General features: G+C 39.7%; 4 protein-coding genes across 34 annotated transcripts; 1 reads left to right on the top strand and 3 right to left on the bottom strand.

Moving 5' to 3' along the window:
- Positions 1–4,069: 4,069 nt before the first annotated feature.
- Positions 4,070–38,351, bottom strand: Wdsub1 (WD repeat, sterile alpha motif and U-box domain containing 1). 3 transcript variants are annotated; one of them, XM_038338001.2, is made up of 11 exons: positions 38,169–38,351; positions 32,804–33,222; positions 31,651–31,835; positions 30,845–30,937; positions 27,049–27,142; positions 19,929–19,962; positions 18,331–18,371; positions 18,147–18,253; positions 17,088–17,267; positions 14,525–14,665; positions 4,070–4,467 (listed from the first exon to the last, which is right to left on the bottom strand). In XM_038338001.2, exons 2-11 carry the CDS (start codon positions 33,199–33,201, stop codon positions 4,310–4,312), a joined length of 1,431 nt encoding a protein of 476 aa, XP_038193929.1. In that variant the 5' UTR covers positions 33,202–33,222; positions 38,169–38,351; the 3' UTR covers positions 4,070–4,309. The 3 variants fall into 3 exon arrangements, with proteins under 3 accessions (XP_038193929.1, XP_038193932.1, XP_038193930.1); XM_038338004.2 differs by having other exon boundaries at positions 17,088–17,264; XM_038338002.2 differs by having other exon boundaries at positions 38,180–38,351.
- A 9,968-nt stretch (positions 38,352–48,319) lies between these two features.
- Baz2b (bromodomain adjacent to zinc finger domain 2B) lies at positions 48,320–333,770 on the bottom strand. Of its 15 annotated transcripts, XM_038336362.1 has the most exons (41): positions 333,653–333,767; positions 314,304–314,385; positions 285,091–285,197; positions 251,757–252,105; positions 202,301–202,343; positions 148,878–149,021; positions 145,375–145,425; positions 129,216–129,404; positions 123,971–124,135; positions 122,814–123,010; positions 115,229–115,429; positions 114,677–115,072; positions 110,932–111,529; positions 108,767–109,054; positions 107,701–107,761; positions 106,873–106,981; positions 97,024–97,234; positions 92,012–92,104; positions 91,844–91,905; positions 87,908–87,973; positions 86,260–86,325; positions 84,710–84,754; positions 84,444–84,476; positions 83,152–83,217; positions 80,107–80,247; positions 77,575–77,829; positions 76,499–76,713; positions 75,344–75,418; positions 73,802–74,045; positions 69,920–69,982; positions 68,691–68,835; positions 63,695–64,341; positions 62,936–63,209; positions 62,598–62,753; positions 61,681–61,841; positions 57,419–57,729; positions 56,900–57,035; positions 52,810–52,956; positions 50,625–50,890; positions 50,398–50,541; positions 48,320–49,703 (listed from the first exon to the last, which is right to left on the bottom strand). In XM_038336362.1, the coding sequence occupies exons 6-41, from the start codon at positions 149,017–149,019 to the stop codon at positions 49,550–49,552; spliced, it is 6,573 nt and encodes a 2,190-aa protein (XP_038192290.1). In that variant the 5' UTR covers positions 149,020–149,021; positions 202,301–202,343; positions 251,757–252,105; positions 285,091–285,197; positions 314,304–314,385; positions 333,653–333,767; the 3' UTR covers positions 48,320–49,549. The 15 variants fall into 15 exon arrangements, with proteins under 15 accessions (XP_038192290.1, XP_038192289.1, XP_038192298.1 ...); XM_038336361.1 differs by lacking the exon at positions 314,304–314,385 and having other exon boundaries at positions 333,653–333,770; XM_038336370.1 differs by lacking the exon at positions 314,304–314,385 and having other exon boundaries at positions 57,524–57,729; positions 333,653–333,770.
- A 61-nt stretch (positions 333,771–333,831) lies between these two features.
- Marchf7 (membrane associated ring-CH-type finger 7) lies at positions 333,832–373,657 on the top strand. Of its 15 annotated transcripts, XM_038336384.2 has the most exons (11): positions 333,836–334,014; positions 355,894–356,058; positions 356,665–356,860; positions 358,994–359,161; positions 360,867–361,965; positions 363,748–363,917; positions 366,120–366,229; positions 368,428–368,541; positions 369,917–369,965; positions 371,990–372,014; positions 372,389–373,657. In XM_038336384.2, the coding sequence occupies exons 2-11, from the start codon at positions 355,906–355,908 to the stop codon at positions 372,399–372,401; spliced, it is 2,097 nt and encodes a 698-aa protein (XP_038192312.1). In that variant the 5' UTR covers positions 333,836–334,014; positions 355,894–355,905; the 3' UTR covers positions 372,402–373,657. The 15 variants fall into 15 exon arrangements, 11 of the variants coding, with proteins under 11 accessions (XP_038192307.1, XP_038192306.1, XP_038192305.1 ...); XR_005286178.2 differs by having other exon boundaries at positions 333,835–334,014; positions 369,917–372,014; XM_038336378.2 differs by adding an exon at positions 355,519–355,592 and having other exon boundaries at positions 333,835–334,014; positions 369,917–373,657.
- Positions 373,658–375,135: 1,478 nt separating this feature from the next.
- On the bottom strand, positions 375,136–405,625 carry Cd302 (CD302 molecule). The gene is made up of 6 exons (XM_038336389.2): positions 405,369–405,625; positions 396,029–396,139; positions 384,066–384,182; positions 382,751–382,921; positions 380,730–380,756; positions 375,136–375,614 (listed from the first exon to the last, which is right to left on the bottom strand). The coding sequence occupies exons 1-6, from the start codon at positions 405,427–405,429 to the stop codon at positions 375,418–375,420; spliced, it is 684 nt and encodes a 227-aa protein (XP_038192317.1). The 5' UTR covers positions 405,430–405,625; the 3' UTR covers positions 375,136–375,417.
- Between the last annotated feature and the right edge of the window lie 1,929 nt (positions 405,626–407,554).

Below are 407,554 nucleotides of genomic sequence, written 5' to 3'. Positions count from 1 at the left end.
TCCATGAGCACCTATGGGCCCAGGTTAGTTGATTCTGTGGGTTTTCTTGTGGTGTCCTTGACCCTTCTGGCTCCCACAATCCTTCCTCTCTTCAGCAGGATTCCCCAAACTGTTTAAGGTTTGCCTGTGGGTTTCCATCTGTTTCCAGCAGTTGCTGGATGAGGTTTCTCTGATGACAACTGGGCTAGGCACCAGCTAAGACTGCAAATGGAGGACACAGAGCCTGAACTGGACATCTCCTATAACCAGGCAAGACCTCAGTGCAGGGATTGGGGCAGCAACCCAGCTATAAAACCTTTGATCTACAATTTGTCCTGCCTGCAGGAGGTATTGCGGTAAAGGTGGCCCAGAAATCATGAGAGTGGCCAGCCAGTAACTGGTTGGTCCAGCTTTCAATCTATGCCATGAGGAAGAGCTCACCCCTGACACTGCCTGGATGGCCCAGAAACCCAGGGTAGAGCCACACATGGGGTAGGAGTGGGGGTGGGAGTCGACGTAATGATTCCTAATGATACTGTGCTATACTCGAGTCCTTTTTAGAAAGCATTTTCTGGAGAATTTTATACATGCATACAATGAAATATGACCATACCCCCAATTTCCCTTCTCCAGCTCCCCTATATACTTATCAGCATGTACTGTCCCAATGCTGCGGTTTTGTTTTTACGAACCCATTAAATCCAGTTAGTGCTGTGTATTGTATGCATGGGGTCGGGCTCATTGGAGCAAGGGAACATACCTGTGGGGACACCTTCCAAAAAAGACTGACTTTCCCCTGGCAGCCGTCTTCTGCCAGGAAAAGAGTAACTTGGGAACCTAAGCTTAATAACTAGGTTACTGTCTTGTTTTTGTTGCTAGAGCCTCTCAGTGCCTCCAGGCCTCAACACTGTGTCAAGGTTAAAAGAATGGCCCAGGAGGGCAGAAGCAGTCCTGAGTACTGAACACATAGCTCTTGTCCTGGCTATCCTGGACAATAGGAATCAGTCCTATTGAGGACTGCCACAAAAGAGTCGCTGTTCGGATTTAGTCGTGGTAAAGACAGGGCACGCTCATTGTCCAGACAAGAAGTGACATCTCACACAGCTCCAGTCAAAGGGCACTGAACCCGTAAACCAACCCCTGGGCCCACAGCGTCCATCAGGGGGCTGGGAGTCTTGGCCCTTCTTGTAAGATGGTCTTGGTTGGAGTTGGTTTTTGCTTACCTTGTGTTGAAGATGGAGTTGTCTGGCATCATCTGTTTATATAGAAAATGTTGAATTTGGAAAAATCAGCAGTTTTCAGGTATTTTGCTTTATAAGAAGCCTTAATCCATCTATTTTATTTTATGTGCATGGGTATTTTCTCTGCTTATGTATATGTGTGTGTGCGCGGCCATGTGCGTGCCTGGTGCCATGGGTCCCCTGGAAGTGGAGTTACAGACAGTGGTGAGCCACCACATGGGTGCTGAGAATTGAACCCGGGTCCTCTAAAGGAACAAACACCCAGTGCTCCTAACCACTGAGCCACTTCTCCAGCCCCAACACATCTAAAAATAACGTTTCAACCGCCCTTTCTGTCGGTGACCTTCACTGATTGTTAACTTTGCCGTGAAAAGCTGCCAGCGTCCAGCAAGTCCAGCACTTTATAAAAACAGAGATTTGGCCTAACGGTGGCTCTTTTCTGAATTACAGGACACCTAGAGATAACAGTGTAATTTCGTAGATTTTGGGTTAGAGCACCACTCGTAGAAATCGCTGTCACTTGTTTTGCCCACAGTGAGACTGTAAATCACGTAGGATAAATATATTCCCTCTGCAATCCTAGATGAAGGGGTCTGCCTATGAAACAAAAGAAATACAGTCCGGCATCTGTCCTAAAACTCCCAAAGCAGTGGTTACAGAGAAAGGACAGCTAGATTGGGCAGCTTTCTGTAAGGGAACTTATTCACTGCCTATGAAACAGGAGAGTAAAGGGTATGTTTGAGACAGGTTTCTCTGTATAGCCCAGTGGACCAAGCTGTAGATCCACCTGCCTCTGTGTCCCCCAAGTGCTGGGATTGAAGGTGTGAGTCACCACTGCCAGGCATTTTTTTTTTTAAGATTTATGAGCAGTATTTTATTTATGCACAGCAGACTGGGACAGTCTTGTGATTAAACGTTCACAGTGCTTTTTGTTTACAAAATACTTATTTATATGAGCATTTTTTTTTTCTGAATTAGTTCTGTTTGCCATGTGTATTTCTGGAGCTTGTGGAGGCCAGAAGAGGGCAGTGGACCTAGAGTGACAGAGGGTTGTGAGCTACTATGGGGGAAGGACAGGACAGCCCAGCCCCTGGGCTGGAGAGCTGAGGAGAGAGGGCAGGGTCTGCCAGCCCTGCCATGTAACAGGTAGGCACTGAGGGATGCTGGAAGAACCTGGAGACAAGGGCCACTTTGATAAGGTAAGTAGGCACCTCAGCCTTTGGTCCCGAGTTTGAAACTTAACAGTCTCCAGTTCCTGGGGTTCCCATTTCTTCTTCTGACTTCCTAAAGTACCAGGCACTCATGTGGTGCAAAATACACACGTGCAGGCAAAATACTAAACATGTGAAATCTGTTTTTGTTTTAAAAAAGGTTGTCCCTATGTAATCCTGTCTAGCCTGGAACACACTATGAAGACCCGCTGGCCTCCAGCTCATAGATTTACCTTCATCTGCTGGGCCAAAGGCCTGTGCCACTGCACCTAGATGAAATAAAACCTCAAGAAAATGATCGTAAAAAGCCAGAAATTCTAATCTAAAGTGAGCCATGGGGAGTGGAGGGGAGCAGGGAACCACACAATGGGAATTTGATTAGGTCAGCCAGAGATGTCATTAACTAAGAGATTGGGGCGGGGTTTGATGGCAGTTTTCTGTCATCTCAGCATTCGGGAGACAGAAGCAGGATGATTACAGAGTTCAGCCAACCCGGGCCACATGGCCATTGCAGGGCAATCTAGGCAACAGAGCAGAAACCTGTCTCAGAAAACAAAACCAAAAATTGCCAACAAAAAATAAAAATTGAGATGAAGGCAAAGCTGCATTAGAGAATGCAGTCAGTTTCTATGATGGTGAACATTGTGTTTAAAAGTTTAAGAGAATTGTAAAAACAAAAATGCCTCTAACCTGTAAGACCCACTTGCCCAAGACAGGTAACTTCCGGAATGCTGCGGGCTATTTTTATAATTGCCTGGTCTTACATAAACCCTGCCCTTTCCCTTCTGTGACCAAGCTTGCTTGCTCCAGAGTGCATATAAGCAGGAAGTATGTGCCTTGTGACTTTTGTCCTTATACACCCCTGACTAACATAATTTGGCGCTGCATTTTCAAAGAGCTCTCTGGTGCAGTCCTGCTGCCAGTATTTTTATGGTCTGGGCTTGTTCAGAGATTCGCCATTCTGACCAAGAATAAATGTTAGTAAATAAGAGGCTTTGTCTAACACTGACCCGGTATGTGCCCCGATTCCCAGAGTAAGGCTTTAATTCTTAATTCTATTGTTCTTGGATACTTTGTGAAAGTTTGGGGGCCTGAGTGAACAGGATAAAGGCTAAAGACAGCTCTGCTCCCTGCCCTGGCAGTTTTTGGTTGCAGTGAGCCTTCCACTGATGGCTCCGCTCCAGGGAACTACTTCAGCAGGCATCTGAGAGGCCAGTACAGACCGCCACCCTGGACTTCAGTTCCTGTGTGACAGATGCAGATCTGGTGCTGGTGGTGTAGCAGGTACCGGGCTGACTGACTGGACACAAGTTCTCCCATATTGGGAATGCCTAAGAATTCCAAGTTTTGAAGGGAAGGTGGTTTGTCACTTGATATATTTCAGCGAAGTTAATGACTATCTGACCTAGTTTACATCCGAGGTTGAATAATGGAGAAAAAGCCTCATACTATACAAATTTAGAACCGAACAAAACTGCTATTCAACATGCCTGGAGTGATTTATTTTACGATTTGTAATTATATTGTGGAATTCTATCATAAAGGTCACTGAAAACTATTGAATGGCTGTTATCCAGGATGGAGACATCCACGGAATCTAGGCTGCTCCAGGGTGGAGAACACATTTCGACACTGCAATTCAAAGTCAAAGTTTTATTTCTACACACTTTCCTGTTAGTGCAAAAAATATTTTCACTTTGATAGAAACAGCAATGACATTAGATGTGTAATTTTGTCTTTTAAGGATAATAATAGACAGTTTTTTTTTTTAAAGTAACTGAATTTAACATGTCTTTAACTTCTATTTTGCTTGCAATGCCCGGTTAGCATTGAATGACATCACTGAGAAAATGTATCCGATACCATATATGATGCAGTTCATTTCTGATGTGTCTCCAGCCATCGGTTGATGGCCATTTTCAGAGTCCTGTTTGGTGTCAGTACCAGCGAAGGAAGAACCAAGTTTGTCATGGGGCTTGTGCGTTTCTTTTTGTGGATCCAATTTTCCATTGCTTCTCTCTCATAGGAATAGCCATCTGAAAAAAAGTTAATTATTTGAAAAAAAGATCAGTAATCATCTTACTTTGCCTGTACCATGTCTAAAGTACCTCTTCCACAACAGATGGTTCGTCCCGCTGAAGGTGTACTAAGGTTGGGTTGTGCTCTGTCGGAACACGACAGCTGACGTCAGAGCTGTGTTGAAAATCAGAAACTATGCTCACTGTGTAGACCAGGCTGGCCTCAAACTCAGAGATCCACCTGCCTCTGCCTCCTGAGTGCTGGGATTAAAGGTTTGCACCACCACTGCTAGGCAGCAATTTCTTTTGACCTACTGGTTACATTTTTTCTGTTTGCTTTTCTCTGTATAACAGTCCTGGCTGTCCTGGAACTCCTTTTGTAGACCAGGCTGGCCTGGAACTTACTAAAACCCACCTGCCTCTGCCTTCCAAATGCTAGGATTAAAGGTGAGCACCACCACCGCCCAACCACCGCCCAACCATTCTTTTCTTTAAAAGGAATAAAGACATTATAAGATAGTGTCCATTTGGTTCCTATTTATGATATAAATAAGCCATAAACTAGCTAATAATCTCCTCTCTCCTATACCCATATTTAATAAGTTTTTAACTGGAGGAGAGAACATGAAAATCTTACCTGAGAGAGAGCCTGCCTCAGACTGAGAGGTTGAGGAAACGTCATCTTCATATGTAGTCACAGATGTCAGCGTGGACACACATATTCACACACACCACAGGTTTCAAGCTGTCCTACCAGAGTTCATCCCAAAGCAGAACCCCAAGGTTCACCACGAGAACGTTCACACAGACCACACTACCTCCCAGAAACCTCAAGTCCCTGAAGAAAGGCCACTAAAAATACTGCGGCTGCTGGTTTTTCAGTTAAATTTACACAAGAAGTGAAATACAATGTGCAGTTGAGCTCAAACATGTCACCGGGGAGAACTTCTTGTTTATTTCACTACATGTTCAAGATTCATCTTTCATGTGTGTACAGGTTTGAGGGACATACCCAGCAGGCCTGATACCATGGAGCTACATCCCCAGCCTTGACCTAAGACTCTGTAACCTTTCCACAGAACGAAGACTTGGGGGGATGGTTCTGTGGTATTGTACTTGAAGACCCAAGTTTGGATCCCAAGAACCATACTAAGCCAGTTGTGGTCAGGCATGACCACGCTCCTATGGTGAGATAGGTGGAGACAGGAGAAGCCACAGAAGCTTGGTGGACACAGCTTAGGAAGAAGAAAGGTAGGGACCAAAGGTCAGAGCCTGTCCTCTGACCTTTCATGTATTCACATGTACAACATGCGCCCACACCAAAGCGCTTGGCTATTTAAATGGGCACGCTCCCATCTAGTTTCTACTTCAGTTACTGATTTGTAGAAGTGCATATGGAGGCTGGAGGACAGCTTGCAGGAGCTGACCTTGTCTTTCACCAAGTGGGTCCTAGAGGTCAAACTCAGGTCATCGGGCTTGGCCAGCCCTATTCCCAATTTTCTATTTTGTATGTTCCCATTCCTAGAATGAAGGCACTTCTAAGAGGGATGGCTGACATGCATGCAGGCTTAACACTGAAAAGTTAAAACTGACAGATTCCAACCTATGTTTTTCTAATGATTCCATGAAGAACCATGGAAAATATTTAATACTCAATATGCAGCTGATAGCACTTCATTATGAAGGATCTATGACATATATTCACCCTGTACAACAGGCTGACTTCCATAGTATGCAGGAATAGATAACAGTACTGGGATGTAACCCCAGGCAGCCTGGCTCCAGGTCTATAATGCTAAGTGAACTTCGGGGAATGACTGAAGTTTTGAGCACAGTCTCAGTGGGCAGAGAACAGCGTCAGCAGAGCAGTCTCTGAAGGTCGCCTGGAAAGGTTTAAGAGGAAAGGTGGAAGGGACCAAGACAGCTGACGGTTTCCCAAAGAAACGCCACTCAAGAGGAGAGAACAATTGCATGCCAAAGACATGCCTTAAAGCAACACACAGGAATTAATTCAGCGTACTTGAACTTAATTGGAGTATGATTCCCCAATGTGGACGTTCTGGACAACAAGCAAAGTGGCCAGACCTGGGATAGCAGATTCTTAGTATCATGAATTCCATGCATGTACTTTCCTTTTAAGAAAAATCAGTGTCAGTAAATTATGAATGAAGAAGGCACGAAAGGGAAGGGACCCAGCAGAGGGTACCTGACTGGTGCCAAGTTACCAGTTTTACCCCTCCCCCGTCATGCTTCACAGTCCATGTCGCAATGTCAGCCTTCCCTTTATAACAAAAGGGTTCCGAGACTTAGTGGACGGCAAAAACGAACAAGCTATATTAGAACGCAACAAAAAGGCAAATGATTGACAAACTTATATTTAAGTAAATAAAATAGTGATGCTGATCAGGATCAAAATACTGGTAAAAAAAACCAGTATTTTAATCCCCAAACTGAGAATGGAAGGAACTTCCTTCAGCCAACACTGGCTGAGGGGTGAAAGTCTGGATGTTCTTCCTCTCGCGGAAGCTCATGGTAAAAATGTCTGTTCTCCTTGTCTCTGTAACTGTATTGTCAGCTTGTGTGACCAGAAAGAAAGCTGCAGGTGAGAGAGGAGGAAAAGGCAGCTGTCTCCTGGCACTGATGCAGTCCAAGTTACATGCAAAGCAAACCTACTCCTGCGCCTGTTAGGAAGCTGTTACCAGTGGATGTAGCACAGTCCCTGGACACAAAGCCAACATACCAAGCCCAGTCCCACATACAATGCAATAAAAAGTGTAAACCCGCAGTATTAGAAAATATCAAGTAATTTTAACAAAAGAAAAACTGCAAAATCTATACAGCAAAACAGCACTACTAGGAGAGAAAAAGGCCCATGAAGCTGGCTAGCAATCTCTCCAGTTCCTCTCTGCATTAAACACCATCCTAGTGAAAACACCAACAAGCCGTGTATGTAGAAACCGAGTCTGCAGACTCATTGACCAGACTCGAGACTCACTAGAAAGCAACAGCGGCTGAGGAAGCGACCTCCACAGGAGCAAGTACAAGGGAGCTACCGCTGAGGGAACAGGCCCGAGCCAGAGACCTCTGCCAGAACAGGCCTTAGCAATCTCTGCCAGAACAGGCCCAAGCAAGCAACCTTCGTGGGAGCAGGCACAAACAACCCCTGGGAGAGGTAAGCAACCTCCAGCAACACCACAAAGAGCAACAAAACACCAATAAAAACAACAGTAAGTCTTGAATAACCAAATATAAATGAAGCAGAAGAAAATGACCTGAAAATTAACTTTGAGAATGTTTGAAGCAGAAGAAAATGACCTGAAAATTAACTTTAGAATGTTTGAAGCCCTTAAAAGAGGAAAATGAAAAATTCCCTCAAAGAAATGGAGGAAAATACAAACAAAAAAAAAAAGTGGAAGAAAACAAATCCCTTAAAACAAAAAAAAAAGCAATCAAACATATGAAAGAAACTATTAAGGACTTGAAAGCTGAAATAGAGACAAAAAAACAGGGAATTATAGAAATGGAAATTATGAAAAACGATCAGGAAGTACAAATGCAAACAACAGAATATAAGAAGAGATGAGAGAATCTCAAGCGCAGAAGATACAACAGAGGAAATAGACTCACTGGTTAAAAAAAAAAATTAACACTAGCCGGGCGGTGGTGGCGCATGCCTTTAATCCCAGCACTTTAATCCCAGAGGCAGGTGGATCTCTGTGAGTTCGAGGCCAGCCTGGTCTACAAGAGCTAGTTCCAGGATAGGCTCTAAAAAAAAGCTGCAGAGAAACCCTGTCTCGAAAAACCGAAAAAAAAAATTAACACTAGCAAAAGCTAAGCACAAAATATTCAGAAAATATGGGACACCATGAAAAGGCCAAACCTAAGAATAATAGGTATAGAAGGAGGAGGAGAAGTCCAACTCAAAAGCACAGAAAATATATTTAACAAAATCATAGAAGAAAGCTTTCCTAATCTAAGGAAAGATATGCTTATGAAACTACAAGAAGCTTGCAGAACACCAAATAGATTGGGTCAAAGAAAAAAAGTCTCCTTGCCACATAATAATCAAAACAAAATTCTTTATTTTGTATGTTTATTAAGAGCTGCAAAGGAAAAAGGCCAACCTATCAGAATTACACCTGACGTCTCAGTGGAAACAAAAGTCAGATGGTCATGGTCAAGTGTTATGGAGACATTAAGAGATCACAGATACCAGCCCAGACTACTAAACCCAGTAAAACTTTTAATCACCATAGAAGGACAAAACCAGGTTCAACCAGTACATAGCCACAAACCCAGCCCTACACAAAGTACTAGAAGGAAAACTCCAACCCAAGGAAGTTGGCTACATCAACAAAAACACAGACAATAGATGATCTCACAGCAGCAAATCCCAAAGAAGGGAAACACACACACAATATCACCACCACCAACAAAAACTAAAATAACAGGAGCTGGAAATCACTGGCCATTAATATCCCTTAATATATGGACTCAACTCACCTATAAAAGACACAGGCTAACTTACTGGATATAAAAACAGAATCTATCCTGCTGCTGCATACAAGAAACACACCTCAAAGACAGATAGTCTTGGAGTAAAGGGTTGGGAAAAAATTTTCTAATCAAATGAACCTAAGACACAAGCTGGTGTAACTATCCTAATATCTAACAAAATAGGCTTCAAACTAAAATCAAAAGAAACAAAGGAGGACATTTCATATTAGTCACAGGAAAAATACACCAAGAGGAAATCTCAATACTGAACATGTATGCCCAAAATACAAGGGCACCCTCATATGTAAAAGAAACACTTCTAAAGCTTAAATCACACATTAAACCCCACACACTAATAGTGGGAGACTTCAACACTTCACTCTCATTACTGGACAGGTCTATCAGACAAATAAGGGAACTAGCAGATGTTATGACTCAAATGGACATAACAGACATCTATAGAATATTCCATCTAAACATAAAAGAATATACCTTCTCAGCACCACATGGAACCTTCTCAAAAATTGACCACATGCTAACTAGGTAATAAAGCAAACCTCAACAGATACAAAAAAAAATTGGAATAACCACATGTATCTTATCGGATCACCAAGGCTTAAAATTAGAATTCAACAGCAACAATAGCTTCAGAAAGACCACAAACACATGGAAATTAAACAATGCTCACCTGTATCAATGGGTCAAGGAAGAAATTAAAGATTTCCTAAAATTGAATGAAAATGACCACACAACATACCCAAATTTATGGGACACATGAAAGCAGTGTTCATAGCACTAAATACTCACGTAAAAAAAGCTAGAAAAATCCCACACTAGTGAGTTAACATACATTTGAAAACTTTAGAACAAAAAGAAGCAAACTCACCCAAGAGAACTAGACAGCAGGAAATAATCAAATTGAGAGCTGAAATCAACAAAATAGAAACAATACAAAGAGTGAGACAAAGAGTTGGCTCTTCAAAAAAATCAAAAAATAGACAAACCTTTACCCAAACTAACCAAAAGGCCGAGAGAGATAATATCCAAATAAACAAAATCAGAGATATAACAACAGACACAGAGGAAATCCAGAGAATCAATAGGTCACCTGTACTCCACAAAATTGGAAAACTTAAAGGAAAAAGACAACTTTCTGGATAAATATCACTTACCAAAATTAAATCAAGACCAGATAAACAAATTAAATATACCTATAACTGCTAAAGAAATAGAAACAGTCATCAAAAGTCTCCCAACCAGCCGGGCGGTGGTGGCGCACGCCTTTAATCCCAGCACTCGGGAGGCAGAGACAGGCGGATCTCTGAGTTCCAGGCCAGCCTGGTCTTCAAGAGCTAGTTCCAGGACAGGCTCTAGAAACTACAGGGAAACCCTGTCTCGAAAAACCAAAAAAAAAAAAAAAAAAAAAAGTCTCCCAACCAAAAAAATCCCAGGGCCAGATGGTTTCAGCACAGAATTCTACAAGATTTTCAAAGAAGAACTAATACCAATACTCCTTAAATTGTTCACACAATAGAAACAGAAGGAACACTGCCAAATTCTTTTATGTGATACTACAATTATGTGATACCCAAACCACATAAAGTCATTACTAAGAGAAAATTACAGACCAATCTCATTCATGAACATTGATGCAAAAATACTCAATAAAATCTTGGCAAACCAAATCCAAGAACACATCAGAAAAATCATCCCCCATGATCAAGTCGGCATCATCCCAGAGATGTAGGGATGGTTCAACATACAAAAATCTATCACACACACAAAAAAAATCTGTCAACATAATCCACCATATAAACAAATTGAAAAATGCATGATCATCTCATTAGATGCTGAAAAAGCCTTTGACAAAATACAACATCTCTTCATGATAAAGGTCTTGGAAAGAACAGGGACACAAGGAACAAACCTAAACATAATAAAGGCAATATACAGCAAGCCAACAGCCATCATCAAACTAAATGGAGAGAAACTAAAAGAGATCCCACTGGAATCAGGAACAAGACAAGGTTGTCCACTCTCTCTGTATTTACTCAATATAGCTCTTGAAGTTCTGGCTAGAGCAACAAGACAGCAAAAGGAGATCAAGGGAATACAAATTGGAAAAGAAGTCAAACTCTCACTATTTGCTGATGATATGATAGTTTCCATAAGCAACCCCAAAAATCTACCAAGGAACTTCTACAACTGATAAACACTTTCAGTAATGTAGCAGGATACAAGATTAACTAAAAAAAAAAAAAAATTAGTAGCCCTCTATTACACAGATGATAAATGGGCTGAGAAAGAAATCAGAGAAACATCACCCTTTACAAAAGCCACAAATAGCATAAAATATCTGGGCGCAACTCTAACCAAACAAGCAGAAGACCTGAATGACAAGAACTTTAAATCTTTGAAGAAAGAAATTGAAGACGACACCAGAAAATGGAAAGATCTCCCATACTCTTGGGTAGGTAGAATTAACATAGTAAAAATGGCAATCAATCTTACCAAAAGCAATGTACAGATTCAATGCAATGCCCAGGAAAATTCTTCACAGACCTCAAAAGAACAACACTCAATTTCATATGGAAAAGCAAAAAACCCAGGATAGCCAAAAACAATCCTGTAAAATAAAGGAACTTCTGGAGGCATCACAATCCCTGACTCCACACTCTACTACAGAGCTACAGTACTGAAAACAGCTTGGTATTGGCATAAAAACAGACAGGAGGACCAATGGAACTGAATCAAAAACCCAGATATTAATCCACACACCTTCGAACACCTGATTTTTGACAAAGAAGCAAAAAATATCAAATGGAAAAAAAGAAAGCATATTTAACAAATGGTGCTGGCATAACTGGATATCAACATGTAGAAGAATGAAAATAGACCCATATCTACCGCCATGTACAAAACTCAAGTCCAAATGGATTAAAGACCTCAACATCAGGCCAACCACACTGAACCTCACAGAACAGAAAGTGGGAAGTACGCTTGAACACATTGGCACAGGAGATCACTTCCCCAGCAGCACAGACACTGAGAGAAACAATAAAAATGAGACCTCCTGAAACTGAAAAACTCTGTAAAGCAAAGCAACACAGTCAACAAGACAAAACAGCAGCCTACACAATGGGAAAAGATCTTCACTAACCCACATCACACAGATGTCTGAGCTCCAAAATATACAAAGAACTCAAGAAATTGGTCATCAAAAGAATAATCCAATTTAAAAAATGGGGTACAGACCTAAACAGAGAATTCTCAACAGAGGAACCTAAAATGGTTGAAAGACACTTAAGAAATGCTCAACATCCTTAGCCATCAGAGAAATGAAAATCAAAACAACTCTGAGATTCCATCTTATACTTGTAAGAACGGCCGAGATCAAAAACCACTGATGACAACTTATGCTGGAGAGGATGTAGGGTAAAGGTAACACTCCTCCATTGCTGGTGGAATTGCAAGCTGATACAGCCCCTTTGAATATCAATAAGGCAATTTCTCAGAAAATTAGGAAACAACGTACCTCAAGACCCAGCAATACTACTTTTGGGTATATATCCAAAGGATGCTTAATCATGCGCTCATGTGCATGTGCTCAACTATGTTCATAGCAGCATTGTTTGTCATAGCCAGAGCCTAGAAACAACCTAAATGTCCCTTGGGTGGAGAATGGATAAGGAAAATGTGGTATATTTACACAATGGAGTACAATACAGCAGAAAAAATAACATCTTGAAATTTGCAGGCAAATGGATGGATCTAGAAAACATCATATTGAGTGAGGTAACCCAGAGCCAGAAAGACAAATATATGTACTCACTCATAAGGGGCTTTTAGACATAAAGCAAAGAAAAACCAGCCTACAGTTCACAATCCCAGAGAACCTATACAATAATGTGTACCCTAAGAGAAACATACATGGATCTAATCTATAGGAAGTAGAAAAAGATTAGATCTCCTGAGTAAGTTGGGAGTATGGGTACCATGGGAGAGGGCTGAAGGGGAGGGGAGCAGAGAAAAATATATAGCTCAATAAAAATTTTTTAAAAAGCAGCATTGGTCCAGGACTAACTGACACAAGATCGGACATAAAGATACAACGAGCCTGGGAGTGGGTCTCCCCGATGGATGGTCATTCGCCTCAGCAAGGAAGGACCAAGAACAAGGAAGACAATTTCATCTCTTACCACATGCAAAAATTAACTCAAAATAAACCATAGACCTAAAAACTATAATGTGTCTGGAGTAAAGCAGAGGAAGTCCTGCAACCTTGGACAGGCAGCCCTCTTAGGATTAAAAAATGATGAATCAACGTGAAAACGGTTCTGTGGATTCCATCAAAATTAAACATGTTTCTCAAAGATGCCATAGAGAAAATGCATATAATGTATTGCCTTACAAAAGACACACTTAGAAAACAAACTGATAATTCAATACAAAATGAGGAAAGGTCAAGAGGCTATATATATTATGAAAGAGATAGTAGGCAAGAAGCATATCGAAAGACGCTTCATTGTGGGGAGGGTTAAAAGTCCAATGAGATGCCACTTTATACCTGTTATGCAGGATTAGAACAGCTAGCGATACCCACATGTTTGCAGAAATGGGCAGAAACTGGAGTCTCAGTTATAAGCTCACAATAAGGCATCCACCTTGAGAAACATTTCAGGAGTTTTAACATGCATTTAGTAAAACAATCCAGAAATTCCACTCCTAAATCTTTTATCTCGAGACATGAGTCCTGTACACACGAAGATCTGTGCATTAAGTGTCATGACAGCTTCAGACTAGCCCACTGCCAGTTCATAGACAACCGTATTGTGGTATATCTAGTGCAATGCCATACCACAGCAATGGAAAGGAATGAATTATCAGTGTGTGCAACAAGAAAAATCAAAAACATTCTGCTGAGCATGTCTGTATACTGATGCAGAGATTAATATCAAATGTTCTAACTTAATTCATAATCTTCAAATTCTTGTTTCTGAATCATTAAAGTGCATAATAGACACAACAAAAGTCATCTTAAATCTTGAGGGCTGGGGAGATGGCTCATCAGATAAGAGAGCTTCCTGTGCAGCCATGAACATGAGGACTCACACCTACACCACCAGTACCCACATAAAAGTCTGATATGGCTTTGCATGCCTTGACGCCAGCCTAGCCTAATCTGCAAGGTTCAAGCTTCCAGTGGGAGAGTGTGTCTTAAGGGAGTGAGGCAGACAGTGACAGAGAAAGACACCCAGTGGCCCTCTCTGCGTGTGCATGCACACCTGTGCACACACGTACACATGCACATACACACACAGTCTTTTTATCTGGTATTCACATCAATTTAGGTGAAATTTCAAAACTTAATCCTTTGGTCTCAATTCCAAATGTACTGTGTCCAGTTTATTACAAAATATACAATGTACAGTTGTTTACTTTGTATCTAATGACTTTTTTAAAAGGAAAAAACCTACTTATGAGAAAAATGGAATTCTGAGCTCAGCCCAAGTGTCAATGAGCTTGTACAGAGAGCCCCACCATCGTGAACCCTGAGCCTGGCAGTCGTCACACATACCTGACGCGATGACGGGGTCCTTCATAAGCTCTCTAGTTATTGGGCAGATAAACTCATCGGGGATTCCTGAAGAAAGGGAGTCCATCTTGGTCCTGAGCTCTTCAATGCTCCTCATCACTTTGCTGCGCAGCCCCAGGGATTCTAAAAAGACATTCGTTACACTTAGGCAGCAAGTGGAAGTCTGTAGAATGAAGTGTCACTGGGAAGTGAAATAAACTTTCAAAACATAAGGGTGTAAAGACAGGTAAAGCATAAAGCTAGAAAAGAAATTTGAATTATTTTTCAGCGATGTGTTAATATCAGCTTTCTGTTACTGGACACAATACTCGAGCTGACTGAAAAGACCGAAAAGTGGAAGGGTTGACTCCGGGTCAGTTTTCGTCCACGGATGAGTTGGCTCCCCTGCATTTTGGCCTGTCGAGAGGCAGGAGAGTGTCGTGGGAACACTCAGTGATGAAGCCGCTTGCTTCCTGGTGTCTAAGAAGCAAGAGGAAGGGAGGGGGGTCCCAGCATCGTCTTCAGGGGATGTGACAATGACCTAACGTGATCCCACTAAGTCTCAGCTCTGTCGCTGCCATATCCCTGCAGAATCACAGGCTGGACCTCGAACTTAACATGTGGATGCTGAGGCACACCCCTCCAAACCCTAGCAACCTGGAAAATTATTTTTAAAAAAAGGAAAATAAAAAGCCTCATGGCCTTTTATTAGTTTGCAGAAAAGAAAGACCAAACTATGAAACCTCTGTAGATAAAAACAAAAAAAACATTTTCATTCCTATTTATAAATGTACGATTAATTATTTCAATACATGAGTTCTGACCTACAGTAGTTTCTTTGCACATGCCGTTCTAAACTCTACCAGTTCATCACTTCCAGGTTCTAAGATCTTCAGCACAGCACAGCGTCCCCGAGGGCCTGGCTGTGCGCCGAGGGCCTGGCTATGCGCCGGATCATCCGGCGCACACACAGCTCTCTCTAGCGACTGCACTCAGGGCTTTTTTCTAATACTGTCCAAAATTGGTTTTCTTGCTCTTTATCATGCACACTATAATTAAAGATAGGTCAACAGTGTTCACAAATCTACAGCTTCACAAATGCCCTAAAACATCTCAACATCAGGACGGATACTCTTTACGAGACTATATGACATAAGGAGTTACTTCTTAGGGAAGCCCTGACTCTGATCTCTGGAGAGCTGGGAGACATCCAGAGGTGAGGAGCTGGGGAGCACACCCACAGTGGCTTACTTTTTTCACACCCTTCTCAAGTACCTGAGCTTTCCAGACAGGATCTTACTATGAGGTTTTTCATTAGCAACCTAGAAAATGGTTTAAACACGTTGGTGAAAACACTAGATTGAGAAACTCAAAAATGTCTAAAAGCCCTTATCCTACGTTTACAAAGGGCCTTTTGCTGAGGGCTTGACATTGCTCAATCTCTTATCTATTGTGTCAAACACGGTGGGCATTGCTTTGGCCTACGACATCCCAACATTCTTTACCGTGCGCGACTATGTCTGTGCGCTGAATTCGGATTTTACGCTGGCATCAGAAACCCTGGAATCAAACCACAACGACAAGCGCACAGACATTTCTGCATGCAAAAAGCAAACGTCAGCATGTATGGCACCAGTGTGCCTTTTCTATTTTCATTTTCTCTTTTCCCGATTCTAATTCTGTCTCAGCCCAACTTAGTGTTTTATGGAAAGAGTGCCTGCCTGTAATCTTTGCCTTTGAGAGGCGGAGGCAGGAGGATCACAGGGCATGGCCACACAGTAGGTCCTGACATAAGACTAAAATATCAGATATTTCAGACTGATGTGGAGAACCAGATGCTCCAGTGGACAGGTTTTCTAATTCTGCTCCTAAATTATTGAATCTGCCAATTTTCCAAACTGTGAAGAAGAATATTCATGTTGAAACCTTTTGCCATTGATTCCCAGCCTTAGGCCAAGAGCAAGCACAAAACAGTTACAAATAACACAGTGGTGATAGAGGGGCTTTGGACAAACAGGATCAGAACCCCTATAAAAGAGCCCCTATCCATTCCACTAAGGGAAGTACTGTCAGTAAGCCAGAAGCTACTCCTGACTAGACACCAAACCACCAGTACCTTGATCTTGGACTTGGCAGAAGGAAGAAATCAATTTCTAATTTATTAGCTACCTAGTTTTCAGGATGTTGCCCTAGCAACCCAAATGCATTAAACCAACAACCTAAGTCATCAAGGAAATGCAAATAAAAGCTTAAAGGAGAAACCACAACTACTGGATGGTGCTAATAACAAAAGCAAACAAGTGTTGGACTTTCTCACTTGCTGGGTGGGTGTGGGGAAGCCTCCCCCATGCTGGGGGGCTATGGGGAAGCCTCCCCCATGCTGACAGGATTGTATAATAGCAGGGCTGTTTTGGAAAGCAGCCTGACAACTCTCCAGTGTCGTGCAGAGGATTTCCCTATGACCCACCAATTCTACTTTGAATAGACACACAAGAAAGCTGAAGATGCTCACGTAAAAGCTAGTATATGATCAGAGTATTATTCATTACCCCCGCCCGGCCCTTACCAATTTTCAAATCACCAGCCAGACTTTCTTTTGTGAGATGAAGCAGTTCTTTTCCATCGATGTTGTTCATCTGGAAAATACCAACGAGGTCCTCCAAGCCCTGAGCGCGAAGCCATGTTGAGACGTCCTCCTCTGACCAGTCTTCAACCAACTGCTTCAGCTGATCGTTCATGCCTCCTGCTTTAAAGCGCACAGGCAAGTGAACGGCATAACAAACGTTTCTTCTCTACACATTCCCGCTCTGAGTCTGCCTGACTGTCTAACCTCCTCTTAAGAAGCATAGTGGATAGCACCAACAGGAGTGACCTAATGCTGCAGGAAATGCTATCCTTTAGCAGTTTTTTGGGTTTTTTTTGTGGTGCTGAGGATCAAACCTTGGCCCTGTGCATGCCGGCCACACGCTCCACCACCGACCCACACCTCTAGTCCAGTTTTTCCTCGCTCTGTAATACCCCCACCGTGAAGGGATTCTCCGCTCGCTGTCACCTAGACACCAACACTGCCATGTGGTTATTGCTGACAATGTAAAAGGAAAACTAAGTTGCAAACCTGTGCTGCTTGCTGAGGCCAAAAGGAAAGCCAACAAGGTAAAGCTGCGATTCCTATTCTGTCCTCAGGCTATGTGAACCTGAAAAACCAGGACACAAACGATGGAAAAACTCCTGGGCTTTGACATTCAAGAGTGTGCATACACGCCTTTGCCAAAACGTAACTGCAGACGACTCACACTGGATTCTCTAGAAGCAGTTTTAAGGTGTATTAAATTTGAGTCTGTATGGTGTATTGAGAAAGGCAATATGAATAGCACACCAAAGGATTAACTGAAGTTTAGGCTTGAGGGTAGCTCTGAGGTAGAGCACTTGCCTAGCATACACAAGGCCTTGGGTTCAATTCCTGGAACTACAAAAAAGACGTACCCAAATTTCTGATCGGTATTGAGATGGTTAAGGATGTTCAGGGCTTGGGCTGGGGCTGTAGCTTCCAGAGAATACGTACCCAGCAGGTCTGAGGCCCGCGTTTGCGGGCACCACAGCACAAGGATGGGGCCATCTTACTAACCTTGGTAAGGTGTTTCCAGGTCAAACTGCCAAATGTTCACGGTCTTGTCCATTGAACCAGTAGCAAGTAAAAGGGTGTTGGGTGCAAAGGCACAGGTTGTGACATACCTAGTTAATAAACACAGCCATTACATACTGTCTGGCTAGTATTTTAATAGTATTAGAGCAGTGAAATTAACCCAGACCTGGTATGCTGAGTCAATGTGTGAAGCACACTCTGAGTAGTCTGGAAAATAAGAGAATAACGACATTAGTCAGGGAAGAGACGAGGCAGGGATGAAGCGTCACTTACACGGTCTATGTGTCGAATGCATTACTGGTCACCAACTTGCTGAGGCCTAGTGACAACAGGAGGAGGGCTGACATCATAACTAAATATTAGAGCTTGTTCTGCTTCCTCGGTCATCAGCATGGCGGCCTACTGACTGCCTTCTTAGGAGGTTTTTATGCAGTGACCCCTGACATTTGCCAGTTTGACCAAGACTGATACTAGAAGCCCAGTTGCATAACAAAGGAAGTAGGGTGCATTCTTGCAGTGGTATCAGTGAACGGGAGGCGCTGCTACTGGGCACACTTAGGGGGTCAATGCACAGATACTATCCCAGTTAGAGTTAGGGTTCCTACCGATGTGATAAAACACCACGTCCAAGAGCAACCTGGGGCAGGAACGGTTTATCCCACGTACACCTCCAGATCACAGTCTATCACTGAGGGATGCCAGCCGACGGAGACCGAGGCAGAAAAGGCCATGGAGGATCCTGCTGCTGGCCAGCTCTCCATGGCTTGCTCTGCCTGCTTCCTTCCATCCAACATCATGGCTTCAGGAATGGTCTTTTAACATCCATCATTAAGAAAAAATGCCTGACAGAACTGCCTACAGGCCATATAACAGAGGTATTTTCTCAACTGAGGTTGCTCTTCCCAGATTAACTAGTGGGGACAACTGTTCCCTGCTATCTACTAGCAGGGACTAGCACGTGGTTTAGAGACAACAATCAGTGTGACACCCATTTGTGAATATAAACATCCCATAACAAGCTGGTAGGAAAGACCGTGGTTCTTTCTCACCCGGCTGGAGTGACCACTGACTTTAACTCCTGCGTAGGTAATTAATCACTTGTTGGACACCACACTCTTATGACTTATGCCTCTGCTGGATGGTCATCATGGCTGATGCCTGAACCCAGTCATGCAGCGCCACACAACACTGACTTTCTCTTAAAGGTCATTCCCATCAACTATATCTTTGTGAAATATAAATGTTCATTTTTATTTATACTCATGCCATTCAGCATTTCCTCATATAAATCTGCCCCAAACTCATATTTTTCCAAGGCTCTGGTAACTTACTCTTATGTTGGTCCCTGAAAATCCACCCTGTGCTCTAAGAACTATGGGTAAGCTACATTCAACCACAGCCTGCTGCCTTGGAAGCTGGGCAGGATGAATTTCTGAACACTGATGCTCTCTAATTCTGTGTTTCCTGTGATTAGATTTAAAATCATAAAGATAGTATGGAAGTATTTAAGGTTTTTCCAAGTATCTTACTATTTCAGTGTTGTGTGAATCAATATTATATTCTTGGGCACAATAAATAGATATATTAAAAATAAACATATTTTAGCTGGGTGGTGGTACACACCTTTAATCCCAGCACTCAGGAGCCTGGTCTGCACTGGGTGGGGGTAACAAAACAAAAAAGTATTTTTATATAACTAAATTCGAGGTTCAATTATCTAATAAGCAATTTACATAGTTCACACATAAGATCTGATATACTTACAATATCATATATGATGACAGACTTATCCACTGACCTTAAAAAAAAAGCAAACAATAGGTGAAAAGTTCTCTAACAAGCAAAGTATACTCTTCTGGAAGACTGACAGGGGAACTAGAATGGAGTGGACATCTGCGTGGGTGGGCTCTTCTTGTAGGAAAAGAGTTGTAATACAGAGAAAGCTAGGACACTGTAGCAAAGCACATGGTTTACACAATAGATTAAAAACATGCTAGTTTCTTATTTTCCACCCTTGGAAATCTTTCTGCAACACAGTATACACTGTGAGGTCAGCAAGACCCGTGCTAACACTGTGTGACACTACTGTCTGTGTTCATCATCATGAGAATGTATTGGGCTATAGGCAAAGGAGTCCCACCTATTAGCTTAAAGTCCCTTGTTCAGTAGGCAACCCAAAACTAACCTCAGAATCTGTCATAGATTCAAAATAAGAATCATGCATATGCTAGACATACTATATAAGTGCTCTCGTTTAGTCCTGAATTCTGTAAATTACTAAAATTCTCATGGAAAATTCCATTTCTTTTAACATCCTGGAAAAAGAAGACTAAGAAGTGACATTGGCAACATGGTGGGTGGAACTTCCAGTTCCATAGCATATCAGTGTGGACAACAACTATCCAAGAAGAAACAAGACAGACAAAGGGGCTTTAAATCTCAGGATGCCCTGATGCATGGATGAACATCAGTACTACATTAAACCTTAAAGATGTAATGAAAGATGTGAAAAATCCATCAGTCGAAATACATACACACGCATGCACGCACGCACGTAAACACATACATGTGCACACACATGTCCATTTAAGCTTCTGTAGAAAGGACAGCTAGTACCATATCCATCTGAAAACAATCCTCCCACCTGGCCATCATGACACTATGTCTCAAATAGATACATTCTTTAAATGTCAGGCTGACAACAATAAATTCCAGTCTCAGGAGCCACCATCAGACACAGTGTCACGAGAGAAGTAGAATCAGTGACTTGTTTGAGCACTGGATTGGGACAACTGTCAGGAAGGTATACTGAGATAAAGGGAAGACAGGAACTGGGTTTGGGGAAATGCAGACTTAAGTCACCTTCTGCTAGTCATTATAGAGTAAGAGGGGATTGGCTGATTCATTCGAGAGCCTGGCATCTAAATACAAAATAAAATGCAAACCAGTGCCTTAGTAAGGAGAAAAGGAGCACTGCTTCTCTTTTAATTTCTGAAAATGCACTTTATTATTTGTGTGTTTGTCTGTATATATGAATCCGTAAGTGAGCAGGTGCCTGTGGAGACAAGGAGAGGCGGTCAGACCTCCTGGGACTGCAGTTAAGGTGGCTGGGAGCCTCCTGAGGTGGTGCAGGGTGGAACTCGGGTCCTCTGGAAGATGGGCAGGAGCTCTTCACTGCTAAGCCCCACATGCTCTTCTTCCTAAAGACGCCAGGCCTCCAGTACTGTACTGCAGTGTGGTGAAGCACACTAACATGATACGTTTTAATCCAGAGGAATTTTCTAGGAAATAAGGTTTCTGACTTTATCTCCCCATCTGCATCTCTAATTCTACTGTTTTCCCCTAAATGCTTATATTTTACCAAGTTATAACTTCAACTCACTCACTTGCCTATCTATCCAAATGAACTAAAAATAGCCAGAAAACAGTCGAATGTTACCTAGAGCACCAGCGTACACCTAAAACATTCAAAGTTCTAACCTGACGCTAATACGCCCGCCACCTAAGACAAAGGCTGACAGGAAATTAGAATTCCGTGAAAAGGACTGAAAACAGCAAACAGCACTTCCCTCACGATCTGGAAGGAGGGGAGCTACCAGGGCCCCGGTGTTATTGATAATCACCAGGAACTCAACTATGAGAGTCGCAACTCAGAATCCCCAGTGTCCTGTTCTTCCGCAAGACAGCCAGACATACTTGTTCAATTTTGCAGTCACTGTGTTCATTAGCCTATTCCTAGACAAGAGAAGGAAACTCAGTTCTAAGCTTTCCTGGGTCAAAAGAGAATTCGCTTTGTTTGTTTTATGAGTGAGTCTTAGTCTATGACCCCAGGCTGGCTTTGAACTCACAATCCTCCTATTGCAGCTTTCTCAGGGATAGAATTACATCACGGTCCCATGGAACCCAACTTTATTATTTTGATGATGAGCAATATTCACCTTTTGATAGGAACGAGACACACCTAAATAGTCCCAAACACGACGATTTAGCTGACTGCTCAGCAAGAACTGGAAGATCTGAGGAAAAGAATCAGCAGATGTGGGCCAGATGTTTTCAGCAGCGGTTAGAAGCACAAATATCTTGGCTTTAGTCTAAGTGATGAGCCTTGCATGTGTGGCAGAGATGTTTCAGACGACATCTGATGACAGAGCTAGGAACATAGATAAATAGCTCCGTGGTGGAGAGTGTGTTTAGTATGTGTGAGCCCTAAGTTCAATTCCCAGCATCGCCAAAAGAAAAAAAAAATCCAGCGGTGATATGTGTTTATGCACACACATAGAAGACATATATTAAAATTGTATCATTTAAAAGGAGATTTGGTCACAGTGGCAAAAGCAAACTAGAAAGAGCGCTAATCTTTTCTATGCATTACAAACCTTCCAGAGGACTTTTACCTACAGAATCACTATGTGTAGAATCTATTCTTACAACATATGGTACTGTTTCCATTCCACTGGAATGTGTTTCTCTAATACACTGTCTGTAGCCCGATCTGTGCCTTTTTGCTGCTTACAACACAAGCAAATATTCTTACTTCTCAGAAATACACATACACATAAACATACACACTATATTTTCAAAAGGGTATTTTTACTGCTGAAAGCTTTCAGCTATTACATTTCTTTAGTTCATAAACTCCTAAGCCTGAAATGTGTCATTCTTTTTTTTTTAAATATTTATTTATTATGTATACAATATTCTGTCTGTGTGTATGCCTGCAGGCCAGAAGAGGGCACCAGACCTCATTACAGATGGTTGTGAGCCACCATGTGGTTGCTGGGAATTGAACTCAGGACCTTTGGAAGAGCAGGCAATGCTCTTAACCTCTGAGCCATCTCTCCAGCCCGAAATGTGTCATTCTTATGTGATTAGCGTGGACTGACCTCAGCCCTATCCTGTGTGCTGGTAAGAGAGCAATCTGCCACTTCAGCAATGCCTATCACTTCCCTAGGTCCGCAGAGGCTCAAGACTCTAGCATAGCCTAAGCTCCCTCAAAATTAGAACTTTTTTATCTTTATTGTATTCATCTTATTTATCTCAGAAGGATCTCATACTGTACACTAGGTGGGCCATAAACTACAGGCAGCCCTGCTGCTGCCGTCTCTCAAGTGCTGGGTCTGTAGGTAGGAGTGATGGTGCCCAGCTAAGGTGCTGCTGTCTCCCTCGGTTTCCCCACGGGAGCCATGCTGAGAGGGATGGAGCTTGGGCTCCTGCTTCCTACTCCTGAAGGTGTATCAAGAACCCAGCTTTTAAAACCTCTCTGCCAGCTTAAGGCACTTAGGCCCCAGCTAATTATCTGTGTATTTCCTATCCTTCGTCCCATCCTCTCCATAACCCGTCTCTGCTGCGGGGGAGGCAGAGACAGAGTCCTCTCCCCAGCTTTTGGCCCACACTGTAAATACATCCATTTTTCCATTTAATGTATTTCAACTTAGAGGAAGAAGGGTTTACTGGTTTAGGCTGCTGTTGCCTGCAGAACACAATGTGGCAGGAGGTGGAGTCTGCTCTTTGTTCCTCAGTGGACAGAGCTGAGAGAATGGGCTATAGGAAGAGGCCAGGGCGGGGTATGACCCTGGGGAGAGCATGACCCCCAAGAACTCAAACCTGTGACCTACTTCGAACTAGGCCCTGCCACTCCCTTTTACCACCTCCCAGAAATACTATCATAGTATAAATCCACCACATATAATCCACTGCTAGGCCAGAGCCCTGTGTTCTGCCTCTGAAGACTAGGCACCATCCCCACACACGAGGATGTATGTGTTACTAACCCTGTGGGGGCTTGGCTCTGCTTTCCCGCCTACTACTGCTCTAGGTTGTTTGTTCTTTTCCTTTAGAGACACCAAATTCCTTAAAACTTTTATATCTTATATGCACATGTCCGTGTCCGTGTGTGTGCACCACATGTGTGCACCCAAATATCTGGATTAGCCACACACTCTTGGGACAGGAAAGAAAACAATAAAGGCAGTAATCGGGTTCCACAATTATGGGAACTGACTTCTGTAAAGTTACGGCATGGGCAATATGAAGCATAGAGCACAGAGAATCATATGCCATTTCATTTCAAAACAAATATTATAATCAAAGGCAAATGGATGAATTTTCTCAGAAGACTTTTCTGGCCGTAGTGGATACTTTAGTTCAAGAATGTTTAGGCAAAAAAGCAAGGCTTCTCCCACTCCAAAGAAACAATATGAATAAGTATTGGTGTATAGCTCAGTGGTAGAGACTTGTCAAGTGCAGACAGAGTTCTGAGTTTGATCACCAGCATTGCCAAGAAAAGACAAAGTTGTTGTCAAGTGGGGGCCAGAGAGATGGCACACTGTTCTTGCAGAGGACCTGAGTTCAGCACCACAACCCACACAAGATAGCTCACAATGAGCAGGGGTTTCTGATGCCTCTGGCATCTCAGGTGCCTGCACTCATATGCAGAGCCCCAAACAGCCGCACACGCAGAGCCTCATACAGCCGCACGCGCAGAGCCTCATACAGTCACGCTCATACACAGAAACACAATATCTTGTAGTTAATGTCAAAGAAGTATGGAGCTGGTCTTACTGGAGTATCAGGAACTTTTAAAAATCTAAACAACAAAGAAATCGTATTTCTTTGTTTGTTTGAAAAGAGGCTAGGTTGTTAAACTGTAATAAAAATTTTATGAAAAAATTATAAAGTAATTGAATCAATCATGTGTGTTAAAATTAAGCTTCGTGAGGTAAAGTTTTGAAAATAAAAGTTCCAAATGAGAACAAGAAATCACATAATTTGTCAAAAGGGCCTTAAAAAAACAGCCAACTAGAAACTACAGAACCACAGATTAAGTAAAATTAAAAGTCTGAAGACTAAATGTAGCACAGTACTGGCTGGAGAGACGGCTCAACAGTTAAGAGCACTGGCTGTTCTTCCACAGGATTGAGTTTGATTCCTAGTGTCCACAAGGCAGGTCACAACCACCCACAACTCCAGCTCCGGGGCATCTGATGTATGCCCTGGTATACGTACATCCTCACTGCACTTAGATATATTCAAGCAAACATTCATAAAATAAATAAAAGTACATAAACATTAAAGTAAATATAAACAAAACCAGACAAAATTAAAATAAGTTTTAAGCAGCACAGTAACTGAAGAGAGCACTAGTAAAGGGGAAATCAGGAATGAAGTATAAAAAGACAGAGGACCTGGGTTTGATTCCCAGCACCTACAGGATGACTCCCAACCAGTTGTATCTCCAGTCCCAGAGGATCTGAAGCCCTCTTCTGGCTTCCTTGGGCACTAGGCATACACCTAATGCATAGATACTCATATACATAAAATATACAAAAAAATTTAGAAGACAGAAGAAACAATAAAAACATAAAAGGCTGAAAGATCTAATGTTTCCAGCCAGAAGGTACAACTCACACGTGACCGGCACCGTGCAGGAAGACAGACAGGAACAAGGGCAATAGCAGAAGAGATAAGAACTTTCAAAAATTGATGGAACATTCTTCCACAGTTTTAAGAAGCTAAAAGGAGTCGGGCAGTGGTGGTGCACACCTTTAATCCCAGTACTCAGGAGGCAGAGGCATCTCTGTAAGTTCAAAGGCAGCCTGGTCTACAAAGTAAGTTCCAGGACAGCCAGGACTGTTACACAGAGAGGGGAGAGAGAGAGAGAGAGAGAGAGAGAGAGAGAGAGAGAGAGAGAGAGAGAGAGAGAGAGAGAGAGAGAGAGAGAGAGAGAGAGAGAGAGAGAGAGAGAGAGAGGGAGGGAGAGAGAGGAGAAGGAGAAAGGGAGAGGAAGGGGAGGGGGAGGAAGAAAAAGGAAGGAGGAGGAGGAAGAAGGAGGAGGTTGCCAAGCTTGAGGATATAGTGGGATATTTGAGCACACTGTGTGAAAGACACCTTCTAATTGGTTTAGTAAAGAGCTGAGTAGCAAATTGCTAGGCAGGAGCGAACAGTCAGATGTCCAGTATGGAGGAAAGATAACGAGCCACGAGGAAAAACACAAATTAATGTAAACAGGCTGACTATTAAGAGCTAGTTGGGAATAAGCTAAGGCTAAGCTTTCATACTTAATAAGTCTCCATGTCATTATTTTGGAGCTGGTGATTCAAAGAAAGTCTGACAACATGAGCAGCTAAATCCCTGGTACCCCTGTCGTAAAAGAAGAGAAGCTACTCTTGCAGTTTCCTCTGGTTCTCACACAGAGCACACGCCTCCCTGCCCTCCCCCTAATTTGTTTTCTAAAACTTCCTAGCAACCTAAATTAAGCCCACGTGTAGATATACTTAAGTGAATGTACAGGAAACCACCCGAATGTACAGGAAACTACATATTAAAAGTTTTATGAACATCTAGAAGAAGAAAAAATATAAATCACATCCAAAATGGTGAGATTGAAAAGTAACTTTCTCTACGGCAATATACCATATAAACCACCAGGCCTATCTGCTGCAACAAAGCCAAGTTTAAGTTGGAAATGAGTGGAGTTCACCTGAGATCATCCTGAGATGCAGGGGAAATATATCCGATGCTGAAATAGATCCCGACGAAGTCCTGACCTCACTGTTTTGGGGGAAAATACAAACTAACCAATACAAGGTAGCACCCTACCACTCAATAGCTAAAACTTAGAAGATAGGAAAGGAGAGAAAAACCACTGGGCTGGCAGAATGGCTCAGCTGGTAAAGATGACTGCCACCAAGCCTGCTGACCTGATTTCAAGCCCTGGAACCCACACGGTGGAAGGGGAGAACCAACTCCTACAAGTTGTGCTCGGACCTCCGCACACGTACCGTGGAGCGCGCATGCCCACATGAGAAACAGCTGATTGTCACCCAAGCAACGACGACAGGGAGCTACCTGAGGTGCATCGGTGGTTTAGTCAGAGATCACTTACCCTGACACAAGCATCTGTCCGTCGTGGGAGAAAGCACAAGCCAGAATAGGGGCACAGTGCCCACGTAGCGTGCTTTTATATTTTAATTCAAAGCCTGTAATTAACAAGGAGAGAAAATTAGTAAGTTGATAATGTTTACAATGTATTTTAAGTCAAAGCTATTTCATTCCTATTCTTTAATAATGTGGGTAACAAAAAGACTAAGTCATAAAAATCTTCATGCAGCTTGGGTATCCATACAGATATCAGATAATTGTAATGAAGGTTTGAGATGATTTCAAAACTCAATAGTTGGGGATGTAGCCCTGCGTCTACTCTCTAGTACACACACACACACACACACACACACACACACACATTCAACAGTAGATTTTTTTTCTTATAATCCATTAAACCCAATTAGTGCTGCCAATGACAGACTTCTTAAGAACGATGTGCTCTGCAAAGATTAGGCTAGAGCAATTATATAATCACTAAAAATTTTAAAGATGTGAAGTATGCATAATTTTAGCACCTGGGAAGATCAAAACAAGCGCTTGCACTTTGTAAAATCTGACATTACCAACACATTTTGTCTTTCTGTACATAAATTAATGGTATTTATACATTCTACAACTCTACAGTATCCACAGCTCTCTTAGAAAGTCCAACCGTAGCCGGATATAGTGGTGCACGCCTTTAATCCCAGCACTCAGGAGGCAGAGGTAGGTGGATCTCTGTGAGTTTGAGGCCAACCTGGTCTACAGAGTGGGTTCCTGGACAGCCAGGCAGGGCTGTCACACAGAGAAACCCTGTCTCGAAAGCAAAGGGGAAAAAAAGTACAACCATAAAATCTTTAGAATTACTGAAAATAAACACAACTCTCTTAATGGTAAATAGAATTCAGGGTGTTCTGATGTCAGCTTGTAAAAGTAAGCACAAGAAGTTATGGAGTGGTGAGATCTTAAGATTTCTGCTGAACTCGGGAAGCAGAGGCAGGCGGATCTCTGTGAGTTCGAGACCAGCCTGGTCTACAAGAGCTAATTCCAGGACAGGCTCCAAAGCTACAGAGAAACCCTGTCTCGAAAAACCAAAAAAACAAAAACCAAAAAACAACAAAAAAAGATTTCTGCTGAAGTGTCAGACATCAAATATTTAAGCAGCCACGGATTCTATACAAGAGCAGCAAAGGCTTCACACTCAAGGCGGGACAGACACACACGTTTACCTGGGAGAGCAGAGAGCATTCAGACAGCGACAAATCCCAAAACACAAGGTGAACTTTTCAAGCTTTCATCCCCACAGTCAAACAGAGCGGAAGCCAGCTACTCAGGGCAGGTGACTGCAGAACCCACGCGTGAGCGTGGATCCTCAGGGAGCCCAGGCCCCAGCCTGCCTGGGCCCCACAATACCATCAAGCCGAGGAAGGTGCCGACGGTGACAGCGACAGATGCTGTCTAAAGAGGCTTTCCCCGCACTCAAGAGGTCATCCATGTTTCTCAGAGCCATGTGATGATAGTTTACAAGGTATTGCAGGTTTCCCTTTTGAACAGTTTCAAGCTAATTGTATTGAGGATGCCCACACACGTGACACTGTATTTGTTCTTACCAGGACAGACTTGAGAAGGCAGAAGTCCCGCCTCTCCACCGTGTTATAAATGAAAAGGGTTTTCCATGTAAACTGACAAGAGCAGAGTCTCGTTTCCTCGCAATCTCTCCCCTACATTCTAGTACAATCCATGACAAAATCGTGGTTTGTGTTCTAGCTAATGCTTATTAGGTAACAAGTGACACCCATTTTGAGGCACATGGATCAAAAAATTGTAAGACCACAGAGCTTCAGAATCCTTAAATGACAATGAATGATTCATCAAGATATGAATGCATTCAGAGTGCCTGAGAAGGAGGCATCTGCAAGACACTGAACCCAACTGTGGAAGGTCAGAAAACAGGTCAACGGACAGGCAGCTCAGAGATGACAGCCCAGAGTTCAGTGCAGGGGGTTAAAGATGAAGAGGAAATATTCAGTCCCTGGAAAAGCTTTCAGATAGGACCATCAATAGCCAGGGAACAAGGTCAGAAACAACAATTACCTCAGAGTCTGAACAGGAAGCACTCGCTGTTAACCTCAATCCCTCCCAGCCCCGCCCAACAGTATGCTGCACAAGGCAGGCGATCGGCCCCAGGAGAAACCTATATAAGGAAAATGGTGGTCGAAGACAAACTCCATCTGCCCTCCACTCCCTCCCCCAAAGGCAAACACACCACTTCGTCCTACAGACTTGTGGGCTGAGCTCCTGACAGCCTCCCTGGCTGTCAGATCTCTAGATGGAAACAGTAGTGTCATTGGACGTCTGGAGAGGGGAACAGTGTGGATGAGAAAGATCCAGGCAAGCAAAGGCAAAGCCCAGAGGTTATGAGAACACAAGGGTATTCGGGAAATCCTTCCTTCTCTCGTTCATTAAAACAAGAGCAGCAAACCAGCTATAACAGGGAAACAGAAGGCCATTGAGTTGACTCGGGGTACAGGAGCTTGCCACAGAAGCCGGATGAGCGGAGTTCGGTGCCTAGACCCACGTGGAGGCGGCAGAAAGCCAACTTAAAACCACAGTGGCCTCCACACACACACCATGTATGCCCCAACCTTATACATACATACATACACACACACACACACACACACACACACACACACACACACACACACACACACAAGAGACATATACTGGTTTTTGAGACAGGGTTTCTCTGTAGCTTTGGAGCCTGCTTTGGAACTCCTATAGAGGCTGGCCTCAAACTCACAGAGATCCGCCTCTACCCCCGAGTGCTGGGATTAAAGACACATGCCGCAACCATCACCCAGCTATATTTAATTCTTAATTATACATACATGAACATCTGTGAGCACAGGTGCCCACAGGGGAACCTGTCAGCATCCTACACAGGTGTTAGAAACTGAACTCAGAGCAGTAAGCACACCTAACCACTGAGCAATCTCTCCGGCCCCAATATATAACCTTAGAAAATGTTTATGAAATTGACATAAAGATGAACTTTCAGAAATTGACGAGATCAATTCAAAAGACTAAACGTAAAGGATTTCCTCAAAGAGTGAAAAAAAATAAGATACAGATTCAACAGCCTGAAAGGTGAACGTGTGTGTGGCTGGGAGGGAGAATCAACTCAAGGGGTCCCACATCCAACTGACCGAGGTTCAGAAAGAGCACAGAAGAGGAAGAATCATATATAGGCACTGTAAAGGAACACGGGGGCCCAAGTGGACCACCACGTATATCCTGACCGAAAGGCCACCCAGGACAATGAGACCGAACAGGAGGAAGAGTCACACATCAATAAACAGCAGCCACAATAAATGAATGCAAAGGTCATATGAACAGCATTTCCCAAGAGTAGGGAAATTCCTGAAAGAGTCAACGCTAAGTCAAGTGCAGGGTGCATTCTTACGGTGTGCAGGGAAGGAGGGGAAAAGAAGCAAGGTGTAGTCAGCGACAGCCGTGGACAGCAGGCGTTTACATCCAGTCAAAATTTCTCTTTGCTTCTGAGGCTGGGTCTGGGACAGCTCAGGCTGGCCTTGTCCATATTACATAGCTGAGCCTGTTACCAAAGTACTACTTACCTTCCTGCCTCCATCTCCTAAATTCTCAGATTAAAGTGTGTGCCACAACAGCCAACTCAATAAGTTTCTTAGAGCAGATTTTTAGCATCATTTAAAATACCCAGAGTATCTTAAGTTAAAAAAAAAAAAAGATGAAAGACTTACATACGTCCCAAACAGTTTTAGACGGTGGGAACATACCTAAGGCACGGGTGAAGGAAACAAACCAGAGTTTGATTTCACAATCCTGACCACATGATGCCAATCGGTAAAACTGAAAGCCTTGTTCTCCTCCTAAAAACAGCAAATTAGAGAAACAAACACAAAGAATTGGTAAAACATTTAAGCCAGAAAGTTCTGATTCTGCTACGCCAGGTAAACAATGACTGTTTGAGACAATGAAGCTACTACTAAAATGGCTACAGAATTTCTTCTAAATAGGTATTACTTAGGATTATAACTTTATTCTGAATTTGCTGTTTTTTTAAAAAAAAAAAAGTCCTTTTAGCCAGGCATGGTGGTGCACACCTTTAATCCCAGCACTCAGGAGGCAGAGGCCGAAGCAGGAGGCTCTCTGTGAGTTCGAGGACAGCCTGGTCTACAGAGCTAGTTCTAGTACAGCCAAAGATACACAAAGAAACCTTGTCTCAAAAACCAAAAAAAAAAAAAAAAAAAAGAAGAAAAAAAATTTCCAACTTTTATCCCAATTCAATTTTTTAAAAAAAGACAGTAAAGGCAACAGTTAAAGTCTGTGAAATAAAATCCATATTCAAAGAATCTGAATCTATTGTAACAAGCAGAATTGTCTTATACAGACAAAAAAAAAAAGGCTTTTTCCCCCCATATAATAGCTCTTCATGGTTCATTCTGATTTAAAGAGAGAAAAAGGATGATTCTGTAATAGAATGGGCAGACACTCCATTCTAACGACAGAATGAAGCCGCAAAGGACCAAGTCAGAGGAGTTACACACAGGGATCTAGTGCTGAAGAGGGTGGGCTAACCAACCAGAAAGGGGCTGTGGGGCGAAGTCACAGCAGGTAATTCCGAGGTCATGAGCTTTCTCACTGTGCAGACACCTCATGCGGTCATCCCACACTGTTAAGTCCCCACCCGAGGAGCCGGTGACAAGGAGGCTTCCGTCAGGAGAGAACGCGCAGGCCACCAGGGAGCCATCCTTGACACTGCCACACCTGAAACAAAGCCAAGCAGGAGAAGGTGAGGTTCTTTATGTTACAGTCCCCTTTGGAAGGACTGCTGCCTGTGACAGAACTGACTGCATGACTGATGCCTACAAAATAAAGCATCAGATGCCATACTCCAAAATTCTTGACGGAGTACAGGGGGCACGGAAACATATCAGCTGAAACCAGCTCATGAGGATCTGAGTCGCTACAATCCAATCCTCATGTCTCTAGCAGGTCAACAGGAGCACGTTAAGACCCCAAAACATAAAAAAGCAAAAAAAAAAAAAAAAAAAAACCAACCAAGAGTAACAATGGCCATATTTAAAATATACAGGATGCCTTTTACTAGAAAGACACGCTATTATAATAAAAAGCACGTTCAATTTCTTTCTGTATTAAAATCCTTCAGATAATAATAAGGCCGTGTGCCTCATCTTCAAACCAACTAACTCTTCATGGAAAAAACAAAACACATGTGGTGAACAGGAATTCTCCTGGGAAGAGAGGGCAAAGGCGCTGTCCAGGCAACATGGTTCCTCAGGTAGGAAAACAAACCGGCAAGGATTCTGCAATTAGTGCAGAAGTAGTCACGTGCAGGAAGGAAGCTGTGCCGCAGAGGTGGAAATCACGAACCTGGCTAGCTAACCGCAGGCACCCACTTCTAGAAATCAGAGAGCCTGCATTCATCTGAGCTGCCTGGTTAAACCTAGGTAACCCTCCACCACCACTTAAAAGCATCACCTTCTTCAGCTGAGACCACGAAGGCGCGATCTTCTTTGGCCACCTGGCCTTCCTGCTCCGCAGACACCAAGCAGGAAGAGCGTTAGATGACTTTTATTAACATAAAGGCCATGATTTCTAGTACATTTAATAGTTTCAACTAAAATGGTCAACTCTGTGTCCATTTTACCACAATAAAAAGTAAAATTTAATTTTAACAGGGGTCAAGCCAGGCAGGGTTGAAACAGCCATACCTATATAATTTGTATGACTGTGCATTCCACAAAACAACAGATCCATCAGCGGCCCCCGATGCCAGGTATGCGGAGTCCGGGGAGAAGCAGCAAACGCGCACAGGGCTGCCACCGGGCTGCTCCATCACTGCCAGGGGCTGTCCGCTGTGCGCACCCCACAGCACCGTGGTACCGTCTGTTGAACATGATGCCAAAATGTGTCCCGAGGGCGAGAAACAGCAGCAGTGGACAGCATAGGTGTGAAACTTCAGCGGGGAGTGTGGCAGCTCTGCAAAGTCACTTAGGGAGTACAGGCGGATGGTCTTGTCCAAGGAGCAGGTAGCCAAGAGAGAAGGCGAGAAGGCACAGCAACTGACGTCATCACCATGATCTGCCAGTGTGTGAATCAGCTTCACCATGGTCCTCACGCATCAAACAGCCTGCGTGTTTTTAAACAGGGCAAAGTTACGTGCCATCCCAGGAACTGGAAATCCAAGTCTGTGAGAAGGAATCTACCCACTGATAGCGTCTCCATTCCCCATTTTTAGGGACAATATTACCTGGGATAATTTGGAGATGACGAAACAGAAAGCACAGGAGTATCTCCTCTGCCAATCACAGCCATCCCAACAGACTCGCTTCACCTTCCCAGCCTAAATCCCCACCTCACTTCAAACCCTATTGATGGGGGTAAAACCCCCAAGGCCTCATTCAAAATGTGGTTGTACTGAAAGCTGTCTTGTCATGGTTTGCATGAAAACACAAAAGATCTGAGGCGAGGAAACCAAAATTCCAAGAAAACAGAGCTGGCCAGACTATATGCTATCCGAAAACATAATGTAAAGACTGAAAATCTAAATACCTCTTTATAGCTCATAAAAACTTATGGTCTGATTCCTTTTTTTTATTTCAGCAATATTTATTTACAAATCTTTGGTGTTCCTGTTGTTTATTCCAAGGTAATTTTTAGATTCACTTATAACTAGCATTCGGTCATGACTTCATCATGATATTTTTTTTCCAGTTTGTCTAGCTGAATCTCCCCACTCTCCTCACCGATCTCTGACCCCCTTCCCTCTGGAAATAACCCCCTTCTGCCTTCATGTCATGTGTAATATGTGTGTGTGTGTGATGTATGGTGCATATGTGTGTGTCTATACTATATAGTTGTGTGGTATGTGTATAAATATATATGTATGTATGTGTGTGTGTAGTACAAGAATGTTTTGCCTGCATGCATATTTGTGCACTACATGCACACAGTGCCTGCAAAGACCCAAAGAGGGCCCTAGATTTGGAGTTATTGACAGGTGTGAGCTGTTCTGTGGGTGTAAGAATCAAACCCAGGTTCTTTGGAAGAGCAATCAGTGTTCTTAAGCACTGAACCATCTCTCTCTCCAGCTTCAGGTCACACATATTCTATTGCTTTCTTCCCATCTCCTGAGCTTTTCCCTTCTCTTGGTCTCCTTCCTAATTTCATGACCCCCATATCCCCACCTCCTAGCACAGATATAAGAATTTAGATCCAGAACCCGCGTTTCAGCTCTTCAGTTTTGTGTGTTTAACTTGGAATATCGGTGGATGCCAGAAAGCCGGAAAGGGGACACTGGGAATAGGGAGACATCAAGGGAGGAGAGAGTTTCACGGGCTACTCAACATATAGAAGAGACGAAGGAATACTGGGCCAGAAAGGTTTAAGCTAGGACAGTGGGGTAGATGAGGGAAGGGGAGGGTCAGCCAAAGGGTGTCTCAAAGCTATATGGAAGCCCAACTGAAAAATATCAAAGTTTCAAAGGCAGGTAACTTGCAAGACTAGCTAATGCTGCCCTAGAGGCAATAAATTATTGAGGAAAAATCTCAGTGCCAGGTGTGGGGCACCTCCTATCTTGGTTACTTTTCCATTGTTGTGGAAAAGACACCATGGCTAAGAAAACTTCTAAAAGACTTTCCTGCAGTTCTAGAGGGTAGAATCCATGCCCATCACGGCGGGGGGGGGGGGGGGGGGGGTATGGCAGTAAGCAAGTAGGCATAGCACTGGAGCAGTAGCTGAGAGCTAATATCCGATCCACAGGCAGAAAGAGAGCTAGCTGGGAACGGCATGGGCTTTCGAAACCTCCTCAAATCCCATCCCCAGTGACACCTCTTCTCCCACACGGCCACACTCCCTAATCCTTCCCAAGCAGTCTTATCAATTGGGGACCAAACATTCACATATATGAACCAGTCAGGGCCATTCTCATTCAAACCACACTTCCATAGGAATTGTTGGTCAGAGGAGCCCCAGAGGCCCCCAAAGCATTTATTGGTTGTCCACCAGAATTCAATGACAAGAGTCTACTGCTGAAGATTCCATGCCTCTTGGTTCCAAGATACAAAGACATCAAGCTGGACCTGACCCAGAAACGTCCTCCCAGCTGGCTAGCTTTTAGTGTCAGGTGGTGCCATGAAGGTTGCTGGGGAGAAGAGACAAGGCTTACCTAACTGAAACTCTATGAACTCTAACCACAACCTGCCAGGCAAGAGGTACCCACCAGTGTAATATTGGCACAACTGTTATAGAGATAACCAATCTCTCTATGACTGGATTTATGGACAGCTCCATGGACGAAATCCATGCCCAGTACTGAAAAACCTGTCCAAAATCCATGCCTGGAGAGGTCATAGGTCTTTGGAGGGAAACTGTGGTGTGGGACAATTGTCTGTAGTCTGTCAATTATATTTTAAATAAACGCTGATTGGCTAGTAGTCAGGCAGGAAGTATAGGCAGGACAACCAGACAGGAAGAAGAGGCCGGTCAATGAGAACAGGAGAATTCTGGGAAGAAAATGCAGTCATGATCCAGCCACAAAAGAAGATGTGACTGCCTTGCTGAATAAGGTACTTGCTGAATAAGCCACTACTTATACAAATAAGAATAAATAACAAATTATCCTGAAGTTTCATAGTTCTATATTACAAAAGCATGACTCTTACAAAGAAGCAAAATGCCATATTGAAACGAAAACCATTTTCCTCCAATTTACATCAATCTCTTGCCAGTTCTGTAGCTTTTCTCTCACTCTTCATTTATATCACAATCACAGCTCCCCTTCCTCCCTATCCTACCTTTCCCCCTTCTGCTTCCTCTCTACCCTCCTCCACTGTCACCATTCAGAAAGGGGCAGGCCTCCCATGGGCCTCCAGAGAGCATGGCACATCAAGTTGAGGCAGAACCAAGTTCCTCCCCTTGCAGAGACAGCAGACCTGAGTTTGTGGGAGCTCAGGGATTCTGAACCAACATTCCAACATTAAGAGGCTGCCTAGGACCATCCTAGGCCTTCTGCATGTGTGTGACAGTTGGGTAACTTAGTCTGTTTATGAGGCTTTTAGCAGTGGCTAACATAGATAAGAATAATGGGCTAATATAAGTTATGAGTTAATAAGAAGCCTGAGCTAATGGACCAATCAGTTTATCATTAATGTAGACCTCTGTGTGATTTCTTTGGGACTTAACAACTGAGGGAACCAGGCAGGACAGAAACCCTGACAACAAAACTAACCACTGTTGTTTTAGCTTAATTGAAAAAAATGTCAAGCTGCCCTTCTAAATATCTATGTTCATAATTATAGACAAATGGTACTCTCAGCCCTAGAGAAACCTCTCTTTGCCGTGAGTAGTGGTGAATGCAGTCTCACAGCTACTCAAGACGCTGAGGATAAGGCGAGCTGAGGAATCAGCCCTAAACAAGATGCTGATACCATCCCTTCTGCGGCTTAAGGAACAACTGTTGGACAGGGAACAAAGAGAATTCAAAAGGCAGCAGGCAGAGGGAGGTGTTCTGAAATTCCACCCTCTAGATACTACACAGTCCCTGCAGTCCCGGCAGCATAAGACAGGTCCTGTCAAACCAAGGGTCAGGGAGCTGCTCTTGGGCCAGCTCCTTACTTCTGAACTATTGGCCAATGGTAGATTCTGGAAAGGGGGACACTGTTCAGTTGTGCATCCACCACTGAGCCACTAGGCTCAAATGAATCCTTCTCAATCTATGGCCACATAGAAGGTCCTGGTTAAACTCTCAGGGAACATAAAACAAAAAGACATGAGGGTGGGAGTCTTGTAGGGAAGGGGGGGTTGCCAGTGGGTCGAGGGGGTGGGAGTCAAGAAACAGTCAGGGACAAGAGCAGTCAGAATGCATTGTGTACACCTATTGGCAAAGAACAATCTAATTTAAATTTGTTAACTAATTAACATTTAACGGTTCACGATCCACAAGAGAGAAACCCAACATTTGTCTCAGTTTGGTTTATTTCACTTAACGCTTATTTCTAGTTCTATCCACTTTTCCTACAAATGTCATGTACGTTATGACAAAGTACAATTCTACTGTATACATGTACCAACTTTTAAAATCCATCGATCTAGTGACAAACATCTAGGATGGCTCCATTTCTTGTATAATGCAGCAGTACGCACAACTGTGCATGCGTCTCTGTGGTGGGGGCTTAGACCTTTGGGTATAGAAGTTGCACGGTGAGGTAGTATGTTAGGTCTTTTGAGAATCTTTCATACTCATTTCTACAGCGGCAGCACCGTGTGCAGTCCCAGTGCGGGTGACCAAGATTCCCTCTTACCCCACAAAGAAGTAGGCACCTCGTCCACACAGCTCTTTTCTAACCAAAGCACCCACGACAGTGCCAAGTACATAATATGCTCAAATAAAACATCGTTTAATATTTATTTTCCAAAAACAAGTGAGTCTGCCTTTAAATATTTTATATGAGATCTAGCGTGCAATGATTTAGAAAATAAAGCTTCCAAAACAAATATCTAGCATAGGAATAACGGAACAATTCAAAAATAATAACACTGGGCCTGGTGACGCTAGCCTGTACCAACAGCAGTAGGGAGGCAGAGGGTTCAAGATCACCCTAAACAAGGAGGGGAGGCCAGCCTAACCAGTCTCAAAAAAAAAACCCAACAAACCAATAATAATAGTGGCTCTGACTATTCCTAAGGGATACAGATGTAACCTCGATTTGTAAAACGCACAATCACCTTTCTTCACCTAATGTACGGTCATCTCTACAACTAAAATCCTGAATGTTCTCAACTTCATCTTCTCACCAAAGTTGAACTCCCCCCCACAGCCCCCCCCCCCCCGCCCTAAACACCCACGCGCGAACTCGGCCGCAGGTGCTCGGAAAACAAGCTCAGGTGGCGCTTTCTGGAGCCGTTCCAAATCCCCAGAGTGCAAGTGCAGCGGGAGGCTTTCCGAACCGACCCGGGCTCTCGGCGAACCTGCGGGCCAGCAGGGTGTGCGTGGCCCCAGCCCGCCCGCGACCCGGTCCGGGTCCCGCCCCCGCCCCCGCCCCCGCCACGGCCCAGAGCGCCGCTGCCCCCACTCACTTCCCTCGCACCCCGACTGAGCGTCCCGCCACGGGGCGGCTCCTCCCCGCACGCCTCGCCACGGCCGGGGTCACGCTAGCTCGGCGGGCGCACCGCGGGGCTCCGGGTCACCGAGGCTGCACCGCAGGAGCCTGGAGGCTTGGCCTCCCGGCTGGGCAGCGCAATAGTCAGAGCCGGGTTCGCTGGGTCACGTGTCGGTGACTTAAATGGGCGTGGCTTCGGCTCCGGTAGAGTCGCCCAAGGCCCCGCCCCAACTCGCGCATGCGTGCCCCCGTGCCCGGCCAGCCCCGTGGCTATGACTCCCTAGGAGATATAACGCTGGGAACTCACCTGGAAGGGTTTTTTTTTTCCTGCTTAATGGTCCACCTGGAACTATAACATAATTTATTGAACATTTCCCTACAGCTGAATGGTACTTCAACATTTTTGATCACGGAAAAAAAAAAGATAGATTAAGCTTCTTCGTACGTATATCTTTATCTACATTTACAAACTTCAAATAGACCTAAACAGAAATGGAACTTCTTGGTATATGAGCCTAAGATTCTTCAAAAGTACACTTCATGCCAAGTACCCAATTGCTCTCCAGAGAGGCATGGTTTTCCTCTCGGTAATATGTGTGGCGGTGTCTATCTCTCCACATTCTTGCCAGACTTGAGTGTTATCTTTTCATATCTCTGTAGTGAGTGAATGAAGCCTTGAGTGGATGTGTGTTTGTTTGATATGGGCACAGCCATATTAAGGAGCCCAATACCTTAGATCCACCATGGGAGTGGGAAAACCATTCCTCCTCTCTCAAGTTCCAATGACAATGTGCAGAAAGTGTCCACTGGAGCTGTGTCCTCCTGGATATTTATGGCCTGAAGACTGCTCCCCTATAGACTGCTCCTGCTACAATTAGCTAAGCCAGTGTCCTTGCTCAGCTGTGTACTACAAACCCTGTCCCCATTCAGCTGAATACAATAAACCCGTCTCTCTGTTTAACGGTATACAATAAACATGCTGAGCTTCCAACTTCCAGAGTTCTGCAGTCTTTTCCATGAGAGAGGCCCAGACTATGTGATCCCAGCTTCTGCAAATGTGTCTGTCATTTCTTCAATTCTTTCAAGGGTCCAGTCAGGTCAACACCTGGAGGCGTGTGCAAGGATGCAGCATCTCTCCATTAACTTGATTGGCTGTAATCATCTATAAAAAAATCTACATGATGGTTAATCTTGTTAACACACCCAGATCTATTATAACCATAGGAACAAACCTCAGGGCATGGGGGTGAAGAATTTCCTAGATTAGGTTAATAGAGGTGGAAAGGTCCCACCCTAACTGGGTGGCAACATCCCCTGGAATGTCTTGGAATGAAAAACAAGGAGAAAGGGCAGTGTTCATCTCTGTTTTGTGACCCGGATACAATCTGGCCGGTCACCCCAAGTTGTGATACCCATGTTCCCCCACACAATGCTCTTTATCTCCTGGAAGTGTGAGTCTTCCTTACGTTGCTCTTGGCATGTGTTTTATTACAGCAACGAGACAAACAGCTAAAGGACGCTGCCTAGAGACACCAGATGTTTGTAGCACATTCACCCCCAAGGCCATCAGGACAAGTAGACTGGAAGAGGCAAACTACTAGCTGGCCTCTTGACTAAAATCTTGAAATTTAGAAAATTTTCTAAATTATCTTGCCAAATAGGAATGGCTTATAAAGAGAAAAATTATAGTTAGGTTCTCTGTACCTCCCTGTAAACTGAAGTTTCTGTCCTGCCGGGTCCTACAGTCGTGAAGTCCAAAGAAAATCACAGTGGCTTATATTAATTATAAACTGTTTGGTCTGTTAGCTCAGGCTTATTACTAACTAGCTCTTACAACTTAAATCAATCCATAATTCTTGTCTATGTTCAGCCATGTGGCTTGGTACTTTTTCTCAGTGAGGCCATTCTTATCTTGCTTCCTCTGCATCTGGCTGATGACTGTCTTTCCTCTTCCCAAAATTCTTAGCATGGTTGCCCTACCTATACTTCCTGCCTGGCTACTGGCCAATAAGTGTTTAATTAAACTGAGTGACAAATCTTTACAGTGTACAAGAGTATTATCCTACAGCATTTCCTTTTTTTCTTTTCAAAATAAGATCGCTGAATCTAATCTTCTTTGTTTAGCTTTTTTCCTGATCATTATCCATAACAGCTTGCAACTAGCACTCTAAACTAACCCCAGCCCTCTGCAAGCGCTCTTAACCACCAAACCATCTCTGCAGCCCCAAATTCTTGGCCCTTTTAAGAGGAGACAGCCTTAAACTATAGTCATATTTTATTTATGTTTTAATAAATAAAGCTTGCCTAAAGACCATAAGGTAAAACTAAGCCACTAGAGGCTAGACAGTAGTGTCACCTTTAATCCCAGGATTTGGGAGACAGAGAAAGATGGATCTCTGTAAGTTCAAGGCCACCCTGGGCTACACAAGATCAATGCAGAAACAGATCCAGGTAGTAGTGGCTCATACTTTTTCTTTTTTCTCATTTTTTATTGATATTTATTGAGCTCTACATTTTGTACAATAGGTGTAAGTTTCACATTGTGAGGAATGTTCAAACTGCTTTCCAAAATGGTTAGTTCACAAGGCCACCAGAAGTTCATGAGAATCCCTGACAGTTGTTCTTGTGTGGCTTGGTTGTGGCCATCCACAGTTCTGAAGACAGACCTCAGAAAGTGCAATATGTCTGCCTTCTCCATTCTTCACCCATCAAAATAGCCCGTCTCAAAATGATCATGTGTGACTCTCCAACTTCCATGAGTATGCTCTCCCTCCCTCTCCCCCCCTCAAGATTTGGCTCTTCTTTGTCTCTAATATTTCACTGTGAATTTTAAGAACAGTTGTTTATCAACTTCTTCAAAAATGCTGACATCTTGATATATAGACAAACTTCAGGACCTATTGTCATTATAACACCAAGTCTTTTTTATTTTTTATTTTTCAAGACAGGGATTATTTGTGTATCTCCGGCTGTCCTGGAACTCACTCTGTAGTCCAGGCTGACCTCAAATTCACAGAGATCTGCCTGCCTCTGCCTCCCTGAATGCTGGGATTAAACGTGTGTGCCACCACCACCCAGTTCAACATCAGGTCTTTCAACCAGTGAAAATGATATTTTCATCAACTAAGATTTTCTTTCCACACTGCTGTATAGTTTTAACAGCTCATGATATGCTCTTCTGTTCCTGTCCTTCTTCCTCCCTCCTTCCTGTCCCTCCTCTCTCCTTCTTCCTCCTTTGTCCTGTCTCTCCTGCGGATTAACCTTATGGATTCCCATGAATGCTAGGCAAGGGCTCTGGGCTCATCCTCCTCTCCGTTTGATTTGAGAGAGGGTCTCACTAAATTGCCAAGACTGACATTAAATTTGGAATCCTCCTGCCTCAGTCTCCCAAGTAGCAGAGATTAAAGGCACGTGCTACCAGCCCTGGCTGTTGGTACATTTATTTTAAAAATATTTTATTCTTTTTGCTATTATCAACAGAACTGTTTTATTTTTACATGGATTTTCTTATTGTTGGACCAGAGGGGACAGTGGAGGGTGGAGAAGGCTCAGTGAGTAAACTGCCTGCTGTTCAAGCTGAAGGCCTGAGTTTGGATCCCAGAACCCACATAAAGCTGGATATATAATTCCTACACTCCTGTGGCAAGATGAGAAATGGAGACAGAATCCCAAAGCTTGAGAGTCAGGTAGCCTGCCGCACACAGCAGCAAACAGCAAGGGTCCCTGGGTCAAGCAAGGAGATGGGAGGACCAATACCTAATGATATCCTCTGGCTTAAATGTGTGCCACAGCTCAGACACATCAATGCACACATACACAATTTTTATGTTGGCCCCTCTTTCTTTATGTGTACGAGATTCTTTTGTTTAGTATTTTCTGTATTATAAGATCTTCAACTGAAATAGAGGTTTTTTTTTTTAAATTTCTTTCTTACTAGACTCCATGCTTTTCCTGTGCTTTCCTTTGTTATCCCTCCTACCCCTCTCTGTACAATATTGACTGGGCGGCTTCCTTTCTTGTGAAGTTCTGGGATTAGCAGATCCTCCCACAGTTAAATTTGATAATAATGTGGGCATTTTATTAGCTACAGTCAGACAAACTTACAAAGGCCCAAAAGTTCCTTGGGTCAAAAGCTGCTTTCTTCCACCTTTTCTTGGTATTTCTGTATATTTAATCATGACATTTCTGAGTTTTTGCTTTCACGATAGATTTCTGCTATGTTACCTATTAGCTTTTCTAAAAGAATTGTAAATTGTAAATTTACATTCAATTGTAAATTCTACTTCTTTTTAGGAGCCATTCAATGAGTTGTGTTTTTTTTTTTCTGAGACAGGCTCTTGTTATATATCCTTGTCTTACCTCAAACTCAAGGTTATCCTCCTGCCTCAGCCTCTAGAGTGCTGAGATCCTAGGTATGAGCTAACTGGTGGGATCAGAGGAACAGGATGCGAGGCCCTACCAGTACTATTTTGTTTCCTTCTCATCCAGGGGTTTGCTAGCCAGTCTGTTGGGATCCCCTAGGCTTAGTGGTTCTTAACCTTTAATGCAGTTCATGTGGTGACCCCAACCACAAAATTATTGGTTGCTAATTCATAAGTATAATTTTGCTACTGTTGTGAATTGTAATGCAAATATCTAAGTTTTCTGATGGTCTTAGTCTTTTGACCAACAAAGGGGTCACAGTTCAAGCTATCTATACAAACAACAGCTAAGCTTTTTAGTCAGGTATGGAGGCTCACACCTACAACCCCAGCACTAGGGAGACTGAACTGGGACTGTCAGAAGTTATCGTTAGCAGGGCACCTTAGGAAACAGAGTGAGACCTGTCTCCAAAAAAATAAAACCAGACTTTTGCAAGCAATTGTTCCTAAAAGCCCAACATTTGCCTCAACAAAGTCAAATCTAAATGGTATATAGAACCCCAGTTTTGACACTGCTGTCAGGATGCACTCAAAGGCGGAGCACCACCTCCTTAATGGGAAGGCCGTATAGGTACTTTCATTGGCATCTTCAATATATCAAATGCTGTATTAATGATGGGTCTAAAATATGTATCGCAATCTCTTGAGGACCAGTAAGAAGTCGCAGTCCCTTTGGCTGTGGAGAATGTGTAACCTCACTGAACTGCCCATAGACACTTTGAAAAGTCAATTAAAGACACAAATGCTAGCAAGAAGGTCTACATGTATGCCCAGAGCATGTCATACATAACGCATGACTCATGGTGAGCTCCGGATGATCCATAATTGTACTCAGATGGCCAAAAAGGATTTTAAGAGGCAGAATTAGACAATGTAATCAAGAAAGCTGAGGTATTTCAGTTTCTCAGTAACAGCTCTATGGAACCAAACAATAGCTTGAAGGGCAGAATGGGCTGTTAAATATGCATTGCAGTAGGGGCCCAGTTTCAGAAAGGTTTCATTGTGGTTAGCTAAGTCATGGCGAAGGGTTGGTTCACCCGCCCTTGTCGGTCTCACCACAACCCCCTTCAGCTGACTTGGGTGCACGGGCCATTTTTCAGGTGATCCATTCTCTTCCCGGGCATCGTGACATGGGAAACCAGGCCACGGTGCCCTACTCACTGGAGAAGAGTCCCTCCCGTTTTGATCTAGCTGACAGCCTCTTTTATGGTTTTGTTAATGAGGTAGCAACTGTGCGTCTCACTGACTCTTGAGCCTTGATAGAATCATTTCCAGGCACAGAAGAGAACAGGTGGATCTGCAAGCCTACTCACTTTTGCTCTGCAGCCACCTGTCCTCGGTGGCTTCGCGGCTCAGTAATGGTTGTATTCCCTGGGAGCTAGGTGACTGTACAAGTGAACACACATACAGTCCTTAGCTCAATGCTGTATCCATGCTAACACTTTCTCCACGTAACTTCAACAGATGTGCTTAACTGTGAGCAAAGATGCAAAGGCACTATGCTCTCAGTTTTCAGTATATGATCATTTGGCCTTGAACTTGAATCTTCTGCTTATCTTTAGGCCTTCAGTAAGGAGAACAGAAGCTCAAAGGACAGCAGCTCTCCATTCTGTAACCGGCTCCCCCAGGTTTAAATACTACGGGGCAGAATTCTCTCCCAGAAGCAGTGCTTTAACCAGATGTGGCTGACACCAGCATCCTTCTGGATGCTACTTTCATTACTGTAACTTTACTCTTAACACCTCTATCACTTCCTCCGTTCTTCCCATGAGCCTGTGCAAGGATCCTTGTACACGTTCTTAGCAATGTCAGCCTCAGCACCTAACCGGAGAACTCACCTTGTCACCAGAACATGTGCTACCAGAATGCACGCTGAGCACGGCTGGACGAATACACATCAGAGGCAATTTTCATAGTTCCAAGACCAGCTGCGGTTAGATTTATTTGCTATATTGGACAGAGGCTGTGAGAACAAGCCAATATTGGAGCTGCTCAGATGATTATAAAACCAGCCTCATTTCAAAATTCAAAATCTGTGATAGTTTATTTGTGAAAATTATCCAAATATTAAGGATTTGTTCCAAGGCAAGACTGCCATTCTCTTCCATGGCTGGGAGGAGAGCACAGTGGGTGTGCATCACCCACAGAGACGCGTGGCAAGGCTGTGGGGGACACACACACACAACTCTCCCATAGGAAGCAGTTCCAGAGGAATTTTTACCACAGTATTAGTTATTGCAACATAATGACTTAAAGGTGAATGACAAACATTAGGAGCTTCTCGGCCGTCCCTTACATCATGCTCTAGGCCCAACCTGGATGGGACATCCTGCGCTCTGGCGCAGCATAATGTGTAGCTCTCATGCCTCATCAAAGAGGCTTCTGTTGGCAGCAGCAGGAGACCATTACAGAGATTCGCTACTAGTCAAAACACAGAGAACTGGCTGTGGGGCGCCCAGCCCAAATTGATAAAAGTAAACCATAACCGGGCCCCAAGCCCCAAGGAACATCATGTAAGAAGGGCCAGGAAGATTTATAAGACCCAGAGGACTAAGAAGTCTGCTGTGAGAATGTGCCTTCCAGCTGTAACAGGAAAGCTACACCCACGTAATCTCAACAACACAGCAACACAGCCTCCTCCACACAAAACCTAGACAATGCAACAGTTGATACCCCAGCAGAGATGCAGGGAACGTCACAGAACTACAATTAACATCTGCTGAGAGAGGAAGAACCATTCTTCCCCACGGATGAGTCTCCTGATCAGTCAGCCATAAAAAACATATATTACAAGCAACACTAAATGTATTCGGCAGACCGTATTTATGCTTATCCATTTATATGTCTATGCAACGACGGTGGGAAGAGTCTGTCAGTTTGAAAGTGGGGGTTAGACATGGAGGGGAAGAAGGGAGGAGAAATGATATGATCTTTAAAAACAAAGAATAAAATAGGTAAGGGTATAAGGAATCATGTAAGTATTTATTAATATGGAATTCCATGCACTGAGAGGGAGTCCAATGTTTAACATTTAATCTTCACAGAACTTGGAGACATCCTAAAAGAACGGATTCGTAGTCTGGATATAGATTAACTTCATCTGCCATCCTGATGGTGCTTCAAATATTTGACCAAAAATATTCTGAGTGTTTTTTTTTGAAGAGTTTTTGATGTGATTAACATCTAGGTCACTATATAGAATAAACAGATTCAAAATGTGGGTGAATTTCACCAAACCAACTGATGCTTGAACAGAACAAAGAGATGGCCTCATCTCTAGTGAGACAGAATCTCCTGTCTCAAAGTCATCCAACAGGCACATTAGCTCCTGTTTCTGTGACAAACTGCCAGCCTTAGGACGTAATAACTGAGAACAATGAACCTGGTTTTATTGAGATTGAGCAGTGTTGAGTGTCCTGAATCACATATAAAAGAAGCACACACATAAAGATACCCCTGGTGGTAGTCCTTCTGGGATACCACCCATTGCCCACTTCAGTGGTCACCTCTGCCTACTTACAATGAAGACACCAGTCCAAGGTAGCCAATATTTGTCAACCTCTCCCTTTTCCAGGGAGAGGAATACTCGTCATATTTCTCTGCTTGTTCATTTGAGTCTTGGAATGGAGCCGAAGCTGGCCTCCAAGCCACTGACTTAGCCACTGACTATTAGGATTACAGGTGTGCCTCCATGTTTGGAGTTTCTCTTTTTAAAAGAAAATGGTTGCTTTTAGAAAGCTGCTTTGTGCATTACAGATTTAAGTATTTTCTCATTTATGAAAGCCCTGGACAATGGAGGTGACGTCATCCCATACAGATGAAATGCAGACCTGCAGAAAAGCCCCCCCAGATAGCCCCCCCAGAGACTCCCCATACAGCCCCCCCGAGACTCCCCATACAGGCCCCCCAGTTAGCCCCCCCCTGAGACTCCCCAATCAGCCCCCCAAGAGATTCCCCAGACATCCCCCCTGGAGACTCCCCAGACACCCCTCCAGACAGCCTCCCCAGTCAGCCCCCTTGAGACTCCCCAGACAGCCCCCCGACTCCCCAGACAGCCCCCCTGAGACTCCCCAGACGCCCCCCAAGACTCCCCAGACAGCCTCCCCGAAGACTCCCCAGTCAGCCCCCCCCCCGAGACTCCCCAGACAGCCCCCCGACAGCTCCCCCAGAGACTCCCCAGACGCCCCCCCAGGCTCCCCAGACAGCCCCTCCCGACTCCCCAGACACCCCAGACAGCACCCCCAGCCCAGCACCTCACTTTCGTTCCACATGGTTATTTTTGACCAAGCTTCCCGAGAGTAGTGTCGCAATAAATAGAAACAGACGTGTTTATACGACAGCTGATGTTCATAGAGAGCTCTACAAACAATTTAGAGGTTCTAGAAAGTACTTAGGGCTCAAAGTCTTTTTAATCAAGCATTATTTTCTTGGGAGATTTTAATTTTTCCTTCAATATGAAAAGCTGTGGGCATGAACACAGCTCAGCAGTAAAACACCTCCAGTGCCAGCACTTAGGAGGCAGAGGCAGGCCTCAGTGGGGTCAAGGCCAGCCTTGTCTACAAAACAAGTTCCAGGATAGTTAGGACTGTCCCGCACAGAGAAACCCTGTCTTGAAAAACAAAACAAACAAACAAACAACCACTGCCTACGATGAACAAGACATTGGGTTTAATTTCCATCATGGCCTCATCCCCGTACCCCTTGTCTGCAAGCAGGGATACAGCCTGCCTTTTTTCTCTCCTCTCATTCCCTTCTGCCCCCACAGTTTGTGTACCAGGCTAGTTTTACTCTTTCTTTCTGTCATCTCTTTTCCTTTCTCCCTCCCTTTCCCGCTCAGTGCCTCTGTTCTGTCTCACTAAACAGATCAGGCTGGCCTCAGACTCACTTCTACCTCCTGAGTGCTGACATTAAAGGTATTGTACCACAACACCCAGCCTTTTATGACTTATTCTCTGTGTGTGGCGGGGGGGCTGGGGAGTACGCATGTGTGTCTGTGGGTGTGCCTGCTCATTCCACCCGGTAGGAGGAAAGTGTCTTAGGTTGATGTGAAGTTTTCCCTAATCAAAGTCTTCTATCTTACCCTGGAGTCTCTTGACAAACCTGCCACTTGCTGGCGGTGCAGCAGGCCCCTGGGATCCCTCTGAAACCCCCGTGAGTTAGGGTTAAGCACTGGCCTGGCTTTCATGTGGGGGCTGGGGATCTGAACACAGCTTCTCAGGCTTGAGCAACTTTACCATGAGTCTCCTCCCCAATCCTGCCTATCTTGTTCACCAGTGGCTTTCCAGTGTCCAGCTTTGGCCCACCAAAACTTACAACTATGAATCTCATGGCTTAATTTACACCCTTTATGACCAATAACCATGCTTCTATAAACAGATACCTCTCATATCACAGCAAGGTATCCTAGTGCTTTCATAATGAAAATGTGAAACAAAATGAGGTCAAGAGAAACTTACACTCCATGAAGTTAAGAGCTGATCTTAACCCAGGCTTTGCACTCGGCACACTGCGCTCCGAGTCACCACACACACCGCTAGGACTCTGCAGAACTAAAGTTTAAAGTCACCGGCTTCTGAACGAACGCACATTAAGGTACATTAAGAAAAACAACAACAAAAAAGAGTTTACCTGTTTTGTAAACTCTTTTATTTCATCCGTGCCACACACAGCAGTAAAAAACAACGCCCCCTTAAAAAAAAAAGAATGCTACCTTTTCCACAACATTTTATTTTAAATAAAACTTCAAGTACTTTTACATAGGTACAAAAAAACTCTGATCTATTTGCCTCCAACAGGCCACAACACACAGTAGATAAACACAGTGGTTACAAATGTCTTTTAAATTTATTTCTGAGGCAAGGCAGATGGGAAGGAAGTGTCTCTATGAAAAAATACTGTGTGTATAGGAAATTGTCACGATTTTATTCCACATGGATACAAATGATTATACTTTAATTTAGGCCCTGGTGGCTTAAAATTATATAACAAAATAGAAAAATGGAAAACTACTATCCCCTACACCCTGTTTCAAAGGCAGGCACTACCAAGATTCGGGAGACGCCACAGTGTTGGTAGAGGATAATCACTGTACAGCTGTAGAGCTGTAATTACCTTCAGATAAAATGCTACAGTCCTTCTAAGGCATAAACAATAATGTCTCCAAACAATATATACACATAATACATATTACAACAAGACTCAATATAAACAATAATGAACAATATATACACAGCAATTTCCACTGGCTTGAAATACACTTTACCTACACAAGTGATGCGCAACATATATATATATATGTATATATAAATGTACTTGGAACTCTACAGTAAAGTTTATTTTTGGTGCTTTCAGAGCACATCAGTGTAAACAGTTTAACTTGGCTTTGTTTTATATTTTAAAACATTCCTTGTTGTATTTTCAAGATTTAAAGCAATTTTCTAGTTCTTCCTTTTCACAGAAAACGAAGATTCTGGATGTGGTTTAATCATAAATAATTCATAAAATTAAATACATTCACTAAAAAATAAACTACAAAGTAAAAAAATGAAAAATATATATTTATTGAGAGGGAAAGGAGAACCATTCCCCACATTAGAGCTCTGGTGTTGGCTATTCAGTGCGATTTGATAGTTTAATTGTATTGCACTACACCACCCTTTTCTTTGAACATTCTTTGGGTGTGCTTCCCTGTTCTACCTAAGTTAGCTGATAAATCACATAAACCAGTGACCAATGGTCTTGGCTGGAGGAGTGAAGCCTCTAAAAATGGTGTCATTCTTCTCACCTTTTTAAATATATATATTTATATATATATATACTTATTTCAAGGAAAAAAGTTAGTATGCATGTGCCTTGCACATCTGTGTAAATGCAGTTCACATTGCTGGTCTTGTTTGTCCTTGTTGAAAAGGAAAAGGAGAAAAAGAATATTACAACTTCAGCTCACTTTGAAGGTATCTGTCCACTTTTTTTCAAAGTACTTTCTCATCCTGTGGCCAGCTCGGCCTATGTCGGAGTCATCTTCATTAAATGTCTCACAGTTGTCAAACACAAGCCTGACATCTAGAGCAAAGGTCTCAAAGCTGGCATACCTGAAAGGAAACACACCGTTACAGGCCGCTGTTAAAGAGGAAGTAGAAGGAAAGCCAGAGAGCAGGATGACCGCACTGAACATGCCTAAGTCTGTGCATAAAACATTCACTGTGCTCTGCAAGGCTGGGTCTCCAGGACAGGCATGGTACCACACCCCGCAATCCTAGGACCCGGCTGGCGGAGACAGGAGGATTGCAAGTTTAAGGCCAGCCTCAGCTACAGAGTAAGACCTTATGCTGAAGCGAAGACAGAAAGGTGCTTTTCACCTGCCATTTCCCACATCCCATTTACTATCTGACTTCTTACTGTTCTGCCAGAGACCTTTCCAACTCCACCGCATCACAAACTCTCCAGCCACCCTGTGACCCCCCACTGACAAGAGCTGCACTGGTAAAGAGGAAACATTTCCTACGCACCATAAAAATGAGCTTTCGGCCGGGCGGTGGTGGCGCACGCCTTTAATCCCAGCACTCGGGAGGCAGAGGCAGGCGGATCTCTGAGTTCGAGGCCAGCCTGGTCTACAAGAGCTAGCTCCAGGACAGGCTCTAGAAACTACAGGGAAACCCTGTCTCGAAAAACCAAAAAAAAAAAAAAAAAGAGCTTTCGTAGCTTCTCTTGATACCATGATAATCACCGTGTTAATCCTTCATTCTCAATACTCGCTACTGGGCTGAACAGAAATGATGTACTTACTGTCCATTGTTTAGCTTTTCTCTGATTGTAGAAAAATCCATAGGCCTCTTGATGACTTTCTTGTACCCAGGTACAAGCTTCAAGTTTACCGGAAGTAGAAAAGGCCAGGCATCCTCATGAGTTTCCATTTCATTCAGGATCACACTACAGAAAATAATGTTTGAAATCGGTACCTGCAGTTGGCATTCCACAAACTAAATTTAAAAACTGAAGGGAAGAAAAGATACCTGCAAAGAGCCAGGTCCTTGGCGTCGTCTCTTTTGGGTTTCTTAACAGAAGTAGCACTTTCTACTTTTGATAAGCTGATGGAAGGGTTCTCCTCCATTTTCCTTTTTTTGAGATCTTTGCTTCCTCTTCTCAAGGAGCTGCTTGTGGAAGCAGAGTCTTCATCTTCAGTGTCCCCAGCAACAGTCCCTTTCTTGCTTTTCCTGGACTCATTTGTCTTCTTTCCTTTGACATGAAGTTTTTTTATTTTTATAGTCTGACCACTTGCCTTTAATTAAAAAATAAGCAGATGGGGTATAAGAAAACAACCGTTTATCGACTTTCTATTATGTTAAACCATAAATGTTTGCTAAGACCCACAAGATGCACCAACTATGTTTTAGAAGGTTGGTAATTCTATTCTTTTACAAAGATCTGGGAATTTCTTCTCCTATGAGTGACACCCAATAAAGCATGGGGAAAAAAATCTATTTTAAAAATTCTTAAACGTGAAGCTAGCTGCAGATCCAGCAGTGTAGAGCGGATCGCCAGTGTTCCTACCCTCTAGTCTGCCAACCAAGTGAGGTACACAGGGCTCTTTCTCAGAGCAGAGCACAGCTAGGAACAAGCACGTCTGTAAATGAAACCACAGAGGTTATTAATAGGAAAGCTGAAGAGGGAGTAGAGAGCTAGAACAAATAGAAAAAAGTTCCAGAAGCAGCAGGTGGAAAATCAGGGGTTTTTTTGTTTTGTTTTGTTTTTTGGGTTTTCGAGACAGGGTTTCCCTGTAGTTTCTAGAGCCTGTCCTGGAACTAGCTCTTGTAGACCAGGCTGGTCTTGAACTCACAGAGATCCGCCTGACTCTGCCTCCCGAGTGCTGGGATTAAAGGCGTGCCTGACCTAGTCTCTCATAATTTGTTTCACAGGTTTCTACTTTAAATGTGACTGGAAAATGACAGAAAAAATACAGGTGTTCATTATCACTTGACTTAAACATTCTCTTCTGTTGTGGAATATTATTTTAAGATGTGTTCCATTTGTTTATGCTGTGGAACATTTGTTTTTTTTTAATATTTATTTGTTTATTATGTATACAATATTCTGTCTGTGTGTATACCTGCAGGCCAGAATGTGGAACATTTGTTTAATGATGCAAAGATGTGTTGCATTCCTTTATGTTGCATTTGTTTAACTCTGTGAAGCTGTGTTACTTTGTCTAAAACACCTGATAGGTCTAATAAAGAGCTGAAGGGCTAATAGCCAGGCAGGAGAGAGGATAAGTGGGACTGTCAGGCAGGGAGAATAAAGAGAAAGACTGAGAAAAGAAGGAGAGGAGGACTCCAGGGGCCAACCACCTAGCCATGCAGCCCGACACAGAATAAGAAGAAAAGAAAGGATATACAGAAAGAGAAAGGTAAAAGTCAAGATGGAAAAGACAGATGAGATTATTTAAAGTTAAGAAAAGCTGGCAAGAAACAAGACAAGCTAAGGCTGGGCATTCATAGGAAACAAGAAGCCCTTGTAGCCAGGCAGTAGTGGCACTTTAATCCCAGCACTTGGAAGGCAGATGCAGGCAGAACTCTGTAAATTGGAGGCCAGCATGGTCTACAAGAGCTAGTTTTAGGACAGGATCCAAAGTAACACAGTGAAATTCTGTTTCGATAAACCAAAAAGATAAGCCTCTGTGTGTATTTACTGGGGAACTGGGTGGCAGGCCCACAAAAGAACAAAAAAGTAAGAGTAAGAAAACAACCAACTTGGATACTTCCAAGTCAAATTCCCAAGAGAACCAAATACAGTTCTTATAAAAACTGATCCATGCATGATTAGATAATCATTCACAGTATCTGGAAGGTAGAAACAATGCAAATGTTTATCAACTGATGACTGAATAAGTAAAATGTAGTAAGTCTATAGAGTATTATTTGACTATAAAAATACTGAACTATGCTAGAACATGAACTTTCCAAGTATTTTGGGTAAGAAAAAGTAGGCAGACACAGACATCCCGCATATCTGTAAAAGGCTGATGAAAACATTATAAAGATGCTCTGGAATTATGTAGTGGTGATGCTGAGCAACTTTGTGAATGCACTAAAAATTAATGGACTGTTAAAAGATGAATTTTATAAACTGTGGTGATTTAAATCTTTAAGCAAAACAAATCACAAAACTCTGGTAATTTAAAGCTTAGTCTACCATTCTTACCTTAGCGATGCAGGCTGGACAAAACCAGTCCCCATCTGGAATGGTCGTAATCTTGGGCCTATGGCAGTAGGTATGGCAGCCTTTGTCACAGCCGTCACAGAGCAGAAGCAGCTCCTCATTGTCCCCCTTCCGACAGATTTGGCAGTACTACAAACACATAAAACCACCTAACATCAGTCCTCTGCTATGATAAACAAACCATAATTCCTATTTGTACTGATAATGAACATTCCGCTTGCTAACAAATATATAGTAGCCACACACATCTATGTATCTCTCATTACACAGATATGGACCACATGACGGGCGAGCAATTCTTTTTGGGTAAATGCACATTTCAGATACACTGCATAGAACAGAGCTAGAGGTTGAATGCCTTCACACACTTCAGAAGCATGTACACGTCAACGTATGAAGTCATCAACATGACATCAGAGCACACAAAGCAATGAATAGCTTTAATACATGGGACTTGTAATGTTTCAGCTTTTGCTTATCTTATTGTCCTTATGATATTCTGAGAAAGAAATAAGAGAATAGTCTTTAATATCAAGATTTAGAAACTCATCTTTGTGTAATTATTAATTATATATTAACAAGAAAATATTCCTAAATTGTATATTATTCATACATGATTTATGACTGACTTAAAAATGTGTCTAACAGGAAACACTGAAAACGAAACCAAGTCAAATTTCGGCCACAAATATAGAAAATTCAGCTTAAAAATTATCTCCAAGGAAGAAAACGATAAAGAATTTACAGTCATGATTTATTTTCTACAACTAAAAATATTTCTTCTTTACTGAAAAATGTATAGCACCATTAATGACTTCAAGCATGAAGGGAGAAAATATCCCCTGTGTAGACATAGTTTGTATAACAGAATTCGGAAAGAGAGAGAGGGAAAGGCGCAGAGCCAGGGCGGCTGTAAGAGCAGAGTTCACCCACATCGTCTGATTTCAGGGCACAGTGCTACCACGGTAGAAAGCACCCTGCAGTCAGTACTTCAAAAGTGACTACACTTAAATGGGAATTCATTTCTATTAAAGTTAGGTATTCGCAATCTTAAAGAAAAAATGGTTCAACAATTCAAAATTGCTTCATTTAACTTCAATACATTATATGCTAACCTAGGAAACTTTAATCTAACATAACTTAATATATATATTTGTATGTATATATACACAAAGGTAGTTTAAAAATGTAATCAGAGCCGGGCGGTGGTGGCGCATGCCATTAATCCCAGCACTCGGGAGGCAGAGGCAGGCGGATCTCTGTGAGTTCGAGACCAGCCTGGTCTACAAGAGCTAGCTCCAGGACAGGCTCTAAAAGCTGCAGAGAAACCCTGTCTCGAAAAACCAAAAAAAAAAAAAAAGTAATCAGAATAGGAGATACATACTATTCAAAGGAACAGATATGAAAACTGTCTATTAAATATATCAGATATATGCAATACTAAAATTGTCAAGTATGTAAACGTGAATGCAATACTAAAATTGTCAAGTATGTAAACGTGAAAGCAGTAGAGTTTACCCCCCAAATAAGTTTCTATTAGATGGACTTTCTGAATCCCACACCACTGAGTAACTTAATGGTATTTCACCAAATCCATACTCCACCTTTATGAACTCTATTGTAAAACACTTATTCAGAAACAATAAGAACAAGGTATATCCAGTTTATAAATAAGTGTTTTCTTATCTTTTCAGAAAAGAGGTGACAAATATCAACTGTCTAGCACTACTGAAAAGCTCCCAGTAATAGCCCATAATTATTATGTGAGAACATGTACACTGATATTTGCTTTTAACTCCTTTGCTACAAAAGCAAAAAAAAAAAAAATACTTATGCAGAGAATTACCTGGAAGCAAAGTGACAGTTTCCTCTGTTCTGGTAAGTTTGCTATCTGGCTAAGAATATATTTTCTTTTTCTTTCTTTTTTTAGTTTTTTGAGACAGAGTTTCACTGTGTGACAGCCCTAGCTGTCCTGGAAGACACTCTGTAGACCAGGCTGGCCTTGAACTCACAGAGCTCTGCCTGCCTCTGCCTCCCGAGTGCTGGGATTAAAGGTGTGTACCACAACCATGCAGCTAAGACAATAGTTTTTAAAAGTACTGAGCACTTTAACATTTTGTTTGGATGTATTAGGAGGATTATTATGGGCACAGATATCTATCTAATCAAAGGCTATGAAATACTTCTTAATCTATCAATAGCAAACCATGTGATCACCACCATCATTATTTGTGGTCCTGAGAGAGGAACCCAGAGGAACTGTGCATGCCAGGCAAGCACTCCACAGCTGAACTAGATGCTACAAATAATATGCTGGTGAATATTGTTAAAGAGACTGTTGTCATGGGGTTAAATGATGATACAAACATGTCAGTAACATGGGAAAGGCTAATTTCAAACCCAAAGAAACTGAGGATGCAAAAGGGGTCAGGTGTGGTGGGGCCTGGCTCGTCTCAGTTCCTGGGAAACACAGGCAGGAGTACAGGAGAGCCTAGGCTGCACAGAGAACCTGCGAACTCACAGAGACCCGTCACTGCCTCTGGAGTGCTGGGATTAAAGGCGTGTGCTACCACTTTTCAGCCAGGTTGGAGGTTTCTTTAAGCTTATAACAAAATTGGCCATTATTATGACTTCAGAGGACGATAAGAAAAAATAACTATAAAGTTCACTTTAATGTAAAACTCCAGTGTTTTTATTCACTGTAATCTAGTCTTCAACAAATATATTTGCCTAAGGAGATTATTAAACTTACTTAAATTGTTTTTATTAATTTTAGGAAAATATATTTTTATTGTTAAATAGTTTTATGTTTAAGAAAATGTTCTCAAAGAACCTGCACAGCATTTTCAGGCTTATAGTAAATTAATGCAACTGCACAGACCTAAGTCTGAACAAACGGTAAAAGCTGCAGATTCCGATTCCAGACATCTTTAGGAAGAAATGAAAAGGGGAAGACAAAGTTTACTCGTGTACACTGCACACAAGGCTATGAGCAGTGGGAGCACCAAGAGGAAACTGAGGAAAGGAACACTGAATTACCAGGAGCTCTTCTTTTCTTGGGGGAATGATTATTACAAGGAATGTAATTTTCAACTTTAGCTACTCATGAAAACAAGTCTCAAATACTAGAATTTTGAAGCTGGTCTTTAATTCAAAAACAAATATTAAAGCAATTCATAAAGGTCTCTATATAACAGGTACTTCCATACACGGTACATTAATAGGTAATAGGGCACTATGTACATGATTTAAAACAACTGTCTCTTTGAATGTATGTGAACTATAGCTGTTATTTTGGAATTTGATGCCAGAATGCATGCTTGCTATCCAATAACTACCTGGGTTTCCAAAGATGAAAAGTCAGTTTTAATTATCAGGAGAAAAACAAAAGGTTCTAGTCTTTATGCCAACCTCATCTGATACAAACACGCAAGTCAAAGTTCTCTGTTTTGTATTTAGTATTCTTTTTCATTTATTTATTTATTTATTTATTTATTTATTTATTTATTTATTTATTATGTATACAATATTCTGTTTGTGTGTATGCCTGCAGGCCAGAAGAGGGCACCAGACCCCATTACAGATGGTTGTGAGCCACCATGTGGTTGCTGGGAATTGAACTCAGGACCTTTGGAAGAGCAGGCAATGCTCTTAACCTCTGAGCCATCTCTCCAGCCCCTGTATTTAGTATTCTTATTAGCGATAGAAAAGTAAAACAATCAAGGATAATGGAGAGGATAATGCTAGTATATAGAGTGCGCACAGGGTGAGCAGCCTTTAAAATGTTTCCATTAACAACCTTAGGCTGCTATAGGAGGCAAACTGTCAGGATTCAAAGGAAACAAAGCCAAAATCTGAGCAAGAGAAGACAATATATTTGGCAGGTTGCAACAAAAAGTTCAAGATAAGATAAAAGAATAAATTGTATAGTATTTAAGAATTAGACATACTCCCAAGTACAGTATATATTATTGTAACAATATGGTAATATATAGTTAAGAAAGATCTGGAGGTTGGGAAAAAACAGAACAGAGAAAATCAGTCATAGTATTTCTTAAATAAAAACACTTACAACTTTCATAATTGATTTTTCCCATGCTATTGATCTCTGTAACTGCTGGATGCACAGGGCTACCTGTGCAGCACTGCGAGCTTCTGCTAACGCCCTTCTCCAGACCCTGAGCCCTGGAGCAATATCCTCTTCAATTCTGCATTGAGATACAGAGAAATTGAGTAGGTCATGGCAACATTTATGGTCACTGAATGTGAAACAATCATCACACTGAAAGCCAAGCAATGACAAAAACATGTACAGCCAATAAGTATAAAGTTTAAGCAACTAAATTTGATGTAGTGCACAGACTGTGGCTACGTGCCTTGAAGCTTAGTCACAACCAGATAAATGTAAGATCACTTTGCAGGATTATCAATGCACATAACAAAAAAAAAGTTTTTACAAAGCACCATGCAAATAGCATGATCCACAAGGATCACAGACAAACAAGAAGATACATAGATAACAGGCAATAGAAAATAGGCTCCAATTAGCAAAGAAGCACAATAATTTGTCAAGTTAATCTCAATAACCTACCCGTCACCATCACCACTAACGGATGGTGCAGGAGCAGGGACAGTAACTGTGCCCACATTATCCAGTTTGATCTGAATGGTGGTACTTAAGGGGCTCTTCAGATACCTTCTCTCAATGTTCCGCTCCAAATCAGCCAGCCTGGTTACAGCTATATCTAGGGGGTTGTCACTCTTCCGGGCCAGTGCATGTGCACTGTTTTCTTCGTCACCAGTAAGGTCTCCATCATGCTCCTTGTACAACTTAGTAAATGACTTATGTTCAAAATATACCAAGTCCTCCCTTTCTGACGCAGGCTCTGGACACATCCAACCCTATACATCAAGAGAATAATGTCATTACGGTTTCTTCTGAAACTGTTAGACCGGTGAGTTACCTTTACGTAAAATTCTGCAGCGACCACCAGCAGATCTCAAGGATTTTTACTAAAAGGTTTTACCTTGCATTTCCTAATTCTAGGTTAAAACAAGAGCAAAAAAGGAAAAACAGTTGGTAAGAAGTGTGTGAAAAATAACATTGATTATATAAGCAGTAAAATTCAGCAAACAATTGCAAAGGTTTAGACTGCCATGTTCATTAATGCAATACATGTATCAAAGGAAATGTCTTGGCCTTGAACTTTTCTCTTGACTCTGCCCTCGTGCCTTCCACTGTTCCCACACGAGTGTCCTCATACCCACTACTTTCCGTTTGTCTGTAAAGCTGGCATAGCTATTCCCCTTGCCCATATTATGCTTCCCTGTCTTCAGCTACAATGTAACCCCTCCACCTGGCAGGGCTCACCCCATGAAGCACGCCCTGAAGGGAGTCCTTTCCTGAACTCCTTCAGGGCGTAAGTTCTCCTGCTGTAGGCTTTCCTAGGATCCCTAGGAAAATGTTCCCTAGCCTTGCCACGCTGTACTTCTACAACAGCACGACGATTTGATCAACATCCTGTTCCCTCTCAGTATCACAAGGGTGGGGCCATGCTGGCCATTACTCATTTCTTTCCAGTAGAGTGAAGGCAAAATAACGGGCACTCGATATATACATATTGATTGAATAAATGAACAATTTCATGACAATGTTTGTTCACACAGTCCTTTGTTCCCAAACCAAAGATTGCCCAGCCTTTAGCATGCTCCCAACCACCGACATTCGAGTGCCTCGACTTTCCGTCATCCTCACCTTCCATTCGCGCATCAACGCTGCATTCAGACTCCATGACTTGCTCCTCTCTAACATGGTAAATTTTCGGTCCCTGGTCCTCTGTTCATTCTCCTATTTCTTAGTTACTATTTGCTTGGTTCCTGTCTGTCAAAATCCCACTCATTTTCTTACAACAGAACATGTCTCCACTCCACATAGTTTGGACTGAGCTCTCCCAGATACCCAGCAGAAACCAGTCCACTCTAAAATTCACACACTACACTGCATTTCGTTATGGTTAGTTACTAGATTCTGCACCTGAGTGCCACATCTTACCTTTCTGTTATAAGGCAAGCTTTTTGGGAATTAGAAGCACATTTTGTCCAATTTTGTAGTGTCTATTGTCTCATTTTTAAAAAGCTACTGAGTAAAAGTATATCAAATAAAAAAAACTCAGAAGGAATTCTCTGCAAATTAAATTAAGAAATTGCTATTCTCTGTATCGAGAACAAATCTCCTCCTTTATCTCAATGGAATATTTATATCTGGAAAGTAAGCCCAGGGAACCTGACACAGGAGGTGGATCGTGAGTCTGGGGGCTTCTGGCAAGCATGAGGACCTGGGGAAGGCACAAATACTTAGGGGTCACATACAGGCCCAGGGATAGATAACTTATATCAAAGAAAACTTCCCACATTCTAAAAGGGAATCAAAATAGCTGAAAAACAGAAACCTTGTAAATATGATACTTCAACTTCTGCAAAGTAAACTAGAATTAGGAAATCAAAAGCCAGATGGCTGTGCTCTGTCCAAAAGGCTCTTCCTTTGATTTGCTCTGTTAATACAATATGAATGAAAAGAAGCTGGTTGCTATAAATCTGTAATATTTAAAACTTAATGTTTTGGGTAACACTATGATAAAGGTAGCTCTGTACGCTGAAAAGCAAACTCAAATAAAGCTAATAGTAATGTAACAAAGATAAATGTAAATCTTAGCTTTGACATTTCAGTTATGGCTCATAGTGAGTAAAGTCATGGGATGGTGTGAGTGTTAAAGAGGCCCCCAGTTCAGATAGGCAATGGACACTTAAGGTCAGATTAAGGACAGTAAAATCAATCGGAAACCTGTGGTCATCTTCATATCATATACAATTACAGATTCAGTATTTGAAAGAGCCTGTAGACCCCCCATGCTTTTCAGAAAACAACAGGAACTTAGAAGCCATTTCATAGGGCTCATGGCTGAAGGGGTTAGTCAGCTCACAAAAGATTAAAAATGCAAGCCAGATGGTGGTGGTGTACACCTTTAATAACAGCACTCAGGAGGCAGAGGCAGGTAGATGTCTGTGAGTTTGAGGTCAGCCTGGTCTACAGAGTGAGTTCCAGGACAGGCTCCAAAGCTACAAAGAGAAACCCTACCTCAAAAAACAAAATGCAAATGAATATATCTAATAGATCAACAGCACAATTTTAATGTGCTTTCATTATGACAAGCTTCTCAGGGTAAAAGTATTTTCTTTTTAAGAAAAAATATGATTAAGTCTTCTATAGATAGTAAGACATAATTATTTTAGTACTTTTTCATCACTTAAAGACAATTCAAGTTATTATTCAGTTCTCAGAATAATACAACAGCACAATTCACAAGCAGCTTAATAACCAGATGCCAAGACACTCTACTCAAAAGCCAATTCCACTTATTTCAGTTGCTGAGAGCATTAGCAAGGGCACGGAAGGCAGCAATGTGGTGGGATCAAGGCATCCAAGTGTGACGGTTTCAGGCCACACTCTAATCTATAAACACTTGACATGCTTTCCCAACTAGAGGTCAGTTAGCACTGGCAAATTAGATGGAATACGTTGAAGGAAAATTAAAACCGCGTAAACCAACACCAACAAGTAGTTAACAAGTGACCATGAGAGAGGGCAACATCAGAGCATGGAAAGCAGAAGCAGCGTGTGAGAAAGCACGCCAACTACTCAGTAAAACCTTCCACATTTCCTAGGGGCTACAGCCTGACCACTGGTCTTCATGGTAAAGATAGTGTGTCACCAAGACAATGTAAATTACACTCATTATTCTCCATTTAAGGAGGCAGTGAAATGCATAAATCAAGAAATCCAACAAACATCTTTAAAAAAATCATAGCACTAAATGGAATAATTTTCATTTCTCCAGAAAATTAACTCGTGTGGAGGAGTTCCTTTGTTGATGATGCCAGATAAATGAGGCGTGTGGACAGTTCACAGGCTAGGGGAGAAGACACACAGTTTCATAGCACAATAGTTTTAAGAAATAATAAATTTTGTTTTCTAATGTTAGCAATTATGTTTGTGACAAAAAGGGATATTATACTAGCTCTAGAAAATGATGGGTTTTTTGAGACCTTCAAAACTAATTATGAAGCAAAATTTAAATTATTGAGCAGGATACAATTATGTAATACATTTTCCTCTGAATAAAACATAAATATCAAGTGAATCGAGATGAGAGATCCCTGTTTGCTAAAGCTCTGCAGGTTTCTCTGCTTAGTCAGCACACGGATATCTATCTACTTATCGGCACAACCATACTACTGCCCTCTTCCCAAGCCTAAGCATCTTGTGTAAGCATCTTCTGTCTCTCCAGCAGAAATCAGCTCTGACCGTTGCCCGTGACATCACACCCATCGGATAAAGACACGTGCTTCACATACGGTGTGTCTGCTTTTTGATAGAACATGGGTCCTAATGTCTGTATTGTCCTTCCAGTTTAGACTATACATAGAAAAAGTCTGACACACAACAGTTAAAGATAAAGGAGTCCTTGATCTTCCATGAACACTGTAGTAAGACTCTGCTGACATTTATGAGAAAACTTACTTATCATGGTAAAAACAAAATGATTTCCATGAATACAAAGTGTAAAAAAACACATGTGCTACACAGTCCAACAGGCTTGGCTTGCACACACTTTGCCACTCAAATGATAACTGAACCCGTTCCTTACCTGTACGACAGGAGAGGTTAACTCAGGACTGTTGAGAATTAAATGAAATCATGTGAAAACATTCAGTACAATAGCCACGTTATACAAGTTATATAATAACCATCACCTTCCGTCCCTAAAGACAGATTGCACGCCAGGCTGGCTTTACCTTCACTTGCAAGCTTGCTGACGCCACCCTCCTCTCCAGGTCCTCTACTTGCTGGAGGATGTTCAGGTCCAGTTCCATTGCTTGCTCCTCTACGGACCAGTTTTCCACAATATCTCGAGTTACCTGATTTTCTTCATTTTCATTTAATTCAATAATAGCAACTACATTTGAGAAGAAAGTAGTTTTGAAGTCTACTTGATTTCTCACTGCCCTCCCATGGTGGTTTCCTCCCCTAAATGAGTAAAATGCTTCACACACTACATCCATACACTTAACATAGACAAAGGTACAAGCACATGTGGACAGTTTGTTGCTGAACAAGAAACTGAGGCACACAAAAACAATATGTGTATAGGTACTAAAAATGATAGAAAGTTAACACAATTTGAGAAAAGGAATTGGCTACTGTTAAGCAAAATCTAAAATAATAAAGTCTATGGAAAGATGGCTCAGTGGCTAAAAGCATTATTCATCCAGAGGACGCAAGTTTGATTGCCAGCACACATAACATGGCTTACAACACCTACAACTGAAGCTGCGGGGGTCCAATACCTCTGGTCTATGCATGCACGTACATAATTAAAAATAATAACAATAATCTGAAGATAAATAAAAGTAATAAAGAATTAACATACAGTAAAAGGTTTTGGGGTAAAATAATGAACTTTTGGAGCTGGGGAAATGGGTCAGTGGTTAAGAGCACTGGTTGGTCTTTCAGGGGACCCAGGATTCATTTCCCAGCACCAATTCGACAGCTTACTGCTGTACTAACTCCAGTTCTGGGGCTCTGACACCCTCATACAGACAAATGTCCCCAGAAAACAAAACAAAACAAAAAAGTAAATAAAAATCTTGAATTAAAAAAAACATGAATTTTCATAATAAAATAAAAGAGCAGAAATCTCTTGGGCACTTACCATCCTTGTTCTTGATACAGGCTTGAGTAATATAATCCAAGTGCTTCTGTATTTGCTTCTGTAGTGCCTTTTCCCTGATTCCTCTGAGATGCAGCACTTTGAGCAATGTTTTCAGGTCCTCTGGGTCAATAATTCTCCACCAACCAAACTGCATTTCTAAGTCAAGACAAATTATGCCCATAGTTTACATTATTCTGACTAGGAAATAATGGCAGAGCAAACCTCAAGATTTGTTAGCCACAAGGAAATTCATCAGAGATACATTTACAAAGAGAAATAAACTATCAGCATGAGAATCAAGACACAGCAAGGGGCTGCAAGCCACCGCTCACACCTACCTTCTGGGATAGGCTTTGGACTAGGGAAATCTACTGGCTTTGCTACTTCAACAGCTGCTGGCTGAGCTGTGGTGGCCTTTTCCGGTGGAGGGACTGGAGACTCACTTTTACTTGAAGCAACACTGGAGGTCAAGAATGAACTACCATTTCCTTCTGGCAGTCCCAAGCCCGACCCCAGACCAGGCAAAGGTGATGTAAATGGGACATTGGAAGTGAGTACCCCAGCAGGCCACCCACAAAACTGAAGGCCCATCATAGACATGCCGCTTTTCACCTGTAAAACAAAACATCTTAAACTTAGATTGTGGTTCCTGAGTTCAATCCCTGGCACTCTAACGATGGAAGGAAAGAGCCGGCTCCTGCAAGCTGTCCTCTGATCTCCATATACTTAATGTAATAACAACATTCACAAAACAGAAACTCATTAATCTAAGGAGTTGGGAGAATGTTTGGAAACTTATTTTTTTCAAATTCTATCTTTCAAAAACAATATCCACTTATCAGAGAAAAACTACACACATTAGCAACAATTATTAACTTTCAGGTTATTTGTCCCCAAGAGTATTTAATTACATGTTAGTTATACTGCAATCCAGCAAACTGAAGAGTAAGCCAACTTAATAAGGTTAGATAGCAGGAGAGCTAATGAAGCCGGTGACAGACATTCTGACTGCTTTGGTTTTTCAGACTGTCTCAGGATTCTTGAAGATCACCAAAGGTCAAAGTACAGCCACAACATGTTTTGTCAGCAGCACTAACCTGAAGAGGCGGTACAGTAAACGGGTTCAGTCCAGCAGGGTTCTGAGAAGACGGCCCAAGAAGTGGAGCTGGAGCAGGCGATGGCGACTTTGACGGTGGCTGAGACTGAGGAGTCGCTAAAGCCGCTGGCATGTCAGCACGGGTCAAGGAAGTGTCGTCACAAGGCGTTCTCGGCAGAAGGCTAAACCACTGTCGGTTCTTCTCAGTCAGTGTTTTTAGCAGCTGGTCGTTGGGGAGAGGGCCGTACAACTTCGCACAGCTACCCGAGGCAGTGCTAAACAGACCCGTGTCTGTCTTTTCCAAGCCGCTCTGCGCTGCTGCCGAGGGAAGGCTCCCCAGGGAATGCTTCCCCCCGTTCTGATGGGACAATGTACATCCGTTCGTACTAGCGGTCACTTTTGGGGGGGTCATAATATCTGACTCAGGAGGCATTTTAGCTACTTCCAAAAGCTTGCTTAACTTGGAGAAAGAGCCAGGTTTCTGAAGAAAGAGGTTTGTGTTATCCTTTTCTTTAAGGTCGTCCTTTTGCTCACAGTGATCGGGAATGGAACAGTTTAAAGATTCTGCAGGAGTCTCAAATACTTCTTTCATCTGGAGACTTTCTGCCTTTTTAAGCTTTTCTTTTTCTTTTGCAATTTCTTCTAGGCCTATATAAGCAAAAGATGCCATTAAATTATCACTACACATCAAACCATTACTATAGCTAAGTTTTATTATTCACCAAATTATATAAAAATACATCAAACTTTCACATCTTATAGTCCTCATTTTCTTATGGATTTTTTTCAGTCATTAGCATAAAAAATTAAATATACGGCTGTGGAGACTTGATTCAATGGGTAAGAATGCTGGCTGGGCAAGTACGAGGACCCAAATTTGAATCCCCAGAATGCACACAGCAGGCATATATGGTCATGCGTGCCTGGAGCTCAAGTGTTGGAGGGGAATCTGCAGGCCAGTCAGGCCAGCAGAAATATCGACTTTCTTCTGCAGCCAGGGGCCCTGTCTCAAGGCAATAAAAAGTGGGAAGGAAAGACATCCTATGCTCTCCTCTGTTCTCTCCAGGCATGGCACAGACACACATACAACACAACACACAAGCGTGCCCCCCATACACACACACACACACACGCACACTCTTCAACAACATTTATGAATGTACAGTTATTAAAAACAAAACCTACACAGTAAGAACCAGAAGATCTGTATAACACTTCAAGGAGTTCTCCTTGTACCTCTCAGCCTATGTAATCTGAAAAGGGAATCTAGTCCAGCCTACCTGTTTCAATAATTTGCGACTATGTATGAAACATCAATAAATATATAAATAACTACATCATATAGATACATTTAGTATCTATGTGATACTGAATGGATGATATCATGACTACTCTGCTCACAGACAGCAGTAGAGTAAAATTATTTACTATTAACAATAAATGATATGAATTTTAATTTTATATTTTTTTTACATAACAATAAATGGTATTTTCATTTGTGCATTTAAAAATCTATTTCCTTGGGCAAATTCCTTAAAATAATCAACTTAACATATATGGTTTTTTGTTTGTTTTTTTTTTTTTTTGGTTTTTCGAGACAGCGTTTCTCTGCAGCTTTAGAGCCTGTCCTGGAGCTAGCTCTTGTAGACCAGGCTGGTCACGAACTCACAGAGATCCGCCTGCCTCTGCCTCCCGAGTGCTGGGATTAAAGGCGTGCGCCACCACCGCCCGGCAACATATATGTTTTTTAAAAGTTCTTGAAGTATACTGTCAAACTGTCCTCTAGAAAGTTTGGGTCAAACTCAAGACCAGACATACTCACCCCAGAAGCACATAAGGATGACTGTTTTTTTCTAGATCCTCAACAAAATTAGATGCTATCAATATTTTTTTTGTCTTTGCCAATGCCTAGGAGGCAAAACACTAAATTGGATCACATCTGATTGTTAGTGCACTAAATATCCTTTTGTGGGTCACCATTTCTCCTATTAATGCCGAAGGATTCAAAGATGAATTTTATTAAAATGATAAGTCTACTATTTTATTCTGTCTGAAAACCAGATGACTTTCAGGCTAACATAATCAATCAGCCATGAAGGGTACAGAGTAAGTCCATCCTGCCTATTCCTCCTCTTTACTGCTGCTAAAGACTAATCATGCTTAATCAGATCTATATAGGTGTAACTTCCTCCAAGGAGTTACACACACACACACACACACACACACACACACACACACACACACACACACACACACATCCTACCTAGCTTCTGGCATTCACCATTTTCATTTCCCACTTAAATAGTTTCCTTGGAGCTCTATCTGTTCACACCCTTTGTTCCTGTTTTATGGTGTGTATATAACTTATGGTTTGGAGTACTGCATAAACAGAATCCTGTACACTCTTCTGCAAAATGGGATAAAATCCCAAATCCTTACTAAGGCCTCGGCACTCCACAACACCTGAAAAAAACCCTATAACTTCTGCACCGTTGGCCCTGGAAAATATTGTTGTTCTCATCTCCTCTCTCTCTGCTTCTCTTCTTCAGGGTCTCTGTGCTTGCTGTTCTCATGCAGGACAGTGTTCTGCTCAACAGTTCTTGGCCCTCAAGTCTCAGGTTAAATACCCTTTTCTCAAGAGTGCTCCCTGACCACCCTGAGTGCACTAGGTGTCTTGACTCCTCTTGGAATGTCATTTTATATCGCTTCCTTTACAGAGTTGGCCACCGAACATGGCAATCTATTTTTAATCTTCTCCTTTCTGTGGTAATGGAATTCCAGTCAGTAAGCTCTCCTTAACAAGGGGGCTGCTGTAAAATAAAGGATGTGGCTAGAGCTGAAGAGGGATAGCCAGGGACACAGCCCTAGTGTGGCATGCACAAGGCCCACCAGTATAGTGGTGGAAGGGATGCATTCCAATTTCCCGGAAGCTCTACTGTGAGAGCTTCCCATGGCAAAACACTGCACTGAACCTCATTTTGACCACATACACAATACGCTGAGTAGTATATCATGTCTAGCCAGACCTCTATTAACGTTTGAAAGCTCTCATTCCCTTCTCTTGAATTAGCTTCTAATTAGAATTGCTACTATACACCATACTAATTCTCCTGAGCAGCACTAGGGACTAATCCGCCCGAGTGTGCTGCTTCTCGAGATCGTGGGGTCTAGCAGTCACAGGAGTCCCCCTCAAGGCACCCTGGGGCTGGAGAGAAAACGAGTCTGGAAAAACACGAGTTTGTCCAGGGACACTGATCACAATTCTATTTTTGTTTTCTCTCTTCCTCTCTCTTTCTGTTTTTAAGATGCTGAGAGTTCACATAAAGATTTTAAGAATGGTGTTTCTAAGCAGGGTGGTGGTGGTACACACCTTTAATCCCAGAACTTGGGAGGCAGAGGCAGGCAGATCTCAGCGAGTTCAAGACCAGCCTGGTCTATAAACTGAGTTCTAGGACAGTCAGAGCTGTTACACAGAGAAACACTGTCTTGGGGGGGAAGGGGAGAAAAGAAAAGGAGAAAAAAAGAATGGTTGTTTACTAAAACAAATGCTTTGTTACCTCTCTACCTTCTCTATGATTAACCAAGTCTCTCTCCACACTGCAGTAGTCAATTTTCCTGCAGGAAAACCAATCTCCCTCCTTCCTAAAAAGGTCTTGCTATGATATAGCCTAAGGTGGTCTCAAACCCTTTGCCTCTCATGAGACAAAATTACAGAAATGAGTCTAGGGCCTGGCTATAGATTGTTCTTCATAGAAATTTGTACCTCCTATAGAATCTACACATTAAGAAGACACGTGTTGAAAGAAGTTGTGTATATACCACCAAGGGTTGAGAACCACACCCTGGGACTCAAAAGTGCTGACACAACCCTCCCATCCAATCAGATTCTGACATTTAGTAACACTCAGCAATGGAGTTCTGAAAAGCTGAGCTCAACAAACCTTACTTAACACAGAAGATTGGCTCTATCATCCACTTTACAGAGCACAGGTTGGCTCTATCATCCAGTTCACTGAGTACAGAAGGTTACCGCTATCATCCGGTTCACTGAGCACAGAAAGTTAGCTCTATCATCTGGTTCACTGAGAGCAGAAGGTTAGCTCTATCATCCAGTTCACTGAGCACAGAAGGTTACAGCTATCATCCGGTTCACTGAGCACAGAAGGTTACCACTATCATCCGGTTCACTGAGCACAGAAAGTTAGCTCTATCATCCGGTTCACTGAGCACAGAAGGTTAGCTCTATCATCCAGTTCACTAAGCACAGAAAGTTAGCTCTATCATCCGGTTCACTAAGCACAGAAAGTTAACTCTATTGTACACTTTGGAATGGGATATTTAAAGATGAAATATTAAAAATCAGTGGTGACAAGAAAAGAAGTTAAAAGGGTTTAGGTGCTCATAAATTTCAACATGAACAAGATTCTAAACTGAAATGCAGATTTAGGATCTCAGAGCCAATCTTCTGTGGTTCTGACAGGACAGTGCTTACTGTGAAGGGGACAGCATAGGCCAGGTCTCAGAGTCTGACAGTGGGAGAAGAGACACCTGCAGCAGAGTCACAGGGTGACAGTGAGGACCACTGCACACAGTGAGCAGAGTCACAGGGTGACAGTGAGAACCACTGCATGCGGTGCAGCAGAGTCACAGGGTGACAGTGAGGACCACTGCACACAGTGAGCAGAGTCACAGGGTGACAGTGAGGACCACTGCATGCGGTGCAGCAGCGTCCCACGAGACTGGCAGCAGAAGAAAAGGCAAGGACACGAACCCTCAGCGTAAGAGGCTTCAGTGGAATGAGAATTGAGCATTCACTATGCCCAGTGACAAAGCACACAAGGCAGGACAGTAGCAACAAGCTTTTTAAAAATACAATATCCTAGAGGGCAGTGGTGGCGCACGCCTTTACCCAGCACTCAGGAGACAGAGGCAGGCGGTCTCTGTTTGAGGCGGGGGCAGCGGAGACAATACCCCATTTAGGAGACTGCAGTTCTTACCTTCACCACTCTCCATGCCTTCTACAAAAATCCCTCCGCACTGAGGAAGAATCCAGTATCTGCGTCGGTAACGGTCCTGACCAAACATCATTGAGCGCAACGAGTGGGAAGCATCAAAGAGCTTTCGCCTGTACTGGCTCTGTTGCTGTTAAAAGTCATCCATATAATTACATCACAGACACTGCGTGCCATACAAGTCAGCAAAGGTACTCTCATGCTTACTGCATTGTCACACTATCCAGTACGTAAAAACATGACGGTACATGTCATCAAATACGTCACTAAGCCAGAACGAATCGGATGATTTCAGTACTTTGCCAATACTTCTCCATACAATTAACCATGCCTACATCTGTTTAGCTTTTTACACATATTCTATGTCTTTTCAACACATGCTTAAATTTTGACATAAAGCTAGGGAATGAACATTGAGACAATAATATACAGGCATCTCATAGTACTTAACAACTCATTTTTGGGGTTGGGGATTTAGCTCAATAGAAGAATGCTTGCCTAGCAAGCGCAAGGCCCTGGGTTCAGGCCTCAGCTCTGGAAAAAAAACCAAAAAACCAACCAAACAAACAAACAAAAAACCCAACCAACTAATTTTTCTGCCATGAACGTGAAGGAGAGTAGGGAGGGGTCTAAGGGAGAACTTGGAGGGAGAAAAGGAAGGGAAGAAAATGTAATTATAGTATAATCTAAAAACAAAAAAAAACCCTTAATTTTTCTTAAAAATGACTCATCTTAAATTTTATTATGATACTGAAAGCAGAACATAAATTTTAATGATAAATACTGAAGTATAAACAGTTCATAAGTCAAATTTAAGTATAATAAATAAATGTACAAGTGTAAACTGAAATAGAAATATTAAAATTACTATGAAACTCAGAAATTTTTTGAGTAATTAGTTCCAAAAGAATATATTTTACTGATACATTAATTTGAAGGTACAATTGAGGAGTCTAGAACTCTTTCTTCACAGATTTGGCTAAATATAATGCTTTCAGAGGCTTCTAACCCCAGCATTCAGCCAGTCAAGTTTAACTGTGAGGGTGTTTCTGGAATCCTTCTGTTTAATTACTTATGGAAAGCTTGCTGTTACTTAGCACTCAGAAAAAGGAATCCTGGATATTAGAACAGTGTACGCAGACGAGAACACACAACCGAATCCCGAATTTTAGAACACTGTAGGCAGATGTGAACACACATCCGAGCGTGCTTACTTTGCTCAGCTTTTCAATCTGTTTTTCCAGCTCCTCAACACTTGCTGTCTGGTCACCCTCATCCTAAACAATAAAGCACAGAATTATTATCTGCTTCAGAGTTTCATTCTTTCATCATCAAATCCTGCGTGGATGCATCACACACACATTCATAGCTCCATATGAAGTACAGAAGTGGTAAAGGAGGAATCTTAACAATGAGCTGAGCGCTCGGAGCACTTGTTAAGGGTACTGCTTAAAGAGAGGGGCTTGTGCATGACACATGAGCATTCAATCATTTACATCCTTAGCCCTTCAATTAATTTTTGAAATTTCCTCTGGGCATTTTTTCTGACATTCCCGTCCAAAAAGAAGCATTTTTTGCACAAGTCACCACCACTTGTTCATACACATCAGGAAAGAGATGTAAACAGGCGAGAGAGGAAAGGTGCTCACAATTTCATAATCACCTATTATCTATGCACTTCTTATCCAAAGTCAGGGGACAAGACTTATTTTGGCTTTTACATAGACTGTTTGTGCTAAAAGTAACATGAATTCTAACTGGGATAAAAAGATAACAAGCCTCCAAATCCTCAAATCCTGACTCGCAGCTAGGTACTTAAATATTGATGTAAAGTGATCTTTTCATAAGCAGGACCAATGTTTTGAAAATTTACTAAAGCAAGAATTACATTCCAGCACCAACCAAATCAAGCAAACGCAGCCTCTCCACTTGTCTAGTGGTGTGGGATTGGACTAAGGCCTGGCGAAAACAAGGCAAGTATCCTACAACTGGGGTCCAAATAACCTACAAACTGTAATTTTTAATACTTCTTTCAGGATGAGAAAGGAATGATAGTCTAATAAGTTTTAATTAAAGGAGTTTTGGTTAATTATAATTTTAGTTGGGTGGTGGCTGTGCACGTCTTTAATATTTTGGGATTCAGAAGCAGGTGGATCTTTGTGAGTTTGAGGCCAGCCTGGTCTACAAAGCAAGTTCCAGGACAGCCAGGACTACACCGAGAAAACCATGTCATGAAAAACCCCAAAACAAAAAACAAAACCCCATAATTTTAGGAAACATAAAAGAACTTACAAGTTCAGAAGTATGTGACAACAGAAAGAACAAACATAATTATCAAAACTGAACACAGAAATTATCCTCACCATGGTTCTCCACTGCTTCTTAATCAAAAATGCCTTTGTGCTAATCATTTAATGTCCAACACAACCTCATGTACATCACCTAAGGAGGACACAGCCCAGCAGAGTCTCAACACAAGTCCAACAATTAGGAAGGTTATGTGTAAAAGGAGTAAGCATGGGAACAGAAGGGAATTGACTGAGACAAAGGGTGTGACTTAGTTGAAGGCAGCATCTTCTAACTGAAGGGGTCACATGAGCCTTAATGAAAAACCTCCCAGTAATTAATCCTTCAAGAACTATAACTATTGTACTGACACACAAACTAGAGTTTAAGCAAGAAGCCAAGGTTGCTCTTGGATATCATCAGCACTTTATTAACTAGCCAATATTTAATACATGTCTGCCAGGCCTTTATTATTATAAAGACTCCTTCCAATCATTTCAAAAGGAAAAAAGCTCTTCTTTTCTTAAAAAAGATTATTTACTATGTATGCAAGTATATAACAACAATTAATAGAGAAAAGAGGTCATAAATATGGAAATCTCTGGAGAAAAAAAGATGATATAAGATAAAAAATAGAAAAAAATAAAAAATGATGCAGAAAAAAACCAAACAAACTATTTAAGACAAGATTTAAACTGCGGCCTTGGCTGCCCTGGAACTCTCCTGGCAGCCTAAGCAGGCTTTGATCTCACAGATATGCTCTGTATCTTGGCATCAAAGGTGCAGGTGCCAGCCACTCCCACAGCAAATTTTTTTTAAATGGGGCCATGGTATGTAGCCGGGACTAGCTTGGGACTCCTTGTTCTCCTTTTCTTAGTCTCCTAAGTGCAGTATTATAGTCATGTGTCACTCTATCTAGCTAAAGGAAACATAAATTGTTTTTTTAAGACCCTAAATATTTATTATTTTAAAAGTTTTATACCATTTCCTCATGTTAATAGTAGGATATATAATGGTAATAAACCCTATAATCTAACTATGATTACTCACACTATAGCTATGTTAAATGACATGTTCTATGTATAAATAATAAAATCTATGGCTCCCAATTTATGTAATTAAAAAGGAAGTCAGAGACTGGGTAGGGTGGTACACAGCTATAATCTTTAATCTTTTGAAGATTTACGTGTTTTCTAATCTTTCAAACTTTGTACACACACAAAGCTGAGACCAGAAGGGTCATGAACCAAGGGAAGTCAGGGTTTGCATGGCCTACATGAGCAGACTGTCCTCCCTTTCCCCACCAGAAGCAAGGTGAAGGAAACAATTTCTACCCATCAACCCACTTTAGTGACATCACTCAGCAGAACACACTGAAATCCCAAAGCAGGGCTAGAAATCTGTGCCAACATTTAAGCCAATTTATAATATTAAATATCTAAAAAAGCCACCAAGCCTGGAAAGGCTTAGCTCTTGTTATGGAAACGGCTCCACTTTCCAAATGAAACAGATTACTGATGAATGGGCATGTGATTCTCAAATTATATACTTCTTACATATCTGTGACAAAATGAATGTTTAAGTGCATTATATCAGGGCACAGGGCCAGGCACGTGCAGTCCCACGCTAGTCAGAGGTCTCAGCAAGAGGCTCTGGCCTCTTGGGCTCGAGTTTGAAGCCAGTAGTGGTAACGTGAAAGTCTGGAGGAGGTCCGGCACTATGGAACAGTTTCTTTCTGCAACAAATCTCAATGTCATCTTTGCAGGGCTCTGACACCAAAAGTTCAACAGTGGGGACCACGTCAGATAAAAATCCCTGCACTGCAAAGGAAAGGACAGGTAGAAAAACAACTCACTACATTTCATAAAAAATAATGCCCAAACATGTAAGAAATGCAGCATCGAAGCAGCTGCCAGACACTGTTCTCTGCATTCTCCACGCGAACATCCACCCTGAGATGTATTTCTCAGTTAATGGCTGCAGAAAGTACTTGTGAGAGTTTGTTCCTCCAAATGCCTAATGTCCTTCACGGCATGTGATCTACGTTGCAAATATCTTCCCATTATGCCAATTAACATTCTATCTTTAAAAAACAAGGAACAAAACTTCTTCACTGGCAGTGGTGAGGGCGCCAGGGTTGCGTCCATCTTCGGTTAAGGCAACGAACGCTAGAGTTGGAGGAATACAGCATCTGCACTAAACCTGACAAAACCTTCGAGGCATGAGCGGTGAGCAAGTGTAACGTAATGTGTCAGTGGTACCAGAGAGAATATCTGAGGATCAGAATCGACAGCACTCTGGAGACAATTGCTAAGATGTTAATGGTCATGTTTCAACTAACAACAGGGATACATACATTCAGAGCAATACAATATTAGTGATTTCATTACTTGAACATCACAGCGAACACTGAGACAAAACAAGATGGCAACAATGTCAGCAGGTGACACGAGCTTAGGGGACCATTGTCACATACCTGTTGAGTAAAGCATCTGCACACAAAGCAAATCTAACTTCCAAGTTTCTTTCCATGCTCAACCATGGAACCATAATAATTAAATGCTTCCTTAACTATGACAAAACATGTTAAGAGACAAATACAACACTATCTTCAGGCTGGGAGCACAGCACAGGCAAGCCTGGCAGGGGAAGAGGAAGAGAAGGGAGGAGGAGGAGGAAATAATTTTCAGATGAAGAAACTGGGACAAGTAAATGCCACAAGCTGAATTCAATGGCTTTAAATGTCATGTTGGTTTTTGGCAGGTTGCATAGCTCTTGCTAAATCTTACACATGAACCTGACTGGATTACCTCATCTTCACAAATATCAGTCTTTTTTCCTTTTTTGTCATCTTTATCTTCTTCATCTTCATCATCCTCGTCTGCTTGATCATCACTGTCATCATCATCATCGTCATCATAATCACTGTCTCCTCCCTTCCTTCTCCGCTTGCGTCCTGGAGTGGGGGTGCCCAAGGGATGCTGCTCTTCTCCGAGATCAATGCCTCCTGTGGTGTCTCTTTTGCCTGTTTTCTTAGCATGAATTATCCTGAGCCTTTAAACATTAAAAGAAAGATACAAAATCAAAATCTACTGTTGTCACCACCAAAGTTGTAATTTTCATGAGCACAATGCCAAACTTTCTTTTTCCCCTCTTTCTGTCAGTGCTGAGGATTCAATACAGTGTTTCCCGGACAATCATCTACCACTCAGCTATTTTCTCACCCAGTACTTGGCACATGAAGCTAAGTCTTATTTTGTAGCTCAGGCCGCCTTAGAAATTTGTTATCCTCCTGCCTTTGCCTCCTATGTGCTGGGATTATAGGTGTGAACCATCACATCCAGATCATAATGTGAGCCTTAAGCAAGAATATCTTAAGCTCATATAATAAACAATATATATCAATGGCAGTAAAAATTCAACTAGGGAAATTTAAGACATATGTTTCCATATTAGACAAAAACTGCCCATGAAAGCTGAGATAAATGATTCTGACAATGGTCGACTGGTACTTCCAGATTTCTGTACTATGTGCCTGAGTACATTAAAATTCAAATTACTGCAAAGAAACTAATCTTTTAACATTTTTAATTTATTTTATGTGTTAGCATGTAAGTATGCACACCATGTGAGTGCCTGGTGCCCACAGAGGTCAGAAGAGGGCATCAAATCTCTTGAAACTGGGATCTATAAATGGTTGTGCACCATCATGTAAGTGCTGGGAATTGAACCCAGGTCCTCTGCAAGTGCAATAAGCACTCCCAAGCACTGAGCCATTTCTCCAGGCCAGAAAATGTTCTTCTAGTCTATTTATTTATTTTAACTTGGGGGAAGGGTCTCACTATGTAACTCTGTGGTCTTAAACCCTAGATCTTCCTGCCTCAGCATGCCGAACGCTGAGATTACATGTTTGGGTCATATACCCTTTTTACACAGCAGATAAATTTATTTCCTGGAAGGAAGATAATTAAATTTTAATATTGTATAATTTTTATTATATTTTGTAGAAGCAAACATTAATTAAAAAAGAGTCATTAAGAGAAAGGATAATCCCAGATATCAACTAAAACAAACGCAATCCAGTAGCAACAACAACAGAAAACATGGTTGCTTGACTTTGCTGAAAGAAAAAAGAAAAATGTCTCTTTTAAGTTTGAAACATGTGTTCAATGAATCTAATTCCATTTTCCTTGTCTGCTGTTAGATTCCATCACTAATTTCAGACTCCAGATGAAATAGTATCTTTCCCGTACAAAAAGTAAAGTTTAAACTCCATCCTTCCAGCCCACATGCCTTACTGGAGACTTGAACTAAAGGAAGACAGCACATTAGATTAATAAAATAGGACTTACTTGCGGAGTTTACCTTCCACTACCCATTTATCTCTCCTCAAGTTTGACATATACTCAATGTTCTTGTCAATCTCACTGCCAAAACAAAGATGTATTAAAAGATATAATCCATTTACACAATGTGTCTATTTAGCATGCAACATCATACATTTTCATAGGTAAAATGAATGATGCAAACAATCACATTGCACATCTACATGGGTTTATACAACATCACTGACTTTAAAAACAATCATTTCTTCATTAGATACAATGTTACTATTAGGAAAGTTACTTTGGTTTCTACTTAAATCAACAGGGCTGTAATACACTCTCACAATTCCTTATAAAAGTAGCATTCTGATGGGTTTGGCATATATTTAGGAAATGACCATTTCCACATTCAACTGGGAAGTTAGGACATAGATATACATTTACATAAGTATATATACATACTTATGTACAGATAACATCTCTGTGTATGTTTACATGTCAACACAGAAAATTTGGATGTTGTGGTATTTGCTGGTGGTAATAGAATGGTGGTGCCTTTATTATTCCAAAACAGAAATATCAATGTTCTCTGTACAATGAATTTATATGTATATATATATATATTTTTAAAGAGCCACTCAGCATTACTATTTGTCATCCTGACATGCTGGAACACTCGTTAACACTTCCGTGCACAGGAAGTGACAGAGTGCCGGGTGGACTTGAGATCCTACAAAAAGTATAACTACTCCACGGCAAGCTAGAAACCTAAGGGTAGACTAGCATACAAAGAAGTAAGCCGCGGGATCACTTTATGAATTTCTAAAGAAAACCGGGTCCTCAAAGACGTCAAGGAAAAAAGTTGTGGATTCCTAGAATGGTTCTGGATTCTAGCACTATTATCAAACAATAAAGATATCCAATACATGAAGAATTAGCAAAATGATTAAACAACACATGTAACAAAGAATATAGATTACATATATGCAGAAAGATCGTTATGTTCACATAGAACACAGAACACATAGAAATGAACTGAAATAGTATTGCTGGCTATCTTCTAATGGTGATTTACGATTTTGATTTTCTTCTTGGTGCTAGTCAGTAACTTCCAAATTTTTCTAGAAGCAATTTGAGTTCCCCGTGACTAGACACATTCGAAATAGGAAACGCCTGGCTTACCTCACCACACTCTTGCTGCATGCCAGTTCGTTAATGAGGAAGGCGAGGACGGAGGCTTTCTGTGCTGGAGTGTGAGCCTGGAAAGCTTTAGTCTTCAGGCTCTCAGTCAGCTCCGTCTGTCCACAGTGGGCTTCCATGAAAATCTGCAAAACCTCCGACACATTGTCTCGATTCACACCCACATTCAGCAAGTGCTCTCCAAGAGCGGTTTTGGCCTAGAAAGTTTGGCATTTTTATCAATGTTTATCATCTTCATTCATTCAAAAATAAGAATAAAATACTGGCTTATATGCTCTAGATATTACTGATAAGGACTTTGTCACAGAATTGGAATGGAGATAAAACAGCATGGTAGACAGATATTCGCATGTCTATTGTGTTCTGTCCCCTTATTAAACCCTTCCTGGACTGAGGGAAGGAGAAGACTCTGAATATTGATAGGAGACGGATTTAAGTAGTCATCAAGTATTCTCTGTAAAGACATTTTGGAACGAATGGCAAAGTACTGATGATCAAAATCACTGTGATTATTTTCTACCTTTATTGTGTAAGTCAGTGAGTAGGTACATGGAGAAAACACCATTGCACCTGGAAGCTTAGCTTTCTACAGTATTGTCTAGAGAAATACCTTGAATGTGTATCTGATAAGACAGACAGATGTGCACAAATGGAGTACCTACTGACCAACAGAGTCAACACTGTGACCTATGTGGCATTCAATAGCCTGCTTACAACAATTGACAAAGGAGAACTTCAGAATCAGCATGCAAGTTCTAAATCCTTTAGCAATTATGAATTCTGCTTTTGACAGACACCACTGGCATATTTCTGTAAATGCCTACAACTAGAGCAATAAAGAGTAACCAGGAGACTGGTTCGCATTCTTCCATCTACCAAGATTCTTCTACATTTGCCCCAACTGTAACCTAGTATAAATCTACATTTAACTCCAAAAGATAAACATGAACAATGAAGTAAAGAACATCTATATAATCTTCTGCTATCATGGAAAAGTTAGCCAGCAATACAAGGAGAGTACAGACTTAAAGCAATGGGTTAGATTTGGGTGTTTTTACCTTGTATCCTGTAATTAGACCTGGATCACACACAGCAGCTGAGAGGAGTCTCACAAGCAAGTCTTGGACTTCACCCATGCTGTCCCCTACATTTAGCAATCCCTCTTGAAGAACACTGAGGTTTGGAACATCAATATTCACATCAAAGCCCAAAACTTTACCAAAGTTTCGTAAGAACTGCACCACCATGAGACAGTCTGAAAATGTGGTTCCAGAGAGGACAAGTCCTGGAATGCGAGGCCACTCTGGCAAGGGCTGCAAACAAAACATGAAAATACAAGGTTATGTACGGATATGTTGACACTGATTCCCCCCTCTATTGCTGATTAAACATTTCTCTCTCTCTCTATCATCTATCTATGTGTTTGTGTTGTATGCATGCAGGCGGGTATCTTCACTCATCTAGCAAAGATACTAGCCATCCCACCCATACCTATTAAGTACTTTATTTTTACAAACAGAGTCTCCCAATAAACACCTCGGGGCTCATTAATTTGGCTGGACAGGTTGGCCAGGGAATTTCTCCCCACTCTGTTCTGGGTTTACGACACCTGGCCCTGCCTGTGCCCAGTGTCTATGTGGCTGCTGGGCATGCACACGCAGGTGCTGGTGCTTGTGTGGCAGGCCCTTCACTGAGTCATCTCTCCAGTTCTCCAAATCATGGCTTTTCTATCATCTGAAGAAACTTAAGCTGCTGTATTTCTTTATCCTGTATTGGAGGATAGCGTTCCTGTGAGCATTACCGCAGCTCCCAAGGCAGTAATAAGTAAATGATTTTGAAATCAAGCAATCACCTGCAAATCTGGGTTGAGCTCAATATGAATTCAAATTTGACAGCAGAAAGAAGAACTGAAAATTTCTTATGTTGATAAAATAAGGTTATATAACAGCATGAACCACACCAAACCAATAACACGACCAAAACCAAGCAACAAACCAAGCAAATCAAAATAATAAGCATTTCAAAAGTACCGGACCACTATGTAATTATTCACTGAGCTCTTTACTGTTTAATGGTGGCTCAGAACTGCTATGAGTTTGTACCACGGACATTCTGGTTGGAAAGAGTGGGCCCATCAGCAGCTAACGGCTGCAGTAAATTATTGGGCCCACATAACCTGAACTCATGAGTCTGGTTACAATCCAACTCTAGGGCTGTAGGTCCCTGTGTTTAGTAAAGCATCAATATGAGCTTTAGTATTAAAATTAGAGAGAAATCTCTTTGCCACTTCTGTACGCACACATAGCAGCACTCTAATAATTAAGCTACATTAAGTTTATTATAGACATTAAAAATTCACTCAATAGGTAATCTAAATTAGGCATATTTTGCCCGTGTATGTAATTTAAATTTATATGAAAAAAGCAACTTATAAATATTATCTGAATCGGCCCTTTGCCCTGCACTTACTCAGGTAACTCACTGAAGAATTTCTTTTAATATTGTTTAAAAACACTGAATTATGAGTGATAGCCAATGCTCTACTTGAAAGCCAGTTAATTTTGCCTTCCTTTTTCCCATTCTGCTTAGGAAAAAATGAACGTCCAAACAAAAAACTGACAAGTTATGCACTGATTTTTATCTTAAAGCAGTTATGCTAAGTAAAACAAATAGAATGTTAATTTAATGCAAGCCCTACTAGGTATGAAATAACTGTGTTAATCACACTACTGGAGGGGATCATACAAACCAGGGTAATAATACCTAACAGGTGGGCATGGCAGAAGCATACATACGGCTTGTTATAGACCAGGCACGGTGACAGACTACAGGGTGGCCAGAGAAATTGTAAGCATTATTGATATTTTCTATAAGCACCATTTTCTTAGCTATTCAAACTTAAGCTTATTTCTCCACCAAAATTATAGCACACCATCTTGTTTCCAAGGTTACTCTGATATTTCCAAATAGCTGCTGTCATGTATACTAGCAACACTGCATTTGCCTGTGAGACTGGAAGAGAAATCCTGAGCTTCCGGTTCCATGGCAGGGCACACCTTGGATGTCAAGATGATAAGGAGCACGGCCTCTAACAGCAAACAAACTGTGTGATCAAGGGCTAGGTTCCTCTTTGTCTCAGGTTTTTCATCAACAAATTGAGACAAATAAATACCAGTGCCATGGGACTGTACTGAAGACTAGACCAAAACATGTCCTTCAAGGAATTTGTATGGGCGCTGAGCATGCAGTGGACACATTCAATAAAGTAGCTGACCAACGGGAGGAACTCAGATAAATCTAAGTGTCTAGGAGAGGAAAAGAGATGTCAAGCCTTTCTGTGCCTCAATTACTGGACAGAACAAGAGAGCCATGGAAACACATCTGCTTCTCTGCCTTGTCCTTGTGGTTTCTGGGGTCCATCTATAAGGACCGAAAGGTCTGTAGTGATGCAATGACCAGCAAAAGGACAGCTGACAATCCGGGCAGAGCTGACCACGCTTGGGAACTTGTGGTACTTCTGGAAAAGAAAACCGGTAAGGAAACTGGAGAAATGGAATTTGCAAGTGAAATGGCTCAGGCATCATAACCACCTTTTGGTCTGCTAAGCACATGTCTTCATTAGGCTTCTTTAGTTCCTTTGCCATCTCTAGTTCCAGTCTCCGCTGCTCTAGTTTGCGCTCCTTATTCAACCTTTTCTCATCGCGTTTCTCTTGTTTCAATCGCTCTTTCTCCTGAAAGAGAAAATCATGCACAAGAAATCTTAATCCTGACAACTATTTAAAAACACTCTAATGGATGTTCCCAAAGTGATCAAATTATTATTATTTCAATGAACAAAATCATCTCTAAGAAGCCTAGGAATAAGCTGAGAATTGCATAGAAACAAGGACTTTGTTTTTAAGTATTTTGACATTTGAATATTTTTACTATTTTATTCATTTTTTAATTTTACGTTCATATTTGTCTGTGTAAGGATGTCAGATCCTGTGGAATTGGGAGTTACAAAGAGTTGTGAGCTGTCGTGTGTGTGTGTGTGTGTGTGTGCGCGCTGGGAATTGAAACTGGACTCCCAAGCTGTGCACCTGTTCCTTAAAATAACTGCATCCTCAGAGGGTGAGGTGCCTGGTAGGCAGCTCACGAAAGCATTCACGATTTTTCTGAGTCCCAGCCACTACCATCCAGTTTTCCTTTCTAAATACTGTTATTATTTTTTACTCTTACCGTGTAATTCTAACGCATGCAGTGCAACATAACACCGGAAAAAACATCTGAGTCGGTAATCAAGCATATTCTTTAGGCAATTCCCTTATGCTCCCTTCTATGGACAAGGATAATTTGATGTCTCTAGTTTCTTTTTATCATTCTAGTTATGAGACTTCCATCACAAATTTCACTAAACTCTTGAGAAGCCACTTAAAATTTCACTTCAAGGTTGCAAATAAATGTAAACTCAGAGATTATCTTAAACAGAACTGGGGTGAAAATTTAGAATTGATTTATTCTAAGTAAGTTTATTTAGAAGATGCTAAAAAATGTTAACACAATTTCAGATGCTCTATAGTACAATACTAAAAAGGTAAATAAATTAATCATTTATTTACGTAAAGAAAAAACATAGAAAGGAGATTTCTAAACCAGAAATCCAATAGTAAATTGAGATTCCCTTTTAAAGTACGATCAGTGTACTGTACACAATGAACCATAAACACTGTCTGTGCCACTTCCTTAGACAGAAGGCCTTGCAACGTTATGTGAACACCATGGTTAAAGATGGATATCAAACAACAGAAAAAGTACAGAAACTCAAGAAAACTGAGTAACTCATTAATGAAAAAATGGTCAAAGCAGAAATTATGAAGGAAATTCAAAACCTTTTGAATTTAATGAAAATTAAAACACAACATATCCAAGCTATGGGATACAATGGTGTATCTCTAAGAGGGAAAAATGGAAAAATTTCATTTTAGTAGGTAACTTAATGAAATACTTAAAGAAAACAAACAAAAAAACCCCAAAAATAATAGCCAAAAAGAGTAAATAGCAAGAAATTGTCATACTTAGGAAAGAAGTCAATGAAACAGAAAAAACAATAATAAAAACAATACAAAGAATTGATCAAAGAATAGTTCTTTGAGCAAATCAACAAAGTTGACAAACCATTATCTAAATTAGTTCAAAGATAGGTGCAAGTTGATAAAATTTGAGATGAAAAGGGAGAAATTATAAGACACTGAAAAAATTCTGAAAATCATAAGAACATACTTTAAAAATCTGTATTTCACACAACTAGAAAGCCTAAAATAAATAGATGAATTTCTTGATATATTCAACCTATCAAAATTAAATCAAGATGAAATAAATAATGTAAATTTACCCAAGCGCCTCAGTAAAATAGAAACCGTAGTTAAAATTTTCCCAACAAATAAGAGCCCAGGACAAGAATTCTACCACAGCTTCAAAAAACTGAAGTCATTATGCCTCAAATTATTCCACGAAATAGAAACTGAAGGAACATATACTATACTTTTTATGAAGCTACTCATAATTGATACCAAAACCACATAAGGATGCTACAAAAAAGAGAAAATTACAGAAAAATATCCCTTATGAATATTTAAAAATTCTCAAGAAAATATTTGGAAACTGAATTCAGGAACATATCAAAAAGATTATTTACCATTATCAAATTGGCTTTATCCCAAAGATTCAGGGATAGTTCTATACCTACTACATAAACAAACTGAAAGACAAAATCCCACAGATCATCTCATTAGACTCAGAAAATGCCCTATAGCAGAAGAAAACACTAACTTAATCCATTAAGCACAGAGATGTTGAGCTGGTGCACAACCAGAAGCCTCACCCCTAGTAACCAGCATTCGTCAGCACAGTACAACTACCAAAGGAGTAAAATAATCAGTATCGCACAGCTACAAATACTGAGACAGCTACTTTCCTGCAGGATACACTGGTAATAGTGACATAAATATTATGGGAGTAACCAATCATTTTTTTTAAAAAAAAAATGGATTTAAGGCCCATTTCTTTGGCAGCTTCCTTTTGTCTTAATGGCATTTTGTTTATTTCAGCTATTTTTTGAGAGCAAGCGAATGAGCAGGTGACATTGTGAGTAAGCATTAAGTTGGGTGGGTAACAACAAACTGAGAAGAGTTTGGGAAAGGAAAAAAAAATGATCGAAATATATTCCATGAAAAGAATGTTTTTAAAAAAGAAAGAAATAGCAGAAAAGAATTACAAATTTGGTTAAGACTGGAGAGATGGTTCATCAGATGAGAGTAGTGGCTGCTCTCCCAGAGGACCTGGCTCAATCCTTAGAACACACACAGCATGTCTAATTTCATACACAGACCATGCTTAAGAAAAGTTCTGATGGCAAAAGTTGTGGATGGTGTGATCAGGATCTAAATGAAGGAGCCTGGACCCTTTACACATGCTACAAGGTTAGTTCTGTGGCATCCTGGTTACAGTAACAAGGAGCCACAGTTAGCTCCTCAAAGTCATCAACACAATAAAATCATGGCAAACCTGTACTCTGAAAAACTACAATAGCTACTGCTTCAGAAAAAGCAATCTTTACATCGTAAGCTAACAGTCCCCTAGGAACGCACACTTACTTCTGCTTTCTTACGCGCTTCCATAGCTTTCATGAGCATCATATGCTGCCGCCTTCGCTCCCGTTCCTGCAAGGCCAGATAAAATTAGGAGAGCAACTCAACCACAGTTAACTGTTGGGTCTTCAAATGGAAAAACAACAACAACAACAACAAAAACAACAACAACAACAAAAACTCAATATAGCATGTTTAGCATTTATAGACAAGTCATGGTAAATACTAAATATAAGACAAGAATGGCCATTCTGTGCATGTTTTAGTTCAGGTTTAGAAAGCAAATACAAGAGCAATCAACAGCAAAAAGGTGAAGCAATGAGCATGGAGACAGTGTAAACAGAGCATACAAGGTTTACTTATGGTCAGCTGTGATGCTCCTTCAAAAGCTGCCAGAACAAAAAGCATAATGGTTGGCTGGAACAGGTCAGTTACCTTACATCTGCTATTAGAAAAACCACAAAATACTAGAGCCAATTTTACAAGGTTACATTGTTCTTAAAATTTAAGATCAGGCAAAAATTAATCCATAATCACTTTCACATTGTGGTTTTAGAATTGATTAAGTTAATTTCAAGTACAAAATTATTTTAAAATCCAATAGTACACCAATAAATTAGGAAAAAAATTTTAAAGTGTTTATACCAATTAAAAGTTAAACTCTTCATGGTTCATACACATATACCAATGAAATGTGATATTCCTATTTACTGATGTCTGATGCTTGATGCACCATTTAAAGGCATAAAGCTATACCATGGGCAAATAATAGCAATCTAAAATGCCCACAATAGAGGTAAGGTAAGCACTACCTTAATTTGGTAACTAATTTTAATCTAAGAATTGCATATCATCGTTATTTAATCAATATTTTGGCTTTGATATATTTGGTCCCCTCAAAGGGGTATTTCCAAATTTTGACTATAAAACCAGAATACATTTCATATTCTCTCATCAAGCAAATTCAAAATTCCCATTGTTCGTAATGGCAGTTTTGCATCTACAAGGATGGGAGAACATGGGTCATAACTGTATCTAAATGTATAATGAGTCAATTTTCCTGTGACATCAGTAATGTACATTTTTAGAGAGGAGTTTTATGCAGTTCAATGAAAACTCTTTGAGACGTATCACACTTCTTATAGACAGACAAGCAGATGTATGCAATGCACTGTGCTGTAAAGCCATGCAGCAGTATGTAATATGACAGCAGCCAGTGCTACACTTTATGCATTGCTATGACAACCATATCACAACCAAATCACAATGCGGTGTTAGATGTACAAAAATAAACATACCCATACCATATCTAGTCTATGCCTCTCCAACTCCTGGTAGAAAGAGTTGGCACAACATTATGAAACAGAAATCACAGAGTCATAAAACCAATTTTAACCCCCCAAAGACACCAATACCAAAGCAAGGCATTAAACTGTAAGACAAAGGGAAAACCGCAGCAAGAATTAATGAGAAGTTTTAAAGAAAGTATTTGAAGTTTCCCACCCCCCAAATAGTTAAGCAAATGACAAAGTACTTTCCACAGCTGCGCTTTGTGCATACAGACCTGGTGCTTCAGGAGGACAGCCTGCTGTCTTCTCAGTTCTTTTTCCTTAAAAATAAGAAACTTTTGATATACGGTTTTTAGGACAGATTTAGAGCACATTAAATCATAAAAATTTCATTTCAGATAAATTTCCAGCCTTCTAAGAGCTTTGACTACAGAAAATGTTCACTATTCCATCTTTCTTACATTGATACGGCTCTAACTAATGGCTAGCTAACACAAATTGCATGGCACAATCAGTAGCAAGGATATTTGCCTAGTAATCATTTCACTTAAAATTTAATAAATAACTAAAAAGCATACTTCAATGGCAAATTCACTAAACTGACTGAATAGATTGTCAAACATAGATTGAAAAACTGTATATGTATATATATATATATATTTTAACAATTACTCAATAATTTATGATTCAACTCTTTAAACTAGCTTATTAAAGCCCTTCTCACTCTAAACATAAGGTCCCAAATATACTCTGTGTATGCCTGGGTGTATGTGTGTCCACTCCAAGGGACACAATGCAAAACAATTATGTAAGTCTGTTACCTACTGATTATTGTTGAACAATGTAAAATCTCAGTGAAATGAATATTGAGGCTAAATAAATATAAAGGAGAATAGAAGAATTAAGACTACTCTTTATTCTAGAGAACAAAGTACGGGAGTATATGCTGAAAAGACTGCAAACCAGACTGAGGTAGAGCTTAGAAGCAGAGCTTTGCTTAGCGGCATAAATTTGAGTTCATCCCAAGCACAACTCTATGGTGCCCCAAACAGAAATGAGCAAATAGCAAAGCGTTGCTGCGGCTCTGTAGGGTGGAGCTGTGCTGGCAACTGAAGCAAGCAGGTTCATTCAGCTGTGCCATTCACAATTCAGAGGAAGGGAAGAGCTAGGCAGGGAGGGAAGAGAATGAATAGAGCCTCTCTCTATGCTTCATGCCAGGGAATTATAATCAAAACTGCTCCACAATTTTGGGACAGAATATAAGGGACTGATCTTATTACTATGCAATGACAGCTAACAGTGCTTCTCTGCGTTTATTTACTTGTTTGTTTATAGACAGGGTCTTGCTTGGTCACTGGACTTGCCATCCACATCTCCTAAGTCCGCTTCCTGATGCAGGCATAACAGGTACGCATCACCACACCTAGATTATGCATTTTGTTTCTAATAACTAAAACACTTACTGGACACTAACAAAGAGAGAGTATGAGGGGGCAGTCAGGTTTGCGGCATGGGTTGAAGCATAAACATAAAGGACACATAAACTAGTTTGGGTGATCATTCTTATCAAGCAAACTTAAATCCAGATGCCATGCAATAATCTGTATTTCTAACTTGATGTCTTCCATTGATAAATATCAAAACAGCACATACCTACATTAAGAAATAAAAAACATACAACAATATACATACAAATAAAAGCACACATTTACACACATATTTTTCAATAGTAGCTTTAAGAAAAACTATTTTTTCATGATTGGTATTACACAAATGAAGTTTTTATTTTTGAAAATAAAAACTCTTGATTCTCGGCTAAACTAACCTTTGTTCGTTTCTCGGCCTCCAATAATTTGGCATTTGCCGCTTCTTCCTTCTTTTTCTTTTTAGCCTGTGCATGCGAAACAGGTCTCAAGTCATGCAACAGCACCGCTAAGACTCGCAGCTACATGCCTCACAAGGTACACAGCGATCATGTAACACATATGCAGACAGTTACAAACATCCCCGCTTCAGTGTTTCCAAAGGAAGATCAGTGCTAAAACACATCTGTAAGCACCCTTAACAATCACGAGACAACATCTTTTTTTCTATAAACAAATAAACATCTGAAATAACATTATTTTATCTTAAGAAAAACAACTATCATGTTTTGCATTTTTGAAAATTTTAAAAGAAAATTTACTCACTGAAAAAAATTCAGAAAGAATTAATATTGATGGATAAAAAGAACCCCAAGCACATCTACTTTTGGAACTTCCTTTTCTCCTTGATATTTTAGATAAGGAAATCCATTATGTGGCTGTAAATATTAAATGAACTTTAGAAAATCGGATTTTCACTACCTCTGTGTTCAGCGTTTGTTGTTGAAGAGGACAGAGCCTGCACACTCTGCCAGCCTCACACTACACCAGCTGAAGTCACTCACTGTCTGCGAGTTTCTATCTGCTAGTTATTGTTCGTTTGTTTCCAAAAAGAAGTGTTCTGAATTCGGGAGTTTTAGGTTACTTTTAGAGTGAAGGAATGTCTAGGAGAAAGCACTAGAACACAAAAATGCCCAAGCCTCTGCAGACTTCAGGGCATACAGTGTTCTACAAAGCAGCCGTTCATCAACAGCTGAGGGGATAAAGAACTGCAGTTATCAAAAGTTTATTTTCCCTGGATGGTGGTGGCGCATGACTTTAATCCCATCAATTTAGGAGGCAGAGGCAGGTGGATCTCTATGAGTTTGAGGTCTACAGAGCTGGTTCTAGCACAGTCAGGGCTACACAGAGAAACCCTCTCTCAAACAACCAAATACCAAAACAAAAAAGTTTATTCTCACTATATTTTTAGAAAACAATTTCAAGACATATACCATTTTTGATACAGGACATGAAACATATTTGCCTTTGTCTTGATGAGGCAACTGTTTCTAGCATAGGTTATTGTCTCACAATGTGACAGTGACATTCAGATAAAAAGTTTCAAACTCTTCCAAGACTTGCTTGAGTCCTGGATGTGCTAAGCCCGCCTTTTCAGTATTTCTTCCTGCTGATTTCTAGCTACTAAGTTTGATGCTAACACATCCTGCACACCTAATTCTAGTCCTCTTGCAGAGGGGAGGCTAGGAACCCTGCTAGTGATAGTATTTTCTATCATGGAAGTTTCTAAATGGAAAAAAAAATGTCTAACTAGATGCCCTAGGGGCTTTCTTGAGGATAAACCCCACGAAGTCCATGACAAGTATACTGGCTTCTTAAGTCTTCCCTCTTTTGTTGGTTGCTGTTTGTTTTATTTCACTTTCTGGCATTTAGTGCTAGGATGGATGAGCTCGCTAACAAGGGTCAAAGAAGGCCTCCATCTACACATTTCTGAATAGACTTTCCAGTGGATGCATTCATCTGAATGAAGGCAGTAACAACTGAGCATCGGAAGCGACCCTGCACTTTGTGAGAGTTGTTATCTTAGTTATGTTAAATTAAGAATTCTACCTCAAGAATCTGCTGAGCTCGGAGTTCTTTTTCCATTCTGATTTGCTGGATTCTCTTAATTTTTTCCTGTGGGAAATATTATGAAAATTTGAGAAAATAAGTATTTAGGTAAAAAGGTTTAATTGGAGTCAAATAGTTTAAGACATGAATACTAAATTATCAAACGTTATCCATGTTGGATCCGAAATTCAGCTACCTGTTGTAAGGAGATTCATAGAAGTTTAGACATTTTCTCATAATGGTAAGCTATAAATGTTAAACAAACATACAAAGAAATTGCAAAGCTGATTAATGTTATATATCCAGACAGTATTTTCAACTAACTGCAAGAATAAAACAAAACAGAAATATATAAAGGGATGAATAGATTTCTACCACTTACTGAATGAACTAGAACAAAGAGCATTATTTCTATAAAATTATTAAATGCATGCCTTTGTCAACTTGTCATAAATTTGAAGAATGCTTTAAAATCACAGCTATATAGTCATTACATAACTTTAAGGTCTTTATTAAAAATAATCTCTGATCCTAAAATTTATTTCACATGTTGACAACATGATGTAAACAATGCTTTCAACCACAAGAATAAACCCACAAGATTTTAGAATGAATTAATTTGATTTTATGATCCAGGAAATTACTTAAATCAGATAACTGCCATGTATAATATTTTAATTTGGTTATATTTTATAATTTAGCAATCATAAACGCTTTGATAAGAATTTACATTTTGATTTTTAAAATTACCTTTATATGCTACAATCACAGTCAGAACTTTCATTTTAAATGTTTTTTCGGAAAGTTTCCAACTGGCCTGGATAGGAATGAATACCTAACAACAGCAACGACAAACCCTGACATTTCTGACTTAGATTTGTTCTAAATTCCTACAGCAAACACATTTCATCTATATCAAACACTGCTGTGCTTCTCTTTCAGTTTCCAGATATGTCTGACTATGCTTTCCTGTGAATTTTCCATCATTCTGTGTTATTATTGAATCTCTACAGGTGTATAACACAATCATGGTATTTGAGAAATCAGCGATCTAATTCAGAAGACTTATCACATTTTATGACTTTGCTGCTGGTGTTTCTTTCCTGACACTGAATATTAGCTGCAGCTTACCAAAAATAAAAGACCCAAGTATATATTTTTATGTTATTTCTAGGAAACAGACTGAAGAAACAAGTTTTGAATTATTTACTTATATTAGAAGTTCCGTGACAGGCTCCAAAGTTACAGAGAAGCCCTGTCTCAAAAAAAAAAAAAAAAAAAAAAAAAAAAAAGAAGACTTTTAAAGGGGTATGACCTTAACTCAGCAAAAGCATTACATCTTTCTCTCATGTGAGGATATAGGGATTCTTAGACCAAAAGTCATCTGGGGTTAAATATATTCAGTTTAAGCTTTACCTTAACAGCCAAATATCTATCTATCTATCTATCTATCTATCTATCTATCTATCTATCTATCTATCTATCTATCACAGATATCTATCACTAGCATGAAGACTAATATCATTTATAAGATTTATAAATTTCCTATCATATTATGTACCCATTTATTAAGAGGATACCGAGTTCTAACACAGCAAATATTTGCTATAATGCTAACTCTTAGAACAGACTAATATCATTTATAAGATTTATAAATTTCCTATCATATTATGTACCCATTTATTAAGAGGATACCAAGTTCTAACACAGCAAATATTTGCTATAATGCTAACTCTTAGAACTCAAGAGTTCCACTTGACTCAGATGACAGTGTCTGTGCTCACCCTACTTCATCATGATGCTTCCAGAATCTTGCAAAATTGCTTTAAGGGATTCTTGTTGTATACGGGGACACATAGCTCCCACAGTGGTCAAGGTCTTATGAAGCATCCGGGAAGTCCTGACAGGGATGGGGTGGGGTTGGGAGCGTGCAGGTGTGGGCTTCTGAAAATGGCCCCGTCAGTGCAGTGATGACCTCACAGTAGTTGTGGCTACCTCTATTGTGCCCACACAAGACAGCACAGGTCAGCAAGCAGCTGTGAATCAGGGAAGGGACCCTTGCTACTGGACTGCTGGCTGCTGTGGATTCTGGGAAAGATGCAGTCATTGTTGTCCACTATGTAACCACTAAGGAATCCACCAGGTTCTAATAGATAGTTCCGAACCCACAGTCACACAGATGATCCTAGTTAAACTCAAGGAACTCAAAACAAAATCAAAAACACAATAAAAACAAGATATGAATGAGGGAAAATGACTTACAGGGAAGACGGGGTAATAGGGGCAGGAGGAAAATTAGAAAGAGTGGGGTAATTTTAGTTACGATGCATGTATGAAATTGACAAAGAAAAATTTCAATACATATTACACATTAAAAAAAAAACATCATGAGCTTAGAAGGTGGTGGCATGTACCTTTAATCCCGGCACTCGGGAAGCAGAGACAGGCGGGTCTCTGAGTTCAATGCCAGCCTGCTCTACAGAGCTAGCGCCAGGACAGGATACAAAGTTACAGAGAAACCTTGTCTCGAAAACACCAAAACTAACTAACTAAATAAATAAACTGCCACATTTTCTTACTAAACTTGAATGTTCAAGCAATACCCTCTATCAACTGATACATGAATTTTAACACTGAAAACAGTCTCAGGGTACCAACTTGAATTCAATGTCTACAAAAATATTAAGATACTTACAAATATTACACATAAAATGCCATACATAAAATTTTTCTTCTTAAAAACTTTAAGAAAAAGGACATGATTTACAAGTGAAGGAGTTCTTTTAGGTTTTCCTCTAGGGCCTGTGATCTTTCCATTAACGAATTCAAGGCTAGGTTTATAGTACTAGACTTGAGCTGCCCCTTGGCGAATGGGCACAAGTCCAATCAAACAGATATTAGTTCCACTACTGTACCCCTGGGCACCCCTTGTCATTCTGCCCATTCCTCACTTTGATATGCTATGTAACTGGCTTCAAAAGATTCATGTTTAATAAACCCATAAGTGCAGCTCACATCCTCATAAGTAAGTTTCTGTTTGTCTCAGATGGGGACTGTCAGAGACCCACTACTGGTTTAACTGCAGAAAAAACAAACTGTAGAGTTCTGATTCTCATCAGTCAGACACTGACTCCACTCAAGTCTCGGAGACATCACGTAAGAGCCGTCACGGAAATGGTAGGAGCCAGAGAGCTGGGGGACTGCTGCAAAAACAGTGTTTTGGAAATGGCAGGAATGTTGCAAACATGAATTCAAAATGTTTGCTTGCCAGACCATACGAGTTATTCATCCCACCATGGGTAGGGGAAGAGCTCACAAAGCCTTAACTTCAGGGATAGGGCCTCCACACATGTGGCCCAGACCCCAGAGGTCAGCCCTTCATCCATGTACATATGAACAACACTAGCTAGACTCAGGAGAGTAGAGATCACCCAGACATACTTACACACTCACACATTCAGTTGGTAGTGTTTATCTTAGAAATACGAGAACCTGAGTTCCAATATCAGAACCCACATTTAAAAAAAAAAAAAGAAAAGAAAATCCACATCTGGAAAGATGACTCCACAGTGAAGAATACTGGAGAGGACTTCGGTTTGTTCCCAGCACATACATGGTAGCTCTTAGCCATCTGTAACAACAGCTCTGGAGGATCCAACGCTTTCTTCTGGCCTCCATGAGTACCAGGCATAAATGTAGTTCAAATACACACATGGAGGCAAACACTCATTCATATAAAACAACAAGAACATGTATCTCTTGAAATATTAAAAGAAAAAATTAAAAGAAGTAAAAATTTTTAGGATGGCAACTTTCTAAACAGACAGGTATTCCCACATAACAGTGGCGATGCAGGCATCCAGGTGGAAACTGTGTCTGCATAGACGCACATTCACGGGAAGGTGGACCAGAGTCCACCGCAGCACATGAACATACCTGCTGCTTCAGAATCTTCATCTGTTCTTTCTGCTTCCGCTTCTCTTCAGCAGCCATTATTGCTGTTAAGAGAAACCAAAGCACGTCTGTCATCACAGAAACACAGGATTGGAAGGCAGACTAGGAATTCCCAGATCCCACCTTTCAGTGCATGTTACAGTCTCCTACCCTGTTGTTTTTTGGCTTCTTTGGCAACCCGTGCCTGTTCTTGCTTTTGAAGTTTTCTCAGAAGCTTAATTTGTGCTGCTTGTCTGGCTATTTCTGAAAAACACGAATTTCACAGGGTGTAATTAACATTATATACCTGATAAGCTCGAAGGATAACTGTGGAACTGGTGTGGTATCACCACGAACGACGCACACTTCAGAAAACTGCCTAGGGTAGATACAGAGCAGGCAGGAAAGCAGTTTGGTAGAGAATAACATGTTCATCCCCCCTAGAAATGGCCAGATTAGGAGACTGTGGTAGCTCTGGCACTGGAGCAGTTGAGACAAAGCGATCATGAATTTTAAAGCCCCCAAAAGTTAGAAAAGAACTGCCAAATTATTCAATCAATTCTGAAGAAAAGAATAACTGTATAAATGTGATCTCCATCACAGAGCTCATATAGGCATCTTTTCATATTGCAAGGAAAGCTTCTTTTGAGTTAAGTAGCTGCTGAGATGTAAAATATCAGCTAGCTTCAATCTTCACACACACACACACACAATCACACACATGTAAACACACAAATTTTCACATACTTGTAAAGGCAGAGACCTCTAGCCAAACTTGTATTTCACTTAGCTGTGTAAGTGATTAACTCTTTGAATCTAGTGATACTTTCACTTACATGGCAGAAGAACTAAAACTCTTAAAATAAAAAGGAAAAACAACTGGCCAGACAGACATCTTAACAAGCACACGGCTGTGTAAGGCTGCCGACTGAGTCTCATTTCCAGAACCCCTGCTGGGGAGAAAACAAACTAATCTTGAAAGTTGTTCTCTGACCTCCACATGTGCAACATGGCACATACGTATGTCATTCATACGCACATCATTATGCACATACACGAATATTATTAAAAACATTTCAATGAACAAAGGTCTTGTAACTTTAAATGACAGATAGAAGGATCCGGGGCAAAAACACTTTGGAGTCCCTCTCATCAGGAGATGGAATAAACTCTGCCCCTAGATTCTGAATTCAGCCAGTCAAAAGGATGGTCAAAAGGATGTTAGCTGAAACGAGAGAGGGCGTTCAAGGGAAGACATGTTCTCTATTGCCCCATACTCATGCCTTGCCCACCAACCAAGGACATGTTTTAGATCGGCTGCTGGATATTGAATACAAGGAGACAACTGAGCCCACACATGTGAACAATCCCAGCCAAGACCGATGAAGCTGCTCTCACTGATTCCATCTGGAAAAATGATTAGCTCATAGTGCCCTGAGTCACTGATATTTAGTGGTTGCTTGTTAGTGTAGACATGGGCAATGGATAAAGAAACCATACAATGTCATTATTCTCCTCAATGGCAAGTGTAATCTGCATGCTATTAACTCTGAAAGGGATGGAGCATATTACCTGAAACATATTTTAGAAAGTACTACTTTACAACACAGAACAACAGTTCTACATTTTGTAGCTGAAAAAGATGTTATATAAACTATATTAACTGACAATGATTGTGCATTTCCACCTTTTATTGAATGTGGCTAAAGCAAAAAATTTACATGATTTTATTTAATATTTATAGCTATTTTATAACAAATAATATTACACACAGCATATAAATAAAATGTCTAAGGCTCACAGAAGTACAGCGCAGCGAAAGCAGAAGCTCGCAGCTGCCTGATCGGCCCGTTTCCATCTCGCTTCCAGAGTTCTAGTAAGTTACCATGTAGTCTATGGAATGATGATCACTAATTTTCTACGATAGCAATTTTGTCTTAAGTAGAAAAGCCAATGTGATTTTGAAAACAGTTTCCTAAAAAGTTACTTAAGCTAAATTCTTTCTCTAATACAAGTATGGATTTCATAAATCCTAAAAATGTCATAATGAAAACAAATAATTTGCCCAAAAAGCAGATGCTAAGATTTCTTTTAAAAAATGTCTGCCTTAATTTCAAAGATAAGTATTTAGTCTCAAATAAACTCATAGCACATAGAATTAGTGTGACCTTTTAGACACATGTCCTTTCTTTGCAGCGTGACTACATCTGAAGGTGCCAGGCAGCTGTCAGCACGCCTTCTTAAGAGTCACTGGAGAAAGCACTGTTACCGCATCTCCAACTCTGTGACACCCAGCGTCAGCTGCTATTTTCTGCTGTACACAACTTGAGGTATTAGTGTGGGTCAATTAACACACAGGTTTTATTTACACACATGTGGAGCCACTGTTATATCCGAACAGTGTCAGATTTTAAACTATTCGCTGTTGCTTAATCTCTACAAAAGAAGCACACAACAAATTCATATACTTGTAAATGTAAAACTATTATTTACATATATATTATTGTGTGCAAGTGTACGTGAGTGCATGGGCCATGGCAGGTATGTAGAGGTCAGAGGACAAGTTGATGGAACCATTTTACACCTCCCACCTTGATGTAGGGGTCCCAGGGAAAAAAACTCAGATCACAAGGCCTGGGCAGGGAGTAACTTTACCCACTGAGTTATCTTGCTAGCCCAAATATAGTAACCATTTATTGTTAAATATTGAATGCTGTGGTAAGGGAGATGCTCAGAGCATGAGGACTGTTACCACCAAGCTGGCGACCTGAATTTGATCCCAAGAAGCCACATGGTGAAAGGAAAGAACCATTACCTGCAATTTGCCCTGTGACCTCCACAAGGTGTGGTGACACAAATGTATGCTATTCTTAATAAATTAATAAATGTAAATAGAAAACACTAAGTGTTTGCTTCATGTAGAGAATACACACACACTCGCACGCACACACGCACGCAAACAATAAGCACAAAAAAGGAATGTAGCCTATTACAACAAAGACAAATATGTCATGGACTAAAATCAATTTGAAATCTAGATGAATAAAATTCTGGGTAAAAGGACAATTAATTTCTTTGTTCCAACAGACCTAACATTTCAAATTTATTTAGTTATTCATTCATTCATCTTAAATATCAAATATTCATTTATTTGTTTGTTTATAATGTATACAGTGTTTTGCTTGCATCTAAGTATGCACACCAGAAGAGGGCACCAGATCTCATTATAGATGGTTGTGAGCCACCATGTGGTTGCTGGGAATTGAACTCAGGACTTCTGGAAGAGCATCCAGTTCTTTTAAACACTGAGCCCCTAACTTTTCAAATTTAAATGTTCTATTTAGATAGTACATAACGGTAAATGTATTAATAAAAACAAACAGAAAAAGAAGATATTTTGGCTACCAGTTCCCTTCGAGCACTCATTTTTAAATACAATGCGGCTACCTTTACACAAGTCTCACAAGAGTCATGGCTTTATAAATAATAATTTTTAAAACTCAGGGCCAGCAACTGTGTTTATCCCCAGGTCCCACATGGCGGAAGGAAAGGAGTCAAGCAAGCGCTCTTCTGACCTCCACACATGTGCTGTCATATACACACATGTGCTGTCATATACACACATGTGCTGTCATATACACACATGTGCTGTCATATACACACATGTGCTGTCATATACACACATGTGCACACACACACACATCGGAGAAACAATATTTCAAATGCAACTTTAAAAACATTAAACTAAAGCCAGGCGTGATGGTACATACCTTTAATCCCAGCATTCAGGAGGCAGGGGAAGGGGCAGGAGCAGGCAGAACTCCGTGAGATTGAGGCCAGCCTGGTCTACAGAGTTAATTCTAGGACAGCCAGGGCTCACAAAAAAAAATCCTATCTTGAAAAACCAACAAAAAACAAATACCGCCCCAAAACATAAAAACATTAAACTAAGTTTTAAAATTTATCTGCTCTTAATGAACAACTGGTGTTATCTAATGAAATAAACTTATAAATGTTTAACATATATTTATTATTATTGTTTGTGATGGTAAAGCTTCATTAAAAGAGAGTGACGTTCTAATGAGAATGGTAAATAAACACATAGCATCCCTGACTGCTGAGCCACTGGAAGGCTGGCTCCTAGTTGCAGAAAGATGACCAAGATCAAGCTGACAACATTTAAACGGAATAAGGTATACACGGGAACCTGTTTTAGAAATTAACAAACATGTGTAGGTGAAGCTTGAATTTGGAAATGTGTAGAAATTTCTAGAGAGAGTAATAGAAACTTGTTATGACTCCACTGACGAGGGAGAATAAGAGCTTTCTTTTCAAGGATTTTGTCCCATGAGTTTTTTTCCTATGATTTCAATTTATTTACAATTTATTTTCAATGTATTTACAATACATTTTGGATGTTTTCTCTAGGTTTTATATTTAGAGATAAAACATTCCTGAAATGACATAAAATTCTGATAGCCTTTTAACTATAATTTAATGAATAAAAATGTAAGCCATCATTATCTGTACATATATGCTCACAAGTTCAAGACATTTACACAGATGATGTGCTCCAGACAGGCTAAAGATAAAGAGGCTTCACTTCTGTCCAAAGTAGCTCAGACTCCACAGCAGAACAACTGTTTGTCATAGCATTCCTGTGTAATAAGGAATAGCTCCAAGGTACTTTATGTGTAATTCCGAATAATAAGAACATTTCGAATGAATATGAGTACTGGGAACTTAATAAATCTGCTTTCTGGTGCCCTTGTCACGCCTTCTAAAACACACCGGCCATTTCAGCATCCTGGAATTGCATATCCAGACTTCAGGAGACTGCAAACTAGAGTGCTTGGGTTAGTTGCCATAAGTGGAGTTCTCTGGCTGAAAATTTACCTACAGGTGCACAGATTTGGAGTTATTCTCAGGTACACTTAAAAAAATTGGGAGCTGTAACAAGGAGAATCCCAGGTTGGGACAACTTTAGGGCACGTGCCAAGGGCTAGCTGCTCCGGTTGTGTGCAAGCCTCTTTAACTGTAGCACGGCACAACTACTGAGGAATGGTTACAGAGTCAAAGAATTCCTTATTTAAGAGCAGTGTCAACCACTTCCAAGCCAAAAGTATAAGAAGGGTGACTGTTGGGTTTTCATGCGATTCCTAGTGACAGGGCTTCTTTCTCACCTTGAGCCTGCAGTTTCCTTAGTAATTTCGCGTCCGTGCTATCTAGGAACTCCGCACTGCCAACGTTGGGAGGGCGACCCTTCCGGCGTTTCATCCTCGACTCCTCTCTTGCTCTTGGTCTATCGGAATTGGGTGGTCTTCCTCTTCGACCTTCCATTGCCCTGATACGAGGAATGACATCCTCTTCTTTCAAAAGACACCACTGCATTCCCTGTTTGTCAGAAATACATTAAAAATAAGGGGTCAACATAACAGAAAATTCTAGTTAAAGCCAGAGTTCTTTTAATTTATAAAGCAGGTATAAAACTTAACTTTTAAAAATTAAATTTAGTTAATTTTTCTATGGTAAATTTTTAATATTCTTAGTTATTTCTTCCTTAAGTACACAGACAGTTCTGTATCTGTATCTATATGCATTATTTGTAATAGCCAGAACCTGGAAACAACCTAGATGCCCTTCAATGGAAGAATGGATAAAGAAAGTGTGGAATATATACGCATTAGAGTACTACTCAGTGGTAAAAAACAATGACATCTTGAACTTTGCATGCAAATGCATTGAAATAGAAAACACTATTCTGAGTGAGGTAACCCAGACCAAAAAGGTGAATTTGGTATGTACTCACTCCTTAGTGGTTCTAGACATAAATAAAGTTTTATTAGTTTTTCCCATTTTTGTTATCATTTTAGACACCAAATAAGCACATATCACACATGCTGATTTAAAAAAAAAGTGACATTTGTGACGGAGTGACAAGAGCACAGAGGGGTGTGTAAGCAAGTCAGCATAATGCTTCCTGCCACTGTTGAGGGCTTAGTACGAGTACCTTCTCATATTCAATGTGATTTTTATATAGTACTTCTATATTCACATAGGAAAATTTTCTGCTGGCAGCAGAGTATCTTGGTACTAGAAACCTACCAGACAGTAGTGACCTTATAATCTACATTTGTGCCCATGGCATTTAGAAAACTAGTACTTGTAGGGACTGCATATATTGGATTAGACGTAATGTCATCTAACTCTTTGATTTCAGAAAACAAGAATGGAATGCTTAGGAAATGTCAGGTTTATACTACAGCTTTAATCCCTTGAGTAGTCAAATTATTTGCAGGTAGGGACATATGGTCTAGCTCTAACTAGATATAATTAATAATACTTGACGAACTCTTGTGAGTCAGAAATTATATGATAAAAAGTAAATTTGAAAACCTGGCTCCGGATCCCCAGCATTAAGAGAAATTTTTTTTTTTTTTTTTTTGAGATTAGATTTATCTAGGTTAGCCCCGGCTGTTCTGAAACTTGCAATGTAGACCAGACTGGCCTTGAACTCAGAGGTCTGCCTTCCCCTGCCTCCATGTGTGGCTGTTTATTTTTTATTAAGGTTTAACACAAAAAAAATGTTTCCGAGAAATAATGTTCCATGACTAAGATTTAAAGAACACATATAAAAAGAAGCATTATGAAGATGATCAAAGATTATGTTTATTATTTTACACTTCTTTTTGAAGGGTTACTAATTTTCATTCTTTTACATTTTATTTAAGAAGACTGAACAAATTTGGCAACATAAAAATGGAAATATGAGATAAGTGAAGCTATACTGTAACATTGCAATATATTACTTTTTTAGAAGTTAGAGTCTATATGTGTTATTTGGAACAGGTGATCTAGAATTGCTTCTCTATTCTAATTGTATCTGAAAGATACAGAATTTTTAAACTTTTAAATTTTTATTACTTATAAATGTGTCTGTGTGTGATAATCAGAAACAACTTCATGGAACCTGTTCCCTTCAACCACCATGACCTGGGTTCCTCAGTTCCTGACTCCACTAAGTCATCTCTCCAGTCCAGAAGAAAGCCATCAAAAAATATTTTTAGGAGCTGGAGAGATGACTCAGCAGTTAAGAGCACTGATTCAGTTCCCAGCACCCACACAGCAGCACACAACTGTTTGCAACTCCAGTTCCAGGGGACCTGGCACCCTCACACATAAAACAACAACAAAAACAAAAGTTTTAAAAAAGATTTTTTTAATGTGTATGTAACGGGTGTTTTGTCTGAATGTATTCGTGTGCACCATATATGGTATTTGCAGAGTCCAGAAAGAGCACTGGATCCCTGGGACTCAACAGGTGGTTATGGCCACCACGGGTATCTGCAAGAGCAGTCGCTGCTCCTTCTGTGGAGCCATCCCCAGCTCCAAAGCAACAGTGTTTGTAATGATGAACCTAAGGCTCAGGCTACTCCGGTGTGGGTGACTGGGGCCACATCACCAAGAGTGATGAACTGAAAGCTTTAGCAGTCAGGACAGGAAACTGTCTCAGTGAATCATACACACATTATGAGACCCTAGAAATGGGAAGGGGACTAGAACCAGAGAGAACGGCTAATGCTTATGTCTTACAGGAGAAAGAACTAAAGCTGAAGACTACCTGGATATGAAAGGGAAGCCTGAAGCCAACCAGAAAACTGAGCAGGAACCACCACACTTACATAGTCATGGCCATGCTCTCACATCTCCCCCGAGCTTTGATAGTGTGCTAACAGTAAATGTGTATAGGCGGCTGAGCAACCTAAGCGGATCACTTTTCTCAGTGTGAGTGTCACGAGGGTGCTGGGAGCTACAATTCCATTCCTCTAATGGCTGATTTTCCACTTGAAAGTCCAGCACTTTGAAATGAATAAGAGATACTTCTTTTCTTCTCTTTTCTTTTTTTAATTTAAGACATGGTCTTACTATGTAGATTTTTGCTTTGGCCTAGAACGTGGGATGGGATCTTTCTCTAATATCCCTGTCTCTTGGAAGTAAAATAACTGGTTGACGTTGAAGTAGATTAATGCATTTGTTGTAACAATTTTAGATCTCTTAGTCTTAGATTATTCACCAAACAGATTTTCACAAAATATTTTCTGTAAAATTAAGTCTAAAAATAAAGTTGCAATTAAAAAAACAACAATAACCAAACTAAAGCCAACGTCGTTCTGATAGTGTGATTTGCGTCTCACTATCTAAGAGCTCACATGAATCGTTTCGGAATGTTATACCCAAAAGACAATGAATCATTAAAAAAAAAATTTACTTATTTTTATTTCATTTTCATAAATGTTTTGCCTGTCCCTATGTGAGTGAACATGCCTGGTGCTCAGAGGCTGAAGAAGGAGCTGGATCCCTTGGAACTTGGGATCCTCTGGACCGTGACTCATCTGTGGCTGGGAGCTCTGCAGAGCAGCAAGCACTCTGCACTGCTGAGCCGTATCTCTAACTCAGAAGAGCAGGGATATGAAAGACCTGGTGATTGCAGGCCCATTCCAGGTGAGAAAATTAAATAAGCCTTAGAGCTCCCAAGTGACATAGGATGCTGACTTACAAGGATTAGAAGTCTTAAAAAAATCATAGGGCATGAGCAAAGCATACGTATCAAACACTTTTACAAATATTTGAACATCCTACAACTTAATAAAAATGTTAAAATTAACATGAAGACAAGTGGGATTCTGTTGGTTTTCCTAGGCCTGGGTCTACTTCACACTGCCTTCCACCTCCAGAGCAGCACAGAGCTTACTATACTTCACACGAGGACACTGGGCAGTCAGTCTCTCTGGTTACACAGCTCATTAGTGCCACACGCTATTTTCACTACTATTTCAAATATAAAAGACAAAGAATAACTTTCTCTGGGAACAGGAGTGTCACTCATGAAACACAGTGGAGAAAGGTATGGTTTGATAATTATCTCCACAATGTTGATTATACTGTCCAACTGATCAAAGAGGTGATCTCTAAGATCACATCTTTAGAGAACTAAGCAACTTCTGTGCTTAGTTCAGAAAACAAAGGATTTGACGAAAAGCAGGGACTCGCAGACCTTCAGTAGCTCCACACTTGGGCTTACATTGTAGGTTGTCTGGTACACGCTCACTTAGCCACTAAAACCCTACCTGGTAAATGAAAGACATGAACTTCCAGGCTCCTCCCCTGTCCGTGCTGACCGTTCATGTTCCCAGAGTCCATATGTGCCAGAGCTAGGTTGCACAGGTATGGCAGTTAACAGCAGAGCTGGCGTAGAACTCTGGTTGTTGACTCCCAACCTTTGGTTCTTTACCTAGTTTAAAATAATCACCAGCACTACAACTGTGCAGAGACCATATGCTGCCAAATTATTATGATTGCTCCATTTATTCTTCATCAGAAAAGTCCTTCCATTTTAGCTGGACAGCAACAGATCGACAGGAAATTCGCCAAGTAACACAGTTCTCTGTAACTCCTACAGTAATGTACTAGCTGGGTTCTACATTCATATTAGTTTTTCTTCAAATTTAGACTTTCAATTTCATTTCTAAAGTAACAGGCATGTTCACAAATTTCCTTTGTGAGCAACAAAAAGTCTTTGGGAATAATCTGGGAACATTATTTGTCATAAATATTTACAAAGTGACTTTAAAAAGGTTATTTTATGAAAGAAGCATTTTACTTTTCTTATGGCACAATGCCACTAAACAGAATACTTCAGAAAAAAAAACACTCGGAAAATTTCTGAATGATATGTAAGTCCTCATTTGTCTATCTTTCCTCCCTTTCTCCTCTTTAGGGATCTCCTTGAACTTACTTGGTGAAGAATACAAAATGATTTTTAAAAGTTAATTAAATAGTTTCCCCATTAGAAGTCACGTAAGGCTTACAGACACTTCAAAACAACCTCGGTCATCAACGACTACTCACTGGGACGCCTTCCTGTGTTCCTATGGCCAATGAGGATAAAAGAAACAGTTCTCTCAAACTTACCAAAATCAAGACAGCACAGACATATTTTTTATTACATTGGTAACCAAAACAGTGAAATAAAATAAAAATGATGACAAACATCAGGATCAACAAGATTTTTATGATGCAATGGAACAGAATTCTGAAAAGACAAATCTATTCACAACCTTTCCACAGGGCTGCAAAGAGGCCATAGGGGCAGAGATGAGGCTGGAGACAGGCGGCTGACAGAGCACGGCCTACAGAGAACTGCCAGCTGAGGGAGTTTATGGAAATTATGAGAGCATCTGAAATCAAGCTAGCAGCAATGATGACCATTTGCTGATCCTACAAAGCTCTCACCATGTCTGTGAATTCAAACAAACAAATCTCTTTGAATACAGGTTTGGTTGGCCTCCTTCCTTCTAGAGCCTCTGTTCTTGAATTAAGGGTGTCTGCTTTAGTTGTTAAAGATAATCATTACACTGTTTTTCTTCACCTAAACGTTGACACCCATGAAATGGTTCTCACTTTTCATCTTGTAATATACACAAACACTAATTTCAACCAATGTTTGCTATCACCAAATACATAGGTAATTACTATCATAAGCTCCTAAATACTGAATAAAAATGGTTAATTTTTAGAAAATGTTTTTATCACTTCAAACATTACTTTCTGGCAGAAATTACCTCCTAAATTTTATCTATCTGATAATATTTTTGGAATATTTTTATTATTTTTCTGTTTTAAGTAAAATTAGAATGAAGAATTGATGTTACTCTAGCATATCATAAAAGGAAGAATAAAGATGTGATGTAGAAACTATATTCCCAAGTAAAAAGATCAATTTGAGTTTTAAACTCAAATATATGTATTATATACAGAGCACCTAAAATCTTTATGTTCAATTTCCTGCATTTGAAAAATAAAAATTTTCTTAGTTTCATTGCATTACAAAGTAGAGAGGTATTATTTTAAAAACAAAACAAAACAAAACAAAACAAACTGTCTTCCACATTATGCACTTGTAGGGCAAAAGGGTCAGCCAAAGAAACCAACCAATCCCTGAGCATGAAATCTTAACACTCTGACCCTGAACCCAAAGCCAGTGAATAAACACTTTAGCCCTGAACCAAGAACCTAAGAAACATACACTTTGGCCAGGGAACCAGAGCCAGTGAAAGAAATATGCGCTGGCCCCAAAACTAGAGCCAAGGGTTAAAAAGGGGCAATAAAAGAAACACAATTTGGCCCTGATACCAGAGCCAACTCTGCTCCTAATAAACGAAACTAACCAATCTTGGAGCAGAAAATCTTCTGCTTGGGAAAACTCCATCCCTAAGAAGCCCTACATGAGTTTCCCTGCCAATTCAGGTACAAGCTGTCCTTTTCCACACAGGCAGAGGTAGTACCTCTCCTGGACTCTTCCTTCCAAAATAAATCTCTTTCTTAAAGGAGTTTTGGGTAAAGCTCATCTTTGGCTATTCCCTTAGAAGGGCTGAGCATAAAACTAACTTTTCACCCCAGAAGGAGGCGACTTCTGCATTTCTGCAAGGGCGTCCTCTTCAGCAAAGTGAAGGAGAAAAAGAGACACCTTGGGCATCTCTGCTAGGATGTTCACTTAGGGGAACAAAACAGAGCTCAGCAGTAAAGGCTCTACTAAGAGAGGAGCAGGATCACTACATCCTGGGAGGAGACCATCCCCACTGCACCCGGCTTCAGGTATAGCCTGACTTCTCAGTAAGTCAGGACCCAGCTGCCAGAGTTCCCAACAAGTCCAGACACCTCCCCTCCAGAGCTGTAACACTTACGGTACTTGATTCAACTAAATTTTAGAACATAGAAAAAACACAAAAGAGAATAATGAAACAATCTACTCTACCATGACCAATTAAAGCCATTATCAAGTTTGATATACTAAATGTTTTTTCTCCTTTTTGGATTTTTGTTGTTGTTATATTTTAAAACACAGATCCAAGATGCAGATCTGGATGGTCTCAACTTGGCAATCTTCCCTCCTTTTCCATCCACTGGTGGTATTGCAGACATGCAACACCATACCAACTAGGCTCCTTTTGGTGTATGAAATTTTGTTTTTAATATATGCTTTGACATCAAACTTTTCTAAAATTTATATAAAGTTAGAAATGTTTTATACACACAGAAAACTTTATTTTGTGACAATAATGTATTTGTGCCAAACGGTATTTTATAACTTTCAGAAATTTAGCTAATCAAATGTCCTTTCTGTTTTGTGCTTGCCTGGCTGCTGTTGAATTGGCAAAGCTGGGGAAACGTGGGAAAGTGTGGTTTGTCCTGGCTGAATGTTCCTCCAGTGCAAAGCCTTCATCATGGTGATCGCACCTCAGACCTTCCCCATGATATGTCATAGTGGATGGAATTAACAACAATCCCAAAAGGTGACCACCATAGACAAGAAGAAAATCACCAAAAGGTCAAAGATCAAGTCCTTTGTGAAAGTTGACAACCATATAGCATCAAGCCAACAAGGACCTGCAGACAGGCAGACTAGGTCAAGCCTCAGCAAGGGCACAGACAGCTTCTGACTTAGATTGTTGTTCCATGTCGGCTACTCTAATAAAAGGACACCCTGTTAATTTTCACAGAAAATTCTTACATAATTATATAAATTTTTTGTTAATACTATGCACAAACATATAAATGTTTTATATGAAAATATATGACTTTGTACCTATAAGAATTCTGAAAGCATGAATATTTCTAATACTTTAAGTAAAACATTTTCTTTGGTACTTTTAATCATATCTCTCTAAAAGTATCTTGGAATGAAGTGAACTTACTAATTTTTCTGAGCTAAAAAGTGGTGTCAGCGGGCTGGAGAGATGGCTCAGCGGTTAAGAGCATTGCCTGCTCTTCCAAAGATCTGGAGTTCAATTCCCAGCAACCACATGGTGGCTCACAACCATCTGTAATGAGGTCTGGTGCCCTCTTCTGGCCTGCAGCCATACATGCAGACAGAATATTGTATACATAATAAATAAATATTTTTTTAAAAAGTGGTGTCAGCGTTCATGTTATCGTGACTGTGCACTCTGAAATGTTAGCTGCTCAACATGTTGCAGCTCTAAGAATTCATCTAAGTTCCTAGCTGGAATTGATTATAACAAGACACTACGCATTTGCAAGAACACTGACTGTGTTTAATAAAAAGTGAATGAATGTCAAAGAACACTCTGCTCCATGTAATGAGGCTTTATAGATTAAGTCTAATTATTATTGATACAATACAAAAATACTTCATGTATTGAATAGCAATTAACTTTCCTCTCAGAACAAAAGTCTATTGAATTAAAAAGCATGAAGATGATTTTGTTATAAAGACCTAAAACATGAACCAAAGATTAAAAATAAGAATTTCTAATAATTTTTGCCTTCCAAAATGTTTGTGACTAAAAATTTGAACTAGTGTGTAAGGAGTTTATCTAAAACACCGAGGCTAACTACAATCCAAAAAAAAAAAAAAAAAGTCTGTTAACAAACTGCGTTGAAATAAAAAAATTTAACTTTAAAAAAATAATTGAAGGTTCTTAAAAAAATAGGTCATGCGGGCTCTTATAAAATAATAATTGAAAACCCTATATTTCTATGTAGAAATTTAAAAACCTCAGATTTTTGGTATTGTAAAACTAACAGTGAAAAAGACATATCAAAATTTGTGCGATTTCACAAAGAAATTTTTAATTCGGGGGGGGGGGATAACACAAAAACCAAAACATTTCTGTGTGTCATAATTGGTCCAAGGAGGAAGAAGCTCAATCATATGAACCTATTTGAAACATTTTCTTTGCATGTTATCTCATTTTAACTTGGCCATAATCTTATAAGGCAACAATATTTTAACTCTTGTCTTTATATGACAGATGAAGAAACTGAAGGAAAATGAACATTATTCTATTATTTGGAATAACAAAACTGTGCATGGGGACCAAGAATCTTCATTTCATCACTCCCTAAACTAGAAATGCTTTCAACAGTCAAGATGCCAGGAATCTAATAAACATTCACAGATAAATATATGGGTCAAAGAATGATCTCCAAGGAAATATCAGAGAAAGGAGACCTTCTTGGGAAGTTGTTTTTGGAAGGGAGTGTAAGGTAATATATATCTAATTCACAAGTAAAATGACAGCTGTGGTGATATTAATTAAAAGCCCAATTCCTGCAAAGCACTAGAATTTCCACTCACCTAATACTAAGGATCTCTACTTCCCAAATTAAAAATACATGTAAACAGACACAATGTGCTGTGATCAGATGACAAAACCCTGTCCCCAAGCCACATGATTTTCACATGATGTTCCAAACTCTTTGTAGGGTCTCATGAACTGCCTGTTCAAAATGGTTTTTCTAAAACTGTTTTACCTATTTGTAAATGTGTTCATATTTCACATGAACAATGTAGGTATTTTCATACATATATAAAGTACAAAACTGTTGATACAATTAATAAGCCAGTAAGAGCTGATTGATCTACATATGAAAAGCATCTATCTCTTACATCAAAGTCCTCTGCTGCTGGAACAGTGCGCGAGGGTCTTAGGAGTGATCCTCTCAGAACTGTGTGTGTAAGTGCAGGAGTGAGCTAACAAAGGGGACCATCTAGAATCAGTGAGATCTACTTCATTTAGGTTACAGTACTCCTTTCTGGTTCAAAGACTACTTTAAAAGGTAGATCCTATGGTCCACTCAGAGGCTTCATAGACGCCACCCAGTCAGTTTTAAACTGAAGCTGAAATTGCCCTTTGTGATAGTAACTAGTCCACTTTTGCTGAGACAGTAAAATAAAAAAAATAAATAAATAAAAATCATGTTTTTCCACTTTAGGTTTTAATAATTACAATCCATCTTTAATGTGCAGTTAGCTTTCAAGACATAAATGTCTTTCATATTTCATGAAGAAGCTATACTTAGGTGAGCAATGTAGGCTAAGCACGTAAGACCCATACAAGAGAATGTTTTGTACCAAGGAACCTCATCTGAGAAAGAAGTGCATTTTCCCTCTGCATTAGAATGCAGTATCAGAACCAAATGTATGGGACACGGAGAAAAGTATTTACCTTGATCACTTCAGGGAACTGCCTAAGCTTCTTTCCGCATGGTGCATAATATGCCACTTCTCCTTGAAGGCGCCCACCAAAGTTTCTTACTCTTGTGTCTCTCTGCCAGCTACATATAACAGAAGTGAGCATTACAGGACACTTGATTTTATTAAGAAAACTTTTAAAAAGTTGGAAAAAGTACACATGCTCTTCAGAAAAGATTAAAAAATAAAAAATAAACATGTAATCATATAATCCAAATATACTTATTACTAAAATGATTTAGACTTTTAGCTAACTGATTCATCTAGAAAATTAAAGACTTGGGAACATTAAAATATCAGAAATCACAGTTGGAATTACATTGAGGGTTTACACGTTTGAGTAACTCCTCAATGCACATGGTTATTTCTTGCAATAGCAGAAAGCTCCACATGTGAAAAGCACACAAATGCCTCTCTATGTCTGGGGCCCTGAAACCCAGTCTGAACTGGTACCTATAACTGGAATCAGTTAAACCAATCTCTCCTTGAGTACTCTGGCCTTAACCCATGACATCTTCCACTGTCCTTTACTTATATCTTGGCAAAGCCTTCTGACAGTATTGTTCCGGCTCCTTGACATATGACTGGCTGTTGGTTCATTCCAGTAACATGAGCCCATCAGACACTGACACCTTCCTTCCCTTCATGTGAGCTTAGGTGCACTTTCAGTTTTCTGCTGAATCAACATTTTGCCCCTTGTTACGTCTTTTCTGTTCTAACCAATAATTTTGTAGAGAGGAGAGCATAGGAACTCAAGCCTGTATGAGACATGCATGAACACGGAGGGCCTTGTGCGGCATACCCGTATTCCAGAGGCACACGCAGCTCGCGCTCATCCGTCCCTCTTCTTCTCTTGGATGGACCTTAAAGAAAAGCCAACCAGGACATGAAATATAAAAATGGACACACGGGAGTTTCCTGATAGTTCAGAAATTTTTCTTTGAAAATTACATAACAGATTATTGGTATATTTATGAAAACTGTATTATTTCTAATTTTTTTTAAACAAAGCATATTACATAAGACAAAAGTGTTTCACTCTTGTGGCCTAAGACAGACAGGCAGACAGACAGGCTTTCTCTTGAACAGAACAGTGCATAGCTTTGCTCCTGTCATGAGTAGAAGCAACAATCAGGAAGGAAACAGATTCAAAAACCAATTCATTCTCTGCTTGGAAGGTCTAGGTTTTTTTTTAGATAGATGCTACAAATTCTAACAGTTGGCTCAAATACTGAAAGAGAATTTAATTTCTGTGTGCATATGGATATCCATAGCCCAAAACAGTACCAGGCCTTTAACTAATCATAACTGCACAAAAGAGGACTGTGCTTTATGTATATTTTCAAGACAACTGAACATAAATATAAAATTAGTCGGACACCATGCTTATTTGTTGAAATAAAAATTTAGAAAGTGCCAATGAAAGTAAATTAATTAAAACAATAGCCAAATATTGTACTATATAACCCGTATTTTCTTAGTTATTGAATGAGAACAGTAGCTTTGGATTGTTAAATGGAGGATCTTTTAAAATGAAAACGCCTAGACATTTATTAAAAATATGTAAAAATATAGTATGATATGGACTAAGACTGCTACTCATTCAAAAAAACAAAAAGAAAAAAGAACAGAAACAAAACCAAAAAGGATTCAAAATCAAGAGGGATCATCAGTTAAAAACCACAGGGGAAAAAATTAAAGTATCAGGCACTAGATTAAGTCTTTTTAAAATACATGTTTCTTACTTAGGCAATCTAAAACCTAGATGCAATACTTGATTACGAGATATTCTCCTGAAAACTGTGTAACTAGCAATCCTTGCTGCAGTCTGACTTGACTTTACATCGATAAAAATAAACTGTAGGTACCAGAGTGTGGACTTGAAGTGAGTGTGGAAGAAGAAGTGCCAAGAAAAGCAGGAGACGGGGACTCAGAGCACAGGGCGGCAGGAGCGGAGCCTGGGGCGCCTCCTGTGTGGAGGCTGTGAGGTGAGGAGTGAGCTGTGAGATTGATGGGAGGGCTTTTGGCAGAGGAGCTTGTCTGGTTCAGGTTCGTGGCAGTTTTCTCTCCTTCAGTGTCACTATCTGATTCCTCCTGGTCTTTCTCATCGTCGTCTTCTGAGCCTTCTGTATCTGATTCTGAATTACTATCTGATTCTGGGAAGTAAAGAAGCACTTGGATATTATAACTAAGTCACAACCAATCACTTGCAGCTTGCACCTAAAGGGAGTAGTTCAGAAACCGGTATTGCAACTGAGAATTCGAGGAAGCAATTCCCAAGACTAAGAGCAAATGTTAAAATTAGCATCTTATAAGCTATTTGAATCAAGTGTATGAAGACAATGGTTCTGCAAACTTCTCTTAAAAGGATCAGTTTTACTTGCTAGCTGAATCACGAAATAGTTCCCACTTGACACTATTCACACTGCAGTTCAGCTTAATGTTTTCAAAATTAATTTCAATTTAATAGAGAATAAAATAAGGGGATATTGTTGAGCAAACAAACTGACAGGTGCCAGTGTCTGCAGATTCCCCTGTGTTAAACTCACTACCCGGGAACAAGCATCGGTCTGGAATTTGCGATCTGGCCCAAAAGAACACAATTTTTAGGGAGGGGTTTTTGGTTTGATGTTCTGCTTTATAGCTGTAGTTCAAGTATATAAAGACACCACTGCGCTTCTCACGATTCAAAACTATGCTCACAGAAAGAACTGTGGTGGAGAAAAGACTGGCTGGAGTGATGTCCAATGTTAATACATGTTAGTACTACTCCTCTAGACATGTAACATCCGAGAATGGATTAAACTCCAGATAAACACAGAACGCTACATAAAGATGCGCATGCAGGACAGCATCCAGATGGCCATCCTAGCAGTGGGTGTTCTACCTGCACTGGAGTTCCATAAAACCTAGTTTTTGAAAGCTTAGACTACAGACAGTCAGCACTTTCAGGATTAATATTATTAGGACATTAAATTGTACAATGACTATTTTCCTATTCACATGGGTTACTGAAAAATTTCTGGCTGAGCAGTAACAAATCCACATAGAAACATATATACAAATATATTTATGTAATCTCTATTTAAATGTTCGATTGTCTTGCATTTTATGTGTTTAAAAGAACTCTCTGAAAAGGAAGAAACAAAGAAAGAAAGTATTACAGAGTAAATGAAGATTTATTTAATCAAGGCTTAACTTAATGACCCCATATTACCTAGTAAATTCTGGTATCAAAAATGACTTAATGTTTTGATTCTTTTTGAATGACCATGGTAATATCCAATAATGTTTTAATACTTTGCAGGAGAGAATAAAATACATTAAAGAATATTTGGACAGCAAAACTTGGCCTTGATATGGATAAAAGACAATGTTTTAGTTGAGGAGAAGGGAAGGGGCATAATGAGGGAAGAGAAAGGGACAGGGTGACTATATTCAAAACATACTGAATGAAATTCACAAAGAACGAATGGTCCTCCCTCCCCGAGACAGGGTTCCTCTATATAGCAGTGGCTGTCATTGAACTTGCTCTATAGACCAGGTTGGCCTCAAATGCAAAGAGCATCTGTCCTACACCACTATGTTTGGCTCAAAATTATTATTACTGTTGTTGTTGTTATTATTATTATTATTATTTTGGTTTTTAAAAGAGTTTCTCTGTGTTGAACTCAAGAGACCTGTCTGCTTCTACATCCCATGGTATTAAAGGCATATGCCACCACCACCTGGCCAAAACTGATTTTTAAAGAGAAAACAACTGTGGACAAGTGGTTCTGAATGAAATGCAAAATTTAGCAACTGAATAAAACTGTTTGATTCGTGCATCGTCATACCCACTTTAGATTAGTCATCTCAATCCAGGTGAATGGCAAGCCAAGATTTAACTTAGAATTCCAGTATCAATCACTTCATATTTTATCACTAATAAGAAACAGGGAACGACAATGATGTCAGGGATTAGAATTAACATTTTTTCAAATGTTTTGGCATATACTTTAGAATAAACTTTAATTTTAAAACAGAAAATAACCTGATTGACTGTCATCAGACTCATCATCATCATCATCCTCTTCATCTTCTTCCTCATCATCTTCCTCCTCATCCTCATTTGAATCTTCAGAGTCTTTACTACTGGGAATGTCGGAATCCACGCCTCTAAACTGTTCCACCAAAGACTTTGCAGGATGAGGGTGATGCTGTGTTTTCAATGGTGTGACATTATTGCTCACCACTTTCTCCTTCCCGTGACTGTGCACGATGGGAGAGGCAGAGGGCAGGACAGGAGTCTGATTGCCAGGTCTTCTCCCACCTGTGCTCAGGTTGACAGGTGAGGAAAATGGGCTGCTACTGGCGACGTTTTCGTTCATCTTACTCTGCATTTTAGTTTTGGTAGTAAGTGCTAAAGGAGCTTCCTGAATGACACTTTGAATAACCCCATTTGGTTGGTGATTACCTAAAAGTGCATTTGTCAGAAATGGATTAGGGTGGTTGTTTTCTACTGGTTGTTTTGGATGTGCTGGTGAACTAGAGGTTGCTTTTGTATTTGACAAAGCTGCAATAACCTTCTTCAGGCTCTTCGACGACTCCTGTTTCTTTACTTGTGATGGGAATGTCTGCTTATATTGTTCCTAATGAAACACAAGTTAAAAAAAAAGACAAAAAAAACCCCAATGAGATAGACTAGAAAACAAAGACTGCTTCTGTTTGTCAGTATCAGAATACAAGTTCATTGGGAAACTCAAAGAATGACATACAAGGGGCTGAGGAAGGAGTGTCAGCAGTGACAACTGGCTGCTGAATCCTGGCTAGACATGATATGGTTAAACTTTTATTTATTTAAACATTCAAAAGGCCCTGTCCTTTCTCTTTACTGTGGCTCCCATTTTCATAATAATCCAATCCTGAAGTCCTAAAAATACCCGCAAACTAGTCTATTACCATGTGTTCAGGTTCTTCATTAAAAATTGCTCAAACTTGGGCCATGCTGTTATTTCCTCCTTCCCAACTGTCAACAAATGTTCTATAAGAACGCAAACTTCATGTTACATGAGTTTTCTTTTCTTAGATTCTGGGACCATTGTCAACCTTATGTATCCAGTAATATGCAAATCACTTCACAATTCGTCCAGAACCTACCTTTCTAGCGGAAGCAGACTCCTAAGGACAGTACCGTGTCACACTTTCTCTCCTCCCTCAGTTGGCTAAAATCACTTGTCTACAAGAACTGTTTCTGACAGGTAAAGCACTGCCCACGCCTCTCTAACTCAGCAGGTTTCCACGTGTGTTTCACTCCTAGAACTCCCTCCTCCACCCTGGAGTCATCCACCCGGCTGATAGCCAACAACATTCTAGCTGGTTTTTGTTTTGTTTTGTTTTGTTTTTTTTAAAAAAAAAAAGAGTACCTACCATTCGAGTAACTAGGCTGGCAATGAACTCCTGATCTTTCTGCCTCTAATTCCATTAAATTCCAGCATGCACAACAAACATGTGATTCTCTAATTTTGTTTTGATTATACAGGTTTGTATGTATAATGCTTTAAAAAAGCTAAGTTCAATTTCCGAAAAATTTCTGTAGCAGGAACTGTCATGTATGGTCTTCCTAACATATTACCTACCCTGTACTTGAACTCACCTGAGACTAATACTAGATTACCAATTGACTTCTTGAGGAAGAAAGTCTTCTGGTTGATTACTTCTTGCCTTTTTTTTTTTTTTTTTTTTGGTTTTTCAAGACAGGGTTCTCTGCGCTTTTTTAGAGCCGTTCCTGGACCTAGCTCTTGTAGACCAGGCTGGCCTCGAACTCACAGAGATCCGCCTGCCTCTGCCTCCTGAGTGCTGGGATTAAAGGCGTGCGCCACCACCGCCCGGCTACTTCTTGCCTTTTGAGATAGAATCTCATTCAATGGTCCAGATAAACCTGGACTCATTGCTACCCAAAGGCCCTCCAGTTCACTATGGTTCTCTTGTTTCGGTCTCAGCTGGCATTACAGGCACAAGTCATCATATCCAGATAGAAAGGATTTTCAAAGAAAAATTTTAAGATATAGGGAGACCAATGGGGAGCTGGGTGCTAGGCTAAGCAGCTGTGTACTTACAGAAGGCCATGGGTTCAATACCCAGCATGAGAGGAAAACAAACTTTCAGTAATGTATGTTTTCTTCTAATAATGGAGTAAATGGTTCCATTAAAGTAAAGTTTTTACTGCACATTAGTATTAAGTATCAGCAACTACTCCTGGCTTTAACTCTAAGAATTTCATACCATACATTTATACCCATACTTGCATTTTAATACATTTTTATTTCACGGCAAGACAAGTAATCCTAAGTCTACACAAACTATCCATTTTGATGTTAGAGAAGTGTCTAAATATAGTGTTTACGAGTGGAAAATCTATTGCGCCAGAGGGTGGGGATCTCAGTGTATTTTCACTTTTCTCATTTCTGCAAATGCAAGAAATATCCTCCAGATTTGATTTGACTGACACAGATCTATCAAATCCTACTCCTGGAATATATATATATTATAATATATATATATATAGTGGTGTGTGGGTGTGTTGTGGGGTGTGGTGTGTGTGGTGTATACATATATACATATATATATACAATATATATCACACCTACTAACTTAAATTATAAGTTCACGGTGGTAAACACTGAAGGAATCAATCATAACTAAATCAGAAATTCATAAGCTAAGGACAAGCCAGTGGATTAATAGCAGGTAATGTAGAGCAAAGAGATTGTCTTAAAAGACAAATTCAATATGCTAGAGTGCTCAACAGAAAATTATTTAAAGGAAATTACTCAGTAAATAGTCTATAATATTAAATAAGGCATATAGATAATATCATTTAGAACTGAGTCACAGGCCTGGAGACATAGTTAAGAGATGGCTCAGTGGTCCTCTTCCAGAAGACCCAGGTTTGGTTTCCAGCATCCACATGCAGCTACAATCATTTGTTAACTCCAGTTCCAAATGACGGATGCCACTGTAAGCACCAGGAATACACACACACACACACACCAACACACACACACATACACACTCCACACACACCACCCATCAATATACATTAAAGAAATGTCTGTTCACATAAAATACTGACAATTTCCTATCATTTCAATAAACTTACTTACACTTATAGAATGATCTCTAAACAGTAAGAATATTAAAACTTTTCATTAGAATGCACACATATTCTAAAGACATAGAAAATTAAAAATGAAAAGCCAACAAAACAATGGTTGTTTTGGGCTTTAAAGCAGACAGAAATATAGGCATATGCTGCTACTGTGCTCAAAATGGATTTTTTTTCATAAAAGACTTCTACACTTAAATTCTAAGAGTAAAGGTAAATTACATCAAAGTTAATTTCGTCAACAGAGAATATAAAATATTAAAATAAAGCATTATTTTTAAAAAGTAATTATAAAACTTATTCAGCTATAATATACTCTTACTGCCAAAGCAGTAGAGGAGGGGTAGAAGGGGATGGGATACACAATAGTTTTGTCAGAAACATATGAAACTGGGGAGTCTATGACTATCAATCAGAAAACACATTTTTGGGGGATGCTGGGAACTATACCAGATCTTACTTTGACTCTGGGCTACACAGAACAAAATCTTTTTTTCCTCTCCTGGAGTTGAGAATCAAACCCAGTGCTATGCTCCATATTTGAGAAGGCGGTATAATTAAGCTATTTCTTAGCCCCATTTGTAATAAAACCTTAGCAGTAAGATTCCTGTGTACATAATATTTAACTTACCCGTTTGGATCGCAACTCACTGGTCAAAGAACTAGATTCTTCAGAGGTATTTTTAGTCCCTGCTTTAAGTACATCAGGAGAAGGAACTATGAGTTTCCTGTAAGTTTCCTTTTTGGTTTGATTTACCAAAGACAAAGGTTTCACATTGGCCACCAATCCCGTAGACTGTATTACACTGGTGTGTTTGTTCACAGATTCCTCCTTTGCCTGAGAGCTTTGGAAAATAAATGGAAGCTGCTGTGACAAAACCTGAGGCTGCTTCTGCTGGGGTTGGAATGATGAGTGAGTCTGGGGTTCAGACACAAGAGGTAATGGCTGGTGTATTCTTTTTTCCTGGGCTTTTTCAGTTGCTTTCTGTCCATCTGCTTTTGGGTCTGAAATACCATGTAATAGCACCTGGAAACACAATGTGAAAGGCAGTTATCTTGGCATCCATTAAAAGCAGCAAGTGGGATAACTTGGAGACAGAGAGTATTTTACAAGGCACTGTTGATCCCTTAGAGACACAGCACAGGGCTCCCTGAAACAGATCCAGGCTCATGGAACCGGTACCTGGGTGTCGCTGTGGTGTTGTGCTTCAGTCTCGGAGTCCGAGTCCTCCTCTTCACTCTCCTCGATACTCTGACCTTCTTCCTCTTCCTCTTCCAGATCATCTGAGTCACTACTACTAATGCCTTCACTTGAGGTGTCTGACGATGTGCCCGAATCACTATCACTGTTGCTAGAACTTTCCATAGCTTTCTTCCTAGGTTTCTGGAGACAGAGGCATTATTTGGTAAACTATCCTTTGAAGGAATCCAGGATTCAGTAAAGTCACACTCTTTTAATTTTCAAGTGATATCTCCAACTTCAAAACACCACTTTAGGAAAGAGAAATAATTTATCATAAGGGTTATTATTAACTAATTTATGTGGCAGGAAATCATCAATGGAAATTCTAAGATCCAATAAGGTTATCACTTAATGCATTTCCCATTAAACTGTTTAGAAAAAAAAATGATCTAAAATATTATTATGTGGTGGGGACAGCATTTGTAATACAAAAAATTCCTATATTTTTCTATTTAAAATGACTACAAATAAGTCTATTATGTTGCTTGATGTGTAAATTATATTCCTTTGCATGGAGCATAAAATATGACACTGTTCCATGTAAAACAGTTAAAATACAAATATTGCACATATGTAGGTTCATCTACATCACAATGCTTCAAATAGTGCAAAATTAAAAATTGAATCAAAAATTCAAAAATAATTACACAGATTTAGAGTGTCTTTATAGTTTTTATCATTTAAACATTTCCCTAAAATGTTCCAAACAGCCTTTGAGGTTCCTAGGAAAACTGTATGCCACAGTGAACTGTTGCTCAGGAAACTCTAGATTGAGTAATGGTGGAGAGAGGAGGGAACATATTTTAAATACAAAAAGCAGTTATATCCAGTATTGAATGACACATGGAAGGCACAGTAGACAGCAAGAGATTTATGGAGCTATGTCAAAAAATGTAATCCTGGCCAGACGTGGGGGAGCACGACTTTAATCACAGCATATGGGAGACAGAGGCAGGCGGATCTCTGAGTTTGAGGGTAGCCCGGTCTATAAAGCTAGTTTCAGGAAAGCCAAAGATATAAAGAGAAACCCTGTCTGGAAAAAATAAGAAACAAGCCCCCCTCCCCCCCAAAAAAGGGAGACAGAAAAGAAAAAAAATGTAATCCTTTATAAGAATATTTTACATAAACCCAAGGCGGGAGGTAGAGGCAGGCGTATCTCTATCAGTTTCAGACTGCCCTGGTCTACATAGTGAAGAATCCTGGCCAGCTAGGGGTACAGAGCGATACCTTGCTTTTAACAAAATTATAAATTAATCACTCAATCACACAGGAGAAAAAAATCAATTTCTAGAATATTTAATACTTTTGGAAAAAAATACTGAATAATATTAAAAGCTGACAGAAAGGGACAATAGTTCATATTTTACAAGCAGTCTTATGTTTAAGAAACAGCCTGTAGTGAAGAACACTTTTCAAGACATGAAGGTGGAGTGGCACACACAATTCAAAGAGGTTGTGAGAATAGAAGATCTGAAGAGGAACACGCCAACCAAAATCCCAGAGATGATGGGAAAGAGCCTCTGAAGATCAACCCATACCCGAGAAGAAACTGGCAATTGATGGCCATTGGGAGAGAGAAAACCACTTATCTTACAAATACAGGCAGTGAGGGGTTACTCATTCTCCAACAGATGGTTCTACATCCATGTACATACAGGCAACAATAAATCTACTCAGTGGGCAATGAGAGAGAGAGGGACGAAAGAACACATACAAGGTAGAGCACACATCAGCAAGAACAAGAAGTTGGGAGGAAGGGAAATGTAGGAGAAAGTGGAGGAGGAAGGAATGGAGAAGGTAGACTGTATATAAGCCCATTATAGGAATGTATGAATATGAGAATGATAAAACATGAGATAAACTATAAAACTCATTGTCAGTTTAATAGAATAGAATAGGCTGCAACAGACGGGACAGAATTGATCAAAGCCTGGTCCACAATTACATTGGAGTACCTGATTCAGAGAAGAGGCAAAGATTATTGAAGAAGGTAAACCTAGAGGTATGAAAACCTTTCAAGATCAAATTCGTGGAGATTATGCTAATATAGAAAAAAGTCTGTATATGATGACCATACACTGGGTTTATGCCTTGAAGCAGCTTTGAATAATTGGGTCAGAAAGTTATTTATACAGGGTCCAAAGGAAGTCTTTGTGGATTTCTTACAAAGATTGGCTTCAGCAGTAAATAGAAGGATACCAAATTCAGAGGCTAGACAAATAATAATTGAGTATCTGCCTTTTGAAAATGTCATTTCTCAATGCAAAAGGATAATGAGGCCCTTAAAGGTAAGGTCAGTTCCACTGGAGGAATGGATCCAACATACAATAAATATTGAATCTTATGATGATACTAAACAGGAGAGGTGATTTCCAGAGGTTTGAAGAAAATTCAACGGTGGTAACCAAGCTCACCTTAAAAGGGATTATAAATAGCGCTTTCCTAGAAACAATGTTTTTTCTAAAAATGATCCATTCAGAACAGCCCTCCCTTCAGGGTTATGCAGAAGGTGGGGCAAAGACAGGCATTAGACTAATGAGTGTCAACCAGGAATATTCCAGGTAATTCTTTGCCATTGGGAAACTCCATGAGGGGCCCCTTGCAAGCCCCTATGTCAAATCAAGTTCAGTCATTTCCTGTAATCATGGAGGAAACTCCTTCCAAGAGCAATTGAAGAAGCTAATGTCTATTTTAAGAGATCATACTGCTTTGAGTAATAAGAACAGTGACAGAAGGGAGAACAGAAATTCAGAATGTTGAAAGAAGTGAAGAAAAGTTGCCTGAAAAATTACAAAGAGGAGCCTCTACTAATTGTTTAGGTTATAAAATAGGTTTACAAAAAATTAAATCCCAAAAGGGGCAAATTAGGAAAGACTGACTACAGACTCTTGAGGATTTGCAAAGATTGCTGGGAGACATTTCACATATACTGTGCAATATTGAGATAAAACATGAAGACCTGATTAATTTAAACTAAACATGAGATGGTGACAAGAACTTAAATAGTCCCAGGGAATTATCAGCTGAAGTGGAAAGAGAATTGGCTTTGATTGAAGAAAAATTAGAGAACGCATATGTAGATCATGTGGATAGGAATCTTAACTGCATTCTGGTCATATTACCCTCCAAATATTCCCCTACAGGAATTTTAATGCAGAAGGAAGATATTATCTTAGAATGGATCTTTTTACCATATTAAAAACTTACAAGAAAAAGTTCTCTGAGATAATTCAAAAAGAAAAAATGAGACTTTGTCAATTAGCAGGAATAGAATCAGCAGAAATTATAGTACCTTTTAATAATGATGAAATTGACAAATTTGGAAAGAAAGTGAACCATGGCAAAGGGTCTTACATTCCTCTCTAGTTAAGCATTTCTAAGTACACAGCTCAGTACTATTACACAATTCAGAGCGACACATAATTATCAGAATACATCTTCAGATCATTTTTATCTTGAGACACAGAAATACTAAACACATTAAACACCAACTCCTGGGGCTGACCTGAGCCCGACAACACACATTGAGGAAAGCGGGAAATGACTCCCCAAGTCTGACATCCACATGTGTGCTGTGAAATGGGAACTAGCAAACATGTGCATGCACATGAATCTATCTTAGAAGAATTGTACTACTTCTCTAGCTAGAATGAAGAAGTAAACCAGAGTTCATATATTTGAGAGTCCACATTCAAATCTTTGGGGTACATACTGACAAATGGAATGACTGGATCATATTATAATTCTCTATTAATACTTTAAACTTTAGGGTTCAATGCATACTTTGTCCAGGGAAACTCTCATTTTATTTTCCTTAAAATTTTCTTCAAGCCATAAATAAATAATAAGCAAATAAATAATCTATTTTTAAAGATGGCATTGGCTACATATAATATGTATATAAAATTGCAAAAGCAGAATACTTTCAACCTTCAGTAGTTTTATTTTCCAAACAGGCTACGTGTCTATATACTCTAGTCTGAACTAGAGTATATATTATCTGGGCGATATGTGAGGAAATGTACTTATCAGTGACTCTGATAAGGAGGCCTGAGACCACTACTCCACCTCTGAGCAAGGACATATAAATTCTCTGGAAAAATTTATTTCAAACTATACAGGAAAGCACTAATGAGGCAATTTTTACAAAGCTTTTAGCCTTGAAAAATAAAGAGTAAAAATACAGGATTTATGTTCATTTTATTTAAGCAATCTGTAACTATAACACATGTTGGCATATGTATGACTCAAAATGTTTAAGATGATATGAAATTATAAATTTTACATTATGATTAAATTCTAATTTAAGATTAAAATTTTGCTTAAGAGCCAGTGTCTGTAGACTATTACTTTTATTGAGCTGTTGGCGTGCACAAATGTGGTACTGTATCTGTCCGTAGAGGTCATGGAAGAGGAATGTCTATAGGTAAGTGCTCCTGGGGAGAGGATGTAGTGAGGAGTGCTAATTCTGCTTGAGAATATCAGTGGAGATTCCTCACTAAAAACACGTGAGGGCTGTTTGACGTTCACGCCTTTATGTGCACTGCTTTGAACCTGTACAACACTTTTAGTTGTACATTTCACTAGATATTTATCACTATTCCCATGAGGTAGGATGACAAAGTTTGAAAGAACAGACACATGGCTTTTAGAAATACAATACAGACACATATTCAATGACACAATGCATGAGGGTAGCTTCATAAAGAACAGGTGGTGTGTCACACACAGATCAGCTAGCAGAAGCTTACTCTGATGGGACTCCCTTGGAAACACATCCTAAGGGAGACCAGGGAGCAGCTGGAGAACAGAAGGGGGAAAGCAGACCCAACACTGATCGCTGGGAGGAAAGAACTGAGGATCTTTCGTCACTCATGCTCAGTGGTGTTTGAAGCAGAAAGAAAATGTGCGGGGCTTGTACTGGACTGTTGAGACATTCAATAAGCGTCTTAGAGTCACCAGGTAACCTCCCCCCACCTGTCTCTTCTATGGGTATACTATATTTTGGGTATCTATTTTCTGCTGCGAAAAACAGAGATCAAGAAAAAAAAAGATAAAATGATCTGAAGGTGTCTTGGATAAAGGAAACCTGGACTTAATGATGGTCACATTTTATGAAGTTGGGATGTCAGGGTTTCTATTGTATCACATGAAAAAGAGAAGCCAAAAGCTTGAAAAGATTAAAATCTGTAGTGAATTTGCCATATAGTGCATACCCCTACATCTAGAACCAGTTCTTAAAAGATCTAGTCAGAAGGCAGAGCCTATATTAGCAATCTGAACAAGAAAGGGTAACAGAGAATCATCAAGTAGCTAGGATTGCTGATATGCACCAGCAACTTCAACCTGAAGGCAATGAGGCAGGAGGAGCTTATGTTTCAGGCCAGCCTGGCCTAAAAGGTGGACCTTGTCTCAAAACGAAAGCACACTTTAAGAACTATTAGCTAGTAGAAGATACCTGCTGAAAATAATGAACAGCCCTCTCTAAATAATAAAGAAATCACAGATATAGCCATTCTTTCTGGAGGATTAAGGAAGAGGGCTTCTTTCTCATGTCTCCATTCACCTAAGGCTAAGCTAGAGATTTTATGGAAGAGAAGTGACTCTTGCCTACTGTATGGCAGAGAACTGTGGAATAAGGTACCATACAGTCCAAGGCCCTAGCACACGGGGAACACTGCCAGTTGGGGTACCAGGAAAATTATCTAGCAAGGTACCCATTAATTTTTCAGCAAAACTTGCTAAGATATATGATCACACTGTGAACCCCGAGTTTGCACTTGTACAACCATGGTCAGGAGGTAGAGCCAGCAACTAGTTGATAGAAAGTTCATGGGGAATCAGAAGGAGTCCAGAAAACAGAGAGATGGACAGGAAGCAGGAGAGAGGGACTTTGAGTATGGTGGTCCTTTTTGGTTTGGACCCAAAGAGAGAGACTCTCTTTCTGAGACTCTGGCAATGAGAAAAGGTGAGTTAGTTGCTTTTAAACTTCTATGAGCTAGAAGGTTTCCATCTTCCAGCCTCTGACTGCCGTGTCTTTATTGATAAATAGGATGATAAAGATTTAGTGAAAAATTACATTTGGTAGTGGGGCAAGAGGTAGACAAGGCAAAATGTGAAGGTCCTGGAGGACACTGCCTGAGATGTGGGCAGGGACTGCAGAGCAGCAGTTACTGGCTGTCGAGCTGAAGAAAAACAATAAAACCGCTGTGATGCCAATGCAGCTGACTAGAGAACGCGCAGCATTGGAGTCCTGTATTACCACTGCTTATATCTGGACTAGTAGCAGCCAAGCAGACATCAGCTGACAGGGAAGTATCACACTGACTGCATAGACTAAAACAAACACTAAATTTGGTCCCATAGTCAAGAGCAGGGGGGACTTGAACCCGAGGAAACACTAAATTTGGCTCCGTAATCAAGAGCAGAGGACTTGAACCTGAGGAACTGAACCTAATTCCCATTACCTACAAGGCAACTCACAACTGTCTGTAACTCCAGCCCTGGAGGATCCTACTCCCTCTTCTGGCCTCCATGGGCACAGCATACATGTGGTGCATAAACATAAATGGAGGGAAAAACACCTACATACACAGAATTCAATGACAGAAACAGATAAAGAGAAAGAAATACTAAATTCCTATTCTTATAGAACACTGTCTGCAGTCTCTTGGGTTTTATAGCTCTATTTTTGACAGGGTCTCTCTTCTAACAGCCTGAAAATTTTCTATGGAGATCAGGCTGCCCTGGAACTCAGTCCACCTTGGCTAGGATTCAAGGTGTGGGCCACCACGCCTAGCCTAGGATCCTATCTTATGAAAGCCTATCTCACGCCAAAAGACAAAAAAACAAAGAATGTATTTAGTCTTCAGAGACAATAAATTGATAACTTACACATAGAGATGGAACTGGCTCGATGTGGTCAACTGTTTGATTGCATAATGGGTGCACAGGAGTAACTGGACTATTGTGATTATCTAAATTCCCCATAATAATAAATTTCTCACTTTTGCTCCCATAAAATAGACTCTGGAGTTAACACTTTTGGTTTCAAATTCTGACTCAGCCACTTACTAGGCAATTATTTTGATGTTATTTTCCAATTTGTACTAACAACCACCAAACACAGGGCAAAGGGAAATTTGAAATCGAAATGTAAAGCAATTAGAAAGAGCTAGCATCTCAAATGTTTCCATCAGGTTGTCGTGGAGCTGTGAGCCTAGTTCAGTGGTACAGTGTAGGCTTAGTTTGTGGAATTCCCTGGGTTCAATTCCCACCACTGAAGAACTAAAAGAAACAAAAGCTCAACTCATAATTATCACTACCAAGTATATTATTTGTACAGGTACTGTGAGTTTTAACTGTCCAAGATATCTAATCTAATATCAGCATTATGCTATAAAAATAAAGATCTGCAAAAAAGGAGTTGGAAATAAGAAATTAATCCACACATTTTGGTAACGTGACATTTAAAATATTTCCTTTATGTATTGATTCATGATGGACTTATTCTTAAACAGCTTACCTTATCTTTGATTTTGTCAGCTCTGGCATCCAAAGGCTGACTTTTGCTTTGTTCCTGATGACATTTAAGGTTTCCTCCACCTGAGCTTGTGCTTTGATTCTGTCCCATGGAACTTGAAGCAGAAGTGCATAGTACAGACGTACTGACACCAAGGACAGAGGATGATGCACTGTTGCCATTAACTGACCCATTTATACCTTGGAAAGAAACATATTTATATAATAAAACATTATTTGGCCAGAACAAGGAATAAAGAGCTTGTGCATGTGTAATGTAGATGAAGACCACAAACACAGCACATAAAAAAGAAAGGTACTAAAAGACACATGACTCTCCATAAAAGATTCATAATACATACTATAGAGATAACGTAAAACAACAGATGTGATGGGTCAGAGAGGAGTGATTACTTAAAGAGCATAGTATTATTGAAGAGTAAAAATTTTAGAGTATCATAGTGGGTGACTATCATACAACATTATAAGCATATTAAATTCAAATGAATTATTTACTAGCATTAAACTATGTGACTATCAAACAATTATCTTTAGAAAATAAGTTACATATAAGTATTGTTCTTTCAGAAACACTCAAATTAAAAGAGCAATGGGCAGGGCTAGAGAGATGTCTCCACGTTTAAAAACACAGGCAGCACTTCCAGAGGAGCTGGGTTAAATCCCAAGCACGCACAGAGCAGCTCACAACTGTAACTCCAGTTCCTGAATACTAAACACTCTCATACAGACACACATGCAGGTAAAACACCAATGCACATTTAAGAAAGAGAAGCAGTGGGCTACTTAAAACATTGTAACTTCTAAATACTATCATAATAACACTTAGAAACTATATCTGAGTTAAGAAGAAGCAGCATTCTATGAGTGCAGTGTAAGGAGATAAAAACATACAGAGGGAAGGAGTAGAGTTGGGTTTAGATCCTGGCTAAATCACATCAGTGTGTAAGCAATACTTCCTAGCACAACTATTTAACCTTGGCTGAAACTTGGGAGATGAGTCCTCTGAAAACCTAATTCTAAGGCACGATGATATATAGGCGCCTCTAGCACAAGGCTGTAAAATGTTTTTAGAAGCAAACTCCACAGCAAAGAGGCATGAGGCAGAGGTTTCTGGTCCCTCACTCGTGCTGAAATGAGTACCTTTCTCAGGACCATTTCGATTACTCTTTCCAGAAGTCCTCGAATGGAATGAAGAGTCGTGATTCTGGGCTGGAGGAGCAAACAGTGGTGGAATTCCCAGTAGCGGTGGAAAGAAGGGCGCTCCTGCGCGCGTGTGGGTGTCTGCGGCTCGCCACCATTCTGCACCTCAAAACAAAAGGAAACTGAATTAACTTTCAAAACCATGCATGACCATTTTCTACATTTTATTGAGAAACAACGTTCCTGGGATAGAATTACTCAAGGCACATAGTTTTGATCATTTTTTCACTGTAAATAGGTAATTTGAACTTATATAATCCTCTCTTATTCAAGAATTATTATTCAAGAATCTTCCATTAGCAGTTTTCTAGATTCAAGCTAAAAAAAAAAGAATACATTGTTCATAATTTAAAAACTGCTAAAATTTACAATTTAAAAAGAACAATTTGGCTTGATAATCTATACTATTTACATACTAAGCCAAAAAGAAAAAGAATGAAGTCAATATTAATCTATTTCAAGACTTTAAATTTGAAGCTCATGCCTGCAGCCTCACCGATTATAGGCAATATAAATCTGGCTTGGACAAATCTGGTGGGTCAGATAAGAATCTCAAATGCATTCATGGATTAAGTAATTCTGTAGCCACCCCCCCCACAAAGGAAACTTATTAGCGTTTTTGGTTTTATAATAAGAAATAATCAGTTCTCAAACAAAATTTGCAAAACAATTTTTCATTAAAAAATGTTATACATAAGCAAAGTAGTGGTGGTGCATATCTTTAACCCAGCACTCAGGAGGCAGAGGCAGGCGGATCTCTGAGTTTGAGGCCAGCCTGGTCTACAAAGTGAGTTCCAGGACAGCCAAGGCTACACAAAGAAACATTTTCTCAAAAACAAACAAACAAAGGCTTATAAAACTTCTACCTTTAAAATTGATAAGGAAATGAGTTTTCCTTTATACTGCTCATAAATTATAGATGACAGTCATTTTTAAAATTCATATCAAACAACTAAATTTGAGAAAATCATGGAATGCGATTCAGATATTCAAACAGTAGTTCTTCATTAAACCTCTTGGGAAAACCAATTTTTATGAAATATGTTTTATTCAAGGAAGAGTAAAGATTTAAAAAAAGCTCTGGAAATTATCCTAAGAACTGTCTTCGATGGCCCCCGTCATATCCTAGAAACAATCTCCAACTGGATAAGCCACTAAACTTCACAGTCTCCTAAACAATGGCATTATTTCTTTGATTGAAATGAACGTGTGTGTGTGTGTGTGTGTGTGTGTGTGTGTGTGTGTGAGTGACATGAACAGCATAGTAAAACACTGCACAGGCCATTGCTGAAACTGGAAAATGGAGTAGCTAGCAAATAGTACCCTGAATCCTGGTACGCTGAACCAGATAAGTTCCAGTTAATCAATCAGGTACTCAACCACTGTCTAAACCACATTTAGATGGATAAAAGGACGGGTATAGTTTGGGGAGAGGGCGATCTTATTGGCAGGGCCCATACCTACTGGCAGGTTTGTAACTTAGTTTCCACTTAGCTGACAAAGACAGAAAGCAATTTCACAGCAATAATGGTTTCCTTTAACTTCAGACCAAAGTCTAAAAGTTGGCTATAAAAAGACTCGTAAATAACTAAGAAGTCAATAAAGTAGTCAAAGCAGAAGGTTTTTAAATGTGATAGATATAATCAAACAACATTAAAACATACCTCAAAATGTTAATAGCAATCAAGGATACAGTAGGTATTAGAGAAAAATAATAGGAAAAATGTATGCATCCCAGAGACAAACATACAAGATTAGATACAATAAAGAAAATGGCCATCTTTTCATATTATTTAACAAGAAATTACTTTCTAATGGAAAGTTTATGTAGCTTTCAAATTGAGGAAACTATACAAATGTAGTCACTAGCTAACTCAGTTATCAAATGGAAGATAGAAAACAAAAATAACATAAGTAGAAGGCACAGGATGACGTCTAAGCGACACTGCAGTGGCCACAACGGTCACTCCCAGGTGTGGTGCTAGTATTTTGAGTATACACTGAATCGCGACGTGATCCTGCAGTATAATTCTTTGTAGGTTTCTTGTTATTTGTTTTTTGGCACCAGGATTTACTGTTTAGCTCTTCCTGCCTTTCAAGATCTATAATTATAGTCACATGTGCGCCTGGCTGTGATGTGGTAAAATTTAAAATCACTCATATATAAAAATCATCCCAAAACTTCATAGAATTATAGCATTAAAATGTAAACACAAAGAATTTTAAATATTTTTAAATGAATTTCAAAAACACTACTTTAGTATAAAATGAAATTTTGATTAATATCCATTACATAAATTTACACTTGCTGTTTGAAATAAAAAATGGTACATGTAAATAAACCCTAAAAAATTATACTTTACTTAACATTGCTAACTTCTCCTTGTGATTTTTTTTGTGTCGATGGGAAACATGTTTCCTAATGTGGCCATCTACTCACCCTTCTGAACTATAGAGCACTTATATATTTAACTTATTGCACCAAAGTGTAATTTAAACAAAAGCGGTTTCTCTAGCGTCAGCCGTAATCTCTACCCACTTGGCAAAGAAATACACACACATGCACATTTTATCGTTAGAGCTTCTGCCCTACACATATCTGTCTCTAGAAAGCCACCGACTACCCCGGTGTGTCCCGGCATAAGCAGTCTCGTGCAGAGAACAACGCCGGTGAAACGGGGGAGTGTCTTCTGAAGGGTCAGGAATCACACTACTTGTTTAGGTTCTTTAATATTTTTTACTTATTTTTTGTGTGTGTTTGCATATTTATTCGCATGTATGTGTATGAATGACAGTAGAGGTCAGAGGGGAACTAGAGGGAATAGGTTCCCTCCTTGTGTCATGTGGATCCCATATATTAAACTCAGGTCTTAAGGTTTGGCAGCAAGCACCTTTTACTGTCTCAATGGTCTTGGGCTGGTTTTATATACTAAAGATAGCATCATTATTAAAGTACAAATACGTTTTTGTTTGATTGTTTGTTTTTCCTGCTTTTTTTTTGGGGGGGGGGGGGGTCGAGACAGGGTTTCTCTATAGCTTTGGAATCTGTCCTGAAATTAGCTATTGACCAGGCTGGCCTTGAACTCACTGAGATCCCCCTGCCTCTGCCTCCCAAGTGCTGGGATTAAAGGAGTGTGCCACGACCGCCCAGCAAAACAAATGAGTTATTTTTTAATATTCATTGGCCATCTAAAATAAATTACCACAAAATGAAAGATATAAATCAGTAACTACTTACATTGCCATTAACTATTTAGATTTTGAATCGGAAAATTTTTATTTCAGGAGACAGCTATTGATGTCTGGTACTAAACAACCATGTTAAAAGCAGAACGAAGCAGGCAGGATACTGTTAGAAAGGCAGAGGTAGGTAGATCTCAGCATGCTTGAGGGCAGCCTGATCTACACAGAGAAGTTTCAGGCAAGCTAGGGCTACGTGGTGATGCATGCCTAAAACATACTTTAAAAAAAAAGTTTTAGAAATATACACATGTCTAAAGTCCCTGTTAACATAGTAAAGCAAACATCCAAACTTGATCAGCACTGTGTGTTCACAGAGTTCCCACCATCCCCTCTCCAAGACAATCAAATTAAGGAATAATGTGAGTCAACAAATAGTACTTGAAAGACACCTGAAAACTTTTCTGTTCTCTGTGTTTCGAAAGATACTTGACTGTTTTTTAAAGAACCAGTAGATACTTTGTCTGCCATAAAGTGGAAGAAAAAAATGGCAATAGCTCTTCTGGACTAATTCCACATGTCGTTTGGACAGCAAACTAGTCATGCTTGTCTACTGGAATCTTCAAACAGCCCTAGAAAGCAGGGAATGTTACGGTTTTCAGTTTACAGGTTTGAAAATCTAGGGATGAGGAGGACAGGGATTTGTCCAAGGGGAGATTTATATTCAGATAGATTTCCAGCTAGTACTAAGCTCTGCTGTTTTAAACAGTGTCCCAGTAAACCAAGCTTCCTTACTAAAACTAAACCATGCTATGTAGTGATTAATGTGAAGTTTGGACTTTCAATAACATTTACGTGAATTCAGCTACTGTGTGGCCACAGTCAACAGAATTCCATGTCACACTGGCCCTTACCAGGCACATAAGACAACTGCCTAACTGCTGGGGAAGCATGTATTCCAAACATGCTTTGGAAAGTTTTCAGAAAGGAAAAAGTATAGATATTTAAGATTCTGCCTCAACTTCCCAACAAAGTAGAGAAAAATAAAAAGGTAAAATAGTTGTCAGAAAAGCGAGACTCTACCTTCAGGTTCTAGGATAATTTTTCCCAGTGCTGGGTGTCTTACCCAGGGTCTCATATATGGAAGACAAGTGCTCTGTCACAGCGCACATTTCAAGCCAGGTCAAATACTTGATTTAAATATTGTCGGTAAAGCACTTGCCAAAAGAGCATGAAGAACAGAGTAATCCTATGTAGCAAGTGTAAAAAGCCAAGCACACATCTGGAAACAGAAACCTGGAGCTGGCTGGTCTTCCAGCTCACATCTGGAAACAGAACCTGGAGCTGGCTGGTCTGCCAGCTCACATCTGGAAAGAGAACCTGGAGCTGGCTGATCTGCCAGCTCACATCTGGAAACGGAACCTGGAGCTGGCTGGTCTGCCAGCTCACATCTGGAAACAGAACCTGGAGCTGGCTGGTCTGCCAGCCCAGCAAACCCGAGAGCTCCAAGTGCAGTGATACAACCCGGCCTCAAAAATGAAGGAGCAGAGTGACTGAGGACACCTGACTTCAGCCTCTGGAATTCCACAAATATATTCCCACGTGTACACTCAGCATATACACAGAGACACATTAACATGTACACACACACACACACACACAAACACACACACACAGCCCTTCCCCCCCCCAAAAAAAAACCAAAGCTGAAAAGCATTTGAACTGTACACTCACATTTTTATGCATACAATACTTTGGTAAAATACACCAGAAACACTTGCCTTAAATATTCTGTGTTTGTTATGTAGGCAAACACCTAAACACCGAATTAACTGTGGCATCACAACACACATAGTGAATGTATTTTGCTATACAGAATAAAACTGAACCAACTCTTGCCCATGAATCTAACACACCATGCTTTGCTGTTCAATTTAATAACAAATGCCTGCCTGAGCATTTGCAGGCCTTGCTCCTTTCCTTTGACACGATAGCAGATGTTTACCTGGAAAAGATGTTAGTTGGGGATGTGCGGCTAAGGCTGTGGGTGTACCAAGTGTCCCCAAACCACCAAATTCTGAATGCCCTGAGCTGGCTGAATGTAGACCAAAGACTGGGTGGCTGACCATTGGGAAGGCACTCGACACTGTGGACAGGTTAAACGGCTGATCCCCAGCTGGTCTGAAAAAATGTCCTGGGAGGGAAAAAAACACACTTAAAGTTGTTTAGATAAAACAGATGAGATTTACCTGATTTCAGAACTCATGATGCTTACAACATAATTTATCTATTAAATTTTATTTTCTAATTTCATTAATAACACAAAAGCATTGTGAAATTAAACTACCTTTAGTAGTTTGAATTTCAGATTAAGTCTCACATCTGAAGTAAGGAAATGAAAATGACCTTTTGTCAAAACATGTGCACTAGGTTAACATCACATTCTTTCATTCTTGAGAAAAATAAAAACATCCTATGATTCTACCCCTGGAAACCAGTGAAGCAAATCCCAACTCTATTCAACATTCAAATGATCATGCTCAATGCAAAGAGATGTGGTTTTCATGTGCACAGTCAAAGCTCCGTTCCCTGTCTAACATTTTGTTGAGAAAAGCATCCTGATTCCCAAAAGGCAGCTTATGCCACTGAAGTCAAATACTGCCAAAGACAGCACAATTAATACATTTACTATGGCATTTCTAGATGGATTCTCAAATACATCTGTAGTCAGCTGTAGAACAAGAAGAAAAATCTTTCCGTACTTACAACAAATAATTAGGACATTTTGGCTGCCTACTATGAAAACAGAATATTATTCTTGTCTGAAATATTAAGAAAATAGCTCAGTATTCTAGTCTGTTTAAAGAATTTAGTTTTAATGGCAGGGCAGGCTTTTAATGCCAGTACTCAGGAGGCAGAGGTAGGAAGATCTCCACGAATAGAGGCCAGCATGGTCTGTGAGGGAGTTCCAGGTCAGCCAGGAAGACACAATGAGACCTACTTTGTCTATGAATGGAGTGGTACTCAACTGTAACCCAGCACTCAGAAGGTTCTAGGCCAGTCTGGGCTGCATAAGAAGGTCAAGTGTAGCCTGGGCTAATTAGTGAAACTGACTTAAAAACAAATGAACAAAGACTGGGGATGTAGATACAATTTAAAAGTAAGCAAGGGCCTGCCCTAGGTTAGAATGTCCTGGTACTTCTGAGGGGAAAAGGGGCGCGACTCTGTGAATACACCTGTATTTAAGCAGAGTAGGAGTCATGTGGTATCTCTGTTCTAGGTCAACTATGACTATGTATGACAGTTTCATTAGTTTTACACAGTAGGTCTGAAGTAAATAAAAAAGTAAGTTGTAAATGAGAATACCTTTGCTTTTCACTTAGCTGTCTATCAAATGTTAACTGTTTGTCTGGTCCTAAAGAAAACAAGACCTACAGCCCTCCATAGACTGATAAAAATCTTACGTTTTTAAATTAAATAATGCCAATATTTTAATTAAAATTCAAATATTAAAATGAGTTGTATCAAGTATATCTTCCTTGTGTTTACATTCTCATCAATCAATCTGGTTTTGTTCTTTGAAGCCAGAACAGAAAATTAATGAATTTTTAAAAATTTGAATGTACTTTTGAGTTATTATAGATTCTAGATATCCTTGAAGCTGAGCTAAAACAGGGACAAATACAGTTATCACCATTGCTGGTTCTCATCAAATAAACCAACTTCTCAATTCAGCTGTATTTGACAACATACAATAGCTATATTTCCTTACCTGCATTTTGCTAACAAATGAGGTAAACTAATAGTCATTTTTTATTTACATATGAATAAATACACACCATGTGTGCATTTGTCCGTGTATGTGTGTATGTGAGCAGGTGGATGCTGGAGGACACCTTGGTGGTAATCCCAGGTACTGTCCACCTTTTCCTTTGAGACAGTGTCTCTCACTGGTCTACCACTCACTGAACAGACAGACTGGCTGGCCCACAAGCCTCAAGGACCCACTTGTCTCCATTTCCCAGGACTGGGATTATACATATAAACAAGCATACTAAGTTGTTGGTTTGGGATTTTTCCTTTTCTACTTGAGTTCAGAAGCTAAAATTTGAGTCCTTTGCTGACAGCACTTTACTCACAGAGCTATCTCCAAACTCCATTTCATTAATACTTTTAAAAAGAAGTACTATTCAATTGTACTTGCCAACTATATGTATGTAGTCATGGCTTAATGGAAAAAAAAAATATGAGCCGGGCAGTGGTGGTGGATACCTTTAATCCCATCACTTGGGAGGCAGAGGCAGGTGAATCTCTGTAAGTTCGAGGCCAGCCTGATCTACAGAGCTAGTTCCAGGACAGGCTCCAAAGCTACAGAGAAACCCTCGGGTGTGTGTGTGTGGGGGGGGGGGGAACGGGACGGACTACACAACATATTACAAAAATTGGAAAGTGCTGAAATTAGTGATGGTTGAAACAATTCAATGAGAACTAATGAGTTAGCTGTAAAAAACATTCAGAAATACGTAATTAAACATGAAGAACCAAAAGAGTTAAATCTGGAGTCTCTCTGTGGGCAGAAAACATAAAATACCTGAGTGCTTATTATTCCTGTAGCAACAATTAAAAATCAGCAAGATATCTGATCACAATAAAGATTTTTGTACCATAAAACAGTGATATCTAAGAACCTGAAGGTGTGATATTTTACTGTTTTATTTTTCTTCCTACAGATACACGCCTTCTTAAGGATCTTACACAGCTCTTTCCCTTCCCTGCCGCCACTCTACCGCGGCTGTAACATCTCAGTGCATGTGGTTTTTATGCCAGGGCCTGGGTTCTATGACAACAGAAACTGAATCTCCCTGTACTAGGACCCTACATTCCCGGAAATCTGAACACAACAGCAACTTGCTGTGTATGTGTCCCACTCTTTCTTCCACTTCAGAACCTCCAAGTAAACATACTCTGCTCTGTGACTTCTGCTTTATCCAATCATATCTATTCCTAACTATAATAAAAAAATACTGCTCACTCCAAGAAATACCTCTGAATCTCCCCAAATATGCTTTTGAATACTCATATTATTCAACATCTGTTTATCATACTGTGACTAGGATACAAAATTATGAAAGAAAAGTCTGTCTTAAATACCCACTGTAGGAAACATCAAAGTGATTTTCAACCTTTTGCCTTTTAAAAGGCTAAAATAACCAAGAGTCATTCTTTAAAAAACTAAAAGTATAACATCTTTTCAATCCCTCATCCTGTAAATGTTTACCACCTTTTTCTCTGCTCTAATTGCAAAAGAAATCGCTAAACTTCAATTAATCATTATAGAAGCTAATTCAATAATATCTGTATTATAGTTTTAGTCTTTTTACACAGCAAAAATACTGTTAGGGTACACCTTTGCTCCCATGGCCAACAGTATCCCTTCATGGTAAACTATCTACTGTCTTAAAATGTGAAGTTACTGTCACAGGGAAATATTATTCTCATTTGTGTGTTGCTGTAGAGTGTGTGTGTGTGTTGTATGCACACATGTGTACGGCTGGGTACACATGCACATGTATACTCAACATTGAGTGTTTTTGTATATCACTTTCCAACATAATTTTTGAGGCAAGTTCTCTCATTGAGCCGAGAACTCTACGATTTGCCCTGGCCTGGTGGTCAATGAACTCTTGCACTCCCTGCACGAGGACTGTGTTACCATGTCTATTTTTGTTAAATGGGGGACAGCGAGAACAACTAAGGTTCTCACACTCCTCAACCACCTCCCCAGGCCTCCATGGAAATTTTAAATTGATCATAGAATAGGGATGGCATGATGGATGCTATTATCATCAATAAGCAATTAAAACAGTAAATCACACTTAAAATAAAGCTTGTTCTGTATTATCCAGAGAGCAAGCATGAAACAAAACATAAGTCAAATAGGATCTATTAGTTTCCTAAATATAAAACAAGATTATTTGAATATTACAAAGTTCTACTTTTGGAACAGCAAATTCTTACATTAATATACCTAATGTCAACATATGCTCCCAAATAAAACTATCTTGATTAAAAATAAGTTTTCTCAAAGAAAAGTATCTGTCAACTTAGATAACTGGAAGATGTTCAGCTTTACTGAATGCAAACTTTACTTCAGCTTCTGCTTTCCCCTGATGAGGGGAAACCATGGACAACCGAGATAATCAACACGTGTCTGCAATGGCAACGTTAAGATTCTCAGACGACAGGCTCGAAACGTTTCCAAGTCTACCAGGAGGCAAAAGCCACTGTGTCAGTCATAAGGAATGGGAATTATGAGCATCTCTGTCAATCTCAATGAAAACTATCCCCCGTGAATGAAGCAAATAACAATTCACATAAAGAACTGAATCCCTGAAACTGAAACAGGAACAAACCAAACCAAAGATACCATATAAGCTGATTTTCTGTGTGCCAGAAATGTTCCAAACTTCAGTGCTACACAAATTAGCTGCGCCAAATCTTCACTGCTTTAAAACTGCCAACATGATTTTATACCACTGCAAATCTAGTCTCTGGTTTGTAATCTGTACAGTATGGCTATCATAAAAAGGTGGGGGAGGACAGTCCATTTGAATACAGATATTAAATAACAATGGAGTATTTCAGTTAAAAAAAACTAAATTTGTTATAAACTGAGTAATTATCAGTTAACATGTGAAATTCCTAACATATCAGTGTTTAATATTTTGAAATTCAAATGAGCAATGTATAAAACTGAACTTTAATTGGCAAAAAGAGTGCTATAGTTAAATGTTTCTCCTCAAATAATCTTCATTTCATTCCTGTATCCTCTTATTTAGAGCCATTTAAGCTTTATGTTTAATATTTAGAAAAATATATGGAATGCAAACAAATTTAGTCATTTATTTGTTTTTCAGGATTTACAGGGTTTCTCTGGATAGCCCTGGCTGTCCTGGAAATCATTCTGTAGACCAGGTTTGCCTCTACCTGCCTCTGCCTCCCTGGTACGCACAGGCTAGCCTCAAGCTCACTATATGGCTTAGATTGGCATTGGACTTGATGACTTTCTGTTTCTGTGTCTCAATGCTGCAATTGCAGGCATGCACAAGTAACGTATCTTATTTTTATATTTCAAGTAGTTGAGATTATTTTATATTCACAAGCATTGCAAAAATAAGAGCAAGTTCTTATACATGCTTCTCTAGTACAGTTCCACTAATGCTAACATCGTACAAGTCCATAGACTTCAAAGCCAAGAAATTACCCTTAATTAGGGAAAAAATTATTAGCCTAAATCAAATTTCTCACTAACACCATTCTTTGTCCCAAGATTCCAAATCCCATATTACATTGAATTTTGTGCTTTAACTTTCTTCAGTCTGCTACAATTTCTGTTTTTTATTTGATGATGGATCAACAACGAGATCTGAGTGTGTCTAATGTTTTGTAATGATCAGAAGAAGTTTTACATCACCGAGAATGATACTCAATGGACCCTCCTCAGAACGAGACAGTCAAGGCCCAGGATATTTCTATGTAGCACAGGTGATGTTAATTTTGAAGACTTGATTAAACTGGTGCCTGCCAGGATTCTCCACTGTGAAGTTAACTATTTCTCTTCAAGCAGTTTTTTAAAAATATTTATTTATTTATTATGTATACAATATTCTGTCTGTGTGCATGTCTGAAGGCCAGAAGAGGGCACCAGACCTCTTTACAGATGGTTGTGAGCCACCATGTGGTTGCCGGGAATTGAATTCAGGACCTTTGGAAGAGCAGGCAATGCTCTTAACCACTAAGCCATCTCTCCAGCCCCTTCAAACAGTGTTTTATGAGAAGTCATTAAAGCAGAGGTTGAGTGGAAACAAAAGCTGTTAATTTGTACCACTCCTATTTTAAAAAGTTAATTTCTTCTCTGTAATAAACATGTTTTAGCTAAATCTACCGAAAGAACTGAGAACTCACATTTAAAATGCTAAAAAGCACACAACATTTAAAATATTTAAAAACATTCAAATATTGATGTATGGTATTATAAAAAATAAAAATAATTTTAAAGTATTGTTTTTTGAATAAGCAAGAAAATCTGATTTCCTACAATGGACAAAAACAATCAAAATCAACTTGGAAGAATACTTAGTGTATTACTTTGCTGGGGCCATTAAACAGTTGACCACAATTCCGGGGCTTGGAACAGAAAGAACTGCTAGGGGTGCAAGGTCAAGGTGATGCGCTCTGGCTAGCCCTAGTACACTGGGAAAGGATGTGCCATGCTTCTGTTCTAGGCTCTGGTGGCCGCCTTTGTCCTGGCTGTGGACGTGTCTTGTGTAAGGACACAGATGCAGTAGAGCTGGGCCTGTTTGCTGACCTCATTTAACTGGACGGAAGACCATTTCTGAGGAAGCTCACATTCTGAAGCACCTTGAGTTGGGCTCTAACACATCTTTTTTTCTTTGTAACAGGAAGATACAATCTAACCTGTATCACTTGGCTAGTTATCAAAATTACTTAATTGACTTACTACTAAAGTCTCAAACTAAAACTACAAAGTTCTACTAGTAAAAATTAAAATGATATTTCAAAAATACTTAGGTCCTTGAGTTCAACTTCCCATTAAATACACCTCAGTTAAGAAGAGCTAAACAGGGGCAGAGATGGATGGCTCGGTGAGTAAACGTGCTTGCTGGGCAAGCCTGATGAGCTACGTTGGATACTAGAATCCATGAGAAAGACAGATGCAAGAGGAGCACATCTGGAACTCTGCAGCCTGGAGTGTCCTGCGGTGCAACAGAAAAAGTAGAAGGGGAGAACTGATCCCTAAGCTGCCCTCGGACTTCCACAAGAACGTGTATGCATGAACACTACTAAGAAATGAGTAAAATTCAAAGAGAAAGAGAGAAAAAGATAGTTGGACAATGGAAAGCCTTCATCAAAGATTTGCAGAAACCTATAAGCTTTTAACAAAGAAACAGAGAAAAATACTAATATAAAATTCTCAGCATGATGTAAATCCTGAAGTTGGCTTCTATTAAATACCTAGAAGACCTCTCGCATCCCCTAGTGATCCTCTATTGGCTGTGAACCTAAAACCTGGATGCTTTTCAAATACACCTCAGAGTTGGGTTTTAAGCCTTGCCTCTTCAGCACATTCAATAGATTCTTTAATTAGTTGAAAAAGAGCACTTTATTCACATGTATTAAATTTGCCAAACTAGACAAATACGTTGCTTTCCACTTGGATACAGTCACAGACTTCGACATTGGAAACAAAGGAGTGGGCTCTTTAGGATGCAGCTGTTTATTGGAGGACAGGCCATACCTGCCGCACTGAAGCACTGTTTGATACACTGATGCACTGGACCAGAGCCCTGACACATTCTGAAACAGACAACACCTGATGGTGTCATTTCAGTTCTGTCTTCCCTTTACTGTCAAGTGAAATATATGCATAATCAATAAGCTCTGACTTATGTCAGCTGCTTAGCTGGCCCCTGGGATTAAGTCTTGCAAAAACACAGTCCTGCCTAATTGACTAAGGGTCAAGTGAAACAGGATACAGGCATTCTAAATAAATATATTAATGGACATACATGTACTTTTAGGTAAAGCTGCTATTATAAATACTTCTAATACACTTAAATATATATTCTCAATATAAATAATGTTAAATATTAATAGATTTAAAGACTTTAAAATTCAAATAATGTTGGCAGGGTGCTGAATTTTGATGCTCTTTGACCCTAAATCGGCACTGATCCCTTTTCTGCTTCCTTGGAACAGGTCTGGCGACAGATTGCACCAGACATGCAGGTTATTTACTGGAATTTGATCCAGCTTCATGAAGCCATTCAGTTTGACAGTACTGTTCATGAACATAACAGGCAGGACTCCCTGGTGCTATTCATGCTCTTTGATATGATCCAGTTGTATTTCAAGTGTCAAAGAATTTGAAGCAGATAATCTGACTCTGACTTTTTCCATCTCCTCTCTAGTTCTTTAAAATATCTGAGATGAGAGGTCCTCTTTCTTCTACACCTGGGATACTCCATCAAAATATCTCTTTAGATTTTCTATTTATTTGAAGAATATGGCCTAGCAGAAACAGAAGAACCCAAACTGATGCAGACCTTCAAAGGCAGGCACAGCTTGTAGGAGTGAAAATGCTGCAGTCAACAGCTCCTGATGTAAACAGAAGCCCAAGAGACTCGGCTGAGTCTTTGCTAGCAGCCCACCATGACCTGAATGCCATACCGCAGGAAGAATTTCACACGGATGTTTTATAAGGTAGGAGGGGATGGTGGCTAGCTTCTTGTGTGACATTCTGCTCTTGCAGCTAGTGATCTTCTTAGCCCCTTGGACCACTGATGATAAAAGACCCACTGTCCCCACGCATGCCACTCCTGTCGGAGCCTCTGAAAGCACTTTACACCATGCAGGAGTTAGGAGTATTCCTGGATCTTCCCCTTTCGCCTTGGTAAAATTTCCTTCCCTCTTCCATAGAGCAAGAACACTGAACATTTACTTCTGATTGAGAACAAATGAGAAAGGAAATTCTAGAGTACATTGAGCCTTTATAAAACACACATACAACTTTTCTTGCCAGTGACCAGAAAGTTAGAAATTAATGTTTTTTTAAAGAGTTGTATGTGGTTGGTTAACTGATTTTCCCACAGTCCCTAACACTGTCATTCTTGATGCTCAGTCTCCAGCTGAAATTTTTCATAGTCAACTGAAACTTTCTTAGATCTTCTGCACTGCACATCAATCTTGGTTAATCACTCCAAGTTTACCCTGCCTATGGGATTAACTATGACACTGACAGTTCTGTAATCCTTCATGATTCCAGTTACCAATGTAACAAGTTCTATATTTCTGGATGAGAGCCTAGCCTTTAACAGCTGAGCCATATCTTCAGACCTAGCAATATAACAAGACCGATCCTCGCAGAAGCCTGGGGATAGGTGTGAAGAAGACCTAACAGGCACCTGGCATTACTGATGCTTGAAGACATCAGACAGGACATCCAATGCATCACTATGTTAGAGAGATGGTGAAAGAACCAGAAAAATTCTTAATAATCTAACTTTCAAGTCCTAGTTCAGCCCTCTTTCTCTTTTCCATAATGGTTTCTTATGTATTCTGTGCCAAAAATTAAAGGACACATACTGTAGAAGAAAACAGATATAGTCCTTGCCCTTTAGACCCAGGGAAAGGACGGATAAAACAACATCAAATGTATAATTATATATTGTGAAGGGTTCTATGGAGGAAATTAATAGGTACAGGGTCGATAATGGTAGAGCAATTACCTAGACACTATGATCAGTGGGAGTCGTCTATAATTAAGGTCAGAATTAGTCAAGATTCTTCAGAGACGTGGAACCAGTAGGAACCAATGATTTATTATGACGAAGCAGCAAATAAAATTATGTTGGCCCACAAGGAAAGCTGGAGCTACAGAACTGATGGAGTTTAAGTCTGAGTCATGGGAGAAGGCTGACATCTCAGATGAAGCAGCCAAGCAGAGAAAACAATTTTTCTCTTCTATCTTTCCATTTTCTCCAGGCCTTGAGGAATTGAAGGCTGCTCATCAATACTAGGGAAGGCACTTTTCTCTACTCAATCCACAGCTTCAAATGCCAGTCTCATTAAAGCATACCTTGCAGACACATTCAGGAATAAATTTTAATTCAGGTATCCTGCATCTGCAGCCAAGTGGTCACAGAACAGCATCAGCTATTCAGACAGTGGTCTCTGGATAACCGAGACAAAGCGTGAGAAATGAACAGCCACAGGAAGATTCCTCAGACAAGATGGGGCAAACTTCCGACACTGGTCCAGAAAAGAGAGCTTTCTATGTGAAGAAGTGAATGTCAGGAGGCTGAAACACAATGGCTCAGAATGAGAAGGACACCAGACAGATGTGATGAGCAGGGAAGGTCAGATGAGGGACAATGGACAACCTTGTGTATTACTCAGGATGAAATACACAAAACATCTTATTCAGGCTATGTGAAAAGGTTAATTTGATGACTCTCATACCTCAAAAGCTCTTGGGAAAGATTCGCTCCAGATGAAGAAGCTCTATTTACAGAATGACTAACATGCAGCTTCCTTCCATCCTTTGGCCTCACTCTTTCTGAGGGGTCCTTCCTTCCAATGTCTTAGTGCCCAGAAAAATACCCATTGATATCTCTCTAGCGTCGATTAGTCTGGTTTGTTTCGTGTGCTCATTACATAAGTGAAAGCATTTTTACCTGATAAATATGATGCCTATATTGCCTATATCACACAGAGTTTCTGGAATCTAGAATCCTCAGATAAAAAAATTGAAAGAGTACTTTAGAGGTAATAACTTCTAATACTGGAAGAGGTTGAGGCAGCCACAGTAATCCTACATAAGGCGGTAATTGTTTCTAACGAGATTCTAACTCAATTTATAAAAGATTAGGCGGGGTCTGGTAGTGCACACTTCTAATTCCAGCACTTGGAAGATAGAGGCAGGAAGATCCCAAGTTCAAGGTCAACGTCTACTGCACAGCAGGTTTCATGGCCAGCCTGAACTATGCGCGAACCTAACTTCAAAGAAACAACATAGAGCTGAGGATGTAGCTCGGTCAGCAAAGTGCTCCCATGAACCTGATTCCTAGCACCTATGGAAAAAGCTAGCTATATATAGTGCAGGCTTGCAGATCAGCCAGCAGAGGCAACTTAGCCCCAGGTCCCAATGAGATACCCTGCCTCAAAAGACAAAGTAGACAGCCCCTGAGGAATGTCACTTGAAGGGACCTCCAGCTTTCCCTTGTAAGCTTCATGCCTGCACACTTGTGTACGTGCACGCACACACACACACACACACACACACACACACACACATACACATACACACACAATCTAAAGATATTACAAAGTTTCCAAAGTAGGGAAAAGCCAAAGGAAGAGTCTGTGAAAGATGGTAACAAAAGGGGGTAAGAAGCATACATTGGTGGTTCCTATCCAATTACGCTGCATCATCTACCAGCTAGGGGAGAGAAAACAGCTGAACAACCACAGCAAGACTAGCTACATGAGGTACAGACGTCAGAATTCAGAATTCAGAGCTACGTAAAATACTAGTGAGTGACTACCAGAAGAACAAAAACACAAGCAAATTGAGAATTTAAAGTACCCAAATGCCTAGCTGTCTGCAAGTACTCTACATGAATGGCACAGAAGCTGGCAAAGACCATGTGGAAATCTACTCCTGAAATGCAAAGCCGTGGCCAGCAGATCTGCTGAGGTGGAGAATGCTCTGCTGTACATTCTGTGGAGCCTGGCTCAGGATGTGGAGTCTAACACGTCATTCTACAGAGTCCAAAGCAGGCAGAGCAGCTGAGTGAGGGGTAAACACAGAGGCAAGGAAACCGCAATACAGCAGACTTGTTTCTGCTAAAAACACTTTGCTGACCCAAGTATTTTCAAATGTACAGAGACCAACAGGGAACTTCTCTAAAAATATCATCAGAACACAGTAACCAGAGAAAATGACAGCATAAACAAATTTTTCGATCACAATAAAACCAAAGTAGGAAACAATTTTTTAAATGTGCATGCTAAATTGCTCACTTCTATAAGATCTGTTAGTCAAAGAGGGATAATCAAAGGAAAATAAGTATTTTTAATGGAATAAGACAATCAATAATCAAAAATGACAAGTTGCAGCTATGGTCATACTATAAAAGGAAATGCACAGTAATATATACATATATAAAGGACAAAGGTTTCAAATAAATGATCAATTCTTTACTTTAAAAGACAGAGAATAGTCAGCTGGTGGTGATACATGCCATTAATCCAAGAACTTGGAAGGCAGAAACAGGTGCATCTCTGAGTTGGAGGCTAGCCTGGTCTATAGAGGTCCAGGACAGCAGAAGAGAGAAACCATGTCACAGAATAGGTAGGTAGGTAGATAGGTAGGTAGATATGGAATGTAATGAAAACAGGAAAAAGAAAAAGAAATCATACTAATAAAGAAGACAAATAATAAAGATTAAGGTGTAAATCACTGAAACAGAACGACAAAAGCTAAGAACATTCAGACTCACACTCGATCTCTTCAAAAGATCAATGAAATCAGTATATGTTTACAAAATGAGAAAAGACCCACCAGTATGAATATTAACAATGAGAAGAAAGTACTTACATTTGGACTCATAAATTCAACAAACAGATAAATCCCCTTCAAGACCAAATCTCACTTAAAACAAAGATAACCTGAAGTGTTGACATATTTGTTACTAGTATTAAACCCCCAGGACTACTGAGCATAGGAAAGACACCAAACAATGAGCTCATCTAACCCCAGCTGTACCTGTTCTTCAAAGATAAAGCTGTGGCTTAATATCTTACAATAATAAAAGTTTACACACAAGGAGACACAGATAGACACACACACACCCCCCAAACAATCTCAATGCTTAGATGACCTCACAGCTTAATTTTGTCAAATATTTAGAAAAGTAAAAACAATTATATACTCTTCCAGAACACAGTAGGACTGGGAACTGTCCCAAATAATTTCCAACAGAGAATGACAGGAAAAAAAAATGGAGCAATAATCCTGGTGAGTACTCATGTAGGTTGCCTAATAGAAATTCAACAAATCACATCAACAATGTTTTAAAAGACCAATACAGCATGATTAATTGGAATTAGATCCCTGGCTGTTAAAATGGTTTACTGTATAAAAAAATTGGTCAATTACTTCACCTTATTAGCAAGTTAAAAATCAAGGCTGTGTCAGCATCTCACTAGATGCAATCATATGACAAAATTGATACTAAATTAAATAAAAAATACTCAAAAGTTAATGATGTCTGTTATTATCAGTTCTATTCGATATTTTACCAAACAGTAAAAGTTCATGAAGCAAAGAAAAAAAACAAAAATTACACAGGTTGGAAATAAAGACAGCCTCCACCATGAGTGAGTGAAATATCTGGATAAATACATTATGGGAGAAAGTATACGAATGACAAATGAGTGCATGCAAATTTCCATCGGTCTTCAGAGAAATCATACTAAAAACAACACCAAGTAGCTCTGAAATCACACAGACAAGGAACATTATATGGACTGGGCCGTCTGTATTTACATATATTTACGAATATGTATGTAGCAATTAAAAAATAGGGACCATGAATTTGAGAGGGAGCAAGGTATAGGGTGATGCACTAGAAGGGTTGATAGGAAGAAAGGGAAAGGGAAAAATGTACTTATATTTAATTCAAAAAATTAAACTCCAAACCAATCTAGACAGATGCTATAATATATCAACTGTTTTGGTTTAAAATGTTCTTTAATGACACACTAAGCATAGGTACTACTTAATGTTTCTTTTAGAGAATTAAATAAATGGTACAGACACTTTAGAAAAACACTTGCCAAATTTAAAACTAAGCATATACTTAGAATACTCTCTAGCAATCCCAATCCTACGTATTTACCCAAGAGAAATAAAAACACGTGTAAACACAAGGGCTTGTAACTTGAACACTCATAATCACCTCAAGCCAAAACACTGCGATGTCTATCATCAGGTGAATGATTACACAAATTCTGGCAGTTATAAAACAAAATATAATTAGTAAGATAAAAGAATGAGCTACTATATAAACAATAATACAACTATTTAAAAAGAATTATGAAAGACACAAGACACAAAAGCACACATGACTTAATTTACATAAAAGTCCAGAAACAGTCAAAAGTGGGGCAGTGGCTGCCAGGGTGGAAGTAAAGATGGAACCCTGAAGGGGTGGCTATTCCCTGGGGCTGCATGTGTGCACATAGGCTTTCTTCTTATGCATGCTCACACTCTCACCATGGACTGCAGAGTTAAACTAAATTTGTCTGTTGTCATATTCCAGTGTTAATAGGCTGCATGGCCTCAGAATTCTGAAGTTTATTTTTTTTTTTAACTATGTTGGGTAAACTTTCATATAGAGCAAAAGTTTCCTTTCCCAAATGCCCAGATCAACTCAAAAGTGCCTAAAGTCCCTGTAGGGTTTTTTAAAAATTCTATGAAGTTTTGAGCAATGTGTTTTGGTTATATTAACTTCCCCTCCATCAGGTTTTCCCAGATTCGCCCACAATTCCCTACCCATCATAGTTAAAACAGACAACTGTAAGCAAATGTGGAAATTATTGCTGTACATAAATTATAACTAAGGAAAAACCCAAAAGCGAGAAGTTTTCATTATTACTGTCACTGCTTCATGAGAGGAACAAATTAAAGGTGACTAAGCAAGGAAGTGGAGAGAGCACTCGGTGAGCTACCGTGACACCGGAGGAAGGTTCTGGTGCCACCTACTGAAGTGACAGCAGGCTGGAAAGAAGGTACCAGCTACAACTTAAATTGAAAGCAGGATCGCTGAGATCATTATGTGAGAGTGGAAAAAAATATGACTGAAGCCCCTGGACTCTGCAGCAGTGCCGAATATTTGAATGAATGAGGGTGAGTGTAAGAGGAACTGATTTTAGCAGAAAATGAGAACTTTTGGTTTGTGTTTGTTCATTTGTTACGGTTGAGGTATCTATAAAACATGTGTGTGTGTGTGTGTGTGTGTGTGTGTGTGTGTGTGTGTGTGTATATATATATATATATATATATATATATATATATATATAATGTGTCTAATTAGGATCTGAGAAAGTTCACAGTTTTCATTCAGGTCCATTTAAACAGCCAAGAGATAAAAACCTCAGGATCAAGAGCTAGGCAAGTTCACCTTTATGAGTAAAGCAATCAGCAAATCCAAGTCAAATAAAACAAACCAAGCAAGGAAATAAATAAAGATCTAAGAAGCTGGAGCTAGAGAGAGAACAGGAAAGCTAAGAGCTGTAATTGGTCAGCTGTCAGCTGCGAAGTGACAGGCTGAAGAAGGGAGGCCCTGCTGTGAGCTAGAATATGCACAGAAGGCAAAGAAACAGAAGCACAGGGCGTGATCTTGGAGAAAGCGTGATTGTAAAGACTCCAGCAGAAAACAGCGCAGGCATCAGAAGAGTTTTTGGGTAAAGGAAGGCTTTAGGAATGTCCTCCTTTTTTAGGACAGGTGCCGTAGGAGCACCTTCTCACATTCCCAAACACGATCTGGTACATAAAATAATGATACTATATAGAAAGAATGAAGTACTTGAAAAGATCTTAATAATCTTTATAAAGGGAACAATCAATATTTGCATTTCCTGTAAGAGTTAAAAGCTGTATTTCTGTGAGCATTTATTGCACTTAATTATTTGATTGCACAAAAAGTATAAAAGAGAAATTAGTCAGCACATATATAGAGAGTTAACTTCTCTCTGCCTTCTACTCATTTTGCCTTCCCTCCTTCTTACCTTTTCTGATTTCAACACTGGGATTGAACTCAAAAATTTCTAGGTATGCCTCTAGCCATTAAACGCATTATTAGCCCTTTTTAATTTTGACAGTTGCCAAGTTGTCTGAGCTGTCTTCCTTCTGTCTCAAGCCCTAGATCATTTATTTATTTGGGTTTTTTTTGTTTGTTTGTTTATTTCTTTAGGAAAGGGCTGGAGGGGGTTGAAGTCTACTAGATTGCAGGTAAAGTAGTAAAATCATGAAGTCAGCAGTTGGGAGAGTGGCTTGAATTAAACCAGAGGTAGCTTCCTTAAGAGCTCAGTCAGGCGGCAATATTCTGAAGTCAGTCATGGGGACCAGTAGCCAGTTATTCTACAGTTTCTCAAGTACACAATTAGTTCACTTAAATTTCATTCGATACGGTTTGTCCCCTAGGTTTGTCCCCTAAAGTGTTGGACATTCATACTTCAGCATGTTAAAAGGTGAAGCTTTAAAGATAGACTTGGTCCCAGGGTACCATCAGAAGTGATTCATGTAGTTCTCAGAACAGCTTAGTTCTTATGGACACCAGATGGTTATAAAGCAATGCCACCCTGCGCTTGGTCACTTCTCCAAACAACTATTTCTCTTTCTGCTTCCCTACCATATCTGTTGTGAGCCAGGGATCATTCACCAGATATTAGCCATAATGTTTAAATTTTTTACCATCAGAATAAATGCCACGTAAGTGTCTTTTCATATTAAGAACTTAATAAGTACCGAGCCAGGATTCTGCAACACTAAAAGAAAACAATTGTGAGACACTTACCAGACACTGAGTCAGGTGGTGCCTTCATCTTGGACTTCCCAGCTTCCAGAACTGTGAATAATAAATTTTTAATACTTATAAATTATCAGCTATGTGGTAATTTGTAATATAGTAGCCAGATTAGAATAAGCTGAGAGGTTAGTAAAATATAAATGCTTAACTTCAGATGTAAAGTAGGATCTCTTCAGTAAGAAACAAAAGCAACCAGAAATAAAACCTCTGAAAATGGATCCAAAGTTAGGAGTTTCATTATCAAAATATACAACAAACAAATATATACACACATAAAATTGTGAAAAATTGATTCCATACATATAATTGTAAAAGATCTCATAAATAAGACCATTCATAAATACTTAGGGAAAAATAGTGACACAGAAACAAGAACTAAAGCCCTAAAGAGGGATTAAAAAAAAGAAAAGAAACCCAGAAAACTAAAAAATCTTACAAAAAGCTACAAAGACACCTCAATGAAGCACTACTACATCACTGACCAAAAACCCCTCACAGTCTGACAGTGCTAGGTCTTGTCTAGATCGGGATTATAAAAAGTATCTGGTAGAAAAAGGGATACAATGGGTGCCAGTGTTCACTTACATATATCAGTATCTATATTTAATGATGCCCTTAATGACAGTATTTAGAATTGATAAAAACTGGAAATATTTAAAACTTCTACCAGTAGTAACACAGATATATAAGTATGCATACAACTTGTGTATAACAAGTAGAAAGATAACCCAGTCCTGTATGCTTACAAACACATTCCCCTCTACATTTCTCATTACATCATGCTTCAGTAAGCACACCAAGTCATTCCAAGTCTTCTCTTTCAATATATGCCTCCTTCTACAAATGCAGTCTTTGTATCCCAGAGAATCTATTATCAAATATCTCCAGAGCCTTGTTTCTTACCACATTTCCAATAAACCTTTTCTGGGCCTTCATCATTTCTTCATATGAATAAATGTAAGCAGCTAATGATAAATATGAATATAAATTTAAGGCCTCTCATTATATTTTTCTAAAAGCTAAACACACTGGTAGAAATGATACCTGAGAGCACTGTCACTAAACCAAACCATTCTTATTAGGTAGAGTATAAGAAAAGACAATGGTACTTCGTTTATCATAATATTAAAAGCAGCTGTTACTCCTGCCTTACAAATGAGGCAACTGAACCTTAAGAAAAGGTAATTCATAGAGCTAATAGGTAGACAAGACAAGGTTTGATCTCTTGGTATCCTTGATTTTAATCATTATATTATTCTGCATAAATTCTTTTGAATGTCAAATTTGGTTCTAAATGTTCTGTCATGGCCTACTCCCCAGCTTGGGCTTCTTCTTTTCTCTCTCCTCTACAACACCGCAGCGCATATAATTCAACCAAGCCAGCTTTCCTTCCTTCTTAACAGAAGCCCCATTTTATTCAAGACTGTACTATGGTCTGTTAAACCCATACTTCCTGTCCTTCCTTGAAGTTGAGACTATCACTCACTCACACAGTTCTGAGGAAAGAGATTCAGTGGAAATCTCTAGGTGGGGCTTCTGGGAAAAGCATTCATTCTATTATTGGCATGTAACCCTGGTTTACCTCATTCCCCTTGCCTCATCTGAAGAGGTATTCTAGATGGAACACCCCTCACAAAGCTGTGAGGTGTGCATGTGAGAATCAAAGTCTCACAATTCAGGAGACAGATTTAAAACCCAGAGCCTCAGGATCTGATGGCACCCCAGTGCCCATCTGTGAGGAGCGTGTCTCCCATGCTTTCCTGGTGTAGTTAATCATTGCTGAACCTAACATACAGCCTAACAGCACTGAGACATTAATCATGGTGCAATTTCCTCAGTGTATGCTGACCAGGCACACATTTGCAGAGAAGAGCGATAATGATATAGATGTGATTTAAAGATAATAATGCCTACTGTAGCCATAACCAGAGCATTCTTGGTTTACCAGTTTTACAGATTCTGCCTGTGATTTAGCATTTGTTTGAAGAAAGTCTACTTCCAAAATGGACACCACCATGGGGGGAAAGAAAGCAGCGAACTATGGTACAAATGAACTACGATTTAAATTTCTTAAAGCTCTATGTATGTATTAGGCCAAATAGCCAAAATCTCAAACAAATGCACTCTGTGAGGTTGGTTTATTTAATTAGGTTAAATGTCATTCTCTGAGCTTTTAGTTGGAGGCAAGATGTAGGGAGGCACCTGATATTGACTAAGGTATGCATCAATTGCTGTTCTATGGAAAGGCTCCAAGGAGATGGACAAGCACTCGTTGGGGCAAAGAAAAGGTAGTTTGGCTTTGTTTTCCTGACGAACAAATATCCTTACATGCACTGGGATGAGTGGGCCAACCACTCCTGCTGGCTTGGCGCTTATTCGTTACAGGTTTTGTTCTGTGTCCATGGCCTGTTATATGTGATTATCACTCTTTTCACAAAACCAATAAAACCCACACATGTTGAGAGTCCTATCTGTTCTTACTGCAATGATACTTTTTTTAACCTTAAATATGGCAATAAAACTAAAGGTATATTCTGGAGATCAATGTTCATGGGTCCTAAACATCCTGAATGGTTTTGCTGTTGCAGCCAAGAAAATAAGGCATGGCACTCTCTTTAAATGAGCAAACTTTCGGTGTGATGATTCAAATAAATGGCCTGGGCTCTGATTGTTCTTCATGGACGGGCTCTGTGGGAGCCTTCTCAGCTTGGCGATCACCTTCCTGGACCTGGGGGGAGTTGGGAGGACCTTGGTCTAGCATAGAGTGGGGAAACCCTGATGGCTCCTTGGCCTTGAGAGGGAGGGGAGGGGACGTATGGGTGGAGGGGAGGGAGGGAAGGGGGAGAAGGAGGGAGAGGAAAGGGGAGAAGGAGGGGAGAGAAAGGGGAGAAGGAGGGAGGGAGGGGGGGGGGAGGAGGAGGGGAAGGAGATGGAAATTTTTAAATATAAAAAAAAAATAAACCATGAGGAAAAAAAAAAAAAAAAAAAAAAAAGCAAAATAGCAAAACCACATAATCTTAAAGAATGGACCTATTTTTTTTTAATGGTAAAGTGTGTTATTCCTGCACTGTCTTACAAACCCACTGCATCGTCAATCCACAATGTTGAGGGGACTTAGGACAGAGAGAACCCGTGCCAAGGACATCTGTATTTCTTCCTCTTCCATGCGCCTGTAACTCTACATTTTACTAATGAATTAGTTATGTGGGTATTAAGAAATAACAAAGGGGAGCGGGGAAAAAATGTATAGCTAATTAAAAACAATGAAAAAAGAAATAAAACTAAACTCTCAGAGAAGAGTTACAAGTATGGAAAACCAGGAGAAATTAGTGCTTTCCCAGAGTAAAATCCGAACAAAACTAAAAGGCTACACATTTAACCCAGAGATTATCCAAGGTGAAGAGAACAACATGCTATTCAGAGCGCAGTGTTACAAACACAGAACCATGGAAAGAACAGTGCTCTAAAATCAAGTATAAAAGGATATTCACCACATGGGTTGACTGCAGAGCTAAGTGAAGCAGTTCCCGAGGAAAGGCCGCTTTTGGAAACCACTGAAGCCACAGCAGGAGCCGATGCCGTTGGTGTAGCGGAGGAGGCTGGCGAGGGTGGCAGTCGTTCTCCAGACTCCATGTCTACAACAGAAGGAAAGGCTCTATCAGGCAGGATCGCTCAAGGAATTATACATGTTTGTGCATTTTGCTCGCTTTTTAAAAGGCATAAGGTGAAATGTGGACAAAATAACCTTACGGCTTAGAGTATCCCTGCCCAAACTCATGTTAAAGCTTCCTTTCTCATGGGACTGGGCAGGAGTGAGCGGACTCTCACTCCCATAAAACACATCTGTGTTTTGTGAGTGGGCAGCAGTGTAGGGAGTGACCCCTTACATGGATAGCGGCTGGGAGTTTCCATCTCTCAGACTTCAGAACTCTCTCCTTCATAAACCATTCAGTACTAGATATTGTTATAGCAATAAAAAGTAAAATAAGATGAACATTTATGAAGCAAGTTTAATTTTATTTTATTTTTAATCAAGGCTGTGCCTAAACTCATATTCTCCCACCTAAGTCTCACAGCTGGGACTACAGGTGTGTGTTCCTGCAACTCAGCTTGAAACAAACTAAACATTAGTACACCACACAGTTTCTTATCTGTCTTTGTCCCTTCTCCCTTAGTTCCAGACATGTTGCTAGGCCCAGCATTTAAGTGGTTCTAACAACTCTGCAACTGAGCTTCCTCCATGGCCCCGCATTCCCTTTTTTGCTATTTTCAAATGCACACTGTGCTAAATTACAGGTTCTGTAATTTAAATCTTTTAAAAGTTTACTCTTGAGACCTCAAGAGACCTAAACATGAGAAAATAATCCAAGAGCAAGCAAAGCACTGGTTTTCATACTGCTCAATAAATAATCTATTCGGGGGATATTCTTTTCTAGCCAAAAGATTAAGTAGTCCTTTGAAATGAAATATTTGTAGGGAAGGTTATTCTAGAAATACAAAATAGATATATGGGAATATTAACAGAGGATTTGAACAAGACTTAATGTCTGTAGATCAACTATACCATGGGTATAATCTATGGCTTTAAATATCAACTAAGCTTAGAGATTTCTAAAAAGGACACAAAGATTTGAAAGATATAGACCAACAATGCCTGATTAAGTAACCCAACACAAGATACTCAAAGGACAAACAGGAGACAGGAAGCTTTGCTCAGCGCAGAAAGACAGTTAACATTCTAACAGAAACAGTGAGGGCTGCTGTGGGAAACGGGGCAACCATGGTAGGGAACCAAAGAAGCAACATGCCAAGTAGAAGTCCTTCTGTGCCATATAAAATGTGCAAGTGGTCTAAGAATTGCACTGAGAAAGAGTCAGTCCATATGTAACAGAGGGAAAAACAAATGTTCTAAAGAATAAATGATTACAAATAAAGAACAGCATACTTAAAATTCTGGCTTTGTCCTGGTCACTCTAATAACAGGTTTGGCTAAGAAGTTCTCAAAGACACACTAAAATGTTCTTACAGAAATGATTAACAAAGAAAGGATACTCGTTAGCATGTTACAAATGCAAACGGGTAACAATATATGTTCGTAAATAAGTTTGACCTCACAGCTTTTTTAAAAGAATAAGGCGGATCTGTGTTAACCAATTAAGTGAAAAGGGCAAGGTCTAGTCAGTCTAGTCTCATCTGTGCTCAGGATAAGGGGGTGGATATTCTACTGTGTACATATTGACAATGTCTCTAGAAAAAATATGAGAAATTGTTAAATGTAGGAAAAAGTAGCGGGTACTTGGAGTCTTGATTGAAAGAATTAGCTTTTACTGTCCATCTTTTCATACCATTTTAATGTTTAGCTAGGTTCGTGTATTGATGACAGTTAAATCAATAAAAGGAGAATGGTTTGTTATTGCTGGAAATTACCCTTTAAAATAACCCATTGTTGATCCAGTCTAGCGGTCTCCATTTATTTCTGTAATGTGTCACTGTGAGACTTTAATAGGAAATCACATTAAGCAGTGAAATGAAAATTAAGCAAAGTCTGGTCAAACGAAGCAACAGTTCTGCCAGGATGAGTACAGAATTCAACCAGGAGACCAAAATAAAACAAAAAACAAACAAAAAACAAACAAACAAAAAAAACCAAACAAACAAAAATCAACAAAGCTGTTGGTACAAGTTGCCACAAATCTCAACTGGGACTATGGCAGTTTGAAGATACAAATCAGATGAAAATTTTTGTACAATGGTGTCTTCAATTTTCAAACTGATCCACATATGAGCTATGACTCTAGTGCTCTCTCTAGAGGGTTGATGTGAATATGTCCCTTCTTCTGCCCTATCAGATCCAATTCATCTCAATTTTACTTGTACTGTGAATTTGAAATTGATCCAGTTTTCTCCATCACTATAGCTATCGTTCTTATCTATGCCATGAAGAACAAAGATCCAGCAAAAAGAGTATATAGGCAGAGTCTGGGTTTTTTTGTTTCGTGTCGTTTGGTTTGGTTTGGTCAATAAGCAGATATCCTTTTACTAGTGGTGACGACTTCTGCATAGCCACAAAATAGTTGTGACAAACTATGAGATCCATCAAGCTCAGAGTATCATCTGACCCTGATGAGAATGTTAGTCAATCCCTCCTCTTTTCTGGCTTCTGGGAAAACTCCTAATTCTATTTACAAATGTACCGACATCTTCCTTACTAAGAACTTGTTCTTCATAAAGCAATCATTGATAAAAATATATACATAAATAATCCCTATAACACTATATAAACATATATAACATATATGTTTATATAAACATATATAAACCCTATAACACTACAGTTACATGTAAGACAAAAATATAAAATCACTGACAAGACCCACAAAGCTTCTCCATTTGCATCATAACATGACAGACAGACAGACAGACAGACAGACAGACAGACAGACAGACAGACAGACAGACAGACAGACGGGGCTGTTTGATTAATTCAGCATTCTTGGCCAAGCAAGTCTGGGTAAAGCATGTAATGGAGCTACAGACACACTTGTCATGGTAAAGGTATGGTTGCTTTCTTGAACAATCTTACTAATAAGCTTTAAAAACAACTAAATGAAAATTCTGTTTTATTTTGCAGTTTGGAGCATAGAACCCAGGGTCTCGTGCATAGCAGGCCAGCACTCTACCCCAGACCCTATTTCTTTAAAAATTTTAGTCCTTTAGTTTGCAGGCTAAAATGAGAAAGTTGTGGGTTTATTTTTTTACCCTTTGAAATTTTCATTTATACATATTTTTAATAAACTGAAAAGAATTAAAATGAACTAACCATTACTTTAGGTGAAAGTTTGGGAATAAAATGAATAATTATGTGAGTTTAAAACACAATTCAACAACAAAGCAAGTTGGTATAAATAGGACTAAAAATATGACAAATAGAAGACAGGAAATCATCAAAAAGATGTAGGAATCAGGGGCTGGAGAGATGGATGGCTAAATGGTTAAGAGCACTAGTTGTTCTTCCAGAGGGCCTGAGTTCAATTCCCAGCAACCACAAGGTGGCTCACAACCATCTAAAGTGGTATACGATGCCCTCTTAAGGCACAAAGCCAATAGAGCACGCAAACAAAAAATAAATAAATAAATGTTAAAGAAAGAATTATCGCATAGGTGCATATATGTACATACATCTGCACTAAATCATGGAGCAGCGGGAGGTGAACACAAATATAACATCGCTGAGGAAAGGACTCCTACTGCATTGAAACACAACCCTGTTAGCACTGCCAGTACCAGCACTGTTTAAATCTTACCAATAACACCATCACAACATTATTTGTTCAATGTTTTGTACCAGCACTATGCAAAGTAATTTCATTTCATTATTTTAATTAAGGCAAATGAACTCCAAGTGTAATTATTATCTTCATAACTGTTAATTTTCACAAATAAGAAAACATAGGCATAAAAAGGTTAATAACTTGCCATACACAAAATAGGTTAAGTGTCAAAGACTGGGAGGCACACACTTACAAGGCTGGTCTGACACAGCAAAACTATGTCAACAACTAGAGGGGAAGGGCACAAGCTCCGCAGCACAGTGTGAGAACCACCCACCAGCACCCTCTTTCATAGAGAACCATTTTGATTTCATTTGTGCTAGAACACAGTTAGAATGCCACATTCATTCTGGACACTGATTTTATATATATATATATATATATATATATTATGGAAGCTGTTGATCAGTCACTATGAATATTCATATGTGGCAGAAAGACGGGCTGAATGAGAAGATGAGTGAGGTGTGGGAGGGGCCAGTCATAGAGCTTAGCTTAGCTTCTGCAAAACTCTAGGTTCATTTCCAAGCACCTAAATAAATAAGGAAAATCTAAAAGTATGTAAGTCTCTGATACAGCCTTTGTTTTTCTTTGTTTTTTTTTTTTGTTTTGTTTTGCTAAACTACTTATAATGGTCCATTTAAAACCAAAAGCTTAACCACGAAAAAGAAGCTGCTGGGCGTTGGGGTGGGCACCTTTGATGACCTGGTCTACATGATGAATTTTAGGACAGTCAGGACTACACACACACACACACACACACACACACACACACACACACACACACACAAAAAAAACCCTATCTAAAAAACAAAAACAAAACAAAACAAAAAAACTGGAGGAGAAGCAGCGCAGCTAACAAATTATGAAAATATTAGAAAAATTTTTGTAAGCAATAAAGCTAAAAAACTTAAATGCTTAAAACTGCTAGCAATCTTATTTTCTAGTGATGTAACGTGCAATGGAAAAGGAACGTAACTAACATTTAGAATGAATTAGTTTTAAAAAGTAAATACATTAGCTGGGCGGTGGTGGCGCACGCCTTTGATCCCAGCACTTGGAAGGCAGAGTAAGTGGATCTCTGTGAGCTCAGGGTCAGCCTGGTCTTCAAAGCGAGTTCTAAGACAGCAAGGACCACAAAGAGAAATCCTGTCTCAAAATACTAAATAAATAAGTAAATAAAAATAATTTAATCAATAACCACTAGTCTATGTCACATTATGCAACCAAAAGTTTCAGGATGATAATAGCATAACTAATACAATAAATACAGCCTTTTGGAGTCTCAGAATATATTCTACTGGGACATAAAATCAAACTATAATATCCAGAAATTATTTAAAATAATCCTCACTGTGGACTACATGTAAAAATAGGCCCCCTCATTACAATTTACTGCAGTATTTAAGGACAGAATTCAACTAGACAGCAGGAATTTTGTTAACACAAATCAGTGTGCAAAGAACAACATACAACGCTGGCAGTGCGGCTCAGTATTGCGTAGCACACAAAGATTCCTGGATTTGATCCCCTCACTATGTCAACAGGTGTGAGACTGACACAATCCCAGCACTTTTAAGGTAGAGGCAAGAGGATCAGAATTTTAAAATGACTTTCAGTATACAGTAAGTGCAAAGCCAGTCTGTGTAGCACAACACTCCACCTTCTTAGGCAACAAAACAACACAATACAACAACAATGCAAAAACAAACCAAGCAGTACATACAGCCATATGTGGTGGCTCACACACGTAATCTCAACACTTAGGAGGCTAAGGCTGAAAAATTGCCATAAATCTGTGGCCTGCCTAGACTACAGAGGGAGACTATGTCTCAAATAACAAAATACATCAAATTAAAACAAAAATAACTCATAAACACCCTATTATCCAATAGGATTATTATCAATCACATGCATAAATTTAAGATTAAAACTGAGTAACTTTGAGACGCATCCGTAATATGTCGAGAGTTTACTAACAATCACATCCTCACTGGAAAGACTGAGAGCACACTGGGCTTAATAACTGATATCCTACTTAGTGAGGAAGTCTGCTATATATTAGAGACTAGTAAGGCTGTCAAAAAGTTAATGGGAGTTTGGGGTGGGTACTACCTTATTCAAGTTTTCCTGAGAACTATTGATGCAGGAAACGATTTGAATCAGCAGTCATCAGCAGTTACCCCTATGACAAACCTGCAACAATCACCATGCTCTGTGTTTCCTGTGCTGAGAGCATTTGGCCATTATCAAGAGGTAGGAAAGTCACTCAGAAAGTACTATCAATGAATCTCATTACATATTCCATCATTTCTCAAATGCTTTCATCAAGACTTCCCTAGTAAAAACCACAAAAAAAAAAACTGTGCTTTCTGCAACAATGTTATATCACTGGTGGAAGAGTCCACATACAAATACAGGCTGGAAATTCTCACAAGGTGGCAACAGAGGAAAGATCCAGAAGCAGCTGGCTCACATTTCAGAACTGTCTGCTCAGTGGTGCTGACGACAACCCAAAGCCTTTCCATATCAGGTCTTACATCGGAATTCTAGGAAAATATCTTTTTAGGAATAATTTTTTATTTTTTGAGATTATAATATAATTACATAATTTCTCCCTTCCATTTCCTCCTCCATACTTCCCATATACTCTAGTTCTCTTTCAAATCCATGGCTTTTTCTTTAATTGCTATTACATATACATGTGTATGTATTGCTAAATACATAAATACAATGTGCTCAGCTCACATACTGTTATGTATATATATGAACATCTTTCCTAGTGGTCAAGGTAAACATGTACGAAATACTGGCTACTAGGCTGAGCACTGGTTACCAACCCTAGAATTTAAGACCGAGAAAGCCATTGACTGAACAATCACAGGCATAATAATGGGTTAAAAATTTTGATGGGCTGTAAGCCGAAATAAACTGATTCTTCTCCAAGTTGCTTTTGTTCACATGTCTTTCCCCACAATGCATGAGTTTTAATCATATGCATACCCAATTATGCATAAGAGATAAACAGAGGATGTTCCCTAAATGCTTACTTGAAGACACAAGTTGATCTTAATTCACATTCATCCCAAGCAATTCAGGTGGGCTTGGATTTCTTCCATACTCAGATAGATTGGGAATATATTTGAGAAAGTGTCTTAATATGATGGTTGTTAGGGGAGGAGACCCTTACCCCATTGTCCAGAGAAGAATATGTATTCATATACATGAAAGCAAGGAGCTGGGCAGCTAAGGAGATTATCAGAAGTATGGACTGAGTAACTGAAACCAAGTATTGTCAAGTCACTAAATTATTGTCTCTGCTTCCCTGCGTCAGAACCTACCCAGCTTTCAGCACTCTATGAATTTATCTATTCTACATAATTTACATAAAAAGAATTACAGTGATCATTTGAGACATAAAACCATATTTCGAAGTTATTTCATATTATAGCATGTATAATACGTTATTCCTTTCTATTGGTGAATAATATTTCTTTCTGTACCCTACAACATTCACCTACCACTTAATAATCATTTGGATTACTTTTAGATTTTACAAACAGTGAATATTAACATAGGCATACAGTGCTTATGTAGATAAAGAAACAGACTGAACAGAATTGCCGGGTCACATGGTCTCTCTTATGCTTAGTCTTCTAAGGAGCCTAAGAATAAAACATCCTTTCAAGGTGAGAAGTAGAACCTTCCGTGAGCACTTAAAGTACCAGTTATTTTGTAGTCATAGTAGGTGTACTGTCCGGCTAAGTTACCAGATCACATTAACTTTAATAATTTCTTAATAATTTTATTAAATTTAACAATTTAATACAGTTATTTCTAAAGGATACCTTCAGAACCTTCTCAAGTGTTACACGGCCCACTTTTAGAATTGTTTACTGCTGGTTAGTACTTGTCTTATTTTACTGAAATACTCAAAACATTTTATCATAGTTAATACCCATTATATCCCTGTGTTTTTCTGTCAAAGGATAGCCCATATTTTCAATGCAGGTCTTATTAAAATGGATTTGAGGTATGCATATGAAGTGTGCCATTTTGTTTGTGATACGCAGGATCGAACTCAAGGCATTAGGCGTGCTAGGTAAATACCACATCCCTTCTAGGACCTCAGATTAAAATTCATCTCTGAGCACTGTAACATAAGGTCTTAAACCTTTCAAATACAATCTAATGGAATTCTAATACGTGGGGATATCAGTCGGGGGCAAATGTACAAAACGCAGAAAAGAATAAAAAGAGAAGATATTTCAAAGGGTAAGTTAAAATATATTAAAATTGATAGTCTGTGTGAAAATAATCAATGTCCAAAAGGAAACAATCAAACTCCTCTCTTGAACCCCGTAAAAGGAAGCTCCAAACAATAGGAGTTGAGAACCCTCACTCACGCGACCCACTGTTAATCTTGACACTGTATCCCTTCCTAATATGCACTACCTCTTTCCTTTGAATAAAGTTCTCTTGCCAGTTTCTGCCCATCTGTGTGAGCCCTTATTTTCAGTTCCGTGGAAAAAAAGGTCAAGAACCTACAAACACCCAATCCCTATCCAGATCACAGTAGCAGTTCCTTAGAGCTGTGTGTAGGTGGGGAGAAAATGAGGAACTGGGCAACTCTGGGTGATGATAAAATATTTTAAGTGATTGAATTGACAGATGCACTAATCTGTGAATACACTAAAAAATGAATGATATTTGAAATGGTAACGCATATGATACATAAATAAAATTTCCATAAAGCTGTTTAAACAAACATTTTGGATCGCTCTCTGAGAGCATATCATTTGACTTTATTGATTATGGACTCTATTCAAGACTGAATGTAGAGTGCCTATAACTTTTCATGTGTGACACACGGAAGTCACTGTCAGGTACTCATCTCTTTAATTAATCTTCCATCATCATGTTGTAAGCATTCAAATAACAAAACAAAAGCCACCTTGCTAAAGCTACATGAGCCTCATTTGGGGACTAATTTGAAGTCTGGCACCTGCTAGACCTGTTTCACAGCCTCATTCCAACAGTCACGTGACTGGCCGCGCTGCTCTCATGGGAGCTGCGAGCTTCAGATTCTAAGGATGCTCCAGGATGTCTTTTTGTCTGTAGCATCACTCAGTATTTACTGTAAACACTTCAATCACTTTGAGAGTTTCCTCTAACCCCCGCATCCCCTTTTTTAAAGTCTTCCATACAGCCAATAGTGATCCTTACTTTTTTTAAAGCAGTAACCTTTGACAGAACACTGATTCTGCCACCCTCTTATTCACACTCTTCCAATGTCTCCGTACTCTGCAGCACACATAAAAATTCCAAGTCGTTGTAAAAAATAGAAAGCTCTCTCACTCTCACCCTGATGCTAGAAGACAGAACTTCTTCCTATTCCCCCCAATCCACACTAGACACTCACAGGTTTGCAAAGTCCTTCCATTCCTTGCTGAATGGACTGTCCTCACGTTCCAGGCCTTCAAGAACTAGAGAAGCATTCTGACTCACAAGGAAATCTGGTTCCTCTTCTTACTCTTGTATATTTCTAATGAAGTCACATGGTGTTCAGGTATGTGGCTTTTTACCAGGCTGAGACCTTGAGAAGTAGAAACTATTGTCTTCCTTAGAGCCTTGAGCTTATAAAATTTCAGTTAAAGGTGTGAATGAAAATATATGACAGACTAAAATTGCAATTTGCAAAGTATACATATATTCTCATTTTACCTAACAAATCTAGAGATAGGTAAATCAGGTATTATTTTTCCAGTTTTCAGATGAGCAGTTATTGCTGGTAACAGTAAGCACTTATTCTGAAGCAGGTCCGTGGTCTACACTCCTGAAACTGGACATAGAGCACCCATCATTTGCAGATTTGTTCAATCAAAAGAGAAGGATGAGTGCTACCTAGGGGAGAAACTGGGAAGTGATTATCAATTATGTTGTTGATCTCACTATGTAGCCCCAGCTGGCTTCAAGTTTCTTGTGATCGTCTTGTTCAGGTTCTTGAGTGCTGGGATTACAGGTATAAGCCAGTAGGCCTAGTAGTGACTATAAATTTCTGAAATCTGGGGTGATAATATTGGTGACAACGTACACAGCGTGTACACAGCTCCTCTGACAAGCCTCCTCCGAGTTGTTTTGCTGTTTGATATGAAAGAGAAGTCACTGTGCCTGTAGTGCTGGATTTGGCCATTCTGTTAGCAACATCTGCACAGAAAATAAGTACTTATGCTTTTAAAAAATAAAAACATTATATATGTGTGGGTGTATATATACATATATGAATGTTATAGAATATGGCAAAGCCATGTAAATACTAAGCCTTGATGGCTTAGTAGGTTCTTTGATATAAAAAAGGGACAAGAAAGATGGCTTTGATTGGTAAAGCAATTGCCTTGCAGGTATAAGGACTGAGATTGGAGTGGTTGTTTAGAATCTCAGTGCTAGGCAAATGGAAACAGGAGGATGTATAGGGCTCACTGCCCAGCCAGTGTAACCTAATTGGTCAGCTCCAGATCAATGAGAGGCTGTCTTGAAAAAGATGGATGGTGATGATGCCCAAGATTGTCCTCTAACATGTGTGTGTGTGTGTGTGTGTGTGTGTGTGTGTGTGTGTTTGTGTTTGAGAGAGAAAGCGCATGTATGTGCACACACACACACTTATATATTCACATACATACATACATGTGTGACTCTTGTGCTATTGCCATCTTTAAATTTTTTATTTTTAAAAAGAGGAAAAATAGACAGATGGACAGACAGGTTTGATTTTTTTTTTAAAAGACTTACTTGATTTTGATTTACGTGTCTGTGTATATACCATTTGTGTGCAGGTGCCCATAAAGGCCAGAAGAGGGTGGAGATAGTTACAGGAAGCTGTGAATTGATTAGCTTGGGTGTTGGGAACCAAATCTGGGTACCCTGAAAAGCAACAACAGTTCTTAACCAATGAGTTATCTCTCTAGTCCCCAAATCCTTATTTTCTTGCATGATCAACAATCTCTCGGTAAAAATATATAAACATTTTTACTTAAATATTTTAATGTATTCTGTAGGTTATTAAAAGTACTTAGTCTAATACAATTCTTTACTCAATAAAGAGTACTTTTGCTCTATCTATCTATCTATCTATCTATCTATCTATCTATCTATCTATCTATCTATCTATCTATCTATAAAAGAACTACACTGGTTACAAGAATTACCTATAGAAACATCAACACAGCTGGGCAGTGGTGGTTCATACCTTTAACCGCAGCACTCAGAAGGTAGAGACAGGCCAATCTCTGTGGGTTCAAGACCAGCCTGTTCTACAGAGTTAGTTCCAGAACAGGCTCCAAAGCTATAGAGAAACACTGTCTCAAAAAACAAACAAAACAATGCATAATCTTACATAAAGAGTTCCTAGGGGGATGAGTAATCCAGACTCAGTAGTCACTGTCTGTAAAATATTCACCCAGATTAGGATGGTGTACAACCAGAATGCTTCATTTCTTATAGCATCACTGTAAGCATTAGCCCTTTGTCCCCATACACATTCTCACACATTAGCAGATGCAGCTGCTTTTCTTTTTCTTTTTCCAAAGATATCTAATATGTGCTGAAAACAACAATTCCGCCTGGTATTTTTCATAATTTGTATTTTAATTTTTACTTATTTATGCTTACATATCTGTGCATGCTAAGTGGGTGTTCAGGGAGACCAAAGGGGAATGTCAGATGGCCCTGGAGTTGGTTGTGAACCCTGATCTGGGTGCTGAGGACAGAACACTAGTCCTTTGCAAGAATAGCAAGCACTTTCTGCAGGGCCATGGCTCCACACCCTCCATGCTTTCTATATACTACTGAGTTCATAAGGTGAGAGTTTTTTCAACTGAAGCATGACAATTCTCAAAAGGCTAAACATAATATTACCACAAGACTAAAAGTGAATACATGAAAAGATACTATCCATTGACAGATAAATGAATGATGTACAGGTATAGATCGTGCTTCTCTTATTTACATAATTGAATCATATAAAGCAATGAGGTTCTGAATATTCTACGAGAGGGATCTTTGAAAACTTTGTGCTAACTAAAATAAACATGCCCAATAAATCCATAAATACTGTGGGAATATGAGAGATTTATAGGACAAAAGACAGATTACAGATAGTAGGACTGAGATGTTACTGCTTGATGATTTTAGAATTTGGGGGAGGTGAGAACATTTTGGAAATAATAGGAATACCTGCACAATCCTGAATATGACCAATGCTACTGAATCACATAAATTAGATGGTCAAGGAGCCAGGTGTAGTGGCACAGCCTTTAACTGAAGCACTTGGGAAGCAGAGAAACACAGATCTCTGTTCTATGGTAGCCTGGTCTACACAGCGAATTCCAGGCCAGTCAGGGCACTATAGTGAGACTCTGTCTCCAAAAAACGGGGGAAATGTTCCAAGTTGGTAGTAGGAGACATACGCCTCAGTGGTAGAGCACTTGCCTAGAACACCAACAAGCAAGAACAACAACAACAAACAAACAACCCCCCCAAAAAACAGTCCAAATGGCAAGTTTTATGATAGATATTGTTTTTCTAAAATGACATAAAATCAAATTATTGTACTGTATACTGTGGGGTGATCTGCTAGACAGTTAATTCCATCTCAGGGAATTTATTTCTTAAACTAGTGTTGGAAGCTTTTTTTAGTGCTCAGAGAGTTCACTCTAGTTCGTTTAATGAAAGCGCCTCCTCTGGCATTCTATTTACCAGATTTCCCTTACTGTCAAAGTGTTTTATTTATATAGCTTGCTCCTTTAGCAATTAATCTTGGACCCTTTTTGAGATGCCTGATGTTTTTAAATTACTGTAACACATTATTATTTGATTTTGCACTGCTTATAACACCATGCAACTTGCTTAAGTTATCAAATCAATACTCATACTTAGTATTTGTTTGGATTTTCTTTGCCAAAATATGTTCGTAGTAGCTCAGGCTGTCAAAACTGGATCTAATAACACACTACATGCAAAGCAACACAAAATTCAGTCCTACACTTCCACAAACACATTAAGTGAAGATTTCAATAACAAATGGTAAGGGAAAGCATTCCAGAAAAATTCATAAGATTTCGATTGCCCTTTTTTTTTAAAAAAACATAAATAAATAATAGAGTATCCTACTGTATCTCAAATAAATTACAGCCTCGACTGGCCTCAGGTCCTAACGCAATTCTCCCCTGCACCCCAAGACAAGGTTTCTCTGTGTTGCTTTGGAACCTGTCCTGAAACTGGCTCTTGTACACCAGGCTGGCCTCAGAGACACACAAATCCGTCTGCCTCTGCCTCCCATGTGCTAGAGTTACAGGCGTGCGCCACTGTCGCATGGCAAATGAACTGCTCTATTCCTTTGAAAAATCTGCTTACGATGTTCAAGTTAAAGGCATGTATTATAAAATAGTCTCCAAAGCGAGCCAGTCTCAACAGCAGCTCCAGTACCAGTCTGTACTGAAAGGTAAAGGTTCCGTCCCCATCTCCAGTCTCCATCGAGAACACCCACGAGCATCCTGACTCGTTTTCAGTCAGTCAACAAGCACTTGCCACACCACCAGAGGCCAAAAGGGGGGAGGCAAACAAAGCTGAGGTGTAAGCTGACAAAACACAAGTTCAAACATTCTTTATTGTTTACAAAGTCCTTACACCCTTAATCTCTGAGATCTTATCATTTTCAGAGGACTGAACTATGATTTCTAAGGTCACAATGTATCAGGAAAAGAAATGAAGAAGACGATGACGGCAGCTGAAGTGTGTCAAACATCTACTCTGTTGAGCACTAGAAAGGGACTGTGGGCAGGAGAGGAGGGACCTCTGGGACAGGGAAACCATGGGAATTCCTAAAGACCGACAGGCGGCTTGACCCCATGACCATGACGGAGAACCCAAAAGCTTGTCCTGAAGAGAATCCTGCATTACAATACACGATGGAAACTAAAGTCCAAAAACTTTCTTGGTTCTCAAAGAAAAAGTTTTGAGTTTTGTTTTAATTACCCTCAAGAGTATACATTTTAAAACAGAGAGTATGATGAAGGTTCTAACTAATCTCCTCACTTTCTCCCCGTGTAAAATGAGAACTATCTACTTACAGCACTATGCTGACGACCAACAGCTAAGGCACTCAGATAGAGCTCATGATAGGTCACTGAAATACTACAAAAACCTAAATATCCAGTATATTTAGTTCTGTGACATAAACAGCTTTATTACATTTAAAATAATAATAATTGAGGCTGGAAAGATGGATCCGAAGTTGGGAGTACTGGCTGTACTGGGTTCAATTCTCACCAACCAAGCCCATAACTGTCTGTGACTCCGGTTCCAGGGAATCTGACTCCCTCACACAGACATACATGCAAGCAAAACACCAATGCACATAAAATAATTTAATCATCATCATCATCATAATAATAATACTTTGGAGATGACTGGAGGCCACTCTAGCTTGGTAAAGAAGACAATGCCAAAGTGTACTATTATTTTACAGGGAGTTTTAGCAGACAACATCTGTTATGCTGAGATAAGTCAAATTCATTCTTCAGTATCAATTGAGATTGTTATCATCTAGGTGAGGCCTTCCTACATCTCTCTTTGCACTTCCAGGTACTTCAAATGTACCCCATGGAAAAGTCCTGGTTCCTTACCGCTATCCAGTCAGGCTCACCTGGAAAGCCTCTCTATCTCACAGCTGGTGGACCCCATCATCCTTCTAGACATCTTTTCTCTCTCTCATCTGTGAACATCACCAAGAAATCTTTTCAGCCTTTTTACCTTTCAAAACATCCCGAGTTTAAACTCTACCAAGCCACTCCCTTCTGTTAGATGAAAGAACTCTGTAACAATGTTCCATGACTACAGTCTATTCTCAACACAGTCAATAGAATGGTCCTTGTAAGACACAAACTAGATCTAGGCAAAAGCCTGGGTTCCATCAAGTCCTACCTGGGGTCTGAAAAGTCTCATGTCAACAGCCTCTCCTTCCTTCCTACTCTCCCCTCTTCCTCACTCTTACCTCCAATAACATAGCCTCGATTTACTTCCTACGGTCATAACAGGCATGCTCCTGCCAAAGGCTTTCTGCCTGGAAAGGTATGCGCATAAGATTACCTTGTCAATGGTCAATCACCACCTTGGTTGAGTCCTTCTAGACCCCAGAACAGCCATAAAAATTATCCTGCTCCCTTTTCTTTAGATTTCTTTCTTTCTTAGTAACATTTACAGTCTAACATGCTATATATTTTAAAAATTATTCATTATAGTTTATCTCCACCTGAACTATATGTTTCATAAAAATAAACTTTTGGAAGGTTAATTTACTGTTATTTCCCAGGTATCTGGAATGGTCCAAAAGACACGGAAATTCAACGTGTAACTGAAGTAGGCTGGAATAGCTCAGTGGTGGAGTACCTGCCAAACGTTTTCTAAGGTCCTATCATCAGAACGTCAAGACAGTAATAACAACAACAACACTAATGTTCAATGAAAACAACACACTGACTATGACTGTATCCAGCACACAGCACCGTGTGTGTTTACCTGTACTTAGCGCTTACCACACTGCGCTATCACAGCCTAAGTGTTTCCTGCTTCTACTAAAACTGTCAACTGTAGAGACAGGGCCTTTGTTTGGCTTCCTACTATAAGTAATTTTACTTCTTACAGTGTCTGACACCTTGGAGGTCCTTTATAAAATTTGATAAATCCATCTAAATCGACAGTGTGAACACCTTTATAATGAACAAAATATAGAAGTGCCTGCCTTTTTAAATCCTCTGTATGACTCTGGAGTTCTGGATTTTGGATTCTGTTGGTGTTTCTCACAAGACTCTGACACTGGCAAAAGGACCTTACATTATTTAAATTCTCTACAATTATTTCTTCAGCAATGAAAATGGAAGCAAAGATACCGGGCCTAATATGATTAATATGACTATAAAATGATAAATTAGCTCGGCAGTTTCTATGTAACAAGAAATGGTATTTATTACTTATCATTACAAAATGAAAGAGGCATTGCTGTAAATTTTATTTTGATAACAATATTAAACATCATATTTAGAACCTTCCGAGATACAAGAAAAACATTAAAAATTATGGAGTCAATTTGAACTTGATAAGTATTTTGAAAAGAAGGTACTTAAGTTCTTTCAACACAAGCTAAATTATTTATATTCCCCCAGAATACTTTTAAATGTTTGCCTAGTTTTAGATTCTAGTCTTCTTTCAGAAGCTACAATTTTTAAAAAATTTAAAATGTTATTTCTTACATAAAGAAAATGTCCATGACTAAAGCTTAAATATCAAGATGATAATATTTAAATAAACTATACTTTCTTAGCATATAATATACACAATCTTCTCTATTCTAAGAACAAGCTCATCCTTAGAAATGTCAGAAGCATGCTTGGAACTTGACTGAATTAACTATCGGTTTCTACTTTGTATTTTAGCCATGTATCCAACAATATTCATAATTCTTGCATAAGGACGCTTTAAGAACAGTTCTGTTTAAATGTGATGATCATTTATTTCACTGTGAAGCCATGAATCTCCTGCTCTTCTATACACTAGTAATACTAACCCTCCTGATCACAGTTAGTTCTCTATTCTATAAAACACATCTAAAACATGCTGCCTTTATATTTTGTACTGTAATAAATAAACGAACACATTTTACTTAATCACCTGGGTAGGAGACGAGAAAATGAGGTAAGCAGTTTAAACGACTGTCCCAAGGCCACAGACGGGGTGGCTGCCAGCTCAAGGATTAAAGCTAAGCGGTTCTTTATTCCTTCTTATGCTTTGAGTACTTAACATTCATTTTATATCACAGGGTCCTCGTGATTAATGTAAGAAAACAATTTAGCAAGAATTAAGACATTTATCAATACATTATGTTAATATGTAAATAGAAATTTCTTATATAAATAAGAAGAGTCTAAAAACAATATGATTTACTACATGTTATTTCAGGATTTTGCTGAGAGCACTTTTGCAAGTGGCAGCTTACTATAACTTACCATGCTAATGGTTTTCTTAAGCTTGTTTCTGTAACAAAAATACACAGTTGGTATATGACATGGTTGTTTTTAAGATACAAAACAGAAATACTTTCAATTTTAAAAAAAATCCTACAAACTTAAAACAGTAGTTTCTACTCAAAACACAAGTTCAAATCCAGGAAATAGTTCTAAAAGCCTCAGCAATGAAGACAGCGACACACAAGACAGAACACAGGGAAGGCTCTCCTTAGCGGGAGAGAGACGTTCAGCACAATACTGGCAGCTTACTGTGGAGAGGGTTTAATCAGGAAGTAGCCATTATCCTTTCGATTCGGAGCAGAGGCAGAGGCAGAGGCAGCACTCCACAACAAGCCACGATATTTTCAGTCGAAAGGCTTGAAAGAATACTTACTATTGTATCCTAGCTCTGCTGACCCCAAAGGTCACAATATGTCTTTTATCAAGCGTTATAATGAAACCACAATTCGTTAGCATTTGCAACGCTCTGTTTGTTGAAACACCTAAAATCTACCTAACACAGCCTCTCTCACACAAAACATGGCTGTCTTATTCAGAGATTAGCAATTATTGTAATGAGATACTGTCGGAGAGGGTCAAATAGTACTTCCTGCAGTTTACACATCTTGATTTCCTGGTAAACAAAACTGAGAGGCAGGTGGAGCACTTAGCTCCCGGGGAACCGGAAAGCTCACGTGACAAAACTAAGTCAGGTAAGGGGATGGCTCAGGTAACTATTCTTTTCTTAATTCTGGTGAGGTCAAACCTTACAACGGTTTCCAAATCCTTTGGAAGGATTTGTTTCTGCCATGCATGAACTCAACTTACAGTAAAAAATGCTCACAGCCTTAAGCAGGTTTCACACACTGGTTTGAAATATTGGCTTGGCAAACAAATTGTAAAAATAAGGCAATGCTAACACGATTTTTTTAAATAAAAAAAAATAATTGTTCAAAAACGTGCTAAACAATCACCTTTTAATTTCAACTGCTTTAAAAAGTTGGTACATGAAATTTCTGAGTTAGAGTAAAAGATTAACATTCAATTTTTATCAAAACATGAGTCTATTTGTATTCGGGCAATCAGATTACTATATAAATATACAGCAATCTTGAAAAATATGGTAAGAATCTAAAGTTTACATAGAGTAAAATGATTCCCTACATTTTAAGCTCCTTTTTCAAAAATACAATAAAATTTATAATAGCACTTAAAAAAAAACAAGAATCCAATTGCTAATCTGAAAACTGCATTTCTTTGTTCACAGTTTTTCCAACCCAATTTGCCTTTTCCCCATCCCCTAAAATTGGATGGAAGTTGATTTAAATTATCACTACAAAATCTAAAATCCTTAGCTACTACTTTCAAAGTGTCTAGGTGATTTTTAAAATCTGTAAAACTTGTACTCATCTTAAAAATCTTCTATTTATGGGATGGAGGAATGACTCAGTCATTAAAGGCTAGGCTCACAACCAAAATTATAAAAAATCTTCTATTTACTAAAAATATAATATTGCTAATATTATATTTCTACTCATGAATACAACATTTAATAATTTAATACAAAGAGTAATTAAAGACCATTTTACAATATAAGCATATCAAATATTTAATTAATTTGATTAATTTAAGCTTATATTAACTCATTTTGCAAAATAAAATCTAATGTACTACTGAAAGGGTAAAAACAACAAAAATCAATACAAAAAATCCAAATCCACCCGAACAGAAGACTGTGAACCAGATGGACAGAATCTCAGAAATCTGCTCATAAATACCAACTGTGTTGCTTCAAAAGAGTATTGAATCCCATTAACATACTTGTTAACACCATTAATGCTTTTACCACAATGAAACTGTCAATTTTCAAAACACTGTAACTAAGCAGTTAAGAGTTCCAGATAAATTTTGTAGTCAGATTCAGTAAGACATATATCTTATTTTCACCAGCATGCAAACATGGTCCTTAGTCCATCAGAGAAACTATAAATGCAATTCCAACCATACATGCAGTTTCTAGCTATGTATTCATATGCCGAGAGAAAACAGTTAAGTTGTAAAATTACTATTTCAAAGGTCCATGACTGTGTCAGGTCCCGTGACAGCTTACTTTTGGAAACAGTAAAGAAAACTGTGAAGAGGAAGAGAAAGTAAGTGTGAAACTTTAGTCATTCAAAGTGGCTCCTGCAGCCACAGTCAGTGAGCTTTCTCACGAAGAGTTTACACTTCTGGGCTCAAGGGATGGGCCAGAGAGCGAGTGTGCTTGCTGACAACACAGAGGACCTGAATTTGACCCCGAGACCAACATGGTGGAAGGAGAGAACTAATTCCCACTAGCTGTTCTGGGACTCTCCACGACAACACACACACACACACACACACACACACACACACAGAGAGAGAGAGAGAGAGAGAGAGAGAGAGACAGAGACAGAGACAGAGACAGAGAGAGAGACAGAGAGAGACAGAGAGAGAGATAGAGATGAGCGCATTCTGAAGAGACCTTATAGTTGAGACAAAGGGACAGTGGCTGTACACGGCAGCATGTGACTTAGGTGACAAAAGGCTCTTTTCCCTTCCTCAGGTGCATTTCATCTCCTCACTTGAACACTTGCATAGGGCACATTTAACATAGCTAACTGGAATTATGGGGGCTACAAAAGACAAAAGCCTCCAAAAGAGCCCCCCTCCCTCGCAAATCTAACCATACTAAAAGAGATCTAACAGCTGGCTGAAAGGGCCAATGGGATGGCTCAGTGAATAAAAGAGGGTGCCACCCAGAATGAACCGTCTCAGTTTGATCCCTGAAACTCATGAAAGAAGACCAGATTCCTCAAGTTTGCCCTCTCACCTTCACACGTGCACAGTGGCAGGTCAGTGCCCCCACAGCACACATCCACATCACACTCACACAGACTCACAATCACACATAGGAGCAAATAATACCGTTCTGTAACAAACACTACTTATGTCCCATCTTATGACAGAAGAACGTGACATGGCTCACAACCAGTAGGAAAGAGTGTCTTTCAATGTAATTATAGATAAATCAGAAAACCAACGGCCAGAGGTGGAAGCACAGCTGCAGTCCTAACACTCAGAAAGCTACAGGAAGATACAGGCACTGTCTCAAAGTACAATGCAAGGTAAAACTGAATATAGAAATGTGGTCGCTAGGTTCATACACGTCATGATACCTCTGGTTAGCCAGCAAGAGAAGCAGACAGTTTCCAAAATCCTTGCTCTCATCCAATTCACAAACCCAAAGAATTACTTAGTTTCCACAATGAAGACAAATTTGATATTTCAATAAAACTTTTCTCAGCATATTTACAGAACTTACTTAGAACAATGGATTTCCTATGTCATTGTCCTTTATAATTTCCTCAGCAAAAGCCATAGCCATAACATAATAAAAGACAACTGACTTAATAAGTCATGTGGCCAAAAAAATCTAATTTATCTCATTTGAATTCTTATATATTTTTGTTAAATTCAGTTGTTGGATTTTTTTTTTTTTTTGATTTTTGAAACAGGGTTTCTCAGTAGCTATGGAGCCTGTCCTGGAACTCACTCTATAGACCAGGTTGGTCTTAAACTCACAGAGATCGGCCTGCCTCTGCCTCCCGAGTGCTGGGATTAAAGGCGTGCTCCACCACTGCCCAACTAAATTCAGTTTCATGTTCCAAATTTAGTCTCTTCTACAGGCTGAATTCATTAGTATTCAGGGAAAGGTGTGGATTCAGAAAGGTGGGAAGAAGACTTTAGGATGTAAATGCAGGTACTTCACAGAGAACTCCAGCCCCTCTTTCATCTAAGGCCTTTCATGGACTTGTTCCACTCGTCTGGCTGTGAGCGAAGCTATGATAAATTTTATTCCTATTCAGTCTGGCATTCCCAATTCTGGGAGACAAATCCATCTCCACATGGAGCCTGAACAAATTAGCGTTTGTGTTTGCACATGCAGAGCTTACATTTTTAGGTTACTAATCTGGGGAAAGACAACAAAACGAAGAATACAGAAACACCCAATTACATCATCAAAAAAAAAAAAGGAAATCCCTGAAATATTACTCCCTGTCAACTGCTACGTAGCTGGATTGAATACAATTAAAATTCATCACAGCTACACTCTGATTTTCATGTGAAATAAATATGTAATATCAAATCAAACAGCCACAGTGGAGTGGGTTTCTGTGTCTTGTAAAGATGTCCTGTGACTTCCCAGAGTATTCTTTGCTTCCCATAGCTTCTCTCTCTCATTCTTCATCAGTTCAGGTTTCATCAAGGCCAGGGAGAACCTCTTAGAGTCTTGTTATTTGAGCCCACAAACCTTCCCTTCACTAAGTCTAATAATAAGTTCTAATAGCTTAGAACATTGCTCACAATGAATAGAACTCAACAGAGCCTACACCCTCAGTACAAATTAACTCAAAATGCTGCATTAATAACCTGTTGTACATATTGTAACATCCTGTTTCATCAATGTAGCCAAGATGTTGTTAGGATTGCATTAAGTGAACCAAAAGGTCAGTTATTACCACACATATATTTTGCATATGACAAAACTAATTCGTACTTACACAAACCCAGATTCTCGTGTGGGGACAATTTTTGAGAACATTACCCCAAACCAAGGGACGTAGTAAAGTACTGTCAAACTGCAAAATGCCTAAAAGCCAGCTGTGTCCACTCCAGTTTGATCCATGCCTGTATTCACTGGCTGAAGGCACTCGGCCTGTCTGCATTGCTGTCTACTGTTCACCTCAAATGTAAAACAGATTTCAGATCTATTTTATGAAAACTCAAGCTGTGATGCTCTCTATATTCAATTTTTGGTATTGCAAAAGGTAGCAGCTTTCAGATCTTATCATATTTCGTTGCAATAAAAAAAAATTAATTCCCAATATTCAAAAAGGTTAGAAAACATATGCTTACATACCTAATAAAAATCAATTAAGTTTGTTATTCAATTAAAAATTATAATAACAAACCACAATCCCAGAGAACTTAGACAACAATGGCGGGCACTAAGAGAGACTTACATAGATATAATCTACATGGGAAGTAGAAAGTAGAAAAAGACAAGTTTAAAAAGACAAGTTTAATCTCCTGATTAAACTGGGAGCATGGGGACCTTGGGGGAGGATTGAAGGGGGAAGAGGAGAGGCAGGGAGGGGAGCAGACAAAAATGTAGAGCTCAATAAATATAAAAAAATTATTTAATTAACATGTTTGCATTACTAGCCATCTTATAATTGCTTATACCAGAGAATAGAAAACATTCATAATACAAATCTAAAGTGTTTTAAAAACAAATTTACCAACAAAAGAATGTAATTCAATTTTCCTTCTTTTCCTTAACAAAATGGTAAAAGTAAACCAAAGAAAGATGTCCTTTCCAGTACCTAAGATACACATTCAGGGCTTGTGAGTACAAGATCCATTTTGCTGCAGAGGAACAGACGTTGCATAACAATGAGATCTGCTAATGAAAGCAACGATCAGCCTGAAACACACGTGTATTAAACAGGGGCCGCGGGGTCAGCTTCTGTCTGCATCATTTCTTCTTTTTTGGCCTTTTCCCCCGACCGCTTCAGTATGTTTGCCCTTTAGATTGAAGAATTTACTGGGAAAGGAAAAACCGAGACTCTAATATTATACTGCATTGCTTTCTATTCCCCACATTTATTTTTAATGCACTGCTTCATCAGCACTATTAATGTACCTTTAAAAAGAAAATCAATGGCTGCAACCAGAAAAAACAAAAAAGGGTTACTTCTAAAGACAAGTTAGATCTGGTGGGAAAATTTGATCAACGTTTGATATAAATTCCATATGCACACTTTCAGTACAATGTGAATGATGAGTAAGAATTAAGAAATATTAATTAAATTTTTACTTTTAATAAGTCCTCTAGAACTTTCTACTACTGATAATTATTACATGTAATAATATAGGGCTGTATATTAACTGTCAGCATGAAAATTAGTTTAATGTTTCTAAATAAAAACCACATTTCTCCCAAACAGTTTTACTTTGGGGTTTACATATGTTGATTACTAATTGCATTTGTCAAAAATGAAATAACTCTGAAACTTTACTCAAAGATCTATGATTTATTTGGCATTACTAAACTTGAAGTGTGAACACCCAGTCCATTTTCACCCTCTGAAGTACCATTTAGTTAAGCACAGACCATCCATCCCATTGGCTGTCCACTCAGAGGCACTGGTCTCCACTCACCTCCAGTGCAGACAAGGCTGGCTGTGGGCACCAACTCTCGCCTTTCAGAGGTGGAAAGGGCAGTGCCTATAGCCACAAATGGCCAAAGTTAAACTAGAAGTTGTTTCCTATTGCCATGTTAGTAACACACTTCTGTCTAAATTAGAAAAATGTCCTAAAAATAACAAAGAGCAATTATGAATTCTAGGTTCTACCAGAAAAATAAATGAAATACTGCTTGTGAAGCTCAACACTCTGGGAGCTGCCTGTGATTGGTACACAGCTGTTGAGGCCACTATAAACTCTGGGGTTTGAGGGGGTCAGCAGGGAAGCACACTGATCGAGCCCACCTCAAGTCCTTGGTTAACCTGCACTGCTCAAGCATCATGATGATAACCCTGAAGGACGGTGTTTAACAGATGTTAGAATCTCAGAGCAGTAACTAACCCACAATCAATACTTACTGAAATGCACAAATCTCCATTAATGCGCAAAATATCAATGAAACTGTACAGAAATAAACAAAACCGAAGTCTATATCAATGTGAAAACATTACTTTTATTTGGGGCAAAGGGAGCAACTAACTCTACAGGGGGCCACTCAGGAGTTTATTGGGCTCTTAGCTAATCAAACACAAGGGACAGGGAAAAGTCCATGAAAGGACTTTTACAAAATGCAAACTCTCAAACCCAGCCAAACTTACCAACCAGAATCTTCTGTGCATTAAAGATTAAGACTATGATTTGGCAATGGGGAACAAACTTTTAATCCCAGCATTTGGGAGGCAGACACAGGTGGATTTCTGAGTTAAAGACCAATCGGTGTATAGAGGAAGTTCCAAGACAGCCAGGTATGCTACACAGAAAAACCCTGTCTTGGAAAATCAAAAAGAAGGGAGGGAGGAAGGGAGGCATGGAGGGAGGTAGGGAGGGAGGGAGGTAGAGTGAAAAGGCTGGAAATGTGAAATAAATAAAAGATTATAACATTTTTTTTTAAGGCAGGGTTTCTCTGTAGCTTTGGATCCTGTCCTGGAACTAGCTCTTGTAGACCAGGCTGGACTTGAACTCATAGAGATCAACCTGTCTCTGCCTCTTGAGTGCCGGGATTAAAGGTGTGCGCCACCACCGCCCAGGGCCCCAACCCTCTTTTAATGCTTTTATTATGTTCTGTCTGTATGCCAGGGGAGGGCACCAGACCACATTACAGATGGTGGTGAGCTGGGAATTGAACTCATGACCTCTGGAAGAAAAGCCAGTAAGTGTTCTTAACCTCTAAGCCATCTCTCCAGACCCTATAACATGTTTCTATTATGAAATAGCACACAGCAGTTAAAAAGAATGAGATTGATAATTTTTCTAAGCCAACTCGTCTCGAGAGACATCACAGATGGAATAACCCTTATGCTTCTGTTTATCACCTAGTTAGGACAGGAAATGTCTACAACTGACAATGAAGAAAAATACTCATGAGGGAAACAGTGCATATGAGCTATGTATAGCAGTGGAGAAAATGTCTGGAGGAGGTTAAGAGGCTACACAAATCGTAAAGTATGGATACGATGAAGTCCCATGCATCAGTCACTGTTTCCCTAGTGACTACACGAGCTAGTTACAAACGCATTTGCACGCTGCCATGCAACCAAGCTATCAGAAGGGCCTCTCTGCACTCGCAAGGTCCACTCAAGCCCTTCTTTTCTACAGCTCTAAGCCCTAAGAGCCAGAGTATCTTTCTCTGGCTTATATATTGCTATCATATATGCCCTTTGGAGACAGGACAGAAATGGACTCATACAATCGCCTTTTATCATTGGCTCATTTCCTTTATTCAAATATACTGGACGTGGAAAAAAGTTGTTGGATGTATCAGCAGTTAATGGCTGTCTATTGCTTAGTAGTGTTCCATGTAGGAATGCACAATATTATCTTTATTCATGTGTTGTTAGGTTTTTGGTTGTTTCTAGTTTGGGTGCATTATAAAGTTACTATGGACATATTCAAGTTCCTATGCATACATAAGCTTTTTTATTTTGTAAGATAAATAAGTGGTCAGAAATGTGACTTCTAGATATATAATAGTGTATATGTGTCTTTGTGTGTGAGAGAGACAAAGACAGGAAGAGAGAGAGAGAGAGAGAGAGAGAGAGAGAGAGAGAGAGAGAGACTGCCAAATCTGTTTTTCAGAATAACTGTACCATTTTACTATTCCATTAGTAACGTACTTGGAAACCAACTTCTCAACATTCTTGTCAGGATGTGTTATTATCACTACACTAAAACATTTTTTTATTTGTGTGTGTGGTATACATGTGCATTGTATGTGTATCCTGGAAGCTGTGTGTGTGGAGGCCGAGGAGGATGTATGGTGTCCTCTACAAGTTCCAGCAAGCCCCAGGTATCCCCTTGCTTTCCACACTTCCCAGTATTGGGGTTGCAGCCTATGCATGAGCACACATGGCTTTAAACATGATCTGAACGATCTGCACAAGTCCTCACACTTACACAGCAAATGCTCCTACTCACTGAGCCATTTTCCCAGCCCCTAAATTTTATTTTAACTGTTCTTGTTGGTGAGGAAGGGAAAGTCATTTAGGGGATTTCCTGGTGTCCGGGGAAATTAATCACTTCTTCATAGGCTCAGAAAGTATCTACACAGTAAGAGCTGCTGTCTTTTGTCCATGTTTAATTGTTCAGTTAACATTCTCAAGATTGTGTACTTTTCATGCTCTAGAAATTCTCAGATAGCTTTCAAGTATTTCCTCAGTTTCCTTTTATCATCTTTTTAAAAACTATATAGCTATTTTTAACACACCAAGTCCTATCTGCAAACTAGAAGCACCATGAATTGGGGGCAGGAAGGCTTGAAGTGGCCAAAAACAAAACAGACCCTTCTTCCCTCAGGAGAGATCAACTGTGGGTGGGGACTTGGGAGCCCCACCCCACGCCATGGTGGACCTTTTATTATCCTGACAGGATCTTTTGAAAAGTAAATTTTCTTTTTAAGTTTGATGACATTTTGTCTGTGTGTGCCACATAGAGAATTCATTCCCAAGTTTGGGCTCATAATTTTCCAGTTTTCTTTTTAAAACTTTACAGCTATGTATTTTTATCTATAATCCATCAGTTTCATGAGTAGAGAAAGAGAACTTGAGAGGTCTTTCCATACTTAGCTAATCTCAGCTCTTATCGTATCTGCTTATGTGATTAGCTTTTAACAAATTATAAAGTACAGTGCATGGAGAGGGGAGGGCAGATTGAATTTTCATTTCATCACACTTAGTGTTCTGATGTAATTTATGCATGAGTACCTGGTTTACCCAGGAAGATCTTAAAAGTTCTTATAGACGACATCCACTCTAAAACTTTTAAAAATAAAAAATTAGCCTGGCGAGATGATGTGTATGTTTAATTACAAGCACTCAAAGGCAGAAGCAGCTGGATCTTTGTGAGTTTGAAGCCGGTCTAGTCTACAGAGAGTTCCAAGAAAGCCAGAGCTACACAGTGAGAACCTGCCTCAAAAACAAAGCCAAACAAAACCATAACAAAACCCAAGAGGGGGGGAGTTAGGCTCCCTGCAGAAGCGTGTGTCACACTGCCCTGAAGAAGGGGAGACTGCACACACAGCACCTTCTTTAATACAGTTAAATGGTTTTAAATGTAGGGAGCAATAAGTAGTACAAGAAGCTGAGGTATGACTTCAGATACAAGAGGCAGTTCATGTATGATTTCATGAGACTTGTGAGTGACATGAACTATATTGTGCAAGTCAGTGCAGAATCTGGGTAGGTGAATGACCTAGTTAGATCAATGATATCAATTAAATCATCACTAAGACAAGGATGAACAAACACGACACAGCAAGAGCACCAGTTACTCAGCTTACCGCTACAGGCCAAATGAGACATCATGCAAACCTACATGAACACATACATGGGCATCTAGCTGGTTGCGGGTGCTCGCACCTGGAACCCTGCACTTGAGAGACTGAGACAGGAGGATTCCCATAAACTTGAGGCCAGTCTGGGATACACACACATGAGAAGATTTAGCAGAGGTTTTAAATATCATAAACAGGTAAGAAAGAATGTATTTGAGATATATTGAGAAAAGAAAACAGAGGAAAAGAGGAATGTCTCGATGAAAAAACAGGCAGGAGGGATTGCCACCGGAACTAGAGACTGTGCAACAGCCAGCTTGGAGAACACTTCAGTGACATGCAGTCAGCCGCTAGTGCTGCCTAGCATGTATTAACCACAGCATTAAGGGCGCAGTTTCCTAAGACAGTGTTTGAAGGGTCAAATATGTTATAGTTTCATAAACACATTACTACTATAAAAGATGCCCAGAAAGAGCTGCTAAATAACACAAAGCATGTTTAGCATTTTTTAAATTTTCCCCCTCCCTCCCCAGCACTCTTCTCTCCCTCCATCCCTTCTTTCTTTTGAGACAGGATCTTAGCCTTGAATTCACAATCTTCCTGTTTAAGCTTACCAAGCTGCCATTACCAGAATGTGCCTGGCCTAATGTTAATCTTACACCTCATCTCCCATTTACTTATCCATGGAACCTTCTTTCTAAGTAATGCTCCATACAACCAGCGTCTGACAAAACTACTTAGGAAAATGCTGGTTGGATCTTGCCTGTGATCACAGCGTTCAAGAGGCAGGAGGACTGTCATGAAGTTGAAGGCAGTCTAGGCTGCATAATGAGCTCCAGGCCAGTCTACAAAACAATGTGAAACCCTGTCTCAAAAGCAAAACAACAAAAATACCCAAATACTACAAAACCTCTCCACTAGCACTGTCCTCAGTGTTCATCCACCGGGACGGTGCCCAGCAGTGGCCTTCAGTGGAGCTCAGGTGGCCTCTCGTGAGCTCTCTACAACAGGCGTCTACTCACACCCTGCACTTATGGCCCTTAATTTGCTTCATTTTTCTTCACAGTACCGACTGTCACACAGCAAATCAGACATTATTTTGTCCTTTACCCATAGAATAAGTCGCACGAGCCTGTCCTGGAACTAGTTCTTGTAGACCAGACTGGCCTCGAACTCACAGAGATCTGCCCACCTCTGCCTCCCGAGTGCTGGGATTAAAGGTGTGCTCCACCAAAAGTCACTTCAACAAAGGAGAAAGACGCCGTGTAAAGGCCAGAGCGGAAAGACGTCAGTTGTCAGCTGGAACCTTGCCAGTAGGCAACGAGCCTCATGATAAGAGTGAACTAGAGCATATGCATAAGCTAATAGGCCAAGCAATGTTGTAATTTTAAAAAAAAAAGTCATTTCAGGATTTTGGAAACTTTTAGTTCAAACTTCTTATTTTCTCTCATTTAAAATAAGTAATTAAAATAATCAATTAAAATCACACTGCTGAGTGATTTGAAAGCTCCCGGAGTCCAGTGGTAGTGGTGCACACCTTTAATCCTAGCACTCGGGAGGCAGAGGCAGGCGGATCTCTGTGAGTACAGCCTGGTCTACAAGAGCTAGTTCCAGGACAGACTCCAAAGCTACAGAGAAACCCTGTCTCAATAATAATAATAATAATAATAATAATAATAATAATAATAATAATAATAATATAATTTTAAGACTCATACCCTTAGCTTTATACACGGACAGCATGTTAGTGCATCTCCTTTACCCGCACTTTTGCAGACACTGGGTGACAAGTAAGTTTCTGAAGTTCTTGATGCGAAAGCGCACACCTTATAAGCTGGGGGGGAGCTTTCTCTAATTCTGGAACAGCCCTTCTCAACCTGTGGGTTATGGCCCCTTTGATCAACCCTGTCACATGGGTCACCGAAGACCATCAGAAAACACAAATGTTTGCATTACAATTCATAACAGTAGCAAAATTACAGATAGGAAGTAGCAACTAAAATTTTATGGTTGGAGGTCACCACAACATGAGGATTGTATTAAAGAGTCACAGCATTAGGAAGGTTGAGAACCACTGCTCTAGAGATTGCCAAGTGCTATTAATAGATTCTAGGTGTGTGGTGTTTTCATTTTTCATTCGGCCATTACTCTCCAATAAGGTTAGTTGTTCAACTGAACATACTCTACATGATAGTGAACTCTCATAGGCACCGGCATTCCACTAGGAGTCAAAAATAAGTTCTCACACTATAGCAAATTTTTGAAATATTTCAGAATACAACCTACAAAACTCTTTAAGTATTTTAACATTAAATGTAGTATTTCTAAAATTTCTAAAATTCACAACATAAAACAAATGCTGCTCAATTCATAATCAGGTTATATCCCAATAAACCAATGGAAGGTAAAATGTCTTGGGTGGAAATGCACTTTGAAGTCTCACTGATGAAATCAGCTCAGCAACACCATGTAATACAAATTACTGCTTTTCAGCCTCGTGACTTCACAGCTGACAGGCCGTGGCACACTTCTGGCTCTTCCCGTGGACTGCGAGTAGAGCAAAAAGATCAAACTTCAAAGTGCAGCAACTGCTGAATGCACAGAGCTCCCATAGCAGCAGAAAGTCCAGAGCTGTAGGATGAACCACGCGAGGCTTGAGACTTGTCTGCGTGGCTCGGTTAAGGCACACACTATTAGGAGATAACAAAACTGATGCCACACCACTTCACAGTCCGTGTACAAACAAGTGCAAAATTGTTATTCACTCTAGTGATCAGACTAGAATGAAAACTGCAATACTTTCTAACAAAAATACCAGAAACTGGATAATAAATGAAAGGCTACAGTTATTTTCTTTATGCAGCTACTATAACTAAGTGTGCTCCTTCTATAGTAATTTTTAATTTTCCTTAAAGTAGTATCTCCAAAATTAAAAATAACTTCATTAATCTGTGAGTTATGAATCAATGGAGAAGAGAAAGAAAAACGAGACCATGACTGCTCGGAGGTTTGGTGGAGAAGAAGGTTTATTGCAGACATGAGGAAGAGCACAGCAGAGGCAGAGACATCTGAGAGACCAGTCCACAGTAGACATGACCATAGGGGGACATGTGAGGAGAGGGAAACAGGGAGAGCCAGGAGGCCAGGAAACTGAGAGGCCAGGAGGGTAGAGGGCAGACCAAACTGGCTGGACTGTGTAGGGAAGGGCAGCTAAGAGAACGACGGTCCAGCCACTGGACTGAAGAAGTTTAGGGGAGGGTCTGAGGGATGCTAGGAGAACCTGGCCTAGGCACCATTTGTCCTAGGTTTGAGACCTAATGTTGAACTGGCAAAATACATCAGCCTAAGTCACTTGGTCTCTTCAACTGTAAACTGAATGTATCAGGCTAAGATTTTCTAATACCTTCAAACTGTAATATTCTTTTATCCTAAAACAAAGATTTTGAAACTATACTAGGTGCTTTTAATCTTGCAAATCGACTGAGAAACACTGGCTTTCTGATGACAAGAAATGCAAATTTTCTTAAAAGCCTACTTCCTTAAAGAGTAGACAATAAAACATGTTTATGTTTCTTCATAATCAAACACCTCAATTTGGACTCAGATGTAATGACTACTATTTATCTACTTTTGGGGAATAAAAGCCGAGGACAATTTATTAGCGCTACAAGAGCCTGGGAATCCGAGAAGGTCACAGCCTGTGTGCTGAGGTGCTAGCAAACCATCTCCGCACCAGAAAGCTGCCATTTTTCTTCCTTGACAAAGACTCCATCTGCCACTGAGCCATTTACAGCCTCCAAGTCAGAATATCAATGATTTCCAACCATTCTGCAGGACTGCTTTCACCTTGGTGTCACCTCTGCAACACAGCTCAGCAGATGATGAATCCTCAGCCACAGGCATGGAGCCCAGGCTTTACTCACCAAGAGGTGCTGAAGTCGCTCTCTAACACCACATTTTTACTCATTCTGCATTGCAAAGGCATTATAGAGGCATGTATGCCCTATGGTTCTAGCTGCTTTACTTACATACTTTAAAACGGACATATTCAGAAAATGTTACAACCCAAGACTTCACAAATGCAGTTCTCAGTAATGCCTGATGAACCGAAACAGGATGCTATCATATTATCTGCTGGTGAGATCGCTCAGTGGGTAAAGAGTCTTGCCACCAAGCATCTGAGCTTGATCCTCTGGACTCACATGGTGCAAGAAGACCAATTCACACAAGTTGTTCTCTGACCTCCACACATAATATGACGTGCACATGCTCACACATAAACATACAAAATATTAAATAATCTAAAGAATTATATCATATCTAATAAATATAAAATCATAATAAAATCTGCTACATGGGGGCAGTGCTATAGATAAAGTACCTTCCTTGCTCTCACACACACACACACACACACACTTTCCTGCAATAAATCCTTATCCACTAAAAAAATTTTTTAAAAATAGCTCATCTCCTTAGAAATTTACATTACAAGAATTATGTAATGTCTACTTTTGTACTTAAATTAGTCTTGTTAACACTGCAAACGAGCCAAATCCAAAACAGAATGAATTTTTCTCAATTACATTTTGTTGTTTCTCACTATTCCGTGTTCAATAAAGCTTTAGGAATAAATGGTTACTATCAATGCTATTAAAAATACCTCTGGGGCAGGGCATGTAGCCTGTTTGGTAAAGTGCTTGTCCAACATATAAAAACGGTCTAGGTTTGACCCAAAACACCACATAAAAGGTGAGGCAATATAAGCCAATAATTCCACTGGAGATAAAAACAGGAAGATCAGGAGTTCAAGGCTACCCACAGTTAGTTCAAAGCCAGCTTGGAAGATATGAGACTCTGACTTTAAAAAAAAAATACACACACATACACATATACAAGCTAACACTAAGTTGACTACACATAAAGGTGGGAAAAGATTTTTCCACAAAATGGGAACAGTGTAAATAAATGTGAGAAAAAGAAATCATGACTTCAGATATGTTAATGTGGCAATGTTATCCACAGTCTGAGGAGAGGAGACAAGGTCCTGAAAACAGAAAGTGCTAAGTGAACAGCAGAGCTGTCTAGGCCTGAGCTGGAGATGGCAGTGGTGGAAATTAAGTGACATTGGGGCTAGGTCAATTGGCCTTTTAGGGTCTGACTGCCTGGAGTCCGAAGAGAGTAATCTAGAGATGCCAGGATTTCCTATCTAATGTGGTAATTGGTGACTTTAATCACAAAATCAGACAGGAATTTTATTAAAACAATGTAAGAAAGAGAAAACACCAAAAAGGAAAAACGTCACATAATACTCAGAAAAGATTAATAAATACAGAATTAAGGCACTAATGTGACAACCTGTGCCACAGTACTGTCACAGAGTGGCACTCTTAGGTTTCTTTCCAAAGTGAGGACAGGGAGTAGACTTACAATGCAGCTTCATGTCTAATGCAGGACCACCCTTCCCTAAAGATGAGAAGTTACGGAGGTTGTCTTTCTTTTAAAGATCTTAATCCTTGCACTACAGCAAAATAAAACAAAGGAAAACTAAGAGTGACTTTTCTCCAACAGGTACACATATTACACAACTGCCCAAATACTAAAGGCCAAGTCAGAACTTTGAAAATGAGTCCTGCACTGTTATTCTCAGCCATGAAGAAACATTCTCTAAGTACCCCTTGGTAGGAAAAAGGGAAAGCCAGGAGAGATACTGTCTTCTTGTTTAAACATAACACAACTGGAGAGATGATTTTTTTTAAAAAAAAAAAAAAAAAAAGGAGACGGAAGCATGTAAAATAATAAAAATTGCTTTTTTTAAATGTATTGCAATGCCAAGGAAACCATTACTTAATATCACTTCCAAGGAGATGTTGCATTTGAGCTGCAATGAGGAAGGTAGTCATATAAAAACTCGTCTATGAAATAAATCAGTATAGAGAGCTTCATTTAACAAAGGGGCAACAGTTAAATGAAAATTGTACTGATATTTTGTATTGTTAACGTGCACAATGATTTGGGGGGCTGAAGAGTTGGCTCAGTGGTTAAAAGCACTTTTTCTTGCAGAGAACTTGGGTTCATTTTCCAGCACCTATATAGTGACTCACGACCATCTCTAACTCCAGTGTCAGGGGATCCAACACTCTCCTCTGATCTCAGCAGGTACCAGACATGCACACGGTACAGTGATATATATAAAAAGCATAACACACATACATACAAACTAAAAACCTTAAAGAAAAAACTTCAGTTGTTCCCATGATACAATACTTATCCTGGACAAAAGTATAAAGCAAGTGAAATAAATAATTTTTATTACAAGTAAAATTTTTTATTTAAGTAATATTCTGAAATGATTTTTTACTCCAAACATGTTTTTAAAATTAGTGATATTAATTTTTAGAGAAATTTAATTAATTTTAAGAAACAAAAGGGAGGTTAATTTCAAGTAGCTTGCTTTATTTCTTCCATTTAAAAAGTATGATAATAAATAGTTAAAATCATATTCCAGAGCTTTTTTAATTCCTCAATATTTATTTGCCATTAACACTATACTTAACCAAAGAAATAATTAAATTGGCAAGTGTTACACTCTTTCAAGCATGATAAATTCTTATTCTTTGGGGGAAAAACATGTTCCTCTACTTAAGGTCTTTGACCTTCTGAATTTTTTCTGACTGAAATACTTTTTTATTTCATTGGGAAAATAGGATGACTAATATTAAGGTTTGAGTCTAAAGTTCCCCCACAAGTGTCTCAGGTGGATGTTTGCTCAGAGTCAGCTGGCAGTATGGGGGAGGAGCAACTATGGAGTCTTAGCAAGGTATGCACCAGGTGGACAGAGTCTGCAGGCTACAAGTGCCTGGATTCTGCTCTAGCTCTCAGCTCTGCACTGGCATCTATTAAGAAGTCTACCCTAAGCTCCTGCTGTCACAAACTCCACCACGCCTTTTGTCTCTTTTGTTGTTTCTGTTGGGTGCTTTGACCAATGCAAAAGTACTCCAAAATAGCTAACAAGCTTCACTGTACCAAGTAAGTGATATTCCACTTGTAAATGATCACAGCGCAGCAGCTGAGACAAAATGGCTAAGACTACAGAGGGTTAGCTATCAAATGCAAGTATGACTCCAGACAACTCCAGCGCTCTCTACACACTGACTTTCATACAAGCCCCACATCACGAAATGGTCTAGGGCCAGGTAGTGAGAGCAAGCTTTTAATCCCAGCTCTCAGGAGGCAGAGACAGATCTCTGTGTGAGAGGCCAGTCTGGTCCAGAGAGCAAGTTCCAGGACAGCTGGAGCGAGTTCTAGGACAGCCGCGGCTGCTACACAGACAAACCCTGCCTTGAGAAACAGAAGAAAGAAGGAGGAGAACAGCAAGGAGGAGGAGGAGAGGGAGGAGATGAAGAACAAGGAGGAGGAGGAGAAGTCGTCTAGAGCTCCTGTAACTGTTTAGAATTCTTTGGCCAGAGTTCAATGTATGTATGGCAAGGATGGAAGTGACTCGTTGTTTATGGTAATTTATTATTAAATCCTAAATCTAAAATTATTAATATCTTATCTCTAATATCTTTAAAAAACAGAAAATAACTGAGTAACAGTATTATAAAATTATGTTGGATAAACATTTGTTGAACACAGAAGCAATGCCTACAAAAATACATTTTAAAAGTCAGTCAACTGAGTAACTTTTGCAGACAAGATTGAGGGCTTCAATCCCAATATCAGGAACAGGCATGGGGGAAAGACAGATTTGTCCTAAAGGAGCTCACAACCCATGATACACATCTTTTCCTTTTTAAGATTTATTTTTTACTTTTAACTATGTGATGGGGTGCTGAAAGGAGGGGTATGCATTTGTGTGAATATGCTCGCAGGGCCAGAGTCATCAGACCCTTGGGGCTGGACTTACAGAGACACCTACCATAGCTATTGAGAACCCTAAACTCGGGTCTTCTGCCAGAGCATATTATGTGCTTTTCTCCACCAAGTCATCTCTCAGATATTCATAAAATATTCTGAAATCTTTATATTTTTGAATGAGATAAGGGTGTTGAATAATAAATGACAGAATATCTACCATAAATACACATCATGTGTAGTAGTAAATGGCAATCAGATTCCAATGTCTAATCTCTTGCTTGAACACTGATGTGGGTGACATGATGACTTGATATTTCTAAAATTTCAAAATGTTAATTAAATCCAAGCATGAATGAATGAATCTCAGTGCTGAGTCTAAGCATACCGCCTTCTCTGTCTTCTTTGTGTGGGACCCTATTCAGTCCTATTGGTTGTAAGAGAGCACCAAGCTGTCTCCTTGGCCCTCTGCTTCCCTTTTAATAACCATAATCACTGTTTTCAAAGAACACATTGGCTACATTAACTTAAAAGCCTCCTCTCCATGAGCAATTCTTTTACAGTATTGTTTACATTGTTTGCAATGCTTTGTGCTTCACAGGGACCAATCCCGCAGTCCCACCATCCAATTCTAATAGCTACCTTCTTCCTCCCTCATGTAAACCTCACATATGGAGAACGAAAGGTGAAAGAAAATCAGATAGCGGAAAGGCTATGAAGTCAGCATCCCGTGAAGTTACTCTCGGAGTACATTGACAATATGCTAAATAAAGATACACTTACTAGAAGGATAGAGGCAGGGAGGGGAGCAGAGAAAAATGTAGAGCTCAATAAAAATCTATTTAAAAATGACAAAAAAAGGATACACTTACTGTATGTAAGCTATAGAATATCACAGTTCCACAGTGAGTACACTTTAGGGTATAGGTGCTGACCTATAAACCCATGGCTGATGAGCTGGGCGTGCTGTCATTGCCCAGCATTATAAGAATATCACCTGGCGAGGCAGAGATCACAGTTTAAAATGTAAAGTACTGTTTCCACTGAATGCATGCTACTTTTGCAGTATCCTGAAAAACTGTGAGGGAAAGAACCATGCACAGTCAGGACTGTCTATAACAGTGACATATGTTTTTCTACTGTTAGCTTACAAAAACAATTCAATTTCTGCATATATATTAAACCATAATATATATGCATGTAAATTTACAAAACTTAGAAATCATAAGACAGTTTACAACATGAGGATCCTCGGTTTAAATGGTGTTAACTCTTGTTATTGTTTCAAAAAGCACACATGTGTGTGCATATATGTGGAGACCCAAGACACATATTGGTAATTATCCTTGGTCATTCTTGCATCTTACTAGTTGAGGCAGGGTCGCCCATCAACAGAAACCAAAGCTCCCTGATTTGGCTGGCTTTGTTAGCCAGCTTGCTCTCAGATCCCAGGGTGGAACTATAAGCACACAACGCACCCACCTGACATTCACATGGCATTCTGGGGATTTGAACTCTAGTTCTCACGCCTGGCACATACCCTCCGAGCCATCAGCTCATGCCCTCATCCATCTTTTAATGCTCAGAAAGCAAACACTTTTCTCGTGGCTTACACTAAACCTGTAACCTTCATTTTATGTGTCTCTTTTTCCACTAGGCTATAAACTTTCAAAGAATAGAATAGTGTATTTTCTACTTTTATAAGTTTAGCAAACTAAGCCAGATGGTGGTGGCGCATACCTTTAATCCCAGCACTCAGGAGGCAGAGGCAGGTGGATCTCTGTGAGTTCGAGGCCAGCCTGGTCTACAAGAGCTAGTTCCAGGACAGGCTCCAAAGCTAGAGAAACCCTGTCTCGAAAAACAAAAAAAAATAGCAAAATACAAACAAGTTTAGCAAGCTAAAAGGATACAGTATTTATTAAATCAAGACAATCAAACATTCTTATATAAGTAAAAGCTAGGGACAAAATCATAAAATGCTGACAAAATATAAATTGATACAAAACCTGAAGATTTATAATAATGACTTAATGTCACTAGTGAAACAAACATAGTGGCTTCCTTTAAAATATCAAATATAAAGAATGTTAACTATAAAACAAGCTCATTAAACCTTCAAGTGGCTTTACCTCACATTGGAAGGATGTGGCACTAGGGAATGAACCTAAGTAAGACTTCAAACTGCTAGGCAAATCATACACACACACACACACACACACACACACACACTCGCACGCACGCACGCACGCACGCACGCACACACGCACACAGTCCTGTGACTACCTCTGACGGCCTGGTCTGCCTGTATTCTCTCTACTTACTGTATCCCTGCTCTGTTTCTGCTGCAGCCCCGCTCCCTCAGGTCTTCACTTTACCAAGGAGGCCACTCCTCACTTTTGGGTGTATACTACCCTAAGTTCAACTCCACCCCCATAAGGACCACCTTCTCCTTCCCTAATCATTGAAGTACTTATCAATATTTGAGAATATCTCTTTTTCTCGTCTCCCATACTCCAAAGTGAACCTAATGATGAAAGAACTTTGTCCTTGACCACTGCATCCCCAGTACATGGAGAAGGAAAACACAGATCAACAATGAATATATGCAGGAATGAGTGAGGGAATGTGAGCACACAGAGAATATTGACTGAACTAATGAAGGATCATAATTCTTACCTAGGGACTATTTGAGAGCAAGCAATTTTCCATTTGGCATCTAGCTTATATCTTTTCTATTAGTGTCTATAGTATAACTGAGCTCCACAAAAATCACAGGTAAATAAACGAGAATCATAGACTATAAACTGGTTTATTTACGTTGACTCAAAATTACGTTAGGATCCACACTATGTCTTTATCTGTTTCGTCTGATCAGCATAACAGGTCGATAACTGAGTGACTTGAGTGCATCTGGTCAGGTTCTAGAAGCTACAACTACTAGAAGCTTCCTTCTGTCCTGCTTTTTGTTGGAACATAACATGAAAGAATGTTATGTGAGACAAAGTTAAGTGTGTATGGGGAAGGAAAAGATCAAAATTCCCCCACCTGTTATTAAATTATCATGGTAAAGGCCTTAATTCAAGAAGGTGGTGCCTATATCCTAATCTCCTCTTAAAGTCTGTACATTTTAACAGTGTCAAAATGGCAATTAATCTATAAGATAACTTTTGGAGAAGACAGTTAAACTATAACACCTTAGCTTATCTATAATTTTTCTTCTATAATACTGTTTGTCAATTAAACACCTATTTACTGAGTGCTATGCATTTTTCTAATACATATACCAAAGCCTTATTAAAAACAAATTAGTTTTACATTGAGTACGTTAGAGTAGAAACATCATTGTCTCTGATTAAAAACTATGAATATAAGTCTTAGCTATAATAATCCTTCTGAAGTGTGTCAAATTGGAATTGTTACTTTATACTAATAACAAAATAACACATGGAAACTGCCTGACACATAATTCATCATCATAATTTACCCTCACAGCACAAGAATTGAAAGGTAGAAGAAACCATAGGGGAAAATCAAATATGTCTTTGTTATAATAGATGTTGTTGAGGACAAGGAGTTTCTATGTTTACTTAGAAGCAACAGATCCAAACAGGCTTTAAACAATAAATGTAAGGGCAACTGTCCTGGCAAAAAACAAGATGTTATACCACAAACAGAGTAAGATATTTGGTGATTACTGTTGGGATAATAAGGCACTGGACAATCTCATGCTTTCAGAAACTTCAAATTTTTAATTTGTTTAGAGGCTGTTATTCTTTTGGCCCTTTAAGGGGCAAGCCACGCCCACTCTGGGCGACCCCAGACCTCTCACCGCCCCCCCTCCCTCCCTCTCTCTCTCTCTCTCTCTCCCTCTCCCTCCCCCCTCCTCCCTCTCTCTCTCTCTCTCTCTCTCTCTCTCTCTCTCTCTCCTCTAAGTAATAAATGTCCAGTTCTACGCCTGCCTACTGTGTCTATGTGCCTTTTACCTGCCGCATGTCCACACCCGCCTGCTTGGGTGGCTCTCCCAAATCTCCCCACTCGCCACATGGCCGGACCACCTCGCCAGCCCAGGATGAGCCACTGCTCGTGAACCGCCCAGGGATCTTGGGCGACCGGCTCCTCTGTGAGCTCACCGCCTGCTCACATGGCCCCCAGGGATCTTGCAGGGACCCACAGTCGTCTCTGCCTTGGGACTGGCTTTTCCCAGAGTCCGCTGCCTGCCTACGGCCGTTTGGGACTTCATAGCATTTTTTAAAAAAGAACAGGCTTTGTTGTTGTTGTTGTTGTTGTTTAGAAACAGGGTCTCAATAGCTGCCCAGAGCAGCCACAAGCCATGCTCCTCTTACCTCAGCCTCCTGAATATCTGGGATCACGGTATATGCTACCACTTAAACAATTTCTTACACATTTCCTAGATTGTATTAGGAATAAGGGGACACAGGAACTAACCCTCACATTCAGCAACTGTGACACTTGTTCTGTCATCTAAACATCATATAATTGAGCACTTACTTATCGTCTCTGTGCTGGCTAGTTTCATGTCAACTGACACAAGCTGGAGTCATACGAGAAGAGGGACCTTCAACTGAGAAAATGCCTCCGTAAGATCCAGCTGTAGGCAAGCCTGTAGGGCACTTTCTTAATTAGTGATAGATGTAGAAGGGTCCAGCCCATTAAGGAGAGGACATCATATGTTGGTATATTGGTGGTCCTGGGTTCTATAAGAAAGCAGGCTTGCCAGCTGGTGGTGCAGACCCCAGAGTTTGAAACTGGCCTAATCTTTAGAGTTCCAGGACAGCAAAGTATACAAAGAGAAACCCTGTCTTGAAAAACCAAAAAGGAAGGAAAAAAAAGAGGAAGGGAGGAAGGGAGAAGGAGACTGAACAAGTAAAGTAGAGCAAGCCAGTAAGCAGCACTCCTCCACCGCCTCCCAGCTCCTGTTCTGTTTGAGTTCCTATTCTGCTTTCCTTCAGTGATAAACAGTGATCTGGAAGTATAAAGCAAATCAACCCTTTCCTCCCCAAGTCGTTTCTGGTCATAGTGTTTTCTCACAGCAATAGAAACCCTAACCAAGGTTATTGGGGCTATTGGGGCTACAGAGAGTCCATAAGGGCTCAATCTCTAGCACCAAGTCTACGTGTGTGAGATTCTGAAAAATAAAACATGCTTCAAACAAAAAAGCAAGGTCTTAACTTTCCTCCAGTATCACTTCACCTCTGGTTAATTGATACAATCCTTGCTCTCTGGATTACAGCTACATAGGATTCTATTCTTCAAACTCCTCTCTTTCCTGTCTATTTATTTATCTTCAAGCTAAATTGGTCAGAGATTTTTTTTTCTTAAGATGTCTTCACAGGGCGGTGGTGGTGCACGCCTTTAATGCCAGCACTCAGGAGGCAGAGGCAGGCGGATCCCAAAATTCCAGGCCAGCCTGGTCTCATTAGCATTGCTTTTAGGATTGGTCTACTAGTAGCAGATTACATTTCTAAATCATGCTTGGAGACCTAAAGGAAATCAAAGACCACAAAGAGAAGTCAAGAGGGAAAAAAATGCATAAGATAACATCAGTAAAGAAACAGCAAACAGAAAATTTAGAGCTAAGATAGTACTAAGTGTGAGAGGAACTAGGTGCAAACTCTCTGTGCAAGACTGAAAGAGACGTGCGAGAGCAACAACAAGGGCCTGCGGATGAGAAGACAGCCGTCTAGGGTGATGTATCAATTATGAGTATGCAAAAATGAGACAAGAGGAAGGAGCAGAACCACATTTGAAATCTTCCCTAATTTGAGGAAAGATATAAATCTACAGATCCAATAAAATCAACAAACTCCATCTGTAAAGTGGATCCCCACGAACACATGCTGGGATTTGCTGGGTGGAAGAGGCAATGATAGAGAGGGAATCCTGGTTCTAATAAACTACAGGCAAATGCAGAAACACCTGTATCTCCTGCCAACAAATGCTCTCAAACGCAAAGAAGCAATTTATGAAGGAGGAATCCGCAACGAGATTAACAGCTAATTTCTCACCCCAAAACACAGGGACTAGATGACGATGAAGAACATATTTAAAGAGTGTTAGGGAGCTAGGCCCAACAGCACACGCCTTTAATCCCAGCACTTGGGAGGCAGAGGTAGGTGATTCTCTGTTCGTTTAATGCCAGTTTAGTCTAAATAGTGAATTCCAAGCCAGCCAGAGTTAATGGTCTCAGAAAACAAACAGAACAGTGCTAGGAAACAAATTAATACTGCCAAATCAGCTCAGAGTCCATCATGAAGGGAAGTCAAGGCAAGAAGAACTTAAGGCAGAAACATGGAGGCAGGAACTGGAACAGAGGCCATGCAGGAAGTGCCTACTGGCTTGCTTTCCATGGCTTACTCAGACAGCTTTCTAATGCAGCTCAGGACCACCTACCCAGGGTGAGGAAGAGTTCTGGTAGACCCAAGCATTGCAAAATGGCACCAGCCGTTTGCCTTACCCTTCACCCGCCACCCTCCACCCTCCCCCAACTCCCTCCTATATATAGTTAAAACATTAGATTACATTCCTGCTGGGTGGCCTTTTAATCCCAGCATTCTGGGAGACAGAGGCAGGTGGATCTCTGTAAATTCGAGACCACCCTAGTCTACAAGAGCTAGTGGCAGAACAGGCTCAAAAACTACAGAGAAACTCTGTCTAGGCAAAACAAAAAACAAAGCAAAACTTTAAATTACATTCCTAAAGCTAGTCACCAAAGTCTATTCCCTTATTTGGCTACTTCATCCTCCTGAGGTTGATTATCAAGGGCCACAAAGTATTGAAAAGTCCAGCAATCAAAAGTTCCCTTTTGGCTACACTAATTAACAAAAAACAACTCATCCTAACCTGGGGGTTTCCCTTTACAGACTGTCATTTGCCTATGGGCCTCGCCTCCTCTCTATCCTGAGGCAGTCCTTTTGTCCCTCCTCTTCACCCTTATGCCCACTCCTGCCCCATCTCCTGTCTGTTATTTGAACCTCTGGGGCAATTAAATATCTCCTTTGTGCTGAGAACTTGGTCTTGGGGTGTGTCCTATCAGGTGGGGTTCCTACAGTGCAGAGCTCTCCCACATCAACCATTCATCAGGAAAACACCCCCACAGACCTCTCTACAGACCAATTGGAGGGAGGGTTTTCCTTAACTAAGTTTTCTTCTTCCTGATACTTTAACTTGTGTCAAGATGACAAAAAACCAACCAGGACAGCTATCCACAAAAACAGCCTTCCATGAGAAGTTCCCCAAGATCTTTAAAACATCCGAAGAGAGGTTAATGCCTAGGGTCAGCCTAAAAGTGCAGGCCAGCTCTCTCATTGCAGGTTAATCTACCTAGTTAGAGCCAACGCTATTTATCAGTCTGGCAGCCCTAGAGCCAGTCCTAAGAATCACCCCAAGTCACTTTCGCCTGTGAAAAGGTCTGGATGACAACTATCTATCTCTTGGCAAGATTTAGTGTACAAGGCCGTTGCTAAGACCGAATGTTCCCAGTAATTCCTTCTAAAATATTACTACTGGGGTGAGGAAAATAACTCTGGGTAAAGTGTGTGTGCAAACCTAAGGGTCTGAGTTCAGGTCGCAGCACCTACATAAAAACCAGCCACAGCAACTCGCATCTGTAACCCCAATACTGGAGGGTGGGGCAGAATCAGGTGGACCCGGTGTGGACTTGCCCTTCTCACTGACCAGCAGTCTGCCCAGATGTGATCACTAGGTTCAGTGGAAGACCTTTCTCAAGAAATACAGTGGAGAATGATAGAAAGACACCTGATGCCAACCTCTGGACCAGCATGCACATTTTCACGCACATGCATATACCATACAAGAATATTATTGCTCACTTATACTAGTCACCCACTGAAACACAAAATAAGGCCAGCATCACTTTCATGCCTACCAATACTATGATAGAGCAGTGATTTTAACTGTCAGGCATCGCTATGGAAGAAATATATTTAGCAGAGCTAAACCTACCATAGATAATGACTTCTATAATTAGTTTTTAAAATTATTTTATTTTATGGCTGGGCGGTGGTGGCACATGCCTTTAATCCTGGTACTTGGGAGGCAGATCTCTGTGAATTCGAGGCCAGCCTGGTCTACAAGAGCTAGTTCCAGGACAGGCTCCAAAGCTACAGAGGAACCCTGTCTCGAAAAAAAAAACAAAAAAAATTAAATTATTCTATTTGATGTGTATGGTGTCTTGCCTTCTTGCTTGCATATGTATCTATGGACCATGTGCCTTCCTAGTGCCTGAAGTGGCCAGGAAAAAGTATTCTATCACCTGGATCTTGAGTTACAGATGGTTGTGGGCAGTCATGTGGGTGATGGAATGAACCAAGGTCCTCTGGAAGAGCAGCCATGCTCTTAACTGCTGAACCATCCCTCCAGTCCTAGACAATGAATTGTAGGGAAAGCAAATTGAAAACCAATAAAGGAGCAGGGCATGGCAACACATGATTATAATCCCAGCATGCTGAGAAACAAAGAACACAAGTTTGGGGCCATCCTGGGCTATGTCTCAAAGAAAGGAAAATATCTTGAAAGAGTCCCCACTTTATATATCACTAAGAACATCTATGATTCATGTGAAGAATTAAAATATCAGCAAATCCAAGAGTTTGGAAGAAGTTTATTACAGCCGTCCAGGGTGACTTTAGAGATTTCAATGAAGACAGCAAGCACAGGTGTCTGGGGGAACTGGCAAAGGGGTTTTAAGCAGAACATGGAAACGTGACTCAAATGCTACAACACAGTCATAAAATGTGATGAGCCGTTTCTTATGCATGAGTAAACAATGGAAAGTGAGACTGAAGCCCTCCCGGTAGAGACACTACTGACAGTGCTAAAATGTCAAGGAAGATGCGGAATAAATGACATAAACTTAATGATAAAGCAGTCCAGGGTTTAGACAACTATAAGTTTCAAAGTTCTGCTATGTGTAAAATGCTATCAAACAGCGTCTGTTTCAAATTCATTATCTTAGTTGAAGAAGCTGCCACCGACTGCTACCATAGCCAGTTAGCACCCATTAGATTTTTGTCAGCATGAGACCTTCTAATACTAGAAAGATAAGATGCCCCAAAGGCTTAGGTGATGGCATTTTTTAGGGCATGAAGTACTAGCTGGGTGGTGGTGACACACACCTCTAATCCCCACACTCGGGGGAAGCATAGGCAGGTGGATCTGAGTTCTGGGTCAGCCTGGTCTACAGAAACAAGTTCCAGGAGAGCTAGGGCTACAAAAAAACATTGTCCAAAAAAACAAAACAAAACAAAACCTTACATCACTGCCTGGAACAATTCTACCATTTCAAAAGCCCCAAGTCTCTTAACTGTGAACTGCTCTAAAATAAAAACAAGTTACAAATGTTCAGCACTTACGAGTACAAAGTAAACATGCCTATCTCAAAATTGAAGAACCAGGGTATAACATGTAACGATAACATCAAAGCAAAACCAAAATCCAGCAGCTCACACGCCAAATCCTGCAGTTTGATGCTGGCATCTGGGGGTAATAACCTCGAATTCCAGGCTCCAAATAGCTCTGATAGCCCCACTACTCTGCGGCAGCAACAGCAGCTTCGCTCCTAGGCTGGCTTCACAACTCATCTTGGTGGGCACCCCACGATCCTGGCATCGCCAATGACCTGATGTGTATTAGGAATAATAAAAACCCAGAGACAGAAATTGGGGTTCAACCTAAAAACCAGAAAAGCAAGGCAGCTGAGCCACTAGAGAAGTCTTACCTCTACCGAGGCTGGGAGACCCACAGACTAACAGCCTAAGGCTCTCTCTGCTCTCATTTTAAAGGCGTGTGACTCCCTAGGACTGGGATTAAAAGTGAAAACCACCACCATCTGGATTTGTTTCTGTGTTGATCTTGTGTAGCCCAGGGTGGCCTTGAATTCACAAAGATCCTTCTGCCTCTGTCTCCCAAATCCTGGGATTAAAGGTGTGTGCCACCATTACCTGACCTCTAGTGGCTTTACCTTTGCCTCTGGTCTTCAGGCAAGATTTATTTATTAAAATACAAATAATATACCGCTATTCTGGTGTTTCCATGGCAACTGAGGCTTTACATTCACAGGTTCACACAGTATGCACAGGGACTCTCTAAGAACTCTGACCCTGTCACACAGTGCCTAGTCTCAGCTCAGCTGTTTTCCATTACCCCACATCTTTCATTTGCTGTGCCTTCAAAACCACTAACACCTGGACAATGCTGCCAGGTTTTTTCAGCTCAAGGTGTAGGTTGCCCACCTTAGACTACTGGTCAACCAGCTTCTGTCTGCTGGTCATGGGCACTTTTCTAGGCAACTGCTTTCAAAGAGTGGACAACCCCCTTAGTTTAGGCTTTCTTCCTCTAGACGACTCTGGATCTCCATAAAATGAAGCCTTGGATAGGTGCGGCTTTGCTATCGTGACAGCCCCACTGTCCGGGCACATGATAGTGTTATGATTGTTATCTTTAACAATCACAGCTGATTGCTCATCACCAGCCTGAATGCTCTCCAGTCCTGAAATTTCCTCTACCAAACTGCTCATCATCTCACAATTTAACATCACTTCAGGTTGGCAGGACCTTAGCTAAATAAAGCCAGATTATTGGCCAAAATATCACCAAAAAATGGTCCGTACCCCAGTTCCTGATGGACTAGTTGCTCCTTTCTGAAGCCTCACATCCCAGGCTCAAGCTGTCTCCATTCCCCTCAGTATTCCTATCTCCTACGCTAACACAAGAATGGCCCATTAAACCAGGCATTGGCCACAGAAAGGAAGGTGGATCTCCATGTCTGAGGTCAGCCTTGTCTACATAGCAAGTTCCAGGACAGCCAGGGCAACACAGAGAGACCATGTCTTAAACAGAGATGGTCTGTTACCCTCTGATTCCAGCAACCATTGGCTTTTCTAGCACAATGTTCTTTCACATTCCTCCCATAAAACAGGTCCAATGTCCTAACCACCACACAGTCATGCTTATCAGCAGTAGCCATCCCTTTCTATACCAATTTCTGCTCTAGTTTTCTTGTAGCTTATGGTAAAAGACACAAACAAAGCAATTTAAGGAAGAGAAGGTTCTATTGCACACACAGTTCCAGGGTACGGTCCTTACATCCACAATCAGAAGTTAATGGATGTATCTAAGTTCTCAGTTCACTTTTTCTACTTATGCATCCACAATTAAGATGGGTTGTCCAAAATCAATTAGCATAATAAGACAATCTCTCAGGCATTTGCAGAAGTCCAGCTCCTAGATAAGCCGAGATACTATCATGTTGACAACACTAATCATGACACTTTCTAATTACATTGGAATTTTCATACCTGTACTGTGGTATGTTTAAATGAGTGAGACCATTTCTTGCTACAAACCACATTTTGACTTAGCTTACTATGCTATCAACAAGTCTTCAATAGCACAAGTAAAGTTTATTTTGGGAGTAGAATTTGATTAGACTAATATTATAGTCACAGCCCTAAATACATTTGGCAGATATTCATTCTAGAATGGACATCTTACACAATCTAAATATGTATTTACATTAATATCGAAAAACCACCACCATCTGGATTTGTTTCTGTGTTGATCTTGTGTAGCCCAGGGTGGCCTTGAATTCACAAAGATCCTTCTGCCTCTGTCTCCCAAATCCTGGGATTAAAGGTGTGTGCCACCATTACCTGACCTCTAGTGGCTTTACCTTTGCCTCTGGTCTTCAGGCAAGATTTATTTATTAAAATACAAATAATATACCGCTATTCTGGTGTTTCCATGGCAACTGAGGCTTTACATTCACAGGTTCACACAGTATGCACAGGGACTCTCTAAGAACTCTGACCCTGTCACACAGTGCCTAGTCTCAGCTCAGCTGTTTTCCATTACCCCACATCTTTCATTTGCTGTGCCTTCAAAACCACTAACACCTGGACAATGCTGCCAGGTTTTTTCAGCTCAAGGTGTAGGTTGCCCACCTTAGACTACTGGTCAACCAGCTTCTGTCTGCTGGTCATGGGCACTTTTCTAGGCAACTGCTTTCAAAGAGTGGACAACCCCCTTAGTTTAGGCTTTCTTCCTCTAGACGACTCTGGATCTCCATAAAATGAAGCCTTGGATAGGTGCGGCTTTGCTATCGTGACAGCCCCACTGTCCGGGCACATGATAGTGTTATGATTGTTATCTTTAACAATCACAGCTGATTGCTCATCACCAGCCTGAATGCTCTCCAGTCCTGAAATTTCCTCTACCAAACTGCTCATCATCTCACAATTTAACATCACTTCAGGTTGGCAGGACCTTAGCTAAATAAAGCCAGATTATTGGCCAAAATATCACCAAAAAATGGTCCGTACCCCAGTTCCTGATGGACTAGTTGCTCCTTTCTGAAGCCTCACATCCCAGGCTCAAGCTGTCTCCATTCCCCTCAGTATTCCTATCTCCTACGCTAACACAAGAATGGCCCATTAAACCAGGCATTGGCCACAGAAAGGAAGGTGGATCTCCATGTCTGAGGTCAGCCTTGTCTACATAGCAAGTTCCAGGACAGCCAGGGCAACACAGAGAGACCATGTCTTAAACAGAGATGGTCTGTTACCCTCTGATTCCAGCAACCATTGGCTTTTCTAGCACAATGTTCTTTCACATTCCTCCCATAAAACAGGTCCAATGTCCTAACCACCACACAGTCATGCTTATCAGCAGTAGCCATCCCTTTCTATACCAATTTCTGCTCTAGTTTTCTTGTAGCTTATGGTAAAAGACACAAACAAAGCAATTTAAGGAAGAGAAGGTTCTATTGCACACACAGTTCCAGGGTACGGTCCTTACATCCACAATCAGAAGTTAATGGATGTATCTAAGTTCTCAGTTCACTTTTTCTACTTATGCATCCACAATTAAGATGGGTTGTCCAAAATCAATTAGCATAATAAGACAATCTCTCAGGCATTTGCAGAAGTCCAGCTCCTAGATAAGCCGAGATACTATCATGTTGACAACACTAATCATGACACTTTCTAATTACATTGGAATTTTCATACCTGTACTGTGGTATGTTTAAATGAGTGAGACCATTTCTTGCTACAAACCACATTTTGACTTAGCTTACTATGCTATCAACAAGTCTTCAATAGCACAAGTAAAGTTTATTTTGGGAGTAGAATTTGATTAGACTAATATTATAGTCACAGCCCTAAATACATTTGGCAGATATTCATTCTAGAATGGACATCTTACACAATCTAAATATGTATTTACATTAATATCGAAAAATTTTAGACTCTCACATATACATGTCTGTCTGTGTATATGTATGTTGTATGTATATATTACATATATACAACTATGTGTAAACACACACATATACTAGTGAGAAAAACACACAATTTATTTTTAATGGAATTATTCTATTATGCATTATATAGATGTTATGCAGAAACTTTTAAACAAGAGGTAATCATAAAACAGTCATACAAATTACAGCAGAACAAGACAAAACTAGATATTCGATGTCTTAGGCAAAATAATGAGTATTAGAGTCAAAAAAAGTTAGGTGCGCTGTCTTCTGTGCTAAGTGCTTGGTGAACATTCTTCTTCTAATATTCAACACTCCTGAGATCTAAATCCTACTCCTAGAGAATAAAACCTGGATCTTCTAAGTAATTAGCACAGACTGTAACCACTACATAAACCATAGAAGGAAAATATAACCATTTTCTGATCCCAAGTTCACATTCCTAAATACAGTTCACACTACCATCCCTCAAATTCTATCCATATTTACAATATCCAGTCCAAACTGTCTGAAGTTCATTCTGGCCTTTTAAGAGGTTAGCATTTCCAGCCGTATCACAAATAAAAGGACATTATATCAGTAGCTGTAACTGAATGCCTCTTTGCTAAAAATTAAAGATTTTGGGAGATTGAGATGTATGTGATTGTGATAAACATACATGTATCAGAAAGTAAAATCTGGAGTTTGGGGAGATAAAACTAGCTGGAAAAGAGCTAGCCAATCAGGCATGACGAACTGGGTTCAATCCCCTTAATCCATGTAAAAGGTGTGTGGCAACCACAACAGTAGCCCAGTGCTGAGGACGAGGGACTCAGACTGCCCAGTCTAACCTAACCCAAGAAGAGCCTCAGCAGGTCCCGGGGACAAACCCTGCCTCCAAACAGAATGTGAATGGCTCCTGGAGGATGGCAGCAAGGTTGGCTTAAGGCACATGCACCTGAACACATATGTGTGCAAACACACACAGAAGGTAGAAATCCATGGAAACATACATGATAGGGCTACAATGAATATCATAAATACGATATTCAGGAAGTTTTTAGAGTTGATTTCATGCCTCTTAGCAATCTATAAAGGAGCAAGCTACAGTTAACACAAGTAACAGGCAAGAATGATAAGACATTCTATTTAAGATGGGCATGGTGGCACAGGCCTTTAATCCTAGCACTCGGGAGGCAAAGGCAGGCGGATCTCTGTGAGTTCGAGGCCAGTCTGGTCTACAAGAGCTAGCTCCAGGACAGGCTCTAGAAACTACAGGGAAACCCTGTCTCAAAAAACCAAAAGACATTCTATTTAAATATTAGTCCAATCCTTTCAAACAGACACAATGCATCACTTCACAGTTGATTGTACCAAGGCATAAAGTTGCAAAATAGCACACGGTGACCTCTAAAACCCACCCTCCTGATTCACCCTGCACCTTAATGTTCAATTACATATGCTAAATTCCTTATTTTCATTTTAATGTGAGAAACTTAAAATATTAGGTAAATTAGCACTTTCAGTATGTTTATGACTACCAAGAAACACTTGCTGAGTGCAATAGGAAGGTTTATGTACTTGTCAATCCAAAATACAAGAGTCAATGATCGGTAACAAAGAACTAATAAAAATTAAGTGTTAGCAAACTATTAGAGAGAATCACTTTCAATTACGATGATTAGAGAATACCTCAGAGAGATGACTAAATATAGACAGGGCATTAGAAGGGAGAGCTGTTTTCATCAAAATAATATATGTAAATTTGAAAAAACAGAACGATATCCTATGTAAAAATAATGATATAAAATGGCATAAAATTTTAATGTAACATGTAGTTTAGACTGGGTACAATGTAAGGATGCTATTCTTGAGTATTTAATGCATACAGGAATCAAGTAGGACATCAGATTAGAATACGGGTCTGAACTAGTGAAAAACAGGAAGTCACCAAGTATGTTCTGACTTAACAGAGGCTCATATACAAATTTTGATGGAACTGACAAAGCTCAATCCCTCAGAAGCTCATTGAAATAAATTTTGCTATCTGTGTGGATTGTGCTATAGAGAAAAAGAATAGTAATTGTAATTGCCGTTTTTTCTAAAAATTGCTAAAATGTTAAGGAAAACTATACACACACACACACACATACAACACACACATTATAGAATGTAGTAATGCCGTCTGTCTCTTTAGATTTGAGATAGCTAAAGTCTACAAATTTATCACTATGTCATCTTGTGATGGCAGCTGATGGATCTCTGAATAGGCCCTTGGTTTCCCTCTGTCTTGGAAAAAAATCAGTCTTTTCCTAAGAGTGCTGAATCTCAGGCCAGGCTTGGCAGTTGTGGTAGTTAGAATATAATTTGCCCTCAGAATCTCATAGGGAGTAATACTATTTAGGAAGTGTGGCTTTTCTGGAGAGGGTACAGCCTCCTTAAATGAAGCGTGGGGGTAGGATTTGAGGTTTCCTATGCTCAGGATGCTGTCCAGTGTCTCAGTTGACTTCCTGTTGCCTACAAGATGTAGGACTCTCAGCTACTACTCCAGCACCATGTCTGCCTGCACACCCATCATGCTCCCTGCCCTGATGATAAAGGACTGAACCTCTAAACTGTACACCACCAATTTAATGAAATTTTCTTTATAAGAGTTGCCATGAGCATGGTGTCCCTTCACAGCAATAGAAACTAAGACAGAAGTGAACTAGCCTTTCACTGGCACTCCCCGTGAATCAGTGGTGAAATCATTCTCCTCTCATGACTACACGGAGTGAAGAAAGGCTTACAACCATAATCACAAAGTACAGTTTCTAACTGCAGTTATGTAATTGCAAAGGAACAATTCTTGTCTTTACTTCATAGCTAACAACACTGAACAAGGCCTCTTCCTGAAATGCTTGGATTAAGAACTGCAATAGCTACTTAATAATTTAACTTGGACCTTGGGAGCTCAGTCCAGTGCTCCAATGTGGGTCTCTGTCTCTAACTCCATCCATCGCCAGATGAAGGTTCTATGGTGACATGCAAGATATTCATCAGTATGGCTATAGGATCTGGCCATTTCCGGCTCCCTCTCCTCAGCTGCCCAAGAAACTAGCTGGGGGCATCTCCCTGGACAACTGGAAACCCCTCTAGAGTCAAGTCTCTTGCCAACCCTAAAATGGCTCCCTTAATTAAGATATATACTTCCCTGCTCCCATATCCACCCTTCCTATATCCCAACCATCCCATTCCCCCAAGCTCTTCCCATCCTCCCCTTCACACTTTTCTCTCTCCATCTCCCCTTCCCCCCATCCCACCCCACCCCCAAGCTCCCAATTTTGCCTGGCAATCTTGTCTACTTCCAATATCCAGGAGGGTAACTATATGTTTTTCTTTGGGTTCACCTTCTTATTTAGCGTCTCTAGGATCATGAATTATAGGCTCGATATCCTTTATTTATGGCTAGAAACCCAAATGAGGAGCAGAAGGAGAGAGAACATGAGCAAGGAAGGTCAGGACTGCGAGGGGTGCACCCACCCATAGAGATGGTGGGGCTGATTACGGAGCTCATCAAGGCCAGCTGGACTGGGACTGAAAAAGCAAGGGATAAAACCGGACTCCCTGAACATGGCGGACAATGAGGAATGCTGAGAAGCCAAGGACAATGGCACTAGATTTTGATACTACTACATATACTGGCTTTGGGGGTCCTAGCCTGTTTGGATGCTCACCTTCCTAGACCTGGATGGAAGAGGGAGGACCTTGGACTTCCCACAGGGCAGGAAACCCTTACTGCTCTTCAGACAGGAGAGGGAGGAGGACGGGGGGGGGGGGGGAGTAAATGGGAGGCGGGGAGGAGGCGGAAATTTATAATACAAAAAATACAAAAAAAATAATTTAACTTGGTTATAAAGAAGGGCATGCTACACAGAATGCTTTAGCATGTTGTAGTGAAAGAGCCTATTACATCAATGAAGTTCTGATTATAAAAGAAGACATAACTCAAGGATATGGGACTTGCCTTATATGTGTGGACAGGATGCCATCCCTACCACAACAAAGAATGAAAACCAAAGAGAAAAAAAAAGGAGAGAGGGGAAGGGAGTGAAAGGGAAGAAGGATGTTCAAGAGAAAGCAAAACTGTTTCCATAAGCCACAGTGAAACAAAATAATCATAAAACCTTTAGAGATACAATAAAAATTCTCTAGTCAGTACAAAACAGCAAATTTAAAACAATTTCAAAAAAATCTGAACATGACTACAAAGATCATCTGGGCTTTGCCTTCCATATAACTGTAAAACCTCCTAACTACTGTGCCTATGCTTAGTTAACAGATAAAGCATGCTTAAAGTAGGCTCAATAAAAAATTTACTCAAAGTTCATTCCTTCGTTACTTATGAAGATAGATACTTTTTTAATGCTGGGAAATCTCATTACTACAATGTAGCCTTTCCTACGAAAGAAAGAAAGAAAGAAAGAAAGAAAGAAAGAAAGAAAGAAAGAAAGAAAGAAAGAAAGAAAGAAAGAAAGAAAGGGAAAGGAAAGAAGGAAGGAAAGAAAAGGAAAGGAATAGAAAAGAAAAGAAAAGAAAAGAAAAGAAAAGAAAAGAAAAGAAAAGAAAAGAAAAGAAAAGAAAAGAAAAGAATCCTGTACCGGGCCTGGGACATGTCTTAGAATTCATGCTTCCTATGTATAAGCCAGGGTTCAATCTCAGCACAGCCATCAATCCAAAAATCAACACTGTGGATCTAGGAGTTGTTAAGGGCGTACTTGTAGGTAACACATTTCCTTAACATACAACAGAAATGAACATTGTAAACAAAGCTAAACAGAAGAAGCATTTTCTTCAAACATGGCCATTTGGGAGGCTGTTAAATTTTAAGGAAAAAGCCTGAGAATTCTCTCAAGTTGCTATGCTTTCATAGCCAGTCCGTAATAATCCATAACTATCTCAAGTAATTTTATTTTTCCAGTTTTTACCTAATATGGAATAACCTCAAATCTTTGTCACATTTTGGTAAAAACAAAATGGAAAAAGATGACAGCATGATTCACAGTGAAATATGTATATAATAATTTTAGCTATAAATTAAATTTTCAATTTAAAGCCCTTTAAGGCATTTTACAAGTATTAAGTAACTAGAAATATGAAATATGAGTCACTGAATATCTAAACATTCAACTGGCTGGTGGGAAAAATTATAATAGTTTTATGCTATAAAAATAGTTTTTTATCTCCTAATTCAATTCCTATTCTCAGAGAAAACAACTAGTCCTTTAAAGCTGAACGGTCATTTTGGTCTTACTGTGATCAATGTGGTCAATCTTGTGACATCACTGTTGAGAAACCTGCAACAGGAAGAAAACAGAATTAGCAACCAGCTGAATCTCACTTGAGTAAGTAACTTCAGAACAGTTTCTTTATGACTTTGTCTCTCTTCTCCCCACATAACCTGAAGTGTAGGAAGCACAAAACTGTCTAGGCAGAAATACACACAAAATGTATATGGCAGGATAGGCGTGTTCATAGTCAGCAACACTTTATACTTAAAAATAAATTATAGGACATTTGGGTTACAGGTCTTGTTTATTTCCAGATATTTTAAGAAGAAAAGAATCACTGTGTCTTAACTATATCACAATGGGGGACTGATTGTAAATACTTCTTTATGATTAGCAGCCTTACCTACAGTCAAAATGTCATTTACTGAAAACAGGAGAAATTGCTACATACCTAATTCTTATAGATTAAGGGTATCTTTGGGACAGATCCAGTGTAAGCCATGAACCCAAGGGAACCTGTACACTAAGTCACTTCCTAAGCTATTAAGGATTTATACTTATCCAAGAAATCTGACCTAGAAACTTCTTCATTAACAAGGCTTTATTTAAGACATCTCTTAAATGCTTTAGTATTAAAAAACAACACACTGTCAGTGTTCTAAGGTTAACAGCTTTCATGTGTTGTCCTAACAAATCCTCATAATAATCCCTTCAAAGAAGCAAAAGATGTGTCGTCTTCATTACATACTCATGGAGGAGCTTGCAGCAGACTGTGTGAACTGGCTCAACAGAAGAAGGGGGTGGCCTTTGTCCTTACACTTGCACACAATTCATCCTGTTCCTTTTCCTCATTGTCTAACACAAAACCTATTATTGCTATCCTACTAATTCAAGGTACTGCTCAATGGCTCAGGAGTAAAGATGCTGTTGCCAAGCCCGGGACCTCAGTTCAATACCCAGTTGGCAGGAGAAGACTCATGCATTTAGTACTCTGACCTCAACCCCCACACCATGACACAACAAAGCACACTGTGCTTTCCATCCCTATATATACACACAGATACATAAAACCAATAAACAAAGGTTTAAAAGATATTGCTATCTATATCATATATATATGATGCCTCCTATTACTGCCTCACTGAGAACTGAACAGTTACTTTCTCTTTGTTTGGTAGATTTTGTGTTGTGAGTTGTGAGGGTTCTAACCCAGTGCCTCGTTCATGATCACGAAAGTGCTCTACCACTGAGCTACACCCTCAGTCTTCCCAACCATTGCTAGGAAATTCTCACAATACTTCTTGGGCTTATGAGGTGTTCGGCCAGCTCGAGCTTCACTATGTCTCTCTACTGTCTACAAGAGCTAGTTCCAGGACAGCCAGGGCTGTTACATAGAGATACACTGTCTTGAAAAACCAAACTTGGTGTGTATATGCATGATGTGTGGATGAATGTGTTTGTGTGTCCGTGCGTGTGATTCTACAATGATACTAACCCTAATCCTAACCCTTCACTGGCCTTAGTCTCCTCTGTAGATTAGAGAAATCCTTCCTGATGAATTAGAATGTGACCCTCCCTCTTAGGGCTTGGTTCCCACACTTCAGGCTACTTTCTTTCGGGACTTGGTTTTCTTTCTTTTAAATATTTTTTTAAAGATTTATTTATTTATTATATATACAGTCTTCTGCCTGCATGAATGCCTGCAGTCCACAAGAGGGCAGTAGATCTCATTATAGATGGTTGTGAGCCACCATGTAGTTGCTAGGAATTGAACTCTGGACCTCTGGAAGAGCAGTCAGTGCTATTAAATTCTGAGCCATCTCTCCAGCCATTATTTAAGGTTTCTTAAAATAAAACAATCCAAGATTTGAAAATAAGTCATTTAAAATTACAGCTCAAATCAAAAGGCAGACGTGTTCATGCAGGTGAATGGAGAAAAGGACAGAATGTGAAATGGAATTTGGGGGATTCAAATGCGGCTCATGAGAAAACAAAGCACCAGCATCATAAGGCATAAAAACAGAGAAGACTGCAAAGACGAGGGAAGAAAGAGCCATCTCTGATGAGAGGGTACTGCGCAGCCTTAAAACGATGTGGGCAGGAGTCAGGAAGACTGCAAACACCTCCCTCTAAACCACTCTACCAAAGCAGATCAGGAGAGGCTGATAGATGGAGCCCATCACTGGACTCTGGGTACCCAAAGGGCTGCCTTCAGGGACACCATGCCTTTCAAATAGAACAAGGACTGCAACTTGGAAGGAACTTCAGGTGTAAGCATGTGTTTCCATGCTGAACTAGGTGATGAACAGAAGTAGCAGATAGTCACCATTTCTGTCAGTCCTTCCAGGGAGTTAGGTAGGCATGGAAAACCTTCCTCTGTACTCATGGAAACAATATGCTCTCCTTTAATCAGTACAATACATGGTAAGAGTCAGTTCAAGAATAACTACACTTTCTACAAAACTCTGTAATTTTGAAAAGGTAATACAATCAAATTACACATATAAAAAGTAATGCTTTATTTTTCAACTAATATATTGGTTATGTGCCACTGGTGTACAAGTCCTACTATAGGATACACAGAAATCCTTCAACTATTCTTAGCCTCAGGAAATGTATACCAATGTTTCCACCTACAGATGTGAGACAACAATTTTTAGTCATAACATAATGAGCATGTTTTTCAAGAAATTAGTAGGTACTACCTTAATTTTTACTCATGCTCTGTCCCAAATCAGGACTCTTAAGTTTTTTTACATCATCATAATCATTATTATTTATTTGTGTGTGCGTGTATTTCGAGACAGGGTTTCTCTGTGTAACATCCCTAACTGTCCTGGAACTAGCTCTTGTAGACCAGGCTGGTCTTGAACTCACAGAGATCTGCCTACCTTTGCTAGTATTGAAGGTGTGTGCCACCACCACCCGGCCATCATTATTATTATTACTATTATTATTAAAGTGAGTGAGTGTGTGTGTGTGTATTTTCATATGCACCACAGCATATATGTGGAAGTCAGTTCTCTCCTTGTACTATTTGGGATGTGGGGACTAAATTTAGGTTATTAGCTTTAGCAGTAACATGCTTACCCACTGCCCAGGCCTTTTTATATAATCAATTTTAGTATGCTATCTTAACCTGCATTTGACAGTGTTCTGTAACTTTCCATAAGTACAAAGTTAGGATATTTATGTCTACTGAAAGGATTGAAAGAAATATTCCTACCTATTTTATTCACCAACCAGTTCAACATGGAAATAAATACTAATCACACCTAGAGTCATTAAAAACAATAGTTACTGTTTATTTTTTTTCCTGTGTTGTACACTATTTAAGAGGTAGTTCTATAATAAAGAAAACCAGGGTTGGAGATGGCTGTGGAGGTGGAGAGGTGGCTCAGTGGTTAAGAACACTTCCAGAGGACCTGGGTTCCACTCTCAGCACCCACAGGGCAACTCACAGCTGTCTGTAGTTCTAGTTCTAGGGGACCTGACACCCTCACACAGACATACACGCAGGCAAAACACCAATGCACATAAGACAAAAATAGACAAAATAAATTAAGAAAACCATGGCTGAGATACCTCTGGGGTATCTTCGTACATGTTTGCCTGACATGTTATATGGTCTAGGTCTAAATACCAGAACTGATCCAAATAATCACTTATTTCTAAATAACAGTAATAATGTATTGCTGATCTACTGATGCCATACCAATACCAAATTAAAATGATGCTCTTAAATATTTGCAGTTTTAGTTCTTCTAGGGAGTGAAAGCAAGTCTCAGTATATGTTCAATAAACACAAGGCACTGAGATCAAGCTCCAGAAGAACTGAGAGAAGAAGCACCTCAGTTCTATGGGGCTTTCTGAAGAATATTTACTTCAGTAAAATAGTCCCAAATCTGGAGAAAAGGAATTATCTTTTTAATTTTCATTTATTCTTATTTTATGTGTATGTGTGTTATGCCCAAATCCATGGGGTCCCCACAAAAACCAACAAAGGAGACCGAGTTCCGTATGTAAAAGCAAAGAGCCTTTATTTTAATCAAGTTTGTAAACTCGGTCTCTCCAAACGTCCAACATATTGGAATAATCAGAGAGCCCTGAGCTCAATTAGAATTGGGTTTTTATAGCAGTAAAGGTGGGAGTGAGGGGTTTCTGAAGTTCAGGACCTCTGATTGGTTAACATCTGTCTAGGGGTGTCCTGTTGAGGTGCGCTGGCAGGTGATCCTATCTACAGTGATTGAAATGCCAGACATTTCCTTTGAATGGTCTGCTCTTGGGTCGGGGTCAGACAATCTCTGCCAGGCATTGTCTCAGGGTAAACTCCAGACTCCATTTAAATTCATCAACGGCCAGAGTCACAGGAAATAATGGTTGGAAGTAAAGAACTTCCTTTGGGTGACCTGCCCAGACTTAGATTATCATGGCTGGCCGGCCGCCACATGTGTATATACCTGCATGTATGGATGTATGTGTACCATGAGCATGCCTGATACCCACTGAGGACAGAAAGGGACTCTGGGGCAGTCCTGAACCACCACGTTGGGTGCTGGGAACTGAATCCAGGTCCTCTGCAAGAGCAGCAAGTACGCTTAAAACCTGAGCCAACTCCCCAGGTCCCCTCCAAAATACAATCTTATCTTCAAACAATTACCAAGTTTAACTTTAGGGGAAAAAAATAAAACATTTATTTTTTCAAGGAACCCATAATGTTTATAATGTTTATCCATGGTGTTTATAAAGAGAAATATTCTCTGTTTGAGAGAACTGGGGCTTTTTGTTGCTATTGGTTTTAATTTCAAGGACGGTAACTCACTATGTTGCCAAGTTAGTGAGGCCTGGCCTCAAGTGATCTCCCTGAGTATTTGGAATTACAGAAGTATGCCACCACACCCAGGTAAAGTGTGTTTCAGAATTCTTCAGATTGCAACACTGTTACATTTCAATCTGCTTTACTGTATTCAGCTAGGCAAACTTGCTACAATTCCTTTGCCTCTGTAGGCAATGCTAAGGACTAAAATCTCAACAGAATAAAGAACCCTGACAGACAGCTCTTTGAACTGGAGAGAGAGGGGGAGGGGGAGGGAAATGGGAGGAGGTGAAAATTTTTAATAAAAAGAAAAAAAAAAGCAATAAGGTGATCTTATTAACACTTGGAATAGTTTTGGCCATTGGGAACGTCACTTGCTAAAAACTTCCTGTTTCCTGTGGTATATAAGAAAAAAAGCAAGCAGCTTTAACAGCAAGACAAAGTTGGAGCTTTGTTGTTGGTTTTGTGATTTTGGGTTGTTAGAAACAGATTACCCTATACAACACAGGCTAGCCTTGAACGCATCTTCTTACCTCACCCTTCCAAGAGCCTGGATCACAGCACACATTTAAGGCAGTTTTAACTAAGATATTAGCGTGTACGTAAGAAGTCTGCCATCTCAGTTTAAAACAAGCATAAAATAGAAACGACTACTACAGTGTCAGTGGAAGTCAGCGGTACACTTTCTCGTGAGATAGATAGTTAAGTATACATTCAATTCAATTCCAGCACCAAACAAATAAAATAAAAAGCAAATAAAATATTTTGTAAAGCATTAATAGAAGTCATGTGAACAGTGTAACAGTAAGTTTTGCTGTGTTAAATAGGACCAATTTTTAAAAAAATAAATGTAATGCAGCCAGCAAATAGTAGATTGCTTTCTGACTGGTGCAGACACCTTGCTGGAACCAGGCAGAGAAGACTTTTGTTAAGGAGGAACTGCAGGTGGTGGTGGAGCCGGCCTTTAATTCCCCCCTCATGGGAGGCAGAGGCAGAAGAATCTCAGTGAGTTCCTAGGCCAGCCTGTAGAGAGGGAGTTCCAGGACAGCCAGAACAGCCAGGAATGTTACACAGAGAAACCCCAACTCAAAAAACCAAGAGGAAAGAAGAAGGAAGAACACCTAATTTCAGCCACAATAAATCGTTTACCTAAACAAAGAATTCCTGAGGCAAGCTGCACAGAATCAGAGGTTCTGGTGGCTCTGCGGCAGAGACAGGACTCCAGACAGAAGTGAACGAAGACAAGAACGCATATACTTGCTTGGATGAACTGGTCCAGGGTTAGAAGTCTGACTGGAAAGCTTCTAGTTTCAGATGTCTACTTTTTAGTACTGAGCATCTGCTGGTGGGGGTGGAGGCTTATTTAAAGTGCTGGAGCTGCCTTCCTAATTTACAAAACAAACAGGCCATTAACACATCCAAAATAGAAAAAGAAGGGAAATAGCCAGATTGCATGAGAATGGTCCAGTTCCAAGCCTGCCCGTAGTACAAGAATGTACTAGGTGATTCCAGACTAAAGTCCGAACTGCAGGTCAAGGAAGGGCAAAAATTAAAATGTGTTTTCTTAAATTTCAAAGGGGCTATAAAAGCAACAGTTCCAAATATTCCTGATGTTGCAAAATGAGCACCTGCTACGCGACAATGAAATCGATAAAAGAATATAGTCTTAAAGCTGGGAATAACTGAATCTGTGGATTAAAGCATCCACTCACTGTAGCAATGGAAGAAACTGAGTTTTACAGGCATGTCAATACAAAGCAACCATTTTTTTAAATGTGTATGTGTATTTTGCCTGCCTGTGCACCAAAAGAGGGTGTCAGAACCCCAGGAACTGGAGTTATGGGTGGTTGTGAGCCATCATGTGTATGCTAAAAACAGAACCCAGGTCTTCTATAAGAGCAGCCAGTGCTCTTAACTACTGAGCCATCTCTCCAGCCCTAAACCATCATTTCTATTCTGACAGTTGGCAATTCCTTACCAACAAAGGCTAGAACATCAATATCATAGCTCTATTTGTTGGGTATTCTATGGCTTTGGTGACCTCAGTGGGCTTTAGTAACAGTAAAGGCATCTGTTCCAGGTAAATCATTAGAAGTCTGCTACTTGAAGCCAGTTGGCCTTGGAGGCAGGTGGATCTCTGTGAGTTCGAGGCCAGTCTGCTTCTCTACAAGAACGGGTTCCAAGACAGGCTCCAAAGCTACAGAGAAACCCTGTCTCAAAAGACAAAAACAAAACAAAACAAAAGAAGCCTGCTACTTGAGCCTGGTGGTGGGGGTGGCACCTAACTTTAATCCCAGCACCCAAGAGGCAGAGAGGTGGGGGAATCTAGGTAGTTCAAGGTCAGCCTGGTCTACACAGTGAGTTCCTGGACAGCCAGGAATACCCAGAGAAAACACTACCTTGAGGGGGTGCGGGGATGTCACTATTTGGAGCTGCTCAAAACCTGTCTTCCCATGAAAAGTCTAGGCATAAATCAAATGATCATTTTATTTAATCTCCTCCCAGATTGTCAGGTCACAACCTGAAAGACAGTTATGTTTAAGAATACTTATTCATAAGAAAACTTCCTTCAGTAGTAAACAAAACCAGAGGGAGAAAAACAAAGAACAAATACAATCTCTTTAAAATTGTAAAAGAATCCATTATCAAGATTCTAACTCTCACTGATAAAATGAAAATACAATTGCTATTCATCTCCATTCTTTAAAAATCTCAAAATTCTTAAAATTTCTAGTCTTTTCTTATTCATGACAAGTCTGTTAATCATACTTGAGTTTGTGCCAATTAGGGGGGCAGGGCAGAACACCCAGGAGAGCCTCAGAATAGGGCCAATCACTAGAAAAGCCAAAAAAAACAGGAGTCCAATCTTTTAGCTCACCCACTAATCCCAGGGAATGGGATGTGCGTACTAGAGATTAGCTGCTACAAGGATTACTAAACATGATTTGATACACTTCTAAGTACGTCACCAGGAAGGTAGCTCAGCCCTACTCCATGGAAAAACAGACATTTTAGAAATATACAAGACACTGTCCTATGTTCCTCTTCATTTGGCTGTCTACCTGCATCCCTTAAAATAATCTTTATAAAAACTGGAAAACATAAACTGGCAGGATGGCTTAGTGGTTAAGAGTGCTGACTGCTCTTACAGAGTTCTGTTCCCAGCATCCACATAAGGTGGCTCACAGCCACCTGTAATTCCAGTTCCAGGAAGCCCAGTACTCTCTTCTGACCTCTGCAGGCATCCTCCCTCCCCAAACATACACATATACACATGCACACACAGATGCATGTACATACACAAAAATATTTTTCTAAAAAAAACTGGTAAATGTAAGTAAAACATTTCTGAGTTCTGTGAACCCTTCCATCAAATTACTGAACCCCAGGAGAACCCAAATTCACAGCCTACTGATGAGAAAATGACATCTGAAGAGGGTGCACTCTTGTGGGGTCTGAGGCCAGCTCTAAACTGCGGCCAACACAGCTGACAGCTTGCCTAGTGTGGGAACACATCTGGTTCCACAAGTACACAGCAACAGAGGTGCTGCTTTACCTTGGCCGCTTCCTCAAACTAAGCAACTTGTTTCAAATAGAACTACAGGTCTTTATATTGGCTCTTTCTTCAAATTGCTAAATGATATCAAATAATCTATCTCACTATCCTTTCTGGAAATACACACATACTGTGCTCTCTCAAAATGTATCAGAATCTTCAAATATCTGTCTTTACCTACCACTGTATGTGACTAAAACTGCTCTAGCCAATACTTTTGGCTAGAACCCAAATGACAGCTTTGTTCTGTTGTTTGTAAAACCATACAAAGCAAAACTACCCCGGTGAACCGGGGAACCTTTTTAAAAAGTACTGCGTGTCCTCCCACAGTTTACCACTCTGTTCTTTCAAAACAGCTAGCACTCCGGCTCACTTGTTCACAGTTCCACCTCTGAGCCACAGGCTGACACCCGTTAGAGGAAGGAGGGGAACACCGCCAAGCAGTGCTGAAACACTAGAGGTCACATCCAAATGTGAGCCAACCACTGGATGAGGCAATGGCTGTTTCACTTGAGGATGAGTACATGCTGTTTCAGACACACCTTTATAGAAAACGGCTCTTCAGGGAATTTCAATTGTAGCAACACAGGAACTTTACAATCCGAAAACGACTTTAAATTAAATCACATTATCTGAATATGAAAAATCATTATATATATTATATAATATATATATATATAATAAATTAAGCCTGTCGTAGTCCCATCAACAGTCCCATCAGGTCTACAGGTTATTTCCAATCCAAAGAACCCCAGCTGGAGAGCTAGCTCGGGAACAGAGTGCTTGCCTCCCATGAACAAGGCCCTCGGAACTCAAACACCTTAAACAATAACAGTAACAATACACCCTAATCTGAACAAGCCAGAAACAAGTCAAGCATATGTTCACAGTTAATACAGAGCTTTTACATGCCATAGCTAAGAAAATAAAATGATGCTATTCCACTCAAACAAAAAATTCACTTCAGAGGGTGGCTAGGAAGACTGGTGTGGCAATTATGCAACAGAACAATGTATAGGTCAAAGGAATATATACTTAGGCCAGGCAGTGGTGGTGCACGCCTCTAATTCCAGCACTTGGGAGACAGAGGCAGGCAGATCTTTGAGAGTTAGAGAGCAGCCTGGTCTACAGAGTGAGTTCCAGAAAAGGCTCCAAAGCTACAGAGAAGCCCTGTCTCGAAAAAAAGAAAACAAAAAAATATACATATAAGTATGTGTGTATACACACACACACACACACACACACACATGTATATGTATCACACACTTAAAACTAAGCTGAACTAGACTGCAGGAAATTTAGACATTTTTCTATTAAAATAATTTTGTTATGACTAATTAGGGATATTAAAGAATTATTACATTGGCAGGCTTGGGTTTCTTTCTTCCCTACTTAGAACTTTTAGAATGATGCTATGCTATATAAGAAATCAGATTTAATGCTTTCTGGTTAACAAGAACTATGTAACTCTGGTCCTTACTATTTGACCACATGTTCACAGTGTACTTAGGTGATCTTTCAGTACTATACCATAATTATTAGCTTCACAGGAAAATTGTGAAACTTTAGTTAACTAGAATTATAAAATATCTTTAGGTACACAGAAGAAAGAGAAAGATGTTAAGACATACATGAAATTAATTGCTATGTGTTTGATGAAACATGCTACTAAAAAACAACCAACAACAGCCAGGCAGTGGTGGTATACGCCTTTAATCCCAGCACTTGGGAGGCAGAGGCAGGCAGATCTCTGTGGGTTCGAGGCCAGCCTGGTCTACATGAGCTAGTTCTAGGACAGGTTCCAAAGCTACTGAGAAACCCTGTCTCGAAAAACAACAACAACAATAACAACAACAAAAATATAAGTGAACCCTAATGGCGCTCATGATGAGTGGAATACGCCAGTCACAGAAGACAAATGCACTAAGAAAGTCAGCTGGGAACAGGAAAAATGTCCAGGGGAGGAACAGGGGTGAGTGATGGTTGTGCAGCTACAGGAATATGCTTAAAGCCACTAATGGCTTTAAATGGCTAAAATAATAAATTTAATGTATGCTACAACAAAATTTTAATGTGAGAAAATCAGGATACAAATCACAAACCAATCTTAAAACCATTATGCTGCCTAGTGTTTTGTCAACGTTACACAAACTAGAATCAAAGAGGGAACATCAGTTGGGGAACTGGCAAGACAAGTCTGTGCGGCATTTTCTTGATTAACGACGAATGTGGGTGGACCAAGCCCATTGTGGGCAGTGCCACTTAGGGGCAGGAGGTCGTCAGATGTATAAGAAAGCAAATTGAGTGAGCCAAGAAAAGCAAGCCAGTAAGCCCCAGTGGTTCTGCTTCAGTTCCTGCCTCGAGTTCCTGCCCTGACTTCTCTCAGTGATGAACTGTTACCTATAACTGAACAGGAAATAAACTCTTCCCCTCAAGTTACTTGGTCATGAAGTGCATCATAACAACGAAACGCAAACTAGGGCAGACATCAGTACCAGGACTGTGGTACTGCTGTAACAAACCTGACCATATTGTGGAAGTATTTGAAACTCTGAGCTAAAAAAGCCATGGAATGCTCCACTAATGAGCTAGTCTGTGAGAGCTCAGAAGATTAAAGTGTTGAAAGAAATATAGATGAGGGAGGCTTGTTAAGTTTTAAAGGGAACAGGACTCTATCAGGGATCTATTTAATACATTTGATTTAAGAATCTATAGTTTGCTGGGCGGTGGTGGTGTGCGCCTTTAATCTTAGCACTCGGGAGGCAGAAGCAGGTAGACCTCAGTCAGTTCGAGAGGCAGAAGCAGGTAGACCTCAGTCAGTTCGAGGCCAGTCTGGTCTACAGAGAGTTCCAGGACAGTTAGGGCTACACAGAAAAACCCCATCTCGCAAAACAAAAAACAAAAACAAACAAAAACCTGTATTTATGGTTAACTGGTGCTGAAGAATCAGCTGTGGTTAGCAGGTGCCCAACAGCATGGAAGTGAAACCTTTGCTTTCCTGGGACCACAGAAGATGCTTAGCAGGAGCTGAAATGCCAGCTGTGATCACTAAGAGGCAGGATTTTAGAGGCAAAGTCTTCTGGGAACTATTTCCTCAATATCAGCACTCAGAAACAGGGAGGGGAATGGAGGGACAGGGGAGGGCATGGCTGAATCTCAAGCTAGCAGCCAAGCTTGGTAATGTGTATGAGTCTTCCATGTTTTACTGGATTTGAAGGCATCATGGAGAGTAGCTGGGGCTTGGCACAATGAGGCAGGGCTGGAGACCCAGAACAGGGCCAAAGAGGCCATCGGTGAAAGTACAGCCTCAGCTGTAGCGGAGACTTCAGCATACTGGAAGATGCCAGGACTGTGGGATGACCACCTAGGGCAACACCCAGACATGGAGTGCAGCCTGAGCCTACCAGATAAGTGGCAAGGGCTACAGATGTCAGACATGGAGAGATAGGATAATATCTTGAGGTCAAAGAAGTACAAAAACGTTATGTTTAATAGTGATGTATTTGTGCATAAGATAACCAAAGAATCAACTATTGGGTAATTTTTTGTCAACTTGACACAAACTAGTTATCAAAGAAGAAAAAGCATCAGCTGAGAAACGGACTCAAGTCTGTTGGGAACATTTTCTTGGTTAATGATAGATGTGGGAGGGACTAGCCTCCCTTGCCACCTCTGGGCATCTGGTTCTGGATAACAAAAGAAAGCACACAGAGTCAGCCAAGGAAAGCAAGGCAGGAGGCAGTGCTCCTCCATGATTCTGCTTCGGTTCCTGCCTCCAACCTGCTGCTGCCCCTGTGTCCTTCAGTAATGAACTGGAATTGTAACACAAAAACAAATCCTTCCCTCTTCACGTACCTTTTCGCCTTGGTGTTTATCACAGCAACTGAAAGGAAACTAAGACAACCTTCTAATTTATTCATTTGCTTCCTGAAACAATCAAATCGTTCCTTTTTTGATGTAGTTCATATTTCTTCGGTATTTCATTTTGTTTGGAAACAAAGATCTGCAATGTAAAGGTTGAAACACAACCTTCCAGGTGCTGAGATTACAAGCATACACCACCACGGCTGATTTTATCAAGTGCTTTCTACGGCACACTGTGCTAGATTGGAACTGTAGCAGGGTACAGGACACGGCTCTGCCTTAACGGAATTCATAGTTAGGTTACTGAAGAGCAAGGTCAGAGAGGAATGGCAATGAAGGCAAACCTTGACACTGGAATGAAACCAGAAGGAATACTCCAGAGGAGGGAACTAACAAAGTGTCAAGGGTTTAAAGTGGAAAGTCTTGGTGTTTAAAAAACAAACAAAACAAAACAATCAGAAGGTCCAGGGCTGGTATACTGTAAGTTGTAACCGTGGGTAGGAGAAGTAAGCAGATATCACAGAAGGCCTGGACAGCAACAATAAATAGCTTGGAAGGAATCCCGCAGATACTGAAGGTCACATAGTACACTGGAACTAAGAGTGGTGAGGTCTGGGCTCCTTTTTTCTTTCAGAATCACTAACCACAATTAGGATATAACTATACAATATATATAACATATATATGTGTGTGTGTGTGTATTATATAATATATATGTGTGTGTGTGTATTATATAATATATGTGTGTGTATATATATACACACACACATATACATGTTAGGAATAACCTTGGAGTTGGGGCTGGGAGAGGAAAATTAAAACACAGATTAAGGAGCTCAAGGAAATGGTTCTCACAGAACCATCACTGGTGCTGACAAATGGTTGGGCTCATAATCAAGAACATGATGCTCAGGATCGGTGGTCAGTACTGGAGGAAGGGGCAAGAACTGAGTGAACTACACTGCCCAGCAATGAGACGCGGAATCCTAGAGTACGGTCACAGCACTGGGAGGACGTTCCTGGAACAGCAGAAAGAAATCAAGAGTTTGGTTTTCACTAGTTGCAGGAATCTCTCTCTCTCTCTCTCTCTCTCTCTCTCTCTCTCTCTCTCTCTCTCTCTCTCTCTCTCTCTCTCTCTCTCTCTCTCTCTCTCATTGCTGCTGGGAAAACACTTGAGGGCTGAATTTAGCCAGGTAAATTTAATGATACCCATGACCATAATGTTTTTCCTAGAATCATAAGGACCAAGGCAGAAGGGATGTAAACAAAGCAGAAAAGATAGGGATTTCCCCATGAAGGGCGCACAGGTGGGACTGTAACCTTCAGGAGGAAATGATCTCAAGCACCTGCATTTAGTAGACCAGGACATCACATCTGTCTACTGATCAGCTCATCTAGAGAGAAAGTGATGATGCAAGAGCTACAGAAGCATGATTAATTATTAATAAACACCTAATAAATGCACAAAGTTGTCCCAGCTACTGGAAAATAAATGAACAAAAGCTGTGACTAGCTAAAGGTTATTTGAGAACTATTGAGAATCTGGGGAGAATATACCACATATAGATAACTAAATTAAAATTTCTTTAGAAACATTATTTTATAATAGAGGCTGTCATGTTGGAAATATTGTGTAATGATGTATCTCATGATATGACTACAATGCCTTCCTTAACGACATTCATGCAGCTGTGGAGAATAAAAATAATGCCATGCACAGCTTTTATTTGATTACATAGTGGGATTTAAATAGGATCAACATTAGACAAAGAGTGATGGCAGCAATTAAGAATGAAAAGCGTCTCCACGATCCCTCCCTTTGTCCTCCTCTTATTGACCCATTTCTACTTTTCGATTCTCCTCCTCCCCTTATACTCTCAAGCAGCAGGCACTCAAGCAGCAAGCCGTTCTTTCATCATTCACGCAAGTCTCCATCATCTTCCAAGCTCCCTTTCCTCCACCCATGATTCCACCATGTGCTCTTGCCTCTAAAAAACAGCTACGTTATTAAAACTATCAGCTAATTACATATTTGTACAGAATTAACTTAGGGACATTACTAAAATTCACATGTGAACACGTTTTCCTTATAATTATAAGATTATTTTGCTTTTGGTGTATCTTTACTTTGCCTTGGTCTATCAGATGGGAGGCAACATACAAAGGTACATAATATACACAATAAAAAGAGAACTAGGTAAGTTGAAAGAAAATAAAATGAAGCCAAAGTAATTTGGGAATCCAAGAAAATGCTACAGTAACCGATGACTTGCCTTTCCATCCATTCACTGTAATCCGTGCAAAAGAGAAAGGACTGTCAGTGCAGTTCTCATTTTAATGCTATTTACAATGTTCAGAAAAGGAAATCATCTTAAAAACACAAAAGACAACCATACATTCTGTGGACAATTTCACTTTCGTTAGCAAGTCAAGGGTATGAGCACTTTAGCAGCTAGAATGATGCCCATCACTGCAATCAAGGATAAGATCTGAAATATCCAGTAGGCTATGTGCTTCAATTTTTAAAGTAACAAAAGCTTTTTACTGATATAAAAATCCAACTTTATCAGTTCAAAGTGATTCAGTAGTTTTGTAACACATTGATGTGTTAATTCCAGAACACTCTACTCCTCTCACTACTCCCACACACAAACAAAACAAACAAAATAAAACAAAACAAAACACAACACATCATTAGGCAGTCAGTCCCCTACTCTTTGTGTAGGCCCTGGTGAATTCTCTTTTCACACGAAAGATCTGTTGATCACATGGTATTTACAGAAAGGTACATTATTTAGCACTCAACAGAAATTTACAGCTGCCAGAAAGAAAAGGTTAGGTATTAAGACAGTCTGCATCACATGAGAAACTATCCAAATTAGCACATTACAGATGGAGAGGAGCACATCATTTATTCATTCTCACTTAATGAAGGTAGACAACAGAAACTGATAAACTACAGAAAATAATTGTTTATATAAAGCTAACTATAAGCTAGCTCTCGTGTATGAGATGGAGTTTTCCATGCAAACTGATGAGTTTAAAAGTTCTTACTTTGATTTCTGAGTTTCCTAAATGATTCTAAGAGTAGAATTTAAAATTATATGATGTGATTTGCTGACAGAAGAAAACAGATAATGAAAGGTTGACACTTTTAGATGAATATCTAAACTTTACTGGTTATCATTTTAAATTCACTTGTTACAGTAAATAAGCAAGTGAGTTTCCTTGTCCCATTTAGAATGTAAGTTCACATACACGTTTCTACAATGTCCCCATATTAATTGCATCTAGTATACTGATATTGTTTGTAATCTAACAAATTAAGCTTGCCTGAAAATCAGAGCTAAGGCCAGACAGTGGTGGCATACACCTTTAATCCCAGCACTCAGGAGACAGAACCAGATGGATCTCTGTGAGCTCAAGGCCACCCTGGACAAGAAGACTGAATCTATCTAAAAGAGAAACAGAGCCCACACAAAGGAGATCCCAGCACTTGGGATCACGCACCTTTAATCCCAGCACGAGGGAGGTGAAGACAGGAGCGATATAGCTGGCGGAGCAGAGGAGTATACGGCGCGGGAGGAGACAGGAGCTCAGAGGCAGTCTGAGGATTCAGTCTGAGCATGCAGTCTGAGATTTCCTAGAGGCAGCATTCAGTCTAAGGATTTGTTGCGCTTTCAGTCTGAGCATTGGTAGAGGTAAGAACTCTCTAGTGACTGGCTGCTCTGCTTCTCTGATCTTTCAGCATTAACTCCTATATCTGACTCCAGGTTTTTAATTATTGAGATCAACTAGAATTTATGCTACAGGATTGTCTACCAATAGATGCATAAGCAGCATTTACTAAGTAACACACCAATGTCACCTTCTCCTTAACAAACTAATCTCTTGTTTGCTGAGACAGAGTATTGCTATGCAGCTCAGGGTGGTCTCAACCTCCTTCTTACCTCTGCCTCCCAAGTGCTGGGATTAAAGACATGCACCACCACCACCACCACCTGGCTTTATTTCCTTTTGGTTTATTTTTATTTATGGGTTTGTGTTTATGTGACTGATGTCTTACTGATGTGTAGGTGCCCAAGGGTATCAGAAGAAAGCATTAGATCCCTTGAGCTAGAATTATAGGCAATCATAAGCACTTAATATGAGTGCTGTAATCCAAACACTGGTCCTCATAATTGAGCAGGAAGTCCTCTTAATGCTCTCAGCCACTGAGCCATCTCTCCACCCACCCTCATTATGTCCTGACCTCTAATTTTACCATGTATTTATTACAGCATTCATGATACAGAAGCATTATGTACTCATATCCCCTCACTTCTAATCTAACATAAGGAGATGTGATAACTGGAAGGAGGGTGACTATTGTCTTCAACTGATGCTAAATGAAATGAACATTCTTCAAAAAAAAATGGCTACTTTCAGTTTCTAAACTAATTGAGAAAAAACTTATTAAAAATTAAAATGTTGCTGGCTGTGGTGGCACACACCTTTAATCTCAGCACTTACTTGGGAGATAGAGACAGGCCAATCTCTGTGAGTTCAAGGCCAGCCTAGTCTACAAATCAAGTTCCTGGACAGCCAAAACTGTTACACAGAAAAACCCTGTCTCAAAAAACAAAGCCAAATAAATAAATAAACAAATTTTAAAGATGACAGTGGTTGTTTCTGAAGAGTTCAAGGAACATCAGTACACTGTCACAGTACAGAATGTGTTCTGGTTTCCTACTGTACACCAAAACACTACAAAGAATCTACAGAAGTATAGTAAGGCTTAACTTCTTTTATAATTTTATAATTATTTGTTATATAATTTTATAATTATCCAGCTTACCAGCCAACAAATTCTCTACCACAAATTCACTAAACAGAAGCAGTACAAAAAGATGCAAATGTAGTATTTGCCGTTTTACTTTCTTTTTCCTTTAGAAGACAAAGTCCACTATGGAGTGCAGGATAGTCTCTAATCATTCTCTATGTACTCGAGCCTGTCTCAAAACTTGTGATCCTCCTGCCTCAGCACCCCTATGCTATGAATGTCAGCTATGCCACTACATCAAATATGCTTACTAATTTAAGAAACTGAAAGAGTTGGGAATTTTTGAAAGAATAAAAATAAACAGTACATTCATAAAAATGCATTTCTTGGTTTTATATTCTTAAAAGTACTTAACTTTTCCAGCTGCCTTATTGTCATAGTGTTTTTTAAATGTATATAAATAAAAAGTGACCATTATTAAGAGTCAATCCACTTAGGAGATTAACACAAACAGAAGATCTGTGGAAGAAGCCTGTGTATGGTGTCTAACATACAGGATGTTGTCAATAGCCCCTCTGTGGTGTGATATGAATGTGGAGAAATGGACTTTTATCCTTGGTGTAAATAAAACTTAGAATCAGCCAGGTATGGTGGTGCACACCTTTAATCCCAGCACTTGGGAGGCAGGGCAGGTAGATCTCTGTGAGTTTGAGACCAACCTGGTCTACAAGAGCTAGTTCCAGGAGAGGCTCCAAAGCTACAGAGAAACCCTGTCTTGAAAAACCTAAATCAATCAAACAATCAATCAGTCTTAGGAACAATCAATCCTCTTACTTAAAAATCAACTTCACTCTTCAAAACTGACAGGCTCACTCCAGTATTTTTAAAGAAATTCCACTACATAGAAAATGTTAAGAAGCGGAAAGTAGATGTGTTCAGTTTGAAAATCTACCATATATATACATTGCTGAGGAGAGAGTGACTCCCCTACCTTTACTGACCCTTTTCTGCTGTCTATAGCCCAGAATACTCTATTCCTTCCCCCTATTCCCCATCCCACCTCTTCCTCCCTCTGTGAGAAGCAGCATCTTCCAGAAAACCTTCTTAACCGCCCCCCACCTTGCACTCTTCGACGCCAGCTACACTTGGCTGCATCTCCTGCGTCCTGACTGAACAACGCAACCACTGAATCACTAATTTAATGTCAGAACTTTTTATACTAGTTTCTTTTTTTTCATTCGTGAGATAGGGTCTTATCATATAGAAATGACTTGATTCAAACACATAATCTTCCTGCCTCCAACCACTAAATGTCAGAATTATTACTAAATGTAAGGACTTATCACCAAGCCCATTTAGAATGTTCCTTTTATCAATGTGGTTCTGTTTGTTTTTGTTTTTCCCTTTACGTGGTGGGAATATAGCTCAATATGGTGCTTGTCTTCTATGCCCAAGGCTTGGGTCCCATGCCTAGCATCAAAGCAAGCAAAAACAAACCCACTAATAGTGAAGCCAGTTTGTTCCCTCTCATTAGACTCTCTGGTTCCTTAGTGGTAAGAATTATGTTGATGTGGACAGAGTTCAGAGCCTGCTATAAAACAAGGAACCCTGGCACACTCCACGCTTTTAATATGGAGGAATCTGGAAAAACGGGATGCACAGGAAGTTTACCCACAAAAGTCTTTGGCTTCTGTTTTGTATCTAACCCGTACCTCCTAAAATCTGTCATCTTTTGCAGTCTTGAGATAACTTAATCTTTTAAAGGGTGGAAATGCTAGACAGCATCACAGTGTGGTTAGACCAACAGGAGGAGATGGAAGGGGGTTGGGATGGGAGTTCATAATTTAACCAACTATGCTTATATAATGAAACATACTTTAAAACTAAAGGAAGGAAGCTGCGGAGCTTCTCCATTTGTAAAAGATCCAGTATTGAGAGGGTGGCACACCTCCGTGGAGATGGACCCTTTTGGATAGTGCCATAACTACCTCTTCATCTAGGTCTTCATTTAGATCTGTTCAAATAAATGGCAATAATAACTACAGTACTTTCAAAAATCCAATGAGTCAATCTACCAAATAATGGGATACGAGGAGGTTTTGGGAACCTGCGATGGTAAGTCATCCAGGTTGAAATGCAAATGGGACAAGAAGCCCATTTGTGGCAGACATCTGGAATGGGATACTGTCAGAAATGGTTTACATTGCTGGACACGCAGCATTATAGAACTAGATAATTAGTTTTGGGAAGAAAAACTCAACAATACTCACCAGTAACTATTTTGTATAAGGTAATAAAAGTAAACAGATACACATCAAAGGTGTTTATTCTGTTAATGTGCACAGCCTTGTTAGTATCACTTTTCTGAGCTGGGAACTGAATCCTGAGCCTTGAGCACGCATGCCAAGCTCTACTAGAGTTGGTCATGTCTCCTGCTCTACTTTATTTAGTGGTTATTCACTTAATGGGGATTTTAAATGCTAAAATAATTCTGCTTGCTTATATATTTCTTGGAAATTATCCATTTAAAGTCAGATGTTTTTATCATTAGTGTCTATCTTTTATTGTAATATTCTAATATCTACTTAGTCTGATATCTACTTAAGTCTGAAATTAACAGAGCCACTCCAGTTTCCTATTACTAATATTTGTAGAGTATTTTGCTTTCAGTCTACTTATATTTTATATTTTAATGGGGTTCTCTTTTGACAGCACAAAGTAGTATTGTATTTCAATTGATGACAATCAATTTCCTCTTAGCTGGTAAACATTGGACATTTATATTCTATTTAACTGCTGATACAGATGGATTTAATTTACCATCTTTTTTTAAGTTTATTTTTATTATGTGTGTTTATTGGTGTTTTGCCATGGGTGTCAGGTCCTCTGGAATTGGACTTACAAACAGTCCTGAGCTGGGAATTGAACCCAGGTCCTCTAGAAGAACAACCAGTGCTCTTAACCACTGAGCCATCTTTCCAGCCCCAAACTTATCACCTTTCTAGTTATTCTATGTTATATGTGCTCTTTATCCCTTCTTTTCTCTTTCATTCTTTTAAAATTATTTCTTTGAAAAGAGAGAAGGCAGGGGCTGGAGAGATAGCTCAGCGGTTAAGAGCATTGCCTGCTCTTCCAAAGGTCCTGAGTTCAATTCCCAGCAACCACATGGTGGCTCACAACCATCTGTAATGAGGTCTGGTGACCTCTTCTGGCCTTCAGGCATACACACAGAATATTGTATACATAATAAATGAAAATAAATTTAAAAAAAGGAAAAAAAGAAAAGAGAGAAGGCAAAGGCAAGACAGTGTATAACACTAGGACAACTTCAAAGCAAAATCAATTTCAGTTATAAAAGCAAACTGTTTTGGTAGGTCAAGTCCGTCCAAACATGAAAACATGGTCACTATCTTATGATTGGATAAGTTCAATTGGAAGAATTCAAGAACAATTCTATTTTTAAATTACTATAAACACTGAGCACGTTAATGAATGAAAATAAGAAAATTATATTATCCTTTCAAAAATGGAAAATTCAAGTCATGATTAAAAATTCTTATTGAATTTAGGATAACATAAAGGGGGTGAGCAGGGGACTCAACATGACAACGTATTAGCAGGCATGAACAATGAATTTAAGGCGCTTCCCTATTATGGGCAAGAAAACAACACATGTTTATTACCGTCAATTCTATTCAGCATGGCCTTTGAACTTGCTACTCAATGTAGACAAGCATGTAGGATTTCTGGCTAGAAGCCCAGCTGAAGTCTAATCATGGCCAGTATCAACCACATGACACAGCTGTCACCCCCATCTGAGCTCTGCAAAACAGACACAAAGCAGCCTTGCAAGACCAGCTCTGTATTCCTAACACACAGAAACCATGACACATAATAAAATCATTGTTTCAAGCCATTAAGGTTTTGGCTACTCAGAATCATAGTAAAACCTTTTGACTTTGACTAAATGAATAATTTTATTTTTTTAAGAAAGGGTGTTGTGAGCGAGAGACAGACAGATAGAGAGAGAAAGAGGAGAGTTTGGACCCGTACAGAAGTTCAGGGAAAACTTCAGGAATCAATTCTCCCTTTCTACCGTCAGTACTAGAAATCAAACTCAAGTGATCAGGATTTCATAGCCAGTGCTTTTAGCAACTAAGTCATATCACTGGTCCTAAAAGAATAATATCAAAACTAATGTACAACAAAAACACTTTAATCATGTGAAAGAACAAGTTATGAGAGGACAATCCCAGTGAATATTCTGTAATACATAGGAAACAAACCAATGTTTTAAAAAATAAATGGATCAACAGCACGTGAGCAACAGTTGTCAAATTTAAATTAGCAATGACATGAAAGACACTCAACCAGGTGATGAAAAGTAATAATTAGCTACCAGTTTGTAATCAGTCAAATTAAAATTGTAAATCCGGTAATATTATAGTCACATAGGACTCTTTAAGAAACTAAAACTTGATGCCGGGCAATGGTGGCACACACCTTTAAATGCCAGCACTCGGGAGGCAGAGGCAGGAGGGTTCTGTGTAGTCCTGGTTGTCCTAGAACTTGGTCTGTAGACCTGGCTTGACTAGAACTCACAGAGATCCACCTGCCTCTGCCTCCTGAGTGCTGGGATTAAAGACATGTATCACTACCACCACCGCCCAACTTTTTTACTTGTTTTGATTGTGTGTGTGTATGTGTGTGTGAGAGAGAGAGAGAGATAGACAGAGAGAGACAGACAGACAGAGAGAGAGAGAGAGAGAGAGAGAGAGAGAGAGAGAGAGAACGAACTAGGGGGTTCTAGCTTTTTTTAAGATAAAGAAGGTAAAATTTGGTGGGTAGGATCTGGAATGAGTTGGGAGAGGAAACACATGATCAACATATATTGTATGAATTTTTAAAAAATAATATCCCTTTCACCATGTGGTAATTTGAATAATGACCCCCCAATAGGATCAAATACATCTACCAGGGAGTGAAACTATTTGAAAGGATTAGAAGGATTAGGAGATATGGCCTTGTTGGTGGAAGTATGGTGTCACTGGGGGTAGGCTTTGAGGTTTCAAAAGCCCATGCTAAGCCCAGTCTCCACTCCTCACCTTTCCTCTCCCTCCCCACCACCACCTCACTGATTACAGATCAGGATGTAGCTCTAGTTTCTTCTCCAGTACCCCGCCTACCAGCCTCCAGCCATGCTTTCTGCCATGATGATAATGGACTAAGCCTCTGAAAAATAAGCAAGTCCCTAATTAAATGCTTTCCTTTGCAAGAGTTGCCTTGGTCATACTGTCTGTTCACAGACATAAAACAGTGGATATGAAGCCGGGTAGTGGTGGCGCACGCCTTTAATCCCAGCACTCGGGAGGCAGAGGCAGGCGGATCTCTGTGAGTTCGAGACCAGCCTGGTCTACAAGAGCTAGCTCCAGGACAGGCTCTAAAGCTGCAGAGAAACCCTGTCAAGAAAAAAAAAAAAAAAAAAAAAACAAAACAAAAACAAAAAAAAAAAAAATGAAAAAAAACAGTGGATATGACACACCATAATACAGCAAAATCACGAGCTATAAACTACATAAACATGAAAAACAAAGACTATGAAAAAGAGTGGAACAGTGTAGACAATAAAATGCTAAACAGATTTAACATCCCCTGATGTGAAAATCCAAAATCTGAAAGCTTCCAATTCTAAAACATTTGAGCATCAATGTGAATCCATGAACTGTGAATCCCACACCTGACTGACTTCACCTAGCAGGCTGGAGTCAAAATATAGACGTTTGGAAAATATCAAAACAACTATATACAATACAATCTTCAGGTTATGTGATTAAGTATAGCAGAGACATAAATGCATTCCATGTTTAGAATTGGGTCCTGAACCTAAGACAATTCATTGTATATAACCAGATGCATTAAAATTTTAAAATAAAAGAAACCTGAAATTTTTGTAGTCTTCAGTGTTTTGTATAGAGATACTCACTGAGCAGTGGTGGCACATGCCTTTAATTCCAGCACTTGGGAGGCAGAGGCAGAGGCAGGCAGATCTCTCTGAGTTTGAGGCCAACCTGGGCTACAAAGCGAGTTCCAGGGCAGCCAGGGCTGTTTATTGAGAAACCCTGCCTCAATAAAACAAACAAACAAAACAAAGTAAAAGAATTATCTGGCTCCAGGCGGTGGTGGTGCACGCCTTTAATCCCAGCACTCGGGAGGCAGAGGCAGGCTGATCTCTGTGAGTTCGAGGCCAGCCTGGTCTACAAGAGCTAGTTCCAGAACAGGCTCTAAAAAAAAAAAAGCTGCAGAGAAACCCTGTCTCGAAAAACCAAAAAAAGAAAAAAAAAATTATCTGGCAAAATTCCATAACTCTGACATTATAATGTCCTACCTCAAATCCATATACGTAAGATATTTTCTAATTTATGAATAATTATACTTTTATATTAGTTTGTGATTTATTAGTAAAATACATCACTGCAGATGAGAAAACTGATTTCGGAGAGATCAGAGGACCTAAAGGGCACAGATGACTCAGTGCGAACATGCCATAAAGCGACACAATTGGAATGACTTTGGTCACGTGATATCGACCAAAAATATGGTGGAATGGTTATGCAAAAGCAAAACCAGCACTCTGTGTATGCCAGGCAGTGGCGCACACCTTTAATCCCAGCACTCAGGAAGTAGAGGCAGATGAATCTCAGTGAGTCCGAGGCCAGCTTGCTCTACAGAGTGAGTTCCAAGGCAGCCAGGGCTACACAGAGAAACACTGTCTTAAAAATTCAAAAAAAGGGGGGGGGGGGGACGGAATCCCAGCGCTGCGACTATCCTGTAAGATCTAAATCAATAAAGCTACTTCCGCAATATTGCCCAGACACCTCATGGTACCACAGATGCTATGACACTGCGTTTTGTACCATTCAAGGAAAACATGTAAAACTGTACTGTGGAAGATTCTGATGTAAAAAACAAACATGCTATTTGGGAAAGCATACATGAAAATCAAACAGGAAGACAAGTAGTAAGTATTGCCTAATACCTATCAGCTCTGTCTGCTAGGGAAAGCTCTTCACTGTGAAGTTTTAGCCTGCATCTTTATGATCGTAAAGGAGCCAAGAAAGATGGGCCAGCCAGTCTCTCCCTTGCCATGGATCCAAAACTGTCACTGTTGCAGAAGCTTGGCTGGAAGAAAATAAACATAGCAGCTTCTTAACATTTATCTCTAAGTTTACTCTGATTAGTGGTTGCAGCTCATTCACATGGCTGCTCCGCAGAGGGCCCAGGTCCAGTTTTCAGCACCCACATGGTTGTTATAGCTTAAAACCATTTATAACTCCAGCTTCAAGGGATCTGTCCTTTTCTGGCCCCCGAGGGCACCTTGTGTGTGCATACACAAACACACACCAGCACATAATTTTAAAATGCAAAATAAATCTAAAAAACTAAAATCAAAAAAAAATACTTAAGAAATACAAATAGATGTCAGATTTTTCACGACTATAGAATTTTATCAACAAGGACTGCAAATAAATAGCGGGAGAGAGCTGTAAAGAATTCACAAGCATATCCTTAGGTCTCTTACTACTTTAATTTTTTTAATTTATGTGCATTGGTGTTTTCTCTACATGTATGTCCATGTGAAGATGTCAGAGCCCCTAGAACCAAAGTTACAGACAATTGGGAGCCACCATTTGGGTACAGGAAACTGAACACAGGTCCTCTGAAGAGAAGCTCTTAACCACTGAGCCATCTCTCCATGCCTCTCTAGCCGTTATTACTTTTCTATTGCTGTGATAAAACACCATGATCAAGGCATTTTGTTTTGGTTTGGTTTTTGATTTTCCAAGATCAGGTTTCCCAGTGTAGCCTTGGCTGTCCTGTAATTTGCTCTGTAGACCAGGCTGGCCTTGGACTCACAGATGTCTGCCTGCTTCTGCCTCCTTTGAGTGCTAGAATTAAGCCTCCACCTCCCAAGTGCTAGAATTAAAGGTGGGTACCACCACTGCCCAGTCCAAGGGAATTTATTAAAAGAAACATTTAATTGGGCTTACAGTTTCAAGTCCAGGGTGGCAGGTCAAAGGTGTGGTAGCAGTTAAGGGCTTACATCTCAAACCACAGGAGGCAGAGAACACATTGGGATTGTTAAGAGGCTTACTTCTGAAGCCTCAAAGTCCACCCTGGTGACATGCATCCTCCAACAAGGCCATACCTCTTACTCCTTCACCAACTGGGGACCAATAATATCTCAATCATAGGCACCTATAGGGCCATTGTTGTTCACACAACTGCATGACCTACGTAAGTGTACTCTTATATGCAGGGGAGTTAACCTTCCCACACTCACATGAAAAAAAGGAAGCTGAACAAAAATTCTGTCATTAAAAGGTATGACACAAAGCTGGGCAGTTGTGATGCACGCCTTTAATCCCAGCACTCCAGAGGCAGAGGCAGGCGGATCTCTGTGAGTTCGAGGCCAGCCTGGTCTACAGAGCACAGTAAGTTTCAGGACAGGCTCCAAAACTACAGAGAAACCCTGTCCCGAAAAACAAAAAAAAAGGTATGAGGCATGACAGGAAGCTAGGAAGCTCTCAAGGTGGTTCAGCAAGTACAAGTACTTCCTATGAAAGCCTGGTCGCCTGAGCTCAATCCCTGGATGCTGCTAATGATAGAAAGGAAAAGGCTATCCCACAAAGTTGTCCTCTGCTCTCCACATGTGCACTGTGACGCATGCTCCTATATACATGTGTGTGCATGTATATGCACACACACTATAATAAAGTAAATGAAATTTAAAATGAAAAAGACAGCACTCACAAAATAATGAAGATATAGGAAATTTTTAGTTACAAAATAAATAATACAGTACAAAGTAAAATTTGTAAATTTAACCCAGTGCTAATCAAAATTCAGGTACATTCTGCAGTTTGACAAAATGATCAAAATATGCAAAACTCTATGAACCAATCCGTTCTGAAATGAGTGTGTAAAGATGGCACACAACCTAAACAAAGTCAAAATGCAAAGTTAACAGTGAATAATGTGGTGCTAAGGAATAACAAGATGTTAGAGCGGCTGGAAGGATGGCTCAGTGGTTAAAAGCACTGGCTGTTCTTCTGAAGGGCCTGGGTTCAATTCCCAGCACCCACATGGCAGTTCACACCTGTCTATAATTCTAGTTCCAGGGGATCCAATAGCGTCACACAGACATACATGCAGGTAAAACACCAATGCACAGAAAATAAAAATACATCACTTTTTTTAAAGAAGCAGCAGCAGCAGCCACTTAGCAAGCACCATGAAGATGAATCCGCCTCTCCTGAAAAGGTGCGATTCTAGGGCTGGGAATAGCAACTCCACAGGAGTCCTTCCTGGATGCACAAGGCCTATGAGCAGCGTATGAACAGTCAACGGCTCACAAACAAGTAAACAGAAAGTAAAGAAAATGTACAGATAGGTTTCATTTTTGTCTTTAACAGTTCTAGAGACGTGAAACCCACTCTACTACTTTGCTATGTGCCAACACCCATAACAATGTCCAAGTCAGGGGGAGGAGCCATTTCCTTTATAAATGGAAACACAAAGGGAGCACATCACTATGCCGATTTCTACAAAGAAAGCACACGAGAACTGAAAATTTCTCACAATTAGCCATAAGAAATCGGCAGTGACTTTCCCAAAGAACCTGTCTACCAGCACAAGGATGTACAAGACGAGCCGCAGTGGAGTGCTCCTGCAAGGCCCCATCAACCTGCAGCCCCATCCTTCAGCCTGACTGAGCCACAAACGGGATAACAATGAGCATAATTTCAAGATCCAGTCACACTCCCATCTTAGTAACTACCCAGTTTAAGCCTACAAATCCTCCTCATCTGTCACTAACAGAGTTCCCACAGCAGTTTGAACATCTATATCATTATTATGGGACTCATTTCTATTTTTCTCAATTTAATACATTTCTAGTATTGCTCCTTTTGCTTTTTTGTTGAATCATGTACATATTTGAGAGTGTGTATATGTAAATATATATGTGTACATGCATATGTATACACGTGCATCTGGAAACCAAAGAACCACCTTAGGTATCATCCACCTCCTTTGAGGAAAAAGTCTCTCTCTGTCCTGGAGCTCAATCAGGTAAGAACTGCTGGTCATCAACTCCCTGGCAGCTTCCCGTCACATCCTCCTTACTGCTGGACTGCAGGTGCACATACCCCGTTTGGCATTTTTACATGGCTTCTAGGGATTGAACTAGACTCCTCGTGTATACAAGGCAAGTCTGCTGACAGCTATCTCTCTAGCCCATGTTGCTAGTATTTCTATAATCCATTACGAGTATTTCAGTATGTTGATTATTCTAAGAAGCTTAATTATAGCATGCATGAACTGGCAATGAAATTAAAAATTTAACCACAAACTGACATGTGGGTTAGGAAGTCTGCACCCCATCTACTCTTGACCATTAAGAATAAGCAAACTACTGAAAAGCATGTAATTTAATTTTATTAAGTTTAACTCCAGTATTGTTGTATAAAGTATCCAAACCATCAGTATAGATCTTTATAGAAATGTATAAACGGTCTTACTATATTTCTAAGGAAAAATTACAAATAGCTTTGCTTCTTTTAGCTGAACTAAACCACTGGGATTCTCAAAAGTTTCCTGCAGAAATAAGCTATATATATAGTTACTGGATTAACATTAAAACATTTGTATCTTGTACTATTCTATGAAAACTTTAAATTAAATGAGCATCTTAGTTCATATCCTAAAATTCTATATGCTTATGGCTTGATGCAACTCCTTTTAATCTTTACCTGCATTTAGAGTTCAATATGAGTTTTGGACGGCCCTGGACTCAAAGAGCACTCTTCTCTATACATCTAGCTATTAGTTACAACTGAAGACCGACTGTTAAGACCTGAAGAAGTACAGCAAGGCAAAAAAATGAAAAGGTGCAAATGGACAATCAAGTGGCTCAAGCCTTTAATCTAAACATTCAGGAGGTGTGGGTCTGACATGAGGGTCTCAAATTCAAGGCGCCCTGGCTATTCAGCAAGACCTTGCCTCAGACCTCAAATATTCTCTCTCTCTCTCTCTCTCTCTGAAACAAAGCAAAAATGAGAATTCAAAGCAAGTTCAAATAAAAACAGGAAAAACAAGTTAATTTAATGCACAGACATTGCCCAATTGCTTGTTCTAGACGGGCATGTGCACTAAAACAAGAGTACATGGATTGGACAGTTCGGAATCAAGAAGGGTAAGCAGTCTGCCTCACCAACTGACAAACACCACAGAGCCCAAATGAAATATGTAAAATTACTGTTTAAAGTTGAAAAAGATTTGTCACTAATCACTGAACTTCTATGTCTAAAGATCTAACCTATAAAATGAGAACTATGAACTCTAGATCTCTAATAAACAAGATAAAACAAAAACAGTATGAACAGACTAAAAGTTGGAAAAGACCAAAACCAACAAAAAGAGCATTTGGGTTCTATGTTTAAGCACTTTACTACCCCAGCATGCAAACCTGATGGTTAGCATCTGATCCTGGCACTCACGTGGTGGAAGGGGACAACAGGCTCCTGAAAGTTGTCGCCTGACGTCATACATGCGCCACTGCGCATGCGCCTAAATCTACACTGACACTCTCACACTGTCTCTTTGTCTCTCTCTTAACAACAAGCAAATCGATGTGATAAAGTTTTAAAAAGAATAGCACACAGAGGGTGTCAGGATGCCAGGACTACAGCTCTGATTTTTCCTCTAACTTGGTCTTAGTTCCCATCTAATAAGATTATTGCTGAGATACATTAATTAAACTGAGCATGGTGACATACACCTTTAATCCCAACACTCGTGAGACAGAGGCAGGCATCTTTAGGAGTTCAAGGCCAGCCTGGTCTCCCGAGTGATTTCAGGACAGCAAGGGCTACACAGAGAATCCCAGTCTGGGGGCATAGGGGTGCACGTCATGGTGTGATCTGTTCTTTGTAAAAATTACACAGTTCTATGGTGAAATATGATCAGATAATTGTACATACCATTTAACCTCTTTGGAGATCCAGAAGACACAAAAGAGAAAATATTTAACTCTGCATTAGCCTCTGGTTTCCCAAACTTAAGAGACAAATTTAGCAGCTCTCTATAAAGAAACGCTTTCAAAAACGTTTATGTGCTACTGTGTACTTTTTATGAGAAAACTGCTTTATACATTGACATTTTGTAACACAAGTAGAAAATATAAACTACAAATTAATACATAGCCAGATTTTTAAAATAAGTATTATAAAGTCTACAAGGACCTACAGCAATTTTGCTGTGTGTGCACACACCCATGAGGACATGTGTGGCCCAGGGGTCAATGTCGGGTATCTCCCTCCATCCTTCTCACCTCATTAGTTGAGACATGACCTTTAATGAGCCTGGAGCTCACACTCTGGCTGGACTGGAGGGCAAATGAGCCCATACGGTTCTCACACCCCACCTCCCAGCTCCGGAACTCCGGCCGGGCACAGTCACCAACACATGCCATGTATGACACAGGAGCTGAGGATCCACACTCACACCCTTGAGAAGCAAGCACATTAGTCATGACTTCCCCAGCCTAGCAAAGTAGGACAAACAATTCCGGAAGAGCAGCTGACAAGAGCATAGGTAACCAGCTCACTACATAAGTGGACATATTTGAGTATTTCCAATAAAACTATAACTTTTGTAATAAAAACAAGGAGTGAAGAAAATGTAGATGTATCTAAAACACTGACCTTTTTTTCCTCACTGAAGTCCTGGAGATGAAGTCCAAGCCTGTTCGGGCTAGGCGGCTGGAGCTCTACCACTGAGCTACAACCCAGGCTATACATATAGACTCCAATATGCATTCCTTATGAGTGCATCTGTGACAGACTGGAACAAAAACCTCCTAAGACACCATTAATCCCTATTTGTGAAAAGAAAGAGTAGCAAAACGTACACACTTATAATGATTAATAGTCAACTTCAATTCAAGAGAAATTCTCAATGTTATCTAATCTCCTTATGAACTGCCTACATCATTTGTAAATTCAACAAAATATTAAGTACAATTATACAGAATATATAGCAACAATATCAAAAATACTTATACACACTAAAGAAAAAATTCTGACAAGTTGTTTTGCTATGACTGGTCTGCATGTATAAAACAAAAAGCATATTCTTTTGTAAACTGCATATGGACAATGCAAACCAGGTGTGCTAAACACTGAAGGAACAGACCCCCACACACACAAGGAAAAAGGCAAGATCACAGTCTGTGTCATATAAGAAGCATAGCATTGCTGGGCAGAGTGGCACATGCTCGTTATGACAGCACCGAGGAGGCTGGGACTGGGAGATACTGAGCTACAGGCCAGCCTATGCTACACAGTGAGACAGTGTCTAATAGAGGAGGAAAAGGTTCCCCAGCTTAGTATCAAGTAGAATAAATACAGTAAAAGATTTTACTGGCTAGGCTTGATGGCCCATACCTTTAATCCCAACATTCAGGAGACAGAGGCTGGCAGATCTTAGAGTTAGAGAGGCCAGCCTGGTCTACATACCGAGTTCCAAGATAGCCAAGGTTATGTAAAGAAACCTTGTTTCAAAAAACGAGAAATAAAAATTTGACTCATTTATTCCATAAAAAATGTACGACACCTATTATGTGACAGTTGCTGTCTAAGCGCTATTGATAGTAAACAAAAACCTTGCCTTCTTTATGGAAACAGACAGGCAGAGTATCTGGGAAAAATTAAAGAAAAAGGCACGGAGGCAAGATGGAGAAAGCCACCCTGAAGGATAAATTTGAACAAGGGTTCAAAACCAGTGAAAGAATAGGGAATGCAAATGTCTGAGATCTGACCCAAGAAACCAAGAACCTAGTCTAGCTGGCCCTGTCACCCAGAAGAAGCATCAGGAAAGCGTGTCAAGTTGGACATGTTGGACATGGTAACTCTTGCCGTTAATCTCAGCACAAAGGAGGTTGAGGTGGGAAAACAGCAAGTTTGAGGTCACCCAGGAATCTCGATAATCAAACAGTAAGGTGACAAAGAGTGAAAGGGGCCACATCCAGCCTTCCCATCACTGAGGGAGCACACAGGGTGGGTGAGCACACAGGCACCATCTGATTTTGATTGGAAAACAATCACTTGGCCTGCTGTGTTTCAAAGGCCAGTGGGGTTCCATGAACCTTGTAGTGGTTTGTAAATGGTCCCCAAAGGAGTGGCACTGTGAGGAGGCATAGCCTTGTTGGAAGAAGTGTGTCTCTGTGGGGTAGGTTTTGAGGTCTCTTTTTCTCAGGCTTCACTCAGTGTGACCAGCAAGGTCACTGTTACTGAGTTAGAATAAACTCAGTTTTTATTTTAAATATGAGTAAGTCAGATCTAATACTCAGAACTGGAATCCCTTCTTCCCTCTGCTTCTTCCTTCCTTTCTGTTTTTCTACTTGTAGGATTTAATTTAAACTCATTTTCTAAAAACACTACATTTCTTTAAAAACAGCATATACTTATTGTTGGCTTTAAATAGGATAAGATTTAATTTTATGTGTATAAGTGTTTTCCGGAAAGTGTATTTATGACCATGCCTGGTGCTAAAGGAACTGGAGTTACAGACGGTTTTAAGCCACCATGCGGCTGCGGGAACTGAACCCAGGTCCTCTGCAAGAGCAAAAGTCTCTCCATTCCCTCCTTTCTGTTTTGTAAGACAGACAGACACACTGTAGCTCAGGCTGCTTGAAACTTACTATGCAGATAAGCAAGGAAAGTGTCAAACTCATGGCAATTCTCCTGATTCAGCATCCTAAGTGCTGGGATTCCAGGTGTAATCCACTATATCTGATGGAACTCAAAGGTTTTAATAAATCATTTTATTTATGTTAAAGATACACAGTATTGTCTTTACAATAATTATCTATTTCTATAATAGTATTAAATTTTCATATTAAACTTAAAAGCCTACATTTAACTATTAACTTATTAATTATCTATACTTTAATAGTATTTTATATCCAACACACTAAAAGGGAACTCAAAGGATTCTCAAAACTAAAAGGTTTTACACTTAAGCCTTACAGTATGTAATTTCATGTGGGCTGAGGACATGTCAGAGGTGGAGCACATGTGTGAAGTCTCTGGTTCAATCTTCATGAAAACACAAAAAATGCTCTGATTTTCTAACACAAACAGTGCGGTCACACCAAAGAGTTCCACAAAGCCCGGAATGGAACATGACAAAGGTTTATTTATTTGGGGATAAACTCATAGTAAGGCTAGCAATCTGCAGTCCTCTGCGCGTGCTGGGAACTGAACCGAATCCAGCAGTAAAGAGGGTCGCACATGTTTGGCTGTTAATGTTGAGTCAGGAATCCTTCTCTTAAAGGAATTGTGTCTCTGCTTGCCTCTAGCAAGCAGAGACCACCCAAGAAAATGCTGCTACCAAGAAGCTGTGCTTAACTCTGTTCTTTTGTGTCTAAAATTCCTTCCCAAGCTCTCCCAAGTGGATGTAGTTGGCCCACGCTGGCACCAAAAGGAGAAGGACATGAGAACCTTACCAGTAGGTCACAGCCCCATGGCGATACAAAGATTAATAGAAATGGGTTAATTTAAGATGTAAGAGTTAGTTAATAGGAAGTCTGAGCCAATAAGCCAAACACTGTTGTAATTAATATAGTTTTGTATCATTATTCAGGTCTCGGAGGCCAGAAACGAAAAACCAGTCTCCATTAACAAAACAGTTTGCTTGTTTTGTTGTATTTATTATCTGCTTGACAGAAATAATTAAATTAGCCAGTCCCATATACAACAAATTGCTACCAAAATTATTACCCACTAATCTTTGCTGGAAACAATGTATCAACTTCAGGCATATTTGTTTTACTGAAAAAAAAATTAAGTAAGGATATCAATACTGTGCTGTATCTGATATCATACTGCTGTAAGAGGTCATTTTGAACATCTATAAAACCAAGTATCACTGAAGAATTATTAAGACCATTTCAAAACCCAAATGTGGTGACTCATGCCTTAAATCCCTCCTAATACTCAGAAGGCAAAGGTAGGTAGATCTTTAATATGCGTAGAATATGCTTAGGTTTACACCTAAAAACAATTTATAAATGTAGGTTTAGCTTTTCCATGACCATCTATCTACTTGTTTGTTTGTGTGTGTATTTGGATGTGGCGTCCATGAGTGTACATGCTCACGGTAGAGACTGTGATTCCTCAAACAAGCTCTACTCAGTTCAGGCAGGTCGCTCACTAGCCTGGGGGTGCCTGACCAACAGGTCCCAGATCCTCCACTTCCATGCACCCACAGCATTAGGGTTAACAGGCACACTGTGGTCATGCCTGACATTTTAGTGGGCTCTGGGGATCTAAACTCAGGTCCTACCTCACACGTCCACAGCAAGTGCTTATCGACTGCTAAACCTTACATGTCTGCAGTTCACTACCTAGAAACGGTATTTCTGAGATACACACCAACAGCAAAAGCTTGGCTGAAGCAGTAGAATCTAGAAAAATGTTCTTGAGAGCGAGAGTCTACATGCAGACTACAGTACTGAAGAAAAGCATTTTTTCAACAGTGAAATATTGGACCTGGTGAGAGGGCTCAGAAGATCTCTGAGCCCAACGACCTGAGTTCCACTGTTGAAATGGAAAGAGAAAAATCAACCTCCAAAAAGTTGTTCTTTGGCCTTCACATGTGCACTGTAGTACACACAAACTCACATTCACACACATACATCATACACACATAAAAACAAGAAAATTAGAATAGTAAAGGCAGTGTTTAGTCTAAGATGAAATTATGGAGGCCAACTTCCATCACAATTTAGAGAAAATTTTGCTATTAATATATGATGTATGGACTGAGACCATGACTACTACAGAGTTGAATGTTAGGTTATGCTTTATATGGATAAAAAAGCTATTGATGAAAAAAGCATGGATTTCATACTACAAAACACCCACAGAGGTGTTCTTACTTATGTGGTCAGTGTCTTGCACATAATCAAAATATATAAAGTACATTTTTAAGTTAAATTAACTATTTCAAATCAACTTTCATTTAAAAAAACAAAGAAAAGGACTTTAAAGTTATGGGGAGAGGCAAAAATTAAAAATACTTCAAGGGGGCTGGAGATATGGCTCAGTGGTTAAGAGCACTGATTGCTCTTCCAGAGGACCGGGGTTCAATTCCCAGCACCCACATGGCAGCTCACAACTGTCTGAAGATCCAGTTGCAGGGGATCTGACACATTCACACCAATACACATAAAATAAAGTTAAATAAACCATAAAAAAATTTAAAAAATACTTCTAGTTGCTGGGTGTGGTGATGTACACCTTTAATCCCAGCACTTGTGAGGCAGAGGCTGGAGGATCTCTGAGTTCAAGGCCAGCCTGGTCTTCAAAGTGAGTTCCAGGGCAGCCAAGGCTACACAGAGAAACCCTGTTTCAAATAAACCAAAACAAAACAACTTCTAGTTCTACTGGCACTTGCTGCCAAGGTTGGAACACTCGTTTTGATCCTTAGAATCCCCATGGTAAAAAGAGAAAACTGACTCCAGAAAACTGGCGTCTGACCTCCACACATGTTCCCTGGCAAGTATGTGCCCCCATACCATGAACAAATATAATAAAACTTTTAAAAAATTACTCCCAGTGGGGCTGGGGATAAAGCTATAATAATAAAAGTGCTTGGCTAGAATGAATGGAGACCTAAGTTCAAGTCCCAGCAACAGAATATAAAAACACAATGCAAATGTCCAAGTTCATATTTTCTGATTCTTGTTATAAAATGTATTGTGAAACTAGATGATCTCAGAGAAAATAATGAATTTGAGAAGAAATTATTCTAACTACAATGTCTATTATTATTAACTATTCTCCATGTCAAAAGAGTGAGATAGCAGTAATAAGAACAGAAAGTCATGCCGGGAAATGGAATCCAAGCACTTAGGAGAAAGAGTCAGGCTGAGCTCTGTGACTAGCCTGGTCTACAGAGTGAGTTCCAGGACAGCCAAGACTACACAAAGAAACCCTGTCCAAAAGCCAAAATAAAATAAAATAAGCCTTCACAATCAGCAAACTATCTTACTATCTTAGAGAATCTATTCACACCACATGCATCCTATCCTGTCTTACACTTGTGGCGACACTGTGTGTGCAGTATAGCCACAAATCAATTGCTAGAATATTAGTAAACTTATAAACAAATATACCTATGTTGATGATCCATACTCCAAAGCATCTTTCTAACAAGTAAGCATAATCTAGTCCAAATATGAGACTATTTTAAAAGACTTGATTCTGAAAATATTATAAGGCAAAGATGTAGCCCAGCCCAACAACATGTGAAACATGTCCAAAGATCTAGATTCAATCCCAGTGTGCACACACACAAATCAATTCCATAAATAAAAGAATTTCTGATATTTTATAAGAAATTTTTAGTGTGCATGTGCTCTAAACCACTGCACCATCTTTCCAATTCCAAATTTCTAAAATTTCACAGTGATTCAGATTTAAAGAAAACAGCACCACAAAAGAGAAATTTAGTGTAATCATCTACTCAAAAAAATATCAGAGCCAGTTCATCAAAAACAGACAAATGGGGAGAGCACCATGACTCTTTGCAGGTAAGGACATTTGTTTCAAAGCCCGGAGGCCTAAGCTTGGCCCCTGGAGCCCACTCAGAGGAAGAACTGTCCTCTGCCCTCTATGCGCACCTTGGCACATTCACCACCACACAGACACACCCCATACACATCTGCCAAAGAAAAAACTGACAAAATTACATTTAAAAAGGTGAGTTGGGAAACCCTGTCTTGAAAAACCAAAAAAAAAAAAAAAAAAAAAAAAAAAAAAAAAAGGTGAGTTGGTGGTTTTTATTCCAGTGATAAGGCTGTTTCCGCATATACTAATCATAAACATACAAGAGCACATAAACAGAATTAGGGACAAAAAACACAAAATCATTTTATAAATACAGAAAAATGCTTCAAAAAATTCCACAGCTTTTAATGATTAAAAAATAAATTAAAAAATAAATCCCTGAAAAATATAGGAATACAATCATACATCAACATCATAAAAGTCATATACACCAAACCTAGAGCCAGCACTATACTGAGTGAAGAAAACAATAGAAGTTTTTTTGGTTTTTATTTTTTTGAGATAGGGTTTCTCTGTGTGTAGCCCTGACTGTCCAGGAACTCACTCTGTGGAGTAGGCTGGCCTCGAACTCACAGAGATCCGCCTGCCTCTGCCTCCTGAGTGCTGGGCTTATAGGCGGGTGCCACTACTGCCCAGACAGAAAGCTCTTGAATTTTAGAAATAACTTCCAGGAAAATAACAGAATACAAAGTCAACATACAAAAATCAAGACCTTTTCTATATACCAATACCAAACATGCTAAAAAAGAATTCAGGAAAACAATCCTATTTACAATAGCCTCAAAAAAACGAGAAACAAATATAACCAAACAGACAAAAGACACTGAAAGAAAATGAAGAAGTCACTACAGGATGGAAGAACCTAACAATCATGTGTTGACAGAATTAATATTGCAAAAATGCCATATTATCAAAGGCGAATTAGAGAAAAAATACAATTCCCATCAAAACACTAATGACATCTCTTATGGAAATAGGAAAAAGTCATAATAATCATATGGAAATACAAAAGGTTCCAATAGCCAAAGTAACCATGAACATAAGGAATCATGCCACAGGTCTCACAGGCCTGAGTTCATAGTGCGCTACCTGCATAGCAATAACAGCAGCGTGGTACAGGCACAAAAACAGAAACACAGGCCCAGCCAAACACAACACAGGACTAAGAAATCACTCCTACAGATACAGCCATTTTCTTCACAACAGTGTTAAAAATGGAGAGCTTTAACAAATGGTGCTGGAAGCTGGGCAGTGCTGGCCACGCCTTTAATCCCAGCTCTCAAGAGGCAGGTGGCCAGCCTGGACTACAGGGCCACACCCAGAAATCCTGTCTCAGGGCAAAGGGGAGCTAGAAAAGATTGATAATCCACAAGTAAACAACTGAAATCAGGTTCCTGCCACCCTCCCTGTGCAAAAATCAACTCAAAACACAGCAACCTTAACATAAGGCCTGGAGCTTTGAAGCTACTGGAGGAAAACAGTCGCTTTATGAATGACTCCGATAGTTCTGGAAATTCTAAGAATTAGAATATGAAGATCATCAAATTAAAAACACTTCTACACAGTAAAGAAACCAATCAATAGAATAGTCAGAGACACAAAATGTAAGAAATTACTCACTTGACAGGGAATTAGTAGCCACAATACGTAAGGAATTCAAGGGAGCCCACTGCAAGAGATAGAACCCATACCTGACACCATTAAACTAAACCCCATGGTCTCAGACTCTAGGGGAGATCCTAATATTACTATCCTGATAAATGGGCACAGCAATAAACTGTCCCTAAGTTCTTTTGACCCCACATATTGTTGAGTCTCTCAACTCTCATCAGAGAAGCTGCTTTTTGCAGTAGATGGAGATCCATACAGAGTAAAAAACGTTCAGTGGGCAGAGAATGAGACTGTGGGCTGCTCAGCTACAAACAGTCTGTATCCCACACGATCCCCATAAGGTTCAGGGGTATTCTTGGAAGAGAGGACAAAAATGATGCAGGACAAAATGAGAGTGGATTCCTAGAGAAACAGATGTATAGGACTTGACAGCACAGCGGCACACGTGAATTCACAGAGACGGGCTGCAGGAACCAGACCTACACAACAAGGTTCAAGCCAACCAAAATCCCAGCATGGGCTTATCAAGTCGTCCCCTCCTTCAGGCTGAGGGGCCACTGGCAGGTAATGCCTACTTGTTAATGGGAGGGAGAGTTGCTTTTTCTGGATGATATGATCCCTAAGAGCCTACCCATGCCTGTATGAATAATCCCACACCTATATACATACAGGCAGAACTAAATAAACTCAGTTGGCATTAATTTTAAAAGAGAGAGAGACTACGTCAAGTTTGGGCTGGGGAGTGGAAGAACACAGGAGAGGAATTGGAGCAGAGGGGATGCGGGATGAATCCAAACTCATTATAAATACATTAGAATATTGAATATTTAATAGAAAAGAAAAAAGAATTACACAGAAAAAGGATAGTATAATTAACAGACAGACAAACAGGAGTTGGGGACATAGTTCAGATGGTAAAATACTGGTCCTACAAGCATAAGGACCTAAGCTCAACTCCCGAAACTATCACGAAGAGCTGGGTATGGTAGTGTGTGCCTGTAACACAGCACTGGAGAGGTGGAAGCAGGCAGATCCCTGGGATTCACTGGCTAGCCAGCCCAGACTACTTATTGAGCCACAAGTCCCAGTGGACAATGCTTGAGAAATGGCATCTGTAGCTGTCTTCTGTTCTCCACCCCATACATGCACAAAGATGTATTATTTAGTTATAAAGAACAAAGTCTGTCACAGGAAAGTGGATAGAACTGAAACCATAGTAAGTGATGTACACTATATTCTAAATGTAAAACAAGACATGAGACACAGTTGTGAATGATGCACACCTGCAGCCCCAGCACATGGAAGTCAGAGGTGCGAGGGCACGAACCAAGAGAGCATGGCCTCCACAGTGACTTCCACGCCCTTAAATGAGCCATGGGAGCAGAAGGGGGACTGTGTGTCGGAGGGAATGGGCAAGTGGAAGAGGTCAGAGGATGAGGGTAACACATGCGGTGAGATGATCAAACTGTATCATAAACATGTATGAAGGTATCATTAAACTCATCTGTTTATACAACTTACATTAATAAAAATTTTAAGTGAAAACCTGCTAATTCTGATCCAGATCTTTCTAATGGGTACACGTCACCCTGTCAATTCCATGTGTGTCTGAATGGGAATTTCCTCAGCGGATGCACTGAGTACCTGGGATTAAGTCTGCCTACCCAGCAGCATAGCTACAGTAGCCTCTTCACGTTCATTCTTTCCCAAGCTGCTCTATATTCCAAAATTTCTGCTTCCTCACCCACAGCACTCTGTGGTCCTAGCACTCCCGTGGCCACCTGAGAGGAAGGGACAGCTGAACCCTGAAGTCTGAAGGTCAGCATATGCAGCAGCAAGCAAGATGTGTCACTCAAGAGGCCATGTCAGTCAAGACATGAAGAACACGTGTGGTCATTCTCTGCCCTCCCAAATACACAAACTCAATTATTTCACAAAGGTTTCTCAGATTAAGATGAAAACTCAAACTCAAGGTACTAGAGTCATTAAACACTTCATCTAAAAAAAAAAAAAGTAAATCTCTATACTCATAAGGCTGAGGGAGAAGACTGGTAAATTTTAGACTAGCCTGAACTACCAAAAAATAAAACCTGACATTCTAGTCATTCTATTCTACATCCCATTTCATATAATATATAGAAACATCTGCATATGCTCCCAAACACTCCCGCAGTTTCCTAGTTTGGGCAAGTGTACCTCCTGCGAGGCCTTTTGGAAGGGCCAGTAAGGAGAGCTGTTGTCCCACAACCCCAAGCTCCATCTTCCCTCCCTCTAACTGACCAAGACATGTACAAGGCTTTTTCATACCTCTGTGTCTGAGTATTTGATTACTCCTCTGTTCTCAATGCTAGCTTTTAATTTTTTATTATGTTACCCATTTTATTTTGTATGCGTGTATGTATATGTACACATGTACATAGACAGAGGTCAAAGGGACAACTTTAGATTCAGTTCTGGGGATAAAATTCAGGTCATCAGGTTTTGTGACAGGCACTTTTCTCCCTGGCCCTTGTGTTCTCTACTTGTAATGAGATTCTGTTTTTATTGAGACCCCATGCAGATGTTACTGAAAGTAAGGACTATATTTTACCACCTTTTGTCCTTATATGTAGCTATGATGGGATGCTCAGCTGGTCTGCCTAAAAGAAAAAGAAATGACCAGATGACCAGGAGGTGGTGGTGCATTCCTTTAATCCCTGCACTCAGGAGGCAGAGGCAGGCGGATCTCTGTGATTTCAAGGCCAGCCTGATCTACAGAGTGAGTTCTAGGACACCCAAGGCTACAGAGAAACCCCGTCTCAAAAAGCCAGAGAGAGAGAGAGAGAGAGAGAGAGAGAGAGAGAGAGAGAGAGAGAGGTTTCTCAAGTTAGTGCTACCCAACTCCCTTGGGATGTCAGCGTGTCACCAAGGGAAGGAAAGGGTCTTGAGTCGCCGTTCTTCACTATGCTCACTGTTGAACAGGTATAAGCAGCAGAGGAAAAAGGAAAAAAGGAAAAAACTCACAAAAGCAGAGAACAGAAGAAAAGGGAGGGAACTCTGTTAATCACAAAAAAGCCAGAAAGCCTCGAAGCAGAAAAGGCTGCAGACGTTCAATGGTTTTTAACCTGGCCTGCAAGTCAAGCCTATGGCTGAAGAGCCTGACTCATTAACCCACTTTCTTCAAAGAAAGTCAGTCAACTTTGAAAGCAATGGAGGAAGGGAAAGTCCGGGTAATATCATCTTTCTGGTGGAAAGGTTTAAAGTTGAGATGATCTCCAAATAAGTTACAGAACTATGCCCAGGTTCCCAGCAGGATAGCTTTAATGGGCTTACTTAACAGAGGCTCAGTCCCTACTGTCTTCCTTTTGTTGCATCCTTTCATTGATTTTTCTTGACTAATTCAGTCCTACCTAACCAAAGAGACTTTTAAAATTATCCCAGCCAGAAGCCACCTCTCTCCTATTCGGATTTAATGTGTGGAAGCAGTGGTGCTGCACCCTCTAGCCCCAGCACTCGGGGGAGGCAGAGGCAGGGAGATCTCTGAGTGTGAGGACAACCTGGTCTACATAGTGAGTTCTAGGACCACGAGGGCTGCACAGAGAACCCTAATCTTCAAAACCAAAAAACCAAACATCAAAAAGAAACTATTGTGTGTATGAATGCAGACAATGGGTGTCACTGCATCTATGTGAGGTCAGAAAGCAACGTGGAGGAGGTGGTTTGGTGGTCCCTTCCGACCACCTTGCTTCTGAGGCTGTTTTTGTCACTGAGCTACGTGAGCAATGCTCTGGTCTCCCTGTCCTGTCTTGCTGTAGGGTACTGGATTACATGCCTGCTGTATCGTTCTTTCTACATGGTACAAATCAGAGTTCAGTCCCCACTCAGATGGCCAGACATGCACAGCAGCACTTCCAGTCCACTGGCTTCTACTTCAAATTTACAGTACGTTTTCATCCACAGCTTTCTCCAAATGCATGTTTAGTCAAAGTGTGCAAAATAAACTTGGAGAATTAGAGCCACTGGCTCTTCCTTCTATAATTACTATAACAATAAAAGTGTATCTAAAATTTCTCTTGTGGTTGATGTTGAATTTAATCTTTTTCAAACAAATGCTAAATTTTATGTTTTACTGATTTACCTCATGCTTCTTCCTCTTCTCTCCATACAACTACCGGTGTGATAAAATCTGGAGGACAAAATACCAATCCTTCGATTTCACTGCAAACCTCAGGGTAACTATCCATCTTAATCTCTTTTGGTTGCTGTTGCTGCTTTGTTTTTCAACACAGGTTTCTCTGTGTGGCCCTGGCTGTCCTGGAACTCACTCTGTAGACCAGGCTGACTGAGAGTCAAAGGTCACCTGCCTCTGCTTCATTCCTGGGGTTAGAGGCGCTCGTGACCACTACCAGGCTCTCACGCTCTCCATTTATCTTAAGAAACAGAGAAAGCCAGGTTTACTGAGCCTTTACTTCACCTGTGGCCCTGGCTTCACTCCCCAGGGCAAAACAAAATCATTTTATTTCCTTTGTTTATTCATTGATGAAACTCTATGGAGCAGAGAAATATCTGGAAGAACAACTGTCCAAAAGGTAAGAAAGGACACAGAATAATCCACAAAATGAGTAATCTAAGTAATGGCAATTTAACTGCATTGGGATCCTATGCAACTCACAACTAAAAGTATCACTTTGTCCTTTAATAACCTTGGAAGAAAGGACACCTTGATATCACTAGATTGAACCTGGCCATATATTCTGTTATATTACCAACATATCCAGTCACTTGAGCAGCTAAGAGAGTAAAATGCACTCTTAGGACTGTTTCTCAACCTTGATGTGTGAGAGCTATCTCATCATTCCAGCATGGGGACAAACACATGCACAAGTGTACACTATGTTATGTGGAAAGATCAGATACCAGCATCATCATGAATCCCTCATGTATGCACTTATTTTAACATAGACAAAGGAATGCGCTCCTCCCTGTCATTCATAAAAGGATATATAAAACAGCATTTCACAGTTTTCTCCAATTCTTATTGGAAGCTTGGAATATTGAGGTTGTTTTCTTTTCTCTGCTTATAGATGGGACTGACAACATGCAGGAAGCTATTACAGTTGGATTAACAGGTACCAATTAAAATTTGTAAGTGACCCTCATAGCAGAAGAGACTACTTATTCGAGTCCTTCCTGGAGTACTGGAATAGCTATATAGCTTTCACATTATTCTAATCCAGGGAATACTGTCAACTGTCTAGCTAGATTTTACACAACCCATAACTAAAGTACCACTTCTTTTCTACATAAGACATTATATTACAAATTAATTAATCTATTGTTTCTCAAACTATATGTAACTGGTAAAATGAGTAATGAAATTCTCAAATAAAATCAACTCAGTTATTTATCTAGACAAAATTATAAAATCTTACTGTCCAAAAACTATAATAGTTGTAAAATTTAGGTTTTGATAGGTGGCTGGCTGGGTTTAAGTTAAGATTAAATATTTTGCCTATAAGATACAACCTTTTATACTTGTTTCATTCTAAGGTCCTTCGTTTTATTCAAAAATCCAACTTAAGTTGATTATTTAAAATTGAAGCTGTTCTGTGTTGCAAACACAGCTAAAATGAAGTGCTTCTATAGCAGCAGTGACTAGATTTTAAATGCAGGTAGATCAATAAAAAAAAAAAAAACACCAAGCACAGGCTCCATGTGAGTGGAATGGTTTATAATAGCTTGCAAATGACTATGTGCTTGCTGTAACCAGCTGTTCTTAAATTATGAATATGCAACCAAGTCATGTTAAAGCCAAATCCCAGCACTATTTCTACAGAGAAATCCCAGTAGTTTTGCTTGTTCTCCATGTTAGCTCTGTTAAGGATACAAATAGCAGTAAGCTTCCGAACAAATAGAACCAAACTATTGGCATTTCATGCACTGGGTCCATTATCACAGCAGGGAATGTCAATCATTGGTACATTCCTATAACAGCTCACGCAATATGACAAAGATCTTGCAGGGGGAAAAAATCAAAATCTCTGCAGCATACTCCAAAGTCCTCTGACAACCTAATGCTTTTTCTCACTACAGCCAATCAGATAGGCCGACCTGATCCACTAGAAGACTTGCACTAAGCTTGAAACATTTAAAAACATCAATCATAAAAACAAAGACAGGACATTGAATTATACAGTATTAACCTCCAGGGTTTGCATACAAAGACCTTAGATTTATTTATGTCCCAGTGAGTTAAGAGCTTCAGCACACCGTTCTTTACACCAAGCTGACTGCCAATTTGATGAACCTCTCTGCCCTCAGCAGGAGTGCACGGTCTTTGATTAATGAGTGCATGTTTGTAGAAAAGTGTTAAGAGGAAAAAACAGAAAGAGGAAAAAAATACGCAATTATGTGGACATATAGGTAGGTACAGGGCAGAAACTATCTTCAAACCATATGTATCTCTTTCTTATATTATACACAAAATTAGTAAGGGTTCATATCGACACATTGCCTTCATTGTTATTATCACTGCCCAGGCAATTTTTATTTGAATGAAAATCATTCAGAGGCCAAATTACATGCCACATTTTATATAAGAACTATTTTTAAAACTTTATTTCCAAAATTATATAATAAAAACAAAATATGTGCAGAAACCTATTTGACCTCATACTCTCATAAAAGCATATTAATTTTAAAAACTGGCTGCTTAACTGACAACCGAAAACTCCACAATGAATAGCATGTTATAAGTTTAAGTTATCTGGACCATTAAGTATTTTACATTCAAACTCTGAGTTGTCACAAATCAAACACTCAGGGCAGATTTAAAAATCATATAAATTCAGATGTTTCCAATATTTTATAACTGTTTTTGTAAGTGAAATAAATATATTTATTAACCATTGTTTTTTTTTCTTTATTTTGGTTTTTCAAAACAGGGTTTCTCTGTGTAGCCCTGGTTTCTGGCTGTCTCGGACTCGCTCTGCCTCCAGAGCGCTGGGATGAAAATGCGCAGCAGCACACTCAGCCATAGTTTCAAGGTAGCATGGGCAACGGACTGGTCCAGCACTGTCGTCCCTTAACAACAATATGCTCAACACTCTACTGATAGCAGGATACCTGCTAGAACTACAATATTACCTCTATCATTGAGCTTAACTTTTATGTTTCTTTAAAATGAATAGTTTGTGTTTAATAAACAACTCGACTTCCCATAAATTGCCTTGTGAGACTATCTGCCTTGACACAAATACATGCAAGTTAAGTAATTATGTTCCCTCAAAGGCAAGCCACAGAACTGCAGACATGTCTCAGCAATTCAGAGGACCTGATTTCAGTTTCCAGCACCCACGAAGTGGCTCACAAAAGCCTCCAGCTCCAGGACATTTACTTACTCCTCCAGCTTCTGGGGGCATCTGTCCTCATCTGCACAAAATCTGCCCATCTCTCACACACACACACACACACACACACACACACACACACAATTTAAAATAATACACACAAATCCTTTTTAAAATAAGTCCCACACAGTCTAAGGCAGTGGAATGATTCTCTTTTTAAGGAACTTTATGGCTACAACACAAAAAGGCTCAAATGTCACATCGCCTCAATACCAACTCTAGTTTTAGTGACTTCCTGAAAACCAAAGACTCCATCAACTTACGATTTCAGGAAATAATCCCGGAATCATTAAGGTGTATTATACAAGTTGAAAGTTTGCTCATCTAATTATATAGGAAGTCACACTGGGCGGTGGTGGCGCCCGCCTTTAATCTCAGCAGAAGCAGGCAGATCTCTGTGAGTTCGAGGCCAGCCTGGTTTACAGAGCAAGTTCCAGGACTGGCTCCAAAGCAACACAGAGAAACCCTGTCTTGAAAAACCAAAAACCAAAAACCAAAAACCAAAAAAAAAAAAAAAAAAAAAAAAAAAAAAAAACCCTAAAATTATACAGGAAGTCTTTTTCAACAGGATTTACTTCAGCAAATTATATATTCCAATGACCAGTTTTACATTTTATGTGTCTATTTTTTAAAGTAAGCTATGTTCTTTTAAGAGTTATTAAATTTGTATTCTACTTTAAGATCTAAAACTTTGAAAAAATAAATAAATGTTGAGACAAAATAATAAAATATACTGTATTCTGGCACCATACCATCCTAAAGTTTTGTTTTGCTTCCAGTTTTCTTACAGTATACTTCTGTCTACTGAGACCAGTAGTCTTACTCCTTCCCATTTCCCCTCCTACCAACAAAACAACGTAAATAATTAGAGAAAGTACAAAGCTCTGGCACCAACAGGACAGTGACATGGCTGGAACCCTAAGTTAGTGAGAACTGAAGCTACAGGCAGAAATGACACCAGCCTGGCAAGAGCTACAGGCAGAACTTCGCCTCTTGAAACAACAATGCTCTTTCTACAATAAAAACATGATTTTAGTTTAAGAAAATCATTAAATAACTACTAGGAGAATAATTTAGAACAGTCTTATGAATTTTTAAACAGCATTTGGCCTCAGAAAATGACAAGCAAAATGGTATATCTGCCAATAATTATTTCTTTTCTGATCATTTCCCACAGTAAAAGTTTAAAAAAACATTATGCCAAATGAGCCAATATTTATTAAATAAACCACAATATTTTAAGACTTTATTACTCAAAATATTTAATTTTATGTAATTAAAAAAACCTCCTAAAATACTTACTAGACAATTTGATGAATCCCTCAGGAAATGAAGTATATTAAAAAAAAAAATCACTGAACCCTGATTACATAATTGTTTACAGAGGTTAACACACCCTATGATTTTGTTTGCAATATGCCATGTTTCTGGTTTTAGTAGTTTTCTAAGGAAGACCAGCTCAAACACTAAGAAATCCTTTCTCTTGTAAAAACTTTAAACCTGAGTAAGGAAGGTCTAATGCCCTACCCTCCACTAATTCAAGGAGATAAGACAGGAACCTTGAACCTCAGTGCAACTGTGGTATCCCCACATCTTGTATAGTAACACAAAGTAGCAACAAAGACATTAACAATTGCAGTTCAAGCTGGGACTGACTCTTCTGTTTCAATTCAATGACACCACTAATGGCTTCTTAGCAGCTCCATGAAATCAACCAGCTGTCAAGTTGATGCATCAGAAGGAGCAGCTATGCACTCCCATAAGAAAAAGCAACACATCAGGATGTTTGGCAAAACATCTGCTCCTTTACACTGCAATTCTATAATAAACATGCAAACAAAGAAATGGGAGAAAGGGCAGCAGACTACGAACCCCAAGCTTCTCATTACAGCTGATATGCATTTTAAGCAAGTGGTTTATATAAACTAAAAACAAATTTCTGCGAAGTCCAATACTTTTTAAGATAGTCTATTTTTTTGAAAAAGCAAATACACTTACATTCTTCCGAAAGACCAGAATTACACAAAATATTTACATTTATAAATTAACAGTAAACTATATTATAGTAAACTGACTATAATCAAGTCAGTATCACAGTATTCTGTACAAAATTCAAATATTAAAACTAAATATATTCTTTCACTCCATACTATCTAGTAAATGAGGCCAAACAGTATTGTAGTCAATGCATTTCACAAGACTGAGCTAAAATCCCATTCTCACAGGCATAGAGTAAGTACACAGGTTAACATAGTCAATGTACTAGTTTAACCAACCCAAAACAGTACAGCTACACTATCTACATTTAAAAATATGTACCCAATCCTATTTCTCTGAAAACCATTCAATGAACATATTAAGTTCTTATATCCTGTTTTAAAGCATACAATCTGATATCCTTTAAAAAAAATTCTATCACCATAACTTAAAAAAATTTACATTTCAAGATCTGCTTTAAATATTTGTAAAATCTTACTCTTCTACTGGAACATACAAATGCAATAATGTCATCTAAATTATTGATTGTGCAGCAGTGTTTACAATAGGTGTGAGACAGCAATGTACTTAACTACCATTTTCTTAAACTGCTTATCCTCTGTTGCTTCCATTTATAATCTGCCAAATCTTCAGTCCTTTGTTGCATGTATAATTTAGAACCATCTGTCCTGTGTGCTTTTAATTATTTCAACATTTCCACCTACCTACAATTCACTAAATAGCAGACGTTCAATTCAGTCAAGATTTCTATGTAGCATTTTACATACAGGAAATTCCTAGATAAATAGCAGAAAACAGTAAAGAATATTGCTACAGAAATTTAAAGCAAGCCAATTACAATGTAAGTTTTCATACACTAGAAAATCCTCTTAATGTATTTAGAATTTTTTCTATTAGCTTTTTAAAAGTTTATTGTCGTCAATGTTTTTCTCCAACCCAGAAGACAAAGGGAATGCAAATTAAATACAGACAGTTTCTCGTCCTTGTTAGAAGAGATGTAAATATGCTGACTGAAAACGACTACTGGAGACAGAATTACACTTTCCCATTCAATTTGCTGTGCCTATTTATATACTCGGCAGTGAGTTTATCATTAAGTATGGTCATGTGATCAGTTCAACTTTCCTTGTATGGTGAAAACAATGATAGACAAACAAATTTTAATAGTACTTTTTATCATTATTCTTATGATAGTTGATAAAGTTTCAACAAAAAAATTTAAATTATCTTCTTTTAAGGTTAATTCTGCCTTTCATATATTAAACTACTTTTTTGCCAAACTTTTGACTTTAATATTTAATATTTAATATAAAATGTAAAAGTTTCAAGAATCTCATGATATTCTGAATTAGCTTTTTTAAATATAAAAAACACGAAAAGACTAGACCACAATCACAAAAGGGAAGGTACATAACCCAAGTGATGTAAATATTAACTGAGCTAAATTTGCCAGATCTATGAAACCACATAAATAAGGAAATATACTGTTACAAATATATTTGAAAATTTAAAAAATAAAAACTGCATGGACAAAACTAGGTGAATACTAAGTGATACAATAAAAGTTTCGATCATTTTTTAAAAATAATCTTCCACTTGCTACCAAACATTAAGTGTGCGTGTTTTGGTGTTTGTTCTGAATGCAAAAGAAAAAAAATAAACCCACAACTTATCAGTAGGCTCTAACTTAAATGATTTCATAAAACGTGAATATTTTGGGGGGAAAAAACAAAACATACACACACTTTGGGGAAATTTTCTTGATAAAAGTTTATATGACGTCACATGGCCCCCTGAACCGTTCCTAAACTTTGAGCCTTATCCAGACACACTTTTTGCATTTCTATGGCTTTTTTCTCTTCCTGAAAATTAAGAGAGAGACACACAGACTTGGGAATAAAAATTGCCCAAGATGGCGAAACGCTTGTTGTTTAGAGGGCAGGGGGAAAAATGGAGGATATTGTAATATACACAAAGGGATAAATTTCAACAACTCGGCCACGGACTGCAGCTGCTTCTCTCTTTACAAGGAAACAACACACAAAAGATAAATACTGAGGAGAGGGGTAGAGGTACCAGCCCCCACCCACAGGGCCGGCTCCCAGTCTCCGCACACTTCCTAGCCTTTCCAGATCCCAGTTCTGGGGTTCGCGGAACTACTTTAGGGGAGGGGAGCGGGGCGTCGCGGGGGAGGGCGCGGAGACCGAGGGCAGGGAGCCCAGCCCGCCGCGGCGGGACCTGCTGGCCAGGCCGCCGGGGACCCGGGAAGGGGAGCCCGCTCGACCCCCATGCCAGGTCCCCGCCGCCCGGGGCCGCAGCCCCACCCCCACCCGGCTCCGGAGACCAGGCGGCCTGGCGCGGGTCGGCGGCGCGGACGCGAGGCTGCGGGCCGGGGGCGGAGGCGGGCAGGCCGGGGCCTCGCCAACTGCCCCGCGGGGCGCCGCAGCGGGCCGGGCAGGAGGACGCCTCGAGGCCGCCGGCGAGGGCGGCCGGCACAATGGAGGGACAGGCCCGGCTGCCCGGTCCCGCGCCCGCACTCCCAGCAAAGTTTCCGTTCCGCCGAGCCCGCACCCCCACCCCGCCCGGGACCAGGTCCCTGCGCCCTCCGCCCAGAACTCTACTCGGGACCCCAGAGCCACCGCGGCGTCGCAGCCCGCACAACAAAGAGACACACCGGGCGGCGCGGGTAAACAGCGGCGGGCGCTTCGGGAGGGCTCCAGCCCGCAGCCGCCGCTCTCCGCCCGGATCCCACCTCTCCCGCACCCCCGCACCCCGGCTCCCAAACTCACCTTCACTTTCGAACGGAGTTGCGCGGTGGAAGGGATTTTCGCCCTTCTCGGGTGCAGGTTAAGCTTTTCGGAATCCCCACCGACTCCTTATTTCTCTTATAATTTCTGCGAGAAAGTCTAGGGAGTTGGAGTGGAGGTGAGATCCGTGATCGCGAAAGCCCGACTCCCTCCGGCCCCGTCTTCCGCCGCTCTCTCTCTGATTAGTTCCTATCCAGCAGCAGATTGAAGCAGGAGATGATTCTTCTCAAGGTTTGTTCAGCAGCTTCACTTCTAGGCGAAGGCTTCATGAACCAAGTGACGTCAACCAACAAGGCTTCTCTCTCTCTCCTCTCTCTAACAATGAAAGTTGCTGTTAACAAGGGAAAAAAGAGCGAGAGAATTGTTTATACCATTTCAGTTCCAATAATAAATGACCTATCAGCTCTAAAAGGAGCCAAGGGAGGGGGCTGCCTCTTCATTCCAAGAATACTGTATCTTTGAGTTTGTACCGCTCCTCGTCCCAGGAAAAAGTTAGAAACTTAAATGTTTTGTTTTGCTTTTTAGAGGGGGGGAAACAACTGAATATTTAATTTCTTAAAAACGTAAACGTACTATTAGGGAACATAGATTAGCCATCTCCACCAACTTTTTACGTTTGTAAACTAGAAATCGCGTTGGAGTCTACAAGCTAAATTAATGTGCCAAGAATTTGTGCATGCTAGGACTCAAAGAGCAGGGCGCAAGGCGATCTCAAGGTAAACTACTACTGCTTTTCCTTGGACGAACTAAACTGGTTGCAGTGTCATGGTTTGAGTCAAAATAATATTAAATTAAAAGTTGTTTAAACAGTAAGTCTTTTTGCAGTTACTGGTATAAATTGTAAGCCGTAATCTCAATTTTTTTCTAGTTTCGGTTAGAAAAAAAAAAAAAACGAGTTTAAGTGTAAAGACTAAACAATTGAAAAGACCGGTTGCCCTAAATTATCAACTAACCAGGCTGTGTACTATCTGATCCCCAGAATGTCAGCCAGCTGACTCAGTTTTTAGCCTTCCACTTCCCAAGTCCCTTCCACCAATCAAGTTAAACCAAAGGTAAAGTGCAGTCTGTTCCCTTCAACAGTGTACGGCAGCCTCCTAAAAGCGATTTTAAAATAGAAAAACCCATAACCATGGTACATTTTATTACCCAGAAGGAAAAGTAATTTTTAAAAAATATTTATTTAAGGTGTTTTTCCCCCTTAAGAACACAATAAAATCTTGAAGTTTATAAAATTATAAATTAGGTGATTTGGTTTTCAGGATAAAGACCAAGTAAAAATTTAGTTATTGGAGAATAATTTAACCATATATTATTTTATGCATACATATGTGGCTAGATGTATCTTAAAAGACGCTATTGTTTTATGTTTCCTCCTCAACCACTGGCTGTGATTTTAATTGTGCTGGAGGATCTTCATTAGTATTAACACATGGGGAGATTTCACAAAGCTGCTTCATTAGGAAGAAAAAAAGCTGGCAGACTAGGTCTTTCTGCACGCACTGAGAATGTCAGCCTTACCTCGGTCATTTGTAACATAATAAGCGCAAGTACAATGATTGCAGGCAGGAGCCTGGGGGAGGGGCAGAGATACTGCCTGTCTAATAGGGGCATCTGAAAAGACGCTGCTCATTACATAGTAATGTATGCTAAAAATTAGTGAAGATGATGTCTCGGGAGACTGATGCTAAATAAATTAATGTGCTGATATGTTTTTAATTATTATTTTTGTAGTAGTTTATTTCAATCTGAGGATTCACATTGAGCAGCAAAGCTGTGCTAGCACTTATTGATTTTTTTCCCTGCCACATTCCCGGAATACAGATTTTAATCATTTCACTACACCACACTCAGTAATTTCATTAAAAACTGGAATCTTCCATCCCCAGAAAAGCATTTAATTTCAGTGACATACAATTTCTCTTTTAGCAGAAAACTGTCTCTATAGGAAAAGCTGGCCTATGGTTCAAATGCATAATTTAATCCTGAGTTTTCCATGCTCTGCATTCCTTTCAAACTATAATTTTAGTAACTACCTAATAACTGTAATAAAGACAATAATTTCCTTACAATATATTATTAAGTCATATTTAATTAGCTCAGATGCCAAGCGTTATACATGTATGACTAGGTCAACAATCCCACCATCTCAAAATTTACTTATAATGTGCATAGGAAAAATAGATTAAAATATAAGTATGACTGTTAGCAAGTAGATTATGATCCTAAATCACATTCAAAAAAGTTCTTGTATTATTCTATAATGGTGGTCATTACTTAAATGGAATTTAGCAATATTTCTATACATAAAGTTCAGTATTTCTCTTTTAGTATATGTTACTGACACTTTGCCTGGTTAATATTAGCTTAGGAGAATAAGGGGCTGACTGCAGGTTGTCTTGATTTTCTGAGCTGTCTTGAGATGCAATTCGCTTTAAATTAAGATGAGTGGTGCACCATAACTTGTACAACCCAGAACGCTATTTTGCTTAGAGTAAAGTTTGGTCTATAAATGCTAAGTTGGTCCCTAAATAATGGGTTTCATGAGGATAGGCAATTCACATTGTTTGACTTTTGGGGAGGAAAAACATGGAGGAAAATGATATTAACTTATAATAAATTTTGGGAACATACTTAATAAAGAAATATATATATGCATATATATATATAATTGGTAACTACAAAAAATATCATTCCTTTGAGTGGTTATAGAACCAGAGTTCAAATTGTCTTAAGAGTATGTTCATGCAATTTAAATTGAAGTCACCAACTCGTCTCTGGTTGTGACTTATAGCAAAATGGGCATGACCGTCCTGAGGAGGTTTGAACACAAGAAGAAAGTGGTTACGGTGAAGAATTTTATTTCACTGTCATTTCAGAACATTTGGGGCGTCGGTGGCGCATGCCTTTAATCCCAGCCCTTGGGAGGCAGAGGCAGGTGGATCCCTGTGAGTTCCAGGCCAGCCTGGTCTACAAGAGCTAGCTAGTTCCAGGACAAGCACCAAAACTACCCTGTCTCAAAATACCAAAAAAGAACATCTGAAAACTTATCAAGAGTTTCTTGTCTAATCTGGAAAATACTTTTATGGCATTCTCAAAGACAAATCAATAGTTGACACCTAAATTTATAAACTAATTTCAATATTTTTATATCAATCTTTTTTATATTAAAATACAGCTTATTTTTGGTCATTGAAATGAAATCAGCTATCCCATATAACCTATGTATATATTTTTTGTTTTGTTGAGACCAGGGTGCCCTGGAACTCACAGAAATCCACCTGCCTCTGAACAATTTAGCCTCTGTTTTTAAACTGATATTATAGTAATGATGCATTAGTAATCACCCCTCCCCCCAAGCAGGATTTCTCAGCTATGGAGCCAGTCTGGAACTCACTCTCTGTAGACAAGGTTGTCCTCGAACTCACGGAGATCTGCCTGCCTCTGCCTCCCAAGTGCTGGGATTAAAGGCGTGTACCACCACTGCCCAGCTGTATTAAGATATCTTACTCCAAGTACTTGACACCTTCCTACAAAGCCATGCATTGAGTCTTTTTAAAATCATGTTGTTCCTTTCTCATGTTTACAAAATTGAGCACAGAGTTGAGAAAAATCAGAACAACTACTATAATTCAGCTCTCACAGCACTAAACTATGGGCACAGTTATGAGAGGGTTTAATGATGGAGCAATCTCTTCTAATCTTGATAATTCTGAACTTCTGGATATGATCTGCCTGCCCACTGTGAACTAACGGATGGTACTTGTTTCCAGAAAGCAACTTCTGATTTTAGGGTCAAGATAGATGCAGAGAGATCCAATTTACTACTGGGAATACTGCCAGTGGTTCCGAAAGAATTCTGTTTGAACAAAGAAAAACTCTACAGCAGTGCTTCCCAACCTGTGGGTCACGACCGCTTGGGGGCCCGAATATCGGATATTTACATTACTATTCATAAGAGTAGCAAAATTACCAGGCAGTGGTTGCACACGCCTTTTATCCCAGCAGTCTGGAGGCAGAGGCAGGTGGATCTGAGTTCATGGCCAGCCTGAACTGTTCTACAGAACAAGTTCCTGGACAGGCTCCAAAGCTAAACAGAGAAACCTTGTCTCAAAAAACAAAAATAAATAAATAAAATCTAAAAAGATTTAAAGAGTAGCAAACTTACAGTTATGAAGTAGCAATGGAATACTTTATGAGGAACTGTATTAAAGGAGTATACTGAGGTGTCCAAAGTCATATCTTATTTCTGTTTCAATCACTAATGAAGCTTTCTTTACTTTTACTCATTGATCAAACATTTGAGTGCTTGCTATATGCTATGCACTGAGCTAAAAGCTGCAAAAATATTAAGAACTCACTTTCTGCTTGATGTTGGAAACATGAAATTCCTGAGAGTCAAACCATTTTTTTATCTGTTTGTTTATTTATGGTTTTTTCAAGACAGGATTTCTCTGTAGCTTTGGAGCCTGTCCTGGAAGTCACGGTAGACAAGGCTGGCCTCAAACTCACAGAGATCCACCTGTCTCTGCCTCCTAATTGCTGGGATTAAAGGCGTGCGCCACCATTGCCTGGCTAACAGACAATTTTATAAAGACACAAATAAATGCAAAGTTTTGTGAAAATAAAAATGAGGTCACTAATTTTGGCTAGGAGGCTTTCAAAAACATTATCAAAGACTGCATTTGACACAGTTCTCTTACCTGACCAAAAGAGGCTAGAGAGGGGAAAGAGGTAGTCTTAAAAATCCACCTTTGAGCCTGGCGGTGGTGGCGCACGCCATTAATCCCAGCAGTCAGTTGGTAGAGGCAGGTGGATCTCTGTGAGTTCGAGGCTAGACTGGTCTATAAGAGCTAGTTCCAGGACAGGCTCTAAAACTATAGTCTCGAAAATTAAAAAAAATCCACGTTTGGCCAGGTGGTGGTGGCCCATGGAGGCAGAGGCAGAAGGATCTCTGTGAATTCGAGGCCAGCCTTGTCTACAAGAGCTAGTTCCAATTCCAGGACAGGCACCAAAGCTACAGAGAAATTTTGTCTTGAAAAACCAAAAAAAGGAAGAAGAGGAGGAAGAGGAGGAGGAGGAGGAGGAAAAAGAAGAAGAAGAAGAAGAAGAAGAAGAAGAAGAAGAAGAAGAAGAAGAAGAAGAAGAAGAAGAAGAAGAATCCACCTTTGATAGAAATGCAATTAAGCAGGGCACTGGTGGCACACACCTTTAATCCCACAGCACTTGGGAGGCAAAAGCACTGGATCTCTTGAGTTCGAGACCAACCTGATCTACTGAGTGAATTCTAGGACAATCAAGATTACATAAAGAAACCCTGTCTTGAAAAAACAAGATAATAATGATAAAATTAAATTAAATGCAGTTAATATAGGAGACCTGCCCTTTCCTGGATGAAGAAAGAAGAGGAGGAGTTTGGGGATGGAAGGGAAGGTGGAGAGGAGGGACTGGGAGGAAAAGAAGGGGAAGAGACTGTGGCCAAGATGTAAAATAAATGAATGAAAATAAAAAAGAAATGCAGTTAAATAGGAACATTCAGTGTGAGGGATGAAGAAATGACAGAGACGGCATGATGGGGATGAAGCCAGAAGCGGCGCCTGGGATCTAATACCAAGAGGCCTAAGGTTATGTGGTAAGGTGGGGGAATTTATCCTGAGAGCCAACAAACGTTAGTAAAGGATTAACAACGGTTGACCTTGGTTTAAAGGAATAACTGCACAGGCAGTGCAAATGATAAGCTGCCATAGGAAGAGAGTTTGGTTTAGAATATGATGCAGGCGTCATCCCAGCAGCTGGAAGGCTGAGGGAGGAGCCCCACAGCCTGAGGCCAGCATGGCTTACACAGCAAGACTCTATATTAAAATAAATACAGTGAAATAAGCAGCAATTCACAAGAGACTTTGTAGAAGGTAGTGGCATCGGAGGTGTAAACACAGATAATTTGAGGCAAATTTTCAGTTGACGTAGAGGACATCAGAATTAAGGGGAAGGATGAAAAAAGAAAGGTTGTTAGGATTACCTTGTGAACTGGGTAGATGCTAGAGTCATTAACTACAGTCCAGAATGTGCAAGAAAATCTACGTCGTAAGAGTCTGAAATCTGAATTCAACACCGTGTTCTACAGTTTTTTTCAAATAGTATTCACCAAAATCAAGTATAAAGCTTTCTTAAAATGCATATACCCAACTTTAGAACAAAGAGACTCCATGAGCTAGAGTTTATTACGTCCTCCCATCCAATTTGCCCCTCCCCTTTGCTTCTTCCTTTCCCTCCTGGAACCTTGCTTTCCTCCTCTGCTTCCTCTCCAAGTGTGGTAAATACCACCATAAACAGAAACCAATGGCAACTCATGGAAAATAAAAAAGAGTGGGGCAAAATATCAGGTATTGAATTATAAAATATTTATAATTTAACTGTTGATAATTACCAAGAATGAGAAACTGTCTCAAGTGACAAAAATATTAGCAGAGATAAAAGGTCTCAAAGCAGTGAGGAACAGCTTCACTTTTAACTGTTTTAATAACTGAGTCTCCATATAGAGAAAGATGAGCTTCGATATTTCCAAGATTTTCAAAGAAACCAGAAGTTGACATATAAAATGTACATCATGTAGTGTAGAATTACAGGGGCACTCCTTAGAGATGGGGAAAAGCTTCCTAGCCATGTCAAAATCATGTACAGTCAAGTGAAAGACTGCTGAGTGTCATCACATCAAATAGATCGTCACAAGCAAAGTACAAACATCAGTGATCGAGTGTGAAAGGCATTTTTCCATATACAAACAACTAATAACCTGACACAGAAAGAGTATTTTACGCAAAAAATGCAAATATTTCTTCAGTAAAAGCACTCACATCCTTCCTATAAGGAGGAGTGCAAATTAAATCACTCAGATCTATTTCTCATCCATTAGTTTGGCAAAAATCTAAGTTTCATAGCACAGCCTTGTAGTACAGCTCTTGTGAGAAATGGGGTGGCCCACACCCTATTTTCACATTTTAGCTTACTGGAGTACAAAACAGAAAAAAAAAAACCCAACATGGGAGAAGCTGACAGCTTCTAACAGTTACATATGTAATCTCACATTCAAAAATCTGACTCAAAATGATGAAAATAGGTATATAGTAAATATTCAGTGAAGCATTCTCATTGTAGAAACAGCTTAGAAATGAACCAGTGTCTGCTGTAGGATAATGGATGAATGACTCATGGCACACCCACACAACAAAATACTATGCACAGCTTAAGGAATGACAATGACCGTGAAAGGGAGTACTTAACATTACTTTGTGATTTTAGAAAAATACAGCACTAAAAAAAGGCAAGGTAGAGGAAAACCTCGCATGTTATTTAACATCTGTATTTCACCTAGGTTTCTGTCAAGTGAAATGATACATTAAGACAACAGAAGACGTCTAGCTACGAGAGAATGACGGGAGCAGGGTTTGTGAATTTCTCATAAAAAAAATCTGTTCAGTAGACATGATGGGAGAACTATGTAAAATGACTATCAGAAAACAGATTTGAGTAACTAAAACATCGACATGAAATATGAACTTGTATTTAGTGGCACAGAGAAGAATGAACTGTGTCCTTCTTAAGCATTTTGAGGACTGGGGGTGTGGCTTGACATGGAACATATGCTTAACATGTGTGAGAGCCTCCAGTTCGCACAGCCAGCAAACAAACAAACCTGAATCATTCTCTAACGAGACAGTTCTCCTCCAGTACCCTAAGAAAACAAATTTCAAGGTAACAACAGAAACAACTTGGTATCACTAACAATATCCTTGTGCTATGTCGGCGGTTTACTGGAATATTCTTCAAGCATAGTCTAAGAGGGAGTAAACAAATTAATTGGTGTTTGGGGAATATTAACTTTTGGTGTGGTACAAAGGAGAAACATGAAAAACTGTTATGCTTTAAAGTGAACTCAGTCTCTAGTTTATATTTAAAACTGCCTATTTCTTAGCGTGTGCCCACTGTAAATACCTAGAAGCAGGGAGTAGTGTGATTTGAACCAGCCCACACCCATGGTACTCAGGTTACACTCTCTAAACACCATCTGCCTGTGAGAATTCCCAGAAGCAAGAGCTAATTCCAAGTCTGGGGCAGAAATACTTAGAATGAATTTGGAATATCCTGCCATACTAAGTATGGAAACCATTAACAATTGTTGACGCCTTGTCAAAAGGACTTGGGAGCCAATTTGAGAGGACTAATATGAACATCTCCCAATGGCCACAGGAGACAATGTATGTCGTTAAAAGTAACTAAGAAAAGAAAAAGGAACTGTAAGAGAACAAATCATACCAAGTATTTTTAAAAACTCATTTTTAGCTAGGGACCAGTGTCTATTACTTTTGTTGCAATGACCAAATTCCTGACAAGAGGCAGCTTCAGGGCTAAGTGCACTCTGGGAGTTCCAGGGAATAGAGCCTATCAGGGCAAGGAATGCACAAGGAAGTCAACAGAACAGGAAGCAAAGGAAAGGACAGGAAGTGGAGCCAGTACATAAAGATCAGGGCCTGCCACCAAGAGATCTACTTCTTCCAAGCCTGTGCTACCTCCTAAGGGCACTCCTGCTAGCTGGAGAACAAAGTTCAAACACTGAACCTATGGGGGACATTTTCTATCCCACGTATAGCAGGAACCATTGATTGTTCCTTAGGGTTTTGTTGCTGCCGTTCTTTCATTGATCTGTTTGCTTGTGTTACATGTATGGGTATTTTGCCTGTATGTCTGTGCAACACAAGTGTGCCTAGTGCCAGAGGAAGACAGGAGAGGGTGTCAAATCCCCTGAGGCTGCCGTTACCGACAGTTGTGAGCTGTTATGTAGGTGTTGGGAGTTGAACCCAGGTATTTTGGAAGAGCAGCCCATTGACCTTCTTGGGAAGTGCTGGGGATGGAATCCTCAGCATTCACAGCGTCAGATGCATTATAAGGAACTTCTCTTCCACTCAAGAGTGCATCCCCTGAGGGGTGGGCGGTGGTGGCACACGCCTTTAATCCCAGTACTCAGAGGTAGAGGACTTGGAGGTGACCCTGGTTTTCAAAGTGAGATCTAGAACAGCTAAGGTTGTTAAAATGAGAAGCCCTGTCTTGGGAGAAAAAAGAAAAAAAGAGCCCAGCCCCAACTCATTACTTTAAAATTGGGTAAATAAAAAAAAATAATTTCCTATTAGATGTTGACAGAAAGCCAAATTTGAAATTCTGCAAATATTCATTCATTTGTGTGTTCATTTTTACATATATATGTCAGATTACAAAACAGATTTTATTTTCAAAGAAGTTTAAAAATATCACAGAAAAATTAAAAATATCACTGGCCTAAAGTAACAATAGTTCCAAAGTAGTGTGCCACCCAATGTATGAGTTTCAAGGTGGACAACACAAAACAAAGGTATTATAATTCCATCCTCTTTATCTGGTAGACATGAAAACCTTACTGGTTCATTACAATAAACTTTGAAAATACAAATAACACTAAAATTATGAATCAATTTTATAGTACATGCACAGATACTTTGTTTTCTAAGCAATCCTCTACAGAAACCAAGGCAAGAAATTGAAATGCTAAAATTTTCAGGATCTTTGTAAATTTATTACTAAAAAAAAAGAATTAGTATTTGGGGGGTTATAGAGTTTATTTAGTGGGTTATGGAGGGGAAAGGGAAGGAACGAGGGCTGACAGAGAATGAAAGAAAGAGAGGGAGAGAATTAGTATCTTCAAACGTAATATATTAAAAACAAACTCCAGCCTGGCGGTGGTGGTGTATACAGAGAAACGCTGTCTTTTTTGTTTGTTTGTTTGTTTTGTTTTGTTTTTCGAGTCAGGGTTTCTCTGTAGCTTTGGAGCCTGTCCTGGAACTAGCTCTTGTAGACCAGGCTGGCCTCAAACTCACAAAGATCCACCTGCCCCTGCCGAGTGCTGGGATTAAATGCGTGCGCCACCACCGCCCAGTGAGAAACCCTGTCTTAAAAAACAAAACAAAACAAAAACCTCCAGAACTCATAACTGCTTACTCCTCTACTGTCCCTATACTTGAGGTTCATTTGTGTCTACTGTTGCATTGCTAACAAAACCAATTCCTTAGACACTGTTCTATTGCTGTGAAGAGAGAACATGACCAAGGCAACTCTTACCAAGAACGCACTGAATCTGGGCCTTGCTTACAGTTCCGAGGTTTAGTCCATTACCATCCTGGTGGGAAGCAGGGCAGCATTCAGGAAGGCACTGGGTCAGTAGCTGAGAGCTACATAACGATCCTCAGAAAGACTGACTCTGAGCTTGGCATGGGCTTTTGAAACTTCAAAACCTACTGCTCCCCCTACACTCCTCCCCACCCTGTACTCCCCACCCCACACACACCCATTTAACACAGTCTTCTCAACAAGGCCACACCTCCTAATCATTCTAATCCTTTCACACGTGCCACTCCCTAGAGACTAAGTATTCAAACAGATGAGCCTATGGGGGCCATTCTTATTCAAGTCACCACACCCACACCGTGAGGCACTTTACAGGGTTCTTCCCAAAGCTATTTAGTGTGGTCACATAATGAATCCCCTCATAATCTAATGTTTTGTTACTAGTCTAGACCAGCATTTCTCAACCCAAGTGAACAATTCTTTTACAGGGTCTGCCTATCAGACATCTTACATATCTGATATTTACATTATGATTCATAACAGTAGCAAAATTACAGGTAGGAAGTTGGAACTAAAATAAGTTTATGGTTGGGGGTCACCACAACATGAGGAACTGTATTGAAGGGTTGCAGCATTAGGAAGATTGAGAACCACTGGTGCAAACAAGTACGGGCTGGGAACCAGGGATGGTGGCACACACTTTAATCCCAACACTCAGGAGCCATGCGGGTGGACATCTGAGCTTGCGGGCAGCCAAGGCTACAGAGTGAAACCCTGACTCAAGAGGGAGAGGGTGAATATGTACATAGTGTGGATAAGATATGAAGTGCTGCATTGAAATAACCAAAAATGAGGAAACAATCTAATATTTAAAAGTTATGAACAATGTCAGCAAGTTGGTGACACTGATAGTTTCAACGTATATCTTTTATCGATTTATTTTTCATTTTCTTTTGTTTGTTGTCCATAAACATTTTTTTGTTTAGCTTAGTTTTGTTTTGAGACAGGGTCTCTCTTTGTAGTCCTGGAACTCACTCTGTAGACGGGGCTGGCCTCCAACTCCGAGCTCCTCCGCCCTCTGCTTTCTGAGTGCTGGATTATCCTCCTGTCTCAGCTGGTTATTACAAGACTATACCACCACACCAGGCACCATTACTAGTTCACTTTCATTTTATTCATTTAATTAAACAAAATAATAATAAGCATTCATGTTAGTATATTTACTCAAAAACTACAATAGATGGCTACAGTTAGTGACACAGAAGAACATGAGTTTGGGGAAGAGTGTAGCTCAATGCTTGCTTAGATGAGTGCCTGTCCTTGCACCCCTTTCCCCAGGTACTTGACCTGACTAGGACAGCAAGAGAATAAAGACAAGACAAATATGCACACAGATGTGTATATGTGCACAGGGTCTAAGCCGAATCCCCAGCACCACAAAACCAGAACCAAGATCCAAAAGTAAAGCCATAAAAAGAGTATATTGAAAACCAACTAAAGCACTATCACAATCAACTGGCCATATGAATTCTACGATACCTAGTGCACATTTTGTTATTTATGGTATATTACAGTTCTTTTATATTATGGAAATTTACAGTTTATATTTGTGCATGTATGTTTTTAAGGTTAGAAATTACCAGTACATATCTGTGGGGAGGGGAGTACAAACAATAGCCCTTGAGGAATACAAAGTCCAGCTGACTAGTATTAGCACACACTCAAAATCTGGTGAATGTGACTACTACTTGACTAGAGATATTAAAAGCAAATGGATACATGTCAGAAGAGACTACTTTTTTCTGGAGATGATGAGGTAAGAGATACGGCTGGGGTTTGTTATAGAACGCATCTCATTGCTATTAAATGTACTTTAGCTCCTAATTTGTACACACACATACACACACACGGTAAGAGGTGTGCAGAAACACTGTGGCAAAACAAGATTGGAAGTTAAAACCACACAGAAGTTCCTCAAAGCATCCAAGTTAGGGAAGAGGACAGCTTAGAACTAGATGGTAGTTGCTATGGTCTTGAGGGTCAAGCCTCCCAAATTCATATGTTGACATTCCAACTCCCAAAACAATGGTATTAAAAACTGGAGCCTTTGGAAGGTGATTACATCATGAGGGCAGTGTGATCATTAACAGGTGTTGTGTCTTTATAAAATATACCCAAGAGTGGAGGGGCACCGGGAGGAGAAGTGGGAGAGAAAACTACAGTCAGGATGTAAAAAAGCAAAAAATAAAAAATAATAACAACAACAACAACAAAATATACCCAGAGAAACTCATCTGCCCTCCCTCCTTATGATCAAAGAATGAAAAGGCACTATTTCTGAACCAGAAGACAGGCCCTCACCAGACAGCACATTTGGCTGGGTGCCTTTGATCTTGTACTTCTCAGCGTTCAAAACTGTGAAAAAGACATGCCTACTGTGTATGAACCACATGGTTTACAGTGTTTTGTTACAACAGATCAATGATTAAGAAAACAATGATGGAGGTACTAGAAAGGGGTCAGATTCAGAAATTTTCTTCGAAGTAGGGCTGAAAGATCTGTTGATGGGTTGCCTAGATAATAAAAAGAAAGAACAGACCGAATGATGGGCTCGGTAGATTCTGTCTTCAGGAAAGAGGACTGAAGATTTATTTACATAGGCAGACTGCAAAAACAGACACACAAGATGATGAAATCAGGCTCTGGTACAGTTCAGTAGATTGCTTTAGACATGTTAAGTCACAGATAAGGGTAGGATAAGCATCCGTGTGAAGATGTTAAGCATAAATACAGATAAATTATACAAATTGGACTTCACGAAAAAGATTCAGGCAGGAAGTAGAAACTTAGAAGTTCTTTGCTTTTAGTATTTAAAGCAACTTATGGTTGAAATAACCAAAGAGTACTGACGGACAAAACTCTTTAGTGTTCTAATAGCTAGAAGTTGTGGAAAACTGGAAAAGGAAATTGAGGAAGAGTGGCCTGTGAGGCCATTGCAAACTCTAGAACAATATTCTAGAAATTAAATTTAAAATATGGAAGCTGGAGATGTAGCTCAGTTGGAAACTTGCCTTGCATACAAAACACCTGAATTTGATCCCCAGCATCACAGAAAGTGAGGGTTAAAACACATATATTTAGTTACAGAACTTGGGAGTAAAACAGGAGGACTGGACTTCAAGGTTGTGGCAAGAAAAGGAAGCACTGAGTGTGTGAAGGCCTGAGTGGGTATGTGCTGTTAACATGGGCAGAGCAAAGCTAAGGACCACAGTCTCAAACCCAGGGGAAATGGCAAAGGCCCTGCCTTGGGGAGGTGGGGCTCAGAGGAGTGGCAAAGCCTTCCTCTGGTCCACATACAGATGTTGACAGTGTCTGCAGAAAATGCCCACCATAGTTTATGTCCCCTGGATATTTATGTCCTGAAGACTGTTCCCATAAAGACTGTTCTTACAGAGATTAGTGACGCCCATCTCCTTGTTCAGCTGTATATAATAGCCCTGCCTTGTTATCTGTAATGTAATAGCCCCTCCTCCTCGTGGAGCTCTAAACTATAATCCTGCCTCCTGTTCAATTCTATATAATAATCACCCTGAGCTTCTGGGGTACTGTAGTTTCTCTAGCAGCAGACAGCCTAGTCTACCCAATCCCAACCTCTTACATATGCACATATACACATCTGTGTGCATATTTGTCTTGTCTTTATTCTCTTGCTGTCCTAGTCAGGTCAAGTACCTGGGGAAAGGGGTGCAAGGACAGGCACTCATCCTTGCTTACAGTGTGAATTTATCAAAAGGAAGGGGGAGCAGGAAGAAAGAGAGAGATGGAGACATCACGATCATGAAGCATAATTACTTGTATTATTTCAAATGGCAATAACAAGCTGGGTAAAATGACTAAAATTTGACAGCTGAACTCGGTTAGTATACTTGGCACAGAAGTTTTATGAAGTTATCAAAAAGAAGAAAAAACAAAAACCTTCAAGTCCAACATAGCACAGTGGTACCCATTTACAATCCTACCAATAGCTGTTTGGGAGGCTGCATCAGTTGAGGCAAAGAATTCAAGACTAGTTTGGTAAATGTAGTGAGATCCTGTCTTAAAAAAGAAAAAAAGCTTTTAATTATGAAGTATGTCTTAATTTTCATTTTGTTTTGTTGTTTTGATTTTTGTTTTTGTTTTCTGAGACAGGGTTTCTCTGTCTAACAGTCTTAGTGGTCCTGGACCTAGCTCTTGTAGACCATGCTGGCCTTGAACTCACACAGACTCTCCTGCCTCTGCCTCCCAAGTGCTGGGATTAAAGGTGTGTGCCACCACCGCTGGCTCATGAAGTATGTCTTAATAAAGTATTTTCCACATGTGTTTAAAGATAGTTTTGTTTGTTTGTTTTGAGACAGGGTTTCCTCTGTAGCTTTGGAGCCAATCCTGGAACTTGCTCTGTAGACCAGGCTAGCCTCAAACTCACAGAGATCTGCCTGTCTCTGCCTCCCAAGTGCTGGGATTAAATCCATGCACCACTGCCTGGACAGGAAAGGGAAAAACTGACAGAAAAAAAAATCCCCCAATAACAACATGGCCGATAAATTCTTTCCCTCTAACAGGCAACTCAATTCTATTGAATTGAGTGTTGTCCAATGAAAAGGCCACAACAAGAGATACTAATAGTATTAAGAGAAGTGATTTTATAGACAGGCAGCAGGAAAACTATACAGAAAACCACCTTACAGCGAGAACCACAGATGGCTTTACCATCCCAGGAAAATAAGATGGAACACAGATGAATTTATCCCCAAGATGCAATAGTTTGACTCATTAGAAGTCATCAAAATAAACCAGGATGATAGACCCTGTAATGGTCTGTCCTGTCCCTTTAAGAGACAAGGCCTGCCTACTCCCTCCCACCCTCTATCCCCACCCACCTCCACTGCTGAGGCAGGCAGATCCTGCAGCCCAAGTCCTTCCTTTTCTGTCTCTCTCCCTTCTTCCCTTCCCCCGTTTCTCTCTCTGCCTCTTTCTGCCCTTTCCCACTTTCCCTTTCCCCTCCATAACCCACTAAATAAATATCCACTTCCTCTGCATAGCGTGCCTATCCATCTCCGTATATCACCCGCAACATGGCTCCCTGCCTAGGACCCACTGCCAGCTGCCACTCATTGTCTCCTCATGGCCTGCTGCCCACTCAGCGACTGCGCAGTGTTTTTTTATTTAAACCATAACAGACCCTAGATGAAAAACTACTGCTTCAGCACCTGCCAGTGGGAGAAAATAATGTCTGTGAGTCTTCCCCAGGAAGGCTCTGAATTGACACTCCAGTTCTTACGACATTATCAAAAGGGGTCTTTCACAAACTGGAAGGGAAGCGATTAAGGATCTATGCAATTTGTTGCTTTAATCTAGAGGAGAGCTAAAGTTGGATTTCCACTCATCCCAAAGGAGGCGTACCTACTTAGGTGAGATGAAGCAGAGCCCCCACTCATCACTAGTTGCAAGGCACCTTCACCTGGGGGGCTGAGGAGGTCTAAAGAACTGAAAAGGTACACGAAGTTTCTAAAGCCATTACTAAAAGGGATCATTCCTACCGAATGTTGAGCAATCTTCCTTCCCAGCAAAAACAAGACAACCCCCACTGCACTTGGCATCATTTATCACCTTCACGCAGCATGGAAAAACCAGTCCCTTAGAAAGTCTGGAAAAGGCTAATCATACCCTTAAAGACCTTGTCCGTAAATTTCTAGTCTTGGCTAAAATTACTACCCACAGTCCTTCCCAAAAGAAGAAGAGTTTCTAAAGATACCTCACAATTTAGCTTTTTTGATATGTTATATAGAGGCCTTTCCTGAGTAAATGTTTTCTTTTTGACTCAGAGAACCAAGTGCTGGGATTACAGGTGTGCACCACTTAGTGACTGTGTATAATGGCACACACCTGTTATCCCAGCATTTAGGAGTCTGAAACAGGAAGATAGTACCCAGGACAAGAATGGGTACACTGAGTGCCGGCCAACCAGGGTTACATAGTAAAACCTTGTCTCACAAAAAAGGAAAGAAAGAGGGAGGGAGGAAGGGAGAGAGGAAGGGAGGGAGGGAGGGAGGGAGGGAGGGAGGGAGGGAGGGAGGGAGGGAGGGAAGAGAAAGAAGGAAAGACAGCGGTAGGGCCGTGGTGGCGCACGCCTTCATAATCACTGTGGAGGCAGGTGGATGCCAGCCTAGTCTACAGAGGGAGTCTCAGGACAGCCAGAGAGAGAAATCCTGTCTTCAAAAACAAAAATGAGGGAGGGGACACAAAAAAATGAATAAATAAATAACCAACAAACCTGGTATGGCCCTTCACATTAGCATTGTGAGAGGGTGTGACTTCCCTGTTGGATGATCTAAATCAGAAACGCTCCTGGTGTGGGGCTGATTATGCCCTTGCAATAAGTGATCTGAGTGAAGTCTGTTTCTCACTTCTCACCAAAACAGGTTTACCTCTCTGACTAAATTAGAAATCAATAGCTGTTAAGACTTCTTTTTTTCTCCCTCCCTCCATCCCTTTCCCTCCTTCCCTCCCTTCTTCCTCCTCTCTCTCTTCCTTCTGTTTTGGTTTCTCTCTCTTTTGCTTTTTCCAGACAGGTTTTCTCTGTGTAACCCTGGCTGCCCTGGAACTTGTAGCGTCAAACTCAGAGATTTGCCTGTCTCTGCCTCCCAAATGCTGGGATGAAAGGCATGCACCACACTGCCTGGCCACACGGCCTGGCCACATCAAATTCTTTTAAATATACTTTGCTGTCTAGCTAAGTGGAAGAGCATTTGGATTCACCTTTCTAAAATAAAACCTATCAGCCGGGCGTTGGTGGCGCACGCCTTTAATCCCAGCACTCGGGAGGCAGAGGCAGGCGGATCTCTGAGTTCGAGGCCAGCCTGGTCTACAAGAGCTAGTTCCAGGTCAGGCTCTAGAAACTACAGGGAAACACTGTCTCGAAAAACCAAAAAATAAATAAATAAATAAATAAATAAATAAATAAATAAAATAAAACCTATCTATTTTGGGTTCTCAGGGAACAGTAAACAACTCTGACAGGACATATAACCTTAGAGATCTAAGCCTTCCCTTCATGAGAGACCATAAAAGTAAGCATTTAGAATTTAGATAGCATTATCAACAGCTTTTAACTGGAAGTCGCTCTTGAACCATCACTGCTGGTAATTTGACTTATTTTTGCAAACTCTGTGCACTTCCAGGGTGCTTTAACTGATTTCTCCATTGCCCACCTTATCCAGTCTACGCTCATGACCCATTTCATTCGGTGTCTCAATTAATATTTTTCCCATTTATGTTACCCCAGTTCTCCCAAACACAAAGGCAAAGGAGTAATGTCTATGTCCTTCCTGTCCAAGCTATACTTAAGGGCCAAAATAAGACCACTTTTTTGAGACTGGAAAAAGGAACACCATCATTAACATGAAAGAAGACAACTGTCAGAGAAAGCCTGGAAACCCTCCCCCACCTGGCTTACACACAACAAAGAGCACACTTTAGAAAGGCCGGCAAAATACAAACACGGGAGAGGGAGAGGTAGGAATGTGGATGACCTAGAAGGGGCTGGGGCTTTTTGAGCACCTTTTCCTTCAGCTCAACAGCCCACTCCCATTTCTCAGGCATGTGCTCCTTTCTGACTAAACTGTCTCTATTTCTCCTTCTACTCATGTGTCTCTGGTGCAATTCTTTGTCCTTAGACACAAGAGCCTGGAAACTCCAGTGGGTATCCGGGGACTAGAATCCACACCTATAACACAATCACAACCACAACAGGGAATCTGGCCATCTGTACTTGGAACTCTTGCAACCCATAAAAGATGTCTTCCTGGACAGTAGCCAAACAAACTTTACTCATACTAATGATACAGTACCCCTTACACCAACAAGGGGATGAGGCTTCCTTTTGTTTCCAAGTCATTTTATCTCAGATACTAATGTTGGAGCTGACTTCAGGATCACTAGAGACCCATTAATGTAGCAGAGCTCATGTTACACATGTGACCCCTGGAGACCCTAAACCTTCTCATATACCTACGGCCAAGATCTTATTTGCTACTTTTACCAGTCCTCAGCAATCACATAATTCTCAGATGTGTTACATATTTCTTCCCTTCACAGTGCCCCAGGTATTTGTAATAAAGCTTCCCATTGAACTGTCCTGTATCAAAACATACTTACTAGAACTACGCTGAAAGACATCTGAGAGGTGTCTCCTCATGAAGGCATACTCTCAGCAGCCCGTTTCCGGATTCCACGACTCATTGCCCTTCTCTTCTCTCAAAAGCCCACCTAAGCTCTAAATGAAACTTGGTTCTAGAGCATGGCTTCCTCTGCTTCAAGTGACCTTGATGTTTCTTAATCAGTTCCAGGCAGGGTAAAGTTGGGGTATTAAAGCGTAGATGGGGAATCAAGTGGCCCTTAATGGAGACCATAATTATTTATAAGCCCTCATTCCCACTACTGCTCTCCCACCTTCTTGCAATAATCACAGAGTTGTAATACACACCATGGCATTGAGTGGGTTAGTTGGAGGAACAGCAAAGGATGCTGGTAGTCACAGACTGTCACAGGTTCATAATTATATAAACCTTCAAGTAATGACTTCAAAGCACTGCAGGTCATGGCTCATGCTGACTTTGGACAACAACTTTGCCCCATTCCCTGCTAACTAAGCAAAGTAGATTCTGTGTCCTTGTTTAGACTTCCTGCTGTATGTTCATTAACATTACAGTCAGATACAGGAAGGGTACAAACGCCACACAAAGAGGCTCAATTGCTCCATTAGAATAAAAAAAGCCAATAGATTGTTCAATTCTAGCCACACTTAAGAAGTCAGCCTTGTCTTTCATAACTGGTTGGTAAGGACTGTTCCATCCCCATACTTGATCCTTTTATTTGTTTTGTTTTTCCAGAAGTTTCTCAGTGACTTTGGAGCCTGTCCTGGAACTTGCTCTGTAGACCAGGCTGGCTTTGAACTCACAGAGATCTGCCTGTCTCTGCCTCCCTAGTGCTGGGGTTAAAGGTGTGTGCCACCACCGCTGAACTGATCCTTTTATTTTTGACTTGCCTGTAAAACGTATAGCTTCTATACTCCAAAAGTCCCACACTAAAATGATGGTCCTGCACATTTTCATTAGTCCAACTTAAGAGACATTCACAGTGCATCTGGCTTTCCTACATCAAACACTTAAGAGTTCTACTCCCAAGGAAGGAAAGATTTCATGATAATTTTTTTGTTTGTTTGTTTTTTGGTTTTTTTGAGTCAGGGTTTCTCTGCAGTTTTTTAGAGCCTGTCCTGGAACTAGCTCTTGTAGACCAGGATGGTCTCGAACTCACAGAGATCTGCCTGCCTCTGCCTCCCGAGTGCTGGGATTAAAGGCGTGCGCCACCACCGCCCGGCGGAAGGGAAGATTTCATAACTGACTTCTAACTTTCTTCACTTTTTGAGAATAAGGGATGAAAATTCCTGTTGTTAACCATGGCCATGATATCTTGTAATGCTCCTCCATTTTGGTCTGACAATAACAATTACAAAACCTAAAGCAATTCGGCTCCTAAAAATAATTTGTTTTTTGAAGTCTTGTCTTCTCTATGCTATCAATTCCCAGTAACGGTATGTAGGCCAGGAGAGGTGTCTATAATCACCCAAGGATCTTTAACTTAACATGCCCTGATTACCCCAGCAACAGCCAACCTCAGGCTCCAAGAAAGAAACTGCATAATGTCCTTCCTACCTGCCTCTTTCTCCCCTTTAAGAACACCAGCTAGTAAGCAGACAGCAGGCTCCCCTTTGCACCAGAGACCCCCTCTGAAAGTGCTCATTCCCTTTTCTCTATTTCCTTCTTGCTGACACTTCCCCACAAAAGACTCAGTTTGCCCACAAGATTAAATTCCCCAAGCTTGGTGGAAGTCGCTTGCCCTGAGCATGCCTGTGATCACCACTGAGCACAGCTTTCCTTCTAATAAAGACCTTTTAATTCCTTGTCCAGTCTCTCTATTCTCTCCTGACAATGATGAGAGCTTACAGGCTCTCCCTAACTTTCAGTGAAGGAAACAATCCTGGAAGCTTCTGGGTAGAATGCCACCCTGGCTGCCTGAATGAGTTGGAAGGGAGGTCGGGAGGTCCTCCTCCTGAAGGGCTCTTCCCGGGGTGGACACTGCCCTCTACTCTGGATGGCCTCTGCAAGTGCAGACGAAGGCCTGGGGAGGCCTACAAGGCGGACAGTGCTTACAGCTCTAGGCTCTGAAATGGCAGACGTTTGGCAGGGCAAGACAACAGAAAAGGATTTAAGGAATTGAATTCTTAAACAGATTCTTGAAGTGACACACCCTAACTGTCCTTCTGGCTCCAAGGGCAATGGAAAACAGGATAAGCAGCTGGCTCCAGCTAGTAGGGAGGAATTTTTTGTTTTGTTTTGTTTTTTTGTTTTCTGAGACAGGGTTTCTCTGTAGCTTTGGAGCCTGTCCTGGAACTTAGGGAGGAAACTAACTCTGGGTCCCATTAACACAGACCATACAGAGGGGCAGAATGGCCAGCTCTCTCCTTATACTTAAAAAAAAAAATTCATCACTTAGCCACTTCCTATTCTGCCAATGGGGATCCTAAGTTTTACGCTGGGGCCTTCCACTATATAATGGCATAACTTGGACCAGATAAGATAGGATAGGTTTCTCCGCTATACGAGCGACTTCTGTGAATAGCTCTTTTTTTTTTTTCTTTCTTACACCTGCTATTCATGTTTGTCCCTCTTCAACTCTAAAAGCTGACTTTACCATCTGGATACCGCTTAGGTCAAATGCCCCTCCCTGTTAGCAGTAACCCTGAAGAACCTCCTATCCTTCTTACTGGCCCAGGAAATTTTAAAGGATACTTTTATCCAGACATAATTAGAAATCTGAGCATAAGGCCCAAGCTTTCTGACCTCCACCAGAACAAGGCCAGCAGCGGTAACCAAGCTAGGCCCCTCATGAGGTCCCTAAAGACAAAGGAGAGGGCCCTCTTGTGGTTAAAAATGAAGGGAAGTAAAGGGATGCTCTGAATGCAACCAATAGGAAGGCAGTCAGGAATGTGTTTCCTCTTTTGCTAATCTACTGATGAATAACCCCAAATCCGCCTTTGTTGGGTATCCTTGAGAATACTCTCTTTTGACCCGAGGTACCCCCACCCCTAGATGTTATTTTGCCATCAAGTTTGGCCTGAATATCAGTTAGCAGATGGAAAAAAGTAGCCCTCAAAGGGAAGCACCCTAAATATCATATTATAATTAGATTTGTTTTGTAGGGAGGAGGGGAAAAGATCTGAGGTTTCCTACCTGCAAGCTTTCTTTGCTATGAGAGACAAACCTGTTTTATGTCAAAAATGCCACATAAATTCACAAATCCAAGCTATGCTTACAGTTTACTCTAGAAATGTTAATACACTTCCCTAGGCAGGGAAATTGTCCAACAGATGAGGAGAAGCCTCTATCTAGGAAGGAAATACTTTCACAATCTCCTTGCTGTCCACCCTGTGCAGGGGAACCCAACCCAAAACTCCCTATATCTATTGTCTTTACCAGAGAGAAGCAGACCTAGGGCCTGAAGGAAGACCCAATAGGCTCCATATTCCCTTTTTCCTCCAAGATTTAAGACAAGGCCAGGCGGTGGTGGTGCACACCTTTAATCCCAGCACTCGGGAGGCAGAGGTAGGTAGATCTCTGTGAGTTCGAGGCCAGCCTGGTCTACAAGAGCTAGTCCCAGGACAGGCTCCAAAAGCTACAGAGAAACCCTGTCTCAAAAAACCAAAAAAAAAAAAAAAAAAAAAAAAGATTTAAGACAAATAAAAACTAACCCGGGTATATTCTTAGAAAACCTTAATAACTACACAGAAGTTTTCTAGAGACTAGTCCAATCCTTTGACACAAAAAAGATATCTTGGTAATTCCTTTTTAAAAATCATATTTTAACAGGGAAACCCTGTCTCGAAAAACCAAAAAAAAAATCATATTTTAAAAAATTTTCTATATTTTCATGTTTTACTCTCTCTCTCTCTCTCTATCTCTCTCTCTCTCTGTGTGTATAACAAATGAGAGTGGAAAAGAGAGCTCACACTTGCCACAGTGTACATGTGTGGAGGTCAGAAGACAACCTGCAGGGGTCTGTTCTGCTCCTCTCCTGTGGGTTAGTTACTTGGACTAAACTCAGGTCATCAGGTCACATAGGCAGAAAGCACCTGCAGCAGCTGAGATATCTTGCAGGTTCTCATGCTAATTCTTTTTTTTGGGGGGGGGGTTCTTTTTTTTTTCTTTTTTGGTTTTTCGAGACAGGATTTCACTGTAGTTTTATTTTAGAGCCTGTCCTGGAACTAGCTCTTGTAGACCAGGCTGGCCTCGAACTCACAGAGATCTGCCTGCCTCTGCCTCCCGAGTGCTGGGATTAAAGGTGTGCACTGAGTCTGCAGAGGCAGGCTGCTGGCACCGACAGAACACTGGTGGCAGGCGGTCCCCACACATAGCTATGGATAATATTACAACTGCCCCCAGGGTGATGGAAACAAAAGCATTTCTTTCTGTGTATCTTAGAAGGTTTAAAAAGAATCTGTAATAAACCCTTAAATTAACCCAAGGTTTTTCAAGTAATCCAGGGAGCAGAAGAAATGCCTGTCACCTTTCTCGAGAGATTTGAAAGTCCCTATCAGACAGACTAACATAGATCATGAGTCAACAGACATACCAGATCTTTACTTTTTATTACATTTATTCTTGATTTGTGTATACATATTTGTAGGTGCACATGCTATGACGTGTATGTATAGCCCGGAAACAATTTTCAAGAGTTGGTTCTTTCCTTTCATCACATGGGTCCCAGGGATAGAACTAAAAACCAAACTTGTATCACGAATAATAAAAATGCAGAGACAGATATTGGGGTTCAACCTGAAGATCTGAAAAGCAAAGCAGCCAATAAATAGAGAGACCTTTTACCTCCACCAAATCATCAGACTTAAAGGGCAAGATCCTGTCTCCAAAATTCTGCAAACTCCACATTCCTGTGAGTTCCTGTCTCTTGCCCTTTTTATTTCTCTCTCCACCCAGCCACATGACTCCTGTCTCCACCTCCCTAGTGCTGGGATTAAAGGCGTGTGATCCCAAGCACTGGGATCACCTTTCTGTGAGCCTGTTTTGCTTTTAGACAGATTCAATCGTAGGTAGCCTAAGGGTGGCCTTGAACTCACAGAGATCTGTCTGCCTTTGTCTCCTGAGTCCTGGGATTAAAGGAGTGTTCCACCATTCTTTGGCCTGTATAACTGACTAGTGTAACTGCTTTCCCCTCTGATCTTCAGGCACACTTTATTTATTAAAACAGCAATAATATACCACTATATTTCCTCATTTTCTCTAAAATAAAAACTAAAGTTCAGATTCCTTAGCTGGATACGTTTATTCTCCAGAAAAGACAGAAACAAAACCCTTCCCAACCCCTAATTATGGGGAGATTCTCTTTTGGCAAGTTATATCTTATCAAATGGAAAAGCATTTGTTAGTTTTATACGTTAGATTAAACAGCCATGCTGTTTGATGAACTATCATCTCTTCAAATTAAGAGGAGTTTCTTGTTCAGATTGAATCTTTATCAATTTTGATTGTATACATCTTTTCTTCCCCTGTGGAAACAAAAGCAAAACCCCTTCCCTGAGATAACACATATCCAGGTTTCCATTCTGAAGTCAGTACTTCTTTAAAGGATATCAGCTGATTTATTTTTTTAAGAGATTTATTTATTCATTATGTATACAGTGTTCGGCAGGTCAGAAGAGGGCACCAGATCTTACTACAGGTGGTTGTGAGCCACCATGTGGTTGCTGGGAATTGAACTCAGGACCTCTGGAACAGCAGGCAGTGCTCTTAACCACTTAGCCATCTCTCCAGCCCCCCAGCTGATTTAATTTTTAATTTTTTCCTACTATCCAATGTCTCTCTGCAGTTCTTTTTCTCGTTAGCATTTAAAAAATTTAAAGTTAATAAAGCATTATGCACTCTCTGTTTATTTAACATATTCTTTAGAGTTTGATTTAATCCTTCTATAACTGCCTGGCCTGTAGGATTATGTGGTATACATGTAATATGCTTTATATTATAAAAAGCCAAAAAAACCTGTTTCATTTTCTTAGAGACATATGCTGGAGCATTGTCTGTCTTTATTAGTACAGGTATACCCATGATGGCCATAACTTCTAACAAATGTGTAATTACTGAATCAGCCTTTTCTGAACTCAAAGCTGTTGCCCATTGAAAACTAAATATGTACCAATAGTGTGGTGTACACATTTCAGTTTTCTAAAATCTACAAACTGGAAAACATCCATCTTCTAAATTTCATTTCTTTAAGTACTTTGGGTTATTTCCTGCAGGCAGTGAGTGGTGTTTGGTTATATAAAGAACAAGTAGGACATATCCTTATAATTTCCTTGGGTTGCTGCCACATGATGGAAAAGTCTTTTTTTAAACCTTTGCTATTGGCATGATGTTTTTTATGAAATGCTGAGGTTTTTCAGTACATTTCCAATCAATAATTGATTTCTGTATTACTTTGTGCTAGAGGACCTGGCAGACCTGTATGGGATTAGATGTGTGTTATATATATAGGATGATCCTTATTCCTGATTGAATCTAGAGATTGTAACTAGAGAAATAATAAAGTCAATTCTATATCATCTAATATAAATTCACTAGTTTCAATATGCAAAATAACTCTTTTTGCATATTGCGAATCGGTAACTATGTTGAGAGGTTCTTTAAAAATCCCTTAGTACCATGAGAATAGCATAAAATTCTGACTTTTGGACAGAATCATAAGGGCTTTTTATCCACTTTAAATTTTCTGATTTTTAACCTGCCTTTCCTGATTTATTTGCATCTGTATAGAATGTAGGGGCTCCAGTTATTGGAGCAACAAAACAAAACAAAACAAAAAGACATATTCCATATTGCTCCAAACAATGAGGAAAGATTTAGTTAGTTCTCTTTATGAGTTGAATTCTCTCGCTTTGGGGATAGTTGTTGTTAGCTCTCCCAAAGAATTACTACAAGCTCTTTGGTAGAAAAGCTCACTTTCTTCATGTAACCTGTCAATTTCATCATTAATAAAAGAAACTATAATTTCTGCTGAGTCTATTCCTGCTAATGGACAACGTCTCAATTTTCCATTTATTTATTTATTTATTTATTTATTTATTTATTTATTTATTTATTTATTTAGTATGTATGCAATATTCTTCCTGCAGGCCAGAAGGGGGCACCAGACCTCATTACAGATGGTTGTGAGCCACCATGTGGTTGCTGGGAATTGAACTCAGGACCTTTGGAAGAACAGGCAATGCTCTTAACCGCTGAGCCATCTCTCCAGCCCTCAATTTTCCTTTTAGAATTAACCTTTTATATGTAAGGTTTTAATTTTTTATTTGGTTTCTGTGGCAAAAAGATCTATTCTATCTTCCCTCTCCATTAAAATTCCTGTAGGGGAATATCTGGGGGGTAATATGACCAGAATGCAGTTAAGATTTGGCTCCATATGATCTACATGTGCCTTCTCTTCAAAGCCAATTGTCTTGAAATTTTTGCTAAAGCTGTTAATATATAATTCTTCAATTTAGCTTCCAGCAGATTTTTTTGGACAAGGGCAGAAAGCAGCCACATTCTTTAGCAAAGTCTCACAAGAATGGTTTCTAGGACACATACTAATGCCATTCTCCTGTGAAACGTCTTGAGTTGGGCCTACTGCTCAAGCTACCCTCAGAACTACTGTTCCTTCTAAAATATAAGATAGCCCATCAATCCCACTTAAGATGTTCAACTGCTTTTCTTTCTTTCATTCTTTCTTTTTAAAATTCATTTAACTTTATTTATGTGCAATGTTGTGAAGGTCTCAAGTCCCCTGGAACTGAAATCACAGACAGTAGTGAGCACATGGGTGCTAGGAATTGAGCCTGGGTCCTCGGGAAGAGCAGCCAGTGCTCTTATTGGCACTCTTCAGACCCTCAACTGCTTTTCTGGTCCAAAGTCCCAATATGTTCCATATTGCTGGGTGGTGGTGGTGCCTGCCTTTAATCCCAGCACTTGGAAGGCAGAGGCAGGTATACCTCTCTGATTTCAAGGCCAACCTGGTCTACAAAAGCAAGTTCCAGGACAGGCTCCAAAGCTACAGAGAAACCCTGTCTCAAAAAACAAAACAAAACAAAACAAAACAAAAAGACATATTCCATATTGCTCTAAACAAAAGCTTGGTCCAACATTATTAAACCGCTGCAGGTATCAACTTTTGTCTTAGTCAGGGCATCTATTGCTGTGAAGAGATATCTTGACAACTCTTATAATGAAAAGCATTTAACTGTGTCTGGCTTATAGTCTAGTATTGTCATGGTGGGAAGCATGGTGGCATGTAGGCAGACATGGTGCTGGTGAGGTAGCTGAGAGTTCTACATCAGGATAAGCAGGCAGCAGGAAGAGAGTCACTTGGCCTGGCTTGAGAATTTGAAACCTCAAAGCCCATCCCCCAGGGACACACTTCTTCCAACAAGGCCATAACTACTCTAACAAGGTCATATCTCCTAATGGTGTCACTTTCTATGAGCCCATGGGGGACATTTTGATTCAAACCAGCACAGACACACTTCTTTGAGATTCTAAAATAAATCATAGGTATACTGAGATATCCAGACTCATAGACTAAACAACTACTGAATTCTTGACCTTTCTGTCTGGAAACAGCCATTATTGTAATAGCCAGACCCACAGCCTATAAGATGCTCAAATTCCATATCTATATATCTATATCTATATATACACAAACATACATATAAATTCAAAAAATATAATGTACTTATTTCATCGTTGCTCTTATGAACACAGAAAAATTGAGAATGGGTTGCTATAGTATAACAGCTATCTAAAAAGTAATAATGGGATAGCTGGGAAACTTTCTGCATAATAAAAAACTCATCTCAATCAGAGGGGGTGCTAGGAGCAGATAAAAATGTTGGTCCTTTAAAAAGTTTCAAGAGGGCTGGAGAGATGGCTCAGAGGTTAAGAGCATTGCCTGCTCTTCCAGAAGTCCTGAGTTCAATTCCCAGCAACCACATGGTGGCTCATAACCATCTCAAATAAGGTTTGGTGCCCTCTTCTGGTCTGCAGGCATACACACAGATAGAATATTGTATAAATAAATAAATAAAAGTTTCATAATTGGTGGCAGATACCTTTACCCACTGAGTCCCCTCACTGGCTCCAGGTCACCTTTTATCTACTGACTAGAACTAAAACTGTCTGGAGTCCCTAAGAAGCATATGAGCTACATTTTCTTACTCTTGCTTTTTTCTCCTAGTGAACATCCTCGGTGCATTCTCACGGGCACTCCTTTGCCAAGCTCCCACACCCTCTGTATTCACTCTTCTCAGTATCGCATATTTTTGGTAATTTTTCTTTTCCCAGGAACATTTGCAAGATCAGCTGTTAGAACTGGTAATAAAACATAATTTTGTCCTTTAATTAGTAAAATGTAACTTATTTATCATAAAAATTTTAATCTGTAAAATGTTTTGGTTGTTTCAGTGGCAGTATTTGTTTCTGTGAGAGAAGGTCTCAGCACACAGCCCAGTCTGTCCATGAACCCGAGATTCTCCTGCTTCACCTCCCAAGTGCTGGGGCTACAGATCCTTTTTTACTATTGTAGTCATACAGTGCACCATAGCTGGAAGGGTCTGTGTGAAGATGCTCACCTTTGGTCCCGGCAAGCAAAGAAAGGGTGCATGGGAACAAAGAAACTGCCTTCAAAATCTGGTGCCTGTGACCCACGTCCTCCAATCAGGCCCCACCTCTCAATACCATCAAATTTTAAGGCCATCAATAGACTAATCCATTGATTAAGTGCACCATTATGATGTAGTAGCTTCTGAAAAGCCCCATCTCTCACTAAATGCAGGCCAATGCAAGAGCCTTTGGAGGGGACAGAAGGCACTCAGATCCAAAGAAGACCCTTTAGCTGTGCGGTCTAGGGGACCCAAGCCAGACCCTCACACAGGCTTAGCAAGTGCTAAGCTCGGTCTCCTGCTCCCACCTGGTTCACCAGGGTCCTAGGAACAGAAGATATAGAAGATGACAGATTTCCAAAATAGTTGTCCCAAACTATGATGGTTTTTAAGAAACAATAATTTTCTCAATGTTTTTGTTTTGTTTTGTTGTGGAATAGAACATCCAACTCCTTCAAGCTGGTATAACTGCAAGTCCCCTTATTCATTGTACTATAATGATTTTTTATATTACTTCATGATAAAATAAATAAAAAATACAGCATTTAGCCATTTCTAACTACACACTTCAGTGGCTAAGCACTCACAAAACTATACAATTATCATCACTTCTGATTCTAAAGTGTCCATCATCTCAGACAGAAACTCATTTAGCAATGACTTCACTCTAACTCTGCTCTGTCTCTGCCCTAAGAATCTGACAGTACTCACTATTACACGGGTATAATCATACACCATTTCTTCTTTTATGTCTGACTTATTTTATTTACCAGTATTTTGACAGCTAACCGTGTATCATCAGCTCTTTTTCTTTTTCTCCAGACAAAAGTTTCTTTATGTAGCCATGACTGTCCTGGACTTGCTCTATAGACCAGGCAGACCAGGCTGGCCTCAAACTTACAGAGTTCTGCCTGCCTCTGCCTCCCAAGTGCTGGGATTAAGGCATGTGCCTCCATGCCCAGTTACATTTTCTTTCTTTTTTTTTTTTTTTTTTTTTTTGGCTTGAACTCACAGAGATCTGCCTTCCTCTGACTCCTGAGTTCTGGGACTAAAGGTGTGTGCCACCACCACCCAACATGTCAAAGAGTATTTATTTAGTCATTTAGTCAGTTAGTTGTCTTCTTCAAGAGCATCACACTGCTGGAATTACAGACATGCAACTGGCTTTTAGTATTTTAGAAATAAACCATATAAGAAGAATGGGGGTTGAGGGGATTCTTCTCCATTGAGTAGAATTGCTTTATGCTTCAACTTTATTGGGTAAAGTTTATATTGCATGAGTTTGTCTATATTTTTATCATGTATCCACTACTAAACATTTTAAATGCTTCCAATTTGAGTAAGTAAAAATAAAGCTTGTAAGTAAATCATTGTATCAGAATAAAGAGTAGGCATGAACAAGTACTCTATTCTTGGGCAAATTTCTGTCGAAGAATAGCTGGGATCATGTGGTTCATTTGCTTTTCTACCTGGGATATATGTTCACATGTGTCTGTGCATCTGTACATGGGGTATACATACATGTGGAGGCAAGAGGTTGATGTCACGTTTTTTTAAAATAATTTATTTACTTTTGTTTTATGTGCACTGGTATTTTGCCTGCATGTATGTCTGTGCAAGGGTATAAGGATGTGAGATCTTAGAGTTACAGACAATTGTGAGCTGCTACAAGGGCTGGGAATTGAACCTTGGTTATCTGGGAGAACAGCCAGTGTTCTTAACCATTGAGCCATCGCTCAAGCCCTGATGAATCACTCTCTGAGGCAATTTCTCTCTCTGAACCTGGAGCTCACTGATTATTCAGCCAGCAATGGGAATCGCCCACTTATCTGTGTCACTAACTCTCCCCACCCTCCCTCCAGGCTGGGAATACAGGTATGCTAGGCTTTGGTTTGTTTGTTTGTTTTTTATTATTGTTGTTGTTTTTCTTTTGTGTATGTGTGTTTTTTTTTATTTGTTTTTGCCTTTAATTTTTTTGATTTTCAAAATGATTTCACTGCATAACCTGGCTATCTCAGAACTTGATTTGCAGACCAGGCTAGCCTTGAATTACTGAAATCTGCCTGCTTCTGCATTCCAAGTGCTGGAATTAAAGTTGTGTGCAACCACCGCCTGGCGTTTGTTTTAAAACATAGATCATGCTTGTGTGGTAAACATGTTACTGACTGAGCCATGTCCTCAGGTTTACAACCAATTTTTTTTCCTTTTTTTTTTTTTTTTTTTTTTTTTTTTTTTTGGTTTTTCGAGACAGGGTTTCTCTGCAGCTTTTTTTAGAGCCTGTCCTGGAACTAGCTCTTGTAGACCAGGCTGGCCTCGAACTCACAGAGATCAGCCTGCCTCTGCCTCCCGAGTGCTGGGATTAAAGGCGTGCGCCACTACCGCCCGGCTTACAACCAATTTTTTATGTAACCAACAAGCTGTTCCCAAAAGTTATTTAAATATTTTATATTCCTGCCAGCAGCAAACAGGTATTCCAGTTACTCTGCAAGGGCAACAAGATACAACACAGAATTGGGCTTTTAAATTGTATCTAGTTCATTTGTTGTGCAAAGATGTGTCCTTGTGAGCTTGTCTTTGTATCATAATGTGGGAATTTATGCAATAGAAAACTATCCATGACAGATTTAACACATTGCCCATCAAAATCCCAGCAAAATTCTTCAAGGTCCTAGAAAGAATGGTACTCAACTTGTTATGGAAAAGCAAAAAACACAGAATAGCCAAAACAATCCTGTACAATAAAAGAACCTCTGAAGGCATCACAATCCCTGACTTCAAACTCTACTACAGAGCTACAGTACTGAAAAAAGCCTGGTATTGGCATAAAAAGAGACAGGAAGACCAATGGAACTGAATCGAAGACCTGGATATCAATCCACACATCTTTGAACACCTGATTTTTGACAAGGAAGCAAAAATTATCAAATGGGAGCCGGGCGGTGGTGGCACACGCCTTTAATCCCAGCACTCGGGAGGCAGAGGCAGGCAGATCTCTGAGTTCGAGGCCAGCCTGGCTTACAAGAGCTAGTTCCAGGGCAGGCTCTAGAAACTAGGGAAACCCTGTCTCGAAAAACCAAAAAAAATTGTTAAAATAATTATCAAATGGAAAAAAGAAAGCATATTTAACAAGTGGTGCTGGCATAACTGGATATCAACATGTAGAAGAATGAAAATAGACACATATCTATCACCATGCACAAAACTCAAGTCCAAATGGATCAAAGACCTCAACATAAAGCCAGCCACACTGAACCTTATAGAAGAGAAAGAGGGAAGTACACTTGAACGTATTGGCACAGCGAACCACTTCCTAAATATAACCCCCACAGCACAGACACTGAGAGAAACAATTAATAAATGGGACCTCCTGAAACTGACAAGCTTTTGTAAAGCAAAGGACATGGTCAAAAAGACAAAACGACAGCCTACAGAATGGGAAAAGATCTTCACTAAACCTCACATAAAAAAGAGGTCTGATCTCCAAAATATACAAAGAACTCAAGAAATTGGACACCAAAAGACTATGTAATCCAATAAAATAAATGGAGTACATACCTAAAGAGAGAACTCTTAACAGAGAGTTGGCTAAAATGGCTGAAAGACACTTGAGGAAATGTTAAACATCCTTAGTCATCAGAGAAATGCAAATCAAAACAACTCTGAGATTCCATCTTAAACCTGTAAGAATGGCCAAGATCAAAAACACTGATGACAACTTATGCTGGAGAGGTTGAATTTTGCAGAAAAAATGGATGGAGCTAGAAAACATTATTTTGAGTGAGGTAACACAGACACAGAAAGACAATTATCACATGTACTCACTCATAGATGGTTTTTAAACATAAAGCAAAGAAAGCCAGCCTACAAACCACAATCCCAGAGAACTTAGACAACAATGAGGACACTAAGAGAGACTTACGTAGATATAATCTACATGGGAAGTCGAAAGTAGAAAAAGACAAGATCTCCTGAGTAAATTGGGAGCATGGGGACCTTGGGGGAGGGTAGAAGGAGGGAGGTGAGAGGCAGGGAGGGGAATAGAGAAAAAAAAAGGAACAAAAAAGTTCCTGTCACTACTGCACAGATGATTTTTCAAAGATTTTTAAAAGTCAATACATTTTTATGTTTTATTTTTTTATTCTAATAAAGAATCACTTTCCCATATCAATATTACAAAGTTTGTAGGGTTTAGTCCCCTGCCCCACTTTAGTTTTTCAAGACAGGGTTTCTCTGTGTAGTCCTGGCTGTCCTGGAACTCATTCTGTAGACCAAGTTGGCTTTGAACACATAGACATGCATCTGCCTCTGCCTCCTGAGTGCTGGAATTAAAGGTATGTATCACCACTGCATGGCTTATATTAGTTCTTATAGATAATATGGTTTGATGTTCTTCATATGTATGCTAACAATTTTCCAAAAATTGAGGTATTTAGTATTTAATATTTAAAGTAAATATTTTGTTCACTTTCATTTGGTTTTTCAAGGCAGGATTTCTCTGTGTAACTGCCCTGGTTGTCCTGGAACTCACTCTGTGGACCAGGTTGGCCTTGAACTCAGAGAGATATGCCTCCCTCTGCCTGACTGAGTGCTGAAATTAAAGGTGTGCACACCAAGCCCAGCTCATTTTTATTGCTTCATTAACTATATTTATTTGAATTTAGTACTTTCTCTAAGATTTTAATATATAACTTAGTCTTTTAAAAAATTCTGGCTCATTTATTTTGTGTGTATTATGTGGTACACACACATACACACATGCATAACTGTGCATATCCATACTGGTCAGAAGATGGCATCAGATTTCCTGGAACTGGAGTTACCAATGACTGTGAGCAACCATGTGGGTGCTGGGAACTGAACCTGGATTCTTTGGAAGAACAGCAAGTGCTCTTAACCACTGAGTCATCTCTCTAGCCCCTACACCTCATTCTGTCACAGTTCAACTAGAACACTATTCTTTTAATATAAGATGTAGTTAGTATCATGAAAATACATAGATTTCTCTTCTTACTTCCTCCCATATAGCATATTTTCTTGTGATTTTATAGCAGTTTTTAGTTGATGTTATTTGTTTTGGAGGAGTATTTGTTTTGTTTTGAGATAGGGTCTATGTAGTACTGGATCCCAATATAAAAAATGTACCAGCTTCAAACGCCCAGAGAGCCTCCTGCCTCTGTCTCTTCAGTTCTGGATTAGAGGAGTGTAGCATCACACCCAGCTTTTTAAAGCAGTTTTATATATTAGCTTTACTATATATTTAATCATAACTACAGTGAAAACTCTGGAGCACTATCATGCTATGAACTATGCACACATCTTTAAAAGACCTTGGAAAGATAAAGTAGTCTTGTATGTTGGCCACATATTTACCATGTCTGCTGTCCTTCGTGTGCTCCTGAGGATCCAAGCCTTCCTTCTGTTAATATCCTCTCCTTTTCACATGAGGAACTTCCATTATCCTTTCCGGTAGCACAGGTCTGCTGAAGACAAACGTCTCTTAGTTTTCCATTTATAAAAGTGTCTTAATTCTGTCATTACTCCTGAAGGCCACTTCCACTGGGCACGGAAACCAGGGCTAACTTATTTACTGTGGCAGCTTGTAGACCAGGCTGGCCTCGAACTCACAGAGATCCTCCTAGCTCTGCTTCCCGAGTGCTAGGACTAAAGCCGTGCACCATCGATGGCTTGTGGCAGCTTTTATGATGATGTTCTATTGCTACTGGCATCTACATTTTTCTGTTGGGACTTTTATATGAAAAGCATCTCACAGAATGGCTTCCAACTTCTCTTTGCTGGGTTTCACCTGTAATGTGTCTAGGCTTCCTTTCCCAAGAATAGCCCTCGTCTTTCCATACTGTGTCATGCATAATAGGCAAGTTCTCTAAATGTGGTCCCATTGTTATCTAAGACTGACAAGTTAACTTTTATTATTTACTTGGGTCACTCAAGCTTAACAATATATCAGTATTTCACCCCCACAGTGTGCTTCCCAGGCCTGCTGGACTCTCATTGGATGTGACTATAAATCTTGTTGCTAAGAAGTACACAGTATCTATGGTGTCTGTTGGAAATCTACATTCCACAACTGTCTTGTTGTGACTTTCACTTCAAAGGTTATTTTCATATATTAATTTTGGGGGAGGGTATGTGGAGGTCAGAGGACAACTGTGAGGGTTTGGGGATAGAAATGTCATCAGGCTTGGTGGTGAATGCCCTTTACCATGGAGGTCACCCCCCAAAAAAAAAAAAAAAGCTTCTACTGAAACAATTACTCCAAGTTCTTTGTTTTTTAAGATTTTTTTGTCGTTGTTAAGATTTTCTGAGACAGGGTGTCTCTGTATATCCCTGGCTGTCCTGGAACTAGCTCTAGTAAACAGTCTAGCTCAAAACTCAGAGATCCTCCTGCCTCTGTCTCCCGAGTGCTGGTATGATTCAAAGTGTGCACCACTATCATCTGGATCAAAGGATTTTAAAGTTTTTTTTTAACTTTTTAAAAATATTTTTTAAAAATTTATTATGTATACAATATTCTTTCTGCATGTATACCTATAGGCCAGAAGAGGGCACCAGACCTCATTACAGATGGTTGTGAGCCACAATGTGGTTGCTGGGAATTGAACTCAAGACCTTTGGAAGAACAGGCTTAATCGCTGAGCCATCTCTCCAGCCCTCCCCCTTTTTTGGTTTTTCAACATTAGGCTGGCCTTAAACACCCTGAGATCTGCCTGCCTCTGCCTCTGCCTCCTAAATGCTGGTATTAAAGGTGCCCACCTAAGATCTTTTATTTTACGTGTATGGGTGTTTTACCTGCAGCTATGTATGTGAACCACATGAGTGCATTGCCATAGAGATCAGAAGACGGCAAAGGATCATCTGGAACTGAAGTTACAAATTGTCATGAGCCAGGGAAATGTGTGCCAGGGAAATGAACCTTGTCCTTTAGAAGAGCAGCTTTTAAACAATGAGCCATCTCATAGGCCCCCAAAAGCTTTTTACTGAAACAATTACTCCTACGTTTGCTTTTGTAAGATTGACTGTAACTATGTGTATGCATATGTCTCTGTGTGTATATGTGCACATGTGCCTATACAGGCATCAGGTACCTCTGGAGCTGGAGTCAGGAGAGTTCGTGAGCTGCCCAACATGGGTGCTGAAAAGGAACGCGGGTCCTCTGCAAGTGCTCTTAACACTGAGGCATCTTTCCAGCCCTTACGGATAAACCCTAATCCTGTATCTCTAATGTTTAGTATCAGTTGAAGGCTACAGAAATTTCTCTAATTTAAGAAGAAAACATTTGGTTCATTTTTCAACTTTTAAGTATTATTAGATAAATCTTGAAGAACAATGAAAAACAGAAACGGTAGCATAACTACCCAGCATATCCTTCCAAAACAGTTCTGGATACTAGGAAAATACATTTCTTCTATTTATCACTTGCCTAACAAGATTATCTGAAGACTCACACACACCATCATTTCACTTCTGCTAGGAACCATGAATAGAGGCTACGGATTCTATGAACTGCCACATATCCCTAGAACCATAATTTTTTTTAAGGGCTGGAGAGATGCCTCAGAGGTTAAGAGCACTGGCTGTTCTTCCAGAGGTCCTAAGTTCAACTCCTGGCAACCACATGGTGGCTCACAACCATCTACAATACGTCCTGGTGCCCTCTTCTGACCTGCTTTATACAGGCAGAACACTGTATACACAATAAATAAATCTTAAAGCTTTGAAAAAATAGCATAATCACTGTACAAGTTGACATGTCAAAATAACAGTAATTTTCAATAGCATTAATGTTGGGAGCATGAAGGTTTTTGCATGCACAGATCACTAGGGAAACCAGGAATGTTAATCACACAAGGGTGTCTCCTCAAAGGAGGAAATACCTGTTCTTCCATCAAGCAGGCTGGGAACTGGAGGTGATTAACAGCCCGGCAATCTGTGTCATCTGATGGGCCAGGCCATATCAAGCTTCCACAACCATGACTGGAGGTGGCTAGTAGTCTAAATGACCCTTACATCATCTGTATAACTAGGGACTCCTCTAAGCTCCCACAACCAGGATAGACCAAATTACCATTATTTTTATATTCTTTTGTAAGACAGAAGCATTGGATCTCCTGGAGCTGGAGTTACAGATAGTTTGGAGCCACTCAGTGTAGTGGAACCAAACCCAGATTCTCTACGAAAACAGCAAGTATTTTAAAGCACTCAGATGTCTCTCTAGGCTCTAATTTTTTTATACTCTTAAAAACTGAACTGTTGATCTCTGTAACAGTCTCCATCTTTGCAAAAAGCAGCTTGACTAGGGATGAAAGCTATACTTAACTGTGGTCAAAAGGTTACATATTTAGATTCCAGTTAGAAATTATATCGGCGGGGATACAGAGGAAGGACTCACTGGTTAAGGCATTGCTGACAAGCCTGACAACCTGTAGTGATATTTCATTTGTATTTTAATAAATAAGGCTTGTCTGAAGACCAGAATGCAAAACAGCCCCACTAGCCAGTCATACAGGTCAGACAGTGGTGGCACACACCTTTAATTTCAGCAGCCACATTAGTTAGTCATAGAGGCTGGGTGGTTGGGGTGCATGCCTTTAATCCCGGCACTAGAGAGGAATATAAGGTGCGATGAGACAGGAACTCGCTCTCTTTCAGTCTGAAGATTTCATAGACATAAGAGCTCTCTAGTGGCTTGGCTGCTTTACTTTTCTGATCTTCTGGTTGAACCCCAATGTCTGTGCCTGCGTTTTTACTATTTGTGCTGCAGTTGATGCCCAATATTTGAGGTATGAATTCACAGAAAAGCCTTTTGTGGCTTTTTACCCACCAGCACAGGCCAGAGCTGCATACGGGCTCCTGCCCCACTCAGTGAGCCTTTGTTTCTTCTTTCCCCAAACCTCTGAGTGAGTTTGGAATTTTCCTGTTGTAGCCTCTCAGAAACAGTCTCCAGCAGTCACCCAAACTCCAGAAGCACCTCAGCTCGAAACACCACAGGACTCACCTATTCTAGACTGGCTGGTTCCACCTTCAGGCACCTCCTCTTTCCCACCCCGCCATTGCTGCTTTTTCTAAACAATCCCATGTGTTTCTCAGACATCTGGCTCTCTCTCTGTCTCTGTCTCTCTTCACTGTTGGTTGTGGGCTCTCCCTGAATTCCCTTCTTGTGCCACTGCCAAACTAGGTAGCTGCCCTGAAATCCAGTTAGGCTTTTACTGTTCTACGTAACAGCAATAAACTTCACATCTTCATCAACATTACTGGTAGATTTAGTAATATAATCGGGAATTTTTAAAGGGAGAAATTAGCTAAAAGAGAGTTTTTTTCCACATTAAAAAAGGGAAAAACCATTACAATGGAGGGATTTTGTTCTCTGTATAATGATATGCTAGACAGTTTGAAAATATGAAGATTAAATGAGAGTATATCCCATTTAGAGGGGATTTAAATAAAGTCAATTACAAACATTATCATTTTTGTCTTATCACTAAAAAAGTTGTTTAATCTGAGTGCTAAGATATAGGCCTTAGAAAAACCTAATAGAACAGATCACAGAAATCGTCAAATCCAGACAAAAAAATTTAATGGAGAACCAATTTCAGTATTGCATTGTAAGCACAGAAAGGAACAGCTTAATGTTTTCAAATAACCAACCTTAATATATACAGTAATTACAGGAATTGCCAAATGGCAGGGGCTCTGTTACAGTTAACTGTACTCCTGTGCCAATGCTAGACTAAGGAGATTCAAGGAAGCAATAGTCTCATATGGCATGCATTCATCTTTTGTGGAGCAAATGTTAAACTTGTGGTCAGTATGTAATAGAATTATCACTAACGGCTGGATAGAATTGGTTAATGGTGTTTTAGAGCCTTGTCCACAATTACAATGGAGAAACTAGTTCAGAGAAGAGGCTAAAATTATTGAACAACAGAGTAAAGCTAAAGAGGTATGGAAATCTTCCAAGATAAAATTCTTGGAGGAGATTATACTACCAGACAAAGACAAGCTGTATATGATGACCACACCCTGGATTTATATCATCTAGCAGCTTTGAGTGCTTGGACAGAACTGGAGAAACAGGAAAGAAAACTAAGTCATTTGCTAAAATTATACAGGGCCCAAAGAAAGCCTTTATGAGTTTCTTACAAAGATTGACTTCAATAGTAAATAGAAAGATACTAAATTCAGAAGCTAGACAAATAATAATTGAATCTCTGACTTTTGAAAGTGTTAATCCTCAATGTGAAAGGATAATCAGGATGTTAAAGGCAAGGTCAGTCCATTTGGAGGAATGGATCTGAGATACAATTTATATTGAATCTCATGACCACAATGATACCTAGATAGAAGAGGTTATTTCCAGAGGTTTGAAGAAAAATCTAAATGTCAAGTGTTTCAATTGTGGTACACAAGGTCACCTTAAAAGGTACTGCAGACAGGGCATTCCTAGAAAAAATGTTTTTTCTAAACATAATTCATGCAGAATGGATTATGCAGAAAGTGTGCCAAAGGCAGGCATTGGACTAATGAGTGTAGGTCAACAAGGGATATTTAAGGTAATCCCTTGCCAACCAGAAACTCCACGAGGGGCCTCTCACAGACCTCTATACAAAATTCGGTTCAGTCATTTTCTGCCATCATAGAAGAAACTCTTAGAGCAATTAAAGAACCTAATGCCTATTGTAAGAAACCATACTGCTCTGCATAATAGAACAGCTATGGAAGATAGAACAAAAAATTCAGGAGAACGATAAAGTGAGTATTTTGGCAAACTTCTATAAATGAAAAATACCAAAATTAAAAATATGAATAAATGGTGCTGTCATTGACGGTCTGATAGACACAGGTGCTGCGGGAGCTCCTTCTGCTCCTTCAGCCAATAGCCGCTGAGATACCAGTCCATTGGGGCGTGGTCTCTCTTTTTAAAAATGCGGCCACTTCCCTCCACTCTCGCTCTGGCTTCCGGCACGACTAGGCTCCCTTCCTGATTGCGTCCCTGATTGGGACGGTGATCTGTAAGTTTTTTCCCCTTTAAATAAATAACCATTCTATTAATCATAATTCCAAACTGGTGTGGGATTGTTTGTGATTTACGCCATCACACAGGTGCACATGGAACAATAATTTCATCAGAATCTTAGCATTCAAATTGGCCTCGTCAGGATGTAAATATTCAGTTTTTAAGGACTGGAACTTTATCTCAGGTAAAGCAGAGCACGAGATGGGTCAAATGTATAGGCCCAGAAGGATAGAGAGGGATATTAAAAGCATATGTGGATAACAAAGCAATAAATTTTGTGTGGACATGATTTGTTACAGCAACGGAATACTCAAATTAACATTTCCCCAATCTAAAAAACAAACCATAAATTAACCATGGAGTTTCTGGGAAAAATATTACAAGATTTTATAAAGAACAGTCACTGTTCTTTATGATCATGTACCATTCAATTGTACATGGTCCCCATTATCCCAATTTACTCAGGAGATCTTGTCTTTTTCTACTTCCCATGTAGATTAGATCCATGTGTGTCTCTCTTAGGGTTCTGCTTTCTTGTCTAGGTATGTTTACAAGGTCAAGCAAAGATATAGTTTAGACATATAGGTCATCTTCAAATATTTCAGAGAGCTACAGAATATGGCATTTAAGATGCTTTAATCACACAGATTTTTTTTTTATGACAATGAGACATGTCTGCTCCTGGCAGAACCAATCTACCTCAGAGAAGATAATGGCCATCAAAGAAACTCCACATGGAGTTTACTTTCTTTGTGGCAAAAGTAAGCCACTGGGCAAGAAAATGTCCTTTCATTGACTACAAACAGTATGCTGCCCTAATTGGACAAACAAAAGAAAGTGACTGCCAAACACTGTCAAGACAAGGAAGGACAGTCCTTCAGAATAACCTGCTTCACAGAAAATGTGTTGGCTGTGCTCGGCCTGTAGCTAGAATATGGATGCTGCAATGTTGCCGATGAACTTTGGGTGATTTGGTCCAGGCAGTCAGCTGTTTCTGTCATTTCTCACATTTTTTTTGGAAATCACTTGTTCGCACTTCCTGCTTACTCAGTTAATATTATTTCCTTCTTGGGTCTCTGAGGGAGTTAAAGACCAGATAGTTTTAATTATAGTTTTCCTTGTTTACTAGATGCAGAAAGTAAGTTATGATGGAAAATAAATTAGGTTCAAGACTTTGGACTCACCAAGATAGAAAAGATATGGAGTATTTTCTCAGAATTTGTCAAATGCAAATGGACTACACATTGCTGATGTATTTATTACCTGTATATATTGTATATAGTTATTGTACTTATTATATATAGTTTTTAATATCAGTTATAGCCTTCTTTGTTTATTTTAGACAAATGGGAAAATGTAGTGATGTTTCATTTGTATCTTAATAAATAAAGCTTGCCTGAAGTTCAGAATGCAAAACAGCCACACTAGTCAGCCATACAGGTTAGGGTACTAGTATGGCACACATTTAATCCCAGCACTACAGAGAAATATCAGGCGGGGTGAGACAGCAAGTCTCTTTCCTTCAGTCTGAAAATTTCATAGGGGTAAGAGTTCTATAGTGGCTTGGCGGCTTTGCTTTTCTGATCTTTAGGTTGAACCCCAATATTTGCCACTGGGTTTTTATTATTCATTCTACACAACCTGATTCAATCCCTAAAACCCACATGTTAGAAGGAGATAACCAACTCTTCAAGTCACCCTCTAACCTCTGCTTGTATACCAAGGCACCCTGCCCACCTCTAATTAAATACATGTTTAAAAAAAAAGGAAAAAAAAAAGAAATTCTACTGGCAGTAGTATGTTCTCCTCTAGGGTCTATGACTTCATTAGCCATGGGAAGTTCTTTATGTTTATAGTACCAAGCATGATTTCCCTCCTACCTAGCAGGTCTATGGTTGCCCAAGTGCTGGGATTAGAGGTGAGCATCACCACCACTGGCTATGTTGCCTTTTTTTTTTTTTTTGAGACAGAGTCTCATTATGTACTTCCAACACTCCTCATATCTGTCTCCAAAGTGCTTGGATTATTGGTGTGCACTACCACACAATGGCTGGTGCTGAACTTCTTGAGGTCTTCATAGAGTCTAAGTATCAATTCCCAATCAGATGAAGAGCTGCCAAAAGTCTTCTCCCATTCTGTAGACTATTTCATCACTTACTTTGCTGCATAAAAGTTTTTGAATTTGATACATTCACTTTTCAGAAAGTTCTTGCCAATTCCAATATTTTGAAGTATTTTCCCATGGAGGTTCAAATTGTCAGAGCTTGCATTAAGGACTTTGACTCATGTCCAGTAGTTTTTTGAGTGGGCTAAGAGAAGAGATCTACTTTCATTCTTCCACATGCTTTCTTCCTCAGCATGTTTGTTATTCGTACATAGGGGACTAATAATTTCTTTTACACTGGTATTGTAACCTGTTATTTTGCTAAAAGTTTTTAAGACCTAATAGCTTTCTAGTGAAATGTTTTGCGTTTTTGAGACTCAATATTAATGTAGCTCATGCTGGCCTCAAGCTATGTAAGCAAAGGAGAACATGAACTATGATCTTTGTTATATAGTCCATATGCTAGAATTATGGGCTTGTGCCACCATTTCCAGCTACCACACTTTAGGCTCAACCCCAGAGTCTGGTGCACGCTTTGGCAAGAATTTCAGCAACCAAGGAACATCTCTTACCCTCTGATGGAGACTTCAGGGTTTTTAAATACAGGATCATATTGTTTTCAGATACGGAGAATTTTACTTCATCCCACTGGTGCCACTTTTATGTCCTTTTCCTTGATTGCTTTAGTCAGTAATTCAACCATTATATCAAGAAGAATAGGACAACTTTTATTTTTCTTTATTTATTATGGGATGGGCAGAGACTCTCAAACGTTGAAGCAGATAGGCAATTTTTTAAAATCTCTCTATGTAGTTCTGGCTGTCCTGGATCTCACTGTGTAGCCCAGTCTGGCTTTGGCAAGCATCTTTACCTAATAAGTCACTGTCCCAGGCCTTGAGTAAATACTTTACTTTGCTCCCATTTTAGAGAAAATGCATCTAGTTTTCCCCATTTGTATGTAAAGGTTTTATCTTAGTTATGGTTTCTAGTGCTGTGAAGAGACACCATGACCACGCCAACTCTTAAAAGGAAAGCACTTACGGATTACAATTCAGAGGTTAGTCTATTGTCATCATGGTGGGGAGCCTGGCAGTGTGTTAAGCAGACATGGTGCTAGAGAAGCAACTGAGAGTTCTAGATTTGGATCAACAGGCATCAGGAAGAATGAGACTCACTGGGCCTGGCTTGAGCATCTGAAACTTGAAAGCCCACTCCCAGTGATACACTTCTGGCAACAAGGCCATACCTCCTAATAGTGTCATTCCCTATGAGCCTATGGCCATTTTCATTCAAACCATCACAGGTTTGTTCATGTAATCTTTATTATATTGAGGTATGTTCCCTCTTAGCCTAGTTTCTTCAGAAATTTTATGATAAAAAGATGTTAAATTCTGTTTTGGCCATTTCTGCAACCATTGAGATGACCAAGCGACTTCTGTCTCTGAGCCTTATTTATATGCTGAATTAAATGTACTGTTATGTACATGTTAATCTTTGACTATCTGGATGAAATAAACTTGATCATGTTGCTGTAGTGTGGGGTTGCGGGCCGCCCTGCTCCCGCATGCTTAGCTTTACACGCAAAATATCAACACACAAACTGTATTCATTTAAACACTGCCTGGCTCATTAGTTCCAGCCTCTTACTCACATCTTGACTAACCCATATCTAATAATCTGTGTAACACCACAAAGTGGTGTCTTATCAGGAAAGATTCAGCACGCCTGACCTGGTGGCTGGCTTCATGGCATCTGGTTGTAGAGGCAGGGCAATTGTCTGAGCCATCTACCTCACTTCCTTCTTCCTGTTCTGTCTACTCCGCCCACCTATTTTCTAACCTATTAGGCCAAGCAGTTTTCTTTATTAATTAACCAATGAAATCAACGGATTGATAGAAGACCCGCCTCCATCATGTTGCCTGATGTTTTTTTTTTTTGTTTTGTTTTTTTTTTTTTTTGAAACAGGGTTTCTCTGTGTAACAGTCCTGGCTGTTCTGGAACTTTATTTGTAGACCACACTGGTCTTGAACTCACTAGCTCTGTTAGCCTCTGCCTCCCAAGTGCTGGAATTAAGGTATGCCCATGAGTTTTAAAAATCACATTACTTTTAGAAATATTTTGCTGAGTGAGGCAGTGGTGCTGCACACCTTTAATTCTGCACCCAGGAGGCAAAGGTAGTTAGACCTCTGTGAGTTTGAGACCAGCCTGGTCTATAAAGTGAGTTCCAGGGCAGCTTGGGCTACACAGAGAAACCTTGTCTTGAAGACACCAAAAAAAATTTTTTTTTGCTGATTTCAGTTTGCAAGTATCTTATTGAGACTTTTTTAAAAATCTGTTCCTCAAGAAAATTGGTCTATATTTTTTTTGTTTGCTTGTTTTGTTTTCTGTTTTATCAAAATCAGGGCATTTTTCATGGGAAATCCTTCTGTTTCAGATTCTTGAGTGCTGGGATACAGTCATGAGCCACCATACCAATTGTTTGTGGGGTTTTGTTTTGTTTTGTTTTCTGAACAGAATCTTATTGTGTAGTTCAGGATGGCTTGGAACTCAGTCTGTACCCAAGGCTGGTCTCGAATCCAGCAGATGTCTTCTACCTTAGCCTCCCATGTGCTGAGAAATTTGATATTTGTCTTAGTCACTGTCCTGCTGCTGTGAAGAAACACCATGACCAAAGCAATTGGTGGCTCGCTTACAATTTTAGAGGATCAGTCCATGATCATCATGGTGGGGAGCAGACGGGCTAGAATAGTAGCTGGTAGCTCTAATCCTGTTCTACAGGCAGCAGGCAGAGACAGAGAGAGACTGACAGACAGAGAGGGAGAGTGGGCCTGGCCTAGGCACTTGAAACCTCAAAGCTCACCAACAATGACACACTTCTTCCAATAAGGACGCATCTCCTCCAACAAGGCCACACTTGAAACCTCAAAGCTCACCAACAATGACACACTTCTTCCAATAAGGACGCATCTCCTCCACAAGGCCACACTTCCTAATCTTTCCTAAACAATTCGACCAACTGAGGATCAAGCAGTCAAACACATAAGCCTTTGGAGTCCATTCTCATTTAAACCACCACAGTATCTGTTTTCAACTTGCTCTAATATTATTTCCAACCTTCCATTTTCAGTCTATGTGGGTTTTTACCATTGAGATGTGTGTATCTGTATACATACATATACATCCATATATATTTTTTTGGTTTATCAATACAGGGTTTCTCTGTAGCTTTGGTGTCCTGGAACTCACTCTGTAGATCAGGCTAGCCTTGAAATCACAGAGATTCATTTGCCTCTTCCTCCCAAGTGCTGGGGTTAAAGACCTGTGCCACCACCATTTGGCAAGGACTATATATTTCTTGCATACAATTGAAGAGGACTAACTTAACATTAGTGCAGCCATGACAGGCTGCCGGCTAACAATATTGGGACTAGACCTCACCCTTACAATAACGAGGAAAAATCACAAACTGTACCCTCTGGGGGACCCATCCGAATTGAGACAGACAAGTACTAGATGTCTTATAACATTAAAGATAGTTTACATAACTTGTATAGAGGTTGCCAGTTTCCTTGCAGCAATGCCAGTACCAATACCCGTTTGACAAGACTTCTGTTGCCCCACTCCTGCCCAATCAGGATTCAAGCCCCCTTTTGAATCTAGAATTACCTTACCTCCCCGCCCCCATCCTTTACTCCTTAAAATTCCTGCCTCAACTGAGCTCGAGACTCTCCCTGATCCAAACGCTGTGTTGGAACAGACAGAGAGCCCAAGCTCAAACTTGCAATAAAGGCTCTTTGCTTTTGCATATGAACTCAGACTCCTGGTGGTCTCTGGGGGGCTCGTGATGTGGGTAGAACATCTGGGAGCACGTCCGGGATCCCCCAGACCCACTAGGACTCCCAACCTGGGGAGCCTGAGACCAGCCAGTGAAAATCAGTCTGTGCCTACCTATCTATCTCATTTAGTTTCACTTTGTCTCTGTCTTGTGCTGTGCTTTGACTGGGCCCATTTCTAAGTTGCCTGCAAAAATCTGGGTGGATATGCTGGAGGAACACAGATCAGGGAACTGGAGGACGTCCCAGGACCCTTCTGTACATAACTGGATCTTGGATCCTCTGGTTTCTTTTTTTTTTTTTCTTTTTTTGGTTTTTCGAGACAGGGTTTCTCTGTAGCTTTTTTAGAGCCTGTCCTGGAACTAGCTCTTGTAGACCAGGCTGGCCTCGAACTCACAGAGATCCGCCTGCCTCTGCCTCCCGAGTGCTGGGATTAAAGGCGTGCGCCACCACCGCCCGGCGGATCCTCTGGTTTCTATGAACAGACAAGGTGGGGTCACACCACATTGATGGATTGGTGACAAGTTGACCTCCAGTTGACCAGGAGGAATCTGCATTGTTTTGTTGCTTTGAACTGTTTGTCTTGTGTCTGACACTAGAGACTGACATTATGGGACAGAAGCCAAGTACTCCCATTTCCTTGACTCTGATTCTCAACCATTTTTAGGAGTTTAAGACTAGCACACAAAAAGATGGATTTGAAACTAAAAAGGAAAAAGTAACCACATTCTGTCAGCTAGAATGGACTTGCTTTGATATAGGCTGGCCAGGTGAAGGAAGTTTCAACTCTTACCTGATGGTCTGGGGGGGGGGGCTCATGACATGGGCACGACAATAAATAGTTGGAAATTATTTTTATTACTTAGTTGTATATGTGTATGCCTGAGTGTATATATTTATACCACAGCAGACGTCTCGAGAGGTCAGAAGAGGTACTGGATCCCTGGAATGGAAGTTACAGAGAGTAACTATCAGGTGGGCACTTTGAACCAAACTCGGGTCCTCAGCAAGAACAGTTAAGAGCTCTTAACCACTGAGTCATCTCTCCAGCCCTCAGAATTATTTTTGCAAATCCAATCAGCTAGTCTGCATCTTTTATTTGAGAATTAAAACCATTTTATGGGGCTGGAGAGATGACTCGGTGGCTAAGAACCCTGGCTGCTCTTCCAAAAAGAAAAAGACCCAGGTTCAATCCCCAGTGACCAAATGGCAGCTTACAATTGCCTGTTACTCCAGTTCTAAGGGATCTGATACCCTCACACCAATGCATATAAAATAAAGTTAAATAAAAGTTTTTAAAAAGACCATCTTATGTCATGTTAATATTGAGAAGTATTTGTTGATTCCTGTAATGTTGTTAATAGTTTTCCTAACTGGTGTGAATACTATTCATCTTTTTTTATTTCCTTTCAGTCATCCTAGGGGTTCACTGCTATACTGAAATAGACATGCTAACATTTTCCCAGTGGTTTCTCTTCTCTCATGAAATTGATTCTTTCCTGAGCCGATGAGCGACTTTCTTCCTCTTCTATAAATGACCTGCCTTTTTGTTTTTCTTTTCCCTCCTTCCCACACCCCACAAGTCTTTTCTTTCCTTCTCTCTCCCTTCCCTTCCCTTTCCCTTCCCCTTCTTTCCCTTCCTTTTCTTCTCCTTCCCTCTTCCCTCCCCTCTCCCCTCCCTTCTCCCTCCCTACATCCTTCCCTCCCTCCCTTCCTTCCTCCTTTCCTTCCTTTCAGGGTCTCACATATCCTTGGTTGGCTGAAACTCTATTTATAGATGATGACCCTGGATTTCTGATCCTCCTGCTTTTACCTCTTGAGTACTGAGATCACAGGCATGTACTACCTTGCCTAGTTTTATTTATGGTGTTGTGGATCCTGGGACTTAGTGCTTAATAAGCAAACACTTTATCAACTGAGCCCCGCCTTAGACCCTGTGTGTAACATTTCTTCAAGTATATATTGGCAATGCTAGAGTATTGTTTGTGAATTAGTTTGTGCTTATATTGGAATGCCATTTCTCCAATGATCCTGAAATACAAGGTTGAGGCAAGTGGTATTGGTCATCAATTTAATTTAATTTTTGTGACTGAAATGTATCATTACATGTTTTCCTTATAAAATTCCTTATAAAAAAGTTGTCACTTTTTACTTGAAACTTATGTCTAATTGATATCCATATCTTTTCCTAAATTCAAGGATTTTTCCTGCTATGATTTAGTTGCACACACTTTCAATGACTTTGGTATATATATTAGGACATTCATTTACTTCCTTGGTTTCTTAGGCTTTGTTTCTTAAGAGACAGAACTCTTAAGAATAGCCATTCCTTTTCCTCTATTTATGTCTGAATGTAGAATTTCCTTGACTGTCTTCAATGCCTGAGAGTCTATCTTCTGATTGACCTAGTCTTTTAGTGAAATTGATTTGTCACTTTTCATTTTCAGTATTTCTTTTTTTTTCATTTTCAGTATTTCTAAGTTTATATTTCAAAGTCTCAATTTCCTTCCTGATTTTCTTATCTATGTCACCAAATTTCTTGCCCAGTTTCTTTCTTTCTTCATTCACTTGGTTGTTTGAATTCTCTTTGAGGTCACTGATCATTCTTAAAAAGAGACTTCTAAATACTTTCTCCAGAATGATAACCTTTTCAGTATGTCAGATTTGGTGCTTAGGGGTTGAGGTATATTGCTAGAGTCATGTTGCCCTGCCTTTTTACGTTTTTGGGTTCCTAAATTGTGATCTGCAACATGTAGTGGGATGGTGATCCCTTCTGGCTTTATCTGGAGATCATCTCAGTGAGTAGTCTTCTTTTGAAAGATTAATTCTGTGTACTACTTAGAGAGAATGAAGCGTTTTCACAGCAATAATGATAAACCAAACCAGACACTGAAAAAAATCAAAATCAATTAAAGTTAATTGCACACCAGCAATAACTATAAAAAACAATACAGCAAAAGATAATGCTAAGCTTAAGTTATGAAGTAAAAAGTTATGCTAAAAACATAATAAATGTGGAAAGTAAAGAAGCTTAACCAAAAGGAAGTAAAATATGAGTAAGAGAAGAGTAAGAGATGAAATTTGATCACACACTAAAAGTTGGGAATAAATTTAAAGATAATAAAAAAATCAAAGAATTTAGAAATAAAGTTCAAAAATACTTTAAACATGGTAACACCAATTGTTACCAAATAAGAATGAATTAAAGTGACTTCCTCCTGGATCCTCTAATAACTTGCATCTGCCAGGTACGTGTGTGTAGGGGGTCAGTGTTAAGGCTGGAGTCCTTCATTCTATCCATTCAGGCTAGTTCTTTGCCCAGGCTCAAGGCATCCATCCTATCAGTACTGAAAATATTCTAAAGACACACAGGTGCTTCCCATCATACTACTGAAAAAATGGTTCACCCCAAAAGTGGAATTTTCCAGGGACTTTTACACTATGAAAAGAAAAGACTGGGAGGCTGTGGCCAACAACAGGATGAGCTGGTCTCTCAGAAAGGTATTTATGTCACACGGTTCTCACAACTTACTAAAGCCAAGCAATGATGCACATGACCACACCTTGGCCACTTTAGTCATACCTTGTCTTCTATTTAAATCTAAGCCTGAGCTGGCAAGCTGGCTAAGTCAGTGAAGTGGTTGCCACCCAAATATGAGGACCAAAGTTCAGTTCCTCCAGACCCATGTGAAACCAAACAAAGACCTAGGTGTGTGGCATGTTCCTAGAACTGAAATGCTAAGTAAGTGGAGACAGGAAGATTCCTGAAACTAGTTGAATAGCCAAGCTAGCCAATTTAGGGAGCTTCAGCTTCAGTAAAAGACCCGCTCCCCCAAAATAATGTGGAGAGTCACTGAGAAAGATACCTGATGCCAAGTATCTTCTGGACTCCAAATGCACACTGGACAAGTGTATACCCACACCTACATACACATATACAACACACACACACACACACACACACAAAACAAAAACTTAAGTCAATAAGCTGAAGAAGGATTTGCAGGGAGGGGGGTCACTATAAATTTGTTCCTCTTCTCATATGTATATGGCTACATAGAATTAATTTCATTTTTCTCTTTTTCACTATGCTGTGTCTTGATGTGGAGTCCACTCTGTGTGCTGTGATTACCATTAATGAATAAAGAAACTGTTTTGGACCTATAGCAGGGCAGAACTTAGGTAGGTGGGGAAGACAGAACTGAATGCTGGGAGGAAGAAGGCAGAGTCAGAGAGATGCCATGATGCCGCCAGAGTCAGACATGTTGAATCTTTGCCAGTAAGCCACTGCCACGTGGTGATATACAGATTAATATAAATGGGTTAAATTAATATAAGAATTAGCCAATAAGAAGCTAGAGCTAATGGGCCAAGTGGTGTTTTAGTCAATACAGTTTCTGTGTGATTATTTCGGGGCTATGCTAGCCAGGCGGCCAGTAAGAACAGGCAGCTCCCTTCTCCAACAGTGTCTGACTGTTTTCATTGGCCTCTAAGGGTGGGTGGCTGAACTAAGGTGGATCTATGCTCTGACCCTAACAACTCTGGTAAGAAGACAGTCAAGAGTCATGTGTCCATCACACTATATTCACTTTAGATGCTTCCCTTCATAGCATGATTTGTTGCTAGTCAAACAGCTTTGTGATCTGTGGATTCAGTAGGTTCTCACTTCCTCTAGACATAACAGAGTTTATGCAGCCTGGGTTGTGTCTTCTGAAGTGTATCAGAAAGGAAAAGCAGAGTTATGCACTAAGAGAAAGAACTAGGGAAACAGACCTCTATCTGCCAGAGTGACAGTTTTCCAGTCCCACCCTGTGTAAGGAACGAGACTGAAGTGACTATCACACTGAAGCAAAACAGTCAGAGAAAATTACAGAGACATCAGAAGGAGAGGAACCCCTTACTCAGAAGCCATGTTGAAGCTTCTTTCCCTCAGAGATACAAAATTGTAGCACAATCAACAACTGCTTAGATCCTTTCTCCCTTCATAGCTACAAACCTGCAATTTTCTAGGAATCTCACCTGAAACTCCTTTGTAGGAAAATGTCATGTCCTAAACCCCCTGTGTAACCCTAGTGCCTTTAGAATTTACTTTATGAAATTGTAATTCCATACAAGTTATCTCTGAAGTCACCCTATAATCTCACTTAAAGAGAGAAAAAAGAAAAACAACAAAACAAACAAAAAGGTTTCTTTGTAACTTCTAAGATGTAATTTGAGAACCACTAAAATGGTAGATACAGCTCCTGCTAAGACAACTGCAGGGCTTCCTTAAGCTCATACCTGCATTTAGCACCTCTCTCCACCCCACATTCATATTCTCTTGTGTGTTTTTCTAAGCACTTTTTCTCCTAACCTTCATGTTGAGAGTCTATATTAAAATATATTTGATAAAGTTGGGCAGTGGTGGCTCATGCCTTTAATTCCAGGCCTTGGGAGGGAGAGGTTGGAGGACCTCTGAGTTTGAGGCCAGTCTAGTCTAAAGAGTGAGTTTAAGGAGAGCCAGGGCTACACAGAGAAACGCTGTCTTGAAAAACAAAATGTAGGCAGAGATCACTCGTTTGTTTCCTGCTGCCCAGACCCAAATAATCATACAGAAACTATATTAATTACAACATTTTTGGCTGATGACTCAAGAATATTTCTAGCTAGCTCTTCTTATATTTTAAATTAACCCATTTCTATTATTTTATGTATCGCCACAAGGGCTGTAATTTAACGGAAAAGTTCTGGCAGCATCATTCTCCTTTGGTAGCTACATGGTGTCTCTTTGACTCCATCTACTCTCTCTCTCTCTCTCTCTCTCTCTCTCTCTTTCTCTCTCCGTATGTATGTATGTATGTATGTATGTTTGGCTTTCATGTCTGGCTTTCCTCTGCTAAACCATTGGTCGAAACAGCTTTATTCATTAACCAATAAAACAACACATATACAGAATGACATCCAACATCAAAAAAAAAAAATAAGAAACCAAACAAAAACTAAAACCAACCAAACAACAACAACAAAAATAAGAAATCTCCAAGTCTGCTTGATACTAGATAGTAATGAAATTCTTTTCTATGTCAAAACCACAAATCCCAATTTGGATGAGTTGAGGTCACTAAAAGATTAATGGAACTCCTGAGGCTGCTGAGGTTGGCATAGCAGAACTGCCCAAGCACCTGTAGCCTAAACTTCTCAGTGTGTACACATTCAGCTGAGGCCAGCAAGCACAGGATAGCTTAACAACCTGGGACTCTGCTTGGACTGAATTATGTACAACCTTCTTTTCTAATAATGGTCTTGGAAGACCAGCTCCTTTATCTGTATATTTTGTGCATGCAAAACCCTCCCCAAACAATGTACCTAGCAACCTCCAATCCCCTCCTATATTAGGCTGCAATTCACCCCTCTCTTGACAATGATGTTTCTCTTCCCCTAACAACAATCAAGCATAGACACTTTCTTTTCAAATATATTCCCAATGTAGTGTAAATGAGAAGGCCAATCCAGCCTGAACTGGTTTTGGCTGTTTATGCATTAAAGAAAAACTGTGTCCTCAAGAGAACTTTTAGGGAGGAACCCTATTTACCATCTTATGTCTACACATGATGCATTATGGGGACAAGCACAGTAGAAAAAAATGACTATGTGATTCAATCTATCAACCAAAATAGAGAACATTAGGAATCACTTGAACCCCCATAAAAGAAAGGCCCAAACAATAATCAGGGCTCTTGAGTACCCTCTCTCATGAGACCCACTGTCACTCTTGACATGTATCCTTTTCTAATCTGCACTGATGTTATCTACCACTCAAGCAAATCTGGGTGAGTCTCCATTTTTAATTCTTTGGGTAAAAGGCCTAGAACCTGGAAACAAAAAGAACCTATGTGAGCTCAACCCCAGTAAAACTTTGCCCCTTCCTCCAGGGCTACTTGCAGCCATCTCCAACCCACCTTCCCAGATTCTACTGCTCCCTGTTTTCTGGTCTCCAAGAGCACCTGACCATTTTAACATGGCACCTAGCGACAGACCTTCAAGATATGTGGAGCAACAAAAGGGCTTTCTTACCCAATGCTGGCCTGTCCTTCAGGAGGAGTCATGAGTACACCAAGTTCCTCCCATGTATTTAAAACTTGTGGGTATTACAAATAATGCTGCTATAAAGATAGTTGAACAGATGCTTTTGTAATATGATTGGGCATCTCTTGGGTAAATTCCCAAGAGGACTGAGCTCCCAAAGTTCTGATGAGGAGCAGAAGGAGAGAGATCATGAGAAAGAAAGTCAGAACCATGAGGGATGCGTTCACCCACTGAGGCGGCAGGACAGAACTAATGGGAGACCACCAAGTCCACTTGGAATGGGACTGATGGAACATGCGACCAAATCGGACTCTCTGAAAGTGGCTGATGGTGGAGGCTGACCGAGGAGCCAAGGACAATGGCGATGGGCTTGGTCTCTACGACATGTACGGGCTCTGTGTGAGCCTTGTCAGTTTGGTTGCTCACCTTCCTGGACCTGGAGGGAGTTGGGAGGACCTTGGACTCAACATAGTGTAGAGAACCCTGATGGCTCTTTGGCCTGGAGAGGGAGGGAGTGGGGGTATGGGTGGAGGGGAGGGGAGGGAAGGGGGAGGAGGAGGGGAGGAGATGGCAATTTTTAATAAAAAATAAATAAACTGGAAATAAATAAATTAATTAATTAAAAAAAAAAAAAACTTGTGGGAAGTCCTGTGGGAAGGACTGCCAGTCACGTCTTTTTTTAAAAAACAAAACAAAACTAAACAAAAATACAAACCAAAAAACAAATACAAAATACCAGGGCTGTCTCATTTATCTCCTGGCTTCAGCTTCCCCTTCCCTACAGGAGATCACAGCTGGAGCCTTGGTCTGTTTCTTGGATTAACCTTTCTGTATATGCTTTTCAGTGCTTCTATTACCTATGAAGGAAAAAATATTAGTAAGAGGCTAGGAAATAAGACTGGTCTACTTAGTAATTTAGACAAGAATTTCAAGCTGTTTGCCGAAGAACATTGCACCCTGACAGAGCAGCACTGAAGCCCTGAGACTTGTGACTCAAACCTTTGTCCATGACCACTATTTGCATGGCAGACATTGTACAAATGGAAAGAACCTGCAGAAAGGCACATATTAGCCTCTCACAACTGTACACCAGCCAGTCTGGACCGCCCCTCTTTACAAATGACACCCCAGGAAACCACATACAAAGAAGCTCACCCTAACTGTCATTGTGTGTATGTATCAATGTGAAGGACAGAAAAGCCTAGCAGATCCCCTGGAGCTAGAGTTACAACAATCAAATGCGAGCTATGTGACCCGCATGCCTGGAACCAAAATCAGGTTCTCCGCAAGAACAATAGGTACTCTTAACCACTGAGCCCCTAAAGACTTATTTTTAAGGTTTTCTTTTTTGGTGTTTTTTTTTTTTAATCTTAAGTTTTTTCTTACCTCTGGTTTTTGCCTATACAGTTATATGTTTAAATATCTTTTCAGCAATTCTGAATAAATTATGAGGGGGGCTTACTTATGGGGTATGCATTACAAATGTCTTCCTAATTGTCATTAGTTATATTTACTTTGCTTACTATATATTTGTGATTAAAAAATCTATTCATTTTCATATAAATAAAAAAGCAAACAATTCTAAGATATAACAGAAGTTGAACATGGTGGAAGAAGAGGGAAAGGCTGCACATTTGAGCCTGCCTGGGCTACATGGTGAGTTCCAGGCTAGCCTGTTAGTGAGACACTGTCTCAGAAAACCAAGGGGTGAAGAAACATTAAATTGTAAAGCACTTGATGGCACGCATAATACCGCAAGCTTGAGTGAGTGCATGCCTGCATGTGTGCATGTGTTTTAAGAGAAAAATCAATGAAAATAGCAATGAGAAAGGTAAGGTAAGGCTATGAAAATAGCACAGTGCTAATGTCTGCCTAGTGTGTGTATGATTTTCTGGATTCTAGCCTCAAACAACAAGAGAAATTACCTAAATAAAATAAAAATAAACTAAAATTCTTTATGAGGAAAACCTGAAAACATTAAGAATATAAATTTTAAAAGAATGTAAAAACATACCACAATATTCATCAACAGAATAATTCAGCATTAGAAAGACATAAATTCCAGTAAAATTAATTTATAACAGTATCGTCAGTATTAGGCACATACCCACAGCATGACAATTGAGTTCGAGGACAGCCTGGTCTACAAGAGCTAGTTCCAGGACAGCTAGGATTGTTACAGAAAGAAACTCTGTCTCAAAAAACGACAAATAAATAAATGAATGAATGAATGAACAAATAAATAAATAAATGTACTACCCATGAAAAATAGGAGAAAAGTAGACTTCTAATAAAGAATACTGTATTGTTGAATATTTAACTATGAAATATGTGTTACATTTGTTTCTTCTACAGACTATTTAACCGTGTAAAGGTATGTTGCATTTATTTATGCTACATTTGTTTAATTATGTAAAGATGTGTTGCTACTTTACCTTGCCTTCCTAAGCCCTTGATTGGTCTAATAAAATGTTGAACGGCCAATAGCTAGGCAGGAGAGGGATAGGTAAGGCTGGTGGGCAGAGAGAATGAGTAGGAGGGGAAATCTAGGCTTGGAAGAAACAGAAGAAGAGAAGAGAGGAGAGGAGAGGGGAAAGGGAGGGGAAGGAGGAAGGGGAAGGAATAAGGAGGGGAGAGGAGGAGAGGAGAGGAGAGAAGAAGACAAGGGAGATGCTGAAAACAAACCAGGCAGCTACCAGCCAGGCAAACATGGAAGAAAAAGTAGGACATATAGGAAAAAAAGGTACAAAGCCCTGAGGCATAAGGTAGATAAAAGAGAAACAGGTTAAGTTAAAAGAGCTAGCTAAAAACAAACCTACAATAAACTGAGCATTCATAACTAACATAAATTCATAACATAAATTTTTGTGTTGTGATTTGGGAACTGGTTGGTGACCCAAAAGAAAAACCTGCTGTATTACTGGGAAATGTTCATAGCCACTTGGGAAAAGATACATTCGGATTTATATATACAAGCAAAGCTCCCCAAATGGACTAGAGGACTAAATGTAAAATATGAAATGATGTAGAAAATAAAAGAAAGAGCATGTTGCTATCCTGGCAATTCTCTTCTCTTTCTTCCTTTTAATTTCTATTTTCTTCCCTCTCACTTTCTAAGCTGGGTGGTGGTGGCGCACGCTTTTAATCCCAGCATTTAGGAGGCAGAGGCAGGTGCATCTCTGTGAGTTCAAGGCCAACCTGGTCTACAAGAGCTAGCTCCAGTACAGGCTTCAAAGCTACAGAGAAACCCTATCTCAAAAAAACCAAAAATAAATAAATCCATACAATACATTTTGATTATTTTTCCCTCCCCTAAATCCACTTTAAAAGAGACAGGAGTGATATGGCTGGGTGGAGAGAGGAATATAAGGCAAGAAGAGACAGGAGCTCACTGCAGTGTGAGGATGCAGTCTGAAGCAGTCAGTCAGAGGACCCAGTCTGAGGAGGCAGTCTGAGGACAGGATCGCCTTTTTGGTCTGAGGATTTGGTAGAGGTAAAAGGTCTCTCTAGTGGCTGGCTGCACTGCTTCTCTGATCTCTCAGCTTTTACCCCATAATATCTGACTCCAGGTTTTTTATTAAGAACAATTAGAATTTATGTTACAGAAAGTAAATATTTTATACCATTTATTGTCTGCTCCTGTTTATAACATCCAACTAAAGTATCTTAGATTTGACCTGCAACATTTAAAAAATGTGAAAGTATCTTAAAATGAAAGATGCTTTATAAACCCTACCAACTCATGCATATTTTCTGTTTCTTATTTTATATACTTATGTATATGTGAACATATATTCTGACCTTTGCTCTAAGATCAAGCACATTCCAGTTGTAAAGGATTGTTAGTTCTCTTCTTCCTGTAAAAATAACTTAAACTTAAGTAACTGTAAAAGTAAGCAACACACAGAGTAAACTTAACTTATTTTAGGGCTTTTTCTTTGTATATTTTTTTAGAGATTTCACTATGTAGCTCTGGAATTCCCTATGTAGATCAGACTGGTCTTGAACTCACAGAGATCTTTCTGTCACTGCTTTGCTAGTACATACTGGTATTAAAGGTGTGTGTACTTTTTAAAAAATGCTTAATACTTTTTTTTCAGGTACCACTCGGTATTATTATATAACATTTCTAAGTAGAAAATATAATTTTATCATATTCAATCCTTATGTCCAAGGGAAAAAGTAAGAAAAAAACATACTAAATTGATAATAATAATATTATACAACTGAGTCAATCAAGACAAATTTACAGGAACAAAAAGTGTACCAGATGCCAGAGACAATAGGGAGGTATCATTCAGCCATCACCAGGTCTCAGTTTATGATAATGAATAGATCATGTAAACAGCAGACTGTTGGACAATGTATATGGATAGAATCCATGCTAGTTCAATGGTAATTTCTGTTGTTTTGGTTTTTGGTTTTTTGAGACTGTTTCCCTGTGTAACAGCCCTGGCTGTCCTGAAACTACATTTGCAGACCAGGCTGGCCTAGAACTCACAGAGATCTGCCTACCTCTGTCTCCTGAGTGCTGGGATTAAAGGTGTGCGCCACCACCACCTGGCACAGCCAGTGTTTTTAACTGCTCCAGCCCTCAAATTGAGTCATTTAAGCTGGGTAGTGTGGCATACACCTGTCACTCCAGCTACTTGGGAGGCTGAGGCAGGAAGATACTGTTGAGTAACACAGTGGGACATCCTCTCTCTCTTTCTCTCTCTCTCTCTCTCTCTCTCTCTCTCTCTCTCTCTCTCTCTGTCTCACACACACACACACAAAACATCATTTAGTTATAAGAAGTACTCTCTTGAGAGATGTAACACTTAATCAAGATGCTTTAAATGTATCGTAGTCTCAGATAATCATTTCTGAGCTAGATTTTTCCAAAGAATTTCAGAGCTATGTAATAATCAATCATTTATCCTCCATTTATATTAGAAACTGACAAGATTTCCTTTATTGAATAAATCATTTTAATTATAATAATATGCTAAAATATTTCCATTTAAACAGAAACAAATATTAAGGTACCTAGATTTAATTAAAAACCTAAGAGAAATGACTGAAAGAAAAAAGTGAACTAGCTCTTACTGACTACATGTGTGGAGGCATCCATGCTGAAAAAATAGCATTAATGATGCTTAATTACCAAAGCAAATATAACTGTCAGTAACTAGATGCAGCTTGAATCTAGTAGAGCTATTCAAGAAAGAAACTTCCCAAGAAAACAACTCAATATACACAACTCTTTTCATTTTAGAGATATGAAAAAAACCAATCAATGAACAGCAACAACAAAATATTAAAGCCCTGGTCTATCTATAACAAGTTTTCTTCTTTAGATAGAGTGTTGTTATATAACTCAGGCTGACCTCTAATCAGCAATTCTGTGGTTTGGCCTTTGGAAAGCAGCAATTATAGATAGGCATAATCAATGTAGACTCCTAATTAAGACAAAAACAAAACAAGACTGTAAAGGGACTGTAAAGATAGCTCAGCACTTAAGAGCACTTGCCACTCTTCCAAAGGACGAGAATTTACTTCCCATATTTCCCATATGTCAGATAGTTTAAAACTACCTGTAACTCCAGCTCAAGGGGATCTTCTGTCCTATGCAGACTACTAAACAGAGTGTGAGAATGTGCAGACACACAGACATAGACACAGACACACAAAAAATTAGAAAAGAATGTACAATACAGTGGTGTTTTGTCTATGAAGATACCCTTACATTTGTGTTGCTCTTCGCTTGTTCATTTGAGACAGTGTCTCTCTATGTAGTACTGGCTAGCCTGGAATTTGGTGTGTAGAAGAGGATAGCTTTCTGAACTCACAGGTACCCTTCCAGTGCTGGGATTATAAAGGCATGTGTTACCATGCCCAGCTATGTTTTTAGGGTTTTTGTTTGTTTGTTTGTTTGTTTGTTTGTTTGTTTTTGAGACAGGGTTTCTCTGTGTAGCCTTGGCTGTCCTGGACTCACTCTGTAGACCAAGCTGGCCTCAAACTCATAGTTTGGCTTGCCTCTGCCTCCCAAGAAGGAAATAAAGGCGTGCGCCACCACCACGCTGCCCTATGTAATTTTTACAATAAACTAGTAGAAGATTAATAAAAAGATTAATAAAGCCATAAAACTAGCTTACTTTTTTATAAACTATTGAAAGAGGCAAACATTACTTTCAAGTTTTAGAGTATCAAAAAGTGTGTATGTTGGAGAAAGAGGGGCTGAAGAGATGGTTCAAAGGTTAAGAGTACCAGCTGCTCTCCCAGAGGACTGGGTTTTCAGCACCCACATGGCAGTTCACAAACTGTCTGTAGTTCTAGCCTGTGGGATCTGATGCCCTCATCCGCTCTCTGCAGGCACCAGCACACTTATGGTGCACAGAACTGCAGACAAAACAATCCTACACATAAAATACATTCGTGTGTCTATGTGTCATGTGCATGTGTGGTGTGGTGTGCTGAGTGTGTATGCCATATATGTGCAGGTGCTCTTGGAAGTCAAAGGCAGGCATTGTGTGTCATGAACCTGGAGCTCCAAAACGCTGTGAGCTGCCTGCATGTGTTCTGGGAACAGAACTCAGTTCCTCTGTAAGAACAGAAGTGCTCTTAATTCACTTGGTCATCTCTACAACCCAACCTCAATCTTTTTAATCTTAAATATTTCTGATTTAATATCATTAAACATGTATCAAGAAGAACCCACAAGACATCAACACATCTCACAAATTCAAAACTGCAGTCACTCAACTCATGTTGTGGTTTCACAATATGCTAGTTCATAGTTTCAGAAGCTGAGTTTTTCTAAATCCAGGTTCTCATAAGAACATAAACCAAGTGCTTATATACATGTATCTTTGCTTTATCCTCTCTTCTCTGGGAACTATAGGGAAGGCTGTATAAAATTACTTTAGAGCAAATTATATGAGAAATAAGTGCTATATTGTTTACATTCCCACCTAGTGGTTTGCAAAGTATTTAAAATAAACATTTAAAAATGAAGAAAACATACATATAAATAACATTATACAGACTGAGTAGGTTATATGTAGGAATATACATGTATATACATATATACGTATATACATGTAGACCCATATATATGTATGCACATAATAATTACTGAAAAAATGTCATGACTTTATTTATTTATTTATTATTTATTTATTTATTTATTTATTGTGTATACAGCATTCCTTCCATGTATGTCTGCAGGCCAGAAGAGGGCACCAGATCCCATTACAGCTGGTTGTGAGCCACCATGTGATTGCTGGGAATTGAACTCAGGACCTTTGGAAGAGCAGGCAATGCTCTTAACCTCTGAGCCATCTCTCCAGCCCCAATGACTTTGAAATAAAGCAAGAAGGGCTGGAAGAAAGGAAATGAAAGGGGGAAATGATGAAGTTATAGTCTCAAAAAGAAAAGAACACACCTTTCATCTCAGTACAGAGGAGGCAGAAGCATACCAGATTTCTCTGAGTTCAGGAATATGTAGAGAGACCCTGACTCAATTACCACCATCACTCCCCCGCCAAAACAAAAACAAAACAAAACAAAAAACAAACTCAAGGAGTTCTCTGGCAATAAAATAATACAGATCAGACTTTCATAGACAAGACGGGAGTGATTGCAACTTCTCTTCAATTACAGCTAGAGGATGTATGCCAAGGACTATGCGACATCACCAGCAGAATTGTGGAGCATCTTCCTAGAGCTTTGCTGTGACGTAATGCTGAGTAATTAAAACATTTCTACACTAAAGCAAACTTCATTGGAGTAAAGTGCCTATTGGAAGCATTTTACTTTGAGAAGCATAGGGTCCAATCTCCTCAACTGCAGAAAAATAAGCTGATGTCCTGGGCAGTTAATTTTCTTGATCAAGTTCCATCAACAAGACAGTGATAGTCAAAGATAAAGACCATTTTACAACCATCCTAATACAAAATGCACATCAAAGTTATATACTAACCCTAAATTTCAGTTTGTTATCTCCTTGCATATAGCTTCTCAGATACTTTAGCCCAATCCCCAGATTTTTTCTTTCATTATTTAGCAAAGAAGCTTACAACTTGAAACCAAAAGTACCATTTTATGTTATTTTTAAAATCCCAATTAAAATTCTATAACCAAATTATCTGTAGATAATTTTATGAATTCAAAACATGTGTTGTTCTGGAATGTACCTTAAATGGTGGAAGGCTTACCTTACATGTTCAAGGCCCAAGGTTTGACACCCAGCAATGCAAACAGTAGCAACAGTAAACAAAACATACAAACAACAATATGTATGAAGTTATAACTGATACCACAATCAAAATACAGACATCTCTGAGCCTCTGCCAAATCCTTTTCACCATGCTTTTAGAATCAAGCAATCCCTAACAGCTACCAACTATGGATTTGCTAACATATGTCAAAAACAGCTTATAAACGTAATCATATGGATTATATTGTTCAGAGACTAGCTTCTATTTCCTATGCCTTTCACGTTCATTCTTGTTTAATGTATTACGAGTTCATTCCTCTTATTGCTGCGCATTATTCTATAGTACATTACACACTACGCAGCACAGTATGTAATGTGTGAAGCGTAAAGACACTGTTTATATATTCAGTCACTGAAGAACATTTGGAGTGTTTCAAGTTCATGACCATTATAAAAGCATTTATATTTAGGCCCCTTTCTAATTTTTAAATATAGGTAATTTATTATTATATATCTTTTCTGGTTCTTATGTTTATACAGAATGTTCCTAGAAAATAAAACTTTCAGAAGAACAATGATTTAAATATAAATACTTTATTTAACGTAGTACTGAGAGTTTAATTAAATCCAGGGCCTGATACATGTGAGGCAAACATTTTACCACTAATCTATCCCTGAAGTCCTAATAAATATTTAAATGCCTAAATTACTTCATGATTATTCAGAAATTAGCATTAAGAAGACAATTATTCCTACTTGTATAAAAAAAGTGAAATGATTGAATAATCGTACTTCCTTTAAACACAGACATATGTCATAACTTACTTAGGAGGAAAATGACAATGTGTCACCATCCCCACTTCCTCCACACACAGAACACAGCCTAACTATTTGAGGCCTCAAATGTGGCCTTAGAAGTCTCAAGGCAGAAATCAACTACATAATAAGGGTTAAGATTTCTGTTAAAGCAAATTTTCATCTCTGGTTTAAGAAAAAAATATATGCAATAATCATTTCAATAAAATTACTCTAGTTTTACAGAGAGGAAAAAAACTCACAGTGCTCAACACCATTCTTAAATCTTGGGCCTATTGTTAAGTTATTTGTATGCACACAAAGATAGTACCAAGTGAACTCTGTGAGTTCAAAAAAGTAGAGCCCATTAGGCTGGAAGAGAAAAGTATATGGTTTAAGAGAGAAATTGTAAAGGCAAGAATGGGGGTGGTAGATTTATCAAAACATTATATGCATGTCTAGAATTCCTAAACAATAAAAGGAGAAAAATACAGAAAAGACCCAGGCAGTGGTGGTGGCACATGCCTTTAATCCCAGCACTCAGGAGGCAGAGGCAAGTGGATCTCTGTGAGTTTGAGGCCAGCCTGGTCTAGAGAGTGAGTTCCAGGACAGCCAAGGCTGTTACATGGAGAAACCCTGTCTCGAAAAACAAAATAAGCAAACAAAAGCCAGAAAAGTGAGAGGTAAAACTTTAAAGATAGGAGACACATTCAGAACAAAAATAAATACAGCTGTGTACCAAAACACTGAAGAGAAATACAAATAAATGGGCTGATTTTGACTGTACTCTAGTCATCAATCCAACCCAAGCAGTTAACAGGTGGAAACAGAACTTCTCTAATTACTCAAAAATATGCTGCATGTCATAAGAAGGAACGAGACCAGTTCACCTTTTGCAAGTAGAGACAGGTGCACTATGATAAGGATATATGGCTTGTTACTCCCACTCCAAAAGAATGCAATGGAATATGTTATCAATAGACAGCTCTAGGCTTCAGTTCTATAGAAATGTCTGGACCCAAGAAGATGAAAACATAGCCCTGTGACTATGTATTTGTGTCAGGATCAGCAATGTCCTTCAATAATATTGCAGCAGAACCACCCAGCGATGACGTTATAAAACCTGTTCCTAGACTGAGGCATAGTTAAAGGTAGCTTGAAAATGGCTAGCGAGGGATAGGAGAGTATAGGAAGAAGAAAAAGGTTAGAACAGTACTTCTCCTACTTCTACTTAAAATGAGCCTACTCATCAAAGTAATAACTTATGAGAAAATCTATGCTGAAAGTCACGTACTGAAATTAACTAGAACGCTAATTTACTTTGATTAAATTTATTTGTTTTAGTTATTTTTATTTATTTGTTCTCTTGACACAGGGAGAATTATGAAGTCCAGGCTGACCTCATACTTGCAGTCATCCTCCTGCCCAATCTCCTGCCTAATTCATGTCATTGCTTCTTTTCGACACCTATATATGTAAGCACTCTTTCAAGATTTAGGCACACTAAGAGGAAAACGAGAATCAAATTATATGATAAGAGTGTTAAGAACTCACCAAGACTTCCGACAACATACATTTCTCAAGAGTTACGGCAGACATCCCATTAGGTTTATGCGGACCACTTTTATTTTTAAACCTTTTATAATACAAAAAAAAAACCCAATGAAGGTTTTATTACTTAGATGTATTCATTTCTTTTACTAATGATTACAAATGCGAGATCTGCTTTAAAAAAACAAACTCTGAACAAGATCCCATATTGGTTATATGAGGATTTTCTTGCTTATCTATGGTGGTGGATATCATAAAAATTATAGATTTTTTTTCCTTTTCAGCTTTTCATAATGTTCATGCATTTCATGTGTGGCCCAAGATAATTCTTCATTCAGCGTGGTACAGAGTAACTGAAAGGATGAACTCCTATGTTTTTCTTAGTTTATTGGTTGCTCCTGTAGTGATTTACCAAAAACTTTGTGTGTTGGTAAAATTTTAGTTTTTCATATCAGAAATCCAAAAGAAGTTACATGGGCTAAAACCAAGGTGTGACAGTGCTGGCTCCTTCTGAAGGCTTCAGGTGAGGATGTGGTCCTTGCTTCTCCCATCTTCTAGTGTTTGTACAATCTTAGTACTACCATGCTGTGTCTTCACAATAGCACTTTCTCTCCTATGAATCCATTTGCCCTTCCTGAGAACCCCTATGACTACATTCAGGGCTCACCCAGGTAAGCTAAGCTAGCTACCTCATCTTTAATCACACTTACAAAATCTCTTTGACATGTAAGATAATAATCTCACATTCTAGAAATTAAGATATGGCCAGGCGGTGATGGCGCATGCCTTTAATCCCAGCACTTGAGAGGCAGAGGCAGGCAGATCTCTGTGAGTTCGAGGCCAGCCTGGTCTACAAGAGCTAGTTTCAGGACAGGCTCCAAAAGCTAATTTCCCCTTTACTAATATGTCCTATAAATGTAATCATTATGGTATATAAATTTTTTACTCTGGCTTTTTTAACATCTCATGATGAACCTAAAATTCATCCACATTGTTGCACTTTTCACATAGTTATTTCTTGGTACTTGTTGAGTTTTTAGTTCCAGAAACCCTCACTGGAACTCAAAATTCATTACCATATTCTATAAACAACACTGTATTACTTATAATTCCTAATACAGTATAAATGGTATGCAAATAGTTGTTATACTGTATTGTTTGGAGAATAACAGTAAGCCTGTTCATATTTACTACTTATGATCTAAATGTATGTTACTTTCAGCTGAGATTGCAGATGTAGAAACGCAAGCATGGAGGGTAACTGTGGCTTACCACATCACTGAGAATTTCCCACACATGGCTATACTACACTTTGTCCATTCACAAAGTAAAGTATTTGGGGGGTATTTCGATTGCTGAACAAGTACGAGTGAAACTGCTATGAACATCAATATACATTTTTTTCATATGAATGTAAAACTACCACTTCCCTTGGGTAAGTATCTAGGAATGAAACTGGGTTGAATGGTCAGTGTTTAGCTTTCTAAGAGAATGACAAATTGTCTCCTACATTGTTGGATCTTTTATTTATTTACTTATTTGGAGTACATAGTTACTCACTGTGTAAACAAATGAAAGTGTAAGCTGAGAGAAAAAATGAAGAAAATTGTGTTTAATTGGACAATCCCATCTATCATAAGGATAGGATGATGAGTTTTCTATTCAAAGGCAGACAGTGGGGATACAGCTCAGCAGGTAGAGAACATGCCCAGCATATACACAGCTCTGGCCGGGGTCAATCTCTAGCGCCACAGAAACAGGTCACAGAGGTGCACACTTGTTGTCCCCAGCACTGGGAGTACAAACAGGAGGATCAGAAATCCAAGGTCAGTCTTACCTAGACAGGTTGGACTAGATGAGACCCTGTCTCAAAAAAAAAAAAAAATTCCAAAGGTAACAATATAAAGGAGACAGGATAAATCTAGAAATTATGTTATGTTTAGAATAGTAGAGGAACAGTATTTAACATGTGACAAATTTTCCATGAGATTAATGACTAAAATAATACACTCACAGTGTCACATCCAGTATCAAACAGGATAGAGTCATATTCAAACACTTTACAGCAGAAATGTGTGTAGTATGAATAAAGAGAAAAATTTTAGCAGCAAAAAAAAAACCCAGAAAGTTAAAATTGACACTGCGTCTGCAGTAGGAAAAGTCAGAAGATAACAATATTGAAAACCTAATGTTTTTTTAGTTGAAATCCCGGAAGCAGATGTACTCTAGAATCCAGACTTTGGAGTGGAGGCAGGATGGTAAAGATTCCTATGGTTTATATACTGAAGTGCAACAGCACATTATCCTGCTCCCAAGAATAAAGCTAAGAGGGGAGCTGAAGGTGGTTCTAGGAGTTCCTACAGCTCCTGGAACAAATCATATTAGGAAAGACATGACTGCATTACACTGTAGTGGCCATAAACTGGATGACCAGGGCATCACAGACCTTGTTAATGAGGCTCTCTGGACGGTTTATTCTAAAGAACATGGATTAGTTAGTTGTAAGGCCTTTTATTTCAAAGCCTCTCCTGCCCAAATCCATCTTCTTTGTCCAAAAGACTTTGTTTCCATTCCTGTACCAGAGCTTTCAAATATGCTTCTCTCTTGTTCCCTTTCCTTCTCCTTGTCCCTCTTCTATCACTGTCTCTCTCTCACTGTTTCTCTTGAACCTAGACCTTCAACATAGCAGGCAAATACTCTACCACTGACCTATGTCCTCAGTCTTCAAATATTCTTATTTTCCAGCTCTGGTGAATACAATAATTAACTTTTGTCCCCAGTTTCTGGTACAGCGCTTTCAGGATTCTTTGAATTTCGTGGACTTCTTAGTGTGAAATTAGGTGAGGGGGCATTGTTTTGTAATTCATAAACAAACTCTGAGTTTATGCTAATAATGTGACTAGCCTAATAATGGAGTCTCGTTGACTAGAGAGTGGAGACTTTTGGACCTAACTCTAGATCTCTTAGGAGGGGAGAAGAACCAAAGATTGAAGTCACTGGTGAGTGGTCAATATTTAATTAATCATGCCTATATAATAGATCCCTCAATAACCCCCTAAGTATAGGGGTTCAGAAAAGAACTTCCAGGCTGAACACATTAGAGGAGGGAAGATGTGCCTCAAACTCTGCAGAAACTGAGGTACCTGTGCTCAGGATACAGATGCTCCTCCCTTAGCTATGAAAGCTCTTTGACCAAATTACAGATATACAAAGGGTCATGGGAACCTCACACTTGTATAGGAGGCCTGGGACTGAAATGAGTAAATCAATCTTGGGGGTCCAAGCCATTGACCTGTGTGGTGTGGAGCTAACTCAAGCTAGATCAAATTAGGTTTAACTCAACCACATCAGTAGGTGTTAAAAGCATAGAAAACAGCTTTCTTTTGCTAACTTGTAAAAGAGGATATGGAGGACTTCAAAGAAAGGGTCCTCAAGACCCAACAGGACTGATGAGCATATGAACCCACAGAGATGTAGCAGCATGATCAGGGCCTGCACTGGGCCAACCCAAACAAGGGTCCTAGAGCTAAGGTAAGATTACATTTATAAATTAGAACTATATTTTTATTAGTCAACTCTAGTTTTATATATTTTGTAAAGTTTTCTACAATAATTTCTGTACACTCTTTGGTGTTTATTATTTAGTATTTTATTTTCCTTATAGCTAATTGAGATATTCCCAGTTTAGCTTGGAAATTATCTTTTTTTTTTTTTTGTCTTGGTTTTCAGGTTATCTGGCAGAGGAGTTACAATGTAAGTACTTAAGGTTTTTATTTGTTTCTCATGCTGAGCTCTAACCCAGGAGCATCTGCATGCTTAGGCAAACACCCTAGCACTGATCTTCAGCCTGAGTCTCAGATTTTCAAACCTGAGATATAATGCACATGTTATAGCATTAATCTTTCTTGTTCTATCTTTTAGAGTACAGTGCTTCACCATCTCTCAACTCCATATTCATGTGTGGAAGTCCTAATGCCCAGAACCTCAGAATGTGACTGATTTCAGAGATACGGCCTTTAAAGGAGGTGGTTAAGTTAAAAGATGTGTTCTCCTCTAAAAATCTGTTAAGACAGGCAAAACACAGACCAATGGGTAACCACACAAGCACACAACAAGACAGCCACCTACCCAGAGATTGCCTCAGAATGAAATCAACTCTTATGACAGGCTGATCTTAGATTTCTAGCCACCAGGTCTGTCTAATCTTTCTTAAAGCATTCCTATCCACATAAATACATAAAAACACAATCTGTGGATTTCAGGGCAATTAGCACATTCTCAAATTCATAAAACTGTCACCACTATCTAGGTGCAGAAAATTTTAATCACCCTGAAGAAAATCCATACTCAATAGTTAGCATTCTCAATTCATGCTTTTCCTAGTCTCCAACAACCACTACCCTACTTCCATCTCCATGAATAGATCTACTCTCGATAATGTCTTTTGTTTTTACCTTTTTTCACTTATGATGACATTTTCAAGATTTCTCCAGGTTAGGGCATGTAGCAGAACTTCCATTTTTCTGGCTGAGTCAGACTGTACTAGCTACTCTGCTCTCATTGGGACCAAATACCGGACCAGCAACTTTAAAGGAGGGTTTGTTTGGGTTCGTGGTTTAGGGATAGAGTTCACCATGACAGGGGTGGGGGGTTGGGGGGAGACATGGCAGAAGAAGTTACTTGTGGTTTTGGTAGTGGGAATTTGCTTATATCAGGGCAGATCAGAAGACAGAAAAAGAATGCTCAGTTGGCTTTCTCTTTTTCCCCTTTTCATTCACCTCAGGACCCTAGAAAGCCCATAGCATGGTGCTACCATATTCAGGGTGACTCTTTCCTACTCAGTTAAAATTTTGTGGAAATGGCTTGTAAAACAAACCTAGGAGTGGGTATCCTAGGTGTTTCTAAACCTACTCAAGTTGAAAATGATGATTAAGCACTGCACACAGATATGCTCTGTTTTGTTTATTTGTTGATCAATGAACATAGGTTGTTTCTGGAGCTCCTATGAATAATGCTATAAATATTTGTATCTTGGACCCTTTGTGACACACGGTCCATTCTCTTGGATACATGGGCATCTGTAGGAACTAAGCTAATGATCCTGTTGGTGATTACAGTTAATCTTTTGAGGAACTGTCAAACTTCCTTCCTAAACATCTATACCATTTTATATTTCCAACAGTGATGTACTACATTTCCAACTTCCATGTTACTGTGAACATTTATCTTTTTTATTGTCTTACTATATGAAAAATACCTCATTGTGGTTCTGATCTGCATTCCCCAAATGACTGATATACACTAAAATGTCTACTTAAAGCTTTTATTTAAAGTTGGGTTACTTTTCTTTTCATTGTTGAAAAAATTTTAACTACTTTCCTGGTTTCTTTGTGTGTGTGTGTGTGTGTGTGTGTGTGTGTGTGTGTGTGTGTTTCAGTTTTGCTATGTAGCTCAGACTGGCCTTAACTAGTCATGAAGACACGAGGTTGCATAGAAGCACTACTATACCTAGATATGCAGAACTTTTACTCACTTTAAATTGTGTTTACAGTGTGAGGTATGGGATTCAAATCCACTCTTTACATGTCAATTTCACTCTAGTCTGCATTGTTTAAGAGATTTTCTTTGCTTACTCTCTCAGCATTCTTGATGAAAAGAAATCAGTTAATGTAAATAAAATGCTTATTTTTGTATTCTTGATTTCCATTTCAAGGATCTATAAGTCTACCTTTATGCTTGTTTGTGATTTTTTTGAGGGGAGGAGAGGGTAATAGGTGTTATAAGAATTTCCATCAAGTGACCTCTTCTCATTTTCTATCTTCTTTTAAAATTAGTTTTCTATGGCTGAAGTTGCTGTTGGCCCTGTTTTCTTTGACCTAGACTGACTGTTTAAGAGTTCATCAATTCCAAAAAAAAGTTTTTTAATCCAAGAATGCCTTCTCTGCTTCTTCTATGTAAAGCACTTCTGCAAATATACTGCATGTTCCTAAATTAGTCAGGTGTAGCACCAACAGGCTGCCAAAGGAAGAGCACAGAAGGTAAGGGTTCTTTGTATACTCGCAAAAACAATAATAGTGTCAGAGGCAGAATGGCTGTCATCGACTAATTAAACTGAGTTTCTGGGAAAAGGCAAAAGCTTGAATGTGTTAACTGCAAATCTAAGAGAATATTGGCTAAGAAATAGAAACATTTTGAATCAGGAGGAAAAGAAGTAGGATATGTAACCCAGTTCTGAGCTTTGCCTTTTGTTTTACGTAAAAGACAATGAAATCTTCAAGCCGTGTCCTTTTATCATTTTCTGTGGCCAGAGCTAGGATTTTGGAAGGGCATAAACTAAGGCCATCAGTAAAATCTGTGATTGAAAGCAAGTAAAACTGAAAATTCCACTGCTTTTATAAATTGACTTCTTTAACTGGGTTAGAAGATGAGCCACTGAGAGGATATTTTAAGACTATTCTGTTTCATAGGACCACCATGACCTACGCCCCTTACACCAAGTCCTCATTTTCTAAGGACAGGGCCTCACTTGCCTAGACTAGCAGACTAGTTTAGAACTGCATTACAGGTATTTGCAGAGCAGGCTTTTTATATGGGGTCTAGGAACTGAACTCAGGTTCTGAGCCATCTCATCTCTCCAGCTCCAAAACTCTTCTAATTGAAAGAATTACCTCTTTTTGTTTAGGAGTTTCCACCAGAAAAACTGTTTTTATTCAAACAGTCAAGTTTAATAACAGTTTATTGTAAGGTCTATTAGTGTTTCAGAGTCTTAATTCTGTCTTTTATGACTTATGTTGAGAGAGAGAGAGAGAGAGAGAGAGAGAGAGAGAGAGAGAGAGAGAGAGAGAGAGAGAGAGAGAGAGAGAGAGAGAGAGAGAGAGAGAGAAAGAGAGAAAGAAAGAGAGAGAGAGAGAGAGAGAGAGAGAGAGAGAGAGAGAGAGAGAGAGAGAGAGAGAACCCAGCCAGCCCTTTAAACCCAGCACGTGGGAGGCAGAGGCAGCCAGATTTCTGTGAATTCAAGGCCAGCCATGTCTACTTAGTCAGACCCAGGACAGCCAGGGCTACACAGAGAAACCTTGTCTCAAAACAACAACAAAAGAGCTCAAATAAACAACTTAAAGGTCATGCTTTTAAAAAGAAAACTGAATCTTATTTAAATACATTTATACATAAATTAAATGAGAATATTCATTTTATTAAAGATATGTAATTAAATTGCTGTTTTAGGGGTTCAGTTGTTAAGAATTTGCACTGCTCTTCCAGTAATGGGTTCCCAGTACCTATATTGGGTTGCTCACAACCACTTGTAACCACAGATCCAGGGGAATCCAACATATCTGACCCCTGCAGGGACTTGCACTCTAGGCACACACTGAAGCACAGACAGGCACACATACACACAACTATTTAAAAAACAAATCTTTAGCTTGTTGTGGTGGAGCACACCTTTATAAACCCAGCACTTGGGAGGCAGAGGCAAACAATCTCTACACAGTGAGTTCCAGAACAGATTCCAAAGTTACGGCATGGTCACTATGGTATCTTAAAAAGCCCAGTTTTAAAATATCTACTCTTTTTTCTCATCATAAAAATATTTTAGGGTCATGCATTTGGGCTCATGCCTTTAATTCCAGAATTTAGAAGGCAGAGGCAGGCAGATCTCTGTGAGTTTGAGGCCAGCCTGGTATACAAAGCAAGTTCCAGGCCTTCCAGGACTGTTACACAGAGAATTCCTGTCTCAAAAAAACAAACAAAACAAACCATATTTTTTTTTTTGTTCTTTTGTTTCTCTGTTCTTTAGTAAAAGAAGACTAGGGCATGATAGAACACTCGCCTAGTATGCACAAGGTCTTAGATTCAATCCCTGGAATTTAAAAATATTTTACTTTACTAGAAACTACTACTACTTCACACACTCTTAAGAATGTTTAGCCCATGCTAACAAATATTACTATGCAATACTGAAAAATAGTCTTGTTTTCACTTCAATATAAAATATTTCATTTAAAATAGTTGCTTCATACATCCAGAATGTTCAACTTTCCATATAACTATTTATACTATACATGATTTCAATAATCCCCTGAATCAATGCTTTATTTCTCACTTAACAGTTTTTAGGAATTAAAACCTAAATATTAAAATCTTTTTTTCAAAGAACTAATACCTAAGTTTTCCAGTTGCTATAAAAATTTTAAATAATGAGTTGGGTGGTGGTGGCACAGGCCTTTAATCCCAGCACTTGGGAGGTGGAGTCAGGTAGATCTCTGTGAGCTTGAGGCCAGCCTGGTTGGTCTACAGAGTGATTTCCAGGACAGCTAGGACTGTTACAAAGAGAAACCCTGTCTCAAAACAAAAACAACAAAATTAAAAAAATGAAACAGTTTCTTGAACTGAAGACATTTTAGTAATAAATATTTTACTCCCTTTTACAAACAAGTATATATACAATACTATCAGATAATTATCACTTAATTTCCATAAGTAACCAAATTACAAATGTCAACCAGATGAGTTTGATGAGTCCATCAATATACACTGAATGCCTACCGCCTGCATGGACAACGCTTTGGAAATTCCAGGTAACAGAAGTAGCATGTGATGATAGAACTAGCAAGGCAGGCTGGATATATATATGCAGTATCCTCAAAAAAGGTGATGACATACAACCGCAAGCTTCCCTTGTAAGGCTGAATGCCCTTTCTATTGGATGTTTTTGGATTATACAGCAAATCCGTATCAAAGGTGGCCTAATCACATCAAAGGTACTATTAAAAATTTAAAACATCTTGAATTTTCAAATTCTATTCTTTATAGAGAATACAGTAAATTTCAGGGCATACCAGCATTGTGATCAATAATGACCTAGCATCTTTCTTCTTGCTTCATTCCACTTCTCTGAGTTACTTCCCTAACCCTTCTTCTTGCCAAACTTTATACCATATCTACAAAGCTACAATAAATTTGATTCATCAAACTGGGTGGTGGTGGCGCACACCTTTAATTCCAGTATTCCGGAGGCAGAGGAAGGCAGATATCTGTGAGTTTGAGGCCAGCCTGGTCTACAGAGTGAGTTCCAGGACAGTCAGGGTTGTTATACAGCGAACCTCTGTCTCAAAGAAAATTTGTTTCATCCAAAATTTCAATGATTTTTAACTCAGAATTCCTAGGATCTTATCTAATATATACCATTTTTCACTTGAAATATGCTCTTTATTTATTGAGACAGGATTTCATGTAGTTTAAACTCTGAACCTCTTATCCTTCGGCCTGAACTTCCTGAGTGCTGGCATTAGACTTGTGTCACATGCTTTGCTTAATTTGGTGCTGGGGGACCAAACCCACAGCTTCCTGCACACTAGACACTCAACTAAACTGCATCCCAAGCCTATAATATACTGCTTGAAGGGCTTTCTTTTTAGTTTTGTAGTCGTGTGTTACATAATGATGTTTCCCAACAGGCTCCATATGTTACAGCGGTATCATAAGATTATATGACCTAGAAATACAATAATGTTTGCCCAACAATAAAATTGCCTAACAATGTTCTTAGAACTTGCCCCTACTATGAAATCACATGACTGTACTGATCATAGTTCCTCACTGGAACTACAGAAGTCAACAGTGCTGGGATATTTACATATAGGACATTACAGTGTAAAAAATCAAATATGAAGAACATAAAAATTTTCTTAAACACTGGAGAGGTCAAGTAATAAAAACATGATAGACTTCCAGTTGTTCTTTTGAGTGTGAAATAGATAAGCTATCAATACTATGTCACACCAAGTAGAAACCACTTAAGTGACTCTAAAGAATGTCTAACCTGTCAATGAAAAGCATACAGAAGGTGTATATCACAGTATGGAGTCAAATAACATAGTAAAGGATGCACAAAGTTTTAAAATCCCATGTCTCACACTTCACTAATGTAAGCAGTTTACTAAAAATTTAAAAATTATTTAAAAGATGGAGAAATGGCTCAGTGGTTAAGAGTGCACATTTTTCTTCTAGAGGACCTTGGATAGATTCCTAGCACCTACAACAGGCAGCTGACAACAGCCTGTAACCCCACGTCCCACCATCCATTATGTCTTCTGAACTCCATGGGTACTTCACTTATGTGCATGTGCCCCCACAGAGACACATACATATATGCTTAATTAAAGATAAGAAATTTAGGACCAGCTAGATGGCTCAGTTGGCAATGGTGTCTGACACCAGGCCTGACAACCTTGGTCAGTACCCAGGACCCACACCACAGATGGACAGAACCAGTCCTGACAGTTGTCCTCTGACCTCCACACATGTACACACAAAAAAGGAACTTAAAAATTATCTATACATTTATTGTAAGTAAAGCAGAAACAATGTTAAGTAGCCTGCCACTGTTCTTTTAGATAAATGGCCTTTTCAAACGCTTTGAGAGATCTTGGGACATAGCTCAGTACTAGAATGTTTTCCTAGCATGTATAATAACCTGGGTACAAACTATAGCACAAGGTAAAATAATAAAAAAGCTTGAGATTTGGCATCAATACTGTATTTCTAGAATACAACCTAGATAGCTATGATAATACAAGTATCGTAGAGGAAGTTTTACATATTTATTCTGAAAAGTTTGTATTCTTTCATAAGCATAAAAATTTAAAAATATTGTGTAATTCTCAAGAACAAAAAGGTAGTGTTAAATATGGAAAAAAATAGCAATTACTAAAATATTTAGAATAGAACTCTGGCTTCTGTTTGCAATTGCACTCATATGCACAAATCTACTCACAGGCATAGATGTGCATACCTAAGTTTTAAAAAGTCTTTTAAAAATGGTTTTAAGTGTTGCATTTTCTTTCTCTTCCCTTCCTCCCTTCCTTCCTTCCTTTCTTTTTCCCTCCTTCCCTCCCTTCCTCCCTCCCTCCTTCCTTCTTCCTTCCTTCCTTCTTTCCTCCAAGTCTCTCTCATGTGTCCCATGAACTCACTGTGTAGCCCAGAAGACTATGCACTTCTGACTCTCCCACTTTACCTCCAAGTATTGGCATAACAGGCTAGGATTACAGGCGTGGATTACCATAGGTCCCAGTTCTACACTGTCCTGGGAATTGAGTCATGCTTCAAGTATGTTAGGCAAGTAGTCCACCAAATGAGCTCTATCCCAACCCCTTAAGTATTATTTTCTTTTTAATTATAGAAAAATGTCATTCTCTAATGGCTTGCTATTAAAACATTCAGTATAGAAGATAGTTGAGTCATTTTGTTACTAAAGCCTAGTATTTATTCAGTAGTTTGTACTTAAACACTCATTATTTAAATAAAAGTTGGCCATTCAGATCAACTTGCTACCTCTCTTACTATATTTGCACTGCTATATGAAAATAGTACAGACTGTGTATTATGTAGAGATTAATTTCTCACAGTTCTGGAGGCTAGGCTGTTTAATATCTAGATGTCAAGAGGACTAGTATCTAATAGAGACTACACTGTTTCCATGAGGTCCTTTATGTGGCATAAAGTGAAGATTAATTCTGTTTATGTGAAGAGAGTAATTCTATTCCTTCAAGCCACATATCACTGTTGAAGGAGGCCTCTTGTTGGTTCCCAGCTGCTCAGCCTCAAAATAACCACACAGAAACTGTATTAATTAAATAACTGCTTGGCCGATTAGCTCTAGCTTCTTATTGGCTAATTTTAACATATAAATTTAACCCATCTCTATTAATTTGTGTATCGCCACGTGGCAGTGGCTTACCAGTAAAATATCAGCATGTCTATCTCTGGTGGCAGCTCCATGGCTTCTCCCTGACTCTGCCTTCTTCCTACCAGCATTCAGCTTAGTTTTCCCTGCCTAGCTCTGTTCCCCTACAGCTCTGCTATAGGCTCAAAGGAGTTCCTTTATTAACCAATGGTATCATAGCATATAGAGGGAAATCCCACATCATATCACCTCCTCTCACCCCACCCTCATAGTTACTGGTTGTTTTGAGACAGAGTCCCACAACATAGTCCAGGCTGGCCTCTAGCTGAAGATTTTTCTTTTCTTTTTTCTTTTGCCTTAGTTTCTTAGTCTGGAACTATAGTCCCATACCACCTTATGCCCAGCCCTCAAATGTTTTATCAGGTCTTTGACCCTGTCGATGGAGCTTTGTCCTTATAATTTAAATGAAACCCAAAGTCTCCAGTTCTTAATATAATTATATTAGCCATTACATATCAACACATAGGAGCTGCCAAGATGGCCGGGCAGCTAATGGTATATGCCACCAAACCTGATGACCTAAATTTAATCCTCAATATCTACATGGTAGGAGAGATCCCGCTAGTGCAAGTTTTCTTCTGACCTCCCCACACATACCTATATTCACACACACACACACACACACACACACACACACACACAATAAACACATGTAAACAATTTAAAATGTTTTAAACATATCTTTTATTGTAGTTAGGCTATGTCACTTCCCTAACAGGAGATGTGCAATTCATAAACAATAATAAAAGAGAAAATTTTCCAGTCTGTGGTGATGTATAACTCTAATCCCAGCACTTGAAAGGCAGAGGCAGGTGAATCTTTGTGAGTTTGAGGACAGCCTAGTCTACAAAATAAAGTTCCAGGAGAGCCAAGGCTACGCAGAGAAACCCTGTCTTGAAAAACCAAACAAAAAACCAAAAAACAAACAAACAGAAAACCAAAAAAAAAAAAAACCCAACAGAGCAATTTCTATTATTGGAATTTTTATATTAATGGGTAGGGTGAATATTTTCTCAATCTCACATGATTAAATAATCTATTCTTAGAAAAACATGTCTAAGTAAAATTTATATTAAATTTTTACATTTTATTTAGAGTTGCTAGTTAAATGTGTGATCTACTATTTGTACTATATATTTATTAATTTATGATGCTTTGGACTGATATAAGACCTTTCATTTGCTAGGCAATATTCTCCCACTATATAGTTCTCCAATTCCTTTAGATACATGCTTAATTTTATTGTTTTATCCAAATAGTAAAAACTCCACTTTTATCCACAAACAGTATCATTTATACATAACATACACACTCTCTTTCTCTCTCCTCTTTTATGGTTGCATGGCCATGCACAAAGCAGTGGAAGGACACACAGCAGCTTCTCAGTGTGGTTGCAAAGGATGCCTGTGAAGCAGTAGAGGCAGAAGAGCCAAATTAAAAAGGTAGAGTGAGGACGAAAGAAAAAAGAGACCCCCCACAAAAAGCACTATATCTATATACAAAGGGACATAGATGTCTTAGTTTATTTTCCTATAGCATGACAAAACGCTTTAACAAACACAACCTAATGAAGAGAGGGCTCTTTTGGCTCAGTTTCAAGTTACAGACCATCATGGCAGGGAAGTCACAGTGGCAAGAGCTGGAATTACATGCAGTCAAGAGCAGACAGCAAGAAATCACACACATGCTACCGCTCAGCCAGCTCTCTTTCATCCAAACCAGAGCCCAGCCCACATTTAGTGTAGGTTTTCCCCACCCAAATCAGCTCAATTAAGAAAATTCTTTCCAGGCATGCTCACAGGCCAACCTAATCTAGACAATACCCGAGATCGCATTTCCAGGGGATTTGAGACTGTATCAAATTGATAATTAAAATTAATCGTGCATATAGACATATAAAAATGTAAGAAGGGGGACACAACCAAATCTGTCAGAGGGAGTACCCACAGAATCTCAATCCGTAGCCACTTCTGCTTTCAGCCTCTTGAAATATAGAGGCAATGGAGAATAAGTGTAGTTCTTATTATCACAGCAAAAGCTGTGTGTGTTATGTGTGCTCATGAATGTGTGTGTGTGTGTAGACTATATGACAGAAACAGTAATTAATTTAACTTTTTCCCAAGCCACAAGAGGGTGTGGGAATGTTCACACACACAGCAGACACAGACACACAGACACACAGACACACACGGGACACAGAACCACTCTGTGACAACACACGGACCCTGGGTTCGAACTTGGGACCTCGCATGCACAAGTGCTGCGCTTAACAGGCTGAGCTATCGCCCAGCTCGCTAGTTTAATTTAATTTTAACAGCAATTAGGTTTATGCAGAAGTTTGTAAACTTTCAGTAAACTGTGATGGCTAATCTTCCTTGTTAGTTTGGTGTCATTTGGAACTACCTAAGAGACAAACCTCTGGGTGTACCTGTGAAGGCATTTCCAGATGGTTTAGCTGGGGTTGAGGACCATCCTGAATGTAGCTATCTATCATCATCCCATGGGTGAGTTCCCAGACTAAATAAATTGAGCAGAGTTCTGTACTGTGTATCTGCTTCCTGGCTGCAGATACAATGTGACCAGCCAAATCACTGCCCTTCCATCACATCTTCCCATGATGGAGTACCACCCCAAACTGTGACACAAATTACACCATCTTTGGGCTTCTATTGCTGGGATAAAGCACCATGACCAAAGGGAACTTGGGAAAGAACTTTAGTTTATGGTTCCTCAATACACTCCGTCACTGAGGAAGTCATAGTCAGAGGTTGAAACTGATGCAGAGGGCACGGAGGAACACTGCTTACTGGCTTGCTCACCTTGCATTCTTTGAGCACCCAGGACACCAGTCCAGGGGTGGCACTACCTACACTGAGATAGGCCTTTTCTACATCAATCATCACTCAAGAAAAGGCAGGCTTGCCCACAGGCCAATCGCCAGTCTGGTAGGAAACGTTTGATCAGTTGAGGTTCCCTCTCCAAAATCACCCTAGTTTCTGGCAAATTGACAAAAAAGCAGTCAGCACAAGCCTTTCTTTTTTGAAGTTACTTTTGTCTGGTATGTTGTCACTTCAGCAAGAAAAGTAACAGAAACAGGACGAGATACTGAATATTTTAGTGTTTCTCAGTCATACTCGGGTTCTTGATTCTGGCTCTGTAAGAAGACAATAATCACAGCCAAGTTAGTGTGGGAGGTTCTTCTTTCTATGTGTTGCTTTCATTGGTTGAATAAACAAACTGCCTTGGCCTTTTGATAGGGCAGAACTTAGATAGGCGGGGAAAAGAGAACTGAATGCTGGGAGAAAGAAGGCAGAGGCAGAGAGAGCCACCATGGAGCTGCCAGAGTTGACATGCTGAATCTTTCCTGGTAAGCCACGACCTCGTGGTAATACACAGATGAACAAAAATGAGTTGAATTAAGATGTAAGAATTAGCCAATAGGTGGCTAGAGCTAATGGCCAGGTAGTGATTTAATTAATACAGATTTCTGTGTGATTATTTCGGGCATAAGCTAGCCAGGTAGCTGGGATGACAAGCAGCCTGCCAGCCCCGCGTGTAAACCAGCTGGGCAGTGGGAAGTGGCTCGCTCCTCCTCATTACTACACCAAATGATGCTAACTTTACTGTGAAGACAAGACCTGAGTACCCAGGTAGACAATCAGCACTCATCTGGTAAATGCTGTGGAGGAGCTCTGAAGTTGTGGATAACACCTACACCTGTTACCTGGAAGGGAAGATGGCTCTCAACACTGTATATGAGCCTTGTCCAATCAGGCTCAGAAGACCTGAGGTTTCCTAGGAACGAGGAAATTCTCCCTCAAGACTGTCAGACTCCTGAATCTAAGTGCCAGCCTGCTTTATAAATTTCCAACTTGTCAGCCACCACAATTGTATTAGCCAACTCTTAAAGTAAATCTCCTGCTAAGTGACAGGTAATGTGTGGTAGACGACTGCCCATGCTTCTCTGGAGAACCTTGACTAATGCATAGACAATACCTAAACTAATGGGCATGACTGTTCCATTAAAACTATTTACAGTAACAGCTGGTGGATGAGATCGAGCCTGGGTTTTCCTGAACCGTAGTTGTATCATTAATAAAAGATAGCTGCTTTCACTAAGCTCGTTTTAGTTTGAGATTTAAATTTTTAATTAGGTATGGACGTGTGTGTGTCAGTATGAGGGTTTGTGCATGTGAATTCAGGGCCCTCAAAGGCCCAAGGAGGGTATCAGACGCCCTGCAGCTGGAGGTACAGGCAGTTGTGAGACATTGGATGTGGATAATGGACACTCCAAGCTCTCTTAACCACGGAGCCATCTCTCTAGTCCCACATTCTAGGGTTTAAGCACTGCAAAAGGTGTGTCACACATGTAGGAAATTGTGCCCCCGACTTGGAAATCATCCTTGCTAGGACAGATAGTCTGGAACAAGTATGAGTGAATATGATCTCTAATGTTTTGGCATTATTTTCACGTGTTCTTATGTTTTTAATTATTACCTTTGGAGATTAAAATTTTCCTGCCAAAAAAAGCAGAAGTCAATTATAGGAACGTTTTAGATATTCATTTATTAAATTTTGCATGTTTTCAATAATAGTTGTTAAGGAAAATTTAAAAATTATGAAATATTAAACACAAGAGTTACAATTTTAGACACAAAAGGAATTCTTTTTTATCAAAGATGTACAGTACAAGACTTTCATAACATTTATTGCAAATAGGGATCTTTAATTTAGAAAATGGGACCTACCTATGAGTTTATTTTTATTATTATTTTTTTGTTTATTTGAGTCAGAGTCTCATAGCCCAGGCTGGCTAGGAACTCTGTAGCCCAGGCTGGCCTTGAACTTGTAATCCTCCTGCCTCCGATTCCTGAGTTCCAGTGCTGGGATTACAGGTGTGCACCACCATGACAGGCACTACCTATAAATTTAAATAGTAGATTCTCATGTTAGTTGATGACTCCAGATTCCCTTCTCTAGCTTAGGGATTAATAAAATTTTCATTTGAGAAGAAACTGGTATCCCACAAAAAATACTCATGGTGGAGAAACAGGTTTCTCAAAAGATTAAGATAATCTATAACTGAAAACGATCAATTTGCAAAAAGCTAATAGATGCCCTATCTTCTCAGCAGTAAAGAATATCTTTATGATTGCTTTTCACATACAGGAGCTTCTACGAAGGTTATATGGTCCAACGATGAAAAGAGAACAGGTAACTTCAAATGTAATATCTGAAAGAGAATTCTAAGCAATCCAGAGTATTAAACAACAATAACAACACTTAGGCCTAAGGATAAAGGACTGTATGACCATGGCTAGATTGACAGACAAGTCTATAAAGCAGAGGGATGAAGTCAGTTAAAGCCAGTGAGACACTGCCTTGGAGAAGAGATGGAAATTAATAAGAATGGTGTTGGCAAGACTTAACAGAGACACTAATTCAGAAAGGAGCCACAGTCAGAGAGGATAGATTATCAAAGACCGGCCAATATACAAATGAAAGGGGATTGAGTCTAGCTTGTTTAGAAGAGCTCTGATTTCAGATGCTTGCCTATCCAATTTTTTGCTCTGATTATTGTTTGGTAACATATAGACACTATTGTACCTACTTAAAACCATAATTTCAAGTGAAACATAAAATGTCTTTAACACAGTAAAATTTCAGTAATTGTTTGTTGACAATGATAAATTACTTAAAAATACACAGTAGGGAGTAAATAAATCTCCCCCCCCCCCCCGCCATCCCCTAACCATTCTCAAAGAAAAAAAAAAACGTATGTCAGTTGTTTTTAGATGTTACCTAGCATTAACTACACACTGGAACCTAGAGCCTGTGAGATGACTCAACAGTAGAGTCACCTGCTGCCAAGCCTGATGGCCTGAGTTCGATCCCCAGGGCACACATGATGGAGGACACCCACTCCCACAAGTCGCTCTCTGACCTCACATGCTCTCGGTGTGAGTGTCCTCCCCCATACGCACACTAAATAAATAAACAAATCTAAATGTTCTTAAACAATTAACATCTGGAATCTCTGTGAAATAGAAATCTGGTATCATATTCACCTCTCATAATAAAATCCTCAATACTGGGAGGAGATGAAGCCATAATCTGCCAAAATCCACAAGCGATCCTTGCCAGATTTAGGGCTTCTGGAGAAAAGTTCCCACTACCAGGTCTGACTGCTATAACTCAGGGAAACACAGAACACACTCAAAAAGATGTTTAGGGATCTATACAATGTTAAGTTCTAGAAAGGCAAAGGGGTGTTTTAGACAGCTAACTATGAACAATTATGGAATGCTTGCTATGTTCTAAGAACTGATGATATATCACCTCATTTAATCCTTTCAACAACACCATGACTTTTAGGCAGTATTGTGGATTTAGGTCCCTAATCCACAGGAAGAAGCCTGGATTAAGGAATTCTTAGAAAATTTAAACAATTGCTGAAGATAAAGGTAGTAAGGAGCAGGGCTGAGATCTGAACCCAAGAGTTCTGATTCTTAAGGGTGTTACACGGTCGATCAAACATAATGGAACAATTAATTTTCTTAAAAGGACAAATTAAAAGTAAATCTGTATTTAATTATATTCCCTACCAGATACTTTTCAACACCCTAAAAGGCTGACACGTGTGTGTCAACAAAAGGCAAACAAAAATCCCCTGAAGTTCGTAGTAGCTAAAATTTATTATAGTGATGATCGCAGAAATGAAACAGGGATGGTTGCCGACTGATACTCCACTTTGTTCATATGAAATGACAAATCCAAATACACACACACACACACACACACACACACACACACACACACACACATGTGGCATTTCACTTCGTGGAATTATTTGGATTCAAGGGAGTCTTTAAAACAAACAAAAAGCTAAATCAAATCAAACGTCATAAAATCCCGTGTCTTCACCAAGCTTCCAAGTTTCAGTAAGAATTTACCGTCAAACAATTGGTGCTTGGGACATCGGTCAAACTCCCTATCATTTGCGGCTTTCCCCACACTCCTTCGTATATATTAGTTCTCATTTACATCTTAGTTTACCACATTGAGAGCGGCTTTGAAAGTTTCCACTCATATACACCAGACTACGTCACAGAATTTCCTCGGTCTTTCTACATAAGTGAATGCTTGCTGCAAAACCTGTAGTTGCGCTCTCAAAGCTTATCAGCATAATTTTAAGATAGAAGTGACCTAAAAAATACGAAAAACTTATCGACTCCAAGGAAACTACGAGAAAGGTACTGTCGGAATCAATCAGGAGGCTGTAGATGGAGGGAGCGCTGTCAAACCCTACAAGGTGGGCAGGGACGCGCCGGGGGAGGCTCGAAGGGGAGGTGGGAGAAGGCAAGTGTTTGACTCGATTCCGTCAACTGTCACTGCGCCACTTGCCAAGCGCAAAGAAACAAAATCCACCCACGCAACCAGCCGGGCGGGACCCGGAGCGGCGGGCCTACTGGGGCCCGCGGCGGGCGCGGGAACGAGGCGAGCACCGTGCCCCTCGCACCCCGGGAGGTGACCAGCCCGCCCGGCCTCCCGCGCCGCTCCCGGCGCCCGCACGCCCGCACGTCGCCGACCAGCCGCGGCCGCTTACCGTGGCGCCTGGCAGCTTCCCCCGAAGCGGCCCTCAACGGCTGCCGCAGTCAGAGCACCACCCCGCGGCGGGGCACGTCTAGCCCGCCCGCAGCTCCCGGCTCCCCCGCAACGCCGCCAGTCTCGCGAGAAGCGGGCGGGCGAGAGCGCGCAAGGGGGCGGGGGAGGAGGAAGGGCGGGGCTGCCAACGGCGGCGGCCACTTGTGCGCCGCATCCGGAGGGGTGGCCGCCATTGTGCTTCGTCGCCGACTGCTCTGCTGTCCCCGTGGCCTGAGACCGAGCACACCGGGAGAGGAGGAGGAGGAGGAGGCGGTGTGGCTACGGTGAGCCTCACGCTCCCTGCGGTGTGCCAGCTGGAAGAGGGTAAAGAGCGGCGGCAGCGGTGGGGGAGGGGAGCATTGGCGTGCGCTCCCCCCCACCCCCACCCCCACACCCCGGGCCCTGGGAGCGGGGGAGGGCGGACGATGCGTGTCCCTCGGGGACCCGCGGCGGCTTGTGGCGGCGGGAGTACGGGATCGTGCTTGGTAACCCCACCTGGAATTTCGGTCAGGTTCCCAGCCCCTCGGGGTCGGTGACGGTAGACCTCTGCGTGGCCCCGCGCCGTGAGTGGCGTGACACTGGCATGAGTAGCAAAAGATGGCTCTTGAGAGTCAAACCGGGGCGAGAGGTGTAAATGACCGACTCTAGACAGGCAACGTGTGAGTAATAAAATGCTCCCTCATCTTGAAACTGCGTCGCGAAGACGAAGAGCGTACACACACACACACACACACACACTACACTGAACACTCCTTTCCCACAAAATAGATCTTAGTATATGGGAGGGAGGGGATCCGTGTGGGTAATAAACACATCCTCAAGACCAGTGTGGAAACAATTTAATAAGAGCCGGCCGGCCTCGGTTCACACACCGTTTTGTAGTTTTTAAGTACTCTGTTTAATGTTTTAAATGTCCTTATTTCTTGCTCCCTTCTGCTCCTTTTGTATCCAGAATGAAGCTACATAATGAAGATGAGCATAGAGATAAATCTCTGGTTTACAAACCCAACAGTAGTAGTATCACTAAGAAGGTAGATTCTTTGTATTTTCACAAGATAACCAGAAATGGGGTCAGTGTTTCGTTTCCAGCTCCCGTGAGTGGGAAGCGGCCGTCGGGCTGTGGCGGTGAGGGGTAGCAGTGGAATCAGGCTCTGGTCACTATCATGACCGTAGTTATTTAACCTCGTCAGATTTCTTCGTTGAGATGAGTTCCCCTGCTCCTGAGATGTGTTTTTAATGAGCTGAGCTAGTGTGTGGAGCAGTCAGCAAACACTCTACAAGGCATAAAATGCTTGCAGTGTGAATTTGTAATGATTATAAACAAACAGAATTTACCACGGGTCTATAACCAAGTATTCTGCACACAAATTGGACTTTGTGAGTTTTGTATCCACATAGGTTCACGTATGTATGGGTTTGTTTTGTTTATGTTGTATTTCATGCTGGCATTGAATTTATAATGCTGCCTAGACTGACCTCTAACTTAAGATACTCTTGCCTAAGCCTTCTGGCATTGCTGGAGTGTGCCATCAGATCCAACACCACTACACAGCTCTAGTTTTGCCCTAAATGGTACACCATTGCCTTTTTTCCCCCACACCTATAGATTTTATTCTTTATTCTTTGACAGTCATATATGTATATGTAGGAATTTAGTGTCGCCACCCTCCCCCCATTATCTTATTTTCAGTTTCATGGGGTCAGATGCCTTTTGCAGTGTAGGGCCTCAGGTATACTAAGTATGCATTATACTTTTTTATTATATAGTTTGGTCTCTGACCAAACTATAACCCCAAACCCCGATCAGGTGTCTGGAATAAGCAGGTTTGTTTTCCTGCATAACTGCAAAATTTTCCTCTGTTCTACATGAAGGTGTTGGATAATCAGCTTATACATAAGCCATCCTTAGCATTTATGTAGACAATGCTTAGTCAGTTCCATATCCATCTCACACACCTCTTTCATCTGTTCTATGATAAAGAGTTGTCCACATTTTAATATATTTCAAGAAGATAATCTTACTGCGGAAAATGTATCCAGTGGTATAAAGCACTGCTTGGTTACTAGGTTAAGGTTTCCCTTTGCAACAATGAGCTTGGCGCTCTGTCTTCTTTCTACAACTCACAGTTTAGTCATCAGACGGATGTGTAAACAACTGCTGTCTGTACCTTGCTGTAAACACTGCAGAAATGCTGTGGAGGCATAAATGGTATATGTAGACTTGGAAAATGTTGAAGGGAGAAATGCTTGCACTCAGCTGAGGAGTGGCTAGGACCTGCTTGTGGTGATGTGGTTTTAGAAGGTGACAGTGGCTCAAAGGTGAAATGAAGGGAGGTTACAGGTTGCCATGGAAACTTTCTGTAATACATCAGGAAGTTTAGTGCCCTGTGCTGTGGAATGAAGAACTGTTGTGTCCAATAAAATTGATCTAAAGATTATCTTTGTTGACAGATTGTTTTGTGTGTGTCAGAAACCTGGGAAGACTTATGTAGAATGTATAGGCTTGCGTCAATCCATGTTTTTAAGTAATAAATTAAGTATTAAGTAATGAGCTATTAAACTATTAGATCAACAATGGGCCAAATTAGATAACAATTTAAGTTGAACAAGTTCCTACTAAAGTTGATGAATCACTGAAAAAGATAATTCCATTTGAGTTCATTTATCTTTTCTGTTTTCCTGTTTTTTGATTAAACTTGTATCATTAGTAAAGTTACTGGGAGTGAACCCAAAAGGACTGAGCAGAGGTGATAAAATTGCTTTATAATTTAAGAGGTGACTGAGATTTGATGTTGTCTGATTTTAATTTTACTTTTCTACACCGAGATAAACCTTATTGTGGTCAAAGCTGGGTTTACCTGTGACTACTGGGTAGACTAGATAAGTTTGAAAGTCTGGTTTTAAGATCACCAAATCCTTTGCACCTGTTTTTCCACAGCTCTAAAAGGAGGGTAGGCTTGTAAAAAAGAACTCTAAAATGCTGAATGAAGATTGAATTGTGACATCTCAACAGCAAACCACTTCAAAGAGAATAAGTTATATCTTTTAGGGCTGTAGTACTGATAGACAATATCACAGTTAGATTTTTTGATGCTGCTGCTAAATTTTTATCTTTTAAAAGTACTTAAGAAAACCTTTAAAATATTAGGAATATCTTAAGTCTGTGATAGCTAAGTATCAAGAGAGATTTTTCTAAAAGGCCCTACAAGTTTTGTGTGTCAAAGAACTTCCTTCATTTGGCCACATTTAGCTTCCCTGCCACTTAGGTGGTGTTGGTTGATCCTTGAATCTTATTCCGAGTGATTTACGGTATGATGTTTCAGGATAGCATCTGAAGAATGAAAATAGAAGCTACAAGACCTCTTAGGATTTTTCAAATCATACGGTATCACTTGAGTACACCTCTGCATTTAAAGGATAGAAAAGTAAAAGTTGGCCGTGTTCTGTCTAGTCCAGAGCACATGGCATTGCCAACATGTGTTCTTACTGGGACATGGGAGAAATTTGTAGCTGTATTTTTTAAAATATTTATTTATTAATTATACAATATTCTGTCTGTGTGTGTCTGCAGGCCAGAAGAGGGCACCAAACCTCATTACAGATGGTTGTGAGCCACCATGTGGTTGCTGGGAATTGAACTCGGGACCTTTGGAAGAGCAGGCAGTGCTCTTAACCGCTGAGCCATTTCTCCAGCCCCCTGTAGCTGTATTTTATGATCCACAGAAGATTTAAATCATTTTAAGAATACACAATCTTTAAAATGCCAAAATTGCAATTGCTTTAAAATAATAGAAGAAATGGTACCTAAATAAGTTTGGTCACGTAATGATAATTTGTTTAAAATTGTTGATTGGTATGTGGAAGTTAATTTTTCCTAGTTTTTGTATGTTTAAGAATTTAATAGAAAACTTAAGTCCTACACACCCCATGATCTAAACTCTTTTGTTTGTGACTATGACCTTATCTTAGTAGTTAGAATCGCAGCACTTTCTGTATAGATGGTAAAGGTATAAAGAGCTATTTCTGTTTTGTGTGTGTCATTGTGTATTAAGCTCATCCGTTTGTGGGTAGAAACCAGAGATCAGTATCTGGTATCTTACTGTCTTCCTCTATCACCTTCCACCTTGTTTTTTGAAATAAGGTCTTTACAGTCTCTGAATGAACTGGAGCTCACTGATGATGGGATAGATTGGTTAGCCGTGAGCCCCTGGACTCTTCCTGTCTTTGTTTCACAGCACAGCTGTGCATCACCATATTTTGCTTTATATGTGGGCGCTACAGATCTAAGTGCAGACCTTCTTTCTGAGCAGAAAATATTTTACCCACTGAGAAATTTCCCCACCTCTAACTTATTTTTTGACGTAGGGTTTTTAGCCTAAACTGGGTTTAAATATTTGAGGATGACCTTGACTTTCTGTTACTCATGCCTCTACTAGATGCTGATATTGTAAACTAGGATTGCAGAAAGCCTCAACCACCCAGTTGTATGTATTTCTGCATGCTAGGCAAGTAAGTATTCTGCCACCTGAGCTGTATATCTCTAGCTCTAACCCCCCCCCCCCCAATTTAGAAGTCTTCACAGCTAGCAGGAGTTGGGCTGAGATAGGTATTTAGGTTTGTTTATTTTATGTGTATGCGTGTATATACTTCTACCAAATGTGTATAGGAGTCCAGTGAGGTCAAAGGGGGCATCAGATCCTCTGGAACTGAGGGCAGATTGTTAACTGCCATGTTGGTGCTGGAAACCAACCCAGTCCTCTGTCAAGAGCAGTAAGCAATTTCATTGCAGAGTCATCTCCAGTCCCAAGTGAATTATTCTTAGTTCAAAGATACTGTTAAAATAACTAAGCTTATAGAAGGTTCTTTGCAGAGAATGGCTTGTGTATAAACCTGAGTCTTAAAATATTTTTATTATATGATAAAGACAAATTTCGGATAATAAAAAAGCCATTGGATTTTCTGAGCTATTTATGTGAAATTTCTAACTCTGGTGGTCTTGTTTTATAATAGGTAGCATTTGTTCAATATGTACAGTGTCATCAAATCTCACAATACTTTGAAAGTAGTATCGCCATTTTGTAGATAAAAAGCCCCAAGCATTAGAGATTAAATAATCATACCATTTATAGTGATTTCATCTTACATCTTATATTTTATCTTTTTTTTACAAATTGAAGTTGGCTTGTACTGAAAAATTAGGTAGTAGTCAGTTTATTTCCTACAAAACTTCAGTGTTTTGTTTTGTAAAGTGGTTGGTGAATGTTACTAGAAAGTGTGTTAAATACGTTTGTGTTAAGAAATATATTAAGATACAGGATAAGACTTGAGTTTGGGAAACTATCGGTTGATATGGATAGGCAGGATCTTTTTTGTTAGTCTCATAGTGTGGTTTGTATCTACTATGTTACAGTATGACTTGACAACCTGAATAATGAAAACCATTATTAAGTTAATAGGACAGTCATCTGCAGTGTTATGATAGGAGACAAAGCAGAATCAGAACTTGGTCAGGTTTAGTGTGACACAGATTGTAATTCCACTATGGGGGCTGAGGTAGGAGATCATAGTTGCAAAGCCATTCTGGGCAATTTAGTGTGATCTGTCTCAAAACTAAAAATAGCAAAAAAAAAAAAAAAAAACTATATAGCTCTGACTGTCATGGAGCTAACTGTGTAGATCAGTTTAACCTTGAACTCAGAAGTCAGCCTGCCTCTGTCTCCTGAGTGCTGGGATTAAAGGCATGAGCCACCTGTGCTTAAGTAAAATAATTTTTTAAATTATAGTTTAAGGCTATATCTCAGTGGTACAGCACTTGCCTGGCATGTGAGAGGCCCCAAGTTTAGTCTCCAATACTACAAGAAGAAACAAAACAACTGCTTCTGGGTTGTACGGTTACTTCCTCTGCTTTATAAATTGTTAGCTTTTCAAATTTGGTTAAGTGAAAATCCAAGTTTTACACTGACAGGCAACTTGTGGTAGGGGTCAAACAAAATTGTCCTCATAATCAGGTAACAGAACTTTCTTGCTTCAAGTGTTTTCCATTAACTTATAAAACAAATGTGTATGTGTGTCTGTGTGTGCCTGCATGTATCTGCAGATGCCAGAAGGGGTTGGAGTGTGTTCCTTGGAGCTAGAGTTAAGGCATTTGTGAGCTGCCCTTCATTGATGTGGGTTTCTGGATTCCAGTCTTCAAGCAGCAAGTTAACTGCTGAGCCATCTCCCCATCTTCTCTTTTGATTTTTGATAGAATGCCTTGCCATGTTGCCCATGCTAGCCTGGAACACATAATCTTCCTGCCTCAACCTGAGTGCTGGAATTGTAGACATGCATTATCATTCAAAGCTTTAGTTATACTCCAGTTTTTGCTGTTATAGATAAGTTGGAAGGATAGTGCTAAGGCTGACCAAGGAAAAGGTACAGTACAGACAGAAAACAAAGGGATAATGCTGGTCAAAAGAGTAAAAATGGGCATGATTAAAAATCTGCTAATCAGCCCACAATGCCCTACAATGCTTTCAGAGCTTCATTAACAACAGCCTCTGGCCTTTTAGTCATTTCATACTGCTTATTTATTTTTGTTTGTTTTGAGACAGGTTCTCTCTGGAACTTACTATGTAAACCAGGCTGGCTTTGAACTTAGGTCTATCTGCCTCTGCCTCCTGAGTGCTGAGATTAAAGGGACGCATCATGACGTCTAGCTGTTGTTTGTTCAATTAAAAAATTGTATTTTATTTATTTTGTATACTGTATGTGGGCACTTGTAGAAGCCAGAGAATAACTTAATAATTTAAAAGTTAGTTTTCTCTTCCACCAGGTGATTTCTGGGGATCAAACTCAAGTTCATGAGGCTTGGCAGCAGGTATTTTTAATACAAAGAGCTATTTCATAGGTGCTGACAACAGCTTTCTCTTCCTATTAAATGTATTGGGCATGTCTATAATTGTGTACCTTGTCAATTGCCTGTGTAAGCCAGAAGGGTATTTTTCCCTGAAATTGGAGTTATAGACAGTTGTGAGCCACCTGTTAATGCTCGTATCAAGGGCCCCCCCCAAACAAGACTACCACAGAGCTGGTATCTGATGCAAACACACTAGGGTTTATTAATTACAAGTTAGCTAACCCTCTGGCACAGTGGGTGGGGGAGAACCACCCGAGGCTTCAGGTTAAGGGAGTTTTAAAGGGAAAATCCCACAAGCCTTGGCATTTTGTGATTGGGTAAAAGTATACAACTTCTGAATTTGTTGGTTGGGGTATAGGGGAATTTTAAAACAGTGACTGTCAGCAAACAAGAATTTCAAAACAGCAGTTCATCAGATACCCACAAAGATGTTTGAAACAAGCAGGTGTTGTTTGGACACCCTAGTGGGTCACTTTGACCAGGGCTGACATAGTTTCTTGGAAGTGTTTATGACTTTGCCGGGCTTCATTCACTCCCCTAGTTAGGTCCTGTCACAAATGGAGTTCTTTTTCAAAATGGAGTTTGTTCTGCTCCTTCACACCCAATATGGGTGCTGGGAAGCAAATTTGGGTCTGCTGCAAGAATATTATGTGCTTTCACCTACCGAGCAACTGTCTTTCTCTGCCCCCATTCCTTGAACTATCTAACCTTGTACTTCATTGCTCCTTGCTCTCAATCTCAAACAAAACAAAAAGGAAAGCATTAAGATTCATTTAGTCCATTAGTATTCTGAGTAATTGCTTCCTTCTCCCTCTAGTTATTAGGTCATTTGTTTTCTTCTTTGGAAGTATGTGTTAAGCCTGCCTTCTGTCCATTTCATTTCTTTTCTTTGGGTTCTCAACATTATCTTGGAGTCAATTATCTTCTTGTATCTTAACTGGTTGCCTAGCTTTCTTTGGGGGATTTTTGTTTGTTTTTAACTGAGGTTGTTTCAAAATCTTGAGTAACTGCTTAACTTGATAGCATTGGCTTGTAAACTGGGGGTTGGTCTTCCACAAAGGCAGGAAAACTAACTTTTAAGTTCCTTTAGTGGCACAAAAAGTACAGAAGTTGTAAGTGAAGGGATTAATGTAAACAGAGATAAAAATTCTGTTGGATACTAATTGTTTTATCTCTGAAAACTCTAGAAGAGCCTTGGAGTGAGAGATCCTGCATACATACACCTGAACAGAGGATACCAGCGCTTTCACTGTTTGGAATAGTCTGCTTTTTGCACTTATTACTTTCAGAACTCTTTCTGGATCCATTGTGCTTTGAATCACACTCTTCGTATTTCTGGCTTTTATTTTTAAAAAATGCTTTAATATCTTTGTGTACTTTTTTTCACTTTCAGTTATCAACGAGTCATTTCAAATACTACCTGTTAAGCTGTCTTCAGTCTTTTTTGGAACTTTTGACAGTTTGGTATTTCCATAACATTTTGAGGTTAATGTTTTTTTTCTTTTTTGAGACTTTTATTTTGTGTTTGTGTAAAAGAACATCTTGTGGGGACCATTTCTTACCTTTCACCATGTGAATTCTGGGGATTGAACAGTCTTATCACTGGCCCAAATTTTTATGGTTTTGTAATCATTATTTTCGTCCTTCTATGTAGGTGTGATATTAATTATCCTAGTTCGTATTTGTGTGCTCTATTTCTGCCGGGGTGTAAGTGTAATGAGTAGCATTGGTTTAATTTGTAGTTGAGTCTAAACTGTAATACTGCTTGTTTGCCTAAAACCACTAAAGTAGTAGATTGCCACTGCTTTGTGCTTAGAGACCTAGAAGCCTGTGTGGTTTCTTCTCAGTAGTACTGCATCAACCATAGAAATTTTTTGTTTGTTTGTTTTGCATTTTATTTTGTGTGTGTGGTGCAAGTGAGCCACAGACTGCATCTGAAGGTCAGGTAGAAGATTGTGGGAATTGGTTCTCTTCCATGAACCATGTGGTCCAAAGGGTCAAGCTCAGATACTAGACTTGGAGGCATGCCAGCCATCTTGTCCAAGCTCAGTTTTGGTTGGTTGGTTTTGAAGGCCTTATCCCATAAAGGGGTCTCAGGCTTTTTGTAACTTCTCAGCAGACTACTTTTGCATTTTACTAACTGAGCAAAATCCAATTTAGGGAAGCTTTTTTTTTTTTAATCTTATTAGTGCTCTGTCTTAGGCAGACTCTCTCTGCCTGATTCTCTTGAAAGGTGAGAGTTTCTCAGTTTCTACTCCCCTTCTTGTCTTCTGCCCATTCTGGAGTCTAGAGTACAGTCAGATTTTATGTAAGCCCCTGTCCTTTGTGCCAGCTGATCTCTGCCTTTAATTGGCAGAAGGGATAGCTGAGTGGGTTTCATAACCCTCTATCAATACAGAATCATTGCAGGAAATGCAGTTTCTTAGCCTTTCCTTAACAACAACCAATTTCCATCATGTTCTTTTGAAGGGTTTGGAAGTTGGCTAGGCTTCTCAAGATTCTCTTCTTTTTTTTTTTTTCTTTTTTCTTTCTTTTTTTTTTTTTTTTTTTTTGGTTTTTCGAGACAGGGTTTCTCTGCAGCTTTTTTAGACCCTGTCCTGGAACTAGCTCTTGTAGACCAGGCTGGCCTCGAACTCACAGAGATCCACCTGCCTCTGCCTCCCGAGTGCTGGGATTAAAGGCGTGCGCCACCACCGCCCGGCTAAGATTCTCTTCTTATGTGTACTTAGGCTTTGCCTGCATGATTAATGCTGTTAAAAAACTATCACAAACTTCCAGTGATTACAGTAGGTCTATACTGTTTCATTAATGAGACTTGTATTTAACAGGCAACTTGGTAGATGGCACTTAACATCAGATGGAGACTTAATTTTCAGATTTTTAACAACTGGTGATGACAGATTTCTTAGGGAATTTACATGAAAGAAAACTTAAAGATTATTTCCGTGGAATAGATGTAAATACATTTAATGCTGTTTGAGTGTTGTGTCTGTGCGCGCGCGCACCTGTCTGTCTGTCTGTCTGTCTGTCTGTCAAGACACTTTGGGTAGTGTGTAACAGACAACCAAAGGCATGAACTAATTGTAGAGAAAACTCTGAAGGGCTTCCTAGGATTCTCAGATGAATGAAATTATCCACAGCAAGAGGAAGTTCATCTTTCTTAGTAGCTACTGAGTACACCAATATGGGAATTGGTACACATACATAACTCTTGGTGCATTTGTCAGTCTCTATTAAAATGGCTTTAAATCTTAGAATAAATAAAATTTTATTTATGTACTTATTTTTAGATTTTGAGGCAGGGTTTCTCTGTGTAGCCCTGGCTATCTAGAAACTTACTGTGTAGACCAGGCTGCCTCAAACGCACAGAGATGATCTATCTCTGCCTTCTGAATGCTGGAATTAAAGGTGTTTACCACCACACCTGACCTAAAATAAATTTTTAAAAATCTGAAAAAATGCTTTATGGTGAGGGAGGATACATTAAAAATACAAATGATTCAGTAAATAGTAATAATTACAGAGTCCTTATCCAGAGATTTCATCTTGGGAGTTGAGAGTTCAGTAGAATGACAAGTTCAAACCCCTATTAAGATTGTAATGATTTTGTGGCTCATTATGTTCCTTCTGCATTCAGAACAATTCGTAGAGATCAGAAAATGCAGTCCCTTGTACCAGTGAGTGCTTGCTTGTTCTTGAGGGACAGGAGCATAGAATTCCATATTTTCCATGACTGGGAATTTCTTGTAAGCCTCAAAGTACAGTTCGGTGTAATGAAAGTTGCATTTCAGTCTCAAGTAACTGTATACAAATGCAGTGCTCTGTGTTCTACCTCTTATTCTTGCTTATGCCTTTCCTTTTCTCTTATGGTGTTTAGCAGTTCTTATAGTTTATTCTCCACCAGGATACAGCTTCTTAATATTGTTTTCTGCTTAACTTAACCATTCCTTTCTTTAAAATTAATTGTTCAGCACATAGTAAACATTCCATAAAAATCTATTAAGTGAATGAGCTTTTAATAAATTCCTTCTAGATCTTTGTTTGGTAGACAATTTTCAAGGACTACATTTTATTTCTTGCTATTTTTTGTACTTCTGACCTACAACTTATGCAACCAAATTATGTAAGTTTTCATATAACACTTACATTGTCAAAATTCAATCAGTTTATGTAGTAGCATTGCCAAAAATAGCTTCATACAGTATCACATTTCTATCTCTCGAAGGACTCTGCCTCTCTGCCTCCTCTCCAGAGGTTTGTACTGAACAGACATCCTACTAAGTTGCTTTGTAAAAGAAAGAGCTAGGATTTCCAGTGCAAAATTACTTCACTTCTTTCTAATGAACAGTTTTGTACGGACTTAACAAATATGCTATATAGATGAGAAAAAGCAAGTGGTAGGGAGATTTCTGAGTTAGGCCACCGTACCCTCTATTATCTAACATCTGCAATTTCTAAAACAGCATAGGCACTGTTGTTAATTATCCTGGGAAATAGGTATGCTGCTATGAGCCTTTAATCCCAGCATTTATAAAGTAGAATTAGGCAGATCTCTGTAAGTTCCAGGCTAGCCTGGTCTACACAGTGAGTTCCAGGAGAGCCAGAGCTACATAGTGACCCTTGTCTCTAGACGAATTTATCATGGCATGGTAATCCTAAACTAGGATCCTGCAGATTATAAATTTAGACTTTTCTAGGTAATTGAAGTATGTGCATCTTACTTAAAAGGAAATTAGTCATTTTATTCCGTTTTTACCCCATTCTGGTGGTTGGTTGGTTTGGTTTTTGCTCTTTGTTTGTCCTAGGATTTGTTTACCTTCATATTTCTAAAAGATTTGTGTGTACTGTTACTTCAGGATGTTTTTTCATGCAGTTCTTTTTGGTTATCATTATCTTTGTCTCTTTAATTCCTCTTCTTTATGGCATAATAAAATTGAGTAGCCTGTTTATATTATTCTGACTAAATATTAGCAGTCATTCAAAATAGAAGAATACCTTCTTTCCCAGATTAACACAATTGCCTTTAAATTTTTTTTTAACTTTTTTTTTGAGACAGGGTTTCTCACTGTGTAGACCAGAATATCCTCGAATTCACAAGAGATCTGCCTGCCTCTGCCTCTCGAGTGCTGGGATTCAAGGCGTGCACCACCACTACCCAGCTGCCTTTTAAAAATATTATAAATTAATTTATTTTGTGTGTATGAGTATGCATGTATATGGTCAGAGCAACTTGAGAGAGTCGGGTCTCTATTATATGAGTCCCAAGGATCAAACTCAGGTTGTAAGGTTTTGCATAAGGTGTCTTTGCCCACTGAACCGTCCCACTGGTCCCACAAAAATAACTTTTAAGATCTTTTGGGCCAGGCGGCACATGTTTTTAATCCCAGCTCTTGAAAGATAGAGGCAGGCAGATCTCCGTGTTTGGGGTCAGCCTGGTCTATAGAGCAAGTTCCAGGTCAACCAGGGAAACACACAGAGAAACCTTGCCTCAAAACAAACAAACAAATAAATAAAAATTTAAGAAAAAAAGATCTTTTAAGCTGGTTATTGAAGGTAGAAAAGGAGGGTAAGGCAGTAAACTTGAAAACTGTTGGCACTGAGTGCCTCCTGTGTACCTGACAGTGAGACTAAGTTTCCCAATAGTTGCTCTCTTGTCAAAACAAACTGGCCTCAGTTTTTGTCCTTAGAATATCAGAAATAAATCAATAAACCATGTTTATCCTGGGTTTATTTTATTTTGGGTTGGTAAGCAGGATCTGGAATTAGTGCTGCTTTGTTGGATATTTATTATAATGATAGATATTTGTTGCAGTTGAGTTTATCCCTAGACTATATGCAGTGCCATTTTGTCCTGGACCCAGTAATGCAAATATATTTTGCTTGCTAATATGGTACTGGAATGTATAATATTTTGTCACAATGCTCATATCATAGTGAGTTTTCTTGAGATTTTTTTTAGTAGGTTTGATATTCTGCAGTAGTCATTTAATTTTATGGCTCCCTGATCAGTATGAGGGTTTTTTTTAATACTAATAATTTTCTCATTAAAATAAAAAGATCTTTTGTTGTAGGTACTTGGTTTTCCAATTGTACCCGCCCATCGTTTCTTCCACACTGCCCATGAAATATAGTTTCTACATGGTGCTTTATTTCTTAGAACCTCTCCTTCCTTTTTCCTACTCCAGTGTGACCCGTTGTTCCCTAAGCTTTCCTGTTGCTGTTCTCTTGAATGCTCCCCTTTGTCACAGCTTCCTAGGTTCTTTATGTGGTTGTTTCATGCTTCGCATGTTTACTTTGGTAGGACATGGTCTTCACTTGAGATACTGTGGTGGGGCTTTCTCTGTGGGAGTGCTGAGATATGCCCTCAGTCCTTTTTGTTCTTTGATTTAACCAATCAAATGTTTTGTTCTTTAGCTCACAGTCATGGATTAGAATTCATGGCTCTACATGCTTTTCAGTACTTCATGCTTTGTTTAATAGTTGACTATTGCCAGATTTCTCTGGTTACTGTCCCTTTGTGGGGCCACTTTTCTACTGTGGCAGACTGTAGAATCTTCACTTTGTTTCTGTTTCTGAAATTTCACACTGAAATGGTTGTGGCTTGAATGTGAAATGCCCTCTGGAGGCTCATGTGTTAGAACATTTGGTCCCAGCTAGAGCTGTGTTGAAAGGCTGTGGAACCTCTAGGAAGTGGAGCCTTGCTGGAGGCAGTGGGTCACTGGGGTGAGCCCTTTGGTTCGTCAACCTCACGTCCCGCTGCCCTGCTGTTCTCAGTCTGGTGGGCTGTACGCCTTGAACTGGAAGTCAGAAGAGCGGCTTCCTTTTCTTTAGGTGCTTCTGGTTCGTGGTTTTTTTGTTGTTTGATTTTTGGTCACAGCAGTGCAGTGTTAAAATGGTGTTGTTTACTATGCTGGATCTCGCTTTCTTCGTTTCATTGTGGAGGTTGTGTGTTTCAGTTGTAGAAAGGTAATCCCTGGCAATTTTTTTCTTGTTAGACCACAATCAAATGGTAATCCTTTTGAACAATTCTTTTCATGTTACATTTATTTTTTCCTTTTCTGAGGTTTCCTTGGTTTATTTCAGTTTTTATGCTTAGTCCATTCCAATGTTTCTCATTTTTTACGTGTATTTCATTTAGAAGCTCCACAACTCTTACAATCCTGGTTGCATATTCTCAAACATCTTTATTTTGATACCTTTGAGGATGATAATCAAACTTTTTCTCCCCAATTTCTTTCTTGTATCATCTCTTTATTGTCATTATTTGATTCGTCCTTTATATAATATCAATTCATTGAGTATTTAGTTTCGTTTTGATTGATGTTTGTTACTAGGAAAAAGCAAGTTAGATAGTTGATAAATAGCAATCTTGGGGGCGGGTAGGATAGTTCTGGTGAGCTAGGCTGGGGTTTTTTTTTGTTTTGTTTTTGTTTTTTTTCCTGTTTGCCCTCCCTCCTTTTTTCCTTCCTCTCCCTGCGCCAGGAATCAAACAAGGCCTCGTGCATGCCAGTGAAGCACTCCTATATTTTTGGTTGTGATCCTAGTCTTGGCTGAGCCATCACTTCAGCCCCACGAAGCACTCTTACTTTGAGCTATACATGGTTATCCTGTTACATTTTTTGAGAATATGCCAAGTGTTATTATTTGGAAATCTTACCTCTGATTTTTGTTTGTTTCTGTTTTAAAACTTTTTAGGTTTGTTTTATGTGTATGATTATTTTGCCTTCATGTATATATGTGCACCATGTATATGCCTGCAGGTGGTTGTGAGTTGTCATGCAGGTGCTGGGAATGGAACCCAGATCTCTGCCCTCTTAACTGCTAAGCCATTTTTCCTGTCCTGACCTCTTGTGTTTCTTAGTGATTTAAAAATAGAAAATTATAATTCTCCTGACAACATTGGAAAATGGGACTATAAAAGAGACTTTGGGTCTCAATAGCAAGTATAAAGATTTTTAAAAATTCCTCATACTGATCCATTTGTGAAAATTACAAAAATGATAATGATGATAGTGGGGAATAGATAGTATATCTGTGAGATCCCCTACCCACCCCTAATGGTTAAATATTCTGTCTTTGAGGGAATGGAGTTAGGCAAGAATGTGAGATTCTACTTCTCCAAATATAGGGATTAAGTGTTTGTGTGTGTGCAGGTGCACTTGGAGGTCAAAGGTCAAAAACTCTGGTATCTCTCCTCAAGAGTTATATTTTCTGTTTGTTTTTTCATGGTGGGGGAGGAAGCAGAGAGAGAGACAGAGACAGAGACAGAGACAGTCAAGTCTGTCACTGGACTTGGAACTTAGCAAGCAGGCTAGGTTAGCTAACCATACTTAGTCCAACTCCTCATGGCTGGGATTAAAAGGACATGTCACCCCATTGCCTTTTTGTGTAGCTAAGGATTGAATTTAAATCATGTAACTTACTTCAGTACTTTGCTGACTGATCTGTCTTCCTAGCCCTCTCCAAATGAACGTTTTTAATTGAATGGAACTTTTTAGCTCCATGTGTCATCTTTTTTTTTCTCTCCATAATTTTTTTGATTGTAGTAAAATGACATTATGTAGAATTTATCATCCTAATTGTGTTTAAGTGTACAATTGATTTTATTAGATATATTTATTTGACATATAACCATTATTACTACCCATCTCCATAGTTCTTTTCATAATATTAAAGCTATGCACACTTTAAGTGGTAAATCTTGACTCCCCTTGGTAACTGCCCTTCTGTTTTTTTGTCCTTAAGATTTTGACTATGTTAAATAGATAGGTGAAATCATATAATAGTTGTCTTGTGACTGACTTGTTTAAGTATAATTTCTTCAAGACTGATTAATATTCTATCATGGGTCAGAATGCCCCCTTTAAAGCTTTTTTAAAATATTACATATATTTTATTTTATTTTGGGATTTTTGAGAATAGGGTCTTTCTGTGTATCTCTGACTGTCCTGGAACTTACTGTGTAAACCAGGCTGGCTTTGAACTCAGGTCTGCTTGCCTCTGCCTCATGAGTAATGGGATTAAAGGTATACACCACCACACCCAGCTTATTTTGGTAGGTGAGTGATGTGTATGTTCATGGGTGTGTGTGTGCCACAGCATATGCGTGGAAGTCAGAGACGAGTTTGTAGCAGTTGATTTTCAACCTTGTAGATTCCAGAGATCCAGCTCAGATTGTCTAGCAAGGCACCAGATAACCTTTACCTGCTAAGTCATCTTGCTTGGCCCTCCCTCTCTTTTAAGGTTGGTTGATATGAGTTATATGTATGTACCACATTTTACTTAGCCATTTACCCATTTATCGGTAACATCTGAGCTCTGTTGTGAATAATATTGCTCTTTTGGGGATGTACATATAATTTCAGGACCCTTATTTTCAGTTGGTTAGATTGGGTTGGCTTGGTTTGGTTGATGCCCAAAAGTGGAATTACTGTGTTCTCTGATAATTCTGTTTTTATTTTTGAGGAATTGTCATTACTGTTTTCATAGAAATTGTATTTTGCTCTAATGTCTTTTTTTTTTCTTCCTTTTTTTAATGGTTTAAGTCTTTGATTCACTTACTCTCGCTTTAGTGACAGATTTTTGTTCTGTGGTGATAAGGTTAAATACTTTGTTTCTAGTTCTTATATCTTTCTGGTCCCTAGATTATAACATCATCCTTTGCTGAGTTTCTGGACCTGTCCTACTTCAGTTCCCCCTCAGTGAATTTTTTTTTTTTTTTTTGATTTAAGTTTCCGGTTATGTTTATGAGGCTTTGAAAGGTGAGCAAAAGGACTGAAGATAGAAGGTAGCCTGTTCTCAGTAGTTCCTGATATGGTTGCTTTAACCACATCCGGTATTGCTTTCAGTCTTATTTCTCATTTGCTGAAAATTTCTTAGTTACATAATAAGACACTTGACATGTTGTTTTCTTATTTACTACAGACTTATAAGTTATCTAATATTTGCTGTGTCATAGCCAGAAACAGACTGATATGTTTGTATTCTTTCACAGTGTCAAAATTTATTTAATAACAAATTCACAAGCTACTTAGGCTTTATTGGTTTTATTTTGCTGATTACCATTGATTTCACAAGTACTTTATTATATTCCAGTCTTAATTAGTAATATCTGTTAACAAACCTGGTCATGCATCCCATGATACACAATGAATACAGAAAAACCAAAAAAGGGTTAAAGTGGCCAGTAATGATGGTGAAGGTGTAGGTTGATACTATTGTCAATCACAAGTAATTAAATAACAGGTTAGTGTGAAGTCTAGGCAAGGATCCCATGACTGGGCTTAGTTTAGCTTTAAAGTGGGCAGGCATAAGAACAGAGCATGGTGGTGCATGCCTTTAATCCTAGCACTTGGGAAGCAGAGGATAGCCTGGTCTACAGAGTGAGTTCCAGGATAGCCAGGGCTACACAGAGCAACCCTGTCTTGAAAAACAGAAGAAAAAAAAAAAGACCCAACCAAACAGAAAAACCCTAGGGCATGGAAGAATACTGCTAATCTCCCAAATCCCAATGATGTGCACCACAAATGGTCATAAGTTGGTGTTGCCACTATACCATGGTTTTAGGTATCCTTCCTTTTTGTAAGCACTTAGTTATTAGTTTGTACCCTGTAGTTGTGCAGTATGACTGGGGTTGTTCTTCCCATAAATTCTGTCTATCCAGTATAGTTATCTGCCTGTCCAGACAGGTTACCTGCTCATTTTGCCTTAATATTTGTGCTCAAAGTAGTCTAGCAAAAGGGACACTACAGCTTTGTACAATGGAGTAACTTGGGCAGGGCATAGCCTGTCCTGCTCTCTGTTCATCCTTTTAATGTCATTGTCTGATATGTCTTTAAGGTGAAGATTAATTCAATAAATTCTTTTGTTGTATATTTAAGTTGAAAGATGTGGTTCATACAAAAGTTAGTTGATAATTATGACTATACTGAAAGTGTACATTTTGTCGTACTTAATTTTGAATGGTTTGGTAAAGCAGTTTTATACTTAATCTAAGCTGCACATGAATTATATAGTGAAGTAACTATATTTGTCTGAATTCTAATTTGCAGGAAGGGAAAAATTAGCTTTTGATCTTAAAATAGTTGATAATGCAAGCTTATGGAGATTATATTGGTGTCTCTTGATTCTCTTTGTAGTCTATGGATTTATAGATCCCTACCCCAAGGGAATTTTTTTAAGTTTTTAACTTTTTAAAATATTTTTATTTTTAACAATTTTTACTTTGAATTGTTGGGGCTTGGTATGTGCAAGTGAGAGAGAGAGCCAGAGACATACCCTGTAGCTGGAAGACTTCATGTGCAGTTGTGAACTGTTCGGTGTGGGGGCTGGGAACTGAATCCATAGCCTCTTTAAGTATAATATATGCTTTTAACCATTAAGCTATATATCCAGCCCTTAAATTGTGTGATTGTATGTTTGTGTGTGCTAAGGTGTACACGTGAAGATGAGAGGACAATTTATGTGAGTTAGTTCTCTCCTTTCACTGTGTGAGTCCTGGGGAGTTAAACTTGGTCCTCCCCTTGGTAGCAAGTGCTTTATGCTCTGAGCCTTCTTGCTATGCTAGCCCAGGGTTTTTTGACTTAGAAAGACAGTATGTTTGTATATATATGGTGTTGGTAATAAGAGACAATCTAATTTCCATTGACAGAATGGGAAAGTAAGGTATGTACACCTATGCAGTGATATGCTGAGAAACTAACATGAGAGAATCTAACAAATGTTAAGCAAATGAACCTAGAACTACACAAGAATCTGTATCCTGCTACCTTCTGATGGAGACAATGACTCAAGAGGCAGTGACTGAGAAAGAAAACTTTATTAGCAGCAAACCAGCATTATTAGTATTTGGCATCTGTCTTCAAAGACCATCTTGCCTTTTGTTTTGAAAGTATTTTATGTTTTTTTTTTTTTTCAAAAGATGATCTCTTGATATCAGACTGGTGGGTTCCTTAATTGAGCATTCGTTTGAAAAATGGATGCTTCTACAATTTGGGCCACGTATTCTAATCTTCACATAGGTCAGCACAAATTCCAAGCTTAAAAGTAAAGATGTAAATGATCAAGGTTTCTATGCTGACCAAAGTAACTTACATTTAGTATTTGGTTTTGCTCACTATTTCTGGAAACAACCTTTCAGGTATGACTTTCTCCGATAGGTTGGGATGGTAAGTTCTTGGATTAGGAGCAAACAGGAGCAGAGAGAAAAAAAAATTGAAGAATGTTGTCTTGGGTGCTCTTAGATCCAGACAGAATTATTTTGTGTTGCGATGCTGTAGAGCTAGTGATGACTATTGTGTGTTAAGTGCTCAGTGAAGAAAATTTAGGAATTTAATTATGAATCTGCAAAAGTGGAAAGCACGTGGTTCCACATTTTACATGACCTGAATTTAACATCAGGTGTTTTTATCACATATGCTCCACCTTATTTTTTTAAAAAATATTTATTCTGTATACAATATTCTGTCTGTGTGTATGCCTGCGGGCCAGAAGAGGGCACCAGACCCCATTACATATGGTTGTGAGCCACCATGTGGTTGCTGGGAATTGAACTCAGGACCATTGGAAGAGCAGGCAATGCTCTTAACCTCTGAGCCATCTCTCCAGTCCCTTCACCTTATTTTTTGAATCTTTGATTAAACCTGGAATTTAGAAATTTCTGCCAGCAAACTTTTTTTTTTTTTTTTTTTTTTTTTTTTTTTTTTTTTTTTTTTTTTTTTTTTTTTTTTTTTTGTTTTCGAGACAGGGTTTCTCTGTGGCTTTAGAGTCTGTCCTGGAACTAGCTCTTGTAGACCAGGCTGGTCTCGAACTCACAGAGATCCGCCTGCCTCTGCCTCCCGAGTGCTGGGATTAAAGGCATGCGCCACCGTCGCCCGGCTCTGCCAGCAGACTTTAAGGCTTTTTGTGTCAATCTTTCCAGGGCTGGGATTACAGGTGTGTTCCTCAAAGCCTTGCTGTTTTTGTGAGTGCTGTTGAGTGAATTTCGGTTTTTATGCTTGCTGCACAACAAGTACCTTACCAGCTGAGCTGGTAAATCACCATATAATTAGTTCCATCTCTGGTTTATATATTTTATAGCTCTTTCCTTTCCGATAGTCCAAGTAAGTTATAAAGGAGGACTAGTAGAGCACTTACAGGATCACTTTGCCAATGACTAATGAGTAATCAGTGGTCCCTTACCCTCACATGGTGTTTGGTAAATGCCAGCTATTACTTTTCTCTGTTAGAGTTAAGAGAGCATATCAGTGGTAAATATAAGGAAAATACTTATTTTGGAGACATGTTTTCCCTGTGTAGTTCAGGCTAGCCTCTCAAGTTCTGCCTCAGGCTCTGGAATGCTAGAGTACAGACATGGGGGTGTGTTACATCCTGTTTTATATTTATTCTTTTATGATTTTCAACTTGTATGTTTTGAGTACCTGTTTTTCACATTGTTTGAGTCGGAGTCTGGCAGCCCTAATAAGCTAGGCTCAGCCACCTGTCCTAACAGACAAATTACACAGGAAAATAATAGAAACAAAGAAGACATACATATACACACACATTCCATTCTCAACATCCAACATAAGTTTGGGTTCATTTCTTTATTTTACTTATTTATATGTGTATGCGTTTGCCCATGGAGGCCAGAAGAGGAGGATAGATACTCTAGAGCTGGAGTTAAAGGTGGTTGTAAGCTTTCTTTTGTGGGTGCTTGGATCTCTGGCCTTTTGCATGTGCAAGCAGCAAGTGTTCTTAACTGCTGATCCCATCTCTCCCGCTTCTAGCTTTAGATTTCAGTAAAAGGCAAGAGGTTTGCATAACTAAACAGTCATGATGAAAGTGTTGTCCTTACCATCTCTGACCAAACATTGTCTGTGCTCCAGTCTCTCCTGCCAGGTAGTTTATCAGCATGTCCGTGTAGATGTAGATGGAGCGGCCCGGCTAGCTTTACACCCGAAATAATTACACAGAAACTATATTCCTTTAAACACTGCCTGGCCTATTAGTTTCAGCCTCTTATTGCCTAATTCTCACATCTTGCTTTAACCCATATTTAGTAATCTGTGTAGCACCAAGAGGTGGTTGCTTACCAGGAGAGATCTTAACCTGCGTCCATCTCAGAGAGGAGAAGCATGGCGACTGTCTGAGCCATCTACCTCACTTCCTTCTTCCTGTTCTGTCTACTCTACCCACCTAAGGTCTGGCCTATTAAATGGGCCAAGGCAGTTTCTTTATTAACGGAATGAAATCAACACAAACAGAAGACTCTCCCACATCATGTCCGGACTGTGTGAAATCTTCTCAGGGGGACACCCAGGCCTGGAGACATTCTAATTCGTTAGGTTTGTTACAGTCTTAACCATCTGATAGCCAAAAGGAGGAGGGTCACAAAGGTCTATCCTTAGAAAATTCTTGCCGGTACAGTATCTATTCTATATTCTAGGCTGTGGTTTAGAAGTACTTTAAATGATCTTGACCTGAAGAAATTCATTGTTGAGAAAGGGAAATAAAGTGATAAGCGAATAACAGGCTGTGGTGTCTTAAGATTATATGAAAAGTGGAATTGGACAGAATAAAGATTTACTATGATGGGCAGAAATTAGATAAGGAATATACAGGTTTCCCAGATACATAAACGGGTTGTAGAGTAAATTTGTTAAAGGATGTGAAAGCAGTGTAAGAGGTGTGTACATTACGAAGGATGGCACAAGAGTCCAGGATAAATGTATGTGAGGAAGAAGTTGAGGCATTGCAAGACAGATCTGTGTGTTGTGTAGAACATCTTTCCGTATCTCTTAAATGGGCATTAGGAAACCTTGACTGGATGTTACCAAACCTCTGCCTTCAAGGAGAAGGGTGGTGAGAGTTTCATAGTTTATTATTGTTGCTAGTAGTTGATTTGACTATTTGATGCTTTTTAATTTTTAAAATTTATTTTGTATGTGCAGAGGGCAGAGGACAGTTCGCTGGAGTCAGTTCTTTCCTCCCTTCCTGTGGAGGTAGAATTTCATCTGTCTCCCAGGTGAATGTTTACTCCAGGCTAGCTGATGTGATAACTTCTTGGTGAATTGGGGATTCTTCTCTGCCTCCCTCTGGATATGGAACTCTGCTCTCAGGCTTGCAAGGCTAACAGCACCTTTACCTGCTGATTTGAGCTGGCCGGGGCCAGTTCTTCAATGGCTCCTTTTCTGTTAAGACACCTGAATTGTGTCTCAAACTAAATGAATATTTTAGAGTAAATTGTTGCTGTATGTAGTTAGGGGTGGGAGGTAAGTGCTTGCTTGTCTTCCCAAATAAAATTAACACAAATTTGCATTTCACAGGAAATCTTGAGCATGGAGTCTAAACCTTCCAGGATTCCAAGAAGAATTTCTGTTCAACCCTCTGGCTCTTTAAGTGCTAGGATGGTGTCTGGAAACAGAGGAACTAGTTTAAATGATTCCTGTCACTCTAGAGACTCTTCCTTTAGACTGGATTCTGAATATCAGGTAGTATTTTAACTTGAATATATATGTACAGTCAAATTCAAAAGGCTTTGGGCACATTTTTTTTTAAAAAAAAGCTGTACCCGAGCATCTTCACAACCTTAAATTATTAAAGTAGAGATAAAATTAATAGCTGATGATTTGGGGGGGCTTCTGAAATTTGGCTAAGAGTATAGTCTTTATAAAATGCTTTCTAAAATTAGAAAACTTATATTAATTAAAATAAATTTTAGCTGAAGTGGTGGGTGTTGCTAGACGGCTTTATCTGTGGATAAATACTTCTTCCAGTGAGAATACTTATTAATTTAACTATGTATATACAAAGCAGTGAGTAAAATAACAATACAGCCGGTAAATACTTTTGCTTTTGTTGTTGGTTGGCTGATCAGTCTGTCTCAGGGTTTCTCTCATTGGTAGGTGTACCTAGCATCCCAGAGTCCATGGGTTGGCCAGTCCCCAGCACAGCCGTCTCACTACCTCCTAACCACCTGCCTTTTAAATCCACATCACCAAGAACCATTAGCTTGATTTTAGCTTGATTTTTTTGAATATTAGTATTTTCTTTGAAACTGAGTAATTTAAAAGGCAGTTTTTCTTAATTATTTTCAGTCTGCATCAGCATCTGCATCTGCATCACCATTTCAGTCCACATGGTATAGTGAATCTGAGATAACTCAGGGAGCACGATCGAGAGTACAGAACCCGCAACGGGATCATGATTCCAAAAGACCTAAACTCTCTTGTACAAACTGTGCATCTACCTCAGCTGGGAGAAATACTGGAAGTGGCTTAAATACAGTATCAGGTAAGAAGTTACTCAGTTTCTGTTAAAAGCCACTTTATTAAATGTTTTGGATCATAGTCTTTTCCCTCTCTGAGATTCTTAATATCTTAATATTTTTAATAAAATAGTTTGCATGTGATAATGGATTTGGAAATGCAGTTAGTTTCCAAAATTTTACCTTAAATTGGTGGTGAAACTGAGTTGACTATTCATTTTACCTTTTTGTTTTACAAAACAGAGAATGTTAGTAGGTTATTAATTAGGTAGAATAACTGTTTTGTCTTTGGTTTGTTTGCTTTTTGGACACAGAGTCTCATTGTATAGCCTTGCCTAGCACAGAATTTACAGAGTAAAGGCATGTGCCACCATACTCGACTCTTAACATTACTATGTATTAGTATGTAGTTCAAATTGGTGAAAGTCATGAGTGTTCTGTTGGTTTTTATGAGAGAGGTTTTTAAAGGGATACTGCATAAGCCACATATGATAAACATTGAATATTTTCTCATCATGTGTCCTTCAACTGATGAACATAGTATATGATACTTTTCAGAAAATATCAGAACTCTTAAATAAAAAAAAGTTGAAAACCAAGAGCTCTACATAAATATACAAGAATGACATTGAACATATTACCTAACCACCGTGGTATTTGTATGATTTATCCATAAAGCCCTGAGCTTCCATATATATTGGGGTTGTTGTTGGTTTTTTTTTTTTTTTTTTTTTTTTTTTTTAAATTTTAGTTTATCAAGACAAGGTTTCTCTTGTGTAGCTTTGGAGCCTGTCTTGGAACTTGCTCTGTAGCCCAGGCTGGCCTCAAACTCACAGAGATCCGTCTGCCTCTGCCTCTCGAGTGCTGGAATTTAAGGTGCCACCACCACCCAGTGCTTCCCTATATTTTATCATTAGGTTTATGTATTCGTGTTATTCAAACAGTCTTTGTAGGAAAGCAGATTTCCTCCTTCTGAAACTCCTCCAGTAAAATGGTAGACAACCCCTACAGCTGTAAAAGGAGACAAAACTTGTGGTAGCACAGTTATAGCACAGATAATAGCACAGAGATAAAATGCTTGTACAGTAAGTGTGAGTGACTCCTTTCAGTTTGTATAGCTAGAACCTCCAAAGGAAAGACATTGCACTTTGGAAGGGCACTAAAGTAGTGAACTGGGTAAGAGCAGACTGACCTTTATAGACACAAATTACTTTGCAGAACCAATTTTGTTCTCTTATCCTATGTGAAGGTATAACATTAAACTCACTGGGTAATTTCCTGCAATGTAGAAGAATAATTAAAGCTAAGAAAGGAAGAAACAAAATAGGTTTGAGAAATAATTTTAGTTTACTTTGTTATGAAATCATATCTAATAAAATTTGGAGTATCATTGCAAAACATACATTAATTCTTACTGTAAAGACTGAAATGTGACAGTAAAAGTATTTCTGAGGTTGATAGAATATATGCTTAGAATATGTAAATGTTTAAGTCCAATTCCCTGCATAGGGAAAATCTTTTTTTCCTGATAAAATTGTATTTAATTCTATAATTACCATATCAGAATAGCTTGGTTTTAATTTTTATTTATTTTGAAACTGAATCTTCTTATGTAGCCCTGACCTAGAATTCACTCTATATATCAGGCTGGCCTTGAACTCACAGAAGCCTGGCTGCCTGTTTCTGCTTCTGCCTCCTAGTGTTAGGATTAAGCCACCATGCCTGACGTTGGTTCTGGTTTGGGTGGTTTTCCAACATCACTTTGACTTTTTATGAAGTGTTCTTTATCTTTAGCAGATTTTCATTTTTGACTCATAATTATTTTAACATAGTGTTATGTTAAATATGGGCAGGTGTAATAGAGAATGAGACATTTAAGTTATGTATGAAAATAGATTTGCAGAGTGCAGGATCTACTGTTTAACATACATAGATTTACCATATCTAAGGTCCTGGGTTTAGTCCCCTGTGTCAAAAAAGAAGAATGTTTGAACAGGAAGGTAATTAAGAAATGATTAGTTCATTAGTGGTGATTTTGTTTTTCTAAACTTGGCTATATAACTGGGGATAGCTGTAATGATATAGTTATCTTTACTGTATTAAATATTTATGAACCTTGAAAGCCTTCTCTGAAATAAAATTTCTTGCATTACTTTAAGATTCTTCTTGGAGGCATAGTCAAGTTCCCAGATCTTCATCAATGGTACTTGGTTCATTTGGAACAGACCTGATTAGAGAAAGGAGAGATTTGGAGAGGAGAACAGATTCCTCCATTAGCAATCTTATGGATTATAATCACCGAAATGGTGATTTCACAACTTCATCATGTATGTATAAACTACTTTGTTAAGTATAGCTTATATGTTAGTACACATGATCTCTGTGTCATTGATAACAATACAGTGGAGGAAATTAAATAAATTTTTATTTCTTATGAACATATCAGAACTGTCTAATTTTTCAGCATCCTGATTTACTTGAAAAAAAATATAAGCAATGTAGCTGGGCAGTGGTGGCATATGCTTTTAATCCCAGCACTTGGGAGGCAGATCTCTGAGTTTGAGGCCAGCCTGGTCTATAGCATGAGTTCCAAGAAAGGCAGGCTATGAAGCTGTTGCCTCAAAAAACAATACAATAAAAAATCAATAGTTTAAAACAGATGTTCTTGAGTAGTCAGATTCTGTCTGCTTTCAAAATTTTTATACATGAAAAAAATTTTTCATATGATAATAAAGTACAATTAGATAATTCTTCCATACTGCAGTACGACTTGTCTACAACAGTTTTAATGTGTACTTCTAACTGAATTATGAAATAACTGTCTGTTGCACCATCTTTATCAGTTATTTTATATGTTTGACTGTATTTGCCCACGTGTATGTCTATGCTCTACTTGTTTGCCTGGTGCCCAGGGAGGCCAGAAGAAGGTGTGAGATTCCCTGGAATTAAGTTACAAATGGCTGAGAGCCACCATGTGGGTTTGGTGAATGGAACCCAAGTCCTCTGATAAAGCTAGTATGCTTAACTGCTGGGCTATCTTTCTGGCTCCCAAATTTACCATTTTAAGGATTAGTTGGAACTGTATTGTTGTTTTGATTTTATTAAAATTTTAAGCATTACAGTTATTGTCTTGGTATGTAGACTTAAGCTTTTCAGAAACCTAAGTAACAAAAGGAAAAGAACGCTAATCAGAGTTAACAAAAGGATCATGCAGAAGTGGGGTTTATGCTTGTTTTAGTCAAATTACAGAACAGGAATACATTCAACCTGTTATAGTTTATCCTTTCTGTGGTCTCCATATATTAGCCCAATAATAAATGTACTTGTTATACAAGGATTATAGGGAGTATTCTTCACAAAAGAGTAATAATGTTTCTTATCTCCACTCAGATGAAACATCCTGTTGAGTTCTGTCCTTATCCTGTTGTTGACCTTTAGACAAGGTCAAACTAAGCCAGCCAGGCCTGGAATTCTGTGATTCTCCTCCCTGCCCCACTTTTGAAAATGCAGATAGCAGAGGCCTGTATTCACTCACAGTTCCAAACCTGTATTAAAGGACTAAGGTGTGCCTGATGAGTAACCAAACTTAAAGAAATCCTTACCTGTTAATAGCAAGGAATATTATAAAAATATAAGGCAATAGCATTCACATAGAATAACTTTTGCATAGAATAAGAATCTTCAAGACTCTTTCTCTGGGATGGTTTTGCTTTTTTATCATTGCACTATTTTACGTGGACTAACATTCTGTGTCAATTCTTGAGAGTCTCCTATTGTATCAGTCTCTCATTAATGTATTTAACTTGCTTCAGCAACTTATTTTTATAAGCTTTCATACTTTGATGTGAATTTGTAGTATTGACTTTACTTGGGAATACTTCAGAATAAATTTTTTCCTATAATAGTTAAGCTGTTATAGATAGCAGTATTCATTCAAACCTAGTCTTTCTATCTGGCAGTAGTCAATAAGTGTACATTTAATAATAATTAAATTATTTCATAATTGGTTGCCTTCCCTTCTTTCAAAAATAGATGTTCAAGAAAGAGTTCCTTCTTCATATTCACAGGGAGCAAGACCAAAAGAGAATTCAGTGAGCAATTTACAGTTGAATTCATCATCCACCAATCACCAATTGCCTTCTGAACATCAAACGATATCGAGTTCTAGGGACTCTAGCAGAAATTCTTTCAGATCACATTTTTCTCCAAGACAATCAGAATCTTTTCGAAATGCTTCACATCCCACATTTTCATATCTTTCAAGCAGAAATGAAACCCCAGTTATAAGCAATTCAGAAAGGGTTGGTTCCTCTCGGAGACCATTTCAAGAATCTTCTGACAATGAAGGTAGGCGTACTACTAGGAGATTGCTGTCACGGATAGCTTCTAGCATGTCATCAACTTTTTTTTCACGAAGATCTGGTCAAGATTCCTTGAATACAAGATCATTGAGTTCTGAAAATTATATTTCTCCAAGAACCTTGACTTCACAGTCTCGGAATAATGGAGCATCGTCTTCTGAAGTCAGTGATAGCAGGACATCTGAAGCTTCTCAGGGATTTAGATTCCTTAGGCGAAGGTGGGGTTTGTCATCTCTTAGCCAAAATCATAGCTCTGAACCAGATGCGGAAAATTTTAATCAAGAATCAGAAGGTAGAAGTACAGGACCGTGGTTGTCTTCCTCCCTTAGAAATAGATGCACACCTTTGTTCTCTAGAAGGAGGCGAGAGGGAAGAGATGAATCTTCAAGAATATCTGTGTCAGATGTCCCACCTAGATCTCATCTTTTTAGAAGAGAATCAAATGAAGTGGTTCACCTTGAAGCACAAAGTGATACCCTTGGGGCTGCTGCCAGCAGACCACAAGCATCTGGAGCAGCAAGCAGTGTTTCTGCAAGTGGCCCCACACCAGATTTGCCTCAGGGTGGAAGAAGTACAGGACTAGCAGGGATTCTTCCTGGTTCCCTTTTCCGATTTGCAGTCCCACCAACACTCGGAAGCAGTCTGACTGACAATGTCATGATTACTGTAGATATTATTCCTTCAGGCTGGAACACAGCTGAAGGGAAAAGTGATAAAGCTAAAAGTGCACCTTCAAGAGACCCAGAAAAACTGCAAAAAATAAAAGAAAGGTAAATTTGAATATTCATTGTACATTGTAAAGCTAGATCAGTTTAAAGTTTTAAAATGGCTCTCATTATCTAGTTTCTTCTTTAAACATGGTGTTACTGAGACTTACAGACAAATGGTGATAATAATATGGTAGGTTCTAGGGTATGAATTTTATCAAGAAACAATCTAAGGTATCTTAATTTATCTTGATACACACAGACAAATTAATTCCTTAATTCTATAGTTAGACTGCTGCTAAATGGAATTTAATTGGGGAGAGGAACCAAATGATAATGCATCACCAATCTCAATTAGCCTAAAATAAGTTAACTGTTTTACTGCTGATTTTTTTTTTATTTCTCAGTTTTCCTTTTTTATATATTTTGCCATGGGCTATTTTCCTTATTTTAAACTTTCCTTTCTCCTAGTAATATTAGCTTTAATACTTGTTCATTATAGCAATTCCCTCTGATTGTAAGCTATCTAAAGAATAACTTATTAGAGTTCTAACCTTCAAAGATAAATTTATTTATTGATCTTGACTGGTCTATAATTCTTTACTATTCTATCTAGTTAGATAGGTTTAATTTTGTTTTTTGGTGTTTTGTTTTGTTTGAGACAGGATCTCATTATGTAGCCCTGGTTGGCCTGGAGCTGATAGAGACTTACCTGCTTCTGTTTTCCATGTACTTGTATTAAAGAAATGTACCACACCAGGTCCTACTCACGTAGTTTTAAATGAGCATTTATTTAGACAGTTTGTGGTATGCATGTTTGTGTGTTTATTGTATTTTGCCTTATATATGAGAATTTAAGACTTGACTAGGTAAATCAATAATTAGATCTACTTATTAAAAAGTAATAGAAATTATGAAGGGAAGAACATTCAGTACAGAGCAAAATGTTCAGCTTTTCAGAATAGTTTGTACTTGGTATCATGTTTTTTGATTAAACTAGGACAAAAAGTCACCTTATAGTCTGTGTGTCTCTTTCAGTAAATGTCTTGCTAAATTCACTCTTACTGCCCAGGTTTGGTTTCAGTTGCAGTTCTTCATTCAGTACTATCAGTTTACTGAGTCTTCTTTCATGTGCTATCAGTGAACTAACAAAATACAAAGCAAAGGAAACTTCACTTGTTATAAAGTAAATTCACATATGAATAGTACATGTTAGCCTGTTAAATAGAGGACGGAGAGAGGATAATAGAAAATGTTGCATATTTTAAAACACACACACACACACACACACACACACACACACACACATATATATATACCAAAATGATTTAGTAAAATTGTTGAGAGTAGAGTTCTAGAGAATTTTTAAGTCTTCTATTTTTAAAATTTTGATTCAATGAATACAAAGAATTTGTCAGTTTTGATAACATGTCAGTGAGAAACTACAAGTCAGTCTGTACTTAATTAATTGAGGTAGTTTCAGAATTCTTTTGCAATTGATAAAATGGGCAAAGTGATGTGTATGTTACCCTTATACTATTATATTTAAAATAATCTAGAAGACTTCAGTAATTAAAATCTTAGTGATTGTGAAAAAGGTGAATTTAAAGTGTGTTACCAAAGACAAAAGGTAAACCATTTGAAGCTGAGTTACAGCATGACTGGTCTTATATGACAGTTTTTATTCATAATAACATGACCCCTCAATTGTTACTATTGTTGCTTTATTCTTACTGTTTACTTTTTGGTACCCAGTATGAGTACAAATAGAAGACTGAAATCTGTAATGAAGATGTCTTGCTAGGAGGAATTAAGATACCTCTGAAATCTGGACCTTATTTTCAGCCTCCTTTTAGAGGACTCTGAAGAAGAAGAAGGAGACTTATGTAGAATTTGTCAAATGGCAGCTGCATCGTCATCTAATTTACTGATAGAACCATGCAAATGCACAGGGAGTCTGCAGTATGTTCATCAAGAGTGTATGAAAAAGTGGCTACAGGCCAAAATCAATTCTGGTAAGATTCACCCTTTTAGATATTTTGTTTTCAAATCATTTCCCAAGAGATAACACATATTGTAGGCATTTTGGCTAACAATCTTTTCCTAATGTATTATTAAATTTATTCTTGTTTAATCCATATAATTTAATTCACCAGTAGTATGGCATATACAATCCTTTGAGTCTAGCACACTCACCATATAACAGCTATGTATATTGAGATAGAGTTATTGCCTGTATTATTTAGTGGGTTGTCAGGAAATTCCTTTGTGCGTACTGGTAGGAGAGTCAGGTACAGTTCCAGAAATGGGGATTAGAGTGTGGTACACAAGATATAAAAAGCACCTGTTCCGATCTTATTGTCATTAAGAGAGCACCTTTCTTAGGAAACACCATTTAATTTTAGACCTTGATATATAGAACTGGCTTTCAGAAGGAAAGGAACATTTTAGCAGAGTAGAGCTCATAAGAAAGACTTAGGTGTATTTGAGGAACTGAGTGGTATACAGTATGACTAGTATCAATTAATAGTTGGGTAAAGGTTTGGTAGATGCAGTTGGGATAAGAGAGAATAGTAGTTCATGCAAGACTTGTAAAGGTAGAGACTAGAGCCTAAGTTTTTATCTAAGTATGATGGGAAGCCACTGAAGGGGGCAGAATTGAAATGTTCTTATTTTTATTGGCTGTTTTGGAGAAGAGATTTTAGGGTAAGACCAGACTTCCGGTCAGAATGGTGATAAGAAAGTGAAAGAAGTTTATATTTTGTGTAAGTCGAAATAGTTGTCTAAAAATGTGTCTGATTCACTCAGCAACCTGTGGTTGCCCATCAAAGTGCATGCTGGCCTCCAAGCTCCTTCAGTGTCACAAATACGGGTTACCATCTGAAAGCCTCCCCTCAGCATGCTGCTCTCTCATCTTCTCAGAATTCTTTCCTCTCTTCAATGGCAAGGCTTTCCCCCTGCCCTTGTACTTTCACTGTGCTTTCTTCATGGTCTTTCCCCTGCTCTTCTCCCCTCTTGCTGATAGCCCCGGCCATGTTCAGTCCACTGACCGTGTCCAGTCTACTTCTTTCTCTCTCTCTTTGCTTTGGACTCCTCCAGATGCCTCTGTTTATTTTCTCTTTCTTACTCAAGTAAAACCCTCCCCACTAATAATCGAGTGGTGATGTTGGCAGATTCTTTACTGCATATACTTCCTTTAGACTACCTTTTTAAACGAGTTTGATGATGTTCTTGCTCTTCCTGGTATCCACAGTCTCTAGTTGTACATTTGTGCAAGAGGAGTTGGATCTGTTCACTGCTACTCATACATCTTATTTGAGGACAGTTTTCAATTGGTAGCCATATCTAATACTCCCCAAATATTGGAAGGGCCTACATATGTCATTAGACATGACCACCTGCCACAGAGAAGTGGATGTGACAGAACAAAAGTTTTTTTTTTTCTGTTTTCCAAAAAAAAATTATACCAAAAATACTGTGAAGAAAATTAACCACTTTGATTGTTTTCCAATGTGTAACTTTGAGTAGTTACTTGGAAAACTTTTCCATCACCCAGCATAGAAAGTTTGTAGTTAATAAGCTGTAACTCTGCACTTCATCCTCTTCCCAGACCATGATAGTATTCAGCCTGTTGCTGTGTATCCTGCTGGCACCATTAACATCTTCTTTATTAGTGTATCTTGTGAGCCATGTTATAAATATATGAGGACTTAATTCTACTAATTGGCTGAAATGAGCTACTTTTATCTGGACAAAGGTGGATCTCTTTTTTCCTCTTTGAGTCAGCAGGGTAGGCACATTGCTTAGATCACATACAAGGTCTATATATGTATGCTGTGGTGCCAAAAATACTGGCCCTTAACTAGAGTTTAAGATGCTTTGTCATTAAACATTGCTTTTGTAACTTGCCAACGTACTTCAGGAAGAAGGAGGAAGTACTGGTGACATTCCTTTGCCTCATTGTCAGCATCCCATAATTACAGGATGTGTGAGTGTGTAGGATTAAAAAAGGTCTCTAAATGATGGGTGGAGGCATGAATGTTATAATACAGAGCATGACGTGCACATTTGTCATTGTATGCCATTAATTTTGTATGCATTATGTGTTTATTGCAACACCATGCAATATCTTTCATGCTTGTCTACCTCCAGTATTTTAAACTTGATCTTAGGACACAAAAACTGTACTATTTACTGTTTGACTTTTTTTTGGTCAGGTTCTTCATTAGAAGCTGTAACCACCTGTGAACTCTGTAAAGAGAAGTTGCAACTTAACCTGGAGGATTTTGATATTCATGAACTACATAGAGCTCATGCAAATGAACAAGTTAGTATATTTTGCCTAGTTTGGTAAGTGTCTGTTCTGTGCTTAAGGACAGCTCTTGAAGAAAAGATTAAGTCATGGTCAGAGAACCTACATTAGTAATATTCTTACCATAATTAATATATGAGTTTATAATTTCATAAAAATTTCCCTTTAAATAAAAGACTAATTTAAGCTAAACTCTCAGACTTTGTAAGTAAGCCCAAAAATTAATAAAAGTTTAGGGAATTGTGCACAAAGTAGGTGGCGGCACCATCTTACAGTCTATTGTATTTTATAGCTTGACCAACTTGGGATAATATATGTTGATGAAATCATATAATAAAAGGTTTCTTTTTTGAATAACTTTTTGAAGACCTGAGTTCTGCTCCCAGTTCCATGTTGGGTGGCTCATAACTCTGGCATCTGATAACGCTTAAAGTCACATGCATATACCTACATACAAATTTACATATATGCACATGGGAAGTCTGATGAACTCTGTGAACTTACAGCATATAGATATATTCTCTTGCTACCTTTAGAAGTACATTGTCTCTCTCAAAACTAAGTCATATATTTTTTCATTAAAAAGGGTTTGATGTTTATTTAATCATTTTAATGACCTGTATTCTTTTATAATAAAGAAGTATTAGAAGATACTAGATATAGTCATTGTAAAGACAATGATAGTATTGGCTTTATCTTATTTTATATGAATTATGGATTCTAGTGGTTAGCATTATCCTAAATTTTAAGTGATTGGTTCAATATAATTATTTTTTTTTAAATTATCTTTTGCAAGGTGATAACCATTTTTGTTACTGGGTTGTTTTGTTTTGAAACAGGGACTTACATCATATCTTGGGCTGACTTGGAACTTGATGTATAAATCAGGCTAGCCTTAAAATTCAGATCTTCCTGTCTCTACCCCTCCCGCCCCAAACCCTCAGTGCTGTGATTAAAAGTATGCCATCATGCCATTATAACCATGTAAAGTAAAATAATATAAACCACTTTCCTGGATATATGACTTCCTTTTTAGTTCAAATAATGTCAAAATTATTAAACATTTAAAGATTTCATTTCAAATAGATTCTTTTTTTTGTTTTGTTTTGTTTTTTTGAGACAAGGTTTCTCTGTGTAACAGTCTGTCCTAGAACTAGCTCTTGTAGACCAGGCTGGCCTTGAACTCAGAGAGATCTGCCTGCCTCTGCCTCCCGAGTGCTGGAATTAAAGTCATGTGCCACCACCGCTCAGTTCACTTCAAATTCTTAAATGATAGGTAGAATTTGATGAATAGTTTCTAAAATTAATATTAGCATGCAATTCTTAATTTCAAATCTGTTTATCATCCAAAGCAAGTATGTTGACTTTTTCACTGTAAAATTTAAAGGGACAGATTGGCTTTTAATCTCTATATCCTAATTTGTGTTCAGAGCTATACTTATATTGGTACAATGCTAGCCTGGTATTTCTGGGACCCCGAGTTCATTCCCCAAGACCTTGAAGGCAAAAAGATAGAGGAGGAGGGTACTCATAAACAATTTTAAAACTACTTAGAATTTCTGAGTCTTCCTAATATGACCAAAAAAATAAAAAAAAAAAACATGCTAATATCAGTGTGTTACCTTTAAAGTAACAGGATTTTTAAAAAAAGCCAAAAACCACTAATGTATCATTTTCAATATAAATTGTAGTGCATGTTATAGATTTAGGTTATTTTAAAGAAGACTGAGATAATTTTTGTTTGTAAAAGGAAATCTGTTAGGAGCTTTACAGAAAACCAAAATATGTGTTATCTCACCAAATGATTTAAAAGGTAAACTTTGACATAAATAATTAGAGAGGTAGAATGAGGAAAGATGACACCTGTGTAAGGCTATAGCTGCCTGTATACCTTTCTAGGAGTTGTGTTGGAATACATTTTTTTTTTTTTTTTTTTTTTTTTTTTTTTTTTTTTTTTTTTTTTTTTTTTGGTTTTTTCGAGACAGGGTTTCTCTGTAGCTTTTTTGGAGCCTGTCCTGGAACTAGCTCTTGTAGATCAGGCTGGTCTCGAACTCACAGAGATCCGCCTACCTCTGCCTCCCGAGTGCTGGGATTAAAGGCGTGCGCCACCACCACCCGGCTGGAATACATTTCTTTAGTTTGCCAATAAACAGTGACCATCAGCTACAATCCTAGTATTGATTCTTTGTTTCTTTTTGTGCTTCCCCTTTAAGGCTGAGTATGAGTTTATCAGCTCTGGTCTCTACCTAGTTGTGTTACTGCACTTGTGTGAGCAAAGCTTTTCTGATATGATGGGAAATACAATTGAACCAAGCACCCGCGTTCGAGTAAGTAGTGTTAGTATTGGGGAAGGAGGGAGGGGGAGACAATGCTAAAAGAATTAGTCTTGGAAAGCTAATTGATTCATGTGTTCAAATCCTAATTCCTTTTGTGTCAGGGAATAAATGTTTCTTAGCAATAAGAATAGTCTATATTTAAAGGAAAGTACTGTCTTCTACAACAGATACCCTAAATTTGTCACAGGTTGTTTAGAGAAAGAAGTGATTTTTCAGCTCTTGCAAGTGAATTATTTCAGGGAGAATTGGACACCCAGAAAAATTTGTTATTTTGAATTTGTGGAAAAAAGACCTTATTAGCATTACATCTTAGAAACATAAAATTGAGTTCCAGAGGCCAAAAGAATATGGAAGATTTAATACCTGATGTTATCCTGTAAAGGGTTACCCTTGAACTAATAATATTACCAACTAAGGAAGGAACTAGTTGCAATAAATAATTTTTAATATTAGCTGTACATTTAAGCTAGCTTTTTGTGAAATATATGTAGTCAATGCTCTTTATCTCAGTGAGTCAAAAGACACTTAACACCCTGTTGCTTTGGCCATTTTGTGTGTCAGTCCTATTGCAACATTCTTAATTCTTCCTATATTGAAATGTGTCCATAACACAATAAAATATATGTAAAATTAACCATTTTTATAATTTAAGTATATAAAATTTGAGTTTGTGTTAATGTAACCTGTTTTTATCTGAAAATGATAAAATGTATAGTTCAAAATACATGTTACTTCTAAATTACTATTATGCTTCGTTTTTATTACTTGCATTAAGAATAAAGAAAGCTATCATTTTGAATGCTCTTAACTTTTCTGTTAATTTTTAAGTACTTCAGAAGTCATATACTCTATCTGGAGTTAATACTATAAAATGATTTCTAAAATGGTATGCTGTAGCTCTAGTGAATGAAGAACATACAAGGCATATAAGTAAGGTCTGTTCAGCATTTCTTTAAAAAAATGTTAAGAATACAGTAAAAGACATTCTTTACAAGCTTTGAGTTAGCTATCAAGTTTAGGCAGGCAAACATTAGTTCATTTAGGTCCAGAAAACTAAGTTTTTGTCTCCCCATTTGATAAGTTTTTTGAAAGTGTTAGGAAGACAGTATTATTGGATATGATTATTTTATTATATCTGCTCCTATTCATGATACTGGTTTCCCCATGATTAATTAAAACTGATTATGTAAGACATGTAACATAATACCCTTAATGTTAATTTATGTCTTTGGGGAAAGAAGACCCCCTGTTTAAAGGATTAAAATGGTGTTTGGCTTTTTAAGTAGAAATAAATCTCCTGTAGTGATTCTCTTTAGATCCATTTGCAACATTTAAACTACTGTATTTCTTTCTGCATTGTTTCTAGTTTATTAACCTTGCAAGAACTCTTCAGGCACATATGGAAGATCTCGAAAGTAGGTGGAACTTCCCCTCCCCAGACTTGTTGAATTTACTTCTGCAAATTAAACCCACAGAACAAAACCTAAATGTACTCTTTTCTACCAAATTGAGTTTTGGTTATAGGCCTAATACTACCACAGTTACCTTATTTGAATACTATGGGTTGGAAAATAGGCTCTAGTTTTTTTAAACGTATTTTTTAAGTTATGTTTAATATGTGGAAGGAGGTAATTTTAATCACTAATTTTCAGTAAACCACTTTGATTTTACTATTTGTGATTAAAAGGAAAGCATAAAATTAACTATTAAGTCCTATCTGTTAAGGCTTTTTAATATATAAAGAATTTTACTTTTAAATTAAATTCCAGATCATAGAAGGAATTCTTTAGGTTTATGTTTGGTCCCAGGAAAATAAGGAAAAGAGGCTTGAGCCCATAACAAAATGGTTTTGCTTGTTCTTTGTTTACTTATAGGTATTTCTTTGTGGACCTTTAATTCCAGGCAGCTCAAATTTCTTAGGGTCATTTTGTCAGTCTCGTTAGGTGAAGACACCTACTCCCAAATCTTACAGGCATTTCCACAACCTGCTATCTATCTTCTAATGTATTATAGCACGTTTGTAGTGCTTCATACCAGGCAGGGGCAAAATTTGCTTTAGAACAACTTGTGGGGAAAATTAAACCTCTCCGATCCCTACCTGTTTGCTTTTCACCCTCAGCAACAGGTCTCCTTCCCAGTGCATTCTCCAGTGTTTGAAATGTGTGTTTTCATGTTGATGGGCACTTCTACCTTCAAAATACCTGTTATCTAGAGGACATGTAAGGTTATTACCTATAGAGGAAGCCTGGCATCCTTCGAAGATAGTGTGAGAAGGATTCTGTCCCCATAAAAACCTTTTACTTCCTTAAATATTCTAAGATCTAGCCTTTATAAGTTTTTATGCCTGTACTAATTTTAGGTTTTAACAGGATTTAAGAGAAAATCAGATAGCACATTCTTAGGTATTTTTATTAGCATACGTGAAAGTAAAGGAGCTAGTTGGAATTACTGCTTACTGTGAATTTTTTCTTTATAATCATAAAAATAGCTCATTGACTAAAAAAATTTTTGGTTTTTTTTTCTGAAAATTTTAATTTCTGTTTTGGTAGCTACTGTTGTGATTATTTGTTTCAGTGTTTTTCCCCAAGCTTTCTCACTTTGAAAAAAGTATTTTCATTTAAAACATAATTTCCTAAGCATAACATGGTCTTTTTTATGTATGCAAGAGAGAAGAAAAAGCTAGAAGTAAAATATAGACAACTTTAGCTGACAGTGGAAGATGGTGCGGCCTCAAATGAATCTCAAATGGCTGGAGTATTGCTACATTCTGAAAACTAGCCAAGTTGTATCTTCTTGTGGAATCAGTCACTAGAAAAAATACTTCCTAAAACACAATTCAGTGTGATATAACCTAGAGCATCACAACAGGGTTTATGCTGTCATGAGCTGGATAGCACTTATTTCAAGTAGATTTTATCCGTAAATGTTAACATTTTTCCAGCTCTTAGTTTGCGTTGATATAGTATCCTAGAGAACATTCGTTAAGCTTTTTTGCTCTTGATAATAGTAAAGAGATTAGTTGATGTTTATCTTAAAGAACTTAAAATTTCCCTATCATATAAATCAGATTATGTAGTGCATAGCTTCTTATTGCCTTGGCTATCCCAAAGACATTCCAAGATGTTTTATATTAAATATTGCATCACTAATGGCCATTGAGTAAATTGAGGTCAGAAATATTATAAAAACAATGTTTCTGAGAATTTGGAGACATGGGGATAATCTCAGCAGCAGGTTTTTTGTTGTTACTGGTTTTGGTTTATTTTTTTTCTGAAGGCAATTTTAAGTTAGGCTGTGTCTATATAAAGCTTTACTTATTCAATAGAGCTTTTCCTTGGCATTGTATAGACATAGCTGTGATGTAAATTGCAAGAACATCCATAACCTATTATTCTATGTACATTTTTTTTCATTCTCATCGGATGCATCAAACATGCAGCGGTAATAAGCCAGATTCTACTCAGGTGTGTGAGAGCACTTGCCTTAAATTCACTTTTCCTCTGGTGTATGTTTATATACATATCATTAGCTACTGTGAACACAAGCTGGTCTCAGAAACATTTTTGAAAGATGCTCTTAAACCACATTTTTAAGCATTTTCATTATATGGAAATTATCTAGCATCACAGTAAAGATGTGGGGGTGGGAACATTGTGAATGGGCATCACCCACAACAAGCCACCCTAACACTATCATGATAACTTATCATTTTGATCAAACAGTATACTAAATTGGGATTTTTGTTTTTACACGTCATTGCTGTTCTGGCTTCATGTTTGCAAGTCACATTCTTGTCACCCTTAAAATCATTCTTGATAATCCTGTTTTCTCTCAACAGCTTCAGAGGATGAGTCTGAAGAAGATGGAGACCATAACAGAACATTTGATATTGCCTAACTTCATATAAGACAAATGGATGATCCTTGAACATGTTTATTAATAGTGGCAATTAAGTGAATAATTTTGTGGGGGAATGTCTATTAGAAATATTGACTATATATAAAATGAATATATATACATACATGTATAAATGTAAATATATATTCATTCTCAAGTGTTGCTGAATTGAAATTCTTCAGCTGGACCTTTTAACATTGGCCAGCAAATCTCATGTTTATAATATGTAATCAGAAGCATTGTTTTCTTTTAGATGAGTGGTAAAGCATCACCCTTCCTTTTAATATCTAAGCAGTGCTCATCAACTTTTTCTCTGTGTTACAATTACTGTAGTCATATTTATGGGGGAAAATGTTTGTGTATTAGTCTCTTGCTAGTGAGAAAACTCAGATAAAATGTACCTTTGAAATAAAATGCCAATGGCACCTAATTAGTTTTCTTTTTTAAATGCCTTAAGTTACAGCCACATTTTGATAATCATTTACTTCCAGTGTTTAATTTTTTTTAAAGAACAGGAAGTTTGAAGAGCATAATTATATTAGGTTTCCAAATTTAATTTGAATTCTAAATTCACTTAGCAATAAAACCTAATTTTTAAGAAAAAAGTATGTAAAAGATGTAGAAATGACGGATAACTTTTGTATTGATTTGCAAAAATGCAGATTATATTTGATAGGCCATGGTATGTAGGTATTCCTTTCAGGAATATTACAGCTGTAAATTATATTCAGAATGCCAGTCAAATGCTATTTGGTTAAAAATTAATGAAAATCTCAAGTTAACAGAATATTTTTTTAAAGCCCACATTCAAAGTTTAAACACTGTGTTCACTGTGTTTGTAGTGTTGTCACCTCTATAGAGGAGTAGAATATAGAGAACCTGTTTGGGTCTTTGCTAATTCTGAGCATTTCTTTGATGATTGTTAATATTTTTCACGACCTTTTCAAAAACAGATGAATTACTTATTCAACATGAATGAGTTTGCACTATGGTCATGTAAACTTCCATAACAGTTTCCACTGACAACGCCCTTAGGATACACATTTATACTTTGTGGTGGTTTCAGATTAGTCCAATGTTGTGGCAACAACTTTTTCAACATCTAAATAGAAACCATGTAATTTCTCAAATGTGAATGAGCAGTTTGTCTACGCTTAGTTTGTTGGTATTAATGTAAAACCTTGGCTTGAAATAAAGTGATACTGATTGATATAGTTTGAACTTTTTCCTTTTAAACTGGTTTCCAATGAGAAATTTCAACTATTTTATGCAGTGACTTTAAACTAGTTCAACTTTTTTATTTTATGTGTTTCACCTGCACATATGACTGCTCCATGTCCATGCATTATCTCCAGAAGTCAGAGTAGGTTTTGGATCTCCTAGAACTGTAATTAAGAGACGGTTGTGGGCTGCCACCAAAGTGCTGATAACGGGAGTCAAGTCCTCTGCTAAAAGGACTCTGCTTAACCCTGAGCCATCTCTGCAGCCCCTGAACACGCTCTAAACTTTTCTTATCTATATATTGTCTTGTTAAAAAAAGAAACAAAAAACCTTTTTTTCTTTGTTTTTTTTTTTTGAGACAGGGTTCTCATATGATAATAACAAGCCATGTGTGATTTGAACACTTAAAATGCAGCTAATATAATTGAGTGGATGATTTTAAACTGTATTTAATTTTAGTTAGCCACATGCAGATAGTAGCTAAGTGGATATCCTCAGGCTATAATCAGTTTACAGGAGTTGGTAGGAGTGACACCAGTCCTTAAAAGAATAGGAAAAAGAGGAGGGGACAGTGGCCAGCTAGTACTCCCTGTTAGCATTCTGAACCAGCTACAGCTGGTGTGACCTGTTACAACACTTGCTGCATTTATAACATGACTCTTGGTAAGTTATTACCAGTTTGTGGTTAGGAGTGCCATTAGATGCCATAATCCATCATACCTATGATCTTAGCAGGTAGGATGCCAATTGAAAGCTACCTTGTGCTATACAGACGGTCTTAAAAACAGAGTTATTGAAATATGTAGTGTCATTAATTGTGATAAGACATATTTCTGATTGATTCATAGTGAAAACATGTAATATTAGATGAAGTATTTTCCAGTACTGTCTCTGAAGTAATAAAACTTCTAAAGGAAATCAGAATTACTTGAACTTTCTTCTATTTTTATGCTGATGATGACTCTTTAAAAACTATGTTAGGAATACCAAAAACTGAACATTATCTCTAGGGTTGTACTTGTTTTCCCTCAGTTCTGGCATGCATGGTTTTCGTGTCATCAAAATGTGTAATTTCCTCATAGTGTTGGAGAAGGATCTACTCTGTGTAGTTAAAAATAGGGTGGTCTAGGAAATCTTTGCTCAAGAGACACACAGGTTAACCCGGCGGGCCACCATCTCCATGACTCTTAGCTAGAGCTGTATTTTCTTTGGAAGAATCTGTAATATAATTATTTGAATATAATTAAATACTGCTTGTCCCAAATGTTCTATAAAAACAATAAACAAGTCTGGAATATCAGAATCTGTAAAATGTCTTCCTCTTTAAGAGAAACAACAAGGGAATTGATTGTCACCATAGCCAGTGAGGACACTATTAAAGGGCAGGCTTTGCTCAGGTTCTTCTTGGGGTTATCAGTAAGAAGTAGGGTTACTGCAGGATAAAATGGAACTTAATGGAAGGAGTAATAAGACCCAGCGTTTTAGCAGCTTTATTGTACACGGAGGTTTCATTTACTCAAATGAAAATTACCTAAGAAAACTACTAAGTTAGATCTATAGTTGTTTCTTTTCTAAAACCTGCTTTTAAAAAAACTGAACCAAACGTTACTATTTTGTCACAGCGAATACATGAAAATATTACGAAAATAAGGGGGGAAAACCTTCAGTTTTCTGTGGTAACTTTTATATCAAAGCCTTGCACAGGAAATCATTCAAGGTGTTTGATACGCTGGTTTGATAATATTGAAGTCAGTCCAGCTGTACAGCATATTCATCATCTGCAACTACCAAAGCACAGTCGTCATTGTAAGGCGATTGCAGTGTGGTTGAGAAGACGCTGAAGCCAGAGCAAGCGTTCCTTTTATAGAGGAACCAAATAATTGCTCCCAAAACTGTCAGAGTTACTGTGCTAGCAATCACCAGAGTTGATATTAAAATGTGGTTATCTAGAAGGGAAAAAGAAAAATTACAGGCAGTCAGAATACAAGTTGGAAATATTTCATTTGGAGCAGTCATTTCATCGTATGTATTTATATGTACAATTTGCCAACTGATGAGAAAAAAATAAACTTTTTTTTTTTTTTTTAAGCATACAGTGTACTGCAAGGAAGGCACCAGGTCTCATTACAGATGAGACAGCAACCATCTGGTTGCTGGGAATCGAACTCATGACCTCTGGAGAAGCAGCTAGCTCTTATCCTCTGAGCCATCTCTCCAGCCCCCAAAATATACGTTCTTTACTAGAGATTGGTCCTTCTCAGTAGGCAGAATGGTTCAGTGGGTAAGACTGATAACCTGAATTTGTTCCCGAGGTCCACAAGGTGGAGGGGAGCAAATTGACCTCTACAAGCTGCCCTCTGACCTCCATGTGCATGTCATGGTGCACACTTGTGTGTATACACAATAAAAATGAAATAGTTTTAAATTGCATTTGTGTGAAAATTAGCCAGGCTTGAAATTTGAATTAAAGCATTATAGTTTTATGCTCTACTGAGTGTCATTGTCTATGACTTAAGTGTCCTTTTCTCTTCCTTCAAAATTTTGGTATTCACACCTACTGTTCTCTTGAGGATCTAGTGGGGTCTGATGGTCTGTCTGCCTTGGATATTTATCATTTGCCTCATAGAAATCACTGAGAGCTACAGTATCCGCATTTTTGTTTCTCTTCACATAGTACCGTGTGTGTGTATCCCCTGGTTTACAGATGTGTGCGGCCTTTGAGTTGTTGCCTAGTCAAAACTCGGTCTTTCTCTAAGAATGCAGTTTTAACATCTAGTAACTAGGGTGGTAGATGTGTTATACATAATAAAGGATTCCAAATTAGTCACAACTTCATTGCAGATGGATTTTTACTTAAATATGCTAAATATTTTAACTAGTGCTTAAAGTGGGACCTAAAAGGATTAGAGATAAGTCGGCTAGCTCTTGGCCAAATGTCTTGTTAAGGTCAGGAAATCATAAAAACATCAAGGTTATCCTCAGTTACAGAGTTTGAAGTCAACTTGTGTCTCAAAAAAAGCCAAGACTTATGAATTGATAGTTCAAATGATAATTTTTATAGTTACCTTAAATGTTACAGTCTTAAAGTGTGACTTTTGACTCTACCCACATGGACACACTGAGTGTTGATGTACAATAACATAGGAAGATATATTTTAGTGATAACAGAGAGAAATGTAGCAAAACAGTACATTTTAGGCTGAAAGAACAGCATGATAATCTAGAATTGTGTAGAGATACATATTCACAGATTCAAAAGACCTTTTGATTTACGTGTGGGACAGCAGCCAAGAATGATGGGACACAGTATGTCTGTATTCACATGTTATGCAAGTGGCCTGTGAGGAAGTTGCAAGACTTTCTGTTGACTGGCTAAAATGTGCCGTCTTCATACCAAAGTTACAGTGTCATTGAGGCCAAAGCTACAGTCCATCATTTAAAACTGCTACATTTCAAGATATTTATTGTCTACTATGCACAATTTATTCTGGGCATGATTCAAACAAGTTTCCCAAATCCATTTAATAGGCAATAGCAAAAGCTCCAAACATTTAGTTGTACACACTAGGATAGCCTTTGTCTCTTCTGTAATATACTTTAATTTTATGTGATCAGCTAACCTGATTCATCTATAGTATACTTTCATGTATCCTCGGGTAGACTTAACTTCCATGTGCTTACGACACCAAGTACATCCCTCTATAGTCCTTATTCTCTCCAGAACATTCTAAAAGCCTTACTTTGTATTCTCTTACTTTGTGTAGAGAACTTGTTCACTAAAATTGCTGCTACAATTCTGTTTTCCTTGCTTCAGTTCAATGAACCTGTTAACTGAATTCTGACAAAGCCTGGCAATGCATCAGGCAGTTTTTCTTCAATCTTTCTGCTTTGTTTCAGCCTTATATGATTGAGACCTAACTTAAACTTTTCCTAGAATGTTCACAATCTAAGCCTGCCCTGTGGTTTCGAGAACCATGATAGAACTGTTTGCTCTTTTTCTTCACAGATTTTGACCTATTATTTTTTAATATCTTCTTAGCTAAAACATATTAGTTGTTAGAAGTCTCTGAAAAAAACCAAAGTGGTTGGGTACATGAGTGAAGAACATTTTCTAAGTTCTTCACTAAAAGCCTAAGTGCAGTTCATTATTAAATATAGTCAAGTTGACTGGCACTCTTCTCTCCTTCGCTCTGATATCATAATAACGTACACATTCGAGGTTTGTCAGCGAAGTTAACTATTCTGAGTACCTTATGTAAGTGAGATCACTAAGGACACATTTGCCTTGTGATTTGGGTTAATCTTGTGTCCTCTAGACTTGTGCGTGTATATGTTGTAACATGTGTCAGAATTTAATTCCCTTTGGGGTTGAATAATAGTATTTACTACACTGTGCTCATCCATCTGTTGAAGCACGCTTGAGTTACTTCCATCTTTTGACAGAAATACAGTACTGTGAATACAGGTGTGTACAGGTGTGTGGAGTCTGTTTTCCTTAGGTGTGTATCCAAAAGTAGAACTGCCTTGCTTTTTCTACCATGACTGCACCATCTTTATATTCCATGTTAGTGCACAAAGGCAGTAATTTCTGCACATCGCTGCTAACTGTAGCCACTGTCTTTTCCTTTCTCTTTCAGGAGCCAGATAAGGACTGTGATGTGGTTTCTTTATAATAGTACCCTTTGTTTTCCTATAGAAAACCAAGGATGTGTCTCACACACATTCTTGATAATTAATATAGTTGTATGATGACAAACTAAGCATGAGACAAATTTTATATATAAAAGACTCAAATATATAAAACTCATTTTTTAAATGTCCATCAATAGGAACAACCTAGTAATATGGTCAAACATAGACTTGACCAAATATTTCACAAAATATAGAAGTGCCTGGCGTCAGGAAAGTGAAAAATCAGTAAATTCGGTATACACCTACGTGAATGACCAAAACCAGAAATGGGCACTACTATCATGTGACTAAAGCTCTTCAAGCTCCCAGTGCCTCACTAGTGGCAGTGTGACCCAGTTTTGCCAATGAACAGGTACATGGTTTCTAACAGAACTATTGTGTTACAAGATATTTGGGGGAATATATTTAAGAATGTTGGTCAAGAAAAGAGAATGTTTGTAGTAGCTTTATTCATGTTCATTCCAAAGTAGAAATCAAACCATTAGGAAGCAAGAGCAAAATGTTTATAATACAACTAAGCAGTAGGAAAAAATATACAAAGTTTCAGAATGGAAGAAGCCAGAGTAATATATAAAGTAACTGAGGAGGAAAGGATGGTGGATCAATGTGAGTTTGTGGCCAGCTTGATACACATATTGAGTTCCAGGCTGTCTCATCAAAAAGCAACAGCAACAAATCCACATACTGTAGACCACAGTGAAGTTCATGAAGAACTCTGGTGTTAGGCACTGGGATGGAGAGGAAGTGTTCAGTGAAATTAGCCAGACAATATTTGTAATCATGGGGGTTATGGAAGAGTGGCTAATAGGAGTACCTGGAGTACTTGTGATCAACAAGCAATATGCAGGTATAGAAATGATTATGCAACACAACTGTCCAGCTGATGTGTTAATAGCGTCCAGTGGTTGGTGGTGAAGTGGGTCTTTAAACAGAGGGGTGAGAACATGGGTGGTGGAAATGTTAACTATAGTGACCTGACTGAGAGTTCCACTGGTGGATACATAAACATCAAATGATCTATTATACCTAATGATGTAGAGGTTAAAAGTTACTAATTGATGCAACTCTGAAACTTTCACCATGGATACTTACTGGGAATGTAAAATGTACAACTCTATACCAAGACCAATACTGATCAGTTACAGATTTCATTTTCAGCTTTGCAGCCTTTAGCTAAACATACACTTGTGCTAGGTGATTTGTTTATTGAAGCACTGTTCATAATAGTAAATAGATGGAAAGGATCAAATTCAGGTTGCACACTAGTTAGTGTATATATACATACTGGCAGGGAATGCAGACCAGTTTATACATAGGAAGGGAAACAAAAAAGATCACTAAGCTATTAATAAGAAGGGCAAAGTAAATCATGTTTGCATTACTCCCCTCTCAGCCCCTGACCCCCACCTGTCGCCTGCTTCTCCAACTTAAAAAAAGTTACAGAAATGGATAGAATGGTGCCCAGTAAGGGTAAAGCTACAGTAAGGTAGATGGGCGCCACGCTTGCCTTATATAGTTTTGAATTCAAATCATGTAATACTTGTCCCTCTTTAAAAGTGCATAAAACGGGGCTGGAGAGATGGCTTAGAGGTTAAGCGCACTGACTGCTCTTCCAGAGGTCCTGAGTTCAATTCCCAGCAACCACATGGTGGCTCATAGCCGTCTGTAATGAGATCTGGTGCCTTCTGGCCTGCAAGTATACATGTAAGCAGAACACTGTATATGTAATAAATAAATCTTTTTTAAAAAATGCATAAAACACACTTTATGAACTGTACTTACGACTATGGGGTCTAACCTTTAAACATAAAAACATAAGCACTCCACAGAAAAAGCATTAAAAAGGGCTCCTTTCATGTGTAATGTGTTACTTTAAATGTCATGTCTTTTTTAAATTTAATTTTTTACTTTATGTATATGGGTGTTTTGACTGTATGTCTGCCCCGTGCACATGCCTGATGCCCGTGGAGGCCAGAAGATAGGATCAAATCTCCTGGATCTGGAGTTCAGATGGACGTGAATCATCATTGTGCTGGGTAGTCAAACCTGGGTCCTCTGGAAGAGCAGCCAATGGCCTTAGCCATGGAACCATCACCCCAGCCCCTAATGGGATGCTTTATTTAGACCTTTCTATATTCTGATAAAAGGTCTTTATGTTACATAGTTATTGTTTGTTTTTTTGTTTTTCAAGACAGGCTCTACTGTAACTCAGAGCTGTAGACCAGGCTGGCCTCCCTTGTCAGGTACTGGAATTAAAGGCATGCACCAACATAATATTTTTAAACGGATCAACAGTAGTATCTTAACATACCAGAATTTAAATATATATTTTAATATATGGAAAATTTTAAGATCAGAATGTTACTTACCTGATAAATATTTCTTGTCATATGGAACTAAAATACAAAAGAAATGAAAATTAAACATTTAAGGATGCCTTAAGATTTGATTTATACACAGTTGTTTAAAATGGATACTCTATGAGGTTAATATTCCCATTTACTGCTTCATCGAGTATCTATCTTACCTGTTTTGAATATAGTTTGTTATTTTCCTTGTTTTGAGACAGGGTTTCTCAGGGTATCCTGGCTGTCCTGGAACTCACTCTGTAGATCTCATACTCAAAGATCCACCTAATTCTGCCTCTTGAACGCTGGGATTAAGGGTGTGTGCCACCACTGCCCAATGTCAAATTTAATTTTTTAAAATTAAATACCTAAGCTGGACAAAATGCATACTGACTTGGTTGCTGGAAAAAGAATAAAGGAGCTTTATAAAAAATAATAGATAGAAATAAAATGATTCTGATTTGAGAGTCTTTAGAAAACATAAAAATTAATCAGCTGTGGATTTGCTCAGTGTTTCTTGCTGTTTTAGTTAATAGTTTTACATTTCATGCATTTGAGTGTTTTGCATATACACATGGGCAATCCATCCCATACCTAGTGCCCATGGAGGTCAGAAGAGGCATCAGAACTGGAACTGGCCGAGTATGTGCTGGGAACTAAATCCTGGTTCTCTGCACGAGCCACAAGTGCTCTTAATCTCTGAGCTATCTCTTCAGCCCTCTTCTGGTATTTTTAACTAGTGTTTGTTTTATGTAATGGTGCCCTCAAACACAGTAGGTAAAAGGAGCCAATTTGTGTGTGCATGTATGGATGTAGTTGAAAGGGGGTGGGTATTTGCCTACCACCGTCTGGAGGCTAAAAAGACAGTGATTTTTTAGTTTTTATTTTTATGTAGATGAGTGTTTTGCCTGTATGCACGTCTCTGCACCACGTGTGTGCCTGGTGCTCCTGGAGGCCAGGAGAGCACTGGGGTTCCAGACAGTTGTGAGCCGCTACATGGGTGCTGGGAATTGATCAAGGGTCCTCTGGAAGAGCAGTCAGTGCTCTTCACCTCTGAGCCATCTCTCCAGCCCGCCATCTTAGCCACTGTGTCAGCTCTCTCCAGACTCAGCGCACAACATCCACACACACAGAGGAAAGCGAAACAAAAATGCTTGAAGTTGGGATGCCACTCCTATAAAACCACAACCAGGACTGAGCCACCAGTTAGTGTAGAGTTCAGAAATGGGAAAACTCGGAGCCAGAAGGACAGTTTGCTTCATAGTTAAGGAAAGACTATTTAGGATTGGATTTGGGGCCAGGTATGGTGGTTTTTAATCCCAGCACTCGGGAGGCAGAGGCCGGTCTCTCTGAGTTGAAGGCCAGCCTAGTTAAAAGAGCGAGCTCCAGGACAGCCAAGACTATTCAGAGAAACCCTGTCTTGAAAAACAAAAGAAGGAGCTGAGCTGGAAAACAGCTGAGTCACATTTTAAGCATACCATACCTAGAGTTCTCATTTTTCATTTGCTGACTGAAAAAATACTCAGAATTTTAGAACAAATTATACTCAGGGTTTAACAAATAACATGAAAACATTGTGGAACATTTTAATTTTGTTTGTTAAACTTTGATAGATCAGAAAGTATATTTTAATACAGAATAAATCATGAAATATGATGCAATTTTAATATGCCATTTTGATTGTCTAAACAAAAGGTATTAGTTTTGTAGGGAATCTAATTCCTTAATGTTAGAATTTTAAGATTATTCAGTATTATTCTTTACCACTTCTCAGTCAGATCACAGGCAAAGAGGATATGAAAATTTGTTTGAAAAACAAGAATTTTTTGACTGTTAGGACTTCCTAAGAATAGGCACACAGAATAAATTATGTCTGGTTCCCATGATTCGCCTCCACTCCTGAAATGTAAGGATTGCTGACTTCCATCAAGCCTTATTCTAAAGTTAATCCCTTGACTTGTGAGACATACTATGTCTAAGAAAAGTATTCCAGAACCGTGTGCCTCATCCCTCCTAGAGTGGGAAAAGGGAGTCTCACTTACTTGCAGCTTTGCAGAGTGTCCCCTCCACAGAAGAAATTTCACAGTTTCCCTTTTTCCATTCGCCTGTCTTGGTGTACAGGAAACCACAGGTGTCAACCAGGTCCTCGCCATCTTGATCTGCCCACTTGTCAAAGGTCATATTTGAGTTATCAAACCACTTGAAACTTGCATCTGTCAATTGTGGAATAGTTTCAACATTATCACAGTTTTCAACGGTGATAAGATGCAAAGGAAAAGATTTAGATTCCAGGTAGAAACTTACATGTTTATAATCTAATTTTTGGTTGTAGGAGTAAGAGTTGTAGAAGGAACACTATATCCTATCAAAAGGTGAATTAAAGAGAATTCTGGAAAAGGTGTCATTTTTGTGAAGAAAAACATTTTGGTGAAATAATTTAAAAATAGTTAATAACATTAATAACCTCAGTCATTTCATGACATTTAACAATGTGACTAATGGGGCTGGGGAGGTGGTTCAGAGGTTAAGAGCACTGTTGCCCTTCTGGAGGTCCTGAGTTCAGTTCCCAGCAACCAAATGGTGGTTCACAACCATCCATAATGAGATCTGGTGCCCTCTTTTGGTGTGCAGGCAAACATGCAGGCAGAACATTGCATACATAATAAAATCTTTTTTAAAGTATGTGACTAATACCTCTATACATGTATCTACATGCTTTATATATTTGTATATTATACTATAATATATAAATTATATACTATAAAATACGTATGCTTTATAGTGTTGCATGCTAATAAAATTTACATTCCTATTATGTAACCTGGAAAAAATATTTTATCTCTACCCTATTAACAGAAAACACTAACACTTCTTGTAATCCATGGCATCTTAAGAAAATACTAACCCTCTAATGACAGTTTGATTCAAATAAGAGGATCAAGTGTGTTTCCTATTTGTGAAGCACTTGAAGTGACTCGGGGAAACACTGTGGACACAAGTCTCTGGTGTACACTGGAAAATGTAATGCCAGAGACATGCATTTCCAGTTGGAGCAGTGGTTCTTAACGTGTGGGTCACGACCTCTTGGCAGGGGAGACGGGGCGACAATAATCTTTTCACGAGGTTGCTTTAGACTATTGGAAAACACATATTTATTGACATTTGATTCATAACAGCAGTAAAATGAGAGCTATGAAGTAGCAATGAAAATATCTGTATGGTTGGCGGTCTCCACAACATGAGGAATTAAAGCAGTAGAAAGGTTGAGAACCACTGGTCTAGAGAATTAAGGAACCAAACATCCTAAGTCTCACCAACAGTTAATCATGTCTCACAGGGTAAATAAATCCCACTTACCATCTGTGTCATAAAACATGCCTAGCAGGAGGTCTTCCGGGCCTTTCCATTGCTTTTGTAAAGTGTCCAGTATAAAAGCATTTTCTTCTTCATTGTGTATACTTATCATGTCTGCTCCTGAAATAATTTTAAAAGAAAACCAACTTCAAGAATCAAAAAAAAAAAAAGTCGGGGTGGTGGCACACACCGTTAATCCTAGAACTTGGGAGGCAGAGGCAAATCTCTGTGAGTTCGAGGCCATCATGGTCCACAAGAGCTAGTTCAGGACAGGCACCAAAGCTACAGAGAAACCCTGTCTCGAAAAACCAAAAAAAAAAAAAAAAAAAAAAAAAAAAAAAAAAAAAAAGGAAAAAGAAAAAAAAGTCAACTTATCACAATTATGTCACTAGAAATGTGTGAAAAGTTCTCACTGGTTAAAAAAAATAGATGAAATTTGGGATCTGGGAGCTCAGCAGGTAAAGCGCTAGCTTGCCCTGCAAGCCTGACCCCAAGTTAGTTCAATCCCTGCACATAAAGGGTCCGATGTGGTTACACATATCTGTAATCCCTGCATGCCTATGTAGAAATAGGGGTGCACACAGGAGAACTGGCTGGCAGTTGGCAGTTCGTGGACCTGAGTCAGTAGTATAAAGTACAGAGGCAGAAATGAGAGAGGCCCTGCCTCAGTAAGGGGGAAGGCAAGAACCAACCAACTCCCAAAAGTTGTCCTCTGAACACAGGTGAACATGTGCACATGCTCCCACGAACATACATCCACACAAGAGTGAAAATTTTGCAAAGAATGTAAATGAAACTTCCAGATTTGCTGACTAGCCAGTTCAGCATTTATTGTAGAAAACTAGGAACTGATATGTGGACAATCAGTAAAAATAAGAACAACAACTTCCTTTGGGAAAATTTGGTGAGACATATCAGAAAACCTAAAGCACCGTGAGCCATCCTTAATAGCATATTCTGTGTTAATCCCTGCCTGTCCACTCCAAACAGGCACAATGATTAATCACATATTGAACTGTACACTGATTGCTTTTCCCGGGCCATAATCATTACAGCTTTTTTATGACATTGAAAGATTGGGGCCACAGTAACCAGAACGTTAGCAATGATTATCTCAGGGTGGTCCAATTTAGGCTTTGTTTGTTTTTTAACCTATTTACATATGTTTTTCTAAATGGTATTTGATGATAATTAATTGTGTGATTATAAAAGGGCTTTTAAACTGAAAAACGAAGTCTGACCTTCAATACACATTAAAGTCAGAATGCAGCACGGCTTTCCACGTCCACCATTTTTAATCTCTTAGGCGTTTCATGCTATGCATACCATAACTGTGGTAGTTAGACTGAAAATGCCCCCCCCCATAAACTCATATATTTGAATTCTTGGTCCCCAGTTGGTGGAACTATTTGAGAAGGATTAGAGGGTGTGGCTTTGTTGGAAGAGATGTGTCACTGGGGGTGGGCCTGAGGTTTCAAAAGCCCATGGCATTCCTCGTTAGCTCTCTGCCTCTTGCTTGTGGATAAAGATGTAAGCTTTCAGCTACTACTCCACAGCTATGCCTGCCTGCTGCTGTGCTCCTCCCATAATGAACTTATGCCTGCCTGCCTGCCTGCCTGCTGCCATGTTCTTCCCCATGATTGTCATAGACTCTAACCCTCTGGAACCATGAGCCCCAAATTAAAAACTTTCTTTTGTAGTTGCCTTGGTCATGGTGTTTTGTCCCACTGCTAAGAATGTATCAGAGAATGGGCTATCGTTGTGCTAGGCCTGACCATGTGGGGTTGTTTTGTTTGTTTGTTTGTTTGTTTTTTGTTTCATTTGGAAAATGTGGAAGACTTTGGAACTTTGGACTAGGAAAGCAGTTGAATGCTATAAGAGGGGCTTAAGGGGCCATCCTAGTAGGGCCTTGGAAGACAGTAGTGTTCAGGGCAATTTGGACTATGGTGGTCCAGATCAAGAGATTTTAGAGGTGAACAATATGACCAACTGGGCTAGAGACCATTTGTGTGATATTTTGACAAAGAATGTGGCTTCCCCCCCCCCCCCCGACTTGTCCTAAGAATATGCCAGAGGTTAAACTGAGATGTTTTGGAGCAATTTCATCAGCAGAGGCAATGTCAAGGCAGTCTAACACTGACTTCTGTGGTGTTATCAGTCATCACTCTTACGCAGGGCTTCCATGGAAAGGAGCAAGCAGGGCAGAAAGAAATAGAAACATGCAGTTTGACGAGAAAAACGCCACCAGGAAATTTTATATCAGATTGTGCTGAAAGACATAAGCAGAGGCCTAATGTAAACCGGGGTAAAAGAGAGCAGTTCCCTCAGGGTGAGGTGCTACCCAACCAACCTTCAACTTGGAGGTCTGGGTGTTATGGTTTTGGTCCCTGTCCCTTTAAGAGACAAGCCACGCCCATTCCCTCCCCATCCACTGAGGCAGGCTGATCTTCAGCTTCTGGCCTGAGCTTGCTCTCTTTTCTATCTTCCTTGGAGAGGCAGCTTCGCTTCTGCCTCTCTCCCCACTTCTCTGCTTCCCTTTCTCTGTCTCTCTCTGTCTCTCTCTCTGTCTCTCTCTTTCTCCCCCTCCCCCTTCCCCCTTCATAACTCCCCTGAATAAATATTCAACCTCACCATGTCTCTGTCTTCTGCCAGCCCGCCATGTGTCTCCCTGCCTGGGACCAGCCACTGCTCAGGGACCGGCAGCCATCTGCTCAGGCCAACCCTCTAAGACCGGCAGCCTTCTCTGCCTGGGACTGGCTGCTCGCAGGGCCCACTGTCTGCCGCCACATGGCCTGCTACCACCATTTGGGACTTCATAGCATTTGCTGCTTGCCTACAGCTGTCGCCTGGGACTCCATAGCATTTTTAAAAGAACACAACACTGGGGGATTTTCTTCTCCTAAAGAGCAACAAGAAATCAAAGCTTATGTAATTCAAGGAGAGGTTCAGGCCCCATCCCAAGGGGGTAACCAGCTTGGCAGCATCTGCTGTGTGGCCCTGTCTTGAGTTCAGAAAGACATTCAAGACAAGGGGTTTGTATTTCCTCCACAGCTAAGAAGAGCCCATGAGGCCGAGTGTGTGGCAAGGGAGTCCCTACATGAAGGCCCGGAGAAATGAAACCTGGACTGTATTGGAGACCCCAGGATATTGGCGGTGCCAGAGCTGTGGGCGGTCTGTCAAGGAGAGCTGCTTACAGGGAGTGGAGCCAGCCCAACGGAGAGAAGGAGGGAAGTGTGTTTTGCCGGCAGCAGAAGCGGGAAGGGCCAAGCTGCTCAACCCTTTGAAATCAGAAATGGAACTACAGGATTGGAGTTTGCCTTGCTTGGTTTTGGTCTTAACATTGGTCCACAATTTCCTCAGTGTGTCCCATTTCTTCCCTTTGGAATGGTAATGCATAGTCTGCCCTATTGTAGGTTGGAAGTATGTATTTTGCCTTTGCATTTTATAGGGACTTACAATAAAGAGATTTTCCTGACTCTAAGAAGAGACTTTGGACTTTGAAACCATGTTGAAAGACTCTGGGACTTTTGAAGCTGGATTAAGTGTAATTTGCATTACAATATGACCACAAATTGAGGCAGCCAGGAAGAGGAAACATTTTAGTTACTCCTCAATCTCTGTGACGGAACTCCATGACCAAGGCAACTTATGAAACAGTGTTTTTAAAAAAGAGTTTAATTTGGGGCTCATGGTTCCAGAAGGGTAGAGTCCATGACAATCATGGGGGCGGGGGACACGTGGCAGGCACGGCGCTTGAGTAGCAGTTGAGAGCTTGATCCACAAGCAAGAGGCAGAGAAAGGTGCTTGGGAATGGAATGAGCGCTTGAAAGCTCAAAGCCCACACCCCTAGAGACACATCTCTTCCAACAAAGCCACGTGTCCTAATAATTTCTAACTGGGAACCAGATAAAATATATGAGGAGCCTGTTGGGGGCCATTCTCATTCAAACCACAATATCCTACCTATTGTCTATGAGAAGCATATATTATATTTTCAGCTGTTGTTACAAGTTTATAATGCACTTTTATATCTTGCTTTATATATATATTATATAACATTCAGAAAGTTTTTTCTTGATTGATAAAGGGATAGAAAATATGAAATCAATAGTTTTCATAACTGAAAATTGCCACCTGTTTTTGCAGTACTTTATTATATGTTAGTATTGTGTCTTTCTTTGACTTTTAGTTACGCTACTGAATGAATACATTAGACGCTTCTGGATTTTAGCTGGGATTTTTTACATGGTTTGCACTTTAATTCTTTGGTTCTTTGATATTTCTATTAACCCATAGCAATATTTTAATAAGTGTCATAAAATTATAGTTTTTTTAAATCAGTGCCAGCTGATGATATCACCTCCCGTGTGCTAAATGCCATGTATACTTTTAATGATATATTTTAGTACTTAATGGTGAGGTGCAACCAAACTGCTATTCTAGAAAAATCCTTGGGAGACATATTTAACATATAGAAGTGTCTTAGTTAGGTTTCTATTGTTACAATAAAACACTATGACCAAAAAGCGAGTTGGGGAGGAGAGGGTTTATTGGGTTCCCACTCCCACAGCACTGTTCACCATTGAAGGAAGTCAGGACAGGAACTCAAGCTGGGTAGGAACCTGAAGGCGGGAGCTGGTGCAGAGGTCATGGAGGGGTGCTGCTTACTGGCTTGCTTCTCGTGGCTTTCTCATCCTCCCTTTTTTTTTATATATATAAATAGAACCCAGCACTACTATTCCAGGGATGGTACTACCCACAATCCGTAGGGCCCTGTCCATTTGATCACTGATTGGAAAACGCCTTACAATCAGATCTTATGGAGGCGTTTTCTTCACTGAGGTTCTCTTCTCGCTGGTGATTCTAGTTTGTGTCTAGTTGACATAAAACTGCCAGTACAAAAGGCACTTTGAGATTGTTAATCTCAAAGATGGGAAGAAAAAGACCGCTGGCCCAAATCATCATGGCCAAATTAATTAAAGCAAGCCTTTTAATTCATGTACATGGGCTGCCTCCTCCTAAGGCAGGGTTCAAGAGGTCAGCAACAGATGTGAGGAAGACAAGGTTTTTAGAGTTCAGGGGGATTGGATGGGAAAAATAGTCGGGGTTACAGGAACAGAACATAAGCATATCAAGTTAGTCCCCCTTGAAACAAAGACATGGTTGCAAGGAAGTCATAATAACAGGTAGTCATAACAACCTTTTGAAACAAAGGTAGGGTTGCAAGATGGTTATAAACAACTTTTGGAACAAAGACGTGGTTGCCATTTTCTAGGACAGGCCGTACAGAATCATTTGTAGTTAAGGTTACAGAGATGGGCATAGCCCAATCATTGAAAAAGAGGTTTAATTATAAACAGGAATGAACTTTGTCTTTAATATTAGATATCTTTTGAGCCTAAGATGGAAGCAGGCTGGTTCTACAGTATTTAGTAATGAGTTTTTTCCCCCACCTTTTCTTTGATCTTTCTGCAGCCAATGGAACTTTAATATTTTAAGCACTGTAATCTAATTAATTATTATAGAGACTTAAATTATTGTATTTGGCAAATAAGACACTTTCCTTCTCTTAAATGATGTCTTGAATCCCCAATGAATATATGTGCTCAGGCAAAATATTTTTTTAACAACACATTACTAGTAATACCACCTAATGAGATTTAATCTGATAGTTTTGCTCTTTTTCTGACACAGGTCTTTTCTCACAAAAAGTAAATTGAAAGCATTTGTTACAATAGGCAGTGTATATTGCAGACTTCAGCTTAGTTTGAAGTGTTGATCATTGTTTATTTGGTTTTTTTTTTTTTTTTTCAAGACAGGTTTTCTCTGTGTAATAGCCCTAGCTGTCCTGGAACTTGCTTACAGACCAGGCTAGACTCGAACTTACAGAGATCCACCTGGCTCTGCCTCCCAAGTGCTGGGTGCTGGGACAAAAGGTGTGTACCACCACGCCTGGCCTACCATTTTTTATTTAATCATTTTAATGTGTGTGTATGAAAGAGAGAGAGAGAGAGAGAGAGAGAGAGAGAGAGAGAGAGAGAGGAGAGAGAGAGAGAGAGAGAGAGAAAAAGACATCTGTGAGAGCATATGCACATGGGCCACAGCACACATGTGGAGTAGGGGCAACTCTGGGATTGCTTGTCCCTTTCCACCGTGAGAGCCATGAGCCATGGGGATTGAGATCGGATCGTCAGGCCTGCACGGCGGTCAGTGTTATTCCTGTTCCTCCATCTGACCAGCCTTTCCCTTTACCACTCGCTCATTCCACTGAACGTAACACCAGTAAAAACCGAGTAAATGAGCCTAAGCCCTGGGCAGACTGCAGATACAGCTCTCTACGGCCCCTAAAGTAAATGTTACGTACTTTCTATAAACCCCAATAACAGGTTTAAGATATGACTTCGGTGTGACAGTACTATTTTCCCAAATTAGCATGATGACCTATAATTCTAAACAAAACACCATCGGGGCCCAAAGTAAGAATGCTGACATTGTTAGCTTTCTAATTCACGTATTAAGTGGGAATTTGTAGGGTGGAAATAATGAGTTTTTTAAAGAAAACACATAGGATTATTAGAAATGCACAAAGAGTTTTAAGAAATCAAATCAGTAGGACTTTATGTTTTAAGGATGGGGTGGGTGCTGGAGATTAAACCGAAAACCTTTCGCTACATCCCTGAACACACTTTTAATTCAGAGAAAAATATCATTTATACACAAGAACAATTTAAAAACTCCCAGATAGGTTCCTTGCTTCAATAGAAGCCCAACAAGAGTTCAGAACAAGCAATGGGAATCCGGCTAGAAAACTGTTTGGTGTTTTAAATTCAGTTTTATCTGCTTTGCTCAAGAAAATATATTTGCATTATGGAGGAAGCCAGGAAGGGTTTTTGCTTGTGTACAATAAATAGTTGCTTCCCCGATACATATAAAGGTTGTATTTTCAATAAAGGGGGAAAAGGCTTGACAATGAGCTAATATAGGATCATGTCTTTTCATGGCTTGCAGCCTCCAATATAGTTCATGCTACTTAAATCTACATTTGCGTCTAAATATAATAACTATGAATTGTTGAGAAAGAGGAAAGCCATCAGGCACGGCTGCGAACGCCTGTAGCCCCAGACTTGGGAGGCTCAGGCAGGAGAAGAGGGGGAGCAGGAGGCCAGCTTGGGCTTTCCACATAGACGATGTGGTATGGCCTTGTTTTAAAACTGGTTTTTGAAAAAAAAAATCTCATTTTAAAATCTCTTAAGACTCAAAAATTGCTGTTCTACCCAGTTGCCTTGAAATAAACCCATATAAGCATATTAGAAATTGCGTCTTCCCCTGCTAAAAGCCAACATGTCAACACCATTTAACAGCTATAAACTTTTCAAGGGGAAATAAATGTGTTTATGTACAATGTGGCCAGGCAGTCTTGGCATGCACTTGTAATCCCAGGACTCAAGAGGCAGAAACAAGAGGATCAGACATTCCAGGCCAGCCTATGTACACAATGAGAGATTGTCAGAACACACAGAATTCTGTGGTCCTTCAACAGAATCAATAAAAGTATATTTCCATTTATTCCTTCTGCAATGAATGATTTTAATTAAATAAACTTAGTATAATTTTATAGTCTTCCAAAATGTTGTACTAGTAGGTTTTCAGAAATTACAGTTTTTATTTTATTTTTTTATGGGAGAGGATTTATTATATTGGCTTACATGATCAAAGAGGTTATGAAATTTCATAATGGCCATTAGCACAGTGGAGAGCCAAGGGAAGCGATGGTGGCTAAGTCCAAGATACCTTAGAACAAGTCCTACATCTGGGCCCAAAGGTCCAATATACGCCCCGAAGCAGTTTGAGCTCCAGGGTCAAAGGCTGAGGAACCTGCAACCAGGTCCACAGGTTGTAGCAGTGAACCACAGGCCTGCTTTTGAAGGAAGGACAAGAGGTGCTTTGTCATTCTGTCCTTCCAGCTTCATTGCTCCAGCTGACTAGACAGCACCTACTCACTGCCAGGGCAGGGTCTTCCATAGAGAGTGTGTGGATCCATAGGCCTTCTCCTCAGGAAACAGTCTCACAAGCATCCTCAGAAGTCATTCGTCGAATCTCTAAGCACCCCTCCATCCAGTCAACCTGATAGCCTGAGTTCACCACCACGGTCTGCTCCTGTTTCTGTGTTTACACCAGCTGCCCTCGGTGGCCCTGGGGATTGAACTCAGAGTCTTGCACATGCGAGGCAAGTGCTTCAACCATGCAAGTATGTCCCCCAGTCCTTATTTTCTGAAAGAATGTTTCACTATGTAGGCCAAGCTGGTTTGACCCCCTTGAGCATCCTGTTTCTGCCTCCTGATTATAGGGGGGCATCACCAAACCCAGATACTTCCTTGTCTCCCCCTATCCCTCTACCCCTCCTCACCATGTATCCCTAGCTGGCCTGGAACTCGCAGAGATCTGCCTGACTCCTCCTCTCAAATGCCGGAATTAAAGGCAGGCAGGGCATTTCTAAAGGATGGAGCTGGGAGTCTGATGGAGAGAACGTGTGATGAGATGATCAGTGGATTTTTAGGTTTACCTCGGGAGTAACAGTGCTTTTAAAGGACTAAAGACCAACGCCACCAACTCATATTTCACGTAAGGCCGTGTGGTTATAGATTTCACTAAAGAATCCCCAAACAACGAGGCGCGTAACAGAAGCATGTCTTTGGGGACAAAGAGCTGAGTACATGTACATAAGCTGTCACTACAGCAAGCACACCTTTAACCAAAGAAGACTAGCGGAACAGCTTACTAGTGGAGCAGGAGCACATATAGTCTGCCCGTGTGAGGACCTGGACTCAGTACCCATACCCAGGGTGTCTGCGGGACACTCAAAACAACAGAAATGTTGATGGGGTTCTATGGCAAATGCCTGTAATCCTAACTACTCAGGAGACGGTTGAGGACAGCTTGGACAAGGTGCACAATGAAAATCTGTCTTTAAAAAAAAAAAAGCACTTTGCTGAGAGTGTGGTGCATGCTGTAGCCCCTGCTACAAAGAAGGGTGACATCTGCCTGTGTAAATCGTGACAGCCTGTCTCAACTTATTTGTTAAGTTTGAACCATATAAGGAGATGGCTCAGTGGATAAAGTGCTTGCCCCACAACCATCAGGACCTGAGTTCGGATCTCCAGAACTCAGCGACACTGATACCGTAGCACATGTATAGAACCACAGGATTCCCAGGGCTAGACAGCAACTAGAGACAGACCTCCTCCAGAAGCCCACAGGCCAGCCAGCCCGGCATATGAAGCGGTAAACAACAACAGACCCTGTCGAACAAGATAGAAGGCGAGGACCCACACCCGAGCTGTCTTCTGCATTTGCCCACACTCACACACATGAACAACTGAGCCGGCTGTGCGTTTTGGGGGGCTTTTTGTTTCCTGTTACTCTATACAATAAATAATGCTAACTTGTTACACATTATGGAGTTGGAATACAAAGAAGATGATTTGCCAAGATATGTAACAAGCATTAACTTTGCTTTTAGGAATCCCATAGGTTTTTGTTTGTTTGTTTGTTTTAGAGTTGAGTTGATACTGTCAGTAAATTGTAGGTGAACATTAAGAACCAGAACCGTATTATAGGATTCAGACAAGCTGATGCTATTTCTGCCACCGTAAAACTCATTCCTGCTGCGTAACATTGTTTGTTCTACAGCTGCTGCTCTCGTGTCCCTGGATTCTTCACCGAGGGATGAATTACCGATACTCATCTTCCCAACCTTCCTTCCTGCTTTTCTCCTTGAATCCATTTCCGTTGGGAATTTGTTCTGAGGTGCAGAGAGATTTCTGTGTACATCATAAATGACATCCACATCCGTGCATCTGAAGATGAGTTCTTGACCCCCGCCCCACTGATCTGGTAGCAGCACTGACACAGCTAATTATTTGCTCTTCCATGAATCAGTTTCTTCTCTTGGCTTCCAGAAAATCTACTAGTCTTTGTACGGTCTGGACCTCGGGTGTCCCAGAATGTCGTCACATGAGTTGTAAGCAAGTCACAACAACCAGCCTAGAATCATGGGGAGGGCAGAGAGACTGAGAGGTATAAGTGAGTGATCAGGAAGAAACAGAGTGTTGGCAGTCATCTTCGAAGATTCACATTGTCAGATCCTGGATAAGTGAAGACAGTCCTGAGAGAGACAGAGACAGAGACAGACAGAGACAGAGACAGCAAGGACAAACGAGCACTTCGTGTGCAAACACGAGCACCAAGCCTAGGTCCTAATCTTGGCTTCTGTTATTATCAAGCTGTGTGGTTTTTGAACAAACTACTGAATTTAATTTTGATAAAGAAGAATAAATATACACTCAATGGGTTTATTATGATAGGTCAAACCACGGAAACTGTGAAGTGCTTAAGGGGCAGGCACGGGACACCGTGGGAATGACTTTTCCAGAAAATACATTTTGTAGTCGGCTTTGACTAACTGAACGTTTGCTCAGCCTTGTAACCAAGTTCATCAAACGCCTTGAGGTCATAAAAAACCACGTACTCAGACTGTTTACAGGCAGAGCACTCAGCTTGTTTAAATTTAACTTTCCTTTAAGGAAACAATATAGGGGCTAGAGGGAAGGCTCAAGGGTTAGAACACTTGCTACTCTTACAGAAGACTGGGGTTCAAGTCCCAGCAAACACAGGGTAGCTCATAAACCATATGCAACTCCAGTTCCTGGGGATCTGACAGCAGCTTTTGATCTCCCCAGGCACCAGGCCCACGTGTGGTGCATTTGCACACATACAGGCAAAATATTAATACCCACAAAGTAAATAAGTACTTTAAAAGGTGTAATCAATCTTATTGTGCCATGGACTCCGCATGTCATTAACTTTTATAAACTAAGTTGAACGGAGAACTCTGATTGGACATTTCCCCCTACCTCTCTCTTCCATGTTCCTAACCAGAAAAGATGTGTGTGTGTGTGTGTGTGTGTGTGTGTGAGAGAGAGAGAGAGAGAGAGAGAGAGAGAGAGAGAGAGAGAGAGAGAGAGAGAGAGAGAGAGACAGAGACAGAGACAGAGAGAGAAAGGAGAGCACGATTGGCTCTAATATCATTGTTGAGAAACAGTATGTTCTGGGCCAGGAGAATCAAAAAAGCAACTTGGTTTTCTTTCTTTCTTTCTTTCTTTCTTTCTTTCTTTCTTTCTTTCTTTCTTTCTTTCTTTCTTCCTTCCTTCCTTCCTTCCTTCCTTCCTTCCTTCCTTCTTTCTTTCTTTTTTTAAAGTTTTTCGGTGGAAATAGCTCTTGTAGACCACGCTGGCCTTGAACTCACAGAGATCCGCCTACCTCTGCCTCCTCCTGAGTGCTGGGATTAAAGGTGTGTGCCACCACTGCCAGCAAAAAAGCAATTTGTAAAACTCTGGTAAAGGTTCTTTAAGAAAAAGTTCCTCATTCCTTTCCATGCCATACTTGACAGGCTGTGCACTAAATCCCCAGGTCTCTCTTCTGTTGGAGAGAAGTGGACAGAGGAGTTCAGGCTTGCGGGTCACGAGGTCACGACCCCTTTGGGGTTGAACAACTCTTTCACAGGGGTCACCCAAGACCATCGGAGAAATGCAGATATTTATGTTATAATTCATAACAGTAGCAAAATTACAGTTACGAAGTGGCAGCGAAAATAATTTGATGGTTGGGGGGCACCACAACATGGGGAAGGGTATTAAAGGGTCATAGCATCTGGAAGGTGGAGGACCACTGGTCTCGGTCATCCGACTCTAAGAGTCAGTGCCTTTCACGCAGAGCTCTCACGGTTCCCACACTGACTAGATACCAATGTCGTTATGGTCCTGACACTCCAACGTGAGCAGTGCTGTCCAACAACTGTCTTCCAACCAGGGAGAAACCGCATGGCCAATTCCAGCATCTGCACATCAATTCTGGGAGCACAGATAAAAGACAGTAGGATCACTCATGTTTTTAAAGTAGTTCCTTACCGTGGCCAATGCACTGGTTCCTGACATCTTCTATGCTTTCCACGTTGACGGTAACTTGAAGAAAAGTGTAGCAGCTGCCTTGGAACTGAACCCAGGCGGATGAAGGGCAGTCTATTTGGGAAAAGAAAAGTAACATGAATCTGAGTTCTTGATGCTAAGGATATTGCATATTAAAAGTTCACACACACACACACACACACACACACACACACACACACACACACGCACGCGTCATTTCCTTTGTTAAAACAAGAAATCAACCAGGGTAAAAGGAATTCATTTTTCTCCATTTTACATGAAGGAAAAAATGTGCCGATGATTCGCTTCTGACTTCGCAGGGCAGTTACCGGCATGTTGACTGTTTAGCAATTCAGACATGCAAATTAGGTGTCATCGCCAAACCAACCGGCTATCAAAGAAATCAACTAGTCAGACCTTAAAGCCTCTCCTTGAAGTCTATCTCTGTCATATGTAACAATAGTTTTAAAAGTCTTAAGAGTTCTGCAAAATCCTTTTGTTCGAATTTTACTTGCAGGAACAGAAGATAGTATCTAGATTATGACTATCCAGACAATTTTAGTGCTGTGCAAGCAAACAAGACTAATGCTCAATTTTTTTCTTTCATTTTCTTCCTGAGTGTGTGTGTTGTGTGTGTGAGGGGTGGGGTTAGGAACTGAATTTAGGGTTTTACGTACACTTGGTCATGTGCTCTCCCACTAAGCTATATTTTTCAAGCCCTGTATGTTCTTTTCTGTTTGCTTGCTTTTGTTTAGTTTGTTTTGTTTTTCAAGACAGGGTTTCTCTGTGTAACAGCCCTGGCTGTCCTGGAACTCACTCTGCAGACCAGGTTAGTCTTGAACTCACAGAGATCCACCTGCCTCTGCCTCCTGAGGGCTGGGATTAAAGGTGTGCGCCAGCACCACCTGGCTCGCCCTGTCTGCTCTTAATTTAGTTATTTTATTGATAGGGATGGTATAGCTCTATGAAGCTGAACCTTAGTATTTCTGCTCCCGCTATTTAGGAAGGCTGTCCCTATCTCTACGTTCGTTTCTTTTGTTCATTATGAGGATATAGAACTTTTAAGCCATGATGATTCCAAAAGATCATCATGCAAAAAAGAAGAACTTGATTTCACGGCAACACATTGGAAGCATACAAAAGGATTTATTCATTTTAGTGGACGACAGAACAAAAGGTATTACGCTTACATATTCTTGCAAGTTTACAGAAAATCGGCCAGCTCTCACCTATATGGTTTTAAGTTCTGTATGTGTTACGATCTAATATAGAGGAATAGAAGCAAGCACTCCTGTGAAGGTCAGAGTTGAGTGATCAGCTCCAGTACGCTCAATTACGTCAACATTCTTGACTTTACTGAGGTCAAACTATGACCTCAAAAACCCCTGATACTTCACCTCGGCCTCTGACAGAACAGAGCTCACTGCCACCAAAACAGACTATTTCCCAGTTTTCTGGAGGATGAGGGATGAGCAGAAATCAGTCAAGATTTCTCCTCGCAGCATATTTTTCTTTACCTGCTGGCTAGATGATATTAGCTACCATGCGGCCAAAGGAAGCACTCTAGGATGCTGGAGCAGCAAGACGGATGAGCCATACTCACACTGGATTGATCTATTAATTCAGGCCACTCATATGTTGGTTAGGATAAACTAATGCCTATTTCAATTTAAATCATCCCAAGTATGAGTTGCATGTTGCCACTTTTTTTTTTTTTTTTTTTTTTTTTGGTTTTTCGAGACAGGGTTTTTCTGTAGCTTTGGAGCCTGTCCTGGAGCTAGCTCTTGTAGCCCAGGCTGGCCTCGAACTCACAGAGATCCGCCTGCCTCTGCCTCCCAAGTACTGGGATTACAGGCGTGTACCACCACCGCCCAACCCTGTTGCCACTTTTAATAGTAAATTTTTCTAAAATATTCTAGGACGAGGAAGTATCCTAAGACACAATTCATTTTATATTCAAGTAGTTCTTCTTCCTATTATCTTTTGTTTGTTTGTTTTTGTTTTCTGTTTTTTTGTTTTGTTTTGTTTTTCGGAGACAGGGTCTCACTCCACAGCCCTTGCTGTCCTGAAACTCACTCTGTAGACCAGGCTGGCCTTGAACTCAGAGATCTTCTTGCCTCTGCTTTACAAGTGCTTAGATTAAAGGCATGTGCTACTATGCCTAGATATTTTTTTAAAAAAAAACTAACTACATTTTTTTTCACTGTGTGTGTATGCTGGAAGACCCATGCACAAATCCATGCACACATGCACACATGCCACAGTGTATAAGTGGAGGTCACAGGACAGCTTGCAGGAGTCAGTTTTCTGCTTCCACCATGTGGGTTCATGATATCAAACTTGGGTTTTCAGGCTCAGTGGCAGGCACCTTTCTTTACCCACTGAGCCATCTTGCCAGTCTTTGACTGTTTTATGAACACTTGCATTACACGCTATGACAACCTGGTGGCATGAACCTAAGATTTACAAAGCAAAAACATCCAGAAAGATTGAGGGGCTGGAGATGACAGATATGGACAGGAGGAAAGCCGAGGGGGGCTGAAAACAAGGCACTTAGTGGAAGGCTGTACTGGAGCAGCCAGGAGCCCTCTCTTCCTGCGAAGCGGTGCTCAGCCACCTCTGCTTCACCCTATGCCTCTGCTCCTTCTGTGAACATCTGGCCTTTAAAAAAAAAAAGACTTCAATGTCTTTAAATCTACTTTCAGGCCGTGAACCATTTTCATTATCTTTTCATCCTGGGAGGACCAGACCCTTTTTCTGGATCCTCTTCTTTGAGATGTCAGCAGTGAAGTTTATTCCAGCTTCACTACACAGCTCTTTCTCTCCTAAGCCACCAATCGTTGTTGATGCAAATGAGCAGACAGAGCAAGCTTTAGAGGTCAGAACAGAAAGAATTTCATCTTGGACTGCTTATCTGGTTTCCTGTGTTTTCTGGGGGATAAAAAGGATGGATGTCTACCTAGCTGGTGTGGTGATTTGGATGAAAACGCCCCCATAGACTGACAGGGAGGGGCACTACGGCACTATTAGAATGTGTGGCCTCGTTGGTGTAAGTATGGTTTTGTTAGAGGAAGTATGTCACTAGGGTTATCTTTCGAGGCCTCAGATGCTCAAGCCAAGCCCAGGTCTCTCTCTCTTCCCAGTGCCTTTGGATCTGGATGCAGAACTCTCAGCTACCTCTCTTGTACCCCATCTGCCTGTGTGACACCATGCTTCCCACCATGACGATAATGACTAAACCTCTGAACTGTAAGGCAGCCCTAATTAAATCATTTCCCTTTGTAAGAGTTGCTGTGGTCATGGTATCTTTTCACAGAAACTCTAGCTAAGACAGTTGAATTATCGTTGTTAACGTTAGGTCAAGCATGCAAACCACCCAGCACAATGTCTGAGGAAAGATTTTCATAACGTGTAGCTTTCATCAACCACGGTCACTCTTGATGTCTTCCTTCCTTGGACAGGGACCTAGAGTAAGAGCTTAATCGCTTGGCCGAGTGCATACATCCTCTTCTTCACCTTCACACACCAATTTATTTCCATCTTCTTCGAAGGCTTTACTTTAAGTTCCTCTGCTCCTTTCTGAAACTCCGTAGTTCCTCCTAGCTCCAAATTTAACTCAATAGACCTTACTGGCCAGTACTATATACTACTACTCTTTTTAAAAAGGAAACTTCTCATCGAACACAGCATACACAAAAAAGCACAAGCCATAACTATGCAGCTTGGTATAGTTTCAAAAACAGAACCCGCTCACCCAGCAAAATGAAGAAACACAATATTATCCTCTTTTGGTTACCACCCCTTCTCAAAATGAAATCATTTCCCTAACTTTGAACGCCATAGGTCAGTTTTGCTTGTTTTGGACTTTACAGCAATCAAATCAGGCATGGCACAATGTACTCTTGTGTCTAGCTTCTTCTGACAAATATCACTTTTATGAGAGTCACTTGTTTTGTAGTTTGTATCTGTGGGTTGTCACCTCTCATTGTTATACAATGTGTGTATTGTTTCACTGTTGAATGTGCTGCTAGCTTCCCGTTTATAGCCTCATGGCAGGAACAAGCAATGTCTTTCTGAGCCTTCTCTGCATGGCTCACCGTCCTACATGGTTCACCCTAGGAAGCGCTGGACTGGAGAATGCTATAATTATAATGTCTCCCCCCAAAACTCATGCTGAAATCAGTTGAAATTTTATTGCTGTTTTAACACTATTAAGAGGTAAAAGCACACAAGCTACAAGAGGTTTGGAGAGCCTTAGCCTGCCAGGTTTGACTGTGTCAAACAACCAGCTAGCCCATAGCTAGCCATCCTTATTCAAAAGGGGCTATGTTACCACCTGACGTCTTGAACACATTCAGTATTGGTTTCTATTGTAGTTATCTCTTTCCTCAGTTGATTATTGACTGTGAGTCAGCAGAGATCCGGCCTTAAATCTAATTATATCGTAAGTAACAAGTACTGTGCTGTGTGAAGCACAACCCAGAAAAGCGCACGTAGGAGTGAGGTGGTACATGGCTCTGGGCAAGCAAATTAGGTTGTGGAGAAAAGTCTGACTCCAACAGGATCTCTGGTCTATACTTAGGTTGTCCTATGCCCCAGTTTCTTTCCATTCCCCCACACCATGGGGCCTTAGAGCGATAAGATTCACTCTTTTGTGCTAACAGTCAAATTTACATAGAGTCAATCCCACAAAATTATGTGCTAACACACGACAAAGAAATTTCTATAGAAGACGGGCACTGAGCAGGAAGGTAGCGTGCCTCACCCTTACCAGACAGACAGACAGGTCTGAGTGTGGGTGAAATCCAGTTTCAGGGACAGAATGCAGTCTTGGTTGTCACACTCCCTCATTTCTGGAATATCCTACTGGCTATTGCATTAGAATCTTCCAGGGAACCAGCACCCATTTAAGAAAATTTTGCCAACTATCTTTTTATGTATGTATGTATGTATGTATGTATGTATGTATCCATGTATGCATCTATGTATATATCTATGTACATATCTATGTATATATCTATGTATGTGTCTATGCATGTATCTATGTATCTATTTACATATCTATCATCTCTCTATATAAATCTATATATCTACCTATCATTTAATCTATCTATATAAATCTACCATCTCTCTACCTATCTATTCATCTATCCATCCATCCATCCATCCATCCATCCATCCATCCATCCATCCATCCATCCCTTGCCTTACCTACCTACCTAGAAGAATGAAAAGCTGTCCCCACAGAGATTTTGTATGATCAAGGCAAGCGTAACGACCTATCTGCTCTCACATTAACGCTCACTCCCCCTCCACAGGCCAACTTCAGCAAGGCAAGAGGGCGCTGTCTATTACATGCATGTGAGTCCTGGAGGAACAGAGGCCCGAATGCTCAATTAACCATAGCCTTTGCCACCATGCCCATCCTCAAAGAACTGCTATGACATTTATCCACAGAAGACGTGTGTCATCTGTACCTTTCTCACTGGGCACCACCGGTCCATTTTTTTTTTATGGATTAAATCTCCTGGTTTCTCCTCAAAATCCCAAACGTCCCGTGATATTTTAGATAGCATGGATATCCATCACCTGTCAGACATGGATGATGCAAAAATTGTTCTTTCTTGACCTCATTTTAAGCCAAACTCGGCTTTTATCGTTTGGGTGGGTTTGTGAGGTATTGTGCTGGAAGCCATCTGTAGGAGTTTTCAGCCATCAAACATATCAGACATCTGGGTTTGGTCTAGATGCTTACCCAGCCACGCAGAGTGGAACACATGCTTTTGAATGGCAGCATTGATTTTTAACACAGCAGCAAATTCTCAAAGGCTTCTCAACAATGAAAGAAATCCTAAAATAATAACTATTTCAGAATTCAATTTCTTGTTGGCAAAACTAAAACTAAAATTTATAGAAACATTTTTTTTAAAACAAATCTCTTTTCGTTTTTAATTTATTTTTTATCTTATGATCACTGGTGTTTTGCCATGAATGTCTGGTCCCTTGGAACTGGAGTTACAGGCAGTCGTGAGCTGCCATATGTGTGCTGGGAACTGAACCTGGGTCTTCTGGAAGAGCAGCCAGTGCTCTTAACTGCTAAGCAATTTCTCCAGTACTCATAAAAAAATTCTTATATCTAATCTGAGATAATTTCCTCTGAAATAGAACTGCTCCATCTGTGATGTTGAGAAAACGTGGCCTTTATGGTTGCAAATGTTTTGAATGCAGTTACAAGTTCAGGCAGAAGTGACACAGTTGGAAAGAAACCACAATGCAGCTAATTCCCCATCCTTTTGTTTTGTTCCCTTTTTGTTTGTTTGTTTGTTTGTTTTCGAGACAGGGTTTCTCTGCAGCTTTGGAGCCTGTCCTGGAACTAGCTCTTGTAGACCAGGCTGGCCTCGAACTCAGAGATCCGCCTGCCCCTGCCTCCCGAGTGCTGGGATTAAAGGCCTGCGCCACCACCGCCCGGCTTCCCCCATACTTTTTTTTTTTTTTTTTAAGATTTATTTACTTATTATGTACACAGTGTTCAGCCTCCATGTATGCCCTCAGGCCAGAAGAGGGCACCGGATCTCATTACAGATGGTAGTGAGCCAACATGTGGTTGCTGGGAATCAAACTCAGGACCTCCGGAAGAGCAGTCAGTGCTCTTAACCTCTGAGCCATCTCTCCAGCCCCTCCCCCATACTTTTTCAATCATCCAATTTTCATCATCTTATTACAAAATAAAGTTTCAAGACACATAAAAATAAAACAAACTCCATCCAGACAGTAAGTTTCCTGCTGCTAAATAGCCTGTCCCTGGGAAGAGAGTGATGGCCAAGAATACAGACAGACAGAGTACACTCAGAAAACAAAGAGTAGGTGTTGGGGAAGGCCTTAGGATATGACACAATAACACAGGTCTAAATGGTAGGGGAGGGAATGACCGTGCCAACAACAGGGGGGTAAGCAGCCTCTACAGAAGACAGAAGGTTGACGTTCCCACCAGGTCAGTGTGGAGAAACTCAGTGGAGAGCAGGGAGGGAAGGGAGACAGCATTAGATGGAAGGCGGGGGTGGGGTGGGGGGCTAAACCACCGCTTGAAGGAAGAAGCCGCTCAAAATCAGAGGCCGAGATTCTGACCCACATGATGAGCACAGAGGGTGACTTATGTTTACTCCTCTCGTGTCACTCATGGGAAATCAGTGACCCGGTAGTCCCAGGCACATCCCTGCGTGCAAATGCACAGTTACAGAGAGGCTCCAGATCTGGAGAGGTGGTCTGGTGGGTGAAGAACTCGTGCTTAGATACCCAGCGGTGTTCACATAAAACAAACAAACAAACCCAAGCCAGAGAAGCTCCATCAAGGTCTGCCTCGGAACCTTTGCAAGTTAAGCAATGTTTTAGCCACTGTGAATTCTGAGCTAATAACGAAAACCAACAAGCTCACTTTCACTGATACACTCCAGAGTAATAGAGAAAATAAGAATGATTTCCACTTCAGCATTAAGTTTAGACTTTATGCTGGATTACTGAGGTTCCTTTTGTAGCGAGGTCTGGCCATTCAGCTAGTTCTAAGTCTTGATAAGCTCTCTCCATCACGAGTGGAAATGTGCTCGGTAACCACAAACAGCAACAGAGTGGCACTCTTTGGATGTTTTCCCTTGATGCAATCGCCTTTCATGCTTTATGACCAGAGCAAAAGGAAAGAGACCAGGATTTCGCAGGCCAGTACTAGGCCTGGATACACACAACAGCTCTACGAAGTGATGTCATCTCCACTGTACTGACGTCCAGAGAAGCAGGCTAACTAGTGAGCGAAGCGCTCGAGCTCATTTTTACATTAATCTTTAAAGTCAAGTTGCCTGACTGAGGAAAGCTGACTAGCAGAGTGAATTTATTCACCATGGACTATATCTAAAGCTCTCGGCAAGCCTGAATTGTCCAGACCAGACTCTGTCCAAAACGGCTTCACAGGTGATACCAAAATCTAGAAACGCCGTATCTTTCCAGAGTGGCTGAGAATGTGTTTTTTCTTCCCTTTTAATTTGCTAGCATTGTGTGTGTGTGTGTGTGTGTGTGTGTGTGTGTATGACACATGTGTATGTGTGCAGTGCACCTTCGGGGAGGCCAGAGAATAACTTCGTGGAATTCTTATTCTCCTCCTACATTTACATGGCTTCAGGGATTGAATCAACTCAGGTCACCAGGCTTGCAAAACAAGCATATTTATCCATGAACCATCTCACAGGTGAAAAAAAAAAGTAGTTTTTTTTTTTTTTTTTTTGATATGGAACTGTAGAGAGTGAGCTTGGGGGGGGGGGGATTCCGATGGCTTAGATTTAACAAGGGGGTGCCCGAGGAAAACTCAGAATCGGCCCAGACGCCACAGAAATCCTAATACAGCCTTAGCCAGAACTAACGTATACCATTCAAATGGTGTAACCTGCACATCTTGCTTCTGCTTCTCAGCTAGGTGGCAGACGGTTTAAGTGGTCCTAAGAGCTGATTGGAGGCCAGGAAAAGAGCTTGGCGAGCTCAAGTTGGGTCTCCACCAGCCAGGGTCTTTAAAACATTCCCCCGCAGGCAGCTGGCTTCATATAGAAGCTCATTTAAAAGTCCAGCGGAATCCAGGAGGCAAAAATCTCTTGCACAATCCTGTTCTTGAAGCCCACACACGCTTTCACTTAGGTCTTGTTTATTTTGTTCTTTCATTCTCGGAAATGGTCGATTGATAGTGTTTTTTGGAAAGAGTTTCCCCACTAACATACTTTCGACATGCCTCCACGGAAAGCTCCTTTAAAGAAAAACACGTGGTGGGTGGAACTATCTGTCTTCCTCAGGAGTCATTTTGCAAGTAACTAATTATGTCTAATTTTTTCAGATGTCACTAGTATACCAACCGAACAAAGGATTCTCTAACTCAGCTTTGTAGTGGCTTCCAAGGCTGACCTCTTTTCTCTCTTGATGAGGGATTGTTTGGCTGAACTTTCCTGTTTTAACAACTTGACCACCAGCCAAGGGACAGGGCCTGTTTCCTCTCTTCCTCCACCCCCCAGGCCTCATCTCTTCCCTCCTGCCACCCATCCAGGGACTCTAAGTTCCTCTGCCCTCTAGCTACCCAACCGTCTTGGGAGTCGGAGCTGAGGATGCCTACACGGTGGAAGCCGGAGGAAGGTTCTCCGCCTTGGCCTTTGCCCCGGGTCGGGCTCTCGGAAGGCGCCCAGCCAGAAAAATGGGTGCGGGGTGGTCTGAGCTCAGGGCATGAGGGGCGGTGAGACACCAGCCGGGGTGGGAGCGGGAAGTCTGCGCCCTTGGGGGCGCGGCAGGGGCGGCTTACCCGCGACGGTGGCAGTGGCGAGGCTCAGCAGCAGGAGCGTGGAGAGCGCAGCTTGGGGCATGACTGCGCGGCGCCGAGAGCGGGCCGAGGGCGGCGCTTGTCGGGCGTGCGGAGCTCTGAGCTCCGCCGCGACGCCTCCCACTCGAGGCGGGGGAGTAGAGGCCAGGGTCGCACAGCTGGGACGCCCAGAGTCCCAAGCGGCTGGCGCGCTGCAGGCTCCAACTTCTCTCTTTTAAAGATAAACTTTTCATTTGGACTAAATAATCGCAGACTTTCTAAAATGTTGCAAAATGAAATTCCTGTAACCCCTTCGGCCAGCTTCTCCAAATATTAGCAAATTACATAACATCGGGGCAATGATCGGAACCGGGAAACCACCAATGGTGGAACACGGTAGAGCCTGTGGCATTTGACAGTTACCTCTGTTCTAGGACACAATCCAGGAACAAACGTTACATTTATAGGTCATAGGTGATGTCTCTTCAATGTCTTTTGTCGAGGACTATCCTCCGCTACTCTTTGCCTTTCAGCAGTCCCCCTCCCCCCGCCGCCAAAAAAAAAAAAAAAAAAAATGCCCCGGAAAAGTTCTGATCACTCCGAAGAATGTCCTTCAGTTTGGGTTTGTCTGATGTTTCTTCTCCATAGAATTCAGTTTGTGCCATTTTGGCAAGTGTCCCACAGAAGGGACAAGGTGTGATGTACTTTGGTCATTTGCTGAAGGTGGTGTCGGCAGGCAGAACCTCCTATTTCACAAGCTCCTCCCAGTAAACTATGTCTCTTAGGAAAAAAAAAAGTCTTCATCGCTAGTTGCGCTAGCATCAAGAGTAAAGCAGAATAATGAACAGGAGGGGCTTAATTGGAATGGGAGCAAGAAGGAAGGGCTGTGTGTGTGTGTGGGGGGGGGGTAACTGGCTACTATGCGGGGTGGGGTGGCGGATTTTAACGGAGTTACCTTGCAAGAGGGAAAGACACCTCAACCTAGCAAATAAAAAAAAAAAAAAAACCATACCAGGAATGGGCTACTTCTTGAGTTGACAGATTCAGAACTGCATTGCTCTGGAGTCTGATTTCAACTTAGGGAAAGTCAAGTGTTACCAAAACAGAAAATTCCCGATGTCCTCTAGAGGCCCTGAGCAATAGACTAGGAAGGAGGTGACTGTAGTGGGCTGGTTCATTGTTGCCACTGGGGTCCCACAGAGCCCCATGAGTTAAGTCTTGGCTATCTTCAGAACTTGTTGGTAAGCCAGTGTTGCTGAAGACACCACATCCCAGAGTCACAAAACTTGGGGAACTCAAGGTGGTACGAGGCTGGAAACCTCCTCCTTACCAGTTAGCTTTCACAGTGCTGGGAGATGCTTGCTCTATGCATGACTGGAGGAGAAGTAGGTGCATGTAACACCTCTATCTCGTCCAGATGCAAATCTTGCCAGCTAAAACGATGGGCCTAGCAAAATATGCCTACGGCTGCAATAGTGGCATGAAGATTATGAAAACAACCAACCACGTTACAATTGGATATAAGGCCCACTCCATGAGATGGAACCCTTTCCTGGCACTGTGCCAAGAACCCGTGGCTACATAGGTCATAGGCCCTAAGGGAGAACACAATACTGCTTTTCTGCTAAATGAAGATAGTATTAAAGTAACTCCTAGTGGCTTATTGCTTTGTCCATATATGAGTATATCTCCCACCCTCATCCTCACAGCAGATGGTGATTAGCAGAGACTCTACAATGATCAATGTGCAGAAAATAAGAACTGTGGAGTACTTAGTGGGACTTGCATGCACATTTCCTCCCCCAAAGTTCAGGGGTCTTTGAGGAAGAAGGCCCAGAGGTTGTGGATAACACCAAGGAAACAGTGTTCTCCAGATACACCAGGAGAGATGCACATATGAACCTGCAGAGATTCTGACAGCAAGCATGAGACCTGTGGCAGCTCAAGCCAGACAAAAATCCCAGCATAGAGGGATTAGGTAGGCACACAGTCCCACCGCTAGATGAGGAGTGTTGTAGGGAGACCATTTGTTTCCTAGCTGCCTGGAAGCTCGGACCCGAAATAATCACACAGAAACTATATTACTTAAATCACTGCTTGGCCCATTGGCTCTAGCTTCTTATTGGCTAGCTCTCATATCTTACTTTAACCCATTTCTATTTATCTGTGTATCGCCATGAGGCTGTGGT

This window comes from Arvicola amphibius, chromosome 7, assembly GCF_903992535.2.
Source record: "Arvicola amphibius chromosome 7, mArvAmp1.2, whole genome shotgun sequence".
NCBI classification, from domain to species: Eukaryota; Metazoa; Chordata; class Mammalia; order Rodentia; family Cricetidae; genus Arvicola; species Arvicola amphibius.
The sequence above is the reverse complement of the archived record's forward strand: the minus strand, read 5'-3'. Positions and strand labels throughout refer to the sequence as shown.

Excerpts from the sequence above, each read along its gene's own strand:
- Wdsub1 (XM_038338001.2), bottom strand. The coding sequence starts at position 33,201 with ATGGTGAAGCTGATTCACACACTGGCAGATCATGGTGATGACGTCAGT. Across the intron at positions 30,938-31,650 it reads CGCCCCACAGCCCCTTTCTG|GAGGAGAACAAGGCTTTCAG; the intron begins GTTGGTTAGCCC and ends TGCTGTTTTTAG. Across the intron at positions 19,963-27,048 it reads GGACAGATGCTTGTGTCAGG|GTCAGTGGATAAGTCTGTCA; the intron begins GTAAGTGATCTC and ends TTTTTTTTTAAG.
- Baz2b (XM_038336361.1), bottom strand. The coding sequence starts at position 149,019 with ATGGAGTCTGGAGAACGACTGCCACCCTCGCCAGCCTCCTCCGCTACA. Across the intron at positions 124,136-129,215 it reads CCAACTAACATCTTTTCCAG|GTGCAGAATGGTGGCGAGCC; the intron begins GTAAACATCTGC and ends TTTTGTTTTGAG. Across the intron at positions 57,730-61,680 it reads CAGCAAGCTTGCAAGTGAAG|GGTTGGATGTGTCCAGAGCC; the intron begins GTAAAGCCAGCC and ends CTTGATGTATAG.
- Marchf7 (XM_038336379.2), top strand. The coding sequence starts at position 355,906 with ATGGAGTCTAAACCTTCCAGGATTCCAAGAAGAATTTCTGTTCAACCC. Across the intron at positions 356,059-356,664 it reads GACTGGATTCTGAATATCAG|TCTGCATCAGCATCTGCATC; the intron begins GTAGTATTTTAA and ends AATTATTTTCAG. Across the intron at positions 359,162-360,866 it reads TGATTTCACAACTTCATCAT|ATGTTCAAGAAAGAGTTCCT; the intron begins GTATGTATAAAC and ends TTTCAAAAATAG.
- Cd302 (XM_038336389.2), bottom strand. The coding sequence starts at position 405,429 with ATGCCCCAAGCTGCGCTCTCCACGCTCCTGCTGCTGAGCCTCGCCACT. Across the intron at positions 384,183-396,028 it reads GAACCAGTGCATTGGCCACG|GAGCAGACATGATAAGTATA; the intron begins GTAAGGAACTAC and ends AAATTATTTCAG. Across the intron at positions 380,757-382,750 it reads GACACTCTGCAAAGCTGCAA|TTCCATATGACAAGAAATAT; the intron begins GTAAGTGAGACT and ends TTTGTATTTTAG.